We start from the raw sequence: 481480 nt of genomic DNA on the forward strand, positions 1-481480 counted from the left end.
GCCAGACACAGTCAAAAAAAGAAATAAAATGAAAGGAAAAAATCGCAATGTAGGGGAGACCACACCCCGCCGAAAAGAAAATCGTCGAATCGCAGGGGCAGCGGAAAAGTCACACGCGCCAGCATGAAATGCACAGAGCGGCAGTCGCATGCGCCGTCCCGCTCGCACGGCGGTAATGGCGGCAGCCGGAGGGCTGCGATTGGTTGCTGCCGGCGCTGCTGCTGCGCTGCCGCCTGCGCCGGTATAAAAGGACAATCATCGCCAGTAGCCGAGTCAATTAAGGCCAAAGACTCGAGCGGTGAGCGTGCAGCTCTACTCCCAAATATCTGACATCCTAACCAATATACAAGTAGCACCAGCAACCAACCAGTTATGTGTTTGCCTAATGCAATTAACTACTGATTTAAAAATTCAGCGGCGATAATTGAGTTCAAAATCAGCCGAATACACTAAATGGATTGAAAGTGTCGCAGTGGTGCAAGTGTTTAGCTAGTGTGGTGTGCTTAGTGTTATTTCTGTGCGATCCAAGGATTAGAGACGTGGACGATGGAGCACGACAGCTTCGATGATCCCATTTTCGGGGAGTTCGGCGGCGGCCCGCTAAATCCACTGGGCGCCAAGCCCTTGATGCCCACCTCAACGGCCATGCATCCCGTGATGCTGGGCAGTGTCCACGAGTTGTGTAGCCAACAGCAGGAGCAGCAGCAACGACTGCCCGACTGCAACACCATTCTGCCGAATGGCGGAGGAGGTGTAGGAGCAGGCTCCGCCGCAGGAGGATCGCCCAACTATGTGACCAAGTTGGACTTCGTTAACAAGATCGGCTGCTACTCGCCCAGCCAGAAGTACGAGTACATCAGTGGACCGCAGAAGCTGGTGGAGCAGCAGCACCATCAACACCATCAGCACTACACGGCCACGCCCCCGCCCAGCCACAATGGCATCCTGCTGCACAAGCAGTCCTCCCAGCAGCAGCAGCAACAGCAGCAGCTGGTGGGCATCCTGGACTATCACCCACTCAACGGCAAGCTGGACTACTCCTCGTCGCCCAAGGATCAGTATGAGCCGCAGCAGCAGCAGCTGCAGCATCTCTACGGCGGCAGTCCGCATCATCTGGACCATTTGGATCATGGCAGTGACGGCATGCTGCAGGACTCCTCACCCGTGATGATCAACGGAGGATCCGCAGGGGGCAAACTCAAGAAACCCGATGAGATGTGCTCGCAATTGGAGGCGGGTGGAGCAGGAGTTACTCCCCCGGGCAGTTCCTCCACGGTGGTCAATGGCACCACCAATGGCACCGGCAACACCAACTCCTCCTCCGCTGTCGTCGGCATTCAGGGGTCGGCAGGCACAGCGGGAGGCGTGGCAGCTTCTGCTTCCAAAAAGGACGGAAGCGGCAGCAAGAAGAAGGGCGATCCCAATGGCATCAAAAAGAAGAAAACGAGGTAAGCGGTCGGAGCTGCCCCACTCCTAATTAATTTAACGACGGGAAATCAATGAAATTATGAGGCACAAGATGATAGCACTTGCTATTTATGGCCGTGACCACGGGGCGTATGAGCAATTTCGCGTAAGAACATCCTTGAAACTCGGGGGGAATCCCATGCAATCTGGGGGGCTAATTATTAGATAATGAGTTTCCATAGCGGAGGTGGCCAACGGTGACAGATCTGCAGAACGTGGTTGCCTTAGTGGAGTTTAGTAATATCTTAAACTATATATTCAACTCGTAACCCTTTTATAATATTACAAATAGATTGTTTAATAAAAACAAGAGAGAACGCTATAGTCGAGTTCCGCGACTATCTGATACCCGTTACTCAGCTAGTGTAAGTGCGAAGGACAGTTTTTAGCGGTTTGTGGGCGTTAGAGTGGGCGTGGCCAAAAGTTTTTTGGCAAATAGATAGAAATTTACAAGACTAATACAAAAATGAAAAAATATCAAAACATTTTTCAAAAGTGTGGGCGTGGCAGCTTTGAGCGGTTTGTGGGCGTTAGAGTGGGCGTGGCAAAAAGTTTTTTTGCAAATCGATAGAAATTTGCAAGGCCAATACAAAAATGAAAAAATATTAAAACATTTTTCAAAAGTGTGGGCGTGGCAGTTTTGGGCGGTTTGTGGGCGTTAGAGTGGGCGTGGCAACATGATTCGACAAACTTGCGCTGCGTCTATGTCCCTGGAGTCTGCATTCCTAATCTCAACTTTCTAGCTTTTGTAGTTCCTGAGATCTCGACGTTCATACGGACGGACAGACGGACATGGCCAAATCGACTCGGCTATTGATCCTGATCAAGAATATATATACTTTATATGGTCGGAAACGCTTCTTTCTGCCTGTTACATACTTTTCAACGAATCTAGTATATCCTTTTACTCTACGAGTAACGGGTATAAACATCCGTGTACTTTTTCAATAGCCGAGTCGATTTGGCCATGTCCGTCTGTTTGTCCGTATGAACGTCGAGATCTCAGGAACTACAAAAGCTAGAAAGATTGAGATTAAGCATACAGACTCCAGGGACATAGTCGCAGCGCCAGTTTATCGAATCATTCTGCCACGCCCACTCTAACGCCCACAAACCGCCCAAAGCTGCCACGCCCACTTTTTTTTTTTTTTTTTTTTTTTTTTTTTTTTTTTGCCCCACTCTAACGCCCACAAACCGCCCAAACTGCCACGCCCACACTTTTGAAAAATGTTTTAATATTTTTTTCATTTTTGGATTTGTCTTTTTTTTTTTTTTTTTTTTTTTTTTTGTCTTGTAAATTTCTATCGATTTGCCAACAAACTTTTTGCCACGCCCACTCTAACGCCCACAAACGGCCAAAAACTGTCAGTGTTGAAGACCTCCTTCGCACTTTCACTGGCTGTGTAACGGGTATCAGATAGTCGGGGAACTCGACTATAGCGTTCTCTCTTGTTTAATGTATAAAATGTGTATAATGTATTTTTTGAATAGAACTGTTTGTACGAAAGTTTCAAATCCCTATAATACGACCAACTGTACCAACTATATAAAACCCACCCAGACTTTCAACTAATACATTTACATATACATACATACATACCGGTATATTCCATTTTTTCTTTAGAACCACATTTACTGCCTATCAGCTGGAAGAATTGGAGCGAGCCTTCGAACGCGCTCCGTATCCTGATGTTTTCGCCCGCGAGGAGCTTGCCATCAAGCTGAATCTAAGCGAATCCCGGGTGCAGGTGTGGTTTCAAAACCGACGGGCCAAGTGGCGCAAGCACGAGCCGCCGCGCAAGACTGGCTACATCAAGACGAGTACTCCGCCGACGGCGACGCTCAATCCCGGAACCCTAGCCCCGCCGTTCACCAGCTATCCGCAGACCACGACGGTCACGCCGCCGGGCAGCATGGACAGCTGGACCAGCTACCAGACGCCCTACGAGCTGACGCCCCAGTTCAGCCTACTCTCGCCGGCGGCCAGTCCGTATGGCACCTATTCCGGCCAGTACGGTGCCTATGTGCACGAAAGCCAGCTCTTCCCGATGCGGCACTACGAGTACGGCAGTCCCACGCGCATGGAAATGGGCGCCACATCCGGTTCGGTGGCCGGAAACGGAGAAGAGGCGGTGCCAAATGGGGGAAGCTATCAGCCGGCGGAACTACAGACCGCCCAGCAGCAGCAGCAGTTGGCCGACGGCACACTGGTCACCGTCCATGCCCACCAACAGCAGCAGCAGGCGCAGCAGCAACTCAATGGCAAGTACCTGAGTGCCGAGGAGGCCAAGTACGTGCACCTGCAGTGCCATCAGAGTGGAGCCGGCTTAGAGCTAAGTCCCGGCGCTAGCTGTCACCTGGTTGAGGCGCAGGGCCAGCACTATGTGACCACGGCGACGGGGGGAGCTGCATCCGCAGGCGGCACCAGCAGTGATGACAACGACAGCGGCGGCATTCAGACAGTGATCAAAAGCGAGGAGGTCGCCCAGCAGCAACAGGCACAGAGCTACGTCCTGCCGCCTTTTTTGCACTGAGAGAAATGCTCACACAACGGCGACAGCAACAGCAACAACACCAGCGACGCTGGGCCACGCCCACCAGCATGCCGAGCGCCCGTTTCCGGCGGCCATTTTGAAGTGATGGGGGCGTGGAGTGTGCAGCATTTCCAATTGTGCTCCTCCGACTGAAAGTGGGGCTCCAGAAAAGCCGATTCTCAAAGACAAGTAGAATTCATCATCAGTTTACTCAAAACTAGTTTTGTTTCAAAGATAATCCTATAACAAGTACGGAAAGTCCAAATGTATTAGACCAGAACCTTGATATTTTATTTACTAAGAAAATAATATTATTGTTAGTCAATATTTCCACTCCGTTGGAGTTTTTCTGGCCAGTCCCACGCAGTTTCTGGCCACTATTTTCACATTGCCATAGGTTCCTTTTAGGTTAAATTATGCAAGTTGCAACAACGGAATCCACAAGTCTTGCCAAATCATGCGGTTTTCTTCAGTCTAAGTCTAGGTTAGTCCAGGATTAGGGGTTCTGCCACGAGAGCCCCGCCCCCAGAATGCATTCCAAATGTGCCTTACCAAACGGGAGACAAGTGACCTCCCACTGGGAAGCTTAGTCGCCCAACAAATTTAGTTCTAGTTATCCTACTCGTAGGCTAAGCCCCATTTGCTGTTGTGTAGTTAGACAATAAAATGCCTTTTATCTTGTATAATGGCTTACAAATTTATTACTTACTAATTTTGTAAAACGGCTTGCAAATTTTGTTACACCTACATTCAATTTAGTTAAATTTATAACTGTAACCAATACACTAGGACACTTTGCAAATGTATATAATAGACGTATAAATAAATCGTATTTTGTACCAATAATTGATCAACTTCCAGGTCAAAAAAGGAATAACATAAAATGTTTGAAAACAAAAGGGATGGTTTTAACACATCTTCTTGAAGACAAGAAGTAATATACAATATTTAGAAAATAATATAGCAGATTCAGAACATAATTAATCGCTGTGGAGCGACATCAGATTCTTTTAAAGAAATCAAAATCAATACCAATCAGAACTAAGCAAGAAATCACAAATAGAATAGAATAATTTCCCTATCAGGTACAGTACGAAATCAAAAATACTTTATGGACATAAAAGCAAAGCGAATAGTGGCTATTTTCACGTGGACACAGTGCCCTGTTCCAAAACCACTTGCCAATCGATGCCTTTGAAGAAGGCGTGAGCCTGCAATTGATCGTAGTCCAAACGTAGCTCCGGAGAAAGCTGCAGCAGCTGTTCCAGCAGATCCTTGGCAAGATCTGAAATTTCCAAGGACTCGCTAGGGTACTGAACACAACCATAGAGTTCCAGTTGCCCTGGGTGAGTAACTTTGTAAGGCTAAAAGCAAAGCAGATTGGCATTAGCGAAACATTTTAGATCGGAGACTTTAAACTCACCACTCCCAGCAGGAGCTGATAGAGCACCACGCCGTAGCTCCACCAGTCCGAGCGGAAAGTAAGCGGTCTTTCTGGGGCCACAAAGTGGTTAGCCAATGCCTCCAAGCTCAGCGCCTTGTGCACATAGTTGTCGTCCGAGCTCAGACCCTCGTTCTGGTAGAAATACGTCAGCAACAGCTGACCCTTGGCGCCCAGTAAAATGTTGCCCATGTGCAGATCCCGCAGGATAACGCCCTTGCCGTGCAGACTGTGTATGGCGATGGCCAGTTCGCAAGCCCACTGACGCAGGCACTGCTCCGGAATGGGTTTACTTCGGATGCGATTTTCATCCGCCTTAATTTTTTTATTTGGCGTAACGACTCCCGCTTGCAGGTTACTCAGTGTGTTTGTTACGGACTTTAAAAGCTGCTGGGAGCTGCGAACCAAATCACTGACGTCACTGTCTGATGTAAGAGGTTTCTCCTTCCCTTCCTCCTCATGCTCTCGGTCCGATGGAAAAAGTTCTTCATAATTTTCGCTTTTAATACCCGTGGGCGTGTAGCTCTGCAGATATTCGTATAACCTACCGCCCTCGGCATGCCGCAAAAGCAGGAAAATCTTCTGCTCTGACTGAAAGAAGAGCAGCAGCTGGACCATGTAAGGCACCTGTTGGGGCAAAAATATGCTCTGGGTCAGCGAGTGACTGGCCGGCTTCTCGATGCCCTTCATAATGGCAACCGGCTGCTGCGATTTCGTCACACACTGCACCTGCATCACACGATCTTGGAGTATCTGCAGCACCTTGTAGCGGGCCAACTGATTCCAGGGGCACTCCAAATGGGTCACACTTCCGCCGTCTATCGTATCCAGAGAGAGCTGGAACTGCAGCTTCTTTGTCGGACAATCGTTAGCCAAGAAATTGGCGTGTATCTCCTCAGCCCGAGTCAAGTATTTGGCGATCTTCGCCTTGGCTATAAATCTGCGCTCCTCGCTGCTATCTTGCTTGGCCCCATTGAGCAGCAGGTCCACACCATGCTTGTACCGCTCGTGGGCTTCCGCGTACTCAAGGTTTACCTCCGCTTGAACGGCATGACTGAACTCTAGAGCCGCCTCATAAATGTAGTCGCTGTCGTCGCTTTCTATGGAAGCCATGGGCGTAAGAAGGCGTACGTATTCCCTTTTTGACGGGATTATATCTGTCTTGGGTTCCTGTTTAGTTTCTAATTCAGTTTCAGTTTCTTTGGCTTGGGATTCATTGCTTGTTTGCTCCTTATCACAACGCGGATCTAGAGGCGTGATGCCCCCAGCATCGTGTGGGTCATAGGGCAAGTCTAGTTTATCGCATATGTCGGCTATGGCTCCAGCGCACGTTCCTGTTTCCGAGCCACCGGGTCTTCCACCACCTCCGCAGCCATTGTCTTCCGTCTGCAGCCGTAAAGATCGTTCCACATATAGCTTTTTAAGAGGCGATCCATTTGGTGAGGGCGTCTCCTGGAAGAACTGCGTGAATGTTGAGCACTTGTACAGCGCCGGATGCTGGGAGGCAAAGTCTAATAACTGCAGGATGTACTCCTTTCGTCGCTGGATGACTGCCGCATCGAATCGCTTGAAATATGAGCTATCTGTGGGCACTGGCAACTTGCCGGGTAGTTGGAGACTCTTGTGCCGCCGGCTAAGCTCGCGATGCAACCGCTTGACATCGTGAAACCGTTTCCACACCACCAGGCAGGTCAGAGCCTGAGGTACCGACCTCGGGAAGACCTAAAAGTGGCTGAGGTTTACTATTTGGCACAGTTTATATCCCCCAAAAACCGTCTTACAATCGAGGTGATTTTGTATATTGTGTAGCCGCCCTTGTGCTCCTGGGTGTCCGTCACGGTGAAGCTGTGGATCCAGCCCCCCAGGTTGAGACTCATTCTAGTAGCTGCTTGAAGACCTAGCGGTTTAGTTTTTAAACATATTTCCCATATCAAATGTCGTTTTTCCCCAACTTTTTTAGCAACATAAAAGCTAGTGTGACCAAAGCATCTTAGGCGGACCATTACCTTCGAAGTAAATTGACAGCATTGACTAACTTATCTCCATAACTTAGAACGAAAAAAATAATCAAAAAATAAATTAACCCCTTTTTTCTTAAACACTTATGTTTCAATAAAAAGAACTGTCATATTTTTTTAATTTAAATATATACTGTAATCGGACACTATATTATCATCGATATGGACACCAGCATTAAGGCATGAAGGAAATGGATTGTGTCCAGACTAAACTAAATTAAAAGTGACAGAACTGGGAGACCCTGCTAAGAGCATTGCTTTGAGTGACTTAGCATACTGCTTTTCGAAATGTGTCATAAAGCTATCAAACTTAAAAACGGTCAAATATAAGCTAGGCCGTTAACCGATTTTTACAGGGATCATCCAGACAGAAATAGAATCAATATAGAGACTTTTCCGATTTTACCACCATCGCTGGCGCATGCGCACCGCACGCGTCATGCGTTTTTTAGGTGCTCATCGGGCCATCGCCCATCAATTTTAGTGTTTCACCCGCCGCCCGACACGGTCACACCGCTCGAGAAGTAGAGAAAAAAGAAGGCGACGAATCAAAGGCAGCAAGCAGCAAGCAAAATCGACGCCGCACGTACCGGGAGCATTTAAATAATTTTTTCTGTGGATTAATTTAACCGAAAAGGCTTCAACACAATGACTGAGCGCGAGAATAATGTGTACAAGGCAAAGCTGGCCGAACAGGCCGAGCGCTACGACGGTGAGTAGTGTCTAGAAATTGAGAAAAAAAAAATGGTAGAAAACGGTAGAAAAATGCGAGTAGAGTAGGGAAAATTTTCTCGACTGAGGAGCGCCAACGCTTTGGGGAGGGGTCGCCTCAGATTTTTTTCTTCCCGATCCATTGCGTCGTCGCGTGGTCGTTGAAGTCTGCAGCGCCACTTTTCGTCCGATTTTGCCAATTAAAAAGTTTTCAGCCAGAGAAAATAATGGAAATTTTAAATTTTCATCTGTGTAGCTGCAGTCGAAGCGACGCAGTGTTGCGATGAGTAGTATTTCTTGCGAAAAGACTGAGAAGGACGGGAGGTGGAGGAAGCAGAAAGAAGTGGAAGAAGAAGCAGCGCGTCGGAAGAACGAAAAGAGATGAACATAGTGTAAAACCTGATTTTTACCGGCAAAAATTCGCGTGGTTTTGCACAAAAAGAGAAAGAAACGGAATTGCGTATTATAATTTACAGTAAATAGTTTGCTTTTCTACTTATATTCATTCTTTTTGGAACTATGTAGTATTAGCTTAGAGGGGGAAATTGTGTGTATTTGGCGTTGCGAGCGAGGGCTGCGCCGCAGTGAGCATTTCATTTTCTTCCTTGGTTGCTAAGGGCTGTTTGTAGCTGTTTCCAGTTCGCTTTTTTTCTTCGTAGTTGTTAAGGCGTAACTTTCTAGAAACGACACTTTTTTGGGGTTTCTAGTTTGTTAAATACATTTATTCCACACCCAAAATCAATGATTGTTGGGCAGGGGAATAGGGCAGTCCTCTCTTTCAGACCCCCTTTTTTCCACGAAATGTGCTTTTCATGCGCAGCAGCAGCGGCGTCGTCACCATGCCGTTGCTGCGAAAAATCGATGAATGAATCGATTGTGTCGCCGGCTGTCTCCCTCTCTCACTTTCGGCCTATTGCTTAATTCGTTATTTATGCAAATTAGTTGCGGCTAGTTGCAAGCAGTTATGCGGCCACTTGGCAACCCTGTCTGATAATGCGAAAAAAGGAAATATACATTTTTCTCTGCTTCTTCTGTTACTCTCGCATTACTCATGCTTTTTGCGCATGTATGCGTATGTGTGTGTGCATGGAAGTGTGCGTGAACCGATGAGTGTCTGCCGAGCGGTTTTTATTGTTGCTTTTTCAGTAGCCTTAGCTTATATTTAATAAAAAATACTCAAATTAATTAAAAAGGCAGCTCAAAATGCAAAGATAGCCGTCGTGGGAGGAGGACGGAAAATTCGGCATTTGCAAAAAGCGCGCGCTTAACCAATTGCCGTAAACGCTGCGTGCGCTAAAACGGGATAGCTAGTGTGCCTTAGTTTCGGCGACGCCGCACAGTGGCTCTAAAATGTTAACAAACATTTGGCGATTCCTACGTCCCCTGATTCTTTTTGTTGCTGTATTTGGGCAGCGAATATAGCAACAATAATTGCAACAGTACTCTGCAACTAATTGCCTGCCAAACTGACAACATTAACGGGTGGTGGCGCGGCAAAGAAGTCAATCAACTATTAGCACACATAAACATGCATACATACACCACTGGGGATATTTGTGTCTGTATCACATGTTTGTCTTCTTATTTTCTCCCATTGGTGTGTGTTGGTGTGCAGCACTTGGCGTTGGCCTTGTCGCACTTGGACATTTTGCGGTGGAGCTCACGCTGGAGCACCAATACCAGGGCGCACAATGAGAGGAAGAGCGGCGGAGAGCGGAGCGGCGAAGCCGCCAGCCGGCAATGTCTGCGCCCCCAATCTGAACTTGCCTCGCCCTCCGCCCCATGATCTCCTCTCCACTCCCCTTTTCTGCACACATTAACGTCAGTCTTTAAGTGTGCTTTCTCAGGTGCTGCCCCCTGCGCCCCCACCCCCTCTCCGTGCTCCTTCCATCTTGCGCTCTCCGCGTTCTATCTACATATTTTTCGAGGTCGCGCGCTGCTTTTTTCGTTGATTTTCGTTCTCGTCAATGTCGTCAATATGCGCAAAAGGCAGACACAAAATGAGTGGAAAATGTAGCATACATAATGTTGATTGATGGTCGGTGGGTGGGGTGGTGTTAGGTGTGTTTTGTTTGTTGCTTGAATTGCACCATTTTAGGCGCTGTTGTTGCTGCTTCCTTTGTCTAATTACACATTCTCTGCTCGTTGTAACGGTATGTGCGCATGTTTTCAGCTGCTGCGCCCTTATGCCACTCACACACACACGAGCAAAAGACACACCCACAGGCGACTGATAAGGGAGGGGGTGGAAAATCCTGCCCATTCCTTTTGCTCCCTATTTCGCTCCAATCTTACATTCCAGCTCGCGTGACTTTTTTATATTTTCGGATGTTTCGTCAGTGGGTGGTGGTGGGTTACTTTTACAGGGTTGTCGCCAGTTTATCAAATTCCTATATTTTTTTTTTCGAAAAACATCGCATTTTAAATGGCCACGCTCTTTTTTCTTGAATAGTAATAATTTTTCATGAGCAACATTGTGAATGCTTTGCTAAACAGATTAAATTCTCAAGAAGCTACTCAGAATCACTTTTGTACTTATACATTGAAAAGATACATTGCATTGAACAAATGTCTGTCGTTTTTCGTTTTTTCGTATTAACAAATTGGCTACTATTTCTTGAACTTTGCAGTTTCTGCTCAAAGTTTAGATGTTTCGAGAAGTTTCCATTTCTTTTCTCCATTTCGTTGGTCTGCAAATGATTTATCATGCCCGCGGGACTTGGTTCTTTATTTTTGGGACGCGTTTATTGATTTTCGCCTTTCTATATGTACATTATTTAGTGACTGTGCTGACGCGCATGTCTCATAATTGGTAGTGTATTACTTACTACTAAGCAACATGTGCGGTATACTTTTAAAGCTGGGAGGATCCCAGCCACCATCCCCAAACGCCACCCACCGCCCACCTGCTCCTCCCCTTATCCGATTATTTTTTATGCGTAAGTAAGCCTCGCTTGCACCCGTCGTAAAATGCGTGTGCACATCTCCAACACATCGGTAACAAACAACCCGCCAATGCAAGCAACAATGTTTGAAGTTCGATCGTAGCCACAAAAGTTCGTGAATCATGCAACTTTATTGGCAATTTTTCACAAATACGTGCTACAACAAAAATCGCACTAATAAGCAGACAGTCGGCAAATGGTCCGATGTCTCTGTGGGTGTTTGTGTGCGAAATACGTCAGCAGCTGACGGGCAGTTGGTGCGAGCGAGAGGGCAGACTGTGCAAGTCAGCAAACGCGCTAAACTTACAATATTTCCGTAGTATAGCTTTGTATTGTTATCAACAAGATATGTCCGAGATAGTTGGCTGCAACTGCTTTTCCAGGGACAGCAATGCAATGATAATTAAGATGATTTGGCTCGGTAGTATTATACATTTCCCACGGCTAGGTATCAAAACTTATCTTCCTTAAATGAAATATTAATCATAAGGCCGCGACAAGCGTTAAAATGAAACGCCGAAAATATATTTAGATTTCACTAAACTGTCTCGAAAAGGAAATGAAAAACCAAAATGATATCAGCTCTTAACCTGCTCACTTTACTGTGATATACGAGCTCCTTGTTTGCTTCCGTGCCGAGTTCCGAACATGTGATTCATGACGCAGTTTTAGATGGTGATGCAGACGCAGATAGAGATGCCCGATAAGGCCGATAGGATTGGGTGCAACAATGTGGCGGAAGCCCTTATCACCGGCTGATTGGATGGCCCTGTATTGGCATGACAGAACCAGTTGAATCGGGCGTAGCGCAACTCCAAGTTATGCATAAATATATGTGCATCAATATATCATCGCGGATTGGGCGTGTCGCCGATAAGAAATAGAAAATAGGTAGTCTAAGCAGCCGCGGGGACAAGGACAAGGGTGGGAAAAGTCCAGATAACAAGCCTTCAATACCTTGGACACAATTCAAATTATCTACTGAAATATATATCATGAATATTCGAATAAATCTTCATGAATTTCCTATTCAAATGTTTGTTTTTCGTTCTTAATCTTAGCATAAAAAAAGTTTATAAATAAAAATAAGTTTATAAACGAATGCACATTAAAATTATGTGACGAATCCTTAAAACATTTGTATTCTACGAAGTTGTTGATAAAATAGCGTCTGATAGCATTCTGTAGATTACATCATAAACATTAATTCATAAGGGACACTTTGTTTTTAAATGACTCATTGCACCTTATTATTGTAAGCATAAGCGGGTTTAAAATTTACTTTTGTATACTAAAGACCACACCTCTTTAATTTTTGTGTCCATTTCAGAAATGGTGGAGGCCATGAAGAAGGTCGCCTCCATGGACGTAGAGCTGACCGTCGAGGAGCGAAATCTGCTGTCGGTGGCGTACAAGAATGTGATCGGAGCACGCCGAGCTTCGTGGCGCATCATTACCTCGATCGAACAGAAGGAGGAGAACAAGGGGGCTGAGGAGAAACTGGAGATGATCAAAACCTACCGCGGACAGGTGGAGAAGGAGCTGCGCGACATCTGCTCGGATATACTGAACGTGCTCGAGAAGCATCTCATTCCATGCGCCACATCCGGCGAAAGCAAAGTATTCTACTATAAGATGAAGGGCGACTACCATCGCTACCTGGCCGAGTTTGCCACCGGCTCAGACCGCAAGGATGCGGCGGAGAACTCGCTGATTGCCTACAAGGCGGCCAGCGATATTGCTATGAACGATCTACCCCCAACACACCCCATCCGCTTGGGCTTGGCATTGAACTTCTCGGTGAGTTATTGACTAGGAAGTCCTTAAATACACGATGTCTTATGAATTCTGTATTTTTGAAATCATTGCAGGTGTTCTACTATGAGATTCTCAACTCGCCGGACCGCGCTTGCCGCTTGGCGAAAGCCGCTTTCGATGATGCCATTGCCGAGTTGGATACGCTGAGTGAAGAGAGCTACAAAGACTCGACACTCATCATGCAGCTGCTGCGCGACAACCTCACATTATGGACGTCCGATATGCAGGCAGAAGGTAAGTTTTAATCACACCCACTTGTTCGGCTCCGTTATTAAGTTCTAAATATTATACTAAGAAGTAGACCCCAACGCAGGTGATGGCGAGCCCAAAGAGCAAATCCAGGATGTTGAGGATCAGGACGTGTCGTAATTTAAGTAAACCCCCGCCCTTCCATTTAAAACACATTATATACCTTCTAAAGTAAATATAATACCATATAATATATATGCATACAACAACAAGAAACAACAGCAACATCAAGAACAACAACATGGAACCAACACGGCAGGAACAACATCCCAGCGCCGCCGACGAACGACAACCATAGCAGCCGATTTCAAAAGTAACAACAGCAACAGCAGCAACATAAAAACAGCAAGCAAACCAGCAGCAACAATTTGTCATCAACAATAAACAGCATGGAAAACAACAGCACAAAAACAGAAAAAACAAACCAAACTAAATGTTTGAAAATTGGGCGGCCTGGTGGGCGTGGCGCGGCTGTTGCTGCGGCACAGAATCGCAACGAAAAGAATTCGCGGTACTATTAAGTTGTGGTCGCTTCGCGATTTGGCTCCTCCACGTTAGAAAACTGCAACATCAACTCTACTACATTTGAATTTTTTGCATTCGAAAAACCAAGCATTATATTATATTTAAATAAATATTATATTTAATTATGAGAAGCAAAAACAAAAGAAATAATCTTCATTTAAACCACAATACAACACAAGCAGGAAAAGAACGAAAATCGAGAAACAATCACTCACACGAGTAGATCACAAAGCAAATTTCATCGAGTTGGCATGCATTAATTTTTAAAACAATCTTTAAATACGACAGCAACACGTAAAATACAACTTTAATTTTAAGCCAATAATAAACGTGAGAACGAGGAAATAAAAACGAAAAACGATTTAATAAGCGCAAACGTAAAAGTAAAACATAAAGTCGAAAATGTAAGGAAAAAATACAGCAATTAATTTAAATTTAATACATGAATAAAACGTAACTGGAGAAAACGAAACGAAATGAGCAAACAGGATGAAAGACGCAAAAGCTTAAAACTATATTAAATGAGAAAAAGGAATGTTAGTTAAGCGAAATTCAAAACGATTTCTTAAGCTTAAATTTGTATGTATGTAAGTGTACTGTTCAAAAACACCGACACACTCGCACAGACGCAAACGAAACACACACAGACACCCATATTACGCATACGAGCTGTTTGTTTTCCCTTAACGCTTCCTTGTTCTCTCACACTCGCATTAACACTTACACCCTTGCATGGTCAAATAAAAAAAAACCAAATAATCGAACGGGGATTTGGTTGATTTCTGTTTTTCGCCTGTCGTTTTGAGTTTTCCATCGCAATCGCAACCAATTTTCTTCATCATCTCTTACCTTGCGCAACAAAGAAAACATATTAATAATATAGAAAAGTATTTGTAGTTGCTAAATACAAGAAACAAAAAGAATACAAAACAAAAACAACGGTACATATATATATATATATATATATTGTATACATATATACTTGTATATTTTCTATGCCTACCACTTATGTAATTTGTAGAGATTTCGAACTTTTCCACACTCCGCCCCCCAGCTAACAACCCCTCCAAAGATTCCGATTCCGCTCCCCATGTCCAAAACCCCTAGACAGAAACCTGGACGGAGACCTACATCACAACTGCAACCGACGAGTATCATTTGATTTAGCCTGAAGTCCAGTAAACCAAGAGATCCCCCACAAGAACAACATCATCGGCAGCATTCTCTGTAGCGTGTCTGCGTGATTAGCGAAGGAAAATAGAATGACATGAGCTGATGAGCTGAGCAGCTACAGGAGAATTTTCGCACGAGCTTATTTGCAGCTCTTTCCCTTGGTTTTTTGGTTTTGGGTTTTGTTTTTTAATAAATGAGGCGCGCAAAAAGTAAAGGAGAGAAGGCAGACTAATATTTTGCAGTCGCCAAATAGAAAAGGCCCGTGTAGGAAGTTAATTAAGCATAAATCAGACGCGGCAGCATCAACAGCTACATTCTTGAACGGAACAACAACAGCAATACATGAAACCAGCAGCAAAAACTGACATTCGTATTCATTTCAAATAAAAATCATAAAAAAACAACAATTGGCCATCTCAATGTTTTGTTAATTGAATTTGAGGCTCGTGTTTCTATGGTCTTGTTCAAATGGTCACTGGCAATCATCGAAAGATTGAATATATAGAAAAGTTTTCCTTATCGACACAATGGCTTTAATTGATAGTTTACTATTTTGCGGGGAGTCGCCTATTAATAACAATGAAATCTGTTGTTTTGACAACGATTCCTTTTAGTTTTTAAACGTTATTTGACGCTTTTCTCGATATATCGCATTCAGAAGTTTAAAGAAATGTTATTATAAGATAACCTACCAATTATTGAAGTCTACAATATAGATTTGCAAACAAATTCGTATTTTATCAGCATTATCATTTGTTAATCAAGAACAGCAATAAATCGAGATCAAAACCACTTCCGTAATTAATTATACGCTCGCCTTATCTGAAATGATATGATTCGTACCTCACATGTATTGGTATATACAAAGAATATTTACAGCTTAGAAAGCGCACTGCTGGTGCTCAAAAGAAATATGTGCCAAACTAAATCGCTAGTCTGTGGTCATTGCAAAATATAGGCAGGCAGGCAAAGAAGAAAGTGACGTTTCTGGGTCAAATCAGAAGCGTCCACTTAAGCTCAATGTCGCTGGGCCAGAAGCAACAAGAATAGTGGGTCTAGTGGCCATTGTTTTCAGCTTGTTGATGTGCACAATGGAAAGGCCGATGCATACAGATACAAATTCTCAGATATCTATATTTGAAATCTGGACAACAGCTGGAAGAGGAAAAGGTAAAGAAACAGCAAGACCTGAATGCGGATTAGTTGCAAAACGTTGCTCGAGTCTCGGAGATGGCACTGCAGCTGCAAATTGAGAAGCTCAAAGGTTTGGACAACTACAAGGCCTGGTCGATGACGGTGCGGGCGTATCTGGAGTCGGAGGAACTCTGGACGGTGGTGGAGAATGGTCCCGAGAACAACGAGGAGGTGAGTAATGGTGGCACCGTCTAAGCTTACAGCAAACCCATGCCCCATACTCCTTGCAGTCCCTGCTGAAGGACAAGCGAGCCAAGTTTTTGATTCTCTGCCTGATCGAGACAAAGCTGTGCCAATTCATGGTCAGCATCCGCACGGCCCGGGATCTGTGGAATTACCTGCGCACCCAGCACTCGCTGCGTTAAAGTAAAAATCAATATAGATCAGATTCAGTCCATTGTATTACAAATATGTATATGAATTACATTTCGAAAGCATAGCGCTTTTTTCCTAGGCCTCCGGGAGTTCGATAACTACAGGCTGGTCCTCTGGGTCTTCGTCCAGCAGGCCCTCAAATTCCCATCCCAACTTTTTCTCTAGCCGCTTCGTTAGCCGTTCAGCGCTGACACTTAAACCGCCAGCATGCAGATTGACCAGCAGTTCGCGTACATCTTTGTAGACGGTGTTATGCGGACCAGGCACCATCAGCTCCTCGGGCAAATGGGGCAGTTGGTGGGCCAAAACCTCGCTGTACTTCATGTACGTTAACTTATGCTTTGTGACCGCCGTTTGCGAGTGAGCAAGCAAGCCCAGAAGCTTGCGCCAGTGGGCCAGCGACTCCACAGAATAGCCCACGAGGAAAAATGCGTAGGCCAGCTGAAGTTCCTCAATGAGTCCGTCATCGGTTTCGAAGCCTTCGAGCAGTTTGTGAACAGCATTTATGCAATCCAAGGCGTGGCGAGAAACTTCAGCGGGCTGGGCATCGTGAGGAACACGCAGGGGTACGGTACTGAAGCGCGGAGCTGTCCCTTCCACGGGTTTTAGGTCCGGCAGAAGTTCGCTCTCATCTAAGAGAAGCCGAGCTGCAGCATTCCGGCGGCTGATACTGCCAGTAGCGGCTCCTCCGCGCGGCCGATCTGCGTCCGGACAGGATTGCAGTGTGATGTTCGTGCGGATGGTTCCTTCTGAGGGACGACAGCGATTCACGCATGATTCCGTCACGCTGCCGGTGAGTTCCTTCCACTGAACCACATAACGATAGTCGTACGGCGCCAGCACACGCTCCAGTTGGGCCAGGTTTTTGCGGATTCGGTCTCGCTCCACTTCCGGTTCGGCAATCCTCCGAGGGCGCAGTTCCTCCAGTTCGTGGTCCCACTCTCTTACGACAATCTCATTCGGATGAAAGAAGTGCACGAATCCGACACGAGGAGCTGCATCGCCGTAAGGACCTCGGGAGGAGCACCATACATAGTGGACTCCGGGTGGGATCATCTTGACACCTCGGAAATCCGAACCAATGGTGTATGCACACAGATCAATGCCAAATTCCGTGCCCTCGGGTACACCGGCGATGACCAGGACTCCGCCTTCAGCCAGCAGGCGCAGGGATAGCTGGGGATCCATTTTCATGCTGGAGTTGTCTTTGTTCATAGTGAAATATTGTCCGCTTGCAATTATTGCGAAAAAGAAAACAATTGCAAGTGCGGGCGTTTCAGATTGTTGCCAGATTTGTCCTCGATTTCGATAAGTTATCTGTCTTTTCATGAGAGCAGTCCGGCAACACTAGACTAGCAATTCTATTAAGCGGTAAGTTAAATATTAATTTTTATAGCTAAGTAATAATATTATTTAAAAGATTTCATTCTATTTAAGCTTTGTTAATTTTATTACTTGGTGCCATCTGCCCTTAAACTTAAAATTCTCACTTTTCTTGACTTTAATGTGTATATGGACCATGACTTTATACCTAAGCTATATTTATACGTAGTAATTAGTATTGTAAGCTGCGTTTAGTGCCGATATCGTCTAGAATTTGGCGCAACTCCTCGTCCTCAAAACGACCCTCTAGTGAAGGAATCAGTGCCTTGGCCTCCTCGGGCGCCTCCGGACACAAATTTCCAAGGGCGGCCAGCTCGAATTTGTGAAGCTTTTTCTGCATCAGCAAGCTAAATGTAAAATAATTTAATATTAGTATTCGAACGAACTTTGTTTGGATTTTGTACACTACCTTCGCACAGACATTATGGTTTCCTTGTTTTTAAACTTCCGAAAACTATCCGTGTAGGCGTACGTCTTCATGAAGACTTCGGAGAACTCTTGCTCCTCGTCGGCGGATTCGTTCTGTCGCTTGCGGTGATCGAGAAGCATGTGCACCTCCGATATCAGCAGCGTCTCGGCATTCTCGAACTCTGAAACGAAGACCAAGCAAACAGTGTTTGTTCAAAATTTGGTACTGGACGACTTTCAGAAAATTTACAAGTGAAACATTGGAGAAAATGTTGGCGCTAGCCATAAGAAGGTGGTCTGCTGATATGGCCGTGTTCCAGCAAAAAATCGTAGATCTGGCGCGTTTTGTTCACATCTATTTTAATGAGACGTCGCGCATCGGCCAATCGCAGATATCCGAGCTTTGCTTGTTCCGTAACCAGTTGGTTTTTGTAGTCCAAGTACGATTGCGGAACCAAACGAGCCACACTGCACAACTTTCGCTCGCCATCATCCAGTTTGGTGTAACCAGGAAGATCTGAAAATAAAGAAAAACCACATTATGTTGGTTTCATGCAAAGAATTGGTGTTTACTACCTCCAATCTCAATAGGACTGGCCTTGCGCCGCGTGTTAATAGCATATAACTTCGAGTTAATCGACAGGGGCCCGGGATCATCGCTCCTATTACTCTCGTAATGCTGCACCAATTGCTGCCAGTCGAAAGCATCTGTTTGCTTCTGCCTGCTGTAATCTCGCTGAGCCTGCTGACGTTCTTTGCACAGACGGGCATATAGTTTGGCTCCAGAATGAGTGCGAACGCCGTGCTCTCGCAGATCGTATAGTTTGTGCAGCCGGCTATGCAGCTCCCGACAATAACGCAGGGACTCCAGCAGCATATCGAACTTAATGGGGTCGGGACATAACTGCATGAAGCCCAAGAAACGCATGCAACTTGCGTCACTGCTAAAGGCGTGCACGTACTTGGAAATCCAGCTGACAGTGCGATTGGGCATTATGAGACCATGCTGCTTCATAATCTTGTAACGACGCTGCCGCTCTCTGTAATTAATAATGGGTTATTAGTTTCGTTTCACTGTTTTAGTAAGCGGTTATAGGATCACACCTGAGGCGATTGTTGTATGCCCGAACCAGTCCCAGCTGCAATTCTTCTGTCACTTCACTCTCAAAATCGCTCTCAGGCGTCTCGTGGTCGTCATCCCTGTCCCTATGATCCACCATAATAGAAATGAGACTCTCTGCGGAGGTGTCGTACGGAGTGTCGAAGTCGCCTCTTGCACAGCGATAGCCTGCGCTTAGTTTAAACTGCATTGAGGCGATATCGTCATGACGTGGTGGATCCAAGCTGCGCATTTTAAAGACATACGGCATTCGCTCGGGAACATAGCTATGCCTTGCGTGCTGCAGATTGAGCAGTCGCTCAAATATCCCGCCAAAGTAGCAATCGTGGTAGTGGCGTCGCGCTTCAGCGGGTTCGTGGCGCTGGTCCAGGGCCTGGGATACCGCCTCCCAGTTGCCATAGCCGTGGGTGCGCAGTGTCTTTAGCAGGATTCGCTCGTCCCGGGCCGTCCAATGCGGCTCTTCTGCGAAAACCTGTATGTTGTCGCGGACTATAATGTAGGCGTGGTTATTGCGGTGGGAAAAGGCCTCCTTTCCTCGCGAGAAACATTGCAGGCACAGCAGGGTGTCCAGGCACTCGGAGCACTTTATGTACGGCTCTGCGAGACTGCAACGACACGTTGCACATCGATTTGCATCTTTTGAAGCCGATGGCACAGTGCATTTTTTATCATGCGTCACTTCCTTCAGCTCCTCCAAAAACCTGTGCAGCGTGTGGGGATTATACAAAACCAAGGAACTTCTGGTGTTTTCATCCAGCTGTGCATGGGTGAACCGCTTGACCTGTGGCTTGAGCAGTGGCTCAGCTGCAAAGAGGCAATTCAGTGTGGTAAAAATGTGGAGGAGTGCCGCTTTTGGGGCACTCGAAGCCAAAGGTTTCAGCCAGTTTCACTTGTAAGTTGGGATTCGGTTAGTGTGGGACGTTTGTTACCTTTGGGAAACTGCAGGTCGGCGGCGTCCTCATCCACCATATCCACGGGGTTCATAAAAGACATAATGAACAGTTCTAATTATACTTTTTATTAACAAATTCTAATTTTTACAATAAAATGCCGCTGTTTTTAGTGATGAGAAAGGCAAAGCGATAACTTGCCAAGAAGCTATCGATAGGTTGGTCACGTCGTGGTTATTTACGATGGCCACACTAGCAAGCATGCACAGTTTATCATTTCGGGTGTTTTGATTTTGTTCAGAATTCTTGGGCTTCTTCCAGGAGAGTTATGTCCCTGGAGCCAGAAGTCGCTTCCTCGAGATCTCCCAAGTATTGTTACTTCTTCAAGACCCTGCTGGTGGAGGAACTGGAACTGGAAACCTCCTATCACAATCTGCATTACGGGCAGTGCGCATTAATTGGACGGCTAGCGTTCAAGTCGAATCAGTACCGGCTGGAAAACGTGCGCGTTAAGTGTCTGCCAAAGTAAGTATTTCTAGATCATATACCCATTCGAATGTTACCATAGATGTTGAACCTTTTAGGAAGTACTCCTTGGACGAGGGCACCCTATCCGTGCTTATTCTGGGTCTTACCCATGACAAAATCGTCAAACAGCGCGTGAGTGCCGGCCGCTATTGCATTGTGCGCGGTGAAGTGGTGCTTCATAATGTGCAGCATCCCAAAGGTCCCAAGCTGACCGCCGGCGGAGTCTACGACAAGATCAACAGCCTGTCCAACAATCCGTTGGCCCAAACACAGTATCTTACCGCCCTACGTGCCACCTACAGACCGGCCATCGATTTTTGGTACATCCAGGTGATCGACAGAGCCGAGGACTTGCTGACTCGCCGTCTGGAGATGAGAAGTTTGATCGAGAAATGAACACACACTACCTGACCACCTCGCGAACCAATCCGCAGTTCTACATATTCAGTCAGCTCTTTTGTAACGATCTGGACTGGGACCATTGCGATTGGGAGGGCATTCAAAACGTTGCCTGGGAAGAATTCTGGCACCGTGAGGGCCATGAGATACTAGAGCAAAAGTGGCACAAGCGGTTTCCCGAATACAGAGATCTTATCGATGTTGTCTCGTCAGAGGAGCAAGGGCTCTGGCAGGAACTGTGGGAGAAGCACGCCAGTGATTCCAGTGCCAAGTTCTGGTATATATTTATCTGTGCCTTTGAGAACTACCAACACGATTTGGCTAAATCATTTGGCCTTCACGAAGATAAAAATCCAGAAGATGTTGAGGAGGACTTACAGAACTTAAGCCTTCAAAAAAATCCAACGATATCGAAACAGCAAAGGACCTCCAAAAAAGAAGACGAATTATACTTGACTGCCAACGACAATCCCGGAGATTGTGACGAAGAACAACAGTTGCGCCTTTTTGGATTGCCAACAGCATTTGCGTCGAAGGCAAATACAATTACCCGAAAGGAAAGAAAGACACAGTACGAACCCTCTAGCAGCGATAGCGAGGACAGTGAGGAGCTGTTAATCATGGAAAACGGCGAAAACGAGGCTCGGCATGGCGTTCAGAGCGGTTTTATCAAAAAGAGCAATCGACGGCAAAGGCAAATTAAAAAATTTAAGGCTAGAATGCCTGAGTTTATGCAAGAGGATAACAACAAAATGGTCAAGTACTGGATCAAGCGTTTCTCCCTGTTCTCCCGTTTCGATCAGGGCATTCGGCTGGACCGCGAGAGCTGGTTCTCGGTGACTCCCGAGAAGATTGCTAAACAAACGGCCCGTCGACTGGCCTGCGACGTAATCATAGATGCATTTTGTGGGTGCGGCGGCAATGCCATTCAGTTCGCAAACACCTGTGGACGTGTAATTGCTGTGGACATCGATGCTGAGAAGCTGGCCATGGCCAAGCATAATGCCGGCATTTACGGTGTGGCCCACAAGATCGAGTTTATCAACGCCGATTTTCTGCAGTTTGCTGCTACTACAAAGCTTCGCCCAAATGTTGTTTTCCTGAGCCCTCCCTGGGGTGGTCCCGACTACCAGAAGCAGGCCACCTTCGATATTGAGACAAGTCTGTTGCCCGTGGGCGCCAGCAATCTGATGCTGCTCTCTCGCCGCCTGGCGTCTGACGTGGCCTTCTTTCTGCCACGCAACGCCAAAATGAAGCAGGTGGTCGCCTTGAGTGGAGCTGGGCAGCAGTGCGAGGTAGAGCACAACTATCTGGACACCCGAATGGTTGCTCTCACTGCTTATTACGGCAAGGGAATAATAAAGACCTCATTGGGCGAAGATGAGTAGCTTTCGTATTGTTAATTAAAAGTAGTTTACCCTCGTATGATTAAGGCAGTTTTAATATAAATAAAAATATTCCTTACAAAATCCTTTAGTTTAAGGGCATTTTTGGCTTGTTATTAGATATGCAAGAAGATAAATGCATGAAAAGCATTTTGCCTAATACATATGTAATACAATTTATGTTTTAGGTATATTTAATTAAACCCTAAGGATATAAGCGCACAGAACGCACAAATTCCTGTAATTATGGATCAAAGGAAAATGTTGTCGATGGTCGAAAACTTTTTTGTTCGTTGTTTATCGCCTTAAGTTTTTCCCTCTTTTTGGCACAGAGATAGGAGAAAAGATGACTAATGAATAAAGCCGCCTCACATGTAACACACGAGTAAAATCTTTTTACCCATCCCTTCAGTAGTGCTGGCTGTGCAGTACTTGTTGCCAAGTGACCGGCAATGCCAAAGAGTCCAAGCTCTTTAGCCAATTTAGATGGCTTAACAGAGCTCAACTGACCAATGGTCAATGGTCATAACCATAACGTTCCGCAATCCCTCCTTGCAACTGGCTCTGACTTTTAATTAAAACGGAAAGCAAGCAAAGCGTGCGTCACTTTTTAAGAACTTTGTGGTGCAAGTTGTGACTTGGTCCAAAAGCCATGGCCAGGGAGCCATCCTGAACCTGGCAACGACGGTCGGGGACAATTAACATGCTCGGGCCGCGGCGGAAGCAGCATCTCCTTCGGCATTCCACAGCAGACGACGAGCCATCAGAAGCAACAACCCTTTTCATGGCTTACAGCTTACTTAGCTCTTTCGGATGGGGTGCGTTCGGTTGGGGAGGTTGGGGGCGGTGCATGTGCGGAATTTATAGCTGCCAACTGGCAACAAAGATATTTACCCCTTCCTCGCCCCAAGTGCGGCAAGTGCCTGCTCCTCTCCACTGCCATTAGTTTGATTAACTTATTAGTGTGCGTCGGAGCAGCTTGGGCGAAATTTGGAGCATTCTTTCTAGCGCTGATTTGTGGGCTGCCTTCTGGTGGGTAGTCTGTTGGAGAGCAGCAATATTCTGCCAAGAGTGGGAGAAATTCTTCAGATTTTATAGTTTCTATTTGTATAAATTATTAAATATATAAACGCAGCTTTGGGGAAAAGGGCACCTTTCTAGGAGGTAGAAAAAATAAAATCAGATTCATTTCTTTTTCCTACCTAATAAAATATGTGTACTTTATGATAAACTAATAAACTTGTATTCCCTTCAATCGAAAACTAAAGGGTTCACTAAATGAAGCCTATAATGTCGATGCAATCTGGATTAGGAACACTAGCCCAGTCGACCAGAATTTCAAGTTTTCGGGATCTATAACAGCTTGAAAGTTAAGATTGAGCACACGTAGCTTGAATAAATTTGCCATACGTACTGAAATGCACCCTTTTTGATGCAAATTGCAAAGTAAGTTCGTTGTCGGTGATTAAAACTGACTTTTACTGTGCGGATTGATATTAAAATACCGTGGAATTGGTCGTCACACGTCAGCTTCGGCATTATCAGCTACTTAAATCTAAGCCCCTCTCCGGATCCGGTTTACCCACTTTGGGTTTCAGTCCGTACCACTGTTATCCTTTATTAGATACACGTAATTGCCGCTTTAACGCGGGGTTGACAATGCCAACAATTCCAATATCCTGCCTGGGCGGCCTATAAAAGTCTGGCATCCACTGAAAATATATAGAAATATATTTTATTGGAAGGCAAGCACGTGTTCACAGCTCATCTCATTGAGCGACAAGTGGCTGCGTCCGCCGTTTGGGCAAAAAACAAATTAAGTCACCCTTTTATTACGCTGTTTAATTTCCAGCGTAATGTTGTCATCCTTCTTGACAAATGGTCACCCAAAACAACGAGGTCCTTCCCCCGGATTCCACCCCCGACCGGCCGACTGCCTGTTTGATCTTTAATTTGCGCCACTTGATGATGGCCTTAGCCGGGGAATCCCGACTCGCATCCGGGAGTCACTAAGCGGCGGGGTGGTTTATTTGTGCCACAAGTTGCGACAATGCCGCAATGCGATTACGGCGTGCAGTCCATGGGAACTGTGGAAAATGCGATTGTTTGGCTCAGGATGCAGGTGCAGATGCTTCATGGGCGCATATAATTAAGCGGGTTGGGGTTGTACACACTCAGTAATTGCCAACTGATTTATGGCCTATTCGCAGACCTGCTTTTGCAAATATTGATTCAAAGCTGAAGTTCTGAACTTCCGCTTTGAGGTCGGATTTTTAAGATCTTGCACTCTAAGTAGGAGGACGACCACGGTTCAGTTTCTTTCCACAAAAAGGTTCACATTAATATTACTTACTATTAGTCCTAAAGCAATATTTAATGAGTGCGTAATTATAAAAGGAAATAGTATATTTTTAGATCTTTATATTAAGATAACTTTTAGGTAATGTGTGTACATACATACATATGTAGAAATCCTAACAAAAACATAAAAAGTTCTAATTGATATCGAAACTGCATGGTTTTTAAATATATATACCATTTTTAGTTTCAATATTCTTAGATTTGTTAATCTCTACTTTGTAATTGCCAAAAATCAAATCCCATATTTTTTAACGTAATTTATAAAATGTACAGTTTTTTGTAATAAATACACCTTCTATCAACGGAAACATTGTTGTTTTATATATTTGTGCGGGGTTTTACTTTCCTACTTTTCGTTGAGACTTTAGCAAAATGGCCGAAAGCCATTTATTGATTACCCGTTATTCATTTGGTGGCAGCCATTAAAATTAATAAAACGCTGCAAGAGCGGCGACAACAACAAAGGCCATCGCAACAACCACAATACCAGAAGCAATTTATATACACCAGCATCATAAAGATAAAGAAGAAGTGCGGGGCGGTAAAAAATGGGAGGGGCAGGCCGAACAGTTATCCGCCCACTTGCCATTGATGGGCAATAAAAAAAGTCAAGTAGAACGCAGAACAAGAACAATAATATTTAATAAATGCGCACAGGGCCGAGCAATATGTACTTACATATACATACATACATATGTGGTATTCTGCTCCTTGTTGTTGGTGGTTGAATGCGAAAAAAACATAAATAAATAAGCGAGCTTACGCACACAAGTACATGTAAGACTTCAACGTGTGCACTATGGGAAATTTGACCCCTTTTTCTGGCCAAAACCCATTTTCTGAAAGTCGGAATATTACAATAATATTTAGTGCACGCATCCATAATTGACCAATCTTTAGTGCTGCATACTAGAAATTTTAATAGATGGCGCCACAACAAAGAAATCAGCTGTTTAAAACAGCTGTTGCGCGTACACAAACAACAATCTGCAACATTAAGTTTTTCTTTCGTTACAAAAGCTCTAATATCTTTGGAACCAAAGCTTTAATTTTCATTCTATAAAAAGTATTTTAATCAGTGGGCCTTCTATTAGGCGTTTGCAACATTCAATAGAAAAAAAACTAGTGTTGTCCCAGTAATTTAGTAAAAATCTTAGTTGCCTTACAAAAGTATTTTTTTTATAATGCCTAACTTTTAATAGAGATTTAAAGTGATTGCAGCAGATTGCATCAATAAAATATACCTCATGTTGTAGCTTATTTAATTCTTGTTCAGATTATTGTAATTTTAAAAACCACTTTTACCGATTTTGGGAGAATTTATAGATTTTAGACTTAACCCTACTTTTCCAAATTCAGAGTAATCTCATGCTAAACGGGAGTTAAACAAGGCGGTTGCTGAATTGTTTCGTTATTTTTATTAGTACTATTGTTGTTAACTTCTGTAAAATAATTAAGTATATAAACTCTATCACGAAATCAGTTGATTTTGCTGAGATTAGAAAAAGCATACAAAATGAAAGAAAGCCTTTACGAAAATTAATAAAATAAAAATAAGGGACTGTGCCACGCCCCCAGTTTTTGGGGTACGTTTAGATATGGTCTAGTGCAAATTATTGCAAAAAAAGAAATTAAATATCTTTATTCGTTCTGGAGTTATAAATTACAAAAAATAGAAAGGGCGGTGCCACGCCCCCATTGGGAGTTATTAATTTAGGCCAGAAAAAGTGGTCAAATTTCCCATAGTGGTGTGGTTCGACTGCCACACTTGAAGAAACAAGCCTAGTCGAAATGCACTAGAAATGATGACTAGAAAAAAAGGTCACTTTAATTTATTACGAATTTTCAAAAATAAGACGAATGCTAATAATAATAAAATAAACTAAGCATAACTTTAAATCCAAATCTATTGCTTACGATTTTCAATCGCTACGATTTTTTAAAGTGTTCTTACCATCCTACTCTTCCTCTCTCTTTTTGCCACCCGTTCGAATAGGTAGGCAGGCTCTGTGTGGGTGCATGCGAGTGTTGGCGAGTGTGTGTGTGTGCCATGCATTTTTGGTTGAATGATAATTAATTAGCTTAATTAAATACCAATGCAGTCACACATACTATCTCACACACAAACACACACACTAGCTTGGTCAACCGCAGCGCCTAGAATTAGGCAACGTTTGAGTTCGGCAAAGTCAAACCGAAGAAAGGCGAAGAGAGGGGCATTCGCATAATGATGGTAATTTGTTGGTTTCGCCAAAAGAGCAAACGGCATCCTTGGAATTTCAATTAATTTCCATAATTTCCAACGCTTTATGAGCGAGGCAGCAAACCCCCAAATACCCCAGCGGAAAGGAAAAAGAGACGGCGATTGAGATGAGCGAGCGCGACTTTTTCCCCACGAAGGGGATGATTTTTCCTACGCTGAAGTTTGTCCTTTGTGTTAAGTCGGTTTTCCCGGCCATTCAGTTACTGCCAAGTAGGTGGGTCCGCAAACAGATCAGAATCAGGCCAAAAGGTCTGAACTACTGCGGGATTGGCTAAGCAACAGAAAACCTATTTGAATTTTAAGCTTAAACAACGTTCTTTTACCTATAAACATGCATGTAAGTCTGATATCCGGATTCACAAATCAAAAGATGCGGTAAACATCAGATTTAACTCGGTTATTATCTTTGTAATTTATCATTTCATTCAGAGGCAAACTTTCTTAAATTATACATTTCATTAAACAACAGCTTTTGAGACTCTTTAAAAACATTTTGGAGCTGAACAAGAAAATAAGCATTCACCATATTGTAAAGATTACATATTAAACAAAGCACCTCTTAACGAGTTAAAACTGTTAAAAATCTTGTTACGGTAACTCATACCACATACAATCCGATATCAACTTTTATGAAGAAAAATCGAATTTTCATTATGCTCATAAACTACACTATAAAAACAAGAAAGAACGCTATAGTCGAGTTCTCCGACTATCTGATACCCGTTACTCAGATAGTGGAAGTGCGAAGGAGCGTCTTCAATGCTGACAGTTTTTGCCGGTTTGCGGGCGTTGGAGTGGGCGTGGCAAATTTTTTTTTTGCAAATTAATAGAAATTTACAAGACAAATACAAAAATTAAAAAATATCAAAACATTTTTCAAAAGTGTGGGCGTGGCAATTTTGGCAACATGAATCGACAAACTTGCGCTGCTCCTATGTCTCTGGAGTCTGTATGCTTAATCTTCAGCTTTTTTAGTTCCTGAGATCTCAGCGTTCATACGGACGGACAGGCAGACGGACATGGTCAGATCCTGATCATGAATATATATACTACTTCATATGGTCGGAAACGCTTCCTTCTGCCATACTTTTCAACAAATCTAGTATACCCTTTTACTTTACGAGTAACGGGTATAAATATTTCATTTAGCTAACTTCAATCGAAGATACCGGTGTATGTTTGGCTTATGCGTGCCAGATGAGAAATCCAAAGGTTAATTAGGATTCTGATTCTGGGATGGATTTCGATGAACAACTCGACGTTTAATTTACATTCCTATATCTGACATATATTGCTTAAGTTATAGTGATAGTCTGAGCTTAAATATTGACGAGTCTCTGTTCCTTCTGCATCTGTTTTAATCTGTACTAAATAATTTTAGTAATACATAATGTAATCTAATGCGCATAAGCTTTGTTTTACCATCCAATATACAAAAAATTTAATCTCCTATTTGCCAGAAATCTGCTTTACCATGGCATCCGTGCAAAGATTTTAATTAAATCTAACAACCCGTCTTCCCCTTAACGCAACAATATGCAATTAAAAACGCAGTTATTAGTGCTGCTGCGAACATAACCAAATAAATTTCCAATTACAACATTGAAAGCCACCGTAAAATCTGTTTAGGTTTTACATTATTTTTGCGCAACTTGCTGTTGGAATGGAATCAAAAAATGAAAATTAATTTTTGGCGGACCGAAAAGCGCACGAAATGGGGCCGAAAATATTTTTGTTTCGAGTGGCTGGCCATCAGCGCAGAGTGCAGTATTTTGGCCAAAAACCCAACCAGGACCAAAACTCATTTTGAATATGGCCAAAAGCGGGTTGCATACATACTCAAGTGGCAAAATGGCAAAGTGGCAGCAAATGCGGCGGAAGAGCAACCGGAATAGCCGGATTTAATTAAAATCGCAAAATGGCCGCCTTTTCACCTGATTTGCTCGCCGTTTGTTGTCTGATTTTGAGGGCAATCGAAAAATTTCTAATTTGCCGCTCATTATAAGTTTTGATTTTGTAATTAGTTTTTGAATGGGCTTTGATTTAGCGCGTCGAGAGGTCTCTAAAAATTCAATAGCCATAAAGTTGAACGCAGCATAGCATGAAGTATCTACCAATTCGAGGCCCTAAGATTAACATTTTTTTTATTCCCACCCATAAAAGGAATGCGGCGTAAATACATCAAAAAGAAATGGATGTGGAGAATGCGGAAAAATACCAAAAAATACGAACAAATAAAATTGAGGAAAATCAACATTATAAACAACATTATTAAAAACATGCCGCAAATGTTTTGCTCCTCTCGCATTTTTGAGTCCATTTTGTTGTGAGAGCCAGTGGCCAAGAAAAAGGGGGCAGCCCGAACCAAAAGGGCGCCTGCCGATGGGCGAGGAGCAAAGGGGCTGGCTGCTCAACCTCATGATGATGTTCTGCCCGGCAAATGAATGCTGCCATTCGAGGGCGAGGGTGAAGCCGAGTCAAGGCAGAGGGCTAATAAAATTAAGCCCTGCCTAGAGATACAGCCAAGCAGGATGCGAAGGATGTGGGCAGCAGAGGATTAGGTTGGTGAAGCAGCTAGGCACTTTGTTCCTGCTACATTGTGTGTGTATATGGGACTGTGTGGAGCTGATGGGGCGCCTGTGCCACAACGTCGTGGGGCTCCATAAGAATAAAAATATTTCATCAAATGAGAAAGGATAACAGGAAGCACGCACAAAGTGTGGAAAGTGTTCTTTACCGCTCAGTAATAAAAACTTACTTAAATTCGAATTTTTTTTAATTAATTATTTTGATAAATAATTAATTTGATTCCTTAATTATACCCGTTACTCGTAGAGTAAAAGGGTATACTAGATTCGTTGAAAAGTATGTAACAGGCAGAAGGAAGCGTTTCCGACCATATAAAGTATATATATTCTTGATCAGGATCAGTAGCCGAGTCGATCTGGCCATGTCCGTCTGTCCGTCCGTCTGTCCGTCTGTCCGTCCGTATGAACGTCGAGATCTCAGGAACTACAAAAGCTAGAAAGTTGAGATTAAGTATACAGACTCCAGGGACATAGACACAGCGCAAGTTTGTCGATTCATGTTGCCACGCCCACTCTAACTCCCACAAACCGCCCAAACCTGCCACGCCCACACTTTTGAAAAATGTTTTGAAATTTTTTCATTTTTGTATTGGCCTTGTAAATTTCTATCGATTTGTCAAAAAACTTTTTGCCACGCCCACTCTAACGCCCACAAACCGCCCAAAGCTGCCACGCCCACACTTTTGAAAAATGTTTTGCAATTTTTTCATTTTTGTATTGGCCTTGTAAATTTCTATCGATTTGCCAAAAAACTTTTTGCCACGCCCACTCTAACGCCCACAAACCGCCCAAAGCTGCTACTCCCACACTTTTGAAAAATGTTTTGATATGTTTTCATTTTTGTATTAGTCTTGTAAAATTCTATCGATTTGCCAAAAAACTTTCTGCCACGCCCACTACAACGCCTACAAACCGCCAAAAACTGTGTTTAAGGCTCTGCTTCTCCCTTCCACTAGCTGAGTAACGGGCATCAGATAGTCGGGGAACTCGACTATAGCGTTCTCTCTTGTTTTATATATTTATATTTTTAGTATTAATTATATCACTTACACACAGTGTTGACCATGCATCTAGCAGGCCCTGTTCACCTAGCAGGCCCCGCGTTGCAGCCCTGTGCGAGGACTAACGGTAATTTCATTTGCCCCTTTGCCGAGCCTTTCTCTCTTTTTCCTTTATTCCTATGGCCGTTTTCCTATTTCCTGGCACTTTCACCGTAATAATTCATAATGAAAAAAGTTTTCCTGCCGCTTGTTTGTGTTTTATTTATTAGATTACAATATAATGTTCGTGTGCAGGAGGGGTTTTTATTAAATAAAAATATATAAATGTTATGGTTATGGTTACGGTTATGGCAACGCTCCTTGGCCCGCTCTTTTGGACCCCTCCTCTACCAAAAAGGGACATCATCATCATTACGCCTCTCATTTCATTTTATCTCAACAAAAACAACAACGTCGACGACGACGACGAAGTTTATCAAAAGGCCAAAAGCGCAACAACGATGGCGTCGGCGGCAGAGGACCCCTCACACACACCCACACCTCTCTTCAACTCTCTTTCCTGCCATTTAAGAGCATGCGCAGTGCACACCAGTGCATCGGCATGTGTGTGTGTCTGTTTTGTTGCTTGCACCTCGAAAAAATATTAAAATTGTGGTAAATAAATGGAAAATAAAATATGTGGGTATATAAAAAGTATTTGTGTATGTATGTAAACACATGCGTTTTCTGTTAGTTAAAACAGATTTTCAGTTTTCTCTCCCTCTCTTTCCCTGTCCCTGGCCTCACTCTCTTTTGCTCTGCTGCGGCCGCCATTGCTAAATGCCGACGCCTGCGTCGACGTCAGCGTCGGCGCCAAGTGGCTGGCCAATTCTTGTGGGTACATTAGCACTAATGATGATTGAAACGACAAACGTGACGCCGAAGCACCAGAAAGGATCCTCTCCATCCTCCTCTCGTTGCCAAGCTCCACTTTCACCACGCCACCTCTCCGTTTGCCTTTTTTGGCTGCACATTCCTGGCACTGATTTTAGAATTTGTCGAAAGTTGAGCATCGAGGTAACAAAGCAATTTGTAACAATTTGGTTTATTCTTTATTAAATGCTGTGAGCTTGTTCAATTTGCATAAAAGTAAATCGTTTTAAATGGCATGATGATTTCAACTGTGTAGATGGGTATTTAATTGACGATTAAATAAACCATTTTAAAAATAATTATACCCGTTACTCGTAGAGTAAAAGGGTATACTAGATTCGTTGAAAAGTATGTAACAGGCAGAAGGAAGCGTTTCCGACCATATAAAGTATATATATTCTTGATCAGGATCAGTAGCCGAGTCGATCTGGCCATGTCCGTCTGTCCGTCCGTCTGTCCGTCTGTCCGTCCGTCCGTCTGTCCGTCTGTCTGTCCGTATGAACGTCGAGATCTCAGGAACTACAAAAGCTAGAAAGTTGAGATTAAGTATACAGACTCCAGGGACATAGACGCAGCGCAAGTTTGTCGAATCATGATGCCACGCCCACTCTAACGCCCACTCTAACGCCCACAAACCGCCCAAAACTGCGACGCCCACACTTTTGAAAAATGTTTTAATATTTTTTCATTTTTGTATTGGTCTTGTAAATTTCTATCGATTTGCAAAAAAACTTTTTGCCACGCCCACTCTAACGCCCACAAACCGCCCAAAACTGTCACGCCCACACTTTTGAAAAATGTTTTAATATTTCTTCATTTTTGTATTGGTCTTGAAAATTTCTATCGATTTGCAAAAAAACTTTTTGCCACGCCCACTCTAACGCCCACAAACCGCCCAAAGCTACCACGCCCACACTTTTGAAAAATGTTTTGATATTTTTTCATTTTTGTATTAGTCTTGTAAATTTCTATCTATTTGCCAAAAAACTTTTCTAACGCCCACAAACCGCCAAAAACTGTCCTTCGCACTTACACTAGCTGAGTAACGGGTATCAGATAGTCGGGGAACTCGACTATAGCGTTCTCTCTTGTTTTTTTTAATAAAAAACGGTTTACCTACCTACTAACATTTAACATTTTTAACGTGTCTTTAATGAAATTTAGTTAATTTTGTTTAATTTTTTCGTGTGTAAGTTCGTCAATTCCTTTGTTCTCTTTGGCATTTTGCTTTTCTGCCAGCTTCACGTTCTCTTGCATTGATTTACTTTGATGGGCCGCTAATTGGGGCCTCCTTCATCTTTCCGTTTCCGTTTCCGCCAGTTCCGCTGGCTCGTAATGATCGTTGGCATTCCGGGTAGTTTATCAAACGGTAAATTGAAGACCCGTTTGGCAGGCGAAGGGGTGGAGCAAAGAAGCGGCTAATTGGGGTTGAGTTATTGCCAACTTAGTTTGGGGATTTTGGCCAAGAACAAGTTCCTAAAATTATTCCTACTTAAATTAAGGATATTTATAAACCTAATAAAATTTACCATTTTAGTATTAGAACTAATACGCGGTTAAGCTTCTTTAAAACAAAAATATTTCATATCCGAATAATATTATTTCTAATCAATCAATGTTGACCTATACTCTTCATATATAGATTACTGAAAAAAGTGAAAACAACCTTTAGAAGCCTGTGACGATTGCATATTCGCAAAAAAGAAGTTATGACATCAACTTTTGTGACGAATAATTATACACCATACAAAAATTACTCATTTCTTGTTATAAAATTTATACTTTTCTTCCATTTTTCTATGCAGTCGTACGAATGAGTAAGTGTTCAAAAGCTAATTTAAAAATGTAATTTACGTTTACTTGCAAAAATTCAAACAAACCGAAAATAATTTAGTTTTGAACTTTCTCCATAACCTTGATTTGAGAATGTCGGTTATTAACAAATTATTTAAGGTGCCAGGCGGTGGGAATTATTAACACGAATCTTGTAATATTTGTTGTGGGTGATGTTAGTACAGTATAGTATCATTTCCATTGGTGTATCACTCGTTAAGATCTGTCAAGAGCAGCAGATTTTTTTTCTTCGTGTATGTATAGTAGTGGCCTTTGCACACTGCCTAGAGCGCTTTTTCACTACATGGGTTGCCATAGTGGTTCTTATCGAAATTGAACTTTAACTTTGATTATAGTCATTTATCGAAAAAATAAAAGTAATTTGTCAATGACGATAAACTAATTAAATTATGATACTAAAAAGGTAAAAAGGTCCAAATGTAGATATTTTTGCCTATTAGATATCTGCGATGTAATTTCGTAGCTTATTGCTTCATTAATTATGTCTATCCCCACATAGCCCTGCCCCAGTGGCTTTTCCACCAATTCGGGAAATATTATTAATCCAGCGTCGCCATATTGTCTCGTAATTTTTTCCGGCTGCTTAGGTACCGCCCATTTGCCATGAGCGAGGGAGACGGTGCCAGTGAGCCAATTATCCATTTATATCATAATTTCAATAACTTTTCATACACTCGCCCTCGAAACGGGACGTTTCGTACCAATGGGTGTGGGCAGGGTTGCTCTGATAGGTGGGTGGTTGGGGTGGGCGGTGGTGGATTGCTCCCTTTGGTGGGTGATTCCTTTTAATGTAACTGCCTGGTGGTTGCTTCTCAATAATGACAATGACTATGATGATGATAAGGATGAGGCTTTGGTCGACGATGTTTTTATGCCTCTGCTACATCTCATCTCCTTTTTCCCTTCGTTGCCCTCTTTTGGTGGACACTCTAAGCTGAGTGCAGGGTTGTCAAATGTTCCAACACAAATTCATAAGAGATAAAAACACATGTAAAGAAAGAGGTTGTACCGTTTACCTGCATTCGAGAGATTGGTTTTCAAAAACATCTTTTTATAATTTTTTTTTTTTAATGTTAGCCTCTTAGAGGTGTAACTATCCTGGGATTTGGTTGTCAACTGTTTGCAATGTGTTATATAATTAAACAAACATTAGAAATTCTTTAAGCAAGATTTCTAGATGTGCATTTTATTTAAGGAAGTATTCAAGAAAGTTATTACGCATATATGTATGTATGTATAAGATCGAAAATAAATTGAATCTAAAATTATGCGAACACATTTAATTAAAAAAAACAGTAATGTTGTGAAAAACCAAGTTTCTTATTTAATTATTCAAAACATATTATAATCTAAATTTAAATCTTTCTTGGCCAAAATAAACAAATCAAATTTAATAATGAAAACTACTTTGTGCAAAACAAAAAAGTACTTAATTATAAGTCAATGAATACTTTTAGTGAAAGTTTCGACAACCCTGGTTGAGAGCAAAAAACGCAAAAGGAAAAGCGGCTAGAAAAATCACAACGGCAACTCACGCACACCCATAAAAGGAATCACTCATCCGTACACAGACACATACTCAAGCGCACAGCAACCAACACAAAGCAGCGCTGCCAGCTTCGCTGCCGGCGTTCGCTGCCAATATTGTAAAAATTTTACGGTCACGAACTTTCAGTCCAGTTCAGTTTGCAACACGTTCGCGTTCGCATGTGTTTGCGGCAGTTTATTTCCGCTCGATTTGCGATTCGATATCCGTTACTGCCGTTGGGCGCAAAACTGTAGGCAACACTTTCTGCAGTGCCGTCGGAAAAGCTGATTTTTCGGATAGAAAACTGTGTTGGTGAAAACAATAATGAATGTCCCGAGAACTGATAAACTCACGCTTGGATTAACTTTTGATTTTATTACATCTGCAACTTAAATCGATCTAATTAGAATTCCATTGGCCTAAAAGGTTTGTTAATGATTTAAACGATTTTTTGCCTAAATCGACTACCGTCGGCTTTTTAATGCAAGAATAATAAAAAAGTTTTCTGTTGTTTTTTTTAATAACATTATCCTATTTAAAAAAAGATCTGCAATTCATCAGCGTTCTAAATATTTGAATGAGAATGGTTGAAGCTGATGGCAACGACTTATAATTTAAATATTTATTATTTACTCAGAGCCAACAAAAAAAAAGATGAATTAATCTAAACTTTCAGGTTTTCAAAGAGAAAAATGGATTTAATTTGTGCAATTTCTTAATGCGTTATAGCTGATTATAGATTTAATTTTTATTTAGTTAGCATCTTAAATGTACGTTTATGCGGCCTCAAAAGTTCTTATAAGTTGTATACCGTTATTAATGAGTTGCTCCTTGATTATAACTTTGCACATTAAACAAAGCCTGTCAATCTGAATATGTGATTATAAAGATACGAAATAGGACAACCCACTAGCTTCTCTTCCAGGATCAGTGCTTCACAACTAAAGTAGCAAGAAATTCCCAGCCGGAATGTGTGCGAAATCCACTTGTTACACCCGATTGGCATTCCCCTAATGAAGCTCATTTGGCCAGCACACGACATTAGCCTCGCATGTTTAGTCAAATCAGCTTAAATGCAGCTTGAGACATTCGCATATTTGGCCTAAAGCACAAACAATGGGCGACAACACTGCTGACGACTGAGGACTGAGGCATGGTGGTTCACGCACCTGGAAGAGCAGCTACATCTGCCACAATGAAGCAGCAACTGTGACAAAGTCTCAATTAGGCTATCACATTGCCACAAAACGATTCAGGTGTGGCTCACCTGGACAATGGCAATGCGTGCGAGCGAGAGTAGCTGCCATTAAGCAAATGACACACTTATAGAAATTATTTTAGATTAGCTAGTATCTAAAAAATCTAGTCTTTGTTATAAAAAGCGGAATTTATTTACAAAAGTTATATGGCCTAATTAACAATTGTTATCGTAAGGAAAGTCATAGTTTCCTGTACTAAAGAAAAAAAGAAAACCTTTTCGTTATAATGTTTTATGTTTTATTTGCCTGTTATACCTAAAGTTTCTTTGATTTTATTTTATATTGATCTAATTGTCATTTACTGTTTAAAGTTTTAATTATTTTTTTAATAACTCTTTTAAACTTTACGAAGCGAATTTTCAAAACATAGAATTAAACATTACCTGATGTATTTGTGATTGATAACTTTTTATTAAGTAATTATACAGAAAACAGTTTAAAAATTGTCAATGTGTAGGGAAAGTCATCAAGGGTCCGTCCTAACCAGTTGCTGTTCCATTGTCCCATCCCCCACCGCTGAGCTGAGCTGACCAAGCACTTCATGGTAGAGCAACTCCTTCAGGCAGGGATCACATTTCACCTAATTGTGGATTTAATCGGGGAGTCGTTGACACCTAGCAGCCACAGAAACTCCACAGCAGAAACTCCACAACAATTAAACAGAGGCATTTCTCCCATTTGCAGAGTGACCTGGAATCCCGAGGGACAGCGGGAGAAGGCGGACGACAACTCGGAGACAGTGGCAAATACCTAAGCATGCTGCAGAATCCTTCCAAATATCACGCAAATCCCTTGTCGCACTTCCTGGCATTGCATAACACACAAGCCAGTGGCAGCGGCGGGGCATCGGCGGTCGCTGGACTTGGAGCTTTGGGTGGGGGCATCCATGCACATGGTCAACCGCATCATGCGGCGCTGGCAGCGGCTGCTGCAGCGGCGGTTGCCGTCTCGGCGGGTCAAAGTTCCTACCAAATGGAGCACCAGCAGCAGCAACATCATCAGCTGCAGCAGCAACATCATCATCAGCAGCAGCTGCACACCCACCACCAGGATGGCCACCACCCACACCCACACCCACCGACACCCACCACCGGCAATAGCAACAACAATAGCAACAGCAACAGCAGCCACAACAGCAACAGCAACCACCGGGAACAGTTGGCGGCGGCAGCCACTGCGACGTCGCACGCGCAGCTCATCGAGGCGGCAGCGGCGCATTCCTCCCTCGACGTGGGCAAGTCCTTCACCATCGCCGCCATTTTGGGCCTGCAGAGCCAACGCAAGGACTACAACAATGCCATCAATCTCTCCCTGCACGACAACAACAACATCGGCGACGACAACAACAACGGCAGCAGCAACAGTGGCAACAACAACAGCCACAGTGTAAACAACTTCAATTGTGATAGTGGTGCAGGCAGTGGACGATACCTGCACGGCGGACACCAGCATCCACATCCTCACCAGGCAGGATTTGCGGCCGTTGCCGCCGCCGTCGGAGCAGCTCCCTCCGCCCTGCAGAGCCTGCAGCAGCTCCACCAGCAACACCACGCCCAGCAACAGGCCTCCCTAAGCTTTCAGCGGGAGAAACTCAAGTCGGGTAAGGAGGTGTTCCAGTCCCTAAGTAAGCCATACTTATATCCCAAGTGGGTATAAATAGCTTTACTTACTTAATTCCGTATAAAATTCTTCGAAGTGAACATATAAAGAGATTGCTTTCTATAATCTTAGTATTTCTTATTCTTAGTACGTATCGTATACGTAAACTATGATGATTAAATATATATATCCCATAAATACGACTATATCAAGTGGATAGCTTTCAGTGTGAATTACAAATTGCGGTATACTGTTTTATTGAGCTCCCTCCCTCTGACCATCTTTTTCGTATTCCCCAGAATCGCACAAGAAGAGCGCGCTGAAGAACAAGCGCGTGCGGACAATCTTCACGCCGGAGCAGTTGGAGTGTCTGGAGGCGGAGTTCGAGCGCCAGCAGTACATGGTCGGCCCGGAGAGGCTCTACTTGGCCCACACACTAAAGCTGACGGAGGCTCAGGTGAAGGTGTGGTTCCAGAACAGGCGGATCAAGTGGCGCAAGCACCACCTGGAACTGACACAACAGCGGCTGGCTCTGATAAGGCAAACTCAACTGCCAGGTACGTCTATCCTGGGCAATCAAGGGTCCGTGGCGGCAAACGCGGCCCACTCTGCGTCCACGGATCGCACAAACGGATGCAGTGCAGCCTCGCCCAACCTGCAAGAGGAGGAAAACGAGGACAGCAAGCACTCGCTGTCGCTTTCAGGAGCATTGCCGCCGCTGAGTCGAGCGCAGTCCGAGTCGGATCTGTCCATCTGCAACGATTCCCTGGACGGCGACAGCCTCATGGACGGCAGCGAGGAGGCTTAAATACCGTGCCAGTGCAAAGTCAGTTTCCTGTAAATATAGTCAAATAAATATGTACAATATCGGTTTTCTTTACTTCTGCTTGTCTTTAATGGTTGTTAATTAGCCGCACATCGATTGTTACCATTAATTTAAGCAAGCCATGGTATAAAAGCTAATCTGATTGCAGCAATCCGGTAAACCGACTACTTACGAGTACTGGAAAAGCAATAGAAACAGAATAATACAGTCAGTTACACTCAATTCGCACTTTATACTTCGATCAGTTATCACATTGGAGTATTTTATTTATTGCTGCGCAGCCGCCCTGGCGATGCGATCGTGGCAGGATAGGTGCACGATCTGTCCGTTTGGATAGCGCACAAAGGCGGACTGGGTTTGAAAGCGCTTCTTGCACTCGGAGCACACACTAGACTCGTTTAACTCGAAGCTAATATCTCGCTGCGCCTCCAAAGCATTTTCCAGGCGCGTGGCCTCCGCCTCCAAGAGGCCGCACATCATCTGCATCTCGTGCTTATCGGCCATCTTTTTACGTATTGATTTCTCCAAATACTTCTCCAGCTGGGGCATGGGCAGGTCATCGGGAAGGTGCTGCAAAATCGAAAATAGTTGAGAAATATGAATAATAGGCCCTGCTGTGCCTTCTTCACCTCGAAGATCTCAAATGGGTCGATTTTGGTGGCGTGGGTGTTGAGGATTTCCAGGGCGACCCTTAGATTCACTTGAGAGAAATCGGGATGCAAGGGCACGCCGTCATAGGGCGGTTGAGTTGGTGGTGTTAGTATGCATTTTATGAGTGTGTGAAATAGGTGCTTGTCCTCTTTGTAATGGGCTTCCGCATAGGTGGTTGCCTTGACAACATCTCCGAGAACATGGATGTAGATGGACAAGACGTTGTCGTGCTTTTTGAGCCTCCCCAGGATTAAGGCACGCTCCTCCAACAGCATGTTGGTGGGGAATTCCTCTAGCACGCGATCCGGCGAATAGTCGTTGGACTCCTCCAACATCTTGTACAGCTTGGCTCGCATTGGAATGAGTTCGGGAACTTCCTCTCTAAAAATCAGGAGAGTTTAACTTACAATTCTGGACCAGGATACTGACAGACTCTCACCCTTTCTCCTGCTGAGCAAGAAGCCGTTGCACCTTTTCGCGATACTGTTTGAGGAGCACGTTGTGGAGTAGGGTATTGCTGTCCTTCCATTCAGTGATTATGTGCTCTAAATAGGGAATGACAAGTGCTTTGTGCTTGCTAATCAAAAAGTCAAGAACTTTAGCGCGCGGAAGGGACTCCACCTCAATAAGTTCGTCGGTGAAAATGGTCAGGCCGTCTTCGGTATTTTCGTTTAAGACCCAGTCAGCGAACTCAAAGATCAGCGGCAGATGATCAACACCCAACTCCTGAAGATAGCGTATTGTACGCTTGCGCCCCTGCAGTACAGATCCTTCGATGCTCGCCTGCTCTCGAAGCAGTTTAAGGGCATCCTTGTGCTTGCCCTTCATCTGGTAGAGTATGATAAGCTCGGAGATTTTATTGTGCTTCTTCAACGTCTTTTCCGACTCCTCTAAGTGACACTGATTCAGGCGTAGCAGCGGTGCCACTAGCGAGTCGTTTGTCTGCAGATAGCACTTCAGTAGAGTGGTGTCTATGATCTCCAGCAGGGACTTTGAACTACTTTTGGTGTCGCGCAGCTTGACCACTTCCCGCTGCCGGGCCCATGCCAGATACTCGATCAGTGCCAAATAGGCGTTTTCCAGGTCGCCATCCTCTAGCGCAGGAGTACTGGACGTAGGCACGGTGATGTCCTCGGTGCCGGGCTTTGGCTCAGGCACCAAGTTTGGAAACAGTCTTATCACATCGTAGGGATCTATAGCCGCATTTTCAAACTCCTTCATGGCCGCTGAAAACTCCTTATTGGTGAAAAGCTCTTTTGCATAGAGCATGTGTATTTGGCGAATTGTTTGGGCTCGGTCCGTGGCGGGTTCATCAGAGATTTGCTTAAAATAGTGCTTGTTGTAGTGGGCATGTTAAGATATTTTGTCCGGACTCACCGTCAGCTCAATGGCCAGTTGGAATTTCTTTTGCTGTAGCAATTGCTGTCGCTGGATAGGGATTTCCACCATTCGGATGCACCAAAGCTCGGAGGTGGCGGCTGCAAAAATGGTTCCCTTGTCTGCGTGGACGAGGAATTTTGTCTTCTGAAGTTCGGGAATGGTCTGGACAAGGGTGTCCTTGCCTACAAGGCAGCGCACCTCAATGGCGTTGTTGACACGACCCACGGCGAATGGCTCATCCCAGACTGTAATCAATAGAATTCGATTTTTAAAGTGGTTTAAAATGGATTGATGGGTATCGTACCCAAATCTAAAAGCGGACTTGACCAGAGTAGAGGAGTTAGGGAACTATTGCTTTCCATGGCACCCGGTCTTACATCTGTGGAGTTAGTGCTGCCATCAGACTCTTTGTACTGACTGGGATCTACCACTACGAGGTAGCTGTCCTTGGAGATGCCCAACATGTTGTTGCGGATAAGGCAGATGCAGGGATCCCTGCTGATACTGGAGGAGGTAAGGAATAGGTCGTGTTTCTTTGGTGCTTTTCCTGATATCTAGAATTGAATATGCAGGGCTTAAAAAAACAAGGTACAGGCACTCAAATCATTTCTTACATCGTAGACCACATATTCGTCTTTAAAGCCTACGCAGACAGCATGGCCCACCCAGCAGAGGGTCCTGGGCACATCGCTGAGGTCGATGCTCAGTTCCAGGGAATTCAGCTTGTCCTCCTTCCAAAAGAAGAACACAAGACGCCGCCGGATGGCGCAGCACACACGAATAACGGTGGCCACACGTCCAGTGGTGGACTTGGGTGTGTCCACGTCCATGGTGAACAAGGTGCATCCCTTCGTGTCGGTCGCACTGTGCATAAAGGCGAAGTTGCTCTCAATCCGCCGAATGTCGCACACCTGCACCTGGTAGTCGGTGAGCACGAAGAGCAGGTTCTCCGAGGCAATCACCTCCATCTGGGTGATCGGTTTCCGGCTGAAGTTCTTGTTGAACATCCGCATGTCAACGCCCGTCTCCTCGTCCACAGAGTACATGATCAGCTGTCCGCTGCGGGTGCCCAAGATGACATGGTTGCCTGAAACAAAACACCTGGTGAGTAATAGCAGTGCACCGGAGATTCCACTCACCATATGCTGCTATTGACTCTATCTGAACGCCCTGTTTCAGGATCGAGTGAACACTATAGGCCTGGTGCATCCTGGCCAAGTCAGAGGATTTTGGTTTCCTCCGCCTATTTTCCTAAAAAGCTTATAAACAAAACACCTGGGAATACCACTAACAATAAAATCGATATGTTGAGAGGTAAATCGATGTCCTACTAAACGCTTCCGCCTATTATTATAGCGAAGTCACTAAAATAAGTATAGTAAAAATACAATTTTAATACGTTTTAATTTAAAATTTATTTGGTTATGGTGAACAATTAAGCAAAATTTAAATATGCAATATTTTAAACGAATGTTGCCAGACTGTGCATTGTAGTCGATATCACCAGTTCGATATACTGGTTCGTGGCGGAACCGCCCACCTCTAGTCCTTTTCACTTTAGCGAGGCGAAATTGTCACATTTACATTTGACAAAATTGTAAGTTTTAAAACAACTCTGTCGATTGATTTCGGGTTGAATGTGTTCATTGCATTATTACCCAACCAGTGAAGTCGTTGAGTAACAGTTTTACTTCGTTCCCGCACCAGCGTCGCCAACACGCCCGCAGACAGCAACAATATCAGAAGTAGCTGCACAGTAACAACAGCAAACAGCCAATATGCCCAAGAATAAAGGAAAAGGAGGCAAGAATCGTCGTCGTGGTAAGAACGAGAACGAGTTCGAGAAGCGTGAGCTGATCTTCAAGGAGGACCAGCAGGAGTACGCGCAGGTGACCAAGATGCTGGGCAACGGTCGTCTGGAGGCAATGTGCTTTGATGGCGTTAAACGCCTGTGTCACATTCGGGGGAAACTTCGCAAGAAGGTGAGTGCTGCTCTTTGTTTGGCTCTCTCTTAGGCGGCTCTCTTAAGCCACTTTGGCATTGATTGCCAGCGAATGCTACGTATTTACGTTTTTGTTTCTGCTTAAATGCAGTCTGTTTGTGCGATTTTCGGTGTTTTTCGCCAGCCTTGGCATAGGCTTGTAACCTTTCTATAACTCTCTTTGTCTGCAACTCTCTTCACTGGTCCATTATCGAGTGGGTGTCATCGTCCTTGTGCGAATGCATTAACAAAATAGAAGCGGGCAGTGTGGGCTGATTAATAATACACAAGTGCCTATGCACTGGTGTAGATGAAAGCAGAGCAATAGCACTGCAAATACGGTATTGGCTACTTAAATAAAAGTGAACATACTTTTATTGATGCAATATATACCGTTTTCTACAATCGTAGTACGATCTATAAAGTCTGTTTCCACTTCATCGATTCTGAATATAAGGTAGTATGTATTTTTCAATTGGTCCTCGAAAAACAACTAATGATATTAAAATATCCCACTTGCGAAGCACATAAATAGAGAAGTTAGTTTGTGCTCTATTTAAGAAATATTGCTTTCAAGATGTTTTCAAGATAATCCGCATAAGGATTTGTATTCTACCATCACCAAAGAACTTCCAGTTACATGTTGGCACTTCCTCCCTTATAGTGATATTTGCGTTGCCAAACTGCAGGTCAGCAAACAACATAAGGCTGCTTCTTATCATCTACCTGAGTTCGCCTTGGTCGTGGTCGTGGCCGTCCATAAAGCGATTAGATCAGTTCTTCCGAAAGGAATGAGCACATGTCAAATTTCGGATGGTGCTTCACCCCGCAGGAGACGGGCGTCATAAACAAGATTCCAAATCGACTGCGTCAAAACGGCGCGTAATTAGTGACGTCTCCACTGCTGTAGTAGTTGTCACGTAAATATACTATACCAGAAGTGGAGTCCAATCGGAGCGGGCAAATCAGACTTGAAGTTATAAACGTAACTACGCAACCAAAAAATTTCTAGACTCTTGAAAATCGTGTCCCACGTTAATTGCTAAATATTGGCACTGTAAATGCAAATATACCGATTAAAATCAAAGTTCACCTTGCAAAAGGAGAACGCAGCTGGGGATCTTTTTTCATTTGGAATTCCAATGAATTCCGGCGCTAGATCTTGAACTCTTTATCTTTATAATCGCCATAAATTAAAACAGAACCTATCTAACCTTATTAGACATGGATTAACAACGTCAATCACCTGCACCACTGCAACTCTAAAATTGCAATTTGTAAACAGGATTCACATGCAATTTCAAATGGAGCAGGTGAAAGATTTACAGCACGTGCTGCACCATAAAATTAACCTCATGCAACACCCTGACTTGACAATTATTCGTTGACCGCATTTGGCCAAGGGTTGGGGCACTTATCTAATCTACTATTGAGAGTCGTGTCCGAGGTGCCAAAAAACAGAAAACCAATTATAATTTGCAAACAAGTGCGACGTAGTTTTATGTTCTTTAGTTCGCGCCTTGATCTCCGTAAATGGATTTATAATCTCACCTAATCTTAAAATGATATGTTATGTAATGGCCGCAGAGTAGGGGATTCGAATGGCGCATGTGGCTGAATTGCCAAAAACTAACTCCAAATTTTTCAAGTTGTTCAGGAATTTATTGGCGCTTGCACTTTTCTGATTAGATTTTTAACCAAAACTTATACGTGTAGTATAATCTACAGTGGCGAGCAAAAGTGAGTGCATGTTCATAACTTTCGACTTTCATCGTCTATTAAAACAAAACTAAAGCAGGTAATCCAATAATTTTTTTTATTTTTGTTTACCTATCCTATTCGTAACAAATAGGACAAAAAAAAACGTAACAATATGTATTCAGCGAAGACTTAGAAAATAAAAACTAAAAAAAGTCGCAAAAACTCACTTTTGCACGTTATAAGAAAATAAAGAAAAAATTAATTTTTAATATTTTGTCCATAGCCCCTTATTATGAATTACTTGATTTACTCGAGATGGCATACTCTCTACCAAGTTTTCAATGACTTCCTTGGGAATTCGGTTCCATTCATCTTGTACACGCTCCCAAAGATTGGTCATGTTTGTTGGGGCTGAGTCGTACTGTCCGAGCCTTCGTTTCACGATTGACCAAAGATTTTCAATCGGATTGAGGTCAGGACTTTGTGCTGGCCACTCCATCAACTTGAAATTTTGTTCACCAATCCATTCCACAGCCAATCGGCAGTGATTGCAGCTCAAAAACGCCGAAATGTGACATCCAGAGCGCAACAAAAAAATCGCAAAAAATTATTATCGGACTCAGATGCCCGACTAATGGTATCCCAGATGAGGAAAAATAGGCTGCTGACACCTAAAGAAGCATCTTTGGCCATTAACAAAAACGTTAGCGAGTGGACTGCCAGAAGAACGCTGCGCAACATTGGATATGCAGCGGCTGTTAAAAAAAACAAACCTGCATTATCCGAAAAAAATGTTAAGGCGCGTCTAAAATTTGCGAGACAGCACAAAGATTGGACCACAGATGATTGGAAACGTGTTGTCTGGTCTGATGAGTCCAAGTTCAACCGTTTCCAGTCAGATGGTAAACAATACTGCTGGCGTAGACCCGGAGAACGGATTCAAAGACACCATGTGAAGCAAACGGTTAAACATGGCGGCGGAAATATAATGGTCTGGGGATGCTTCACGTGGTGGCAAGTCGGCCCCCTGCATTTAATAGATGGCATTATGCGAAAGGAGGACTATCTGCATATTTTGCAAACCCATCTTCCCAATTTTATGGAGAAATGTGCGTATTCGGAAGAAGATGTTATTTTTCAACAAGACGGCGATCCGAAGCACACAGCGAAAATTGTCAAGGAATGGATTGGTGAACAAAATTTCAAGTTGATGGAGTGGCCAGCACAAAGTCCTGACCTCAATCCGATTGAAAATCTTTGGTCAATCGTGAAACGAAGGCTCGGACAGTACGACTCAGCCCCAACAAACATGACCAATCTTTGGGAGCGTGTACAAGATGAATGGAACCGAATTCCCAAGGAAGTCATTGAAAACTTGGTAGAGAGTATGCCATCTCGAGTAAATCAAGTAATTCATAATAAGGGGCTATGGACAAAATATTAAAAATTAATTTTTTCTTTATTTTCTTATAACGTGCAAAAGTGAGTTTTTGCGACTTTTTTTAGTTTTTATTTTCTAAGTCTTCGCTGAATACATATTGTTACGTTTTTTTTTGTCCTATTTGTTACGAATAGGATAGGTAAACAAAAATAAAAAAAATTATTGGATTACCTGCTTTAGTTTTGTTTTTATAGACAATGAAAGTCGAAAGTTATGAACATGCACTCACTTTTGCTCGCCACTGTATATACAGCTGCGAAAAAAAATAGCAGCACTTGCCCAGTAAAACTTTGAATAAGTCTCCTACCTACAATTTAGGGCTTAAAAGGAAATGAAATACCTTTCTAGAAAGGTTAAACAATTCACTTCTTAGGAAATAAAAAATAACTACAATTGTTTTATTATTCTTATCTTAAATGAGGATCTTTGTTAAAAACGACAAAATTAGGCGAAAAATAAAATAGCAGCACTTCATGAAAATAGCTTAAATTTTCAATTTTAAACTTGATAGTTAAAAATGCACTAACAAGAGAGAACGCTATAGTCGAGTTCTCCGACTCAGCTAGGGAAAGTGCGAAGGAGGTCTTCAACACTGACAGTTTTTGGCCGTTTGTGGGCGTTAGAGTGGGCGTGGCAAAAAGTTTGTTGGCAAATCGATAGAAATTTACAAGACTAATCCAAAAATGAAAAAATATCAAAACATTTTTCAAAAGTGTGGGCGTGGCAGCTTTGGGCGGTTTGTGGGCGTTAGAGTGGGCGTGGCAAAAAGTTTTTTGGCAAATCGATAGAAATTTACAACACCAATACAAAAATGAAAAAATATCAAAACATTTTTCAAAAGTGTGGGCGTGGCAGCATGATTCGACAAACTTGCGCTGCGTCTATGTCCCTGGAGTCTGTATGCTTAATCTCAACTTTCTAGCTTTTGTAGGCAGACGGACATGGCCAGATCGACTCGGCTATTGATCCCGATCAAGAATATATATACTTCATATGGTCGGAAACGCTTCCTTCTGCCTGTTACATACTTTTCAACGAATCTAGTATACCCTTTTACTCTACGAGTAACGGGTATAATAACAAATGTTTGCGTGCTAAAACTACACCTTTCCCACTAATTTAATATTTGGTTGGGTATCCCTTATTACCAGTAACAGGATCGCAACGTTTTGGCATGGAATCAACCAGGTCCTGGCCCCGTTTTAGGGATATTTTGCTCCAGGACTCCTTAATTATACCCAAAGTTATTCGTTGTTAGTTGGCTTAAAAGCTACAACTGCTTTTTTCATGTCTGACCAAAAATTTTTGATGGGATTACGGCCTAGTGTCTGCGCAGGCCAATCCAAAACAGGAACAGATTTATTTTGGAACGAATCCTTGGCTTTCCTGCTGGTGTACTTGAGGTCATAGTCTTGTTAATAATATTCGGAAAAGGGTAGCGAACTTAATGGGTATGTGTCTCCCATTTAAAAAAAAGGACTTTCCTTGGATTACAGCCTTATAAACCATGTTCCCTTAGACGCACCGTTGCGGATATGTTGAGATCCTTTTTCAGTTCGGTAGAAGCTTTAAATGGATCCTTCTTGCTCTCGGGCACTAGCCTTTTGAAGAGATGGGTGCCCAATGATAGTTTTCTCCCACGTTATTCGGGATTCTCGTTGTAGGTAATTGCATTTCCTATCATTTTGTTTTAGCATTGAAGGATTAGACCAATATTTTTTTATTTTTTTCATGTCTGACCAAAAATTTTTGATGGGATTACGGCCTAGTGTCTGCGCAGGCCAATCCAAAACAGGAACAGATTTATTTTGGAACGAATCCTTGGCTTTCCTGCTGGTGTACTTGAGGTCATAGTCTTGTTAATAATATTCGGAAAAGGGTAGCGAACTTAATGGGTATGTGTCTCCCATTTAAAAAAAAGGACTTTCCTTGGATTACAGCCTTATAAACCATGTTCCCTTAGACGCACCGTTGCGGATATGTTGAGATCCTTTTTCAGTTCGGTAGAAGCTTTAAATGGATCCTTCTTGCTCTCGGGCACTAGCCTTTTGAAGAGATGGGTGCCCAATGATAGTTTTCTCCCACGTTATTCGGGATTCTCGTTGTAGGTAATTGCATTTCTTATCATTTTGTTTTAGCATTGAAGGATTAGACCAATATTTTTGTGTGATTTTCCTTCAGAAATTGGTTTTTTGACCATGTCACGTTTATCTGAAGTGCAATGTTTTCCTCGTCCCATTTTGATAATTTTTTTTGAGGTATGCTTAAAAAATAATGTTGGAAATAGTAATACAAATGTCAAGTTTTATAACCATGTGCTTTTCACCAAAACAAACCGCCGACAAGTATTGAATATTTGAATAAATCGACAGTGCTGCTTTTTTTGTTTTCGCCTCATTTTAGACCTTGCTGCCCAAAAAAAATTATAAAAAATTAAGGTATGGACAATTCAAAATTTTTGTTTTTCATTTTTTGATGGAAAAAATATCTACCATTATGCGAAAAATCTATATTTCGTACCTTCGGTACCGCAACATTAATATATTTGATCGAGAATAAAATACGTAGTGGTGCTGCTATTATTTTTTTCGCAACTGTACATATGGTGTACAAAGCGGAATTTAGGCCTTAGTAATTTTGTAAATAAAGCTGACACACTTTAATTTCAAAAACCCAGGTGATTGTTTTTAATTCTTCTCACAAATAACGAAATAATTAATTTTCTTTACTTCTTATCTATATTATTGAAAATGCCCAATAATTGATTTGCCAGTACCACAACATTTGAATACCATATGGCTTCCTGGGTGCTTCACAATTTCTGGGCCATCTGTCAAATTGAATAATTATTGATAATTCCTGGAAATGGCAAATGCGGAATTACAGCTGACCGCTCCCCAATTACTAAGTTCCTGGGGGCTCAAAGTGCAGCAGTTGGACTCAAGGTTCAACAAGCTCGATCTCAGATGTCTAGACCCGAAACAGGGCCATAATTTCGCACAAACTGTCCCAGAAGTCTGTCAATCATCCAGAAGTCAGCTGATGGCCGCACTTTAGCGCTCTTTACGAGCTCCCAGCTAATCTAGTCGCACTCATCCCAATCTGACAGTCGTAACATTCTCCCGATGCCCCTTAATTTGGCCAGACGCTGCTCGGGAGCATGACTAATGCGTGGAAAGGCGCCAGGTGAGTTGTGGGTTCGTCCCCCAACAACTCCGCCTGCTCCCCGCCCAGCAACAGAAGCGAGTATATCGCGAAATCTTATCAGGCCGACTGCCCCTCAGCTTATTTCACAATCACTTTCGACTGGGCCAAAATTGGAGGAGCTCTCGTTTGTACGCACTTTTCAAATTCAATCTGCGCAATTGGATTTAATTCCAAACTCAAGGAATGCGAGGTGTGCGATCTATTTTTGTTCATGTTTGTTGAGCTACTTTGGTCAGGAAAACAATATAGTTCCCTTACGCAATATAAGTAACTGGAGAGTAAAATAGGTCACTTCATTCTATTTTCGCTCATCCTACTGGGTTAGATTAGCTAAAAATAAAAAGTCAGTTGAGATCTTTGTTCTATTTAAGTATTAACAAATTTATTCATGTTTTTGGAGCCTTAGCCTATGTCTTAAATTACTAGAATGGGGGCAGTATATAACTCTATATTTGTTTATCTTATTTGTCTAGTGAGATTGTCTAGAGAATCTACATTATTCTTTGGGTTTTTCGATCTTTTGTGTTTTTTTTTTGTTGTGTATATTTCGTTTTTCGATATCTTCACATTCGAGCGCTAATTCATGGGAGGATCTGCCCAAGTTGCACAGTATCTTTCCGATGATCATCTTACAAGATCTGGGTGGCCGTGCTGATGACCTGGTTGATCCACTCCGTAAAGGCGGAGACGCGGACAAAGACCGAGGGCGCGTTCTTCTGGCCGCAAGGCATCTTGCCCCAGGACACGATGCCGATGACGATGTTGGCCTGCTCGAAGTGCTCCTCGCAGCACTGCTGGATCAGAGGTCCGCCGGAGTCGGCGGTGCAGATGCTAACGCCTCCTGTCAGCGGTCCAGTGCACAGGTTGGTCTCGTGCAGCTGGAGTCCGGAGCGGGCGAGGATCTGTTCGCAGAGCTCCATGTCCAGGATAGGCATGTTGGCCTCCTGCAGGCGGTGTGGATAGTTGGGCACCGCAGTCATCGAGACATTGCCCCAGCCGTACAGAGTTCCGTAGCCCTCGGGGTGGGCATCCTGCTCTGGCAACGTTGCTGGCTGGACATAGGTATCAAACGCTAGGGGCTCCTTGGTGTAGATGAGCGCGATGTCGTAGGGATTCACTCCGCCGAGATAGAGCTCGTGGCGCACGTAGTAGTCGATGTGTCGCATTTGGATGTTGCTCGCCTCGCCCTTCTGATCGTGTATGTCATGGCTGCCCGCCACAATGACCGAGTTCTCCACCGCCTGCGGTGAGCTGAGGCAGTGGGCGGCCGTGAGGATCCAGTGCTCGTTGATGATGGTGCCGGCACAGTAGTGGACCAGGCCCTGATCGGGTGTCATCATCTGGATGCTGACCACGTACGGCGCCGAGTGGGGAGTCGCCTCCTGCTTGGCCAGGAACTTTTTCGTCCAGTGCGTTTGTCGCGGTGCTTCCAGAGTACTTATCCGGTTCTCCAGCAGTCCGTAGGCCGCCAAATTCATGGCCATAGTGTGGGCTGCTCCCGTGGTGCCGCCACCGCCGCACTTGCGCACGGTGGGCAGCTGCATGGAGCCGGAGGATGCAGAGCTGAGCACCACCATAATGCTGGCTATGGTGGACAGCAGCACCGAGTAGATGCATCGGTAGGATAAGAGCATGATGTCCTCGCTCTGGTTGCACGCGCCGCACGAATTTGTCGAGTAGTAGTAAGTAATTTTGACGGTTCTTGGGTCTTGGATGTGGAGGCGCGACTCGCTTGGGGATTCGATGTCGCGACTGCTTTAGCTTTTCGCCCTTGTTCTGGCGTATCGATAGCACTTCACTTGTATTCCGTTTCGCTTTGGCATGGAATTCACTTTATTCGGCCCGCGTTTGCCGTGTTCTATTGTTCAGGTGTCTCTTGCTTGCTGCCGATTTCGGATTTGCCCGTCGCAGGCGAGTGCGGGCTGCATTTATAGGGAGAGCCTCTCTGGAGAGAGTCTCCCTTCCCAAATTGTAATTGGTGGCTCCTTATCGCCAAGAAAGCGCGAGCGGGCTGCCCCCCATATATGGTTCCCTATCAGTGACGAGTTGAGATAGCAGAGTGCGAGTGCCAATGGGATGTCTAAGGTGCTTTGGATCGGGCTTGTCTTGCCCAGGAATGCCCTACCTTGAGGAGATGGCTCTCTAATCGGTCCTAATCTACACTTTGTTATGTAAAGCAAGTTTGTACTTGGCTGCTGGAAAAGCAGAGCGTGAGAAGTGAGCTCTTCAGCCTTTATATATATACTATATATATTTGCAATATATATAGTTAAGAAATTAATCAAGAATATAGTAATAACTAAGTAATATAAGTTAGCTTGTGTTCCAGTGTAGTTATGTTTATGACACATTGAATTACCCCGAAAATGGTTATACCCATAAAAGCATTATCGCTGATTTTATTGATGAGAGTTTTTAAAATGGTAAGCTCATAATGTATCGCAACGAATTAGGGACAGTGCTTAGATAATATTGGGCTTAAAGAACTCTGTTAATACTTATCCTATTGCAGGAATCGATCTTTGGAGTAGCCATATTCATATTTCGAACTGAGCAAACCAGTGAAAACTGCCTGCGCAATCTGGTGTTCAATGATGTCTATGTCTATATATAGAGTATCGAGACCTGCTGCCTCGAATGCCAATCCACTGACGGATCACACATACTCGCTAACTTACTCATTGGCACACTGCCGTGTAATCAGTCGAGGAATCGGGTGCTTCCCAGCCAGCTGTTTTCTTGGATAGGGAATGGGCCCATCCAGGGCGGTTCTCTTATCTGCTGGAAATCGTAATAGGGCAATTTCGATTCAATTTAGTCACGATTCTTCGCTTGGTTTTCCAATGGTCCAATAGATAGCAGAATGGAACCGTGGCGCGCTGCTCCATTCGGTTTTAATGGATGATAAATACTCCAAAGTTCGCAGAGGGCCCAAAAAGGTTGTTTATTTCCTGCACGCATACGTAATGTGGGAATTATGCGACAGTGGTTTCGAATTCGTTTAATTAATTATAAAGCCACCCCCGGTATCGTCGCTTATCGAACGTTACGTGGTCAACGGGTTCCATATATGTGTCATCTATGCATGGCACTGGAATTTATATTGCACCCACTTGGACGTAATGCCAGTGACAGGAAGTGGTTTTGGGAAGTGAATTTATGAATGGGCTTTAAATCACTCGACAAGTGCAACTTGCCCTAGGTCGTTGACTCTGCCGGTTGAGTAAGTTACTATTTGGGGGGGTTTTCTCATTGCCACCGCAGGGTTCCCTGCATTTCCACATCCTACTTCGCCAATCTGGCCTTGACGTCACTGGGTGATATCTCTATATCTGTTGTCAGGCCTCCTGCGCACTCGCATCCGATTAGGTAAATACTTGCTCAAGAGGCTTGCCATTTTTATAGCAAGCAGGCACCTTCTTATCGCTCCAGTACCAAAACCGGGTTTGCTCGTGATTGGATTTTAGATATCTCAATGTGTCTTATCTCGTCAGTAGCGAATTCTTCCGTTTTTCAGTGGAAATAGCCAGTGCCTGTTATGCACTCCATTCAGTTGGCCATTCTATCTCCTCTATGTGACTTCTAACTCGTTTGGATGGTCAGCTAGTCGCAATAATCTTAGTAATCAATGTTTGATGGTTTACTTCAAGTACTGATTGGGATCCACGAGGAGTTAATTACTCCCCAGCTCACGTGAGCTCGTCTGCCCTCTGCTTGCGAAATTCTGCCCAAATATGCCAATGGCCACTTTCAAAATGGAACCTTCTTACCAAATATAGAACTTTCTTGTTTGCCCAGTTAGCATGGCGCTTCGTTGCGCCCATTTGTGAAATTCCCGAAATGGAGTCGCTCTGCGCCATAGATCAGTTATCTTTTATCTATTACACGGAATACAAGCTGCAAAATTGAGTTTGCCTTTCCCAAAGAATTACTCACCACATAAAGAAACAAAGATTCGTGGCCTTTCCCTAAAAGTGTAGATAAAATTGTTTATTTACGGATTCCCTTGGCACTTTTAGGTGTGGATTAACCAGGGCGACATCATATTGGTGGGATTGCGTGACTACCAGGACTCAAAGGCTGATGTGATCCTCAAGTACACACCGGACGAGGCCAGGAACCTGAAGACGTACGGCGAGTTCCCCGAGTCGGTGCGCATCAACGAGACAGTCACATTCGTGGAGGATGGCTTCGACGAGGACATCGAGTTCGGCGATGAGATCAGCTCGGAGGACGATGCCGACTCCGTAGACAACATCTGATTAACAAGAAACAAAGTGGCGCCGGGTGGGACGACGACGGTGGGAGCGCCTGGAACGTCTGGCACGTCCTTCTCGGGAACACCAGCAGAAGCAGAGTCAGTTCGAGAATAGTAGGGAATTTAACCAATTGTAAAAAGCAGAATGCCGGTAGCTCAGAGAGTCCTTTTCGAAGTCAAGCCACCATTCAATCAAATCCATGAATCCAACATCCACAAAGCGGCTCAGCGGCAGTTAAGTTGCGAAAACAAACCAATAGTATCAGTTCATTTTTACCCATTTCAATGTTCAATATCCTTTAAAATTGCTTTATCCCGGAAATACAAGTGAGTTCCAAAATTGAAACGGTTTTATTTACGACCGCCTTAAGCAACAAATTATAAAATACAAATAGTAGAACTGTTACACTGTGCAAGAAATGGAACTTTGCGAAACATAAACTAATAATATTTGAATTAAAAACGAAAAAACAAACGGATATTAGTTATTATTTATCTACCAACAAATCTATCAAACCAAATGAAAAACGTAAAAAAAAAAAGAACAAAAAATATATTAATGAAATCTACAACTCATACACATTAAATAGGAGTCTAGCGAACACTAATATTTAAGCGAAAGGGGAATATAATAATAATAATAACGATCAAAAGGCAGAGATGTGAATTTAGCTAGCGAGTAAGCAAAGTCAAATCCATGAGTTTTTGCCAGATATATCTGAGCTTCATCCCCCAAGTGTTCCTTCTTAGCATTTCGTCTCATGTTTTGTTTTTATTTTTTATTATACACCTGCCTTATATTTTGATGGTTTTTCATTTAGCAATATCCAAATCAAATCATATTCCAAACGCCCCTTTTGTTTTTGCTGTCCATGCATTCAGTTTTCCCTGTTTCGTTGTAGTTTAATTCGAACCGAACAATGGATGTGTAAAAAGTAAAGCGAAGGTAAAACTATTGATTTTTGTAATGAGTTGAACTCCAATAAATGGCGTTGATTAACCCGAATGCAAAACAGCAGACGTTCCAAGGTTTTTCACTTCTCAATAGTAAAATTCATGCTACAATTTATTATTAAATGCAGAAACTCGTACATATGTGTAAGCGGAAACCCGCATCGAACTTGGCATCGTTTACAGCTCCTCGTGGCGCGAAGGGAACTTCTTGAGTATGGCATGGTAGAGATTGTAGAACGCGTACACCGAAACCGTGATGATCACCAGCAAAGCTCCTCCGAACGCGATGCTCAGGAAGTTTCCATCGATGATGCCCGCCGAGCGGTGGCGTTTGGTGGAGAAGATCTCCTCCGTGGTGGCGGGGTTGTTTTGCTGCTGGGACGTCCGCTCGGCCATGAGACGCTTCATGGTGCTTAGACGCTCCCGCAGAACTTCCACGGACTCCGTGTCCAGGTCAGAGGTTCCTGGTAAAGTTTCAGTTATTTATTTCAGACTAAAGTAAAGGGAACAAATATTGTCTATACCTGTAGACTGGGATGCGGAAGCACTGGGATAGTTAGACATGATTAGCTCTCTGTTCTTTATTAACTATTTGTGCAAAATCTGCAGCTTCAGCTGGGTTGGGTTTGTTAGATTTCCGACTTTTAAACGCGCAGGCGCCTAACGGAAATCGCGCGGCGCTGCCACACAATCGCGCTGCCAACTGTTTTGATTTCGAAGAACTAATCGATAGCAACGTCTGGCAATCGATTGGGATCCATCTCCAAACACGTGAAACGCGATTTTTGATTTACCTTATGTGTTTTGAATGCTGCGATGGGTTTAACTAAACAATATTTGGCCTACCGGGCTATAGACAGCTTTAATATCATTACCTCCGGCCGTGCCAATGTGAACTTTGCCGTTGTGGACAAGACGGAGGGTCGATATGTGGCCGCTCCAGCTGCTGAAAATGTGATCGTGTGGGATTTGCGGTAGGTTGGCTTACAAAGCTTTTTCCTTACTTTTTACATTTTCATTTTATTTACCCCAGAATGGGCGATCGCAAGCTGACGCTGCGGCGCGAAAAGTTTGAGGTCACCTGCCTGAGGGTCTCCCCAGATCACCTGCACATTGCCGTTGGCTACACGGATGGCATGGTGCAGATCTTCGATCTCTGCTCGGACAGGTACTACGATCCCATCTGTACGCTGGCACTCCACAAGAACGCTGTGAGCATCCTGCGGTACGATTTGCAGGGCATGCGGCTGGTGAGCGGAGGCCTGGACACCGAACTGGTGGTCGTTGATGTGGTGGAGCAGGCGGGAAGGGCTCGGTTGAGTGGTCACAATGCCGCCATCACAGACGCTCATTTCCTGCAGCGTTTAGTGGACGAGAGCGTAGTGGTAAGCTGCTCAAAGGACACGCAAATTAAGTTCTGGAACCTGGAGACGCAGTTTTGCTTCAAGACCATCGTGGATAACCGCACCGAAGTCTGGGCACTGGCCTTTATTGGTAATCTAATGGTTGCCGGCGCTGGCGAAAGCGGCATGAACGTTTACCGCCTGAGAAAGCACGACGGTGCCATCACTGAAACTCTTGAATCTGCCGTTGATGGCCTATCTATTGATGACGAGGACACCATCAGCCCCATTAGCGTGAGCAACTGCGGCACCATCCAGCGGGCTGGAAAGGGTCGCACCGTAAACCTGGTGACCGATCCTAGTGAACGTGTGATCAGCTGCCACGGCACTAATGACCTAATCGAGAATTTCTACATCTGCACGCCGGAAGAGGTGAAGAAACGTCTGACTAAGCGCTTAAAAAAGGAGAAAAAGACCGCTGAGGACGAGGGAGCAGACGAAGCAAAGCTGTCCGCGGAACAGTCGCTAAGCGATGAAATCAAGCGATTGGAAAGCATCCGTGCCAAGCAGAAGATCAAGTCCATTGATGTGGTCTTGGGCCAGAACCAAGAGCTGCGTGTCCTTGTTAGTTTGGCCAACAACAGCCTGTCCCTGTACTCGCTGGAGGCGTCTATCAAGACGCGTAAAGCAACCGATCCCAGTGCGAAACTTCTAAGGTCACTTACTCGACTGGGCCACCAATCTGAAGTGCGATCCGTGTGCTTTAGCAACGATTCCCTGGCCATTGGTTCCGGAGCTGGAGAATCCTTTAAGTTCTGGGATCGAGATGCCATGCAGTGCCTGCGAACTGTGCCAACGGACTACATCCTCTGCTCGAAGTTTGTTCCTGGCGATCACTACGTCCTTCTGGGCATGAAGAGCGGCCAATTGCTTATTGTGGACGTGGCAGCGGCTGATATAGTGGAGGAGATTCCGGCTCACGAAGGCGAACTTTGGTCCATTGCAATACTGCCCGATCAAAAAGGATGCGTCACTGGCAGTGGCGATTCCACGGTTAAGATCTGGACATTCGAGCTAATCGATGCCGGCGAAGGCGCTGCCCAAACCAAGGTGCTGTCCCTGCTGCACAAGAACACACTGAAACTGGAGGAGACCGTGCTGTGTTTGGCTGTTAGTCCGGACATGAAGTACCTGGCTGTGGGATTGCTGGACGCCACCGTAAAGGTTTTCTTCCTCGACACCTTCAAGTTCTACTTATCCCTGTACGGTCACAAGTTACCAGTGATCTGTATGGACATCTCTTACGACTCCAACCTCATTGTAACAGGATCCGCCGATCGTAACGTGAAAGTTTGGGGTTTAAGCTTTGGAGACTGTCATCGTTCCATTTTTGCACACGACGATTCAGTAATGAGTGTACAGTTCATACCCAGAACGCACATGTTTTTTACGTGCGGAAAGGATGGAAAGGTGAAACAGTGGGATGGCGATAACTTCGAGAAGATTCTTACCTTGCCTGGACATATAGGCGAAGCCTATTGTTTGTCCGTATCTCCAAATGGACGTTATTTGGTCACCTGCGGATCAGATAGAACTCTTAGAATGTACGAGCGCACAGAGGAGACCATTGTATTGAAGGATGTGCAGGAGGAGGAGCGAGAGCAAATGGAGAATGAGCAACTGGCCACGGGCGAGGACAACACTGTTCCCTTGCTTCCGGGTCTTAAAATGCCGTCACGCAAAACAGTGGGTTCCGAACAGTCTGCTGAATCGATTCTCGAATGCCTGGAAATATCTAAACAGTTCGAGCTCGAGGCGGAGGAGAAGCCCGAGTTACATCCCTTGATGCAGGCACTGCAGGTAAAGAATCCTAAAGACTTCCTGGTTAGCACCCTGATGAGAATACGTGCTTCCGATCTCGAGGAGGCACTTCTCCTACTCCCCTTCGCCACTGTGTGTGAAGTCCTCGAGCGCCTACCCACTCTGCTGACCCAGCGACCCGATCAACTGGAGCTGCTTTGTCGCGTCACCATCTTCCTGTTCAAGGTGCACATGAAGCCCATCTCGGCGGCTAAGAACCTGAAGCCTCTGCTTGTCAAGCTGCTCTCGATGCTCAAGCGGGATGTTGGCCAGCTGCGGGATGTCTTGGGATGGAACCTACACGCTTTGGCCCTGCTACAAACAGAAGTAGAGCAGCGCGATGGTGTCCAGCTCTTCAGGGAGGCCACACAGGCTCGCAAGAAGCGGGATAAGAAGCGGAGGGAAGCCAGTAAGCGGAGGCTGCAGATTCAAATGATTTGAGACGCAATACCCTAGACTTAGTTGTATAAATCCAATTATACGTGTTAGTTAATATATGATTTACTGGATTGCTATATTTCTGTGAACATACTTTAATTTGACAATGAGGAATACACCATAATTCGTAAGCCAATTATTGAATTACCTGCAATTTTCTGTATATACATGATAAAAGGGATTGTGGAGCGAAGGAACGGATAGCGGCGCTTGGTTACTCAGGGCAGTTCGCAAGCGAACTTGTTGACAAGCATTTAAAACAAAAACAAAGTTATCTCCTTAGAAGACCTGGACTGAGAGATTTAGCTTGAACACAAACGTAGAACTCGGGATGAGCTTGGTAGCAGTATTCTTGAGAGCAATCATAAAGTATTTCCAGCCTAACAAATTCCGGCTTTGGGGAAGGTGCCATCGGCACCACCAGTTCCACAAGGACCTGTTCGGGATTCGGATTATATTTTAGAAATAGGTGGTAAATCTGGTTGGAACCTACCACCACAGCGCTGGAAAGCTCCCGGCGGCCCGTAGCTAAGTTTCTGGATAGTGCACTTCTCAATAGGTCCGGTTGGGCGGCAGTAGGATGTGTATCTGGCCCACGGGAGGGGTTCCTTGGGTGGCACACAGTTCGGCAAGTAGCTGAGTTTGTATGTGGTGCACTTCTCCATGGGTCCCTCGTTCCGGCAGAATCCCTGTCGTGGTCGGACGGACTCGGCGCGTGGGAAGCAGGCGACGTCCACCGGCATGTAGGACAACTTGTTCACCGTGCAACGCTCCATGGCTCCAGTGGGCCGGCAGAAGGCCGTTCGCGGCATGATGGGAGCCCTCCTCACGTGCGGCTTGGCCACAAAGTCATGTTTCTGGGTGGTCATCGCATACATGGGTCCGTCGAATCGCAGGCCATTCTCCATCGGGCGAATCGGAGGAGTACGCTCCGTGCAATTCGGCTGATAGGACAGCTAGTAGGAGAGAAGATAAGCGTATTTAAAAATCTTGGGAAGTCTGATGTGGGTTGGAATACTTGCCTTTTGAATGGTGCACCTTTCTAGCGGTCCTGAGGGCCGGCAGAAAGTGTCCCTGGGCAGGACTGGCGCCGGCTTGGTCCTGGAGGCGTCTACTGGCATGTAGCTAAGCTTGTACACCGTGCTTCCGGATCCGGCGTCGTTGCCACAGAAGCGCAAGGTGGTGAGCGGCGTCACCGGAGCAGTTCGTGCCTCATTGCAGTTGGGCATATAGCTAAGGTTGTAGGTGGTGCAGACATTGGAGTAGCGCGGCGGCACACAGCGTATCTTGTCTGCCCAGGGCGTGGGCTCCTTGGCTGGCAAGCAAACCGGCATGTACGACAGCTTCTGGATGGTGCAGCGCTCCATGGGGCCTGCCGGCTTGCAGTAGTGCGATCCCTGGACCATGGCCTTCGGAGGCGGATTCTGGCAGACATCGATGGGCATGTAGCTCAGTTTCTGGATGGTACAGCGCTCCATCGGCGCATTCGACGTGCAGATAGCCACTCGCGGCTTAATGGGATCCCGCTTCACGATCCCCTTGGGCACGTAATCGTGTTTCTGCGAGGTCATCGCATAGATGGGTCCCTCGAAGCGCAGGCCGCTCTCCATGGGAACGATGGGTGGCGTTCGCTTCACCGGACATGGTGGCATATAGGATAGCTTCTGAATGGTGCACTTTTCCAGCGGCGCCGTGGAGGCTCGGATCTGGGAGCACGGCATTACGGGCCGGGCCCTAATGTTGTCGCCGCAGTTGGCATAGAACGACCGCCGGTAAATGGTGTCAGTGTCCAGCGGCGCTGTGGAGCGCATAAAGTGCGACTTGGGCAGGATGGGCATTGTGCGCGGCGGCTGCTGGTAGCAGCATCCTGCATAGTCGCCGCAATCGCAAGGCGGACATGTCGAGCCCGGCGGACAGGGCGAGAAATCTGTGGGCGTCTGGCAAGGATCGCAGGGATTGGGGCAGTACGTGTTGCAATCACCGGACATGGCTGATTATGGGACACTGACCTCAAAAAATCCAGAAACAGAAAATCAAAAAAACCGACACGGATGTGAAGCCGGCGAATACTGGAAAATTGTCAATGGAAATAATTTTGTTTGCTCGGAGCTGAGAGAAACGGTTGAGTAGACTTGACACTTCCGAAACGACTAAAGAATAATTTTGCAAAGACACTAGACGACGAAAAGTTTCCCGATGTGTTCTACGTAGGCAGAGATGGTCGAATGAAATCGGGTGTGAAAATAGAACACCACACTGAAATGTAACACATAGGCAACCAAGAAAATGAGTATCAGCTGGATTTTTGTGATCGTCTTCATTTATTTCAGTTTACATTCTTTATTGCTAGGATATCCTGATACTTTATTAGCGATAAGTCCTACAAATTGTGAAAGGAGCACTCTGTAAGGGACAAATAAATAACCCTTCATCCTCACATTCTCACATTCGGAGATGAACTGCCCTAAGCACTTTAAAGAATTATTAATACATACATAAACAAACGGCTTGCATCATAAATTGGAATCTGTAAATGTGCCTAACTAAGTGTCTAACTAAACTCAATTTAAATTATTAAACATTAATAGAAATCACGTACGTTTTAACTTATTTACAATATTTTTCCCTGCTCTATTGGGTTTGGGTCTATGGGGCTGGGCGAATACTTTGAGGATCAGCAAATCATTTATAATACATAAATATAGAATTACTCAGTTAACAAAACAGTTCCATACGCGGATTGAACATAAAATCAATAAATCGATCCCGTGTATAAGCGGGGAGGGGATGGGCATGTTTCCAATGCACCCATAATAACATTTTGCGATTCTCTTACAAACTAGTTGTCTTAGACTATATGCTCGATTCATAATATTTTTCGAAAAGAATATAGTAAAAATACAATTATATATGTGTGTATATATGATTCAGTTCGCTCGACGTTCACTTGCTTATCGACAATGTTTCGGGTATACAATTATAGATCGTTTTAGATCGGGGACTCCTTATCGTTACAACGTATGCAGATTAGCGGGCACCTGGTCCAGGAAGTTGGCCGGAAACTGTCCCTGACGACCCGCTACCTCGCCGTACAGCCAGTCCTCGTTAATCCTATAAAGCACTGTGACCAATTCGTTCTCCTATGGGAAGAAAAATTGAATATAAATTCTGTAACGAGGCGCTGCTTAAAGGATAATTACCTGCAAGGCGAGATCTCCTTCGACTTCTCCGGGAAAGTGATACAAGCAGAGCGCCGTCGGCAGTTGCTGTTGTGACGGACTGGGTGACGGTGCTGCAGCACTTACAGCTGGAGCGGCAGCACCGCCACCAGTGGCCCCTAATGGCACCTTGATGTCCACGTAGTTGATTGGAAAAATGCCCTCACATCCGGAACGTGTGCGTCCGCGCAACCACTCCGGCGTGGGATGGTCCAACAGATAAATTTTCTCGTTCTCCTACAAATATCAGCATTATTATACTAATTAAATCGTACGAGGGTGTCAAGAACTTACTCTAAAACTAAGATCGCCCGGCTCAATGCCGTCAAAATCATAGAGTGTAATGGCATAAGGAACTACTTCCTCCTCCATGTAGCCCTGGCATCCGTTGCTAAGCGCTAAAGCGTCCACTTTCCCGTTTATCACATCCAGCAGTGAGATTCCGCTAGATGGCGGCGGTGGTGGAGGTCCTTTGGGCATTGGGGGCGAAGGTGGCGTTTCCGATCCTCCGTAACCTGGTATGCTATAACCTGGCGGTAAGTGACCTCCAATAAATGGTGGTGGTTTCGGAGCCTTTGGCTTTTGCGATATCTTGGGCTTGATAATGGTGGGCATGGTAAGCGATTGAATGGGCGGCAACAGACTCTTGCCATTGCACAGCGGATTGTCCGAGGTGCGTGACTGCAACGGGTACGTCTGACGCACTGGGGCGGAGCCAAAGCTATCGACTCCTCCGTGTCCAACGCTATCCACCGCCTCCCACGGATCCAGCGGACTCTGTGTGGAGGGCCGCGATCGATGGTAATCGTCCTCGAATCCACTCTCCGGCTGCGAAACACTGCCGTTGTTGGGCGAACTGAAGTTGCTATCCGAGCTGAAGCTGTCCACGCTGACGCAGTCGCTGTTGGACTTCTGGGTAAAGGTGGGCGACGAGGGCGGCGAATCGAAGCTGATGAGCTGTGCATCGGCCGTCTGCTGCGAGGCATAATGGGAGCTAGGGCAACTGATCGAGGTGGTAGTTGTGGTAGTGGTGGCCGTGTTCCACGCTGCATTCCAATCCACATTGCTAAAGGCCGCCGATGATGCACTGCTGCTGTTGTTGCTGTAGCTTGGTGTAGCGACATTGCCGCTGCTCAGGCCGTAGACGCGATTTTCCGCTGCGGCCTTGGAAGCAGCGGCGGATGCCGTGGACGTGGACTTCTTGCGATGGAAAATGTTCGACATGAGTCTGCCAGTACCGCCAGTGACCGCCGATGCCATCGAGGAGGTGGACTTGGCCACGTTCTGCCCATTGACCAGCACCTTGGGCGGCGGTGGTCGCGGCGGTGGCATCTTCTTGAAGCGATCATTTCCGTTGCTCCCACCAAATGGATCGTCGTCCCAGTTGGTGGCCGGCGTGTAGCGTGCCTGCGGAAACTTCCGCGTGATGCTCGATCCTGCCATTGGCTCGTCGAAAAGGCTGCCGTTGTTATTGTTGCTGACGGCGGTCCGCTTGTGCGGCGAAACCTGCGACTGCAGCGGACCCTTGGGCGGCGGCGGCAGCTTGATGGTCAGCTTCTGGAGTCCTCCTCCAGCCGCCTGCTGTTGCTGCAGGTGCTGCTGCTGGAGCTGGAGACGCAGCTGTTCCAGGCTGGCATTCGCCCCAGCCGCGGCGGTCTGGCCACGTGATCCGGGCGGAGCGGGCGCCGGTCTTGATGGAATGGTCATTCTACCTGCAATCGAAGAGGCGACCAAAGGGAATTCAATTAACTTTGTGAACAGAACAGCTACACGGAGTTCGCCCTAATGGCGTTCTCAAATTAAACATGCAAAATCAGACGGTGTTGTTATCGCAAATATTTGAGCCTGATAAGCGACACTCACGACAAGTGAACTTTCATGGAGAGCTGCTTCGAAATGGTTGACTCGCACCCCACCAATGTGATCAGACTTCTCGTGGGGCTTTTCTTCTACTCAAAATTTCAAAAACGAAACCAATACGAAATATTAACGAGTTTGCTGGGTTTCTGGGACGAGAACAATCTGATATTTTTAAATGTCATTACTAAGAGTTGAAAATGATTGCTTGACTAGTAATTTTTTCATCAAGGAATTTCTTTCTACACTTTTTCTTAGTAAAACAAGATCATAAAAATTTACTTTTACTTTATTCGAAGGTCACGCCACCCTGTCTTTACAATAAACATTAAGAAATGCTTATTGATTTACTATGCCAGATAAGATTTTAGCTTAAGTACTTGACTCAAGTGGATTTGCTGTGAAGACTTCTGATAAAATACGCTCGGACACAGAACGCTCCAGTTACTGATAGTGAAAACGGATTTTCTGATTATTATAAGGGAATACTATGTGTGACTCACTGTAGTAATAAACCAGACAGGTTCATTGATTAGATCGAATTATTCGGCATACACGCACCATGATTTTCAGCAATCAACAGATTGCGAAGTCGTTTATTATCATAAGTGGAAACCATCAATCGACAGATCCGAAATGCTCTTTAGTGCTTTCTGTTTACGATGCAATTGGCGAAAGCGAAGGAATAAATATAGAACTTGTTGATTTCGCAGGGGTTTCTCGAACATTTACGTCATCATCATCCAAATCCACAAATGCTCATCTGCTAATTACTGCGGTTTTTTCCCTTTAGTTTTTTCTATCAGTCTATTTAAGCTTTTCGCGTTGGTAAAGCCACGATAATAAATAGTGAACAAAAGTGATATCAATGGCAGCGCAATGAAACGTTTTCGAGTTTGCGCCGGATCCAGAAAATATGTAGCTGCATTGTGGACTGCTGCAGTTGCCCCACTTGCAGGGTTCCCGGTGCCCGGCACATGGTGGAACCGAACCGAACCAAGCCGATTCAGAAGCGCAGCTGAATTGGACTGCATGTGCCACAAGTGGGATATTCCGCAGAAAAGCCAAACACAAGCAAAATGGGCGGTGGCAGTGATAAGAGCAAATCCAATGTCGCCTCTCGCGAGAACAACGAAATGGTTTGCGTAAACAAAACAATTTCTATAAACAATTTTAAGCCGCAAAAAATGTAAGGCAACTAAAGGGGCGGCGTATGATTTGATAAAATAAATTCCCATATACTTATGCGTATTTTTCTGCGATTCGAAAGATGGGAGGATGGTTGAAATTAGTGCGTCACACAGAGAATTCCCAGAAGACCCATTCGCGGAAATAAAATGACTAAAAGGTGGGAGGAGATGGTCCCGCGGCAAACAATTTCTGCCTCTTTGAGGGGGGGTGTGTATTTAGTGGTAAATATGTTTAAGCACATGGCCGGAATTACATATGTTTATTGGTTCTGCGAACGCAAACAGTTCGCAAATATTTGTAAGCTCTTTGGTTGTGTGAAAGGTCGTTCCCGCCAGAGCTGTAGTTTAAAGGAACATGCCTAATGTACTTCTGAAGCCAAAAAGATCTAAGAAACTCAAGAGCTTTTGGGGGAGAAGTTCCATAAACGACTAGTTTTCGATTGATGACGCAACAGATTGGATTTTAAATTTCTTATTCGAATTCATTCAAAGTCAATGATCGACCAACGAAACTGAACAATATGCCATTTAACGGAAAGTCTGAATGTGTGCACAATAGAACTGGGATTTCATGTTTAGAAACTTTGGAAACTTTCAAACTCTTTCAGCCGCAGCCGTAAACATCCAATCATAACAAATAGTCGCTGCATGCGAAATTCATGCAAATTTCCATTTCTTCTATGGAGGAGACCTTCCCTGTAAATAAAGTAAACACGAAACCTAGGGGAATGAATAAATAAATAAATAAATCTGTGAAATGTCTGACTGTTCATTTCGCCCATCATTGAATAACTTGCTGCACAAAAAACCGACTGGCGGACTAAACTGTGACGCTAATGGCAGATACGTTTTCAACGGTTAAACGTAGAACAAACCTGGCATTTACAATTTAATTAAAATCACCTTCAGAAGGTGATGATGGGAGAAAGAAAAGTGGGCAGCGGCCCACCACCCACAACCCACGCCCACCCACCTAGTTTGTTGTCGTTCCTTTGAATGCGAATTTAATCATTTTGCTTACTATTTGCTTTGTATAGACATGTGTAGAAATTCAAGAGTAAGAGCAGGGTATTTACAATGGCAAACACGCTTTCCTTTTCCCATTTTCCGCGTGGCGTCAGTAAAATTGATCAAATAATCACCCTCATCGCTGGCGGGGGTAAATCTTAATGAGGTGCTCTACATTACACCTATTATTAGCGCACTTAAACAAATTAAACCCGAGTTGCAGCTAATTAGGATCTCGCACATTAAAAGGCACATAAAGTAAAGCTCTGGCATCAAATAGGCAGCAGGTCAGAAACTAGTTTATATTCCGATGATTAAAAAAACACTTTGGCTGAAATCTCTATCTGAAATTGTATGGACTGGTCGACTAGCCTTGTATGGCTTTTATAGAATCAACTTATTCTTGATTTCTAATAAGTTCAAGCTCTTTCCTTGATCTATCGAAAACTTGAATTCAGTTGGGGCCTTCGGAAGTGTGTAATAAAGCTACTCTTTTTCTGCGGTTCAAGCTCAAGAGCAGTCGATGTTAACCGGTTTACACAGCGACTGACTCCCTTTACAGCTTGCAATGAGAATGAAGTCTGTGAAAATGCTGGCTAATTGCTTGTTTTCATTCGGCTTTGAGTATTTCCAGACACGGCTTTTCATGTAACTGATTTCCAGTGAAATTGTTTATGGGATAGAATGGATGATTCAGTCGCCGGTTGACAGAATGTGTGGGCACATACGCTTTGTGATGCGAGACACTTGGGTTAGGGGAAACTTTTACTTTGGCATAGTGGACCATCCTCAGGCTTGACCGCACGTTCGAGCAAAGTCGCACGAACAATGGAAGTCGGAGGAAAGCAGAACAAAAGAAAGTGACAAACACATCGATCTCAGTCTTCATACACATGTGTGATGAGAGGTATACATACATACATACATACATATGTACACGAGTATGTGGGGTGGAGCTGATTCGTTCAAAATCGAGTGAGAGCGATATTGATAGGCGACTGCTATAAATTGGAATGGATTGCGTTTGAAAGAGCAATTTCCATGCTCCGCTTTTAATGAATTGTGCGCTACCGAGCATTTCTCTTTCCACAATCCCAATTTCCTTGGCATCGATTGTTGACATTTGCAATTGCTTATACTTTGACATTTTCGACCACCGCACCTACGAAAACAGGCGTGACGACCTTGAATGCTTTTATTTTCAATGGCCAAATAAACACTAGACCAAAATCACGTCACAAAGGGCCACAAGTGCTCCATTAGTCGTCTTCGACTTGCGCCACTTGAGCGCTCCATGAAAAGCATTATCCTCTGAATGATGTGGATCCCTCTATGGAGTACACGGTAAAAACGATATAACACCAACCATATACAGCTGCGAAAAAAAAAACAGCAGCACTTGCCCAGCACTTTGAATAAGTCTCCTACCTTCAATTTAGGGCTTAAAAGGAGCTGAAATACCTTTTTAGAAAGGTTAAACAATTCACTTCTTAGGAAATAAAAAATAACTACAATTGTTTTATTATTCTTATCTTAAATGAGGCTCTTTGTTAAAAACGACAAAATTAGGCGAAAAATAAAATATCACTTCAAAAAATTGAAAATGCTTAAATTTTCAATTTTAAACTTGATAGTAAAAAATTCACTAATAACAAATGTTTGCGTGCTAAAACTACACCTTTCCCACTAATTTAATATTTGGTTGGGTATCCCTTATTACCAGTAACAGGATCGCAACGTTTTGGCATGGAATCAACCAGGTCCTGGCCCCGTTTTAGGGATATTTTGCTCCAGGACACCTTAATTATACCCAAAGTTATTCGTTGTTAGTTGACTTTGAAGCTACAACTGCTTTTCTCATATCTGACCAAGAATTTTTGATGGGATTACGGCCTGGGGACTGTGCAGGCCAATCCAAAACAGGAACAGATTTATTTTGGAACGAATCCTTGGCTTTCCTGCTGGTGAACTTGAGGTCATAGTCTTGTTAATAGTATTCGGAAAGGGTAGCATCATCCTCACCAAAATATCCACAAACACATGTTGATCCATGATGGTTTTTATCCATGGTATATTATGGTATTGCTCCAACTACATGATACGAGAAACAAGCCCATACCATTAGGTTCCTTCGTGTTTAATTGCTTCTACTGTGTCGTTTGGCTTATATTCGGTGTTCCTAGGGCGCCTTACATTCGATCAAGATCCATTGCCACCAAAAAAACCACCTTGCTCTCATCTGACAATAAAAAGTTCGTCCATCTTTCGCATGGCCAATTTAAATGTTCCTTGACGAACTTAAGGCGCTTGGGTATGTGTCTCCCATTAAAAAAAAATGGACTTTCCTTGGACTACAGCCTTTTAAACCATGTTTCCATAGACATGTGTGAACTGTTTGCGCTGTTGCGGATATGTTGAGATCCTTTTTCAGTTCGCTAGCAGCTTTAAATGGAATCTTCTTGCTCTCGGGCACTAGCCTTTTGAAGAGATGGGTGCCCAATTATTGTTTTTTCACACTTTTTTCGGGATTCTCGTTGTAGGTGATTACATTTCCTACATTTTGTTTTAGCATTGAAGGATTAGGCCAATATTTCTGTGTGATTTTCCTTCAGAAATTGGTTTTTTGACCATGTCACGTTTATCTGAAGTGTAATGTTCTCCTCGTCCCATTTTAAAAATTTTTTTTGAGGTATGCTTAAAAAATAATGTTGGAAATAGTAATACAAATGTCAAGTTTTATAACCATGTGCTTTTCACCAAAACAAACCGCCGACAAGTATTGAATATTTGAAAAAATCGACAGTGCTGCTATTTTTGTTTTCGCCTCATTTTAGACCTTGCTGCCCAAAAAAAATTATAAAAAATAAAGGGATGGACAATTCAAATTTTTTTTTTCATTTTTTGATGGGAAAAATTTCTAGCATTATGCGAAAAAACTGTATTTCGTACCTTCGGTACCGCAACCTTAATTTATTTGATCGAGAATAAAATACGTAGTGATGCTGCTATTATTTTTTTCGCAACTGTATGTGTGTAAATTGTAATAGAAGAAAGTTGTTTAGCTCGTCACGTTTCAAACTCACATCCACATCGTTGTCATAGACATAATCGTTTTTGTAGAAATTCATTATTTTTTAATCATTTCATGTCCCTGTCCTCTGGTATTCCCTTCCAAAAACCATAACATCCCATGAGCAATGGAGCAGTGTTGATTTGGGCGGCAATTTGCTGTCGCTTGACTCAGTTTACACGATAAAGGAGTACGCAGTTTAAAGCAAATATACAACTATGCACTTATAAATATGGCAGCGTAAACAGTGAAATAAATATTAAATAACACTAATTTGTTGAGGTGTAGCGTAAAAATAGCAAATGGGAGCAGCGGAAACAAAAGCTCCCCCATCAGATGAACAAAACAAAACGAAGGCAATGGCACTGCTCTAAGTAACGCCGAAGTCAATTGAATTTAATGCCAGACATGACAAGTTAAATGAACTTAACTAAAAACACGCCCCAACTTTCGGGTTCTTTCGCTGGGTTTCTTGTTTCAAGCGCTTTTAAACCTGCCCAATATAATATACCCTATGCAGAGCAGAGCAGTATCAGAATCGGAGAAAACGTGACCGCAATGCGTTGATGCAATTAAAGCAAATTACACAGAGAACAAAGCCGAAATCATTCAATTTACATCAAGTGCGATAAAGAAGCGCTTCGTAAATGGATGACAAATGATGGGAAACAGAGCCATGCTTTGTGTGTCTTTGAGGTTAAGGTTTATTGAGCTGTGGGGATCTGTTAAGAGCCAGTCTCGTTCGCTGAAAGAGCTCTTTATCATCGGGGGATTAAAGAATAATTTGATTTTCTGTTTAACTCTCCTAATGAGCGTTTGTGGATACAGCTTGAATCTGGTGCGACAACAATCTATTCGCAGATACACGCGCACACACATGGCTAGTAAATATTTAATCGGCAAATTTGGCGCTATAAGCACCAGTCATAGCAAAAAAGATCAGAACTTTGTATAAGGGAGACCAGAAAGAACAAGCCCAAATGCAAAAACGGGTTTTACTTACTTAACCCAAGATTTTTCGTAGTCTTCACAAGTCTGCTTGTTTTTTGCCTTTTGCTGAGCAAAAGCGGAATGAATAAGTATAAAATAGGTGAAACAAAACTTGGCGAATCCGCAGCACTATTCCACATTGTCAGCACGTTTTCCTGTTCATCATATACTCGTACTTCGTACTTTTTGTTCTCCCTGCCGTTCCATTCCATTCCAGCTCGTGGAGTTCGTTCTAAAAGCGTATTTGCATACACACAACTATTGATAGACCCACTACACAGCATACAATGTCGTTTTGTGCTTAGCCCACAAATTCTAGACAAACAATGCGAGCTGAAAATTGCACGTTTGCATGTAAAATATACGAGGAGCAGCAGATGAAATCCATCGCTGAAATGTGGGGACTCCTCCTCCGTCTTCTGCTCCGCTTGCAATCCACTCGTGCGTTTCATAGCGGGACACTTGCCGAATGTGGGTCAAAGTTGAACAAAATCAGAGCTGAAAGCTTACTCCAGTACTTCCGAGCACGCCCACATTTTTGTGCACTCAAAGGAGTATCGAGTCGAGTACTGAGTGCAAAACACTTGCCGCCTATTTTAGTGCTTTAAAAACAATGCACTTAAAAAACAAAGGCCTATAAAGAGGATATTTGTGCCATTTGCATGTAGCATCTGAATTAGTCGTTTAAAATGATACCTTGAGTGTATAATAAAATTGATCACTCGATACTTGCTCAGCCAACAGTTCCTATGATAGGTTTATGATATCATCTAAAATTATCATCACGAAACTTTATAGCAAACTTATTGCCGCGCTGTGTCCGATTTAAGTAAACCTATTAAACCGCTTTATTCCTTGGCATGTCCTAAGATTGCACTTCCCTAAAAGATTGTGTAATATATGTATATATATTATGTGTGATATACATTTCCTGTTTTTCATTTTAAGATTGCTCTGCGAAGGGTTTTATCACCGGGCAGTGGCGTAGGCGAAAGGGGTGGTGCAGTGCCATATGGTATATGGTACATATATGGTTTTCATGTGAGGATCGGCCGAAAGGCAGTCAGCTGGAAAGCGAGGTAAGCGCCACTGCACCACCTGCTGCGTCCGAAAGTGACAAAACGAAATCGAAATTCCCTCGGTTTTCTATTTTTTTTAATGGTAAGAGGGAAGCTTCGTGCAAAGCTGCACAGAAAGAAAAACGTCCACTGAACGAACGACTGGAAATATTGTTCTCAGCATTCCGAGAACGTGCATTATTTAATAATATAAGTGTATTTAGTGACCAGGGGTGGCATTTGCAGCGGAAATAATGTGGGCAACCAGGGGCAGATGTTCTGTAATAATTCTAGCTATTCACTTAGTGCAATGACAGTGTTTTTCGTGTGGTGTCGATTATGCAGCCAGAAAATGGGTTTCCTATCCATAAATGTCACTGTACTCCCCGCTTATCGCTAAGGCTTGAGTAAACAGTCGGAACAAACGTAGCATGTCGGTTTATGCAATAGTTTGTGAATTGTACAATAGTTGTGCAGTAGCAAAGTTTCTTCTTGCCTTATACTAGCAGTCACCCGGGCAAACATTTAATTAATTAACAAATGCGACCTTGACTGGAATTTCAATTAAGTAAGTAAGCATAGTTGTCAGGGTGATGTGGTTAACTATCAATTGCGGGTAACTAACCTTTTGGCGATTTCCGATTCGTTCCGATCCGATTCGCTTCGATTCGAAAAAACCGATCCGCAAAGCTGGCTTAGTGGTTTTTTTGTCTTTGCCTTTTTGGCGATGTGCGTTCAAAAAGGTGGACCAAAAAGTTAAAAGTTAAATAGAATGACTAATGCTGCACGCACACACTCGTACTGTGTTTGTTGTCACACACACACACACATTAACTTTGCACTCTTCCTCCCTTTTGCTCGCTCGCATTCAAGGTGGTTAACGAGAGGTGAGCCAACAAAAACAACAACAGTAGCGGGCGCACTAACACACACGCGCTAAATAGCTGAACAGCAGCTGCAATAGTAGTAGCACGTATCCGCAGAAACAAAAACGAAGAAAACAGGAGACGGAGAAGGAAGTGCGCCTGCAGCTGCGACAATTATCACCCGATTATTTCCCAGCGTGTATTGCGAAATGTGCGCCTTCGTTTTGCTAAATACTTTTGCTTAATTATATGCACGCACACACACACCAAGGCACTTTTCCATAACGAATTTATTCAATGACGCTCTGTACGAATCGCTTACAGTTGTGCTATTTAATAGCGATATTTGTCGGCCTTGATATGCCTCGATGTTTTCCAACTGTGTCGTAGAAGAGTTATGGAATAATTTAATTATTATCCGTTTTTATTGCGCCGCGAACGCGTCCGTTATGTTGATTCTGCCAGAGTGACCGTGGAACGCAGCCAAATTAATGCTATGAATAAATTTCTCATTTTCAAGTTTTTTTCAACACAGCTTTCTATCGATAATTTTCAATATTTATGGTATGCATCCACTAAAGTCTTGTTGTGGTATAATTTGTTAATATAATTGATACGGTTTCTTTTGAAAATACTGTTTTTTTTTAATCAATTGCTTGACAAAATATTGATACTATAACCTTTGGGAGAAGAAACAGAGATGTTCTAAAAGCTATGAGAGAAGAATATATTTTGGTCCATTGAAAACGCTAGTGTGAAGAAACCGAAATGTGACCGTTTTTTTGATTAAATTCCGACACAGTCTGACCACATCCAGACGCCGAGAAAATACTGCCAAAATAAAACCAAAGTAGGCTTTGCACATCCCTTCGAAAAAAAGACTCCCGACATATTTTATTTCGATTGCTCAAACGCCGCCGACGAGCAGAAAAACGCGCGCACATCTACAAGGACAACAATAGGAACTACAGTATAGTACATTTACTTTTTGACCAGTTGTAAGTTTGACCAAATCAAAGCTGCGAAAATGGATGACTCACGCGAAGAAAGCCAGTTCATTGTGGACGACGTGAGCAAGACGATTAAGGAGGCCATCGAGACGACCATCGGTGGGAACGCCTACCAGCACGACAAGGTGAACAACTGGACCGGCCAGGTGGTGGAGAACTGTCTGACGGTCCTCACCAAGGAGCAGAAGCCCTATAAGTACATTGTGACCGCCATGATCATGCAGAAGAACGGCGCAGGACTGCACACCGCCAGCTCCTGCTACTGGAACAACGACACCGACGGATCCTGCACGGTGCGCTGGGAGAACAAGACCATGTATTGCATTGTTTCGGTCTTCGGACTGGCCGTCTAGAGTGGAGGAATTGCAGGACTGGTGGCAGGACTGGAAGGGTTCGCGAGGAGGACGACCCGGGTCTGGACGTCGATAATAGCAACTAACTTATAAGGGGGAGGGATTAACAAGATTGCCGTCGTACACACACACACTCACACTAAACTACACAATAGGCACACACTTTGATTGGCCATCCTGCAGCAAGGACAAAATTAGTTATGAAGCACTTGAAAACAATGTTGCTTTAATTACCAAGCAACTATTCGTTGCCAGTGTGCGCGCCTGATGTTATTCTCGATTTTCAATCTAAAAACGTAAATAAAAAATGTATAAACATGTAACGTTTACTATGGTATAAGTTAAGAATTCCAAATGGTTTCAATGGGATTCTCTTTACTTTGGGTGGCTAGAAAAGGCTCGTTTCCATGGCAGTTATAAGCCATTAGTACAAAATCGATAAAAATTCCCGGCGATTTGTTAAAATAATTATTTAATGGTCTTTGTCTTATTCAGCTACAAGTGATTACATTGATTAGTTTTACCATTTCTAAAACTTATCTTTCTTTAGAATAATAACATTCTATGAACCTTTTTTCTTTCTGGCCTTGCCCAAAATAACAAAACCAGAAGTAACTGGCTAAAATAAGTGTCGGCCCGCCTGCGATTGTTAAATCGATGGCGGTCGCGGTGTCCTTGAATATACTCCTACTTTTTGCGCTGAAAGCGACGGCCCGACTTTAGAGGCGGAACCTTGCTGGGCAAGCGTAGGCTAAGAATGTCCGAGTTCGATTTTGGTAGAGCGTTTACAATATGGGCGTACTGCTTGATCCGAGCCTTGCTGGTGGCCAAAGCACGGGACAGGACATTAATGTCCACTTCAAACTTCTCACTAATGAGCAGGGACATAACAATAAAGTGTGTTAGGGCCTTCTCACTGCTAAAGTTGGTGCGAGTTCCCTTCTTTGCCACATTGGGATCCGCAAAACGATGACGTATATCATTTTCGATCTTCTCCGTAATACCTGAGAGTTCAACCTTCTGCATTTGACGCGAACGAAGGGAAATTAGCGACTGTAAGGCGTCCATGTAGATGATAAGCTTAATGTTCAAGAAGTCCTGTTTAGATGAAATGGTTTTTTCCTGAATTGTGCCCAAGCATGTCTTTAGGTATTCCGATTTAATGCTGCAGCGAAAGGAATATTAACATGTTTGTTATTTCTGTTACTTATTACTTACGGTAGAGTCTGAACAGGCGTGGAGAATACCACCTTGGCCTCCTCTTCCAGTCGCTCGAGCAGAGAGCTTGGGATCAAATTTTCCACAGCGTAGACCTCGTCTACTTTGGTGGCCTCTTTGTTGAACTTGGGCACAATGCTGGCCAGGTACTTCTCATTGTTGATGCTTACGTCCGCCAGAGTGCTGTCCTCTTCCCCTTCATTCAGCATGGTTGAATTGACCGTTTCGTCCAGATCCTGACGCATTACCTCCACGTTGACCATCATCTGTTCGCGGTTGTCCACAAAGCGGGATGCCTTGCGCCCTCCAAACTCCTTGAGCAGCTTCTTGTTGGCGTGCTCCCGGCTCATGGTGGGAGCCGTTTTCTTCTGGCGCTCCAGTGTCTTGTAAATGTGATTGGACATCAATGCCTGTTGCACTGGCACAATTTTAACTTTGTTGGTGGCTTTGTTCCTAATGCAAATGTAGGTGTCGACTTCCTCGCTATCCTGAATCTCACCCGTGTACACCTGCTCACCCGCCCATACTACAGCCCGCTTTTTGTGATCCACGGTGCTCTCTACCATGCTAAAATCTGCGTTGCCCAAAAGAGATCCATTCTGGAATTTCACTATGGATGGAGAGTGAGATTTTAGGTACTTTCCAGGTTAATGACTAACTATAAAACCTACGAATGGTGGGCAGGTTCCCGTCCCTTTTGTGGTTGCATACGGTCTCTATTTGTATTTTATCTTCCATTGTTAGGACGATATCTTTGAATATTTCTGGCTATTAGAAACAATTCAAATGTTGCACGTGTGGAAAATAAAACAGATGGCATATGAAGGACAAAAGCTAAGTGCTGTGAGAGCCAATGCAAGACAAAATCGAATAGTCGATAAGAATCGATATATCAAAATTTTAAAAATATCTTACGATAGCGTAAAATATAAAATTTAAAACATTTACTTACTTTTGAATATCTTTAACTAATGTATTAAGAAACCGTGGGAAAGCAATTTAATAAATAATTTTTATAAGGAGGAGGTTAGTGTTTATAAATACTACAGTATTTTCCTACTTAAGGAAAAATACTTTTTATTTTTAAAAAATAAAAAAATCTTTGCTCATACTTAAACAAAGGTTATACTTTATGGACGTCTTGCAGCTTCTGGAGCAAAGGTAAATCCAGAAAATGAAACATGTTTGCTTTTCACAATTTTAACCACTTGCTGAAATATTAGAAATTCCATTATACATATATAGATTTCTATTAAGGTACTAATCGTGAAACATACCATGACCAGTTTGATGAGGAAAACGGCGAATGTCAAGAAGTTGATGCTCATGATTGCCGCCTCAGGCGGAAAGTCTATTTCCGAGTCATCCAAAATACCACGTCGTCGTCTCCTCTTTCGCTCTGGTGGCTGCCACAGAACCGCAAACTGTTGCTCTAAAAATCAGAATAATTACAATGAGGCAGCACTTAAGATCTCAAAGCTTATTAAAATTGACCTATTAGCTTTAAAAGATTGTCTCGCAGGTTTTGCAACAGCTTTATTTTCTTTCCGAAAGTCAGAGTCGACTTCTTGATCCAAGTCTTCTGCATGTTCTTTAGGAACTTGAAAAATCCTTGAACGCTAGGCACACCTAGTTCTTCATCTTCGGATGGTGGCTCTGTGGTCTCCTCTTCCTCCTCGGAATCCTGACTTGCGTTTTCGGTTGAGCTGGAGGAATGTTTCCTGGACGTGGTCTCCACATTAGGGGTCACCACTACTACATTTTGGGCTGTTGGTGCCTTGGTGGGACCGAGCAGCAGTGGATTACTGCTCATACCGAATCTCTCGCGCTGATACTCCAACCAGGCGGCACTGGGCGTACTGAAGTCATCACCCTGCTGGCTAGTCCCGGTAAGAACTGCCATTATGAAGCACTGGGCCACAAAATAATGCATCTTTTCTGTCGCAATGCTGAGGAAGAACTGTTGAATGGCGCAGAAATTCTGGCAAAACGGGGTCCACCGTTGCAGGCCAGTGATCTTTTGATGCACATCGAGTTGAAGACACTTTTACTACCGGTGACAAAACAGCCATGGGTAGAAAAATATTTGCAAAATGTTTTATAAGTAATCATTTTTACTTTATACTAAAAGAGTGTTTTCTAAAGAAACAAATTTGTATAGTCAATAAAGGGTTGAAAATAAACCAAAGTTGTTATTATTAAATACAACTCTTGTTTACTTGTTTGCCTTATGTCAAAATTAAAGAATTTTAACTAAATTAAAACGTAATATAATTTAATTAGTAAGCCCTTTAAATCATTATTTCCATATTCACCCGTATTCTTTTGCCCGCGACTGTAAGTAAATGCGCCAAGTGTGTTCCTAATTGTCGAGCGTTGTTTATTAAGCTATATTTCTCTGCCATTCGTTTGGTTTGGTGTCTTCTTGTAACTTATGACCATTGGTAACAAACTGGATCTGAGCTTCACAGTTAGGTGTGGGTTTTATTTTCACGTATGTATATTAGGTATTTGTGTATTATTCATAAGAGTTGCCTTTAGGTGGTTAACAAATTAAAGCTATCGACTAATTTTGATTCTAGAGAAAAGTTTAGCACACAGAGTCGTAAGTGGTAAGTGGTAAGAAGAGTGTTCATTCGTTTAGCGGATATCAATCGAGAAGCGAGTTAGAGAGATAGGATAAACTTATGGACTACGCAATAAGGTTGTCCTGCTATTTGATGTGCCGGCAGAGGTGGAACCGCATCCACTTCAGCGCCCTGTCGCTCATGGCCTCCGACTTGGGCGAGTTCCCGCAATCCGACAGCCGATGGCATCCGGCGCAGTCTTTCGGAGATCGGCGATAGCTCTCGGTGGTGGTGGCGCTGCATCTGATTATCTCGGTGGTGCCCTCGAGAATCGCCTCGGACTCACAGCCAGGTCACATGTCGCCCACGCAGTCCCAGCGCAGGTCGTCCGCCTCGTGGGTTAGGTACCGTCCGGCACCCACCTGGGTCTCCAGGTTCCGGAGGTCGCGGTACGTCTGCTTGTCCTGCAGCCAGTAGTGCAGCAGACTCTTGTCCACCGTGTACCGCTTGCGCTGCTTCACCTGCAGCAGGTTGTTGATCAGGTCGATGGCTGGGGAGATTCAGAGAAAATTCATTGATTAACCTAGGCAATCTTGTAGCCAAAGCTCTAAACGCACCATTGGAGGAGATCTCCTTCCAGGGATTTGGTGGATACATGAAGGCCGCATTCTGGATCTGGTCGTTGATGTCCTCCTCCTCGTTAAAGGGGAATGTGCCGCTTAAGCTCACGTAGATGATGACGCCCACGCTCCACATGTCCAGAGATCGGTTGTAGCCCTTGTTACGCAGCACTTCCGGTGCCAGGTAGGCCGGAGTGCCAACCACCGAGCGCCGGAAAGACTTCTCGCCGATGATCCGGGCGTAGCCAAAGTCGCAGAGCTTCACCTGCGGGAACTCGGCGTCCGAGGAGAGCAGCACGTTCTCCGGCTTCAGATCGCAGTGGACGATGTTTTGCGAGTGCAGGTACTTCAGGGCAATCAGAATCTGGGTGATCAGGAACTTGGTAACCCGCTCACTCAGACGGCCCCTCGCATGCGACAGGATCATCTCCAGCATGTCGCCCTTGAGTTTCTCCATCACCACGAAGATACGCTCCGGAGTCTCAAACATCCGCTCCAGATTGACGACGCCGCAGTGCGAGATGTTCTGCAGGATGGCCACCTCGTTCTTCAGCTGCGCCTCCTGTTTGGTGGGAAAGCGCAGCTTGTCGATCACCTTGATGGCCACCTCTCGCTGCGTCTTTTTGTGTACGCCGCCGTAGACCACGCCAAACTGCCCGGAACCGAGGACTTCATCCGGAAAGATCTGGTACAGCTGGCCCATGTCCTGCACCTGCTCCTCCGACTCGCAGCATTCTGGAAAGGAAACAAAGCGTTCTGATGCACCGTTTACAACCATACTCGCAATACTTACGCGTATTGGTGACGTGCATGAAGGCCTGCCGGATGCTGGTCTCCCAGCTCTTGGCAATGTCGCTTCCAATTCCGCTGTCCGGCGGAGGAAGTCTGACGGCCTCCTCCTCCTTGGCGCCCACCTGCGGATCCTGTCCGACGAAGTAGCTGAGATTGGGAAGGCGCAGCTCGAAGCAGTAGTTGCACTCCGGCCGGGGATCTCCAAGGTGGCTTTCGATAGACAGGAGCTCCGCCAGCGGCAGCTCCTTGTGGTACTTGCTCCCCTGTTCTGAGACGAACAGTGTGATGGTCTTGGAGTCCAGTCTCCAGTAGTATCGTTTCACTGCCTTGTCCAGCGAGGTGTAGTGCACCAGCCAGCCCTCCTTTAGGGCCTGCCCCCCGCGTTTCTTGGTGTGCTTCACGGACTGGACGATCCTCATCAGCGGGATATTGGCACTGGGCGAGGAGGAGTTGGAGGATTGAGACTGCTCCGACTGGCCATCGCTACTGGACTTGCTGGTCTCACCACCTCCGACGCTGGAATCATCGCCCAGTCCTCCATTGACCAGCTCGGGCGGTGAATTGTGGGCGTTTGTCAAGGCTTTAGGTGCTTCTCTGGGTCTTCCGGCCACTAGATTCACACCGCTCGACACGGCCGACTTGTACTTGCCATACTCGGATCCGTCGTCGCCGTCACTGTCGTCAAACTCCTCGCGGAAGAAGTTGTCCCGCTCCTTGGCTCCGGCCTGGATCTGCAGGTGGCTTAGTTGGGCTTCACCCGTGCAATCGTGGGGCACCTTGTCCATGCACTTCTTGTGCGTGTTGTACTGGCAGTCCCGGCACTGGAGGCCCTGCTTGAAGAGTCCTTTCAGTAGCTTCTTGCACAGCTGGCACACTGTGGGAATACCGTATGTGTGCACCATGAATGTGTGAGGAATACGGAGCACCATCAGTCCGTTCCGGCTGCCCGACGAATGGGTCCTTTGATGGCGACCGGGAATATTCTGGGAATTATGGAAGGCAGGTTACTTAATTAGCAAATGAAGAGGCTCTGGAGATGGATGCGCATGGGGTATTCCCTGTGGGCAGGTCTCCTTTAATAGCGTTAATTGGGCAAAACTAATTTTCATAATTTAGCTAGCTTCTCTTGAAACCTCATTCCAAGATTTTTTTTGGAAGGATTGCGGGGAACTCGTAGGATGGCTTCAGTGTTTTGGGAAATTATACTCGCTTACAGAAAAGGACTTAGAAGGAAGAAATATTTTAAATCAAACTTTTGTTGATGTATAGATAAAGAGTGCACGAAAGCAATCGCAAATCTAAAACGAACTTTTAGGAGGATTATATGAATATGAGGAATAAGTGACTTTTTAACTGTATCCTTAATTTTCCTGACATCAGATGGTTAAAGTGGTATCCCCAGTCACAATAGAATGAAGTTTTCAAACCCCCCTACGAGTGCTCTAAATAGTTAATAAAGCGTTTAATGTCCGCAGTATAAAAAGTTTATTAGAAAAAGCGTGAAAATAATACAAATTAAAAGTGTGAGCCACTTTAAGTACAATTTGAAAAGCTCGCAGTCAGGACAAGCGGAAACTATCAACTACCACCACCCTTAAAGGACGTACACACACACAATCACACACGCACATACGCAGTATCTCACACTCACACAAACAGACACACACTGTATATGCTTATGATAGCGAAAATGAAAGGTCCTGTCTGGCCGTCAATTCTTAATAATATCATTCATAAGGTCCGACATGCGCTTTACCAGTGAGCTGCTCGAGTCGTTCCGTCCGGTCGAGTCCTCCGTGGAGACGAGCGACTGCTGGGAGCTGCCGGACGGACTGCGGGGCGCCTGGAGCGTGAAGGAGCGCCGCGAGGTGGCGTCATTGGAGCGGTTGCAGTTGTTCGGGATTTTCACCACGCAGCGCTTGTGATAGTTCTGGCCGCATCCTGTGGGCGGAATGCAAGGATACGTTTGGCGATTAGTGAAATTGCTTTGCCCCCTCTGATGTCACACTCTGATTCACATACCGTCGCACTTGAGGCCCTGCCGCACCAGGCCAAACAGCATCTCGCCGCAGAAATCACAGAAGGTCGGTCCCTTGTAGGAATGCACATTCAGGCTGTGCGGCTTGAGGGTCGGCATCTCGGAGGTCGGATACAGGATGGCTTCAGTGTGGGGAGAAGAAAAAACTTTAAAGTGGGGTCTGCTTATATGAGTGGCATAAGCAATATGAGTTAGTTTACCAAAATGGATATGATTTCTAAAAGGCATCAACGAATTACTATTGAAACTTATAGCTTGTTCTCTTTGGTCGGAAATTTAGTTAAACTGTAGAATCATAACCAATATTAAAATATAACTACTTATTATAATTAGTTATTATGTTCATCCAAGGAATATATTACTTTGTAAAAAGGTATTGACACTTGATAAACTTAGATTAAAAATAACCTTTGAAATGAATATTTATGACATTTTTGACCATTTCCAGTCACAGTTTCAACACATTCATCTCGACCATGCCCTTTGCCAGTTAATGAATTGGATGAGTGCTGTCGTCGACGAACTTTGGCCCCCCGAGGGAGTGGGTTGAATCCCAAGCCCGGCTTGCGGACTGGCTACTTACGACTGGCGGTCAGCACGATTTCCACGAGGGTCTCGTCCACCACCTCCGCTGCCGAGTTGATGATGTGCAGCACATTCGGGGTGCTGTAGTCGTGGACGAAGAGCAGAATGCGTTCCGAGAGGTACGTGAGTCCGCTGTCCGGGATCTGAAATGGCCAGCAGAACGTGGGTGTGAGCACTGTGAATGCGGTGGTGATAGTGATTGTGGCAAAGACAATGACAATGCCATGGGCATTGGCCATTGGCGTTGGCGATGTTCGGCTTCATTTAACGCTTATTTTTGCATTGGCCGAACCATTATCATATCATATTCGTATCTTAATTGATTGCCCGATAAGATCCAGCTGCCATATGCACGAAACTGAACATTGTGGGCTTGTTTGCTTTATATCTACACAGTTGCAAATACCCTTACAAATTAGAGAAAATAATGACCCATAGGTTGCTAATATTTATTGAGCCGAACCGAACAATAAATACTCCATACGAGTATATGAGCAGCCCAGAAGGAAGCTAAGTTGTGGGATGACACTGGTGGTTGGAATATTCATCGAAAACCACGAACCATTGTGTGACTTGATGAAATACCAGCTTTTCTGCAGTTAATTGATAAAATCTACTGCCAGTCATGGCGAAGACATGTACACATATGCAAGGGGCCATTTAAGGGTCCATGGTTCTTAGATCCTTCGCAAACCAAATTAACCATTCACCACTCCCGTTCTCCTGGGCAAAGTTGTACGCATTTGGAGGTGGATTTCCGGCTGGTGGGGAACCGGATGGGGACGGTGGGAGACGTGTCTGGAGCAGCTGTCGTTTGCAATGGATGGTTATGGAACTTAGGAACGCCACCAGTTGCTGCCTGGTTAATTGAATTGGCCATGGGTAGCTGCGTCACGAGGGGCAACGGGCCATGCGGAATCGAGTACATGCCTATGTAACTTGGACTTACTTAATGAAATAAAGCAATTATTGTGCACACATACATGCATTAATCCGACCTTTCCACTTGGCTGCTAGAAACACAGTGTCCTATGACTTAATTCTGGTGTTGGATACAAAACTAATTTCTGTGGCAAAATGCTTGATCTTCGCATTGCCTTAAGTCCCTGTGGGGAATAACTATTTAGTTATTTACTTCCTAGTAAGCAAGTTTTTAATTGATTATTTTTTTATTAAAAAAAATTATAGGAAAACCCACTGAAGCGTTTGGTCCAACTGCATAGAATGGTGACCATCCAGCCATCCGACTTCTGTTCAAATATTCTACAATTGACATGTTTACTGGAAGCAGCTTGCATAATTAACTAAATGGCTTCAGATGTTGACCTCCTTTGGTATTTCGGTAGCTAGTACCGCAATTCGACTAATTCTTTGGTACCAAAGAATACTTTGTGACTACAGCAGCTTGAACCATTTCCAAATACGTATTTATTATATTATATTTTACAGTTAAAGCAAATATTATTGATGCCCCTAAATCACACGCTGCGCTAAGTGAAATTGGTTAGTGTTGTGCCCCTGGCCTCACCTTTGTGTTGATGAAATCGCAGGCCAGGTCCTTGAGCGTCTTGAGGGTCAGAGAATTGGCGGGCACACAGACCGCATCGCGGACGCTGCCGAATTGGAAAAGGAATGTGACTTCGGGACCCTCCATGATAACGGGAACGCTGCCGCCGCTGGCTGCGCTGCTGCCGTTGGAGGTACTGTGGTTGCGTTGGGCCAGGATTGCAGTGGTGCGGGGTATCCCCTCGCTCACGGAGCTCCTGTCTTGTCCTCGGATCCAAATAAAATTCCTCTTTTCCGCTTCGCTTGCAGTGATTTCTCGGGGCTTCTTGCCACTTGCTATTGCGAATGCCAAGGACAAACGTAAGTTTAATGCTGCTACTGCTGCTGCTCCTGCCACCGTTATCCTTATGCTCTGGCTGCCTTCTGTTTCGGCTGCGGTTCGGAGTCGTTTGCGGTTCAAGGATTGCAGTCGGTTACGGCTCTATGTGTCCAGATGAGGTATATGCACCAGATTTGTCACCACACCACCTCCTCTGGATCACGGAGACAAACTGCAAGGATAGTGGAGAAGGATTACACAGAAAGCCATTTCGAGTTTCACGATAAATGCTCTTTACTTAGCAACAGAAAATATTTGAGCTCGGATCACAATGCTTACTCCAAAGGGAACCTTTGTGAATATTTCGCACAGGTTCGTCACATACATATATCGTATAAAATTTGACTATTCATTTGCACTAAGTCACAAAAGTAAAGTTCCTAACGCACAAGTTATAGAGTATTTATTCCTAATAACAAATATATACTCGATTTCTAATTCACAGGATAATTAACTGTGTGCGGACTATTAAGTTAGGTCATGGCAAACGTGTAGCACTGAGACAATGAGGCCATAAATAATACGGCAGTCGAATGCCCGATTCAGTGGCCATTACGTATGCCGCGATTGGCCATATGTATTCTGTCATTATATTTATATACAAAAAACTGGTTGCTAATTGCGATGGGAAAAACTAGAAAGATAAGATCGCCCTGGGAAACTTGCGCGGGGCGATTTGAATTCCTACCAATTATTTTGAAGTGCCCTTCCTGTTTGTGACCCATTTATGGAGTGTGTGTGAGGCATTAAAAAATAATTAAAAAATCATGACGGAAAATATGTGTGCCGGCCGTGAAAGGAATACCATTGGAAGTGAAGAAAGAAAGGGAGAGAGAAATTATAAGAAGTGAAGAAGAAATTGTGGAAGAAGAACAACAAAACGAGAGCCCAGAAAGCGACTCTGCGCTCTCGGCTGTCAGGCAACTTTCTAAAATTGTATCTCGGCGCTTTTTCTCCGCTTTTCTGGATTTTCGTTGATTCGTTGTTTTTTTTAGGTAGGTGTATCAGTCAAAAGTCGCAGATGGGAGCCGAGTGCGTTTTGAATTTCACTTGAAGTGCTTTTCCTGGCATCTGATGGCGGAGCACGGAGGCTGCTTCGCTGCTCCACAATTTTCAAGTGCTTTTGTCCCAGAAAAGATACCATCGGCGAGAAATAGCCGAAATTGGAGCACCAGCACACGCAAAAGACGAAGCGCAGAGGCCTAAAGTCAAGGCTGAAACACGTACACACTCCGATATTAAGATACGTTATGGTATCCAAGAGATACATTCGCCATTTACATAACAACACCAGCAACAAGCTGCCCCACCGAACATCACTTAATAATTTATCTGGCAAATACACACTACTCGTGCCTGGGAGAACCTTTTCAGCGCCTTGCATCCGATGGATGCCGCTTGGCCATGATGACTAAGCCCAACTCTTGCTCCTACTCTTGCTCTTGCCTCGATTTCAGCTCCTGCTGTCTATTTTATTCTATGCGCTGCAATTCGATGTCTCTGCCATCGTCGCCGCGGCACGTTCTGAGTTTGTTAAGCCAAAAGAGCAACTGACTTGGCCAACTGACTTCCAAAGCCGCCGACGATGCCAGAGACCCAGTCCCAGTTCCAGTCGCAGTCGTGGTAGTCTTGGTAGTCGCAGTCTCAGACCCAGACACAAAACCCCATAAAGATCCCCAACCCAAGCCCATACCTATACCCAAGCCCAGGCCCAAACTCAAGCTGAGACCCAGTAGCCAGCGCAAAAACAACTCAAAACCCGTTTGGCGGCACTGCGGAAAATAAATTAAATAAATGAATAAATAAATAACTGAATACTTGAAATTATAACATTAATTCCGGTTTAAAGCAGTAGATAATGCATTACAAACACATTTTTACCCTTTAGCACCTTAGTTTTGATATTAGTATGTTTTATTTTAATAATATAATTAACATTTTCAAGAAACCCTATTGTGTTCCAACAAAAGTTTTTAAGTCTATCAAATATATACATAAACCAAGAAATAAAGTTTAGATATTTTAATGGGTAGTTAACTTGTTTATTACTTTCTTATTCAAATCTTTTTTAATTCTTTAACATCAAATATAAATTTTGAAAATTTATTTTAAGTTCATTTAAGTTAAGTTGCCTTTTTGGGCAACTGTATGTTATGTTCTGAATAGAAATATTTACCTCACTTCAATATTTTGTAATGAAATTTGTCAGTGTAGACAAATGTGTAGAGCAAGACAAGGCCAGAGCGCCGAAGAGCGAGATGGCAACAGAGTGAGAGAGAGTGAGCGGCCGAGACGTGTGTGAGTGTGAGCCATGAACCACAGCACTCGACCCGGCATAGTCCTACTTCCCCGCCCCTGCGCCCCATTTGTTTCCCAGTTTGTTTGTTTCCTTTGTTTGTTTGTTGTTACGGGCGCACTCTCCTATTTCCCCCGCTCCACCTTCCGCCCCCATCGGGCTTTCTCCCTCGCGTTCTACTCTGCACCTTCCGTACTCTTTCCCCGCATCGAGAGCGCCCACTTAGCGCCTTTCTTCACTCGTTGTCATTGTCAAGGCTGTGCGAGAAAACTACCTGAGGGGGTGGGCTAACATAGGTGGGGTGGTGTTGGGTCGGTGGTCTGAGGTTTGATAAGCGATTTTCCCATTACCGTTGGACGGCCCCAGGGCCAAGGTTATTTCCTTGCATTGTGACGGTTACTGAAGTAGTGGCAAGCGTGCAGTTGTTGTTAGCGATGAAAGAAATTATTAATTTGCCTTAAAGTGGCAAGGAAATAACAAAGCAAAATATTATTAACTTTCACTAAAATCTAGTATATTTTTAGAAAATAGATATTAGTAATTTAAATATTTTCTGATAACATTAAGTATATTAAGTATGATTAATTAATTTCCAACTGGCTTGTGAGTTTTCTCAATTGGTATCTTAATGATTAGACCAACAAAACGAGAAAACAGAAATATATAATTACGAATCAGTTGGAAATGCTTCTGAAACAATTAAGTCAATTTCGTGTTTCGTTACTCAAATAATATGTAAGTAGTTCGAAAATATATTTAGATTTTAAAGTGATCAATAAATAACAGCAGCTCGTTGCTGAAATAACAAAACAAATTTGAGTTCATTAATTGTGTTACGAACGTGTATTTGTTAATTTAAAATGTTTCTCATCGACTGTTTTGCTTAGAAAAATGAATTGCAACATTAACATTATGATATTCAAACTTCTCCAGTGTGGAATTCATAATGGTCGCTAAATAAAAAGTTGGTTGAAAGCTGAGTTTTCATGTGATTTTTATTGCCATCCCCCTCGGTTATCGGTAGGCTGTGCGTCCTCACATGTTTAATTGTTGGAATATTCATAGAATTGGAATTCTTAGGTTCATGTGAAACAAACACAGAGCGAAGCGAAATGCAAATAGTCACAGCCGACGCAAAAGTCGCGGGCTCTTTTCATAGTCTGATAAGAAAAGAAGAACGAGACGGGGCTACGGGGTGCGATAAAGAGGGGGCATCGAGTGGCATCACCATTATCATCAATAGATAATTAGCAAGGTGATAATAATTCCAAGCCGGGAGCGAAAGCGAGAACGAGATGCGCTGATGATGCCACGCCAAGTTCAAATTCCACTGTGGGATGAGTCCAAGAAAATCCCATGCAGTGCGCGAAAAAATGATCACTTCAGAGAGAGGATAAGATGGGCTCTATATTACAGAGGGGTACTACAGAAATAAACCACAGATATGAAGATTTCTGCATTGTTTTAAGAGCGAAATGCATGAAGTTTTGAAACGTATTTCAGATATAGATAACACTTAAACACAAAACCTAAATTAGAACATGTAGGAGAGGAATAAAGCTCGTGTGAAATCTCTAGAGAACCAAGTAGCTGCGATAATGGTTCTAGTTTATTGAGCCTGACGCACCAGCCATATAAATACCAAGGCCAGGAACAACTCGAATGTGTTTCTGTTTGTTTTTCTAGCTCAAGTGGATGGTGGACTCTGAAATGGGAAAGGGAGTGGGAGTGAGCTTCCCCCGCCCAAAGGAGCAAATAAATATTAACGGGCGCGGGCGCAGACAAACATTTGCATTGGAGCGTGGCAGGACAATGGTACAGGTGGTCCTCAGTAAGATTTATTAACTAAGTGTTCCTATTCTCAGTTACAAAACCATACTTGTATAACACATCTTTACTGATAAATTTATCAATATACATTTAATTAGAAAGTATTTTTTTTTATTTTTTACACTTGGTTTCATATTATGTTATTGAAGAAATACGAAGTTAAATAAATTACGTATTAAAATAGGAATTCAATCCTTTCTAAGGGTTGAGAACCATTGAACAGGACCCCGTAGAAATGAATGAAGTCTCATATACATATACTTATTTTCCCATTCGAATAGCTTGCATATCAATATCATAATTATATGTCTCGTAAGGACTGGAATTCAACACAAACTACCACTCACGACCACCAACAACGACGCGTAGCAAATTAGCAACAAAAGCACTCCACTTGGGCACAGGATGATATAATTACGGGAGCTGGGAAGCTCGGAAAACTCGGGAAACTGCCAAGGAGCCGACTGTGACACTTAAATTTTAATGTTTCTCGGAAAAGTATCATTCGACTTAATTTGTTTTCAGCTGGCATCCCTCGACGACTTTGGCCGACTTTCCGTCGATTATTTTTTACACTCATTTAAGATGCAACACTTGGCGAATGTACATGCATATATAAGCACATAGCGCATATATATAAAGACTTGTTGAAAATGTCTTGCAATTAATTTGAATAATTAATATGCACACGGACAGAAGCTAGAATACCAACACACCTTCGCTCGTGCCCCATTTCCCTGGGCGCTTTTCCTTAGAATTTTCAATATTTGTTTGCCGTTTCTGCGCGCTTGTGTGTGTGTCGTAGTATTTTCCCTTCTTCTTGCCGTTCCCTGTTTTCCTATTTATGTGGCAGCATCGTGGACATGTCCACGTTGCGCTGTTTCTGTCGCTGAGGCCAACGAGAAAATTTCGCACGTTTGCACTTCGCCTCGACCGCCGCGCAACTGAATCGAAATTTCCACAAGCAGCCATCGGCGGCAATCGCAAAAAATCAGCAGCAGCGGCTGAAAAGGCAAATCCAAATGAAATTGCCGAGCTCAACTCAACTCTCGATTTGGACTCGGGTTTATGCTCTCTTTCACCGCACAAATCCCCCATAGAAATTCTCGAGCGGGAGAGCATTTTGGGGGCAGAGTGCTCCCAATTCCTAGGATGCTGATTTCAAACACCGAATCACTTGCCACATTTCTGGCGTTCTTGACGCGCTTCCGCAATTTGATTCTATTTTATTTCGGCCTCTCGATTGTTTATTTACTCTTCTCAATTTCGGCTGGGCGTTTGTTTACAATCGGCGCTGAAAGAGGTGAAAGCCATGCTCGCCAAGCTTTCCCACTTTCTCACAGGTGTCTTGAAAGCTTGAATGTTGAAACTGACCACTTTTGCGCAAACAGATGATAGGTTACGCATAAGAGTTGCCAGGGTTGACAGGTATTGGCCAATAGATCTAAAAGTAATACGTTTTAATTTATAATTTCAGGTTCAAATTTATATATTTTTGTTTTAGGGTTTATTTACACATCTACTTTTACACATTACGTAATATTTACAGATATGTAAAAGTTTTATATAAATAATAATAGTTAGCAGTAAAGGAAAGTGTTTACACTAACATCATTTAGGTATTACCAAATATATTTGTTACATTTATTCTATTTATTTAAAATAAAGCCAACCAAACATTGTGTACGTATACGTAATGTTTTGATTCTTTTAAATGCACAAAAAAATCTAAATAAATAAAGAGCAGTCGAAATGTAAGAGATAAGCGCGCCATTTGAAGAGAGTCAAGTGAGCGGGCTTTTTATGGGCGACTGTTGCTTGCGCCGCTCCCGAAAAGCTTTAGTCTGCACTGGAAAAATTCCTCCACAGTGATTCAGCGACTTTCAGTGAATGCACACGCCACACTGGAGGTCAGTAGCTTGAGGAACTCAGGGGATCCCCATTTTAGTCAGCCAAACTGAAGCGCGTAAAATGCACATTACGGTAACACGTTGCGGCGGAAAGGTAACCGGAAACGTAAAGCTTTTCGCCAGCATCGTAATCGCTTTTCCACGCTAAGAGCTTTTCATTTCGGAAAAACATCAGAGTCAGAAAAATGGGGAAAAATGGGCGGAAAAGAACTGGGCCAGTCACACGAAGCAACTTCGAAAAGGGAAGCATAAAATTGCTCTGGCAACACATGGCGCTTACCCCGTCCCGGAAAAATGGGGCGGATGTGTGTGGGAGGTGGGCGGTGGTTGGTAGTAGGTCTTGGGTGATGGGAGGCCATTTTTCCAAAGGAGGGTGAATGGCTTTTGTTGCTGGCGCTGTGCCGCCTGCCAACTGACAACACAAGCGTCGCACGTAATATAATAAAGAGATTTTCCATAGCATACAAAGCGAGGCTGCGTCGAGACAGTTGCATGTGTCCTGCTACATGGAGAACTATTGTGGTGTAATATTTACACTGATATTTAAAATACTTCACTTTCATGTAATTATTATGGGGGAATAAAAATATTACTATGATGCTACAAAGACTGTACAAAATACCTTTCACTTCACATCACATCAGACTAAAAAGGTTTTAAACACAATAGAAACATTCTTAAAGCATTAAGTCAGGTTTAGTAGTAAAAACTGTGTCTTTTTGTTGTCTGTGTAGATGGGGTACGGGTCCTCGGAATGTAGAATTCTGCCGGCTGTCTGCCCCTGGCATGTCCTCGTCTAAGCCTCGCATTGTGGATTGTACACACATTATAATGGAAATCGGTTTTAGCTGAACTAAAAATAATTGGCCTTGCATCTCCGGTTCGTTTTCCGTCCATACAGCCGTACACACTCATACATATGTATTTGGGCGAGTATCTGTGTAAGTTCAAGTCCTCGTTGTTGTTGCTGGTAAGCAACAGTTTGTTGGCACGCGTTTCCATTTGGCCCAGGGATCGGGGGTTAGGGGTTTGAAGGAGACCAAATTTAGACGGAGCGAAAAACATTTCGCAATTAGCTCATTCTCCATGCTCCATTCAAGCTTGTGTCCATGGATTTCCCAGCATTTGGTCTTCTAAATTTACGATTACAATTCGGCACTGGTATTTCGGGTTTTATTTGGGGCATCGATGTGGGAATGGAAATAATCTTTGAACGTTAGTTGTTTCGGATTATTTCAGTTCGACTGGGAAATGTATAAATGAATAAGTAAAGATATAATTGGAATTATATCAATTTTATAATAATTTTGTAAATTTTATAGGAACATTTTTCCTTAAAAAAGAAGTCTTTCCATTCTCCCTATTCTAAAATTCCCCTTAAATCCCCCATCCATTTCTATTATTTACCCGAATTGCTTGCGACTGTCCATTTGGGATTTTTGCAGGGATTCCCGTTCAAACGAGAGCATTTTAAATTGGGAATAAATCAAAGGGTTGTGCTGCTCGAAAAGTACAAACTCTGCAATTTCAGGCTGCTCGCACATTAAAGTTGCATTTATTTCCGGGGAATAAGGGGGCCATACAAAGTCAGGGGTCCACATAAAAAAGGGGCGCAGGGAGGCTGCCTAATGCGGCAATTGTTAAACCGAATGCAAATAGACGTTGCAGTTGGCATTCTCCAAGGTACTCTGGCCGCGTGCCAGGCATAAATCACTCCAATGACTACCGTTGCTCCGTCTCTCCATCCCCCTGCCACTTCTTTTCATCCGCTGCCTGGTTCGTTTCCGTTTCCGGTTCCGCTTCCTCCGGGGCTTCCAGCCTCAGCTCAGACTCCATCTCCAGCTGCAAATCCAAGCCGTACTCCTCCCTGTCGACGGTTAGTTTGGTAACGCTTTCGAGGGTTTTTATGGTTTGCATATACAGCTTCTTGGCCAACTCCTTGTCTTGGCCCGTCACCGAACTTTCCGCAATTTCGCAATCACTGCAACGGACAAAAAAGGGGCTGTTTTGAGGGGGCTGTGCTGCAGAAAGAGGCCAACAAAGTGCTGCTAATGCGGCCAACAGAAACCGGAGTGCAGTTGAGTGGAGTGGCCATGGCAACTACTCACTTAAAGTACTCGCCGGTGACTTCCTTCAGCTGGGGATCGGTGACCAAGCGGATGGCGCACTGGGCGCCCTCGTAGGCGTTCTTCATGAACAGCCACATCCACGGGTAGGTGACCGCCTTCACGCAGAGGGACGACATCAGCGGCGAGCTGCAAAGTTAACCAATTATGGTAATTATTTAAATGGGGAACAAGGAGCCAAGAAATGTTGACGCTGAAAAGGGTCCATTGAGTTGGTTGCCTTTAAATTGCTTTTTGAATTCTTTTTTATTTAAATAATATAATCATATAATGACTTTTCATATATGCACATCAATTGCAAGCAGTCTCTTTACAAACTATAAATTAGTTGAGCTAAGCTAAGATAAGTGAACTTTATCCTGGCAGTTGAAGGATGAAAGGGAAAACTACATTTCAATTTATTTATATTGTTTTCACCACAACGTTTTCCGAGTGCTTGTTTAGCCAATAAAATAAGTTTTGATTAAGAAACATAAAAGTGGCTTAAAACTCCCAAGGTATGCACAAACTTTGAAATGAAGTTCTTCCTTAGCTTGTTTATTATTCAACCCATATTTTGCATTCAATTAAATCGTTAGATCGCAGTTTAGTTTTTATAAAGTTTTGACTAAATCATTTCTTTTGAGTGCATTGTTTTAATGGCATTTTTAATATGGCGATAAAGGGCGCCCGTACCGCCAGATGTCCTCCATTCAATTCAGCCCCTCATCCGTAGATCTTCAGCTCTTGGCCATCTCCGCAGCTGGGACTGAGCCAATTCCAGCGTCTGAGCCCAACGAGTTGTGCGAAATGGCCCCCGACCAGCTCCCTGCACTTCTTTTGACCCCTCTTTTTAGTTTTTACACTGAGAGAAATGTTCAATGGGCGCGGAAAGTACTTTTGTTGCTTTTAAACACGTATCTTATCATATCATTTAACTCCTTTAGAACTCAATTTATACATCATTTAAATTTTTTTCATATTTTGAATCTACCTAATTGTTTTTCTCTGAGTGCTTGTGATGCTGCCTTTCAGGAAGGATTACGAACTTGCGCACAATTTGCTTAGCTGTCGTTGTTAATGCTTTTCGCCCTCGTTTGGCGCTTTCCTTTTGTTTTTCCAGGCGGGCAACGAACGATGAACGGTGAGCAAGTTCACCGACACTTGAACACGATAAAACGATAAATAAATAATTAATGCGTTTAACTTTTCCATTTACGCTTTTTCCGTGACTTGAGCATTAACTGCTTTTCGTTTTCATTTACATCATAGTACGCACAGATAGAAGCCACACATAAAAGCGATGCCACGTGTGCTCAGCGATGGGTACTGTCTATATAGTTGGTTTTTTCTAGGTATAACATCAGATACCATTTGTGTCCACTAAGTTTATTCCAAGAGAGGTTCATGTTGAGTTAAGCAATGATTTGAAGGTAAATGATTTTTATAAATATACCCTATAATGAAATGAAGTACATCTAGTAACTATTCATGTTTAATGGCTTTTCTGCACCTCGTCTAGGTATATAAATGATTGCCTTTCGCATCACTATGTATGAATTGGGCTGACCTGGCCCTGGATCCTTCCCACACTGCCACAAAAGTTAAATCCCCTTGTACTGGGTCGAGGCTGGTGTTGATTCCATTCATCGTTTTACGCCAGCGTTTTCATAGATACGAGTATCTGTCCTTGCTCCCTCCGCCATTAACCCCCCTTCTCGCTCGCCAACTGGTTGCATATTTAAAGTGCATAGAAAGCTGCAGGGGCTGCAGATGGTTTGTTGGGAAAAAATGGGAAAAGAGTGCAAAGCAAAATAAATGTGTGTGGCTGGGTCGTGGCTTAGACTAGGGGGTTACTCTCTGGATGCATTGATTAATGGCTGTTTACACAGAATAGTCAGGAAATATTGGGGGCTTAGAAGGGAGTATATAAAATTTCCGGTTGAAATTGGGAAAATTGGGAAAATAATTTGCTTGGGAGCCACGTTGACATATAATTATATGTAAAATATTACATTTCTAGCTTGGCTTAGATGAGCACTTTACAAAACTTTAATTTAAAAGCGTTAGACATATATACATGTTACCTAAGTTTTGGTTTGCTCGTCTCAATTAGCCAAGCTGTATTCATGTCTGGAATACACCGACATGCCTGATATGCTCACACCGTTTTGGCCGTCGCAGTTCGTGGGATTGAAAAATTTCAGCCTGACTCGCTAAGCTGCAGCGGTGCAAAGTTCATTTTAACCCCGACCTGCACCACCTGCTATTACCGACCGGGAAAATCTTTTAGCTGTACGTGTGAGTGCGCCAGCCAAAGGAAAAGCGCAGCAAAATGGCTTGAAAGAGAGAAAAGGGCATGGCTTTTCCGAGTATTTTACTTCAATGCCACAATAAATGGGCCACGAGCCGAAATTGAATCCACTCTAGGGCGAAACTAACAGCGTATACGCCATGTTAATTGTTTTTATTGGACGGCGATTTAAGCAGACTAAGGCTAAGCAGGCTAAGTCGCTTCCTGGCGATTATGCTGCAGCAGATAGGTTGCTTTAAAATATTTCTCAGTTATATAGGATACCATTTCATTAGGTTAATTTCAGAAGAGAAAGGCATAAAGACAGAAAATATCTTTAAATGTATAATTTGTCAAGTGGATAAAGGCCGCAAAAAATGAGCAGATACGCAACCATAAACTGACCTTCCTGCCAAGATGATGCAGTATACTAGAATTCCGATGATAAGCGTTCGGCCACAATCTCGAAAGCCCAGCAGGTATCGCTTCTTTCATCAATGGCAGCTGCAAAAAATGAAGAAAGATTCCTCAAGGGTGTCAGGATGTGGGCGTGGCCAGGATGGCCCGGGTGGCTAGGATTGCAAGGGTGGGAATTGCAGTACACGGGTGAGCCTGACAGCTGCTTCAGCACTTTTGCAGTTGCCAACGAAAGTCAGAGTTATCTCCGATATGAAAAGTGTATGCTACACACATATACATACATAGTATGCCAGCAAGGAAGCGTGGGAGCTGACGTGGGGGTGGGCAGTTGTGTATGGGTACAACAAAAGTTCAATTTCGCGCTACAAAGTCTGTAAAAAGAAAATCTACTTGCAAAGGCAAAACATGTAACAGAATGCAACAGCAAAAAAAACACAACAGGAAGATATCCGCTGGACAGGAAGCCAATGCATGTAAGCTTTGTGCACCGGAAGAAATAGATTCGAACTGAACACTGCAATGGAAATGTTTATGATGCCAACGCAAATATTTTAATATTATGCGGAAATCTTTGAATGAAGTGTACACATAGTAGAAAAGTGTTAGAAAAAAGAAAAACAAATCTGGTAAGTAAAAACTGATAGTACGCTAGAGTTGAGTTTGTCGGCTATCATATACCTGTTACTCTAGCACTACAAATCGACGGTTGATTACACAACAATATTCTATTTAGGAATTTACATCTTAAGGGTTGAGGCACCAGACAGATTTCAGTCTTTTACATTTTGGTTAGGAATGACAAGATAAAGATTTAAAAATTGAAATAGGATAAAGTTATGTATTAAATACGGTTCTAAGATTTAGAATTACAACTACTATTATTTTTATCATCTCTAAAGTCTAAAACCATAAAAAAAAGGCAAGTGCTACCCACATGCCCATGAAGCAATCCAGTTCCAGTTCCAGTACCCATACATCCCAACATCGGAGTCCGTGGAGAAACCCGGCTCACATTCACCTACATGTACAGCCACTTGATGTCGCTTCCGCTGTTCATTTGCTGTTTTATTGCCGCTGCCCGCAGCAGTTGGCCAAGTTTTGGGGTAAGTGGGGGTCTTCCTTGGCCACTAGAGGTGAGCATGTGTTAGTCTCGTTTAATTTGTTTCGACTTGGCCTTGTTTGATTTGCCCTCACAGTACAACCAAATTGAGGCATTTGTGTTGAAAGTGAAAGTGCACGCTATCACTATAATCTGTTGTAAATGGTTTCTAAATGGTCTCGTTACTAGACATTTAATTTACAAATATTTCTATAATTGTCCGATGATGAGAATTGATTTGTATGCGTACATCAAGTCCCAATGTTATACATGATTATTTTTAGAAGCATACCCATCTCTAAGGTGTAATTTGTGTCTCGTTGGCTTGGTTTTTCCGTTGTTTCGGGCGTTGCTCCTGGGTCACGTGCCACGGCAATAGGAGCAGGACCTATTCCCACACCCTTTCCCATTTCCAGTGCCATCTCCATCTGCATGACCATGTCCTTGTCCACAGCGATATTCCACCTTCGCCTGCCAAGGTGCTGCGTTTTATGTCCAAATGATTTGTACGCTCGCCAAGGCATTTGATTTCCTTGCCTCGCTTTTTCCCCATTTCAGGGCTCTTTTTGCTGGCATTGCATTGTTATCGCATTTTGCAAATTGTAATGACGCATGTTAACAATGTTTCTGCTTCGCCAGGAAAATGGAATATGAGCAAGTTAGGGAATGGGAATAGAAATGGAAATGGAAACGGAGCAGGGTAGTTAAACTTGTACATATGCAGACAGTACAATTTGTGTCTATGATGGATTATGCTTTCCTGGCTTCTGACAGCCCAACTCCAGCTCCTTTCGGGGGAATGAGCATGAGAACTGTATCTAAGCCTTAGCCTCTTTTACATCATTTATTGCCATTGAATTGTGTAATTTGTTGTACGTGCTGGTCGTGTTAACAATGTGCAATTGTGTGCGTGTGTGTCTCTGTGTGTGCTACACACACTTGAGCACCTGTTCCATTGTGCTCCGGTCTGAGTGGGTCCTGGCCATCTATTGTCCTCGGCTTGGGCTATGGGCTTGGGGTTGGTCTTGGGGCTCCACTGGGGGACATGTGCTTCCCCCAAAATCACCATTTACATGTGTACGTCGCATGTGCGAACAGGCTTTATGAACAGGCTCATATAATTCACAAATTCAATGGCCATCGAGCGATGTTTAATCTGTTGGCCTTATCCGAAACGTCTAAATCATCTTTCATTTCGTTTGGGTAATGTGACTTAAGATTTTAGAGAGCCTCATAAAAGTATATTTAATGGATCATTAAACCTAATTTCCTTAGCACTTTAAAGTCGGTTTAAGGAGCCACAAACAGAACTTGAAAGTGAGATTTAAATTACATTTCAAGTTGAATAAAAATAAAATATGTTTTGGTTTTCAAATCGTTTTTTCATATTCATTTACATGTACAATTTCATATTACATGTTCAATTTGCAAACTTTTCCTTTCCAAGTGGACTTCAAATGTTGAACTCAGTTGAAACCAAATTGAAAGAATCCTTTTCTTCCCTTACAAAACTTTTTAAGCTATTAATATAGGTTGTAATCAAAATCGTTAGAATAGGTTGACGCGCACGAATAAATAAATCTGTGAACTCTTCATCCTTAAAAACTTATCCACCCTGGACCATCTGAATAGATGATTTCCTAAGAAATCGGGGTCACAATATGACCTTTTTACCAGCACATTGTTGGCAAATTCTAATTTATAACTGCCAGAAAAAAGAAAAGCAGCGAAACAACAAGGGCAACTTTTGTGCCAGCTTAAGAAGCATCAATAAATTTCGCATTAATTCTGGTCCATCATTAGGAGACTGAACCCCGGATCCCGTATCCCGGCCATGTTCATGTTCATGACCGTCAGTTAGTTCACAGTGTGCCACCAACTTAATGCTGGCCATCAGAGATGCCTCATTCTAGAGGGGTAGTACTCAAGGTAGCGAATACCGAAAAATTTTTAGGCAATTTGAAATGAAGAGCTAAGTAGATGTTTTCTTTTAAAAAGATTGCAAACAATAATTTTGAAAATAAAACTAAGCTTTATAAATTCGCAAAGCAGAGTTCTAAAGTCACGGGACTTTTTCTTCTGGGACAATCCCAAGAGGAAAACATATTTCCTGGAAAAAGACAAGCTGCCAACACAAGTGGCAGTATCAGCAGCGTCAACAGAGGCAGAGGCATCTGTCACCGGGCTGTGTGACTGTGGGTCTGGGTCATAACTCAAAAGGACGACGTGGCGGGGTCAGCAGGCGAAAGTTGGCCCAAACGGAGCCTGGCCAGAAGTGAGAGCCGAGCTTGACCCGCCGCCATTTCAATTGCGGCCGACCCGCAATTCTCTGACTTGGCCGCTTTTAATTACCGCATTTCACTTCTGGCCAGCACAGCAGCCCGCTGGAGGAGCTGCTCCTGCCATTATCACATACATATCTTTTTGGCAACTGCCACTCGATGGCAGCTCATCTGCATTTGATGATGAAAAGTGGGCGGGGCAGGATGAAAGTTCATTGCAGCTGTTGTCGTTTGTGTATGGCCGGAATGTTGTTGCTCCTCGCACAGTTACAAAAATATATCTAAGAATAGCTGACCTTGTCATGATGATGGTGATTGCAGTGATCACATAAGCTAAGAAATGTATATAATTTGATTATAAACCTCAACGCAAGTTTAAGTTATTTAATTAGAAAGTAGTTATCATATATGATAATGTGATATTAAGCACATCTAGTAAGTTGTTTATAACTTAAATGAGTGTAAGCGGGCACCTAACTCGTTTCCTAGTGATAGCCCGCATGGCCTACTGAGCAAAGTAGATTCGGTGAGCTTAATTTAGTTAGGAAATCAATGGAACGACTGTTTCTCTCAGTGTCCTGCTGATGTGGCATTTGATGTCTGTTGTTGCTGGCATTTTGTCCTTCAGCAATTCGCAACTGTTTGTCGTGTTTGCACGTCCTTTTCTGTGTACTGTGCAAATGTGCTGCTCTGGTTTTGCTTTTTTGTGCGCCAAGTCGCCTCTAATTTGCATGCCTTAAAATCGGATTTAGAAGCAATGTGGGGAGCCATCGCCATCACATTGGCAAATTGTTAAGCCTGATTATGGTTTGGCCAAGTGTTGGCAACTAATTGTGTATCGTGTAGCACGAAAATCGATGGCAACCAGAAATGGCCAAAAGTGGAAGTTAGGCCGTGATTTGAATTTAAAATCCCAGTTCATTACTAAACTTTTTAGAAGTTCTAATATCCATTATCAAAGCAATTACCTTTTAATTTAATCTATTCCGTAATTCTAGTTTCTCGTTACTGCATGCTAACATGTTTTCCCAAATTTGATGCTACCCTTTTCCCCCTGCAATTCGATTCCCCAAGTCTCTGGTTGCTTTTAGGTCGGATTTCGGTATTTGACCAACTCATTTCGTATTTCCAAATGATTTTGGCCTTCGGTTGAAATGTTACCTTGATGCAGTTGCCAAAAAAGGTGGTTTCCATTTCCAGTCCCACCCGAATGACTTGCAAACTTTTCGATTGCATCAAAACGAGTCGCCACCTCGTCCCACAGATGCAGATACAAAGTCACAGGAAACCGGAAAGAGAGAGAGAGATGGAAGGTGATAGATAGGGGAGAGAGAGACAAACTATAGCTGCTTAATGAAAGTGCAAAAGTTGTCTTCGGCGCGGCCACGAAATGAGCTTAAAATTTAGTTAGAGTTTCAGCAGCATTCTGCGCTCTGCACTTTGCCCCAGTTTCGTTTGAATTTCAATTTGGGTTGCGGGTTTCCCAGCTTGGTTTGGTTTGGCTTCTGGGGCTTCCAGATCCAGATCTTGGGCACTTACTTGCGAAAATGGCGAGTTCCACGGACGAGTCCTGGTGTGCAGCAGTTGACCGTGACCGAGGTACCTGTGGGGAAAATAGTGGACCTTGGTTACTTGTTTCTCGGAATCAAGATTGCGCAGTGATTGCATCAATAAATCAGAGTGTAAGCTATGCAAATATTTGGAGCTGCACTGCGAGAAAAACAGCTTTGTTTGTGGCCTACCTATAGCGGGTTAAAAGCGGAAAATGTACGTTAAGTTATAAGTTGGGCTTACTTATACTATTTTACCTTGATAATTTAAAACAATAAAAGAAAATGTTATGACAAATCGTTATAATAATTGTTTCAAACTCTTTTCTGGGATTTAGAAATGAAGAATGAACGATGTGAAATTATATTTTATTTATGTTATTTAAATATACTTGAATCTATCTGATGGAAGTAATAAACTATAATAATTCAAACGAACATTAATTTAAAATAATTTAGGCCAAAGTTCAAGTGCAGTAAAATAGAAACTCATTAATTAAATTTTCCCCGCTCAATGGCCACTACTGAGCAATTGTGATAGCCCAAAATGGCAGCTCCTCCGAGTGCACTTCCGTAGTTCTCTCGGGGAAAAGGTCCCGAACATTGGGCACTCACCTTTCAGTTCCCTGGCCATCCAACGGGTGGCGAGGAGCACGCAGAGCTTGGAGTGGGCGAAGGCTTCGCGGGCGTGGAACTTCACCGACCAGGTGCCGACATTCAGCGGATCGTCGAAATCGATTTTGGCGCCCTGGTGGGCGTGGGCGGAAACGAAGAGGATGCGGCCCTGCTCCGAGCGTTGCAGGTGTGGCAGGAGCAGGTTGGTCAGCAGGAAGGGGGCCAGGTAGTTCACCTGACTGTGTCGTTCGAAGCCATCCTCCGTGGGTACCTGGGTGTTGGCGAAGACCACTCCGGCATTGTGGACCAGCACATCGATCCGCTCGAATTCCGCCATCAGCTGGCCGGCAAAGTGATGGACACTCCGCAGCGAACAGAGGTCCACGTAGCGGGCCTCCACAAAGTACCTGTCCGCCGGATTTTCATCCTCGTCCGGGGAGTTTAGTGGGGTGCGGCAGCCCAGCTCACGTTTGATTATGCCCGCCGCCCGCTCCCCAGCCTCCAGATTGCGGCAGGCGAGGATTATCCGGCCACCTCGGCCGGCCAGAGCTTGGGCTATTTCGAAGCCAATGCCGCTGTTGCCGCCGGTGACCACCACGATTTGCTCCTTGATTTGATTATCGTTCGGACAGCGCTGGCCGCTCATTAAGGTCCTGGCATGGGGGTAAAGGATACAGTTAGATGAAGGGTGGCGGATGGCAAAAGGGGCGGAATGGGGATCAGTGGGTGTGGCTTGTGGTTCATGGGTAGCTTAATGATGTCCTGCGTCCGTGTCGCGTGTGTGCACTTAGCTAAATATAACCACCAAAAAGGTTTTATTTTATAACACCTCTAGTACAGATTGTATGAAGTCAAGCTTAAAAAAAGTGAAACTTGTTAAATTATTGATCTTATTAATTATTTTACCCAAATTAACCATAGGCTTTATTTAAGCCTATAAAATTTTCCAAGTGTCTGGTAGTGGCAGTCTATTTATGAAGAGTTTGAACAGGAATATAGTCGTAATTTTGGCTTATTGACAGGCGTTAATGGAATCAGCATGGCTATTTGCATAAGTCCGCCTCAGGGCTTTTGCCGATTTGATTAACTCTGGCCGCTCATTTTCAAGTGCATTAATTTCGGTGCGTATGTGTAAACAATAATTGTCAATTTATTTAATTTCCAGCCTAGGGAAACCAACGAATTTGCGCAGCATAAAGCCTACTAACCTACATGCAGAGTGGGTATTAAACTCTACACAGGTATAAAAATCACTAATTAGTATTTATTCGTCCTGAACTCAATTAATTCGCATGGCTGAGTTTTAATTCATTTCTCATTCGTTTGATTGCTTTATTTGTTCGTAAGTCCTGTTGTCTACAAATGTTATTTGATATAATGCATATTTGAAACAAAATGACAACTACTCCATTGCCATTTTAAAAGAACCAACTATTTTCTCTTGTAATGTGTCGCTTATTTTGGAACTTGAAAATGTTCACTTAAGAAGATAGTTCTTTGATAATAATTGGCTTAATTTAAAAGTGCACATCCCCCGCAATCGAAGGCACTTTAAGTTCATCTTTTTGCAGTCCTCCATAATCTTCACCGTATTCCATTTGCTCCACTTCATTTGGCGGAGACTTATTTTGGCACTTACAGCTAAGTTTGCCGTGCCATCCTGCATTTTGGAATTCATTTGGCATTTCATTTACTTTGGGCCAAACTTTCGCAAATCCACTTTGTACATTTTTTGAGGTGGTGCAGAGGGAGGTGAGACAAGGGGAGTGCCTAGTGCCATATTGCAGTCACTTCCATTTCCGCTTCCGCTTTCCCAGCTTTAACTAACACCTGCAACTGCGAAGCGACAGATAGTGACGGGACACAAAAACCGCGATGCTCGCGGAGCAGGAACAACAAAAACCAGTAGCTAAATTAGTGCTTGAACTAAAAGATACCCTGTACAAAGCAATAGAATGAATTTGTAGGTTCTCTAATAAAAGAGTTTCAAGTAAAACTGTGTTAGATATGAATTAATCGATGTATGAACATGAAATTATTGAGAAAACTGGACTGGACTAGTTTACCACTAACATTACTAAATATATAACATTTTTAAAAAATATCCGAATTACCTATTTTATGCATGGATTTCAGTAGGCAACGAGTGGTTCGCCTTGAATAAATCCCACCCTCTTAACCCTCAAGTACCGGAGGGTGTAAAAAACAAAAATGAAAATAATCTTCAGATATTACATATTATCCGGGTTATCTCTGGACCACTGCTCAGCCACTTCCTGTCGAGTTCTCCACCATCTCTGTACGAAATCCACTTAAAAACTTTTTTGCGAATATCGACAGAGGGGGAGTTTTTACTGGGCTGCTGCGACATTTATTTACGTGTGTCCGAGGCGAAAGTTTTTATATTTTTTATTTTTTTTATAAAAATGGGGACTTTTGGGGCTGGGTAGGGTGGTGAATGTGGCCGGGTTAATACAAAAATATATCACAGTTTCCGTTGACTCATCGCACTCACCGCACCGTAATCACAATGCCCACCGTGAGGGCCGCTATCGTGGGCCACCACGTGGCGAAGGGATCCGCCTCCTCGAACATGGTTAGCAGTCGCTCCATCCTTGAGTGGATGCTTTGGATGCTTCTGGGTGATCTGCGTGCTGCTGGGTGCTCGGTGTATGCTGCCTCACTTTCTTCCCCTGAAATTGATGAATGAATCTGTGACTGTGACTGGGTCTACACGGCACAATTGTTGAACGCTAACTGAGCGACATCCGTAGTAATAAATGTGAATTCCCTTCGCGTGGTTACCCGCAAATGTATATACAGACGTGTGACTACAGTGGTCAATCCCTAATTAGGACTGGAGATCGAGCATGGATTTAAGGTAGCTAATGTTAAAGTTGGAAGATTAAGCTTTGATTGTCCCCTAGAATCTTACTAAGAAAAGTACTTACCCTAATCGAGATATACATATAACTCATAAAATTTTCAAGAATAAGATAATTACTTATGATTTCGAGACAATTCTAAGTGTTTACCCTATCGATAGATGCCTGTGGACTCGCTCACATCTGAGCGCAGATTTGCAGAGCCGGCGAAGAAGATGTCGTTGACAATTGAATTTAAATGACCACTCCACCCCGCTCCACATCGCCGCCTATTTTTCGACCCCTCAAACGTCACCGGCATATTTTCAATTTACTTAAATGCTTGTTGCGCGGCATACGAAATGAGCTAGAAAGAGAGGGGCAACTTGCCCCTAGCTCCCCACTTTCGCGCCCCTCGTTTGATTTTTCCGAGTTTTCCACCTGTCGTGACTGTGAAGGTTAGGTGCGAATTTGCACAAGCCGCAATACAAGAACGTGAGAGGGTCGGAAAATGCTGCTCGCTATTTACACACGTTTTCCATTTTTATACCCGTTACTCGTAGAGTAAAAGGGTATACTACATTCGTTGAAAAGTATGTAACAGGCAGAAGGAAGCGTTTCCGACCATATAAAGTATATATATTCTTGATCAGGATCAATAGCCGAGTCGATCTGGCCATGTCCGTCTGTCCGTCCGTCTGTCCGTCCGTCTGTCCGTCTGTCCGTCCGTATGAACGTCGAGATCTCAGGAACTACTAAAGCTAGAAAGTTGAGATTAAGCATACAAACTCCAGGGACATAGAAGCAGCGCAAGTTTATCGATTCATGTTGCCAGGCCCACTCTAACGCCCACAAACCGCCCAAAACTGCCACGCCCACACTTTTGAAAAATGTTTTGAAATTTTTTCATTTTTGTATTAGTCTTGTAATTTTCTATCTATTTACCAAAAAACTTTTTGCCACGCCCACTCTAACACTTTTGAAAAATGTTTTGATATTTTTTCATTTTTATATTGGTCTTGTGAATTTCTATCGATGTGCCAAGAAACGTTCTGCCACGCCCACTATAACGCCTACAAACCGCCAAACACTGTGGTTAAGACTCTCCTTTTCCCTTCCACTAGCTGAGTAACGGGTATCAGATAGTCGGGGACTCGACTATAGCGTTCTCTCTTGTTTAATTTGTGTTTTACTCCGCTTTTCATCCAATTTTTTCATTCCTTTTTAGCGGCTTACGCATTCAGTTAGCATATCTTTTTGTAATGTATTGTTTTTTTGTCATTTACTTTGCACGCTAACTTTTTTTTTTTTTTTTTTTTTTTTTTTCTTGTTGCAAACTGCACGCCCCTTACCCACACCGCCAACTGTGTTAAATTTTTTTATGTATCTATCACGCAGACTTACGATGTGACTTCATATTATCATTAATCATTAGCTTTTTTGTGTGGCAACGCAGACTAATGTTTTTACCTCGAAAATTTGTTTTACTTTATTCGGAAGTGTACTAAATATGCAAGACTGAGTAACCACAAATTTTAATAATTCTTGAACAGCTGTTGTCTGGAATAAAATCAGGAGAAAAGTGGTTTGGGATATAGTGGAACATATTTAAATGTTTAAAGTAATAAATACCTGTGCAGTAATATTTAAGATAAATTATTAAAATGGTTATTATTAAATGGTTATTTGATGGTTATGTAAGCAAATCAAAATGTAAATAAATCTTTTCAGTTGGCTAAGCTCACTGCATTTAGATTTGTCAATTATGGTTTTGATGGTTTTTAAACTTACTAACTCGAAATGTATTTACTTAAGATAAAACAAGAGAGAACGCTATAGTCGAGTTCCCCGACTATCTGATACCCGTTACTCAGCTAGTGGAAGGGAGAAGGAGAGTCTTAAACACAGTTTTTGGCGGTTTGTAGGCGTTAGAGTGGGCGTGGCAAAAAGTTTTTTGGCAAATCGATAGAAATTTACAAGACCAATACAAAAATGAAAAAATATCAAAACATTTTTCAAAAGTGTGGGCGTGGCAGTTTTGGGCGGTTTGTGGGCGTTAGAGTTGGCGTGGCAACATGAATCGACAAACTTGCGCTGCGTCTATGTCTCTGGAGTCTGTATGCTTAATCTCAACTTTCTAGCTTTTGTAGTTCCTAAGATCACAGCGTTTATACGGACGGACAGACAGACGGACAGACGGACAGACGGACATGGTCATATCGACTCGGCTATTGGTCCTGATCAAGAATATATATACTTTATATGGTCGGAAACCCTTCCTTCTGCCTGTTACATACTTTTCAACGAATCTAGTATACCCTTTTACTCTACGAGTAACGGGTATAAAAATACAAACCCATAGAACTGAACACCCTAATTTACCTTAGAACTCAGCGGAGAGCCATCATCACTTGTTTCCCGAAAATGCTGGAAAATGCCATTCATTCGCTTACGGTCCATTTCACTGCAACTTCCCAACCTCTGAAACTTTAATTCAATTACGCCGCATCCATAAAACATGCCAGTGACAAAATATATATTTTTCGAGTAATTTAGTCAAATGTAGTTTTCACAGCCCCTATGGGAGCCGTGTACTATGGAAAGTGCACTCCATGCACTTTACGCCTCCAGTTCGCAGTGTGTTGTTTCCATTTCCGGTTGAACAATTGATTGAACAGCATCCCGATATATGGGGGTTCCCCGCATACCCCGCACTCCCTGCATACCCCACTGGTGCCCATTTGTGAAATAAATGAAATTGCACACTCAAATGGATCTTTGTACGTGTATTAATACTTTTGTTATATTTTCGCATTCGTTTATTGAACGTTCGTCAATTTACATACTCTGTGTCTAATGTAGCCTATGTTTTGCCGAACTGCATATGGATTTCAACTTTAGTATGCGTTGCATTTCGTGTTTCTTGTGTTTCAATTCGATTCGATTGTGGTTCATTGTTACATCATGTTACGTGTAGTTTAAGTCGATTTTCTAGTTGGTTTTCGCTCGAAAGAGTTGTTTCATTAGTTGTAATGGTTAGTGGTAAGTTGTTTTAGATATTATGATTCTTGCATTGATGTGCGTGTTCTTATATACGTGTGTGTGGTATTTTTTGTGTGTTAGTGTGGTTGCGTGATAGATAGATAGATAGATAGATAGATAATGTATCTGCTTATTTTGTTTGACTTGCGTGGAACTTTTTCTCATTTCATCTGCAAAATATAAAAGTTTTCATAAGCCAAAGTGCATAAGTTTAATGTTTCTCTTTGTCTTTGTGTGAATCGGTATACGAATGGACAGTGTGCTTTACAACTGCAAGTCGAATTAAATTACTCAAGTATACAAAACTTGGGAAAATCAATCCAAATTATATATTTATTTCATTCAAAAAATTTAGCCGAAAAGAAGTATATCTTTAAATGATATTACAAAATGTGTGTTCTTAGGTCAACAAGAAAAACAAATTAAAGATAAATCAATTTTACCTGATATTAACTATTTTTGAAAGATATTGTAGTTTTAAAACACACTGCATGTGTTGTTATCCTAATCTAATCGTTCAGTTATTTTAAGATAGCTCAAGCATCTTGTTGATGTGATTAATAACTTTATATACTCATGAAGTCGAATTCAGCTTGATAACAAAGAATCGATCAACAGAAATGTATTAACAATTTAAACATTTTATTGTTCGCTAAGAATTATCAATCATAGTTTTTTTTTCTTTCATTAATCATTTGCTTTGTTGTTTGTCCATTTAAAATTAGTATCACTAATAAGCTTTTGTTTTAATGTGTATATTCTCTATGCAGCAAGAGGTGATAAATAGTCCTCACCTTTTTAACACCTCACCAATGTCTATATTTTCGATCTACTTTAGTTCAGTTTGTGTGTGTTTTTCATTCAATTGTGTAGTTTGTGTGTTGACTTGTTACTAAAGTTAAAGTTTTACTTTTGCTTGGTCGTCAATTGTAAATATATATTATTATATTCATAGGCATAGAATTTGCAGTATCTATGATAGGTATATTTAATCGTTTATACGCGCCACTAATCCCAAGTATCTGTGCAATGCAGCAACTCCCAGTTCCTATACAGTTTGAAAAATGTCCACGAATTCTTGAGGATGTGAGCGATATCTACTCAGTGCCCCCCACCTAGCCTTACCTATTTAAGTATGTATATGTATAAATGATTTACAAGCTAGAAATTGTAAATTTATGCTACGTAAAGTTGAAAAGGACAATAAAAATAATCTCTGGAATATTTACAGCGGTTTCCTAATGTGGGCGGGGCGGGGAAGTGGTTCTTATGCTATTCTGCTATTTGGGTATTTGGGTATTCGGGTGGATATGTGGAAACTACCGGGGAGCTATCATTATTGCCATCATGGCCTCGACATATGCATACTAAACTGGAAAAATGTTTTGCGATATTTGCGTGTATGAATAAATTCCGATTTCGCCACACTTCGTTCGCTTGGAATTTCGTGTGTTTTATTCCCGTTGATGTTCAACTCTATTTGATGTTGTAAGCTTTTTGTTCAAGCCTGTCCGCAGAAATTGTTATTAACAATTTATCGATACAACAATTTGTGATATTTTTAGAGTTGTTGCGTGCCTTTCAATTTATTTATTTATGCGTTTTTAGTATTCAGTGTTCAGCGTTCAGAGTTCGAGGTTCGGGGTTGGGCCATCAATTTGAAACTAACTCGTGTATAGTTAATCCAATCGGGAAATGTGCGGATTTGGTTATATATTATGTACAAATTGTTCTAATGTCCAGACTCGCTGATTTGAGCCGCAGACTTCTCTGTGTGGTTGCTTTGGATTTCCAATTCGGGGCTGCTGGTCGTGATGCATTCACAAGGCCGATATGAGGGTCATAAAATCTGCAAATAGCGAAGCGAACAAATATGAAAATTAGATTAGCGGTCGTGATGGCTGCGGCTAAGCAAATACACATATAATTCCTTCCATATTCCCATCGATAACGGCCGATTGATTCGGCTATATTTATATAAGCTATAAGCCATAAGTGAGCTTATGTGTTCAATGAATACCGTAGTGAATGGAAATATTCAATTTGTGGTCGCAACTCAGGCCACTTATTCATTTACTGCACTGGCAAATTTTAATATTGGGATAGCAATATGCAATAAGTAGTGCTTATTATACGTGAATCTGTAACAATAACGTAGTTTCTTGTGCATATTAAGAGCGGATAATGAGCCAACACAATGTTTACGGAATCAGGAGCTAACATCACTTAATGGCCGTAATAAATTAGGTTCATGACTCTCAAATTAATGAACTTTTGCTGGCAATTAGTTCATATAAATTTATTACTTAATGCATGAGGGTAATTTCGGGTAATGCCAACAGGCCAACCATGAGCATATCGCACTGCCGTTGGGATCCGAAGCCCATTATTTGGTAACTGGCATTGTCAGGGCCGTTTCCTGTGGGTCTCAACACTTTCGGCCATGGCTCAGACTCATTTCGTGTAATGGACCATTCGGTTATTCGTTATTAACCCAAATGGGCATTCAACAAACCTAAAAACGCGCTGGAAAATATGGCAACACTTTGCTTTCGGCCAATATATGTGGCAGTGGCAACCAGAATCCAATCGATTTTAGGAGTCACAAACCGAAAGGTTTTCCTCAGGGGAGTATCCGGTGAATGTTATGTCACTTTATGGCAAGTTCAGTGTGTTACAACCTAAGACTGGAAATAATATTGGGTTATATGTTGAGATTGTTGAGATAACATTGATGAAATACTCTTGACTTTTCCCAAGTAAAGAAAGTTCAGAAAACATGTTTTTCTTTTTCGTATCGATAGTGACCTTGTAAAATCCGTTCCACGCACACATTTTAATATGAAGGATGTAAAGGGCCATGAATTTTCAGAACCTGACAATTTTTTAATCAACACCCAGATGGCCAAAAGCAACAAATGGCGCGAAACGAAAACCCGGCTACAAAATGTCGTGGCACAAATAAAAACAAATGCAAAATATTCCCTGGCAATTTTGGCACGTGCACGGCCCACACTGTTGTTGCCGTGCTTATTGTAGCTGTTGTAGTTGTTGTTGTTGGCGATTGTGTGAACCTTGATTAACGCAACAGGGGGAGAGGGGGTGGGAAGGGACCCGACTGGCAACATTGGCGGTGGGGATATTGTTGCTGTTTGCCAAATCTCTCGGCGCTGTCTCTCTAAATTTTAACTATGAATGTCCTGGGCCAGCGACAACAACAGAAATTATACACTGAATGGAAAATACTTTTAGGGCTAGGAAATTCCCAAATCAACCAAAAAACAAATAAAACAAAATAAGAATATTGGTTTGATTTTATATATGCATGTCAAGTTTAGTAACAGTTTTATCAATGAATTTACGGGAATAAGTTCAAATTAAATATTACCAAATTATGTAAAGTTTATTATATAAACTCAGGAATTTATAGGTACATATGTATATGTTACCTATGATTAATGGATTTTTTAGAACTTTATTTATTTTTGATCCCTATCCAGCACACTGTAGTTCATTTGCAATTCAAAGTTCCTGGGATCTTCATTACCTGTTCGAACAACACGATAGTTTTTCCAGGTGCATTTGCCTATTTGTGTGTGCGAGTTGTTTGTGTGTGAGTTGGCAGTAAAATTTGTTTACCAAAACCTTCTTAGCTTGGCTTAGTAGCCCCCGCACTGCCATTGTTTGTGTATTTGCATTTCGGCTACTCTTGCTGTCTTGTGCCCCCAAAAGCAGCCCCAAAACCACCCATTACACCCCCATTAAGCCCCTTGGAAGCCCCTACCCCTTTACCTACGCCCCTGGGTGTGAAATTTTATGCATATATGTACATATCTATGAATGCGAGTGCGAGCGAGTGTGCTTGTATGTGTTGGTGAGAGAGTTCGTGCCTCGCCTTTGGCCTTTTTGCAGCTTTTGCTTTTTAGCCACTTTTGTTTGCCTTGCTGTTTTTGCCTTTGTTTGTCGCTCCTTGTTCCTTGTTCCCTGGCTTTGGGCTTTCGGCTTTGGACAGCCCCGAGTCCTTTGACCAGGCTGTAAGCGAAAAAAAGGGAAAGGTATAGGATTGGATGCGATGGGATAAGATAGGCGGACCTGGGAGTATGGAAAACCGCATCGCACTAAAACATCTCAGACAAGTGAAATTTAAATTGGTTTCCCGCCACTTTTCTATTGTCGCGGGAAATGCAAAGTGCATTTGGCCAAAGAAGAATTTTTTAGGAGAGTAATATATTAATGAGAGAGTCGATAGTCGCAATAGCAACTGCTACTTTATTGCGTCTATTGCGAACTTTCAGGAAATTCATAATTATACGTTTTTTGCAAAATACTTAAAAGTAATTAATCCACATGCTTGGCAATATCCAGAAAAGTAACTTTGAATCACGGTCATGGTAATCTTCTGTCGAGGTCAGCTACTTCTTTCTGGTTTATGATATTGCCGGATTTTTATATTTCACGGCAGCCAAATAGAGGGATTTTTGGTTACGCGGAGACTGCAATATATACGAAACCTGGCGCAGCTGCTCGCCGGGCGTAGGTTGTCGGAATCTCAGACTCGGCCTTTTTTGGACACTGAAACCGCAGCGCGGAACGTGTTATGCAAATCTGGCTTGGCTGTGAACGGCTGTCCGAGGTTTTGCCGGCCTTTATTTGGCCTGCAATGGGATCTGCTGTTGACCATCTGCAGTGCCAACGGTGGCATCAAAAACAATTTAGCTGCTCCGCTCCGCTCGGCACTTTTTGCCACCGAAGCACTCTTTTTTCGCCTTTATTTGATTCACTCAAAGTTTTAATTTAAATTGCAAACAGTCCATTGTTTCGCGCTTATTGTTCTTTTCATGTTTGCCGTCGTCCCAGTTTTTAGCCATCTTTTTCCGCAATTAGCATTGCAATGAGGGTTGGCATGGGTTTGGCCTAGGTTGTCGCATTAAAAATGATATCCTAAGTAGATTGCTCAAATTGCTTACAATTATATTTAATAGGTCGTTCAAGTGGCCCCCATAAGCGTAGAACGAGCAGCTCATTTAAAATCCAAGTTGGAAACCGAGGGATGCGTTCTTGAGGCACCCATTCCTTTGCGATTCGATGCTCAAAGGCAAAAGCAATTTATCAAAAATCGGTCAAGAGCACTCGGAAAACGGAAATAAGAAACGCGCAACCGTACAAGACACTGACGTGAACGGTGTGGTTTCCAATGGGAAATAATAGCAAAAGCACTTATGTTTTTAGTTTTAGTCCTGATTTCAATGCATTTACGTTCATAGGAGTAATATATTTTATATATTATAAAGATCAACAATTTCCCAGAACACTCGAAATTATTATATATATTTCTAGCCATCCTTACAAAGATGGACTTTCGATTTTTCCAACTATAAAGGGGAAAAATTCGACATCTGAAACCTCTCGATAAAAAAGGAGGGAGAAGTAGTAGGTCAGGCATACAGTATAATAAATGAAGCACATGTCCAATCACTTGTGCCATTTTGTTCGCCAATCAAAGTTTTCAGAGCGCTTGAAAAAGGAACTAAAACAAAAAGACTAAAAAGTTGGTGAACTTTCTGCAGGGCAACTTATCGACAGTCTCCGGGCCACAAAACAATCAAAGCGAGCCCCGTTACGAGAAAGGGGTGAGCGGAAAGGCGAGGGAGAGGGCGTGGCACACATCCTAGGGTAAACAATAAACTTCAATTATGAATATTTCAGCAACTGGGATGGCAAAGTGCAGGCGAAAGAGTTGAAACATACCTAAGGTGCGACAGCAGCAGGAAAAGGACTAACTTTGGAGGTAAAACTCACCGTGGGAAACTTGGCGAGAAGGTGAGGAAAGTTCAGGGGCATTGACTTTGATCTTGGTCCTCCGGCTTTGTTTGCCATTCCATTCGAAGGCAAATAATAGAGAACCAAATAAGCAGCGGCTCGCCGAGTCTGAAAGCAATTAAATGGGATTTTCGCCTGGCTTAATGGCCAAAAGACGACGACGGAGCCCATCTAATTAATAATTAAATTAAATTTCCGTCCCAACCATAAAAGTATTAATTGCTGTCCACAAATCTGGCTTAGCCAAATCCCTCAAGTGGCCAATAACCCAACGATCCCGAGCTGCAAAGGACCGTCAGCTGCCATTCCGTCCAAAGTGTTGCCTTGTTGCTTCCGGTGGCGGGAGCAGCTCGAAAACCAATTGCTCCTTCGAATCCTCCTCCCAGGAACTGGCTTCCGAGATTGGATTGGGCTATAATAAAAAATGAGCCATGCCCCAATGCCACCACTCGGCAAGCCAATGTAATGTGAAGCTCGGGGACGGGCGACGTTTCCGCTTCCCGTTGGACAACTTCCGGTGGCAGCAGTTTGGCGCCACGTCACATTGACAGCCTCCACACGGTCTTATCAATATTGAAGCAACGTATGCGTGTGTGTGTGTGTGTTTGCCCCACAAATGGCCGCATAAAATGCTTCAGCACCAAAGTGTCTCTAACTATACTGAAAAAAGCATGTAAACAAAGTTTAGGGGTTTGCTTTAATAATACAAGTTTTTTTGGGTAACTAAGTACTGCCATATCTAGCTATGTCTTTCGACCTTCGAATTAAGTGAATATTTTCGCTGATAAGCCTTTCACAAGAGTTCCGTATGTTTTGGTTTGTGTATGTATGTTTGGCCATAGATTAAGACATAATAAGCATATAATAAGTATACCTATAATATCTATATATATATTTTAGTAAATATCGAATGTGCCCTGCATTTACATTGCATTAAATCGAACGCAAGGTATCATATTTATATTATATTTTAATTGTCTCTTATTTAGCCAATACTTTCAAGAGTTACATACAAATTTGCAAAAGTTATTCTGTTTATAAGGAAGGTCATGTTTATTTGTATTCTCTGTTTTTTCGCTCTGCATGAAGCGTGTGATAAAATTGCGCTGATGCTGGAGGGAAAAGCCGAGGGACAGAGGCCCGAAATTGTATTGCAATAAAATGATTTATTTGCCCATATTTCCATTCGCATACCAGCGAATACCAGTCCAACTAAAAGTGGCAGTTGAGCCACTGACATGTTGAAATATGCCATTGTCTTGTGGCACGCGCGCATCGGACAGGCGGAGGATTCTTTGTGAGGTCGCTCTTGAGAAAATGTAATAATTCCGATGCTGAAAAGGACGGCCTAGACTGCCATGTGGAGTGTGTTGATAAGACCGCACGCCGTAGAACCAGATTTTCCATCTACAGAGGCCCGTGTCGCTCAGCTCGGACTTGTTATGTCATCCGCCTCCGTTTTATTGCAGCCGCAACTTTTATTAAATCGCCATGAGGAACCACCGAAGGAGCAGGAAAAAGGAGCATGGAAAAAATTCATTATTTGACTGCCCCTGAAAAAAAAGAGTGAAACCTTATCTGCAAATGTCGTTTGCCTTCCTGTCTTCATTCCCTTAACGATTGGGACGCCGGATTTGGGGAAAAAGAGTGAAGAAAGGGATTCACTTTGCCTCGACTTTATTGGCCTTAAAATAGCCTGCCATGAATGCCATTTTCCCGGTTTATCAACGGCAATTGGGCCAAGCCCAGCCCAATCAAACCATTGACGTAGATAAATTTAATTTACCTTCTATTTGGCTTGCGAATTTATTTATATGCTGATTTTGAAAACGAATTTGCTTAATGGAACAATAACAACGAATTTCGTGCAGCTTCTAAAGGCCGAAATTGAGTTAACTCGGCATAAAAGCCAGCCAACTGCCAAGGGAGACAAACTTGCTTTGACAGGTATACGCAACATACGTATCACGTATCCGCCATGTCAGCTGTAGGAGTATATGCTCAATTTTCGCAGTCGCATGTTAAGCACGCCTCATCAGTGCTATCGCTATTTTGCAATGACATTCCAATAGCTTTCTTCGATTGCTTGATGCAACGACTGAATTTGCATAATATTAACTATTTTGTGGTCCAATTTATTCGTATTATAAATGTGAATATTCCATGCATATTGAATTAAAATACCTAAACAATTTAATTAAAACTTGTCTGAATAACAAGTAAAAAATATTCAAATGCTGCGCTGTGTGAAAGACAATTGAAAGGCAATCGTTTAGTCAATGTTTGACCAGAATTAGGGAAGAGAAGAGCATTACATTTTTCATAATTAATGAATGGGCCGAATAAGTCGAGAAATGCCAGAGCTCAATACTCCACAAAGGGAAAAATAGTTTAATGGCATTTTAATTACAAAATGAAACGAAAAGACCACGAAGGCCTTCGATATTTAACTGTCAGCTGGGGATATGCCCCATTTTGTTGCCTTTGTGATTATTATTATTCTTGTTGTTGGCACGGTGTAGTTACAAATGGTCGGGCTATAAATTGCCACAGCCATAGTGTCCATCATGTTGAAATGCTTGAATTTTTCATTGCTGGCATTTCAATTTCATGGCCAACCATTAAAATTGACAGAACACCCACACCCAACCCCCGTCCACTTACATAAACGCCCCCACAATGTGCTGGGTGAAAGAACGAAGGGGAGAAGAGAGAGTGATAAAAAGAGGCCAACAGCAAATAGTCAAAATGTCCTCTAAAAATTTTCTTACAAAAGTATTCGAAACTTTAAAAAACCCAGTTTTACCATTTAGTCGTTTTAAATTTTTCTCTTTCTTTTCCCATTTTTGTATGTTCATTTCTCCGCGGAAATCGGCAGCTCGTTCTGTGCAGAAATTTCCCTTCGCTTTTTCCTTGAAAGCATGTTGCATAATTTACGGGCTGAGAGCTGCGAGGAATGAAAAGGGCGGATCAGCTGATTTGCTTTTTGCTTGGCTTTTGGATTTTGAGTTCAGTGCAGCATTGCTTTGTTTGCGATTAGACTGCTGGCTCCGAAAAGCGTGCTACACACACAATAAAATGTTTCTTTGCATTTGAGATTTGTGGCTGCAACAGCTGCTGCCATGGTTGCTGGCCTTTCCAGAGTTTGGCAAAACCATTACTTACAGTCAAACTGGGCGTGGAAGCGACTAATGTTAGCGGGAATTGCGAATTCATGATTCGCCGGGGAGGAGTTGAGGCAAATTAAATTTTTAAACTGGCTAGGGAATTGTAAGCAAGGGGAAAAGGCAGCTCATCACTCACTGGCTTACTTTAAAATGGGCAATCAACAAATATTATTAATCTTTGACATTATTTCAAAATTACCAAAAGGTTCCAGAGCTGGTGCATTCAAGCAAGCTTTTAAGTCTAATAGTCACGTTTAAGGAAACCCATCAAAACATAGAATTCAATTAGCAAATCGAAGCATTTTATCAATAAATACAAATATGATTCAGTTACTAAGAAAAGCCTCTTACGTCTTTGCTAACCAATATAAATAAATATATAATATACAATAATAAATATATAATCCTCGCAGTGCGGCTGCTGACAATAACTGAGTGTACATCTGTTTCGCTGATTGATTTACCACTCGCTTGAAACAATTTGATCTGCATGCGCTTGACAGTCGCTTGATTTACGCCAGTGAAAACATGGCTAATCGGCCTCCAGCCATCGAATGTGTCAACTCAACACTGACCCACAAAAGCCAATGGCTTGGAGATTAACCCCCGACTGCCCCAAGCGCCCCACCGTCCCAGTCCGCTGGGGAATTCTTCGCCGGCACCAGGCCACATTGAATTTATGCTCGCTAAACTTTATAATTAATTACATTCGCATAATAAACGAACTTAAATATGAAAATGAAGTGCAAATACAGGCAGCACAATAGGATGACAAGGGGGCAGATTGAATTGAGCAAGGGGCTTCGGGCAAATCATGGGGATGGAACTTTGCTGTTCCGTTTGTGCATAAAACGCGGAATAAGCAACGCGGTGCCACAATTTAATACCGCTTACATGAAATTCATTTGCACAAAATCAATTTCAATTTACATTGATTGTGGCGGGCAAAAAGGTGTCAAAATGTGCCGGAAAAACTAAGGAAAATCTGGAAGGGGGTAAATAAGCGGTTGTTTCTGACATTATGTCATTGTGGTTTCGAATTTTTTGCGATGGTAAAGTTAACGTGATAAATACGAAATGATGAAACATCAAATTTGCATTATCTAAATACTGATGTGTTGGGGAAAAGATTAGTTGGCGTGGGTTTCAGCTTTCCTAATTCGTTTTTCATGTACAACATTTATATGCATTTCAGATTATTCTGCATAATATTTAAAAAAAATTACTAAATACTTACATAAGGAAACAGTCACATTGAAAGCCTGTTCTTTTACCGATTGATTAAAAATATATTTGGTAAGAGAGCTATGTTCTTTAAAAATTATCTGAAAAAGTTAGTGTGACTTTAACATTTATATTAAAACAAATTGTTTAAGCCCCCTATCGATTTCGAATTGATTTCCGTCAGAATCTATTTAAATGTGGTCTGCTGTACGCTTAGCAAAAGTTATTCGGGGCATAGAAAGCACACAATTGCGGGTCTGTTTGGTGTGCGGAGTACCATATATGGTTAACACCAACTAGTAATAGAAATCCTCCGCTTGGAGCCTTGACAGGATAATGTGAACATGAGAAGCGCTTCCAAGGAGCGCGCGCACACACACACACTTGATTGCCTGGCTTAGTTGTGTGGCTGGTTTGGCATTGGCATTCCCTCTCACTCCTACACCATCCCCCCCCCTTTTTACCGGATAATATCGCCATCAATCAGAACCCGAAACAGATCCGATATGCATGTCCTATTCGCATTTGCAAACGATGCTTCTGGGCAGGACAATCGGTCGGCACAAATCAAAGGGATTTGCTCTCGGGAATCGGAACATTTTAGTGTATCCATATTTTATGCACATTTGATCAAGCCCAGTTTACAGGGGAATTGTACCCGAGACAAATATCCAAACCTAATGTGATTAATCTTGATAACAATGAAAGGTACTTGCTTCGCTAAGAAGAAGGAGTGCTCTTATACAACAATATTTGAGAAATTCAAATATAAAACCAAGATCCGTTAACCAGCAACGAAAGAATTCAACAGCTCCTTAGTTCAGAAACTCCTAGAAGTGACACATTTATTAGAAAAATGTGTGTGAAGCACTCTAAGCGAGAAAAGCAAATACTGAGCAATGCACTTCAGCTTTGTGTCAAGTATGAAGCCACTATTCACCTTACTTGTTATGCCTATCAGTTCACAATTATCCAAATCAGTCAAGTGCTGGGCAAACTCAAATTTTCATACAGATAGAGAGAAAGCGCAAATAGTTAAATAAATGCAAATGGCGAGCATTCATGTGGAGTCTCAAAATGGACAGAAACTACTCAGATATCATGTGTGTGCACTTAAAAATTGCATTGCCTGCTTTCAGGCTGGGAAACTGGGTGAAGCGGAAATACAAAGGCGTAGGGAAAAACCGAGCGAGAAGTTGGTGGAAATGGCAAATGGGAAACGAAGCGAAATCGCCTCGGGGCCAAGCCTATGCAAATGTGATCCGAAAGCGAGAGCTCATGGTAATTGAATCACGCTGCGAGTTGTAAGCGAGTTGTAATGCATTCCCACACTTTCCCCGCCCCACAAATTTCCCGAAAGCGCCCCCAGGCAAGCCATTAGAAAAGTGCACGAGTGGGTGGCTGGGCGGCGTTATGGGGCCGTGGTGGGAGATCGTTTGACAAACGGCATTTCAATGCTTTTAACGCACACGCAAACTAACAAACAAACAAATAACAAATATCATTACAGCGACTTACACATGCAACGGCTGGCTGACAACGACAGAAGTACATGTGATAAAATGACAGATGTTGTCGGGACAGTAGTACCAAAATGGTTAGGCAAAATCCCCTAAAATAAGTGCTATTTAAATACGAAAAACAAAAAAGTCAGCATATGATTCAATTTATGTTGAGTTGTCAAAATTATAAGCTATGTTACCAAAAAGCACATTCTACTCAAAGTATTGTGAATGATAAATAGAAGTTATTGTGAATAGATGAAGAAGTCAACTTGTCCAATACTCGGTGCTATTTTTATTCATGCCACTGTGCAAATGAACACGGCAAAGGATATGAAAGCCGGCGACGACAACGAGCATACATAAAAGATGAAGAAAAATTGCATATAAATGCGGAAAACACTTGCGGGGGCGGTGAAGAGCGGAAGGGTGCCGTGGCAAGGAGATGAGAGAGCTGCTTGCCATTTTCAAGTGGTTGTTGTTGGACGGCCGGCGAAGACAGGCGCTCAACCGTCGATTGAACTTCCCAGGGCGTATGCGTAATTTTCTCATACATGAACAATATACATACGTACAGGCTTACTCTATAACTATGACCAGCCCATGCAATTCAAGAACTTCTTTGTAGAACACTTGTGGGATGAATATTTCTGAATATCTGGCTTTTTCCGATAAATACTTTATTATTACATATTTTTAGGAATGAAAGTATTCCAGTGCTTGAAGAATACTGCAAAACGAAGTCAGCGAGGATTGACTGTGTGACTATACCTGAGTATTATATGCAAATTCGCATACATCCGAACAAAAATAAACATTCTCGGCTTCTACAGTACATCTCCATTCAATATACAGACCGTGATGTGAAAAGCATTTTCGCGTTGAGAGCTACAAAAGATGTGAAATAGCATAAAAAAGGGGAGAACGAAGTGAATAATAGGGTGCCAGTTGAACGTACCATCGTCGCCATCGAAACACGTATTAAACTAAAGGACATTTAACCCTTTTAAACTCAATACTGTACTGAGAATTAAAAGTAATACATAATAATATGCTTTGGAAAGTAAGTTACACTCATTATAAGCATGGAAACATGCCCAGATATCACAGAAGAAGCCCAACAATTTCTAAATAATCGAAAAACCACCGACTTCCCTAAAGATCCAACCACACAAAGCTTTGCAACCATAATAAAATTTATTAAGAAAAACTAATCAGTAAAATTAAGTCCCAGCATTTAAACCCTTAAGCTATATTAAACATTGTATATATGTGCATACGAATGCCTCGTAGCTAGTACTATTTACGTTTAGTTTAATCTTAATTTTGTAAAATATATTATCATCTCTAATAAATAAATAAAATACGTTTTACCCTACGAGTGACGAGAATAAATATGTTTGAACACCCCAAGAATTGTTTTTTTTTTGTTTTTATTTGTACAAACAAAAGTCCTTGTGATTTAAACATAAAAACCAAATGCTAGACAGTGAAATAGGTCATTATCCAGTCACTCGTGGATGTAGTAGTTTTCGACACTACAAAGTAAAAGAAATTTTGATAGCTGCTTCGATCTAGCCCTTCCAATGTCCGTTTGAATAAACGTCAAAATGTATGGGCATGCGAATTCTACTGAAACCAACGCCGTCAAATAGATTTCAAAACATTGCCACGCCCAAAGTAACGCTCACGAAACACCCAAAACTGCCTCGACCACACCTTTGAAAAGCGGATTTTATCATTTCTTTGTTGCCAAAACATTTTAGCTCTCTGCTGCTTAGCACTTCAGTTTTATTGGGAGTGTGGTACTTAAAATTATTGACCATAAAGGCTTTATTAAACCTTATTGTTCGCTGCTCAGTCCAACAATCTCGACTGACATTTAAATATTATAGTTTATCTGACAGCTAGTACTTCTCTTTATTTTCATTAAGCTTATTTCCGATTATATGTGGCTCCATTTTCCAAGCTTGAGCATTTCCCATTTCCCAGTTTTCTCTTGACACATTCATTTTCTTTAAGACCAACAAAGGTTTACGTCTGTGACATTTTGCTACGTTCCCCATTTAAATTAAATGTTCATGCCGTTTCTATGTTTCTGTTGGCTCAGACCTAAGCTGCTACAATATTCAGACTGGTAATGCATAAAGCAACAAGGGTAGTACCTACAATAAAAAGAATTGAGGAGCACCAGCAGATGCTACATCAACAAGGTTTTAAAATCACTCTTAACATGTTTTATACGTTGTTAGTATATTGGAATAGGCTGAAAGATAGTATTTCTGATGTACTGCTTTCGTAATCGAACAGCCAAGTTAGATGACTAGGATCCGACCATAAATGCTCACCACTATTGCTGGTTCATCGTTTGTACTGAAATGCGCAGCTAAATGAACTTTGAGCTGCTATGCAAGCGATGGACAGAAGGGGAATGAATGGCGTGTGAGAGTGTGGCATGTGGGGAGGATGTCAGGACATTTGGCATTTGGGGGTAATCTTGGCATGCACAATGAGCTCTCGATGACGTCGCGTGTGTGTTGGCTCACGGGCTATCTGGCAGCCGCAGTGGCTGGAAACATTTTGGCCTTGCATGCAGGACAAACAACTCTGGACCTCGAAGGAGAGAGGGGTTGTTATAGGCAGAGGCGTGGTTTAAAGGGGGCTTGTGTTTGGGGGTAGAGGTGCTAGTAAGCCGGTGGAACAGGTGAGCGAGTCCAAAAACAGCCGAGGGCCCTGTTTCGCGGCCCGTTTGCACTGCAATTAAGAGCCTGACCAAGAACAAATGCATGCAATTTTGCACTTGATTCACATTTGCCTCAAACGGCAAACCTAATTAAGTTGAAAGCCAAAATCAACGAGTCAGTATGCTCACATTGAGGAAGCCTTTAGTGTTTTCGAAAATATTTAGTCATATATTTGCGGCAATTTAAGATATTTAGTATTCGGTAGGTCATCAGCACCATTTAAAAATAAATAAAAAATAGAGATTTTGGATTTTTGCATTTTACTTTACAAATATTGAACAAGTTTAAATCGTGTAGATTTTGTGATAATTTTGTTATGTTCTGAGACAATCAAAACTATTTTTTATGAGCACAGGGTAGTGATTCGTCAATGAAAACGGAATGAATAAAACTGCAGGGACACTAGCGCACCCACACTCACTCAAAATCACACATACACGTGCGCACATACACACACTCACTGTGTGGAATGGGTGTAATTAAATATGAAAACATATGTTTCCCCTTTGTTTTTCACATGCCGAACAAAGTCTGAAAAATCAATAAGGACTTCGAGGTCCACGGAATTCGCAATTTATTTACCATATTTATCATAAAGGGGCACAAACTGAATGTACGGGTATAGCGATATACGGATATATGGGGCAAGAACTGGGCGGGGGCGTGGCAGCTGCAGTCGGTAATTTGTATTTAAGTAAGTTAAGTAAATCAGTTGACGACCCGGCGAACTCAAATCGTCACAAATTTATAAGCTGCCAGTTGAGCCCGCTACAAATTTAATGACAACCAAGGGTTGGGGCTGAAAGTCGAGGCGTTTTGGGGGCTTCGAGGGCATTGAAGGCTTGGTGGCCTAGTGGCATTGTCAATTATGGGAATTATGAGCAGTGAGTGAGTCAGCGGAACGGCTGTTGAAGCTCATCCCCCGCCAACTTTGCGCTTCTTCCTCAACTTACCTCCCCTGGCAATTGCGTCAGCAGTTAATTTTTATGTATTTTTAAAACGCTGCCATGCCCCACAATTTCCACTTATTATGTGGGCCCTACATTATTAACGGCCATAAGCGACGAGACAGATAAATATCGCGACAACGACGAGCACTCGATACGAATTTATGCACTTCACTCGAGTGGGGATCCTTAAAAAGAGAAAGTAAATTACTTCGAGGACACCAGAAGACTGAAGTAGTGAAGGGCCTACAGATTGACAAAGACAGCTGATTTTTCGTGTTTGTCGTTATCAACGTTTAATTGAACCATAGACTATATTACAAAACAAGAGAGAACGCTATAGTCGAGTTCCCCGACTATCTGATACCCGTTACTCAGTTGGTGCAAGTGCAAGGAGAAATTTCCATACTGACAGTTTTTAGCGGTTTGTGGGCGTTAGAGTGGGCGTGGCAAACAGTTTTTTGGCAAATCGATAGAAATTTACAAGACTAAATTAAACAGACAGACAGACAGACGGACGGGCGGACAAACTTTATATGGTCGGAAACGCTTCCTTCTGCCTGTTACATACTTTTCAACGAATCTAGTATACCCTTTTACTCTACGAGTAACGGGTATAAAAATACCTTAAAACGTTACCTATTTTCGGACTTTTTGCAACTGCCTTGCCTTATAAGTGACTACTTATATATTTTTTAAGATAGTTTGGCAAAAAAGCATTAAATCTTATTAATACTAATAAATAAAAGGGCCAATGTGACTAGTTATGACCAGTGTTCAATATGATTAAGCATATTATGCAGCATCCCTTTCATTCGCAAAAGTACAGGGTACTCAACGAAGAAAAAATAACTGAAGCCAAGCTCATTCTCGGAGCATTTGAGAGTCCACTGGGCCAACGGGGTGTATGGGCGACGGGTGATGTGTGAAGGGTAACGGCGGATGGGCAACGGGTGACGGGGGCTCACAAAGCAGGGGATGATGAGCTTGTTGTCGATATGCCAAGATAAAGCCAGCAACTTGTTGTTTTTGCTTCTGTTTCTTGTGGCTGCCGTTGTGATTGTTGATGCTGCTGCAAAGTGTAAGCTGAAAGTTCAGGCACAGACAATTGCGAGGGTGGTGCACTGAGGGGGAAGTAGGGTATGCAAAGGGGACTATATGAAGAGGGTATGCGCTTCCTTGCCGCTGTGTGTATTATGTTCTTGGCCCGTTATTGTTTCTCCATACCATACCACTTCTTGCCTTTCCCCCGGATCCGGCAGCTGCCTCATCTACACAATTGTTGCATTAAATAAATGTTTTTTGTACCCATGTCCGCCTTACAAGCTTAAATGTGAATACGGAGAGAAAAAATGACTGTGAACAACTGAGATACTCTTTCATTTAAATTAAATGAATATAATGTCTAATAAAATCACTATTGAATGGTGAAACATTTTTTTTAATATGAAGTTTTTTGATAAATGTTAAACATATTTTTCGAAATCAGAATCTAAATTTTCAACGTTTTACAGAAATACATAGTAATAGTTGACTGTGCCTATTTAACAAATTCTAATTGTTCTAATTGTTTTCCGTGCACCAAGGAATTCATTCCGGCGGAAAAACCGGGAGAGAGCCTCCCTCCCAGGCACAGACGTTGATAGATTTCCATGCATGGCCGACACTCCTGGGCGAAGAAAACGGAAATGGCGGAGACGCGGGCAAGGCTGTGGAAATTTAGAAAGCTCACTTAAACACACTCATACGCACACACACACACACTATGTTTGCGGTGTGTGCAATGCGTTTTAATGAGTTTTTTGTTCTGCCGTAATTATTTTTGCAGTCTGTTGTACTTGCAAGCGCAAATATCCTCGAAGAAACGGCAATCAGGACCAGATTCACTTTAATGAAAAAATTCTAAATGCAGGAAATGAAGACACTTTCGTTTTGTTACGTAAAATGCATAAGGCAGATATATATACTCATACATAAGGCAATGCATATCATAGCACTCCTTTGAAAATATTTTTGTGATTTCATGCGTGGGTTATAAACCCGTTCCTTGAATTCCTACAAAAATATCAGCCATTTTTCTGATTCAGTTAGGTATGTATTAAATGTTTTAATGAATAGCAAACGCAATTTCTATAGCAATCAGCAAATCAATTCAAACATAAAGCAATGAAAATAATAATAACACTTTTATAAAAACATTTTATGATTTCATGCGTGTGTTGTAAATCCGTTCTTTGAATTCCTATAAAAATATCTGCCTTTTTTCGGATTGAGTTAGGTATGTATGAAATGTTTTAATGAATTGTGGATTCCTTGGTAATTTCTATAGCAATCAGCAAATGAAAAATGAAATGCAAATGCAAGTGCCTTGGAACAGAGACAGAAGCTTCAGCATTATTCACACACAAACATAAGTTCACCAGTGGAATTATGATGTTGCCATTTCATATTCACATATTTACATTTGTGCAACTGGAACGCCACAAATGCAAGTCCGCCCGCCTCCTGTCAGTCGTTCTTGTACCATTATTATCGCTGCTGCAATGAATTGGCAGACTGTCCAGCCAACCTGACATCCCAGTCGTTGTTTACATTAATTTGATTTAAAATGCAATGCCAGCGCATCAGGATTGCTAAGCTGCCAGCAGTAAACAATTCACGAGTTCTGAAATTCTGGGCCATGACGCCAGTCTCATTTATTAATATGCTATGGAAGGCCCTTCCAGAAACCGATGAATAAAATTTCATTTACAGATTGTTACAAAACAGCTCTAAATGTATCTCCATTTAACAAATGTCCCACATTGATTTAGCTTTTAGATGCTACTAGTTTTAGATGCTACTTGATGTTATTAGTGTATACTTTATTTAATAGTTAGCCAAAATAACGAGAAGTAATTAGAACATTTTATACCATAAGATTTTACAACTTCTTATTGCATAAAACTGATTCATTGATTTAGGCTGTTCATGATCTATTTTATTTGCATGACCCATATTACTAGATAGAAAGGATGAGTGGAAGGAAAAGTTTTTTTAACAACTCATTTATTTTGAAACTATTCTCTGCATGAAATTTTAAAGTATTCAAAAGGTTCATTACCTTAGTTAAGTGTTAGAATTTTAAAAGGAAATTCCAAATCGATCGCATATTCAGTGCTAAACTTTTGAAATAATACCTTAATAAAATGTTGTTTGTTATGCATATTATATTTCGGTTGTGTAAATATTTTGTCTGCCATGGTAAACAATGAAGCACAATGAATCCATGTGATTGTTGTGGGGCGTTTAATTCGCTTATTGTGGAAGAATTACGGTCCAAAGTATTGACTCGGCGAAAATTACTTTCCCTTTTTTGCAGTTATCACATAGTTCATGGAATAAAACCCATAGTAATTATATGCTTGTACTATTTAATTCCTGCATTTACACGCAATTTCGCATTTTCCGTTTCATAGATACAATTTGCCTGCTCGGCTATTTTTCCGATTGTACCTACAAAATTCGTTGGGTAAGCTATTTTGATGCTGTGTTGTTGCTGCTGCTGCAGTGGCGTTAAATTTTGTTTTCAATTTTCAACACTTTTAATAGCCAATTAATTAAACGGGCAAACAACAACAAACGACTATCTACCCAAATATTTACACACACTTGCATAAATATCCGCGGGTACACATATATAACTCTGTACGGCTTCTGTGTGTTATGTATTTACCTATATATTTTTTGGAGAATAAAGAATTTCCCCGTCGGCCTTTGCACATGTACCAAACATTTTTATAATTGCTGCCCGAGCTTTTATTATTCAACCAAGTGGCGGTTCCCAGACCACCTGATTCGCACCTGAAACATCCCACTATATACGTACTCGTATAGTGGGTATAGTTTGGGGCAAGGAATGGAACTTTTCGCTATCGCCACATGCATAAATCATCGAGCAACTGGACTGCCAGTTGGCCAAGACAGCAGAGCAGCCTTTTTATTTATGCTGACCAACTATTGCTAAATTATGAGTTTTTAAACAAAGCCAACCGGCTGACAAATCGTAAGTTATGAATGCGAACGGCGAGAGCCAATTAAGATAATTACTATTTATGAGGTTAACATGGAGGGAAAATGTCGAGCTCAGGAGATTAGTGGTAAACTTCAGTTTATCCCTCGTCCAGCTCGAGTCTCAGCTTGTCAAAGTTTGGTATTTATATCTACGCATAAATTATTTATGCGTGAAGAAGGCCCCAAACTGTGTGGCCCAAACTTGGCATTTCTGGCCGAAAGTTTCCAACCAGCCCCCCCAAGCAGACACTTTCCTTTTCCTCCCCCGAAGTCCCAACATTTCAGGTGTTGGGTATTCAAAGTTTTCAGCATATGTCAAACGTCTGGCAATTTCGTCCTTGTTTAATTACAAACCTAATGTATTAAACACGGAGCAAGTGTGGCTAAGCTTATTACATGAATTACTTAGGATCACAGACAATGAATTGTTAAAGGAATTTTCGCTAGTGCCAAATATATATTGAGTTAAAATTATAAATATCAACGTTCGCATGTTTTTCATTCACAAGGCAGTTGCAAACATCTTGTAAATATAACAACTTAACTTTAATGCGTTTTCCTTTTTAATGTAGTAAACTGAATTCTTGGTAACGAAAAATAATGGATTAGTTAGATAAATCAACTGTATTACTATCTCCGGGAATAGTTGTCACGGTAAAAAAGTAGTTACCCAAGCATGAAAATAGACAAAAGAACTAAGAAAAAATTGTTATAAAGACAAATAGCAGGCATTTAAAAAAGGGCTGCCTGCGAATTGGCCACGTGAAAGCCTGTGGTTAATAGGTCTATGTATATATATATATACATATATTCAATAAAAAGCATAGGAAGGCAAACGGGGCGTATAAACTACTTTAAAAGCATATCAAGAGGTCATCAACTTGACAATGGGCCAACTCACATCCCTTTTTTGATCCTTTCCCCAGGTGGGCGTAACCTTTTGACGGCTTTGGGCGTTACCAGGGGCAACAATTTAATCTCACAGATATAGGCTAGCCCCAAATGGAATATCAGGAAATTGACTCTGGGCTCTCTGATACGTTAGCATATGTGCTCAAAAAAGGTATTCACAAATGCGCGAAAGCCCAAAAACAAACAGTCGCTTGATTGAAGTTGCATTTGGGTCGAAGGGGAGGCAAAAGTCGTGTGGGGAAATCGCCGTCAGGTGTGACAGGTGACAATTTAATAAGAACTCGATTCGAGTTCATATTGATTTCTGGCAGCAGCTGCGACATCAATCAATCAAAGAATTCAAATGTAAATTTATACACATACTAATTTTCTGCTTTTGAAATATTTGAAATCCACTTTTGCAGATTTGGCAAGATTTATATTTTATTAAAATAATTTAGGATATTCTACTTTCCCAATTAAGAATGAAATCATCGATAAACCATCCCTTAAGTAACCATCAATAATCAGAATTCATAATTTACTATTCCCCAATTTTAAAGGTTTAAGTTACGTTTAAACAAGAGAGAATGCTATAGTCGAGTTCGCCGACTTTCTGATAGATTCTATAGTTCCTGAGATCTCGACGTTCATACGGATGGACGGACGGACAGACGTTCAGACGAAGAGGACCAGATCGGCTCTGCTATTGATCCTGATCAAGAATATATATACTTTATATGGTCGGAAACGCTTCCTTCTGCCTGATACATACTCTTCTAATATTCCCTATTTACTCTACGTGTAACGGGTATAAACAGCAATAAAAAGGTTCACAACCATATAGGTTATATCACAATGTTGTGTTTTTTTGGGTAAAGGTAAATAGATAACTCTCTCAGGGCTTTATTAATGTAAATGAAATTTGAATATAAAGAAGTACTCACACAGTGCGAACGGCTCCAGTTCCTGTTCCGTTTCCGGTGGCCTTGCCATTTGCGCTTCCAGTTCTATATCCGACTCCTGATGACCGTCGGGAAGGGGCTGCCACTATGTGCTGGCCGAATCGCCCAGCGGCGAGGCTATGTTGCTGTTGCTATTGCTGTCCGAGGCGGAGAGGGGGCGGCAGATGCCCAGTCGCGTGAGTCCAGGCGGCATGGCCTTCAGAATGGACACCGCCTCGTCCAGTTCGAGGCCCTGGAGCAGGCGATCGCCGACGCTCATAAGGCGATCGCCCGGATAAATCTCGTTGGTTGCCTCCGCAGCACCACCGCGTATCAGGCCGCGAATAACGATAACACTGCCGTCGGAGTCCATCGGATCCTGATAGTCCAGTATGGAGAAGCCGAAGCCCTGTTCCGTTTTCTCTATATCCACGGCGGTCACTTCGCAGCTCCACAGAGCCAAGCCGGAAACGTTTTCTAGTGACTTGGAGCGAGCTCCTCCACCTGCAGTGCCCCCCGATCCTCCAGCCGCTGCTCCCGCATCCGTTAAAGTCGCCGTGCTGGACGTGTAAAGCGAGCTCTCCGACTGGGCCTTGCTCAGCAGATTCTGGAGACTCTGGTGGCCACCGGGCAAGAGGCTACGAGTCTCAAAGGCCTCCGGATTTTGCGAGGTATTTATGACCGACGGAACGTGAGTGCCGCGGGCGCAGACCAACTTAACCCTTGCGGGCAGTTCCTTGAGGATCTTAACCACCTCGATGTGTCGCAATCCCTGGAGCTTGTGCTCGTTCACCTGGAGGAGCTCATCTCCTGGCCGCAAGATGCCCTGGCGACCCACCGGCCCGTCGGCCAGTATTGAGCGTATATAGTGATGCGGACGCTTCTCAATGCCGCACTCCACGTCCACAGTGCCTTCAAGACTGATCCCTAGACCTGAAAGTTTATTTATTTCGGCAACTAAAATTTCACTGTCGGGAAACTCACTTTTCCAGGCCACGCGCAGCGAGGCGGCCGTCGGGCTGGCCGCTTTCACAGGTGCCTCGTTCGTGGGCGTTGGCATCTGGCCGGGACCGAGTTCAGGATCGGGATCGAGATCGGGATCTGGATCGAGATCCGGTTCCATATCCCCTAGGGGCTTGACCCTTTCCGCCTCCGGCTTTGACCCTTTGCGGGCCTGTGCCGTTTCCGTTTCCGGCTCCGGACACTGCTCATCGGTGTCATTGCCACTGTCGTCGGCCAGGATGAGGCTGCGCCCATTAGTTAGCGGAGCAGTCGGACTGCTCCTGGGCGCCTGATCTTTGGTGACGCCTCCACTGTGATCACTGCGGTCCAGCACGTGCGACATGTTTGACTCCACGGTGTCCCGGGAGGGGAGCTCAATGAACTCATCCTCGGCTCCCGAAGTGCCGACATACTCCGCCTCCACGGCCTCGTCGCCTTCGGTGGCTATGGAATCGGCATCCAGTGACTTGGGTGGCAGCCAACTCAACGTGGCTATCGACGGGGACCCAGGCATGGAGATCTGTGACTCCTGGTCCTGGTCCTTATCTTGATTCCTATCCAGGCCGGAGGGAGCCGATGTTCCTTTGATTTCGGTGAGGGCCACTTGCAAGTGCTCGTATTTTCTGCCTCGGAGGAATCGTTCTAGAGTCAGATGAACCACTATGTCTGTATTCCTGAGGAGTTCCACCGCATGATGGTTGGTAACCCCGGATAGGGATCTGCCATCCACGGCCACAATGCGATCGTTAATCTGGATCTGACCACTTGTTTCCGCGGCACTCCCCTCAATTATGCTCTTTACGAAAATCCCGGATAGATCCTCCTCCTCGCAGACATATCCAGCCACCGTGATTCCCAGGCCGTAGACATTCTTATGCAGCTCCACCACGTACGTTTCCGTTTCCGGGGAGTCTATGTAGGAGTCAGGGGAACCGGAACCCGAGCCCCAGCCGGATCCGCCATCTTCGTTGGCCAACAGCCTGCGTTTGCTGTTGGCTATCACAGTCTCTATGTGCTGGTTCTGATCCTGAACGCATCGCCATTGGGTCTCCAGGGGCAGCATCTGCAGGGCGGGACGTGGCGGTGGCGATAGTATCGAGAAGGGCACTATATCCAGATCCAGACGCGGGCAGGGGCGTTGGCCAGCATTCGAGTCCGTGAGCAACGAGTGGCCCCCACCACCCGGAATCGGAGGCAGTGGGAAGTCAGCCAAGTCGCCGGCCAGCTCGGACAGTTGTTGAAGCTGTAGCACCGCACTTGGCTGCGGCTCTATTGCAGACAGTTCCGAGCCCTCGGCGGGACCGCCGCGCACCAGACCCACCAAGCTGGCCACATCCAAGACGCCGCCGCCACCGTCCCCGCCGTTGTTGGAGCCCGCTGCTGCTGCCGCTGCTGCTGCGGCGGCGGCAGCAGTTGCAAAACTCGGATTCTGGAAGAGATGACGCGACAGTTCTTCCGGGTCGGAGAGGAGCTTAGTTGGTATAATCGGCGCCTGACAGGCCAGCGTTTGGTAATCGATGGCCGTCGGCTCCACCGGCCGCGCCACTATCAAACGCACCTGAGCTCCGGTCTGACGAAGAACTGTTGCCACCTGCTCCGAGCTGAAGCCCCGCAGATTGACCTCGCCGATCTGCAGCAGATGATCGCCCAGCTGCAGTCGGCCGTCCCGCTCGGCCACGCCCCCGGGCGTAAGGGCCTTGATCACCACACCGGTACTGCGACCGCCCACGAGGATGAAGCCCAAGCCGTTGCCATCGTTGATCAGATCGATGACCTCCACCTGCGACCACTCGGTGCTGAGAACCATATTTTCCCCCAGCTAAATCCGCTCCCGACGGTCGCTCTTTTCTCTTTGTAGTTTTATTAAATGTTGCTGACGATAGTTGTTGTTCCTGTAGTGTGTTTTCCGTTCGCTTTGCCCTTGCTAACATGTCGCATTTATGATTGTGTCCAAAATATAGCGGTGGTGCTGTTGGCAATTGTTCGTTGTTGCTGTTCCGGTGCTGCTCCTTCTCGCCGTCAAATGGAGCGAGCGTGATGAATATTATGGTTGCCGCAGCAGCTGATTTTGTTTATTGCTGTTCTTGCTGTTATTGCTATCGCATCGAGAGTCATTCAACCGACAATTATGGCCCGGGAACTGTGCTCCTGGCACCGCCAGCTCCAGCCGCATCATCCACGACCGCAACAGCACAGCGCACCTGTAATTATGCAGCACACGCACGCACTTTGCATCAAACAGGGTGGAGTACGCGGCGTATACGCAATACGTAGGATGAGTGGCGTATACGTAACGCATTGCGGAGTGTGTGTGTTTGGGGTACGCAGCGTATACGCAATGCGAGCGGGGACAAAAGGAAGTGACAGAGGCGTAACACGGGCGTGAAGCGAGAATTTAAATTGCTGCCCTGCCAGGCATAGTATTCGACGTTCCTTGCCATGCTCTCGTTTGAGGTATATAAATGAGTTCTTAAGCTAACCACATTCTAATCAATTTACACCCGGATAAGGCTGCTGATGAAAACAACATACAAATATTTGAAATGAAGGAGCGGTTTTTGTATAGCAGGAAAGGGATATATTTCAAATTCAAAATATTTGCGGTATTGATTTAAAAGATGTGTGTAATCAAAAATGTTGTATAAGTATAAAACTTAAACTCAAATTTATTGTGACATTCAAATAGAATTAAATAATTAATTCAACTTCATAGCAAGTTTCTGTGTAATTTAATAAATATTAAAGATTTGTGGAATATTAACTGATATAAAAGTTGGGAATTGGTTGGAACAACAATACCCACGTTTCTCCTTCTTAATTTGCAAATCCAATAAGTGACCCTTCTGCTAGAATTATATTTTTTGTTTGGTTTTGTGCCCACATAAATGTTTGAACAGGTCGGCTAGGGTATGCACAACTCGATGTGCTTTTAAAATTCTCATTGGTGTGTTGGGTGGCTGTTGTTTTTTTAATTTTTTTTTGCCTCCTTTTGCCTTTTTAATGCCACCTTTTTTGCACGATTTTGTAATTTACATGCACACACACGCACATGGAAACGAGAAGTTTTTACCTTTGCAGCTCACGTGCCACGCATGTTTGGCACCAGTCCCGCTTCAACCCACTCCGTCCCGCACCCCAACCGTTCGCCTCTTGGCCAGGCCAAAAGGCAGTTCTAATTGGAAAATGCCATGATATGGGGCTTAAGAAGGAAAGGACGGAGCGAGGGAAGAGGGGCCAAATTGCGACTACTTGGTGCTGCATACTTTGCGGCGCCGTCTCGGCAGCCGAGAAACATTCTGCAATCGAGCGATAAGTTTCGAGCTGCCGCAGCAACTGCCACCAATCTCTGACAGCCATATGGCTAATAATTGGAGGGAAGAAGCCTTGGTAAGATGGAGCGACCAGGGGGTGATTCCACTTTTCCGCTTGCTCTCTGGTCAGAAACAGCCAATACAAGTAATCGTGTGGTGGAACTGAAAATGTTGATTCTGTGTAACCACTCACAAACAAAGTTTTTGGGGCAATTAGTTTACTCATGTCGGTATTGTCCGTGTTCAATGATATTTTATCAAATAAATTTAATTTTTGTATTTCCGAGCATTTTTTCGTTTATACTCAAATTTATATTTCTTTTTTCTTGGCTTTTTGTTTTTATGGCATGGCAATAAAAGCAGTTTTGAAGTAAACGAAATAAATCACTTAAACAGATTAAAAACTTGTATGTGTTCAAAAAAAATAAATTACCTATAAAAACGACGAGGTTTTTACTATAATAAATAAAATTTTACTTTGTATTGCATGATAGATTACCAATTAGATCGTTATTCCTATATCATTTTCATTTCGGCTGTTTTAAGTTTAAGTTCTGCAATCGATGTATTTGTACTAATAATTTATGGAATTTCCTACAATTTCTTCATTAAGCCAAAATATATTTCTTCCATAAAATACGAGTATACTACGCCGTATTGTTTGATCCCCACCAATTCACAGCACTCAGTTTGCACTCAGTTTTCAGGCCAACCTTTGCCTGAAATCATTAATCAAAAATACTTCCCAAGCGGACTTTGTTCGGGGCCAGTCCTCCACTCCACTCTGAAGCACTAATGTCCTGCGTCACAGCAGCAGGACGCAGGAGCGTAACCGAAACCAAATCCTGTTCAGTGGGTTGCCGGTTTAATTGTTGTTTCCGAGTGCGCTCGATGGGCGGTTTTCGGGTATCGGGTCAATGCTGGCTGCTGGCCGTATCTGGCAGTGACTGCCGCTGTCAATTAAACGCTGATTGACTTTGCATTCGCAGGACACGGATTGGCGCACGATGCGTATGATTAACACCGCTTGTTCTGAGTCCAGTGCTTCGTCCTCCGCCTCCTCCTGCTCACCCCGCACAAGCACCCACCGCCACCGCAACTTTTCACTCTGTGCCTTCGGTTTGGTCATTTGCTTTGGTGGGACCACCTCCCTTGGATTTACACGGAGAAAAGTTTGGCTTCTCGAATCGAGCTATTCTATTGATGAAATGACCTGGCGAATGAGTTGCAGTTCAAATGTTTTTTACCTATTCTAAAGTGAGACAACTTTTGAATTAATTGCTTAGCTGCTCTAATGATTTCCTTTTTTATTAAACTTGTAAACATTCACCCATTTGTTAAGGAATGATCCACATGTTCGTATCTCAGAAAGAAACATTCTCTTAGAATCTTGTCAAAACCCAAGATAATGCATTTTTAGACAATTATGAGTAAGACACTGGAGATAAACACTAAAACTGCTTTTCCCAATTTGGTCCCATGGTTTTCTCCGTGTCCTTGTGAGTGTGCTTTATTTAACTTGGTTGCGGTGGACGGGGCTCTCTGGTCTGTGGCACGGAGGAGCAAGTGAGCTAGGACGGAGCTGGAGCTGGAGCTGCAGGAGGACGAGGAACAGGAGCAGCAGCAGTTGACGTCCCAAGCCCATTACCCAGAAAAGTAGGCCAAGCGCGTTTGAAGTTGCCACTGCGTTTGTGTGTGTGTGAGCTACCAAGCTGCTATTTTCGTACTCCCCAAGTAGCGCCAGCGGTTCGTACTCCTTTCTCGCTCACGACAAGTCGCCCCATCTCTTTTTGGGCTTTTCCTGTGCCTGTGCCAGTTTTCGGTTTCGTTTCAGCACGCCTTTGGCCACTGTTGCTTCTAACGCACTTCAAACTGCCGCGGCGCTGACCTACTGAGCATTATTAGCCGGCTCACGGCTCGAGTTTTGGCCCAAAGTCCCGACGTCAGTCAGCCGTCGAAAATCGATAAGCAAAAAAATAGAACAACGACGAGAAAGGTTAACTCCAAGTCGAAGGCGAAGTTCTGCATACCCTGGAATCTCAGCTATTGAGCTGCAAAGTCTTTAGGTATGAAATGTATGAATATCTCCTGCCTTTGCTGATCCAATTAAAATGTACTTTCAGAAAACATACATTTCGAAAACAGTTGATTTGTTGGAAGAGTACTTCATAGAAATGTCAAATCCACTCAAACCATTTGTAATGTACACGTTTCATTTGGCTAATAGTTAAAGTAAACTGAAATCTGTGTAAAAAGCTATTTAAATGGTAAACTATATCGTGTTTTGCTTTCACTGAACATTCGAGCCGCAACCGCAAAATGATTCAGCGGGCAAAAGAAAAGTTTATTGTACGTAGGATGTATCAAATAAAATTTAATAAATTCATTTCCATAAAAAAAATTATGAGCGTGCAATTTGATTGAGTAAAAACATCAGCCTGCTGAACCTGTTAACAGAAAACTAAATAAACAAAATATGTATCTTAAATTGAATGAAAAATCCGCCGGGGAATCTAACTTTTTTTAACTGACTTGGCAACTCATCTGGTTATTGTAGCTATTAAGTTGATTTCTAAAACTTCTTAAGTTACATGCGTTAGATGAGACGGATTTTATATGAACACTACAACTGTTGTAAACTCTGTGTGATTACAGGGTATTTGGCGTCTCAACGGATGTGTTTTTTCCCCATGGCCAAGCCGAGCCATGCCAAGACTTTCAGATGCCGGAGCTGGAGCTAGAGCTCTTGGTCTAGCCGCATTGACTGCGGCTGTTAGCCGGGTTGGTGTTCCAAGTCGGAGGTTTCAGGTTGTAGGTTGTAGGTTGCAGGTTGTGGGTTGGCGGCTGCGGCTGTTTGCCGTGTGGTGTCGTGTGGCTGCGCCTTTTGACCCACCTAACCGTCCCCGCAGCCCCCGCGACCATCACAAGCTCTTAGCCGAATTGCTGCAGCCCGAAAAGAGAGAAGGAGATAGGGCGAGGAAAAGAGAGGGAGAGAGAGCGAGGAAACGGAAATAACTTTTAAACTTGCGGCACGCAATTTGCAATTACTTAGGCGACTTTTTCAAAGGAACATTAACGCATGCTAAGGACAAAGGCTAGAGCGACTGCCAAAAAGTGAAACTTTCCCAAAACATTTTCTATTGATTAAACAACTTAAACGACGCGGGGAATCAGCCTTGCCAAGATTGCCTGGATTGCGTATACGCCGTATGTTGCATTTATTAAAGCTGGCCAAGATTGCGTATACGCCGTATGTTGCATTTATTAAAGCTGGCCAAGATTGCGTATACGCCGCATATTTTACTTTTAAGCTTAATTTCACAAGCACATATTGCGTGCACGCCGCGCGTTCCACTCGATTTTCGTGAGCGTTTTCAAAGCCGTTGACGAATGCAGGGCTTGTCACCGGTTATTAAGTTGGCCTAGTGGTTGCCTTTTCTTAGCCAGGCTAATTACCCGCACTCGCTGGCCAGTCGATGGGCCAGCAAACGATTTCCGCTACGATTCCGTGGCACTTCATTCACGCACTCGACAAACACAGGCACATGGCACGCTACACACTTGCTGGTTTGCTCTGCCAATTTTCCCCTTGCGGGCCACAATTTTCACACACATCTATCACGGTTTACGCGCGCATTTTCCGGCTCAGCTACACGCCCGCACGCCACGAAGCTTCTTGGCCAAATGATTTGCCCGCTGGCCAACAGCAGACGCTTCGCTCAAAGCGAGGAAATCCAGGGGGAATTGCCCCCACGAGGTGCCCACTCTCTGCGCCCATGCGCACTGCATGGACACATGTCTGTGGAGAGGATTTGGAGCACCGATTTGGGAGCACTGCCATCGCCGCTCGCAATATTTACAATCTGAAACTGGCAGGCGGCGGATTTCGACGCCGCTTCGCCTTTCATTCAACTGTCAGATTTCGGGAGAGGCACTGAGAGAAAATACCCCAAAAACGGAGCCGTAGAGCGAGAGAAAGAAAGTGCTGGAGCGCAAGTTCCTGCCCACAGAGGCGGCGCCACGTGGAGCTTTGGGGGAATTTTTTCATTTTTACGATATTTTAAAATTAATAAGTGTTATGTTAGAGGTTATCTTAAATTCACCAAGATCTTTGTTATTACTATCAATGAAATATGCATGAATCAATATTAAAGTTTTTTTCACATATGTACATAGTTACACTTTATGGTATATAACAATTTTATTTACAGAAAATATAAAATTAATCATTAATGTATACAATGTATACAACTGTTTTAGGTGTATTTCTAAACTTTTTAGCCACTTTGCTTATGAATCATTGGGCATAAAATAAAAGGTTTCGGAAAAAAAGTGTGATTGATTTGATATATATCCGAGAAAACAGCCTTAAGTTGGTTCGTAAAGAATAGGTAAGCATTTGACATTTTCTGCTAAAAGCGTGCGCCTTACGAATATTTGAACTCTTGTTAATATATGATATCCACAAGCAAATAGAGGGGAATAACTCTTGTGTTGTTTGAAAATCTTCACCTATATAAATTTATAGTGGTTTATCCCCTTAGAGTAATTTATTCAGTGTTATTCATAATTAACCCAACAAAAGCCGGCAAGTGCTGCTGAGGCAACCAACAACAAACCGCCTGCGCCTGCTCTGTTGTCCAGGACAACCGCTGGCTAGAATAAATAAATTCCCAGGTGTCAAGTGGTGGGTGCTTGGCCGCGGGGGTGGTGGGCATGCGGACTCCGCTCACCTGAGCTCCAGTCGACGGTTGGCAGCGCCACCGCAAGGCAACCAAGGAGTCTAAGTTGAACCGAGAAGCGTGGAATGCGCCCACTTTTTCCTACTTCGGGTAGACCGGAGACGGAGGAGCACCTGCCCCAACGTGGGGGCCCAGGTGTCAATCATTAGAGCGCGTCGAAATGGCTGGAAATCGAACTTAGTGAACAAATAGCAACAACTCAGGCTGGAATCAAAATTCAAAGTTTGAGCACCCTAGGAGTTTCGGCAGTTCTCAGTACAAACTACAGAAAAACACACGTGTGACAACGATTATCCCCAAAAAACAAAATACACCCCAAACGACGAACGGAACTTAATTTGAAAACCGACGAAGGATAATCTCACAGGATGTCGGAGGCTGGGGAACACTCTGATGAAGAGTCCTATGCAGAGGAGTCCTTCGAGGAGGACTCGCAGTCGGAGGTGGAGGAGCAGGAAGAGGAGGAAGTGGAGGAAGAAGAAGCTGCGAATATTGAGCTAGAGCAGTCAAATCCAAGTGAAGCTCTCCTGGAGGAGAGCGACACCCAAAGCGAAAGCGATGCAGAAGCTGAATTCCTTCGCGGCAACGTAAGTCCTCCACTCCAGGAGCTGACTATTTCCAAGTTCAGCCTTAATCCGCAACCTGCATCGCGCCCACAGCCACACGCTCGTCGCCAGTTGGCCCCCCGGATGGTGTCCTACCTGAGTTCCTCCTCCGAGGACGAAAGCCAAGTGGTCATCACCAAGACGGTAGCCGAGGTAAATCAACTAAGTCTGCGAATGGACACGCCTATGGAGGATGAGACGCCCTCGGTGCGCACTCTGATGCCGGGCAGTGCCCATTCCCGGGTTAAGGATGAGGATAAGGATGATGACGAGGATGCTGAAGTCGAGGAAGTCGAAGAGGAGGAGGAAGACGACGCCCAAAGCGATGGATCCATGGGTCGTCAATCCTCCGAGGACAACGACGAGGACGAGGGCACGGATGTTGAAGTGGAGCAACTGGAGGAGGATGAACCCATTGTAACAGCTGTGTGCAAAAAGCCAGTCCAGGAAAAGGTTCCGCTCCACCAGGAGGACATTGTTTCCTTGGTGGATGCCAGTGACAACAGCAGTGAGCACAGTGTGGCCACCATGTGTGTAGCAGGAGACGAAACGGATATCACCTTGGCGGAGTCTCCTAAATTACGAAAGCACGTAAGTTGATGGATTAGTTAATATCGAACTAAAAATAATTGCACATCCACCCACAGCAACCAGTTCCTGCAATGATGCCGGAATCGCTAAAAGAGGAGGAAGAACTGGAGGAGGATCAAATGGAGGAACCCATGGAAAACCTTAATGTACTTTTCAATAGTTGTGATTCGTTGCCAACAGCACAGCCCGATCTAGCCAGGGTTCGGTACCTGGAGCAGCAAATGACCCAGATGTCGGAGATGATCATGAAGTCGTTCCAGATCAATGGAGGAGCGCCAAATAGCCAAGCCTTCGAGCAGCTTGCCATGGCCACGGAGATGATGCAGCAACGTAGTAGCAGACGCGAAGACACTGAATCCGAGATGGCATCGATGACGGAATCGATTATGACCAGTGCCAGAAGCTTGGGTGGAGGAGTTCCCCCTATGAGAATGCGGATGCAGCGTTCCCAGGAGGCGCTCCTAACGACGCGACCTTCCAAGCTACTCAGACCCAAATGCAGATGTCCCTCGGAATCGGACTTAATCGAACACGAGCAGGAACTGGAGATTGGTCAGGAGTTGCCCCATGGACTGACACCGGACGTTGGCTTGGGCATGGGAATTGGTATGGGCGAAGGCTACCTTGTGGACGAATGTGGCCAGGGCGACGGACTCATGAGACATCCACAACAGCGCAAGCCGCCGGAGTTCCACAGGCGAGCGGTTAGCGGAACTCCAAGCAGCTTGAACAGCGACAGTTGCGAGTATCAAATCAATGTGTCGCGTTCCCGCTGCTCTAATGATAAGATGAAGTGAGTAGCTAACAACATTTGGAAAACTATAAAAACTATCCCCTTGTTAATGTAGCTATAAAAACCTTGGGCGCAAGAGCTACAGTTTTACGAATCCCCAAGTGCGCGAGATCGAGCGCCAGAATCAGATTCTTCTCCGCAAGATGATAACTGTGAAGCCCACGGCGACAATCAAGGCGAGCACAAGCAGCATTAAGATCAGTGGCCCGGAGAAGGTGAGTACCTCATATTAAATTCCTGTCCAATATTAAACCTCATCCAACCGTCATATGAATTTCCTCCAGCGACAGCCACCTCCGGCGCCGCGTCTCTCCAGCGCTGCTGTCAACCGGAAGAAGTATCAGCGCCAGATCGATCTGGACAACGATCTGCTGAAGCGGAAATTGGAGGCCATCGGCACCCGGCGACCGCAATTCAAGTGACGCCTCCACGGGCAGCTCCAACTGTGTTCATTAAGTGTTTAAAAGTGTTTACTGCGAATTTACAAAATTAAAATTTATTGCAAGTTGAAAAATGTAGTATAATCCTAAACTAATTTTTAAGGGAATTTGAAACCCAACTAGGATCGGTAAATAATTCAAGGAAATGTATAGTACTAGTAAATTGTTGTTCCGATCCAAGTCATTGCATCAAAATGTGTTTATAATTTGTACATTTAGGTAAAAACATTTATATAAGTGTTAGACCTAATCAATAATCAAATTGGTAAGCAATACTAAATTTAAAAACAAATTAAGCTAGGAAAAACTCCCAAAAATAAATGAAAAAAAGCGGGAAGTTTGAAAAGGAAGTAAGCATTAGATGGCCTCTCTGAAACTTATAAGAAAAGCTTACAGAGTCACCTCGTTGATCTTGGTCAGAAATGTCTCTCCCAATGTTTTCATGGCTTTAAAGGCAGCCTCCCCGTTATTTTCCTTGAACTCTGCTTCATTTTTAATCTTGGCCTTTTCGCGCCGTTCCAATTCACGATAGATAACCTGACCAATCTGAAATAAAACTACGATTTACACAAATTTGTTTGGAAAAAGAAATATCAACTTACATAGACATCTATGGCAGCGTACATCAGTTGATTCTCGTCCAGCGGAATGACATGCCACTTGCTCATGCGCACCTTCTTGCTTTTGTCCATGGCCTTCTTGGCTATAAAGTTGGTTAACCGCTCCAAGCTCCAGCGCCCGCCGGTCTCGCAAACCTCATTGCACCAAAGACCCAAGTCCACGCATTTCTCTATCAGAGGTTCAGCGGAAACCTCGGGGAAGTCACGTGCCAGCTTTCGGAAATCGCTGGAAAATAATTGATTCGATTTTTCTAAATGGTTTTTTCCCTTGTACGAGTATTACTAACTTCTTTATGTTCACGCCATGCAGTCGCACTTTGGGATGATTGATAAGGGCCACCAGGACCGCGGGCAGTTTCTTGAGATTAGTCAGCTGGTATATGTAGCAGCACTTTTCATCCACGCATATCTGGATGACGGCAGACTTGCCAGGTCCGGTTTGGAAAGAAAAGGGCCACTCCATGTCAAAGGCCATAGGCACTACCTCATCTTTCTGTTTTTCTACCCATTGCCTGCGATAAGAATTGTAATGCACATTATTAAATAGCAAATGGGATGTGTGGTATTCTAGAAACAAGATAGGTCTTGTGACTTACAAAACATCATCAGCAGATGCAGCAATATCCTGGTTCTCCGTGTAGTATTTAATAGCACCCTTGTACTTAATAAAGGGCAGCTTTTCGGGCTTCTCCTTTTCCGGCGATGGAGACCCATCCTCTGCCATTGAACGAGTGCTTCTGGTCAGCCTGGAACTCCGGCGCTTGGGCGGGTTTTCTTCCTCCGTCGCTTTCTTCTCAGCTTTCTATATAGGCATTAACATGTTAGTCTCAATTTGTAATAAATAATTCATCATTATTTTCTTACCGCGTCTGGGTTATCCAGATTCTTTCGCTTAACAGCCGGCCTACCGGGTCTTCCTTTCGTTTGCTTTGGAGTATTATCTTCTCCAGCATTTTCCTTGTCTTTCAACTGCAGGATATAATCAGTTATAATAACATAAGTAGTTTTTATTGCTCCACCCCTCGGACAAAGATTGTTAGTTAAAAAAAATTAAAGGCTAGTTTGAGCAGCCCTTATATTAGCCCTATATTATATATATATATATATATATATATATATATATTATACTATTTATACACTAGTAGACAAAAAGGAAAAACTTGCTAGAAATATAAATGAATAATAAACAAACGCAAACCTCTTTTGGAGTATCCTTTTTTGTTACTTTGCCTGTCATTTTGGGAGTGCCTTTTTTGACGACCGCCTTCTCCTACAAATACTTTTAAATTAGTTTACTTCCCTATTTTAAGCTGTCAATATAAACTACCTCTTCAGGAACTGCATTTGCTTTTGATTTAATGGGCATTTTTATAAGATATTTTTCCATAACCCGCGTTGCTTGTCCGTTGTCTTTGATGCTTTGTTTACTATTATTTCCCGCCAAAAACATAGAGGGGTATGCACTAGAAATACCTCAGTATGTAGAAATACCGTGACAATCTATATACTGCATTAGACTTTTTCCGCTAATTCATTTTATTGGAAGATGCATACCTACTTCTTAGCCAGTCGTATATTTTAACAAAGCAAGATTTAGAAAACAACAGGTAAACTAAATTTTTACTACATTTTTGCTTACTGGCCTGGTATTTTTGTTTCCGAAACTATAGATACCAAATTGATTTTCCCGCTCAGTTGTAAAGCCATTATCTTGCTCTGGCCACACTTCACTTGAAAGCCGCATTATTTTGTTTACATCGCGAAACCTCTGCAAATTCTAACAAAAGTATGTCCTTTGCAAACGTTTCCACGCACTACATATCCGAGAAGGTGGCCAGAGTGCGTTGGCTGCCGGAGCAACTGCAGCAGAGCGAACGGTTTGTCACTGGAAGCTGGGACATGGACCAGAACTTCGTGCGCCTCTGGCGGCTCCAATCGAACCAATATGCCACCGCCACGGATTCGGATGTGGACCAGATGCCGCGCTGCATGGACAAGGTGAGAATGGAGGACGATGTGACCGCCATGGAATTCGTGGACAAGGACACGCTGGCTGTAAGCTGTGCCGATGGTTAGTATTAGAATAAAGGAATCATACGATCAGCTTTAATAACTATCTCTTTTTTTAATACCAAGGACATCTCAGCGTGTTTAACGTCCAACGAGCTGTGGAGGAGGATCAGATGCAACGCACGTCCCGATCCGGAAGGCTGCACTGCTTCCAACGTAGCCAGGAGCCGGCTCCTTGCACCGGCCTCTCTGTTTACGGCACGGATATCGCCACCGCCGGCGAGGATGGGTGCGTAAGCATCGTCTCCGTGGGAAATGTACGCCAGGTGAAGCGACACATTGATGCGGACAGCATGGCACTGTTTTCCATTTGCTATATCAGCCAGCAGGAATTGGTGACCGCCAATAGAATGGGCGTTATCAGAATGCTAGACGCCCGAGTGGCCACTGAAGCGCAGCCGAAGACCACTTTTATGGTTGCGTCCCAGGATGACAAGTCGTCTAATTTTGTCTCGTCCCTTGCAACGCATCCCATGCAGCAACATATCCTACTTTGCGGCAGCGAAGAGGGTTCCATCACCGTCTGGGATATGCGAAACCTCAACTATCCCGCCTCCTATCTTAGCGCCCACAAAAGTCCTATCAATGAGATTGGCTTTCACCGAAAGGATCCCAGCAAACTGTTCACCGCCGCAGAGGGTGGTGAGGTGTGGATGTGGTCAGAGAACAAAGTTCTGGGATGCGACTCTAACAAGGACGGACACAGTCCCTGGTTGTCGGGCGATCGTGTTCGCTCCCTGGTCGATGTGGAGGGAGTGTTGAGTAACATTCGCAAGTCCATTAACTCCTTCGATGTCCATGGAAGTCGTCTGGTCTGCGGAGGCGACACGGAAGCCGTTTACCTTGTTGATAATATTATGTGAATTGCAAGCTGTGTAATTTCCTTTCTTAAATTATAGGATTTTTCAATTGTTATTGTACTAATTTGTTTTTGTGTGTAAATTAAAGGAAGGCAAATAGTAAACGGATTTCGAAAGGTCATATACCAATTAGTTATTGTATTTAAATTTCATATATTATTTATTATTTTCCTTGATATACTCAAAAATTGGCTTAAATCAAAGCACCTGTCTTACATCTACATCCAATTTAAGCTTAGGATAACTACATATATTCGTGTACAGGTGTTTATGTGTTTCATGCCTTGGCAATTCCGATTTAAATATTCTCGTTTTGGGTGCTGCTGTGTTGGTTGGTCTTATGAATCGTACTCATATCCGACTTAAATCCTATTTCGTTGGCTAATTTGGAATAGATTTATGCGTGTTTTCAACTACCTTATTTTCTGGATGAACTAACTTGGAATCAATGCATATAGGGCTAGGCGATTATAATAAATATAGTATGTATAAGTATGTACAGTGCAGCTCTTAGGCCTACGTTTGTTCGATTCTCCGCGATCTATCAGATTTGTATTGTTTGAGCATTTTTAACTGCATTGGGGTGCGGATCAGGGTTTTAATTTATCAGGAACCGAAATTATTTGTATGGCATACATTATTGGATTATCAACGATAGAGCTACTATCTCCGGATAATTTACTGAGTGTTCCTCCGTTTTGATTCCTCATCTGTATGGGATCCCTCAGCTTTCAGGCCCTAGTAGAATCGTTCGAACTTGGGCGCCTTGTTGAGTGCGCAGAAATAATACCCTGAATAGTTTTGTGTGGCTCCGGGTGGAGTGTAATCGCCGATGCTGTAGTTCCCGTAGTCGTAGTTACCCATGTGGGCGTGGTGATGATGGTGGTGCTGGTGGTGCATGTGGTGGGTGTGCGGGGGGTGGTAATGCTGGAAACCTCCTGCACTTCTTGGCTTTTGTCATGTGAGGAGGCTATTGCCACCCCCGCTTCCGCTGCCGGAGGACTCTCCTCCAACTCCGGTTCCCCCATTGCTGCCGTTGCTGTTGTTGTTGCCGTGGACGCGCATGTGCCGATTCAAGTTTCCCGACTGCGAGAATCTGTTGACAGAAAAATAGCAATTAACTTGATGTCATTCTAGGACTGCCCATTGGTGGCTTAATCCATTGTGAAAAAAGACGGACTGATATACAAACTCAGTCGATAAAGGTTTGAATCTTTAGCATAGCTTCTTAGTAGAAAATTAGTATTTTATGTAACTTATTTCTTTTGAGTTTATCAAATACTTTATGTTAAATGTTGAAATAAAGTTGAAAACCTTTGAAATTAACACACACATTCTTTTTTGGTTTCCATTTGTATCAGTTTATAAGAGAATCAGTAAAACAAATGAAATTTAAAGCACAGCAAAACAATGTCGTTCATTTAGGAATGTGGGAGGTGTAAGTCCCCATCCCGGACTCACCTGAGCAGGCAGAGCTTGCACTGGTAGGGCTTCTCGCCACTATGGATTCGCAGGTGCTTGGTGAGGGTGCTGCTGTCGGAAAAGGACTTCTTGCAGGAGGAGCAGCGGTACGGGCGCTCGCCGGAGTGGGTGCGCATGTGCGTGGTGACGCTGGAGCTCTGCGAGAATCTCCGGTCGCAGATGGGGCAGCGGAACGGCTTCTGGCCGGTATGTGTGCGTACGTGGGCCGTCAGATTAGCGGCCTGCGAGAAGCTCTTGTTGCAGTCGGGGCATCGATAGGGTCTTTCGCCGGAATGGGTCCGCAGATGGGTCTTGAGCGTGCTGGGCCGAGCATATGTTTTCCCGCACAGCCGGCACAAATTGGGTTTCATCTCGCCGCCACTGCTGCCCTCATCCCCGTCCAGATCCTCGTTGCTATCCTCCTCGTCCTCGAAGGCGGAAAGACTCAAGCCCAGGGCGGCTGCTTGATAGCTGCTGGGACTTTTGTGGGGCGGTGTGTATCCCTGATTGTTTACCCCCGTGGGGTAGTAGCCAGCCAAAGAGGAGTTGGCCGGCGGCGACGGCGACTCCTTTTCGCCCACTGTTAGCGGCGGCAGGGAACCCAGACCCGTGGGAGCAGGTGCTCGGAAATCCGCAGTAAAGGAGTACGTAGCCGAGGCGGGATAGTGACCGGGACTCAGGAGCGGTGGGTATAGCACATTTACCGCGGCCGCTGCTGCTGCCGCCGAGGAGGAATTACTGGGTGGCGTCCAGTTCATCTGGGAGCACTGCATCGGCACTCCGCCGGCATCCCCGGCACCGTAGCCATGGTGCATGGTCATGTTCATGCTGACGTTCACGCTCATGCTGGGATACATGGCTGCCGCCGGAGGAGGAGGTGGTGGAGCCGTTCCAGCACTGGTTTCATAGTAGCAATTGGCAGAGTTGGCCACGCCAGAACTCCCATTACTGCCGATATTGTTGCTTTGGAGGAGCGAGTTGCCTACGTGCGATGCCTGCACCTGGGATTGCTGGTGCTGCTGGTGTTGCTGGTGCTGCGAGTGCATCTGGGCGTGGTTGTGGGAGTTCGGCGAGATGAGCATCTGGTGGGGATGCACTGTGTAGGAGAGCGAGGCGGCCTGGTGCGGATTGCCGGCGGCAAAGTTGTAGGATGCGCCGCAGGGCGAGAAGGGGAACAGGCTGGGCAGCGGATCGATGTCCAGCGGCGGCAGACCGGGAAACGTGGAAGCCATCTCGTCGGTGCTCCAGTAGCCGTGATTTCCTGAGGACCCTCCTCCGGCACCGTTGTTGCTGCTCCCGTTGCCGCTGCTCGCCGGCGGTGTAGTGCTGATCTGGATGTGGCCGCCACCGATGCCCACGCCCACTCCAATCGTCGGATCGAAACAGCCGCCGCAGTCGAAGTCGCTGCTGGTGAGCGAGGAGATGGGCAGGGCGGTGTTGCCCTGGCAGGATAAGCAGCCGACGCAGGAAGCGGCGCACTCTTGCTGCACGAGCGGAAACGGAAATGGAGATTGAAACCGGTTATGAAATAAATGCAGCTAACTTTAATAAATATTTAAAATATTTTTACGCAATTATACAATTATGTAAATTTAAATTGTATTATTTTGAAATTACTTTTACTGAATATTACAAAAAAAAAACACTTTTCTAATGGGAATTTAATTTAGTAAACTTCCTGATAGATAAAACGCTATCGGATAAAAATTTAATATAATATTTTCAGAACGACAATAAGAGAGGTTTATTGAAACAAATTTGTGCATACAAATGATACACAATAAAAATAATAAACTTCTTAGTTAGTACAAAACTTTCTGCTTTTTTTCAGTTACCGATATAGCAAATTTAAATAGCCACAATTTATGTATTGAGTTTAATCTCCTGGTCAGGTATATCACAGATTTCAGCTAACTCCTTGCCACGAAACAAGCACAACCGAACGCTCAGAGATTTCCGGAGTTATTGATGCGAAATCAAAAAGGATTCCAGGACTCACCTGCGGGCTGTCCAGCGCCAAGCCGAACAGGGGATTGTTGGGCACATAGCCCGTCTCTGGTTCCACAGGACCGCCGTTTGAGACATCGCACGATATGTACATAGCTCCACCCTCTTGATCTTCCAGGGAATCTGCGCAGCCAAAAAAAAACCGTGAAAATCACTGGAAGTACTCCAGAGATGCTCGACTACAGCGCGTATCTCATGGATAAATTTTCGACCCATGACAACCACTGTGCACAGGCTCCGCCCCTCAAGACACACACACAAATATACAAATCGAGAGCGCTACAAATGCCACCGCCATTTGCTTTGCTCTCTCGACTCGCGATTTTCCATCTGTGTGTCGCCATATGCGCTGTATCTGCATATCTGTGCAAAGGTGCTTCTGATTCACTCACCCAGAATTGTGTTCAGGAGTTTGGAACCCTTATATAACAATCCCATGACATGACTCCAGTTCTGGAACGTTTGGGTTCAACAGTCGCGCATTTGTTTCTGCTTTTTCTACGCTTCATCTTGATGCGTTAATTTCCAGCTGCAAGGCAAGGACGGCACAATATTGGTAAACTCTTTTCTAATTCGCTTACTTAAGAAATTTTAATTAAAAAGTAACCAATCCTCGAAAATTTCAAAATCCGCTCTTTTTAAATTTAATGTCTTAACGTCGAAAATCAATTAAGAAAATTACATTCAAATATATTTTGTCAATTTGAGCTCTTAACTGTAGGTTTTTCTTATCTGAATATAAAAGAAGAAATATGGATTCCAATTTGGCTATACAGATGAATCAGAATTGTTAGACATTAGCATTTTGATTGAACTGCTGTAAGATTTAAGAGATGCGTCTTAACACAAGTTTCCTTTTTGCTAGGACTAAAAGATTTATATTTAAATTATAATAAGATCCATTATGAAAAAAGCTAACTCTCTTGAAGTAACAAATCGGGAAAATAACTAACCAATTTAAGCATATATACAATTAAAGCTAATTCTTTTTTTATGAGATAAAATTTAAGTTTTTCTATCCTAGCCGAAACATCGTAAGAACATTTTTATTTGCTAGTTAGAAATTAAGAATATCTTTGCAGTTATCAGGTTTGATTTGAAATATTTAAGTTTTATTTTGTTTGTTTTTTTTAGAATAATCCTTGTTGATATCCTTGTTATTTTAAAAACATTTAATATCCAGCAATAGACATTTAAAATATATATTTTTCAGATTTCTTGTTGCTAGTTCCGTTTTTTAATCACATTTGCACTCTTATCCATTTTCACCTTCTGAATAGATCCACAAATGGCATGATACCAAGATCACGGATAGAATTTCAACGTTTTCTTGCAAAATTTTTAAATTTCTTTGTAACTTTTTTTCGAAGATTTAGTATTTACTGATTTCAACGCGACAATAATATCACACGATGGTTGTTCTCAAGTTAGAAATTTATATGGTGCCGTTGTGCAAGTTTTGAGTTTTCGAGTTGAGTGCGGGGCAAGAAGCGACTTTTGGCGAGGAGCATAAGACGGCGACTAATTGTCAGTTTCAGTTCGAGGCACCTCGGCCCAAAATCGACTGATATATCGGATTGGCAGAGCGGCAGCAAAGCGACAACTACAGAGGAAAAGGCAGGGCGCAAAAAAACATACTTACTTAATTATAAACAAGCGACAAAGGGCGCAAAAGACAACGGCAACAATCTCGCTCGCACTCACACTTTCAGTCGGATATAATGACACAAGTACGCAGCACTACACACTCGAGACCCTTGCTCAAAGCACCCCTCCCTTACTGAACCGATACCAAACCATACCATACCATACCCATACCAAGCCACACCGCACTATATCCCATGCCCACTCCAGAGATCCATCCATCCACCACCACAACAACGCTGCCGTCATCGCTGTCGGCCAGCCAATGCGCTCCGTCTGCCGGCTTTTGCGGCTACTACCCCTCGGCTGCTTCCACGTCAACATCCACATACTCATCCATAGCCAAATCCACCCTCCTCCGCCGCCGATCCCGCCCAGTCCGAGATTCAGGCCCATTCATACGTGGCCAGCTACATCGGCAGCAGTTTTCAGTAGTTTTTATTTGTCACCCAATATCTTTACAGCTCGACACCAGATACCAATGAGACGGGGAGAAAAAAGGAACACTTAAAAAAATACATTAACAAGCTGAATGCTATCTAAAATGTAACACTATGACAGTCCCAATATTTGCTTCATTTTAAAGATCAGTATTCGTATTTCATTGCTACATGATGTACCTTACCGCTAAAGACTGGAAATATTCACAACCGCAGACTGCCGTCAAATTCTTTGCAGGATAACAAATCAACTCACCCAACGTTTATCCTGCAATATAGCTATGAGATCAATTTTAGTTGCTGTAATGCTATCAAACATAGCCAAAAACTAGAAACGCTTGCGACTATTTGGATTAGCTAAAAGGTACTGTAACATCATTGCAACATAAATTAAAAGTACTATTAGGACAATATAATTAAAGTATGCCCCATTTTCATTGATGCATTAATAAATAAGATCAAAGTAATGCAAGAAGTATAAAGTACACCCCATTTTAAGCTAGCAATTTTCTCCCAGTGCAAAGGCATTCCGGGGCGGACGAGGAAGGGGCAGTTGGAACGGACTTGCCAACCATTGATCGTCTTCGTCGGCATTCTCCTTCCTTCACTTCATTGTTTCGTGGTTTAGTGAGGCAGTCCATCGGGCCAAGTCGGCCGGCAACCCCCTGACTGCTTCTGTAGCTTGTATCTGGGTATCTGGCCGTGTGTATCTGCTTCTGTTGCGACTATCTTGTATCTCTATCTCCGGTGCTGATTCTCAGTTGTAGCCCGGCCAATGACGACTGTCTATCGATCGATGCTCTTGTCGCCGGGCCGACAATCATGAATAGTTTGAATGTTATTTGATAGTTCGATTTGTGGTTGCAGCAGAAAAAGCAGGGAATAAATCACAGGCCAAATGGAAAAGCAAAGGGAAATTATGAAATACATTTGTTAAGTCCAACCCGGCTATATTTAGCTAAGATATTACATTCAGTGTGGATTAGAGTCCCCAATTTGGATCGATCCCCTGCCGATCGAGAAGGTTCACACGCCCAAATCGAATTCGCCAATCGGCTAAATCAGTTAAGTGCAAAGGCTTGATCGGCAGTATTCGCATAGGTATCGAGCTATATCCCCCATATCGCCTTACCTTATCGATGGGAATTTCAGGTCAAGCCCAGCCAGCGTCGTGTGTGTTAAAATCAGATCCATAGTCTGATCAGATCCGAACCCGTTTTCATTTTTTACTTCGGTTGGGTATCGGTTTCATGTCAACAACTTGGCTAAGGACATGAGCCTGTCTCTGCTGCCGATTGTCAGAATGGATTAGAATCCGGGCCTTGAGCTGGTAGCTGGTAGCCAGGCAATCCCCGGGTATCAATAACAATTAGGCGGATTCCTCTCAGGTCGTGCGTTCAGGTGTCAGCTGATCAAACTGCTTCCCTTCTCCCGATTGACCGCAGCCGAATTCGAGATTTGCTACAAATTAAGATGCAGGGTAAATATATTTACCCTTCCTCTCTGAAGGACCTGTTATCACACCAGTCCATCAACCACCCTATCATCGCACGTGGAATTGTTTGCTAGAGGGCTCATTGGTAGCTTATGTTTGTTTTGCGTATTTCAATGACAAACAATGGCAGGACATGATGCTGCCCATTCCTCCCTGCGCTTCCCACGTTGCCACCAGCAACCAGCAAATTTCACTCATTTTCATTGTGCACTTCGTGTTCGAGTACATTTCATTTCATTTCATTCCATTCCATTTCTTTTGCCTTCGCCGCTCTGTATTCCGCTGTGAATTGGCGAGGTTTCTAAAATCAATGAAATACTTTTCGGGCTGCACCGATGGGGCTTCTCCTGGTTTGGGCTGCGCCTTGCTTTTATTCTGCCACTCAAGTCATTCAACATGTTAATGCCAATCGGTCATATTAGATGCCTTGCCGGCTAAAATGAGATGGCCGACTTGGGTCAACTGAATGGGGGCTGCCTAGTCAATCAGAGATGTCTAACAAATAATTGCCATTAGGCTTTCTTAACTTTGATTCTTTTTGGAATATAAACAAGAAAGAACGCTATAGTCAAGTTCGCCGACTATCTAATACCCGTTACTCCGCTAGTGGAAGTGCGAAGAAGAGTCTTCAACACTGACAGTTTTTGGCAGTTTGTGGGCGTTAGAGTGGGCGTGGCAAAAAGTTTTTTGGCAAATCGGTAGAAATTTACAAGACTAATCCAAAATGAAAAAAAATTAAAACATTTTTCAAAAGTGTGGGCGTGGCAGCTTTGGGCGGTTTGTGGGCGTTAGAGTGGGCGTGGCAAAAAGTTTTTTGCAAATCGATAGAAATTTACAAGACCAATACAAAAATGAAAATATATCAAAACATTTTTCAAAAGTGTCAGTTTTGAGCGGTTTGTTGGCGTTAGAGTGGGCGTGGCAACATGAATCAACGTGTGTCTATGTCTCTGGAGTCTGTGTGCTTAGTCTCAACTTTCTAGCTTTTGTAGTTCCTGAGATCTCAGCGTTCATACGGACGGACAGACAGACGGACGGACATGGCCAGATCGACTCGGCTATTGATCATGATTAAGAATATATATATTTTATATGGTCGGAAACGCTTCCTTCTGCCTGTTACATACTTTACAACGAAAAAGTAAAAACTTTATAAACAATTACTGGGGTTAGGCTGTAAGAAAAACCTCAGTCCGTTCCTTATTTAATTTGAACTTAAGAACCTTTAACTATTCTAAAACCAATCAGTTTATGAATAAATTACCTCTCTTTATAAAGAACAATAAGGAAATTATCTAAAGCAGAGCGTTAATGGGAATAACTGGATTTAAGTGGCAAACTTATGTTTCTATATATATCAATAATCACCTAATAGTCGGAACTAAACCAAATTCTTCGATAGGCACTTCTAGGTACATTTGCTAGGAAATATCACACTCTTTCTTTTTTTAATAATTTTTTGTTACTAGGTTTACTATGAGGCTTCTTTATCTTGTAAATAAGCCCCTCAATTGATATGACCACAACTGCAGTGGACTCTATGGTTTCTATGATGTGCCATGACTTAGTGGGAACTGTAGTGTCCTGGAACTGGAACTGGAGTACTTGGGACATCTGCGAGTGCAATCGGGCCGATAACAGACGCCCCCGCTCCTAAGGAGAGTATCGATGACCACGTGACAGGCGCAGCCGTTGCTAGTTAACATTTGCTGGACAGGATGGGGAAGTACGAACCGCTGTCCTGACAGCTGGACGAGTCGGGATCGGGATCGGAATCGGGACTGTCGCATAACCCACTTCTTATTAAAAACCTAAGCCAGCTTATTAAATGCCCGCGACTTAATAAAAACGCTGGGGGAGAAGTAGATATAAGTACGGTCGAAGGACTCCCCCAAGGAAAGGAGACAACTACTTGAATTACAGCTCAACTTGGCCACAACAATGTCTTTTCGTTCTTCTGGATGTGAGTACACTTGAGTGAAGCGCGCCAAATTCAATTTGTAAGGCGATACTTTCTGGAAAACAAAAACAAAAGGGGGTTTCAGTACCAGAAGGGTTGATTGCCAGTACATCTTATTAATAAAGTTGCTATTCTAGAGGACAGATACAAACCAATGCATCAATGCAGCAATAAAAACGCACTCTTTGTTTGTTTTTTATGAGGGCATCACTTCCGCAAACAAATGCTGTGAGAAGTTCCGATTGATGATCTATAGGTTTCTCACAGTAGCGAATTAAGGGGCGTCTGGTCCTTCAATTATCTGCGGTGCCGCACGCTCCGCTATCTTTAATGCCATTTTGGCGAGCCGCAAATGATTATCCTGTAATCCCTTGGATAAATATTAAATTTCAATTACGCCATTTAACATATTATTAGCCACCGATCGGCACTATCATTATCAACATCATTGGGCAAGTCACGTGCCGTCGAGGAGCTGATAGCCATCTTCGCAAAAGCGAACAACCGCAACCCTCCATTTCTGCAAATACAGGAGTGGTGACAGCCCACAAAGGATGCGACTGCAATTTTATCAGATTATTCATATCGGCGGAGTCCCCCGGGAGTCCTCCTGCCATCCACCCCTCGGTCCTTCTCAACAGGTGAGTGAGTACGGCGAAACTTTGTGTGAGAATTTTTCGGCCTTTCCCGATTCTGCTCCCCTCTTCATTTGTATTGAGTTACCTTGCTTCACCCGATTGGCGCTGTGATTTGTCGTTCCCGACAATTCTCATGAAATTAATTTAAAACGATGAGTCCAGGATGGATATCAGCTGAATTAAAACAATTAATCAAGATTCAGTTCATTTCTATCCCAAATGTTCAGTTCTAACAGCCATTTGTGGGTGCTGTTATAGGTTACAGAGCCTGTTAGTTTTTAGGGTGAAGTGTAGTGATTAATTAACATGAGCAAAGTACTTCTATTAAGAAAGAGGTTTTAAAAAAAAACAAGAGAGAACGCTATAGTCGAGTTCCCCGACTATCTAATACCCTTTACTCAGCTTGCGAAGGAGTGTCTTCCAAATTGACGGTTGTTGGTGGTTTATGAGCGTTAGAGTGGGCGTGGCAAAAAGGTTTTTGGCAAATCAATAGAATTAGAAATAGACTAATACAAAAATGAAAAAATATCAAAATATTTTTTAAAAGTGTGGGCGTGGCAGTTTTAGGCGGTTTGTGGGCGTTAGAGTGGCAACATGAATCGACAAACTTGCGCTGCGTCTATGTCCCTGGAGTCTGTATGCTTTATTAGCTTTTGTAGTTCCTGAGATCTCAGCGTTCATACGGACGGACAGACAGACGGACAGACAGACGGACAGACAGACGGACAGACAGACGGACAGACAGACGGACAGACAGACGGACAGACAGACGGACATGTCCAAATCTACTCGGCTATTGATCCTTTATATGATCGGAAAAGCTTCCTTCTGCCTGTTACATACTTTTTAACGAATCTATTATACCCTTTTACTCTACGAGTAACTGGTATAACCAACTCTTTGTTAGTCAGCTATTTTATTTGTTAATTTCCGGCAACAGAAGTATTATAGTGAAAAAGCGCAACATTTAATTATGTATATAAATCATTTTTATTGAGAAAACTTAGGCTACAGTAAACTCCCCCTTAAAAACAAGAAAATTAAATCAGTTAATTGTGCACTGGCTCTCAACCATCTAGATCTTGGGATCCTGGGGCGTGAGCTTGGCGATCTTCACGGACTCCTCCCAGATCTTGAGACCCTTCTCCTCGTCGAGGGCAGCGGCATTGAGAGAAGCCTCTTTGCAGTCCATGTAGTATTTTCCAGACACATTGGCCACCTCATCGGATGTGGCCAAGTAGATAGTGGTCTGGGCTCCGGCTTTAGTGGTCTTGAAGAATCCCTTGGTGATGGCCATCATGGGCAAGTTGAGGGGGAAGGGGACATTGCGCCAAATGCCCGAATCGATCATGCCGGGATGCAGGAAGTTCACCGTCACCTTGGTGCCCTCCAGCCTCTTGGCCAGCTCCCGGGCGAAGTAGATGTTTGCAAACTTGGACACGTAGTACAAGTAGGCAGCCGGGAAGGTGCCGATGGGGTTGAGCTTGGCTAGGTTAACCGAAGACAGGCGGTACAGCTCCGAGGCAACGATGACAATGCGAGCCGGCGCGCTCTTCTTCAGCACATCGATGAGCAGGTGCGTCAGCAGGAAGGGTCCGTAGTGGTTGGTGGCCATAGTCAGCTCCACGCCATCCTCACTCGTCTGTCCGCGGAAGGCCAGAGCCATGCCGGCATTGTGGATCAGCACATCGATCTTGGGCTCGGTCTTCACAATGTCAGCGGCGAACTCGCGGACGGACTTCTGGGAGCCCAGATCCAGTTTCTTGACTAGGATCTTGTTGTTCTGCGTCTCCTTGACAATTTCATCTGTGGAAAATTTACAATTAATTACAAAATTCGATTTAACTTATTTTAATTAATCGTGCTTAATACAACCCCATCATATTTTTAGATACTTTCAATAAAATATTTTAAACACTTAAATATTTTATTAAAATTATTTTTTTAATAGTTACAAGTCGTGAGATGTTTTTGCTTGAGTCTGTTTTCTACTGTGATGATGGCAGTTTGGCACTGGATAAAACCTGTTCTCTCAATTTGCATCCTGCCAAGTGCTTGTCATGACCTTGTAGGTAATTTAGCCCACTTACCCTTTACTGCATTGGCGGTCTCCAGGTTCCTGCAGGCCATGATGATGCGGGCTCCACGTCCTGCCAGATCCTTGGCCGTCTCCTTGCCAATTCCGCTGTTGGCACCTGTGATAATAACTGTCTTGCCCTCCATCTTTGTCTGTAATCAATGTCGGAGGTTAATCATTTAATACGGGGCCGCCATCGAAAATAGGTCGAGGGCGGTTCGGAAACATGTTTACAATAGTAATTAGTAGGCGCTTGGTCACAGTCCCAGTAATCGCAGTTCGTCTGGAACGGAAGCTACGAGTATCTTAGTTTTCAGACCCATTAACGGGTCGCTTAGTTGCCATTCGAGAGCTGAGAGCTTTCTGTGAATCAGAGGTAAGCGATCTCCCAGATTGTAACCGAGATACTGAAGCTTAGATGTTTTGTGGGATCCGGACAACGATCGGTCAGGTGGTAACCGTACCTCAGAGATGTGACGTAGCTCGCCTCTCAGAAGGTATCTAATTAAATCTGTAATTAAGTCGACGCGTCACAACTGCCCATTGTAATAACAAGATTGAGGAACGTTAAGTTTTCCTAGCGGTGATTTCATATATAGTTAAAAGATTTCCATAGTCGGAATGTTCGACATGGTACAGAATCGCTTTAATTTGATGGGGTTTTTCCAGATATACCTTATTACAGAGGGGGAAGCTGGACGCTTTTCAATTATGGATCGGTAATGTTTATCTGAATAGTTCGCATTCATATGAATATTTCTAAAAGTTCTGGCCTATTATGAGGCTAATTGGAATTAAATATTGTTTTAGTAAACTATTCGATTTTTTAGAGGTAGACATATACCATCATTGGTATGTATGTGGCGAGCCCATCTACCAGATCTGAAAAGAATGCGCAGCGGAAGTGGGAGCAACAGCCATATAAAGTGCGAAATATTCGAGTCGTGTCGCGATAGTGAACATTGGGGAACATTGGGCTTAATGTTTGGGTATCATGGTTACTAAGCTTGGGTGTCTAGCGATTGGGGGAGGTGCGTTCGTTACCTCGGTGAAACATCGTCCCGCCGTGATGCGCAGATAGAACCGAATGCTCATCAGGGTGGCCACTATGGCGGCCACTGAAGTCATGAGGAAGATGTCGCGCACATAGTGCTCGGTCGACAGCCAACCGAAGATGAAACCCATCCTACAAATATTCCGATGTGTGTATACTACATATTGTATCATTACATACGTGTATATCAGTGTCAACATGCAAATCAGATTATATAATGTCCGAGGCTGCGAAAGCCAGACGATTGTCTTGGGGCATAACGAAACGAGTTTGGTTTTGGATTTTGGGTTTTTGGTTTTGGGTTTTTGGTTTTGGGTTTTGGAGTTTCGTGGTTTGGGGATATCGGTTAGTCGGCGAAGGTTTTCACAACACCAATCGTTTATCAGTGGCTGTCAATAAATCGATTTCAGAAAGTGTTGAGAAAACGTACACTTTCACTTCCACACATGTGCGTAATTATGGCTTATTATGATGAAACGCCAAAAAATGACACTCAACCAAGTTCATTGACAGCCCAAAAGAAAGAAGGTTAAGCAAGAAAGAAAGTCTGAAGTTTCATGGCGCTTAGAGTTTCTGGTTTTTTCTCCTTTTTTCTGTTTTTTCATTTCTGTTTTTTTCTTCGCTGTCCACGTCACAAAGATTTCCAAGAGCTTTCCTCAAGACTCGAAGACTGGCTCTGGTTACGCTTGCATGCACCATTTAAGAACCCCCCAACCCCGCCCTGCAATGCAGTCTCGAAAAGAAGATCTATATGAAAAAGTCTAGACCCGACACGTTTTCGGATTTTATTTCCCAACTCTTACAAGTCAAAGACCACATAATAGTGCAAACTCACCTGTTTTGGCTTTTGGCTGTTGGCTGGTCTATAATTTATTCCAACTTCTGCTGGCCTGCACTTTGTACTATATCTGCGCTGCGAATTGGAATCGGAATCGCTGGATCCAAAAGCAAGTGCCACAACCTTCGCCTTGAACGACTGCTCGGAGACTGAAGTCGGAATTCCGATTATAAAGCCGAGGCTGCGGAGAATGCGCGATCGTCTCCACCGGTTGGGTATTGCCGTGGTCTCGCGGTGATTTTTGTTATGGCACTTTTAGCCATGGTAACAGGTTAGCCGCTTTCTGGGCTCCTCTTTGTGACCGTCTTCATGCTCGGTTTACTCGCGACGAAAGAGCGAGCACAGAGGGAGAAAATCTAGTAACCAACAGTAAGAGAAAAGGTCTGGGGTGTGGGTTCCAAGAAAGTGTGTCTAGTAAAGCCACCTGTCGGGGGCTTCCCAAAGCTTCCCGCTAGTTATGCGGCTGTGGAAAATAATGGCCAGCAATTAACTTTTACAATAACCAAGTCTTTATTACTATATGAAGTACTACAGGTAGTCATAAAAAGTTGGATTAACTATTAACTACTGCTCTTTAAATAATCACATGCAAAGAATGCTATAACAGCTACGGTTATGGGATAGTTAGATCAATTAAGAATATAATTAAGGACATAATTAGATAATAACAATACTTAATAGAGATACTATTGATATATATCTAAAATATATGTTTATTTATATTGCCTAGAGTTCCAATGGAATTAGCATTGTACTAAGAACTTTTATGTATTTAGTATGGGATAGAGAGCTCTAATAAATAACTACTGCAAAATTTGTACTTCCATTTTATTATATAGATGACATTTGCACAAGTACATTACAGAAAGCTCAAAAATCTATCACAAGCTTAATCCAAGCCCATCTAGTTCGTTGCCTAAGTCCTGTGTATTGTTTATTTGAAAAAGACAATTCCTTTAGAATTATCGCTCAAATATAATTCCTTTAAACAGAGTAATGATGGAACATAAATACATATTTACATTAGGTTTTAATGGGGACAGTTTAAACAAGTTCATATCGTAAGACAAACGATCCTACTTCTCGATGCTGTTTTGTCGGCGGGGTCTTGGGGTTTCCGCATCCGTTTCTAAGTGCTTGGTTAAGGTGTTGTACCACTCGTTCATGTGGTTGGATATGATGTTGATGAAGCGAGATACCTTCGACTTCACAGTGCTAACGAGATTTTCGGAAAGGGTAGTCAGACTGCGACTCTTACTAGAAGCCTGCGAGCTCTTGCTGCTGATCCTCATAATCTTGGATTCCTTTTCCTCCTTGGGTTGGCTGGCATCCTTTTCTGCATCGTGATCCACCTTGTACTCGTAGAAGGTGTACCTTCCTAGGGGCATCATCTCATCGCGATCTGCCTTGTCTATGGCATTGGAGGGCAGTTCATCCAGAAAATTTGAGTTAGATATGGCGCGACGCCTTCTCATAGTTGGTAAGTCCCACCAGGAGGTGATACCTTCATCGGCTGTCTTCTGAGGCAGTTTTGAATGATGAGTTGCCTTCTGCCCGCCAAAGAAGTCCTGTGAGAGGGACTTCCTACCGATGTTTCCAGACTCCAGCGAACTTTCCCGCATGCCCTCATCTCCTAGAGAAAACTCGTGTTCGTGCTCGTTAATGTGGCTGAGGAAATGCTTTCCGAGCTCTTTTTGGGCCTGCAAAAAATCGTTGGCCACGTGACCTAGCTTGGAGTGACGTCTTCTGGCACTTGGCACCGGTTGCACATCTTCTTCGGGGTCTTCGGCAGACTGGGTTTTTTGGGACAGACCACCCTTGGCCATGGTAGCCTTGCTGGAGAAGGGTTCTGGAAATAGTAGTGAATTCAATGTGGCTCCCAGATTTAATCGCATATTTTGCTTGGGAGCCGGTAGAGCCTCAAAGAATTCCGTGGGGAGAAGACGCATCTTGGGACGTCCTTCTGTTTGCTCCGGTTCCTGCTCGTGTTCATCCTCCTTGTCCTCTCTTTGAATGATCTTCAGCTGGCTCTTCGACTTGGTCCTGTGCTTCTTGGGTACCTCCCGTCCGACTTCCTCTTCGTTTTCCACCTCCCCATCCACACTCTCGATGCGCTTCAGGTGGACATCGCCCTTTGGAAGCCGTGTATAAGTGGGAGTTTCCTCAGATTTTTCTCCAATGCGCTTGAAGAACTTCTCCTCATCGAACTCATCAAAGTCGAAAAGGGGCTTGTTCTTCTTTTCCGGTTTCCGGATCTCAGTAATCTTCTTGGTCAATGCTGTCCTCTTGCCCTGGCGATTGTAGAAGAGGGGCCCGGAATAGCTGGATGTGTCGCGTCTCTCCCGCTTTTTGCCCATGTCACGGGTTTGCTCGAGTACGTGATACAGCCAGGCCAAAGCTTTATGAGGTTTAATCGACTGATCTTTGGCCTTGTCCGCTACATCGCCCACATCCCTTTTCAGCAGACTGTCATCTTTGAAGTGGTCTAGTAGTCGATCTAGAAGGGTCTGTGGCGTTTCCTCCTTATCGATGACAAATCTCCTATTGCGATTAATGGAACTCTGCACCGATCCTCGGGTAACCGCAGTTTCCTCGATCAACCGCTGGAGTAACCGATCCGCGGAGCTATAGCGGGATGATCGGCGCATCTCCTTTGAGGACTCCCCACTCGAATCGCCTGCTTCGATCTCCGAGAACTGGCAATGTTCCAGATTGACATCGGGCAATACCCAGAAACTCACAGCCATGCTAGGAGTGATCAGTTGCAGTGGCTTTGTTGGATCGATGGGTTTGATCAAGGGCCGCAAAGTGGTGTTCAAGTGCAAACGGACGTTATTCAGCTGGACCCTTTGATCAAGCCCAGTCAGCACATACTGCCAAATCTCGCTACTGCTCAAACTACTGGTACTCTTCACCGTAATCGTTGTGGGCTGTTCCTCAGTATTGACCACCATGAAAGCCAATCCTCCGGACACGGCATTTGCACAATGGGTATACAGCTTGTTGCTCGGAGCAAAGGAATTCAGAGGTCGGGCTGGGAACACCCTTGATCCCATGACCTTCTTGAACAGAGCAGTTACATACAGACTGAAGTTGGGTCGCTCGAAGTCCACCAGGTTCATCCGCTTAAAGATCACATCGAATCCACCGGCGGCTGCATCTCCCATAGTTTGTGCCCATCGCAAGGCATCCGTGGTCTCGTCGCCCACCAATCTCTGCGAGGATCGCTCCTCCGGCAAGGTCAGCCACAAGGGAACACGCTGTTGCTGGAGGGTTCGCAGGGCAGGATCGCTGTCGTACAAGTAGCTCCCCAAACTGGATTTGGGCAGCATGTTTGCGGGTCTACAGTTAAAACAAAATAATATTTAATAATTGGTTATAATATATTGATAGATCTTGGTTGACCTTAAGTTCTTTTAAGTTGTAAAGTAGAACATCCACACAGTTAAATCACTCTACTTACTGCGTCCATCCAAAGGCCGTATTCAGATCCTTGGACATATCAACGTATCTCTTGGTTTCATCAGCACTGCTTCCAGCTGAGATGTCCGCTCCCATCAGTCGCCAGTCGTCCACATAGGGCTTGAAAGTGTCCGTCATCAGTTTGAGCGTTCGAAGTTCCTGGACGTAGTCCTTGGCCCTGGAGGTGCCAAAGTCTGTACCCAGCTGCCAGATACAGTCCGTGATGCCAACCATATAGGAAGTGTTTAGGATCTTCAGAGTATGCATGGAGTCCCACTCATCGGGGGCATAAGGAACCGGAATGATCATGGTCCAGTTTACGGCCCTTTAAAGAATAAAGCCCAATGATCAGAAAAGGGAGCGATGCATTTACCTCCAACTTACCGCGACCACCGATTAAAACCCTTCCAAATTATCTTGGTGGGATTTCGCAGCTTAGTTGGCGCATTACTGGCGAAGTAAAAATCTCCCACGAACTTGATGTGCGCATTTCCCAGCAGATTGGCCAAATTGGTCACCGCCCTGCGATTCTTACCATCCAGGGCATCGTACAGATCCTCCGGACGAACGGCGAAGCTGACAAACTTTTCGTTAACATCGTTGTAAGGACGATTCACATGGAGCTGAACCAGGGTATCCGCAAAACACACTACCGCCAGGCCCAAAAGAACCAAACACAAATGCCACATGCTTTAATCCAGTATAACGAATAGAAAGACCAAGACCGGAGACCTGCCCGTTGCTCGATGGCTCCACAACTGACCGGAGTTCCACAGTGACTACCTCTAAATAAACTCCCCACTCAAGCACTTCCACCTCAATTTGCTGCTCTTCGCAAGAATTTTCCGCTGAGCGGTGCCCTCAATATGATGACCTTCTTGCGATGCACCACCATCGTAACCCAAACTCACATACAAGTGGGCCGTGGCATGGAATGCCGTGTTTATCAATGAACCATGAGATGACCCATAAAGGTTGGGGTAAGTCTGCAGAGGGCATATTCTTCGGTATCTCCGCTTACGGTCACGGTTTTTTAGAAGTTAGAACGTAAGTTGTGCCGTTTACATCAAGAAAACTCTTACTCACTTTTTTCAATTAGCAAGGTTTCTCACACAAAGTTTAGTGTTACAAACCATTTTTTAAAGCAAACCACGTAAATACTTTGGGAGGTCGAATCTTTCGTATAATTCTATAAACTCATGGAGTAAAAGGGTATACTGGAGAGTATACTGTAGAAGGAAAATATAAATATTCCTGGTAAGAATCACTAGACTCTAACGGCAATCTAGCAATTGTAGATTAGGTACAAAATCTAAATAAAGTTATAGAAACCGTCTACTCAAAATATTAAAGTGGTAATTTCTGATGTTAAGTATTAGCTTAAAATTTCTGTCCACTTTTTCAAATGATTTTGAGTTTTGGTGTTTTTGAATCGTACACAGATATTTATAAATGTTGTACATTTAAATAGCGCGCTCATCAATAGATCCATCACCAATCACCAATCAGATTGTAGAAAGTTAAGTAGTTGCTATCGTCATCGATATATTTGTTTTTTCCAACACTAGTTGGTCCGCCATTTTGTATGTCAGATCAAAAATTCCGTCAGAGCTTGAATATAATTGCAAATATTGGCATTAATAAGAAACTTCGAAGCAATTGTAATGCAATAGCATATAAGTAATGGCTAGTAACCCCGATGAAAATAATAAAGACCCCAAAAGTGAGGTGCCACCTGGGAAAGATGACCAAATGACAGCATACGTGGAAAAATATGTGACCCGAATGGCAAGTTAAAACAGGAAGAATTTTATTTTAACTTTTAAATGAATTTTGATTTTATTGTAGTGCTACGGTAATGATCTCCGTACCACCCTGACCGTTGAAAAGAACAAGAAAGTCGATGTGTTGATCGCTAAGAAGTACACCGCTTTGAACTACTTGACCCATGTCGACAATCCCCAAAATCTTGTTGCCAACCTCCAGTTTTTGCACTCTAGGAACGCAAATATGCTGAAAGGTCTCTATCAGGTGGTCAACGCCAAAAGGAACGCATTCCAGGCCTACGATGTCTACTGCAAGAAGGTTCTCAGGGTCAAGGCTGACATGCAGAAGCAGAGGAAATGCTTCGATGAGTTCACCGGGATGGTATGTAATCTTTGCCAGGAAGAAACCTTTTCCAGAAACCCTAGCTACCTTACTTGCAATAGGAAATTTAGAGTCTGCTCCCTAAAGGTGTGCGAGAGTCTATCCAAAATGATTTCGATTTCAGAACTATCACGATCTAAAGAAGATCATTCTAAACTCTACGATAGAGGTGCAAGAAATCCGCGAGAAGACGGATTTAAAATCCGTAGAGCTGAAGAAGAAGCGAGAACTCATTAAGGCTAGCCAGAAGTCAATGAATAATGACATCCGTGTATTAAGTCAGATCGAACGAGACGCCATGTGAGTAACTACTATTAGTAGTAAAAGTTCAACAATATGAAGTTTTTGATATTCATTTAACTTCTTTTGCATTTTATTTGTTTAGTTTTTAGTTTATTAGTATAAATGTTTTGTATTTGTCTCCAGGGAAATTATCGAAGATTTAAAATCAAAAATTTCTGCTATGCAAGTCCAGCAAAAGGCAAATAACATTTGAACAATCACCAAAAATACATTGAATTGATTGGGGCTCTCAATCAAAAATACCTCATCTTCTAATAAATAATTGTGGAAATCCTTAAATATCTTTTACGTTGCACAAAGTATTTGATGAATAAAGTACTTCAAAAAATTTTGTAATGCTTCTTTAATGAAACCTTCATTAACTAGGAACTATGGCTCTCCTGATGATTCTAATCATCTTCGACGACGATCAAAATATCCTTAAAGCAGAAGGGCGTGAACGGATATCCGTTTCCAACATAGAACTTGCTCATAAACTCCACCCAATGCAAACGCAAAGTATGCAGGAAGGCGGAGAGACCCTCCATCATCACCATGATAGCGATGGTGAAGAACTCCCAAACGGCGAAGATGAAAAACAGCCCAATGGCGCCCGCGTAGCCGTTCATCTGAAGTCCCATCGCCAGCACCATGGTCCACAGCACCTCCGAGAGCTCTGAAATAAGATCCCAATTAAGTAGCAAATCAAGTACGGTCATGGCAGATTCTTACGGGCATGGGCCAAAGACAAAGCCCAGAGACGAAGATATGAGGCCGTGTGGGAGATGGTACTGAGGATATACTCGATTGTGTGGATGGCCTGGTGAATCCAGATCTCACTCATCGGCTCGTCATCCTCCTCGCTGTGTCCTCCGGACTCGTGGGACTCGGCTACCTCAGTGATGATGATCTCCTTGCCAGTGGTCACCTCAATCTTCTCTACGATCTCGTCCACCTCCACCACTGGTCCAGCAGGCTGGAAGGTGGATTTATTATTAGGCAATTGGCTAATTATTCCAGTCCCAATAATTTACCCTGTTGCGGCGTTGGTATTTAATGTATAGAGGTTTTCCAAGCAGAATCCAGGGAATGCAAAGAAGCGCCACCACTAGGAAGATCATCTCAAGGGTTTTTTGAATTGGGAACATGTTGACATCACAGCCCGGCAAGGCCGTCTCCGTCTTGAAGAGTACCATGTCGATGAACATAATCAGGACAGAGGGCGCACATCCAGGGGTGTCGGCCTCCACATCTGTGGTTGGACTGTACTTGACCCACTTGTAGAACATCATAAAGCACATGTAGCCGAACATGAGGAGCAGGAAGAGAACCTGGGGCACGAACTGCAGGATGATGTAGGCGTATTTCTTGAAGAATACAAAATTCTCCACCGACATGCACACACCAAAGACCATATGCAGCACTCCAAAGATGATCGACAGCTTCATCTTGTAGGTGTTTAGGAAGATGATCTTGTTAGAGGCCGACTGCCAAATGGGATCGATGCCCATTGGGTAAACACCGCGTGTGGCTACCGAGGGATTCAGCTGTAGCGTCGGATTGGTCAGCACGGTGGTTCGGTTGTACACATTGACCCAGCGTGTGCCAAAAACATTAATCGATTTGGAAAATATGTCGTTATAGTGGAATCCAGTGTACATAGCGAATAGACCCATCAGCATGATAATATATCGTCCGGCGAAGAATATAGTCCAGATCTCGCCACCTCGCTTCTTGGACAAGCGCTTTTCGTCAATCACCATCCACAAGCCCAGAAGGAAGAGGATTGTTCCGTGACCCATATCTCCGAACATCACCGCAAACAAGAAGGGGAATGTGATGCAGGTGTACAGTCCCGGGTTCACCTCCCGGTATCCAGCGATTCCATAGGCATCAATCAAATTTTGGAAACCTCGTGTAAACTTATTGGTTCGGAAGTGGGTTGGTGGCTCCTTCTTGGTGTCCAATACGTTGATAAAGGAAGGCACAGTGCTGCCCACACTGGCTGATCCCGCAGCCAGAGCGACCTCGACCAGCTCCAGCTCCCTCTTGGGCACCCAACCTTCGCCAATCAAGCACTTGCTGCCCAGATCCACGTTGAAAAGGTTCAACGTGTGGTAGATGCCCTTCATCTTCTTGACCATGGCACTCCAGGTGGGAAGCTGTTTCAATGCAGCCTGCAGAACGCAGGTCCTGTGGTCACTCGTCTGGTTAATGATAACCTGGAGGTCCTCCAATCGGGTCCTCACATTCTTAACCATCTCTTGGCGCTCAGAGTGTGAGCTGGGACAGGGATACATGTGGGCATGGAAACCAGTGCACACCTTGCGAATCCTGCCCTGCAACTGGTCACCTTGGAAGAAGACAACGAAGACGCTCTTGTGCAGCACATTGCCCGTCTTGGGATCCGTTAGGGCCACATCAACGTCGCATCGGCGAACAAAGACATTGCCCCGTGAAATTCGCCACAGCATTCGCTCGAAGGCGTACTCTCTCTCCCTGCTGATCACACCAGCCACAAATCCTAGGTGGCCATTGGACCTCTCGGGATCGCGGTGGGTGCCCATTTTATTCAGATCGAAGTTGTGCGACTCCTGGTCCGAAAAGAACTGATCGGTGCGCTCCAGTACCTGGATCATCTCGCTTAGCTCCAGGTAGCTGGTCTGCAGGTTCACATTGTTGGCAGCCAGCTCCAAGATCTCGGTCTCCGTTTTCTCTAGGTGCAACTCCAAATCAATAATCTCGCGTGGCTGCGGAGCCGGAGGGAAGTCGTCCATTAGGTCGAGCACCTTGTGACCCTCCTTGTTCAACTCGGCGGTTACGTAGCGGATGCGGCGCTCCAGTTCATCACATCGTCTTACCTCGCTAATAAATTTTCTCTGCTGGGCGTTTATTTTCGCGTTCAACTATTTGCAAGATGATAATAAAAGATTTCAGGATCATACAGGGGTCATATTTTAATATGGACACACATAACTATGGTATCACATTTATTTTAACCATCAAGCATCACTTACATCACGGAACTGAACACATCCCACTTCGCCCAAGGCTGCAATGGTATCGTAGGCTGCCTCCGGCTGCAGATACATTTGCACCAAGGACATCACCTCGCTGCGGAAGATGCTGTTGCTCTCCTGATTGGACCACCACTTGGCCATGATAACTGATCCTGTTCTCCTTGCTCGGCCTAAAAGAATTCCGGAGTGCGCTCCTCACTTTTGGAGCGCAGCTGACGAACTGGTCGGTCTGGTCACTTGACTTGGACGAGGAAGGTTCTGTGGCAATTGCTGACCCCACGAGCAACTTTACCGGCTTATCAGTGCAGACAAGTTGCCATCGCTTGATAAATATTTGGGGAACTTGGTGCCCAATCGAGCCATCCATCAATGTGATGGAATGCCCGTTACCCCTATTGCGATTCCCCTGAGCATGACTGTCTCTTATCAGTAGATACTTTGCCTTGGTCGTAATGCTCGGCCATTTGGACTTAAAAACCAATTGTCAGTCACTTACGAATTAATTTCCTGCTCCGCACATTCTCATACCTTTGTATGCACATCTGAACTTATGTAAATAATACCACCATCAATATTAACAACAAGAGAGAACGCTATAGTCGAGTTCCCCGAATATCTGATACCCGTTACTCAGCTAGTGGAAGTGCGAAGGAGAGTCTTTAACACTGACAGTTTTTGGCCGTGTGTGGGCGTTAGAGTGGTCGTGGCAAAAGGTTTTTTGGCAAATCGATAGAAATTTACAAGACCAATAAAAAAATGAAATAATATCAAAACATTTTTTTTAAAGTGTGGGAGTGGCAGTTTTGTGCGGTTTGTGGGCGTTAGAGTGGGCGTGGAAACATTAATCGACAAACTTGCGCTGCGTCTATGTCTCTGAAGTCAGTATGCTTAATTTCCACTTTCTAGCTTTTGTAGTTCCTGAGATCTGGACGTTCGGACGGACATGACCAAATCTACTCGGCTATTGATCCTGTTCAGAATATATATACTTTATATGGTCGAAAACGCTTCCTCCTGCCTGTTACATACTTTTCAACGAATCTAGTATACCCTTTTACTCTACGAGTGTAACGGGTATAATATTAATAATAAAGTCTATCTGTTTCTGAGCGTAAACATTTGGGGACATCCCAAAAGAATGCTACAAAAAATGAATGTTAATAATGCAGAATTTTGATTGTGGAATGTCTGCCAGATAAGATGTGGCGTTTGAGTTTTCAATAAATTTAAACAAGTTTTCGTTCTCTTCTTTGCTGTATGTTTATTACAATTAGTATTTATTTATAACAATGAATATCAAATTATTGCTTTCGAAACGGTTTTTGAGAATACTATGCACAACTCAAAAGAGGAATACTTTGACTACAGAAGAAATAGACAACGGAGGATACAAAAATGTGGGAAGAGCACCACAATACTGACAATATCCAAAAAATTAAACAAAATAAGAACATTTAACAAACAATCAAAATAGTTCGGGCGGGGGTATAATTGTATACATGTTTCCCCAGTTTGAGCACATTTAGATGGCTTACTCGTCCTCCTCGCCATCGAGGATGGCCTTGAAGCTGAACGGCTGGAAGGCGTAGCCCATTCCCTCGTAGAACTTGCTCATGAACTCCACCCAGTGCAGACGCAGGGTGTGCAGGAAGGCGGACAGACCCTCCATGAGGACCAGGATAGCCAGGGTGAACAAGCACCAGGCCCCGAAGATGATGAACAGACCAATGGCACCGCCCACGCCGGACATCTTAAGGCCCAGGGACAACACCATTTGCCACAGCACCTCGGAGAGCTCTGCAATTCGTGAGTTATTAGTAAGTTAATCACAATCCTAAGTCAATATATATTTACGGGCGTGAGCCAGGGACAGAGCCCAGAGACGCAGATATGACGCCGTGTGCGAGATGGTACTGAGCACGTATTCGATGGTGTGGATGGCTTGATGGATGTAGATTTCGCTCATGGGCTCATCGTCATGCCCATGGGCACCTCCAGCATTCTCCTCGTTTCCAGAGAAGCCAGTGGGCAGAGGAGTCTCGCCTTCTGCCAGTTCCATGTTGCCGGTCAGCTGACCATTGTGGTTGGCCTGCGAGAGAAAATTTGTAATTATTACCGGATCTATTCCAAACAATTAAATGAGAAACCTACATGAGCCTTGTTTTTGCGGGTGAACTTAATGTACAGGGGCTTGCCCAGAAGCATCCAGGGAATGCAGCACAAGGCGATGAGCACAAAGGTCTTCTGCAACTGCGGCTGTGACTCAAACATGAACTCATTGCATCCCTTTGGCGGCTCAGTGTTCTTGAACAGCATCATGTTGATGAACATGATCAGCACGGAGGGAGCGCATCCAGGAGTTTCTGGCTGGAAGCTAGTCCTAGCGTTATAGCTGAACCACTTGAAGAACCTGCAGACAGAATTATTCGTGAGTTTGGGAAAATAGTAACTAAATTTCGGGTAAACTCACATCATGAACACCATGTAGCCGAAGAGCAAAAGCAGGAACAGGATCTGGGGCACGAACTCCAGGAAGATGGAGGCGTAACGCTTGAAGTGGGTGAAGTTAACGACCGACATACACACGCCGAAGACCATGTGCAGCACTCCGAAGATGATCGACAGCTTCATTTTGAAACTGTTGAGGAAGATGATCTTGTTATCAGCCAGCTGCCACACGGGATCCATTCCGAAGGGATAGACGCCCACGGCGGAGCTGTTGGGCGGCAACTGCAGGTTCGGGTTGGTTAGCACAGTCGATGTGTTGTAGTTATTGAACCAACGTGATCCAAACAGGTTCATTGACTTGGAGAACACGTCGTTGTAGACCAACCCAGTGTACATGGCGAACAGACCCATCAGCAGAATGATGTAGCGACCGCCAAAGAAGATGTTCCAGATCTCACCACCGTTGCGGATGCGTGCCAGCTTGCGCTCACACAGAACCATCCAAGCTCCAAACAATACCAGAATAAGACCGTGGCCCAAATCGCCGAACATCACGGCGAACAGGAAAGGGAAAGTGATGCAAGTGTACAGGGCGGGATTGCACTCTCTGTACGAAGCCACTCCGTAGGCATCAATCAGATTCTGGAAGCCCCGGGTGAACTTGTTTGTCCTGTTGAAGGTCGGTGGCTGCTCGTTGGTGTCGATCACGTTCAGAAACGAGGGTATGGTGCTGCCCACAGCAGCAGATCCATCGGACAGGGCCTTCTGGACAACGGGCAAATCCTTGGTGGGCACCCAGCACTCGCCAATCAGGCACTTCTTGGTCACGTCCATGTTGAACAGATTCAACGTGTGGTAGATCGCCTTCATCTTCTTGACCATGATCGACCACGAGGGCAGATTCTTGGACACGGTGGCCAGGACGCGGCTGCGGTGATCCTCCGTCTGGCTGAGGACCAGCTTCAGATCCTCCAGACGGGTGCGCACGTTGCGAACCATTTCCTCGCGCTCGTTGTGCGAGCTAGGACAGGGATACAAGGAGGCGTGGAAGCCAGTGCACACCTTCTTGATACGGTTCTTCAGCTGCTCGCCCTGGAAAAAGGCCACGAAGACGGTCTTGTAGATGGGATGACCGGTGGCCGGATCGTTCAGCGGCTCGTCCAGATCGGAGCGCTTGAGGAAGACATTGCCCCTGGAGATGCGCCACAGCATACGCTCAAAGGCGAACACTCGCTCCCGGTTAATTACACCGGCAACGAATCCAAGCCGGCCGCGGTGTTGTGCAGCAGCATCGTTGTCTCCCGCAGCTCGGTTGGAGGAGTCCAGATTGAGGACCTCCTGGTCGGAGAAGAAGCCCTGCGTGTTCTCCAGTACCTTGCGCAGTTCGGTGAGCTCCAGATAGTTGGACTTCATGTTCACCTCGTTCTGGGCCAGCTCGATCATCTCCGACTCGGTCTTCTCCAGGTGCGCCTCCAGATCGATGATCTCGCGTGGATTGGGGGCACGCGGAATGTCATCCTGGATGTCGGGCAGGACGATGCCGTCCTTCTTGATCTCCGTCTCGATGTAGCGGATCTTGCGCTCCAGCTCATCGCAGCGACGCACCTCAGTGACGAACTTCCGCTGGAAGGCGTTCACGTTCACATTCAACTGGTGGTCAGAAAAGATATATAATTTGATTAGTCGGCGTATCTCGCAAAGACAATCGGTACTTACGTCGCGGAACTGCACGCAGCCGGTTTCGCCCAGCTCAGATACGGAGGTGTACGCGGCCTCCGGCTGAATGAACATCTGGCAGAGTGCCATCTCCTCACTACGGAACATGTCCCCCATCTTGGCGACTGCTTACGTTCCCTGTGGCGAAAAAAAGATTGGGGGAGGAGGTTAGTCTCGGCATTCCGCAGACGTGCAATTAAAATAGGGAAAAGACAGCGTTTTGTTTTCGCCCTCAGAGAGTGTTTTGTCTGGGCAACAATATCGTATACGATAAGCACTGAGAAAAATAGTGTCAAAAAGTGGGCTGCATATAATTTGGACTTCTACTATAAACTACAGATTTATTATCATTGTGATGTATAAGAAAGTTTAAAAATCATTTGTTATTTATAAATAACCAATAATAACAATAACCAAATAACCAAGCCTAATAAGACTGCCACATTGTTTTCAATTGAATTTTTATATATCCGCATATTAGAATATTTATACTCTTTTCCCAGTGCTACTTTGCCCCTATTCAACCCGATATATTTATGTACATTTGTATGTACGAATTTCGCAGGCTTGATTTGCAAATCATTTTATTTATTTGTCTTTCATTTGTTTTTCTCTGGTGCGGAAAGGCAATCACTCTATTTTCAGCTCCATATGGCGCTCGGACCTGGCCGAAACTAAACATGTGTTTTGGCTTTCAGTCAATATATCAGGATCCAAATATGTACCGGTTGCTCAATTACAACACCTTGTCACGTTCTACGCCCCTGAGATTAACTGCTAAATCACGTAACTTCAAACGGATCGCCAAGTGCAAATGAATTCGAAACTCGCGTTGATTCTTCAAGGTCTTTTCCAAACACATTGAACATCGCATAAAATGCTATACAGGAAAAGTACCGAAAAGAATGAGAATCAATTGGTGCTTGCTCAGCGACTTAAGTGATTGTTTGTATACAATGGGAGTTTATTGCTTTAAAGCACAGCGGAAGTAATTCAATGATTATTCCACTTTCAAAACGATAAACGAGTGGAACCCAGAAAGATGTCATCATATTATGGTGGAATAAGACCAGTTCCAATATCTAGAAATAACCAATCTATGATATAAACAGTCATTAAGCTGTTTCATACATATATGTATGTACATATGTCTAAACGGACCAATTGGGTTAGTACCAGTTTTCTTGACTCATTTCTTACTGGGAGGGGAATGTGGATGTGGTGCCATGTCCCCAAAATGTCATTCTCTGAAGTTGGTAATCTAGAAGGGTGAGCACTTGCAAGGCCATTTTCGCCGCAATCTTAACTTATTTGCTTAAGTTATCTGCAGACCCGCTGCAAAAGTGTATACGGCCCAAGAAAACAGTTTTTATCGCCATGTCGACCGTAAATGCAACATTTCTACACTCTTTCTCAACTCGAAAACTCGGGAAACATATGCGGGTCTCTACAGATGAACCAATATAAATTATGGTTATGGTAAATTAACTGATAATTGTAACATTATCAAGAGCCGCCCATGTGCAAATGGAGTTGACTTCTCCCAAAATCGGTGGGTTCAGATAATGCCACTAATTACTGTCTTTGATTTAATTGGGTGGGTGGATTCATGAGTAGCCCAGTGGCATATAGTGGCGGCGGGGAGTGGTGGGCAGGTCCTGGGAAAAAGCATTGGTCCGTAGTCGCCACCAGTCACCATTCCGGTGTCTGCACTAGAGAGCATTCCGCCATTTCGCTGTGTACACACAGACGACACCAAGGCTTGTTGTGACATCATCGGGCCAAACAGTCAACGACACGGCGACGTCAGCCTCGCACATTATCGAACTTTAGTGGCTCCCCCGAATCCCCGAGATCCCTGGATCCCGTCCAAGTGGAAAGTCCCATTAAGCGACAGCAGGGAATTAGCTTTTGCTTTTTCCGGGACACATAAAATAAATGATGTGTTATACATATGTACATATGTGGACACATTTACGTATGCGGAGGTACTAGGCATTAAGAACAAACATTAGGCATTTGTTCCCGAGCAAGCTAAGAAGATTTGATCAAAATATATAAGCTATAAAAAAAGTGTCTCCATTGTTGTCTAGAGCAATTTAAGAGAATTCGGATTTAAAGCGGTTTAGTGTAAAGATTTTACCAGCGCTGGTTGAATCACTTTGTAAGTTTTCTTGTTCTAAAGAGATATGAAAAGTGAGCACTGGTTTTTGCACAATTATTCATAGCATTGAAGAGCGATAAAGCGCAGTGTGACATAGAATAATAAAACACTTGGGTGACCGCCAAGACAATTGGACAGAAGCCAGTACATAAAGGGACGTCATTGATATCCATCGAAAACCTAACCCAGAGGTCTTAAAGGTTCATCAATCATGGGACCAACTGAAGTCTGATGGGAACATGGGCTTGAAACCCGAATTCGCCAGGTTTCAGTCATCTTAGCTAGGGAGTGGGATTGCACATGACTGTTTAATCCGATCCCCGTCCACTCTATGCTCCCTATCGCCTGTTGCTTCCCCTCGAACGTCGCCATATCTTTCGAGCTGTTTCAGCGTTTTGCTTTCATTTTATCAGCTCAGCATTTATGTAGGTTGACACTTTGTTGTTCTGCTCTGTCGTTTTATAACCAAGAATCGTTGGCTGTCGCCAGTGTGCTAAAAATAGCGAGTCATGAAATTCGCAGCCTAATTGCTCCTATTATTAATTAGGAATATAGCAAGTTCTCAGCTCGTTAAGGCTCATTTTAGAATGTTTGTCGGGCAATTGTTGCCCCATCTTTATGGCATTATTAAATTACTATTGGCGTGTGCCGAAACAAAAGTGGGGAAGTCCTTATAGAGCGGGTCTCTCTAATTTAATGCGGCTGGCTACTTGTTAAGTTTATTATGTAGTTTGGCGGCGTTACCTATTAACGAGGTTAAGTGGCGCAATTTTAAACCACATTTGAAGGATTTCCCATGGCTTAGTGGTGTGTATTTTAAACACGCTAGTGCAAGGCATTTCTAGTACTGGGTTTAATAATAAATAATGGAATAAACTTTTCGACCAATTAGGTTTTGACCGTTGATCAAAACGTTACGAGGTACATATGTCTGTATGTATTGGATTCCTTCTAATGCGTAGAAAATACCAGATGGAAAAGGTTCCTATTTATACATAACTCATAATGCGGAAATTGGCATGGCTCAGATATCAAAGTATGTATTAAGATATGAAACCTATTTACTCGTAAAAGTTTATATTTCTCTGAACTCCCATATAAATATAACAATCGCAATATTATATTAAAGTCATACTGAAGAGCAATATATGAGGACTGAGTAAACCTTATATTTACAATTATACGAATAAATTAGTATGAATTCACTTGAAACCCGTACCTCCGCCGACGAGAATTACCTCCAAAACTCGATTGGCTTCAAAAACCGGTAATTCAATTGTAACTCGCCTGCTCAAATGCTGTTTAATGATTCAACGAGCGCACTTTCGTTTATAATAAATTCGACCACAAGTCCAGTTTCAAATTGCGATAGCCCAATATCGCAATATCACAGTTCACACGCACAGCTCGAAGACGAAAAAAACACTGAGCCAGCTGAGAGGCAACTGCTAACTGTAAGCCAGTTCGACTTCAAAACAACAACTAAATGCCGCGCGCTCTCTTCTTCTCTTTCCCTTTCCCCTTTCTTCTCTCCTCCTCTTCGCTTTGCTGGTCACTTTCGTGAGTGGACTCTAGCCTTGTGTGCTCGTGTGTGGGTGTGCCTACTTCGATGTAAAGGTAACCTTTTTTTGTTGCCAAGTGTGCAGAAGTTTTTAAATCAATTACATAGTTTATTTTTTCGGAAATAAGTTGTAGTTTATTAGGTGAGAAGAAATGTTAAGACTAAATACTTTATCTATTCCAATAAGAACAATAACAGTCAGCTGCTTTTCTTTATCACTACCAATACACAAACATATAACACTTTATTATTAATAAGGAAGCGAATTAAGAGGCTGCACTGTACTTCAGATGCAATGTGGTTGTTTTAGTTGTTGTCGCTGCTCCTTGGCTGTCACACGCGAGTTGTGGGTGAGCCTTAATCACATTTATTCGTGGGTGAGGGAGAGGGAGGTGCGGAGTGGGCGTGGGGAGCGGCCGAGAGAGCAAACGAGCGGTTGACATTGACAACCCCCCTTTTGCTGTTGGGAGCGCGCTTACGCCCATGTGTGAGTAGGCTAATATCGCTACACTTCGAAGTTTCGTTGAATTTGCGCTCTGTTTTGTTTGCTTCTGTCTTTATCGCTCTGCGCTTTGGCTCTCCCGTTCGCTATTTGTTGTTAATTCGAATACGAATATAACTTCTAGTTTTTATGGTGCCTCTGCGCTCGGTTTTATGACAACGGCGTTTCTTCCACTGCGGGTAATTAAGAACTCGCTGGCACGAAAACCCGAACAAATTCAATGTGAATCCACCATGGGGGCGATCGAGAAACAAAAACAGTCCGCACTCATCTTTTATTAAACCCAATTGTCAATTCAATTCATTTTCTTTAACTGCTTCTGTGCGAGGAAAGAACCTAAAAATCGTACATTTTCATTGCGTCACAAATATGATTATACCTATATGACACGGCACTTATTATCAAACTATTAAAGGAACTCAAAATATTATAGTGCTGTTAAACAAAAGCAAGTTAATAAACGCATTAGTATACGCCCTCTTTAAATAGCTATTTTAAGCAATATCCTGAGGTAATAATAATATCTATAAACTACTAAGTCTATGCCTATAATAATATCTGTAAACTTAGTGTCATAGGAGCATAATAAAGTTTGCCATTAAATTCAGCATTATTCCTCTTGAAGTGCAGTGTTTGTCGACCACTCCCGATAAGATACATAAGAACTTATAGAGTTACGTAACTGGAGATCAGCGACTCGAGTGGCCAGGCTTTGGCTTTATATAGGTTATTAGCCGGACGATCGACCAACAACACTTGTTGGAAGTCCGCAAATATATACTATACTTGAGATGTGAAATTGCTAGATTTCTAGAATCGATCAGATTTTCCATTCATAAACTGGGTCTGCGACTGTGGCTAATCAGCAAAATACTGATTGATCGATGGGAAGTGCCATGGACAATTTATAGAGCGTTCCATAAATCATAATCGACTGGTATTTATTGTACGCTATTTGCAGCTACTCGAGCTCAGCTTTTAGGGTTTCCGTTCCAGCTGAAGATCTTTTTGGGCAAGGCTTCTGGAAGCCGAGACCCCTAAGATCACATGATGGCCCCCATATAATGATTGCATAAAACTCGAAAACTCGCGACTTGCAAAGAGAGCGCGACTCACAGATACTCTAGAGAGTATCATATTCACATGACAGGGGTGCGACTAACACATACACTGCGAAAGTGGTAGGTGCGTACGCGTACCCGTACCGTAGAGTATCTCACAGATACACGGGGCTTACGAAAGAGATAGCGCTACGCGTATCTGCCGCTCTGACTCTAGCTGCGACTTCTGGCAGGTGTTTGCACAATGGGTCCCATGACAGGTGTGCCCCGCAGCCCCCACTAAGCCCACTTTTCCGACTAGTGGCTGTCAGCAGCCAGCATCACGAGCCAAAGTGCACACAAATTGGGCTTTATTGCGGATACTCCCTGCGGCCAAAGCACGTGCTTTCGATCGCTTAGGATCGCTAGTTTCCAGGGGATATCGCATATACTAGGAGATAGCCCTTGGCACCGCTTTTACGCCTTGACCCCCGTGGATTTTTCCAGTTTCTTGATTACCTTCGAGTTTTGAGTTTTTCGCTTACCTTCTCAGCTCCGAAAACGCTTTTTATGTCAAAGACACACCAGATTCGATTCTCCGCGAGTGCAAACGATAAATTTAGAACTTGTTTGTTTCCGAGCGAGAGTATCTTTATTCGAATCTGAACCTGAATCGAGCGGATCACACGTCTGCTCACCGCCAGCGATCGACTGCGTTTAAATTTGGCACTCGCCGCGACTTCGGAACGAAAATCTCACGATCGCCTCCAATACCAATATCTCGCACTCTCTATTACTCAGCACTCACACCCTGTGAATTTATGCGACTCTCTCGGCGCGGGCATGCCAACTATGTATGATCGGGGGTCGTTATCACAAATCAGAAATCAGAAATCGACAAATACCCGTACTAAAGTCAAAATCCTCGAGTTCTACATATGTACAAATGTCCGCATTGCGTAGGCACCGCGACCGCTACCGCCTCCATTATCAATTTAAATTAATAACGCTTCAACCGAGTAATTCCCTGTTCTAGATAAGTCGAGTTGATATTGATAGTTATTTGTTTTGGTTTTGTCAACCACTATAAATCGACCCACCTTAAGGCCCTAGCAACTGAAAAGGGGTGAGTATTCGATCGATCTTTGCCTACAATGGGCTTCTATTTCTGGCCAACCTGCTTCCTCCTGTCCACCAAAAATATGTCAATTAGCTAGCGGATCCGCTTTTCAGAAACCCCATTTGTCATATCCATCACCTCACTCAGATACCATTATTTTAGATATTTTTAAAGTAACTTGCTGTACTTCAAGATAGTGAGACAACAACCCTAAAAAAACAAACGAACTACAATTCCTAGAATTAGAAAACATAATATTAAACAAATATGGTAATTTGCATTTCCAATTCCAACTGCTATCAGTGCTGTAAAGTGCAAAAAGTACCAACAGGTGGCTTTACGCAAAAGGCGTTAGTACATTGCTATACGGCACTTGGGTGTTTTTACTGCATGGCTCACCACGGCCGCACTCTGCCTTTGTTTTTTTTTTGATATTGGAATATCGCATTTAAATTGTTGGAAATTCTTAACAAAATTATGTCGTATGCCGGCTATAGCCAGCTGCCCAGTGGCAGCGACCAGGAGCGCAGACAGGCGCAGCTCGCGGCCAGCACCTACGACGTACTGCAGCGCACCACAGACAGTATCCAGCGATCCAACCAGATTGCCATCGAAACGGAGAGCATGGGGGCGGAAGTAATTACCCAGAAACTATCTATTAACAGGGCTTGCTAATACTGGCTTATCCTTCAACAGGTGCTGGGAGAACTGGGCGAGCAAAGGGAATCCCTGCTGCGCACCACCCGCCGCCTGGAGGACGCCGACCAGGATCTGTCGAAGTCGAGGATCATCATCCGGAAGTTGAGCAGGGAGGTGCTCTACAACAAGATCATCCTGATCCTGGTCATCATCCTAGAGGTGGGCATACTCGTCGGGTTGCTGGTGCTGAAGTTTGCTCACTTGTGAGCCCATGCCATTATATTCCAAATAACAGTCACAAAACAGGCGAAGGACTATGTCTATGTATTATTCGTTATAAATGCTTTGCCATAGATAATAAGTATATAAATGTATATAAAGGCAACGAAGATATATATACTCTAAGAACAAAACAAGCTCCATTGAAATCAAATTGCAATTTAAACACACTTTATACCCAGCGATGAATAGGGTGCTTGATTATGTTTATTCATGTTGACTAAAGCGTTAAAGGCTTAGACGTCTATAATATGTATAATGGTAGTAAAACACAGATAAAATCGAAGCTGGACATCGGAAGCTCTGCACTCCGATCCCTTTTGCCCAATCCCAACGCATATAGCCAATAACAATGATAAAATGTAGTTCGTGCAGCACGCTACGCCACGACTATTTGGCAAAAAGCAACGATAATTACACTCAGTGGGCGACACCTAGATAGTAGAACATCCGGAACAGTGTCTGCATAATACTTGATCTATGATAAACGGTTACATATAAGTATAAGCATCGCTTTGGAGATGCTTTGTTCGAGAGATGTTTCGGATTTCGCGGGCTGCACCTCCTCATTTCTTTGGCGCAGCTCTCCGCTTCAGCCGCCTTCAATTGTCCTTCGGTAGAACGATGGACCAGCCGAATACGCGACGATCGAAGCCACAGGAGAAGAGGTCGCAGTCGAGCAGCGGTTCCTCCGCCCACGCTACAGACGATACCATCCGTCGGTGGCCCTGCCGACTGGTTCGCGGCAATCGGGCGATTCTCTGCCCGTTCAAATCAAACAGACGGATCTGCCGATTGTCATGCGGTATGGCGATAATTCCTCCAGTGGAGACCGCCAACCGATTGACCGAGGAATCTGTTCGGATGGTGGCCAAGGCGGATCGCATGTTGCGCAGCTCCCAGACCTTAATTGTGCGATCATCTGACCCGGACACCACCTTGTCGTCCCGTGCGAACACACTGGACGTAACCGTTTCCGTATGCCCTTGGAAGACGGAGACCACTGGAATTGACTCTCTGAAGTCCCACAGACGGAACGTTGTGTCCCTGGAAGCGGTGACCACCAGGCGTTGGGTGGGATGTGCCGACACGTGAGTGAGTTCGTGGTCGTGCCCAGTGAGCGGCTGCAGTGGTTGGCCTGACTCCACGTCCCATAGGATAGCAGTCCGATCCCAGCTGCCAGTTATGATTTGATCCATCGAAGAGAGCCAATCGGCGGCTACAACCACTGAAAGATGACCTCCGGGGCCTGTGAACTCGCAGAGCGGAGTGCGCAAGGTGTCCACACGATCGCGATCCTCCACCTGTTCATCACTATCGTCCAGTTCCTCCTCTGAAGAATGGCCCTTCCTGACAATTATACACCCATTATTAACGGAATTTTAAACGTATTCCCAAGTTACTCACTTCGGCACTTCCCAGTTGACGGCAGCCTGCCAGATGTGGGCAGTCCCATCACCACTGCCGGTGAGCACGAGATCTCGCTGCTGATGGAACTTGATAGAGTTTACGGAGCCGGCGTGCCCTTGGTACTGCAACAGACACCTGGCACTCTCCACGCCCCAGATGCAGGCCGTGTGATCAGCGGAGGCAGTGCCAATAATGGGCTGTCCCGCCTTGGCGGCAACCTGCCAGATGCCATCCTTGTGGCCGCCGAATTCTCGTACCACTGTGCTGACCACCGTGGGCGCCTTAAAGCTCGAAACGATGCGGCTGGTCTGGGCCTTGATCTTGTTGCTGGCCTTAGCTTTGCTGCCGCCGGTAGCGCTGCTTAGTTTTGCCTTCAAGCTCTTGTGTGTGCTGGATGCGGCAGCCAGGAAGCTGCCTGCCCCTTCATCTACCTGTGTGGCAGGCGTGGCCAAAGCTGTTGATGAGGCTTGAGTGCTCAGTGATCCTCCTGCTGCGGATCTGGCCTCGGGTGGAATCAATGACTCCTTGGCGGTGGTGGCTATATCAAGCTTCTCCTGAACTATAACAGAGAATAAGTTTTAATCAAGTGCGTACAATAAAAATATACATATACATATGTATGTTAACAATAAATGGTAAAGCCCCACAGAAATATGTTCTTATTATGCACGAGGAACGGCTCCTTAAGGAGTTGTGAAGTATATATGGTACTCACGGGCCTGGTTCTCCAGATATAATTGCTCAAACTCCCGCTCAATCTGGGCGAAGAGGATGTGCAGACGTGCCCGGAATGGTGCATCCTCCGGAACGCCGGCCACGTCCTCCGTCAAACTGGTGAGACGCACAGCCCGTGTCTTGCTAGCCTTCATGCTCACTTTTCGCCTTTTTGTTGTGTATCTCGCAAGTGATTTTCTGAGCCGAGCTGGTCGGCGATTTCCGTTTCCAGCTGGGCAGGGCGCCCAAGGGAATCCAATTAGCGGTCAGAGGTTGCAGACTCACACTCTATTGATCCATCTTCCACTGCTGGCGACGCATTTGCTGCTTTGGCTGGCTGGCGGACTGCTGTTGCACTTGGTTTTCGCAATGATAATATACCTATTAAGGGTGTAGGTGTGCGCGAGTAGCCGGAACAGCTGGTGATGGAGATGTGTTTATCAAGTGGAATCGATGTGCAGTTATCGCAGTATCGGCCAGTGGCACACTGAGAGAAAATTAAACAAAACAAAAATTAAATAGCATTTTATTAATTATTTTACCCTTTAGTTATAAATTATAAAAGGTTCAAAAAAATGTTAATGTGTTGATTTGAAGTGACAGTTATAATTACATATTTTTGGAATTTACTAATTTATTGTTATATTAAATATTAATTTATGTTTAAGAATTTTTGTTTAAGTAATTTTATTTTCTCATGTTTGAGAGAGGCTCTGGAGTCAGTGCTGAGCAACGATTACTTTATTTCGAATCTGACACGTGAAGGTAAATAAGTTTAAATATAGATTTAAATTTATGGATCGGCGCTTATTAACAATAATGTATACGGGTTGATTATCCGGTTATAACCCTTTAAAACCAAAGTAATATCCCTTATCAACACTGTGTATTTGAACAGCTGTTTGGCCTGTTAATTCTATGTACTATTTTTGAAACGACAATTGGGGTTTCGAGACCAACAACTTGGACACCCTTTTAGTTTGATCCCCATCGAACAGCTGACAGACCTTCGGACCCGTTAGATTTCCCCGATCGCCCTGCATATGATATCATATCTCCCATTACAGCGCTGCAGTTCAATCAAACCGGTTTGTCGCCTTTCGACTTTTCGGTGGTCTCAGTTCACGTTCATTTCCCAACCAGTCCAATTGCTTTTATTTTCCTCGGCAGCCAACGAAATCGTTTAAATCCACCCACCTCCATCCTTTCATTCAGTTCGGCTTGGGAATAGCAGCATGAAAAACGTTTTGGATGTTTTGTCGTTGCAGCAGCACGTGGAGTCGAACAAGGCGCAGACCATGAAGCCCATCGACTATCGGTAAGTTGGATGATTCAACCTAAAGATACCACCCATGTATATCTGTGCCACCTATGCCGCAGCAAACTGAACAAACCCGGAGTGGTGCCGATGTACATCTTTGAGTGCGCGGCCAAGTTGAAAATGAAACCACTGACGGCAGCCTGTGCAGCCATAGTGTTCCATCGTTTCTCCCGGGAGGTCAAGCCCAGTGACTACGATGAGTTCGTGAGTATACCATGCCTCAAAATCGAACCCATCTCATAAGATCAACCCTCTGGAATCCTCAGCTCATTGCCGCGTCCTCGCTGTACTTGGCTGGCAAAATCAAGGAGGACGAAAGTGTTAAGATACGCGATGTCATCAACGTGGCATATTGCACCCTGAACCGGGGCAATTCTCCGTTGGACCTGAACGATGAGTACTGGTCGATGAGGGACGCCATTGTCCAGGCCGAGCTGCTCATAACGCGCACCCTGGGCTTCGATCTGAACATAGATCTGGCCCACAAGTACTTACTGCACTACATGAAGACCCTGCAAGACTGGGTGGGCACCGAGGTGTGGAACTCGGCGCCCATCGCCAAGGCAGCCGCCTCCTATCTGCAAGACTTTCACCACAGCGCCAATATCCTGAAGTACAAGCCCACCCATGTGGCCATAGGATGCCTCTCGCTGGCCCTCCAGACCTACGGCATTCAGGTGCCGCTCACCGACGAGTCCGACGAATCCGCCATGTGGTACAAGCCCTTGGTCAAGGACTTCACCAGAGAGAACCAGTGGGAAATCATCGAGAATGTGATCGAAGTTTACAAGCATGAGGCCTTCCTGAAGGCCGCCTAATCCCTCTGAGACTGTCAAAACCATTCCTTCTTCCATCTGAACTTATTTATTTCCCATCGCACCTCATGAACCAATCTCAGATTTTACTAGACGTATGCTCAAATCTCTATTGCATTTACATCCCCTTGCCAAAAACTAATAAATCTACCGGGAATGAAATGCTTCTGTGCTCGGAGGGCGACAGTACTTTTACCTATCCCCGGAGACGATAGATATATTCCTAAAGTTTAATTGTTTATACAATGATTCAATAAACGATTGTTCTGTAAAAATTATATTTTCAGTGGGTCTATATGATTATAAAGTATTTTAAGATTTTTGGTTTTGGCGCATTTATCACAGCATTTAAAAAAAATAAAAATTACTGTACCTATAAAATGCAAATTGACAACCACTACATTATAAAGAATACAATTATATTATCATATCGAAACTTTAAACACTACAGAAATATTAAATAAGAAAGTTGTTATTATCTTTAACAAAATATTGAAATCAATCGCTCTGGTAATTATTACTTTTCCCAGGGATGGATGACAGCCCTATGCCCAAACTTAACAGTGTTGGCTAACGCTGGCATGTACAAAAACAATGCTAGTTCGTAAACAAAACATATTTTTTATACATTATTTTGCCAAAGCGAAAAAGCAAGGACAATATGCGTAAGACGTGGGTGAAGAGGGAGAATATATACTTCAAGCCCTTCTACAAGCAGAAGTCAAAGATGTTCCTGCTGCTTATCTTCCTGGTGGGGATTTCCTTTATCGCGTATCAGGTAAGAGTCTGGCAAGGAGTTGACTGCGCAAAGAGTTTAATGTGTAACCAATAACCATAGGCCTTCTCGCTGAACCAGCTGCCCGGAGTGCCCGCTCCTTGGAATCTGCAGCAGATCAAACGAAAGCACCAGCAGATGATGCAGTCTCTGGGCAGCAAGCAGCGCGACGTGGACGACTTCGATGGCGGAGGAGGGGATGCAGTTACTCCGGCAGGCGGAGAAACATTAGCTGTGGCTGGCCACGAGGATCCAATCAAGATTGTCAGGTAAATAGATGGATGGATTCTTGCTGGATTCCTGGAATTTGTAATCCTGTTCCTTTACCTTTAGGGGCACAAGACTCTTCGACTACGACGCCTACAAGCCCAACTTCGAGGGCAAGTTCCGGTGTCTGGATGGCTCCAAGGAGATTCCGTTCGATCACCTGAACGACAACTATTGCGACTGTGAGGATGACGGCAGCGATGAGCCCAGCACGAATGCCTGCACCAAGGGGCGGTTCTACTGCCGCTACCAGAAGCGTCACATCACGGGCCGGGGCCTGGATGTCTACGTGGCCAGCAGCCGAATCAATGACCACGTGTGCGACTGCTGCGACGGCAGCGACGAGTGGAGCACGGCGACCAAGTGCCCCAATGACTGTGCGTAGTTGCAGCCCGACGAGACTCCCATTCCTCTTCCAACTCCTCCACCTGTGCACCCAGGACACCAATCTCAAGGATGAAGCTGTCTGGCGCATCACAAGCGATATTTTTTGTACGAGTACAATAGAATTGTAATTTATTTTAAAATAAGTAGATTGAATAAAAAAAACAAATTCCAAGAAGTACAATGGGGCCAGTTCTAGTTTTCACATTCAAAGAATCCGATGGTCGCATCCTTCGCTGTCCACGCATCTCAAAATGATTTTATGTGTTCAAATTGTTTAAAAGTATAATTAATTTGGCGCCAGAGCAGCTGTAAGATAAAATCTTTGGAGATATGTGAAAACAAGAAAATTCCCCATTGCTCAAATTGGTCATTTTATCCATATATGCTTATTCATTTTATTACCAGACTCACAAAAATCAGTAGAATTTACATTGGGAATTCTTTTTTGTTTTTTGCCTGACTTTCTCTGCACCTTTTTGCTTTCAAATTCGCAGAATTTTCATTTATAATGTTTAATTTACATCTATGACCTTCTGTAATTTTAGATAATAGGGTTCTTGCCTAAAAATGTTTTGTGCATTTTAATCTGTAAAATGTACACCGCAAACTCTAAAGCAATTTTGAACTGCAAATTCTACAAGGTACGAAATTTTGTGTGTAATTATTCCCTTATATGCACAGTAAGTTTTACTGGATCCTCTCGGTTTGCTGGCTTTCTTGTCTTGGTTGGATAAGCGGAAGCGGTAATGATCTCCATATCGATATATTTAGTTTAAGGAACGCGCGCCATTACAATTATTTCTCGGATCTGAATTGGCGAAATTCGCTTTATTCGCATTGAGTACTTCTTTGACTTGCCCAGCACAATCAGAAAAAACTACGTCTATGCCTGGCGAGAAGATTGCTTTCGCCGCCGACTCTCGTCTCACAAATTTGATACTTTGCCCCCAGTTTGCGATGGAAACCGGGGATTAACCTAAGTAAAGTACATTTTTTTTTTGTGGTTTTCTTTTCAGTTGCAACTTAAAGTAAGCTTACGTACGCTAAGTAATACTTAATCAGAGGGCTTGTGGGTATGTGATTTAGGTTGTTTAGATTTATGCGTCTGTGCGAATGATGTATAAATTCATTGGGGTACTTAAAACGAAAATTGCTTGAGACACGCTACGATTACAGTGGTTGCTCTACGAAGTTTATATTATGTGCGCAAATCACAAATCTTTTTCAATTACAAATAAATAGCATAGAGTGTTTTTATAAAATAAGAGAGGTCTTTAAAATCAGCATATATATAAATACACATATATATATATATATTCGGATTATGTATATTATTGCACTGATGAGATTTTGCTTTCAGTTTAGGGTGAATTACGAAAATGAGATGAGCAGAGATACAAAATACAAAAAAAAAATGGGAATAAATAAATACATATACAAAAAAAGAAGGGACGAAACACTGGACATATAATATAGGACGTGGAAAGTGTGACTCAACTTAAGCTAAGTGCTGATTTTGCTGGTGGTTCTAAGAAACGTTCTCTCGTACAAGTATACATAGATATAGTTAGGCTACAGATCTAACGGCAAAGCGTATAATACAATTTCTGCAGTTTGCGTTTCGAGCGACACTGATGATGATGGTGGTGCGAGTAGTGATGTGAGTGGTGGTGGTGGTGATGCCTGTAAGATGTTGCCGGATGGTGATGGTGGCGCGCCTGTGGCGGCTGCTGCGGTTGCTGTTGTTGCATATGGCTGTGGTGATGATTATTTACAAGGCTCGCGGACGAGGCGCTTAGGGCCACCGCCGACGAGATCAGGGCCGCAGCCAGGCGCGAAGAGGAGGCCAGGGCAAGCTCCGGAGCGGCAGCCAGCAGCTGTTGGTGGTGATGGCGCAGCTGCGCCACCTGCTGACGCTTGAGGGCGGCGGTTCCCTTGCGCATCGCATGCAAGCGACGCCTGTGGTGATGCGGATGCAGTTGCAGCTGTCACTTTGCCTCCTCGCCGGCTTCCAACAGATTGTTGCTACCATTGTTGGTGGCGGCCACCGCCGCCGAAGACTGCTCACTGTTTCCGGCTCCCTGCTGCTGCTGGATTTGCTGTTGCTGCTGGTTGAGCGCATGCACGTGCTGGCAAAAGGCCTGAAGCACCTCGAAGTGGGTCATCAGATTCGCCGGCTGGTTGTCGTAGTGTAAGTGCCGGGTGATCGGCGCATTCAGCCTCCGTAGCATCTCCGTGAATAGCTTTTCCTCCTTTCTAATCCAGGGGCGACGATCATCCTGCACCTGATAGGGCGTCAGGTGCACATGGATGTTCATGCCTGCTTAAAGAGTCCCACCCGTTAGTTGACTTAACTTGACATTTGCTCTCTCCACTTACCCATTCGCGTTAGTGTTTCCAGCAAACTTCGGGATGTGATCCATGTGTTCTTTTGGCCCCCGTGGCCGCCATCCAGCCAGTACATGTCTGAAATTCGGGAGAGAAGGCGGCACATGCTGCTGTCGTCGGGCGTAAGAGTTTTCAGATAGTGAAACTCGTAGATGAACTAAAAATAAAAATGAAAAAGGAGATAAGTAAGGTCAGAGGAATTATGGCCACAACCCTCAGACTCCGATTCAGCGTTTAGATGTATACTCTTCCCGCTTTGTCGACACTTCTGAAAAGGATGGGAGCTGGCGCATTGGCGGGTGGGTCAACTAGTTAACGAACCAAACGCGACTCACTTGATTGAGCACGACGCAGCCCTTGCTAAAGCCAATCAGCACCAGCTTGGATTTGTCCAGATTGAGGTTCTCCCGCCACCAAAGCGGATTGCTGTCGCTGGTTGCCGTGCATGTGGAGGTGCCCATGGCCGAGGCTGTTGTTGCAGTGGCAGCAGGAGCCTGCCTCGTACCACAATCGTTGTTGTAGTGCTCCACATTGTTGGTGGGATTTATCGCCGTAGTAGGAGAAGTCATTTTTATGGCCGCCGGCGTTTGCTGCTGCTGTTGCAGCTGCTGGTTGTTCACTTGCTCTTGGTGGTTGTTCACACTATCTTCGTTGCCGCCACCGCCGATGTTGCCATTATTCCCGGACACATTGTTCACTGCCTCTGGAACTTCATTGCCCACTATGGGAAATATTACTGCCCCATCCGCGTCGACTGTGATATTCTCCTGCACCTGCAGTATGTCAATGTCCATCTCCTGGCTGCTGTCGTTGGCCGGTGCCGATTGTGAGTTGGACTCCGAGGTGACCGTGGCATTGGATAGTGTTAGAGCTGCGGCCGCGGCAGCAGCAGCCACTGCCGCAGCAGCTGCCGCTGCCTGGGCGGCCTGATCCAGGATTTCGTTCTCTGGTATGGAGATCAGGCGCTGCGATAGATTCTGAAGCAGTCTGTGGGGATGAACCATAGTTTTCATAAGAGCTCTCTTAAATAGTACATTGTGCACCTACTTTTCTAAGTGCTGGAGGGCATGATTCATGGGCGTGTGATCTGGAACTCCTGCGTTGTTGCCCCTCACAAAGTTGTCAAAGCAACTAAAGGTCTTAAACTCCATGCTGCACGGGTAAATGCGGATTTTTTAAAGAAATTTAATATTAATATATGCAAAAAAAAAACTCACCGCACGGGCCGGATGACGATTATGTGTGACCGGGGAAAGGCCTCGCGCAGGAGGATAGCCGAGTTTTCGAGGTTGTATTTCATGTAGCCCCGGCTGTCGCGGTTCGTCTCCATGCTCTCCGGGAAGTCCTGGACGTCCCCACCAAAGTAGATTATGGCCGTGGAGTCCTCCGGCACGTGCACCGAGTGCTGGCGCACAATTGGCGGGCAGTAGACGATGTCATTGGCCCGGTTCTGGAATCCGGCCACGGAAAAGATGCGGAATGGGCCGGCCGAAGTGCTTGGCGTGCACAGACGCTCCCCGCTGCCGCCGCCAAGCATGCCCTCGAAGTTACGGATCCGCTCTTGCAGTTGCAGGAATTGATCAATGGTGAGCTGCAGGGTCGAATGGGTTCATAAGGGATTACTTGCTGGGCAGGGCAAATAAGGGATTAACCACCAATCGCAGCATCATTTTCACAGCTCACACACAAAAGCTAGTTTTGAAAACATTCCCAAACTGTCAAATCTATAAGTACCCCAATATCTTTCTAGATTTTTGAATAGAATAACTGATGGCATCCAATATCTATGATGTACTTCATTACTGGTTTTTAAACCTAAAGGTAAATACAATCTTATAATAAACTTGCTTTTTCTTTTGTTCCTTTGAGATAGAACAATTTGGGATTAGTGATATATAAATCTAATTAAGGACGCCGGTTTTGAAAACTTTGTAAATTACTCGCAGCTTCTAACTATCTATTTGTATCCTAGTAGTAGTCATCCTCGTACGCATCCCTAGGATTCCCGCAGCAGCCGACGAAACGCAGCCGAGTATCCTCCATGCAAAGTTTTGCATCCTCGCGCATCTCGCGCGCCTTTAGGCGCACCTCTTCGCGCATCAGGTTGCGACACATGGCCACCAAACCCATGCCCAACAGCATGTAGACAAAGTTAATGGCCAATTTGGAGTGCTGATCGGCGGCCACGGACTGCAGCTGGGCCAACTCGGCAGGATCGGCTGAAATGTCTTCCTGCAACTTTTGCGTTGCTGCATTCACATCCGCAGTGGTGGTCAGCGAGGCACCCGGCACAAAGTCGCCAAATCCAATCTTGCACAGCGAGGTCATGCAAAAGTAGAAGCTGTTCAGTAAGCTCCACCTCTCCCAGTTGGCAAACATCACGGTGCCGGTGAGGACGTAAAAGAATATGACCCACAGACATGCGGTTGACGGTACAATAACCTTTTTGCGTGTCAGGCTGACACCGCCCTCAAGGGCGTCTATCCGATCCAGGCGCGGGTGCTCCTGGGTGCAGTCGTGCAGGGAACGGTAGAGAAACTTAAACGATCTAGCCAGCACTCTGCCCATGTTGAGGAAGTACAGAATGTACAGAGGTATGCCAAAAGTGGCATAGATCACGGTTAATCCTTTGCCCCACGGAGTTCGGGGCACCATGTTGCCGTAGCCAATCATGGTTATAACCGAGAGACAGAACATCAGGGCAGCCGGAAAGCTCCAGATCTGCTCTGGACTTCTTCCCACATAGCCGTGTTTGACGACTCCGGCTATTTGCGCCTGGTACTCCCTCAGTACCTTGTTAGTGGCCTCTGTCCAGAGCCTTCGATCGATAATGTTGTGCTCCTCCGTGATGCTCCACAGCTTCTGGGAGCAGTTCTGGCGCAGCTCCATCACAAGGCCAGCCGTCTTGTCCTCAAACTGCCGCTCGATGTGCATGAAGGCAAATGCCCCACAAATGGCATAGATTACGATCAGGGCGCCCACGCCCACCTGGGTGCACATAAAGGTGACGAAGTTCCGGCAGCAGCGTTTTACCCGTTTGCGCGGCTGGTTGCTCGGCGTAGAGGAAACACTCGATGCCCCTCCCATGCCCCCAGTTCCACCGGGAGATGGTTTCCTCTGAAATTTGCTGGCCATTTCAATAGCTTGTGGATTGCATAACCGATTCGACGGACTCCGGATATCTCCCTTCTGGTCGAAAGGCCTTAAAGACCGACGGTGTGCAATTAATTGGACAGTTATCGATTCCCAATCTGATTTAGAGCACAGCGAGTGTGGAAATCAGCAAGTTGTCTAAAAATAGACCCACGCCTTTGCACGGCATATTTTCCACAAGATCAAACGAAAGATTTTCCCGACTGCACACAACCGATCAATGCGGGCGCCAAAATTCAACTGGTGGAAATCTGTTCCGAGGGAAAATCTCCCAAGAGCCAGAGAGCGAAAGAGCGGAAAGGCAGTGGAAAGGCGAATCTATGGAAAACAAATATTGCGGCTCAGCTATTTATGCCAGCAAAGTGCTTGCGGTTCTAAATAAGGCCATTTACGTCAAAATTATGGACGGGGCAATCAAGACATCACTGTGGTGCAGGTGCAATATAGAGCATTTCTGTAGCGAAAAATAGTTATGAATTGGTGGACTATGACTAAGCATCTTATAACTTATTAAGCATCTTCTCACCGATTTCGAAAAATACATTGAAATACCCATTAATATGTCATAACGACTAATGGGAAGATCATCAGAGATAATGATCATCATAAATGTGCAATGGAGAGTGTAAATTTGGTCCTAAATAAAGATTTAACTGATGTTATCTCAGCAACACTAATTCTATAAAAGTTCCTGCACAGAAGAAAACTCCATGGAACAGCAGTAATATTTCGACGTTGGGATACACATATGTACATATTTTTCCGACAATTTCGCGCAATTAGCGAACCCTAAAGATGCACCTCCTTACAATAATTTCGCAATTTTCCGAGAGGGATAGACGGCTAGCTGTTGGTCGTAAAAGTTAAGGCACTTTGATTAACGACGGTGTGTGTGGTGGAACAGACGGCAAGAGCTTTTGGGAATCTCGGAATCGGAATCTAATTTAGTATCAGATTCGGGCACTATTTTTACGGCGGGACGATAAATCAAAACGGGGAAGAGCATCCGCCATCGAGTAACAACAATAAAAACGGGGCCTGCCAAACAAACTATTCGTAAATATAAACAAAGAATTAAAAAACGAAAGCAGAGAACGCACTCAAACACACACGCATGCATAGGCGGCTGTGCTGATAGAGAAGAAGAGGAAGAGGGATCAAATACGCAAAAACGGAGGGTGAAAATGCGTAGCGAAGAGATAGATTTTTTCAATACCAGCGCACTCGCATTCACACACACGCACGCTAACTCGCTGCTGCTGCACACTCACACTCACACAGTTAAAATTTCACAAAAAGTTTATGCAAAATTTTCCGGTGGATTGCACTCTGCAATTACCGTTGCAATTCACCTGCACTTCTCCGCTACTTACGCTGTTTATTCTCGTTAATCGTTGCGCGTGAAAATTTTGGCGTTCTGACTGCTCTTCCCGCGTATTTCCCGTATTCCCTCTTCGTCTGTTTTTCTTTTATCTTACGTCTGTGTTTTCGCAACTAGAGCAGCCAGAACTATCGATGGCACTATCGGTGCTTTGTGTCCGTCGATAGTTTTGGTTCTATTGGGGAGCGCAAAAACCAGCCGTTTTTTATTTTTTATTTCCCATTGTTTTATCCTCATCTGCACAGTATTTTTAAAAAGTTTTAAATTTGAATTTGTTCTTAAGCACCTGGTATATATATAGTTGCTACCTATCGATATTTCACTTGCGGTCACTCTAACTGCCGAAAATAACGATTGTTAGAGTGCCCAGCGATCGTATTTTGTATAATCATTGAGCGGCATATCAGGTATTGGCGGGCTCATCTTCAACATTCAAAAAGTTAGAAACATCAAAACTACGGAAAATGTTTTGGACATTAAGTTGATTTATTCCAACAATAAAATAAAATTCGTTTGACAACTCTTATGTAAATATTTTGTATTTAGGTTATAAAATGTGTTATTACAACAACTAAGAGGCTTGACCTAACATATTTGTGTACTTTTTCACTAAAAAAGATTTAGTTGCTACTTTTTTTTTGGTATAAATATAGTTTTAAGTTCAAAATGAATATTTTTTTTTTAAATTTAAACAAATTTTTTAATTTTAAATTTTACAACAATAATGTCATTCGTTTAAGAAGAACTTCTTGCTCCGTTTTGTTTCTGAATTGAATATATTTTATATTAGAGCATGAAACAAATTACGGCAGAAAATAAAACAACGATAAATGTGTTACTTAAGCGTTTGGTACTCGTATTATGTTTCACCTATAATAATATAACATAAATGAAATAAATGTTTTTTCCGTAATATTTCCATAAATCTTACTGTTGTTAGCCTGGCTTTGAAATCTTACATCAAAATACAGCAAATTGCAATAATTTTAATAAAAATAAATCATTTTTATATTTTAATTTAATTCCACTAATTGTATAAATATTTAAACTTCCATTGAAACATAAATTATTAAAAATCAATGTAAACTGCTAAACTGACATTGACAATTTTAATTTTGAAACAAAGAAGTCGTAGGAATTTGTACATCAACTTTACTTGTTATCAAAACAATAGATGAAATCCGATTTATACATTTACTTTAACATAAATTTAAAAGAATTGTTTAGAATTAATGAAATTAAACAAATATTTGTTGTGAAAGACAATGCTTACTTTGAGTTTACTAAACCTTAAGCCATAACTTGATTTTTAAAGGATCTGTACTTCTTATACCCGTTACTCGTAGAGTAAAAGGGTATACTAGATTCGTTGAAAAGTAACAGGCAGAAGGAAGCGTTTCCGACCATATAAAGTATATATATTCTTGATCAGGATCAATAGTCGAGTCGATCTGGCCATGTCCGTCTGTCTGTCCGTCTGTCTGTCTGTCCGTCCGTATGAACGCTGAGATCTCAGCAACTACAAAAGCTAGAAAGTTTAGATTAAGTATACAGACTCCAGAGACATAGACGCAGCGCAAGTTTGTCGATTCAGGTTGCCACGCCCACTCTAACGCCCACAAACCGCCCAAAACTGCCACGCCCACATTTTTGAAAAATGTTTTAATATTTTTTCATTTTTGCATTGGTCTTGTAAATTTCTATCGATTTGCAAAAAAAACTTTTTGCCACGCCCACTCTAACGCCCGCAAACCGCCAAAAACTGTCAGTGTTGAAGACTCTCCTTCGGACTTCCACTATCTGAGTAACAGGTATCAGATAGTCGGGGAACTCGACTATAGCGTTCTCTCTTGTTTCAATTAAAGTTGCTCATTGATTCAATACATCGATGCATAAAAATTCATTAAGAAAGCAAACTAGCTTTTGTGCAGCGAAGTAAATGTACTTTTACCTATGGCAGCAGACAATAGCTATTGAAATACCTTTATAGTTTAGCTTACCAAGTTCGACCAATTACTTACCTCGTCACCAAAATAGCAATCCACAGAGGTTTTGGTGTCTGAAAAATTAAATTTCCATCCGCAACTCCGACCCACACCACAAAATCCAAGGGCTCCAATCCCAACCCCAAACCAAAACAAAAACCTAACTATTTGAATTGTGCTTCCAAGTAGGGACGTGGTCATAAAGGGCAGAACATGAAACGAGTGTAGTTGATATATGTAATAATAATAATCATAAATTTTATTTGGTTTTATTCGCTGCTTCGCTTGACATTTAAATGCTGCTAGTGAATTATATTTTGATTTTAATTTGAATAAATTTGAAATATATATATTTGTTGCTTGATATATATATATAGATCTAATGGATTGATTTATTTAAACTGGTAGACGACGAAAACTGTTAATAATATTTTTCATTGCCGCAGTGTGCCGCGATTTGGCCACTGCACTGCAACATTTGTATTTGTATATTGATTAATTGAGTTTGTAACTGTAGAGGAAAAATAAATTACAACTCACTGTTGTTTTGTATTTGCGCGTGACGATTGTAGATCATTTGGAATCTGTGATATATATATTCCAGACCCGATTCCACAGAGCAACCCTTTATCAACCAATCTTTGGTAGCTCTTCTTCCAATCGGCCGATTACAAGTGGATGTATAAAAATATTTCGGTTACAATTTATGCTTATTTATGGAAAAAGGTTAGAAAAATCCAGCTAGACTCCTTTTAGCTCCTTTTAGCTTCTCTAGTAGTTTGCTTATCGTTTCTGACTGCTTGGTTTCGTTTGTTTTTTGTTTATAATTTCATATTTATTACATTTTTGGTACATAAATCTGTGTGTAGTAGTGGTTTGCCTTAACATCTGTGCTATTTTTGCTTTCTTGTTTTCAATTTTGCGGTAGTTTATTGGCTTTAAGTTTCTCAACTCAATCAACTTATACCTTATAACTAAATAAAATAAAATTATGATCTCTGTGTGTACATATTTTCGAATGGATATATACACACTCACATACACGTAATTTAAAATTAGGAAATCAAAAAAGATTTTAAAGTTAAGTAAAATAGAGTTTAAAGAATAACTAGAAAGTAATTTTATACATTTTGTGCTTTGGACCGAAAGATAACAATTTTGAATAGTTCTATAACAAAAATCCTCTAAATAAATATGCAAAAGGCAGCAACCTTAGCCAAATGTTGCTACTCCCTTAAGACATATCATCGTATTTAGTTACTTTTTTTTGTAAAGTTTTGTGCCAAAAATATCACATTTAATTTTATGTTTTATGTGTTATGTTATGGGGTTCTGTTTCTAAATTTATTTTGCGTCGAAACATAATTTTGTCTATCACAAAATGTTTAAAATTAATTACTTTTGCCGTCTCTGCGGGGGCGTTTTGGTTATGGTAATCAAAGGGCCAAATAATCGATTAGAAAAATAGAATTAATCCGTTCAATTTCTTGCCAATTGAGCAGACTAATAAGCAATTTAAAAATATAATTTATATAAATTTTTTCAATCATTTCATTTTTTTGTAGATTTTTGTGATATGGTTTTTTCTTGTATAGCCTTCATATCAACTAACATTCTTTTCTTGTGGACTCATATACGTTTAGTACACTTTAACTAAGTAAACGTTTGACCATAAATATAAACAAGCTTAACAAAAAAGTGAGGTGGTTCAAGTGGTTCGAGCTAATCCTAAAATCTTCCACTTAACGCGTAGGACAAAATCAAAAGTGTGATAGAGAACACAAAAAACAGAGGGAAACATTGGTAAACATATATGTGGTACTTTATGTACTATATAAGTGCTAATGGTCTACGTAGACTAAAATTAAGCAATCAACAATAAAACTGAAATGCATTTGAGGTATATGAAAATTTCTTTGTAGTTGGTTGAGTAGCCCTCATCCGTTGCCTACTCTGCAGAACATATCGGTTAACACTACGATCTAAACATTAAACAGTAAAGTTAACTAAAACCTAATGTGACCTTCGTATGAGTAGTATTTGTGGGTGACTGTTGCTGTGGTGGCTGATCCTCATGCTCATCCTTATCTTCATCCGCATCCTCCTCCTCCTGCTGGTGACCCGGCGTGATGGGGTCGTGACCCCGATCTGCTGACCGAGTCAGCGAATCATGAATCAGCTCAAAACGATTCTCCTTGACTTTCTGTCTCTATTATTAGTGTAGTTATTACATTATAGTTTTAGGAAACAACATTTAGAAACCTTCGAAACGGTTTGTTGTGGCTGTGGAAAACTTTTCCGCCTTCGCTGCCCCTCTATACAGGGTATATCCTTCTCCTTGACTCGCAACTGAAACCTTTTCCTAATCTGCCTTAGTTATACACATTTATAAATTGATGGGACGATTGTGTCAAAGTTTACCAATAAGTTTAGTTAAGATTATCAATATACTTGTGTTTTACGCGTTTTGCCATAGCATCTTCGGTTCTACTAGTTTGGGTTATGGTTATTGCTTGGATAGCTAGTGGGTAATGTACAGACGACGACTAAATGCAAGAAAAATCCACCTAAAACTGCAGCGATTTACAATAAACTATCGCTGTAGCTGTATCTATTGCTGTAGTTGCTATAGTTGCTGATGTAGTAAGCTGGTTGCTGTTGCTGCTGATGCGGGTGATGCTGCGGCTGATGCTGCTGATGCTGCTGTTGATGCTGCTGTTGATGCTGCTGCTGCTGCTTCTGCTTATGATGCGGCTGTTGCTGCTGCTGGTAAAGCTGGCGGTGATGGGCTGCACTTGGGCCCCGGCCACGCCCTTAAATGGACGAGTTCAGCTTGAGCAGGCGGTCCGGATGCTTGACCCGCAGATGGGAGCGCAGCGTATCGATCCTGCTGTAGGTGGCCGGGCAGTAGGGACACATGGACCGCTGGGCGGTGTGGGAGTGAAAGTGGTGCCAGCGGTTGGTCACCTCCTTGCCGCAGGAGCGGCACCGCCACATGGTGCCCGGATCGCGGGACGGCGTGAACATGTTGTGGTACGACATGGTGTGATGTGAGTTATGGCCTGCTGCTCCAGTTGCTCCGCCGGCTCCTCCGCCGGCTCCCACTCCTCCCGCTCCGCCCGCTACCGATCCTGCTCCTCCGGCACTGTTCTGCGCATTGCCCGATCCCTGATTGCCATAACCAAGCGCCGAGGGACCGTTGTGCCCGTTGCCGGCGGCGATGTAGTGCAGAGGATGGTACTCGCGTTTCAGGGCCGCCGACAGGTGCATCCCGAAAGGGGGCGGCGGGGGCGAGGCCGACGACGAGGTCGACAGGGGGGTCGACAGGTGGTGGCGGGCGCTGGTGCCTGCGGTTCGAGAACGAGAAATAGAAGAACAGAACACACAACAGCCCGTCGAGCGGGACGAAAATCAGCCCAGAGAAATAGATTTCTTTGATTTTTTCAATTTTTTGTTTGGATTGCTTTTTGTTTTTTGTCGTATAATAGTCAGATTGAGAGAGAGAGAGAGAGAGAGAGATAGTGGGTGGTGGGTAGGTGGTGTACTAGTGAGTGTGTGAGAGAGACAGACGGAGAAAGAGGGCGAGACAGAGATAGGCAGAGTTTCGCTTTGTGAGCTAAAAACAAATATACTTATGCGGCATAATAAAAATATATCAAAACTAAACTAGGAAACTAAGGAGGAAGTACACAAAAATTAGGTAGTCCTTAAAAACAAACAAACGTCACTAACTACAATCAAGCAACTTATATCAATCAACGGAAAATATACATAAATGAGTGACTAACACAAGGGATTTCGATCGATTCTGCGTCTCCTCACATATTTCAGCGTGCAAATGAAATATTCAATACTCGTTTAATAATAAAGTTCGTAGATTAAATTTAGAGGTATATGTGGAGAATATAAATGCGGGCTCGTTTGCTAAAACTAAGCGTTTGTAAAATATTTTTATGTGAACAGTGCACGCGATAAGTAGGCAACGTTTTTAAATAGCTTGCACTTGAGTTGTCATTTCGAAAACGTGGCTTACTTTTCCAATGCACTGTTCAGTTACAAATTAACTTATAAAATGCCTCCGTTTGTTCCTGCCATGTCATTTCTTTCGGCTATCGATATGTATCATTATTATACCGTTGTATACAAATAAAATTAGTCACAATCGACGCATATGTGTAGATGTTTGTAAAAATAATTATTTTATAGCACAAATGTGGGCAACAATTCTTTATGATCAAATGAAGGTTTCGGGTGCTTGGCACATTTTCCCCGTACAGTCGTATTTCTTCAATACCAATTATTTTTTGGGTGTAACTCATTTGTGCAAAGAATCGTCTTAGCTTACACTTAGCGAATTCGGGCTGAAACTGATACAATATATATATTTATATTTATTCAAATAAAGGTAGGGTACTCGTAAATGTGGAAAATTGGTTAACAAATTCAACCAATAATATTAAAAAAAAAAAAACAGGAAATTGGGCCGAGGTTGAAAATTCTCTATGCGAATGTGTGTGTGTGTGTGCGCGCATGAGTGCAGGTGAGTGTGTTGGTTGGTTTTGTATAGGTATTGGTATTGATACTGGTATATAGTAGAGTAGGTGGCATATAGGTCCTTAGACATTAGTTCGATTTTTTATGGGCACCCCTAACATCGTTGGAAGCACAATTCAAAGCTCACAGCAAACCGGGATTCAAAGATTCGGTTTCGGAGTCAGAGGATCAAAAATAATAAAGTGATCACCATTTGGTTTTGTTTCCATAAAATTCAATTTATTTGATTTAGTTTTGATTTTTGTATTGTTTCATTTGTGTGTGTGTGTGTAGTGTGTGTGTGGGTGTGTAATTGTGTGAGATTGGTACATCTGCCTGTTCTTCATTTATAGTTTTATGATTTTATACGGTTTATGTTTGTCTTGTTTAGTAATTCAATTTGTTTCCATTGAAAGGCGGCCATAATAGATAGAATGTTTATTAAAAATTGTTTTAAAAAATATTGTAATATATATTTATACGTGTATATATAAATTTTAACAAATGCTGCAAACATTTCGTGGGCTTGCTTCAATTTGCTTAACTTTAATTAAACTGATTTCATTTTTTTCTGCGTTTTTCTATTTTTGTTTTTTGCTTTCAACATTTTGCTGTTGCTGCTGCCGCTACTGTTGTTGTTTTTTATAAATAAAACTAAAAATAGTTTGTATTGCATTTATTATTAATACAAAAATTAGATTAAACTAAGTTTACATTGAAACTAGCACGTCATTAAAATTAGGGGTTCAAACCACTCCTGATCGACTGCAAGAATGCTGTTAAAAGTTGGTTAAACGAAGTCAAAGTCAAGGAAAAATCGAAATCAAAATCGAAATCAATCAATTAATGAACTCAAAATGGTTCGAAAAGGCAACAAAATAAATATGAGAGTGTTTTTCAAATGGGGCTGTGTGTGATTTGTGTGTGGGTGGTGTGCTCGGTAAATTGATTAGCTTTATGACATTTATTGTAAATAGACACAGAAATCGTAGCGAAAAGTTACCATTAACTAACTGCTCTGCTGCTATATCAGACGTATATATATTTATTCATAGTGATATGCTAACACTTATTTTCTTTGCTGGTGGTGTCTCTCCCCATTTTGCGACATTGAAAAGGACTTTGAATATCCCTCGGGTTAATTGGGGGGGGCTTAGCACCGCTTTGTATTTACATATCCTTTGTGTGTTTAGTTCTTGTGTTTTTTACTTGCGTAATTCAAGTGGTTGGCATTTGCGTGGTCAACATCATTCATCATTCACCATTCATCGATATTCATCCATCATCATCTTCCTGCACCTTAAACGAAAACTAGTCATATTGCACATACGATACGATTCAAGGAGGACTGGCTTCCTCCTTTCACTCCCTCTCGTTCTACTCGGTATACTTTAAAGTATATTTGGATTTAGCACCATTTTGCATACCACACTAATGATAGAATTCTCTCGATTGTTTTTTAAAAAACTTCAATGCTCTACTCTCCTGCTTAATTAACATAATTTCAATTTGTAATGTGTGGGTGTGTTTCTTGTGTGTATGGGTGTGTGTATATGTTTAGTTTTACTATAGTTATCACATCATATATAGATAAATTTCTTAAATTTTTGTTAACAAAACAGCGTTAAAAATAAACATTAAACAAACATTAAGTCGGGGGCAGTATTTGATGTAGCATTATTAATAATGTAAATTTAATTCCTAAACATTTCATGTTAAGAAGTAGAACAAATAAATATTATGAATATGTGTGTATATAACATATAACTATATATTTTATAGAATTATGCACTAATTCCTTAGGCAATTAGACCTTTCTGTGTGTATGTGTGTGTCTGCATATGCATATGCATGTGCATATGCTCGTGTTTGTGTGTTCGTGTGTGCGCACCAATATCTGGGATTTGGCAATCAATGTACAACAACAAATTACAAAAACTTATTTAAATATACATTAACTAGCAGAATTCGGGGGAGAATTTTCAATCATATTTACACCGCAAGAAGAGTCTGCCAAATCAATATTAGCCCACGCAAGTGTGCATATAAGTAGGTATTTTATATCATATAGACTGGATAACAAACTCCGCCACATGCATTGACAATTTGATCTGGCGATGTTATCGCTAACTATAATACATCAGATCAGATCGGATCAGATCGGATCATATAAGATGATCGGTTTGGATTGGATCAATCGGCAATCGCTCACTTCGAGACTCATTCGCACACTCCCGTAATGGTTATAAATAAATTAACATTAGTTTAGAATCCGTAATCAGTGAATTAGTGTAGTTTAGTTTAGTTTAGTTAAGATTAGATTAGTTTAAAACTGCTTCGCCAAGATAAGGGCTACCGTAATGCATGTCTTCAGGGTTAACTAACATCGATCAAACGCACCGATTTGTACATCATAGATACATCTAAACTCGTTTGCAGAAAAAATCCCACTAAATGGGGTTCTGGTTTTTTGAGGGTCGATTAAGTCGAGCAACGTTATTATTCTATTTTACAATTGTTGTTATTAGGCGTAAAACACGACATCCATTAGATCGTAATCGTAATTAATGATACATTTATATAAAACAGTAAAATGGTTAGGTTAGCAGCATAGAAATCTCTCGTTAAAATGTCTTCAATGTTCGGTGTTTGCTCCTAACTTGCTTTTCCTATAGAGTATCAGAGTGATTTCCGGGTGGGTGGGTTAGTGTGGTTTTCTGCATGTAGTTTCTGTTTGGATTGTGCGGTCTGGGTTGTGGCTGTGGGTGTGGGAGTGGGTGGGCAGATACTAGTGTTAAATGCAACAACGAACAGGTGCAAGTAGAGAGGGTGCAGCCAAGGAAGTTGGCACTACCACCAAGAGATTTTGGCACAAATGTCTGACAGGTCCAACGATTTTAGTTCGTAAAATTTTTAATTCCATATATAGTATGAGTAGCTTCGAAATACAATTAATTTAAGCTTATGTTTAGTTTTAAGCTTTTTTGTTTGTTGGTTTTGTTTCTTGTAAATATTTGAGTGCTGCTAGTTAAAACCTTTTGCTTTCCACCCTCTGCTTTCAGCTGGCTTGGAAACCCTTTTGCTTGTGCCATGAACAAGACTTTTGCAATTAAAACTCCACTGCGAATAATTCTCCTACTATACTCTACACTGCATACTGTATACTACTCTATACTGTATACTGTATATAAGTGCGTGTGGGTGACTGCAACATCCGTATCTAGTTGAAACCTGGACAATGTGTCGCTTCCTGCACCGATCAGCATTGGATTCCTCCTCGCAGCCGAAAGTGCATCCTCTCCTTTCCAATCTACACGCCTACATAATTGACAAACAAATTTGGCTTACCCTTATATCGATTCAACATTTAAGATCTTATTCGCTTTTCTCGTCTAAATTACATTTGCTTTGAGTATCAATTGGTTGCTGTTGCTGCGGTTACTGCTGCTGCTGCTGCTGATGTTGCTAGTCCTGCTGCCTTTTGCTGTAGTTCCTAGTGCTGTGGTTAGCATAGCTATTGTTATTAATATTATTACTAGTAGTAGTAGTTGTAGTAGCTTCCATTTGATTGGCATTCGTGGGCTCGCCGCTGCGGTTGCTGTTACTATTGCTGTTGTTGTTGTTGCTGCTGTTGCTGTTGCTAATGTTATTGGTGTTGCTATTGCACAAAGTTTCTTGGGGATCGTAGGGCGCCAGCTGCTTCAGCTGCTCCATGTATCGCTCAAAGCTCAGCCTCATCTGCTGCTCCTCCTCCAGCTCATTGTCGCTTTCATCGATGATGATCGTCTGTGCAGGCGGAAGTTGCTGCTGGCGTCGATTTTGCTGCTGCTGCTGCTGTTGCCGCATGTTGCAGTTGCTGATGGGTAGCTGCTGCTGCTGTGGCTGCTGCTGCTGCTGCTGATGTTGCTGGTAGTAATAGTCGCGGGCATAGAAGTTGAAGGGCTGAGCCTTGCGATGGGGCTGCTGCTTGAGGTTGGGTTCGTCGGGACGCCAGGCGCCGTAGTTCCAGCCCAAGTACTGACTGTATCATTCACTTGTGGCATTGTGTTGCTGCTGCTGGTGGTGTTGCGGCTGCAGTTGCAGCATGTGCTGCTGCGCGAGGGCATGGAGTTGCTGCTGCGACTGCTGCTGCTGTTGCTGCTGTTGCGACTGCTGGTGTTGCTGCTGCTGCTGGTGCTGGTGTTGCTGCTGCTGTTGCTGCTGCTGTTGCGCTGCGTTAAAGGCCGCCGCGGCTGCCGCTGCCATCGCCGCTTGGGAGGCCACCGCCAACTGGCTGGCCGTGGGCGTGGCAGCCGCCCCCACCGCCGAGGAGGACATTAGGTTGTCGAACTTGCGCGTATCTGGATTGTACATGGGATGCTTGAACTTGCAGTGGGTGCGCAAGTTGTCGCTGCGCGTGTAGGTGGCCCGGCACAGCGGACACTCGAAGCGGCCTGGAAAGTGGACGTGGTAGTGGTTGCGAATGTGGGTGACGACCTTGCCGCACAGCTTGCAACGGTGCAGGTTGCAGCCGCCCGAGAGGCGCTCAAAAGTTAGCCGCATGTGCCAGGCCTTGGAGCCTGCGCCATTAATTATTTAATTTATTTCAATTATTCGATCGATTGCATTTTCATTCGATTTGTTTGTTATTTTGTATTTATTATGGGTTATTGCATTTTTGGATTCGATTTGGTTTTCGTTTTCGGTTTTTTTTATTAATTCGTTCGTTCAAACGCGCAAAGAAAAAAAGAAGAGAAAAACAATTTTGTTGTTGGTGATTCACAGAAACAGAAAAATCATTTTTATAATAATTCTTAAACTGTATAATTAGATGGTTTTCAGAGTCTGCGTGTGAGTGTGTGTTTATGGTTTTTTGGTGTGTTTATGCGTGTATGTTTGGTTTTCTGGTAGTAAATTCGTAATATCTGCTTTCTTTCTGCCATGGAAAGAATGATTACAACTGAAAAACGAATGATTGTTAAATCAATTTTGTTCATTTCCCTGAGACATGGTGTTATGTGGGGCAGACACTCTGCTTGGTTCGGGATTATCCGGGATTATATGTATTAAATTTTTCGCAATCAAATTTGGTTACACCCAAAAAATCGGCAAATATATAGTTAAAAATTTGTTCTTTTTTCCATGGGGTTTCGAGAATTTGGAAACAGCACTTTTGAACGGGAGGGGAAAATCATTATTGCTTTGTAAAAAGGATGATTGAATTCAAACGATTTATGGTCCAAGGCCATGGGTTCACTTAAAATATTCTACGGGAGTTATTTACAATAATCAGTGCAGCGACTGAATTGGATATTGAGGAACCCAAACCATATTTTAAATTTATGTATGTATGTATATATATGAAAATGATTCGTGTTGAGACACTTAAAAGGGATCTAGTAGTGTAATGTTCTATATAGTTTTCAATAGATGATTGTCGGATCCGATTCAGTTTCGTTTTCAGTTTAGCTTCTATGTTAATTTCTTGTCAAGAGAGCCCAAGAACCGTATTAGTGTCTAGTTTTGTCACTGTTTTCGAGGGGTTTTTGCGGAGGGCGTGGTGTTTCTTGTTTGGCAAATGTACATAAGTTGGAGGCAGGCAGAGAGTGAGCGAGAGGGTCGAGGGTCAGTGGAGGGCCATCAAAACGCAGATGAGGTTAAAAAATGAGACAAAACAAGTATTTTAAATGACTGATATAGGATGAAGACTAACGAAATAACTGTAGCGCAGCAACGTGGATATGAAAAGATAAATCGCATACTGTATATCGAACATCGAATGTAATTTATCGTTTATCGAACACATTTCATTCAACACCCCTCCTGCCTGGCGAAAACAAAAACAAATTTAGATCCTCGTCCAAAACGAGACAGACTGCATACAATATATATATAGAGCGAGAACAAGACAGAGTGAGACAGACCGAGTTTAAGAGAGAGAGAGAGAGAAATAGAGCTATAGAGTAGGATAGATATATCGAGTGAGTGAGTGAGTGTAGGCAAGTGTTTTGTTTAAGAGTTTAAATAACTAAAACAAATTTTCAATCGTTTGGCCAATTCCTGTTTTTTTTTTGTTTGAATTCTTTAGTTGTTCAAATTTGTAGCTTTTCGTTTTAGATAAAATCATAATACATAAATCAGATATATAAATTTAACTTAGTAAACATAAGTCTAAATTATAGGGGAGAGGTATTTGTGCTTAAAGTAGATCTTAAAAATTTCAACTTACCGTTAAGAGAGTGCGCTTGATGTTTTAAAATATTTTTTTAATTTGGACTCGTTTTAACTCGGATTGAAAAAAAATTATGGATTATGTTTATAATTATATTTTAATTGTGTTTAGTTGTTTTTAGTACCTAGGGTTTTGTATTTGCTTTTTATTGAATGAAAAGAACTGGAATTTGATTTGAAAGAGATTTATTAAGTAAAGTTAAAGATGTTAAATATTGATTTATCCGTTTCACAATATATGTACTTGTATGTATATCTGTATTTAAGTGTTAATTAATTGGATTCATTGCTTGATTGGTGACTATATCTAATGTTTAAGTACATCTTTCGATAAAATCTGATCTGAATTTGTTCTTTAGCAAAGCACTGATTTTCAGCGCTTCATAATAAACTATTTATAGTTTTAGCAACTTCAATCAACTTCGGTGGGTGTTTTGCCAAAGATATAGATCAGAAGAGCGTCCAACTTCAGTAAGCCGATATTTTTCTCTGGGGCTCTGGCCAATCAGTTTGAAATTGGACGCTATCTGAAGGTCATTTATTTTATTCTATTAGATCAGAAGTGAGAAAAATCGTGTGTTACTACGGAGCGTAACAGAGATAGAAAAATATTTAATTCCAATATTCTTGACTGTGGTTTGAATATCGCTTTATTTTTCTCACTCGTTGCTTGCTGTTGCAATTTATTTTATTCAACTATCTTCCTGCGACCTTAGGGTCTATGGACTAGAAGAGAGATTAGCTAATATGGCACAAAATGACACGAACAAAAATTAGTCAACATTCACTACAGCACATGTTAAGTTAGTAAAATAATAATAACTGACGCGGATATCGATTGGAATTCTACATATAATACTTGTCAAAGTTCCTCCACTGAGTACTGGTCGCGGTATTTCTATATCGATATAATAATCCATTTGGTTTGCTAGTGTCCTACAAAAAAGCATCTAGAGGTTAAGACGATTTAACAATAAGTAGTTCAAAGTCTTGAAATCAACTACGTGTAGCAAAGGTTCTGTTTTTTTCTTTTTGTTTTTTGTTTCTGATATATATAGATATAGATATACACCCAACTGATGGCTATTGGCTCCTCACACTGGATTACGTATACGTTTGCTTGATTTTTGGTTACTTAAAACACGCTAGTTGTGAAAACCATATGATCTGTTACTGATTTTTGATTTGATTTGTTTTGCTGCCTGCCTAGAGAAGTGATCACATATGTACATAGTGGCTAAAGAATCGATCCTTGATGTCCGCGTGCTTGATCTTACAGTGCGCCTTCATATTGTCCCTGCGGGTGAACTTCTGCCCGCAAACGGGACACTCATGACTCTGGGGTCGATGGATATTGGCGTGGTGCCAGCGGTTGGACACGATCTTGTTGCAACTAACGCATCTGTACAGAGTGGGCAGTGTGCCCGACAGCTGGACGAACAAAGTAGAGTAGTCAATGTTGTGATCCCGCCGATTTGCCGCCGCAGCAGCTGCCGCAGCCACCGCCGCCGCCGACGAGGTGGACCCAGTGGAACTGGAGCTCGGTTGCGGCGAGACCGCAGACGTGGCTACTGAAGCTGGTGCGGATATGGCTGATCCCGACGCAGATCCTGCTATTGACACCGAGACTGATCCCGCACCCGCAACAGAGGCAGGTGGATAGTGGGGTGAGCCCTGCGAGTGGCTGGGATGTGGTGCTGGTGGCGGATGCTGGTGGTGTTGGTGGTTGGCGTGACCGTGGCTGTGGTAACTGCTCAAGTCCAACTGCTGCACCGCTCCATTGCTGGCCAGGTAGGTCTGGTTGCTGACCACGGGTGGTGAGTAAGCCGCCTCGGCGGGGCAATCTATTAGGGATCGGTGGTGCGGATGATGTGGCGGATAGTGGGACATCAGGTGCTGCTGGCGACTGCATCGTATGGCGCGCATGTTGAGCTCCTTGCACTTGTACTCGCAATTGTAGCCACCGTCCACATAGACATCCGATCCCGATCCGGAGGCCGCCTCTTCATCCGGATGCGGAGGAGCATAAACCACCGCCCTTCTGTACTTGGGTGGCGTGGCATGGTAGGTCGCCTCCTTCATCTCCTCCGGTTCCTGCTCATCGCCCGCATCCATCTCACGACCGCGATCCACAACGACCTCCTCGATAACGCCTGGATCGTCGTCGTGCTCCCGATGGATTCGATCCAGTTCCCGATCCGGATGACGTAGGTGGTCGTGCTTAATGTTAAAACACTTGACGCGACCTGCAAACATTTGCTTGGTTCATATTAGGCGTCATCACTGTGGGGGTGGGAACTCAGGGGGTGGATATAGAGATGAGAAGACGAAGAGGGGACTTGATCGCGCTTCTCTTGCATTCCATGCGCACAGTGGGCTAAACAGGCCAATGGTTGTCGGGTGTGTACGGTGGGTGTGAATGGTGTCTAGTTCAACTAAGTAGCCACAAGAGGAGGAAGGCAAAAAAAACTGGTGAAACTGGTGTTTTAAAAGTATAGTGTGGAGCCTATGAGTAAATCCCGATTAGGGTGAACCAAAACTGCTTTAGGAAGTTGCAAAAAAATTAAAACCCTACAAAATCTTTCTTCTCAATTTTCAAATGTTACATTTTAAATAAGATAATTGAAAAAAATGTATATCAGAAAATGCTAGTTCCGTATATGGTATGAGTAACGATCAAATCTTGACCGGACTAACCAATGTTTTTGCAAATTTTTTTTTTATTTTATCAACTAACTGTAATGCTGTTACTTTATATGGCGGCGTTTTTTTTTTTCTCAAATATTCAGAAAAATTGATCAAAGGGCAGCTACGGAACTGGGTTTTAATGTGTTGATTGGTTTTGGGACATTTCCACTTCGTTTCGATTCGGAACAAACTTGATGTTTGAATGCGTGTGGTGGCCAAAAAGAAATATGTATGTATGTATATAACGAAAGGCAAAAACAAGTCAAGTGATCGGCAAGGACAATAGGGCTGGGATTATGGACTGAGGCAACTGCGAAGCCTGGAAATCATAATATACAGATCGATCGTGGGTGAGGGGTTGAAGGTGTAATCAAGTCAAATCAAGAGTCTTAATTATACAGTTGGCGGAGTCTGTGGAAAACAAAACAAATCAAATCAAGGCTGGACTTAAAGCTAAGGCGGCATCGTTTTGGATCGGCAGGACTTTATAGCTCTAAGAAAACAATTCAGCTAAATTAAGTATACTTTGCATCAAAGCAAATCAATCAATCAATCAACAGTGTGAAGAGTGTGAAACGGATTGGGAAAAATCATAAGTAAATTAAAATCAATGTTAACAACTCTGGTTTCGTGTCATTTTGTGGCATCGACAATTTTTTTTGGTTGGGCTTATCTTATTGTCTGGTATTTTCGGTTCTATATAATACAGATCTCATACACAATATTTCGGTTTTTCTTGTTTGGTTTTCTGGGATAGCTTTCGTTTTAGTACTTCAATGTTGCAACAGATTTTTAGCTATAGTTTGCTTGGTATTAAGTATAATATATTCTTTTATTTTAGTTTTATTATGGTAACACTTTGTCATATTTTCAAATTCCAGTTCTTTTTCTTTATTGGTTTTGGTTGGTTTTTGAAGGTTGTGAGGGGTTTTTGGACGCTGGGTGCGGGAATTTTCATTTTCTTTTAGCTGTAAGGTAATTTCAGATTCAGTTTCAATTTCAATTTCGATTTAATTTCACTAAACATTTTTGTATTCAGTTTGATGGAGCCAATGTGCGAATTTTGTCGCTCTCCTTTACACTTTACCGTTATTTTGGCGGCAGCTCTCGTTTAAACGTTTAAAGAATATGTGCAACACACACAGACACAAGCATACACACACACAGACAGTTAAGTACAGAGAGAGAGCGACAGAGAGAGAGAGTGAGATAGAGATAGAAAGAGAGTAGGCAAAAGAAAGATAGTTCGAATACACTTAGTTAGCTTGGCAGAAAAACCAATTGAAAAACACAGTCAGTTACAGTTATCTCGATACAAAACAGTGGGACAAAATATGGTTCAACGGATTCTTCACATCAAATCATAAATGCAGCAATGTTAGTAGAAATATCCAAAATAGGAAAAGTACAGTCTGTATCTGTATGTGGGCGAGTGTGTTTGCGTGTGTGTGTGTGGGCGGCATAGTGTTGGTGTGGATTAAACGAAAAATAGAACACATCGACTTTGGAAGCTGGTGGTTTTTAAGTTTTTCGTATTCACACTGAAAGTAAGTTATATTGTTTAGGTTTTCTTGCTTTCTGGTTTCGTTTCCATTTCTTAGACAATAAGTTGCAACATTAAAGACGAAAAGAGATTTGGAAAAGTTTTAAAAGGTTTACGTTTTTGAAATTGCATTTATTTTTTCAGCACAGTTTTGAAAATGTAGAATGGAACGAAGAAGGAATAAGTTATGAAAACAAAATGGCATAAGATCAAACAAAAAGCGCTTGGAAAATAACTACAAGTGTATCTTATGAAATTATTTTGAATTTGAAATTTGTCACGTGATTATTTTTTTATTAATTATAAGTGTTTGGATTTTGTTGTTGTGTACGCCAATTGAGCTACTATTTGTTTGGGTTTTTGGATGAAAACGGAGGCATTTTGCGCTAAAAACTAATTGGGAGTTTTCGATCTGACTTAGCACTAGTTATGGCAGCATGAAGAAGGTGAAATCAATCGATAAGTATAAATAATACATTTAAAATTAAAATAAATCGTTACTTAAATGATAATCGTATGTGTGTATGTGAGGGTGTGGGGAGTATCAAAGGTAAGTGGGCGTGTGTTTTTGTGTCTATGTCTATGTAAAGGTGTCATAAAACATGCAACATGCGGCAAACATACGACAATGGACTAGAGCCGCAATCGAAATCACGATCTAGTCCCAGCTCAAATGGGAAACTCGTCCTAAAAGCTAGATTTAAGTATATTTATCAATATAGAATACCATAAGATACGACAAACAACGAAATAATAAAGGTATGCATGTAGAGATATTCTGGTAGGAGAGGTGTTGATCTGTTGCTCTAGCTAGCACTTTGAGTCTTACTTCTCTTAGAATCTATCATTCGGAGAATATCCATAAATATATAGGGCAACTACAGGTACTGCACTTACAAAAGCAAACAAACTAGGGGTATTACTTGTCTCGGTGTTGGGAAAGATGTGGAAGAGAATGGGGGTATAATTTAATGCATGCAGGATTTTCCAGGAAGTACACATATAAGTTGGAGCTGGATGGGAATATTCCATTCACTTTAAATGTTACAATATGTACTTAATCACCCATTCATCTCCAATTCATAAGCATATTTTCTGAATAATTGAGGGAAATCTCCAGGGGTTTATTTTACTTATAATATATATTAGAATAGTTTTCCTTTTGAGTTAGATTTTTACGGGTCCGTAGCAGAAAAGGAACAGAATTAAGCTACATTTCCTACAATCTTCTTTACAGTTTATCAATATATATTTGGAAGGGGTTTCTCGCTTTTCTTGAACACATGGTGGAAACAAAGTTTGTAGTAAGGTAAAAAAAAAAATTGTATATCAACCAAAAAGCTAATACATACAGCTAATAGATACATAAGGTAAGATATTTGTTCGGGTTTCGAGTGCGTTAGGTATTCAAAAGCTCAGAGAGAAGAAGATTCTTTTGTGTGTGGTTTACTAGTAGTAGTTGTAGTTGTGGTGCTAGCTCGGTTCTGGCTAAGGCTAAGGCTAAATGGCAATGCTCAGCGTTCATCTACTCACCGTCGATATTGTCCGTCTGGTCCAGCTGCAGCTGCTTGGCGTCGTTGTGCTCGTCCCGCGCATCTGCTGCTTGCAAAGCATGCTGCGTGAGCAGCGTTGACATATCCTCCGCGTGCAGCTTTAGAGCGGCGCTCTTTGGTAGCAGCAAGAAATTGGGAGAGAGGGTAAAGGGGATATAGTAAAGCCAGTAAAGTTGTTATATAATACATCTCATTTTCACTAGGGTATTATCCATAACTTCGTGAAAGTGAAATCGAGCTCGAAAAGCGTGCCAATACTAACTATTCGACCAAAAAAGCGTATTCTGATAGATTTTTCTTCTATTATTTTTATTTTACTTTTATAATCCTTAGTAAAAACTAGGAAACTGTAAAGCCTTTCTTTTTGTTTGCTCACCAATTGCAAAATGCTGCAGTCTTTTTAAAATAATTATATTGTTTTATTAATGCTCAATGCTTCTTAATTTTTTGTTCAATTTTTGCCACTGCAAATGATGTTGATGATGTTTGCTTTTGTTCACGGCAGCTGCCCAATTCTTAGGTTTCTAAATATATTTTACTTTTCGGACATTTAATTGATAAGGAAAACTTAATGCTAGTGCCTATGGCTAATCCTGAGCGGTGTGTTGGGTCCTGTTTCAAGGCCCTGTCTCTATGCACGGTTCTTGCCCACATTTATGGTGATAATGTCGGGAGAACGTCGCTTGCTGCTGCCTCCAGCACTTCCACTGGGCATCGGATGTAGCTGCTGCTCTTGGAGCTCGCGCTCGTAGCACATGCGATGCGATTTGCACTTGTTGTGATGGTTGACGATCTCCAGGCGGAAGTTGGAGTTGCCCTCTACGAAGGAGGTGCGTATGTCGGCCAGCTCCCCGCTCCATTTGCGACAATGGCGGCAGAACATGGTGTTGGCCCTCTCGTCGTACTGCAACCACTCAAACTGATAGAGCCAGTTGGCCCTAAATCGACCACTTTTCCGGGAGCTTCCCCCTGCAGATCCTGATGGTATCGCTGGACTGTGAGATTTTCCCACCGAATGGTGTGGCTGCTGGTGCTGCTGATGCTGCTGTTGCTGTTGCTGTTGCTGCTCCTGATGTTGCTGCTGTGCCAGCAATCGCTGCATGGCGGAATCCAAACCCTCGTTCTGGTAATGCAGCTGGAAGCTCTTCAACTGAGCCTCCACTGCCTGGTGCAGGAGCATTTGGTGCATGGACTTGTTGCCACTGCTGCCTAAAAACGCTTCTGACTTTTTCACCTACACACAGGATTGAGAAAATGTTGTTGGCGAAACATGGATCTGATAGAAGGAAGGATTTTCTGGTCTTTACTTTACTTTAGTTTTACTTTACTTTTGCTTGAGACGCAGCATTGTTGAGATTTTTTCTTTTTCTTTGGCCGATATTCCGCTTCGAATTTGGAAAATTCAATTAAACGCAATCATTCACCAATCCTTCGTTCTGCTCCCATTTTGCTAGATTCGATTTGATTTACTTAAATTTTAAAAGAATACAATTTTTGAGCCACGCTGTCTCATGTTTTTGGGAAGCATTTTGCAATTGGCTAGCTTAGAGGTATATAGCTGATTTAAACAAAAAGAATGTTCTGTACAGTAGCTGGAACCATCGTACCGGTTCAAAAAGAAAAAACCTTAACAAACTAAACGATGCAGCAACAAAATCATTATCGAAATTCCATCAAAAATTGAGATGTACTCTATTCAATCGACTACTCTGATCTGACTGACCAAACTTACCGGCAAGTAATCGGGCGGCAGGGCCACGTGGTGTTCCCGATGCTGCTGCTGCTGCTGCTGCTGGGCATCCATCAGCTCCTGCTTGATGCTCAGCGACTGGCTCAGACCGCTCAGGGCGCTGGCCGCGCCCACATTGCCCCCACCGCCGCCCAGATGGACGCTGGTGGTCATCGAGAGCGGCGAGTCGTGGCGACCGCCGGCGTCCTCCGATTCCGATGTGCTGCCGCCTGTTTTGGGCACGGGACTCGACTTGAAGTTGGCCTAAAAACAAGACGTTTATTTGGAAATTAGATACCGCTACACAAGTAGAACCCAACAAGAAATCAATTACATCCTAAATATTTATCCAAGACTACATACAAGTATAGGTTTATAGGAGATTTGAAAGTTCTGGGAGAGAGTCTTATCGAAGGGGAGAGCGGCACGTGCCTGGCCCGCAAGAGTCACGCCCGCTGATAACACCCGAAAGCCGAAATAGCTGCCAAAAACAGCAGCGTCGCCCTATTTGATCGGCCTCAGTTGATACCGCAGTCATGTGAGCGAGTGGAGCGCGTTCCCCTCGTATCGCACATGCCAAACATAAATGTTGATATTGTTTGTTTGTTTGGTTGCCGGCCTGCTTCCCCACCAACCACCACCCACAGACCGATAGTGAAAAGTTTGGCAAGTTTATGGCAAAGCGGCACGAAGGTCGACGCATTGGGTGGTACGCCAAATAAATATATGTGTAAGATATGGCATCAACTCTCTAACCGGGTTTTGTCTGATTTAAGTTGTTGATATGTGTTAAGACCTCGAATGACACTTGGGCAAATCTGCACTCTTTATAGGGGCTCTCACTTTATGGGCTTCTAAAGTTTAGTTTATCAGCTATTTCAGTTTGTAAATACATAAGAATAAAAAAGGGGATTTCTTGCTAAACAGTTTTAACTGGAACTCAAATTAGATTCAATAAACTACCACACATATGTTATTATACCCGTTACTCGTATAGTAAAAGGGTATACTGGATTCGTTGAAAAGTATGTAACAGGCAGAAGGAAGCGTTTTCGACAATATAAAGTATATATATTCTTGATCAGGATCAATAGCCGAGTCGATATGACCATGTCCGTCTGTCCGTCCGTCGGTTTGTGGGCGTTATAGTGGGCGTGGCAAAAAGTTTTTTTGCAAATCGATAGAAATTTACAAGACCAATACAAAAATGGAAAAATATCAAAACATTTTTATAAAGTGTGGGCGTGGCAGGTTTGGGCGGTTTGTGGGCGTTAAAGTGGGCGTGGCAGCATGATTCGACAAACTTGCGCTGCGTCTATGTCCCTGGAGTCTGTATGCTTAATCTCAACTTTCTAGCTTTTGTAGTTCCTGAGATCTCGACGTTCATACGGACAGACAGACGGACGGACAGACGGACATGGCCAAATCGACTCGGCTATTGATCCTGATCAAGAATATATATACTTTATATGGTCGGAAACGCTTCCTTCTGCCTGTTACATACTTTTCAACGAATCTAGTATACCCTTTTACTCTACAAGTAACGGGTATAAAAATATCAAAACATATTTTAAGTGTGGGCGTGGCAGCTTTGGGAGGTTTGTGGGCGTTAGAGTGGGCGTGAAAAAAAGTTTTTTGGCAAATCGATAGAAATTTACAAGACCAATGGCAACATGAATCGACAAACTTGCGCTGCTTCTATGTCTCTGGAGTCTGTATGCTTAATCTCAACTTTCTAGCTTTAGTAGTTCCTGAGACCTGAGATCGACCCGGCTATTGATCCTTTATATGGTCGGAAACGCTTCCTTCTGCCTGTTACATACTTTTCAACGAATCTAGTATACCCTCTTACTCTACGAGTAACGGGAATAATACATAAGCTTATTATCTCACATACATTGTAAAGCTGCGTTTAAAACTGCATGAAGTATTTATAACTTAATTATAATGTAACTAATAAGCATTTGTCGCCTGTTTGAATGTGAGATTATTTCTAATTAATTTTAATTGTCAGGCAATTAAAGTACAAACCACAAAAAAACAACATTTAAATGCGGAATTGCTGGCTGACTGACGGAGCTGGCAAATTGTTTAGGTATTTTTGTGGGGAAAACAAAAACCAGAAACAGAGGTAATTTAATTGCGAGGGCAAAGAGCTGGCCAATAAAACAATTAAATAAACACGGAAGGCTAGCTTCGGGGACCTTAGCTGCTTTTTTATGCAGAAGACTGCGTGTAGGCAGGCCATTATATCCGTATTCTGATTGGGAGAATGAAACAATGAAAATGTTTTAAAATTACTTTTTAAATTCTAAGGAATTATTTATCTTACATAAAAATAGCAATCAGTATGCAGTTTTGTATAAAGATTCCAAGTCGATTGCTTCTCCAAACCAATTAAAACCATTCTGGGCATGATGGTTTATGGGATAGGATTCTAGTGCACTACTTGTTCAGTGGACCGTGCTCACCTGAGAGTCCTGCGGGTAGTGCCTGTCCTGGTGGCTCGAGGACAGCGAGTTATCACAGTTGGATGATGAGTTCTTACGTCTGCGCTTACTACTACTCAGCTGCTCCACCGGCGTGGTGGATAGCTCCCTGTCCCTGTCTCGCTCACGCTCACGCTCTCTTTCCCGCTCCCGCTCACGTTCTCCGCTGTTGTTGCGCTCCCTATTGCTGCTGTTGTTGTTATTGCTGCTGCTATTGTTGTTATTATTGTTGTTGTTGTTGCCGGTACTACTGCTGTTGCTATTGTTGTTATCCTTGTTGCTGTAATCCAGCTGCAACAGATCATCGCGACTATCCGTCCGCTCGAGCGTACCGCGCTCGCTTCCCCGATCGCTGCATCCGTCGGCGCTGGCACTTCGATTGGCAGCCGCTGCCACAGCAGCCGCTACAGCCGCGGCCGCCGCCGCTGCACTGGCGCTGCCCACGCTCGGAGATCGTTCGCCGCCGGTGGGCGTGGTCAGGCCCAGGGCGACGGCAGCCGCATTGACATTGCCGCCGGCGGCCGCTACCGCCGCTGCTGCCGCCGCCGCCGCTGCCGCCGCCGAGCTGCGTTCGCTCATGCTGCTGCTGCTGCGCTGCGTCAGCTCGTCGCGCAGATCCCGTTCGCAGCGGGAGCGCAGGGAGTCGCGGGAGTCGCGCATCGCATCGGCCACGCCCCCAGCGCCGCCCAGGCCGCCGGTGTAATTACTCGGCCCACGTCCGGTCGGCGAACTGGCCGCCGAGTCGCGCAGCTTGTCGCAATCGGAGCGGTAGTTCAGATTGTTGTTATCTGTGAGACCACGCACCTGCAAGAGTCCCAAGTAATATACATGTTATTATAAGTTCATGTTGAATTGTTGATAGAGGGGGAAAGCGGACAAAAATTCGGGCATTCTCCCATTTAAAAACAAGACTATTAAATGTTAACTGACATACTTTCTTGAAAGTAATACTAAGATCGTCTATGACAAAACAACAATTCTTCTATTAAATTTAACTAATAAATCGCAAGTTTCTGGTTCTGTAGACGATCGCTTTACCGAATGCCCTCCGAATATCCCTTATTACTTAAAGTAAACCCCAATTTACACATACCTGCAGGCTCTCGGCCGTCTTGAGAAACATGGGCAGCGAACTCTGACCCACGTTGACCTCGCCCTTGTACATGAAGTCGAGCAGAGATCGCATCTCTGAGTATCTGACATCTTTCAAGTAGATGATGGGATGTGGATGCTGGTTCTGTAGGAAAATCGTCTCGAAGTACGGACTGCAGGCTGACAGGATGGTCTGGTGAGCCTGTGATAGAATACGAATTATGTCAGCTATGTACATATATACTTCCAAATGTATCTCAGAGACGCACCTTGACTGTTTCTCCCTCGCAGGCGAGCGTGACGTCGCATAGCGCCTCCCGCTGCAGCAGTGAGGTGAGCACGCCGGTCAGATTTGTGGGATGATTGTTCCAGCGCAAGCAGAATTGCTGGTCCATCGCTCCTTGGTCAGTGTTGTACCTGTAATGTGGAAGGCAAATGCATAAGTACGTGACGAGACAAGAGCACATTCAAATTAATTGGCACTTCCCATAAATTCATTTCATTTTTGAATTCTGCATAAGTTCATGCAGTATAAACCTACTTTGTTTTTTAATTATAGTACAAATAAGTGTTGGGTAGCGCAGCCTAAATGGGAAAATCCCGTTTGATACTAAAAATAATACCCAAGCGTAGACAAACTTCTCCGTGCACTCTATTTTTAAACCGGAAACGGAAGTGTCAAGCTTTCGACCCCGTTATCTCTATCGCCGCCATGGCACACATTTTTGGTCGTGTGTATCGGTGTACAAGAAATACCAATGATTATTTGTCATGGAACACAATTGCTCATTACAATTACCAAATGCTCGGGGCTGTTCTCAATTATTTATTGCGTTTCCGGCGCCCGATAACAAACCGCACCATGCGTGTTGTTGTTGTGGTGCTGCCAAACTCCGCAAACTCCACAGTTGCATCTGTATTAGAGTGTTAATTGCCATTTTGCCATGTTGCCGCCATGTTTGGCTGCTGGCTAACTGTTAATTACTCGGCCAAATAGACGAGCAATCTATGCAAATTTGGTTGACAAACCACCGATGGAAGGGACTGGTGGCATAATGGATGGCATTCGGGGCTTATCTATCGCACAATTTATGGAGCCTACCTTCCCCCCTCTCCCTGCCCCTACCACCAACCACCTCCTTACATAGCTAAGAGCCTAAGAATAGAGTTTATATTCATATGCTTATATTTCTTTATTACATTCGCCTGGAATCCACCGCCTAATCTCAATGGCCTTTGCCCAGAGTCCAGTGCGTTTACAGCGGGTAAAGTGAAGGAGCGAAATGGGGCTCCGATAAGAGGTACTTTTACTTTTCTTTTAATATACCACTGCGATTTTCAATAAACATCATAAAGTAGTGTGCTAAATAACTTTCAGTTTCTGTAACACTTCAAAAAATTTCTATCATATTCAAAAGCAATGTGTAGCGCATAAGATTTATGATTGGTTGACCCATAAGTACCCTGTAAAAAAGAGGGAAACTAAGAGAGATCGCGAGAGCTTTAAGCTTTTGCCGGCGACGCGAGCGCCTAACAAAATAAATAAACAAAACGTCAAAGAACTTTTTCGCAAACTGAACTGCTGACCGTGAGAAAGAGGTGTTCAATGAGGAGCGAAAGGGAGGGCCCGATGCGCCACGAAAGAGAGGCTGATAGTGGGAAAAACAGAGAAAGAAAGACAGAGAGAGCGAGCGCCAGTGGGTGCGCGCGTGCGAGAGATTAGATCGGTTCGGTATGCGCACTAATGTATGTATGTATATGTGTTTGCTCTGGTAATAACAACAATTACAGCGTGTGTGCGTGTATTACCCGCTGTCGTAAGCGTTTTTTATTGGCGATGTTCTATCTCCCTTGCTCTCTTTCTTTATTTGTGTAATTTGATTTCAAAATAAACTAAAATCGCTTCAATCGTCAACTTTCGTTTTCGTTCGCCCACAACTTTTTTGCATTCTTTTGCTATCTTTCTCGCTCTCTGTAAAAGGTTCTAAATGTTGGGTTTTATATCTGCATTATTCAATATGTGCTCTGTATTTTTATTCGAAAATTTCGCAACGCAAAGTTGTGCTTTCCATTTTTGAATTTTAAATTTAGCTGAGTTCAATTTCAGTTTCGCAAGTCTTAGTGATATGATTCAATCACGTGTTTTATAACAACTTGATTTGTATATATTTGTAGGATTGTTTTGCAACTCTTAGGGGTTAAACACAAGAAATTGTATAAATAAAGTTTTTATCATAAAGTATTTTTTTAATAGTTTATTTTATGGTCATTTGCTATGAAATAATTTATGAAAGAACTATACAATGGTAATAAATAAAGACAGCCAAAATAATTGCAAAACCCAGAAGGTTATCATTTCCGATTGTCACTCAAATGAGTAAAAACTGATTAATAGAAATAAAAATAAATAAAGACCAGCGAAGCCTTTGTAAGCATTAAATATTTATCGAATTGTTTAGATTGTGGTGAAATGAAGGTATATTTTCGAAATAAGCACTATCATTTGGTAATAAAGTAAAATAAATAAAACTTCTCATCTTTTGAAATCCGGTTTGACGGCAGTCAGAAATATATTGTTCGTTGCCCATAAATCATTTGCAATCATAAAATCTCTCTTAATTGTGTCATTCTAGCTTCACTTTTTTCTTAATAACTTTACTGGCCATTTATTTACAAGTTGGGAAAGTTAAAAAAAATAGAACGCAACGTAGTCGGCGCCGGCGCCAAAGTAAAAAAAATAAAAGCAAAGCAATTTTGACGTATTGTGCACTTTATACACTTTTTTTCATTCAATTTCGTTTTCGTTGACGGGCGGCAGCGCAGTCGGCGTCGGCGCCGGCGTCGGCGTCGGCGTAGCATGCGATTGCAGTTTTTATTTACACTTGCGCTTTTAATGCAAATTTGCTATGAATGCAAACACAAAGTTGTTGCCACTTCCCCGATTGTTCTGTTTAATTAATGACAACTTTTACTTTCAAACAACAGTAGCGTCCGCTGCGCTTACGTAAATTGTTTAAAAATATTTAAGCGCTTATCTGCGTACTTCTGGCGGCTTTCTGGGGGCGGGGCACTCGGGGCAGTTGGGCGCAGATGGAGGCGGGTGCGATCCGCAAATTGCGCAATATGTTAACTGCCGCTTAACTGCCCATCAGCTGAAACGTGCGGCTGTAACGCCCAGCGAATCAATATCAAGATGCAGATATAAACCTGAAGATACGCAGATAAGCAGCAGCAGAAGAGGCGTTTAATGGAAAGAAAAAACATTTTGTCACGCGTCAACAGCGTACTTAGATAATCAACGCTAACTGCCAGTCACACAGTACGCAAATAAGGGCGATTATGCAAATCGAAGTTCGAGTACCCTTATTATTCCATATTATTCATTTCAAGGGATCGTTGATTGCAGATAATAAACATGTACAATTTGTGCAAATATATGCTAATCACTTCCGAAAATATTCTGAATTTATATAAGGCAAGCATTGTCAAATTTTAAAACTTTATTTGTGTGGTTATGACTGTGCCAAGCAAAAAGCAAATGTAAACCAAAAGCGTAAATCGTCTAAAAAATCTGATCTTCACACTATAGTTAAAGCACCCTTAGCGAGGGTATACAAAAGACCCAAGGAGCAAGTAATATATACTTCTGAGGCGCACGGGGCGTATCAGTAATGGCCTTCAACTTTCAGTTAGAAGCGCCTTATCGTGCGAGACGGCGACGTCGACAGCGCTGCCGACTGCGCAGCGCTTAGCGCTCAGCTGTAAGCGAAATAGTTTTTTCAGCTTTTTCTGTTCAATTTACACGTTCTAAATAGTTTGCGCCAAGCTGAGCGAGTGTGTGTGCGAGTGGGTATCCATGAGATACGCGAACGAGCACTCACACAGATACTCGGAACCGCGATAATAATTATAAATACAAAGTAGTTTGTTGATATTTGTTGCTGCCTGCCGCTGACGTTTGACGCTTGTTGATCTTCTCGTCTATTTTCCTCTTTTTTGTTGCTGCTAGTTTTCAATTTTTGCTTTGCTGTTTATCTTTGCTTTAGAACTTTACATGTTGGCGTAGGTTGGTTGTTGTTGTTGTTGCTGTTATGCGCGTTGTAAATTTACCGTTGCGAGTTCAACGAACGCGAAAAAAACCTGGCTAGAAATAATGAGCGCCCACATGGTCATTACATGGTTTCTATTACCGTATCTGCCAGCAAAAGATAGCCAAAAATTTCAGACACTCATGGTTTTTTTGGGCGCCAAAGGCAAATATTTATAACAAGTTGGACTTTTGTTTTTTCATTAAAGAGAAAATCATAATTATTTATAATGGTTAGGGAGGAAAGTAATCTGGGCTAGGAATATTTTTATTGTTTTATTATTTTTTCAAACATTAAATTTTAAAAAATCATAATTTCTTGGAAAAAAAAAAGTTAGTTTGCCATTGCCGTTGAAAGTTTTCTAATAAATATATATACAATATATTTTTTATAAATATCAAAGTAAGTTATTGTTTCCGGTGCTCTCGATACGTTCATACAACGCTTTCATATATCTGCCCTTCGATATAGCAGAGCGGTCATAAATCAATGGAAATACTTAAAATGGAGATGCGTTTGTTCAGATAGACAAAATGAATATTTTAAATTTGCTAATGCACACAGTTACATGTATACGAATACAGATACAGATACAGTTACACAGATACAGATAGACACTTGCAGAAGGCAAACGAGATCAAGATTAGCGCGTTCGCGGCTCACCTTGACTCAATGGTCAAATGTGCAAAATGCCGCAAAGTAAACTTCAAGCAGCAGCAACAACAGTGGCTTTAATGAATCAGCCCGGTCGAAAGCGTTTGCCAAAGGTTTGGCCAGCTTGTAAATGCTGAAGGTCGCCGGTTACAGATACAGATACAGCCACGCCAGATCATGATTGATTTAGCGCGGCCCCAAAGCTGAGGCCAAAAACTCCATTTAGCCTTTGGCTCGAGGCTTGGCTTGGATCGAAAAAAATATCAAAATATATATAAAATAAAATAAAGTAAAGCCAGCAAAATGTTGAGCAAGGTCAACTGTAGGAGGTTACTGGTACTGGATGGATACGGGGCACTGGGAAAAAGAGCTAGTGGCTATTAGCCGGCCTAACTGGGTCACAGAGCCGACCAACTTCGGTTGGCGAAGTTGTAGGAGCGAGGGATATTAAGGTGATGTGTACACGAAATTGATTTATGCACGTGTTAGCCGAACTAACTTTGGGCTATGGGTATTGGAATCTGGTTATTTGGGGCCATTGGAATTTCCTAGAATGGGTAGTAAATACAAGAGATATTTGGGTTTAATTTTATTTGTCATGTATCGCTCAGTTTATATAAAAACCAAATGTTGTACTTATTTATTACAGTGCATATCATCAAACGAAAATCCCCTAGCGCAGACTTAAGCAAGAAATTTAGTAAAATTCAATTAACACATTTTTCCCCATCCTAAGCATTTTGTTTACCACTTTATTGTTGTGAGCATTGGTTAAACGCGTCCCACTCGTATTTTAAATAGCATAGATAAATAAAAATGTGCAATTTTCCAAGGCGTGTGTTTACATTGCGACCAGCGGTCCAGCAGCAGATATAATAATTTAACTTGTCGCTCATTGCGGGATATTTTTATAGAAATGCATTATTAAGCAGCGGCACAAGAGTCCATTCAGTGGCTTGGCGAGCGGAGGGCGGCAGTGCGGAGGGGTCCCCCAAAAGATGCATTTTACATTTGTCAGATACAAATGTGTTAATTGCCTTGCAGTGCGTGCAGAGCAGTTCAGTCCGCGGCCAGGAATAGAACGCCCACACGCAAAACTGTTTATGCCGTTTACCCGTCCATGGGGAAAAAGGCGGGAGGGCGGGTGGTAAAGAGCGGGCTAGTGAAAAGGGGCGGGGCTGGGGCTGGGGCTGGGGCATCAGGGATGCAGACATTAGTGCGAAACTGTGTCGAGCAGCGTGTGGGCGGCCAAGAAGTGCGAAATTGTGTACAAGACGACAAATGAAATTAGCCGACTGCTCGCGCCTATCTACTATACACTGTATTACTGGAGAGTGGCGTGACGGATTGGGTCGTGTCGGGGAAAGGCTGGGGCGCAACAGAGGCCCCCATAACATAGGATGAGTATGATCTGAGGTGAATTGAAATTGCCACTCGTTAGCAGGTCATGATGATGTCATGCGCACTCTCTACAACGATCTTACTACGTGGAAAGACTATCTATATCCTAATACGTCGATTTAACTATCTTGAAATGTTTTTAATATCGAGTATTGGAAGCTATTCATGTATATAATCTGCTGACTGCTGTTTTAACTTTAATGAGCTCCGTATTTTAACTAAAATACTAATTTATGGGCAAAGCATATTTCGGTTTCTGAGTATCTATTGTGTAATATATTTTTTTCTGTGCATTGGGTAGCTTCGCGATTCTCCAACAACGCTTGTAACAACTACTGCTGAGCACTGTTAGTGCTGGTGGCCAATGGCCATAATCTGGAATCTAGCCAAGGGGCAGCAGCAGCCACTCGACCGGACTTCGCTTTTCAGCTTTCAAGTACTCCAATGTCCCCCACTCGAGGAGCTGTCTTCGATTTTTAAAATCCGCCGTGGGCCGAACCAAAGATTCGATTTTGAATGACTTTTACAAGAATCTTCAGCTGTCGTCGCGATGCTATTGTCTTGTTGTAGGGGGTTTCGTTTTGAGCCTCGGCAAAATTACACTGGTAAATTCGTTATCTTTGGTTCCCATTCTGTCAAAGTTGTGTTTGTTTATAATTTATTTTTAATTTTAACAAACCAACTATGTTATAAAGATTACATGTTGGGAATTACCCAGCAAAGGGCCGCTGTGTGGCTAATAAATAGCAATAAAAACTCGCCAACGCTTTATTGGATGCTAAACGTTGAGCTTTCGCCGATCGTGCTGCCTAAATTAAACGGGGCGTATGCCTAATATATTTCGCATACGTCACGTGGTGCAGCAGCGCAACTCAATTAGCACACGACACGAGACACATACGGACAGAACTGCATGCAAAGAGCGTTTATCGGAATAATCAGAACGAAATTAATATCGATTAAATAATGCAGAAGAAAAACTACTTTTGGCAAGCATAAGTGGCCGGGGAACAAGAACAATTACGTCAAGTGTCTGTGGTCAGACACTTTCTGGGCAATTAAATGTGCCAATTTCATGTGCCTTGATATGGCTGCTGCTACTTTTGCCCATGCAAACTATATATGTCTGCTACAGTAAAGATGATGCACAATTCTGGCATCTTTCAGCTGGCGGCGTGGGCAGCCGAAATGCTCGAGCAGCGCGACAGCTTCTGTGGTCGTATCGTATCTGTTTGTCCCTGCCTCGGATATTTGCAATTACAATGACACTCTGATGGAAAAAGAAGGAGGGAGAGGGGGGATGTGTGGTGGGGTACAGAGGACGCGGCGGACTTTTTCGCTGACTGACCCAAATTCGACGAACACACTTAGAAATTGTCTATGAGAGAGCAGCGACAACAACTTGGATAGCACTAAGTACACGCAAACAACATGACAAAACAAACAGACGCGCGAAGGCGTATATATACAAATATCTGTGTATATATCTATACCTATGGCTGTACCTATGTGTGTGTGGCACCACTTAAACCCTGCCAAAAGCAACCTCAGGAACATAAGCACATGAGCACACGAACAAGAACCGACAATAAACACCAAGCCACCAGCAAAATAAACGAAACTTTGCCGGCTGACAAATCGCGCGCTTCTGCGTGGGCAGACCTTATAGACCTTATAGACCGCGCCAGTCCCCTACTACCCCGATCGTCCTCTGGCAACGTCGATCGCCGACATGTGGCCCTAATTCATGCAAAAAATTAAATTAAATCCACGAACAGCAACCAACTATTGGGCAACATGTGCCACTGACTTGGCACTGCGAAATTCCCAGGTGGAGGTATGCGAAAAGGAAATTTGGTAGCCGCCCTTGCTACAAGAGAAAAAATCAAATCAAAGGAATTTAGAATTCTATTTCTATTTAGGAGGTAGACAATCCCTTAATTCTCTATATTCCTTTTTAAAATAAAACAAAGTAAAGTTGAACTTATTTTACCTAGAATGAGAGGTGTATCTTCATAATTCTTTAAAGCAAGGTATTTTGAAAATCTAAATATAAAAATTGATAAAAGTTCTTTTAATTTATATATTGTATTATTTATGATTGTAGCCAGCTAATAGGGTTTCTTAGAATTATTATTATTCGTTTAATCGAAGGTAATGCTGCTTATCCCAAAACGCATTGTCTAGTCATTATTAACTCAGTAAGTTTCAATGAGTCAACAATCATTTCCCATTGGACAGTTCTAATATTAGTATTGACCAACAAAACACACCCCAAAAATAAGAGTTATAAATAGATGAAGAGATCCACAAAACGCGCAAATTATAAATATGCAATCCATTCAAGCTAAACAAAATAATTTATGTTTTTGTTTGCAAATACTTGGGCGGTAGGTATTCGAATTTGGCATGTCTTCCTATTCCTGAGGTGGGCCACTACATACATACAGCTACTACAAAGCTCTTATCCTCCTCACAAATGTATTTATAAGTTCGGTGCAGAATATACCGAAAATAAACTAAGGGAGCCAAAAAAAAGAAGGCAGCATTTTCACAGGGAGCGCGGTGATCTTCCCCCCACGGAAGAAGAGAGCACATGGGGAAAGGGAAAAGGTGGAAGGGGGTTGTTAAATTGGCCCTGGGTTTAGGCTGATATGTGTGCCACACAGACCAACCCATTAGGGTGGACCAACCCCTCGCCAGTCGCATACGTCTTATACAATAGCGTCACTCGTATTTACACAGTTGTTCGAACAAATTCGCACTGAAAAAATGTTTTCTCCGCTCCGCTCATATAAATACAAATCAGAAAAAAAGTGTTCAATAAATAAGTTGCATAAATACATAAATAAATAAATAAATAACACATTGCGCAAAAGGTAACAATGCATCGCTTCTGTGCGGTGGAGCGTTCTGTTCATCTTTTGTTATTCTAAGGCCATTCATTTGTTCTCAAATGTATGCGATTTTAGAAATATTTTTATCACAGCGAAAAGAGAGTGATCTAATCATAGTTCAGTTCATAAAGGCTTTGAGCACAGGGTTTTCCAGTATCATACTACTACTATATATTTTAGTTTACTTAAATAATTTATTTAGAAGCCGTAGTGTTGCAGTGACATCGATAGTACGCGGAACCGAATAGGAAGGGTAAGTGGCATTCTGAATACCAACCGAATTCCGCTTTATGGTATCAAAATAACATGGAATCACTAGGTTTCAGAATTTCATTACTTTCATTTTCCAAGAACTTAGCAAATTAAAATTTAATGCCGAAAAATATATAAATAGTGATCAGTTAGGACCGATAACCTTTCTTTCTGGGATTTTCGCTAGCATTTCTTGTTCCATTTTTTCCCCCATAATATTGCTGGCTGGGTGGGCTGCGAAGGGGGCGTGGTCCGCGGTCCGTACTCGTTGCCTTTAATCTAAATTGGCACATAGTAATGAGTGTGTGTGTCCGTGCGTGCCAGTGTGCGCATGTGTTGGTGAATGTGATTGCGAGTGTGATTGTGATTGTGGGCATGATTGTGAGCATGAGCGATCGCCCATGTCTTCCATATAGAATATAGAATATAGAATATATATATATACATATGTACATATATATGTATATAGCCACATATCTCTCTCAATCTCTCTGCCTGCTTTTCGTGCACACCCTTAATTGTGTAAAATAAATTGGCGCTGCCAGCGAAGCTGTCGCTGCGCGTTTGACGTCAGCTCAAAGCTTTTTCTTTATTATTCTTTTTTTCGATTTTTTCATTTTTTTTCAATTTTTTTGGTAGCAATTTTGTTGTTGCTATAATCGCGCACAGATTGTAAAAATTTAAATTTATAGATAATTTTCGCATGTTTTAGGTTTTTCTTCCGCTACTTGTGTGTGGGAGTGGTGGCGTGTGTGTGAACATTTTCGTGTATATTTTTAGAGATAACTTTTACGCATGACTTGATATGCTAAATTGAAAGGGAGAGGGGTTGCGCAGGGGGCTGAGCTGGGGGTGGTGGGTGGAAGGGTAGAACGGTAAATACCTTCGGTTTACATCGCACTCACGTAGCGAGATAATAGATAGTCGGGCAGATAAATCGGACGGATTGCTGTTATGCCATAGGGCTTTTCGCATACATAATGAATTCCACTCAATCGGATTGTGATGTAAGTGATCCGGGGTTTTTTTTCCATTTGTTAAGGTACAAACATACACATATAGATAAGAACCGACAAAATCGAACTCTCGTTTCGCAGTGTGTAGGACAGTTGAAGGTCCCCCAAATATAGACCACCTCATAGGGGGTGCTTTGTATTACCCATTTTAAAGAGTAATGGAAGTGACTGAACTGAAAATCCTTGAAATATCATAAGCAAATAATTGAATATTGTTGCCCCGTTTGTTTATGTAATTATTTATTCCATTCCATTACTTGTTAAAGTGCCATAACAAATCTGGAATAAATTATTTCGAAAAATCCCATAAAGATATTGTAAAGCTTCTCCCAAACTAATTTTTTGAAGATATCCTAGGTATCACACTTTTTTCTGCGACTTACCCTGACATTGGAAAAACTTTATGGGATTACATAACACGCGTCGGATGAGCTGATGATGCCCAGCTAATCGGGTTTTATAGATCTGGTCTCGAGGCACTGTCGCTTTCAAATCGTCAGCAAAGGTTTTATCTGAGACCCCCTTTACAAGTAGAGCCCCATAAAAGTGACCCAAATAGTTGGAGCCGAGGGTTAGTGGGCAAAGGAATGCCAGTTGGAAATTCGCAGGAAAAATAAACCTTATCTACACTTGTTCATACTATATGCAGTATGCGATTATGGTGCCACTGTATGGGTATTACTTAATGCGCAACACTTGGGAACTTTCGCTTTCGATTCTCTGCTCATGCCGAGAGCTCTCCATTCCCATTCCCATTCACTTTCGCCGCCGTTGAGACAGGTCGTATACTTGATGTGGGTCTGGTGGAACTGCTGGATCTGATGGGTCTTGTGCTGTACTAACCTTTCCAAGAGTGACTCCAGCAGCCAAAAGTTAGTGTAATCCAATTTGATGGGCTTAGATTTGGCAATTGTCTGGGCGCAAGAGGTACAGTTGGGTTCGGTTGCTGCTTTACTGGTATACTGATTTACTTCTATGTTTCTGTTGATACTCGCTGCCCAATATGTCAGACACAAAACTTTAAAATTCTATCAAGGCACCACATTTTTCTTCATTGATCAGTAATGATCTGGGTAAGGGGTATTTTATTCTAGGTTTATTTTTCAAGGCACTGATTGAAGCACTTTAGATTTTAAATTATAGATTTAACTCTTTTTTTTTATCAAAAATTTGTAATATATTCTTGCAGGTTTTCCGACTGCAAATGCACTTTTTGTCGATTTTTTAGGGCGTGTGGGCGGAGCTCTGTGTGCGTGTGTGTTTCTTGGGTGTGTTAGTGTGTGTTAGAATCCGCGCAAACGCAACCCGTCCGTATCCGCCGCGTATCTGCCGCGCAACATCACAACAAAATTGTAACTAATGCGAGGTTCGCGAAAAAATAGGTTAAGAGTGCCGCGCGAAACGTGCGTCGGCGTCGACGTCGGCAGCGTATTCAGCCGGCGCGGCGGCAGAGAGATTTGTGAATTTTTTTTCTTACTTTTGAGCGCACGCGAAGCTCGCTGATCTGGCGCGGCAAAAACTGAAGAAGCGAACAAACGCAGAATAAGCAACGCAGCTCTGTCCAACTAGAAAAAAGGCAACGTCGACCGAGGCAGAGGCAGTGGCTGAGGCAGCGGCAGCAGCAGAGGCGCGACGACGACGCGAACCAAATTGCCAAAAACCTTGATACCGATCGCCACTCACACACATGCGCAGGCACACTGAGCGATTTTGCAGCGAAGAGCACTATTTCTCTCTCGCGATTTTTAAAACGCTCACAAAAGAGAACAGACAGCATAAAAAGCGCAAAGTTTTTGCAAAAAGTTTGTTGAATAAATGAACATCAGATCGGGAAAATAATGTGTGCTATCTTAAAAAAGGGTTCTGTTTTTATGTTTATTAAGTCGCGAAGAACAAAACAAAAGTAATATACAACCTAACTATTAATTAATATTGAATAAAATTACCTAAATAAAATATACAACTTTAAAAATCATTGATTCCAAACCCTTTTTAAATTTTATTAATACTTTACACAGGAACTAAAAAATTATTTTTTTTTTAATATTTTATCTAAAAAAAGTTTCAAAAAGTTTATTTTATTTATGTAGTAAAAAAACTGTTACAAATTTAAAAAATTAAGCTGAAAATAGCGGAGTATGAATAGCCAAGAAAATGGCGACTGCGCCACAGCAGCGCGATCCCCCGCCCCCGCTCAACAATTATCGCTCTCTTGCGCCTTCGGCGCTCTCTGTAAAATGCGCTCGCCGAATTAGATTCTATAAGACAACAAAAAATTATCATGGTATGCACATAGCGTCATCGCCGTTACTGCCACTGCCCCCCGCCCCCTTGCCCTACTCGCATGTATATTTTCGTACACGTGGTTGTGTGCGTTTCATAGGGGCGCAGCCCAAAAACAAAACAACAATAAAAAAGCTTGCAATTTTTTGGCTGTTGTACCTTCGCGTGTATGCGTGTTCGTTGGATTGTCGTTAGTCGTGTTTTTTTTTTGCACATCGTATGCGTGTGTGTGTTTTGGTTGCTCGTATTTTTTCGGCAAATGTTGCTGTTTGAAGGTCAACTTTACGACCCATAAGCGCCAAAAATGTGTGTTTTTGATACTCTTGAAGAGGGCATTCCTGTTAAGATTATGGGTTATAAAGTTTATGATGTTTGCTTGGATAGCTAAATATATACATATATATATATATCAGAAATTATATCCCTAAAGGAAGGATCAAAATAAGAGATTTGAAAGATTAAAAACTCGTTCCTTTAGTTCTGAAAATGTAAGCTACTGGTTTTTCTTTAATTAACCGTTCTCATAAGATTCTATAAGTAGGACAATGTAATCATTTGTTCATAACTTTCTTTTATTTTTCTTTTCTTAATCAGAGGATCATCAAATTTTGAGGGGTATTTCGACCGTCGGTTTGGCCCTAACCGTCAGTTTTACTTGGCGTTAGTTGCGTCGCAGTCGACGCTGTCTGTTGGCTTGTTGTTGCTGCCTTATTTTTGGCACACTCGAGAGTCTGCGTGAGTGTGTGCGTGTGTGGGGCCGTCCGTGTGGGTAACTTTACATGCGCGTGTAGGGCTCACTTTGCTGCTTTTTTAACGGGCGACGCCGACGCAGACGCTGACTGCGCCGCCTTGATCAGGCACTCACACAGATACTAAGCGGAACACACACGCACACAGACGCACACTTGTTTGCCAGCCCAATTTGTTGTAGCTGTTGGTGAATTTAATACGTAATACACACATGTGCGAAACATGTGTACGCAGGCATGTGTGCGAATTTGATTGTAGCTTTTTTATAAATTTAGAATTTTTGCATTTTTTCATTGGGCATATTTGATATACAACAGCGAGAACACTTGCCCTACCACTTTTCCGATCTATATGCAAATGTGCATACACATGTATAAATATGTATCTGAGCCCATTTAATGTGAAAGTCACTCGACTATAGGCCTTTATGAATGAACCTCAATCCGTCGAGCAATTGCGTGTGTTTTGCCGTGATATGGGTTTTGATAATCCACTTGCGTGCGATCGCACTCTAATCTCAAGGGCCCTCCTGTCGTTTTTTATCTTGATTCTGACCGGAATTTATCAGCCTTTGGCCTGTTGGGGGTATGCTGAGTTCTTTTCGCCTAAACATTGTGTAATTTTTGGTTAGTTTGCTTGATTGCACCACTAATTTGTTTACGAAGCCCTTTGTCAAGGTGAAATTGGCGTGCAAACGAACCAAATGATCTCTCACAGAACATACGAACAACCTTATGTGCAAAGTCAAGTAGATAAATGTATTAGCTTTGCTAGGCTCCCTTGTTCAAGCTGCTGTGGAATTCCAAGATATTCAGATGTCAATGGAAAGCATTGTATATTTAATATTTAAGAAGATTACTGCATTACATGTTATCTGTTATCTTCAGGATTAGAGTACAATTACTTTCGAAGGTCAAGGACAAGTTTGCGAAATCCAGAGTTCCAGAGACAATCCAGAGACAATTAACTAACTAACTAACTATTATGTTTTGGTTTCTTTCCAATCACAAAATCGGTAATGAAACTAGTGATTCCCAATTAAAGAATGTCATAATGTTTTAATTTGCCACCAATACCCTGAACTTTAAACCCTCGTTGCGGAATCTTTGAGTGCGCTTATCAGGCTTTCTGACCCTTTTCCAGATCGATCGCGTTTGATTAGGCTCTATAAATACGCATTATTATCGATTTGCACACACCATCGCAAAAGTCACGCAGTCACTTCAATTACAAGTCACGGCATTTGGCGTCATCGTGACTACTTCACTTTCTAGCACGATCCGAGGAATATTTACGTATGTATATAAGCGTGTGTGAGGATCGGAGAGCCGAGCGATATTATTACCGTAATAGCAGCGACAATTGAGTGCGAAAAGCAGTCCAATGATTAAAGAATTACAACCGCATGCCGCTTAGAAAAGAAACCAACTGAGCGATACCGGCAGAGCTTCGGCAGAGCGCCGGCTGTAACTGCGACGCCGACGGCGCTGGCCGCATAATCGAGAAGAGAAGAAAAGAGCGGCGAATTATTAAATAAATACACATACACACTGGCAAATAAAAGTTATGCGAAACGCAAAGGAGGAGATAATAAAAAACGGTATTTGCGTCGCAGGCAATGCGGGAAAGAGAGGGAGTGAGAGCAGGAAAGAGAAGGGACCCGACCTTATAAGATCTATCTTTATCTAAGGCAATATAACAGATAAAACAACAATCTATACATATGTAAGTAATATGAGGGCATATGATGTAAAACTGTATGCCTTTTAAAGATCGGGCCACGATATTTGTTGCGAAGGATAAGATTGGAAATCTTTAAGAAGTAAATCTAAGAGAAAGCTAGTCTGAACATGATGAACGTGATAATATTTAAAGGACACTTAACATTATTTAAAGGAGTCTGTCTAATAATGACAAATAGATTATTGACAAATTTTAAATTAAATTAACATTAAATATTAATTTTTTTTTTTTTTTAACACATAAACATAGATATAGTACATTCATGTTTTTCGACCCTTTAATTTATGGCATTCATGTTAAGTTTTTTAATACAAAAAACTATCTAGGAACTGCAGGGGTCGCAGCGAACTGAAACCGCCTCAATCCGAAACCTTCCGATTTGGGACGTGACTGCCATGAATTAGCGCCAATAAATATGAGTCCCACGAACGGCGCAAATCCCCTTAAAAGGCAGTTAGCCAGATCAGCCGGCGATCCGATTGAGTGACTTGAGTTAGGATCGGATTGGCTGAGTCTGGTGTGTAAGTATCGAACCAGTAGCCAGGCACTTCCAGTTCAAATTGCTCAAATTGCAGTCCGCATTTGCGGTTGATGCCTTTTTGAGGGTGGCGCAGCCGCCTTGACACACTCGCCCGAAATGCAACCTGTGGCGCATGCGCCGTGCCAAAAAGTGCAACAGCTACAACAAAAAAGTAACAAAGCAAGCATTTTGCCAGGCTTTTTGTCAAGTGAACCTTCTGGCGCCCATAAACGGCAATTCTCTTGCAACCAGACAGTTTACAACATCAGAAACAATAGCAAAAACAACAAAAACAGCTAAAAGTAACAACAGCCATAGTTAAGACAACGCCAAACGGCAAAAAACCATATTTTGAGCGTGAGAAACGGTTATGGCCCGGCCATATAGCAGATACATATAGTCAAGCCGCTGATGGCCGATCCAAACTTTGCTTTCGGCCTAAAAATAGGCGCGTGGGTGGCGCTGTAATGGAATATCGGAATATCAGCCCGTCGATGGGTGGCAAAACACAATTATAGCCATAAAAATGCGCCCAACACTCACGTACTTGGATAGAGTCAGAGATATGGCCAGATGCGAAAAAAGAAAAAAATGCACTCGATTCGCACGAAGAGCTAAGAACCACAAACTGCGGCATGATGGATAAGAAAAAATGTACTGGGTATTTAATCGCGAGTATGTACCCGTAAAAAGAAGTAATTAATAAATAAGCACACTGGAGAAATAAATGTAGTGATCAATTTGCTTGATTGGATCACTTTTGCTACTAAAAATATTGCAACTTCATAGTAGAATGAAATGAATAAATATAATTAATTTTACATTTAAATAGTCAATTAGTTTTGGTATTAAAAATATGGCCAATTCATAGTTAAAGCTAGCTTAATTAATAGAATTAGTTTTACATTTTTTCTAGATCAAATAGTTGCATACAGTTACAGGTATTTCCGGCTATTAATTAAGTTTTGCAGTGCGCAGTGTGTGGCTACCATATTTACAAGGCTGAATGGGTTCTGGCCAACTAGACCGCTGAATATTTCGCATGTTTATACAACAAATTTGAACACATCAGCAGCGGAGGTATTCCAAAAACAACTGATACATTGTAAGCGAAGCAGAATCAAATCGAATCAAATCAAATGAAATCAAATTAGCGCCTCGCTAATAAGCCAAACAAAATGGTCTCGCTCAATGGAATTTCTAATTAACTGACAACATATTTATTTATTGTCAAATATTCATTCCGACCATTTCACTTGGCCATGTAACGACACACCACCACATGCACACAATCAAAGCCTAAACACAATAAATGTTTAATTTCTGGTCGGAGTTCGAATATCACCATTCGAAAAGGTAAATAAACTTCTGGCTGCCAGCGTATTACATTCATCAATGGAAACTGAAAACTTGGTAGGGTCAATGTAAGGTAAACATTCACGAAATTGCATTGACCAATTGTTTTCCGAAAAGTGAGCATCGCGAAGTAAGGTAAAATTTGTGTAAGCCAGCGCATTTAAAGTGGTAAAACATTTTAAAAACTATCAAACGTGTTAAAACGTTAAAATCGGATAAAACTACAAATTTGTGAATTTCCCACAGCTTAAAGATCACGAGAATTTTGATTCGTAAATTGTCTTGGGAATTCAGGTGACCAAAATGGTAGAACAATTAAATAAATGCGGCACATTCCTATTTCTATTTGAAAAAATTAGAAAAAAATTGTATATTTACATACCCGTTGAAATGGGCAAACGAGCTTATATTGAAAACTATTTTGATATGGGCCAACATTATTTTTTTATTCGAATAAAATCAACATCAAAATTTTTGGTGGGCGGCTCAGGGAGGGAAAACAAATATCAAAAAATGACCGCCCGATTTCCCTCGACGATGCATCGTGATGGAGCTTTGAAAAATGTTTTTACAACATTTGTACGCACACGAGTACAAGTACTTATGTGGATGATGTGTTTGTGTGTGTGTGTGTGTGCGTTTATGTACTGCATGTTTTTGCTGGCACTTTGCGTTGCATATTTTAAGGCGAATTGGGGCTGGGAATGACGCAGGGAATTCCCCTCGAGGCAAATGCAATAAACAAAGGACAAAAACCCACGGCGACACACGGACATCGAACAAATACATCTGCTTGTTTAATTTAATTTTTAATGCCCACAAAATATGCATAAAATATTAAGCGTGCGGTTTTTGTTAAAGTTCTCTCATTTTTTGCTCGGCCCGCGTCGCATCTTTTCTTTTGGCGTTGGGAAATTTGCATTTTCCGTACCGCTTTGCGGACTCCACTGGATCGGCATTGGCTCTCCGGCCGGAAACCGAGCACAAATACAAACACAAGTGGACCAGACCGGACCAGTCCAGACCGTATCCAATAACCCGTGTGGCAATGCGAAAATGTGGAAGTATGCAATGTGCAATGTGCACATTAAAATCAATTAAATGACAAATTGAATTTCGACAAAAAATGGCGGGCCATAAAAATTACATGTCCTTCTGCCGGGAATTGCAATCAACGCGTCATCAGGCAGCGCGAATGTCAATTTAATAACTGCAAAAACAATGACTATAAAGACCCAGGCTCCACTGTACAGTATGACCTCGTCCACTGTCCACCGTCCAGCATCCACAGCACTGCCCTGGCAAATTAACACAACAATGTTGGCTCATTAACAGACCAATCCCGATTATCGGCACCCACTCGAGTTTCCCGGCCCACTTTCCCTTTACATCTCCGGAAAAGTTGGGAAAATAATTAAAAAACAATTGTGAAATGGACGCACAGCAGACAAAATTCTCCGGCAGATCAAAGCACAGCGCCAAGGAAGAAAAAACACTTCCAGAAAAAGGACCTTCTTAATGGAAGGGAATGCCTTCCTGCAAGGCAGATGCAGTAGAAATACTAAAAGAGCCTCAGCATTTTGGCAACGAATGCTTAAGTGAATTATAATGTTCTATAATCTATTAAATTTCAATTATTCAAGGTAACTATTACTTGTGATAAATGCGATATCTAATAGGTATATTACCTACTACTAAACAACTACTACTAATATATGTAAATGCTTTTATATTAGGTGCATCCAGATGAGATATTACCCTTATGAAGATGTAATATTTTTCCTCAATATAACGAACTCTGCAGAATCAGAACGACGCAAATTATGGCGTAATTAAAAGTCGGTTGGAGGCCGGACATCTCACTGTTTCCGCCTTCCTCACCTCATCATCACTCCATCACCACCCCATCAATTCAATCCCCACTTGCTCACCGCAGGAGGCAATCGATGATTGCTGTAAATCCCTGTAAGCAACAAAGGCCGAAATAAAAGGATGCGGCCATGGCAAACAGTTGCCGATTCAGTTCCGGAATATCCGCATCCTGGCTCCGGACAACTCAAGTGACGCAGGCGGTCCGGTTGGCCATTAAAAATGCTCCACAATTGCCGAGAAATAAACGACGGCTGCGCTGCAGCGAGCGAAAATTGACTTTAATTCCATTGCATTTAATTGTCAGCACAAGAGATTTTCCATTGCGCCCGCCATGGAAATCGTTTATTATTTATGGTTTTTCATACCCCCGGAAAACACCTACCCTACACACACCACACACATACATACGTACGTACATACAGACACACAGTCATTCATCTCTGCTGAGCATTATCGAAAATTTGTCAAAGTTATGGCCAGTAATTGACTTTAATGGCTTTTCAATTTGCCCATACCCACAAATTGAATATTTAAAAAATGAACAAATGCGCATTAAGCACTAAAATATTGTAATAAATAAATAACGAAATTGAAATGCAATAAATAAGTGTAATAAAATATGCGGAATGCAAAAAAACATCGATGTAATTTTATTCAGGTGAAAGCCGCCGTGTTTCTGTGGAAAAACCATTCATATGTATGGTTTATTTTTTAGCTGGATGTGTAGTATACACTTAACAGATTTCTCAATTCGTTCGCATTAGCTGCTGGAGCTTCTAAATTACCAGTAACATCATATTTTTGTGCCCTCATAAATAATTCGCTAATGTAAGCAAACTGGCTGCCATAAGTAAGGCAGCTAAAAAATATGTTTTACAGTCCGTACTGCGAATGATATTATCCAAAAAAGTGTAATTACCGAGCATTAATAATTGCAATCTCGATAGCAGTGCTCGAATGTAACCATGCTGTGTAACTCTTATTTATTGTTACCCAGTTAAAGCCATAAATCCTGTGCTACCTTGGCGGAAAGGGAAGTGGCAAATGAAGCTCTAGCTTTGTGAAGGATGTGGAAAGTCGGAAATTTTCGGAAATTTACATTACGACGCAGCCAGCTGCTTCGGCTGATGCAGAAGTTCGCAGAAGAGGCTCCAAGGGGGCTAAAGGCCACTCTGCGTCAAAGCGACGCCGCTCTGAACTTCCGCTCTTGCAGCCAAGGTTGCATTTTGGCCAACTGGCGGGCTAAAGCCAGACATTTCGCCAGAAAGCCAGCTTTGTTGTCGGCTAAAAGTTTCGGGGATTGGTGGCGGGCTGTCTTAGTATTTGGCAGTGTGCGATTTGTAAGTGTAAGTGGAAAAGTATGCAGATAGGGCGTTACGAAAGTGTAATACGAAACGGAGTCGGGAAATTGCTTGAAAAGAATTATTTTTAAAAAGCGACCAATGAATCAGTGAGTAAGGTACGCAACTTCTTATGATAAGTAGCAAAGTATGATATGATAGTAAAGTATAGGTGTATCTTATTATCTACTAATCACCTATTTACACGACCGAGCTGCACTGTGTTTGAATCCCTCTGGTATGCTATGGGTATATATCCAAAACAGTTACATTATCAGGCCGAGATGGGCGCGTCTAAGCCGCGATCCATTCGCCCCGAAACGCACTGAACTGTGAAATTAAACTACGCAAAAATGTTCAGCTTTTTGCGAACCTTTATTTGCTTTTTTGTTTCATTTTTAGATGAGAAAACAAAAGGCTGATGATTTCAGACCCAGATGTTACGAGGTGAGAGGTGGGTGGCTTATGTAACCTAACTGGTTTTAGGGCCCTAAGGTTGGGCCACTCAGGTATGGCCAATAAATGCGATTATTATTTGCGTATTTGCTCAATCGGGCGAATTGGCTTTAATCTGATTCATCGACCAGGCCCGCATCTGATCATTCGAAAGCGATTTGAAAATGGAAAGCGAGTCTACGAAATGCGAAAACCTCAAAGGCAGAGGCACAGAGGCAACTACAATAATAATAAATTAAATCGCCTGCTCTCATTTTCCATTAAGCGGGCACAGTGGGGCAAAACTGTCGAGATGGTGCAAACATAAATGTGATAATTACTAAACAAAGCATTCTATTTATTTATTAAGGAAAGGCATTTAGTTTCTGTATAATTCGTAGCTTTATTAACTTTGGCACGAGTTCTTACCCGCTTTTAACCCACTGTACAGGCCATAATCACTATCTAGTGACGGTGTTGCCTTGACCCCGAGAACGCCAAGCAAAAAGCGAACCAAGAGGGGAAAAGAAACCGAATGAGTGCGAAAACGGGAATGACGGATTGATATACTGACTGCCGAACTGACTCACTGACTGACTAACTGACTGAGTGAGTTAATGGTGGGTGGCTGATGGCAGTGGCTGCAAATGAGGGAAACGTGAGTCGCTCTCCGGCCCGCGATGATGATGGTAATGCGGCAACAATAACAATGGGGCCAACAACAATGCCGACGACCTTCAGGAGCATGAGGGGGAGGGGTGCGGGGGCAGGTGGTGGGGGCAGGTGGTGGGGGCGTTCCGAAGAAGGAGGTGCTGATGGGCAGGAGACGGTGAGGCGGTAAATCTGTCTGCCTTGACAGACAGCTTCGATGCAAAGGGGCACGGCCAACAGCAGCGCCAATTGCATTGTTATGTCTGTCTGCCTCCATCTCTGTCCCGCCTCCTCTGACCTCTCTTTCCCCCGCCCGCACTCAACTCTTTCACTCTTTTGGCCCAGGATGCGCTGGCCCTGAAAAGCGGCGCCTAAGCAGCTTTGTTCGGTGCCTTTGGTTCTTCTGACACGTTTTCCTCAGCCGAAAACCTAAATCAGGGACTTGTTGCACCCAATTAAGCTGCTTTCAGAGGTACACAGGGAAAAATAAAAATAATATATAAAAAAAGCTAAAAATATATATTTTGTTTAGAATATATCAATATGTTTATATTAATAAAAAAAAAGGGTGATAGCTAGAGTTAGCTAGACATTGTTCTTGTTTAAAGGTTGCCTAAAGGCAAGACATGCTACTTCCACTTTGAACTACTCAACTAACTTGTTTAACGCTTTCCTTCTTTATTCCTTTTTTATCAGTAATATATTTAATTTAATGCTTTTATACAAATTTAAAGTATCCACAACTTTTTGTGTGTGTAAGTGAAATGTATACAAAAAATGGGTTACTTAAGGAGCGGGGCAGACAGAGCTCTTGCTGGTTCACTCGACTTTTGACTTTTGTTTACTCTCATCACTTCACACCGCACTTTGCTGCTGCTTGTTGCACTTTATGAATGATGCGTAGCACGTGCCAGCAGCAACGCAGCAGCAACAGCAACAGCAGCAACATCTACAGCAATTTAAGTTTCAGACTGTAGCTACAATTTGCAGCTTAATTATTTTGATTTGGTATCTTGGCTGCTGCGGTGGGTTTTTGTTGTGTGGCTAATTTCGGCTCCGATTGCCACTCTTACACGGCTCATTGGCAGGCACGTGTCGACAATGAGTTAATACCGCCCTAACTGACCTTAAAATATTGGCAAATCGCTACGGCCACTGTGGCCAAAATGGCTTAATTGTTGTGTGCTTGTTTGGACTAAAAATGTTACAATTGGTTTATTTGCCCAGCTGAGTATTTGGGTGAAAAATAATCGTTCATGGTTGTGGAAACAATTTGATGTTTATGAACGAGTAAGATTTGCACAGCAATTCGAGCTAGAAAAGTGTCTTTTAAATTTGTTTACATTTATATAAATGCTTAATAACTATATAGGAGGTATGAAATTAAAAACAAAATCTTATTTTTATACCATATTTAAATAAATGTTTTCTTGTTATTTTATACAAAAGACTTGAAAGTATAGAAAATAGTTTAAACCTTCAGGTTGCTTAACATATTAATGAAGTTTACACTAGCTATATATTTTTGTATGCCAAGATAGAACGTTCTGATCTGATACCTTCAAAACCCAAAAATACACATGTGCACATAATTTGCTGTAGCAGAACTGAAGTATTCATCTATCATCTTGGTGTAACTGTCTGCTCAATTGCAGTCCATCTTTCATTTGTAACTAGGTCCTGTCAGTAAAAAGCGTTTAATTTACAATCAATGGAGCTTCCTTTTTGCCAACTGAAGCGTCTCGGGTTTTTCATTCCTTTGTTAGCCCTAAGTGAACACGGACAACAAGAGTGGCAAAAAGCAACTGCTGGCTCATTACTTAAGCTGGATATTAATGCCCAGTCATATGGCCATTAGCCCATTAGCGGACACCCCATCTGAACGCAAGCGCAACGCCCGGGCAATTACACATAAATTAACTGCAGCTTACTGCTAACTGCTAACTGGCGAGTGCAGATGGAAGATACATCCGCATCCATATGTATATAAACTGAACCACCGTTAAGTGGCTGCTCACGGACGGATTGGGGATAGGGGATTGGGATGCATATGGTATCTGCAAGATGCGCGCACTGATTATACTTCAATCGAGATGGAAGTGTGCGTCAGCAGACGGCTCAAATATAATAATCATAATAATGAGCAGAAGGCAAAGAAAAATTTATAAACCAACAGCCAGGGCAGCCAAGTGCAGCCGAGTTAAGTCATGAAAAATCCACAGCCATGAAGTAAGCACAGCCCTTCCCGCTTTTCCACCTTTCCTGCTGACTCGTGGTTCACAGTCGCTTAAGATACGCTTACTAAATCGGGATACCGCCGACTTGGATTCTAATTTAGCATACAGCAATAAGAAGGAACCAATGGGATTTGGAAAACTACTTTAATGAATATGAGTAACCTTGTATTCATAATTGGCTTTTAACTGGTCGTTTATCTCATTAAAAAATTGGAATATATCAGGTGGAATTTTAGAAGCTTTATACATATATTACATTACTCACTTCAAGTCTTTCTTACATGAATGTATACCTAGCTGCATGAAAATATGTATATGTTTTTAAAAACGAAGCTTAGTTCCTGCAAACTCATTAAAACACTTTTGAGTACAGGCACCAGGCCACGTGTGAAAATGCGGTAAGGGTATTGAAAGTGTGAGTCATGAACCCTTTTCGCTTTATTGATGGATTAGCCAGGCGGGTTTTTCTGCCTTTTGCTGGCTGGCAAATAAACACATACATATACTAGTGAGTTGGCTTGTGCCCCTTACACCCCACTTTCACCCCCCTTTAACGACTTTCCCCATTCTCTGTTGACGTTGCATGTGCAGTTCTATATTTTTTCGCTCGGCTCCTTGCATTTCTTCCTTGTGTTTAGAGATTTTTTTGCTTCACCCTGCAATGTATTTCTATATGTGTGTTTTTTATGCTTTTCTATGTATTTTTTTCGGTCACCCAGGAAAGTTCCTGGTGTTATTCTTCCATTTGTTTTTGGCTTTTTGCAAAAGCGGGCAAGTTGCAACTGCAACTGCCACTGCAACCGCTTTTGACCCGCGAAGCGTGTCGTGGCGCCAGCGATTATGTTTGTTTATAAGCTTGCTGTGGTTGCTGTTGTTTCCGATGTTGTTGCCTTTGTTTTTGGATCGCTGCCTTGCTGTTTTTTCCATTTTTTTTATATTTTTTATATTTTTGCTAGTTGCCACCGCTGCTGTTGTTGTTATTATTATTGTTTTTGTTGCTTCTGGCACGCTGCAACGGTTTTGATGGCGCGCATTACTTCAGCACCGTTAAAACTATTTACAAGCCGCGTTAATTCTTAAAGCGTGGCCTTAATTTGATTAGTTCGGATCTGCTTGGCTAAGCTCGCCTAGCTCCAGACGCTGTCCACTTGGCTGGCTTAAAGGGTTCCAATGCGCCACCGAGTTTGTTTAATTAATTATTTACATGCGGCAGGTTCCACTCGAGGTATCAACACGTTGGAGCGAGCGAGTAATGGAAGTAAAGCGCTTTCAAACTTTAATAAATTCTATTCCTAAAGAAGGAGTAGATTAAGATATTCAAACTTCTGGTCTGGAGTTCCTATTCAAGGCCGAAAGCCATCATCTCTTTGTAAAATGCGAAAAAATTATAAAAAGTGCTGTTAGATTGGCTTGATAATGGCTCGGATCGTGAAGCTGCCACCGCTGCCGTTGCATTCAAATTTATTCCCAGAAGCCGCGTCGAAAACCATTGAAATAAATCAGCGATTATCGCTCACGCAAATCTCGGCTATCGGCTATCGTCGATGGCCAAAAGACGCGCTGCTCACACCTAGAATGAAAAATATGGAGAATAGGGTAAGGCCATCGCCATTCGGAGTGCGCACATATGGCCAAAATGGCCGCTGCATATTTGGCCACGTTGCACATTTGGCCAACTGGCTGGCTCGCTGTAGCTGTCTTGGCCCAAAGTTAAAAGTCAAATGTGAGCTTGAATTACCAGTAACGGCGGCTGGAGAGAAAATGAGAATTCTCTGGGATTTATGAGAGGCATGCAAAAACATAAACCGGCCCAAAAAGGGGGATGTGGGGTTTTTTTTTTGTTAAGACTAGCCTAGGGCGACGTCTAACCAAATACGAGTAAGACTGGCAAGTCAAGTGGCGTGCAATGGATTTTTTTCTTGGCTTTTTGGCCAGCTCAGCAAATGCAGTTTTGGCCAAATATGGTGATCGCATGCTGCGAGCCCAAAAGTGGCTAAAGCCAAACGACATAGATACGAGAACTTTGGCTTAGACGGCGACTCTTCCCCTCTGCTCCTCTCCTCTCCTCCCCCAGTGCTCAATGCCCATTCCCCATTTTTGGACACCGGCTCGGGCACAGACTTAAACCTGGCTAAATGCAGCCACCACCACCGCCGCCGCCACTTTGGACAATTTTTGCACTTGCGCAAAAGGTCTTAAGACAGGTTACGCGCCTGCGGCGATTTAACCGTTTTCTGGCGACCAACGGCAGCCGCAGGAAAATTGGATAGAAAGGTTACGGTTTGGCCAAGTCGAAGAGAGAATGCCCTTGGCGGAGAATCTAACGCTTGTAAATCGAAATGCTTGCGTCGTCGTTGTTTTCAAATTTCCGGAAAATGGTAAAGTAATTTATTGCGAAATTGTTAAATCGAAATTTGTTGGCATAAATAGTCTGCGTCGACGGAATATGAAGTCCCCTCTCAGTAAATGAAGTTAAAAGAACAACCATCGACTTCATTGAAATTAATGTTTCCACATTAAAGGCTTTAATAAAAACCCATTAACAATGGGTTAAAACATTATAAAGTCCAGCGAAATTCTTCATGCTATTGAGGATTCGATATGAGTAAGGGCTGGGGGGAAAACTGCGGTGGTCACGCCAACTCCAGACCAGAAAAACTCGAAGGGAAGGAAAGCAGGGGGAGGCGGACAAATGTGCAAAGGGTCAGGCGGCATCGGCCTGCATTTGGCATCCATTAGAAAGCAATCCGTCAGTGCGGTTTGGGCTAACAAGATAGCTGCTGTGGTCAGTGGTCCGCATTGTTTTTTTTTTGTTTTTGCTGCCACTGCTGCTTGTGGCACACCCACGCAATTTTCTTGGCTACGAGACGGCGAAGCTGTGGCCGAAGTTAAGGTAAAACCGGTCGCAAAAGTTCTCCTTGACTTCATTACGAATCACGAACCAGGGCCCAACCTCCGACCACCAAGAACAATGCCAAAAAGGAGTCCGAGTCGCGATCTGACCCAAAAGTAACGCCAACGCAAAAGGTTTAGTGCACAAAAAAAAACATTTCGAGGTAAACAATAAATGATATATAGATATACATAGTACTCTTAGCTACCTAAAAACAGTTCTTTGAAACATTTAAACATAATTCTGGTAAATATAACTATAGGACTGCACGCCTAAAATGCATTATTCAAAAGTGTGGTTTTACTTTTACTGCCACAATAGTAATGGTTTTTCTCAGTGCATTTGTTTTTTTAGCAGGTAGCTTTTTGGCGACACAATTATGATGAGTAATGGTAGTGGCCAAGGAGCAAGTTGGGAACCGATAGCAATCGCCGAGGGATCCAAATTTGTATTTGTATCTGACAGATGCAAGCGGCCCACGCCAGAAAAAACATAATCTGGGTGCTTTTTTGGCCGCTGACATCATGCGGATTTGCATAGATTCGGTTCTGTTTGTTTGTTTCTTTCTTTGGTCACTCCATCTCCATGTTAGAGCCATGTCTTGTTTGGGTTTTTGTTTATTTGTTTAATTAATTTGTAGCCGCTGCCTGTCGCTTTATTACTGCCCACGTTGCAGTTGCTATTGCAATTGTGTCGTATTTACAAAATGAAGTCATAAAGGAATGGCGGCCATAAACCGAAATGCGGACACAGTGCGTATTAAAAGTTGCGAATACGCCCCGTTGTCCCACCAGCAAGAAGCGCAAATCGGGAAGAAGACAAGACGGAGGAGGTGGGGGGGGGGGGGGGGGGTGGGAGACGGAGAGAAGAGGAGAAGACAGTGGCGTGTGCCACCTCCGCGCTTTTGGCTTAAACGAAAATTTATCTGCGCGCATTAAACTTTATTGCATTCAAAATTACAGCAATTATTTGACCAACAATTATGCCAGACGCTCTTGTTCTTCAGCATCGGGTTTTTTATTTTTTTGTTTTTCTCCTGGGCGTGGCCAAGTGGGGCAAGCACTTTATTATGCGTTTTTTACGACACTTTGGGTTAAGCGCTCTTCAGTTTCCGCTACCCGTTTTATTTTGTGCCTTTTGTGTTTTTTTTTTTGGTTTTGTTTTCTTTGCCCTTCAGCTGTTGCGCTTTTTCCCCAGTGGCCAATTCCTTTTTTCCACTCAAGCTGCATTCTTCTTGTTTTTTTCCGTTTTGTGGTCAGTGTACTGGGGGCGTGAAAGTGGAATTTCAACCGAAAAAACAAACAAGGGGAGCAACAAAATGGGGAATCCTTGACCGCGGGAATTCCGCGTTGGAAGAGTTATCCCGCTGGAGGTTTGCTTAAATGCTTGCACCCTTGCGAATAAATTGAATTTGCATGATAATTCAGGAGGAATTATTCAAGGTAACTCGGTTTTTTGGTTAATTGAGAGCCAAATCGTATTTAACTTAACAAAAGTTTATGTACAAGTGATTTGAGGTTAGTCCGAAAACTACTAATTAAAATAATTATTATTATTATTTAATCATGAATTACTATTTTATGAACAATTTAGTTTGTAGGCTCCATATTTGACGGCACATTTGTAAGAACCGCAACGTTCAATGTAATAATTACTTAATAATAATTAATTAATAATTACAACTTGCATTATTTTTTAGATTATTTTACCTGATTATTTGTTGGCTTTTAAAGTCGATGAGCGAATAATAATGATATTGTAGCAAGTAACAGAGACATTAGTCATCAGCTGAACTTACCTAGAAAGGTAGAAAAAACAGAATTAGCATGAAAATGTTGAGGCAGTGTCAGAATGTGTGTCTTTTAAACAAAAGCTGATGCACTTAATGAAAAAGAAAATAACAAAATGTTCGAATAATATCCTATAGATGCTTTCCATTTAAGTACGTATATGGGATAAATATTTTCGGTTACATTTGTTTTATTTAAGCAAGACATGAGTTTATTGAGCAGGGCTTGTAAGTTATATTGGTTTGCCAGTTTGGCCTGGGACATGTCTTAAGTCTAAGCTACGTACAAACATGTTCATTAGATAGATGTATATGTATATCTTAGGACTATCTAACAAACCAGGTGCGACCACGCCCAAATTGCCGCAAGCATCGTGTAAACGGAGTGCAAATTACAATCATTTCTCTTTACCTCTACTGGGTGTTTTTTGTATTTTGTTTATTGTCTTTTGTTCGATGGCTTCCAGTATTGGCGATCTAAGCCTGCCACTCTCGGCCAGCAACATGCAACTCAATTTCGATCAAATCAAATCATCAAAGCCAACGGAAAAGTCAGGCAAAAACGATCAGGAAACCGTGCAACTTCGCCCCTTTTCCCCCATTTTCCTCGCCGTTTTCCCCATTTTCCCATTTCCAGCGCCTGCAGGTTGGCCAGGACACATTGAGTACCCGTCAATCTTCATTAAAAATGTCCGAGCTAATTTAGCAAGTGCTCCACTTTTATTTGAACTTAATTTGTTTGGATAGCTACGCATTTGCACGAGCAAGACATTGTTAGTGCCACTGTCTGTGATTTAAAGAATTCCAAGAAATGTCTCTTAATTTTCTAAAGTTGTAAACAATAATGTTACAAAGATTCATAAATTTATATTCGCAAGCATTAAGAAGCTCTCTTCTGATTGTTTGATTGCTTGCTATATACATTTCGTGAAATGTAATTGACAACACAGAAATGTTAGAAAATAATACCAAGCGCCAACCCTGAATCGTTGAGCTTGAAACCCAGCTTAAATGCATTTACATCCAGGGAATTTGCATAATTGACGAAAAAGGCAAAACAAAAGTGCCCCGCACAAATTGTCGTGCGAAATTCCACAAGTTGGCTGCGATACCAAAAGGCAGCCCGAATCCCTTGGAAGAGGTGGCCAAAGTCAACTCCTGAAGTGTTGGCTTAGTAACCAAGTGTCGAGTGGTGTATCTGCATCTGAACGGAGCTCGACTCTCCAGCGGCTATTTGCCCATCGTTCCATCCAACTAGTTGGCAGCTAGTTTCAATATTGACTTTCAAAATGTTGTTGCGGCAGACGAGATTTGCAGCCAACTTGGAGTTGCACAAAGCCAACAAGGGGCACTAAGCCGCAGATACTCCAGTCCGCCAGTATTTGCCCGATTAATTAATTGCTTAAATGACGATCCTCTCGTTTTGTCCCCCCGGCCATTGTTATTCGCATCAATCAGAGGGGGATCAGCTATCTCAGAAAAAACTTGTCAAACTGGCAAATTATTAAAAGGAAATTGTTGACATTCCTGGGTAAATATGCAACTGCCAGTTGCAACGGTAACTGCAACTGCAACTGCACCGCCAAGTAGCCTGCTTGATTGCCCCTATAAGGAAGCCAAAGCTATCTCTATTACAACAACCAGACAAACAAGACAGGCAGCCTTTGCCTTCTGCTTTCTTGTACTTTTAGCCCCCATTTCCGAGGGGGGATCTTGCCACAGCATTAGGAATAAGTTAAGAAATTCGAACTAGGGCTGGTGAACAATGGGGTTCAACTACTCAGAGACGTTTTTCCACACAGAAATGTACTAACAATTATATGGTCAGTTCTAAAATAAATTTCTACTTAATTGAAATATTTAATATTGATTTATTTTATAACCTTACCTTTTAGATAAACTAATCTTTCCAAGAGTTGTGCTAAAATATATTTCCTTTACCTTCCAATTTAGTGTCCCTGATGCCAACTACCAAAGTTATCATCATTTGATTTCTTCTGCTGGCCGCCGTTTGTTGTTTTCCCTGCTTTACAACTCGATCGTGTTTGTCTGTTGTGGGCCAAATAAATTTTTATAAATAATAAGCTTGGGCCAACGGACGTGGATGTTGCTGCAGTTGCAGTTGCAGTTGCTGTTGCTGTTGCACTTGCAAGCACAGTTAGACGACGACAGACTCGACTGGTTTTCCACAACAAGTGCGGGCCAGCTTCCTTCTTTCAGCCTTCTCCTTGGAAATGAGGAGGAGAAAAATAGTGGAAAACCTGCAATACCTTTGGTTGGCTACAAATTCTTGGCCAAAAGGGTATTTCGTGCAGCAGCAGCGGCAACAACTTTTTTCCGCTCGAGAGCCAGTTCGTGCAGCTCGTTGCAGTTGCTAGATAAAAATGCAGTTAATAAAACTGTAAAAACTGGACGCATGCGCAGCACCCAACACACACCACCACAAGCACACGCACAGAGGAATCAAAACTTTATATAGAGGGGATCCACATAAGTGTACATACATACACATGTACTGGTATATATACCGGACTTGGGCCTGGGCTTTTGGATCTGGGCAAGTGCAGCCAGCAACGCCATTTAATTGCCTGTTTGCATTTCACATGAGCCGTGAGCCTCGAGAGCAAAAAGTGGCATAAGAGGAGGCCGAGGAGGATGTGTTGGCCGCGGGCCAGGAATATTATCCCAAATCTCTGGGTCCGTGTATTTATGGTATTTTTCCTGCCGTATGTTTGCCGGGCGGTCGCTTTGAACCATCTTTGGTTTTGATAGATCGCATGTGAAAGGTGGCTTGACTTTGCCTTGGCTTTGACTTGACTCAGGGGTAATCTATGGCGAAAGGCGAGAGAAGTGCACAAGATTCTGGATAAAGAATTAGTTGTTTTTGTGCTTTTTTGGTAACTTGTGCGCAGTCGAGTGGGTTAATCAAATAAACTCTACGACTTTCTGCCTGCTTGAGCATAGTGGAAATAGTTTGCTTCCTTCGATTGTTGCTGACCTTTATAGAATTTATCTCATCTTTAATTTATCTAATTATCCTTTAGATCAGTCATCCAAATTTCCAAGCTAACTCATGCAATATCCGCTAACATTTAGTTCTCAGCTAATAAAAATAACCCACGAGTGCAGCTGGTGCTTGGTTTTCCTGTTCACATAACTAAACCGTGCAAATTAGTTGCCAAACAAATTATTTCATATTTTTTCGGTCGAAGCTTTGGTTTTAGTCCGGCTTGCAGGCCAAGCGAAACCAAACCGGCATAGAGCCAACATATAAACTGACCTTCGTTCATTAACGACAGCAGAAGGCATGGCAAGACATAAACCTCAAAAGGCTCCACATTTGGCCAGCAGCAGAGAAACCAGTTAACTGCAGCCGGTAACTAACAAATAGTAAAATTAGCCCGAACATTTTGCATTTGATTATAAGATTTTAATTTGCCAGCCACATAGATCCACAAAAACAAAGATTACAAAAAGCTTGTTGAATTAATTTCGCATTAGAACACGCGCTTGCAATGCGGCCAAAACGCAGTTCGCCTTAGCCAAATGTCGACGACTATCAGCCAACTTAGGTATATGGCTTACACATACATACATGTACATACATATGTACATGTGTGTCTATTCTTACTTTTTATGTTATTTTTATCATTTTCGAGGGTAACCCAATCCAAGCTACCTAAGCCGGAGTTTAGCGGGCGGATGTTTCGCTGACGTTGCAGGTAACATTCTGCCGCGTTCAAACTTGTTCTGAAACACTCCACATAGATGGGTGAGATCAGTTCGGATGTTACTGGATTATAGTTGACAAGCTTGTGAAGCTCCAAATAATTTGAATTGTAAATAATCCGTTTAATGACTTCATTTAAATTGGATACCAAAATTAAACATTAAATTAGAGTAAAAGCAATGAGTGGAGCCCACAAATTTTGGGGCTTTATGGCCAGAAGAGCACTGCATTACACTTTATTATCTTGCTGTTACAGCACTGTAAGTTCGCTTGACCCAATGGGCAAATACTCGTGTGCATATATTTATAGAGTGCATTTATGTACATACATAAACATGTGCGAAGAATCGCACAGACCTTCGCCAATTTGGCGCCGGGCGTTTGCCATTGTAAAGCGAGAGGCCCCAAAAATCTGCCCAGCTGCGTCAACACAAAAAAACACAAAAAATTACCTCAAAAATAAAACAAAAGCAAGTGCCATATAGCATAAAGCATATATAAAGTGAAAACCGTTCTGCGTTTTGTTTAAACAAATCAGCAGAAATTTTTTTGTCATGTTGCGGCCAATTTTGCTGGCGCTTGTAAGTGTATTTTGATGAGTGGGGTAAACAAATAAAAGTATGAAAAAATGAAGTCATTTTAAATATTTATAGTAAAGGCAAATAATAGGATGCAGTTGCACAAAAAATGTGCACTCTTTTTGCAAATCAGTTATCTGTGCACTATTGTGCTGATCAATTTGTTCAGCTCTTTTAGTATTTTTATAAATTTAATTAACGTCGATTGCGAAGGGCAGCTGAAAAATTTGGAATAAATTATTGAACTGTGAAATTTACACACGGCATGTATTTTATACGCTTTGCTGCCTACTTTGCATTATAAAATGTTGTAAAATCAGGTTGCCTTTTCAAGTTCATTCAAAAGCAAGACCAAACAACATAAACAAGAAAATGCTAATATGTCTATGGCTCAAGTGTAAGTCTGCATTTCTGTTGCTCGCAAAATTTTCGAAGGTTGTACCCACTTGAAAACACCGAATAACAAATTATTCATGATAGGGACCTGAGGAGATTTATTGAGTGAGTCAAGTGAAGAAAGATTTTGTGGAACGCACCAAACAGGTGGTACAGTAAATACTTAAATCGCTTAAGTCGGATTCATATTTAAATTACAAGGAGTACCGAAAGCCCAGTAGGAACCAATACGAAGAAAGTCTTGTCGAAATAACTGTGGGAATGAGTAATAGCCTCTAATCAGCCGCAATCACTTAGCTAGCTCCCACACTCGTATTGACCGTAGTTAGAACCAATAGAAGTGTGTGCTTAACCCAGCAACGGAATATCAACATCATTCGCTGAAAGAGCCCACCAGCAACCATAAAACACCAGCCTACAACACCAGCGCCGTCGTCACAATTCGCAGTCCGTCGCCGGCGGCTTTTTAGCATAAAATGTGTGTCAGCAAGGTAAAGGGCGTTCGTCACTCCCCCACCTCGATCTCCACCTCCACCGATCCGCAGTCCGCAGTCCGCAGTTCGCAATCCGCGATCCCCAATCCCCCGATCACCGATCCACGTAACCAGCCCCCCCTGTTAACCCCACATCGATGGTCCCACGCTGACTTGGCGCTGTAAAAAATTTGAATACCTAAATAGGCTGGCTGGCTGACCTATTTTGCTGCGTTTTGTTGTTGCGAATTTGGGTTTTTATTTTGTTTTCGTTTGAAGTTTTGCTAGTGGCTTACAACGCGGCTGTAGGTTGAGTGACTTTCGGTACGAAGCTGACCTTGAACAGTGCTTAGCTTCATGTTGTCTTAGGCCCTGCTACTAAGAAACTTGGTCAACTGATTCCCCACGAATATCTATATTTCATTAATAAATTTAATATAAACGATAAATATAAACTTATTATTACTATGCCATATAAGCATAACATTTTATTTGCTAATAAATAAAGAACATTAGAGGCATAAAACTACAAGGATAGGTTCGATAAGATTTTGAATAAGAACGATGTAAGTCTCATAAAAACAAACACATTTTCTATTGCAAGGCAGTTCGAATATGTTAGTAGTAGTAAATCAATAAACTATCTTCATATGGAGCTCTTCATCTCTCTCTTCGTACGTAAAAGAGCACCAAATAAATCCCAAACGAAATTGCCTCTGGCAAGCAAGAATAATTCCCCCGACGAAATAGATTCTCCTTTTTCGTTCGAGGTTAAGAATGGGTAAGAAAACTGGTAGATGCAACAAAAACATTTGCACAGGAACAGCGACAACTCATCCCACTGCTAGTTGGTAGATGCACAGGAAAAATAAACGTTTTACTTGTCACCTGGAAATTTCTAGTCAATTTTTACACCATTTTAAGATTAAATCTCTCAGAAGGTTTTATTTTATTCAAGAAAAACCCACAGATATTAGAAATATAAGTATAACCACTTTTATGTGAAAGGTTTTTTATATTATTTATACATTTATTTCGTTCTGTGCACCAAACACTTGTCACTTTTTGCAGCAGCTATGACACATGCCACTTGCCACTTGGTGCAACTGCTCTGCGACCCTTAAAAGTTTCCACAACTGGATGCAGATGAAGCCGCGAGTGATGGTGATGATGATGATGATAATGATGACGACTGCCGGGAGTTGTGGCTTTGTTTTGTCTTGGATGTGATTTGATTTGCCCACGACTTCAAGACTTAGCCACATATCCATGTTTCGCTTGTAAGTTGCCGCTCCGCTGAAATTTCTCCGCGGCTTGTAAGTGACTTAGCGAAGCGCACAATTTTTATTGGCTTGACTGCCTCATAACTGGGACCAACTTAGATCCTCCGCCCATCTCATCCTCATATTCATTCCACTCTGGTGTTTGGAGGGTCTGAGGCATGAGTCAATTATTTCATATGCCACAATGTCCAGACAAGTGTGCAACACACCACGTCTGATTCTGATTCGAAATTGAAATCTGCTTTCCCTTAAGCACAAAAGGCTTTAAGTTGACAGCGTCAAAGATTGCGAAAAGTAATCGAAGCATTTGTGATTAGATGTGAATCGTTATAAATTTAAGTGGAATTTATACGAAACACTTTCCTGTTTACTTACCACTCATTTGCATTTTCCATAATATATTTCAAGCTAATAAAATAATACATATAGTTTCCATTTCACTTCTTCTGTGCATGGGAGCAGGCCATTAATAAGATTTTATGATTCACATGCGCAAAAGATTTGTATGTGAATCACAGCCAAAAAAACACAACAGCCCCAGAGCCAAACCATTAACAACAAATTAAATAAATGTGAGCACACTAAGAGGCCAGAATAAACAAGCGGCTGCATCTCGCCCCTGTAATAATAATGTCCGAAAGCATCAGCAAATAATGTTCTTGGACGACGGCACTTCCGGTGCAATTAAGACGCAGTGTTTCTAGTTAGCACTCGAGTCGTCGACTCGACTGGAAGTCATCTAGCAAAATGACAAGAAATATGAACGGGCTGCTAAAAATACCAGATGCTTCCCTTTGGCACACATAATTTGGTGGAAAGCATAGAGAAACATAGAGAAACATAGAGAAACACTTCTGCAGATATCTCCCCGTGCCACTTCACACTTAATAAGACATAATTTGTACAATTTTATGAGTTGCAGCCTGGCGCGTGGGCAGCCAAGAAAAAGTTGCAGAAAAAGCCTAATTAAATGGTCAGCAATATGCGAAAACTGTTTGCATTTACAGAACGAACTGAGACAATTGCATTGGGCCAAAACGCCTTCGCTTTGTGCACTCGTTCTGTCAGCCGCAGGCGACAGGTTGGCCCCGCCACTTAGTTTGGGACAAGTTAATTTTTGGCTCCTTTTGACTTTTGTCTGCTGATGAATTTAATTTCTAATTGTGCCCGACATGAGCACTTTTGCACAGCTCGAATGATAAATTACAGGCTGGCGCTCGTCCTCCTTAACTGCGTTTGTGCGTAGGACTTGTTTGCAAAACTCTGCATTCCTAAGTAAGCCAGCAGTTCCAAAAAGAATTTCAGACACTGCAATACATTGCATCTCAGCTCCTTAATTCTATGCAACTTTAGGTAAGTCTTAAGCAAAATACTCTAGCGTATAAGCGCGGAAGTTCGATCGCTCTCCTTCAGCCACCGTGGCGTATGCGCAATGTGCAACTGACGTGTGGTGGCCGACGGATCAGAACCGCTCAAGAGCCATCGTCGCTTGACAATGCAATTAAAGTGGCCAATACTAGACGTTAGCACGCATCTGGGATGGGCCTTCAATTGACATTTCGGTTAATTTGAGTGAATTAGCATGGGGCTGATGGGTTTGAGTGAGTGCAACCTGCACTCGCTTTCAAATCGCAAATGAGGCGGAAGATCTGCCGGCTGTCACAGCTGGCTGTCAGTTTGGAAAACGTATCTGACCACTTGACAAATCACCCTAAGAGTGACAGCCAGACCAAACACTTACAACACTTCCTCTCGTAGGCCAAAAAGGCCAGAAAGCAAATAGTGTGCCGCAAAAGTTGGCCCAGAATAATATTCGCACTCTTCTTCAGCTGTCAGCCGAATTTGGGTCAAATTAATAACGCGTAGTGTGGTCGAGTAATGCCAAACGGCTGAAACACATTCGCCGCCGCCAGAAGCACTTTTCAAAATAATAAAGAAAGCCAAAAAATAGAAAAAAAAACCAAAACCAAAACCAAATTAAACGCTGCTGAGAGCCAAAATGTCGACATATTTACAAAAGAACCCAAAAACAAGCTGCCGTGACACTTTCGATTTCAATTTCGTTGTATTTGAGTGTCTTTTTTTTGCACTTGTATTTTGCTGGCTGTCTCGGCCGTATTGTCAGTTAAAAGTTTTTATTTTTCTTGTTTTTTTCCGATGTGTAGCTGTGTCGAAGGTAGCGACGACAGGTGCAAAAGTTGGCGACAAATTTTAATGAGCTGCAAAAGGCAGCGGGAAAACATCAAAATATCTCCGACTTGCAGCAGAACACCCTAAAACCACAGAATACAGAAAATAATTAAGTCAAAGTGAAATAATTTAGCGGATTTTAATTAACTGCAATTAATGTGTCGTGGGAGACGAAACTTCTGAAATGGCGCTATAATTCCTAGACCTCAAAATAAGGTAAATGTTCCCGTGTTGTTTTGGCATTTTATGAATTATTTAAAAAAAAATCCTTAAATATTTTATATTCCAAAATCATATTATCTAGTGGCCACAAATAGATTTTTCATCTTCCTAATATTTAAATAAAACTAAGCATATGTAACATAAATTATGGAAAATACATTCATATTTCTCATCATCTTATACAAATCGTTTATAGTTCAAATAGCAAGGCAGCAAATAAAATGAATTGCTAAATTTGATATCTAATTAAATGTCCCATGACTCGCGTCAGTTTATGTAGATTTTAAAAAACTATTTGCAGCCCAAAGGAAAACCAGAATTAAAATTTTAGTGCAAAACGATTGATTTTAAAATTCGCGGGCATTGTTGTGGTTGTCAGGTAATTTACGAACTTAATTTATTTTTTTTTTATTTCTACCTTCTTTTTATTGTTTTTATTATTATCGCCTGCTGCTTTGTGAATATTGCTTCCTCTTTGCAACGTAATATAACAAAAGAGATACAGTCGAATGTGTGTGTATTAGTGTGTGTGAATTTTGAATAAAACGTAATAAAAACAACAGTATCGCGCAGATACAACAATAAACAAAAAAAAAAACATACGAACGCCAAACCAAAAGAAAAAATTTCAAGGTCAGCGCCGAAACGTGCATGCAAAAATTAAGCGCTGAAAAAACGAGCGTACAAATAAAGTAAATAATAAAACACAGCAGCACCCAAATTCCCAGCGAAAGAGCCGAAGGAGAAATCAAAACCATTTCGCAGCTTTTTAGCTTCTGCCTTTTGGTAGGTCTTTCTTATTTTGCCCTAATATTTCGCTGCACTTTCGCATCTTAAAAGAAAGAAAGAAAGTTATCTAATTAGCTATCTAATTTATGTTTAGTAGAAGCCTGTGTTTCAGTCCTTAGTCTTCTTAAATTTGTGATATATTTTGTGACTTTTATTATATGTATTTAATATTTGTGGGAAAAAACTAATGGACTTGTTTTCTTGAATCTGAGAACTCTGAGCCTTGAAACAAGACGTAAATCGTTACTGCTTTCCAGGACAGAGCAGTAAATAAAATTCAAAATTTTTACAAGTATGAATGGGTAATTGGGATGGCTTAACATCTATTGGTTTTCATATGGATTGGTATTTTCAGATGTACTGGCATTTCCATGACAAAAACCGATTGAAGAGCCAACCCTTCCCGTTTTTGTTTTCGCTTCCATCACAGACTCCAAGCTGAGTCACAGCTCATGGGGATTGTGTGGAGCCAAAGGGAGGCTTGTGGATGAGAAGGAGGGGCAAACCCAATCGGCAATCGACACTTGCCCTTGAACGCCAGCCAGTAGAAGAGCCTGAAGCTCAAATGAGCCATGTTGGCAGAGCTGCCAAAATGCAGTCAACGGCGACGCCGCCAGACGTCGGCGCTCATCCAATGTCGTCAGCAGCAGCAACGCTAGCACCATCAGCAACATTAGGAGTAGCAGCAACACGGCGGCAATTTCGAAAATTAAGTGATTTAAAACATCACACTTATGTATGTATGCCAAATTACATGCTTAACTCATATACCTGAAGAACCGAAAGTTGTTGAATACCAAATAGTAATGAAAAAGCATAAATTTCTGTATTATACCACACTTAACAATCCTTTTATCTTTTACACAGCACTACCAGGAATAAAAATGTATCGCAGCAACTAAATAGGAGCAGCAACATTATTGTAAGGTAGCAGCAACATGGTTCCTTCAGGAGGAAGAGCTCTGATGTTACATATTGGCAAGCAGCTTTAGCAACAATGTCCAAGCAACTACGACTGCAACATGAGGAAAGAAAGAAAGACAGCACTACACTAGCAACATCCGAACACAGCAACAACTCTGCAGCAGCAACAGCAGCGGCTGCCCTCGAATTTTGGGGCTTGGCTGCCGTCTCTTTCGCTCCCCGCCCGCTCCTACGCCCCTTGTCCCGCACTCTTGCCAAATGAACAACTGTCGCTGTAGTCGCTGATTGTTGTTCTTGTGGCTCAGCATAAATTCGCAAAGTATGCGAAATTTATTAGGGTCTGTTTCGCATGTGCCGATGTTGTTTTTGCTGTCGTGGCTCGTCTAATTTAAAGTTCACAGGCAAACACACACACGCACACACACATACACTTGGCAGACCCATTTGCACACACACTCGCCCACCGAGAACAACTCTCTTGTGTAAGTGAGTGTGGCACACACATCGATAAAAAACCAGAAATAGCGAATAAAGGCAACACAGCAACAGCAACAAAAATGTTTATATTAATTTTTGTATGTTGTTAAATTGGTTATGCATTGCCGGAGTTGTTGTTGCAGCCTGGCAGCTCGTTTCGCGCTCGTTGTTGTAGTTTTCATTTACTTTATTTCTGCTCTTTTCTATTGATATTGTTATTGATATTTGCTAAACTGTTGGCATAAAGGCAACTAACACACGCGCAGCAGCTTGTGCTATCTTTTGTGCCTGTGTGTGCGTCACTTTTCGGGACTTTTACGCGTGTGTGGGTGAGCAGCGATTAAAGTTAATAAATTCGCGAATTGATCGCGCGTGTTTGGCTCTCTGCGTTGTAAGTACCGGTGTATCTACATTATACATTGGTATCTACCAATTGATGTGTTTTGCAATCAAATAACGGCGAATTTCTGCATTGATAAGCAGCTATTTCCTATAAATAAAATGTTATTTACCATCAACAATCGTTTTCTGACTGATTTGGTGCTTGCTATTAGTTTACTTGAGTCTAATAAAAGAATATAATTATAGACACCAACACAATATAGAGATCATAATTCATTCGGAAAGCCCTCTCTTGCTGACTAAGAATTTTGGTTTCTCAGGCTGCAGCAAGCTTATTAGCCACAAATGAGAGCCCATTCGGAATTAACTGCCCATAAAAAGCAGCGAGCTCTGTGCAAATTGCAGAAGTAGATAGATGTCCATTAAATGGACTTTTATCGAGCGCCTTTCCTGTCACCTTGCCATTACTGGCGCGATACTTATACATATGTACATAAAGAGCTCTGGCCATTACATAATCGCCACTTTGGATGCATGACTACGACGCTTTGTGCCACAAGAAATGGCAAGAACAGACCGTCAAGAGCACACCAGCAACCAGAATGAGTAGTTGGCCACTAGGAAAGGCCACTACCATGGCGAGCGAAGCGAAGCTAGTTCAAAAACATGTTTTAACCTTTTTCGTGGCGTGCAAAAGCCCAGGCCGGCTTACAAGCTTCAAAATTAACAGAAAAAGGTAAGAAATAAATAAAACATAATAAGCACACACAGCCACTACAAAAATTAAGAAGGGTAGGCGAAGCACGCGAAAAATTTGGCAAAAATGGTCAAAGACAAGACGCAGACCCAAAAACCGAATCGCCAATTTCTGCGCATGCGCCGATGCCTGCGTCGGCGGCACAGTCGGCAGCGCAGCCGGCGTCGACGGCGACTTCGCTGTCGCTGTCAAACCTTTGAGCGGGGACTTAGACGTGACTTACAAACTAAATGCGCTCGCTCAAGGTTAAAGCCGTTTATTTGTAAGCCAACGGCAAAAAACGAAACTGAAAACTGAAAAGCGCCGAAAGAATCTCGCGAAAAAGTTGAAGTTGATATTTGCCAAAGTTGTTTCTTTTTAAAGCGAGCCAGCATGTGCGTTTGTGTGTGTTTTCGCTGCCCAACCGCGTGTTTCAGAACTAAAAAACCGTTTGAAGGTTTTTTTGACACTACTAAATATAATATGATATGATATTATATAAAAACATGTTTACGCCCAACTATCTGAAGCCTTGTTAGCTTCTCTATCTGCATATGCATTGTTAGTGCTCCTAACCTACCTTATATTTATGAAACGGCACGTAGGGTAATGAAGCCCCTATTGTACTGTTATTCGAAGGACCGATCGTGTTGGCCATGCCAACGAATAACGCCATAAGGTTCTCTATTGATCGGAGTGTGAGTAAATATCCGTTAATAATACGCATCTGGGGTCTATTGTTAAATTGATTGCCCGAGTGGCTTTTGTGCACGATAAAATGGGAGTCAATTAATTAGCGGCCAGGCTTGCAGCCATATCAATGCGAGCTAAGAGAAAAATCGTGTTGCGAAATAAACAAATGATTCAACTTTAACCTGACCCTGCATGTCTGTCACAAATCGGCGGCAGCAGCTGCTGTATTATATACTTTTTATTCCGATGACATCATTCCAGAGTCGCAGCGATAGTGTCTCCTAGGCCCGGGCCATTTGTTTTAATCGCAGCCGAAACAAAAGTGGTTAAAGTGCAATGAATCGGTGCGGTGTGCGCACAGTTGACCAAAAATGTGCATTTCGAGTGTAATCCAATGCAATTCGATACCCACCCACAATGCACCCACCCACGCTCGCCATAAGCCAAAGCTGTCAAAATATCAGCTGCAACTAAATTAGTGAGCCTGACAAATGCCAAACAAGTTGTTGTAGGTGCCACAATTCAAATTATTCAATTAGCATGCATTGCGTATTTTCATCTATTTTCAAAGACGACGTCACCACCACCGATTTTTGCTTTTGCAGCTTATACACTTGAATCACCGAAGTCTAGCTCCACAAAAACCGCCTGAAACAGTTTTTAATCAATGAACTAAAACGTTACAAGCCAGAAGATAATACATTATTTAAAATTCAATAAAAAAAATTACAGAGCTAAAAATTAAATTTTTTTTAGGCTTCAGTTTCCTAAATCAATTAAAGACAGCCTGTGAAATATTCTGGAGTGCTTACTTCTTTTATTCTGAGTGTGCATTTGGTAGAGCTGCCGTGCTTTTTCTGCTGCTCCTATTAGCCTACACGATCGAGTCGCGTTTGTCCTTCAGAAGCCGTCGACCAAATTGGCATCGATTTGGCAGCGGCTTTAGCGGCAGTTACTTTGACCATATGGGCTCAAGCAGACGACTTACCAAACATTAATGGCTTTGCGAAAAACAAAAATCAATGTATAAAATACGAAGCAGAACGCGACGAAAAATCAATTTTAAAATGGCAAATGGCAGGGCGCGCCACGACAGATACTTTTGGCAATTAACAATAGTTGAGTTAGATACTAAAACGCAAACACTGGCAAACATCGGTCGCCATGGTAGAGAGCGTGGGATAATTAATACACCGAATTCCACCAAACCCGAACATTTGCAATAAAACAAGATCGAATTGGATGAGTAAGCGACTAGATTGCAGATGCCCTTGGCAGTGGCTGTGTTCCATATAGTTTTCTAATTTATAGCCTGGCATCTACTTTAAAAATGTTTAATAGGTAATAAACACATTCTAGGCAGCTTTTTACTTTTTAAAGATTTCCTAGAAGTCTAAACTAAATTCAAATATAATGTGTAAAATTATGTGGATAGCATTTTAAATTTTAATTTTATTTTTGATTATTTATTATTTTGTTTATATAATCAAAGCCGCATCTGGCCAATCACCAGATCGGTCGAAAAACTTACAACGATTACTGAAACTAATACGAGAAATTAAGCTCTCGTAGAAGCCCTAAGTTCCTGAGAGGAATAGAATTAAAAAAAAAAATTAAACACCGCCGACTAGGCATAATTTATTCATTTAGTTCTCCATGGAGATATTTGAAAACCCCCGATTTTGTATCTCTTAATTACTTTTAACTTTTATCCGCCAAATAAGTTATTAGATTCGACCAGAACCATTCGCACCAAATCGCAACTTCTCGTTTAAAGTTATTTTCTATAAAATATTTGCAGATAATAATGAGCGAACAAACCTTGTCATTTCCGCAATTGATGGTAGATGGAGCACTATAACATTTGCACTGCGTTTGTGGTCGGGGCAAAGTATCTCGTATCGTTCAGTATTTCGATTATTCGATTATCTGGAGTATGCAGCTGTATCTCTCAAGTTCAACTGGCACATTGATGCGTCGAGGCATTTGCTGATGATATTTCTGCGATTGTATCTCACACACTTTGTAGCAAACACTCGCGCACGTTCTCAGTTTGGAATTCCTTTGTGCAAATTATTACGCAATGCCTGATGAGCCAAGCAGCAAACAGCAAGCACCAAACACCGAACCCATAGACGGAAAAAGAGATTCGAAAAGAGAGCAGTTGAAAGACTGGTTGATGCCAAAACAGTAACCCTCCTCTGGAGCCCTCGCAGCGAACCACATCACTTCGAACCTACTGCCGACTGTCCCAGCTTAGATTCCGATCCAGACCCCAGGCGGATGCGATCCGACCTGATCCGATTCCTTACGATCTGATCCCTTGGCGCGTCGTCCGAGTAAACAAAATAAACGCATTGGGTTCTATGAAGGCGAAAAGTGAGCAAAATGTAAAGGGCAGGCGATATACCCTTACTGTTGGAAAAGTTCCTTGTAAGTTAGTTAAGGTAATCCTTTAACCAAACTACTCTACTCGCTTCTATCTTTTGCTGTCTTCCCACTATTATAGTCCTCTAATGAACAGCAATGACCAAGTTTAATGTTGATCGAATCAATCAATGTTATTCAAGCCTATTGCAATGTATCTGTGAAACTCATCTTAAACAAAATTCTATTAGAAAACATTCTCTTTTCTAGGAAGAGCATTCAAATCGTCGGGATCTTGCCTACTTGGGCTCTTATGATTTTTTCGAGGGATTTATTTTGCGTTGCCAAAATTCGGCACGCTGACGGGACGGAAAGGGATAGAGCGCTCTTGCTGTCTTAATATATGTCGTTTTCTTTTTTTTCAAACTTTTTTTTGTATTTTTGCCGCGCGACATTTCGAGCAACGATCAAGGGCAAGTTGGACATGTCGCTGCCGCTGCCTCTGCCGCAACAGACGTCGCTGCCTCACCCTTGAAGAGCTTACAGCGGTCTTGCGGATGTATCTGTGCCCTGTATCTGTATCTGAACGGCTTTTGTATCTGCAGAGGGGTATCTGTATCTGTGTATCTGTATCTGTGTCTTCGAATAGGGTGTGTGTGGTTCTTTTGGAGGGTTTTCGCTTTCAAACGAGCAATTTGCGAATTTCGTCGGCTGCTTATAAAATTGTGTATTTATTCCTCGTTCGCCGACGTTTGCCTGCTAACCTAGTAGCCAGTCGTTTGCTCTTTTTTGTAAGTCTCGCTTTGTCTCGATTCTTTTCGGTTTCTTTCCGTATCATCCCCAGTGTGTCCCCTGTTCCTCTGAGGATCGCTTTTAATTCTATGGAATTGTCTGAAAATTAAGCACAGGAGGCGAGCGTGCGCAGAAAAAAGTGAGGAGCCGAAAAGAACCTTTATGAAATGCTGCTCACATGTTAGGCACACATTCAAATCTTGATCATGATTATGATAATGATAATGATGATGATGATAGTCATCACCAGCTGATTCCCTCCCGCTCACACCCTATGCTGCCTATCTGTCTCCCTTTTGTTTATTCACCTTTTCGGTTTTGTCATTATAATTCGGTTTGTGAATTTCAGGTTTTGCTTTTACAGAAATCATTGTCAATTTGCATGTGTGTAGACCATGATAGTGCCATATTGCATTACATTTAATGGAACTTCTGGGACTCGTAATGGACCAGATAATGGGTTTCTATTTAAATGATTGCAGCGAATTCCTGAACAACTAAAGCTCTTTCTCGGAAGCCGCGAATTCTGCACTTGACTTTGGGTTGGAGTACCTTCATAAAAAAAACTCTTGTAGAACATTATATGCCCATATTAGTGGATATAATAATTCAATTTATGTATTTACTTTCTCAGTTTATTAACTATTTACTTTAAGTTAGGGGCAGAGTAAAAAAATATTTAAAAAATAATATAATTTCTGTCTCTAAGTTTTTGTCATTATCCTTCTACTCTTAACATTTCTATGAATATTTTGAATTCTTTTTTAGTCGAAACTACTTGGAGATGTAGATTCTCGCACAGGACTCCAAGTTCGGCGAATCCTTTAACTGTTATCACTCTTTTTCCGCCAGGATTGCCTCATACTTTTGATTATCTTTTTGCTTTAGGCAGCAAGGCGCCACATGTTGCACTGTCGCATGTGTTGCGATTGTTCACAGTTCACGGTTTTTGTTGCTGATCGCATATTCACAACACTCGCTCATGATTGTTCACACTCAGATAGATCGTCTTTCGTTTTTATAATCTTGCGTTTTTTTCAATTTTTGTTTTCAGATATTTGGTTTTATATTTTTGTTGTTGCTTGACGAGCAATAGAAACGCGTGCCACAACGTTGCGGTTGCAGTTGTTTTTAGCGAGTGTTCGTTGCAAATGCTGCAAATAATGCTAAAAGTCTAAAAAGAACACGTCCAGCAACAACTTAGACGACGCGACGTCGCAGTCGCCGCTGGCAGAGGCAGCAGCAGCCAGAGCCGCTTCCACAAAAACAGCAAAAGCAATAGCAGCAACAGCAACATCGCCAGTTGCAGCGGTGAATTTCGCATGTGGCAAATGCTGGAGTTGCAGTTGCCCTCTCTCTGTCTATCTCCCTCTCTCTGAACCGGCCCTCTCGCTCGCTCCGCTTCTCGAGCTCTCTCTCGCACACTTGGCATTAGAATAGGCTTAGTCTTAGATGGGCAACGAACGGCGATCGTTCTCGGCTTCGTAGCTTCGTAGCCTCCCGAACGCCTTCCGCCCGGCCCCCTTCTACGCCCCTGCCCCTCCCCCTTTTCACGAATTGCGGGATTCTGCAGCTGAGCAGTGAAAAGCTGTCCCAGTGTGTGTCTGTTGGTATCTGTGTGTGCGTTAGAGATGCTCTGTTCTTGCGGCACATGTGCTCCCTACACTGGTTGAAAGCGTCCATCTTTCCTTAGATTTCATCTTAAATACATATATGATACAAGATATTATATGAAATATGGCATGGATACCAACATAGTTCCCAAGTATACAATCTGCTCGCCTAGAATTTTTATCTGCTCATCAAACAATTTACCCTTTATTATATTTATTCGTAACTATTTCTTATTTAGTTTTATAAATCCCTTTGGTAGCTGTTACCGGTTTTTTTAGTGCACCTAAGTGGCTCTCAAAGTGCTGTCGCTGCTACTGACTACACACAGATATCACACACAAGCGCACTCATCCTCCACACATATTTCGCACTTGATAAGAGGAAGAGGGAACCATCAGATGCGTAAATTTTTGCAAAAAATGCCCACACAAAAGATTGCAAAGAATCAGGACAGCCAGAAACAGGGGCAGATGCCTACGAGATCATGAAGTTGCGTCTCAGCATAAGCTTACAATCATAATATTAAATCACATAATTCTATCTATTGATCTATGCCATGCAGCATATGTTAAATATGCATATATACTCGTACGTAATAAATGAATTAACAATTCCCTGTCAAAGAAAGTTTGGCGATCCGTCACTGTCTTCCAGCCATAAGAATGCTCTCGCCCTCTCTTGCGCCCTTTCTTTTCTTGGCCGCCACATGGAGGATAAAGTATCTCTCGCTCGTGTAAAGCAATTTGAACGCCCAGTTGTATCTCACAGATACCCCTCGCACACAGAGACACGGCTCGCGATGCGGTAACCACGATCGCACGCACTCAAATCACCGAATTCGGAACCGAGCACAGACCTAGAAAAAACCCGAAGCATCGGCGAGCGTTGGAAATGCGCTAATCATTTGCGAGCTTTCTTCGCGAGCGGGAGAAAAGCCAGAAGGCTTCTCTTACTCGCCGGCTGAAGAGAAAGCAGAAGAGAAAGCAGATAGTTCATTTAACTTAGGGCTCGCATTTAACCTTTGACACGTGCCAGATAACGCCCAACCACCCACTGAGAAGTTGCAGCAAATCAAACGAACTTTAATGCGAGGAAATCAAAGTGAAAGGAGCTGGAGAAATTGTAGAAGTGGTAGAAAGAGTGATTGGGAGGTGAAGAAGTGGTAGGGAAAGGGGCGGACAACAGCCAACAGCAGTAATTGGCAAGGTCGTTTCGTCGTTTGTCGTAATCACTGCGTTTGCTTTTGGTCTTCCGTTTTCGTATTTTTCGACCAACAAAAGGCGAAAACAACAACAGAAAAGACAAACGTTGGCTGTTTGCCTTTTTCTATTTAATTTTTTTATTTGTTCAACCGCAATTCGGTTTAGCAGAAAAATTAAAATCCTTTCTGATTCACTGTTAAGAAAGCAGATTCAATTTAAATCTAGCGTTTTCAATTTTTATACCCGTTACTCGTAGAGTAAAAGGGTATACTAGATTCGTTGAAAAGTATGTAACAGGCAGAAGGAAGCGTTTCCGACCATGTAAAGTATATATATTCTTGATTAGGATCAATAGCCGAGTCGATTTGGCCATGTCCGTCCGTCTGTCTGTCCGTATGAACGTCGAGATCTCAGGAACTACAAAAGCTAGAGAGATTAAGCATACTCCAGGGACATAGACGCAGCGCAAGTTTGTCGAATCATGCTGTCACGCCCACTCTAACGCCCACAAACCGCCCAAAACTGCCACGCCCACACTTTTGAAAAATGTTTTGATATTTTTTTATTTCTGTATTGGTCTTGTAAATTTCTATCGACTTGCAAGAAAAATTTTTGCCACGCCCACTCTAACGCCCACAAACCGCCAAAAACTGTCAGTGTTGAAGACTCTCCTTCGCACTTCCACTAGCTTAGTAACGGGTATCAGATAGTCGGGGAACTCGACTATAGCGTTCTCTCTTGTTCTATTTAAATTAAGTTCGAACTAATGTGAAAAATTAGTCTAATCTTTGCTATGAAGCAATATTATCAAGTCACGATTAGTTATAGAGGTTCATCAACCTTAAAGAAATATGCCAATTCAGCTGGCTTACTTAAGCTAAGTTAAATAAAGTTTTAAAGATGCATCTCACCTATATACTAATGTTTTCAACTGATTTTAATTAATTCTACTAATTTTTACAGTTCTGGAACATAGTTATGGTGGTTTGATTTTAGATATCAGGGCGTTCATTGGTTAACAATAAATCAAATAAATTGTAATTGATTCTCCGACCATAGCCGGTGGTCAGGGATCACACGGCGTATATGCAATATGGATTTTGCTTGGCCAGAGATTTTGATTCAATGGCTCGCGCGGAAATTTCATTTGGCTTCCAATGGGCTGAGAATTTCCACACATGTGTTTCGTTTTAGTTAACAGCAACCGCGTATTAGACATTAACCATTTTTGCTTTGCAAATAAACCCAAATAGATGCCCTAAATTTGGCCCAAATGTTGTATAAAGATCGGCACACAAATAACCAGCAAAAGTAGGGCGCCAGCTGCCCACCTTACATCCAAAACCACCGCCCCCAAAACGATGGAGAACAATATGGTTCATATGGTTCTAATCGTGGCGCGATTCTGTTGATTATAATGCAAATATTACACGCTGCGGTGATCTGTTTAATAAAGCACTATATGCGTATATAGATATTTTGCGGCACATAGATGAATATGTCTTAGAAAAGTTCTTTGTTTACCCGCCGCCCGTTTTTGCCTGTTTAGCATTTGGCCAAATATGCGTAATTTACTTAGCCCAATTTCTGCCATTTACAAATAAATTTCTTGTTAACTCACTTTATAATTGCGCCAGGTTATTGAACCCCACCCAATACAAAAGTGTACCATTTAGTGGCTTCCACTTGCTATCAAAATCGCAAACTCGGATGAGGGCTGCCATCTCAACGCTCTCAATTATGTCACCCTCAAGTATTTCGGGTAGCTCATAAATTACGTTGAATGAATTTAATTGCCACGACGCATAAATCTAAAGCGCTTCAGTTGAGTGTTCGCCGAAAAAAGCGAAGTGCCTGGGCTTGGCGCCGGGCCATTTATTAAAAGTATTAGGCGAAAAATTAAAAAAGGCAGGAGGAACATCAAAAGTCACGTGGAACGCTTTTTTTCAGTCATAAGAGTTACAAATATTTAAATATATGTACTAAATTACTGTCTTTTCTATCTTTATGGGTATCGTTGTGCCCTTTTACATATATGTATATAAAAGTTAAAAAAAGGCTGATTGTAATGGTCAAGATCTATACCTAAACCTATACCTTAAAACTTTGAAAAGAGCAAATGTAGATGGCCCCAATTAGGAACTTTAAAATTATAATATTAATAATTAATATTTGCCTATGCCCGCAGTAAGGGTATCGAAGACCCGATGACGACGCAGTGCAAGGAGAATAAAAAATAGAGAACTCGCAAAAATTCGCGCATTTGCCCTTGAAATAAATTTTAGTTTGCGAAAAAAAGTAGAACAAAATTGTGCGATTTTTGGTTGCTTTGTTTCTTCCTCAGTTTGAATGCTCTGCTTTTTGCGGGCGATTTCTTTGTGTGGCTTATGCTGTTTGCATTTTGTCTAAACTTTAGATACTGTCAAGCAGCTTAAGCGCAGGAAGACGAGCGGCGACGAAATCAAATGAAACAGAAATAAATGTTTTAGTTTGCATTTGGAATGGTTTGCATGTAATTTAAAAACTGGTCTAGCGGGGCCCCGTCCCAAACCAAAAACCTTCGCTCGATTCGCTAAGTTTGCCAAAATTATGCGCGACTGCCCTCGAGCCCCGAGATTCTCCCCCTCGTCGCGCCCTCAAGTCGTCGTAATTTATTGTAGACGGCGAGGGCAACAACAATTTGGCTAATACGGAAGTCTATATATCTCGCTGCGTTTTTGCCTTTATCTTCCACAGTCTTGGCTTTGTTTGCCTTTGTTTGAAATGTAATAAATTTCGGCCAAGTCGCTGCGAAGTCACTGCAAGCCGGCATCGATCGATCTGTGTCCCTGGTTTTATTTTTAATTATTAACTTGGTTAATGAATCTCGCACTCGAGAGCTGAGCTCAGCTCGGACTTGGATTCGGAATCGGATTTGTATTTGGATTTGGAACGCGCGCGCTGCATGAGAACAGCCTTCAAATCCGCTGACCTTTGCTATTTCGATTTTTGCATATTTCTAGCAAATGCTATTGGACCCGCAGAAAACACCGAAAACATGTTTGCATATGACGCTCGAGCGGATTTTTAATTGCCGCAGCCACGAAACTAGCTTAGTTCATTGATTCGCTCCCTGGGTGGATTGTGGATTGCGGACTCCAGATTCTAGATTCCAGGGACCAGCTTCCAACTCCCAACTTCCAGAATTCCTATTCCCAGCAAGTGCCGGGCGGTGCATTCACCTCTTGCGTAATGAACACCAACAGCGCCACCAACGGAGCTAAGGACTGGACCTGGTCCAAGGCCTGCGGTTTCAGTTAGCCAGTTTGGAGGCTGGGTACTTGGATAGTGGGATAGTTGGATGCTTGGATACAGGGTACTGGATACTGGGTACTGGGCACTGGGATCTACGCTCTGGAGTTGGCGCGCAGCTGCGTTGCAGAAATTAGAATTAGAATTCGCCTGGCTCTTAGCGCGGCCAAGCAGGAGATGGCCCAGGCTGGAGCCGCTGATAAAGCCATGCACAAAAAGCCAACGCCAAAGTCGCAGTTTTAGATAAGCACTGCGAGAAAAGGACCAAGGCTCGTTAGTCGGCTTAACACGTACTATAGAAGATACTCAATAAAAAAATAATGCGTATGGCTTCAAATGTCGAAATGTCAAAATAGTCTTTCACATAAGCAATTAAACAATTAAACAAATGATATAAAATCTAAAAATATATTTATCTATTTGTACAACTCTAAACATATTTAGTACTGGCAGTCATGAGTTAAAACCAGCTGATTAAATGCTTTTTATTATGCTATTCTAAATGATTAAGAATTCCGAATTGGTTAAATTAGGCGTTTTAACATTTCGTATTACTAAATTAATATACGTTAATATTACTAAATAAATATTAAATAAGCAGAATTATTTTCCTTGTGCATCCCCGGGCGGGTAATTCCTTTGCGCTACAAAAATAATTGCAAATAAAATGCAAGCAGCCCGCCGTTGCACCTGAGCCGGTGAGGTTGATACGGGATGCGGGGGGCGGGAGGTGGGAGCTGGAGTTGGAGTTGGTTGGGCCAAGAAGACATCTCTTGGCCAGCACCTGTGCGCCAAGGCGTTTAATTCCATACGAAAACAAACAGCCCAGGGAGAAGTGTTGCCCGTGTGCAGCAGTAAATGTTGCATGTTGCTGTTGCTGTAGCTGTTGCAGTTGCAATCCCTGTCCTCGGCCTGAGCAATGCGGCTGTTAAAGTAACAGCATCGAAGAGCCGTTATCAATATCTGGTTTGTCCACTCAGCGGGCGCTGCAGATGCAGCCCAGCATCAGCCACTCGCACATATAGCCATATGTATATATGAGCATTTATATGTATATATGTATATGTTGAGCGGGAAATCGGCAAGACGGGGTGGGGGGAAAAGCAGGGCGGCAGATTGGGCCAATGTACCTGAGTGGCAGCCACTTTCAGGCGGAGGAATGCGTTCAGCAGCAACATGGGGCAAGAAGCGGTCCTAGGGTAACTGCAAATGTGGCCATTTATATAGCACAATAAACATTTGGCGTTGCCCGCGCTCGCATAAGTGCACTCGGCGAAAATTGGCAAATAAAATATACAGATTGCGGGATGTTTCATCAAATGCTAGTGTTTTATGGGGAGAAAGTTGAAGTCCATTAAAAATGGCCCGGAGCCTTTGATAATACGTATGTGTGTTCGAAGCTTAACAACTCATAGTCTGAAAGTCGTTTTATATATTTACTTTTGAAATATGGCAAAGAGTAGTAGTTAAGCGTACCCTTTAGTTTGATTTTGATTTTCCGTCTATTAAAGCAAAGTTACAAGCTACAAGTATTTATTTCCAGTGCTTGTAGTTTCCTGCAGTTTTTGTTCCTGTTCTGGAGTGTTATCCCGTGCCGAGGCTTAGTTAGCCAACTATTCGGACGCCCATCGTTTGGCCTGGGCTAAGCAACGGTTTGCCTCGATTTTTCTATTAAAATTACCATCAAGATTTACATTTCAGTAGGCAACAGGTTTGGGCCCCTTTTAGGCAAATGTGGGCAGCATCATCAGCAGGAGCAGACTCTTCTGGGAGGGGGATAGTCGGAGGACCATGGGTACCATGGCTAAATGCCTTGGCGGCCTCATCTGCCCACTCGCCACTCGGAGCGGAGTGGAGCGCTCAGAAACGCTCAAGTCAAGTGGAAAATTGCAAGCATTTGCGGTTGCTCCCATTTTGTTCGCGTTTAATGTCCATATTTAGCTGCGGGAATCAAGCCGGCGAATGAATGAACCGCCAGATCAATCTGGAAACAATGGCTATAGCAAATATAGCTTATCGTGGGCCGAGATTGGTATTGGTTTGTAGAGCGCTGAAAGCTACCACGAGAAGATGGCAGTACTTTTGCAATAGCCCGGATTCACCGTACGAACGGCAGACTAAGAACCCATTTAGTTGTGTGATTTAAATCAATTTAAAATGGCTATATATCTTTATATTTAAACCGTAAGCTGTACTTAACAATATAGTCAATTAATTGGTTTTCAATAGTTATTCGTCAGTTATGGCTTTAATGCTTCTTGACCAAAGTACATTAACATCGAAATAACTATGCACGGAATTACCTAATTAAACCAACTCGATTAGGTTTTTTAATTTCTAGAAAACAAACTTTGTTTTATAGCTCAAGGTTGGACTCAACCTTAATTTTCCTCCATAACACTTCGATGGCAATAAATAACTAAACGCTTAAATTTTTAAATAAACAATTTTCAAAAGCCTTCGCCATCATTGCCCAATAAACCATTTATTTGGTTAACAGTTAGGCGAGGAGGCAAAGATTCATAATCGCCAAGCACAGAAGTTCCTTGGCCGTCTAAAAGCCAACTGGCTGTGCGCCATGTGCAAACGTCAATCGACGGCTGGTCAGGCAATAAATTTTAATTTCATTTAACATTTTACAAGCCTTCAGAAGGCATAAACGGAAATTTAAAGCAGGTATACGGGATAAGGTATACGGCCGAAGAAAATCAAATTGCGGCCCAACTAGGAAGCGAATGGGCCACCATCCTTATGACTCGCCGTCCCCTCGATTCTCCTGCATTTCTACGCAATGGCCAATGGCCCAGTCAGTGAGGGGGAGGAGTGGGGGCTGAATCCATCTAACAGCACAACGATGTATAAAACAATTTAAATATTGCCGCTGTACTTGCAACAACAACGCATTAAAAGCGAGAACTTGTTCTGCACCCAGAAAAAAATTGGTTCACTTCTCTTAAATATGCAAAATATAAATCTTTCGCTGGTTAGAATTTAAATTTTAAGAAAACCTAACAAAGTCTTGAAATGTGTACATATAAATATATAATCCAGTATCTCTTTTGCATAAATTAAAGTCGTTAACGATGGATAATAGTAAAATGCGGATTCACTTATCCACTTAAATTACTTTCTGTGCAGATAAGTTCGCGGATGCATCCGCAATCTGAAACGGCCAGCCGACGCTAATCTTCATCATCCCATTCGCCTCGTGATCATCGCGTTCGTCAATTGTGTCAGCTATATGCAACCAAAATGCAATCGGGATCGAGCCAGAGGGTTGGGGGAAGGTACAAGTACACACAAAGGAATTTGTAGTACAGAAGCTTAGATGTAGAAGGTTTCAAGTAGATATAAAGAAAAACCTTTTTAATATTTATGACAATTACATACTGTTTAAAAAGACCTAAAATGCCATCTACCAAAAACTAACTGCACTGTTTAGAATTGCCTCTGTGAGTTAGGATCACTCTCTGCCTTTTATTTATAGATGGGCTTAAATGTCCAATTCCCATTTTTTTTTCATCTGCAGAATCAGGGACAGCAGAATCTGGACCCCCGAGACCTGCGAAGAAGCGGAAGATCAACACGCATGGGCCTGGGCATTAGCCTATGTGTGTCTGGCTGTCCACTCTGCTGGCCAGCGCCATGTTCATTTAAATCTACAACTTTTGGAGGGACAACTTGACTGCGACTGGAAATGGGAACAGGAATGAGATTGGGAATGGGAAGGGGGCTGGGAATGGGACTACAACAACAGCAGCGACTGTCATGTGAGAAAATTGCGCACTTGAGCAGCTCAGCCTGAGCTTTTCCCCAGCTGGATGCGAAAACCTTCGGGGCTGGTCCGGTTCACTGCGATTGCCTCTTATATAAAATGAAAATTCCTCTAACAACAAATGTTTGCCCATCCACGGGCAAAGGCAAAAGGCACAGCCACATCCTACTCCCTGCACTGCAAAATCAGCATGCATACGTTAAATGAATATAGTTTAAAAAATATATTTACTTCCTAACTATAATAAAATTTGTATATTTTACATACTTATTATAGACAAAACATTAATGAAAATAATATTTGTTTAGAAATTCATTCATAGAAAAACGATTATTTAACAATATTAAGTATACGCCAAGTAAATCGTAGTGTACTTTACTTGAAGACCTCTTCGTCAACTCTTTTAAGCCATTTCCCCGAGTGCTGCGGCATGCGGCGGCTACCTGGGGCAAGTGAAGCCAATGCGCTTATCTCGAATTCATTATTGAAATACTCGTTCCCCTGTTTTCGTCCCAGGAAAAGGCCCTAGAAAAAGAAATCGGTTGGGGCTGGAAGGCCAGCTAACGGTAAACGGCAAGGGATCAGGCAACATCTTAATGAAAATTGAATTCTATGTTTATTACGCAGTGTAAACACTTTAGCTGAGAGCCCGGCCCTGCAAATAACCTTTTGAGTGCGATCCCCACGCTGAAGTCCATCGGCCCGAATCTGGCCAGAAACCAGAATTGGGACCCTAGGTCTCGATTTGGCCAACATCTCTCTCTCAACAGGGAGAGGGGAGGGGAAGACAGATAGAGAGAGCAAAGAGGACTTGCAACAACGGCAACATGCTCGGCTGATAAATGAAATAATACTAATGGAATCTCAGGGGTCGAAAGTGTAAACCACGATTTGGTAATGCACTAGGAACATAAAACCTCAGATGTTTAATAAGAGTTTCGAATCTGGTTTGTTAATTAATGCAGAGCTGGTGGTGACTTAATGGTTTATAATATTTTAATATAATATTAACAGTGCAATATATTGTATTCAAAGGAAATATGTATCAATTAAATTAAAACTTCTATTAATTTTCAAACAGTATTCATAGCCCCTATGCCTTATTTGTATACATTCTATTAAACTAATTTTTTTAGAAAATGTTCCTGAATTTTCAACTCTGTCGTAGTATTCCCCATAACTTTCCTCACCATATGAGGTTGGAACTCGCAGCATCAGGTTGCGGCGATCGCAGCCCTGCGCTCCATGCAGTGGGATTGGCTCTTGTGGGATCCCACCACTTCGACCTCAACCTGCCTGTCATGACAAAGTGAATGCATCCTCGGAAATTCGATTAGCCTGGCATACCATCCGAAGTCAAGGGACAGCGACATACTGAATCGGCGGGCCCCAATCCCCAATCCGCGATCCACTGACAACCAACCACCAGGCAGGAACCAGCAAACAGCAACCACCAACAGCTAGGCCAACTCACAGCAAGTGGCCGAGTGGCTAAACACCACCCTGCCACCAACCCATCCAGATCTCCCCCCCACTTATCACTCACACACACACACACACGTGCAGCGTGCACCAACATATGGGCACACAATTACATGGGCCACATGCAACTAGGAAGCAAAATGATCTGGCCTGCCAGCACCAACAAAAGCAACGCCAGCAACTATCGGCCACAAAGCAGCAACAAGAACCGCTCAGAGACCTTGGTATGGGGCCAGTACAGTGGGGCCTTACTACCATGGTTGCCAAGTAGTTACTCTATTTTCCCAGTGTTATTACACTATAATGATCTGGTCTACATTCTGAATTTTATATATATATTAAACAAAAACAATTGATTTTTCTATAATGAAAACAATGTCTGCATTTCTCTATCAAAAAATATCAAATATTTCTAAAATATTAAATAAATTATAAATAAGTTATATAAGCCACAGGCATCTTAATCCAGTGTAGGACGTATCGACTGCAACTGCAACGGCAACCTGCCACACGCGGCCTACGTAAGTGGCAAGATCGCACACAGCCGCAGCAACGTTGCAGTTGCAGTTGCAGCGCTTCAAAGGATGCCAGGCGAAAGGTGGGCAGGTTGGTTGGTCGGTTGCCAGGTAGGTTGGAAGGTTGGTCCATGTGGGATGCCTTCATGCTGCGGCTGTGACTTCGAGTGGACTTGGGCTTCGGCTGCATCGGCTGCTGCTGCCATGCCCCCAAGTTGTTGCATTGATTTAGCAAACATGCATTTTTATAGCCTTACAACGCGTCCAGCTAACAGCAACAGTAACAACGGCAACAAGTTTCTCTATTATTTATTCCAAGCTGACGGCCCCAGAACACTGCCAATAATACTTTTGAAATAAATAGGAAAAGGGGTTGCCAATTGGGAAGCCTAGAAGATTTGATTTTTGGCACATGCATTGAATATTTACATTTAATGTTAAATCATGCAAAAAGTAAGATAAATATATATATATATCTTTTTTGCAGTGTGTGCACTGGCTGGAGGGCATTTCGATGTCCGTCTCTGTCTTCAGCTCCTCCCTTTCTATTTGCCACCTCTCTCGCCATCTCTTTCCGCGCAGATTATTTTGATAGCACGAGGCGCACAGCTGCAGGAAAGTCGCCATCTCCACGCCGAAAAAGTGAGGAAAACCGCACATCGCTTGCCGTGCAACGGATTAAAGTGTTATTAATGTTTATTACGGCTGAATGAGTTTTAATGTCCGCCGAGGCTATCATTAAAATGTTGTTAGAATTTGAATACCACGTGAGAACAAACGAAGTCCCGATCTGCAAGTCTCCTGCTTTTGCATCTGCGCTTCGCTTTTGGCCTGGTCAAAACCAGGGGCCACGTTGCAAGTGGCAGAGCAGGAGGAGCGTGTACTTTATTTTGATTGAAGCTGCCATGGAATTTCTTTTGTGTATTCGTGGAGATTTTTTAATGATCGGTGACAGGATTATTAAAGTCATTAAGCCGAAGAAGAAGCACAGAAAGAAAATAGGACCATTCCTGTGAATCTTTAGGGATACATATTGAATTTATTTATTTTCAAGATACTATACACAAAAGGAAAGTGGCTAAACAAGGATTACATGCGTTTTCCAATTTTCTTGCTGAATCAGTCTATGGCAAGCATTTGTTTCTCCCAGTGCACTGCTGTTGGTGGGGCTCGGGACCTAATAATGTTAACTGTAACTGGCGATAGCAGTCGTAAAAGCCGCCACTTGCAACGACCAAGCCCCATATGCTGATGCCAAAGTTGCGGTTTGTGCCGCCGATCATAAAGGCCTCGGTTCTCAGGAGCCGACTGAAAGTTTCGCTTGGGTTCTGTGTGCGGGTTGTACTTTTAATTAGGGTCATCAGCGGTAAACTATGCGAGAGCCCCAAATTACAGGCAAGTGGCCAAAATGCACCGTGCCAAATGATGGCTACATAAAACTGAATGCTCTAATTGCTTGTAATACACATTGTTGTATCCCCGCGACTCCAAAAGGAAAACATAGTTTCGACTTGTCACGAGATTGTAACTTTTTTCGGCTTCACAGCAAGCATCAGTTTCTTTCAAATTACGAACACTGTTTTAGCCAGGATATTTCATCGAAATTGATTTCTTTTTATGGTATCTAATAGGTTGAATTTAAAGTCGTAAGAGAAATTTCCCAGCTGCCGCTACTTATGAGAGTGGGCTTCAGGATAAGATATCCGGTGATTAGATTTAATGTAAAACATGAGTGTAGAGGAAATTACAACTTTTCTTTATAGCTGCTAATATGATAAAACTGAAAGATAATCGCAAAGAGATAAATTCTGAAGTCGCAGTAAGGATTTCTGACTTATATTGTAATCAACTGCTGGCAACAAAGTAATCTGTATTTTCGTGTATCTATTAACAATACTCAAAGTAATGGTTCAACGTTTTGTTATGATTCGGATTAAGCTTAAAGAGTTTAGCAAAGGAATTCCGCAACCCAATCAAAGACTTTGAAACCTAACCCACACTAATGGCTGCTCTGCAAATGCAATAATGCCAAGTCCATGGTATGTCCTTGATGTTGTACTTGTTGTCTTACAATGGCGCTCCTGTTCACGCTTTTGACTGCACCTACTCTCCTTTTTCTCCTGTGCCCCAATGTTTTATGGTGTCCTTATTTCCCTCCTTTGGCGGCTTGAGCAGCAATTTCTCCGCCAACTTGAGCAAGTCGGCGGCTGGCTTTTCATGTCAGGCGGCATTAATGTCGGCACGTTTATCAAATTGCAGCTTACATCGGTGCGGAGTATCTGAAGTCGCTCAGTGACTAAAAACTGAATTATAGCCGGTCGGTCGACAAGCGAAACCGTGAGGACGTCAAATGACAGCCAACCACGTACTCGTCAAATTATTGACACTCGGCTGGAAATATGAAAAATGGCAATGGCAAATGGTAAATGGAAAATGCACCCGCAGTTTCGCAACTAAAGTTGCCACAGCATCCTGCTGAAATTTGAAGGTCCCGCCGCATTATGTAATGAAAAGTTGCCGCTTCACGCAACTGCCACGCCCACCCAAGCCCACCAATACATGCACGGAAAGAGTGACGCATGCACTTTCTTGGTCAAGGTCATGGCGGAATCAGCGATGAGGAAGAACTTGGAAAACCCAACAACTAAAGTCGCAAACACAAGCCAAACGAGACGCCCAAGTGGGCGGCCAGCCATGGTGGAAAACGCTTTTCGAATGCGAAATAATAGCAAAAGAGGATCTCGAATGGGGGTGGAGTGATTTAGAGGGGTGCATCACTGTAAGAAATCGGGGAAAGCTAAAGGAAATCCCAGAAAATGTTGAGAAAAAGACATATATCGAGCATAGAAAGTGTGAAGTGCACTAGAAATAATACTTCAATATAAAATAGAAAAGAATATTAAAAAATTATTTAAATTACACATTTTTTGAGCACTTAGTTATCAGGCTCGCTTGAAACAAGTGCAATGTTCATATTAAGAACCTACTCTTCAGATTTCAGCTAGTTATACCCGTTACTCGTAGAGTAAAAGGGTATACTAGATTCGTTGAAAAGTATGTAACAGGCAGAAGGAAGCGTTTCCGACCATATAAAGTATATATATTCTTGATCAGGATCAATAGCCAAGTCGATCTGGCCATGTCCGTCTGTCCGTCTGTCTGTCCGTATGAACGTCGAGATCTCAGGAACTACAAAAGCTAGAAAAATGAGATTAAGCATACAGACTCCCAAGATATGGAAGCAGCGCAAGTTTGTCGATTCATGTTGCCACGCCCACTCTAACGCCCACAAACCGCCCAAAACTGCCACGGCCACACTTTTGAAAAATGTTTTAATATTTTTTCATTTTTGTATTGGTCCTCTAAATTTCTATCGATTTGCCAAAAAACTTTTTGCCACGCCCACTCTAACGCCCACAAACCGCCCAAAACTGCCACGGCCACACTTTTGAAAAATGTTTTGATATTTTTTCATTTTTGTATTAGTCTTGTAAATTTCTATCGATTTGCAAAAAAATTTTTTTCCACGCCCACCCTAACGCCCACAAATTGCCAAAAACTCTCAGTGTTTAAAACTCTCATTCGCACTTCCACCAGCTGAGTAACGGGTATCAGATAGTCGGGGAACTCGACTATAGCGTTCTCTCTTGTTCAATTTTTAAAATACTGGTTTATCGAAAGTGAACTAATCATCTTCCAGTGCAGTAATAATCGATTGAGATTTTAGTAGCGGCGAACAATTGAATTCAGCTCGAACCCAGTCGGCACAAGTTTCCAGACAAAGGCGGCTCCAAACTCCTCCGTTTTCCGCGAAGTTTCTGGGGATGAATGGTGGAAAGGGGCGTGGCAGATGCTATATAGATGCAGTTCGATGCCGGTCGCAATTAGCAGGCAAAGCAACTGGAGACTGCAATTTTAATTGCTTACTGCTGCGCCATCTGGGGGACAAAAAGAGAGCATTGCATTTGTGCATTTTCCTTCTCCACTATTTTTTCCCATTTTTCGACCGTTAGATGCGAGATGGCCGAGTGTGTATGGGATTGGGATCGCTGTCTCATTTTGCAATAATCAGCGACAGCGAAATGGAGCACAAGCGTGGCTAATTGTAAATTGTTGCAGTTTAAGTTGTTACCAGTGGCTGGTAGTGTTCCAACTGGTCGCAAGTCGTAAAGGAAAACACCGAGCATCCACCGCTCATAAGTTGGAGCAACTGCATCATATCATCTCATATCGACCTGGAAGCATTGAGAAGCCATCGGCCGGCAGAAACGGGGCGTAATCGTTAAGAGGCATCGTTAAAAGGTTTCACATGGCGTCGTAAAAATTTGTTCATTAATAAACATTATGCAACAGGCGACAGGAAAATGATGAGACGACCAGCAAAACTTTGATTCGAATGGTCATTTTGAATTGTGCACTGCAAAGAATTGGGTTGCTTTCTTTATAACTTAAAACTGCCGAATCAAAATCACTATATGTTTTAAAAACTCTCTCCTTAGACTAAAAGAAAACCTACTATGGACTTACTTAAGAACTAAACTGGTGTGTGTACTTAAACTTAATCTTCCAGTGCCGATTTAGTTTGTACGGAAACTATGTCCTTATTGCTTTCTAGTGACAAAGTAGCCCGTCCAGCCGATTCTGTGAGTGCAACTTGACCCCCCTGCGGTGTGTTAGTTTTTTTAAAAGGTGGTTAGTGGAGGGATCCCAGTTATAACGAGATTCAGCCCGGCCACTTAACTGTTCCTGCTGCTTTGACGATGCGTTTATTAATGCCACAAGTGCCACAAGGGAGATCGTGATCGGCAGTTTAGAGGTGCGGGCCTTTTAATGCCCCTTTATCTGTGATATCAACGCACTCGTTGATATCTGTTTTACGAGCGTGTAATTAGCTGACCACGAAAACCTTTACCAGCAACAATGTGTGGAAATAGGCACCTTTTGTGAGCTAACCAGGAAGTCAAGTATGTCTTTAAAGAGTTTAGAACTTAAAAATAAAAAAAGATGTTCAGTAAATTGCTGACAGACTGTTGAACTATCGGCCAGCGATGCCAAATGTGAGGCCCATTTTATAAGGAAAAAGTTATGCAATCGGCTGCCCAAGATTGCAAACCGATACATTTCCCATTGCATTGAGTAGATGCCACAGCACATTTCTCATGCGCGGCCATTTATGGCATATGGATTGCCAATTGTCGATTGCCAAGATCCAAGATGCAAGCTGTAAGATGCAAGCTGTAAGCTGCGAGATGCATGCTCCAAGCTCCAAGATCGATGAACAATTTAACGGGCAGGCCAAGTTGGTTCGGACCTGCCTTCAGTTCTAACTGTCCCTCTGACAAAATGCCGCAACCTGCAAGTGTAACTGACACACGGACAGTTGGTCAGGGCAAGAGAAGTAAAAATAAGATGAAATAAAATGAAAATACTGGAGGATGGATGGGGATTGGCGGATGGTGGCAGTAGATACAGCAGATCTAGCCAACGAGACTAAGTATACAATGTGCAGGCAGGGAAAAAAATAAATCAAATTTTCTCATCAATCTCATCGAACATGAAAATGCACTTTCAAAACGCATTAAATAAACCATAACGGCACGCATGCGCCGCTGCAAGGGAGCAAAAGAAACAGAAACAGCGACTTCGAGGCCGTGTGGCAGGGGCAGCGTAAGAGGCCGCGCAAATCTTTCACTTTGAGCCAAATGCAGCACAGCACAGCTAACTGCGGCTAACTGGAAAACTAGCGGCCGAGAAATAACGTAAACGATGAACGCGCATGGGCAAGTGCAGCCCCACAACCTCGAGGAATACGCGGCATACGAGGGGCGTCGCGGGCGGAGGCGGGTTGGCCAGGCCAGGAGATGAAAAGGCAGCCAGCCAGCTGGTCAATGGAGATGCCCCCATTGGCCGCCAAAAAAAAGAGCCAAGTCAACCCTTAAGTGGGAATATAAGCCTAGATACCTGAGGACTCTTCCCAAAGTTTTGAGAAATATTATAATAAATATTATAAAAGCAGACAACCCTTTTCATTTTTTAAGTTGTTAATAAAATTTTCAAGCTTTCTTTATTCTGACCATTTCTTTTTGCAATTCTAAAACCCACCATTTCTTATTTAATCATCGGTTTCCTTTGCTTGTGAGTGAGTTATAAGACTTTATTAAAAAATGTCCAAATTGGCAGCGCTTTCAGCCAACAACTCGCAGTACTCGCTGTGGCCCGTCCATATTTGGCATTGGCTTTGCCCAAACTCTGTGCCTCTCAGACACGCTCCGACTGCGCTGACAAATTGCTGTGGTTGTTGCCGTTGCCTGGTGTCGCCAGCAACATGCAACATGCAACTTGCAGCAGCAGGAGGCAGCAGGCAGAGGCAGCAGGCAGGCGGCAGCATCCGATATGCCGGCAAGTCCTCGAGGCAGCGTGGCACACAAATTTGGTAGCACGGCGCACGGCGGCACTCAATAGTGTCCAATAATTCATAACGCAGCCGTCGCCGTTGCCAAAATTGGCAAGACGCTTGATAAGCCGACGCTTGTTGTTGTTGTTGTTGTTGCTGCTGCTGTTGTTGCTTCTGCGCAGCCGCGCGTAATAAATCTGAGCAATTTGTTGCGCACTAATCGGCAGAGGCAAAGCTGCAGCGGTTGCGGCTTTCGTTAGCCATTTCAATTGAAAGTATCTATCAGCTTATGGGTTGCAGGTGTCTTGGTCAAAAAATCGACGCAGCGGGAACTTCAATTAGTGGGCCGAATAAATCAGTTTAGTAATTGCAAAGCCGAAATGCGAGAAGATGTTACTAAACAAGCAAAAGTCGTATACAAGCTGCTAAAAGCTGTGACAATTTTTTAATAAATTTAAAACATCTTTTATTTGGTTTTAAACATGTCGTAGAACTACTCAAAGCTCATATAAATAAACCTGGTAAATAATTGTACGTATTGTCATAATGCTAATAAAAAGAACCATTAACTAATATGAAGAATCTCCTACACATTTATTATACAATTAATTATTTGGGGCACAAGTGCAAAGTACAATTTTCTCCGGTTCTTTAGGGTACTTTATACTACTACTTTTATACCAACTTTTTTCCACTTCACCGGTCATTTCAATTCAATAACTCGAAGCGCTAAAGATTAGCCAGAATCGCTTGGATGGACTGACTAATAAAAGCCATAATTTGGTTGGGCAAATGAAATTAGCATGCATTACACAACGGCAATGGCCAATAACGGCACAAACCTGCCATTGATCCTTGGGGCGTCCCATTGGGCCATTGAGCTGCAAGTTGGCTCTTTTCGTGAGCGGATGCAGTTGCAGTTGCCAATTGCCAGTTGCAAGTTGCTAGTTGCCGGTTTCCAGTTGGCCAAAGCCGCCGTTCAGCCATTCCCTGCGCATGTCTGACTGACTGAATGACTGACTGGCTGGCTGATTGACTTGGCCTGGGTATGGGGGACAGCAGCCAAGACTGGTACTGGGACTGGGACCGGGACTGGGACTGGGTCTGATACTGGGTTTGGGATTGGGACTGGGCCCGAGCATCAATGAAACCTGGCGGATGCGGCCCACCGCTGCCGCAGATGCTCTACGCCGCTTTGCTAACGGGATCGACGTGCTGCATGGAGAAAAAAAACCTTAGGGTTCAACTCTAACTTTAGTCTATCAACGATATTCAAATTATAATTAAAAATATGTATGTTTCACGGTGCGAATGTTTAATACTTTAATTCAAAAATTTGATTTTAAACTAAATAGAAGAGTGGATATTGGTGATAGCTATCATTATATTTTCCACCATGTAGCATCCACTTCCATTTGCCACTCGGGATCTTTCTAATGGTGTACGCAACTCCCTGTGCATCTGCATTGCATTTGCCGCTTCAATGGCCAAGTGAGTGACCAGCGAATGGACCAACACCGCGGATTTTCCTCGATTTTCTCATCCTGTTTTTCTCAAGGCCCGAATATTTTAAGCTGGGCGCCATGGAGTATGCATTTTTTATGTAAATTGATTTTCTTTGCCGCCCGTCATTAGTTATGACGGATGATGTTTGAAATTATTTAAATATATTCAATTAATACCAGCGGACACAACATAAACAAAAAAATAAGTTAATGAAAATCAGCTTTAACTTGATTTCGTAAATTGCTTGGGATGTGATACTCATAGCTGAATTAAGTACATAATATCAAAGATGCAATTGTCATTAAGAGAATTACGGAGAGAATAGTAACCAAATTCTTCACAAGTAACGCATACGCTCTGTATGTCAGAGTCAGAGTCAAAGTCTTTGGAATGTGTTCATCCTCGCCTGCCTGGGAATAAGTTAATAAAATAATTGAAGTACAAGACAATAACATGCTTATTCCGACATATATGTGAGTTGGCAGTAACGAGAACAAGGCCAACACGGCGATGAGGAGATGGCAAGTCGGGGAACCAGGCGAAACAAGGAAAGCGTGAAGCAGACAATCAATAAATTTCTGGCTAAGAACGCCAGGCAACAGTGGCAACAGGTACAGGTAAAGGCGATTTCCAATTATCGGATTGCCCTAGACTGCCGCCGCCTGTGCTGGGTTCAACTTAAATAATTTCTCCTGAAAATTGAATACCAAATAAAGCGCCGTAAAGCACAGTAAGAGAAGTCAGCCAGGAAAGACCAAAACAGTAACCTACCCGGGCTAGAATATGATTTACATGCTGGACAAACTTGGGAGCCAAGTGCATTCGATGGATGCAGTATTTGAATCACTGAGGAAAACTAGCCATATTTACTGAATTATAATTGCGAATAGAGATGTCATCTATAACTCAGTGAATATTGTTTGAATATGTGCTACTTAAAAATATTGAAGTATATTTAAAGAATTTAAGCAGTTGTTGCCAAGTATTTATTCTTACATATAACATAATCTACATAATCTAAAAATGATCTGTACGATTTTGTGGGTCACCATAGTTTTAGCCCTAAGAAAAGTGTATACAAATTTCCATACATAAATAAAGCAAAAAGTAGGCGTCATTTTCTGGTGGCCCGTTTAGTCAATTTTTTAGATCCCAAACTAATTGAATTGATGAGTGATATTTTTCATTGTGTGGCAAAATCAGCTTGTTGGTTTGGTTCCTTTGGTCGTGGCACGTTTGCCACCTGTTCTGTTGTTGTATCTGTTGCAGTCACTGCTTATTTCTATTTTTTGTATTTTTGTATTTCTCTGCCGCCGTGTTGGCTTCTTTCTCCCGTTATTGTTGCTTGTTTAGCCTTGCCTTGCCTTTATATCGTTAGCTAATTTTATTATTACAATAACAGTTGTTGCTGCTCCTGCTGGCATAAATGGCATTGCTGCTTTTGCTGCTGCTGCATGCTGCATGCTGCAAGTTGCTGCTGCAAGTTGATGTCGGCTATCTCTCGCACATCTTATGACCGGCCTTGCTACCACTCGTATCAATTCTATTAAGCCTGGCACTAGTTCTCCGCCACCCCGCCACACCGCTCACTCTCCGCTCCTCTGCATGTGACTAATCATGCAGAGCCAATCATGCCACAAGTTTATTTATTTTCACGTTGCAACTGCCGGGCTTTGGGGTAAAAAGCAGCAATAACAAAGGCGACAGCAACAGCAGCGAACAGTAAACAAAAACTGGGTAATCCACTTAAAAATTCCTCGATTTTCGCTTCCTTTCCAGCCGCACATATAGATTTCTCATTTTCCATTTTTTTTGTGTGCCTGTTATCGCCTGACTATCAAGGCTGCTGCTTGTTCTCGTTATTGTTCCCTGTTATGTTGGCTTGTTCGCTTTTGGCTTTCTTCGGATCGCTGGCTGTTCGAATTTTTATAGAGTGAGTTATCTCCTGGGCTGTCTTGTCCGCTGTCCGTCCGTCGCAATGATGTGGACATCCCCCACACGTGGAAAAATGCACTTCAATTGCATAACTATTCTATTTGTTTATCGGTTTAGAATTGAAGACAAACCTAGGAAACTAAACTATAAACTAATTTTAAGTAAGCCGTTCAGTATATATTTTTTAGATTCGATTAGAGCTTTGAAATAATAGATATAACAATTTTAATGTTGTATAGAGCTACTTAAAGCAGGATTGGATACCACCTAAAGAACTTGTGAAATAAATATCCACTGAATATTTTCGTGAAGATTCTTGATCTAGAGAGATACTTTATTTTGAAAGTTATCCATTTTTTTCTCAATTTTTTGGTAGGTGGTATATTGGTGAAAGTAGTGTAACTTTGGTGCATGCTTCAAGTGCACATCCATTGGCAAATGCCAGACTCAGCTGCACTTGTTGTTCTCGTTCAGTCGGCGAGTGTATCTGCGAGTGTGCATCTGCACATCCGAACATCTGGGCATCTAAGCATCTGAGTATCTGTGTGTGACGTTTACCGCTATCGCAGCTGTCACTCGACTGGCCGTCCGTTATGTGTCCTTGAAAGAAATCTAACTGGCTAACTGTTTCAGCCTCCACCTGCCTACTAGCCCCTAACGACCATTGGTCATTGGCCATTGCGGAAATTATAATCCACTCAGGTGAACTGCGCTGCCTTACAGCTTCTTTCCGCCGCCGCCGAAATCAGAACAATGGAAGATATGGGCTCGAGTGGCAGGAGTTCAGGATCCCGTCATCCATCATCCCTCTTTGGTGACGTGACCCGGGAGAGTGTCATGTAACAGAGATTTGCGGATGTTACATTTATATTGCTCACATCCAGACAGCTCCGAAGTGGCTTTGTGTGAGCTCTGATTGGATTGGGGGCGGATAAACAAATCTGCGAGGGATTGCAGCTATCCAGGTGTCACACTCAAGTGCCAAACTGGATTCAAGGTAAGCGAAATAAAATTTGATTTGTGTGAAAGGAGTTCGAAGTTGTGACACCTGCGAAAATAGTCGTCACTTAGATGATTTATGTTGAGATATTCCAGCACAAGGGTCCGATAAGGTTTACATGGGACTTGGATTTTCTGAAATTGGTATACTTAAGTATTTAAGTAGTGACCACAAGGATGGTCACTACTAACTTAGAAATTGTATAATTCGGCAGCGTTTGTATAAAGACCATCCTCAATAGCTGCACCTTGAGTAAACTCCTTCTATGGGCCTATCTTATAACTACCATCTAGAGTGGAATCGGCCCACACACTTCCCAAATAAATCTTGGTCACACATCAGCGAAGCCTGTCAACTTGTTGCATATAAGATTAGAAATCCTATCTGGGAAGGCATCCTCCTCATCGAGATGGGTATTTTTCGTTTTATGGGGGAAAATCGAAATCGAAGAGATGTCGAAGTCAATGTCGCTGTCGATGGCACTTGCTCTTTGAAAATATTGCAAGTAGAGAAGGCAGAACACAGAACAGACCAAGCGTAATTGATAAAGACCGACAAATCCGTTGATGGCTATGTTAATACATAGGCGAATGACCGATCTTTGGGATCTGATCACTGGGAAAGGGGTGGTGATCTGGGAGCGGGAGGAGACGGATCAATGTCGCTTCAAAACAATCTTATTGATGGCAGGAAGACAAAGACCAACGATTGCCTGCTAATTCCAGCTTCAGGACCGATTTAGCGACGCGTGCAGAACCAGTTGTACTTAGTTGCATGCACTGGGCGAAAAGTAGTTCCCGAAACATATTGATAAGGATAAACATTCCATTAATAACCATTATGAAATGTGGTTTCGTTTTGTTATTTGTATTTACATCATTTCTTCTTAGAAATATATGTATTTTAAAATATGAAAATATAAAACAAATGGCTTCTTACGCCTTTTTCTAGGAATTACGTTCGAACGTTTTAAATGGAAATTTTGAACATGGTTTTGATTACACTTAAGATCGTATAGGTGCAGTTATAATTTATTATTTATAATTTAATCATTTATTTTCCCCAGGTGTTGCTGCTGCTCTTGTTGCTGCGCTCATCGAAAAGCCTTCGATTTTCGTAATGATTAGCGCCATTACAGGAACTGCTGCTGCGTCGTTGTGATTGCGGTTAGCAGCTGATGGCTGTTAGACGAGCAACTACCACACAAAAGGTAGCTAACAATGCAACTGCAACTGCAACTGTGGCATCGACATCAGCAGCAGCAGCATTAGCAGCAGCATCAGCCGCATCAACATCAGCAAACTGGCTGCAATTAGAGGATGGGCGTGGGGCGCGGCTGGTGCGCATAAATTGCGTTAGGATAATGATCGCGCTTTGGCACAGTAAATCGCATTTCGAAATGTACAGTTCGAATGTTCTCTCGATTTTCCGATCCTATATTTTCCACACCAACACTGAACTGGTTCGGCAACAAATTTGACGCTCGCTGGTACAAATGAGCGGACTCATAGAAAGGGGGCAAAAGAAAGCAGCAAACAGCAAGCAGAAGACAGAAAGCTGAAGGAAAACCAGTAGATGGTGTGGATGTGGAAGGCCAAGAAGCAGCGGCCAGCGTTTTGGCCACGCATGCTGGGGCGCCATTTAAATTGAGATTTATTGCCGGCCACTTTGGCTGCAGGTGCACCATCAGCTTGCCACAGCAACTTGCAGCAAAGATAAAACTGTAAAATCGCTGGCCACGCTCGGCTTTTGTCCTCGCTAAAATATAACCGTCAACAAATCGCTGAGCAATGAAGATGAAGTTATTAGGCGACTTATCTCGCCAGCGTGTTGCCAGCATTTTCTTTCAAATAAGTATGCTCCGCTCACCTCCCGCAGCTCAAATCCGTGGCAAGATTTAGAGTAACGACAAAGCTTAACAAGAATTTTAATTCAATTTTCTTGATGGCAGGAAATTGGTCTCAGCTGTGCGCAGGCCACATCGCTCTGCATCAAACGGAATATAATTTGGAAACATAAATTTAAATCGACTTCACAGTTTTTGCATTTTCAAAGTATTTTACAAGAGCCAAGTAATGGCAACTTTGTTGACACTTTCAAACTGCATAAATTAAAACCTTGCGTTGCTCATTTCATTGTGTATACACGGGGAAACATCTGTTCATCTTATTCTTTAAAAATTTGACACAAGCTTATTTCGGGATCTATTAGAATTACATCTGCTATTCGCCACGAAGAATCTTATTTTCCTAATATTTTTGAGGGAATTTGCCTTTAAAATTTCAAGGGTTAAGCATATTAAATTTTCGAAAGATTACAAAAATGTATGCATCATAAAGCAGCACGATAATATATTTCAGTAAATAAAATATATCTGCTTCAAATGAATACTTTTGTTTTGGTAATCCCTGTGACCAGTGTGCCTCACATATATTTAATTGCAATTGACACTGATTTGCATTTGCACGCCAATGCGGCGGGGCGTTAAGTAGCCGAAGGCATCTAATGAGTTTGCCATGTGGCAAAACATAATTTCTGCATGTCAGTCACTCAGTCGGTGAAATGGCAAGGAGGCGTAGAGTAGATTGGAAAGGCGGGGCCAGTGGGGCAGGTGATACAGGTGGGGCAGGTGGGGCAATCCAGGCAGGAGGCACTGTCAATGTTGCGGCTAATCCTGCTCATCTTCTACATCTACAGTTGCCGGCACGAATGCGATTTTGAAAAATCGCAAAAAAACCGGTTGTCACTATTTGATGGAAAAGTCTCTGATGTGGTTGTTGCATTGCTCTGTTGCTGTTGTTGTTTCTGTTGGGGGAGGAAGAGGGGGACACCTGCTGATTTTATCCTGGCCGTTTCGGCCATTTGGGGGCTGCAGCTTCTGCTGCATCTGCCACTGCTGCCTCTCCATTTGATTGTCTGCCGTTGATTGCCGCTGATGTCTTGCAGCTGTGTCGCCTGTATCGTCATCGTCTGCTGCAAATTAAGTTGCTGCCTACTAGCATTTACATGCCGGCCAGCTGGCAGCTTTTGATGTTTTAATGATAAGATTTGCGCGATTGATTTTTCCTGGGTGTCGAATCTGCTGTTAAGCTCGCCCGTTACACTCAGCTAAAAAAGGTGTTTTGAACTGAAATCCCTCAGGACTTAATAATCTTAAATATTTCAATACTTCACTAAATATACTCGTACGCAATATTAAAACGTATATAAAATAGTTCCAATACAGGCCGATCAAATAGCTAATATTTTATGCTCTGAAAACTAATTTTCTTGAAATGTACCGATTTAGGCAGGTTTAAAAAAACATTTTTTATAATTTAAAAATTTTTTCTCTAATGAAATCAACATTCCTGTGGCAGTGTAATGCGTTCAGCGTCCGAAAAGTGGCGCAAAAACGTGCCGCAGAGATTTGGCTGCCTTGGTGCCACGCCCTATCAGCCGCCCCCACCCGGCATCAAGGTCAATGGGTTAATTCGGCATCAGTTGGTGACTTGGAGTTCGACTCCGCTCCGCTCCACGCCAAGCCACTGCACTCCAGTGCATTTCTCCACACTTTCGACGCCCGGACCCGAGTTTATTCCAATAATTGCCACTGCCCGCAATCCGCAAGTGCAACTGTAAGTGCCACCGTTTTCAGCCGGCGGCCAAAGAGTCGACGGCCGGATTGACAGCGGAGTTGCAGCAGGAGCTGGAGCTGAAACTGCCACTCAGCTGCAGACGGCGCATGTTGGCCATCAAATGTCCGGGCTAAACATTTAGATTAGACCAGAGACGATTCTTCCGTCAGGAATGCCATTTTTTATGGAACAACAGCGGTAGCCAGCAGAAGTTGCAACTGCAGAACAATCGACGCGACGATGGGGTCTAATCTAGTTAAATTGTTGCATGCAACAATCGCAGTAGAAGCCCACTCGCCGCGTTTGCAGATACAGATACAGGTACAGATACAAACTGCAGATACAGCTACACGATAGCAGCAGATAGTCGGATAATTTCGTTGGGCTAATTGCGAAAAGTGCTCCCGTGGCGGAGGGAAAAGTAGCAGGACAAGTGAAAGACAGCGGCGCACGTGCGGCGGGGGATCAGAAGGAGTCCCGCCACAAGCACCACGCCACCGTGCCCGCCCCGCCCTAATGCTCGATTAGTCAGTCCTCCCTCAAAGCCATTACAAGTCAAGCACTTTAAGAAAATGCATTCAAGTCTTTTCTGGCAAATTTAACAGATAATCAATACTAATCCTGTCCGTCTTTTGTAAGACACGTTATATTTAAAAGAGATTTTTTTACATAATAACTGTTTTAAGATGTGATTAATTTATAATGGATTCTAGTAAAAAATAAAATATTTGTTTCTCTCGTTTAAAAGAGTTGAATAAATCTATAAACATGCAGTTAATATTGTAAGAAACGAGTTATTGAGAAAATTAAAATAAAATTTAAATTTGAAAAGAATGAATCATCAATAATTGAATGACATGGTTGACTGTCTTACATCAATATCTTTTATATATTTTTTATTAATTAGAAACTCAATTGAACATAATTGCATGAAGCCTTCGAAGTCAGCTTACTACCAAATTAGTTTCTTAGTCTCATACAATGAAGTAACATTAGGGCAGCACTAAACACATACTTAAATAAACTGTAAGTTTTCATATATTTTTCGCAGTGCGCCGAGTGCCATTTATGTAAGTGACACCTACGAGGAGGCCGCCTGCAGGAAGTCAAGCGGAGCTGGGACGGCAATTGTGTTCTATGGGCCCACAAATAATAGCTTCATTGGTCAGCCCGGCAGCAGGGAGCAGGGAGAAGGCAGTTGGCCAATTTCAATGCCAGTGGCCAAAATGGGAAACCTGAAAACTGAGAACTGGGAACTGAGCACTGAAAAAACCCCAGCCCAAAACCGAAACAGAAACATGCAGAGGCACAGGCACAGTGGCCGGGCCGTGTCATGGAATGGAATCTGGTCTGAAATTTGCATTGTCTCTGGTCTCTGGCTTTGGCCTAAACTTGGCCAAAAATGGTCGTTGGCATGGCCTGACATTATTATGCTGTTGATGCGACTCCCTAATGGCTCCTGGCCCGAGCATTTAAATGTCCATCAATTTATCAATTAAGTTAGCAACTAAACAATTAATTGTCAGCCAGGGCATGGGAATTTATATCCCCTGTAGAGAAATCGAAATATGTCCAGTCCTACTCACGTATGAATGGGTAATTGGTTCTCAGAAGTCTTGTTGGTGGTAGCAAAAGGAATAAATGTAATTTGTATCGATTAATGTTATTAACTGCTTATTGATTTAAATTATTGAGTTTTATTTGTTTTTTATATTTTGGTTACAATAAAAATTGTGTAACTTGTGCACTAACTCACTTGCGAACTGAGTTTTCTCTTTCTTCCCCGCTTTTCCCCTGCATGTATGGGAAACTAAACCCGAGCGATTTTATGGCCGCGACGATTCGACATTTACTAACCGTTTGCATTGGCAGTCCATCCGCAAATTTCGAATCGACTGTATGTGACAATAAGTGCAGTGCAAAGAGCTGGTGCATAGTAAAAAATGCACTGGGCGCCTGAGCGGAATTTATGGGCCGCACACATGGCGCCAAAGGTAAATGTGGGCGACCAGGTAACTGTGACAGCAGCAGAAAAAAACGAAAAAGCGGCAGCAGCCGGCTGAAGGTTACATTTTCTTTGGCCCCTTTTGGCCACGCCACACAAACTGCCAAAGAAGTGCCCCAAACGGCGGGCGAAATGTTCAAAATTACTAAAGCCGCTTATGGAGAATGCAGGCATATTTGTTGCAGCTTCGCTGCACGTTGGCGATGCGTTCGTGAGTCGCCAATTTGTAGCACGCACTGTGGGAGAAAATTTCGGATTTCCAAATAGATATTTTTTAGCTTGGAGTAAGCATAAATACAGTTTTTCAAGTACTACAAGATACGATCTGATCCTGTATCTACATCTATTCTAATTGGCTCATAAGCAAAGAGGCAGTTGAAAAAGTCTGTTTGAAGTCCGTGTTCTATGGACATATTCATAATACATTCAATTAACTTTTAGAAGAGCACTTCGCAGTTACAAGCTTCTCGGGTCTAACGACACCCACTTTAAGTTCTGTTATGAAAGTTATAAATTAAGTGCCTGCTCCGCAGAATGCGAAGAAGTAAAATGCTGGCAGAAGAGTTTTTATGGGAATCCAATTCAGTCATTCGCAAATTTGAAACTGCTTATAAAAGCATTGCCCTTAAATTGCACATTTTCCTTGAAGATTATTCAAGTTTAGTTTCAAAACTCAATTCAAAGTTATTTCTCTCAAGGGTTAATTTTCTTCTAAAGTTTTTTATAGAACTATTTTAAAATAATAGTATATTTTGGGCTTTGATGCAATTTTGAGCGTTCTTCATTACAGTGATTCATGGCTCAGGGCGACAAAAATAAATTTAGTTTTCCACCATTTCTCACGACCCCTTCGTCAGCTGATTGTTCGTTATCTATATTTGTTGTCTTTATGGCACAGTAGTTCAAGCTAAATGTCATAAGTTAATTAGATTAAATTCTCCAGCGTTAGAAATATTGTTACATGTTCTTTGCCAGCTTTTCTTTCGCCCGCTTTCTCCGTTCTGGCTATTCTTACTATTCATTCCGCTCATAATACTTTTCACTTGATTCCGCTGTTCGGTTGTCAATGCCAGGTGGGCGGTGGGGCCGCCTGTGGGCGTGGCTGACTGGCTGGCTGGCTGGCTGGCTGAAGGGGCATACTTTGAGGCTAGCTGAGACGCCGCACAAAAGTAGGCAGCAGATTTTCTTAGTCTGAGCGATGGCCAAACAAAAGGTACTTCTGCTATATGCACGGACTATAACTGCTTGCGTATTGCTGCTGTTTTTTCTCAAGTGTAGCAGCCTGCATTAATTAAAAAAAGATTCAGGAAAAAAATCAACTAAGCCATGCACTCGAAAATTCAATAAGTTGCATTAGGCTGCGTGGAATACTTCTCGTCCGCAAGTTTTTCAGCCACGACCCCAAAGGAAAAAGTTTTACTTTTGCCCCCCAAGAAACAAACAAATGAACAAGGGATGAGGTGGCTGAAGAAAGCAGGGGGCAAAGGGTGGAAAATGGCGGCAGAAGGGGCTAAAACACATCTCGAACGCCCACGCATAAATAACGACGCCCTCTCGACTTTTGCCTGCGAAACGGGTGCTGCCCACTCACGCATCGCGAAATCATCCCCAAGCCCAAACCACCCATCCAAGTACAGAGAAAACAATCGAGAAGACCGTTCTTTGATTTGATATATAAAATATAAATATAAAAGTATATATTTAAACTCGATTTGGAGTTTCCCAAACAATTATTAGGATGCAAAATAATATTTTAAAATCATAAAAATATATTTATGGAAATATAAGTAGTTCAGCTATAATAAAATAGATATTCAACAAGTTTATTCGTAAAGGAAATAAATAATAGCGAATGAGTTTGGTAAAGACCCTTCCATTTTCTATTTTTTTTTTACAGTGCACCCATACACCACCCCCAAATTCCCAACCCCACGCACTTACGCACTTGTTGTTAACAAGGCGCTTAAGTGATACGCATGTGTGTGCGTGCGTGGGCATTAGTGTGCGCCATTTTGTAGCTCAACATCGGTCTGGGCCTTAAACTCGATCTGAGGGTTGCACTCCTGAATGTTATGCCATATTTTTAATGAAATATGCAACACTCAGACGCTGCGTCTCGTTCACTTGAAAAAACATTTAACGAAAACAAAATATTCTAGAAAAACGGATTAAAGTCATGAATATTTTAACTAAACTTTATCTTAACTTTGACTTTTAGATATGGTAACAATAACTCCTGAGTTTAGTATGTAAGGTGTGTTACAATATAATTTCTATAACAGTATGGCAAATCAGCAAACATTTTCCAGCTCAAGGGATATTGTAATTGTGTTTACTTCACGAACGCTTCACTTTTGACATTCTCCGGAAAATTTGTATTTAATTTCCTTCAGTGAGCAGTGACAACTCCCACTGGGGAAGATAAAAAACTCTCTGTTGGCTTTGGTCGGGGCATCTATTTCCGTGTAATCATTCTTAACTTCCAGGGCGCTGCACGTGACTGTGTAAGCTGGGAAGTCAAGTGCTTGTGATTTGCAATTGTCGAGTCACCAGGCACCAGCCACCAGGCACACGCACATTTGTCTGGAAATTTTATAACCCCGACGCATATTACATTCTGCAGCGCTAAGTGACCCAAATTGTTGTCAAGCAATGCAATTTGTGTATGCATATTTGCCTCCGTTGCACTAGTGCTTTGACGCCCACGGTGCGTATGCGTAATCACTCGAAAAGCATGCAAGTACATATGCGTTTGCTCGAGAGCCAAATCTTTCACTAGCCATAGGGGCGTATTATTAATAATGCAATTAAAATTCCAATTGCACGCACACACCAAGTGGCCGCCTTCCGTTTAATTAAACTAATTCAATTGGCAAATAAACACCTGATTAATATTAAGCATACGCCGCCTGTACACAATGTGCACTCCGCACTAATTGCAAAGTCTTAAGGTGCAGACGGGGAGTTATTTGCACATACTGCACATACTACTGGCCAAAAATCCGATTCCACAGACATTCGGTGCAAATAAAATGTAATCAGCAGTAAATCAAGTGCGGCATCAAATGCAGGTGAAAAGTTGATTTCCCACAATACAACAGTTGATGAGTCAAGGGAGGAAATGTTGAGAAAAGAGAGTCGCACCCATTGGTAAATTATATATATATGCGCTCTGCAGAATATTTGAAATTATGATTTGTGCCTTTGGCCACAGTCGGTAGCACTCAAAACACCCTTTCCTCGTCTTCGTTTGCCGCCATCATTGTGACCACATTTGGGTGACAACTTCACAAAGCATAGACACAGAAACAGACACACGTGAAAATCCCAACTTGCCAGTTGCAAAAGTTAATTATAAAGAGCATTTTGTTTAGTCTGTCCCAGGGTCTTAGCATCACCTTTTTCCCAAATTTGTTTGTCTCTGCTTAAGCTTAGCTTTGAAGGCGTAGCTTTAATAAAATATTAAATGACGAGCCGAATAGCCGAGGTCGAAATGAATTCATCGACAATTTCTTAGCAGCTGGACACAGATTTCTTGGCAATTAGTCAGATTCTTGGCAAGTCAAAGATGCAGCTTAAAGAGAAATGCATTTTTAAAAATTCAAATTCATTTTAGAAGATTTCTTTTTCATTCCTGCTTTATGCAAAACGAAATAAAAGAGAAAGTGATACAAAAAATTTGATAGGTTAATTGGAATGCATTTCCAAGTACCGCAATCAAAAGTTGTTTCTGACAAACTTTATTATCGAGAAAAATGTATTTTCCTATTTGCACTCGTTTTGGTATATCAGTATCGAACAATAATATTTGTTTATACACCTAGTCTCTGTCTGCAAACCTTTGAAAAGTGTAGAAACTTTCCTTTTAAATTCATTGCCGGCCTTAGCTGAAACTTGAAGTTGACTTTGTTGGTCCTGTCATGACCCAAGACCCTAATGAGTCAGCGGTGGCAGTTTATGAAGTGCCAACATCTGATTCTTATCGGCGGCACGCTGCGTTTACACCACCGAACAGACAAACTTTCCCCAAGGGATGTGGCACAACACTGAGAAAATTCCTTACTTTTATATGAATCAATACACATAAGCATTGTTAAAACTTTTGGCAGTGATCAAAACATTTCAGAGGCACAGCAAATATATTATAATAATATTGAATACCATTTTTCATCCCGAACTGAGAGCCTTTACATGATAAGAGTTTGAAAAAAGCAACATTTGCAGGCCAATGATTACTATTGCTTACAAAAACATTTTAGAGTGTAGGCACTGTGGTGAAACAAAAACCTGCGCTGTGTTTTTTCCTGGCATAAAAAGAACCAAAAAACACTTGTGCACACAAAAAGTTGAGCAGTTGAACTAGCAGAACACAGCAAGTGGAAGAAAGTCAGCTGGAAAATGTGTTAACAGGCTAAAGCCATGGGTGAACCTGCCCTGGATTTATACAGTTTAGGTCACATTTAGCCCTGTTAACTGATTTTCTGAATTGTGATTTATTGAATTGGCCTGAGCCCCAGGTGTTGGGTGTGTCGTTTTTTCCCAGCACTTCCGCAATTACTCCCCGACACTACAAATTGTTTGCAGCAGGTCAATAACAATTTTGCCTCTATTGCCGGAGTTTCCTGCCGGATAAGGACACATAATTCGAACGGAAGTATCTGGGGTGCACAATTTTTAATTACAGGTATGGCCAGCTGCCATATCCATGGGCGATTTCTTTCTGGATAAATGGCGAGAGAAGGGAGCCAGGATGAGATACGCACTTTTCTCAACAGGATGCTGGCTACCTTGTTTGCAACCCCCAAACAACGTGACTTAAGCTGAGGGACGCAACTCCGGAGGAAACTCTGGTCTTTTGTACTGTCTCCTGTGCCAGTTTCGCAGGCTGCTGCATTCATTAGACCTGGCCAAGTGGCGCTCACAGCCTCGGAATTAAATTGCATTTACAGGCGCTCCACTCCTCTACTCTCCTCTTCTGCTTGGGTCCTCGACTCCTTGGACTCTTTGCGCTAATGGTGTAACATGACTTGAGGCCATCGCGCCATTATTATTATGGTTATTATGGTTATTATGATTACTCTCGGCCTTCAGCATTTCATGCTGCAACCTTCTTAAATGCCACCAAATTGTCGCTTAGCCTGGCTCTTGGCTGGTCGAAAGCAAGCAACCCGCTGGCTTAGTAAATGAAATGGACTGTATTTAATTTAGGGAAAATTAAGCCATGCCAGAACGCAAGTATAAAGTGACCCCGAGTAAGAATTATTAATATGGCAAAGCACCTGCACTCACGGGCTATAATTAAATGCGCTTCTTAACTAATTAGTTGATTAAGAAGGAGAACGATTAGGTCTGTTTATCACAAAGAGGATAGTTCTTTTATATTTTGCACAAATATTGCCGTGTGAGTGATCATAGAAGCCCCAAGCACGTACGTAAAATTCGCTAAGTATAGTTTCACATTATTTTTTGTGTAGGCAATTATCCGCCAAAATGATTTGTGGAGCCAGCCTTTTATTAACATGGCAAATTAGCATGTTTCGGTCATCAGGACACCTGAGAAAGCCCAGTGATTTTGGCAGTTACATGTGTTACTTAATCACACGGCGACTGTAGCTCTCTGAACAGGAAGTGCATGCCCAGTGTTGGCAACATGCCATGCCACACGTCACAGTTACGGGCCAGAAGAAATGAAACTTGGCCGTACGTTGAGCCGAACTTTTTCAATAAATGAACATGTTAACATGCCCTAAGGCCGAAATAAAGACATTTTTCACCTCACTTACAAAGACTCCGTTTAAACGAGTTTTGCTCTACAAATAGTTGCGCTTCCTTAATGCATTAATGAGGAAAATAATATCTACAACCCCTTAATTAAGTTCCTAAATACACAAATAAATCATTTTTTTTAGTAACAAGAAGGAATATGTATTACCAAAAATTTTATTAAAGCAGGGGTATTTTTAATATATTTAAATTTAAAATAAACATGAAAAGCAAACAGTTATCCCTCTAAAAATGTGTTTTCACCGTTGAAAATGACTTATTTCAAATGCATTTCCCGCCAGGTGTGACCACAATAATTGCTAGAACTTTAACGAACGTCTGGCATGTCAACTTGCCATTGCACCTGTGCATATTTAAGACGCTTGTTGAGACATTTCCGCTATAATTGATTATCGCCCAGCGGGGCATAAGGTATAAAGTAACGCGATGGTCGCGAGGAAATCCCAAAATTAAAGTTTCCATGGAACTGAAAGAATAATTACTCGGCAGTTTTTGCACCCCCGATTAAGTTGCATGTGCAACTTGGCATGAATGTTAATTTAGCGAATTTGGTTGCATGTTCCTTTGGCAGAAGTTAGTATTGCTAGTTTTAGCTTCCATTGGAATTTATGGTTTGTTATTTTTCATTTGGCATGCGCAAAATGCAGCTAAGTTAAGTCGTTCAAGGGGCCTACTGCCTGTTTGCTACGGATTCTTCATCACTTGCTTATCACATGCATCATCGGCGATCATCGCATCGGTTCCAACTTTCGAAAGTCCGGAAATGGGCTCTATGCCGCCCGTCATCCGAATGAAGTTGAATTCTAGGTGGGATTCACTACTTGGACTACTAAGTTTGGCTAGTCAGTGGCTAGAGCTTAAGGCTTAAGGCTACAATTAAAATGGCTCTTCACTTACCGCGCCAGTTGGTGGGGATATTTTGTGGGTATGTTGATTGAAGTTTTGGTTCTTTCTTTTCTTACTTTCGGTTAGAGTTATGAGAGAGAAACGGTGGCTAACTAACTAATGAATAGAGGCCTATGAAAGGACTAAGTTTAGGTTGCTGGGCTTTTGAGGGCCCAGTTCGGGTTGAGTGTTGATTGAAGAGCAGCTCCTCCGGGCACGGAAATGTTGATTGATGATATTCTCTTTTGATCAGGGGGTTGCTCCATCGTCACACGTCCTCGAACTCTCACAGTTTGCTTGATATTTCGCTCACTTGAAAAGTGTTTGCCTTACAATTGCTTACGATTACGAACTACCTAGGGCTACACTAGATGGGCTGGCCAATTGAGCTTCAATAGGGGTTTCCTTTACAATTTGTACTCTTGGTAATTAATTTCTGCATTTTACAAGGGTGCATATCTCGCCATGGTGCTCGGTCTATGCCTAGGACTTAGAGCTGCTAGTAGTGGTTAGGCATAAACTATTTAACTATCTGGTATACGAGTACAATATGTGTTTAGCTGCGTTAACTTGTAATTATTGTTTATGGAATTGCTTTGAAAGAGTGTTGTTTAAGCTAGGGAAAATTCTTTGTTTTCAATTTACGTATACTTCGATATTATCAAGATTGATATATAGCTACTGCTGTAGGCTAATTGTGTTTAATTATCCTAAGTAAGTAATGGGTATCTTGTGGACCCTTGCGTAAGCTGTCTTTATCTACCAAATATATGCAATTGCTTCCAACTCCGTTCTGGCTTTGGCTATAAAATACCATATGTTTATCTCAGTAATATTAAGGGGTAACGGATTTGACTGAGTAATACGCGTATTTTTAAAAAGAGTTTCTACTTAGTTATTGTTATTGTTATTGGATTGCTTGAGTTACGTATACTTTCGTAAACTTAAGTCTAGAACGGTACAAGTGCTGTCTGAAATGCTCTGCCTTAAGTCTAGGATATTTTTAGGATATTAGCAGTGGTTGCTATGGAATATTCATTATTCATTAGTTGGTGTTTTTTCTTGCAGTTAGTTTGCTTAAACATACTATGCGAAGGAAACATAACATGTATTCTAGTTGTTTACATTTTAATACTCGTGGCAAACACTTTTGTTTAGTGATACTAAGTGATCTCTAAAATATCTTTCTCTCTCTATTTCTCTACTTAAGATTTGCATTTGATGGGATCAAAGTCCATTGGCAAGGATTAAGAAATGAAATCTAATATCTTACGAATGATTGGCTAATTTACTTTAATCTACATTTACTCTTGGGCGTAATTAGTTAAGGGCATTTTAAACTCTTTCGCACTAACGTAAAAACTTTAAAATTGATGTTGATTCTTTTTTGTTTGGGTAATTTTTTATTTTGTTGATTGCAGACATAGCAGAGAAGTGTGTTGATGTGTGTTGCTGATGATATGCCAATGTGAATTGGCCATGTTTTTATTTCTCTGTGCATTTCTTTGCTCGTCTTCGATCTGGTGTTAAATTGCCCACTTTCTTCACTTTCTTTACTTTCTCCACTTTCTTTTTTCCTCCCCCATTTCTTTTTTACTCTTTTGGGGGGGAGGCTTACCTAGGGGATGAGGGCGGAAGCGGAAGCGGTGGCGGCGGCAATGGCGGCGGCGGTGCCCGCACATCCGTTTCGATGTTCCGCTTGTGCGGCGTCTGCAAGTCCAAGGCCGCGTAGTGCGAGTGGGCGTGGCCGTGCCCGTGGGCGTGGGCGTGGCTGTGCATGTGCCCATGGCCGTGGGGGTGGCCCACGCCGAGCGGCGACTCGCGCGGTCGCAGAGTTGTGGGCGGTCCGCGGAAAAGGGCGTACGGATTGCCGAAATAATCCTGTGACGTCGCCATCATTTTGGCTCTGGCTGAAAGCACATAATAAGTGGTAAGGGAAAACAATTAGCTCGCAATTGACAAATTATGACAGCGCAGCGCTGCACAGCTGCTGAAATTAAAAGCAAACATTGGCGATTGCTGGCATGTCAATAAAGCATTTTTATGGCCACCGATTGCCTCTGACTAAACGATGGCATGTGGACGAATGCACTCAAAAAAGTGTGATACTCTTCCACACTTGATTTATCATTTATTTGCAAAAATTTTGAATGAATTTTAAAGTTATCTATACGCCATACTTAGTTATCTCTGCACTATTATTTAATTCAAGTAATCTTTTTAGTACGCATATTTCAAAGACGAAACGTGGGAATATTTATCTGTATTCATTATATATTTTTCTTAGTGAATTTATAAACCCTTTCTCGCGAAAAAAACACTTCACCGCCTTTGTGGCTGTCCATTCATGTTTTTTAATTTAATAGTCGTGTCATGTAAATGCGCCCTGCACGCGACTGCATTTAATTCCGGTTGTGAAATGAAATTATTTTAACATGTTCGTCGTGATTGATACTCGTACCCTCCCCCCTCGGTGGCTGGGGGAATGCCAGCCAGGACCTGACCCTTGACCCCCAGCCCCTCCCATCCAAAGCGATCCAGATGCAATACACATGTCGGACACACCATAATTGACAGCAGTGGACATGCCAGCAGCGGACTACACATGTAATTAAGTGCCGGCTTGTCGCTTAAAGTGCCGGCCAATTGCCACGAACGCGTAACGAGGCGACAATGGCCATCGGCCTTTGGCGTGAGAAATATCGGATTTCAGATAGCCAGGAACTCTTGGTCAGCCTCATGGGATGAGTCGCAGACAAGAGCCTCCTAATTGAGCGATAAAAATTATTAATTTATACAATGCCGTTTATTTTCAGCGCACAATTGTTAAATGTCTTTTAAGTGAATAATCTTATTAATATTTGACAAGCTTCTGGAGCTTATGGGGAGAAAATATAACGAATGTAAACAATGTAACGACTAAAGAAGAGTGTATTTTCAAGAAGTTGGGATAAGTCAATAAAAATTGTCCAATTGACCAATACAAAGATTAAAAATTTTAAGATAATCCTATGAAATAGTTAATAAATTACGTAAGCTTAAAGCGATAAAATAGGTAAGGCCACTTATTAATCTTAGCCAACTTAACACATTACCTTTTCAAAGCCTTTCTGATAAATCCCACCCATATACGATGATGCACTCAAAAGGCTTTTATGTGAACATCCCAACTTATTAAAGGTAATTTGAAAGGCAATTATCTAATTACAAATCACAGCCAGAACGGTTTTGGCATTGCCAATTACATTGTGCCATTGCTTCCACATCAAACGTGAATTCCTAATATTCAAGCAATCTCAACCAACATTCCTTACTGGCCCATGTAAACATAAACGGCTCATTATTTCCCGACCATCAAATCGGCCAACACTTGAAGTCACTTGCAATTAAATGCTTACACTGCGGTCCGAATAAGAGCCCCGCCCACAAAACCACGTACGCCCACTCAAACCACGCCGACTTTACACACTCGACGTGTTTACGCAATTTCCAACCAATTGGCATCAAGTGGCAAACAATTTAGCCGCAATTATAACGCCCGAAAAGGGAGAATCAGTAAGTGCTCAGCGATGTGATGACCAAGCGGAGTAGCGGATTTTTTGTTTTAATGAACTTTTTCTTCACCTTTTTAGCCATTTTCCACGGATTTTTCCTTCCCCATTTTTTGTTGTTGCATTTTTGCATAATTTAACGCGACACCGACAGCTCAAGTGCTGACTGGTTTCCCACCTGGCTGGTTGGCTGGCTGACTGGGAAGACGTCGAAATATACATAAAATAAAAAATAAAGAGAAACCCAGTCGATGATGGTTGCTTTTAACTTTTGCATAATTACGTGTAAGAAAGGAGCATTTTTCGAAAGTTACGGAAGGCAGCTGAAAACTTTACATCAGCATACGGATATCGGAAATCTACGTGAAAGCTTGCGGCACGCACGATGCGATTTTTTTTAACTTACTTGGCCCAACTTTTTATGCCTCGCACCGCGACACTAATGGCACCCCCGGAGTGTTGTTGCATCAGAGGGCGGGGAACCGTGGCAATGCACCTTCCCAAGTGTCCAGATGATGTTGATATTCTAGCAATTTTAATAAGTAACCGAGTCAGATTCATTTGTGGAGTATAACCCCTTTTGCAGGTAGATAGTTACAGCTCCAGATGTAATAACACTCATATTTTGTGTCTTTATACAGAGCTACACTTCTTGATAGCATGTAAATATGCACAGCCTACGCAAACCTCATTTAACGACTGCCTTCACTATTATTTTGACGGCCACTGTACGTACGCACCCTAACTCTCGAAAGTGGAGGAAATGTGGAGCAATAGCGTCAAGTGCACGCAGTCTAGTGCACTGCATCGAGGATGAGGACTCCTGGGTGGCAGTCAGGAGATGAGGAGCTCCATGTACTGTTGTGTTATATGTGGCAATATAGGCCAGACGTCCTGGGCCGACCAAAACACCTACGCGCAATGGTGTCACCTACTGAACTGAGCACTGAATTCCGAGCGCTAAGCGTCGAAAATCAAACGCCTGAAGCCAGTGATGAAACCTTGCTGAAATCACTCTGCTACTCTCCTTACACAAACGAAAGTTCGCAATTCAACCTTCTAGATATGGGAGTAAATACATGTACATCATTTTAAAACTGACAATACAACATACTTAAAAAATTATTGAATATCAACTTAAATAAACCAAATTTCATTTAAAGAGTTAATAGTGTATAAATTTTTAAAAAATTTTTAGAAGGCAGTATGAGTGCTTTGACCATTATTAACTGACTGTTCAGTGGGCTTGCAAGGTTATTTGCTATTACAAAAGCTTTGGATAGTGGAAATCATACAAAACTAATTTATTTTTAGTGATTAAAAGCCAAATTGGCAGAGCTGCTGGCTAAGATGTCCGTCGGAGTGTTTGGCGTATCAGGCAAAGTAATCTCTGCTCTGGAACTCTTTTACAGCGCTGCGCTCAGGGGCTGTTAATGAGTCAAGATATAATGCATTTGTGAGTGTGTGGCTTGTGAGAGTCTGAATAAGTGTTTCTGTGTAAGTGTAAGTGTGTGTGTGCGGTGCCCTAAGTGCGTTGGCGTCAAGTTGAAAGCCGCTAGACGGCAACAATGATGGCGGACTACAAATGCCGACGGTTTTGTTGCCGACTTTTGTGCGCCGCTGAGATTGAGAGTTCTGAGCTAGGGAATGTACTCCGACATCCATTTGCATGTGTGCACATCCATTTTAATGACTAGTGATGAGTTTGGCGAAGAAGAAAGTAGTGAAAGCGAGGGCAAAAATCGCCGAATTTCACGGTCATCGATTTGGCATAAAAAGCGTTACGTAACTGCTTGAGATAGAAGTCTTTCTCTGTTCTTCCTATTTATAAATTAACTTCTTCCTCAACTTTTAGATTAGTTAAAACAATTATAACAGTGCTTACAACAAAAACTGTGCTAAATGGTTATCGCCTTATCTAAAATGTACTACTAGAGGGCATCAAGCATGGCTATCAAACTAATTGATTCATATTCGAATCGGCGTGCTCACGCACTCATCGCAAATTCGCTGTTGAGACGCACTCGCTTGCAGCCTTTGTTGTGGCATCGATGGAAGCATTTACCCCAGCATATGCCGCATAATGCACGATGAATCCGCGGGGAGCGGAAGGCGGAAATATAATAACTCCGTAAGTTGGGGTGGGAAAAGGAAAAGGGCCTGAAGTCCCATATTGAAAGACTCCCTTTAGCACTCATTATGCATTTTGTGTGAGTTGCAATTAATTGAACCACTTGGTACGCTGCCTGCAATTTGTTCAGCATGCGTCTGGAAAAGAAGTTTGCTATCGCTTAAGTATGCATTTTTTTTGTGTTTCATTATAATTCCTATGTTGCCTGTTTTATTTTATTTTTGAGTTGGTTACAAAAACTTCTTTGTTGCTTGCTATCAGCGAGTGCTTTGCAACTTTGGCTGACTTTTGCCGAGGGGCATCTTCCCATTCTTGCAGTAACTTTTTCCGAGGCCCCCACTCAGAGGACGTTTGCTGACCCAAAGGAAGAGCCGGCAGCCTGAAAGATAATCCTTTTTCCGGCTTTATTGCTTTATAGCGCTGGTGACGCTTTAAGACGCAAATAAATTGAATTTGCGGCCAAGACAAATCTTCTTAGTCCAGACTGAGGCACTGAAGAAAATAAATTCCAAAGGATATGCGGCGCTAAATGTATCTCTTTCATTTCGAAGTCTTTTCTATCGTCACAGCACAATGGCTAGGAGCTCTCTCCAATATTTTCAGAACCATTAGGTTTTCCATGTACAAACATATAGCGGTTCTGTAAGCTGAAAGCAGTTTTTATGGCAGTCAGTGCTACTTTTCTTATTTATTTAAATATTAAGTGACATTTTTGCACTGTAGCATGACTTCGCTGCAGCACCGCCAGCTGTGCACTTGTTTAGTAATATGCTTCATTTGTTAGCTGATTTGTGCAGTACCTCCTTCTCCATTAGCTCCTTTTGCCATCAAATTACTGTTTCTTTGTGTTTCTCTGGACGGGAGTTGCTTGCCAAATGGCTTTGAATGTTTGCCTTCTCGACTATTTGATTAGCCGTGCTGGAAATGTGATTTTGTTTTTGTTATTACATAATGCTCAAAGAGAGAGTGCGCTTTTGGGAGTGGGGGTGCTGGTGTTTTCCGATTCCAGGAAAATCTCCCCATCGAAAGCCCCACTTATGACGATTTTTGGACTGCAGTCATGTGCGTGGCAGCCGATGGTGCTGTTACGGTTTGTTTGCATGCAATTCCGTAAAGTCCTGTGCGTGCATTCAGGTTATTCCCCGAGCTCAGGCGTTTGACATGAAAAATTCATTTTATTGGGATTATTTTTATAACGTGTCCGACCTCAGGGTCCAGGCCGCAATTAAATCGGGCGTCATTAAAGCTTTCCGCGACGTGTGTGCTCAAAATGCAAATTCAATTAATTTTACATTTATGCTTAGTTCTGGGCGTGGCCATTCACCAGATTTGCAGTCAATTTTCGCACTTTTTAATTCAATTTCTCAATTTCGTGGATAAAAATATTAAGTGTCGTCCTTTGTGCTTTGTGGCCTGGTCGCTGTTAATGGCCAATTATGTGCTGGGCTTTCAGGTTGGTGTGCATACGAGTATGTATCTGCAGCTACTCCTGCTCCTATATATATGTCCATTCTGGCACACGTCGATGGTGGGATCTACATCGCGGTGGTGAACAAAGTGGCGCACGTGCTCGCCTCTCAAACTTTGCGATTTCATCAGCAAACTGTGGCTATTTCACCACCAAACCACCCACCCACCACCTGCTGGTTACTGTATTAGTTTATAAATTCAATTGTTTTTGTAATGCAATATTGGACGCGGACAAACTGTTGCTTTGTTTAAATGGCACTGGCTGAATGGCTTTAAAATCCAAAATGAACACAAACGGTGTGGCTTAGATTAAGGTCTAGATATACAAGGATATATAATCCAACAAACAACGAGAAATTAAATGAAATGGAAACCAATAACATTTAAAAATTATGTTTATATAAATATATAAACAACATCCTATAGCTAGGTCTCATTTACAGTGAACAGATAAAAATAATAATGTTCACATATGTTTATATTTATAAAATATGTATCTTTCTGCTGGAGCACATGCTGACATGCCAAAGAAAGTACAAGTCTTTTATGCGGCATCATGGAGTTGGAGTGGGAAATACAAATATCTTAGAATGGCTTTTCATTTAGACAGCTGAAGCGCTCCCTAATTAAATGTTTCAAAAGCGCTCATCTCTAATAAAACCTAAGTAAAGCCATTAATAAAGCGGTTCTGGGGAATCGGAATCGGAATTGGCCCAATATTGTTGGCCACTGGCCACGACTGACAGCCGCTCACAAATGTGGCAATCAAGTGGCGGCAGCCAGCGTGAATGCAAAAAGTCAAGCCGTTACTTGACTTTCAAATTAAGCGAGGGAGCTAAAAACTTTTATCGATAGACGCATGCCAAACTTTGGCCATTGCCAATTTGTAAAGACTCCCAGCACTTACAGCTGTCACAGCCCCCACCAGAGTTTTTTGGCTTTTGCAGCTCGTGCTGCATAAATAAACTACTACGCAGCCGGAAAAGTTTTGGCCATCTCCGGTTGGGAGGTATCTAAATATAATCTGCACTCGACCGGACAACATATTCAATTCGTTTCGCCTCTTAAAACGATTTACAGATATTGCGTGTGTAATTTATTTCCAAGTGCCAAACTGTTTACAAGCTCACTGAGCCAGAGAGCAGCGCATTTAACATGCTGATGTTCAGCAGCTTTTCCGTGAATCACTTCGACTTTCCCCCGTCGATTTCGATTTCCCCCTCGATTCGCAGTTGTTGGCTCGAAGGAAACACCATTACATGTTGCCACAACTGTTGCCATCGAAAGCCATGGAAATGGCTGCCAAAGCCTTTAAACTCTTACATAGTCTTTAATCCTGATTTAAGTGACCCCAAATACTTGTCATCGGAACATGTGTGTTGGCCATCAGCTGTCATTGATATTGGGCTATTTCCGTTGCCAAGAAATGGCGTTATTCTCACATTTGGCCAAGTATTGGTATTTAATTGTGTGGGTCTTGTGCTTGTGTTTAATTCATAATTACAAAAAATTTATATATTTAATTATTTGTAAATATTGTATAATGTTGTGTATTCATAATTACAAAAAATTTATATATTTGGAAGAAAAATAATAGGGTTTGTAGTTTATTTTAACATTCTCCCTCTTCTCTAAATTTATGATTACATATTAATATATCTCATAAATTTATGTTTATAATTATTAATCAAAACAGTTTTAAAATTTTTGCGGCAAGAAACAAATAAAGAAAGTTCCTAAAATAGAAAAAACGGTTTCCTTTTAATAATATTTGAATTTATTTTTTATAGAATCCTAACTATTATTTATTATTAAAATACCTTGCTAAATATTTTACTCAAAATTTGATAACCATAAAAACTTGTTGCGGTTCCCTTTTAAATAATTCATGTTCAAATTCAATTCAATTCACTTCAAACAGCTATTTGAAGTACACGTTCCCGCCTTTAATTGAGCACTTAACCAAGTGAACAATTTCCATTTTTACAAAATTATTTGTAAGTTTCCCAGAGATTGGACGGACCTGCTGTTGAAATAGTCCTGTGGCAAAGGGACCAGAGTCGACGGCAGTTACGCAGTACTTATGCATTGTAAAATATGCATTAATAGCAGCTGCTTGCGAACATTTGCATTTATATGGAATACCTTTTGTTTTGCCGGAATTTGAGAAATGCAGGCACGTGGCTAATAAACCGCAAAGGAAGTGCTGCCATAAATAAGAATGCCTGCATGTCGGATCAGCCATTTGCCTAGGTCCTTGTACTTCCATATGTGGAGATGTGTGTATGTGTGTGTGTGAGTGCTGGAAGGATGTGTGTTTATTGTGTGTATTTTGGATTGTGCGTGTCAGCTGGCGAATTAACACGTCAAGCGGCTTCTGCATTGACAGGTTCCAATAGTTGCCACATGGCATGCAGCGAAATGGGAAGTGCCTGCTGTTTTGGACAGCGTGCGAGTGGACGTCCTTAAAGGGTCCTATTAGCAGGTCTAATAGGCAGACATGGGTGCATAGGGACGGATATGGGATAAATACAGTGAGAGAAGGTCTACGGCACATGATGCCTAGGGAAATCCTTTTAAAGCTGAATCTACACTTTTGAAAACGTACAATGGGTAACGCTGCGTATGCGTGATGTTTGAAAATCTCGAAAATCGCTATTTGTTCCTTTTCTTACATTTAACTTATTAGCGATTTCAGAAAATAATATGCATTACAAATTTATTATCACTGCTTCATTTTTCCATTATATTTCAAATGCTTCAAAGAAGAAGCGACAATATATTTTATTTATAAATATTTAAAATAGAGTCAGGTAGGGAAACTGCCGCCCTTTTGAAGCATATCGATTTACTGACTAATTTGTAATGCAAATGTTGGGCTGCACTTAACAAGGCGCAACTTAACTTGTATCTGGAAGTAAAATGGAAAGAAAAAAAACGTTCAAGGAACATATTGACAAGGAAATTAAATTTTTAATTACCATGTGTGCAAATACTTGGCGAACTTTACGTTCCGCTGTACAGACATTAAAAATTATTAACAGAATTAATGTGAAAAGTTGTGGAGAAGACAAAGGCGAAAGGCAAAGAGAGTGGCCAAAGCCACAAGAAGTTGGCCCCGACATCAAAGCAAACAGCAGTCGGAATCCAAGGCATCAAACAGACAAAGAGTCGAGTTAAAGTTTCCGGCTGTTGCTTTTGGCGCCTTTTTTGCACACTTTTGGCCAAAAAGAATGGTGCACCAGTGTTAATACATTATTCATGTGACCAGCAGAGTTTTCAACGCGTTGTCCTGCCATTTTCTTTACGAGCTTCCGGCAATTAAGAGGCGTCAGTGGGTAAACTTTAAATCGATCCGATCAGGGATTCATTGAAACTTTAATAATTTATACTCTTTCAAACTTAAAGTAAAATTTTTGAAAACCTTTAAAGTTACTATGGATCTATGCATCATTTATTGATTACAGTACGTTTTGCAGTAATTCCAATAACATTTAGTCGTATCATCTACAATCTCATAATTAAATCTAAGCTAGTTTATAAACACTTCATCTGAGAACGTTAAGTCATTTATCAAGATACAAACAGGCACTCATTCACTCCATTTTTCACTCCAGCAAAAAACCGGAAACATGAATAAATTCCGTGTTAATAAACATTCATGCCCGCAGCCAAATCAGATTTGCATTTTTCAAATATTTTACAAAACTAACCAAAATGGCAGCTAAATTGCACTCGCCCACGCATTCGCATTCCAAACAAAACTGCTGTGGCGGGGGGCAGGCAGAAGGGGCGTGGCTGAAAAAGAAGGGTGGAGAGAGAAAGTGACATTGCTAACTCGTGGATGTCGACAACGCGGGCGGAACGAACGCCGCTGGCCAAGCTCAAAATGAAAGGCACGCGCCTCGGCAGCAGAGAAAAAAGGACATCGAAAAGGATATAAAGTTTTGGAAATAGTTCGTTTGAGTACCCTGTAAAAATGTAATAAGAGAATTTTCCCTAAATACATGCACATAAATTGAAACTAAACCAAACATTTTATTGTTAGTACAGAAGTTAGTATCGTATTATATTTCGTTGTAATATTTATTAAGTTGACTAACTCTTAACATAAATATCTACATCAGTTCTTAGTCAAATATGATTTGAGATTTTGAATTGCATTTATATTTTACTTTAAATAGTATTTATTATTATTTAAAAAAAATATGCTTATGAACATATCGGTCAAGTTCGATGCTTATAAAATTTTCAAATGGACCCATAGAATAGGGTATAAAATATATAGGAGAACGAGCCCGAGTTTCCAAGTCTGGCTGACTGACAGGCCCTGTGCGAATAGAAAATCGAGGCAGTGGGCGGGTGGCTGGGTGGGGGTGTCATGGACGGTGGGAAGGCGGTAAAGGGGGCGTGTAAATTTTCGAACTAAGCCACAGCGAGCAGAGCGACTGACACTCGCACAAGACCAACTCAAACCAACTCAACGCAACTCAGCTCGCTGCCCGCGCCGTATATCTTCATTAAAATGCAATGCATCCTTGGGAGAGCAATGGGTCCCGCCGTCCCACTACCACCCCTTCCCCTCTTCCACTCGACTCGCTGGCCGTGGTCCCCAGCTCGTCCTGGAAGCCCCTAGCCCCTTGACCCGAGTCCCTGGTCCGCGATTCTCGGTTCCCAATCCCCGAACCTTCAATCGTGTAAGCGTCCGCGCGTGTAATGACAATGGTGGCGCGTGGCTTTGACTTTGACATGGCCGTCGGCCAGGACTTTAGCAGGAGAGCGCAGGACACCATCGCCTCCCAGCCCAACACCATATTTTTCAAATGCAATGCCCCGTGACTAAAGCTGCGGCTCGACCTCTCGCATCAACACGTACGTAAAAGTCAAATCAACTGGAGCTGTAAAATTGGAAGTCTGCCGTGAAAAATCGGCGTATGCGTATGGGTTGGAGCATGGACTTGGGCATGGCGAGTTGCCGAGCTGGAAGTTGTGACTGCGGATGAGCAGCATTAACGAAAATATAAACAAACATCTAGACTGGCAGCTAAAAGCAGCCAGCACCTTATAAACTTTAAATGGAAAACAAGAAGAGGCTGGCAGGTCGACACTGGAAAAGCAGGTAGTAAACATATGATTTTGGTAATACATTTTTATTACAAATATATATGTTCTTTCTTACATATCACTTGCACTTTATTAACTTATATAAGCTATATTAAACCAATCAATCAAAAAACGTTTAATATAAATGTTAAACGAATATTATTGCATATATAATACATATTTAAGATAAAATATTATATTTACATTTCCTTTCAATTATTTTATTTAAATTTCCTTCGTTCCTTTTAAATTAAAATAAAATATAAAAGAAAAGTGCATTTTGAAAAGCAAAAGTTCGCAAGATCCTTGACTGGATTTTCCGCTCGGTGCTGGGAAAACCGCGATTCAGGGAGCTGTGAAAGGGCGTGACATGTGGTAAGTGCAACAGGAGCAGCAGCTCCAGAAGAACAGAAATGGAAGCAAAGGCAAAAGGACGAGAGCAGTTCGGTTTCAGGCAGCCATCATAAAATGATGCGCCCACAAAATGCACATTCACATCCTGGCTAGGTGTAAATCACGTAGCACTCTGACGCCTTTTACAGTGCCAGTTGTTTTACCCACAATAAAATTGAAAAGCAGCCAAAACAGTACCAGCAACCAGCAACAACGACAACAACAGCATTAACAACGACAACAACAATAACAGCGACAACGACAGTAGAACGCAAAAGTTTTAAAAGTAAAATGACAAGAGCACGTGCGACCTGTTCGGCGGTAGTCGAAATTGAAGGTGTTCGTTTACGTCGTCTACCTTGAGTACACCGCGAGGAAAAGGCGAAACTGATCTTAACCATGATTGCCAATAAAACTTAGCTGGATTGTTGTATCAGTAAATGTAAAAAAAACATTAACTAGAAATTATTATTACGCAATACCTGAGTGGCAGGACGCCAAAACTCCCAGAAAGGCATATAGAATTTCTGAGTCTCCGACAAGTTTCGCTACCCTTTTTTCACCGTGTATGCCTCCCTTTAATGCCCGCCCGCTCAGATCCCTTTCCGACTCTAGCTGAGTTATGGTTAGACATCGATCTCCTGGGAAGCCCAGTGCCAGAGCTGACTTAGCCGGGCTAAAGCTTCGTTCCGAAAAAGTTTTTGCATTTCTCGTGCGGCTCATTACAACTCCGTCAGAGCAGTAAAAAACACTCATATCAGAGCAGAGACTGCAGTTCCTCGTCCTTCCCTAAACCGGAAGTCCCCTTTCGCCACGCAAAAGCAGCACACATACCATTACATCACTCCTTATCCCCAACTTCGGTCCACGCGCCGAGTATTTTGTTTATTAAAATTAAATGTCATGGAGCTGGAGAGCCAAAGAACAGTGGTTTTCGAGGGGTGAGTGCTGAGTGGAAGCTATTAATTTATTTAATTATTTTTAACCTGTAATAGTAGTAGTAAAAGTAGAAGTAAGCCCTTGGTCTATAACAGTCTTTACCGAAGATTTAAGGAGCTAAGCTTACCTTTCTATAACTATATTTGGTTGCTGGACTTTATGTGCACATACTCAACATTCACATTAATGTTTTACATGTTTGATTTACCTATTTAAATACTACACTGGACTGGAATGGAAACGGCAATTTGTTATGTCTTAGTTGTTTACCCGAATGTCCTTGATGTTTCCCTAATCCCAGTGACAGTGTGGGTCCAGTGACCAGCGTCCTGAAATGGAGCATCACCAGCTAAGACCACCAGGTGGTCCCAGGACCTTGGACTCCTGCTGCCCAGCCTTTTGCTATATTATTAGTACTGCTGTTCCTGCTGCCTGTTGTTGTTTGTCGCCAGTTGCTATTAATGCCGCACAACAACAGCAGCAACACCAGTAGCCCCTTCTGCAACCTGATGCACACTTTTTACGAGCTGCACACGCACACGTGCCGGAAAGTTCCCAAGTCCTGAGGTCCTGGGGACAAGGACACTGTGTCCAGTGGCCAGTGTCCAGTGGCCAGTGCCCAGTGTCCGGCAGATACGTGCCTTTTTGCTTTGCCATTAGCCTGGGAGCACTGCGCCACCGTGGTGCACCGTGGCCACATTAAGTGATATTTGTTTTACATGAAAATCAACTCCTGTCTGCTGTCCCGAACAGAGCACTCGCATTCCTCCTGACTGCTGTTAAATTTAAATTTCAATTGCAGAATTGGGAAATTGGGGAATTGCGGAATTGATTTGCTAATTGCATTGCCGTCGCGTGGTTAGTTGAGCTCATCATGGTTACTTAGGGGCAATTTTAATCAATCATCAATCGGTGAGTGCGTTTTGAGGCGTTGAGCCTGCGTTAAATCCAGCAAATCCATAACTAAACATCCCATCCATCCGATATGCAGCCTTAATGAGCACCAGAAACATTAACCGCATCAACAGCTTGTTATATGCACAAATGTGTCAAGCATTACAGCAGCAGCATCTGCTGTCAGTGGCACCTCGTAGATATATATCTCGGGGATATGTATCTTTTGGGTCCATACAAAAATACATCCCCTTCAGCCACAGCAAAATATAACTTCGCCTAACCCACATTGCAGTGAAAGTTTTCGACTGCGCCAAATTCATGCCACTAAATGCTAATGCACTAATTAGTTCACGCTCTCAACTTGGCTGTCTGACTGCTCAGACTTTGCATTTGCCATTTAGCAGACACATTGAGACAGCACCGGCATTCGGGCTGCAAATGATTAAAAATTCGCAGACATCCAGAATGCAAACAAAAAATGGGAAAAAACAGTGCAAAGAAAGCAATAAAAGTGAAAATGAATTGACGAAACAACAGCATTTTAATGGGCAAACTCGGCAATACAGTCTGCTCTTTTGGAAGGTCCCACGATTTGGAAACTGCGCTGGCCTAAACGCCAAGTTTCAATGGCCATCCCACTTAAAGCTACTCTGGGCAAATACGGCATTTTAACCCGATTAAAACATTTCCTTTCCTCTTATTTTAATAAAAGACTTTACAATTTATAGCAATAATTCTCGGTGACATTAGCTGTTGGCCCACTGTGCTGGTCAGTAAATAAATAAACGCCAACTTGATTCCGTCCTAACCAAATGTTATTCAGCCGAAAGTTGTATTTGCCGTTTGAAAAGCCTGAAGGAGGGTGAATCAAAAAAGGAACATGTCTAAATGTAAATAAGTAATTTGGTCAAAATTAATTTAAGTTTTTAAGGTCATGTCGCCTGAAACTATTTACCACTCCTTAAACATCTAAACATTATACTTGTATTTCCTTCATACGTATTTATCCTTCTTTAAATGTTTTGGTTTATTTTATAGAGAATATCCTTGTCCTTTCTAAATATACCCAACCATATATTGGCATTCAAATTTGGTTTTAATTTTCTTTTATTACCAATTTCTGGTCGAACAGAGAACAAGCCCAAAAATTGTCAAATACCAAATCAATTTTGGTTTCACAATTAACAAAAATTTTCCCAATATAAAAATTTAATTGAAGCTAGCGCAAAAAACTGTTAACACCACGCAGCGCATTTAGATATACATTTAGATATGCATGTATATGCATGTTCGGCTTAGAAAAAGCAATTGAGTGTTTGTTGACCGCCAATAAATTGGGCCATAAACTTTTTAGAGCCCAATCGACTGGTGTAAAATATTCTTAGTTATTTTTTAAACGCTCGCCTTATGAGACTTGAAGTTCATTTGGCTGGCGTTGTTTTTCGTACATTTTCTGAGCGTAAAGCACTGCCCATAAAAGCCAAAGGCATTTAAAGCGGTGGAGATGCAGGTGTGGCAGTGGTGGCAGTTGGGGCAGCTGAGTGGTGGCAACCTGGCTAGCCGCAGCAAGTTGTAAAGATGTCCAAAGGCCACAGCACAAAAGTTTATTATAGTTTGGCCGGAAGATGGCGAGGGTTAAGGTATTGAAAGTCCCTTCGCTCCTCACACTCCATTGCGGTCACTCTGGACGCATTTTCTTGCACTTCACTTTACAGGCGCTACTTTAAATCCTACGCAGGTCATGAGTTAAAAGGAGGTAAATTCAAATAGAAAGGTGTTTAAAGAGGTGGTTAAAAGTAGGCTTTAGATGAAGCCGATAACTTCCTTTCAAAGGTTTTGCTGTTCACCAATCAATAAATGAGGAACAAATAAAAACGCAGGTTGATGCAAGTTGTACAAAAAGTGAATAGGAATCAAGTTAATTAGTAAAAATAAATGTGTTCTCAATTAAAAATGCACATTCAACTTAATTGCAGTTTTTTAAGTTTAATAAAATTATTTTATATTATAAAACAAAGGCTTCTGGCTGACAATTAAGGTCATTTCAGTTTTACGCATTTCTAGACATTTATAAAATACCTATTGTACCTTTTCTTCACACTACAAAGTAGTGCTTTGTAGTGTGAAGAAAAGGTTAAAAAGGTTAAAAAGTTTTGGTTTTATTTTTCTGATTTATGGGACATTTTTAACTTATACTAAATCTAGGGCATTCCTTTTCTATATTTCTTTTAGAATAATTAGCCTTAGCTTAAGATGTAGTATTTGAATTCATTCCAAATTGTTTATATTCAGTGCTTTCCAGCAACAATATTACCCTTTATAAAAATTCCTTACTGTAATTAATTTTATAATTTACTTTTCAAAATACCCATAACATATATTACTGCATGTATAGTGCTAAATATTAATTTTTATTATTTAATTAGCTGTTGAAAACATTGCACTTTACATTTCCGCAGTGTTGTTCAGCCAATGTTCCACCTTCGTCAGGTGCCATAATTAATTTCCACGCCAGTTTGTTTTCCTGCCGTTGTTATCGCAGTAATTGTCACCGTTGTTGATACTGTTGCAACAACAAGGTTGCCTGTACATTTGTTGACATCTGCGGATTTGGCTGCCTGATTTATTGAAAAGGGCCAACCGGCACAGTGGTCTGGGCCAGTTCTATATGCAAGTTGGGTTACGCGTCACACTCACATACATTCACACTCAGAGCCACACGCGCCCACAACTTGCTCTCTATAAAAATGAATTTTCAGTCAATGCTGGGGCACTCAGACGACTTTGAGTAGTGCTTCAGTCCACACAACGGGGGTGGTGCAGCAGCCGAGAACCACCGCCCTGCGCCCCATGCCCACCGCCCACCGAGATAAGCCAGTAAATGGGAGTGGGGTTGGGGTGAGGAAGTGTCCTACATTTTCTCATTAAATTGCCATGGTAAATATCTAGGTAGTTGCCATAAACTTACTAACAAGGCGCCAACGTAAGGTGCAAGTGTCGAATATTTTTGGCCACCACTTTATTGCTGTTTTCTCCAGGAAACTTTTAATTGGCCCGAGCGAATGGCCATTGTCTTTTTGACAAACTCAAGTATAAGGCTTTAAATGGTCAAAACGGAGAATAGTTTCGGGCGCCATTGTATCAGCCATGTGTTCGTTAGGCGGCATCAGGAGTGCACATGGCCATTGAAATTTTGGCCGTGTCAATAAGTGCAAACAGTGGAAAACAGCGAAGGCTACATTGTAATGGTGAAACTTTCGCCAGCCCGCAAGCGGACATTAAAAATGCATACCTAAAGGGCGAATTTACGGGTTACAATCACGTCCTCCCTTTTATGACCCTAGAGTCCTTTTTTAGCCCCATTTTGCGGGATGTTACTCAAATTAAAGCCTGTTGTTTAACAGCCGCGTTTACAGCCCCTGTAATGCAGTCTTACAGTGCGCACAGCTGTGCGAAAACTTTCGTAATGAAATTGCTTTCCATTTGCGGGCTGCGTATAAAGCAAAGAGCTTACTTTAAGGGAAAACTAAGTTTTCCCAGGGGAAGGGGTTTAAAGTGTAGTTACGATGGTGGTAGTTGAAGGAGGGTAAGGTGCCTTGCGTAAAAGCCCTTTAAAGAATTTTTGTAATGGGTGCATTTTTGAATATAAGGGTTAGTTACCTTCTTTATCAAAGCTACAAATTGTCTAAATACGCAAAGCAAAGAAACTTTTGCTTAAACAATCATACAAAATTGTTCCAGAGATCTCTGAGATCATACGGACAGACAGGCGGACATGTCTACTAATCCTGATCCTTATATACACATACCGCATTTTGCAACGAATCTATTATACCCTTTTATTTTTTTGAATTTAAGCTTTGCCCAAAAGTTTATTAACATAAAAACTTGAAAACACCCTAATTTCAAGATTAATTTAAGCCACTTGATTCGCCAACTGTAAACGTTTTTCTTACGCAATAATAGCGAGCCTCCCAATGGGGCAGGAACCAATATCCCGCCCACTGCCATCCATTTTGCAGCCAGTACCCCACCCTCCTCTCAGAGCCACTCGTTGGACTGGCCGACGACACCGATGCATGCTGGCCACGCGCTCATTTCAGTTTAAATTGAATTGAAGCCAAATGCATGCCATGATTTTAAATTGTTTGGTTTGGTTTGGTTTACATTGCATTACGCAGAAAAACCTCTCCCGCAATTCCGCCCACCGGGTGGATTTAGTGGGTGGCGGTGTGGGTGGGACGGGGATTCGGATAAAACTTGGCGCATTGGTGCACAAAACTACACAAATTGCTGACATATTCAAATCAATGAGAATGAAAATAGGATGTGTGCTTGTGGGTGGGTGGTTTCGGTTGCATCTTCACCCATAGAAAGTACTTGCAAAAACAAATATCGAATTAAATAAATTGCAAAACTGCACCGATGATGAGCGGAGTACTGGTGCATTTTTTGGAGTTCGCCGGATTTACATTTTCGCCATTTACGAATGCCAAGCGATAGTCGCGATACTTGTAGCGATAGTTACGACCACCCAGCCATTTGTTTACTACATTTCCACAGGATCCTTTTCGAAGGAGGCAATCAACGAGCCAAAGGAAATAAAAAACGTTTACGTTGGTGGCTTGTTAAGTGGCATATTTATGTAAGACGGAGCCCGCTCTTGATTCTGTGCCAAAAAAAGGAATCCGAATTCCGGACCGGAATTGAAATGATCCCGGGACCAATTACTTGCGAGGGGGTGTCGCCCGTTTTGCGGTTTTTTCGTCTCCAAAAACGCCCAACTTTTATTTTTGTTTTCGCCTGCTTTCAAGTAAAAACTATTCAATTTATAGACGGCTGTGGATAAGCAACGAAAACAAAAACAGAAACTTAAATATTCACAAAACAGCCATTCGTTCCAACTTGAGAAGCCTTGAAAGTAACTTAAAGAAATGTTGGGTCCTGCAAATAATTTAGAGAAATTCTAAAGGATTTATAGCAAATGTTTTTTGTGAACATTCAAATATTTTCAATAGGTTTTTTGTTTGACTGTATAACCTAGGCCAGCCCTAATGAACGGCTACATCAAATAAATCTAAATTTTGCTTGTAAAACTATACGTAAGCCAGCTGAAAATTCGCCATATTCCGCCTCGTAAACCACCGAAAAGTCAAATGAAGACAAGTTCAAGCCGGAATGCAAGTGGAAATGACCCAGACCCAGGACACCAGACAGATGGCCTGGCCGAGGGGTAACAAGAATCCCATGGGCAGATGGATACAACAATCGTAAGCTAGGATGCAGGGGCATTAGCACGAAGGGCGAAGGACGAAGGACGAGCATACAAACAATCTGTTGGTTTGACGAACTAACTGACTCTCCGACTGCCAGTTACTCCGGCAGCGGCGTCGACATCGTTGGCACATCACATACGCCCGTCGATGAAAAATGGCTGCCCTTGGCGCCTCAGCGACGCCCAACTGTCGGACAGACGACCCAGCCAGCCAGACACCCGAGGAACAACAATGGAAACAGAAGAAAAATAAGGAAAAGCTGAAGGAATGCGGCCCAGAACGACGACTAAGAGCTACCTCTTATTGGGTGCTTTACTCAAATGTACTCAAACGATAACGATTTTTTTTTTATAAAATAAAAATAGATAGCCCTATTAAGATAACTTTAAAGGTCGCAACAGATCCAATGAAAGTTTTGCTATAGAGACGTTTTATTTAATGATACGATAATTAGGAGAACTTGATTGTAAGCTACTTCTCAACAGTTGTTAAAAAAAACTGTGGTCAAATGCAGAACGGTCCATTCAACCCCAGAGTATTAAATATATGGGTACGAAAAAATCTCGCTGGTCTGATGCTATTTTTGTCTCCGTCTGACGGCTCAGTCCACACTAGACAGCAAAGTTAAAATTGGAAGTAAGGCTTTTATCACGTGCTTATGAACACCCCCAGATCACTCCCTTCCCTTCAGGGTGCCTTTTTCTGTTCCATCGGCTACCGAAGTCGTAAGTAGGTTGTCCCTAGGTTGTAAGTAGGTCCAGCTCTCCAGAACTTTGCTTTTGGCATAGAAAATAGCTGAAAATCGAATTCCTTTTGTCCGACTGTTTACTGTGCCTGCGATTGTGTGATATGTGGGCGGGGAAAGGCAGTTGGTAGAAAGAGGGAAAGGCAGGGCCCGAAAACCAAATACCAACAAAACTTACTGCACTAACTTGGCCACAGTGTTGAGATTCAGCTCGAGGATAAATCAGGTTACTCTTAAGTCTTCTTAGCTGAATGTATTCGTTTTTTACTCCAAGGTGCATTGAATTGTTCGCAGGGAAACGGAAAATTTAGCAGAACCTCAGGCTGTAGACGTAATTTTTTGTGATACAGAGCATTATCTCTACTGTTGAACTGGATCAAGGATGCAAGAGCGAGTAAATAATGAGCTAGATGTATTTTAAATTATGTCCAGTGTTCGTTTGCTTTAATATTAGAGCTTAGCAGCACAATCGAAACCCTTAATAAAAGCCTTAAACGGCACAAGGATCCTGTTGAATTTTCGCATTAAAAATTATACTCCTCACTGCTTTGTGTCAAGTTGGCCAACACTGCTTTCCTTTTGGCCATAATCGAGTTGATCATCATAATGCGCTTTGTGACGTTGTGTCAGCTTCAAGTGGCCGGGTCCGCAGTACCATTGCCTCGGTGTGCAGCACTCTGTGCGGCCCAAAAGCTGTGCATATTTTACACAATCCCACTCGTCCTTATTTCGCCTCCTTTTTCCCCGTACAACACATACAACTTTCGGTGGAGATTTATCGCTATCGTGCAACTTGGCCAAAGAGTTCCGGAACAGCGGAATGAGTTTTGGGGGTAGAATTTCGACAATGCCTTTGGCCTAGACTTGGTCTTGGACTTGGAACTGGACCCGGACCTGGACCTGGACCCGAGTCGGATCGGATCTGGGCATACTTTCCTCCTTTACGACAATACATTCGTGGCTAATTTTTCATGCACAGTGGTCTCTTCAAAACGGGAATTTAATAACAGTCATTCACTCCCCTCTTCAATGCCCGCTTATAAACATTCTTATATATATAGTATCTTAAATTATATTCCATACAAAATACATTCCCTAAAATATTATTTAGATTTAAAAGAAAGGCAAAACATCTTTTCTGGCTTATAAATGTAAAAGAGCAAAACTCTCCATACAAAACTTCTTAGGGTAACAGTTTTTAATCCAAAGAAATTTACTTTATAAAAATATTATTTCTAAAGCCTACAGAATCAATATTCATCCAATTGCCCGAAAACCAAAAGTATCCTGAAATATTAAATCTGCTTCTGCCTCTGGTCATAAATCGGACAATTTGGCAATGTATATAATCGATGATGGCGATGCGAATCGCATTCATATTGGCCAAATGAATTGAAAGTTATTTTGATTGCCAACCGATTGGATTGGCCGTGCATGAATAAATTTTGGCATCGCTCTCGCCCAGCATAATTGTATGCATGTGATGTAAGATTTTAGCATTTTAATGAGATGTTTACGCCACAGCCAATCAATTGGCCAATCTATCGAGTTCTCGTCTAATTTTCATGTAAATAAGCCATGCCCGCGATCTCCGCCTCAATGCGGAGTTCAATTGCAGGTGGCCAGTTGGACCAGAAAGGGCGGCCAACGACAGGACGGAAGATCCTTGGTGCTATTACTCTTGTGCCATAATGTGCACTTAGAAGAATGATTCCCAACTCTTCTAAATAACCTCACTATTCCACATTGATATTATGAGTATTATTTTCATCGCGAACATTTATCCAAATTTTTTTTAATATATTAACACAATGGTGTTAGTATTGGTTTTAAAGTGATTTTCCTTGAAACGTGCTGTTACATTTGTATACTTACGTCCAGTTTTGAAAGTATCACTGCCTAGTTTCAAAATTAAATTGATGCTATCTCTGACTAGTTTCAATATTAGACATATATTTGACCGCATTCAACTTTAAGTGCACCTACTTTGCCTATCAAAACTGACAACAATCCGTTGTTAGACCAGTAAACACAGAGGTGGGTCGCAGGAGGAGCTCAAACTTGCATACCTGATCCACAGTGGCTGCACAAAGTTCGGCCACACAAACGGCAGACGCACGGTTCAGTCATGGCCCGCCTTTCAGGTAATCCCCGCCTCGTCCCTCCGAAAAAGACGAAAAATGAGGCAAAATCCAACGTAACATGGCTAAAAGGCATACCAGGCAGTAGCCAGATCCCCACTGCCCGCGCTGTGCTCCTCATTTTCCACTACTTCGCAAACCGTTTCACAAAACGTTATATGCAAATCGCATTTGGCATACATATTTAGCAGTTGTTGCCAAACGGCCAAAGGAGCCTACACTGGGCCAAATAACGAGTGGGTTTCACTTACATTCACTCAAGTAGTATGCAAATCTCCAATCTGCTTTGTAAAAACTGTGTCATTCATGTGTAAAATCACATTCAGATGTATGACCAACAAGTCTAAACAATCAATACATGGAGAAGTAAAGGTGTTAAGTCTACTGTTAGTAAATTAGAATACTATATTCTCGGATATAAAAAGATTTATTCTAAAGGTATAAAATGAAATTTTGCTGACACCAGAAGACTGGCTGTAAGCGGCCAATTTTGATCACATTTCAGTGGTATTAACTTTATTGTGCTAAAGTACAACTTCTTTACCCATACCATTATTTCTCTCAGTGCACTGAGATGCCGGAGTACGTCCTCCCGGCATTAGCATATGCCAGCGACAGTTGGCTCCTGGCAAGGTTACACAAGCAAACGCACACGATAAATAGGATATGAAAGTGGCAGGGGGAATGGGGGAATTCAAGCCCCCTTTATTCAGCCCGCCGCCCATGTAAGAAGTTCAGGGAGAGTGTCTCCCCCCTTCTTTTTGGTGACATTAAAAGTAAAAGGAAAACATTTTTGAGTCGCTTGCTATTTATAAATGTGCCGGACATCGATGTGCCCATGGATATGGATGATCTGAGATTTCTCTGGCCAGGATAATTCGTTTAAATTGGCCTGATAAAAAATGCAGTGGCTTTTAGGCGCAGCCAAATTCTTCGATGAGGGGCAGTTTGGAGAATCAGAGCCAGGAAATTATTGAAATCGCTTTGCCTTGAGTCTGAGCCGGGAAAACTTTGAGTTTTGCTAATTGAAAAGCACAAAACGGGCGGCGGAAGATGCCGTTTGGTCAAAAGGAAATTAATTGCAAATGACAAACACTTGACCGTAGGATATCCTTTCAATTTTAAGTTTTTTTCTCCGCTTTCATCGGCCACTCTTTTAACGGAAATATCCTTGTGCCATTTACCAGGCCATCGATGGCATTTAATTTCCGTGCTGGCGCCAAAACTTTAAGCCGGCCCAGGGCATTTTCCCAAAGTTAGCGGGAAAACTTGCTAAATTCTGAGCAAGGTGAGCCCAGCCGAATTTTCCGCCATCCTCCTCCGCGTCGCCAAAGTTTTACAACTAACGGAATGGCTAGCACCAACAAATCATTGGTGTACCCACTATATAAATAATCCAAGCAAACAAAGCTGGTCGGCGATACATGAAAGGCTAGCGAAAGAGGGAGATGGCATAAAGTGGGAAAGGGACCGCGAGTGTACAGAAAATGAGGCAAAGGTTCTGTGCAGGGGATACAGTAAGTACCGGAAAAGTACGGGAACTCTAGAACTAGGCAATAAAAAGGGAAGCCTAAGGCTTTTCCATTTAAACTCTAAAATATTACTACTGGATCAGATTTTAGAATATGTCTCTCTTTACCATCAATAACTTTATATTTATCCCTACTTTAGTTTTTATTCGCAAAAATCTCTCCTTTTCTAATTGATATCAGCAATTAGTATCTGCTACAAAATGTTCTATGAAGTTACCACTGCATCGATGTGGCACTTCGCGGGCAATCAAGCAGCCACCTAGTCACAGCGGTTGTTGTAATTTTAACAGCAGCGCCGTCTGTCGCGACAGTTTGCAGATATACCTTTCTCCCAACCAGGATGTGGCACCCACTCAACCTTTTCCCGCCCAACCACCACCGCCCCCCCTTTTTTTTAGCCCTCCTGTCGCCGTCGTCTGGCATTGCGGTTAATGAAAGCTGCGATTTTACTTGGCGAAATTGGGTCGCTGCTCTTGTTTCTGTTTCCGCACCCTTCCCTTTCGCCGTCTGTGATGCTGTCTCTGTCTCCGTAGCTCTCCCCGTCCCTTTCACTGTCTGCTGCCGTCGCTGTTTTTCCTGATGCGGGAAAACTGCTCGTTTTGCATTTACTTACTGGCTTCTGCTGCCATTTACTGGAGCCCTTTTTTTGTCCCTATTCTTCCAGCTTGTTTTCTTTCTTCTCGGTTGTCGCTCTACTTTTTTTTTTTTTGGCTGGCAGCCGACACCAAAAGCGTTTATAGGGGAAAAGTCGCGGAGCAAGAGGGAAAATCTGTCTGCCGAGAATTTCCATACAATTTACTCTATACTACCAGTGAACTATTTGGTCGTTGAATAAATATGCGAACTGATCATAAAGCGATACGAAGTGCTAAACAGTTAAATTAATGGCTCAGTTTTTGCTGGAAAAACTGGGGCTCTCTATATGGTAGTTGCAACAATAATAGGATGTCAAGACTATTTGGTAATGAGGGAAATGGGCTGCTTGATAAAAAATAGCTAAGCTATTACAGAAAAGTTATTTAATTCAGCTTCATAATTTTTCAATGCCTTCTATATCAAAACAATCAACGCTTTCATTAAGAGATTATAATAATATAATAACAATTTAATACAAATAATTTAATTTGATTATTTGACAACGAAAAAAAATAGAAAATCCTAAAAATGGTAATCTAAAAATAACTTACAAGTATATGAACATTTTAAACGTGAATTATTTCAATTGAAAACTCGTTGCCTTTATTTTCTAAGAATATCACTTAACTATAATAAAAGTATCCAAAATAAAGCAATTCAGGAATCGTTGGTCATTGCACTTGGTCAACCATAACAAAGATAATCTTTCAATTGCGGAAACACTAAGTAGGTAGCATTGCAGGCCTGCAAAACACAATTCGTAGGCAAAAGAAACAAATTCCTTTTTTCTGTCACATTGAAGTTCGTAAACTAAGGACAGAGGATTATTTATTCTTTACCGGCGCCGCTGCGTCTCCGTTTTACAATGTCTCGAGGGAGTTTTTCGTCCTTTTTGGTGTTTCTCATTGTTTCTCCGACTCTAAAGTCACTGCTGGTGGTAAATCCTTAATCAGTGTCGACTTAGCGTCCAGTTTAGCGGTTGCCTTTAGCAATTTCCATAGATAATTTAAGAAGTCGCCGGGCAGGGCCAAAAATAAACAGAAAGCCACCCACATTTTTACACGGCAAATTACACACGTCTAAAGGCAAAACATGGGGATATGGAGAAGGTTTTCTCATCTCATATGTGTGTGTATAATTGCGCTCAAAAATATAGCACACATAGATTTGGTCATCTTTTTAAAAGCTTATTGTATATTTATCATCTGCTCAAGTCTATTTTCTGTCTTTATTTGATTTTAGTTTCAAAAAGGTTATACATTATTTTTTGAGGTATTTAAAAATAAGTTAGAATTATCTTTAAAGATTATATCGCATACTTAAAACATTTAAAGTCTTTGCCAGGGCTAGTACATTCATTCTACTGAACCCAGGCATAGTCCTTCAAGTCTGGCCGTTGCTGTATTGTGTGTTTATAGTAGAATATTTTCACGCCTCAATAGCGCACATTTGTCTTGTGTAGACGGGCCAGCGTTTTCAACGTTATCATTTTAAGCAGGCGCACAGGGTGCTCATGTCCTGTGTCCCAGAACAAGGACGAGAACAGAACGGGCCAAGAGCAGTGGACTAAAAGGGGATACCGTGCCGTAAAAAGCGGTAAGAATGGAGGGCAGTCTGCTGGCTGAACATAAAATGCACTTGGCCGTGTCTCTGGCGTCTGCTAGGATTCGATTGGAGTGGACTGGACTCCACTGGACTGCAGTTTAAAGCCGGACCAACTCGTGGCCAAGTGCTTAAAATTGTGTAAAATTGGATAAGGCCGGGCCAATGGTTTTACACCCCAAAAACCCAAAGGTGTAAATGGAGCAGAAACGCAGACAGAACGAATTGGAAGGAAAGTGTCCTTCCTACAGTCAAAATAGCGTTAAAGGTGTCTAAAAACTTACACATTCGACTTATTTTTTTTTCTAGGCCTAAATTCCACAGGGAGTTTTTTTAAATTATAAGCTCATTATAAGCAGATTATTTTTCAAGAGTTTCTTTTGGGTAAGAGTTCTTGTAAGTTACGTAACTGAGGAAGAAATCGTCTAACCTACTGAACCTTCACTGTAGTTGAACGGTATTTACAGGCACTCCATGTGTCCATCTAATCGAGCCGACGGAGATACAACGCATCTAATAGTCTTTGACCAGGAGCAACGGATGCGGATGCGTTTCACCCAAGTGCTGGATGTGGATATTTTAAATAATTTATCAAATGCCATGTCGTGCTGTGGCATTGTTGATGCTCTTTCGGCTTCTTTGGCTTGTAATGAAATTAAATATTGATGCAGGCGCTTGCTGGCCAAGAAAAATACTAAATATCGGAGGAGCAAAACCACAGGCCTAATAAAACTGCTCATGGGCATTAGGTAATCAAAATGTTAGCCAAGTCGAGGCATTTTACGCAATTTTACATATTCAACTCTCTGTCCTTCTATATGTATGTGCATATAACCCTCCCTTCAGCCCTCCCTTGACCCGCTCTGTCTTGAGTTCTGTCCGAGTCATTTTATTACTTTGAGCATTTTTGAGCATTTGGGCAAATACTTTTCATGCATTTTTAAATTGAAGCAATTATGAAGCAACTGGCTTAGTAAAGACATTTTTGTCTCCTTTAATTGGCAGCCGAGCTGCAGTATTGAGCTGCATTTTGGCAGTGTTATGTAAGAGCCGACTGGATTGTAAAATCTTCATCTCCGAAAAGTTGTGCAGAGAAATTCATTTAACAATTTGTGGTTTGACACACTAATTGTTTGTCGAAAAAACGGCAGAAAGCAAGAAAGAAATATAACTTGAAAAGTGTATACAGTTGAGGTGTCCAAGCAAACCGATAAATTGGTTGGCAATTATAAGCCAAACATTTGCATATCTCCCATGGTCTTATTCCCAATTCAAATGGAATTAGAGAGACTTCTAGTATTATTATTGGCCTAAGGTTAAATGTGCGATTTGAGTGCGAGTTTAAAGTGTGTGCATTCTTATTGCAAAAAAGAAAAGTCATTTCCCACATAGAAATCTCAAATAATATTTTCAGGTGTAGCTATATCCCATATATAATAATCTTGATCAACTTTGGCAGTGTTAAATGATTGCAATGCAATATTTCACTTTGCGTTTGACTGTCCCTGCAAAATTAAGACCAGCTTACAAGGTCAAAGGGCTTGTAGGGATAGCAAGGTCCAGACAATTGAAACAAAAGCGCTTTGTGCACTCATTTCACTGAACTTTTTCCTGTAAGTGCTAGGCACAGACTTACTGCCACAAAGGAATTAGAAACCTCCCGGAGTTACTGGAAAACTCAAACAAAACAGCACTGAGAGCCCCAAAAAGTGCGCTTTAAGTTTTAAATTACTTTGTGGCATTAGCGTTTAACTATCCGTGACTTTTGAGCATTTCTTCTGTCGTGTAACATTTTACACCGAGCTCAAGTGCGAAAGTTAGGCTAATCCCAGATTAGCCAATAAACAACGCGAAGCTGCAAATATTCCGCAAGGGGTAAGTGGGTACACTAAATACAAAAGCAACTTGGTCTTATGGTCATAAATTGCTGCGATTCAATAAATGTTTGAAACTTTGACCTTGTTTCCCGTCCAAGTTTTTAGCACAAATATTAAGTAAAGTGTACCTAATGGGAACATTAATATTACGAACAATAAAATGAATTATCTATATCCGTATTTGCTAATTTTCTCACACTTTCTGTAAATATTTTATTGCATAAGGCCCATTTACAGTCACCACTTTTTATGTTTCGTTAATTTGTAATAAATTACCGCAGTTGATTTAGATGTATTCGGCGAAGCTTTTATCTAATGTGCACTCAACAAATAGTCCATAATACTATTTTATGAAAATTTCCAATTTAGCCAAGCCACATATGCATATGAACACATGTAAACACACCCAAAAACACAAAAACACACGTAATCGCGTGAAAATTTCACAGACTCATAGAATAAAATCTGTTAATGACAATAAAGTGTAAAAACATTAAACGCTGTAATTGTCGAGTGCATGCAAATGAAATTTGTAAACCCCAACCACACCGCATATGTCCTTTTCCCCTCTCCCCAGCTTCTGCAATCCCATCTTATGCAATTTATCAACATTGTATAATTTGCACAATGTGTCGCCTGTAGACCAACCGAGTTATGTTTGTTAATTTCCATGTTGTAAATAAATAATTAAATTACTTTGCAGGGAAATGCCTCATAATGGGCTCGACACCGGAAAGAGACCCAATAAAATACACAACACAGATATTAAGTTGTTTTTAATGTGCTCGAAATGCTCTCATCCTGTGCAGCTCTGTGGGTTTTGGTTTGGGTTTGGGTTCGAGTTATGATTCTGGGATCTCTACGATTCTGTCACTGGGGCCGGGCCATCATCATTCTGGCAACAAAATCGAATTACTTCCGTATGTTGTGGCATTGTGAGCACTAGCATTCATAAATATCCCCAATTCATGCCGCACAACAACACGAGCATCCAATGCAGCTCCATCTTGACACTTCACTTGTCCTTGTCAGCCATTACCGACCGCCCTTTGGCCCCAAGCCCCAACCTCCCTTACACCAGCCCATATTTGCCTCATATTTTCCCGGACTTCCTGGGCTTTCCCGGCCTCCCCGGCTTTTCCCACCTCCCAACTTGTTGGACTTTGGTAACGGTTCTGGCTCTGGCTGTGGCTGTTCATCAGGCTGCAGTCGCAGCAGTTCGGCTTACACACAATTTACAAAATAACCTCAATCCACCCACTCAATCCTCCGTCCGATCCCCGCTGGAAAACTGCCTTCCCGCCTCGCAGGGGCCCTTCAGTCAGTCACTCAGTCAGTAGTCAGGGAGAGTGTGTACATTGTCTTGTGTAAATATGCAAATTTTTCTTATTTTCATACCCTGAAAGGGAGTCTCTCAACTTTAGTACGAACTTTACAAAGCACTCAGGGAAATGCGTCTGAACTACTGCTGTTTTATGAAGTCTCCTGAAAGTTTTGGAAGTGTTATGCAGAGTAAGCTACACTGTATATGGGGTGAACTAAAATAACGACACAAAATATATTTAAAAAGTTTCTGCATCATCAATTACTTCTACAGATGGAATATTTTCAGATGTATTTATTTTTCTACTAATCCAAAGCTATATATAATTTTGCAAATCTTCATTCCATTCCATTTATTATAAAATTAATAGAAGGTCTAGATGGGATGAACGCTAATTTTCTCTTTCCCAATAAGCTATGGTTGTGATATTGAAGGAATATTCTTGCATTGAATTAAATGAAGATTACATTTTGACCCTTAAAAATAAGGGTTAAATGATTTTCCTTTAATATCATTTTAAGAAGTATCAGAAGGGTAACACTCTTAAATATTTTGCCTCCTAGCTCCTAAAAAAAGCTGCAACTCTTCTTCTAGGCATATTTCGTGCAAGGGTATCAGCACATCGACTTCCTGCGGTGTATCCTGTCAATCCTGTTTTTATTGTCAACGTTGTTGTTATTGTCTGAGTGGTGATAGGGATCGGGGCGCGGGGGTGGGGCGGTGGCAGTTCGTGTAAACAAACCAAGGCGTCGGATTAAAAAGTTTTGCATTACAAAGAGTTTTCGGTGGACGGGTGTAATGGAAAGAGGCGGGAGGACGGAAGCTTGGAAAAATGTTTTGATTATTTAACTGCAAGTTACGATAAAACTAATTGCAATTACAAGCGGACTCTTTCCCTTTATGGCCCCTAATGAAATTGGCAATGCCAAGGCTGACGATTCAGCACAACTCAAATCAAACTCGGACGCAAACTTCGCACTGCAATTTTATTGGCTCGGTTCAATTTGAATGCTATGCTTTCTTTGTTGGCCTCTGCATAAATTTTCCTCGGGCAATATTGATTTCCATTACAAATCCAATATTAAACTGTGCCCCTGAGAGCGATTACTCGATTTCTACCGTTTTGCTTACTTACTTAAACCTTAGTAACTCACCGAAATTGAGGACATGGCCAGGACACAGCCAGGATACACTCGGCCCACAGATTTGGAGTTATTACAAAGGATCATTAAGAGAGTAGATATATTTTCCCTGCGGACTTGTCATTTAATCTCTGGAAATATTTACTACACTTTCCTAGCTCATAATTTGTGAAAACATTTTTGGGGGCTTTTAAAAACGAAATCTTTTAAATTTATGTTGGCCGGGGGAGATGGAAAAATATTCAAATATATTATTGAATATAAATTGGTAACACGGATTAGGCAGGCTGTAATTGAGTTTGGACTAGTGAACTCCTGAACAAAGTGAATCAAATAAAGATGAAGGCATCTGATATTTTCTAATAAAATATATGGAACTATGGAACTATATGGAACCTTAATTTTGTTGTAATTTAATCCCTCGGTTTTTATTTTCTATGACTAAACTATTTACAAGGTATCCATGCAACACCTTTTGGCAGTCAGGACTTTCATTTTATGATTATAATTTCTATAAATTCTCTTGTGATTATTGTAATTATTAAATGCAAAATAATAAACGGTCTAGTTCTTTGTTTGATCTTAATTATATTAATCAAAATTACGATCACATATTTGTTAAGTTTTGTCACATCTGTTAAGTTTTGATTTTGTGAATAATTTTAAAATATTTTAACAGAATGATTGATTGAATGATTTTACTTGCAGTACGTTAACAAATAAATTTTTGGAAATTTACTAAAATCTTTAAAGGCACTTAATTAAGTGGAATTAAAATCTGTAGAGCCGTAACCTTCTAATACCTATGTATCTTACATTTTTATATGTAAAACCTATTTTATAAACACATACTAAATTAATGATTGCTCATAGTAAACAAGCACGTAACGTATTTTTTCAAACCACTTTATAAAATTTCCAAAGACTTTATTTAAATAAATATTTCTACAGAGAAAAAGAGCATTAATAATGTTTTTAATAACGATTTCGTACCTGTGTTCTTAACGTATTCCACAAAACCACTTAATACAATTTCACCAACACAAAATGTGTTCTAAAAAGAGCATATTACCTGCACCTTATTTAACTCTTTAGCAAAACCTGGCTCTTGGTGGCCGGGAACACAGACTCACCTGCTTTAATTTGACCTTATGCGGCTGCAACTTGTTGACTTTAATGAAAATGCACTCAGAGGCTGACTGGCACACACAAAACGCTGGCACAACAAGTTAATATGTATTAGCTAGTCGCTAGTATGTCTCTAGTATCTTGGCTTAAAACGGCACTCGGTGAGACACCAACAGAAAAAAAAAGGACAAACAAAATCGGGCGGCACTCGCACACAAACGTACGCACACAGTTGCAAAACAAGTCAAGCGCGAAAGGACCGACTAAAACATGGCTAACATGTCTGGCTAATTGGCGTTTCTAGCGCCGATTTTTACAGCGCTCTAGCATTTATGTAAGCTGAATGTAAAACGCTTTACAGGACTTCAAAGTCTGGATTGGATTGTATCGGAATGGATTGGAATGTTGTGGCAGGTCGTTCGATTTGTCGGCTGCTGATGTCCTTCGAAGGGATTGTGTGAGCTGTGCGTCCTTGCTGAAGGAGCCGCCGCGTCCAACTGACTGCTGCTGGATGTGCAAGCTGCGATTGTTGCAACGACTCTGCTGTCGCAGCACCAGCTAAACGCAGCAGCAGCCGCAGCACGGCGGCAGCAGCAGCAACACATAAACGCAGTACATGGTGGGTTCGGTGGAATACATATACATGCTCGTCGCTGCCGAAGTTCCTTGCCGTCGAAGGGTTGTGTAGTTGCACTTGTAGTTGCTCGTGTTGCAACACACACAGCACCAGCACCAGCACCAGCACCAGAAGCAGCAGCAGCAACAGCAACAGCAACAGCAGCAACACGACATCAACTTCGGGCCACATTGTGCAATTGGCTTAGTTCCCAGTCAACAACTGGCCGCCTTTACAGTGCCCGTTTACAGCGGAGAGAAACTCTCTCTATACCTGTCCTGCTCTCTTTCTCCTGCTTTCTCTCCGAGGCTATTCCCGAACATCTGTTCGCGCTTGCCGGCTCTTATCAGTGAAAAGGTAACAGCTTCTGTTCCATTCTGTTAGCGTGCAAGTGCACTTTTCTTCCATGGCTTTCCGCTGTGGCTTTTCTTTGTGTTCCTCTTCCTTGTCTTACATTCATTTCCGTTCCTTTTGGTGGGGTTTGATTTATTATGTAAAAGTACAAGGACACCGCCACATACAGTGGAGACCTTTAAATGGGGCCCATTGAAAGCATTTAACAAATCAAATATAGACAGTATGTATGTATGTAACTATGCAACTTTTCGGAAACAATTAATAGTGAGTTTTGAAACACTTTCAAGCAATTTGTAATAAAATTATCATAGACTTCGAATAAAACATTTTTATTATAAAAAAAAAAGAAGCCATTACCCAACGATCTTGACTACTGGGAGATCACTGTACACAGGGAGCTGCGTGTGCGTGCCAAGTGTTGGACAAACAAGCTGAGCACTAAAGCCAGAATACATTTGAGACACTTGCAATCGACTTAATTCACGGCAAGAAGGGGCATGATGCGGCATCATTTCCACGGGGGATTGACAAGCAATATGAAAACGGATTACCACAAAATGCAAATTACGAAATGATCAATTAATATAAGCAGCTAGCCAGCTACCTAATCGCCCGATTAAACCACCTTAACATCGCCAAAGAGTCAGACATTAATTACACGAAGTAAATACCCCGCATCAACTTACTGAGCAATGATAAAATCTATTATTAGAGGTGCCGAGTGGAAAGTTACCCAGCAACCAACGTTTGCTGTTGCCAACCGGCGTTGTTAGCAGAGCTCTGCTAAAGGACCTCTGTTGATGTTAACTGGGCCGGCACGTGTTTCTCTCTCGCACGCACACAGTGAAGCGGATTTTTTGATTCTGTTTTGATTAATAGCTTCGTTGCAAGCTTATCAGGCGCCCACACACACAAGCGCACAGCCAGGAAGTGCAACAATGTCACGTGGCCGGCATTTGCCGAAGTCTCTCGCAAGGACTTTCGCTCGCTTGCTCGCTCTCATACCGAGTTGCCCCCATTTTCTCTCTCTGTAAGGCCTGCGCTGTTTACAGCAGTTAACTTTTTTCCAACGCCCTGCAATCAAACATGTTGCAACTACCCGTCTCTCTTGCGCATTTCCCCAGCCCATCGCAAAGCAACAACAAATAAACAAACTAAACAACAACAAATATAGCACGAGCAGCAAAAAATCGAGTATTACATAAGTCGGTGCTCCACCTACGCGAATTGGATATAGTGCTGGCCCTATGTGACTGTCCTATATGGAAGATCGGGTATTTTGGTCGGTTTCTCGCTTTCGGCGAATGAAAACTGCGAAATTTCATTGTTCGTTTTAATTGCAAAAGAGCCTGGCTTAACTGCCACCCAATGTGGCATGCATTTGGGGGCCACACGATAGTCGGAGAATCACCGATTTAAAATTAGCCAGCAATGAAGCGTAATCAAAATATTATTTATTCATTTTTGTTTGCCATTCATCCGGTTTTGACCTCATTTTTCATCTTTCATCTTTCTTTTTCAAAGAATAGCAAATTCGTTTTTTAATCCTTTCAATAGATGCTATGTTGTGCTATGTATTTTTTTGTCAACTAATATTAAATAATAAAATATTGTGAAACAAAAATTTGATATTTTGTCATTCTGTATTATTATGGTTTGTTTTATATTAAAAATATTATTCAACATTCAATCCTTCAATTTTAAAAATAAATTGATGGGATGAAATGAATTTTTGTTTATTTAGCCATTAATTTTGTAAGCTATTTTAAAAAAAAATTGATAAGATGAAATTAACACCTAAGTGAACCGAAATAGGTGACCACGTTTCATTTACTGATCTGGCAAAGCTTCGTCGTATTTCAATATTAAGCTGAGCACGATTATAATATTTTAAAATTGTTACATATACGAAATTAAAAAAAAAAGAAAAAAATAAAATTTGTTTATTTAAAAACAAAATTAGGGCCTTTACTTAACAAAGTAATTTTGATATTTAAAATATGTTTATATATGAACTTTGCAACGGAAATAATTTGGGAGTTATTGAGACAAAAACAGTTTTTCTTTTACCCTAATAAACGCACAACTAAAAATCAAAGGAGATGAAAAAATCGAATATAGTATCAATAGTAAAGTCGAAGCTGTAGGCTTTTAAAATTATATTAATAAACATATATTATATATTTGAACACAAGTATCCGAATTGGAGGTAGACTTATACCTTCCTTTTTTAATATTCATTTTTTAATATTGTAAGTTTATTTTCAAAATAATCAACCGCGAATTTAATAACGCATTAAAACTAATCAGGTTTTGATTCTGAACCTTACACAATAAAGTTCATTCAAATCAAATCTCTTTATAACAAACTTAAATCAAATGACACTCAACTAGTTATACCAGTATTATTTCGGTTTTAGGAAGTCTAGTATTAGCAGTTAATTAGTTTATGGGCATTTTTCAATTTAATTATATTCCCCAATTTACTTTCCACAATATAAAGATAAATACGAAACATTCGACTAGAAATTAAAGCCTTCCCACGGTGAGCCAAACTGGGTTGCTGCAGCCGTGCGCTAACTCCTCCCCTTGCAACATGTTGCAGCGTAATCGCTTCCCCTGCTGAATGCTCGATGATGTTTGCTGTGTTGCACTGGTGGGTTTCCGGGGCTTCACAGCGGTTTCGGTCGGATCCGGGCTGGTGGTGTGGGCTCCCTACAGATTTTGCATTTACTCCGCTGCCTTTTTGGCCATTGCCAGGACTCTTGTTGCAGTACACAGTACATGTCACCTACATACACGCACACACACATACACACACGCACACACAAACTCACACACACGGCGCAGCCACACACAGATGGTACACATGCGTGGCTCGTTTACATAGGAGCCAACCGGCCAACCAACGACGTTCGTCCATGTCGCCTACACATTGGCGGGTGGCCTTGAGGGGGCGCCACCAGTGGGCTGGTGGGTGGTGGGCGGTGGGTGGCGGAGGGTTCGACACTCTCATTCGTCGGCGGAGCTCAAGGACCCCCATACCGCCTACCTCTCTTTCGGGCCATACAATGTTGCTCGTTTGGGTCTCGTGATCTCGGGCTTTCGTAACCGAAATGCCAAACATACAGCGGGGGCTGGCGCAGGGGCGTGGCATTCAGCATTCGAGGCTTCGCGACGAATGCGTAAAGTTTACAAAAAATATCCTTGCAACAAACTGCATTTAAATCTACTGCTCTTTGGTTTCATCTGCGTTTTTATCCTTATTTCATGTTGTATTTATTTGCCTCTGCTGTTTCCTCTTGTCATGTTTTTATTCCATAGCTCCAAGCCATTTGGCGCTCTGTTTGCTTGGCATAAATTTTAATCTTAATTAAATGCGATTTTTATTTTAAATGGCAGCCAAGTCGATGCTTGAAGACCAACGGTTTCAGTTAATCAAAATGCCCTACTCTAGTAAAATCGAATGAAGTGCACATTTTAGGTTTATCAATTTTCACTCATACCAGGGAATCATTTGTGGAACTATAATTGCATTGCTTAACAGCTTTTTTTTCTGTTGTTCAATTATACAGCATAAGTAAAAATAAGACCTTAAAATATATTTTAAATATTTTTTTAACGCCTATGGTTAACGTCTAAATAAAAATAAATGGTACAGAAAATAAAATTAATCACTGTTATATACAAAGTTAGTAAGCTTTTCCAATTACATAAGAAAATATTTATAGCAAATCCTGACAATTTGGCTAATATAAAAAGAGCTGCGAGAATAACAATGTCAATGCGAGTCCTTTACGACAAAAACGTCAAATGGTTTAAATATCTTTTATGGGAAATGTTGTTTGTGCTTAATATGCCCCATGATTAGCTTTGAAGCAACCAATTCTGTGGATACTAAAATTTTATTGATTACTGCTCTGTTTGACAATTATATATAATCTAACAATTTTGACAATTATATATATAAGCCCCTTTTTACAATCGTCTTTTCAGTGAATTCGTAGTATATTTGAAAAATAAAAGAGATCTGTGAAGAAAAATCCCTCTCCGAGAAATCCGCAATCTAAGTAGAGCTGCTAATCTGCTGAGCTAAACAGGCAGCAGGCAAAAACAAAGCGGAAACTAAGACTAAGCTCGAGGAGAACAACATACAACAATTCCCATAAAGAGACACAATCCATTTGGCATTTCCATCATGGAGCAACTCACTCACAGCACCATGGGGCAGCCACATGCGGCATCCACATCCACATCCACGTCAGCCTCGACATCTTTATCCAGGGGCGACGACTCATTTGGCTGTCGTCGCCTGTAATGCGAGCGCAAAGAATTTCAGTTTCAGGATCCCGTCGCCGAGTTCCTCACTCGATGATTTCTGGAAATTCGTTTGTTTTTCATGCCAAGTTCGAGCAGTTTCCTCTGACGGAGTGATGAAATCCTCTGGCGGGATGTGCAGCCCATTTGTAAGCAAAAACATTTCAGCTAAATTAGTTTATGCATTCTGGGAATTGGAAAATTTCCTAATGAGAACGTGGCTACATATAATGGAAAGTTTCCTTAAAGAGCGCCAGGAAGGACTAAAATGCTTCTAAGTTCCATTTGATTAAGACTGGATTTTTCTCTAAATGAGATGAGGTGGCTCATAGGCTTCCCTTTATATATGCTTTCCATTTTATCAACAAGAAAAAAGAAGAAAATATGTACTTATAAACTTCCGGCTGATAGACTTAATACCTTAACTGGTATTGCAAGCTTAATCAAATAAAGTCAAACTAATTGTTTCTAATCTAATAAATGGCGATTAAAGGATACAAATTAGACTCAAAGCGCGGATTAGAAAATCATAATTTTGTTATTGCTGTGCAATGGATACTTATCATTTTCCTGTAAGTAAACATGATGAAAAAATTCAAATTTGTATAAGAAACAAAATAATACTTTCCACTATCTAACCAGTATCAAAAAAATATTAATTGCTTAAGAAACTAAATTCAACTGAAATGAATAACACTTCCTGTGCACATATTTTTCTAGCCCAGCCTTTGTCTGCTTAGAGTGGCATCCTGAAAATATCGCCAGGACAATCCACTTCCGAACAGGAGCAAACTTACAAGCCACTCAAAAGCGAATTTTGGAAAAGGAAGTGCAACACTTGCAAAAACTTTTATCTTCGGCAGCGGCTGCCTAATTTTAATTATGCCCGCTTATAAATTCAATTGCATTTAACAATTGCCAGGAAAACTCGCTGGCTAAGAACAGAAAGTTCTGCGTTACTTCAAAAAGAGCTAGACATCGCGGGCAGGCGGAATAGTTTACAGGATTAGTTGCTGGCGAAATGGAAAATTAATCCATGCCGCTTTCCACGAAAGACAAAGAAAAGCTACTGCTGGACTGTTAAACATGATTATACCCGTTACTCGTAGAGTAAAAGGGTATACTAGATTCGTTGAAAAGTATGTAACAGGCAAAAGGAAGCGTTTCCGACCACATAAAGTATATATATTCTTGATCAGGGTCAATAGCCGAGTCGATATGACCATGTCCGTCTATCCGTCCGTATGAACGCTGAGATCTCAGGAACTACAAAAGCTAGAAAGTTGAGACTAAGCATACTCCAGAGACATAGACGCAGCGCAAGTTTGTCGATTCATGGTGCCACGCCCACTCTAACGCCCACAAACCGTCCAAAACTGCCACGCCCACACTTTTGAAAAATGTTTTGATATTTATTCATTTTTGTATTAGTCTTGTAAATTTCTATCGATTTGCCAACTTTTTGCCACGCCCACTCTAACGCCTACAAAACGCCAAAAACTGTCAGTGTTTAAGACTCTCCTTCTTCCTTCCACTAGCTGAGTAACGGGTATCAGATAGTCGGGGAACTCGACTATAGCGTTCTCTCTTGTTTTTAAGTAGAATGGAGTTTTAATGGCCAACAGGCCGCAGCTACTTCACTTAATGATGCGACAATTGTCCCAAAATTATATTATTTGAGTGCCAAGTCCTCGACTCGAGGATTCAGACAAAGGCAGGAGTCCACCGTCATAATATTTATCTTGAAAAATCCTTTCACTCCCAAGGCCAATAGATTTATATTCCAATTCAAACGGCGTTGGGGGAGAGCAAGATGTTTTGGAAATTAAAATTCAAATTCATGTCTACTAGCCTCCAGGGTGGGCCTAAAAATGCAATATCTTTCAAGAAGCGCAATTTACACTGCAAGAAATTGTGGTGAGTGAAATAATTATTTTAAAATTCCTACTACATATGATTGCGTCTTGCCAATTTGTAAAAATGATTCAAGAGTCAATAATAATCATCGAAATAAGTATATGTATGTATATTAAATTATAAAAAACAGAGTATTCAAGAACACTGAAACTAAACCTAAGGAAAAACGGAGGTTGTAGGTGAAATGGAAAATCGTGCCTGAAATCATAAAACATTAATCGGATTGTATCTGCATTAACTCTCGATTGGTTCATACGTATGCAACTTCATTTGACTGAGACGTGCCCGAGTTTCACGCTTTTCTAGGATTTTCCCTTGGGTCAATTGAGATTTGCACCTTGACAATACCAAAGAAAAACTAATTTCACGAAAATGGTTTCAAGTGTGAAATAATTTCCGCAGGAAAAGGAGACTGGCCACAAGGCGATCCGAATTTCAACAATAGTCAGGCATTCGGAGGCCCTCGGGCACATGGAATCCTTTTTTTCAGCCAATCTTCGACTGTCACACTCGTGTTCCCTCTTGCCAATTAGATGTTTATAAAAATGTGTGTGCACTGAGGTGACTGGAAACTTTTTCCATTGCCGCTACCAACTGGCCAAAGAGAATTTGGGAAACCCGCTTTCCCAACCTTGCACTCTATTCGTTTTTTCTAAGCCACTTAAGTTCGTGATAGCACAAAGGCTATTGCAAATGAACAGCTTAAAGGTGAGGGCTCTTTTCTAACTTCAACTAAATTTAAGAACAATTTACACTGCAGTTTTGTTGGGTTTGGAAAAGTACTAATATTAGCTTGATAAAACAGGACTTAATTCTGTGGCACCTCTGCAGATTCTTTAAAGATCCCGGAATTTAAATGGAATGCCAATACAAACTTAAGCAGCTGAAAGACAAAGAAATTAGTTTTCAATTTTAGAGTTTTTTTGAATTTAAATGCATAGCAAAAGTGCGAACACTTAGTTTCTCATTAAACTGGCAGCAGCCGCAACAAGGATGACGCCGTCAATTGTAAAATATGAAAATATGCAATTATAATTTACAGTCTTCCTCGCTGCCACTTTTTTTGGGTCTTTTCGCGGCAAGCTTGCCACATAAATTGCGGAAATTTCGCCGGCTGAAGCAACTTTGTGAAACGATATCCTCCACCTCCACTAAAAAGGCGATGGAAAAAGTTTGCCTGCTAATCCTGGAGCTGCAAGTACACTGCACGAAACTACAAGTCGGCAAACACTTAACAATTAACTTGCCTCGCACCTGAACATCCGAACACACATATACACACACACGTCTTTCACCTGCCAGGATGCGTAATTTATGTTAAGCGCTGCATTTTTATGTTCAAACAAGCGAAGAAGCTGCTTATCATACAAGGCGAAGCCTCAGCTGCATTTTCATCCCCATCCTCATTCCCATTTTCATTTCACTCGCCGCATCTTTTGGAGTCACGGCAAAAAGTTAATTGAAACACACGCAAGAATGAAGAATGGTGGAAAATTATTTGGAAGACGTTCATGCGTTTCATTTCTTATGTCACTCAAAACATGTATCCAAAAACGAATCATAAGGTAATCAAATCATATTCATAATCAAATATCTGTAAAAAAGCTACGATGTAATAGTTTTAAATAATACAATCTTTTGAGATTTTTTATATTCAAACATATAAGCTAAGTTAATTAAACAGAATAAACATATAAGGAGAAATATTCAAAATTTAAATTCATTCATTAGAATCAAAATATATCTAAAATATTATTACCAAATTAAAATGGACCTGTTTTTAGAATAGTATGTAATTAGTAATAGTAATTAGTATTATTTACTATATTTAATATCACTGAAGTACGCGTAAATTCATAGAATCAGGTATGGCATAACCTTCTCTACGAGTTGAAGAAGCCCTGGCGAACCGAATGCCTTGGCTGCTCCGCACTTGACTCACCTTTCTCCCGGATTTCGGATGAGACTTAATTCTCGAAGCTGGATATCAAAAGCAACAAGGCAACGAGATGAAAGGACCTTTCGAACATTTCTGTTAAAGCGAATAAAGTGCAATTAAATTATGCATTCGACAAAAAGTACCCCGCAATAATGTAAAAAATGCATACAATCACCGCAATGAACACAATCGCTGGATCACATTTATTTAATTAAGAAGAATATTACGCGAGAACAGGGAGAGCTGAGATTTTTCGGGTGGTGGACGAACGGGGGGCCAATTATGGCTATAAAGTGTCTTCATTAAATTATAAATTCACGAGCTTAACATAATTTGCATGCCAATGCATTTTATAAAGTACTTTGTGGCCATGAAAAACATGAAACCGATGAACACGAAAAAAGGAGTTGGGGCCCAAATAAAAAAAAATGGCAAAAAAAAAACAGGCGTTGCAATAATGAAACAAAAAAAAAACACAAAAAACTGGGACCTCGTAATTGGAAATGGCCAGCGGCCTGTTGACACTTGCGGCATGTAAATTAACAGTTATTATTGCTATTTAAAAACTACAATGCAAACAAAATAAATGCGAAACAGCTTTAAAGTGGCAAATTGATAAATCGCCCGCCAGTTGCCAATCCAGCCACTAAGCCCAGAATGAAATGCGGATTTTTATGCCAGCCCATAAATTATTCGCCCCGATAAGCAAAAACAAATGCGCAACAGATTTGGCCAAACAAAATCTATTTATTGTTATATAAGCCGGCCCCTTTCGACATGGACGAAAGTCCGGAACTTTGGCCACGTTTTACTCGCGCAATTTTATTAACGGTCTAAATTTTTGATTTGGGTGCCCCGTAAGTTTATTTTTCAGCTGCCACAATAGAACGGGAAAAATTCATATGTGTGGCTGCAAAGCGAAATGAAATTATTAATTTGCATGTGTGATTATTTTCATATAAACAAATGTGGCGACGAACGGCGGAAGTCGGGGAAAGGCAGCCAGAGTCCATTTTTTAATGTCCTGCGGCGCTGAAAAGTATGCTACATCTGTGACTATGACCTAGGCTTTGCACGTGTGTGTGCGTGCTCTTTTTCTGTGTGTGGTTGTGCAAATTAAATTTGCATATACGGCGCATGTTTTCTTTACTGTGGGCAATGCAATAAACAAGCGCACACCATCAAACGCATACTGCGATATTTTGTGCACAAGCTGACTTGAAAATGGGATACCTCGCAAGAGAGTCAGTAAATGGGCTTGCAAACGAGATACTTTACTTTTAGATACTTCTGTAAATATAATGATTAAAGCTCTTTCCCATTTTTTCATTCGATACTACTGAACTCAGTAGCTTGTTATCTTTACCCAGCTCATAATGCTCCATATTATTGTGCTCATGAGCTTAGAATACAAAAATGTTAAATTATACAGCACCACAATAAATTTGCATTTCCGAGACAGTTGAATTGTCCCACTTCCTTAATTTTTAGCAATCACGAGAACCTTGATAAGAATGGCCTTGCGGGCCAGTTTTTCTTGTTAATTCAATAAGTATTTATTCGTCATTGGCAAACATTATTATTGCTGTGTAAATTATCCAGCGATTAATGCAATTGCTCAAGGCACTCGGCATACACATTTCCTTGGCCGCAGGATCGCAGCTGCAGCCGACGAGCTAAGCAAACAAACTTGAACAAATAAATTTGGTACGTGCCAGCTATGACTTATCGCCGTAGCCAACAAACATGGCCAGCATACAAATGGATCGCCGAATGGCCGAAAATACAAGGCTAGCAAAATAACAATTGCAGGAGCAAAGGATTCGGACTCGGAACAGAAGCAACAAGCATTTGTCATGTGACAATGGTCGTGGGTAGCAAAAATCCACGAACTCCGGAAGACCATTTCATTCTCATGGAGCAACCACAAAGATAGCGAATCCAGTGGTCCGGTGGTTTCGTTGCTCGGATGCCATATTTTATTTATGGGCACAGTTCCGTTGCACAAACTTGCCGCCTCGACACTTGGCCACACTTCTGTCCAAGTAATAGACCCATAACGGGGATACGTGTTTGCCAAATTTGCTTGTTTGCAGCTCAAATTTAATTTATAAACTAAATAAACAGGGAGCCTCCGTGTGCGCCTGTTCCTCTAATCAATTTCAACTGATTTACTGTGTTCACTAGACAGGTATTCCTTATCGAACCACAGTTATATAAACATACTTTTGCTTATCTGGTTTACGTATTACTAATTTTAGATTAATATAAGAAAAAAAAATGGTGTCTAATAAGACCAATGTTCAAAACGAATAAAGAATAAAATAAACATTGTGATCCGTTGAAAATAAATTTCAAAAATATTTTAGTTGTTGCAAATCATATTTTTATTATATTTAGGATGTTACCTCCTCAGATTCTTTATTATATAATATATAGAACATGTAAAAATTATGTAGTAATCAATAACCGGCACAATAAAATGATATTCTTATGATAATGTTAATGCACCGTTAAAAATAATGTCTTTTTACAATAAACTTACAGATTTCGTATGTGGAATGCACATACATCTAAAACCTTAATAAATGTTCACACTCTGATCCAAATTGAAGGCTCATCAGTGGAAATTTCGGAGCCGTTAAGCTGCCGACAGTTCCAGCAGTTTTCCCTCCTTTCCGAATAAAATCCAATGCTATTGCCCACATTTCATTCTTTTTGCATTGCTATGCTGGGCACGTAGACCAAACTGGCCAAATGCTATGCAAACTTTTGGACAAATTAACAAATTTCCCCAAACTCACGGAAATAGAGTCCTATTTGCCTATGTCGCACTTTGTTTATGCTATGGCCTTGGGTGTTATAGGGAATAGAGCAAAGCGGGAAGGATGGTCAGGATGGAGAGGATGGGTTAGAAGGTGTTGATGGGGCTGGTGGGGCTGAGGCAATGGTCAGACCGCAGATGCTGCAAACAATTGTGTTTTTCTTTAGTAAATAAGTGGACAAGTAGAACGGGATTTGACACTTTTTGGCTACACACACACTTTGCGGCATGCAAATTTAATTCCCAAACGCCCAAGGGCGATTGTCGCAGCTTGAAATACGAGAATTTGATTAAATTATGAATTTTTATTTGCTTGGGATTTGTTGCATATGAGATGATGACAGAAACATTTTTAGTAAATTCACCACAGCATTTATTTATGACAGATTTTTCCAAGGAAAAACTCTAACCAAATGCAAAATGCAATTGGCAAAATAGCAACGTAAATCCATATTCTTATCCAGGTGCCAGCAAAAAGGCAAAACAAAAATAATTACATTTTAAATTGGGGAAAATAGTGAAGTGTGCTCCATGTCCTTACACAAACGTGGCCAAATCCTGCCGTGACTCGGTTTCGGCTTTTCCGGCCTCTGCAGATTGACAGCCAGCCATGACGATTCATTTGTATGTTGATGACAAAATTTGCAATGCAATCTAAGGCATCGGCCTTCTGGGAGGCCACCAATAAAAGTAGCTTACGTGCCTTGGATTAAAGTAAAAGAACCAATTCTCAGCCTGATGACTTCGACGTGGCTGCGACTCGAACGGCAAACCAGAGCTGCAAAGGTAATAAATGTGGCAGAGACCAAATTGTCTCACAAGGACTTAAAATAAATTTAAATAGCCTTCACCTGTGTTCCTTTTCTGTCTAATATAAAAACAGTTTTTAATACATAATTAAGTGGAATGCATAGTTTGGTTTATAAAGTGCATACATAATAGTAGGTATGAAGCCGAGAATCATTTTTAAGTAAGCTTAATTCTAGTCCATTGAATAGTTCCTAGTTCTAAAGTTTAAGAACAATAACATTAAATATATTCAGATGGAGCAAACTACGAGCAGCATCCTAAGTGGAAACCATGGACAAACCGTAGTGCTTTACAACTTAATCAAGTAATGAGGTTAGTCCAACCTCTCATTTGTGACTCATTGTTGACAATCCTGGTAAACATAAAAAAACATAAAAAAAAAAGATGGAAATCTCATTTGTGGTACGTGCATATTTAATTCCATGCCCAGCTGTGAACACAGTCACTAGTGCATGGGTATTACTTGCTTTAGTGGCCGCCCAAGAGTACGCAATAAAATGCTATGCAACTGCATCAAGAGCTCGGCAGACAGACGCAATTTCGATGCTTGTGTACTTGAAATAGATTTTTAATAGTCCGACTGACACACAAACAAACAGAGAGGAGGGCACCAGCTCCTTTTCAATGGCACTGGAGTCCTGCTTCATGCCAGCCTTTTGTTTGGCAGTCGAAAGCATTTATGCGATTTTGTCGTTGGAGCAAAACACGAAGATACACTCGCACAACACACATTTGCCACAGCAAATATAAGTTTATGAAAAATGTCATTTGTTTGGTCCACAGATATGAACTATTTATGGACACAGAGAAATGAACAGCAAATTTGCTGTTGTCGAAACGAATTAATGTTTAACTGGAAACAATTTTCCTTTGATTGTTGTCTTCCTTCTTCTCGTTGGATGGATGGATGCAGTGCGTTTCATAGAAGTGCATGCTGTATGAAATAATCTGCAATGGAAATACAGGAAATGAGCGTAATTTATGAGATTAGTTAATTTAAATGATTAATTTATATACTCATATTTACTGAGTTTAGCATCCGTAGAGTACATAGTAACCAAAGTCTCTCTAGTTTTATTTTATTATTCTATGTTCATTCTATTTTTTAGGTTTCAAGTTCATTCCCAACTTGGGCAATCAAACTCATTTGCTGTGAAACGCACTGTCGTCGAGATTGATGCACTTCGAAATGACCAAGTAATTTGCTGGCCCAATATTTTGTGGTCCTTTTCGGCCATTAAACAGCCGAACAACGAGCTGGCGGTAATAAAGTGCCAAATAAATGCAATAAAGCTGTTGGTACAAGTCGTTGTCGAACTCGCAATTGGAAGGGGGAATGGGGATGAACTACTACTTGTATTATTTGGGGAGTCCGGGTGATGCCATAACTGTTTTCTCTTCCGGCTTTTATTACAAAACACACTCAAAACGGACAAATAAAAAATGCAAATAAATAAGCGCAGCAAACTGTCGAACAATTGAAAAGTTCCCCACAATAGAGCTGGGACTTAAGTGCTTACTGAAGGAGCTGCAACGGAATAGTCCTTAAAGCAGTCCAAGGATGTGGGTGGCTGGGTGCCTGGGTGGCTACGGCTGCTCTTGGCACAACTGGATTACAGGCAAATTGCAAAACGTCTTTGCATGTCTTGAGCAAACCCCCACACACACACACGAATGTGAACAGCCAAGCCAACTAATTTTATTGCTCAACACATTCGTGCCTTGTTTATTGCCCAGCTCCCATCTCTTTCGAGCCTTCCCTTCCCCCTCTTTCTTCGAGAGCAATCCCGGATCCGAGTGCAAAAATTTTAACAAGAAGATTGCTTAAGTGCTCCGTCTTGAATTTCCCAACCAAGGCATTCACTGATGGCCAGCTCCTTTAAGGCAGCCTGTTTACTTCACTTTCGGTGGTCAACGCCACTGATTTCGCCTTTTTTTATTTAATTTAAATTGATTTAAATCAATCCACACAGACGCTGAAAATAACAGAACTTGAGACAGTAAATATATTTTACTTGGAATAAACGACATCGAATTCCACCAAATGAAGCTTTTTAATGAGTTTACTCATATACATATAGTTCATCTTTTTAGGGCTTTAGTGCTTAAGCTTAAAAGTTAGGACCCTTAATGAATTTCCAAGCTCTAAAATTTTATACATGCCTTTAATGGCAGGATTGCTATTTTTAAACCACTAGAATGGTGCAATTTTTTTCAGTGCGTAGTTACTGCCTTGCCAATCTGTTGGCTGCAATGTAATTTCTAATCGAGTAGGCAACTCAAATGAAATCAGCGCAGCAGGCGAGTTGTAGCTGACTGACTTTTCAGAGCCTGTAAAATTGGGAACATTTGACGGCAGCTAGGTTGTGAGGTGTATTTAGCATCATGCCCAGTATTTTTCGGAGTTTCTTGTCCGATCGCTATAATGGCAAGCAGGAGCGATTCTACGAGCGCTATGAAGGTAAGGCATTCGCGAGTTTCAACAACCAAGTAATACGAAAATTCCGAACTTGCAGCTTTTTTTCAAGCCATTCCCAACATGCCACCGATGCCAAGGCCAAAAACCAACCACCATATCAGGGCAGCCACAAAACCGGAACCCAATAGCAACGTAAAGTACACCTATTGTTATGGTCGAAGTGAACCCAGCAGCGATTGGCGGCAGGGCGACGACATACCCATTGTGGTCAGGAGGGAAATGGAGGAGCGACTGGGCATCCAACTGATGAGTGTCCTTTCAATTGCGGAGAGCTCTCTGGTCAGTCATACCATCTGGGAACTGAAAATGCCAGGCGAAAGTTTCGGTTCGATGCATAGTACCAAAAACGACATCAAGGTTGGCATCATTACGGTTTTGGCTGAGTCCACGCTAACCCGCTCGAAATTCATGCGGAAAAGACCCATTTTGGCCAATGTGAATGTGCCACCAAATATTACGGAACTACCACTTGCCCAGCCAAATAAAGTGGCGGAAAGGAGGCGATTTAAGCGGGTTGACGGGCAGTTCGAGTGCAGGGATTGCATTAAAAAGTTCGATCATTCCTGGATGCTCACTGCCCACATAAGGACCCACACCGGGGAAAGGCCCTTCGTGTGTCCTGATGCAAATTGCCGAAAAGCCTTTGCGGATCGGTGAGTAGTGATCTTTTAAGGAAACTTTAAAATATTCCTAGCTTACTCAGTCCACTTGCATACCAGGTTGAATTATTTTCTAATTTATAAGATAATAATTATGGCTTACTGAATTTAGCTCCAACCTGCGCTCCCATCAGCGAACAATGGGCCACCACGAGTGGCAGCATCAATGTGGACAGTGTGGCAAGTACTTCAGTCAGCTTTGCTACTTGAATCGACACTCGATGGACGCTTGTCGCAAATATCTGATGTCCGTGATGCACAAGAGGTTCTAGCTTTGTAATATTAAATGTAATAATGGGGTATATTACACATGTTTAACATTCTTTTTTCTCTTAAATTGCAATGATGCAGTATAAGACATTTATTCAATATTCTTTTCATTCAAAGAATAAATCCTTCATTTCAATCAGACCACCAGCATTGTTGAAAGTTAACACTGCGTCGGTAAGGATTTTTATTCAATAAAAGATAGCGTTTAAAAAAAACTTTGGTTAGTGCAGTTTCCTAGAATGGTATCATATCACACTCCCACGTTTTTCGCTGGTGGGACACTACTTACCATTTCAAAGCAAGGTACCCCAGCCTTAAGGCGGCATTTGGTCAGAACGTATTGGCCAAGTTTCAAGTATCGGCGGCCAGACCAAACACACACACACTCAAAGGCACAAGCACCCACACACACTCCCAAACACACAATGCAATTGCGTTCAATGCAACTAAATTGGCTCATTAGCAAACAAAGTGTGGCAAGGTGAGGTGTGGGGAGGTGGTTTCCAGGACGAGAAGCGTTTCTTTGGCCAGCCAAAACAGTTTTCCGAGGTGTGTCTCCTCCGCCTTGTCGACTGGCCCCAAAACTCAAAAGTTCCAAGTGCGAAAGTGGTTCGTTCGGCGACTAAATCAAACAATGCCAATAGAGGTGCACTGAGAATAAAGTGTACGTTCCACAGCTATGCTTATTGTGTAATTACATGAATGGTATGACCATTTATTGCATTTTAAGTGACTTCAATACACTTAATACTTAATCTTCGCTTCAGATGAATTTGATCAATATTTCGTATTTTGTTAGACTTTTATTTACTCACAAAAAGTGTCAAATTAATGTGCCAATGCCTTAATATCCGAATCCGTACTATTACCCTAAGGTCTGTGCACATGCACACTCTTCTGGGCAATTAATGGTCGGGGTGGCGGGGACGGATTGGAGGGGTCGTTATCTCTTTAAGGATACGACTTCGATTGCGGTTAACCCAGGCCGCAGTGTAAACCCCACATTTGGCGGCAGCAGCTGCACGGCCAAGTGCCACGGTCGCAATGCAAACAGTTCGATGCAATTCGAGGGAAGGACGACGGCTAATGCCTTAATTTATGGTCGCCAGATAAACAGGAGATGATTTAAGGACCCCCTCCACATATTTCTCAATGTAAAACATATGTCCACTAAAACGCAATTACTTAAGCGAAGCGAACAATGAAAAAGGAGCGCCAAATGTATCGGTTTATTTAAATATTTGATGAGCCCGCGTCACCTAATAAAATTGTAAAACATGAGCATTTTATTGGGCAAAAGTCCACCAAATTTTCTTGCTCCTCGTATTTTTTTGTCGTCGTTCCTAGTTGGGTAAGTTGGCAAACATGATAGGGGTGGGCGGGAAGGCCAGCTAAGTGAATTTTTACGCCACCATGAACGCAAGTCGCGTGCTGCTGCACAAGAAAGCGAGCAGTGAAAATAATTTAATCGACCTTTAAAATACCTCTTAATGGTATGTCTAATATTGCATTTGTAAATATTAGTATGTAGTGACTTTTTGGGAAATGCTCATCAATTGCATTAAACTTTCTTATGTTCGAATTTTTTTTAATATTTTGTTTATCTAAATAATTTGGAACACTTCACCCTTTGTTATAGAAAAAGTATTATTTTTTTCACTCAGAGGGTATCAGGATAAGCAGAAGCCAGAGAACACAAGACATCCTCCGCCGTACGAACGTATTTTTAAACTAATTTTCCAACTGGGAGCATTTCGATGGCATTTAACGTGCCAGCCATCAAGGAGATGGCAGGACACTGCTGCAGGATCCGAAGGAGCAGCCGAAGCCGGTCAGTTGAGCCGTAAATTATTTTAGCGTTTCAATTTGGCTAGAAGGGAGACGGCTGTGGCAGAAGCAGTCATTGGCTGAATGGGTCCCATAATAAAGAATATATATGCACGGACATCTATCTATTGCTTAAAAGTTACCCAAAATGATGAGCGAATAAAGTTGACTAATTCAATTGGATTTGCATTTGGCTATCGCGTTTTGGAGAAACTAGCGCTAAATAAGTTGCTGAAAACTCTTTAGCTTAAATGGTAAGAAAACTCAACAAATTGGCAAGATAATAAAAATTAACAATCTAAATTAGGGAGATACTGCAATTTATCTGCAATACAAATAAATTGATTAATTATTTAAGAATATATAGAATACTTAAAAAATATTGTATTGCAGACAATCAAAAAATAATCATTTTTAAATAGTATTGACAATGTAAGACATTAAATAGCAGAGTAAGCAAAATAGACGTACTTTTAAAATCAACAAACAGCAAGAAAAATGGCCGACTGTGCAAATAATTCAAGATTTCTTGTTTTGTTTTATACACAGCAAAAAATATGTATTTGACTAGTTTGTTAAAAAAAATGTTGTTTTATTTATATATTAATAAGTTTGTAAAATCGAATAATTTACTAAGCACATCATGCCCAATAGATTTGCTGTTTAATAATTTTGACTTCTGACGGAAATACCTTGGCAATTCGTTGTTTTAAGTTGTTCACTTTACACTTTTGCAACTTCATTCGGTTAATTAATTTTTTCCTTATTACCTAAGACGACTTCGTTGCCGGGATGTGAATGAAAATGTCATTTATTAGCGCATCTCGTCCTGCCACTGAGGACCATCAAAACCGCCGTGCAGCGCTAAATTTTACAGGTCGTGAAAGGAAACGTCAGCGAAGATGCATAGCCAAGTTTTTGGCTAAATTTATGACCCGTCGTAAGCAACCAACAACTCCCAAACACACCCACACACACCCACACACACCCACAGACATCACGTTTTCACCTTAAGTTGTACTTAAAGGCACTTCGTTTATGCCGTGAACTCATCAAACATTTTATTACTGGGCCATAGGATGCATAAGAGGCAACTGTTTTTACGGGTGCGATCCGAGTGGAGACAAATAAAAGCACTGGTATTCAGATACAGAATGAATCATTCATAATCGATTGTAAACAAGGCGACATCATTCCAGTGACTACTGTTTTCAGCGTTCGTTCTTTGTTACTACATGTTTCGTTTACATTCCTTTATTTTAATTCATGGAAAGAATATTAAGTTTAATATTACTGATAAAATATAATATTAATATTATTCTTTCTATTAGTTACTGGATTTTATTTACAAATCTAAGCAAATACAGCAGGCAACAGCAAACATACCAACGGTAGCTAGAAGATTTTGATTTGGACAAGATTTTGACCACAAGTTTAATTGAATCGCTGCCCTTTTACTGTTTCTTGTTATGTTTCTCGCAGTGTGGTGATTCACATGAACTTAACTCGAGCCCAAGCACTTTGTCAATAGACTTGCAGTTGCTCCGCAGAGATATCCCCAAGCAAAGAAGGCGTGGCCTCGCGCCCTCGAGATCTTTGACACTCGCGGACATTCAGATACCAGTAGTAGAAGTAGATGAACACCATCAATAGGAAGACCGGTCCGCAGATAAAGTAGGAGAAGTGAATTTGGCTGTCGGTCATCGTGGAGCACTGCCTAAAACATGAATTAGATTAAATTCAGATCGTTACATTCATGAAACAAATGAAACACTCCCGTATGGTGAAATACTTATTCGGATTAATCACCTATCTGGACAGTAGTTCTAATAGATGTCCACGCTGTTCCGGCTATGCGTCAGTTTCGTGCTGGCCACTTCGTTGTATCCGGGAATGATCGAAAGCCGACTGAGTGGCAGTGGCAAGAGGGCTTTGTGGTCCTCGATGCGAGCTGTTCGGCGATCGCGAATGCACTGATGGCAGTGATAACAATAGCAAACCAACGTAAGGGCCATAAGGACAACGGAGGGAATCAGCCAGAGCGGATTGATTTGCGAGATATATACAATTGTGAGTACTTTAAAATCGTCCATGTTGCAAGCGACGCACGATTAACGGAGGGGCAAATATAACTAAATAGCAGGGAACCCTAAAAAGTTTGTCACATGCGCTCAATTGGAGATTTATTTTCTCCGAATGCACTCAAAGAAATCACATTAAGCAATTGCTCTCTAACATATTAATTTAAATTAACTAATTAATTTAAATTTTAAATATTTACTAAGAATATATTTTCCATGCCAGTTGTTTTGCAAATACATACTAATATATTAATCACGAAGATTCAAAAGACCGAAATTATTGAAATTAAAAATTAAAATGTTTTCTCTGAAGAATTTGCTCTCCCTTAAAAATGCAGATAAAACGCTATTAATACTCGCATCGACTTTAGTTCTTATCCGAGTTTCTTGCTGTTACGACTGAGTTTGAATTGTACAATTCATTAAAAAATACAGAAACAACGAAAATTATGTACTTACGGGCTATCAAGAATCCTATAATTTTTATTTATTGCTTTATTTATTAGCCCTTTAATTTCTTTTTGTACTTTGTGCACCATACTATATGTACATACTTGTGATCCACATGCTGGAGTTGGTGGATAAGCGAGAGCTTGAATGAATCATACAAGGGCGCCAAGGTCCCAACTCATTGTTGTTTTCTTCGTCTCAGTCCGCTGATGTGGATCCCCCGGGAACACAGAACCTGGGGACCAGCTTCGACTATAGCAAATGGAACTGCTAGACAAGCATATAGAACTCCAGGGAAACGCGGCGTCCAGACGCAACTCAATTCAAACTTTGAAATTGTGCGTTGCTGTTGACTGCGATGCGACTGCTGCTGACATTTGATGCTTTATGATGGAGTAAGGACCAAAAACAAGCAGCGCAAAAATAGATGTATGCCAAATCGCAGCAACACCTCGTGTGCCGCATTCCACACTCCTCAGGCTGATGAGCAAAGTTTGCTTTTAATTTAAAATTTCGCCGCAGAGAAGTAGACGCAGTTTTCTGTTTTTTTCCCGACTAAAGATGCTGAGAAAAACCACAACAGATATTGTGGGTTTTAGGGTTTTCCTGTACCAGATAAACAAATTTTATTATGATACTGAATAAAGTGATTTTATTGTGCAGCTTCGACTTTTCATATAAAGGGAGTCTCTACATATTTTATTTTAAAGGTGCCACAAAAACATCAGCCAACTAGGAATTCTTTCCAAACACAACAGAAAAAAAACAAGGAAACAAGTTGCAGTTCATGCATTGAAAATCCTTTTGTATTGCTTCAAATTCTTCCGGGGAAATAAAATTGTTTTTTGCCAACTATGTTTGAGGTTCAAAAATAATCGAGGCAGTCGGGAGTAAGTTTGAAAGCGTAATAACAACTCACTGGCCCCGCCAACCAAAAAAACACTCACAACGCACACTGAATGGATATTTCTCATTCAATTTCGCAGGTGTTTGACTCCATGTCGAAGGTGGTTACGAATCGAAGGAATGGGAAAGCCTTTGTCGATTTGAGGCGAACGTGGTTTGGTTTGTTTCGTTGCGTTTCGTTTGGTTTCGATTCGATTCGGTTGGCATTTAAGCGGATTTTCAAACGCATCCAAAATGTGCAAGTGGACCAGATACTTCGATAGGACAGCCACAAGGGCTTAGGTGAAGATGGCGATGGCAATACAGTCGTACTGAGTGAATTCTAAATTGAATTGGACATCAAGACGGCTGAATTCAATACTGTGGAACCCAACAGATAACTCATAATTTAATAAAAAGTAACACATCATTTGTGTAATATTAAAGCCTAGTAATTTCAGGCCCGCATTCTGCGTTACAAGTGGTATTTCCTTGCTTTTTGTTGGCCATTGCCACCATCCCAGGCCCCACACATTGCGCCACAAATCCCCTTTTATCGTATGAGAACGTGTTGCATACTTTGTGGCTGCAGCTGCTGTTGTTTGCCTTTTGCTTTCAGCATTTTATGATACGCGCGATAATGATGGTTGCCCACAGACACATTACACCCAACCACGCAGGTTGCCGCCCAGTCACCCACCTATTTACACCTTTCACGTGTAATTAGATGCGCAAGTTAAGTTCGGGCGTGTGAAATTAATTAAAAACTTTCGCTGCTCCGAAAGTTGCGACTGAAAAGAAAGTAACTATAAACTTGAACCCCCACATGCAGAAGTTTGGGAATCCCCAACAAATTGCCGCAAGACAATGTCGGGCCACAAAGTCAAGTGCGAAAGTGGCAAGTACATAAGTTCCCTGTTGCAAGATGCCGATTGTAACTTACAGCATAAATCAGAGATAGTTCAGCCCAACTGCCCCCCATTTGTCCATTTCTCCGTCTGCCGATTGTCTATCATCGAAGGCCATCAGCAGACAAGCGTCGAGTTCGGTTGCAACATCCCACTTACCAGTATTGTTCCCGGTCCAGTTGCTTCTACACTTTCAAAGGGAGTTACGATATTGGCCGGCGTCCAAGTTATTGTTATGATAAGAAATCGGAATTGAAATACCAATTCCAAATGGCTTCAGCTATTCTACACCAAATTCTTTCATCTTGAACTATTTTAAATGTTTTTTAGTTTAGATCGAATACCATAACTGTCTATTAATCCTTTAAAGTCAAAGAACTGTTTAATTTCTATTGTTCCTTGTATTTTTTGGCGAAAGGGTATTTCCTATTTCCGAAGTTATTTTGCTATCTGACCGAAGTCGTTTTTTTACCAGGATCCCTTTGGTACTTTCCAGTTTTGCTGCTTATTGTTGGCGCTGTTTGTTTTCCTCGCAATGCCTCAAAATGCTGCATATTTATGGCATGCCGCAAACGTTTATCTAAACTACATAAAGCAATAAAAGTTAAAAGTCAAATAACTGTAGTATGGTTCCTTGAAGTTGGCCTTGTTGCTCCTTCGGTTGCTACTGTTTTTGTTATTGTTTCAGGGTGTTGTGGCTGCACTGCTGAACACAGATGCCATCGAGTGAGTCTGCAGGAGCAACAACCCATTCCAAAGAATACTCGTATCCTTGTGGCCGGATCCGCCCTTTGGAATGCTCGAACGGAAGCTGCCGACAACCGACGGTGATGAGACTCGTTATGGTTTCGGTTTCGTTGGCAGCCCCTTCAGGAAGTGTGGGATCTACATTATCTCGGGATGAGAGTTTGAAAGACAGAGAGCTAGAATATACCCTTTGTTAGGGAACAATCTGGGAATTTAAATACTGATCTTACTGCAATTGGCGTAAATGATGTAATAGAAAGGTGTATAATTATTTATAGTATACTATAGAACCCTTACAATAAACAAAAGCTTAGAAAGCTAAATGCTGCCTTTCTACCACATAGTATGATTATGTGAACTCTATACCTGCAGTGAATTCCGATAGTCGAGCTGGCACTGGTGTTAATAACCCAAGGTTTTATGTATCTGTTTACACTTACAAGCTGTCTGATAACTCGACTGGGAAATGGAAAATGTTGGAGGGAAAAGCGAGTGCCAGGATGGAGGTCGAACAATTCTCGAACGTCATGCACGTGCACTGCTCTTGTCCTTTTGGTCGGATACCCATGTAGCTGCTCCTATTCCAGCCATATCCTTTTAATCCTTTTGCCAATGCATTGCATTGCCTTGCATCGAGTTTGATTTCACACGCGAGCACAAAAACAATAATATTATGCCACAAACACTCGATGCCAACGAACATGGCCCATGTAATCACACTTGAGCTCCTCGCCCAGCCACACAAACACACACGCACACACACCTAACGTGAAAACGCGGTTCCACCCACCAATACACACACACACACACGCAGACGCTGGAAAACTCGCTCTCACCCACACGACTGCAGCGAGATTGCGAAACTTCATTATATGCCCGTTGGCAGACAGGAGCAAGTGCAGAAACGCGTGCACTGCGCGAAAATCTATCCCTATCAGTTCATAATTAAGAACCACTTCTCTGTAAAATGCTAAGCTTAGAAGAAGTGTATAACTTATAACATAGGGCTCAGCATATATATTATATAATTTTATAGCACATGACTAGATCTTATTGCATAGAGCTAGAGTGTCAGAAGTGTCAACAAACTTCCATAGTAACTCCCGATTTCCCCCAGTGCTTGCCTAGGACTAACTGGCGCAACCCACCTCCGATCACCTGAATCGGCCAGTTCTTTTCCATTTCTGTTTCTGTGCCGAGTTCTGCTGCCGTTTCTGTTTGGCTTTGTTCTCGACGCCCTGCATTGTTGTTGCTGTCTTTCGCCTTTGGCCCGAATGGCATTGAGCTTGAAAATGTGTTTATTTGCCGGCACACACACGCACACACTCGCCACACAGCAGCAAGTGCCTGACATAAAATCGCTGAATCCATCCACGACGACGCAAACAAGCTGCCATATGTCGGCAGAGGTTTGGGAGCAATCTTGCCACCTCACAGGTACTACTTGCACTTGCAACCACCCACCCACCGATTGGCGTCGTCATTTGGAATCGGCATCATCATTCCGTCTCGGGGCAATTGTTGTGCATGTTTTTGTTATCTGCCGGCTGGATGGCTGTAAGGAATGCTAATGCCTCTGCCTCTGCCTCTGCCTCTGCCACAACCAATTCCAATGCCAATGAGACTGCCATAAGTGCACCTCAGGTGTTGGCCAACTTGAAGTCCTTTTCGGGTTTGCTCCGCTCAGCTTACACCCAAAGAAAAATTATTTCTCAATTAGGCGGAGTGAGTCGTTAGGAGGAAGCCCTCCCTAGTAAATTTACTTAACTTTCTGGCAATAATAAATAGTGTCTGCAATGATTCCTCAATCTAACATTGAAAAACTATCTTACTCTAGGGTGCTATTGAAAAATCGGACGAAATGCATACAAGTATATATTGTAACTAGAGCAAAGTCATGGCTGTTATTCAGGTCTTAAAGCCTTTTTAATTTGATTTAATTTAAATTGGCTAAATGTTTGTTTGTCAGCCCACGCATTTTATTTGCGTGTACAACGATGACATTTGTCGGGTTATTTCTTAACTTGCCCGGCTTGAAATTAAATTCCTTGGGCGGATCGGCTGCGGGGGTCAAGGCGGTGGTGCGAGGACGTGTGCGGCTGCCAAATGAGGCGACTTCAAGTGGCACATGGTAGCCCGTAGAATTTAAAAGCTCTCTGCAGTGCAAGTCACGCTTTCATTTGCGGCATTGGACAATATATCAAAGCACTCAAACTGATTGCATTTAGTAGGATCCATAGCCGATGCAATGGGATCCCGAATCTCAATCAGTGTTGCCCAATGGGCTGCTAACCAAGTTAGTGTACACCAATCTTGAAGTTGATATAGCATGTCATATATATATTGATATTTAAATATTTTTGTATATTTAATACCACGAATATTTAATATATTTTGCTTTTACATATTGTGCAGCGTTGAAATCGTTTGTATCGTGTAATTAATTTGTACTATTTGTACTAAATTAATGTCAAATAAACTAACTTTACAAATAGAAGGGACACGTTTATAATAATATTTGAAAGGTCCATTTCAGAGGCTTGGTTCTGTACTTGTTAACTTCAGTGGCGCAACACCAGTGCATCATTGGTTGCATTATGAGAGCCACGCGTTGCAGCGGCACGTTTCTCATAACGAAACCCCGCTCCACTGGCCCCTTGGTTGCCTTGTTTGCTGGTCAAATCCATCACTCGGCTGCCCCACACCCCTCGGTTTAATTTGTCGCACAACAATGATCCCTCCGCCTTAATTGGTGTATCCCGGTCGGCCGGATGGCACTTGGTGGGGAGCCAGAAGTGTGTGCCAAACACATGCCACATGCCACTTGCCACTCGGCACTGAAGGACTCGTCTTGTGGCAATTGTGCGGATGAGCCGCTACTACATTCCAGGCCATTAGCTGGGGTCCATCCTATAGGGTCCTTCTCCCTAGAAGAAAGAAGGGACTTTCCCTGATGTCTGGCAAATGAAGGCCATTAATGCCAAACTATTTGAATCAAAGCCTATACAATTAAAAATTACAGAGTAATACAACAGTATGTAATGTCTCCATCTATTTCATATTTAATTAGGTCTTAAATATATAATGCATGTAATTTCACAAAATTTGCCCACTTGCTGCTGCTTTAATTCGAGTTTTTATAGGGGACCCCACTTCCACTTTCCATCCCAATTACTCATCCCCTCATTATTGTAATGCCCTGTTATGATGGATTATGGCGCACACGGATTTGCCATAACTTTGGGGATGAAATGCACTGCACCCAGCAGCTGACAATTAATTATATGCATCACTGTGTTGAATTATCCCTCGTCGGCCCACTAAACCCGTGCGAAATTGCCCCCCAGCTAACCCATACCCCATGAAATACTTTCCACATTTGTTGCGTGCGCACGTAACTCAAATGCCAAACACCTGCAGTTAACACGTTCGCAGTGCTTACAGAGCAGGCAAACAGATCCGTTACCCTGAATCCTCCAATTCCCCCGTGTCCGCCGTACTCCAGTATCCACTTCCGCATCCACGGACGGCCACGGAGGCCGTCGTTCGTGCCCCTGCTGAACGGACAAAGCAGCGTTAAAACTGCACTTAAGTCAAACTTGCCAGACAAGTGGCGTGTGGAAAGTAGAAGTGGTTGGGGGTGAGGTCCTCCGATTTTAGGGGAACCCAAGACTACTGGGGCTGTGGTTAAACGGGATAGGGAAGGCACACCAAAGAAGGGCCACTGAGAAAAAAATCTTGAGTCAAGTGCGCCTTGTAAAGAAACTGTGATCTTTTTAATGTGCTACAATATTTTCCAATTATGATGTTTATAATTAGTCATATCACGAAAAAGAAAAATGTATTCCTTCTTTATAAAAATAAATAAATTTAAAAATCTACTCCATTAGCAAAGATTTTCATATAATATTTGTATTTTATTTTATTAAATTTACTATTTCTTTTATATGTAAACATCTGTTAGGATTTTACTAATATGTATTAAGATCAACTTGTATATTTAACTTGTAGGTTTTTGTTTAGCTTGTACCCTATTAATTATCAATTTATTGTTAATAATATAAGTAATTTTCTGGTGGTGTAACCACAGGCAACTAAAACGGCTGACGTGGCCGTTTTACGAGCGCCCTTCGGTTGTAAAATTTCATTACGAACTAAACGGTTTTCATGGCTCAAACCAGTGGTCATTGGACCAAAACCCACACTTCCTGCGCTTCGCCGACGGAATTATCCCTGCAGTCTCGGCCGGACTTTCTTTCTTATGCTAATTCGTGGCGCTCGGACACTTAGTTGATTGGTTTTTGTCAGAGACGTTGTCGCAGACCGTTGACTGATTGGATTTTGGTCATTTGGTCATTTGCGGAAGACCCAAAACGCCCAGTCCCCAGATAGACAGTGACTATGATTGCCCGAAAGTTGTTTAATTTCGCAAGGCTCCCAACTTTAAGACTGCCAGCTCCCACGCCGTAATCCTTTACCTATTATGTAATAATCTGGAGCACATAGGTCTCGGTTCGGAGGCTGCTCGGCTTGTCAAGGGCGTGCACCGGCCCCTGTGACCTTGACCTAGACCCACTCCCGGCTTACATAAGTGGGAGGCGGTGGGTGGAGGTGTAACATTGCTCTAACATTCTGCTGGGGTCTTACAGCACTCAAGCTTCCCTTTTTAAAACGCTTTTCCCTTTGAGCGGAAAGGGTGATGCAGCAAAGCTTGCTAGTTAGGTATTTATTTCTTATCTTGTAAATATGTCCATTAATCATAAGTGAAGACCAGAATAAAATACTTGTTTAGGATATCGCCCAATTCGATCAACTTTTTTAGTGGATTTTTCAAAGCAATATTTAAATAATTTCAAACAAGATATTTCTTTGAATATCTAAAATGGTGATTTCTAAATGATTCCTGTTATTAAAATTAAATAAAAAAAGGAAAGTCTTAAAATTACTACCTTTTAATGGTCATGTTTTTTACTTTTCTTTAATTTTATAACATACAAATACATACATATGTAAACATGTTGATCATCCCCTTTAATGAACATATTTAGATATCAATTAAATAATTAAAATAATACCCTTACTAATGGATTCCTATAATTCAATTTTCATATGTATCCTAGTTGATCAGTATTATTTTTGCCTCTTGTCTTGTGTCTCCCACTTAGTACGAATTTGAATTTCGCGCTCAGCCTAACAGCATATGCGCTTAACAGGGCCCTGGATGTCAAGCTTTTTGGATACAGATGGTAAACAAACGGGGAACAGCGAAAGGGAACGCTGAAACGAAAGAGAACGGACCGTGCGGCAGCTGAATTTTTGTTGTATATTTATTTCGTGCCGTCGAATCGCTTCGCTTAGCTGATTTTTTGACTTTTTCGTGTAATTTTCACTCGAAAGGTGAACGAAATCAGCCGACAAATATCCCCCGAAGATATTGGCGATAGTCCGGATGGCGAATATACTCCAGTGAATCGGTGAATTGCCAGCGAAGCAGCCAAAAGCAAGAACAACATCGAAAAAACGTTTCGTCACGCTGAGAGAGCAGTGGAATTTTTTCGCAACAAATACAACTAAAAGTTGCATAGAGAAGTGGAGGAGGCGCCGAAAGTCAGAAAATCAATTTGTGAATAATACGAAATCGGTGCAAAATACGTTCCCGTGTGAAGTTACTTTTTCAGCGATTGGTTTTTCATCGATTTTGCAAAGGGAAAACAGGTTGGTTGTCCCTCTCTTTCCACCCCACCCCCGAAAATCACATTTCTTTGATTTTTCTGATTTTGCAACTGGTTCTAGAAAACAAATGCTGCTCATTCTGTGCTGTTTTGGGTGATTTTTTGAGTTTGAGCTGCTTTGTAGCCTTCTGCTTTCTAGCATTTCATTCGTTGCGAAAATTTGTATGAAAATACCGGCTTGTTGTCATCTGTGCCAAAGAGAGCGTGAGAGAGTGAGAAGAGAACGCGAGTGCGAGCGAGGGTGACTCAGTAACTGTGCTTGTGTGAGGTTATGCGTGTCAGTTACAGTAGCGGTCAAATAAGTAGGGTGCGTCATATATATATTAATATGTCAAACTAATTTCAACGTTAGTAAAGAAGTAATACTTTTAAAAATATATATTTGGTAGTTTAAAAGCATTTTCAAAGAGTATTTATTTATTACGATTCTGTTAAGTAATGTTATTCAATCAACATTTAAATTTCGTGTAGTAAAAGATCTTTTAAAATTCATTTCAGAGGTGTCTAAACATTTTATTAAATTGTCGTTATCTAAAAATGAACCCTTATACTTACCAATCAATTACATTATGCATTCGTTTTTCAATTACACGAGGTACAAGAAATTTCCAGAACAAATATTAAGTACAATTGCGCTCACCGCTGCTGTGCCCTCAACTGGAATTGGAACACACGCGTAGCATATTGGAAACACTCGCGTCCGGCAATATTACGACACTGCCCGACTTGATTGAATTGCTTGCATTTCTCTTAATTGATACGAACTTCAAATGGACGGGTCCTCAATTAGTGGCGATTTTTTTTTTCTACTTTCCCATTTCACTCGGGCATTTTCGCAGTTGTGGGTGCAGCAGGCTGTTCTTTCAAATTCCCGCGCAATTTGCATTTTCAATTGCATTCGGCGAAAGGGACGGACAGGCAGAGAAAGATTATGCAATATGCATTCATTTAGCGTGTTATCATCTTTTATTGCCGCCGGCTGTTATTGCAACTAGTTTTTGTCGGTACACATCACTAAGGTTAATTTTCACACACTAATTCCTGAAGGTTAACCATAATTTCAGTTAAGAGGGTAGATTCAATTTGTGATCCACGCGGAAGTTCCTTTGTGATTGTCATACCATTATCTTCAAAAAATATCTTTTCAGTCGGATATTTCGAATAGTGGCTTTAAACTGATACGATGCCACTAGTAAGATCCGATACAGGATCTTAGAATCTTGATGTTTCTAATGGTAAAGTTTGATTGATTAAATTGAACAAATGATTTTTGAATATAAAAAAATTTATACAATCAATAGAATCACTCTTATGTAAAAAATGAAAATGATTTGCTAAAAATTTAGTATATGCCTAGTTTACACAAATCCTACTCTTTTGCGTCAATACGCTAATTGTCGGCCAATGATTACACAATTAACGAAAGCAAACTGCCAAAAACAACGATTACTTGAAACTATTACTCTGCAACGCAAATCGAGAATTAAAAACAAATAGCCCAACAATAAACACCTTTACCGAAAGCAACTATCTTCCTTTTTAAAATATGACAAATTTCTAGGTTTACTTGGTAAGCTCTTCAAAAAGTTAATGCTTTTGTTTTAGAAAACCCATCTTAACTACTAGAATTTTTTTAAACAATTTGGAGATAGTAAGGCAGGTGTCAAAATCATCAAATGTGCGACTTAAAAGAATTTCAAGCTTGGTATGGTCCAATACATCTCTCTAATGGCCGAAGAATTTCACATGCCAGCTGCGTGGCAGAGTCGCGTGGCTGTGGCAAATAAAAAGGCAATTTAAAACCAATAACCTAAACATTGGAATTGGGATTTGGAAACCGCTGCTAATTTGATTGATCAACGGGCTTTTAAGGCGCATGAACACATGAACACAGTGCCATAATCGTGCCATTTACACCTGTTGTCCGCCCAAGTGGCAAATGCCATGCCGATTGCCAATTTGCGTTTCTAATTAGTTGCATCCCGTGTCGGCAATTTATGCTCGATGTGCCCATCGTCGATGATTGCTTAGATTAGTCCATTGTGGTCTATTGGCCATGTGACATCGTGAGAACCACGTGCAATTGTCGCCAATTCTAATTGCTTGCCTTGCACTCGCTCGACTCACACTTCCACCCATTCAACGTTCCATGTCCACTCGAAATTTTTTTTTGCAATTTACAAGTAATTTTAATTTTATTTAATTTTACTCGTAATCTATGCCAATCCGATTTGCACGACGCTTACAGGTGCTGCAAATAAATCCCTGGCAATATTTCAGTTTTAACAATGAAGTTATACTCTTTTTCCCAATAGAAACCATACTTTGGAAATTCTTTTGATTGGTTCTTATTGTTTCTATGGCATTTGAGGCAAGTTCTATTGGGGCTCAGACTCCGACAGTTTGTACTATATTTAGTGGCACTCGAGGTACGATTAGTTGATGGGGCCCAATATAAATAAGTGTGAGCAAGCCATCAGGCGATAAGATTAATCACAGTTGAAAGGGTATACAAGCAACTTAATGTGTTAGAAAAATGTATTTGAAATGATGCCTTGTTTGGGTTTCGCTTAAATAGCCATTATGGCCCCTGTTATAGCCATAAATCACTCAATTATTAGATGATTTTTTGCATTTACCACGCACTTTCATTTCATATTTTGTATATTTGCTATGAGGACGTTTGAAATCCCAGCATATGTCATACACTTAAGCGCATTTTGTTTGTCTTGCATGTCATTTTGTTGTCCACACAGATTTCGAACTTAATGCGCTCACAATTTTCTATTTTGCTCTTGTTTATGCGGCTAGAAAATGTTTTTAATGGGTTTTACAGCACGTGCCGCCTGTTTTTGGTCCCTGGTATTTGTTATTATTATTGTATGTGGGAAATACGCAGCATAACCATTGTTTATAATTTATGGCAAGTTATTAAAGTGCGCAGCTGTTTTGTCTATTTAAAAGCCATATCACTGTTCGTAAAGAAAATAGCACTGTGCCTTGATTATTGTTTTGGAAAATATATAGTTGTTGGCGATTAAAGCTTGCGTATTTTGATGTGTGTCTCTAAAATTACTGGTTACCTAAAAGATACATAGTCTGAGGTTACTAAACCCATTTATCTGACTTAAAAACTTTAACTGAAGCCAGAGAGTGGAAATTGATTGTTAGCTTTATCCCAAGGTATCTCGGTCTGTTTACTGGGATTCATTTAGTTTTGTTTTTACTTTATTTTCTTTATTTTGGGTAAATAAGAGGACGAACCATCTGTATTGACTAAGGCAATATTTATTTAGAAGTATCGAAGCCCAGACGTCACCAAAATGTGGCAAAGACGTCAATAAATCCGATTTTAGCACATATCGCCATGGCTTACTTCCAAGACCATAATAGGGAAATTCCCAGAAAAAAATACATTTTGAGACATTTTGCGCATTTAATTACTATACTCTCTGGCGACATTGGCTCACATTTTAATTTCCTTGGCAGCAGTTGGGTAGAAACTAGCCAACCTATTGGTCGGTCCCATTTTAATATTTCTAAACGCCATTCGCTTAATTGGTGGCAACAGGTGCCACACCTGCGCCCTTCCACCACGTAAAGAACCCCCACGACTGGCACAAAAATCGGTGGCATGGCGATGCAATGCTGCACTGGTGGCCATCGGCTGCTCATAATTTATTTGCATGCGGGATAAGTTTATATTTATTGGCATGAAGATAAGTTTTGTGGCTACACATTCGAGACTCGTTTATTTTTAGCTGCTTCCATGCCCGCCAACAAAAGTAGGGGAAAAGACTTAATAAATTATTCGCACATTTACAAATCAAAATTTATGTGCTCTAATTATTTTTTATTTATTATTTATTTGGCGCCCCCTCTTGAAAATTATTGGCCGTTCGCTTGGCTGATCTCTTACATGATGAACGTTGATATAGATTTTCACATAAATTGCTAGCGATTAATAAATTATTTTAAAATAAGAATACTTTATCTTGTATTATTTATTTGAATTTTTTGTGCAATAGTTTTTCATTAACCCCCATTGAAACCATTTGTTCAAACTTTATCTAAATTAACCTTTTCTAATATGTTCTCTTTATTTTTTTCAGGTTTTAAGAGGAAAACTGGTAAGTTAACATTGGGATCATAAATTTAATATTTATAAATAGAGCAAAAAAATTCGACGTAAATGGCAAGCATTAACTGGCTTCTTAGTTCAAAGTGCAGATTAACTTTTTGTGACTCAAGTTAGTTAGTTTTGCCCATTTTTTTAAACATGTTTTTAGTTTTTTTTTTAAATTTTTATACCCGTTACTCGTAGAGTAAAAGGGTATACTAGATTCGTTGAAAAGTATGTAACAGGCAGAAGGAAGCGTTTCCGACCATATAAAGTATATATATTCTTGATCAGGATCAGTAGCCGAGTCGATCTGGCCATGTCCGTCTGTCCGTCTGTCCGTATGAACGTCGAGATCTCAGGAACTACAAAAGCTAGAAAGTTGAGATTAAGTATACAGACTCCAGGGACATAGACGCAGCGCAAGTTTGTCGATTCAGGTTGCCACGCCCACTCTAACGCCCACAAAACGCCCAAAACTGCCACGCCCACATTTTTGAAAAATGTTTTAATATTTTTTCATTTTTATACCCGTTACTCGTAGAGTAAAAGGGTATACTAGATTCGTTGAAAAGTATGTAACAGGCAGAAGGAAGCGTTTCCGACCATATAAAGTATATATATTCTTGATCAGGATCAGTAGCCGAGTCGATCTGGCCATGTCCGTCTGTCCGTATGAACGTCGAGATCTCAGGAACTACAAAAGCTAGAAAGTTGAGATTAAGTATACAGACTCCAGAGATATAGACGCAGCGCAAGTTTGTCGATTCATGTTGCCACGCCCACTCTAACGCCCACAAACCGCCCAAAACTGCCACGCCCACAATTTTGAAAAATGTTTTGAAATTTTTTCATTTTTGTATTAGTCTTGTAATTTTCTATCGATTTACCAAAAAACTTTCTGCCACGCCCACTCTAACGCCCACAAACCTCCAAAAACTGTCCTTCGCACTTACACTAGCTGAGTAACGAGTATCAGATAGTCGGGGAACTCGACTATAGCGTTCTCTCTTGTTGTTGTATTGGTCTTGTAAATTTCTATCGATTTGCCAAAAAACTTTTGGCCACGCCCACTCTAACGCCCACAAACCGCCAAAAACTGTCCTTCGCACTTACACTAGCTGAGTAACGGGTATCAGATAGTCGGGGAACTCGACTATAGCGTTCTCTCTTGTTTTTTTGTTGTATGCATTGAGGTTTTCCGTAGCGTGATTCACGAATGTTTTAGTTTCACAATAACTAGTCATCGCAATTGGGGTTTCATAATAAAGTCACTAAGAAAGCACGCTTCTATAGAAGTACAGAAGTATGCTCGTTCGGCAGACGAAACGCATTAGCGCGAAATGCAATCGGCGAAACTGAAATCTAAATGGTGATCTGCAATCGAATTTAAATTGAGATAGGTAGAAGGCACAGTGGGGTTTTTCGGGCTTTTGGGGAGGTGGGAAATCAACCCGGTGGGTCACGTTCTGCTCGGCGCTAATCGCTCAATTTAACTCACTGCTAGCACGCGGAAATGTGTGGGAGGGCATTTGAAAGCGTTTCAGTTGCAAAAAGACACGGTGGCAGAGACGGAGTCATACACTGGGGAAAATTCCCATTGCATTACATAACTTGCTAGAGGTGTATTACTCAAAAATTCGATAGTATTTAACAAGAAGAGCTCTTGAAAATGACTAGATAACTTCGTCGCTCGTTGTAGAGCGATCACTGCCGATTTTCATTTTTGTGTATTCACAGTAGTCCTGGAGTACCTCGTTACACTACGTGGACTGCGGATGCTAAGGGTGATTTGCTCATTGGAGCAGAAAATGTAGTAATCCAAGGAGCAGGAACGCTTTTCACATGGAATAATCACACAAAACAATTCGAAACAGCACTCACAGTGCACTGAAAGCGGGAACAGTGAGGCAATCCTAATTAAATTTCGCTAGTCGGGGCACGGCGCCCTCAGTCTTAATTTGTTTGCATGCTCGGTCGAGCGGAAAAACAACAACAAATTGGCATAGTGATCTTGTACGATCGGCGGAAACATGATGATCATCAGCATCGCCACGATCATGCTAAACTGACTGACATGCGGACTGGTTCCTCCTCCCAACGAGCGTTCAATTACTATTTTGACTTTGAACTTGCGTCGCTCTGTAATTTACCATTTCTGCACTGAAGCAGAGGTTCCCCCATTCCGCATTATAAAGTATATAGTATAGTATAGTATAGTATACGAACTGTGCGATCCGTGCACCGTTTCCTACCCACTCATGTGACGTTCAGAGATTTAAATTTAGCCACCAGAGAAAGAACGAAACTATCACTGGGCTCCACGCTTAATATGGAACGACATTTCAATTGCGATTGCTATTTTTAGGCATTGTCATCGCGCCGACTCGGCTTTACGATTTATGTCTTTCATTTTTATGCATATTCAGGGGCACCATTAAGCCCCTCGATTTTGTGTCTTGTGGCAAGGTTACTACATATGAGATTCTCGTGCTTATCTAGGTACATATGGGCATTAAAACGTAAAGTTATTTCTTTATGCCCTCCATGTGAGACTTCCACTTATTGATTTTGGAAGAAGAAGGCTTAAATTGATGGTGCTCGTATTTACAAAATTTGTATTTATTCACGAAAAGAATTGAGTTCTCAAAAGATCGCTACATGTATCCAGACATTTTAGACATGCTTAATTTGCTGTCTTTTTTTATTAAACAAAGCCTCGCTGTCTCTGTCAATAAAACAAAAGAGCAATTAACACGGCTCATTTAGTTATACCCGTTACTCGTAGAGTAAAAGGGTATACTAGATTCGTTGAAAAGTATGTAACAGGCAGAAGGAAGCGTTTCCGACCATATAAAGTATATATATTCTTGATCAGGATCAATAGCCGAGTCGATTTGGCCATGTCCGTCTGTCCGTCCGTCTGTCCGTCTGTCCGTCTGTCCGTCTGTCCGTATGAACGTCGAGATCTCAGGAACTACAAAAGCTAGAAAGTTGAGATTAAGTATACAGACTCCAGGGACATAGACGCAGCGCAAGTTTGTCGATTCAGGTTGCCACGCCCACTCTAACGCCCACAAACCGCCCAAAACTGCCACGCCCACATTCTTAAAAAATGTTTTAATATTTTTTCATTTTTGTATTGGTCTTGTAAATTTCTATCGATTTGCAAAAAAACTTTTTGCCACGCCCACTCTAACGCCCACAAACCGCCCAAAGCTGCCACGCCCACACTTTTGAAAAATGTTTCGATATTTTTTCATATTTGTATTAGTCTTGTAAATTTCTATCTATTTGCTAAAAAACTTTTGGCCACGCCCACTCTAACGCCCACAAACCGCCCAAAGCTGCCACGCCCACACTTTTGAAAAATGTTTTGATATTTTTTCATTTTTGTATTAGTCTTGTAAATTTCTATCTATTTGCCAAAAAACTTTTGGCCACGCCCACTCTAACGCCCACAAACCGCCAAAAACTGTCCTTCGCACTTACACTAGCTGAGTAACGGGTATCAGATAGTCGGGGAACTCGACTATAGCGTTCTCTCTTGTTTTAGTTTTGAATAATAATGTGCCATAATTCATATGTCTTCCCAAAACATTAACTTCCTGCTTTTGAGCAGCTCTTTGAACTCATTGAACTGAAATACCCTCGAACACGGCAAAACGATTTGCGTTCAAGAATATTAATTTATTTACTGCTGTTTTTAAATTTGCGAAAAAAAACTTTGCAAGTGCAAAAGTCCCAAACGTCCTTGCCTTGAGAAATCGACCGAGTGAGGAGAAATCACATGGTGACCAGTAAATTGAACTGAGCATGTGAGCATTGATTTCGCTTATGGGGGATGGCACATGGCAAATATTTAGAATTTTTTAAGAAATATACGCGCATTTGTTTATACAAATGTATAAAGTATCTCGAACCCCGCGTCAATTGGTGCGCGGCACATATTTAAATATACTTTTAAAATATATCTTTTGTAGGTGCTCGTACATACGTCGATGGTATAATGGAATTAATTCTTACCTGACTTTTAAAGCAAATATGCTCTTTAAAGATACCTAAATAAGTTAGAAAACAAGTAAATGGACCGTAGTATTCATACCTACTGATCAATGCCTTTTACTAATCGGTATCACATAGCCCGAATACTTTGCTATTAATTTTCCTAGTGCTGTAGCTGCTTGTATATACACATCCAAATATACATTTATGTATCCACTGTAGTTTTTACTATACTAAATAGGTTCGCTTTGGTTCATTCACTATAGCCGAGCCCCAGCTCGTGGTCATTCATGAGTTTTCCTCATTTAGATGTCACCGATGTCATCTGAGAAAATTTCTCAATGTTTATGACCAACGCCTAGTACTGTGAGTAGTATATATGGAATATTTGGGTTTGGGAATGGGGTTCAACCATTGGCCCGCCCACACACGTGTCGAATAACATTGGCCGCTAATTAGATCGCAGGTTTTTGGCCATTTTTTGCGCTCTTTGAGTGTCGAAACTTTTTGAGGGCGTTCGATCATTTGACTCGAATCGCCGGTGCGCATAAAAAGTAAGCCAGCGTACAATTATAGATATATTTACGATTTGCACTGCCTGACAGATTTCACACATTTCGATTCTCAAGCTTTGTTGGCTTAGATACAACAAATTCACTTGTTCAAAATAAGATGAACTCAAAAAGTAGGAAAAAGAACCACACTTTGCCTATAAACAAGAATTTAAAAATACACATCCTATAAGGCGCATGCGAATTGCTAAAATAATAATACCATGTCTCTCTGACGAAGAAGATTTACTTGGGTACAGTGCTGCTAATAGCTGGGTAAACATGGCTAAAAGACGTCTATAAGAAAAAAGAAGTTTTACTTTACTTTACCACATCTACAGATACATCCTAGTACTTACTTGTAAAAACAAAGACTACGTTTATAGAATTTACGATAGATCTTAGCTCAAAACATCAAAAGAAAATTCACAAAAGAGCTTCCCATGAAAAATGCGTTCAATGTATCCAATGTATCAATGTAGCAATGTATCAATTGTTGATTTATTGATTTTATGAAACTATGTAGCTTTAAGATACGCATCAAACGAAACTTGAGGAACCCGCTAGAACGGAAATAGGAACCACCGCCTATGCAAATTCCCGAAAATCCCCTGCCAAAGGTATTTTAATTTTAGTTGAAATTCAGGGCAATCACTCAGAAATATTACTTATCGCTGGGCTTTCGCAATAAAGCCCGGCAAATCCGAGTTTACGTCAGCCGACATAGATACACCTAGTGTTACAGATACAGATAGAAATATACAGATGGGGATACAAAGGCGGATACTAACTACCACTAACTACTACTAACTAACGCCAACGCGTTGATGGAGGCGGCGAAATTTCGCACATTTCGTACGTTTATTCGTCGATCGGCGACGACGGCGTTTTCCTATAGTATCGTTGTTATTGCTTCTCTGCCGGCTGCCTGTCGTCGTGTTCCGCCATTTGTAGAGCTCATTTAATTTTATTGTTGTTTATTGCTAAACGAAACGAAAAAAACTGTTCATTTTAAATGTTTGATTACAACGATTTGTGAAGTTCAGTCGAATTTGTGATTTTCGCGCTGGAGGAGCGGCCCACTCAGCGATCGCGAGCAATGCGATTTGGAACTGCAATCGGATCGAATCCCAATCGCAGTTCCGTTGATAACTCAACTCAGTCATTTTCGAGTGTCGTGTGTGATCGAATCTACATCTGCGGCTGAACATCTTGCCTTAAAAACATTACAACCAGAACTAGAAAACATTCCAGGACTACTAAAAGTGACAACCAGACAAAATGCAGTTGCTGAATTTAGCGTGCCTCAAACAAAGTGGGTTGAAAATTTCGAAAACCAAACTACATAAATCACCATTACGACACTCAAATTTTCAGTAAAATCACAAGCACAATCCACACATTGGGCTAACCAACTAATGTGAATTTCATGTTATCGCCGAAAGTTATTTCCCACATGCCTCGCATTTGTCATTTTCTAATCCAAAAATAATGCATGTGCACGGCCTTATGCAAATAGCTAAATAAATGATACCTATTTGATAGATAGGAGCGTGAATTTTAAATGCGAATTTGTGCGCCTCCATTGGCAACCCAACTTAAATTGCCAAAACTGAATTCAGACAGGGGGATCCCCGTTCTCTGCTCGTGATTTATATCCAGTCGGGTTCAGGATAATTAAATTAAAAAATAATTGTCACAAAAAGCTCATAAAAATGTCTCGAGATTTATAATTTACTTAGGATTTGCTTAACTTCCAAAGCAAAAGTACTTACTAAGTAAGGAGAGTTGAGGTCTAACAAAATACAATGTATTTTTTAATTTTTCATTTTCTACTATATTCTGTGAATTAAACTATATGCTGTAAACGTTTAAAATATGTTTTCGCCATGCTGATTGATCGACCAACAGCGAAAGCCAGAACAAGAAAGATCTCAACGAGTTTGCCATATGAATTCATCAATGCCAGTGCAAATACTATGTTCCCGAATAGGAACAGCAACCAAATGCGAAAACCAGAAATCAATTACTCTTCCTCATGACGTGCCGAAAAGTCGCTGGCATCGGCCAAACTAAAAATCTAATCTAAACAAACAGTCACTTGGGCACTTGGCATACGTACCGTTTAGTACTCATAGCGCACTCATCCACTCATCGGATACATAGTAAAGATACAGAACCGAGTCATTTGCGCAGAGTGTTTCATTCTTGGGCGCGAGTGCAGGGCGAACTGTGTCAACAATTAATGCGAAGCGATATTGCATCTGCAAAGTTCAAGCAACTCGTAGTGTGTCGATATTGAAATTATGTCGTTGAATTCTTTCCACCGAGCGGTTTTATAAATACACTTACGTGTATTTTTGAAATTTATCTGATTCCTCTATATTAAGGCTGTCGCATATTTGCAAAACGCAGAGTGCAATATACGGAAAATGTGTTAAGGGAATGGGATATTTATGTGTGTTCATCACCTGACTTAATGAGGATCCATTAGCTATATTGTGGGGTGATTAGGTAACTGAATCATTCGGATAATTGGCCAGCTTTAGTATACCTTAATTTGTAATTAGCTGTGTGGAAAGTTTTGTTAATTGATTTGAATGAAACAAACTAAAGCTAATTAGGACCATGGTCTTATTTTCATGAACTACTAATCATCAGACCCACAAAAGTTACTCAAGTTATAATAATACTGAATTGTTACAAATAAAAATCGCAATGTTACATTTTCAACTATTAAGTAAGAGAGTTACCAAATACCTTACCAATCCTCAGTATCAACCAATCAAAGTACTACCATACAGCTTGAAGTATGCTAACTTAACAAAACTTGAAATATTGTATAAGATAACTATAAACCATAGAGTGTAGCCCTGGTTCTTTCTCTTGAGCTGCTTTCCATTTTCCGATTCATTTGGGTTTTTACGCACTGCGGTGATGACGATCACTTTTTGCGTTCGCCAGCCCCAAAACGCCCCCTTTCCGCCCACCGAGACACTTTGCCATGGCCGAACTGCATTGGAAATTATATGCAAATAGCAAACGAGACAGAGACGTTCTAAAAATAAATAGACCACGCAAAAATCAGTATCAGTATTGTGTGTGTGCGAATATCTTATTTTTATAAGTCTTCAGTCTTCAGTCGTCGTCTTCGTTCTTCTTCGCTCGACCATGGCGCATTTTCATGCAGAGCAGAAAAGAATTTAGCGCTATGGCCAATGCAAACTGACGATCCCATAATCAAGCAATAGATACAAAGATACTTTTGTATCTATGTAGATGTCCGACTGGGTTTTATGGATGGGCTGTTGTGGATGCAATTTACGAATTTTCCATGATGACTGTGCGGGCTTCCCCCCACAAATGAACCCCCTTCCAGTATGTTAACCCAGTTATCTTACCCAGCTCGATAACGGAATGGAAAAAGAGTAAAAGCGAGAGAGTGAGATACTGGATTCCACTTTTGTATCTGGGTGCGGTATGGAAAGCACATATGTCTGCTGTATCTATGCTCCACTTTTGGGGACTTTGGGTCTTTATTGTTGCTAATTGTTCTCGTTTGTTGTTGTTATTGCCGCTGGAAACTTTTTAACTTATCGTGCGCGTCAGAGCTGATAAAATCCGAGTACACAAGGGAAAATTGGTGGGGGATAACAAAAGGAAAACCCTACAAATTGTGCAATTGGCAGTGGGTCGGCATCGCCTATTCAACATGCAAATTATGTGGAATGTAGAAAAAGTAGTTTATAGATTTTTGAGCTATTATACTATTCGTTTTTAATAATAAATAAGTTGAGGTATTCAATTGTTCATCTTTGGTCCTTTTAAGTTCGTGTTTTTAAATAACAGTTTTCTTTGTTTATAAACGTCGTATTGCTAATATGGTAAAAGCTGATTTTATTTATGGCACCCACTGTGCGGCTCTTAACCCGCTCTCACTGGCGCTCTCTACCTCTCTCCTTCCTCATTCTCTTCTTCGTGAAACAGCAGACCGGCGCCCCACCAACACCTCCGCCCCACCGCCCTTCTTTACCGCTGTTGATATTTACTCAATAAATATATTTTTGTATACTTCAAGTTGCAGCTTTCCACACTCATTTAATACCCTTCAGTAGTGCGGTTTAAGGAAATTCCAAAGAACTAACCCCACAATCGTAGAGATCTTGATTAAAAAAGCTAGATAAACCTTTTAAATCCGCAGACTACTGGAAAACCTAGCTCTTACACTAAATTATTTGGTGGTAGGGTATCCTATGCTCGCATAACTTGACCTTCTTTGCTTTTCTCTCTTATTCTTGTTGTTTTTGCCACAAGCCGTTGGCGCACTTGTTACGACGTCGACTGCGCTGCCTTTGGCTTTGGCTTTGCCATTGCCATTGCGTTTGTTGTTCTGTTTTTGTGCGCTCATTTGTTGCGCGGCATTTGAAGCGATCGCTACGCCGAAGACAAATCGGGACGGAACGAAACGATACGAATCGGAATACAAGGAAGCTGGAAAAAGCAAAAACCAACACTCGCGCTGGCGTGCAGCAGAATAAAAAAGAAGTAGCAGCAACAAGAATCGTGTAATTATTTCTTCAGCATTTAGCGTAAATTGTTTTGATTTACTTGCCGAGAAATCAATAAAGCTCTAATGAAAATTTATTGAACTTCCAAGTGTGTGCGTGTGTGTGAAGTCGTGTGACAATGCTTATCAGATGCACATGATCGTGTGACTCTCCCGCGCTCTCTTCTCTCTCCCTTTCTCCTGCCGCTCTTGCTATTGATCAATTATGAAATTTGTCTGCATAAATAAAAGCATTTACGCAAACTTTCCAGTTAAAATCATATTTGTCATTGAGTTTATTTGCCTTAAATCTGATTTCAACCGGTTTTTACTTAGATTTTTATGATTTTCTGCTTTTGTTTTGAGGATTTAAATTGTCTTCGTATGTCAAGTTAGTGGCTTTACCTATCCTTTTTTTCCGACTGCAAAAGTTATCATAGATTTTTATAATAAATTGAAGCATATGCAAGTGTATTAGTTAAAATTAGCCGATCTTAGCTTTCCTTTCAACCATTCTAACGTGGTTTCTGCTCAAATTAGCCTTCTTAATTTTATTTTTGGTTGCCAAGTGTTCTAGAGGCCATTTCCTGTCTCCCCTCGCTTCGCATTTTGTTTGTTGTGTAAACATTTAGATATTTTTTTGTTTTCCCTCCCTTATTCTTTATTTGACTTGGCCTAAGTGTTAAATTGCGAAATTCGCCAAGTACATTTAGTATTGGTCCAAAAAGTTAGTTAGTTTAATTAAGTGGCACATGACACGTCCGATAGCTGGAAACGCGTTTTCTTTATCGCTGCTGTCACAGTTATCGAATTGCGGTTGTTCTTTTTACCGTTTTCAACCGCAAGCTTATCGTGTTTTCGATGTAATCAAAATGAAGAAGGAAATTAAAGGAAAGCTGAATTTGTAAACATTTATCTGAAAACATAATTACAATTTCCACACACATTATCTTTGTTGTACCTCTGTTATTTTTGTTGTCATTTTTTGTTGCTATAAATAGCTCAATGCGGTCATTGGTCCCGCTCGCACACTTTTCTCCCTCTCTCTCTTGTTCATTCCATGCGATTGAACTTTTTTTATGCTGCTTGGAAGAGAGCCTGAGCGTCGAAGAGTAAGGCAATTTAAGAGAGCGCAGATCGCACATATGTACACAGTCGAGGGCGGAAAAAGTTAACCGATAGTGTTCCACACAATATATTCATGCAGTAAAATCTTATTAGCAAAACGTGGAAAAATTTAGCATAATGTGACGGGGAGAAGAAAGCTGGTATGAATGAACACAATTCCCAGTTAGGCATGTGTCGAACATTAAACGAGCGTTATTTTTAAAACATGTCGTGGTAATTCCCCAACAATAAGCAAAATGTTCTTTAAACTTTTGTGTTTATTCAATGCACATGTAACCTAATTCGAAATATTTAAGTAACTACTTAAAAAAATCTTGAACAAAAACTATCCCATCCTTAGACTCGGTGACAATTATATGAATAATTATTTTTAAGAAATTGTTCATTTTTATAAATTTTATTCTAAATTGAAGTGATTACTAACTCATCATACACTGAAATCCAAGGCTTTTACGAAGCCCCTTTAATACCTTTCCACACCCTGCTTTCGGCATCTGGATTTCACCCTTGCATTCTGATTTTCACAACTAGATTTTCCTTAAGCTTCCCGAATCAACGTTGAGCAGCTCGTTGATCATCTTCCACGTAGATCAGTTGATTTTTGTTTAAAGATAAAGCAAGGCAAGGTCCCTAACTTCACCCCATTCTGATTTTTTCTCCACTTTCAGAGGTGGCACACATCGCCAACAACAACAACCAGAACCAAAGCAAAGAATCCCAAGAAAGAGATCCGAAGGATACAGGAATCTTTGGGTGCTTTGCCAAGAAGGAAGAGCAGCATCAAAATCCGAAAAAGAAACAGTCAGAAGAACCCAGGGAGAGTTCCCATTCGGGCAGCTATAAAGTCCAGCAAAAGGAGCAAGAACAGAGGGAATCGGAGAACGAGCATCCAGCCATTTACCGCCAGCAGGACGAGGAGTTTCATCCGATAAAAAAGGAGAAGCCCCAGAAAACCCCACCCATATCCAAGCAACCCCGTCCGCGGAATACCCCAAGATCGCAAAGTCAGCCGGCTTTAAACAACCGACGACGTCCGGGAACCCCACCACCACACACAGTCGCAGCTGGAAACGGAACCGCAAGCAGGAGCATGACCTCCATACCTGCCAATCTGTCTAGCAATAATGTGGCTGGAGCAGCAACCTTACCAGGAGCTGCGGCACCGCCAGAGAAACAGCCGTGGCCAAACTCCAAGGACGATTACGAGCTGAGGGACGTCATTGGTGTGGGAGCCACAGCCGTTGTCCATGGTGCTTACTGTATTCCGAGGAACGAGAAGTGTGCCATCAAGCGCATTAACCTCGAGAAGTGGAACACATCGATGGACGAACTGCTCAAGGAGATTCAAGCCATGTCCTCTTGTTTTCATGAGAACGTAGTCACCTATCACACCTCATTTGTAGTGAGGGAAGAGCTCTGGTTGGTGCTGAGACTTTTGGAAGGCGGTTCGCTGCTGGACATCATCAAGCACAAGATGCGAACGTCTAATTGCAAACAGGGTGTCTTCGACGAAGCCACCATTGCCACGGTGTTGAAGGAAGTGCTGAAGGGATTGGAGTATTTCCACTCGAACGGGCAAATTCATCGAGATATCAAGGCAGGCAACATTTTGATTGGTGACGATGGCACCATCCAAATCGCTGACTTCGGAGTGAGTGCATGGCTGGCTACTGGCAGGGATTTGTCCAGGCAGAAAGTGCGCCACACCTTTGTGGGAACACCCTGTTGGATGGCTCCCGAGGTGATGGAGCAAGATCATGGTTACGACTTCAAGGCGGACATTTGGTCCTTTGGAATAACGGCGATCGAAATGGCCACGGGCACTGCACCCTACCATAAATACCCGCCCATGAAGGTGCTAATGCTGACCCTGCAGAATGACCCGCCCACCTTGGACACGGGTGCGGACGAAAAGGATCAGTACAAGGCTTATGGCAAGACATTCCGCAAGATGATCGTCGAGTGCCTCCAAAAGGAGCCATCGAAGCGTCCCACGGCTAGTGAGCTTTTGAAGCACGCCTTCTTCAAGAAGGCCAAGGATCGCAAGTATCTCACCCAGACACTGCTGCAATCCGGGCCCAGTATGGAGACCAGGGTTCACAAGGCGGCGAAACGGCAGCCAGGAGCTTCGGGTCGCTTGCATCGCACGGTGACAGGCGAATGGGTTTGGTCCAGCGAAGAGGAGGACAATGGTGGCTCAGCCGCCGGTTCTGGATCAGGAGGCAGAAAACACCCCTCCTCGGACTCGGATTCCGAAGATAGACCCATAAACCGATTGGAAAGAGCCGACTCCTCCGACAGCGACCGGGATGAGCCTTCTCCCGAAATAACACATAGTGTTTCCTCAGCCACAGTGACACCTGGAGCTGCAGTTGGCGCTGCTGCTACCCGAGAGCTAACAGCTGGCATGGCTCAGTTACCACTTCCCAGCGAAGCCGCCGGCGAAGCGCCACCAGTCAATCTTGTCCTGCGCATGCGCAACTTGCGACGTGAGCTCCACGACATTCGCTTCGAGTTTGTAGTGGGAAAGGATACAGCCGAGGGCATCGCTACAGAACTGGTAGATGCCGGTCTCGTTGACGCGCTGGATACCCAACCGATGGCTACGCATCTGGATCAACTGATAGCTGCCAGTGCAACGATGAAAACGATTACTTTCCAATTGAGCTCCGGCGTGCAGCCGGGCGAAGTGCCCGACGAACGATCGCTGGTGGGATATGCGCAGATCTCCATCACGGACTAGTGATCTGCCACGGAGCATGCATCACAGCCAACCCAACCCATCACAAGAGCATCCGAAACACCAACACATAGCACCATCCCTAGGAAACCAAGCCAGTCTGATGATACGTAAGGCCAGGAGGGTTCGGGATCTGGATTTCCCGACTGGAGCCGTTTCTGTTTGCTGCTTTTAGCACTGGACTAGAACTAACCGTATATGCTAGTGATAGATCTTAACGCGAGCCGATCATAGTAAACGATAGAGAAACTATCTATACACACGTATATATGTTAAATAGGGTGGGTCGATTTTGGTTGAAAAAGATAGAGCGTGTAAAATTAGGTTTCCATGATTTCAACCTCTTGGTATAAAGTTGTTATCAAGTGTTTGATATACTTACTATTTAGCTTAAATATTTTTCAATTGGTACAACCTAAAAAGCTATAGGATCTGAGTTATACTACAAGTTGAATCACTTGAAATTGTTCTTTAGATTTTATTTATCCAACTAGAAATCGGCCCGCCTTACGTACTATATAAATCCTATGCGCATTGTAATTAATCCATGTGCCCCGACCCGTTTTTCTCGCCCCGCTAAAGTAATTGAAGAATCGTGTACTTATTCGTTTCGTTTGTCTTTAAGTAGCTCTGTACATACACCACTCGTATATATATATATATATATATATATATATATATATATATATATATACATATATACATACATATATATACATATATATACATATATATATATATGTATATATATAGTTCTTGGTTTTAATTAGCCCACTGAAATCAGTAGATTCTGATGTAGTCCTGCCTTTATTTATCATTTACCAACTGCTCCCCCGCCAGGCGTCTTTAATTTATTCTCTAGCAATTTAAACTACTAATTTTTAAATCCTAGCGCCTAAGACTTGTTTTTGTTTTACTCTTATTATTTTGTATTTTATTTTACCATAAATTACCACTACTCTGTATACCTACTTTATGAGTTTTCCGATAAGATCGCAAAGGAAGGATGTAAACTTAAGTGAGGCCAGAGGAAGATCCTGAAGAGAGAACAGGAGAGTAGAAATTATGATTCAAGCTCTGTAACTACCTTGAAGTAAATCGTAAATCAATTACTTTAAAAATGAATAATATTAAACCTCGTATAGTTCAAGAAAAATTCCAAAAAAAGAAACGAAAAATGAATTAATTTTGTGTTTTTATTGGCCAATTTGCGTTGCACTGGCATTGCTATTTGTTTGATTTCGGGATTCCAGTTGGAAAGAATTTTTTATTTTTAATTTTATTTAAATTGCAGTATTTAATGGAATTTAGTTTAAATTTAAAAAGTGAACAAGTTTAGAGGCAACTATTTATTTATTCGCCTATATTGGATTTTCAAGAATTTTTCAAGTAACCCTTCAGCAAATATTCATCTTTATGAAGCTCAACCGATAACAAAACAAAATAATGTATTCTTACGATACGCATTCTTTGGAGGAAATGTTTAGCTCCTACTAATAAGTACAGTAAACCATTGATTGGGTGGACTTCGCCTAAGCTCACGCAACAAAGAAGCCAGTGTATGCCTGTAATTTTAGACTTTTTAAGAGCATTGCTGGGCTACCAGCCACTAAGCAAAGAGTTTTAGTCCTAGAAAAACACAATACTTGCTAGCGTTTTAAATGCAAAGACCGCTTAGATACTTAGCAATAAAGTTGCTGCAACAAATGAAATTGAATAGAGTTTTATCCCAGATAGACTGTTATCAATTGTATACGAGAAACTCGAATAAAAATCACATTTGGGGTGTACTTCTAATATATATGTATATATACCGAATATTTGTAACCTGCCACAAAATAATCGAGTGGAAATTCGAGAATATACATAAATGTCCATAGGTCTAGGATCTGGGGTTTTTTCCATCAAGCTTTCAACTACGACGTTCTGCTACAACAATTTCAGCCATGTCGGACTACTTCGAGGAACTGGGCCATGAACCCACTGGACCACAGGGTGCAAACGATTTGGCCAGAAACCTCAAACGCCTCCAGGTTTTGGCCATCATGAATGGCATCGATATGGAGATCGAGGTGCCCGAGGCCTCCAGGCGAGCCATTCTGGAGCTTCCAGTCCACGAAATCCTGAAATCGGAAGAGGACGGAGACTTGGAGTGCTCCGTTTGCAAGGAGCCTGCCGAAGAGGGCCAGAAGTACAGGATCCTTCCCTGCAAGCACGAGTTCCATGAGGAGTGCATCTTGCTCTGGCTAAAGAAGGTACATAAATCTTAGCTCTACATTTAAGAATGTCCTCATTGCTCATCTCCCACTTTACAACTTACAGACGAACTCCTGTCCCTTGTGTCGTTATGAACTGGAAACTGATGATCCTGTTTACGAGGAGTTGCGCCGGTTTCGGCAGGATGAAGCTAACCGACGGGAGCGGGAGAACACTATCATGGATTCCATGTTTGGTTGATTTGGGGTTTCGATTGGAGCTTTTGTTGTATGAATATTTGGACAGTGGTATTTGGTAAAATTTGTAGTATGTTGAATTAAAGGGTGCTTACGGGAGAAAATAATTTTATTGGGAAGGGTAGTGTATGTTCATTATGCAAAGTAAGTATACTTACCTAGTTCATTCTGATTCAACAATATATTCGTACATTATTTTTAAAAAGGCCCTTTTTGAACTATTCACTTAAGCGTCCAATCAAATACTGGTCCCACTTTTATTGAAGCCGTTTTAGTGAGCTGTACCCAATATCTAATGGGACCACTGTACCCATTATTTTTTAATAATGCAGACTTCGATATTTCCTGAAGCGAGCTTATCGATACTGGCATCGACGACTTGCCATCACCATCTGTCTCTTCCTTTTTGCCGGCGTGCTTGGGAAAATGTTTTGCGTTTGACAACTTGGAATAATCTGGAGTTGAATAAAATTGTAGTCATAAAAGTATAGTGTTCGTGCCAAGACTCGATCAAAATGATTGCCGACGACAGCGGAATAAAACACTTCGATCGCAAGTTTGTGGCGTCCAACCTGCAGAATCTTCTGCGCTGCCCAAAATGTACAAAATGTTTTACTTACTCTTTCAACAAGAACCAAGGAGAAGGTACGTGCTTTATTTTATGGGATAGGAACTTCGCCATTTAAAGGGATTTTCTTAATTATTAACTTATTAGATCGTGGGTCTGAATTTGATGCGCTATTGCAAATGACCGCTCTCTTAATGAACAGTGTTGCCAGCATGAAAGTTGGGAAAAGTTCAGTCAAGAAAAATAGAAAATAGACACAGGGGCTTTAAAAACCAAAAATAAAATTTATTTAAGCTTTTAAAGCTTTAATAAAAATGTTACTTGTTATTTTTAAAGTGTATACTCTTTCATTGAGTTTATTAAAATATTTCGAGGAAAAACCATGCCAGAGCCAGAGCCAAGCTCGGCATCACTGTTCCGTTCTAGAGGTTCTCACATTACTGCAGAAGTTTTTCACTTCTCTTTGACTTGTTCTTCTAAACAGTCGTACAATAAGTTCTCAAGTTGACAAATATATATGTACATATGTATGTATGTCTATGTTTACAAATGTTTTTGTTTAGGCAAGGAAAACCCTCGCAGTTCCAATCTTTGCGTATTTATCAATGAATCACCACATAATAACCGCACAGTTTGTATGAAATCTAGCGATGTCCATTATAAGGAAACATTACACGAAAAATTACAAAAACGGAACAAAATAGTCACCAGTTTGGGCAGATAAACAACTGTTAATACACACTTTGGTTAGCAAATAATTTTTAAATTTTAAATATAATCGGAAAATCTTCATGAAGTTTCTTCCAAAACATTCATTAGCTTGCTTAAGATGCCTGTGCATCTGTGCGGGATTTCGTGATGTTATTGTATGAAGTACAGTCTGCAAAAAAGAAAACGAAACCCAAATACAAATTACATATTTGTTCAAAATATAACTTATGCAGTGCGGCACAAATTTGTTAAAGGCATATAGCCTAACTATATAGTTAGCTCTGAAATTAACAATTATATTTTTTTAATGATCTTATCTTTTGGGAGTACGATTTGTGAAAATAGCGATACCTCAAACAATTTAAGAAACGCCAATTTTAATGTGCTCTTACCCTACAGAAAGCTATCGTCCCTTTCTACTGCCATGCGGTCATAGTCTCTGTGAGAGCTGCTTGTGGAGCGATCGTCGGGATCCAAGGTGCGCCGTGTGCCAGAGTCCAGCTCCTCCCACGATCATGGCCAAGAGTCCGGCCAGCAAGTCGGCCGCCAATGTGCGCGACTACTACGAACTGAACTACCACGTGCTGGGTGAGACCAGCAGCCTCAGTTACTTCCGCCGATTCGCCACGGACTCAGCAAACCAATCGCTGAGCTTCAGCTCGATCAGCGAGGAGATTGTCCAGTCCGCCAAATGCAGCGAGTGCGGGAATGCCCTTGCCAGCGGAGAGTGCAGGCGGTGCAATGCGTTCTACTGCCGCCGATGCTTCGATGCTGTCCACAATCACAGTCGCGTGCTGAAGTCGCACTTTTTCCACAAGTCTACGGATCAGGACACAATTTCCAGCAAGGGACTGCAAGTGGGCGATCGGTACTTCGAACTGCCGGGTCAGAACTTATGCTTTCAGCACCGAATGCTGAAAGAGAAGTACTGTGTGCAGTGCCACCGATCCCACTGCCGAGGGTGCTCCACCTTATATCATCGCGGACACCGCATTCGGCCGCTGGTCGAGATTGTTAGTAAAATTGAACTATTGCCATTCCTCTTTTATCTGTATATACTTGCTTATTTAAGTGTTCTTCACCCGATTTCAAAGATTTAAGTACGTTAGTTTTAAAATCTGACTTAAGGGCTAGCATTCTTACAGAGAAACCTTGCTAAATTAGAAATCAGGATTTACATATGAATCAGCAGCGCTGAATCATGTTTATACCAACTTGATCTTTAAATCCATAACTTTAATTTGGCTTATGTAATTCAATACCTAATAAGTTAACCTATATCTGCCAAATCAAATTCATGAAACCCTAATCTTATTTCATTTCTCCCGCAGAATCAACGCTTTGCTTCCGAGATTCCAACTTCTTTAAACTCACTCAACTCGGCTCTTCTGAATGTCGCGAATGGCAAGGAGGTAAGTGTCATGAGCATTTTTGCTTACTAGTCAAATTTTATTTCACTATAGCTATAGGTATGTATACAGTTGCATTTACAGCTAGCTACTTACAGTACTTGCTCGCTAAGAATAATTTAGGGATTATACAACCAACTCGCAAACGAATTTCTCATTACAAATATGGCAAGCTATTCATCCTCTCCACGTAACGCTCATTTGCTACTGCTCTTGATGGGCATCAGTTGTCCGGTGTTTCCATCGGTTTTGATCTCGATTACCTCCAGCTTTTCCACGCTCACCCTTGTGGATTCCCGAGTTTTCTTCTCCACTTCCTTAGTTTCCCTTAGACTTTGCAGATGATCCTCCTCTTCGCTGCTGCCTGGAGCTGTTGGCTCCACTTCGAAGTCAATCTCTGGCAGCGGTTGCGGAGTGGAGGAGACAACGATTGGTTTAAGGACAAAGGACTGCGTGTCCTGCGTGCTCGTGGGTGCCATTATAGTTGTGGGAGCTGTTTGCTCAAACGTATCGTAGGTGCCACGCTCCGATATATCATCTATCTCATCATCGATCAGCAAGTTTTTCTCAGAGCTTTGCTCATAAACCTGCGCATTTATTCCGCTGCCATGTTTGGGTTCTGGCTTGTGATTTTTGGGCAGCGCAGGTAGAGTAGATGGTGCTTCTTCGGGTTTTTGCGCCTGTTGGGTCGCCTTGCGTTGTTTCTCCTTGCGCATCTTTTCCTCCATTTCCTGAAATTTCATGGCCAGATACCTTAAATGAAGGGCCCATTGGTTAATGAATACTTTGGAATCCTAATAGTGTCTTACTTATCCACAATAGGGCCATTGTAGTCCTCGGGGAACTTTGGATTGAAAGGCAGAATGTACTTGTAAAGCCGCTCGTTCAGCACATATAGTTGCGCGGTCGTTGAACATTTGACATTAAACCACCAGTCGCAAGTTAAAGCAATCTGTATTTATATATTTACACGCTTAATTTGAAACATATGTGTATAAAAAGTTATCAGTTATCCAGTTTACCTGACTAAAAATGGTTCCGTTGGGACAAAGGAACGATGCCTTTCCTCCGTTAAGATCACAGTAATGCCAGACTTGGCAATTGGTTTCCGGATCGCCAAAAAACCCCTTATAGCGTTGCTTGGTGCACTCAAAACTGGTTTGAGGGATCTCCGCATAGTTCGGATAATCGATGCCAGGTCTTCCAGTGCTTGGTCCAGGGTGTTTATCTATAAGAATGTTAATTAAATAAGAAACTTTTTGAAATAAAGGCTACCCACTGGGTCCCTTGGGTCTGGCAACCGCCTTATCTGATTGGGAATGGTGTTCCTCTTCGCTGCCCGTACTGTAATCATAGTCCTGTGAACTGGACGTGTGCTCCTCATGATGCTGCGGAGGATTAGCCACAATGGTTTGGGTTTGTTTTAGATTTTGCAGTATGCGGATCAATGTTTTGATGGAGTTGTCGATGTTTTCGGGTGTTAAGGTTTGCGGAAGATGATTGCTCGCTTGAAGCTTGTGAAGAATTTCGGCCAGCGATGAGGTGCGAATATCTGGTAGCTGATCCTGATCCTCTGGTACGTATGCAGGCGTTAATGGAGGGCGCTCATGGGCGTATTTGTAAACGGGCTTAAGTTTAATAGGCGTTACCGTAGATGGTTCTCTAAGCGGTAATTCTGGGTTGTGAGCACTGGGAGGCTTCCCGGAAACGTAAACATATTTTGGCGTAATCTCTACCGTGTGGCTTGAAGTGGGCGACACCGCGGGCGATGGTGTTGTCACGTAAATGGGACGCCTGGTGGCCTTGTAAGTATGCACTGGCTGCAAGCGCAGTGTGGGCTGTTGGTTATAGAGAATCGGTGGACGCGGTGTGGAAATCTCAGGATGCATTTGTGGAGCAGGCTGATGCTCGATGTGTGGAGCTGTCGTGGTCACCAGGATGTAGGCATGCTGTGGCGGCTGATGAGCCGATGGACGCTCATGCTGGGAGTGCTGCTGCTCTTCCTCCAGCGATTGTCTTGGCCCATCTATTAGGTAGTCAATAAACTGCGGTGGTGCTGGGGAACTAAAAGTAATGTTCATATCTAAAATAAGCTCTTTGGGAAGATAAATAACAGCACCATAGTAAGTGTTTTGATGTCTTGAATATTAACTTGTTACTAAGAGATGCTAAGTTTTTGGGGATTGTACTTCTATAAGCATTGTGTCCTAATTAAAGAGTACTCTTATTAATTAAGGCGTATTATGTAATTCCCTATCAAATTAGTTACTTTTTTTCTAATTATTCAAGAATAGAACGTTTCCAAATTTGAAGCAAACTTCATGCTTGAATAGGAGAGACCAAAGCTTCGTGCTTATTTTCAAAGTTCCTTGCACCTCCTCCCAAGCGAAAGACTTACCCAAGCGGCTCATCCTTGACGTAATCGTGGCGCGGCGACTGTGCCTGCGACTCCGCTTGTAATTGTGACTGGGAGTGCGACTGCTCTTGGACGTGGGCCATGAGTGCGCGCAGCGGGATGTGCAGCACCTGTTGGCCAGCAGTCGCATCCGGTCTTACGTAGAGGGCATCGTACTTGTTGGGGTGATGGGTCTTGGTCTGTGAATGATGGGGGTGCAGATGGGAGTGTTGTGGTGGTGGCTGGTGGCTACCAGCCAATGTATTGCTTTGTGCCGGCACCATCGGATGTGAAAATTCGTAATGTTGTTTCTGTTGCTGCTGCTGCTGCAGATGCTGATGTTTTTGGTGTTTCATGCGCTGCTGTAAGTAAAGCACATATTTCTCCTGCGGCGTCATGTGCGGATGCTGCTGGTGAGGATGATGAGCAACACTAGTCGGGGGCGGGGCCATGTTGAAGTAGCTTTCGTATTTACTAGAGTGCCCGAAATGCGGGGATTTCTGATGTATTATCAATGCGTTTTTGGAGGATGTGGTGGCGGTAACTGCGCTCGAATCGGGAACCGACACAGAAGCGTAGCCGATGCTGTGGGAGGTTAATCATGCAAAGCGGTTATGGTTTTGGTTTCAAGGAACTACTTTATTTCATTTTGAAAACGCAACATTTTTGTGTACTATTTACGATCCATACTTGGAGATAATATCCGGAGAATGCTGCAAATTGTATTCTTTTAATTCTTTGCCCTACTGTTGAAATCCTCGTACTACGGTGCAGAATAATTATTTCTTGACACTTGACACTTTAAAGTGTAACTTATTCAATTATTAAACTCGAAAAACAAAAGTGAGCATCGAAATGTGTTCAACCGAAGTGTGGTGTTGTAAAAATCTTCGCTGATTGGCATGTTTTTCCATTTCCCATCCCTCTTCTGATAACCATTGTATGACAGATTTTTGACCTGAGCCCGCTGGCTACTTATGACATGAATTTGCAATTTGACAATTACTACATGAGCATGTGAGGAGGTACATGAGACACTGGCCAGGTCAAGTCTCCCCAGCCCACCTTTGCCCACTGGCTGTGCCTCCTGCTGTACATCGAACGGCAATCGAAGTCGCAATGGTTGTCGTCATGGATCTAACGTCACCACTGCAGTTGCAAAGATGGTGACAATGTGGAAGACTGGACTCAGAGTTGGGGAAGAGCGGACGTGGCCTGAGTCGGAGCCGGACATTGGAGTGGACTGGGCTGGTGCATTGAATGCAATTGATTTTTCTGCCCAAGGGCATTGCGTTGCAACAGTATCCGTCTCAGACGGAATCCCAATTGCATGCGTTTTAAACGGAGCATATTAAAGTCCCTGTTGCATATTCGAATTTTAAATTGGTGTATATAAGCAGACTACACTGTTCACAATTAAATATTGACATATTTGGATGACGACACAATAACAACAACCTTTTGTAACCTAGCTAATTAAGTTGGAGTGTCTTTCAAGTAATTTGTAGTACGATTTACCATTTATTTTTAGGACCAATTAAAAGTCTGTTGTGTAAAGTTGTTAAAAATGTATAGATGACGTGAAACTGTTTTGGAGACAGAAATAGTGGCAACATGTGTAATTTGTATTCTACATGCGATATTGCAACTGCCTCACGATATACAAGTGGGCGTGGCTGTGAGAACTGCCTACCAAGCAGATGGCTTGTGTATTCCATGAGATCAGAGCTCGATGTGGCTTACTTTTGGGCTTTCGCGCTAGCTTCTTTTTTCTGTTTGGGTATGAGAGTCACATGGGACAAGAAACCTTACCTTGGATTGTTTGGCACTTGTTGGTGCTGTTGCGGCTGTTGCGGCTCCTCCACCGCCTCCTCCTGGGCTCCATGGTCCTCCTGCTCCACCACCTTCCCGCCCCTCTCCTTCTCGACAGATGATGATGGCTGCTCGGCGGAGGCAGCAGCTCCGGCTGCATAATCCGTAACGATTTGTGCTTGATGGGAATTTTTATAGACAATTTCTGGCTGCTTCAGGTTGCTTTGGATGTTATTGTAATTGATGGCATCGGCGGAGGAGCTCGGTTTGCTGTTCACTGGCGTATAAATAATGGGTATAAACTGTCCCGGCAATGTGTTCTGCGCTGTAAATGGTGTTAAATTGATTTTTGATTGTTTGCCCCGCTGTCGCTGCGACTGGGGGGCCCCTAAGCTTGGTGATAGGATCTCGAATTGCTGTGGTTGCTGTTGTTGCTGGTGGTGCAGCAGGAGGTGGTGCTGATGCTGTTGCTGCTGTGGTTGCTGCACTTGCTCCTTGGGTGACGGCGGTAGCGGCGGAAAATGCTGCACCGTCTTGTGCTGCGTGCGTGTAAATTATGAATTAATTGATTATTTCTGCTTATTTATGGCCCATGAAGTCAATTGTAATAAATAAGATTGGATAGGTATCCAAGTGCCCTTTCAATACCCTTGATGTTTTATTGAAATATTCCCAATACTGCAAGTATTCTCAAAGATATCTTATGATATATACAGCGGCTATATGAAGCAGCTTATTTGTTCTTAAACCCATTAAGCCCAAAGACAGCGCCATCAATGTTAAATATTTTATCCAAAGGGTTTCGTTAGGGAACCCCGTATCCAGGATTATGGCCAGAAAGCACCTTAAAACGAGGAGCGTTGAAAACTAAGGAAAACCCTATGGGCTCCAAAATTAGCAGCAGAGATCCGGGAAGAAATGGGCAAGAAGAAAGTCCATGCGAAGGCGATACAGTGCGCCTTGTATTACATTATCATAATATTAATAGTCGAGTATTACGAAAGACGCTCCAAAGGAGTACATAGTCCTCCCGATTTCGTTATGAAACGAAGGTATTTTTGATAGATATGTTTGTTGGCGACCAAATACAGAGCTTTAATATAAGCCCTTGAAACCTTTGGTTATAGTTGGGCCTGTATGGCACCTTCTGGTGCTTTTTCTGGACAAGCTTTTATCGACGGAAAAGTGGATGCCGAATTGTTCCTTCAGATTAAGGAAAATCTTATTCAAATAGCGATTCAAAACACTTAGCAGCAATTGGCTCGTCTGGTTTCCCTCTATGATCAAAGAATATGTTGAATAGAATATGGTTGAATATGACAATAGTCCTAGTTTTAAAACAGCTTTTGAATTTTCCTGTTATTATTCTTAGTTTAGCAATTTAGCAATACCAACTTTATCTTTGATTTGCCAACTGCACGAAATAAACTGCGAGCCACTATATATCTATTCTATCTCCTTGGTATGCTTTACCCTTACCAGAACTTTTTTATTAAAAAACTTGCCTTATGCGTCGGGTTTAATGGCTTGTACGCGATATATGAGGCACCCGAATTGTTGATCGCCTGCTGCTCCTTGACATGACCAGGTGAAGGGTGTGGGGGCGCATGCTGATGCTGGTGGCTTCCAATCGCCAGGGAGTGGTAGACCTCGCCTGCTCCCGACTGATAGTGCGGCACTGGGGGCGGGTGAGGTGGTCCATGGTGGTGGGAATGGTGCTTCTGCTGCGGCATGTAGGCTACCGGCACTGGGATCCTTCCAGGACTTGGCAGCGGTGCCTGCAGCTGTGCTCCGCCAGCCGACGACGAGTGCTTCGTGGCATACTGCTGATTAATGGGCAACTCGGGCGCTGGTAGATAGAAGGCCATGTAGGGTATCAGTCGTCGACTTCGCTCTGAGGCACTCAGCTCCGAGTCGCCGATGCCACTGCTGTTGTGGCTGCCTCGGGGACTCCTATTGATTGGAGCTGGTTGGGACGCAGTGCCAGTGGCTTGGCTCGGGGAAACAAGAATGACAACTGTAATATAGAAATATTTAAGCTTTAGTTGCTTTTGAAACACTGAATTTATAGTAGCAGACTTTTATAAAAACATTACTCAGTCCAGTTAGTCGAGTTTCTCCACATAGTATAAAGAAAAAGCTTACGCTCTATTATTATTGTTTCGCTTGCCAGCATAGTATTAATTTGTAATTTAATTATCGTAGTAAACCTTGTCTGTTCGTTCAAAAAATTTTCTGGAATGGTAGAAGGCTGTGCGCGTCCTTTTTTATATTTATTTCACACTTCATAACGTTTGTAGGTTTTGTCAAAATTTCTGGATTCGAATTTCGTAAGTAAAATACACAAAGTGGCAATAAATTATAGTTTGTGAAATCAACCATCTTAAGGGTAAATATGTTCACCATATAGAAAAGAAGCATTTGCTTGATGCCATTACCAAATCACCTAGTTGGAAACTCTCGGACCATTACACTAAACGCACGCCGAGGAAACAAGAGCCATGTCCAAATACACTTCCAGCGCTGGGAACCGACAGTTGGGTACTCGACACTCGGATGTGGATGCACTGGCTCAGAGGGGCTACAATGTGGGTCACAAGATCGGCGAGGGGTCATATGCCACTGTTATAACCGCCGGTTATGCCGATGATAATGGACATGGAGTACATTTGGCTTGTAAAATCATTGACAAAGCCAAGGCGCCCACCGATTTCGTGAATAAGTTCTTTCCGCGCGAACTGGAGATCCTCACCAAGATCGATCATTCCAACATCATACAGATCCATAGCATACTGCAGCGGGGTCCCAAGATCTTCATCTTTATGCGTTACGCGGAGAATGGTGATTTGCTGTCGCACATCAAAAAATCCGGTCCCATTGATGAGAAGCAGTCAAAGATCTGGTTCCTGCAGATGTCCAAGGCACTGAAGTATCTGCACAACCTGGACATTGCCCATCGGGATCTCAAGTGCGAGAACATTCTTCTCTCCAAGCGGCTCAACATCAAACTGGCGGATTTCGGATTTGCTCGCTATTGTCGCGACGATAATGGCCGGGAGATGAAATCTGAGACGTACTGCGGATCGGCTGCCTATGCTGCACCGGAAGTAGTTTGTGGACGACCATATGATCCAAAACTAGCAGACGCCTGGTCCTTGGGAGTCATTCTGTTCATCATGATGAATGCCAAGATGCCGTTCGACGACAGCAACTTGACCAAATTGCTGGAGGATCAGCGCAACCGCAAGTTTGCCTTTCGCCGGAAGCTGCAGGAATTGATTTCGGCCCAGGCCAAGGCTACTGTTTCAGTGCTCCTGGAGCCGGAGGCACATGCTCGCTGGAATCTGCGCGAGATTCTTAACTGCGCCTGGCTGCGATCCGTCGAGGAATCCCAATCGTCCACTCCCTAGAACTTACTGCAATTTTGCGAAACTTCAGAAACCACTTATCATTGATTATCATTGAATGAGCGCTGAAGTTGATTTCACAGATATGTGTAAATTGGAATGGTATCTCAGAAATTCAATGGTATTTTTCAGATAGAGATATCTTTCTACTGTCTGAATCCCATCACGCACTTTTTATTTTGTATGGTATTAATAAAAAAGCAATTAGTCAAGTATTTATTTCTGCTCGTTTAAAAATTATTAATATATTGATTACAAGTACACAGGAAAATACCGAATAAAGCTTTTATAATATTTAACTAAATTAAAAAAAGGCAGTCGATGTTGAGCAATAGATGCAAACCTTACAGTTAAGCGACGTGGATGAAGCAGAAACACAGACCCAACGAAGCCTAACCACAGAAACCAAAAGGAGCTGTCATAACCGTAAAAGAAATACTATTATAAAATAGCATTAGGTAAATTGTCGAACAAATTTTTCTTGCATCTTTTCCCACTGCATATGGCGTACAGTAATTTATTTATCGTTTACATTGTTGGCCACACTCTTCGCTTCTGTTGGCCGTGTTTAGTGAGCCGTTTCAGCCGGCAGAGCCACAAAAAGCCTGGATGGAATGTGCCATCCCAGCCCCAGACGACAGCGAAGTTATATTTCTTATAACTGTTAAGCTCGATCGAACCGAATTTCGTTTAATATTAATAATGCCAAAGAAGAGGTCCCAGACCCATTGAAATGTGTTATAATTTGGGGGAATTAATTTTGGGCTAGTCTTGCTTAGGCCGTGCCATGTCACCAATCACTGCGAAACATAAGTAATTGTCTGATTTGCCAGTTTCGCCATTCCTGGCCAGTTTGCATTGGATTGGATTGGTTTGGCTTGGCCTAGGCCGGCCTCGCATTTTCGTGTCCTGTGCGGCATGTGTTGCAAGTTGCCATGCCGACCTGCAATCTGCAGACCTGGGAGTCGGGCCCCACGACATGGACAGTCGGCAGTCTCCTCACAATATCACAATAAGTGTCCGAAAGTTCGAGCCAAATCAGAGCTGTGGGGCAGATAATTTGCATTGGAGAGCGGGCCGGGCTTAAATGGCAACTTAGATGCAAGAAAGGTCTTGTTGCTGCATATGTGACACCAGAAATGGGTGGTTGAGTGAACCCAGTGTGCAGTGCTTTTGCCCACAACAGTGGTTGCAGCTATTTAGGCAACTGTCCAATTCATTTAGAAAGTGTAGTTAACTTTTTAGTGAATATGTTCAACTCCTCCATAAAGAACCGAATATAAATTAGTTTAAAGCGTGCGCTTATTAACAAAATAATTATTTTGAATTGGAGTACATTCTTTAAAGAGTATTTTATACCTATTACTTTTGTACATTAATGTGCATGTTTCAAATGTATATTGCAAATTCATCTTAGTTCATACTGTGACTATCCCATTCCAACTATGGTGTTACCGAAAATGCTTGTCTTTATTTGATCTTTCAGTATGTCATATCCTGCCAGCTTTCCATTGTGTTGTTTTCTTTATTGCATAAAAGAGTTTTTGTTTTACGACTCTTTTTCATGTGTTGGCTGGCCAGGCAGGCAGTCTCTTCTCCGCACACCTGTGCGTATGCGTAATGCAATTTTGCATTAATTAATATAAGTTGTCTGTGTGCTCGCATCCAGCCTGCGGGGCACTAAAATGTTTTGCGTTGGCTCATCTGCCACCTGGCTGCAGCCAATTTCCAGCCGAGAGTCGCTCCCAAGTGGCTCGTATGGAATTAATTTTGGGGCAACGTGTCAGATTTATGCTGTTGTCTTTGTCCCCTTCGGAACTGCTGGGGCTTATTCGATCTGCCTTCCAACTTCCGGCTGTCGTATAAATCCTTTGAAAAATGAGTGGCATTCGCCTTATGCATATTGCTAATAATTTGCTAGGATTCGGCTTGGGGATTTGTGATTTTCTATAAAATCGCAAATGGAATTGCCAATCAACACATTGTGGAGATGTGTTTGTTCAAAATTGAGATTTATTAATGTTTTCCTTTAAACTTTTTTATACAAACTGAACTCATAATAAAAAGTTGACATTCTAAATAAATATTTAATTTTTTTACTTTTTAAATGTATCGTGATTGCGCGAAGTGAAATAATTAATGAGTTGTTACCGACTTAAAGTTATGTACATCACCCCATGCAAAAAGTTTCCCAGGCTGGCTAATATAATTGTTGATTTCTTCAAAGAGAAGGCAAAAAGCACGCAATACGAACAAAAACTGAGGTAGAATGAGAGAAGGTGGAACTGCCTATCCTAAATAAACTTGTCATGGTTAACGGCACACCCTCAAAGCTTTTTCAATTACAATATAAATATGGGAGTGTGGCAGAATGTTGAAATGCAATTAGGCAGCCGCGAAAACAAATAAACGCGGACAGCGAAAGTTTGAGAATGATTCCTGATATGAGATGGAGCGGGGAATGGTCGGGATATTCTCGAACTGACTCCGCAGGGGATTCGACTAGTTATCGTTGTCATTTGGATGGCACTCTCCGCCGAATTTCGCACATTTGAACCCGTGGGTTTTAGCTGTTTTGCCCAGTTGTCAGTTGGTTTATGGCGAAAACACATTAAGCGAACCGCATAAAAACATTTTAGCCGCAGTCACAGTCGCTGTTTTGGCCCCGAGCCCACACCCCCACCATCATCACCCACTGAAATTCTAGTTCAATTCAAGAGAATCGCTCCAAAAATGTTTGTGGTCAGAATCAGAGAGATGCGGAGTGTACAGATACAGATACAGATACAGATACAGATACAGATACAGATACAGATACAGATACGGATACAGATACTGATCAGGCCATATTTGCCAAGCACTTTTGCATGTATTTTGCATAAAATTTGCAAATGATTTGTTGAGCGCTTCTTATTTTGTGCAATTTTGATGAGATTTCTGGCGGGGATGGGGAGAGCTAATGGGCATGGTGGCGCGGTGGCGCACAGGTGGACCAGACGTGGAGTACTCACCTGTTTTGGGTTAATTCACTCGCCCCGGAGCCAAACATTTCACGCTTTTTTGACATTTCTGGCGCATAATTTGATTAGATTTCGATACGACGAGCGAATTGTTTTGGTCACTCGGCGTTAGGGGAGGTGGTGGCACCGTTTTGGAGTGTTGTTCCTGCTGTTGGTGGATTGTTTTCTAATTTGATTTGATTTGATTTCGGCCAGTGTTCTGTGGCCGCCTCCGGTATGCATCGCTCAAATGCAATTAAATGCAAATTTGTTGCGTAAATATTTACTTGAGCGTGAATGAATTTTAATTTTGTCAATGGCTCGACCATTTCCATTTACCGCTCGTTCGGCCGCCCATTTCTAATTTTCGCTGTTGTTTTGAAATGCTGCTGGCCATCGTATCATCATCATCAACAAAGTGAGCCGGAGGCCAGCGGATTGTGCACGACGCTTACTGATTTGGCTGGACCGGCGGATCCCGCGATCCGATTATTGTGCCACTCAGCCCGCGAATCCAAATTATAATGGCCAAAACGATAGCACTCGCGCCCCCGGCCATTTATGGTCCAAATTGTAAAGTCGTCCATGTAAGCCATAAACTAAAACTATAAACTCCACATCTGTAAAGCAGCCATTACACGAGCCACGGGTCCAAGAAGTCAAGCTCAAATTGCTGGCTGTCCGATTTAAGCAAAAACAAAACAAAACACAGAGGCGCAAGGCCTCAGATTTGCATTCACTTAAATTTTTGGCCAGAAGACAAATTATAGAGGCCGTAAAATGCAATAAACCAATCGCACAATTTCGGGTGGTCCAAATATTAGCCAACTAAAGTGCGAACTAAATAGGTACTTCTGTTTTTATGTGGATTGGCTTTTATGCGATCTTTCATTGGAAATTGTAATACAAATTTGTTAAGTATCTGACGAATTTGTGGAAATTCAGTTGCATGCTGAGTCGTAAACATAGATTTAGTAATTGTAGATGCAGTTTGTCATTATTATTATTCCCAGTTTAGATCCGCTCGAAAAATGTACGCCTGGCAAAATGTTAACTTTATTTTGGCCCCACCAATCGTGAGTAATTCGCCAACGTGACAGTTCACACCGCAATTTAAATCTTGGCAACTGCCCACGATGGTTAATGTCTAGGTGTTATTTAACTCCATTGTTTCCTTTACTTGCCCGACCTTTAAGCTGCATTTCGTTAAATGGCTTGTCTAACTCATATATCAAAGACAACGCACCGATCGAATTTGATTTTATGGCCAGAACAAACATCCGCTTGGGGCGATACTGCAACTTGATCAGCGGAATTGGTTTCACAATTCGGTATAAAATAATACGAAAATGTACACTTTTTCGTTTATTTTATATTAAAACTTCGGTATAGAATAATACGAAAATGTACACTTTTTCGTTTAGTTTATATCGTTATTTTCCACGTTTTCCACTCGTCGGCGACAACAATTGCGACAGAAACAGAAAAGTGAATGGGTTTTCCTTCCATTCCTCCAATCGGCTATCGCGGGTACGTTTGCAAATGTCGCAATCTGGCACTGGCACCCATTATAAGAATTTGCGGACAGCTTGAAAAAACAACAAATTAACCACCCATTAAATAAACATGGAAAAACACACCCGCTCGCGTCTCAGTTTGTCCGTCAAATCAAACTGCGTTCATCAAAGTCAAATTCGTCGACACCAAGTTGTCAACCGAGAGGTTTGCAGTACTGCATTGCCAATTACCTAGCAAAAAGTAACATTTTAGCATTCATTGGAAACTAAATTAAATGCTTACTATTCAAAAGCTCTAACCAATTATTTGATATTCCTGTGGATACGACGATTAGACGGTTTCATCTGAGATAAAACCTTAAGAATGTCAGAATATTATATCATACCACAGTCCTGAAGCTCTTTTAATATGGATTTAATCCATAGTTGCTCCTATAAATAAAATAACGTAGTTTTTAATTCAGAATTTGATCTCTTTTTACAAAAATGAAATAAGGAAATGCTCTTCACATTCCCTTTCACTTAAGCAGCAGACAACCAGCGATCCATAAAAATGTTTGGTGGAGTAATTGTTATCATTGGCCGGCCGTTAATTGTATGGAAATGGAAAATGATTGTTACACTTTCTGCCTGCATTTAGTTAACAACATCTGCACACTCATTCCGCCTCCTCCATCGGTCAGTTGCATCTAACTTAAATTTACATTTCACGGCTAGGTTGGCAACAAAAAGTCAGCAAAGTGCTTCCTCATTCACAAATGTGTTTCCTCAAATTGGAATGGGAAATGAATTGGGGTTTTCCGTTTACTGGCATTACTTTTATTACCTTGCCATTTGTCTATTGGTCCAAACCTAATTGTATTGATTATGCTAATCGCCAGGTCTTAAAGCCCTTTTAAGTCCAACAACAAATCAACCAACATAAATTAGAACATTATAGATAGAGATTTTCATTGTGGTTTTACGACTTTGCAAAATGCGTTAAACAATTTAATGATATCCGGTTTGAAGTAATGTTTTACGATTATACCTGTTTTTATTGCTATTCCAAAATACAAATAAGCAAGTCGATTGACTATCTGATACCACCAACTCAGCTGGTGAGAGGCGAGGAAAAAATTTTAAAATGGCTGTCAAATACAATATATGAATTGGCAACCAAAGTTTAAATTAAAAAAATTGTTTCGAAATTGTGACAGCTTTTTACGGCATGTGGGCGTAAGAATGGATGTCCGAAATGGTTTTGAAAAATCGTCAGAAAGGCAAGTATTAAAATAAAATAATTAACTTACTTAACTACTTCTATATATATAATATATATATTTTTATATTTATCGAAACTTCAATGCCCAAGACTGCCCAAAATGGAAGCAATTGTCTCTCACAATTTGTCTCTCACACACTTCATGGACAATCCTAGCGTCCGGATTATGGTGACCCAAACGCTTGACCCTCTGGGTCTGGTTAGAAAAATAAACGCCAAACTCCCACTGGGGTTCACGGGGCGTATGGAGCACGATTCGAGTGGCGTTTGAGCTGACCCGGCGACAATTGCTTTAGATTCCAAGTAATTTATGATGGCTTTCTCGAAAACAATCGCTATAGTTAAGAGGTTCTATGGCTATAGTTGTGTAATGAACTTCTGTAAAACAATGCAGATATACATATATTAGCAATGTTTGCCATTGAAAAATGATTACGCAAATTAAAAGTAATTTATTTGTGCATGCAATGAAGTAAAAGCTACAGCAAATGGCTCGAAGCCGATTGTTATCACTCGAAGCTTAGCCAAGCCAGGCAAAACAAATTTTAATATAATTCACTCACAGCCAACAAAAGTGGCTAACAAAACTCATTAAAGGCTCGAATGGAAAAACAGTAACATTGCATAAATTCAACAACAGACTGCACAACTTCAATTTGGTGTATTATGGCCACGGTTCCAATCGATTTGCGGCGCTACAGAAATCGAGCGCTTTGATCGATTCGATCTGTGGCAAGAAATCGATCGGCAAGGTCGCACAGCTGTCGATGGCTTCTAAATGTGGATTGCCATTCGTAGATCTCTTTAGATCCGCCATCGATTGCCCAGAATAATATGTATATCTGCTCTAGATGATTATGAAAAAGATAACTTTAAGAAGTTGAAGACTTGATGCTCTTGAATGCAATTTGAAGTCTGTTATGGTAATGGTTTTTAAAAAACCTATATTAAAACACCAAAGATTTCCCAGAATTATTAAATAGAAAAGCTTAATTACAAGAAATGTAATTCTTGATGAGAAATAAGATAAATATCCAACTTTTTAAAGACTTTTATAGTGGCTAAAGTATCTGATCCTCTTAAGTCTGTCTTCTGTAAATCAGAATCTTAGTTTTAAGAACAATTTTCCAATCTTGTTTATTCATATACCGATCATACTTTTTTTTTACCGGTGATACATATCTGCTTAGGCACTATTCTATTACAAATAAAATACCCTCACCAAGTAAATAAAAACTGTGGCTTAAAACCGAGGGTTAGATGATTTGTGGCTGCTTGTTCATAGAACACGGTCAAATACAATCATAAAAGGCGGAAATCGGGTGCTGAGGTTGCTGAAATCAAAAGGCATAGAGAACATGACGAGGCCGCCGCCACGGCGATTACTAAAAGGCAATTAATCCGATCCACAGACAGAATTAATCGTTAACTACTAGAATTAGTTGTCTTTGTAGTTCTTTGTTTTGTGTTGATTGAAACCAGTACAAATCTGGTAACAAAAAACGACGTTAAAAACTAAATCTTGTTAATTAAAGCGTCGTTAGTCACGTTTTGGACTATCTTGTGGAGGCCTGCTGGGTTGGGCTGAACAATAAAAATCTATAACTAATATTGTTCCAGTTGGAAGGCATTGAATGTCATAATCAACAGCACGAGTTTTTAAGAGCGTGTTCAAAAAAAGGTAAACACTGATGGTTGGTTGCCTATTACCAACAGGAAAGGAAATGGATTTTTAGCAAGATAAGCATGGATATCAAATTACACGATGGTTTTTCTTGGAATTCATTAGAATCAATAAAAATGGATTATAATTGTATATGGGGGAATTAAAATAAATTAAATATTTTGGAAATGTAAGAAAGTTATAAGAATTCAAAAAATGGATTTAAAAAGCAACCAATTCGTTGTCTGGTTAAGTCTTTGTCATTGACTAGTTTATAAGATATTTTAAAAATATTCTGGTAGCCGCCATTTAAGCTCTATTCAGAAATAAATACCTAGCAAAACCACTCAAAATATACTTTATAAAATTCACATAATTAAAACGCATTAATCAGAGCCATCTAGAGACTTTATACAAACGATGAATCTGTGAATCTGCCGAATACCTAGTCATGGTTAAAACAGGAAGCTATAAATGCCACTTCGGGGGTTTCCTCAATAAACAATTTAAAAACTGTTATCGTGCTTGAGTAAGAGAACCGCAAGTGCTCTGTGACCTCTGACCCAAAACGGTCAAGGCGATTTCAATGACCATCACGAAATGACCAAGCCACAACATTTGAAACCCTGTGCTCTTTTGCCCGAGTTTGCCCTGTGAAAGTTTCCCACAGACAATGGAGAACTCCATTAGTTTGAGCTGACTCACAGGCAGACCATAAATAGTGGTCCCAAAAAATTTGACATTTTTTTTTGCTGACTTGGTGTAGCTCTTTAATTAATTACTCTAGCATTCAGGTGCGGTTTATACAGCATTTTAAACCTACCCATTTTTGGTAGGATTTTGCGTTGTTTGTGATCTTTTGGACGTTTTCCTTTTTTTTATTGGTAGTAAACTATGGCTCATGCTAAGCGATTGTTGTCTCAACTAGCCAAATTAATTGAGTTAATTTGGAGGTCTAGCTGGGCTAGCATTCTTTTTTAAGGTGTTAACAATCGTGTTTGCATGTTGGTTTATTGCCAAACAATTTAATTTATTTTAGAACTTGAATAGTCACCCAAACAAACAAAAGCGAGAGAAAAAACTGCTTGGCTAATCCAGTAATCCGTAAATAATAATTAGCTTATTCGAGCAGCGACCTTCAACTTTATCAATTAGTTGATAAATATGCTTTGCCCACTGGCCAGTTTTAATTGTGGTTAATTATTGTAAATGTTGGTAACTCTACAGCATGATAATCACTCCATTCCAAACCCATTTTATTAATTACATGGTAGCGTTTCATCGAAAGAAACAGAAAGATATTTATTTAACCTGAGGTCAGTGAAAGAGGTCAGCCAAGTTTTGATTCAGCCTCAATTGGGTTAATGAAGATCCCGCCGAGAGCTAAACAGAAAATTCAGTAAAAGCGGATATAAATTAACACCCGCTAACTGGAAGTTAGCCTTGGCTATCGCGGTTGACAAATTGGATACTCTGCAAATTAGTGACTATGAGAGCAGCTATGTGGAACAGCTAATCAATGAGTATCAATATCAAATTCACAGTCCACAATCACGAAAACTATTATGATAAACTTGATTTGTATCTGTATCACATTTGTTTAACTTTAGCATGAACTTTATTTTCTGACAGTTTGACATAGATGGCGAAATATTGGACAATTTTGAAATAAATTAGTTTATTCGGAGCCACAATTTTGCTCTATATTCCTGTACAGCAGTTGTGTATCGTGTCCGATTCGTCGTATGCAATGCAACGGAAAATGTAATTGAAAGTTGCCTCAACTCCTTGATTTGATTTTCCTGCTCAGTTTGAGTCTTTGAATTTCTGGCTATGGTTATTTCGATTAAAGTTTGAATGAATTTTAGTATCATGTAGAACCGAATAATAATTTCACCATACCTAATTCGTCAGATACGATTTAACTAAATTTTTATATCTATTGGTTTTTCAATTTACGTCTTCATCTTATGATTTCATTAATATCTACATACTAATTTATCGATACATTCCTATAGAAAATCAGTCTTTTCCTTATAATCAGTGAATCGGTTTTAATATATTTTAATCAAATCATTATTTTATTAAAACAACCAATCTTGCATTTCTAATCTTTTTCATCTGTTGGGATTCTTGGCTACCATTTTTAAAGTCCCAATAATAGTTTCCAGATGCTCAAATTAGTTTGTGTAAGGAATGAAAATAAACTAAATTATAAACACTTATCCACCGAGAAAAACAATCGTTGATTTGGTGAGAGAAAAAAATGTCACATTTGATTGAGTCTGCTTAAATTTTCCGCGACTACGGTCATTACATTAATGGGATACCAACTTTCCTTCAGTTAACCAATCAACCTGTTCCATCCCCAAGTCGCATCCCGATTGATGTGCTTATTGTAAATAATTTATTTGCAATAAGGCAACAATTTCAGTTATTCAGCAATTTTGAGCATTCAGACGCAACATGTGCACTCGGCTATCGAGACGGGTTGAGTTGGTTTTTAGCCATGTTTGTCGACCCTCCGATTTAGCTTGACTTTAATCCAAGAAATTTCATCTATGCAGGCGGTGTGTGCTTTTTAAGTCATGCCAGTTTGGTTTTAACACGCGCCACTTGGCCCACAAATATTCGATAAAGCAGCTGCTGAAACTTTCACTGCGGTTTCCCAACTAGTTCATATATCACTGGCTTGGTAATTAGACCACTAATTAAAGCCCAAATGCCAACACTTCTTGTCCCAAAAGCTGGGTGGTACACCATTCACTAAACCGAACCGAAACTGTACCAACAATACCCAATTATGTCATGCTGTCAACTGTCATCAGGTGTATGACAAATGTTTTTAAGTAGCTCAAGCCGGGGGGGTTTATTTATTTCAATTGTGTTATATCATTCATTTTTATTTTTAAATTAAAGTTTTATTTGAAATTTGAAAGTTTTATTTCGTATGGTGGTATTTAACAGACCAGCACTGAAACTTTATTGGTCTAAAGACAAATATTAAATTTTTCCTAGCATCCCAGATATCTAAAGCAGATAAAACTTCGAAGTTTTCAATAAGCTAATCTTTTAGCGGGTATGAGATAGTTCGTCTACCCGACGTCTGCTCTGTTTCTCGTTTAAGTTACGCACGGGCCCGTCATTATTGCACTAAGTATATCAGCAATTTCTAAGTTCAGTCTAGGCTCAGTTACAGTTGCAGTTAAAGTTTCAGTTACAACCTCCGCAATAACAATGGAATGTCTCTTACCAAATGCGGCGCTTTGTTGGCTTACACATCATCTATACCACCCCACCCCACCAGTACCCCACTTCACTTGCTCGTTTTAATAATAATGGAAAACATCGCCTCATGTGTTGACATTTTTCATTTAAAACTTTATTTGGCAAAGGCTTCGTGTAGTTTCCAAAAAAATATGGCAAGCGGTCTGGGAGGTAAATAATAATAACAAAATGCGTGTAATAACCGAAAAATATTCACACAGTTTACACCTAAGCCATGGTTTTTCCTACCATTCCATGCTGCTTCATTCAAGGCATCTGCCATGCAATTTTTGGCTTCTTATTATTTTGTGGCTTTTGCTTTTAGCCCAGTTTTTACGGTCGTGTTAGGTTATTTAAGACTTGGCTTGAATCACAGCAGGTATGACTATTCAATGTTTTGGTTATGAATAAATGTGCCTCAGAGCTGTGATTCAAATTGAAAAAGCCGTTTAAATAAATTTCGGAGAGAATTAAAAATAATTATATCGCTACAACAGATTTATAAAAATTGATAGTCACATTTCTGTAGCCGTAAAAATAACCAAATTTGGATGTTTCGCAATAAATACTTTCCAAATATTTTCGAATGATTAAACTTCTTTCTTGTCTGTATATTTATTTTATTTGAATTTATGAGTAAATATAAACCTAAGCAGTAGTATATGCTATCAAATTATTTCAAAATTTTCAACATATTCTCAAAATCATTGTGCGTCATTTTGGTTTCTCTTGACTTTTTAGTCCGCCTAAGCGTCAATTTCCTTCGAAGTTTGTGTTTTTCTTATGTCATTTTCATTAGCTGATTTACTTGGAATATAATTGTAATGCGTGACCTTCTTTGTTTGTTAATTAGAGAGCGAAACAAATGAGTTTTGAGTATGCTCTATTTGACTTTCAAATTCTGTCATTAGTCGAGATGAGACAAACAAAACTTAATGACCCAAAGATATCAAAGCTAAATTATAAACCGATTCTCGGCACCGGTTTTTATTTCATTGACTAACCCCCACACTTTGCCTTTTGCCGAAAACGGCACCGTCCAAATATTAGAGCTAGTTAGAGTTAGATGTTAGATCTATAAATCAATTAAGTTATTATCGCAGGCGTTGAACAAGGCGTTGAGCTTGTTTCATCTGTGGGAAATTTGCATTCGTCAGCATACAGAGTATTTCTTCCGCCTGTGGAAAGGCACTTGACTTGCAGTTCGCTCCTTGGACAAGTTGATAACTATTCGGCATAGTATTGTGTAAATTTGCCAATGGCCATAAAACAATCAAATCCATTGAGTGAAAAGTGGATGAGAGTCTTCGGAGTGGGAAACTCTACAAGAAATGCAAATCCGAATAAATAAGCAAAACAAGAAAGGAGGTGAGGCATTTGGGGACTAGAATTCCAAACACCCTTGCAGCTAATAAAGCTTTTAGATATTGAATCTCAAGGATTTATGTAATATTAATTTGGGATCTTTTTGAGGTATGATTTTAGTTGTCACCTCCATTACACCATAAACATCGTTGAACATACATGATTGGTATTTAAAAGGTAGCTATGGCACTTGTTGTGCTGTAGAGTTTTAAAGAGTTATTACTTCTTTAACCAACCTAGTGTATTCAAATGATTTCTTTCGAATAGTCCCTCTCATAGGGTATAATGAAAAGCAACCAAGTTAATTCAAATGAAAGCAAATCTGTGGGCTGGAACTGCAACCTGGACAGATTCGATGGGGACTCCGAGGAAAATGTTGCAACCAGCTCTCTCGGACGTCGCGTAATTGCGAAACGGCCCCGAGGACATTGGCGCTGCCGAGTTTCTTTGTTGACTGCTGCTAAATGAGTTTTTTTGCATATTGCAAATGCAAAATTTTTCTTAATTAAATCCGATCACTCGTGGCCAATCAGGAAGAGAGTGGTGGCCACGCCGCTGGAAAAGCCAGACAACATTGAACTTGAATTGCTGGCCAAAGTGGCTGCGTAAAAGTTGTGCAACTTGTTGTTGGCCAGGTAAATCATTAAAGACATGATTGCAACACATCTGAGCGCCAGCTTTGCTTTTATTTTCGTTTTATTTTTATGTAGTTGGTTTGTAGATCCTGTTTTTGGTCAAGGCGCTGCGAAAAATTGGGTTAAATCGCATTTTGGGACTGAATAGTACAAGTTTTTACTAATCTGCTTTACTATTTGTAGACCTTAGTTGAACGTAGTAAGAAAGACATTAAATGTTAAGGTTTCTAAGGTGCGTCTTAGATTCATTTAAATTTTTAGCTGGTTGTTAAAAATAAAATGTATTTTATTAACTGTTATAGACTTAACCAACTGGCTGTTCCACGCATTCACCGACGGCCAAAAAGGAATAAGCTGAATAAGAATAAAACTCAGTCAGTCAACAATCTTCTCATAGTTTAAAAACCTTTAACTCACGCCTCTCATTTGTGCAAATATAGTTTCGCATCTCGCACTCGTTACTAAAAGTTAAGTACTCCTCCTGGAAGATCTGCGCACAGACTGGGTCGTAGATATCCGGGCAATCCTTGGTGCAGCTTGGCTTGCAAATCTCCCGGGTGGTTTCAATAAGCTCCGATCTTCCGCTGTTTTTACGGGCGCATTGCTCCACCTTCAGCAGACAATTGTTGTGAAAGACATAACACCGTTCGTCTGCGATGGCCCAAGCCAACTCTTTCACATCGGAGCATTTGTACTGCACATTGCACCGGAAGAGGTCGTCCTGGACTTGCCCGTGGGTGTATCCCAGCCAACAGAGCATGAAGGCCAAAGCCAAGGTCAAAGACAGCTTGCTGCTTCCGCGCATCTCGTTCGCTTGTCAAAGTTCACTGAGGTTCTCTAAAGCACACTCGTGAATATTTATACGAATCTGACCAGCAACAGCCACTTTAACCCGCATCGAGTTATCTGTCTTAGTTGACCCCTTAAATAGCATTAGCAATAGCACTGCGTTTTGATAAACGGCTTTGGAATAATTTCATATTCTTTAAAATGTAAAAGAAGTAGCTTTCTAGTTAATTACGTCTAATTTATATTTATATATTTGTTGTAAATGTTATCCTTTTCTTAAATATTTGTGCAACAATTATGCGAAATAAAAACAGAAAATGTACTTATAATTTCTCCAAATATATCAGTTAGTTGGGAATTCCTTTAAATAAAATAACCTTTTATACCAGCAAAGATATATTGAATATTTAAAGACCACTATAGGGTTAAGGGAATATTTGTAGTTAATTAAGTTAACAAAATGAACTGCGGTTTAAAACCAGCTTATTGTGTAGCGCAGCGTAGATCTGATATTTTTTACAGCCGGCAATTGAGATGTAAGATAATCAATAGCTTTTTGATTTGTTAAATATTCTTGAAAATATTCACAATTATTATATGAGGTCTGAACCTTAGTTTATTTTATTATTCAATGATGAATCAACGTCACAAAGCAGAAGGCAAATTCATATGAAATGGTAATTATAGATTGCAGCACTTTTTTCAAAGTTATATAAACAATGAAGAAATTAAAAAATAATTACGACTTACATACATATATGTTCGGCTTATTTTTTGGTTTCACTTCTAGCGTTACGTAAAATACTCTATAGTTTTTATAACTAATGCATACTTCTGTTAGTTGAATACCGTTTAACTAGATACCCAAATTTGTGGAATTGAGGCTACAAACAAAATCAATAAATAAAAAAATTCGATTTGCATTCATTAGTAATACACAAATTATTCAGATTTGTCAAGTTTATAATGATTGTATGATGATATATTGTATAGGAAAAGTATTTATTTGAAGTATTAAGCTCAGACGTGGCTCATATGTCAGATTCCTTCAATTAACACGGGTTGAACATTTAAGTAGCATCACTTGGCGGTCGAAAGTGGCTCAAACAGATCAGGCTCCGCCGGCTTTCTATCCATTTGAACATCTTATTATGTCAATTATCCAATTGCTAATAAAGTCCACGTACGCTGCTGACCCGCAGTTTTGGATCAGTTGAGATCGGTGAAACGTAAACTGTAAACTGAGAAGCGAAACGAGAAATTCGCGTTGAAATGATTTCAGAGTCATTGGCACAGACAATGTCCGCTAACGTGTGGTTGAATTTGGTTTCCCATTTTTGTTTTTTTTTTGGCAAACATTTTACTTTTCCTTTCACGCCCCAAACTCAAACTCCCGCTCTTTGGCTGATTTTTTTCTCTTTATTGGAAGTGAAAAATCTTGTTTTCCCGAGCATATATATGTATATATGTATATCCGCAGCTGGGGTTGCCCAAAGCAAATTTATGGACCTTCAAATTGTGGGTCTGAAACTATTAAGCAGCGCAAAAAGTTGACACAACTTGCGAATTATGTAAAACGTAAACTGTTGGCGGCAATTAGTGAACTTGGGCAGAGTTTTGTTTTTTGGGGTGTGATGTGATGACTGTAATTGGTTTTTGGCCATTAGGTAAGCCAAGTTGCTGTGCTTTTTAGGAAGTTATTAGCATAATTGCTCCGGGAAATGTGTGTTTTCTTTTCAGGGATGGTTCATTTCTTTCCCATCCTCCGCCGTGTCTTGCAGTTTGGAATATTTCGGACGAACTCTGTCCGCTCCAGGTATTTTTTACATAGATGCAGCACTTGGAATTCCGAAACATCTGCCCAATCTCCCACGAAGTCAGTGCCAGACAAATGCACACATTCCTTTCTGCTGTTCCCCCGATGGGAAATTGCATTTTCACTGCAAATGCCGCGCACTTGATGTGGAGCACGTTTACCTCAACTGTGGCCCACGGCTCCAACTATGAATCCGTTTTCCCTCCGCCCGCACTCCCTTCTCCGGCTTGCCAATCCCCCCACGGCTGGCGTCCAGTTTAGATATCCACTTGGCGCTGTAATGCACCGTCAGCGAACGCCGTCCATGTTGATGGCGATAATAATTTGTATGCCATTCCATCAATACCAGGCTTTCCATAGATTACTCTGTCGTTTCCACAGTGGCGCCGTCATAGTTGTGGCGCTATTAATTGATTTAAATCAATAATAAAACATTGCGCGTAAATTGAGCATACACAACCACATTATTTTTATCAGTTGTACGTTTATGACAGTACTATTACGAAATGGTGTTAATAGTTTCAGCTGAATTTTCTTTCACTAAATTTGATTCTGTTTTGATTGTTGATGGAAATGCCGCCCGTATGTAGTATTGATTGTAATTAAATCCCGTCCAATCAACCTCATTTTCAGCGTATGCAATGTCGTAAAATGGAATATAAGCTAAGCCCCGGGGACCACTGTGCGGATTATCCGCGGAGCCTGACGGACGTGGACGAATCCGCGGTGGAACCATCGCTTTGCGTACTTTCGTACTTTCGCTACGATACACAAATATACTTAAAACGCAACTTTGCGCACGTATTTGGGATTTCGGACGGCGTCGCATCCGATGCCGAGGCATTTAAACTTCATTCTCATATTGTCAACGGCAATTGATGGTCAAAGCCCCGGGTCGCAATGGTTGGCATTTCACAGGGCCATGCAATTCGGCACATTGCACTTTGAGGGGGAGCTGTTGGTGGATTCAGGGATTGCATAAGCTCTAATATTTGGCAGGCTGACATAAAGCAACATTTTTTTTAGTGCGACACAAGCGACCTTGCTCCCGTTCAGTCACCCAATCCGCAAAAAAAAATTAGAAAAAGCGAAATGGAACCAACAAACTGGTTTTGATCGATTCTAACTAACTTTTCTGAGTGGTAAGACAGGGTAATTTAAAGATCTGCACTTACCAAATGCCAATGGCAGAAGCCAGTCGCTCAATCTTCCCATGGGGATCCACATTTTATTCCTCTGATTGTCTCACACTTTCGATTATTAATTTACTGACCCGTATTCCAGTTTGTCTTATAGCTCAGTGAAGCATATTTGATAAACAACTGAAAGTATTTCACAGACGACGGCAAACATTTAAATTAATTGACTTGTCAGCGATAAAAAGGGAATAGCTTAAAAAGTGTTTTGAATATAACGTTCTAAAAAAAGGGCGTCGCCTTCTTATCTCATGAATGCATAAATTAGTTTGGTCCAAAACGGTGACAAAGAGAAGAATGCGTTTTGTTTTGGAAACATTTTTAGTTACTTTTATTGTATGACAACTTTAAAAGGTTGGTGAAACCGGACCAAGAAATTGTTAAGAAAGTTTTTCTTTTATTTTAAAGTGAAATCCTAAAGATTCAGCTAAACCCCAATAAACATATTTTATAGTTCAGAGAGCAATATTTTCAACTGCCTATACAGTTCTCAGATTCGTTTTGTTTTCAATAAATGCTGTAGGTTCTTTTCTTTCACTCGCTTTACTTAAACAAAAATTGGGACACAGATCTAGATACATTTAATAGAGTCATTTGTTTGTCCGCGGTCACAATAAAGCTTGTTCTACTTCACTTTTCATAGGTTCACCATTTATTATTTGTCATTTACACTTTATGCAAATTTTTCTTTAGAATTATAATTCAGTTTTATTTTTTTGCCAACTTTCACATGTCGAAATATAATTTTAAACAGCCAACGGGTTTATTAATAATAACTAATATTGACAGTTCATAACTTATGCGATTTGTCTCTGAGTTTTTTGCCTGGTAAACGGCGGAACAAAAATGTTTTTATAATTTCTAAGCCACCAAACGAACCGACAAACTGCTATGAAAAGGCGATGCAAAACGGCGAAGCGCGCGAATTTTTTCTACACGCGCATGCGCGGCGTTCAAATTGAAACTAAACGTGGTTTGGCAGCTGCGCGTTTGTTTATTTGATCGGTGGCGGCGCACTGCTTGCACTGCTTGGTTTTCCGACTGGTTTCTCTTTTGGCCATAGCAAAACGCTCTTTTCGAAACAACTCTGCTCTTTTCCTTCCCAGAGGTTTTTGTGACCACAAGTCGCGTGCTTGTGACTCACGATGAATGAGGGATTTTCGAGGGGGTTTTCGACTGATTATATTCGTATTGCCGCAGGTCAGGTCTCAACTCTGCTTTGTTTATACTATTTTTCAGACTTGCCTTTAACTACGGTTTTCGCGGTCTTGCGACTTGTAATGAAGCCATTAACAGACAATTACCGGGGTGACCATCTTATTATGTTTGAATTGATTCCGGCCTCGGGGCTTGGGCTGGTTCTATTTGGTTTTCCGTATATCTCATCCCTTTCACCGGACCGGACCGGTGGTCCGTCCTTTCACCTCTGCACTTTCCATCGCTCGCGAATTAACCACAAAATATGATCAGCTCATCCCACATAATTATAAACAAAAATTCAATTCAATTTCGGCAACCACGCTATCCAATAGTGTGCAGACTACACTAACTCAAAACTATACGCTTAGTTTTAGCTTCCCACATTTATTTAATATTATTATTATTATTATATTATTCATGTACAATTTCAAATTATTTTGCAATACGTTGTAAACTAATTACAATTTAATTAGATAAATAATACGAACTAACTTTTGCACCCTTTTCAAAAAGACAGCGTATCTATAAAGCCCATATTTCATTCTAAAACTATTGCTATGCTGTATTTTTATAAATTGGCGAACCACTGCTGTAAAATTTAATTAGGGTAAAGTTATAAATTACCTGAGAAATTATATGGCGTTACACGCATTGCTTGGCCCATTGACTTAATTCATCCGCATCCATTTATTCAAGGATTAGTCCCCTTTCCATTTTATCCAGAAGTTATTATACCCGTTACTCGTAGAGTAAAAGGGAATACTAGATTCGTTGAAAAGTATGTAACAGGCAGAAGGAAGCGTTTCCGACCATATAAAGTATGTATGTTCTTGATCAGGATCAGTAGCCAAGTCAATCTGGCCATGTCCGTCTGTCCGTCCGTATGAACGTCGAGATCTCAGGAACTACTAAAGCTAGAAAGTTGAGATTAAGCATAAAACTCCAGGGACATAGAAGCAGCGCAAGTTTGTCGATTCATGTTGACACGCCCACTCTAACGCCCACAAACCGCCCAAAACTGCCACGCCTACACTTTTGAAAAATGTTTTGAAATTTGTTCACTTTTGTATTAGTCTTGTAATTTTTTACCGATTTACCAAAAAACTTTTTGCCACCCCCACTCTAACGCCCTCAAACCGCCCAAAGCTGATACGCCCACACTTTTGAAAAATGTTTTGATATTTTTTCATTTTTATATTGGTCTTGTGAATTTCTATCGATTTGCCAAGAAACGTTCTGCCACGACCACTATAACGCCTACAAACCGCCAAAAACTGTGTTTAAGACTCTCCTTCTCCCTTCCACTAGCTGAGTAACGGGTATCAGATATTCGGGAAACTCGACTATAGCGTTCTCTCTTGTTTCAAGTTTAATTGTTGAATAAATTGCAAAAAAAGAAAATGGAGAAATTATAATTCGTCTGCTCACCCATAAATATTTAATGAGCCCCACGAGCCAATCAAATGAAAGTGCAATCATTAAAGCGAATGATAAGTGTTTAAGGTCGAATTATATGGATGATGATGTGGGCGGATGTGTAAGTCTTGTGATTTATTGTTTGTTAAAGGTCTTGTAACTTAAATCGTATGTTTTTAATCGTATGTTGTTTTCATCAAAAGGGGATCCTAGAGTCCTCAATTATCGTAATGATTTAGGAAGTATAATTTATTTTTTGCCCATCAGGTTTGATTAACGAATTATTATTTATAAACTATAAATATAAGTATAAACTACTTTAAAGTACTTCCCTAAATATGTTCATTCGTGGTTATTGTCTGCGCAATTGGCTGAATGCAGTCCCCCTGGGCAGTCATGAAGGCAAACTCCGCCAATTTTGTGGGTGTGTCCAGAAAGTGGACACTGCACGTGCCAAAAAATGGTTTAGAAAGTGCCCAAAGGCACTTCGTGGCAAAAAAAAAAATTATGTTATGGACATAGGCACATGGATGTCAGTGTGTGGGGGCTTTTAGTTTGAAATGGTCGATAAAAAAGCGATTACTAAATTCAATTTAGTCACAAAGCAACGAAAACACCTTTGTGGGATTTCCAATTATAAAGCCCGGGCGAAAGAAATATACTAGTCAATGCAGCACAGCTCTTTTTTTCCCAGACCGCAAAAAGGCAAAAGTGCCAAAGGCGTGAAAATAATCCATAAAAAGAAAAGCGGTGGGAAAATAGAAGGAAAAACTACGACCAACAGAAGGAAACACACAAAAGGGGCTACTTTTTTTCAGTTAGCACAGCAGAAAGCGCGCTTAAATGATTTTGAATTGTGGACAAACATTGGCGACATGGAAACACGAAGGCGGCGGAGACGTGGACACGGACACGGGTTGACGTTGTCAACATTGTAGCTGCGGCTTCTGGCTAAAATGTTTGCGGCTGGTCAGGAAGGAGCCGGATGCGGAGTTGGAGGAGGACCAGTTGGCGTGGCTCGGTGCTAGGATGCTTAATGCTGGATACTGCGATGTTGGTTAAAAATAGTGCCCGGCAAAAAGCCGCGGCCACAAGTTGCAAAAATCACGCGCCATGAATCGTACAAAGAGCAATTGAATGGAACCATCTTTGGGAGTGAGTGGAAAAGTAGTTGGGATCGCTCCTCGTCTGACTTTCGTTTGCGCTGACTGGATGATTATGGTTCTTTTGGGTCAGGGTTTTGTTTTGGTCTACTTGATGTGCTCCCGTTTAAAGGATGACATGTCCTAGTGGCATCTTTATAGTGTTGAAAAGCACTTAAACAGAGATTAGAAATATGAATATATTGGTAAGGTACATTTATTAAATAACATTTTTAGCATCCCATTTATTTTCGCATAGTTTTCTTCAATTTAGGTTCTTAAATTGCATATAAACCAAAGACAAATGCATTTTTTAAATCAATACCGTATGTGCAGTTGAACGTTCTTAGAAACAATCGATAAAACAAATACAATTCGCTTAAAGAAAATATTGTAATGGCCAGTTCTACCTCGAGGGTATTTAATATTCGTCCTCTCTGACCGTTGACCCATCTCCAGTGGCCACTTCCAGTTTATTTTCTGTTTCGATTGCAGCAATTTTGCCGCCTGTTGGTGCCAGCAAACTAACAAGTCGCCGGGATTGCCGTCAGAAATGTACATATTTTTTATTCCGGGGCAAAATCAATTGGCATTTCAAATTGCACGCCTTTGAGTTTTGTTCGCGCACTGTGTTTGCCATTCGTTTGGAGGGTTTGGGAGTTGTTATAATTGAAAAGTGGCCCGGTCGTCGAAAAGTGGATAGATGAAGGGTCCAATCCATGCCACACGCCATTACCCTCGAAGAAATCGAGGCAAACTGTGTTGGCTATTTAAGTTTCGGTCTACGCCAGTTTAGGCAAATATAGACATAGTCATCAGAGCCATAGCGCCTTCATAGCCATACAATTAATGCAGATGACGATGCTGATGCCGATGCCCAGACGAGACGAGACGAAACCAGATTGAATCCATAGAGGCGTCCATTGGCACAGGTGTGCAGGTGCAACTGGAAGTGCCGGGTGAACATGTCCATAGCTGTGTACTCCGGCATCGGCAGACACCGAATACTTCCTTCATTAGGCTCACCCGGAGCCCATTTCCCACTCCCCCTACCCTAGCGCAATCCTGGTTTCGGAGCAGCCAACCAACCGACCAACGTGTCCCAGTCTGGCCTCCATTGTGCGCTTGATGTCGTGTGCGTGTCGTTTCAAATCGGTCTATGCACTGAACAAAAAAACTGGGGATACATAAGTATTTATTTCTCATATGTGTACTTATTTGGAATGCTAGTTTATGTTCATTTGAACAGCAAAAACTTTAAATGTCTCACAAAGTTAAAAAACATTCTTGAGCTCAATGCATAAATGATACACTTCTTATAGTGCTCTGGAGGGCTACTCTCACATTGTTTGCTGCATAAATAATTTTAGAGTAAATTAATTTATTCGTTGACATGTGTCCTGCGTTTATTTGAAATTGCATTGTCATTATGCAAATGCAAATGCACTTACCTTTTACCCTGTTTTGTGTTCGATTTAACTGCCTGTTGTTTTCTGCTCTTCGGCTGAGTGACTGCGAGCAGAGTTTTTCTGTTGAGTGCCATGATTTATTTGTTGATCCAACCGAGTTATTTACACTTAATTTGACAATGCGTGTAATGGTTTGTTAGCCACCCAAATTCCCGGACTGCAGCTAAGAGCGTTTGTGATTTACCATCTGAAAATGCATCACCTTAGTTTCTGGGCTGCATGATTTGCTGCTGCTGGCTAACATCTTAAAGCTATTTGTATTTGTCCTTACTGGTTGTGGGCCAAGAAAGCATCATTCAGGTGGTCATATATTCCAGAGCAAATACAATAAATAAATGAACTGCAGGTGTTCTTGGACGCCTTCGTAATCTTCAGGTTTCAAGAAAGGGTTTACCATTAGGCTGGGACATAATGGGACTTAACGATATCGAGTTTGGGAAGAACGTGTAATCTTAATCTTATAGAGTCTTAAAAGATTTATCTGTACTACGCATTGGTTGTGTATTTCACATTTTATACCCTTTACTCGTAGGCAGAAGGAAGCGTTTCCGACCATATAAAGTGTATATATTCTTGATCAGGATCAGAAGCCCAGTCGATCTGGTCATGCCCGTCTGTCCGTCCGTATGAACGTCGAGATCTCAGGAACTTTTTGCCACGCCCACTCTAACGCCCACAAAACGCCCAAAGCTGCCACGCCCACACTTTTGAAAAATGTTTTGATATTTTTTCATTTTTGTTTAGTCTTGTAAATTTCCATCGATTTGAAAAAAAAAACATTTTGCCACGCCCACTCTAACGCCCACAAACCGCCAAAAACTGTCAGTGTTGAAGACTCTTCTTCGCACTACCACTAGCTGAGTAACGGGTATCAGATAGTCGGGGAACTCGACTATAGCGTTCTCTCTTGTTATTAATAGATTTGGCTTCAAAACACTTCACGAAAGTGTTTGTTCAAAGATAACTAGTTTACTTAACAATATGGTTATGCACACGTCTGTGGGTGTTGGTCAGTTGATTGTTGTGCCTGGTTGTTGCCCACAACTGACCAAATAACCGACTTTTCACGCCTTCTGGTATTACATCTATGGCCAGAGCCGTGGTTACTCTACTCCGCAATCCTTCCTTGCCCACAAAACCATCCACAACATTCCGATGCCCCCGCAACTGCATTGTGGTTGCCTCATTACGAAGGGGAAATGCTCACGCTTTTCCCTGCCGCAGCAGCAACATGTTGCATTTTATGAATGAAGAAAATGTAATTTTACACTTGAATTGCGTGACTTGGAGCGGTGGGTTCTCATATTTCATAGCCCAAGATGCCGCAATCCATCACGTAAATTGAAAAAGAGCATTGATAGGCAAATTAGGCGCTGTCTGCTTTCTGGCCCTCTTGCACAATTGTAACTAACGTACGGAAAACTAGTGGGAAATTACCATGTCGGTGATTTTCATGATTTCAAGATCAAAAATTTATGGGATCTACATATTTAATGCTTATTCTCCTTCATATATTGAGCGTGAACGCCTTACTTTTGTATTTTAGTGTACAATAATAAGTGTATGTCTTTTGTTAGATTTCAAATATAAGCGAACATTTCGAATATTTCATCACATTATACGGAACATTTGGTACAGTGCAATCGTTGCCACATTGTTGGCAGACGAACGATGCTGAGAATTTTCGACCCACCCATCGCCCGTGCCTCTTTAGCGGATATCCCCATTCCAAAAGAGTGATCCTTTCACCAGGGGGCAACGAACATTCACTTTCAATAGCCAATGACATTCACTTGGCCGACAACTGGCAATTGATCAGCAGCCCGGAGCCCGCTGAGCTCTGTATTATGGTACCCATTAAATGCGATTCCATTGCACTCTTGAGGTTGCCTCCGAAAGTCATTAACAGCTACGGAGCCGCACCACACCTGTTTTGCAATCAGTCTCTAACCGAATCATTAGTCGATCTGGTTAAGACTTCTTTTAACAGCAGTTTGCTGCTCGTGATTTGTTCAACTGTATATGGAATTGATCTCTGTTCGTGCGCTGGTTTGCTAAGAAGTACACGAAATATATTACACATACGCCACCGATTCCGGTCGCCAATGCTGTGGCAAGAAGTCCGATTTATTTCACAGCCGTTTGTCATATTTTTCCTTTCGATTTTTTTGAAATGGCGAAGGTATGCCAAACTGTTAAACGCCAATTAAATAATATACATTTTTAAGGAATTTTATAAATTAGAGAAAACATTTTTATTTAATTCTTGAAGACACACCTTAAAAACGATTAGCTAAAAGTCTACTCAGTCACTTTGTCTTAATAAAGAAAAAATAACCAAATAAGGTTAAAGGAATTTAAGCTGTAGCGAGTTCCTTTTGACTATTTCTTTAAGAAGATAATTAATAAACGTATTTTTTATCATTAAACCAACCGAACATACAATAAACTGCGAAAACCACCTCCAGAATCATTTTGGGGCTTTGACTGGTGTGCAACCTGCATCGAGCCAATACTTTACCACCGAATTCGGTTAGCCAAGTTGACGCTATGTGCTGGTTTTGTGGCTCAAACTGGCCCGCACTTGTTGCCATCTCGTCTTGTTTCAGGCAGCTGCAGATCCGATCCGATCATCTCGTCCCGGTGCGAAGGCCATCGCCAGTCTCCGCACTTTTGTCAGATGGCGGACGCGGATCAAAAAACTTGCATACTTGCTGGGTGATTTTAATTCCGATCCGACCGACCGACCGGCTAGTGAAAGTAGTTTTTCTTTATATTTTTTCGGCGGTGCATTTAGCTGTCTCTGGATTTGGTAATAATTCGCTGCGACGGCTATTACAAAATATAATGGCTTTATTCTTTAAGCCAAATCATATTTAAAGCAGGCAGATGGCTTTGTGCACACTTTCCACCACAAAAATAAACTGGAAATGATCCGAGAGAAATAGTTTGCTTAGGGGTTACATCATGGGCACAAATTTATGTCTTTCACACTTTCAGTCGCGTGGAGTTCCAGTTTTCATTCGGGCTCAGAGCGACACTCATTGTTCAATTTTCCAATTGTCGGCGATAAAACATACAAAGACTTATCGGCCAAGTCAATCGCTAATGCCCCAAACAAGTAGTTGCATGTGCTTGGCTCAAAGTTGGGGGTAATACGAGTATTAGCCGAAAAGTCATCCGCTAGCCTGCCTTTCATTATATGTATGTGGTGCTGCATCTGAGGCAACGAATGTTTTTACTCAAAGATAATACAAAGTAATTATACAAATGTTAAATTTAGGATTACACTTACAAATAATAATTGGTCAACATTTAATAACCCGCATTTATTTCATAATTATATTATATGTTCTTTTTTTAAACAATTTAATTGGTATTGCCCATTTGTAGAATGGTTACAACAAACATCTCCATCTTTTTCAAACATCTCTATTACTACCATTAATATTATTTTTAGTTTTACCAAATTTAATTGGATATCACTATTCAAATTCAAATTGAGTTATAACATAATGATTGACAAAAACGCTCCTCCACGAATTTTAAGTACATGTACTTTTTAATAAAACTGCTTAGCAATTAATTGTATAGAATGTAGTTAAAGCATTTGTGTTTATGTTACCAAGATTTGAAATGTGCCTATATGTAAAAGAAGAAGTATGTACCTTTAATAAAAAATAAGGTCTGGGTACAGGTACACATTATACGATACTTACCATCTCTAATCGCCAGTAAGGCGCAATTGCTACTTCATTTTATTTGCCATCCAATCAACGCGTTGCCATCTGTGCAACGTTGTTTATTTGTTGGCCCGGCCGACAGAAAATGCCTTGCAATATCTGCATTTTCGCATCGCTTATTTCGCGGTGGCTTTCGCTTTGTTTGTTTAATTAACTTTAGACCGTGGCCATAAAAATTTGGCCACAAGCTGGTTGCTGGGCTAGTTAAAAATATTGGAGCCGGGCTCAACCGGGATTTGAACCCGGGACCTCTCGCACCCAAAGCGAGAATCATACCCCTAGACCATTGAGCCGCATGCCGAGCATCTGGGCACTGCACGGTTTTGGCCGCTGCTCTTCGCCTCTTCGTGCTTTCGAGTTGGTTCGTTGCTTTTGATGACGTTGATGCTGCTGCGGATGACGTCTTTTCGCCAACTTGTTTCGGCCTCAGCTTTTGTGTGGCGTGTTTTTGGCTGGTTGCATTAGCGCCTTGAACGGGAAAAAGTATGCTACTCTTTACACCTTGGTTTTGATTTTCCCTCTACGCCTGTAAATGGGCTGCAGACAATTGCAGACTTTATCGATGAATATGGCACATGCTCCAAAGCTGATAAAAGCCAGCTTGCTTATACTAGTGTACATAGCTTGTGTACGTAGCTTGTTTAAAATTTTATTCTGCGTTGCAAGTATACATATGTAATACCTGTTATATGCTATACCTGCCCATCTGTATCAATGATTTCAGTAAGGGTAATTCACGTAGTATTGATGCGATCACTATATGAGTAGGAAGAGTGATACACCAATCGAAAAGGGGCGCCCAAATAAATATGTTTGCCTACAAGATCTTGAAAAAGGAGAATCAATTGTCATATATGTATGTATGTACATATATAGCTACTAGCTACGGTGGGCGGACGGATGCGTGTTTTATTAGGTATTACATCTGTAATCTAACCAGCTTTATTATACCCGTTACTCGTAGAGTAAAAGGGTATACTAGATTCGTTGAAAAGTATGTAACAGGCAGAAGGAAGCGTTTCCGACCATATAAAGTATATATATTCTTGATCAGGATCAATAGCCGAGTCGATCTGGCCATGTCCGTCTGTCCGTCCGTCTGTCCGTCCGTCTGTCCGTCCGTATGAACGTCGAGATCTCAGGAACTACTAAATTAGTTTAAGCATACAAACTCCAGCGACATAGAAGCAGCGCAAGTTTGTCGATTCATGTTGCCACGCCCACTCTAACGCCCACAAACCGCCCAAAACTGCCACGCCCACACTTTTGAAAAATGTTTTGAAATTTTTTCACTTTTGTATTTGCCTTGTAATTTTCTATTGATTTACCAAAAAACTTTTTGCCACGCCCACTCTAACGCCCTCAAAACGCCCAAAGCTGATACGCCCACACTTTTGAAAAATGTTTTGATATTTTTTCATTTTTGTATTGGTCTTATAAATTTCTATCGATTTGCCAAAAAACGTTTTGCCACGCCCACTTTAACGCCCACAAACCGACCGAAGCTGCCACGCCCACACTTTTGAAAAATGTTTAGATATTTTTTCATTTTTGTATTAGTCTTGTAAATTTCTATTGATTTGCCAAAACACTTTTTGCCACGCCCACTCTAACGCCCTCAAACCGCCCAAAGCTGATACGCCCACACTTTTGAAAAATGTTTTGATATTTTTTCATTTTTATATTGGTCTTGTGAATTTCTATCGATTTGCCAAGAAACGTTCTGCCACGCCCACTATAACGCCTACAAACCGCCAAAAACTGTGTTTAAGACTCTCCTTTTCCCTTCCACTAGCTGAGTAACGGGTATCAGATAGTCGGGGAACTCGACTATAGCGTTCTCTCTTGTTTATTTAATGAAATACATTTTTGTAACTATTTTTATTTGTCCAGACCGGCGTTTGAATGCATTCGAGTTAATCTTTGGTGTTCACTCATTTTGTTTAAAATTCATCCCTCTTATTCATACTCATACTCATTACTCATATTTCCCATTTAAATGAGCATTATCTAATTGAACGCCAGTTTTTTGCTGTCTAATCTGCATGTTGATATGCAAACAAATACAAAAAGTGGTTTGGTTTCTTAAAAATAATTTTATTTTAAATCTGATAATGAAACTATAAAATATACACAAAACTTAAATGAGAATTTATCCATTTATAGACTGAAAGAAATGCATTTTACTTATGGATTGTATGGAAAAATTAATCGAAAGTATTCAACAAACTTCTTCAACGCCAAATAATTTGTATCATACCTTTTATTTTTTATTATAGCTTAAAGTGATACCTCTAACATGAATGTTAGAGAGAATGTAGAGCTGGTAAAAGGTATTTAAAAAATAAATATTTTTAAAATAGAACACACAAATGCATTGTATTAAAGGTTTCTTACAAGTCTCTAAAACTATTGGAAATATATCAAAGTCTTTAAAGCAAGAAAGAAGTCTGTACAAATCATACGACTTAAGACTATAGCGCTATAGTAATGTGTTAACTAATAGGCATCTGCAAACTTAAGCTACATTTATTAATGGGAGGACCACTCGGGGCTCAGGTAAAGATGTCCTGGACGAGTTGCTTGGTGATGATGCGATGTGGCCGAGTGGGATTCACCTTGGGGCGCTGATAGAGCCGGGCATTAATGGCGTACAGCCGGGGTGAGAGATCGCAGCGGACATTGAACCACCAGTCGCAGACAAAGACCGCCTGTGAGAACTGGGTGCCATTTGGGCAGAGGAACGTGGCCTGTCGTCCATCGATGTCGCAGTAGTGCCAACCTGTAGGGGCATATTATAGAGTTTCTCCAAACGCAAACGTAGTTTACGGATAGCTCACCCTGGCACCTTGTCTCCATGTCAGCAAAGAACCCAGGATACTCCTGCTCGTCGCAATAAAAATTGGTGTACGGCACCGCCGACAGAATGGGATAGTCTACGCCAGGACGACCTGCAAATGATTTTGTTATTGCAATTAGTGAGCCGCCGAGCCACCGAAACCAAAACAAACTGCATGTCACGCAGTCGGCGGTGTCCAATCAATTTCACTTCATCCAACCTTACTTGAAAGAAAGCTGCAGAAAAAAACCTCTCCTACCTCCCAGAAGTGTCAACTGCAGGCGCTGCCCCGGGGTCACCAAAAAACTGAAGCCCCCATCAACCAAAAACAAAAATAAAACCGACATAAACAAATCCTCGACCGGATTCAGTCGCCTCTCTGGCGCTAATAAATGAATTTACGAGTAGATGCACTTCTGTGCCAAATATCCATTCCGCTCGTCCGAAAATAATTTAAAATCGTGCACTTTTTTCTGACCTGTCGATGATGGCCCCGAAATGCATTTCGCTGCCCCATCTTCAGACCGACTACTCGAAAAATAGATCAAGAAGAATATTTCTCTGCGCCAAAGGACCCTTGCCATTGTTTTCGATGCTGTGTCATGTTTAATTGATTGACTTTCGGGGCATGCATATTGGGATGAACCATTTTAATAGTAAAGTATTAGGTTCCTACGAGATAATTTCGTTACCGGGAATGGATTTTCCCAGCTCTAGGTACTCGCGAACCGAGGGGCTAAGGAAGTTGTCCGGTATCTCTGGGAGATCCTTCTCCTGGCTGCCGTTCTCATCATTCTCCAGATCCTGCTGCGGTTCCGGCTCAAAATTAACTGGTTCCGGAGCTCGTGGGCGCTTGGCTCGTTTGGAACGAACCGTTTCATGGCAGTCTGCAAGAAAATCACCCAATTTATTAGTCGAAATAAACAAATTGGCAAAGTTCAAGGTTTAGTCGAGGGGAAAAAACATTAAAGTCTATGTACTACAATTAGCGGCGATGCCAATCTTTGGCCTCAATGTCAAGATAAAAACTTGATTTGCTTGATGGTACATAAACCACTCCCTAATCCAGTTAATGAGTCAGTAGCCGTCGAGTTAACTTTAACTTTAACCTCAGATGTATCTGACCCGCTTTTAAGCTTTAATATTCGTTTTTGGTGCTGCGAGCAATTGCGCAACAATTGTTCTCTTACACGAAAAGAAAATACTAAATTGGACTATAATTTGCTATAATATTAATAACAAGCAGTCCAGTGTATGGTCTATTATGTACCCTTTACTCAGCTAAGGAAGGTGCATGAGCAAAGGACAGTTTCCAAAAGTGCGATTGAGCTCAATCTCATAGCTTTTACAGAAGTATTCATAATATTCTCATAAATATGCGACTAACACTTTTTTCACAAGAAAGGTAGACAGCTTACTTCACTTGCAGATATTATATATTTAAAAAAAAAAACCAATGTGTATTCAATATGAGCACTTTAGAATCTAAAACAACAAAACTATTATTTCATATTGGGAAAACAACTTTCTATGGGCTATTTACCTATTTACATTTTTCTAAAATAATTTTCCTTGTGTATGAAGCTGTATATTTTGCAGTTGATTGTGTAGATTAATGTTATGGCTGCTTCAGATGACAAGATTCGTGCGGTTGTTGCCGTTTTTGTGGCTGACCTTGCCGCTTCTTTTGCAGTGGGAAAAGATCTGCCCCCAAATCAAGAACTTGCGGTAATTGCTCAATAAAAATGTATTGTTTTATTCTGTTACTTTTCTGAATTAAGCATAATTGGCTTTGAGCTCGTAAGTCTTGATGCATGTGAGGTTGCAATTCTGATCTGCTTCCTTCACACGGCCCCATACTAAATTAGCTTTGGTCTTGAAAATCTCGGTAGGCAATTTGGAATATAAGAAGTGCTGTAGCAAACAGAAATCGGATATTGCTCTTTCCAATGTACTTTTAGTTAATAGTCCGATTTGAATAGCTTTCGGCACTTTGGTGAATATTAATAAGCTGACCCAATTATTATTTAAACACATCGCAATAGGCGCGTGGGCGCCAGACAGACTTCAGATTTATAGGTATTTTAGCGGGGGTGATAATTTCTATGCATAGGCGTCTGCATTATTAGTTAAAGATTTCTAAGTGGTACAGACCGGACGGACATGGCAAATCTCCTGGGCTACCGATTCGGATGAAGAAAGTGTTCGTTTTACCTCTTATATACTTTGCAACGTATCTAGTATACATCTTATAGTCCAAAGGTAACGTTTATAACTAAATCCGTTTACGCGGTGTATTCTTCACACAAACAATCTTAATTTTCTTACCTTACATATTACTTGAGTATATTTTAAAAATGTTTATGCTTAGGAAGTAGAGATAAAATAGCAAGCGTAAGTTTGAGTAAACTTCTACAACTTGTTCAACTTTTTGTTGCCCTCTGATGTTGTTACTGCAACTGGAAGCAGTCGGAAAACTAGTTCTTTATTTTATATTCTACATTTCGTGCGAAATTTATTCACATGGCAGTTGTCGCTGTTTTTTATTAATACTGATTTCGCCTTATGTAATTGACCTTAACCTTGTTCCGCAGTTGTCTGTTTTTATTTATTTTTTTTGGTTATGGAAGTAAGTCGAATGTTTGATTCAGCCCAGGCGATAAACTTTGCCTGGCCAACGATCTGGAACTGCATCGAACATGTGCCTTTCATCTAGTAAACGGATCGAGTGTGGGTTTATTCGTTAAACTTTCGACAAGCGAAGGCAAACCAAGTGCAGCTGTATCAATCGATGAGTAATCAATCAAACGATCTAACTACTTTTGTGCCTGACTCTTCCGAAGAGCTTGTAAACGTGAATTTCCATTTGGGACTCTGTTTCGGCCTCTTTTATAAACAGTTGCATCATACACCAATTTTCATTGTAATTTTGTTGTCGCAACAAAAAAGCTAGATTAAAACTTCCTCGAGTTTCAAATTGGCTCCTGAAATAAATATACACCACAAACCGTTGACCATTTACATACCCAGATTTGCTAAAAGGCAGGCATTAGTTGGCCACGGGTTTTGCTAATTATTTAAACCAAACAAATTATCTGCAACACGCAGAGGACACTCCCCAAAGAGCACAAAACTATTAGGCGAAATCCAGCCAGCTCCCACACAAAAACCAATCGAATGCAGAAAGCTAAAAATTAAGCTAGCTAGCTAGGCAACAACGAGGTACCGCCAACAAATTGCAAAATGATATTTCGCAAAAATAGCAAGCAAATTTATTACAACTGAAATAATTACTGTGAAAAGGAAAAACAATCACATCGTAATTAGACGAGCGTTGAGGTGAGTCTTACCGAGGGGAGGCCAGCTGCGAATTCAGCGACAAATTGTAAAAACTGCCCGGTTATTCACACATTCATGTGTCCGCGTTCGAGTATAAATCTCGATATCTATATATGTAGCCAAGTCCATTAGCCACGCATTTGTTGGCGGCCTTATGTCAAAAAATTTTGTGCGTGAGACAAACAACAAGAATTTGCATTGCGATCGAATATGGCATACCCTTACCTAATCTTCATAATTTTATGAAATATCGAATGGGTACTTTACGTTTATTGCTAGTTACATATTCATTCAAATACATATATATTTATTTTGGTTATATAACTGTGAAAATGGATAATATTTTCATAGAGTGGTTTTAATAATAATAAACCGAAATCCGTAAAAGCCATTTGAAACTGCAAAGAGTAATGGCTAGTATAATTTTTAGGACCAACGGTTTCGAAGGAAACTGAGAGGAGAGATCAACAAAAATCGTTTTTCGAAAACCAATTTCACGGAAAATTGTATTGCCCTGCGTCAGAGTAAAAAATAGCCATAAAAAGATTTAATTTTTCTGTGTTTTTTGGGGACCAACGGCGGATGGGAGTGCGTCGTCATGGGGCACACCCCTTTGCCACGTCAGGCGTTGTGGCTAGTTGGTTGTCTGCTGGTTAGATAACCCAAAATGAGCCGAACGGACTCTCGGAGTGGTGCCACTCTCCTCCGGTGGAGCAGGCTGCTCACCCGGCCGCTGCCCAAATCCCGCATCCTTCATGTGCTCCATCCAATCTGATGATTTGGTGCGCTTTGGCTGGTTTGGATTTTGTTCGGTTCGGTTCGGCTTGGTTTGGTTGGGCTGGTGGCTTGTCATCGCTTTGTTTTTGGCCTGTGATTGGGTTTTGGTTTTTGTATGCAGTCGCATAATTAAAGTAATTGCCTTTCGATGTGTGTGCGCGAAATTAAGTCAGCAGCTGCTGCGGTGCAGGGGAAATTAAATAGCATACAGAAACGAATTTCACAATTGTAATTGTTGTTCGGTTGGGCCTGACGTTGAGTTGGAATCCTTTCCACCTTTTCCACCGCTCAAACGCCCGATCCTCCAATCCAATCCAATCCACAGGCTGATAAAAATCCGTCGCATAAATCAAATTGCCACAAAACTTTTATCGGCGTAGGCACATCTATTGTGGGCCTGTTGGCTTCGTAGGTTTTGTCTTTTCTGTGGATGATTAGAGCCAGCCAGGTAATACGACTTTATTTGGTCTTGTACTGCTGAAGCTCGTTTCGACTGCACATAAATTAAACTGTTTTGCGGCTTTCGGTTTTATCGACTATCCGCCTCTAAACGGTATTATTATTTATGTTTTTGCCCATTGTCAGGAGTGGAAGGTTAGACTGGAGTTAAGGAACTAAATTGCTTAAGTGCCGGAAATGGCAGCGCCATCTAATCTAGACAAAAAGAAAAATGTATGCGCTTTATCCTTTTTACAAACACTATAAGGTATTCTGTAAAATAGTTTTGTATTGCTTAAATGTTCCCATCTCATTATAGTAACTCTCTGAAAATATCTACCTAATATTTGGCTATTTACATGAATAGTATTAACTTCACTTCAGGAAATATTATTAAAAAAGACCGAACATCTTCAATAAGTTATTCACTTAATACACCTTAGTGTCAGCCATAAATACTCATAAGACTCATTAACAATGACCATTCTTCTTGATCGTAATCCGTTAAAGGGTTAAAAAAGTCAATCCAGGAAGTGGCCCAGCAACAATTGAGTGAAAATAAATCATTGACCAGAAAAAAGGAGGAGGAAGAGGAAAAGACGATGCCATGGCATATCCTTCCATGTCACAGGAAACAGCCAGGGACAGGGGCGGTAAAAAAAACTGGAAAAACAACAACATTAACGAGGATAATGAAGTTGGCATGATGAACATCATCGGCCCAGTGGAACAAGGATGCTCTGCTGTCCTTGCCGTGTTGCAAGCGCGTAAAGCGGCGCAAAATAAATTAAGCTCATTATATAATTGAATCCTTGATAGGCTGATTATCCACACGGCTTGCCATGTGCGCCTGCCGCCTGGTCCACCCGTCTGCTGCCCACTCGCTTATTAAAAGGATAATGCCCAGTCAAGCGCAAAGGATGCGGAATGGCCAAACGCAAAAATTATGTAAATTAATTTCCTGTTGCATGTGCCGATCCGATGCGCCGGCTATATGGTAAAGGTGTGTACATGTATGTGCGCGTTGGCCAGCGACATTTCCATAAATCTGCCAGGTGGTGCCACAGTCAAATTAAGCATGGTTGGCCTTAAAAATTATGCATAAATACTCCAGTTTCTCCAGATATTGACTTTAATGTGCTTTAAATTTGGAGGGTTCAATAATAAATAAAGCATAGACACGAAATGATTACCTCAAATCTGGTTGTATCAGTTGGTCTCAGTAAATATCCAAATACCATTATACCGTTTATTTATACATATCCACAATTATCCCTTCGTTTGTTTAGATTACTGTCTCCACAATCGCAGCTCCCAAGCCGAAAGTCACCGTAATATTGTCGCGAGCTCCACCTTAAAAATTGGGGACAGAAATCCGAACTCGAACTAAAATTGCTTTTTCAAGCCGCGGAATCGCCAGTATATTTAAACGGCAACCTCATGCAGTCACGATTCGCTACACACGAGAGTGGTGGGGGGATATATAAATCTGGATATACATAAAAGTGTGCAGTTGCAGGCCTCCTTAATCTATTGACTAAATGCATTGCATAAAGCGTCGGTCGGTCGCTCGGTCGGTCGGTCTGTCAGCCAAACCTCTAAGCCAAGACCTAAAACAATGCCACTACAAAACAAGTTCAGTTTGCCGGCAGTTTTCGTGCAGCAGCGCTTTCAATGGCCGCAAATAGCTCAAAGGCGCTTTGTCTAGCCAGTATAAAGTCCACCCTTCTACCTCCCCAGATCCCAACCGATTTACGATACGATACTATACTATACCATTCCATACCCACTCCATTTTCCCTGTAAAACCCACTCCCTGTTGCTGCTGCATGGTTAAATTATGAACGCAGTCGAAAATCTATTTGTTGGCTATGACCAAAAACTTCAAATACCCAAACCTCATCTAGATTCGTTTTAGGCCAAAGAACTTTTAGCTGAATTCGAATGGCCAAATAAAATTTAATACGGAATAAAGTTAGAATCGATCTTGTTGCCTCCCGAACTTTATCGCTGGGCCGTAAGACACCCACCAATATTCCAGTTAACTACTACGTCTACTGCCTGGCTAAGTGCTTATTGTAGCACTGAAGAAAAAGCTTAGTACTTGGGGGACTTTTAATGTAAACCTTAATTGGTTGACCGATAGTGTAGTTCTCTACACTAGGGAACCTATGTTGATATGTATTTCCCATTAATAAAAATATTTGATATCAACTGGTTAGAAAAGGTACCTATTTTACTTCTGTGCCCTAACCATGCCGATAGTCGCTTTAGGCTTATATTCCATGGGAGGTGGTAGATCTGAGCGCAAATATACAAAAACTCCTAGGTGCGCTTAATTTGCAAACTTCTTACATAAGATTTCGGCTCGTTGGGCTGCTGTTTGGCGGCTTATTACAACTATAAATTTGCATTCGGATGTGGGTGTTGATGGGAATTTCGCTCGAGGAAGAGTTTTATTTTCTGCTGGTTATACAAGCAGTCATATTTGGAATCACTAAGTTGCAGTTTACAATTGGATCGTATAACTTGCAAGCAATCAATGGAGTATTTCTTGTTACTAAATTATGGATTTACGACTTTGACACAGCAAAAATAGATGTATCTGCATTTTGATCCATGTAATGCTGAGACCATCCATTAATAATTGTTCGTTTCATTGAATCAACCCACTCCAAATACGAGCTGATCTCATAGTTGTCTGCTACAAAATAAGTTTAATAAGCTTTTATATATATGTAATTATGAAATTTTCCACGTTAATTGCATTGGAAATCCGCGACTGATTTCCACAGCTTTCCCAACCTGCCAGCCGCTCCGATTTCCCACATCCTGGGCAATAAGGTCAGGCAGGAGGTCGCTTTTCGTGCCCGTCTGGGCCGTTTTTCATGGCGCATATCTCATAAATATAAATGACTGAATTTTTCCGCAATTTGTCGTACACAAAACAAATTTCATTTTAATTGAAAATTATGCCAGCGCATTAACATGAGCAGCGATTTAATGGATTCTGTTCTGGGATCTCGCAGAGGATGTTGTAGTTTGAATTTATGGATGGTCCTGGATGAAATTAAATGGATGATGCCGTCCGATTTTGTGTGAAGTGTTCGGTATACTGTTTCGACAAGAAGAGGTTTAGATAGAAAGCAAATGATTAAGGTATAGACAATGATGATCTCTAAACCGAACCACTTTTTGGAAGGAGTTTCTTTGAGTAATTTGTACCCGAACCACTTTTTGGAAGGAGTTTCTTTGAGTAATTTGTACCCAATAATAAAAAGGGATATACATATGTGACAAATTGAGAGCTGCATGGGGAAAAAATCAATCGGATTTGAGCTTGGCATTCCAGTATTTTTTCGACCAAACTTATCGCTTTGTTGACCGTTGACTTGGCCAACAGATTTGCATTTGTCAGCTGGGCGGTCCGCCGTTGTTTGTTGGCCAGGCCAAATGTGTTGGCTGACAGCCGCATAAATTGTTTTCTCATGTGTGCCAAATGTTTGACTTACGCGCAAAAATGTTTGCGCAGGTAAATCTTTTGTGTGGACACCGGATTGGGTCAAATTTTTGTCTTGTTTTCCGCAAGAACATTTGTATTTTGTTGCTAGCCATGCATATAAATCAATTAATTTATACACAAAAATGCGAAATGCTTGCGGATCATTGCGTGCGGAGTTATTTCCTCCACCTGGCAATTCGCAACTATTTGGCAGCTTTTAGCCCACACTGCAAATTATTGGTCAGTTATGCACACGTATCAAGATGGGGTAGATAATAAAAACGCGCTGTGAATTTGATACCAAATTGAAAAAGTGTGTCTTATCAACAACTAGATTTAATTGTTGGTCCAAGAACTGGGGCACTACTCTTCTATGCTGTTAAATTATGTTCTATTATAGTTATACACACATAAATGGTATTTGTAACATCCTTAATTTCCATTTCCAACTTATCTTAAGATGCTTGTTGGACTTCCTGCTACTTATTCCGCTCATATTCATCATTAAAAAAACATATGTACAGACATTTTGAAATAATTTTGAGTTTTGTCATCAGTATAACTACCTATCTGCCAGTCTCTCGCAATAATTGAAAATCATTTGCATTCGAATGGCTAAAACATCTGACAATCTGGGCAAAGCGGATGTGCCGAACAGCAGCTGAAAGGTTATTTGCCAGTTAGTTGCATGCATTACGTATACGCCACGTTGGCTGCAACTCGCGATTTGTGTGTGATTTGTGTGGCCGACAGACGAATGCGACGCTTTGCGCGGTTAATGTGAGTGGGAAGCCATTCGTCGTCGGGATGATGGGCTCCAACTAGAGGGCCCCGAGGCGCATTTTTGCCTCTCTTCATGTAGGAGAAGCCTTCGCCATTACTGGCAACTTTCAAATTTAGATTGGAAACATGGAGTGGGCTTAGAAGGAATCACTAGGTACACAGCTTCCCGAAGCTGCATATTAATGTAGAAACTAAAAAATATTTATTTGGATATACTCGTTAGGTGCCGTTACGTAGGTACTGTAATAAAATTAACATATTGTTTATTTAATTATTGTACGCAATTCTTAGCCATTGTCAATGGTTTGACATTTGCTCTACGTTAGGTATGCTTAGGAGTGTGGGCTAGCACTTTTAACATGAAAGGTTTATTAGATCCAAGTAATAATCGAACACAATGCCAGAGTGACTGGTAATTAGAGGCCAGCACAAATTGCACCTCATTGAAATGGCAAAAAGGTAAGTATCGGAAGGCAGACGTTATAAGACGGCTAAAGGCGGTGGATTTGCTCGCATAGCCTTCGTTTCGGTCGCTTAATTTCGCCTTTTTATTGTCTGAGTATATTTTGTTGTCTTTTTGCATTAGCCACACAAAATGTCGTGCAGCATCTGGCTGTGGTTTTATATTTTTTCGGGGTGCGGACTTGAGCAACCTTCAAAACCATGTAAATGTCAGATGCCATCTATAGTAGAACTTTCCTGTCTGGGCGAATGGCGATTGCCGTGAGGCGTCTGGCCAGAATTTGGAAAGTATTCCCAGGCGGCATCATCTTGAAGTGCATTTGCAGCTGCCGCAACTTACCGCGCTCATAAATAACCTGAACTTTGGCGGTGTGTCTCCGGCCAATAAAACACTCGAATACTTCGCATGGTGTCGTGTCGGACTGCGCATTGTGCAACTTGTGGCTCTTCCCAGCGCCAGCAAGAAGTTACGCATGCGCCAAGTGGCCAAATCTATGGCCACCCGATGGAAATCCAGCCGAACGACAGACACACCAAAAAAGTAAAAATAAAACAAAATGCAACTGCGTTGAGAACGCAGTTTTTGGCTTGCGGTTTTGTCAGCCCGCGCTTGACACATCAGGGCAGGCGGTTTGGTTGCCTCAGCGCAGCTGGCTGCATCCCGCCTCCGCCTGAACTGAGGCGCTGAAGTACAGTGGAGCCTCGGTGTGGCATTATATACATCCCATTTTCATTAGTTTAGAGAAAATAGGGTCGAAAAAGCCACCGCAGCTTACAAAATTATCTTATTCACACAATATTAACAAGAAATATTAGGAATGGTTTTATATTCTTAACAAATTATTTAAAAAAGTCTAGGAGTATTTTACTTAAATATTTTGCAAAGCATTGAACCATATTTCATTGATAATATTTATCTATTTTTTTTTTTTGTAAACATAAACAGATTTTTATCAGGGACGCATCCCTGTAAGGAGTACATGTACATATGAACCTCGAAGTGACGGCGAAGTCGTGTAATCTGCTAGAATTTATTGCGCTTAACTGGCATTTTTGTGCATGTAATTCGATTAACTAAATCCAAGTCAAAACAACTTGTGCCAAGCCAGCCTACTTGCTGTGACCATAAAATGTGTTTTTCTTTGTGGATGTAACTTTTTACAATACTCTACCCCTGTCTGCGTTTATGGCGTATCATAATGTAGATGGATTGTTTGTATATCTTGAAGCAATCAAGTACTTTATCCAAAACCACAGATAAATGCGTCATTCGGTCATGCAGGATTCATATGATTGATCACAAATTGAGTTTTCAATTTCGCTAACCTTTCGTAAAAACTGCATATTTGATTAAAGCGGATGTCGCCGGGTAAACGTTGGCAAATGTGATTATGTTTTTCAAAGTCAATCTAAAGCATTCCAAATATGGGTTTGTGGTAAAGGTGAATTTAAAAATGCAACTTTCTGAACAAAAGTAAGATCTTTATATTTTTTTTATGTCGATATGCCCATGTGTATTATAAGACTCGGCAAAGCCAGTAAGTCTGCTAGGTAACCTCTCTACTTAGCATGCGAGCCATATAAATATTTAGGGAATTTTTGATTTATGGCTCGTGGGATTGTCTTCACAGCTTACCAGTAAATAATAAATATCCACAAATGATGATGAACACAAAAGTTATTCTCGGCAACATGTTGCTGCTGTGTCTGCAGCTGGTAAATGTTATTTTTACTCCTTTTGTTTTGTCGGCGGCAAGCGATTCCTTTTTCTTTTTTCGACTCCCACTGCTTCAGTTTGATTTATGTGTTGACCTTTTGCAATGTTTGTTTGTTTGTTTGCTCGGTAAGCACTTGCACTTACTTTCATGCACTTGAAACCGATCGACAAGGCTACAAAAACCGCGTGCGGTTGAGCGTTTTAACGACTTACTACTTTTCGCCTTAAGAAGCAATTACAATTAATTCGTTTTTATTGGCAATTGCCCCTGTCGTTGCCGCAGCCGTTGCACACGTATTTCGGTTGTTTACTTTTCCCAGTTGGTAATAGGAAAATGCTAGTAAATGGAGCAACATCAAAGCCGGAGATTGCCGCCAATTTGCATGGCCTATAAAGCAGTTGAGTCGCATGCGAGGAGGCGATTGCCCAATAGGCCGCCAAAATAGCGGGCGGGTAAAAGCTTCACAGTTGAAGTTGCACAGTTGACGTTGCTTGCTGTTGCAGTTGCAATCGCTTCAGATGTTTTTCTCTTTTTTTTTGTGACTTTTCCTGGGACAATGGAGCACACGAATATGGCAACACAACACAAATGGGATAATACTAATAATACGACTTCTTGATTCACTTTTATTATTACGGTCTGTAGTAATTCTTGGGCTTTTCTGATCGCCAGACAAGTACAACAACCATTCAACCAGACGCTTCAACCTCAACTGACTGCAATTGTTGTTGAATACGAACACGAATACTTGACGGTCTACTCAGAAACCACAAGACTCGCTCCACTCTGTAGAAACACTCCATCTCAGATTTGAGTGGGCTTTTTGAGCCAGGCCTGAACTAGTTTGTCGTGCCTTCAAGAAATATATGTGTTCAACTTGAGCGCGCATTCGGCTAGCTTACTTTTAATTGTACTAACTAACTAGCTCGATCTACTCTGCTCTTACAGATCTTACGCAATGCCCAATTGCCGATGAATCACGAAAAAGTTCGCAGTCAAAAAACCTCGAACCCTATTTTGGGCAGCCTTCAAGCGGGAAAACTAGTCTCGAAAGAACAAAAAGCCAGCCACCTAGGCCACAACATCTAATAAATAGTGTAATTAAGTTTTTCATTTCATATTTTGGATTTTTTATTCGACTGGATAGAGCGGAAAAGCCTTTGCCTTTTTTGTTGTTTGCCACAATTGAAGTGGAAGTTTAACTGCTGAAATACAAAAGGTGAATTCTGAAGGAGGAATTAAAAAGAACAAAAAATTTTTATACCGTCAAAAATTATCACAGAAAATGCAGTAACAAAATTTTATTTGCACAAATCTTTTCTTTAAAAAATCCCATTTTAGGAATTATCAAACATATAAGTAAAAACAAGTTTTAGGAATTTCTTCTACCATATTTGTATTATTTTATTTTATTTATTATAATAGATAGAGCAGTTTACAAAACTAAACTAACTTAAGTAATATAGCACTGGCTGCAGGGCCTATGGCTATGTTGGTTTACAATTTTTATTTATTAATTTATTTTTTTAAATCTAATTAATGGCTAGTTGGTTAAATGATTACTGTGTTTGTTGTTGTACATTTGTTTTTTTTTTTTTTTTTTAATTTGGTCGTATAATTCTGTTTTTTTTAGGAAACGTATGATTTTTTGTATGTTTTCTGGGTTGGGCTTGCTAAGAAGGTCTAGGGGGTTAGTGTTGCTAAATATGGCTTGCTTGGTTTGTATAAGGGATGGACATGAGTTCATTATGTGGCTTATTGAAAGATCTCCTTGGCAAAAAGGGCAAACTGTTATAGGATTTGGATTTAGGTTATGTTTGTGTGTCCTAGTCGAAGTCGTATTATTTTTATTTGGTCTGGTCCAATTTTGGCGAGTTTGTTTAAGGTAATCGCAGGTGTGTGTGTTATTTATGTTAAGTGAAAAAAAAATATTTGTATTATATTTTTTACAATAGTTACCAATTTTGTAATCTCAAACAATGATTTCAAAATATAGGATTTCCGAAAATATATGAAAATGTATCAACACCTTATTTTTCTGAGTGTTTTAGCCAAGAGCATCTTGCCTGCAAACCGTTCTGCAGCTGACTTTGTTTTGCAAGTCCTTGGCTGCCACAGAATGTGACTTGGTCGAAGAGGCTTCTTCTGGCACACCAAGGGTCTTCTGGGCCCGCATTTTAATGAAGTTAATGGAGACACAAAGGAGGACTTTGGGCGGGGTAACTAAATTACTCCGCCATGTGCCATGTGCCGTCCAGCATTCGCAATTAGCCTTATCCAGGGAATTCCAATCGAAGTGCCCGTCTGATGCTGCTGGTTGCTGGATGTTAACCACATCAGTCAGTCAGCTCGGACAGTTTGGTCCGATCTGGGGTAAGGTAGTAGGCAGCACATCAAGGCCTCCTACATAAATCATAATTACATTAGCCTAGCCCCTGGTCCAGTCGGATCGAGGCGTGCAGAAATCGTTGTGCGTTCGCTTCCCCAATGGTTAATAGCAAAAATAAACACGAGAAAAGCGTACTCAAATTATGTATTATATAAAACGAGAAACAATTATTAATGGCAAAAGCCAAAGAGTCGCGACCGATCGCGAGTTACGCAGCCGATCTGAGCCAAGTTGAAAATCGAAAAGCTGGCTCACGAGGCGGCGCAAAATGCTACCAAATTGCGTGTCCGTCCGTCCGATTGTCTCTAATTGATAAACTGGCCAAAATGAACTCGACTGTCTGTATGTGATCGACTGACGTCGCTTAACTTACCGCAAATGCTGATAATTAAACAAAAAATATATGTTCAATCCTATTAAAAACTGCGTTTAATAATCGCATTTGTGCAAACTTATCTGTTGTATATAGTAACTTTAATTGCACACTAATAGTTTTAATGTTTCTGCCAAGTGTTAACACGAAATCAATGTAGAACTACCGAAATTGTTTATCAAACAAAACGCCGACAAGGTTATGTAATCTCCAGAGGCATAGTAAATTAATCTGAGCTGATCAAGTTATGACAGCATTTATCGCAGAGTTCACAACAATTTTTGAGTGATTGACATTCTACCAGTGGATTTACGATCGGGCACTAATAAACATCAGTGCTAATACACATGCGAACTTAATGTTTTTTATTGTATTTATAATAATAAATGTTAGCTATTTTTTGATAAATTTATGTGCTAGTGAAACCATTTGACGTAGTCTATAGGTTTTAGAAATGTATATTTGATATAGCTCTATATCATTTGCGACCAAATTAAATATTTATGTTTTTGATCCCTATCAATAGCCGAGTCTATATAGCCATCGTTGCACTATATCACATAGCGTAGAAATAATTAAATAATAAGTGGTAAAATGTATCTAAAGGGCTTTAAGACAGTTTTTTGACACTATATGTAATTAAAATCTGCCAAAGGAATTTGTAATAACGGAAAAGATTATTGATTAGTCTTAAAATTCAATCATTCCAATCATTCCAGTACAATAAGTAATTTTCTGATTAATTGAATTGTATTCGATTGAAACTTAGTTATTATTTAAGGTATATGTGGTAGTTATTCTCGAAATTATTTCCACAGCATAGAACTTTACATTGCCCGTAAAGATTTTTGTAAACACTAAAGCCTCGTGATGCTGGCAGTAAGCTCTTTGTTTTTTCTCTCAACATCAGCCTATTAAAAAGTATTTTTGTGGCCAAGTAAAATTAATTGTCGAGGACTGGTTGGGAATATGAATTGGGTAACTGGGGACTTTTGATAGACAAGGTAAACAATAAACATGTCTATGCCTGTAATATTGGGATCTCAGACTCGATGCCGAACCCTTGACAAGGTCAGCTGAATTGATTTCAAATTGCCTCGAGCGGCGGGAATGGCAAAACGATCCGAGTTTCGTTTTAATGATGTGCCAGATTTGGGCTCCTACATGGTTTCATTTACACACACGACAACTCTTGCGATTGGATCGCTCGATGGATGCCCGTTAATGGCAGAACAGCCCGCTGGCGCGAACTTGCCTGTCATCTGCTACAAATCAGCTGTCATAAGCCCCATCCAATCGGATCCGATCCGAGTTGGGGCAGCATTATTTCGGCGATTGTTACAATCACTTTCAAAGCCCCAACTAAGAGCAACATAATCTTTGATAATGATCATTGCCACTTGACAAGTGGTGAGGAAGATGATTGCGATTAAGACCATCGAAAGGTGCAATGTTGCCCGTTTCGTTTAGAAAGGAAATAACGAGAAGTAATGGCTTAAGGGATTGAGACTATTCAAAAATGTAATAACTAGTGTGTGTATTTTTTAACAGCTTCATCCTCAGCCCTACATTTTTGTAGTATAACTTAAAAAGTATTTTAAATGCCTTCTTAGTATTTGTTCCCGCTTTAAAGTTCTTGAGCATACTAGTAAAATGTGAGAGCAATTTCCATTAGCTACATATATATATTATATTTATGAGCGTTATGTGAAACAAGCCGAACTGGCTGCTCTGAGAAGTGGTCACCGACGGTCTTCAATTGGGAACTGTAAATTTAAAATACGAGACGTTCGCCGTTCACCTGGAGAGGTGGATAGGTGAGGTCGGGTTAGGTGGCAACTGCTAGCAACGCAGAGTCATTAGAATGTGCAACGTATTAATCTGCATGGCTATCTTCATCCAGCTAACCACGGATATTTTCCGCCACTTCTTGCATTCGCAGGTGGTTCGAGCGGCTAAACAAAAACTGAGTGACTATGCCGCCGAAACGCTAGCCAGCATTTCCAAGCGATTTTCCCACCTGCATGGCCTTCTCCAGGTGGCCGAGCTGCAGGTCATCGAGACGCTGCGCGAGTCCAGTTTGCCACCGCAAATGAAACTCAACGAAGCCATGGGCCAGCTGAATGGCTACGAATCTGTCATCAAGGTGGGTGTCTGAATACAGACTAATTTAGTTCCAGTCCTTAATAAAATCAACCATATCTTAACTTAGCGTTTAAAAAAGACCTTGGAAAGTGGGTCCGACAACAACGTAGGCGTTCCCAGCGATGTCTTGCTAAACTGGCTGCTCAAACTCATTTGCGAAAATATCGAGAAGATTCCAACAAGTGTGCAAGTCAGCAAGATCGAGGAAAATCCTTACCGGTAAAAAAAAACTATACCTATTTGTTCTCTCTATTATAACATTACAATATTTTGTCTATATTTTTAGCGTGACCTGTAGTAGATTCATGGACATGTCTAACATATTCAAGTGCGAGTTTGTGGACCCTAATATACAAGTTTGTTTCAAGACTGACTTCGAGAGTAGTCGTTGTTATTCATCGTCGCCCAAAGAAGAAAACACATTTTTTACGTCCTCCAGCAGTAGCAAGGAAAATCTTCAACCACTTTCACCCAATCTTGTATTGACCCAAAAGTCAAAGCTAAAGACCAACCAAATGTCACAAAGCCAAAAGAAACCGGCTAAAAATGCTATGGAGACCGCCCAATCCAGTGATGAGTTTCCAGCGAAGGATCTAGATTTTCTCCACAACTTCTCGGCAATGGACATCACCAATCCCAATAAAACGGCTGAAGACTGCAGCGATTGGTTCAAGACCGATGCACTGGTTAGGGTGCGCTCCGTGCAATCCCCGGAGGATTTCTATGTTCAAGGCATTCATGCTGCCCAGCGATTGCGAGAGGAGCTGGATACATTTGCGCAGACACTTTCGGATGGCTTCTCTGTTCCGACGGATATCGTGGTGGGTCAGCACTACATTATCCACCACAAGGTTCAGGACCGATTCTATCGCGCCATGGTCAGCCAAAAGCTAACCACTCGAGATTGGTTGAAAGTTTTTCTGCCGGATATGGGCATTTATTTTAATGCTCACAGAAGCGAGTGAGTTTTCTTCATAAGTAAGCCAAATTTCTTCTGCAATGCAAGCCCTTCCAGCTTCCGTGTGGTGCCGGAACGTCTATCCCACCTGCCGTACTCCGTCGTGCACTGCAGCCTGAGGGAGTTGATGCCTAACCATGGTGGAACCGAGTGGGATACTAAAGCCAGCGCCTTCCTTAAGCAGATAGTGCAGAAGTACGTTATTTTAAGCCTCCTAAAAATCCGACAATTCCACATTATTTTGGTTTTAGCAACCCGGTGCACGTGATCGTCAAGAAAGCTTTGACCCATGAACTGCATGAGGTGGACCTGATTACCAGCAACTACAACACCAACATCTCCGTGCGCGATTCTTTTTTATACTCTGGCCTGGCGCGCTCACGCGACGACCGTGGGTCAGCTATTGGTTCTCAATGGCTGCAGCCTGCCTCTACTACGCTTCGTATACCCAGGATGTCGTTCCAATTCGGAGACGTCCACATGATCCAGATGCTGCACGTGGAGGACCCGCAGGAGTTTTATGTCATGCGCCACGACTACGAGGAAAAGCGCTGTGTGTTGCAAGTCAGCCTGCAGGGAGCCATGGATCGCATTAACATTAGCCAGTTGCAAAACATCTTTCTTGGACGGCTGCGTCTCGGTTGTGTGCTGCAGTCGGATGGACAGTGGAAACGTGCTAGCATTGAGCAGATTCTTCCCGACGGTGAGTTAAGACAGCAATATTAAGACAAGACTATTAAAGGTTGTCGTATCTCATACTAATAAAGTTATTGTTTCTCAGGATATGTTCTGGTGCGCCTTGTGGACGAAGGTCCCAGCCAGAAGGTTTTCTGGGATCAATTGTTTGTTCTGCCTCCGAATTTTTGGGATACAGGGCTAGCAATTAAGTGCTGCCTGGCGGATGTGGAGACCAATGCAGAGCATTCCTATATGTGGACTCCAGGAGCGACGACCTTCTTCAAGCAGCTAACCTCGAATCCAAAACTTTATATGGAAGTTATTCGTTCGACGGAGGATGTGGTCTATGTGGCATTAAATTTTGTTCGCTCCAACTCGGAAACCACTAGTGTTGGGGTACAACTAGTGGCTCAAGGACATTGTACCTCAAGCGGAGAGAGCAGTAGAATGATTAAGCCACCAGAGTCAACACGATCTGTACGGCTTGATTTGGAAACGCACAAGTTTCTAGCACAGCAGAGGGAACGGCCAGCGGAACTGTCACCTTACCAAAAGCAGGATAACACCGAGCGCAACAAACGAACTACCGTCAATATTCTTCACGTTCGAAAGCCAGATGAGTTTTACGTGACCTTGCCCCATTTCCAGCAAGCCATCAATACCTTGCAAAAGTTGGTGCAGGAAGCAGCTGCCGCGATGTACCAGAATATGGTGCCCAGAACCAATTGGCAGGTGGGCGATATGTGTTATGCACGGGTTCAAGCCAAATGCGATTCGCAGGTTTTATGGCATCGTGCAATAGTAACAAAAGTCATACTACCTGGTATAACTTGCCAAATAGTCCGCTTCCAAGTGCAGTTAAGGGACTTGGGTGATCTGGTCGATGATGTGCCCAGTTCTTCTCTAGCCAATATCGATGAGGCGGACATGCGCATTTCAAGCAGCGCAAAGCGCTGTCATTTACACGGAATTCGGGCTATTAGTGATGAATGGTCCAAAGACGCCATTGAATTCTTTATGGATCAGTTGCAGGCGTATGACGATATCCACGTGACGGGACTCGGACATACAGAAAACTCTTTGAGCGTTGTTCTATGGGGCTCTCTTTCCATAGTCAGTGGAGCGTTTTCGCCCGCTCGTATAAAGTACGTTAATATCAACAAGGTTCTTCTAATGGCGGGAATGGCACAGAAGGATGTCAATTTCGATAATGAAGACCAGCAATCGATGCCGGAAAATGTAAGCGTCAGCTCCGCAGGAACTGATCGCACAAAATCCATCGACTTCAAAGTCTGGGAATCCTTTATAGACAAGGTTGATAGAATTGTTAAGACAAAAAGCCTAAGCCCCATTGATTCGCCAGGGGGGAGAGTCGGCTTCGAGCACAACGAGGACATGCCTCCGCTAGCACTGCTTGAAGATTTAGGAAACACCAAAAATACAACTGGTGAGACAAAACCACCCGCCGGTTGGATTACACGACGTAAGTGCGATAAGGCCATTTTCACGGCCATCGCTACCAATGTGACCTACGAATGCTGCATCTACTTGACTTTGGCCAGCGATAAACCCTTCATCGAGCATGTGCGCAATCTGCTGGTACGGGAATACAAGACACTAATGGAAAAGCAACAGGAGCGATCCACCTCCTATAACTACAAAGTGGGACAACCGGTGGTGGTCACCTATCACATGGACAACCTGATCTACCGAGGAATAGTGCAGCGCCTAAAAAACAATGACGATGAATACACAGTCTACTACGTGGATTACGGCAACGTGGAGCTGGTCAAGGCTGATGAACTGCTTCCATATGCTCCGTTCCCGGACCTAAATGCAATGTGCTTTCTGGTGGAAATTCATGGAGTGCGGTCAAAACAAGGAAAGTATTCTATAAAGGAAATGGATACGATCCACCGGAATTTGGTCATGAAGATGAGCAGTGTCCGTATTGTGGATGCTCAAATAGTGGGTTCGAACAAGCTGCCCACATGCCAGATCAAGGTTGGCAATGTTGACATTGGCACCATGATGATAGAGTGCGGAATGTCCGTACCAATTGAAAAGCAGGCAATCAAAAACAAAACCATGTATTTACCTTCCCAAAAAGCTCTCCAGGAGTTTAAAGTATTTAACGAACTTGACAACCTGGCCTCCGGAGAGGGAGAACTATCAGACGAAGAAGCGCCGCTGACCCAGTGGAAGCACGAAAGCATTTCATCGGTTCAGCAACCACCCACGAAGAAAAAATTCCTGGTAGATCATAGGGAGGTAGAAGCCGCCTATTTCGGGGATCAGGATTTTGATTGCCAGCAAGCCGCACAGAAAATGTCCCTCAATAATAGTTTGTATCTCAACGACTTTGGTAAATACGCTGGTGAAACAGCCGCCGAAAAATCTGGACTTGATGAATCAGAAGATGAGTCACACTCGAATTCCTCTGAAAATATGGATATGGAAGTATTTGCAAACAACGATGGCAGCCAGTTGAAGCCGCTAAATTCTTTCGCTTCCGATCAGTTGAAGCGCCGCATTGCTTTGCGTCAAAAGGTGAATGCTAAAAATACAATTTTTAAAAAAATATAAAAAATTTTCAAAATTATGATTACATTTTTTAAGGAAATTAAGGAGACCATCAGTTTTTCACCTCTGGACACCTCGTCGGTGAGGTCTTTCTACGACGGCAGTGGAAGCTTCAAGACTCTGAGCCTTCCCAATGGAATAAAACAGTTCCAGTGCACCGTGGACAACGTTTTATCAGCCACGGAGTTGCAGATCGCTCCATGTCTTTCGGAGTTTACCAAGTACGAGATCAGCCTGATACAAGAGACGAGCACTTTGATCAAGGACGCGGAACCACTGAAGAAGCCTAAGGTAGGCAACTTATGTCTGGCCCGCTATTCGAGGGATAAACAGTGGTACAGGGCCATTATCAAGGAGATTCCTCCAATTGTATCTCCAACCAGTGAGCAAGCCACAGTATTCTACATTGATTTCCATGACACCGAAAACGTTTCGTTTAACCACCTAAAAGTTATGCCCAGTCAGTTATTTATGTTTCCATTGCGGTCTTTCCGCGTCAAATTGCACGGCGTTAAGAAAAACAACAATTTTGAGGACAAATCAGTGCGCCAGGCACTGCAGGCCTGCCTCTGCAGACACTCGCTGCTTTTCGCCCGGGTACACTATCCTCTCAATTATCACGAGAACAATGCTGACCGCTCTAATAGCGAGTCTCTCATCCGCGTGGAGCTATTCGAGAACAGGCACAAAAGGAAGCTCGTGTACCAATCTTTGTGTGAAAATTGGATGTTCCTCAAAAAAACCTAAAGGCTAATGTCACACAGAATGTGAACATTAAAAATTTCTTTTTATTAGTTAGACTATATCTACGCTACATAAATGAATATGTATGACAGTATTAATTGTTATTTTTAGTTTCTGTTATCATTAAAATGTGGAAATATTTTTTTTTTAATTTAATTTCAAGCCAGAAAACCGATGATTTTATATTAATTAAATTGAAGTCTGCTAATTTTTATTTGTTCTGAACTGGGACTTCTCTTATTTAGATAATATTTTTTAATCAATCCTTTTTGCTGGGTTCTATATCTTCAAGCTCTGATATAGTTTTCGAATTTGATCTGAATTTTACTTTTATAAGTAGTGTTAGTCGCCTCCCACCTGTCCCGCAATAGAATCAATAAATGGCGCTGATTGTTTTGTAATTATCCATAAATTGAATTTATTTCCTTCATAGAATGGGATTCTTTTCATTAGTTCTCATTGAAATCTTTATCGTAAGTTGTAAATATTTTAAAATTGTTTTGTTTTCATTTGTTTGTTTTCGTATTATTATGATGCATGTATTGTGAAATTTTATTTATACTTAATGGGTTCACTTAAAGCTACAAATTTTAACTAATGCTGCAATAAACCATTAAAACAATCCTTTAAAATAGCCTAGAGAAGTTGCAACTACTATAAATCAAAAATATGCTACGTACATCGAAATTTGTTATCCAATATGACAGTTGTGTTCGCTTACGTTCGATTGCTGGCAGAGTTTTCTCTTTAATTAGAAAAATACAAATTATATAACAAGTTGTTAGATGGGTGTTCGTTTTCTGTGTATGTGTTCTTCGCTTAGAATGTGCTTAAGTTCTGGAAAAACTCGAAAGTTTCAAGACCAATTTCGGCTAACTTAAATTAACTAGTATGCTCTTCTAGGCATGGATAAGTAAATGAATAAACTTAAGTCGAACTAAACTACAGAAATGAAAAGTATCGCGGCATATAGATTTTAATCGATGTATATTGCACTGAACTAGGTGTAACATTTTACTAAAGTGGGTTAAAATCTAAAACCTAAACGGGATTAAAGCGGTTGACGCGAATTGTAATTCGAATCCAGAGGAAGAGAATGGGGAACACTTTCACATTTAGCTTCTTAAACCACATCCAAAATTTAAGATTAGTAAAATGTAATTATTGTGATAATTGTTTCTTGTTTGATTATTCAACAAGAGTTGGCAATCGCATATGTTAACTAAATATATAGTTCGATAAGTAATACTAATTTGTTGTTTTGTTTTGTTGTTTTAACCACAGACACACACAGTACACACATAGAAGAGTCATAAACAGCTACCTAGGTAATGATTATATTAAACTTTAGTTCGATTACGAAGCCCATTGGAACCGAACACCCTTAGGCCTCCACCGTGAACGGATCGCGCGAATGGTGGATCTTCAGATGCTTGTTGTGATTGGTCTTGGTAGTGGAGCTTTTGCCGCAGATGGTGCACGTGAACGGACGCTCTCCGGTGTGCATTCGCCGGTGCTCTATCAGATAGTAATGTCGATGGAAAGACTTATCGCACTGGTCACAGGTAAACTTTTTGGTGCCGTGATGTTCGCGTCGATGTCGCATGTAGTTGTACTTGCGGATAAACTTGCAACCGCAGTACTCGCACGTGTACGGCTTGATCTGCTTGTGCGCGTTGATGTGGTTTTTGAAGTCCAGCTCTCGCACGAATGCCTTTGGGCAGTATTCGCACTTAAAGGGCTTCGCCGTCCGGTTGGCGTGTACCCACGAGTGGATCTTGAGATTCCATTTGGTGGAGAAGCTCTTGCTACAAATTGCGCAATCGTATTGGGGCTCCGTTGAATGCGTCGCCATATGCGCCTTGATGGACGTCTTTGCGAAGATCTGCTTACACATGGGGCATTCCATAGGTTCGGCGTAGTCAAACTTATCAGAGTGGGCCAGCCGTATGTGACGACGTAGCGAGTTGGCGTGCACAAACCGATCGCAGCAGTACGGACAGCACTTCGGCTTCAGGTCGTGCGTTTCCTTGTGCCACAGGAAGCGGGCCTTCGAGGGCAAGACTTCACCGCAGTGGCACACGTATTCCTTTTTGCGCACCATCATTTTCGTGTGGCGCTTGCGGTGTTGCGTCAGATTCGAGTAGCGCTTGAACTTTTTGCCTGTTGTGTGTAAAAAAGGAATTAGTTAGGGAAATATAAAAGCTTAAGTATGATGCGCAGATAAGTATTTCTACTACATCAAAATGATCAATTACATTAAAACTCATCGACCCATGATAAGGAATAATAATAGTATTTGAATTACCGCATATCTTGCACTTGAGAGGCGTTTGCCCCGTGTGCATCCGCATGTGTTCGACCAAGGCGCTGCGCACCACGAACTTCTTGTCGCAGACGTAGCATCCAAACTCCTTCCAGCCCAAGTGCCGCTTTAAGTGCAAGGAGAAGTTCTTCCAGCGGTAGAACTTCTTGCCGCAAGTGAAGCATTCAGCGGGATGCTCGGTGAGATGGGCGTCATAGAGCTTTACGGACGGGAAATCGGTACGACAGACATAACAAAGAAATATGGATTTTTCCATAGCCTTCTGCTCCAGCTCACTAAGGTTGTTGCGCTCCTGTCCGAGCTTGGATTCGTTGTAGGCGATGAGCATTCGATACAACGCTGCTAATTTAGCTGCTGGCGTCGTCATGGCTAATGGCGGCAGCGTCGGCTTTTCATCTAGCTGGTTGGGTGGCTTAATGTCATCATCCACATCACAGTCACCATCACCGCCGATGCCCATCAGCTCGGAGTCCTTGACATCAGCCAAAAGTTCGGAATGGTCGCGCATTTGTTCAACATCCTGCTTTTCCTGGCACTGCTCCTGTTTTATCTTCACTATGCCATCTTTGGAATCCTCAACCTCACCACCCTGCAGTATCATCTGCTGCTGTGGCGGTATCATCGAAGTATTGATTTGCGGCTGAGTGCAAATAAGACGCCGATTTTGCCGCACGTAGTTGTGCTCGCCAATCATGTGCGCATTGCGCTCTTTAAGCTTTTCGAAAATTGCCTCGCAGTGAGGACACTTGTAGAGCTTGCGACGATGCGGTTTTCGCTGGGCAAAAGCAGCCGCCTCCGCTGCCGCCTCAGCAGCAGCCCGTGATGTCGAAGCTATTGGTGGACCTGCCAGCATAGCCGTTGACGTACATGCAGAGGAGGTGGCCGCTGTCGGGAGGACATCTTCCAGATGACTCCTTCTCGAGCTAGATGAAGCCTCATCATCCACAGCATTAAAGTCAAAACTGTTGGAGTTTAAGAGATGGAATAACCTTTATACGATGTCTTCAAAGATTAAAATTCCCATGCTTACCGTTTTTGCTCCCTCTGCTGCGCGCTGAGATCCTGAGCCGGATAATAGTCTTGCCGCCAATTAGGATTGTAGTCGCCAGAAAACTGGTTTCTGAAATAGCGCTGCGAAATGTCCCCATAAACCTGTAAGGGATTCAAATTGTACTTCGTTTTGGATAAAACCGAAATGAAATTTAACTTACCGACTCACTCCAGGAGTTCTCGATGTCGCAGTTGCTTTCTTGTTCGGAGATTTCACCCTTAGCGGGCATCTTCTCATCGGTGCGAATATTCAGACCACCCACCAAACTGCTTTCCGTGCCAGCACCAGCAAACGACGACGACGTTGTGGACGCGGAAGCGGAGGGCAGGTTGCTACTGCTGCTCAGCTGCTCCCGCTTGCAGGCGTCCAGGTCAAGATATTTTGCATCCTCGTCCAAAGCAACGTTACAGCAATCGACGGCCGCTAGAGCAGCGTTAAAGTTAGTGGGCTGGTGGCTGACCACATCCTGGCTCTGATTGGAGGGAGTGGCTGTTCCTGATTCCGCACCACCCTGATTCTGTGGATCGTGCTCTGGCTCTTGCTGGTACCATGACTGCAGCGATTGGGTCTTGGCCACCCGGAATGTAGCATTCATCGAGTCGTGGTCCATTGAATTGCTGGACGACGAAGCCAAAGTGGCCGCATTGGTGGCATCGCTAACCCCGTGCTGCTGCTGATGATGATGCTGCTGCCTGGAAAAGGGATTGAAGTATGTGGCCGTCGTGGCCGTGGTAGAGGCCTGGTGGTACAGAAAGTTAAAGTCCGGCGGCTGTAACGTGTTTTGGACCTGGGCTGCTGAGGAGGTGTAGGAAGACGACGAGGATATCACAATCTCATCCACGTCCATGTTGTTGTCCGGCAGGATGTACTCCTCGCCCGGCTTGGCCGGTGCTTTGGAACAGCTGTTACTGCTGCTGGCGAAAACTGATCCCGCCGAGGGAAAACCTGCACTAGCATTTACCACGAAAGTGGTGCTGGTTGCGGCCAGTGGCGCCGGCTGCTTCGAGTTCGCAAACTCCAACAGCACCCGGGCATCGTCGTCGTTCACCGCCGAGTGATGATGCAACAGTTTGCGGCTGGTGGTCAGGTGCTTCTCCAGAATGCTGCTGCTACTACTCGGCGCTGGCGCCTCCACGGTTTCACTCTTTACCTGCACCAGATCTCTTGATATGGATGGGTTGTTGCTGGGGGAAGATGGTCTGTCAGTCTTTTTTGTTGTCGTCGCATTCGCTGGTGCTGTTTGTTTTGGTTTGATGACTAATTTCTTAGGCCCACGATGCTGAGCGGGAGTTGAGAAGCGCTGCGGTAACAATGTAGTGGTGGGCTCGACCTCGACTTTCATGGGCGGCGGCTGTGTGAGATCCTCGGGAGACACTTCTGTCGCCGTTGCTGAACTAGGTGCTGCAGCCGTGCTTGCCATTCGAATGACACTGGTAGTGCCGTGCTCAAGACTGGGCTTTTGCTCCAGATCGGCATTAGCAGGCAATGCTACGTTGTCGTAATCATCCAAGGGCTCTTCCTTCTCCACCTTGACGAGTGGTATGGGAGCCACAGCGGCAAACGGTCGACTTGCCCCAATACGACTGGAGGCCACAATGTTGCCCATCAAATCTAGGTACTCATTCATATTAAGCGGAACATCGCTCAGTACAGTAATTCGATTCTTTTTGGACTTTGTAGTGGCGGTGGAGTTAGAATTGGAGGCGGAGTTGGACGCGGAATTGGAATGATTGTCCGCCAGATTGGAGGTAGAAGCTCCAGCAGCACTCGTAGAAGGAGCCGTGCACAATGGAGGTGGTAGTGATGCCGCGGCATTTGGCTGCTCCTGCTTACGCTCTTTTTCCATCTCACTCTCACATCCGCTGCTAAGGCTCATGAACTCCTCCTCGTCCGACGTGCGTTTGGAGCCTCGCTTCGGCTTTGTCTTACGGGCCTTTTTCGTTGTCTTGCTCATATTACGGCTGTGACTGTTTTCCTCCCGCTCATCGTCCCCGTCTTCTTCCTCGGGTGGCGCTTCATGCTCGTCTTCCTCCTCTTCATCCTCGTCATCCTCATCATCATCGTGTATGTGCAGAACACTCGGCGGGGATTGATAAATGCGCTCGATCACGGAGAACTCGCCGTCCTCTTTTTCCACACATTCAACTATATGCTTCGGCGTCTCCTGGACAATGAAGTCACCATTGTCCCGCTCAAGGTAGTGTGCCACCGGTGATTCCGCATACCGCAATACCGAAGATGAGGTGGTGGAACAGGCTGGCGATGCACAGGCCACTGCCGCTGCAGCATTAAGCAGTGCTCCAAACGGAGAGTTTGTCTGACGATTTGAACGTAGACCAGATCCCGAGGTCGAGGGGTTGTTGGAGGAACTGCAGCTACTGCTGGCCCCTAAGCCGTAGGTCGGCAAGATCGGTGGCTGTTGGTGACTCTGTTGGCTCGGCTGCTGCGACTGAGGAAGCTGATGGTGTTGACCCTGATTTTGCACTAAATTGTGGATCTGCACCTGTTGCTGTGCCGGCGGCGGTGGTGGCGGATTCAGAAATACTTCCGTTTGCGGCTTACTCGGCTGCTTGACAGCTGCAGTTGCATGTGAAGTTGAGACCGCTGCTGTCGTCGGTGGTGCCAGGGCTAGGTTGTGTTGCATGGCCACGCTTTGGGACTGTGGCTGCTGTTTGTTTTGGTTGTGCTGAGATCGAATTTGACTAATGGCGGCTCCATAGGCGGGAGGTGGTTTCTGGTGCGATTGCTGCTGGGTCTGCGGTGGAGTAACCGTCTGCTGTTGCTGCGTAAATAGCTGTAAAGAGATTCGGGTGGTTTAAGAACGAGATTCAATTCTAAAATAATGTGGAAAAATCAATGTCCAATCATAAAAGGTACAGTGCCCATTATATATATATTTGTTTGTCTATACTTTTTGTAAGTACAATTGCTTTTTTTCTTGGCACAAGAAATTTAACGCAAACGTGGATCTTGTAATCTTGGATGCACCCTTTTTGACCAGATAAAAATGCTTTGCAGCTCACCTGCAACGGCGGAGGTGGGGGCAAAGCTGTGGCGTAGCTGAACTTCAGAGCAGGCTGATGCTGCTGCTGCTGTTGCTGCGGGGGCTGCTGATGTGAAAAGTGAGCCTGCTGTTGATGGCTAGCGAGGAAGTGCTGCTGAGGCAACTGCGGAATTACCAGCGCGGCTGTTGAGGCGGTGATACCACGCCCAAAGCCCGTCGTCTGTGACGGCTGCTGCTGGTTGAAGCGATAATCCGGAGTGACCTGCGGCTGGTACAAAGTGGACACGCTACTCGTGGTGGGATGTGCGGATGAGCTGGCTCGCACCTCAGTCGTGGACGGTGCGCATTTCAGTGCTTTTATCGGTGGATTGCTCGGTTTGCTGCTGCTGCTGTTGCTTGCGGAGTTGGAGGTGGGTGTGGAGCTGGTTGTGGAAGAGCTGGCTACGTTGGAGCAGGCCGCCACGAGGGAGGAGGATAGTGGTGGTGGTGCTGGTGGCGGCACAGGCGCTGTTGCAGCTGATATGGTATTGACCACGACTGGTTTAACATCGCCGCCAGAAGGTGGTGATAAGACGGCCGGTTTCTCATCAGCACTGGCTTCGCCTCCGCTGGATCCACCTCCAGTTCCTCCTGTCAACATGGCGGCAGCGAGAACACTACCCATACTGTTGCCAGCGTTTCCAACGATCGTCATCTGCACCAGTGCCTTGATCACCTGCTCCTTGGGATGGGTCTCCAAGTGATCGGAGAGATTCATTCCCGCATGCAGGTACAATGTGCACACGGGGCATTGGACACTGTTGTCGACCATGATGACAATTTAAGATTGTTCTATATGTGGCTCCTGCCTACTCCTGCTCACTGGCTGCCCCTTCGCTCTGGGAGCCTGGTTTCTAGCTTTTTAGTGCGACGGATGACTGGCTTGGCTGCCCTTCAGAGTCATAAAACCACGTATCTCCTTGGTTTGGCGTCCATCTTGCTCAATCCTCTGATTCGACACGGGTGAGCTGCAATGGAGAACATAAAAAATGTCAGAATGTTGGTGCCAGAAGTCTCTGTACCAGTCCCTGGGCTCATTCTGCGCTCCGATATCAGCGTCTTCGGTGAAACGCTACCCGATATGCGAAGAATGCACCGTCCGACAATCCAAGTGATCGAGTATCCGCGGTATGCGTGCAGCGTAATCTTAACAAACGCGGTTTTACGAAATTAATACAACTTTATGAAGGGGTGGATACTTTCACAATAAACCCTACTTCTACTTTTGGGGAGGCGATTTGGATTGAAAGCCAGGAGGAACCCTACGAACACCAGATATCTAACTTTTATCAGTCAATCACACTTTAAGAAAATCTTGCAGAATGAGAACTACAAATATGTTTTACTATCGGGTGAAGCCACAAAGAATCAGTACAAAACTTTCGATGCAAGTTTCTTTGTAGTGACTAATTTCTTTAAAAGCCACCAAGATAAAAGCATGAGAAAAAGAAAATCATTTGAAGAAAGGCTGCTGAAAATAAGACCACATTTCTCAGATGGTCATTATAATGATTTTGAATAACCAGTAATTATTTCTTTTTTTAGAAAGCTTCAAAATAAGTACATTGTATCATATTATTCATTGTTAATTAGTGAGGATCTCAAAAGTCATTGTAAGAAACAGAGGTTACAGGAATATCGACTAAAACAAAGCGGACTCAACCTCAACAGTCACCTAAAAGTCTATTCCCCATTTTCAAAATTAGTGGGGGTAATTTTTAAATCGATTCTATTGATTAGTAAGCCCACGTCTGATATTTAAGTCCATTGATATTAACATTATTATCTAATTATCAAGAATGGAGCTTAAGACCAACATGCGAATTCTGATTAGATGGTCCTGCTTGGAAGCGAGGAGAGGCTTTTAACTTCCAGGTGTGAGTGGTGGAAATGGCGGATTGGAATGCCGGCCGCAGATGAGTGATACAACTTTTGGAGCAGCTTTTTTCGCTCGGGGAGCCAGAGCAGCAGGAAGAAACGCAATCAGAATCGGAAAAAAGAGGCAACGACCCAGACCCAGCCTGCTGACGAGTTATTGCCCGTTCCTCTGGTTTGCCTTTTGCTGCTTGCCTTTTGCAATAACTTTTGCTTTTATTTATAGTCTTTCTGTAGACCAATACTTGCTGGCTTCTTTTTTGGGATTTGGCCATCTCTGCAAGGGTGGCTCTTTGTTTTGGGGGCAAAGGACAATGCGAGGGCTGCACATAAACAGCGGCAAACAAATGTCTACGTCTGTTGCTATTGATTTTTCCTTTGCCAAAGGTTACACACACCACGCACACACTACACCCACATGCACACACAGACAGTTGAAAAAAGAGGAGCACACGGTGCGTAAATGCATTATGATTTATTCCAATATCCCACTTTGCAGCAACAACAATTACAGCCAACCCTTTTTCCAGTGTGCACGCGCGCGTGTGTGTACGTTAATGTTGCTGATCTTGCCACTTATTGTACGCCTTTTTCTGATGCTTATTATTCACATAATTACAGACACACACAATTTAAAAATGCACATATTTCCGCTTTTGTTCGCCAGCCATTGCCATCGATTTCGTTTTCGTTTCCTCCATGGAATGGAATGACACTTCCACGAAGAGAGGACGCCAGCTAATTACCAGTATCGATCGAGGAGTGAGAGCGAGCGGCTGAGAGAGTATCCTTGGAAATGGAAAGAGCGTGGTGCACCTGCGGCCGCTTGAAGATGGAGAGGCGGTGGATATGGAGGAGGAACAGGAGGACCAGGAGCTCCTGACTCTTTTCTCTTCTTCTTTTTCTCGTTCAATGACACAGAAATCTTTCCTCTCGTCTTCCGCTTTGTGCGCTCCTTCTTCCAATATACAAGCGAGCTTTTTATATGTTCGAGTACAACTACGAGGCCATCGCTGCGTTTATCTCCCTCTGCTGTGTGTGTGTGCGTTTGTGTGTGTTGGAGTGCGTGTGGCTACACACAAAGTAAAATTTTCAAGCACGTTTTTCATGCACTGTAAGCCGTTTTTTGTCTACTGCCGCATCGAAATCGAATAAACGCCACTTTCATCTACACTTTGGTGTACAATTCGTGCAATTTGCTGCACTTTTCACTACCGAAAACCGTTTAAATCGTTTTCACCTTGCGACAAGAAAAATTACAACACCAGGCGCTGAAGTGCTGCAAAACGTATGCGGGCTGCGGGAAATTCCCAGCACTAGCAGTGGTGGTATTTAAATCTGAGCAGTTCTTTAAGCTATTTTCTCGCTAAATATTAAATTTTTCGGTGAAACCAAGAGACGGGAGTAGCAAAAACTAGATTAAAACTATTTATACTTTTTCAGGTGTTTAAGTTAGAAAATATAACGAAATAGTTTCTTAATCGTTTATTACATATTGTTAATATTATTATCTGTACCATAGCGATTTATTTCCCATTAACAATATGCATTTTTTTTGAGTCCCTGGTAAGGGAAATTTTTCAAAGAAGAAGAAGAAACATCAAGCCGGATTGCAGGGAATTCTTTGGATAAATTTGTCAACGTTCGCTAAGATTTTCTCGGATTTTTGCATTAAATAATAAAAAAAAACAGATATGGCAGATAAGGCGCAGGAACAAAGTATTATGGACAAGTCCATGCGGTCGGTTTTTGTGGGGAACATACCCTACGAGGCCACCGAGGAGAAGCTGAAGGAGATTTTCAGCGAAGTGGGCCCGGTTTTGTCACTGAAGTGAGATATTTTATATATAGCCATGCAATACCCCACTGTAAGGCACTTATTCCTAATCCTCCAGACTGGTCTTCGACCGGGAAAGCGGCAAACCCAAGGGCTTTGGCTTCTGCGAGTACAAGGACCAGGAGACGGCTTTAAGTGCCATGCGGAATCTGAATGGCTATGAGATCGGCGGCAGAACACTGCGGGTGGATAACGCCTGTACGGAGAAGTCGCGTATGGAGATGCAGCAGCTGCTTCAGGGACCACAAGTGGAAAATCCCTATGGCGAGCCCTGCGAGCCGGAGGATGCTCCCGAGCTCATCACCAAAACTGTGGCATCCCTGCCACCGGAGCAAATGTACGAGCTGATGAAGCAGATGAAGCTCTGCATCGTGAGCAATCCTTCGGAGGCACGCCAGATGCTTATGCTCAATCCTCAGTTGGCCTACGCTTTGCTCCAGGCAATGGTGGTTATGAGGATCGTAGATCCGCAGCAGGCGCTCGGCATGCTTTTCAAAGCCAATCAAATGCCTCCCGTTTTGGGTGGAAATCCGCACCAGGGTCCTGGGAACCACTCCATGATGGGACAACAGCAGGTTCCGCAGCAGCAGGTGCAGATTCCGCCGCAACAGCAGCAGGCTCCTCAGCCTCCAATGCCCGTCCCCGGACCTGGCTTCCCACCCAATGTCCATCCAAACGATATCGATTTGCGCATGGTGCCCGGTGGACCCATGCCGATGGATCACAGGATGATGGGCCGCGGTATGGACCAGGATTTGCGTGGTTCTCTTCCCAATCCAGTGCCTCCGCCACTGATGGATCCGCGAACTCGTGCCCAGATGCCCCCACAGCAGCAGGCGCCAACGGCCCCTTATCCCAGCGATCCGCGCCAGCGTCCCATGGATCCCAGGTTAAGGGCAGGACCTGGTCCTCAGCAGCAGGCACCGCCACAAGGTATTCCCCAAGCACCGCCACCAACACAGCAGCAACAGGCGGCCGCTCAGCAGTTACAGAGCAGACTAGGCGCCCATGGAGTCCTGCCCTCGGACGCCTCCGACCAGGAGAAGGCTGCCCTTATTATGCAGGTGCTGCAGCTGTCCGACGAGCAGATTGCCCAGCTGCCCTCCGAGCAACGGGCCAGTATCCTCATGCTCAAGGAGCAGATTGCGAAGAGCACTCAGCGCTAAATCTACTCCGACTAACACGGTTGGAAAATAACTTTTCAGTCATGCTTTCTATAGTACATTCAATATGAATCAATTAATAAAAAGAAAATTTTCACGCAAGAATTTTTAATAAGCGGAATGGTGCTGTGTTCAAAGAGCGGAGACTAGGGTCTGGTGCAACTTCTGTACGGTCGTGTTGAGCATTTGTCGAAGCACATCATCCTCAGCACAGTTTATGACCTGAAAAAATGACAGATTATCGATATTTACGCCTTTAGAAAGCAGCTTCTACGAACACTTACGAGGGTTTCCAGGTTTATTTCCGCACGTTTCCCGCTCACCGTTACTGGCAGCAGATCGCCCTTGAACATTTTTGGCACGCAGTTGTCGCCGAAGGTGTCCTGTAGTGTCTCAATTAGGCACTCCCGAAAGCGCGAGTCCTCTGACTTGGTTTGCTTTGTGGCGCCCTTCAGATTTGTTCCTCCCAACTCTGACTGCATGATGCAGGCGAGAACGGCATCGGCGTACACATCATTCACATGGGTCGCTTGCCACTCCATTACAATGATTTTCTGCTCCACAGTCAGCTCGATGCAGCCGAAAACCCGCAGCTTTCGCTCCGCCTCCAGCACCTCCACGCATCCGGCACCAATGCGATCTAGCAGGAGCTCTAGAGTGGCCAACGAGCTGCCCCAAGGAATCGACTGACGTTGTGTTACAACAGACATGCTCATGTCCGTGTATTCTGTGGGTATTTTTTGATTCAATGAATTGAAATTTTAACAAAGGAATTTATCAATATATTACTTACTCCCCAGATCAGAAGGGGCCAACAGATGGTACTTGAAGTCGCGTTTAACTAGAACGCCTGAGAGTTTGCTTCCCACCTCCGAGTTCTTGGCAGCGAGGCTTCCCATCACCTTGGCGGTTTTCTCGCCACGGAAATAAAGGTCCACGGCATGCGTGTTTCGCGGGTTGTAGAACTTAATATCTGTACTCGCATCTGCTTCGTATTCCCTCTGTAGAGCCAACTTCAGACGCGACATCTCGTTCTGCTCTCCGTGGACGAGCACCACATGCGTGGGCTTTAGTAGGCGGATGAATTCACTAGTCTGCTGGTAGTCCGTGTGAGCCGAAAATGATATGTAGTCGACGGACATGTTGAGCGGCAGCTTCTGACCCGACAGTGTGGTGATCTCCTCCGGTTCGGAGAGAACGGCTTTGGCCAAAGTGCCTTCCACGCAGTAACCGGCTATGATCACTCCGTTCTTGGGATCTGTACACCAGCTCTCGAAAAGCTCTCGCGACAATCCCGACTGCATCATACCGGGCGAAGCCATGATTACACAGGGCCCTATATCCTCGAAGTGATCGATGCCCTTTAGGTTGGAAATGTGGCGGAAAACAAAGGGATTGTTTACCGCTATCTGTCGTCGAATTCGATCATTCATGGCATTGATGTACGTCTGGTAGACAGCCATGCACTTCTTGGCCAGAGAGGAGGCATAGTAGATGGGAATCTCGTGCAGATCCGGATTTTGTGACCAGAATTCATCCAGAATAAGTAGCAGTTCTTGGGCACGGCCCAAAGCAAATACAGGGATCAAGCATCTGCCGCCTTGCTGAACTATTTTCTGCACAAGCGAGGTAAATCGGTTCTCTCGATCCTCTCTTTTCTCGTGGATGTGAGTGCCGTAGGTAGACTCTGTGATTAGAACATCCGGCTTCATGGGTGGCACCTCGGCGGCCATCAAATGTCGATCCTCCTGCCGCGAGAAGTCACCAGTGTACAAGATCTTGATACCAGCAATCTCTATCATGAACATGGCAGCTCCCAAAACATGACCAGCAATATAGGCACAAAAGCGCACGCCCATTACATCGCGCTCCTCGTGGAAATTGATCGTCTCGATCTTCTCCATAGAGGCCTCCAGATCAGCTTCTGTATACAGCATCTGCTCGGTGGATATGTTACTGATCTTAATGTAATCGGACAACATCCATCGGTAAATGGCTTTAGTGGCATGGGTCATGAAGCAGCGGCCTTTAAAGCTGGTCTTCATGAGGAACCAGGGCAAGGCGCCACAGTGATCCAAGTGGAAACTGACAATTATACCGATTCACCATTAAAAGTTTAATGTGCATTTAATCTCTACAGTACTCACTGTGAAATAAACAGCAGATCAATTTCATCCGCCTCTATTAGATCCACGTAGGGCAGGGCATCCATGCCGGACAATCCCGGATGGATTCCGCAGTCCAGCATGATCTTCTTGCCCTTGAATTCCAGCATAATGCAGGAGCGTCCAACTTCCTGGCCAGCACCACTGAAATATAAACGCTACCGCTGAGTTTCGTGAATATGGATTAAGTCAAGTTTCCTTACAGTGGCTTGATCTGCAGCAGGTCGCTTTCCTCATCTGGCATGCGTGCATCACCTGTTGCCTGTGTCATGATGTCTAATACAATGTAATCAATAACCAAACAAACTTTACAAATCGCCGGCAACAAAATGATGTGCTGGGCAGTGTGACCAAAGTTTATTGACTGCCGGTAAAGACCTGTTCACACAAGAGCTGGAAGATACATTTTCTCTTTACATTTGGCTTGCAGTAAGAAAGTTAAGGTTTTGGCGTAGAATTATTAAGAAAATGTATTTTTAAATACTTTCGAAGTAACCATTCATCTTTTACATATAGACATAAAAAAATCTGGCTATTCATTTTTCGTGATGCTTCATCACGTCCAGTTGGGCCTCGCATGACCTGGCCACACCGATTGCCACACGAAAGTCGAACAAAAAAAGGAAAACTATTTTGGACAAATGGGAGGATCCAGCTACGATGGTGAGCAGTGTTAGTTATCGGATACCTTCCATGTAACTTATCTCTCCCATCGACCTCACACACAGTGCTCAGGAAGCAGGCGCGAAGCCTGGAGAACGAGATCGACCTGAAGCTGGTGGCATTCAGCAAAATCGGAGCGGGCAGCGGAGGAGGTGGAAGCGGAGGATTAGGAGGCGTTGACACATCGCCGCTCCTGGGCGAGCACGTCTTCGATTCGCTATCGGAAGAGATCGAGCAAATGCTGGAAAAGGTGGGATAGGTGATCCAAGTCCATGACATGGTACAGGGATTATCATATGAAGCTGGTACTAAGCCCGAAAGCAAAATAATGCTAATGCTAATTAATTGCACCCGCACCCAAAGACTGGCTGGTTTAAAACTAAAGCTTTTTAAAAATGATTATTAGCAAAATTCAGCACATAATTAAAAAAAAACTGCCACGATTAGGATGCTGCTATAATAAACATTTCATTACTTTTCAATTTTCCACAAAAGCAGCCTCTAGGAACGCGTGAAACAAATGTATTATTTTATTCGGGTTTTGTTTTATATTCTTCGATTTTTGCTAGATTCTTTAAACGAAAACATATAATCCGCTTAATAAATTAAATACTTAAATAGATTACTTAAATGATAAAAATGTACCGCCAGCATAATTTTGAAACCCGAAAGTAAAATATGGATTTCTTGATTGCGTTCTGGGCATGTTCAATTTCCGAAGAAGTGAATATAATTATATCATCATTCTTAATTGCAGCTATCCTCGCTAAATGAGTCCATGTCCGATTTGCCCTCCTCGGGAGCAGCCGCCCTGCACACACTGCAGAGGCATCGAGAAATCCTACAGGGGTACCGGCAGGAGTTCAACAAGATCTGCGCCAATCATACAATGCGTATCGAGCGCGAGGAGCTGCTTCGTGGCTCTGGATTGGCCACCAGCTCCGGCAGTCCTTCCATCTCGGGCTTGAACCGGCGAGAAATGTACCTGAAGGAGAGTGGGCACCTCAACAGCGCCAGTCACCTGGTCAACGATCAGATTAACATTGCCATTGAGACGCGTGACCATCTGCACGCCCAGCGACAGGCATTCAAGCGGCTGCAGACCCGCTTTAACGATATCTCCAATCGATTCCCACTGATTTCCAGGTGAGATAGAATAAATTATTAATTCGATTTTTGTATAATGTATATTCACAGTCTCATTCAGCGCATCAATATCAAAAAGCGACGTGATTCACTGATCCTGGGAGCAGTTATTGGCTTCTGTGTGATCTTGTTGCTACTCTACGCCTTCAACTAGTGATTTGCAGCCCCGATTCGGCCAAAGATAGAGCTTGCATTCAACTCCATTACAGACAATTGCAATTTTAGTTTGTTTTTTCCGACGGTATATGTGTATGATTAACTTGTGATAGCAATAAAATTTACTATATAAGAGAATCCCAGCAGCCCTAGATCTTAATGTCAGGCAGCAATCAATAACTTTAGGCAGACAACAAACATAACAACTTATATACCTAAAAGCAACCCAAAACATTAATAGACAGACCTAAGTTGATAAAACGATTTCAATTGTACAGAGATGGCTGAAAATCCCCCCGAAGAAGCCTCTCCCATAAATCATGCTGAGGAGATTCCAGCCGCGGAGGATGCTCCCAAACTAGTAACGATCGCTGAGGCGGTTGAGGGGGCAGAAGTCCAAGGTGAGGCAGCTAACGCAGATCAAGGCGTTAAAGAATTAGTAGATGGAGAAGTCGCATCAGTGTTGCCTACCGAGGATGACCAAACCTCAAAGGAAGGTCAGGAATCTACAGCTAAACAAAAGGGTCTGGTTACCGCCGACGAACGGAAGCGCGAAAAGCTCCTGAGGATTAAGGAACGGCTCGCCCAACATAAGGAGGAAGAGGCTTCGCATGCTGCCATGGTTGAAGCTCCAGTAGAATCTGAGGAGATGCAGGACGACGAGGCCAGGGAGGAACTCCATTCCTTGGAATCGGGCGCCGAAGAGTCGGCAGATGATTTCGAAGATATACAGGCCATCCTCAATGAAAAACCCCCAACACCACATGAAAGCGTTATTGCCGAAGAGGATGTCGACTCTGAGGGCAGCTTTGATGAGCCATTGCCCAGGTTGGGAGTGTCCTTAAAGAGTGAGTTTATCCGCGGGTTTGAAAGCCTGCCCAGCATATCGGACATATCACTCGATCCGGAGCCGGAACCAGCCCCCGAACCGGAGTCTGTTCCTCAGAAATCCTTTACCAGGCCGGGCTCAGAAGATGGTAGAGTACAGCAGGATGGCACAGAAGATCCGGGTGAGGGGGAGGCTTCGGGCTCCGATCAGGATGCTAGCACTGCTCAAATTGCGGCGGGTGAGTCCGAAGAGGACGACGATTCTATTCTTATGGATGATCTGCCGGATGAGCAAGCGCAGACAGAAAAGCAAGTCGTTATTGGGGAGGAAGTGGATACCATGGCCATGTTTGCAGTGGCCGTCGATGCAGAAGTGGAGCCCCAGAAGGAGTTGGTTGTTCCTGTGGAAGAACCCTTCTGGTATCGCCTTACTGTCGATTTCCTGAACAATCTTATCAATACCGTGGTGGATAATGTGGAAAGCGCCGACAAGAACAAGGAGCACCTGTTGGACAAACGCAAGATGCTGCTGGAGCTACAGCGCCTGGTAGACGACTACAGCTTCGAGAAGTACCAAAACACCCTCCTAAACAATGTTGTGTGTGACTACTTCCGTCGCAACCGTAAGTTCAACAATTTTCAGCCACTGCCACCAGACGTTGCCGCTGGCGAGTTCATCCGCTACATGAATGCTCTCTACTCGGTGGACAATCTCATGGAGCGGGTAAAGATGATCAAGATGAAGTACGGACACAGCACGTCGCGTGCGATGCTGGAGCTCAATTCGTATTCCGTCCTCGCCTTCAACGAGGAGCAGCGCCTAGAGGGTTTCATGCGTAAGACCCTCATCCGCAAAGACATGGATCGTTTGAAGCGCGCCCTGGACAACGATCTCAGGCGCATGCAGGACCTTCGCAACCAGATCAGCGGGAAGCGCTACGAGCTTAACTTGAACCTTCACAACCTAGCATTTGTGGATGAGGTGAGCGTATGCTTTTAGGAAAATTTAATCTTGTATATAATAATGAGTACATTCTTCTCCCACAGAAAGTGATGAAATTTGAGAGAGTTACTGAGACGTTGACCATTTCGCAAATGCTCTGCGCCAACGAATCCATAATACAGTTGAGCAAGCAATTGGAAGGTAAGTTTGTAAACTCTAGAACATTAAATTTAACGTTTAATTCACGTATGTATGTATGTGTAACTTGTACAGAAAAGTGCAAGGATGTTGCGGTCATGCAGTCGAACTACAAGAAGTCGATGATCGAGGAAACATGCGTTCGGGAGAAGCGGGACATGATTGCCTACATGCTCTCCAAGGCAAGGGCTGAGTACACAGACCGTTTTGAGCGGCGGAACAGTCTGCGCAAGGATCTGACTAGGCTGCAGCTGGAGCACGCCCACCTCAAGGCCATGCGGGCCAAGCTGGAGGTCAAGGGCGGACTGCTCTTCAAGGCGGGTCTGATGTACGACTACGACAAGTGCATGGCCGATATAGAGACTCGCCGTGCCCATGTCCAGGCCATGAAGAAGACATGCAACGATTTAGGGAAACGCATTAACGCTGTGGAACACTCCAAGCACCAGTCCAGTATTTCGATACGATATCTTAGTTAATTAGGATGCATTTCTAATTTTCTAAGGATTTTCACAAATAAATTTGAGTGCATCTTGTATGACTATCACCCATGTGTGAAAATGTTGACCATTAAACGATCTTTTTAAAATTTTAAAAAAGGGGATTCAACTCAAATTTCTTCTGGGAATTAAGCAGCAGGAAATTTTCCGTTTCCACGATGTAGCGGAAAATTACGCTTTGATTTTAATTTAATAAAGATATTTCCGTAAAGGTACTTCCCCACCGATTTCCGTTGTCTGTGGACAATCGATAGAATCTTGTGATATTTTTGTGCTTGTTATCGATAGGTGCGATAGTCCGGCCCTGGCAACCAGCTGTTCGGCGATGTGATAATAATTTTGGTTTTTTTTACCCAACACGTTTGACCCAAAACAAAATCCGCATTTCTGAATAAAAATCTTTATAAAAAAGCAGAGATGTCCGTGCTGCCCAACGCCGTGAACAATGAATCGTCGGTGACGGCGCCCAGGATGTTCGGCGACCCGGATCTGGATCGAATGGCAATGCAGTATGTTGGAGACATGCACCACTACCGCGAGAACATCGTAATCCCCAAGAGCAACGGGCCGGTGAAGATCAAGACCAATGAGGAGAAGTTAATCGAATCTGCGGTGGAGAGCTGTGGATTCAAATGCGCCATGGCCTGTGTGATGGGTGGGTGACTATCTCTGTTTCGCAAACTAATTGTTCATAATCAAAACAGGCACTGGTAAAAAGATGCTTGATCTATCTACGATAATTGTCTTATAGCAATACCTATTTATACGTTTCTTCAACCTCATAATTATTATTGTGTTTAACAGCCATTATCGGTACAAATATTTTTAATTAAGATTATTATTATTCAAAAAACAAATTAAATCATAATATGTTATCAGTTTTATTTCGAGTAACTAAATTGTTAAAACAACTTTACGACTATTCAGGTTCCCGTTTTGTTAGTAACTAAAATATAAGATTTAAAATCAGTCTATATGCGCATTTTCAGGCTATGGCTTGGGTGCAGCCTTAGGTTTGTTTAGCGCCTCCGTTAATCCCAACATGGCCGATCCCTTCGCGAATGAGAAGAAACAGACGGCCAGGGAAGTTTTCCGCGAAATGCGCTCCACCACCCACTCCTACGCAAAGAACTTCGCGCTCATCGGATGTGTATTCTCCGCCGTGGAGTGCACCATCGAGAGTGTAAGTCACCCTGATCGAAATCGTTTTGCAACTATGTATTAATTATACCCCTTTCTGATTTTGCAGCATCGTGGCGTCACGGACTGGAAGAATGGCACCTACGCCGGAGGCATCACCGGTGGACTGATTGGCCTGCGGGCTGGCGTTAAGGCGGGCATCATCGGCGGACTGGGATTCGCCGCCTTCTCCACGGCCATTGACTACTACATGCATTCTAGATAGGCTTATATTCCTCAGTTACCTTGTTTCGTATAAATGTTTGTTTCTAACTAACGCCTACTGATATGCTTTTGTGATTTGTCGCTAAAGAAACTTTTTCGTCACGACCTGTAATGGCCCCCATTTCCGGTTAGCTCTCATTTGGAGCCCTGACATTTGAAAAAGTGCAGCTGCCACACATAAATATTGCCCTCCAATCAAAAAGGCACTGTGTGGCATAAACAATGTGCCGCAGTCTAGCTTTCAAATTCGGCCAGTGAGCTCCCGACCGGTTTTCTTTTCGGGGGAGCACTGTGTCCATTTTTGTGGGAACGCGAACGGGAATCTCGATCCAGCAGCAAATTTCCAGTTTCGGTTTTTGTTCAGTTCGACTCGAGCGGCGGGCAGGTAGAGATCGTTGGTTGGCTCCTCTGCGCTAACGTTTCTGTTTTCGGCGTCAGTCCTCGCGCGTGTTTCTTCTCCAGACGAGGATGAGCATAGTTCCCCAAGCAGCTGCAAAAGTGCAACAGCAGCAAGATCGCCAGTAACCACAGCAACGCAAACGGGTTTCATTCGCACTCGACGGGCATTTACTTTTATTGGGTGTGCGGTTGGGTCGCGTGCAGTTCACGGAATATGCAAAAGCCTTCATCATTAAATTAAACACAGACTAACGACTAGTAAGCACATGGAACTTTGCCACGGATGTGCGTCCTCCTCCCTTGCGGTTTGTTGAAAGAAAAGCTTTTGGAGGAGATGTGACAGAGATCAAATCTCTCAAGAGAACGTTTACAGTGGACATCGGATAAGGTTCATCATAATGAAACTTGTTTCTGATAGCGTTTTCTAGGAACATAAATTAGATGGCAAAACAAAACTAATGAAAACAATTTAACTTTTGATTAGTATTGACTTTAAATAAAAGAAGCTTTCAAAATTGAGTTTTAGGTATTTTAAAATCTCCAGAATCTACAATCTAAGCTGTGTCCACTGTACTTGCCTCCAATGCGATCGTGAGTCACAAGTGTCTGGGCAACATTGGTCTGGCTGTGCTCGGTTAGCTTCGTCAGTGTTTTGTTTATGCAACCAATTCCAGAGCCACAAACACTTCTTGTTTGCCTTTCTCATCGGCGGCAGCTGCGAACAGCTCAATTCTCCGTTCTTCGCTCTCGTTTCTTGATTCCCGATTCTTAATTCCCGATGCCAGCCGTCATCAAGTTCAATGGAACCAAGTGACACTTGCAATTGCGATCGCATCTAATTGGTCTTCGGCCAGTGAATCAAATTTTGAGTAATTTTGAGCAGCTGTGGGGGCTTAGCTGAGTCAACTGATGGTCTGTTTTTGGGCTTCAACGCCACTTGTTCCCCATTGAGAGACAAAGTCTTATCTTATCGCAGAACAATCTACCCGAAGCTAAACAATACAGTACGACTTCTATAACTCGAATTCCCATCTTAGTACTTAGTACTAAATAAATAAAGTAGTAGATTTTGTAAAAATTATTAGAGTTTATTAAAAAGTTCAGACAATCTAAGATAAGGCTAACTTTTAATCTGTTTTTAGGGAATCTTTGGAAAATATGATGATATTAAAAATAAAAATAGTATTTGTAATAGAAATTGCTCTTGGATTTAAGTTACAATTTAATATTTACAGCTTATTAATGAAATACATTTTAGATGCATTTGTAAATGTAACGTAAATCGCATAGCTCTTGCAAATGGATCAACTGAGATTCGCAGCAAATCTGTCCAGATCGCTTACCTTAACAGATCAGTTACTGAAATCTATTGTTATATATTTTGAATAGATACTGAAATTCGGCTTAGAAGTGCAAGACTGTAGGACTCTGGCCAGCTGGGTTGGCAACTAGAAATTAGCTGGCGAAGAAAGCCAGAAAGCAGGAAAGCAAAGCTGACGACCTTGCGAGAGGAAGATAGCCGTAGAAAGAAAGGGGAGGGAAGGAGAAGGGAGAGTCCAAAGCAGGGGAGAGATGACTCAATTAGAATTCACTTTTACTTTACTGACCGTTTAGATTACAATCTCAAAGCTGAGAGCGCGGGAGAGTGAGGGTGAGAGTGTAGCCCCGAGAGAGACTCTCTTCTCCTGCTCACCGATATCTAATCAAAACTAATAATGCCGCAGGCCACGGCGGCTTTACTTGATTCATTAATTCAGTTTTATTCTGCGAGGCAAACAGTCCACTCGCTGAGTGCTGCGTTAAAAAACAATAAGTGAATATAAGAAAAATCTAAAAACAAGGAGTGCACTTTCAAGAAACGGAAAAGACACAACTAACAGAGTTCGAAATCTAGTAAACCTGCATAGGAAACACCGAAACCGAATCATTAAACGATACTATAATGAGGCAAAAGCTTCTGCTGTTGGTGAGTAAATATTTCAGCCATCCAAAACAGTATCCCTATCTTATCGCACATACTTTGGGTTCAGATAGTGGGATCAGAGAGTGTTTTCCGTAAAGCTGTTCCCCCAAAGTGCCAAAGTGTGGGAGACCTTTTTATGAAGCACAGCGATGACCTCCTTCCGGACGGCCAGTTGGCCCAGAAAAATTAGGATGTCACAGGTTATCAAAAATCTGTGAGTCAATCAGATGAGTCGCGCCATTATGTTTTCCACTTGGAAGTACAACGTACTAGCTTTCAGTTTTCACTCACCGCTATCAGTTGAACATGTTTTCCCACAAATTTATCACAAGTCTTCAAGACACATGAAAGCCGCAATAGTACGGATACCAATCGCAATATGTTTCAAAGCGCTTATGAAAATGAACCGGAGTCGTGGGGATCGTTGGAGAAAGATGGCCGAGATGCTTTTATCCTTATGTGTAATCGATAAAGCCGAGGATGTAGTACTTGATATTATAATGTTAAAGGTCTTCGGAGAGTAGTTGCAGCCGACCAACTATAGGCACCTAGATACATACATAATCGCATCAATATTAATCAATGTTATCTTTCTAAAAAAAACCCTGATGTAAAATTTACTTGCTTAATTATATAAATATTATTTGCTGTGTAAAGGCTAAACCGATCGATGACGGAATAATTTCTTTGTTTTGTATAGTGACCCAGAAATGATTGATTTTTATAAAAATGCGCACACTTTTGTAGGTTGAGTAAGTAGACTTATACTTTAATACAGTCATACTTGTATTTCTAAATGTGCATTGCAATCAATTAAGTGTGGGCAATTAGCAATTAGATGGCACACTTGCTTCTTTAAAGAAAATAAAATTACTTGTGCTGTATACAAATTGCAAAGAGCTCTGGACTTGCAGTGCAATGATATTCGTTACTCGTCGCAGGTTTTGGAACTCTTAGAAGTAGCCATGCAATTATATTAATGGCGCCAACCTTACTGGTCTCTAAAGTACTTTCGTCTGTCTGAACACTTGTACTTCGGTGCAATCGTGACATATGAGAACCAGCTAAAAATCAGATATACAACACCGCTCCCATGGTCAGAACGATGGAAAATGTGTCGAAATTTTCAAGGGACACGTGCTTATTACTCAGATTGTTTTCCCGGAAAATTTTATATTCTCAGTCAAAGTCAACTCCCTAAAATATTGTTTTTGTGCACGCAAATTGTACAACGGATACATTTAAAGACCGAACTTTGCATTGTTTTTAAAAATTGAGGAATTCCCAAAAACAATCCAAACAAGTAAAAACTCTTTAGTCGAGTTCCCCGACTATCTGATACCCGTTAACCAGCTAGTGGAAGGGCGAAGGAGAAATTTAAACACTACCCTTTTTTTTCGGTTTGTGGGAAAACGTTTTTTGGCAAATCGAGAGAAATTTAAAAAAATAATGTACATATAATGTACATATATAATCTTGAGCATGATCAAGAATATACATGTATACTTTATATGGTCGGAAACGTTTTTTTCTGCCTGTTACATACTTTTCAACGAATCTAGTATACCCTTTTACTTATGGTCGGAAACGCTTTTTTCTGCCTGTTACATACTTTTTGCTTCTAAGATTTCTAAGAAAACTGAAAACATATAAAACTTGTTTTGATATATGTATGTAAATTGTAGGACGGTAATATTAAATAACTTATACAAATTAATACAATACATTAATTTAAGATCAATTTACCCTTAACACCCTTATTTCTTTTAGTTCCTTGCGGGAGCGGCTTTGCTCCTGGCCACTCGAGTTCGGGGCCAACATGAGGACATTCCGTACCAACCGGTGACCAATATCTGCCAGACGTGCCTGTGCCTAAGCAGTCAGGACGGAGATCATCGGGCGCACTTTAACCTGGACTGCTCGGTGAGGAATTTCGAGCACATCCTGGCCCGCTGGCCGAAGCAGTTTGGAAGCCAGGCGATTGCGTCCGGAGATGCATCAGAGATTGTGGTCTCTTACTCGGGCAATAGGATCAAGTTGCTCCAACAGCTGCCGGCCACAAATGCCAGCTTAACTCTCTCCTGCCGGCACTGTGGCCTGCAGGATCTGCAGGCTCCCCTCTTCATGGACGTGCCCAATGTAGATGCTCTTTACATCAGCTGGAATGAGCTATCCGATGATGCCTTAGTTCCGGAACTCTTCAGGGGTCCTTTTCGCAACACCCGCTACGAGCCGATTGGCTTGCGTGACCTGGACTTAAGTCACAACCGTATAGCTCGACTGGATCGCCGACTTTTCGAGCACACTCCTCACTTGACCAAGTTGAATTTGGCCTACAACAAACTGAGTGCCCTAGATGAGGCCACCACAGCCTCCATTGCATCGGTTGCTACACTGCAGCGACTGGACCTCTCCCACAATGGCTTGATGTCACTGCCAGCACAGCTTTTTTCAAAGCTTACAAGCCTCCGTATCCTGGATGTATCCGGAAATGAGTTTGCCACTGTGCCTGTCAGCTTGCAGCAGTTAGATAAGTCATTGGTTCAACTCAACTTGGCAGGAAATACCTTTCTTAGCTTGAAGGAGAATAGCCTTCAGGGCCTAGTTTCCCTGAAACGGCTAAACATAAGTAGCATGCCATCCCTAAGAAGCCTGGAGAAAGGAGCTCTGAACTTGCCTGCACTGGAACACCTAGATTGCTCTCGGAACTCCAAGCTGGAGCGCTTGGAGCTGGCCGATCTGCTAAGCAGTCGGAATTTGTCGCATGTAGACTTGTCCAGGAATGCACTGACCACCCTGGTTCTTAATGCCACCGGTTCTAGCAACAGCAGTAGTAATTCTTCAAGCGAACCCTGGCCACGCCTCCGTCGCTTGAGCATCTCCGGAAATCCCTGGTATTGCAGCTGCGAACTGTTCAAAGCCCTGGAGCTAACTGGACTGACCCACATCGACCGGGAATGGGATGGAACCGAGGCACGCTGTGAAACCCCTTACCTTCTGGCCGGATCGCCGCTCTCCAATTTGACAGCCGAACGGATTTGCACAATGGTGATCCCCAAGAAATATCGCGAGGTGGACGAGGAGCCACCGCGATTCCTGCGGCGCCGCTATATAATACTCACCGCCATTATAGCCAGCATTGTCCTGGTAATTGGTCTCGTGATCGGATTCGTCGTGGTCTGTGTGCGCCGGCGGCTCAAGGGCAGTGACTACGGAGTACAGCCCATCCGGTACACCAGTGTAAGGGGTAGCAATCTGTCGCAGTTCTCGCAGCTGCAACCCGCTTCGGTGGCCAGCAAGTTTAATAATGTCCATGCCGGATGCAGCAGTGGGGTGACTGCCAATGCCTAACACGGTGTTGAAATCCTAATTCGGTTCAAATTCCGAGCTAGCTGCACAAGTTTCGAGCCAAAGATGTCCACGACAGTGACGCGATCCCAACCGAAAGACTTCCTGTGCGTGCTATCCTGTACATATTTAGGTGCTCCCTGTATTAAATTCCACAAAGGAGCTGATCCCATTGCCAGTCCCTAACCCCTTGTATTTAGTGAAGCCATCGATGTTTGTTATGTACTTAAGATCCGCACATTAGCGTATAATAAAACATTTTTAATTCCAAATATAGTTTTATGTAGTGTATGTGGGCAAGGATGAGTTTAATCCATCTAGTTTGATCATTGAAAGTGTAATTTTTAAAAAACAAAAAAATTATGTACCTTTAAATTTTCAAAATAGTTAAAATTAATATAAATAATGCTTGGCCATGTCTCGAGTTTCTCTCAATTGCTTTCCCATATGTAATTTCTCGAGTGGGTCTACTAAATAAGTTTTATTTGTTGCTTGCTAATTTTTATTTAGTTTTAAAAATGGTAGCGAAACACAAAACGAGAAACAACTGAAAGGCAGAAAGTTGTGTCTATCTCTCCAATTGGCTAGATAAATGATAAAAGCTTAAACGGATAATACCCAGAACTAAGGAGATAACAGATAACAGGCAAGTGAACAACAAAACAAACAGCCTAACCCTCTAGCATTCACTTTCGAGCAGCTCCTCCTCAGCGGCGGCCACAGGTGGTGGTGGTAACTTAAACAGATTAATTGCTTGCTTCTGAACTAGAAATTGACGCATTTCAGCAAAGTTATCACGCTCCTTGTGCTGTTTGCTACGTCGCTTGAAGGGCTCTCCGTCAGCAGAGTCTGAATCTGAGTTGGTGGAGGAATCGTAGATAGGGAGGGGTGTTGCTTCCGCCAAGCGATTATCCTCCTGCTGCTCAACCTTTTCCATTTTGCCAAACAGCTCGTCCACATTTATGCCCTTAGAGGCCAGGACCTCCCGCTCCTTCTCCAGCATAACTTGTCTGATGGGATCGATGCGATCCTTCAGCTGTTTAAGGACAGGCTTAAACCTGCCCTTGGTAATACGCTTCTCGAAGTTAAGCAGTTCCTTTTCAGGCGAGGGAAAGGGAGCATTCTGCTCAGCTTCAAAGTGATGCTCCTCGTTTTCATCGTACATGTATGCATAGAAGTCATCTTTCTGCTGCGGTGCATCCACGTTTTGCGAGAACTCGACCCTAAGAATGCTCTCGGGGAATTCATCATCAAGATCCTGCCTGGGTTTCGGAAACTCTCCTTCCAAATCCAGCTGACTGTGCAGAAACTTGTTGTATACCAGCATCAACCGCTGGAAATCATCACAGCAAACGGCCAAGGCATTTTCGATGCCATGCATATTATTTGCCACGGCCACCAGCTCTTTGGAGTTGCTCTTGTTTGCAGCCTCTGTGACTGTAAGTTTTTGAAGGGTCACGTCCAGAGCTTGACACTCAGCGGCCACAGCCACCATACAGGCGCTTAGTTTTAGCGAAGAATGCTGCAACACAGCAATTGGTCCACTCCGCTGTTGCTCTGTTTTCGTTGCATTCAGCTCAGCCAGTTCCAGCTGCTTTCTATTCTGCAGGGCTAACGCTAGATTACTAAAGTGCTGCTCCTCCTCTTGCACCAACTGCCTCACCAGGCTGTCGATTTTCACCAGATCCTCGCTCAGCTGAGAAATCGAGGGACGAGTCGTGATGGTGAGTGCCAGCCGGAGCAGGTATTGTGACTGCACATAGGCGAAGATGTTGTGAAAATCCTAAAAAATTTGACATTTAATAAGTCACTTTAAAAGGTTTAATACTAATAATAATATTTTAGATGTACAGGTATACATTTTTGTTGTAGGTTTTACAGAAAGCATTGGCGCATTAACAAATTAGGAGAAAATAATTAATAATAATAGCAATTAACGACTACAAAGTGCTTATCATTTGTGTTATCTGTTGAGTGCGTCATTAAAGATTACCATATCCTCTGGGAATAGACAATATTGGCCTATTGTTGATACAGCATAATAATGAACAGCCAGCTTATTTATATAACCCTTCGTAAGATATTTTGTAAGCTTCCTCAAATCACATTTACCAAAATACACATAGACAATTGCTTACCTTTATGTGCTTGGGACTGTAGTCCGTGACATTGTTCTTGAAGTACTCGCACTCCCGCAGCTCTTCCATGGGCGCATAGTAAGCGCCGTACTTTGTCGACAGGGGATAGTCCGTCTCCAGTTTGCGGGTGGCATCGTACAGGATTTCGGTAACCTCCTTGGCGGCCGTTATGCAATCCCATGCGCGCTCGATTTGACGGGATCTGTAACGTAGTCTGATTAGGTATGTATACCTCACTAGACTGAGATCTCTTGGATTACTCTATAAGTTCAGCCTGTTTCATGATGATGATCTCCTGAAAGTACGTCATATTTCGACGGATGCAATTGCCGAACTCGTCAATGGTCTTGACCAGTTGCTCCAACTTCCGTTCCACGATTTTGTTCCGGCAAACGAAGACGCTCTTGACAGCGAACAATGCAGCAAAGGTGCCTGAAATGAGGATGGATGGTACCATGGTGTACCGGATGCCCCGTGGAGTTATCAGGTGCTCCAACAGAGTGGCTCCCAATATTAGGCAGGCGTTCCTCGTTGTCAGCAATTGTCGGCCGTGACCCACGTTGGAGGATGCCTGCAACTCCTGCATGCAGTGCTCCAGTGCCTCCACATGGTCCACCAGCAGGCGCTTCGAGTACAGGATCTTCTGCAGCAGGTGATCCTGGATTACCTGGTTAGTTATGCACAAGTTAGTTGGTTTATTTATAGCAATTGCTTTGCCCCACGCCACTCACCTGTTTTTGTTTAAGGTCATCCGCCAATTGGCGTCGCTCAAAACGTTGCTGTAACATGAAAGCATTACATGCATAATTTGCATTATTTATTAATAAAAATATCTATATTGTTGCCGATGCACGCACCTTGAGCTCCTGCATGTTTCACCTTTTGTTGTTTAGAAAAACTTTATATTTTATACAACACTGACTGTTTTTAAAATACCAAAAATAAAGCTAGCATGAGATGGTGAAGGATATTCGAGACGTATAGGTATTTTAGCTGCTTTATAGCTATATTTAGCTTGTCGAATGGTTTTGATTTTGATCGCTCAAAAGAATAATGATTAAGGTTTTAGTAAGTTGCAGGTATATCTATTTGAAATCATTTCTGAATGATTTGCACATTTAATCGACTTTTACACCTATCCACTTATTAAAAAAAAAATATAAAAAGATATTCAAGAATAATTTCCCGGGACAACTGTTGAAAGGGTACGGTATTATTAGGCGGCTAATATCTGGTCTCACTGCGTCGAACAGCTGCGAATTTTGCAAAAATTTGTTTACACCTTGAAAAATTAACAGATTTCGTCCGTTCTTATCATGAACGAGTTCAAAGTGCCCGCTCCCCTGCCCAAACCAAAAGTAATTATAACAGAGAAGCCGCGCTCTGAAGTTCCTGCAGAACCACCGCCTCCGCCTTTGAAAATCCCAAAAACACCCAAATCCTCGCCAGCGGCCGTCTGTCCATACAAGGTTCCCAAGTGGTCAGCTCCGCCAGCCGAAAATCAGAACTACAGCTTTGAGGTGCTCAAATCCGGTCAGATCATCGACACTGTGCATCAGCTGCAGCAACAGGCAATCTGGACTTTTGGCCGTTTGCCGGAGAACGATGTGCCCGCCGCCCATCCGACGATCTCACGCTTCCACGTGGTGCTACAGTACAAGCCTAAGGCTCCACCAAAGCTGGAGTCCGATAAGGAAGGCGATGAGATGGGTGAAGGGGACGAGGAGCCAAAGAACGATCAGCCAGAGGGCTGGTACATTTACGACATGGGTAGCACTCACGGAACTTTTTTAAACAAGCAACGCGTGCCGCCAAAGGTCTACATCCGCATGCGGGTTGGACACATGCTCAAGTTGGGCGGCAGCACACGCGTGTATATTCTGCAGGGTCCCGGTGAGGATGAGGAACCGGAATCAGAGCTGTCTGTAACCGAATTGCGTCAAAAGAGAGAAAAGGAGCTGGCTGATGCAGCCGTGGAACGAGAGTTGAGGCTTCTGGAAGCTGAGGAGCGAGAGCGCAATGAGGGCGTCAGCTGGGGTATGGGTGATGACGCCGACGAGGAGACAGATCTTAGTCACAATCCCTACGCCAGCACCAATAACGAGGAGCTTTTCTTTGACGACCCAAAGAAAACGTTACGCGGTTTTTTCGAGCGAGAGGGTCTAAACCTAGAGTACAGGTGCGACGAGCTGTCTACTGGCTCCTTTGTTTGCCGGGTGGAGCTTCCGCTCGACGATTCCAATGGCAGGCCAATCATTGTGGAGGTTAACCACAAGGGGCGCAAAAAGGACTGCGTGGTGCAATGCGCCCTGGAGGCTTGTCGAACGCTCGACAGGCATGGTGTGCTGCGTCAAGCGAACCAGGAGGCCCAAAAAAGGAAGCTGCTCAAGAATCGGGACTCTGATGACGAAGATGAGTTTTGGGATCGCACTGGAGATGTGGCTCGTAAGAAGCAGCGAAAAGAGAATGCCGGAGTCAGTGTCACCCTTACCTATGAGGATTTGGTAAGTCCCAAAAGCCTTCTTGATCATTGACTGACCAACTTTTTCACAGCTGAAACAAGAGATTGAGCTCAACTTAGAATCGGAAAAGGTAGAGCAGGAGATTTTAACTTACCAACAAAAGGAAAAGAAGCTGAAAGAGTTGTCGGCAAAACAGCAAACTGAGGGTGATGATCTGGACAACTTCATGGACACGCTCACCAAAGACGTCGAGAAACTGGACAAGACGGAGATCAAAAAATTAAGGGTTAGTATTTAACAATAATATAAAAAATCATTAATTCAAGACCTTGCCTTCCAATTAGTTGGAGCAGAAACGACTCAAGGATGAGCACCAAAAGGTGGAACGCTTACTGAAGATAGCCAAGCCCACTGCTCTGCCATTCACCACAAGCTTTGCTGCTGGTTCTAAGGAGTCGGTCGCCCAGAAGGGTGGTGCAGTGAAAAAACAACTCCCCATGATTGGCAAGAGAAATCAGTTTAGTAAATTCAAAGTGGTCAAAGCGCCACCAAGCACACAGACTGTGCCCCAATCTAATGCATTTGCCTCCGATGAGGAGGAAGTCGAAGAGGAAGAGGTCCAAGAAACAGTAAAGGATACGGAGGGGGACAATTTGGAGAAGGAAGTGACAAAACAGGAAAGTACGACAAAGCCATCGACTCCAGAAAACGATAACTTAAAGGATACCGAACTCCCTGCTCAACCGGAAGTTAGCAAACCAACAGTTAGCAAACCAACAACGGAAGTCTTAAAACCAGACAACGTGAGGTCATCAAAAGTTTCATCGGAAGTGCCCCCAGATCCCAACGACACTAATACAGCTGAAGGCACCAGCACCCCTGCAGAAGACTCCAGCACGCCAGCAGAAGACTTCAGTGCCCCAGCAGACGACACATCGGAACCGGAAGAAGCGCAGAAAAAGCGACGTCAACGGCAGCGACAACGCACCAAACAGCGCCAGGATGTGGACATGGACCAGAACGAGCTGGCCGAGCATGAGGACACCGAAAAATACGCCAAGTGGGTGCCACCGTCCAACCAGAGCGGCGATGGAATCACACACTTGAACGAGAAGTTTGGCTACTAGCCCATTGGTAGCCCTAAAACACCGGAAATGTTTAGTTTACAAGTACTGTAAAACTAGTCTACACCCGTAATTGATGTATTATCTAAGACCCTCTCATTGTAACTTTGTAAATGTTGAACCCCTGAACGTTTTCATATGTATTTGTTTTGTGGGTCTTCAGTGGTACTTCAAGCGGAGTAGAGAAGCTTTTCACCACCATTCCAGTGCTGGCAACTCCCCTTCGCGCTGACATTCACCCCTATTTTAAGTCGAGTGGCGGCTTCCACGAAACGATTCATCCGGCGATTCGATGAAAATTCCTGCGCACATACACAAAATGAACGCCCACTCGGCTCAGCCATTTTCCGTCGAAGAGGCCATCGGTTCGCCGATGGGACTCCAGTACTTGAACTTCCAATTCAGTTACAATTTCGTCGCTCTAACCGCCAACACGGTCCGACGGCTGAACGTGAAAACGTGTTTTTAGTTTACCAATAGCCCGTAGTCTACTGCTAATTTGTTTTTCAAAACCGAATGGCTTTAGTTTAATTGCTTAATTCATTTTTGAATATCGATCTGATTGGACTCAGTCCACCTTGAAGTTTGGATCGATTTAATAGGCCACTCGCTTGCAGTTCAAACAAACCGAAGGCTTCTAAACACCACCTGAACGTGTGGGTGGTGGGATTTTTATATAATCTGGAACATTTTCGACAACCTCTCGGGTGCGGAGCTAGTGGCATTGGTTTAATGCGTCCGTCACGCGTTTCCCCATCAGCCGGAGCACATGTGCGGGTTACATTTTAGGACGCGTAACAGTCCGTCTCAGAAGACGTCCCTCCGCTGGGGCGACTGCTGTCTAGCCTGATCTAGTGTTCCGACCGTGATTCGAGTTCCTAGCCGGAGACCTCATCCTCGATTTCAATCGACCTACTGCTACGGGACTTCCCGCATCCACCAAGAGCCCTTTGGAGCAGGAAATGTTGCATAAGCCGAGGAGCATTTGATTGGCGCGCTTCTCTGATTGACGTCGCTAAGCTCCAGAATCGAAAATCGGCGTCCGCTTGAACTTGGCGCACAAATCGCAAGACAGAGGTGAGTGGCTACCCGCAAATGCGATGGGTCATGCGCAGATTGTTGGGGGGATTACCCCTGTTAGTCCGATGCGCTCCGTGCTTTGCTCAATTTTGTGAATGAAGCAGCCACAAGGGGGCATTGTGGCACACGGATTGAGGCGTTCTCGCGGTGGCCGCTTGCCTAACGTGGCTATGACGTACTCGACTCCCCACACACAAGGTGCTCTGAATTGTTTATGTATTTCACATAAGCGGAGTCCCGACCATCCCGCTCCTAACTCGGTCCGTTACATAAGCAGGACACGTGCGTGCGCCTGCAATCAGAGTTAATTTCTTTCAGTATTGTTCAAATTACTTGGGAACTAATAGCTGTCGTAAATAAATTAAAAAAATATTAAATTATACATATTATTATTTTAATGTTAAGAATATTAAAATAAGTGTATATCTAAAAGAAAAGAATAGAACTAGAAGAAACTAGAACTTATTGAAAGAATATTTATTTCATATTCGTATGGCTTATCTCACATTTTAGTGGTCATTTTATTTTTGCTAAGATTGTCTCAGCATGGTCAATTTGACCTGTTTTTTGTAACCGATTTCAAACATAATATTTTTTATAAGTATCTATACAATTGTATTATTTTTGGCACACAGTACCGAGATAACTAAATCAAAGATAGTATCTAACCTCTGTAGGGATTATAATCATAGGGCCGTAGAGGTCAAACTCAATGCAATACTCCCTTATTGTGCGCTATTAACAAGGACGCATTTTGTCGTAGGTGGGCGTAACGATGGGTTGAGGTGGGGCCAGCTCCCATTATATCCTTGCAAACAAAGGTCAGGCGCACCTCAGGCCATGGCCAATGCATTGGCTTCATATTTAATATTTAATGCTTCGTGCTGCTGCTAATTAATTGAAAAACTAGTCTGCCATATTAACCATTATGCTCAAGGCTTTAGCTCTAACCCTTGTATTTCATTACAGCCAAGAGGTCAACCCCATTCCGAGAGTATCAGTTTACACCAGCGCGTGGAGAACCGTGAGTTTCGTAGCCAAGGACACGCCTGAACTGCAAGGATGATCAATATCGCCGGCGTGGTGAGCATCGTGCTCTTCTACCTCCTGATCCTGGTTGTGGGCATTTGGGCCGGTCGCAAGAAGCAGTCCGGCAACGATTCGGAGGAGGAGGTGATGCTGGCCGGACGCTCCATCGGGCTCTTCGTTGGCATCTTCACCATGACTGCCACCTGGGTGGGTGGCGGCTACATCAACGGCACGGCAGAGGCTATATACACATCGGGTCTGGTGTGGTGTCAGGCTCCATTTGGATACGCTCTGAGCTTGGTATTTGGTAAGCTTCACAGTCTATTCAAAATATTAAGAATAAGATTCCACTTTAAACCACAAATTTTAAGCATTATTTATCATTTCTTATCCTTCATCAAAACTCAGGTGGCATCTTCTTCGCCAATCCCATGCGCAAGCAGGGCTACATCACCATGCTGGACCCGCTGCAGGATTCCTTTGGTGAGCGGATGGGAGGACTGCTCTTCCTGCCCGCTCTCTGTGGAGAGGTCTTCTGGGCAGCCGGCATCCTGGCTGCACTTGGAGCCACTCTTTCGGTGATAATCGACATGGATCACCGTACCTCGGTGATACTGTCCTCCTGCATCGCCATCTTCTACACACTGTTTGGTGGACTGTACTCCGTGGCGTATACGGACGTGATCCAGTTGTTCTGCATCTTCATCGGTCTATGGATGTGCATTCCCTTCGCCTGGAGCAACGAGCACGTTGGCAGCCTGAGTGACCTGGAGGTGGACTGGATCGGGCATGTGGAGCCTAAAAAGCATTGGCTATACATAGACTACGGTTTGCTGCTCGTCTTTGGGGGCATTCCCTGGCAGGTCTACTTCCAGCGGGTGCTGTCCAGCAAAACGGCAGGAAGGGCCCAGCTCCTGTCCTATGTTGCAGCCGCCGGATGTATTTTGATGGCCATTCCACCGGTGCTCATCGGAGCGATTGCCAAGGCCACACGTGAGTCCTAGCTAGACACTAACAAGTAATACATTCCCAAATTGGAAACCGCATGTCCTCGTTGTTAGGCAAATTACCTTTGCATCTAGAAGTAATATCTGTTTTCTTTTCAATGACAGCTTGGAACGAAACAGATTACAAGGGACCCTATCCCCTGACCGTGGACGAGACGAGCATGATTCTGCCCATGGTGTTGCAGTACCTCACGCCCGACTTCGTGTCCTTCTTCGGACTGGGCGCCGTTTCTGCTGCCGTGATGTCCTCCGCTGATTCTTCGGTGCTCTCCGCCGCCTCTATGTTCGCCCGGAACGTTTACAAATTGATTTTCCGTCAGAAGGCGTCCGAGATGGAAATCATTTGGGTGATGCGAGTCGCCATCATTGTGGTGGGCATCCTGGCCACCATCATGGCCCTCACTATTCCCTCCATCTACGGCTTATGGTGCGTGAGAAGATGCATTATTAACCCCAAACTGGCAGCTTATTTCGCTAAGTGCCTGCTCTTCTCATCTTTCCGGACAGGTCCATGTGCTCGGATCTGGTCTACGTCATCCTGTTCCCGCAGCTGCTCATGGTGGTGCACTTCAAGAAGCACTGCAACACGTACGGCAGCTTGTCGGCTTACATTGTGGCCCTGGCCATCCGGCTGTCGGGGGGGGAGGCCATCCTAGGACTGGCTCCGTTGATCAAGTATCCTGGCTACGACGAGGAGACTAAAGAGCAGATGTTCCCCTTCCGCACCATGGCCATGCTGCTCAGCCTGGTCACCCTCATCTCGGTCTCCTGGTGGACTAAGTGAGTATAGGGCGATAGAAATTGTTGGATTTAATGTTTTATATTTAATAAATATTTTATTTATTTTATTTAAAGTTAAATCAATTAAAACTAACCCTTCTCTTAATCAATTTCAGAATGATGTTTGAGTCCGGCAAGTTGCCGCCCAGCTACGACTACTTCCGCTGCGTGGTCAACATTCCGGAGGATGTGCAGCGTGTGGGCGATCCCTCGGAGTCGGGTGAACAGCTATCCGTAATGGCCGGACCCCTGGCCAGATCCTACGGAGCGGCCACAATGGCGGGCAAGGATGAGCGCAATGGCCGCATCAATCCCGCGCTGGAATCGGACGACGATCTGCCAGTGGCGGAGGCACGACGCATCAACCAGGAGACGGCGCAGGCGCAGGTCAAGAAAATGCTGGACAACGCCACTGGAGTAAAGCCCTCGGGCGGAGGAGGGGGCCACCTCCAGACCCAAAGCGGGATGGCCATGCCCACTGCGGAGCAGGATAATACGGCCTTCTGAGCGGAGTAGAAAATCCCATGGCATCTTGGCAGCTGAATGCCCAAAATTAGGCTGCAGTTGATACCAGATAAATATCCGATTTTATGTTGCGCTTGTTAGGGGGACACAAATGGGGGATGTTGGGGTCATCAGATTGTGGAGAGGAGTACAGAAAGTATTAGGAAACGTACGTTAAACACACAAGTGCTCAGGTAAAATGTGCAGAAAGCTGATCGTAAGGTTTACATTTTCATTTAGCCAACTTAATGTGTATAGTTTCTACAAGCTAAAAGCGTTCTATCGGTATTTATTTTGATGTTAGAGTATCTATGTGTAAATGTTCATTATCCTGCCCGAGAATTGCATAGGAATTCCCGTATTAACCCAAAAAGTTAGCCCAAAAAGTTGAAGAGGCTATGGAAGTAAGTGCATGTATAACCACTGAGGAGAGCATTTGAGCAATATGAATTGGCATTCCTGGCGTTAGCATATCGATCATATACTATATAGATGCATATAATGTGAATCATGTGTCCTTCCAGAACGAACAAAGCTAAGCAAAACTAACCACAAACTAATGCAAACGAAACATATCAAAACAAGGCGGAAGTATATCAATATACATATCACCCGTGTAAGCTATATTGGAGAATCGGGGTATAAAAACATCCACTATATCCAAACAGTAGTCGAGTAAGTGAGCGAGTTATATAGGAATGAATTTTAGCTGCTCTCAAAGAGCAAAAACCACAAGGTACATGGCAGATGGTACACAGGAAAGCCGATCTGTATATATATATATGTATATATATATATATATATAACATGTTGCGTCGTAGTACCTAAATATATACCTATACAAAATCATATACACAAGCATATATATACATATCTAGAAGCCAGCCACTGAATTTAGAGAGTTATACCCAAGGAAGCACCCACGACACTGACCCAGAAACCTGCGAAAGAAACATTGGCAAGGGAGTTTCCGATCTATATAAACACACGCTGCCTGAACCCCGAACCTCAAATCCCAACCCTTGATCTCAACGTTACTCCAAAATGAAGCCCATTTGAATATAGTTTACCAAGAGATGTGCGTTAGTTCCTCCTTTCGAAAGCCTCTCGGCCATTTGATACTCTTTCGACGCGTTAGAAAGAACTAATTTAAATCTTAAATCTGGATTACTGAACTCAACTCAAGTAAAGGAAAATGCGTTCATATCTTGGTAAGGTTTGGAGCCCTATGGAAAATACCACAATTACATACAACTCATTAAATTGTAATAAATGTTGACTGCTTTTTGATTGAGCCTCGTATGTTTGTTGTATCGAGGTAGAGTTTTTTAACGTTTACATAAGTGAAACTAACTAAGAAGAGTTTGAGTCCATTTAGGATTATCTACCATATGATACAAGCATATCTGTTCGTTGTTATTGTTATAATCTCTTGCATCAGATCTGAGTGTGTCAATTTCAATAGAGTTTGAATCCGCTTAACTAAGGAGTTTCACTAAATTTCCCGAGATCCTACATAAGTATTTAAGTGTGTTTGTATTCCACGTTTCGCGTTTCTTTGTGCAGTTGACCAGGTTTGTAAATATGCAAATTATAATTACTCGAATCGTTTGTAAAGTTACTATCAACTAAACCAAAACCACCAAATAATTTATGCATTCAACTGCGATGACTTCGCTTGGTTAAAACAGTCGAAACGATTCTGTGTTGCAATTCGTTAAACATACCTACTTCTGTTATTGTTAACAAAACTTGGTCTATCACTCCAAGTCACCTTAACCGAAATATATGAAATGAAATAAAATAAAAATGCAAATACAAATGAAAAGGACGAAGGGTTACGATATACAGTACATGATGTATTAAAGTGAAATTAAACCGAATACATATCAATGTTTTAAGCATAGCAAAATGGCATAAATCGAAAAAAGTATTTAATAAATAAAAGGTATATATATCTACATTAAAAAGGTTTCTCTGTTGCCCCAAAAGCCGAAATCCGTCTACTTATTTATTCTATTTCTCAGTACTTATATATTTTGCCGACTAACTGTCTGGGTTGTGAAATAAATGCGAGTATTACGACCCAACAAAAGCCGCCAAGTGACGACCCGATGACAATGGAACCGTATTATCATGGCAGGTGGAAATTTCTCAGACCAACTTAAAGAGCAAAGAGCTCTTGTCGGTGTCGCATCTCATCGGTTCCATCCGAGTCCGAAGCCGCTAGACAATGCATTTTGAGATTCACAGTGACGAGAATGTGGCAACTATGCGACAGTTACTTATTTTATTTAGTCGAAAGTCAGTCAGTTAAATTGCCAAAGTCAGAGAACCATAGCCGCCATCTGCGATCTCAACTGGTTTCAATTAGCATGCTAATGATGCAGTTGCTGTTGAATCTGTTGGATCTGTTGCATCTGCTGTGGCAATTAAGTTGTAATCTCAATTAGATTGGAATCGCCCTCCTCCATCATAAGCTCATAACTTGTGTCGCTCGAGAATTCCCCCTAATTGTGGCCCCCAGTCAAGATGTCTTGTTGCAGGGGATGTGGTTGTGGCAGCTATCCGAATATCCGGTATATCCGCTATTTTCGCAAAAGTTTTCATTGTTAGCCGATTTGGGCCTTCAACTGACATTGGGTCGACTTCACCATCCCCACTTCCACGGCTGTCAATTAGTCGTACGTAAGAATTCCGCGAATGTCGCTGGCATCGTTGGCAACGCTGGAATTGCTGATGTCGCGGATGTGAAGGGAACCGATCGCCCAGAACTGATGGCTTCTACGAGCTTCTGTGATCTTCATCAAGTTGTTTATTTAAGAAACGTTTCGTGTTTTACATCTAATGGTACAGTGAATTAAGGCTAGATTTCCATGTAGGAGAGAAAGAGGAATGGGCGAATTGGTGGCTTGTCATTTGGGGAATAATTTACAATGGCGACGGCGATGATATGATGTGGTGGTTGAGTATTCGAAGGCACGTGGCGTATGCGCGATGCGGCGTCTGCTCACTTCTTCCGATAGGTGTAGCCACCGTCGGCACTGTAGCTCTGCTGAATGGTCTCCGGCACCTGGCTGGGTCCGTTGTACTCGTAGCCGGAGTCCTGGGATGGAGCACTTGGGTAGGGACCGGAGCTGGAGGACCCACCGGAGGGCGGAGCACTGTAGCTGGACGAGGGTGCGCTAGAGAAGTTTGGGCCAGAGCCGGTGGACGGAGCTCCATAGGAGGTGGACGGAGCCGAGGGATAGTCACCACTGCTGCTCGACGAGGTTCCGCTGAAGGACGATGATGAGGACGAGAATGAGCTGGCACCCACACCAGTGGAGGGAGCTCCATAGGAAGAGGAGGGTGCGCTGAACGAGGAAGACGCTCCTGAGGCTGGTGCTCCGTTAGATGAAGATGGGGGAGCGATCGGGGCCGAGTACGAGTTGGATGGAGCAGACGGGTAAGGTCCTCCGCTGTTGGAGCTCGGACTGGGTGCGGAATAGGACGAAGAGGGAGCGGATGGGTATGGTCCTCCACTGCTGGAGCTGGGTGCGGAGTACGAAGATGAAGGCGCCGAGGGGTAGGGTCCTCCACTGCTTGAGCTGGAACTGGGAGCAGAGTACGAAGATGATGGAGCAGCGGCATATGGTCCACCGGAGTTGGAGCTAGAGCTGGGAGCGGAGTACGAAGATGAGGGAGCCGAAGAGTAAGGACCTCCACTGTTGGCTGAAGGAATTGGTGCCGAGTACGAGGATGAAGGAGCTGCAGGGTAGGGTCCACCGCTGTTGGATCCTGGGCTAGGTGCCGAGTAAGACGAGGATGGAGCCGAAGGATAGGATCCACCACTGTTAGCAGAGGCACTGGGAGCGGAGTACGAGGGCGATGGAGCAGCGGGGTAAGGTCCGCCACTGTTGGATCCTGAGCTGGGTGCCGAGTAGGACGAAGTCGGAGCCGAGGCATAAGGTCCTCCACTGTTTGAGCTCGAACTGGGGGCAGAGTAGGATGATGAAGGAGCTGAGGGGTATGATCCACCGCTGTTAGCACTGGCACTGGGAGCCGAGTACGAGCTGGATGGAGCAGATTGGAATGATCCATGGCTGGAACCCTTGCTTGGGGCGCTGTACAAGGATGAGGGAGCGGCCAAGAAGCTTCCGCTGCTTGAGGCTGATCCGCGGCTAGGAGCCCCGTAGCTGGACGATGGTGGTGAGATGGGCTGGAACGAAGAGGTAGGAGCTCCGTAGGATGACGATGGGGATGCACCTGGTGCTTCGTAGGACGAAGAAGGTCCGGATGAGTAGCCACTGCTTCCCAGGCTCTGGGTCTTCGACGGTGCTCCATAGTTGGTCGATGGAGCCGAAGGCAAGGGCACAAAGCTGCTCACACTGGGTGCTCCGTAGCTGGAAGAGGGCTTCGCTGGACGCGAAGAGGGTGGCAGGTAGGAGCTGACGGGCGCCTGAGGCGGGGCTCCATAGCTGGATGAAGGTGGTGCGGGCGCTGACTTTGGAGGTCCGTAGGAGGAAGAGGGCGCCGAAGGAGCTCCATAGGAGGAAGATGGTGGGGCCGGTGCTCCATAAGACTTGGAAGGAGCAGCGGGGGTTCCATACGAAGAAGAGGGAGGAGCTGGGACTCCATAGGTTTTGGATGGCGGTGCTGGGGCTCCATAAGATGAGGATGGTGGTGCAGGTGCTCCGTATGAGGAAGATGGTGGTGCAGGTGCTCCGTAAGACTTGGAAGGAGCAGCCGGCGCTCCATACGAAGAAGAGGAAGGAGCAGGTGCTCCATAAGATTTGGACGGTGGGGGGGGAGCTCCATAAGACGATGACGGTGCGGCAGGTGCTCCATACGAAGATGATGGTGCGGCAGGTGCTCCATAAGACGAGGATGGTGGGGCGGGGGCGCCGTACGAGGATGAAGGGGTTGCGGGTCTCGGAGCTCCATAGCTGGAAGAAGGTGCGGACTTGGGAGGACCGTACTTGTTGGAGGGTGGAGCTGGGGCACCGTAACTCTGGGAAGGGGGCGCGGGCTTCGGGGGCCCATAGCTAGAAGAGGGCGGGGCACCATAGATCTGCGAAGGCGAAGCGGGTCTCGGAGCTCCGTAGCTGGTGGATGGACGACGATGATGGGGCTTCTTGGCCTGTGGCGGTGGTCCGTACGACTGGCTCGGCCGGCTTGGCGGTGGTCCATAGCTGGACGAGGGACGGGAGGCTGGTGGTCCATAGGAACTGGACGGACGTGGAGCAGGAGCCGGATAAGGGCCACCCAATGAAGCACTTTGCGATGGAGCCGCATAGCTGCTAGACGGAGCGGTGTTGAACAATGGCGCCGGTCCGGAGGCGGGTGGCAAGTAAGAGCTGGCGGGCGGAGCACCATACTTGGAGGAGGGACGCTGGGGCGAACTGGGTGGCAAGTAGGCGTTGTTCACCGGTGGCTCCGCATAAACATCGCGCACCAGCGAAACGGCCACGACGGCCACGGCGATGACACCGACAATCTGCTGCAAAAACGAGGAAATTAGTAAATTAGTAAATTTTCAACTTTAGGATCTCTACAAAAATACACTTGAACAAACACTAAGTGATTAATGTAAGCACAGTTCTAACTAAAACAATTTCCTCGACAAAAGGACGATAAACCGATTATTACTACTAAAACTAAATGTTTTTTAATAACAAAATTAAATTAATTAAACCGGATTGATTTTTAGTAGTATTTAAAAGTTGTTTTCTAATTTAATTAAATAAGAAAGAAATTGCAATATTGAAATGAGCTTAATAGATATATATATATATATTGTAGTACTTCCAATACCATATGGAAATAAGGCGAAACGAGTATATATCTTAATTGGTTCATTTTAGTTTTAGTGTACTTACCACACGCATGACTGCTGCTGCTTCTCCGGGGGATGAGCTCGATGTGATGAGCTTCGAATGCAAATTAACCGAACTGCAAAGCGGGGAGGGGTGGCATTAAAGAAAATCAGTTGAAAGTGGATTACTTGCAAAAAATAGTTATAGAAAGATTACGTTAATGTTGCATAAGTTTTTACGGGCACCAATGCGACCAAGACGACCAAGACGGCCGAGATGACCAAGATGACCGAGACTTAACCCACGGAGCGAACCTAATCGCTCGTCAATCTTGGCTCGGTCCGTCGGGTCGGCCAATGCCAAGAACTGGCCAGCAGACGGAGCGTGTCGTCCGGCATTGAAAGTGGAGCCCCTGGTGTGCTGCCACTTAAGTTGCCGTTTCTGGCAAATCGCGGATGCAAGCAAAAGCCACTGAAATCGCCAGCAAATCTCATCCGAAGCAGAGTGAAACTCACTTCACTTTTTTTGGCGCTTTTCTTGAGGGAAATTGAATATAAAAGGGATTATAGACTGAGTGTGGGCGTGATCGGCTGTGGCATAATGCTGGCTTTTATGACATTGCAAAATCAGCCACGACAGTTGGCAATTTCTTAGCGCCATTGCCATTACACCCCCACTGCAGGCGGCATGCGGCATGTGGCATGTTGCATGTGGAGTGACACATATTTGCCTCTCCAGCTACTGCTGCCAATTACTGTATCCGCGTTTTGGCCACATTCGGAGTCGTCTTGGCCTGTCCCGTTGCGACCAATTGTTGGTTTTTCAGCAATTTGCTTTATTGTTTGGCTCGCGACGCTTGTTTGGTTTTTGGTGATTGCGACAAACTTTAATTATTTTTCTAAGTCCGACTAAGTGACTAAATGACCTGCTGAATGTGAGGCAACTCATTATTGCCCATGCTTATTATGCAATTTACGAGGGTGACAAGTGCTAAGTTCTTTAGACTAATGTTGCTCCAACATATTTTGACAACGACTTGGTTTTTATGAACTTTAGTTTGGGAAATTTAGTAACGAATATTTAATCATCTGTCTGCACATAATACATTTTTTTTTCATTCAGCTAAAGATTAAAAACTATAACAAATTTCCTGATAAAATAATGTGCAAACTTTGTTATGTAATGAGTAAGAGCATTTTGAATATATTTTTCATTGTACCTGACTGTTTCAGAAATATAAGATAGTCCTGAGTTGACTATATTGAATATGATTAGTCAAAGTTTATAAGTTGTTTTCCCAAAGCACTGAAATTTGAAATGACTAGTGATAAATAAAATAGAACTTTAAACTTTTTTTACACTGTATCTGATAATAAACCGTCTTTGCTTCTTTGTACTGTGTAATAATCCTGTCTAAAGACTTTGCCACTTAGTAACAAAGATTTATGATGACGACGACTTGTGATGTATACTCGTAAGTGTACTTTTAAATAAGTTATCCTTTATGCAGCACTGACCGTTTTCGTGGGCACCAGCTGCTTCTTTGAGATTTTTGGGGGCACTTTGCAGACGATGCTCTGCCGATGGACGAATGCGAACTACACTGCTGGCTGATGCGCAGCATGCACTTTTATACAAAATCATAAACGGGCAAAGCCGCAAAAATAAAGACGCAAACGAAAAACACATACAGCAGAAAAAGCAACAACAATGCGGACAGACGAAAATCAAAAGCTCCAAGCCAAAATCACAATGAGAAGACGACGCTGGCAGCGGCATGTCTTCGCGTTTGGTACTTTATGTAACACTTGCACTCGCTCTCCGCCGGAGCCGCCAGTCCAAGCCAGCGCCACCACAGAAACCACCAGCAAGCAGCCAAAGCGGCAACCACGGCGAATGGGCGACGTCGCGTCCAAAGCTGCGCATCTGCCACAGAAAAAGTACAACAAAATAAGAAAGGCAGCGGCAACGGCAATGGCAGCGGCAGCGGCAGCGGAGGCAACAACAAGCTACTGCGATCGTAAAGCTTTCGGCATTTGCTTTTGTTTTTGCACTGATAAATCCACTGCGATCCGATGCCAAGTTCAGTGGCAACATCTGTCATCGGCTGCGTTTTTGGATCAATAAAATGCATTTTTATTGCCTTTAAGGCTTTAAAAACAAGGTTAATTTATTGAAATATGTAGGGTGGTTAAGAACACAAAGACACCCCGTATATGAGTGTTATATCACGTTTTTACCAATGCAGTCACATTCAACTTGTGTTCATTTTGTCAGGTATTTTAAGAAGGCAATTTCAATAGTGATTTGCTCTCCAATTATGCCAGAATAGTTGGAACAATTATGTAGGATAATTTCTTGTGAAAATACACACTACTTAGCACCTTTGCTCCCAAAACCCACTGGATCAATCAATTAATAATCAGATAATGTTGCAGTTGTGAACGTTCAAGAGCTGGGTCATTTATTTTCAGGCCACAGTTGGTGGCATCTCAGGCTTTTTCCAGATGTAGCTGGCCCATGGGATGCACTCCTTGAGCAGGTGCATGTAGGCCAGTCCCGAGGGGCAGTCCACCTCGGTGGCCGGAGTGCCGAGGGTCTCGCACAGCCAGTACTTGGCGGCATCGAAGTGGTGCGTAAAGGTCTTGCCAATCTCGGACTCGTCCTTGCAGGCGGAGCGACCAGCATCCGCACTCACGCCCGCCACGAAAATAATGGCCAGAACGGTGGCAAACAGGGCAACAACTGGTGGAAACAATAGGTTATAGATGCGAAACAACATTAAAATTCAACCTCACACCCACCAATCTTCATTTTCAGCTGTGAAAGTTTCTCGGTAGAAGGAACCAACTGAGACCCTCACGTTTCGAGAATGGAACTTTTATACTTTCGAGGGGGAGCTGTGCCAAAAAAAAGACGAAGTGAAAACAAGAATAATAAAAGTATTGACATTTTGACACACGCATCCGTCGATTATTATCAAGGGAGCAGAGCGAAGAAGTAGCTGAATACAGCATCTTTATCAAGATGGGTGGAAAATTCATGGGCTTCAGAGGTGGGGAGAGTAGATAGAGAGAGATAACAAATAAATTGAAGCATTATTTAATGCAGCATCAGGAAGAAGGTAGACAACCAAGTGCATTTTTAATGGATTCTACTTGTAGCTCCAAAAATACCATATTGAATTCCCACCCAGCCCTACACTATCATCATAGATATAAGTTAAACATAATAATTTAATATATGTATGGCCGGTCAATTTGTTCCACTTTCAATACAAAACCATTTATTAGGGACAAACTAATATGCATAAATATTTACATGCTTTCGCAAAGCAAATGTATTGATTGGATTGATGTCCGTAAATTTGATTCATTGGGGTGTAGAATCAACAGCAAATGTTCGGCATCCAATTAAACAGCCCACAAACTACAGCGCATTTATTCAGTCAACAGTCATCCAACATAATAACCATGACTATTTTTTGATAGCTTGTGAAGTGTGAAGCCAGCTGGCATGGCGAATCCACAATCGGATATTTTCGCGTAAACGCGTAAAACAAATGCTGAAATCTGAATCCGTTTAAATTTTGCAACATTAAAGACTATCGGCCCCTCCATTAATTAATTGCTGACTGTCTTTCCGATGGATTTTTTCTTTATGATGTTTATTTTTGTTTTGTCATTTTGCAAAAGTATTTTGCATTTATGTTAACTGTTTGTCTCTTTGTGGCTTTGTTTAGCTGTGGTTTCGGAGCTTCAAACGCCCCAAGCGACTCGGGCGCCAGGCCACTTGACCAATATAAATAGCAAAGAGGCAGCAGCAGCCGCATCAGCTGAAATAAAATATGGCAAAAAACCTCACGAAATGTGTCGACTAAAAACCGTTTAGCAGCAAGAGTGGGTCGAAGAAAAAACCCTGAAAATCGCTTACAAAATGCTTTAAAGTGTAATTACAGTTTCCGCATTGAGAGGTGGCACACCTGGGGGGTGGGGATGGCGGGAGAAGGAGGTGGGCAATCAGCGACGCAACTCCCCAGCGGGTGACTATTTCTTTTGTATATTTTTATGCTCAAGGGACAAGATGACGCTGCCGTATCGCATCGCATAGCATCGCATCGGATGTGTTAAGCTAACTGATTATTTCAGGTTGGCCAAGATGTGATGGCGGCAACGCAGTGCAGCGGCTAATTATCGATTAAGCAGACACGGTCGGTCCCTGGGCCAAATCCAATTAATGCGGCCAAGTGAAATGCGGCTTGTTATGATTGCCATTGCCCAAACTTTCGGGGCGACACTCGCAGCAGGGGAACTAAACAAGCTAGGGAGCTAAAAATAAATGTAAACTCAATTGGACTAAGTGATTTTGCTTGTGCAGCAAGTGTCGCTTCGATAAGGAGAATTCGGCACTAGTATAAATATGCCAATTGACGGACTTTGATTGCAACACTTTCATTATGTACAAGGGTGAGACACATCGCCATCGATCTTCTCAAGAATTTTCCATTTAATTTTCTCAAATTTTCCTTCTGCAGTCTCCCTCATTTGCTGCCTACTGTTGGGCTTGTTCCTGGCCCTCAGCTCCGCCTACAATGGCCAGGACATCTACGCCGAGCCCAACTGCGCCATCGTCGAGGATCACGCGCGCAAGTTCCGCGACATCTCAGACCCCACCCACTACTGGGTGTGCCCCGAGGGTCAGGAGAAGGCCGACTACATCCAGTGCCCGGACAACTACGCCTTCATGGAGCAGCAGCAGAACTGCGTTGTCTGGGAGGAGTGGAAGTGGGTCGAGCCCTACACCAAATAAACAGCCAACTTTCGTCCTGTTGCTGAACGTCTAAGCCGTTTATGTTTCTTTTCTTTGGTTGGATTCGATTGGATTTACGGCCGGGTGGTTGGATCAGGGGTGGTGCACATAAATTAATTATGTGTGCTAGCACAGTCAGACAACTCTATGTTTACTCAACTAAAATCCGCACTAAAAGTTTAAACCCGGTCGTTGTGTGTATTTATTTTATTAATTAAAGGTACAAGCGGTAAAAGGATTTTTGTACATGTTCTTCAACAATTACTGGTTATTTTCGGTTCCTCCTACAATTTTGTAGCCTGCGTTACTTTTGAAATATTGAAATCCAAGCAGAGAACTGATTTTACCATCGGAACCAGCCACAATAATTTCGGTCTCTCCTATATTTTTCAAATACTTTATCACCCAAAATTATAACGCTTACGACTGATTGCACTAGCTCGTACTCAACAAAAATCATACAAAACTTCCATGACAGCCTAGCAATCCAAAACCACAAGTCACCGCAACCTAAGTATATTGTATAACCTGGCAATTGCTGTAGCCATGGTTGTGGCTGCCCAGTTTTCACTGTAACGCTGCTGCCTTGGACCTGAACTTGAGCCTCCACCTGAGCCATCTGAACCCCAGGCCGAAGACCGATGAGGCAGAACTTTTAATTAACCTCGGCGGAGATACACACACATTTGGGGTCGGGATGGGTTCCCAGGGCACAGGGCCCTGGGCCATGCCCGGAATATAAGATTCGTCTGATAAACGATAATTAGGCAGTCCGTGTCTGTTGCGCTTGTAATGTTATCTAACACACCTTCGATTGGCAATCAAAGCTATTGCCGCTGTGCTGCTACCACAATCAATCAACTCGCATTGTGCCCGCTCCGAATCATTCAAAATGCGAAGAGGTGAAAAACTTGGAGCATGGAGTGCTAGTGCTCCAATTTGGGGCTTAACAAAACACAAGTGTGGGTACAAAAATTGGGGCTCACATATTTTTTTCAAGTAAAAGTCATAAATATCAAAGCGTGGCTAAGAGAAACACAAGCGCTCGCATTAAAAGTGAAAAGTACTTCAATAAATTTAGTTAGAAATCATTGCTGCAATGCAAACACGCAGTTTTTTGTACAAATATTCGTTATAGTACTATATTCGATGGATGCGGATGGCCTCAAGTGCGCGGTTCGTGGGCTCCTTGTGGATGCCCCACGGCAGTTGAAGTGCCCATCGATGATGGCATCACATAATGAATTCGGAGGTGCCCCGGCACTCACCTCAGCCAAAAGATCTCAGGCCCGCCATTGAAGAAAGTCTCTGTGGCCTTGACAAGGCAAGGGAGCTCCATTATCTGCGTGCAGATAAGACTCGCTTCCCAGTCCCACTCCCACTCCCACTCCAACTCAAACTCGCACTCCCGGTGGCCATGACAAAGGTAATGGGAATGGTGGTAATGGTAATGGCAATGCCATTGGTAATGGTAATGGCCCTGCCAACTAGACACTCATGTACTACTCCTATTAAGGCAGAAACAAAGCACTGGCATTATTAGTTGCCGCATTTGCCAATACAATATAGTAATGTGGGCTTGTGTTTATCAGATGTCGCCTCATTTCTGGGTTAAGATGAGCTGCAACCGCGGGCTTTGGCGCTCCAATCTCGAGTGCTTTGACGCACTTGGCCAGCAATTACATCGAAGAACGACATCTATAATTATTCGCATTACGTATTTACCAGTATCTTCGTGCATCTATGCAGAGATGTGCAAATAAGGCAAATACTCATCGAAACACTCCGGCATTGAACCAATTTTCAGGTCTTTGTATTCAGCTAATAATAAGTGCACATTAATGACGAAATCACTTAATGGAGGAACTCGATGATAACTTCGATACTATGAATGAATCAACAGAAGTAAGATTAAATTTAGTGCATTATATTTATGCAGTTGAAGATACGTTTGTACCAATTAAATATATATAAATTATACCAATCATATTTTCTTAAAAAAACTACGATTTCAACAAAAAATAATGCACTTGAATTAATATTTTATGTTTTTTTCTTCAAAGAAACCAATTTACCAATTTCATTACTTAATTTTTTCTGCTTTCACATATAGGACTGATAGAGAATTGAATAAATGAATATTTAATTACTTTTTAAAAGCTCATATGCTCAACAAAATGAAAAGTTTTAATAGACAGAGACTTAAGTGTTCTTCAGTTTTATGCAAACATTTTTGATTTGCATTCAGGACAAACTTTTTGACCTTGACTAATTCCGTATGCGAAACTTTTCAGTTTTCTCGTTATTTGGCCACCGCTGTCTTTAGTAATTATCTATCGCAATCCATCTCAATCCAGCTTCAAAACCTCAGACTGCTGCTTTGATTGATGGCTCCACTGAGTTGACTGATAAGAAAACATATGTACACATATATATCTTATCTAATACTCGCACTGTCAGGCCAGGTGAGTGACAAATTGACATGTCGCAAAAATGATGAATGTAGCAATGGCGGGCGGACAGAGGAAAATCCACCGACAGACACATAGATATATGTACGTGTGGAAATAGTGACTGCCCGAAGAAGTAGAATCCAAATGACCTCTCATCAAGCTGACAAATAAATTCAAAGCGACATGACTGCCAGAACCGCCCTCAGGCGATCTGAAAAATGTATTTGATTGCTGTGGGCTCGAATTTAGCATACGTCAAAGTTCGCAAGTGAAGCGGGATTTCGGCTCAAGTCCATTGCTGACGTCATTGAGCCGGAGCATACACATGCTACTGGGCATCCAGCCACGTACCTACATCAGGAACCATAATCCAGAGCAGTAAGCGAAACTGAAACCAAATCTGCGATTCTGGAGGTTGAGGAATATCATCACCATCTCACCTGTCAGTCCTTCTCACCTGCTTTTTCTTGGTCGGTTGGCAGCACAGGCAATCCCCTCCGTGATAAGCCCACATTAATTTTTCAGTCTGCCCCTCTTTTAGGCATCCACAATTTATATGCATTAAAACTTTATTGCTCTTTCAAACGTCGCCGTTCATCTGCAGACCTCATCTGAGTGATTGAGGTCTGTCATCTGTAGACTGTTAATTGAATTGAGGGGTTATACAACCAGACAAAGCCCCAAATGTTCAATATTTCAACAGTAAGCTGAAATGTGCTTTGTGCGCCTCAAAAATAATTAGAACATTGTTTGCCATTTCCATGTACAGTCCAGTGCACTCAGAAGTTTCCATTAAAAATTTAATTTCTAGCTGATTGTAAGCTAACAAAAAATGGGACAAGGTAAACATTTTAATTTTACATCCAAAAGTGGTTTGTCAGCTTGAAAAATAAATATTTTTGAATATCTGTTCCTACTTTTCACTGGTGTTAGTTACGGAAATACTTAAGTAGTTCTGTTAAGAAACTCGATGATAATTTGTTAGTTGTAAAACCTCTTGAAACTTGTCCGTAGGTTTTTTCTGATTCAAAGTAAAAACAAGAGAGAACGCTATAGTCGAGTTCCCCGACTATCTGATACCCGTTACTCAGCTAGTGGAAGTGAGAAGGAGAGTCTTAAACACAGTTTTTGGCGGTTTGTAGGCGTTATAGTGGGCGTGGCAGAAAGTTTTTTGGCAAATCGATAGAAATTTACATGACTAATACAAAAATGAAAAAATATCAAAACATTTTTCAAAAGTGTGGGAGTAGCAGCTTTGGGCGGTTTGTGGGCGTTAGAGTGGGCGTGGCAAAAAGTTTTTTGGCAAATCGATAGAAATTTACAAGACCAATACAAAAATGAAAAAATATCAAAACATTTTTCAAAAATGTGGGCGTGGCAGTTTTGGGCGGTTTGTGGGCGTTAGAGTGGGCGTGGCAACATGAATCGACAAACTTGCGCTGCTTCTATGTCCCTGGAGCTTGTATGCTTAATCTCAACTTTCTAGCTTTAGTAGTTCCTGAGATCTCGACGTTCATACGGACAGACGGACAGACAGACGGACGGACAGACGGACATGGCCAGATCGACTCGGCTATTGATCCTGATCAAGAATATATATACTTTATATGGTCGGAAACGCTTCCTTCTGCCTGTTACATACTTTTCAACAAATCTAGTATACCCTTTTACTCTACGAGTAACGGGTATAATTAACACCCGGTCACTGCAAAATATGAACATAAAAGCGTCTTTAGATGTTTGGTCAACCCCCGGGTTTTTGACAAGCCACCGTGACTTTTTTCAGTGTTGTCCATAATCCATCCATCCATTTTGGTAGTAGGTAATGTCAAATCATCGGAAAGTTGTAGCAAGTTTTTATAGTTTTTCAAATGTGACGATGACAGAGTGGTGGGGGCGTAAGCTGCACTCTTTTTGAGCGCCAAGCTTTCACCACAGTGACCGCCCCTGACTTCCAAGCTGAACAGCTGATGAACAGCTGGAAGCCACATGTGCATTGGTGGGGGCACTGGAAGCGGTCGCTGAACGGCAGAGCGTGTTCATTCTGCCAGGAACCGAAGGAATGTACGACAATAACGGCTCCGCCTACCGCTTCCAGGCGACGACTCCTAGCTCGTGTGCGTGTGTGTGCGTGGGAGAGGATTCGCATTTCGTATCTGTATTGGTAACAAGGCCACACCCACGCGGCCATGTTTGAATGAAATAACAGTAAAGGCAAAATGGCAAAGTCAGTCGGGAAATGGATGGGGGAGCAAATACATTTTGGCGGAATGGAATGGCAAGTGGAACATGGTTCTCAAAATGGGAACTGAAACACAGTAATACGAATTTAGGTTACAGGCCAGAGGAAAAGGGACAGATACATAGAGAGCGGGGGAGACAGAGGGGGCACAAATTAACTGCAAGTGCTGTTTTCGTTGTTGTTTCGCGCTTAGCAACTTAGCTAAGGTCATCGAAATGTCAAAAGTTGCATTCTCCGTTTTTCGAGGGGCAGGGAAACTAGCGACACGCACACCAAACATTTGTACCGTTGACATTGGTGTTGATGTTGACAGAAAAAATACACGCGACATTTGCAATTATTTTTGGCGGGCATGCTTCCCGAAAACCAGTATATATATGTACGATTCTATATATTTTTGGACATTTATCCATTTCCACTGAGTTTCAGCTTTATTTTTGGCCTCTGCCCCTCTCTTTCGCCACCATTGAAAAGTGGCTTTGATGTCGGCCATTGTTAGTCTTCCTCTTTTTTGGCTCACTTACACACTTCAACACTTTCGGCAGCCATTTTGATGGGCGCTGTTCCTTTGAAATTCCACCACTCGTGACATTCACACATACATACACACAAACACACACTAATGGTAAAAAGGAAATTCCTTAGCACTTTATTGTGGGTTCCGCTTTTCTTCCCTCTCGCTTTAGTCATCTGCCCTTTCTCTTACTCTGCTGTCCACCATCATCTCTCACTGCGCAAGGCGTCGTCTTAATTTTAATTT

General features: G+C 42.4%; 62 protein-coding genes, 5 long non-coding RNA genes and 1 other non-coding gene across 103 annotated transcripts; 32 read left to right on the forward strand and 36 right to left on the reverse strand.

Annotated features, from left to right (window-relative positions):
• Positions 1–271: 271 nt before the first annotated feature.
• On the forward strand, positions 272–4847 carry LOC6535528 (homeobox protein Hox-A3). The gene is made up of 2 exons (XM_002096121.3): positions 272–1448; positions 3092–4847. The coding sequence occupies exons 1-2, from the start codon at positions 547–549 to the stop codon at positions 3999–4001; spliced, it is 1812 nt and encodes a 603-aa protein (XP_002096157.1). The 5' UTR covers positions 272–546; the 3' UTR covers positions 4002–4847.
• LOC6535529 (ribosomal protein S6 kinase delta-1) lies at positions 4252–7436 on the reverse strand. The gene is made up of 3 exons (XM_002096122.4): positions 7224–7436; positions 5425–7164; positions 4252–5365 (listed from the first exon to the last, which is right to left on the reverse strand). Exons 1-3 carry the CDS (start codon positions 7317–7319, stop codon positions 5147–5149), a joined length of 2055 nt encoding a protein of 684 aa, XP_002096158.3. The 5' UTR covers positions 7320–7436; the 3' UTR covers positions 4252–5146.
• Positions 7437–7942: 506 nt separating this feature from the next.
• On the forward strand, positions 7943–14180 carry LOC6535530 (14-3-3 protein epsilon). 4 transcript variants are annotated; one of them, XM_015191717.3, is made up of 4 exons: positions 7943–8172; positions 12447–12916; positions 12988–13168; positions 13233–14180. In XM_015191717.3, exons 1-4 carry the CDS (start codon positions 8109–8111, stop codon positions 13301–13303), a joined length of 786 nt encoding a protein of 261 aa, XP_015047203.1. In that variant the 5' UTR covers positions 7943–8108; the 3' UTR covers positions 13304–14180. The 4 variants fall into 4 exon arrangements, with proteins under 4 accessions (XP_015047203.1, XP_015047204.1, XP_002096159.1 ...); XM_015191718.3 differs by having other exon boundaries at positions 13236–14180; XM_002096123.4 differs by having other exon boundaries at positions 13248–14180.
• Positions 14181–16110: 1930 nt separating this feature from the next.
• Positions 16111–16514, forward strand: LOC6535531. The gene is made up of 2 exons (XM_002096124.4): positions 16111–16246; positions 16306–16514. Exons 1-2 carry the CDS (start codon positions 16112–16114, stop codon positions 16438–16440), a joined length of 270 nt encoding a protein of 89 aa, XP_002096160.1. The 5' UTR covers position 16111; the 3' UTR covers positions 16441–16514.
• Positions 16459–17754, reverse strand: LOC6535532 (protein AAR2 homolog). The gene has a single exon (XM_002096125.4). It carries the CDS (start codon positions 17663–17665, stop codon positions 16526–16528), a length of 1140 nt encoding a protein of 379 aa, XP_002096161.1. The 5' UTR covers positions 17666–17754; the 3' UTR covers positions 16459–16525.
• A 127-nt stretch (positions 17755–17881) lies between these two features.
• Positions 17882–20457, reverse strand: LOC6535534 (DNA-directed RNA polymerase II subunit Rpb4). 2 transcript variants are annotated; one of them, XM_002096127.4, is made up of 5 exons: positions 20291–20457; positions 19346–20165; positions 18818–19281; positions 18492–18758; positions 18282–18423 (listed from the first exon to the last, which is right to left on the reverse strand). In XM_002096127.4, the coding sequence occupies exons 1-4, from the start codon at positions 20352–20354 to the stop codon at positions 18520–18522; spliced, it is 1587 nt and encodes a 528-aa protein (XP_002096163.3). In that variant the 5' UTR covers positions 20355–20457; the 3' UTR covers positions 18282–18423; positions 18492–18519. The 2 variants fall into 2 exon arrangements, with proteins under 2 accessions (XP_015047205.1, XP_002096163.3); XM_015191719.3 differs by lacking the exons at positions 18492–18758; positions 18818–19281; positions 19346–20165 and adding an exon at positions 17882–18180 and having other exon boundaries at positions 18243–18423; positions 20291–20448.
• Positions 20458–20493: 36 nt separating this feature from the next.
• On the forward strand, positions 20494–21360 carry LOC6535535. The gene is made up of 2 exons (XM_015191721.3): positions 20494–20776; positions 20836–21360. The coding sequence occupies exons 1-2, from the start codon at positions 20580–20582 to the stop codon at positions 21173–21175; spliced, it is 537 nt and encodes a 178-aa protein (XP_015047207.1). The 5' UTR covers positions 20494–20579; the 3' UTR covers positions 21176–21360.
• On the forward strand, positions 21172–22941 carry LOC26535822 (trimethylguanosine synthase). The gene has a single exon (XM_039376626.2). The coding sequence runs from the start codon at positions 21172–21174 to the stop codon at positions 22564–22566; it is 1395 nt and encodes a 464-aa protein (XP_039232560.1). The 3' UTR covers positions 22567–22941.
• Positions 22942–35210: 12269 nt separating this feature from the next.
• LOC6535536 (homeobox protein Nkx-6.1) lies at positions 35211–38790 on the forward strand. The gene is made up of 3 exons (XM_002096129.3): positions 35211–35496; positions 37014–37929; positions 38228–38790. Exons 2-3 carry the CDS (start codon positions 37086–37088, stop codon positions 38734–38736), a joined length of 1353 nt encoding a protein of 450 aa, XP_002096165.2. The 5' UTR covers positions 35211–35496; positions 37014–37085; the 3' UTR covers positions 38737–38790.
• On the reverse strand, positions 38034–42095 carry LOC6535537 (vam6/Vps39-like protein). 3 transcript variants are annotated; one of them, XM_043207147.1, is made up of 9 exons: positions 41925–42095; positions 41400–41872; positions 41090–41339; positions 40783–41030; positions 39845–40728; positions 39384–39786; positions 38991–39324; positions 38927–38931; positions 38034–38763 (listed from the first exon to the last, which is right to left on the reverse strand). In XM_043207147.1, the coding sequence occupies exons 1-7, from the start codon at positions 41992–41994 to the stop codon at positions 39022–39024; spliced, it is 2631 nt and encodes an 876-aa protein (XP_043063082.1). In that variant the 5' UTR covers positions 41995–42095; the 3' UTR covers positions 38034–38763; positions 38927–38931; positions 38991–39021. The 3 variants fall into 3 exon arrangements, with proteins under 3 accessions (XP_043063082.1, XP_043063081.1, XP_002096166.1); XM_043207146.1 differs by lacking the exon at positions 38034–38763 and having other exon boundaries at positions 38800–38931; XM_002096130.4 differs by lacking the exons at positions 38034–38763; positions 38927–38931 and having other exon boundaries at positions 38967–39324; positions 41925–42094.
• Positions 42096–42267: 172 nt separating this feature from the next.
• Positions 42268–54391, forward strand: LOC6535539 (eukaryotic translation initiation factor 1A, X-chromosomal). Its single transcript, XM_002096132.4, has 3 exons — positions 42268–42382; positions 42493–42767; positions 53135–54391. Exons 2-3 carry the CDS (start codon positions 42564–42566, stop codon positions 53375–53377), a joined length of 447 nt encoding a protein of 148 aa, XP_002096168.1. The 5' UTR covers positions 42268–42382; positions 42493–42563; the 3' UTR covers positions 53378–54391.
• LOC6535540 (lectizyme) lies at positions 49472–51355 on the reverse strand. The gene has a single exon (XM_002096133.4). The coding sequence runs from the start codon at positions 50747–50749 to the stop codon at positions 49745–49747; it is 1005 nt and encodes a 334-aa protein (XP_002096169.1). The 5' UTR covers positions 50750–51355; the 3' UTR covers positions 49472–49744.
• Positions 54392–54403: 12 nt separating the features above from the next.
• On the reverse strand, positions 54404–58261 carry LOC6539923. Its single transcript, XM_039376290.1, has 3 exons — positions 58230–58261; positions 54852–54948; positions 54404–54791 (listed from the first exon to the last, which is right to left on the reverse strand). Exons 2-3 carry the CDS (start codon positions 54889–54891, stop codon positions 54505–54507), a joined length of 327 nt encoding a protein of 108 aa, XP_039232224.1. The 5' UTR covers positions 54892–54948; positions 58230–58261; the 3' UTR covers positions 54404–54504.
• Positions 55071–58104, forward strand: LOC6535542 (WD repeat-containing protein 3). Its single transcript, XM_002096135.3, has 2 exons — positions 55071–55301; positions 55361–58104. The coding sequence occupies exons 1-2, from the start codon at positions 55144–55146 to the stop codon at positions 57969–57971; spliced, it is 2769 nt and encodes a 922-aa protein (XP_002096171.1). The 5' UTR covers positions 55071–55143; the 3' UTR covers positions 57972–58104.
• On the reverse strand, positions 58020–60189 carry LOC6535543 (stabilizer of axonemal microtubules 1). The gene is made up of 3 exons (XM_039376289.2): positions 58991–60189; positions 58462–58924; positions 58020–58404 (listed from the first exon to the last, which is right to left on the reverse strand). The coding sequence occupies exons 1-3, from the start codon at positions 59954–59956 to the stop codon at positions 58349–58351; spliced, it is 1485 nt and encodes a 494-aa protein (XP_039232223.1). The 5' UTR covers positions 59957–60189; the 3' UTR covers positions 58020–58348.
• An 81-nt stretch (positions 60190–60270) lies between these two features.
• LOC6535545 (formin-like protein 7) lies at positions 60271–71698 on the reverse strand. 3 transcript variants are annotated; one of them, XM_039376286.2, is made up of 4 exons: positions 70985–71698; positions 61481–62898; positions 61169–61423; positions 60271–61108 (listed from the first exon to the last, which is right to left on the reverse strand). In XM_039376286.2, exons 2-4 carry the CDS (start codon positions 62891–62893, stop codon positions 60980–60982), a joined length of 1797 nt encoding a protein of 598 aa, XP_039232220.1. In that variant the 5' UTR covers positions 62894–62898; positions 70985–71698; the 3' UTR covers positions 60271–60979. The 3 variants fall into 3 exon arrangements, with proteins under 3 accessions (XP_039232220.1, XP_039232222.1, XP_039232221.1); XM_039376288.2 differs by having other exon boundaries at positions 71548–71696; XM_039376287.2 differs by lacking the exon at positions 70985–71698 and adding an exon at positions 63050–63210.
• A 366-nt stretch (positions 71699–72064) lies between these two features.
• On the forward strand, positions 72065–72911 carry LOC6535547 (dynein light chain Tctex-type). The gene has a single exon (XM_002096140.4). It carries the CDS (start codon positions 72253–72255, stop codon positions 72586–72588), a length of 336 nt encoding a protein of 111 aa, XP_002096176.1. The 5' UTR covers positions 72065–72252; the 3' UTR covers positions 72589–72911.
• A 132-nt stretch (positions 72912–73043) lies between these two features.
• LOC6535548 lies at positions 73044–74637 on the reverse strand. Its single transcript, XM_002096141.3, has 3 exons — positions 74478–74637; positions 73807–74416; positions 73044–73753 (listed from the first exon to the last, which is right to left on the reverse strand). The coding sequence occupies exons 1-3, from the start codon at positions 74542–74544 to the stop codon at positions 73276–73278; spliced, it is 1155 nt and encodes a 384-aa protein (XP_002096177.1). The 5' UTR covers positions 74545–74637; the 3' UTR covers positions 73044–73275.
• Positions 74638–74872: 235 nt separating this feature from the next.
• Positions 74873–75766, reverse strand: LOC6535549. The gene is made up of 3 exons (XM_039375478.1): positions 75301–75766; positions 75084–75238; positions 74873–75017 (listed from the first exon to the last, which is right to left on the reverse strand). The coding sequence occupies exons 1-3, from the start codon at positions 75737–75739 to the stop codon at positions 74937–74939; spliced, it is 675 nt and encodes a 224-aa protein (XP_039231412.1). The 5' UTR covers positions 75740–75766; the 3' UTR covers positions 74873–74936.
• On the forward strand, positions 75613–76064 carry LOC120321753. Its single transcript, XR_005561471.1, has 2 exons — positions 75613–75695; positions 75765–76064. It is a non-coding gene; the product is annotated as an uncharacterized LOC120321753 (long non-coding RNA).
• A 97-nt stretch (positions 76065–76161) lies between these two features.
• Positions 76162–87372, reverse strand: LOC6535550 (serine/threonine-protein kinase D3). Its single transcript, XM_039375477.2, has 8 exons — positions 87136–87372; positions 81937–82465; positions 80407–80551; positions 79808–79945; positions 79542–79726; positions 77787–78768; positions 76991–77728; positions 76162–76923 (listed from the first exon to the last, which is right to left on the reverse strand). Exons 2-8 carry the CDS (start codon positions 82060–82062, stop codon positions 76727–76729), a joined length of 2511 nt encoding a protein of 836 aa, XP_039231411.1. The 5' UTR covers positions 82063–82465; positions 87136–87372; the 3' UTR covers positions 76162–76726.
• Positions 80844–81926, reverse strand: LOC120321752. 2 transcript variants are annotated; one of them, XR_005561470.1, is made up of 3 exons: positions 81607–81926; positions 81392–81514; positions 80844–81338 (listed from the first exon to the last, which is right to left on the reverse strand). It is a non-coding gene; the product is annotated as an uncharacterized LOC120321752 (long non-coding RNA). The 2 variants fall into 2 exon arrangements; XR_005561469.1 differs by having other exon boundaries at positions 81392–81546.
• Positions 87373–89854: 2482 nt separating the features above from the next.
• Positions 89855–101455, reverse strand: LOC120321811 (retinol dehydrogenase 13). The gene is made up of 5 exons (XM_039375750.1): positions 101209–101455; positions 98694–99346; positions 98068–98131; positions 90438–90584; positions 89855–90310 (listed from the first exon to the last, which is right to left on the reverse strand). The coding sequence occupies exons 1-5, from the start codon at positions 101304–101306 to the stop codon at positions 90052–90054; spliced, it is 1221 nt and encodes a 406-aa protein (XP_039231684.1). The 5' UTR covers positions 101307–101455; the 3' UTR covers positions 89855–90051.
• Positions 101456–104328: 2873 nt separating this feature from the next.
• Positions 104329–133899, reverse strand: LOC6535551 (patj homolog). Of its 6 annotated transcripts, none has more exons than XM_039375430.1 (4): positions 133509–133899; positions 126876–129094; positions 125895–126818; positions 104329–106448 (listed from the first exon to the last, which is right to left on the reverse strand). In XM_039375430.1, exons 2-3 carry the CDS (start codon positions 128698–128700, stop codon positions 125998–126000), a joined length of 2646 nt encoding a protein of 881 aa, XP_039231364.1. In that variant the 5' UTR covers positions 128701–129094; positions 133509–133899; the 3' UTR covers positions 104329–106448; positions 125895–125997. The 6 variants fall into 6 exon arrangements, with proteins under 6 accessions (XP_039231364.1, XP_039231363.1, XP_039231361.1 ...); XM_039375429.1 differs by having other exon boundaries at positions 125895–126824; XM_039375427.1 differs by having other exon boundaries at positions 125895–129094; positions 133661–133899.
• On the forward strand, positions 109887–111146 carry LOC120321745. Its single transcript, XR_005561458.1, has 2 exons — positions 109887–110229; positions 110306–111146. It is a non-coding gene; the product is annotated as an uncharacterized LOC120321745 (long non-coding RNA).
• A 1260-nt stretch (positions 133900–135159) lies between the features above and the next one.
• Positions 135160–137459, forward strand: LOC6535553 (protein hemingway). Its single transcript, XM_002096146.4, has 5 exons — positions 135160–135533; positions 135606–136142; positions 136199–136935; positions 136991–137150; positions 137220–137459. The coding sequence occupies exons 1-5, from the start codon at positions 135315–135317 to the stop codon at positions 137355–137357; spliced, it is 1791 nt and encodes a 596-aa protein (XP_002096182.2). The 5' UTR covers positions 135160–135314; the 3' UTR covers positions 137358–137459.
• LOC6535554 (Werner Syndrome-like exonuclease) lies at positions 137416–139434 on the reverse strand. Its single transcript, XM_002096147.4, has 7 exons — positions 139323–139434; positions 139194–139265; positions 138860–138964; positions 138592–138797; positions 138283–138507; positions 137978–138221; positions 137416–137921 (listed from the first exon to the last, which is right to left on the reverse strand). The coding sequence occupies exons 1-7, from the start codon at positions 139380–139382 to the stop codon at positions 137766–137768; spliced, it is 1068 nt and encodes a 355-aa protein (XP_002096183.3). The 5' UTR covers positions 139383–139434; the 3' UTR covers positions 137416–137765.
• Positions 139435–139697: 263 nt separating this feature from the next.
• On the forward strand, positions 139698–141046 carry LOC6535555 (nucleoporin Nup43). The gene is made up of 2 exons (XM_002096148.3): positions 139698–140066; positions 140132–141046. The coding sequence occupies exons 1-2, from the start codon at positions 139784–139786 to the stop codon at positions 140926–140928; spliced, it is 1080 nt and encodes a 359-aa protein (XP_002096184.1). The 5' UTR covers positions 139698–139783; the 3' UTR covers positions 140929–141046.
• Positions 141047–141509: 463 nt separating this feature from the next.
• Positions 141510–145932, reverse strand: LOC6535557 (protein glass). Of its 2 annotated transcripts, XM_002096150.4 has the most exons (5): positions 145663–145932; positions 144786–144922; positions 144386–144516; positions 142387–143870; positions 141510–142021 (listed from the first exon to the last, which is right to left on the reverse strand). In XM_002096150.4, the coding sequence occupies exons 2-5, from the start codon at positions 144829–144831 to the stop codon at positions 141883–141885; spliced, it is 1800 nt and encodes a 599-aa protein (XP_002096186.3). In that variant the 5' UTR covers positions 144832–144922; positions 145663–145932; the 3' UTR covers positions 141510–141882. The 2 variants fall into 2 exon arrangements, with proteins under 2 accessions (XP_002096186.3, XP_039231415.1); XM_039375481.2 differs by lacking the exons at positions 144386–144516; positions 144786–144922; positions 145663–145932 and adding an exon at positions 144222–144338.
• Positions 145933–151541: 5609 nt separating this feature from the next.
• LOC6535559 (retinol dehydrogenase 14) lies at positions 151542–154699 on the reverse strand. 2 transcript variants are annotated; one of them, XM_002096152.4, is made up of 4 exons: positions 154537–154607; positions 153692–153833; positions 152661–152799; positions 151542–152376 (listed from the first exon to the last, which is right to left on the reverse strand). In XM_002096152.4, exons 2-4 carry the CDS (start codon positions 153830–153832, stop codon positions 151646–151648), a joined length of 1011 nt encoding a protein of 336 aa, XP_002096188.1. In that variant the 5' UTR covers position 153833; positions 154537–154607; the 3' UTR covers positions 151542–151645. The 2 variants fall into 2 exon arrangements, with proteins under 2 accessions (XP_002096188.1, XP_015047214.1); XM_015191728.3 differs by lacking the exon at positions 153692–153833 and having other exon boundaries at positions 154537–154699.
• Positions 154700–155353: 654 nt separating this feature from the next.
• LOC6535560 lies at positions 155354–158775 on the reverse strand. Its single transcript, XM_002096153.4, has 3 exons — positions 158386–158775; positions 158003–158326; positions 155354–157881 (listed from the first exon to the last, which is right to left on the reverse strand). The coding sequence occupies exons 1-3, from the start codon at positions 158688–158690 to the stop codon at positions 155616–155618; spliced, it is 2895 nt and encodes a 964-aa protein (XP_002096189.2). The 5' UTR covers positions 158691–158775; the 3' UTR covers positions 155354–155615.
• Positions 158776–159565: 790 nt separating this feature from the next.
• LOC6535561 lies at positions 159566–160731 on the forward strand. The gene is made up of 4 exons (XM_002096154.4): positions 159566–159789; positions 159850–160149; positions 160274–160449; positions 160576–160731. The coding sequence occupies exons 1-4, from the start codon at positions 159685–159687 to the stop codon at positions 160643–160645; spliced, it is 651 nt and encodes a 216-aa protein (XP_002096190.2). The 5' UTR covers positions 159566–159684; the 3' UTR covers positions 160646–160731.
• Positions 160732–160780: 49 nt separating this feature from the next.
• On the reverse strand, positions 160781–163682 carry LOC6535562 (V-type proton ATPase 116 kDa subunit a1). Its single transcript, XM_002096155.4, has 4 exons — positions 163449–163682; positions 161466–163337; positions 161164–161407; positions 160781–161107 (listed from the first exon to the last, which is right to left on the reverse strand). The coding sequence occupies exons 1-4, from the start codon at positions 163590–163592 to the stop codon at positions 160842–160844; spliced, it is 2526 nt and encodes an 841-aa protein (XP_002096191.1). The 5' UTR covers positions 163593–163682; the 3' UTR covers positions 160781–160841.
• Positions 163683–164686: 1004 nt separating this feature from the next.
• LOC6535563 (V-type proton ATPase 116 kDa subunit a1) lies at positions 164687–173599 on the reverse strand. Its single transcript, XM_015191732.3, has 6 exons — positions 173428–173599; positions 167616–167753; positions 165922–167549; positions 165603–165861; positions 165306–165540; positions 164687–165248 (listed from the first exon to the last, which is right to left on the reverse strand). Exons 2-6 carry the CDS (start codon positions 167730–167732, stop codon positions 164983–164985), a joined length of 2505 nt encoding a protein of 834 aa, XP_015047218.1. The 5' UTR covers positions 167733–167753; positions 173428–173599; the 3' UTR covers positions 164687–164982.
• A 792-nt stretch (positions 173600–174391) lies between these two features.
• Positions 174392–175074, forward strand: LOC26535669 (vesicle transport through interaction with t-SNAREs homolog 1A). Its single transcript, XM_015191734.3, has 2 exons — positions 174392–174638; positions 174699–175074. The coding sequence occupies exons 1-2, from the start codon at positions 174480–174482 to the stop codon at positions 174906–174908; spliced, it is 369 nt and encodes a 122-aa protein (XP_015047220.1). The 5' UTR covers positions 174392–174479; the 3' UTR covers positions 174909–175074.
• A 35-nt stretch (positions 175075–175109) lies between these two features.
• Positions 175110–177471, reverse strand: LOC6535567 (WD repeat-containing protein 37). The gene is made up of 3 exons (XM_002096160.3): positions 177046–177471; positions 176328–176889; positions 175110–176270 (listed from the first exon to the last, which is right to left on the reverse strand). The coding sequence occupies exons 1-3, from the start codon at positions 177197–177199 to the stop codon at positions 175523–175525; spliced, it is 1464 nt and encodes a 487-aa protein (XP_002096196.1). The 5' UTR covers positions 177200–177471; the 3' UTR covers positions 175110–175522.
• Positions 177472–177998: 527 nt separating this feature from the next.
• Positions 177999–179458, forward strand: LOC6535566 (cyclin-Q). Its single transcript, XM_002096159.4, has 3 exons — positions 177999–178362; positions 178425–178569; positions 178632–179458. Exons 1-3 carry the CDS (start codon positions 178280–178282, stop codon positions 179181–179183), a joined length of 780 nt encoding a protein of 259 aa, XP_002096195.3. The 5' UTR covers positions 177999–178279; the 3' UTR covers positions 179184–179458.
• A 293-nt stretch (positions 179459–179751) lies between these two features.
• Positions 179752–180990, forward strand: LOC6535568 (glucosidase 2 subunit beta). The gene is made up of 3 exons (XM_002096161.4): positions 179752–179958; positions 180019–180224; positions 180289–180990. The coding sequence occupies exons 1-3, from the start codon at positions 179842–179844 to the stop codon at positions 180605–180607; spliced, it is 642 nt and encodes a 213-aa protein (XP_002096197.1). The 5' UTR covers positions 179752–179841; the 3' UTR covers positions 180608–180990.
• LOC120322009 (polyadenylate-binding protein 1-B-like) lies at positions 180968–182552 on the reverse strand. Its single transcript, XM_039376622.2, has one exon. The coding sequence runs from the start codon at positions 182550–182552 to the stop codon at positions 182190–182192; it is 363 nt and encodes a 120-aa protein (XP_039232556.1). The 3' UTR covers positions 180968–182189.
• A 45-nt stretch (positions 182553–182597) lies between these two features.
• LOC6535569 (UPF0565 protein C2orf69 homolog) lies at positions 182598–187677 on the reverse strand. 2 transcript variants are annotated; one of them, XM_039376621.1, is made up of 6 exons: positions 187524–187677; positions 184215–184588; positions 184045–184149; positions 183333–183984; positions 182989–183154; positions 182598–182929 (listed from the first exon to the last, which is right to left on the reverse strand). In XM_039376621.1, exons 2-6 carry the CDS (start codon positions 184532–184534, stop codon positions 182598–182600), a joined length of 1575 nt encoding a protein of 524 aa, XP_039232555.1. In that variant the 5' UTR covers positions 184535–184588; positions 187524–187677. The 2 variants fall into 2 exon arrangements, with proteins under 2 accessions (XP_039232555.1, XP_039232554.1); XM_039376620.2 differs by having other exon boundaries at positions 182598–182932.
• LOC6539924 (TWiK family of potassium channels protein 18) lies at positions 184595–187516 on the reverse strand. The gene has a single exon (XM_002086764.4). The coding sequence runs from the start codon at positions 186130–186132 to the stop codon at positions 184966–184968; it is 1167 nt and encodes a 388-aa protein (XP_002086800.1). The 5' UTR covers positions 186133–187516; the 3' UTR covers positions 184595–184965.
• A 2092-nt stretch (positions 187678–189769) lies between the features above and the next one.
• Positions 189770–322922, reverse strand: LOC6535575 (sex determination protein fruitless). Of its 7 annotated transcripts, none has more exons than XM_039376523.1 (8): positions 322420–322917; positions 292146–292437; positions 211623–211770; positions 211355–211555; positions 210244–211065; positions 207776–208036; positions 206024–206156; positions 189770–192863 (listed from the first exon to the last, which is right to left on the reverse strand). In XM_039376523.1, exons 2-8 carry the CDS (start codon positions 292424–292426, stop codon positions 192331–192333), a joined length of 2379 nt encoding a protein of 792 aa, XP_039232457.1. In that variant the 5' UTR covers positions 292427–292437; positions 322420–322917; the 3' UTR covers positions 189770–192330. The 7 variants fall into 7 exon arrangements, with proteins under 7 accessions (XP_039232457.1, XP_039232458.1, XP_039232453.1 ...); XM_039376524.2 differs by lacking the exon at positions 189770–192863 and adding an exon at positions 198076–198608 and having other exon boundaries at positions 322420–322919; XM_039376519.1 differs by lacking the exon at positions 189770–192863 and adding an exon at positions 200429–202505 and having other exon boundaries at positions 322420–322914.
• LOC26535377 lies at positions 245727–250667 on the forward strand. The gene is made up of 2 exons (XR_001453913.2): positions 245727–249994; positions 250059–250667. It is a non-coding gene; the product is annotated as an uncharacterized LOC26535377 (long non-coding RNA).
• Positions 276489–280031, forward strand: LOC120322001. The gene is made up of 2 exons (XR_005561741.1): positions 276489–279254; positions 279303–280031. It is a non-coding gene; the product is annotated as an uncharacterized LOC120322001 (long non-coding RNA).
• Positions 322923–337470: 14548 nt separating the features above from the next.
• Positions 337471–340612, forward strand: LOC6539926 (zinc finger protein 69 homolog B). Of its 3 annotated transcripts, none has more exons than XM_039375952.2 (3): positions 337471–337655; positions 337711–338326; positions 340267–340612. In XM_039375952.2, exons 1-3 carry the CDS (start codon positions 337580–337582, stop codon positions 340457–340459), a joined length of 885 nt encoding a protein of 294 aa, XP_039231886.1. In that variant the 5' UTR covers positions 337471–337579; the 3' UTR covers positions 340460–340612. The 3 variants fall into 3 exon arrangements, with proteins under 3 accessions (XP_039231886.1, XP_039231887.1, XP_002086802.1); XM_039375953.2 differs by lacking the exon at positions 340267–340612 and adding an exon at positions 338393–338527 and having other exon boundaries at positions 337474–337655; XM_002086766.4 differs by lacking the exon at positions 340267–340612 and adding an exon at positions 338445–338743 and having other exon boundaries at positions 337475–337655.
• A 962-nt stretch (positions 340613–341574) lies between these two features.
• On the reverse strand, positions 341575–342133 carry LOC26535560. Its single transcript, XM_015191739.3, has one exon. It carries the CDS (start codon positions 342131–342133, stop codon positions 341954–341956), a length of 180 nt encoding a protein of 59 aa, XP_015047225.1. The 3' UTR covers positions 341575–341953.
• Positions 342134–342255: 122 nt separating this feature from the next.
• LOC26536405 (hemotin) lies at positions 342256–342663 on the reverse strand. Its single transcript, XM_015191740.3, has one exon. It carries the CDS (start codon positions 342520–342522, stop codon positions 342256–342258), a length of 267 nt encoding a protein of 88 aa, XP_015047226.1. The 5' UTR covers positions 342523–342663.
• A 7835-nt stretch (positions 342664–350498) lies between these two features.
• On the forward strand, positions 350499–370874 carry LOC120321732 (E3 ubiquitin-protein ligase RNF181 homolog). 6 transcript variants are annotated; one of them, XM_039375367.2, is made up of 4 exons: positions 350780–351215; positions 355345–355362; positions 370267–370577; positions 370645–370874. In XM_039375367.2, the coding sequence occupies exons 3-4, from the start codon at positions 370269–370271 to the stop codon at positions 370777–370779; spliced, it is 444 nt and encodes a 147-aa protein (XP_039231301.1). In that variant the 5' UTR covers positions 350780–351215; positions 355345–355362; positions 370267–370268; the 3' UTR covers positions 370780–370874. The 6 variants fall into 6 exon arrangements, 4 of the variants coding, with proteins under 4 accessions (XP_039231301.1, XP_039231299.1, XP_039231298.1 ...); XR_005561443.2 differs by lacking the exons at positions 370267–370577; positions 370645–370874 and adding an exon at positions 366251–366412 and having other exon boundaries at positions 350499–351215; XM_039375366.2 differs by lacking the exons at positions 350780–351215; positions 355345–355362 and adding an exon at positions 360979–361223.
• A 141-nt stretch (positions 370875–371015) lies between these two features.
• Positions 371016–430698, forward strand: LOC6535584. The gene is made up of 10 exons (XM_039375361.2): positions 371016–371420; positions 372454–373067; positions 373386–373466; positions 425121–425324; positions 425391–425542; positions 425610–426284; positions 426339–426476; positions 426533–426984; positions 427063–429509; positions 429579–430698. Exons 1-10 carry the CDS (start codon positions 371291–371293, stop codon positions 430287–430289), a joined length of 5604 nt encoding a protein of 1867 aa, XP_039231295.1. The 5' UTR covers positions 371016–371290; the 3' UTR covers positions 430290–430698.
• LOC26536038 (mediator of RNA polymerase II transcription subunit 15) lies at positions 373483–398565 on the reverse strand. Of its 2 annotated transcripts, XM_039375362.2 has the most exons (9): positions 398468–398565; positions 397568–397714; positions 379176–379687; positions 377671–378209; positions 375862–376443; positions 374743–375527; positions 374486–374691; positions 374273–374415; positions 373483–374216 (listed from the first exon to the last, which is right to left on the reverse strand). In XM_039375362.2, the coding sequence occupies exons 2-9, from the start codon at positions 397617–397619 to the stop codon at positions 373661–373663; spliced, it is 3375 nt and encodes a 1124-aa protein (XP_039231296.1). In that variant the 5' UTR covers positions 397620–397714; positions 398468–398565; the 3' UTR covers positions 373483–373660. The 2 variants fall into 2 exon arrangements, with proteins under 2 accessions (XP_039231296.1, XP_039231297.1); XM_039375363.2 differs by lacking the exon at positions 375862–376443 and having other exon boundaries at positions 398468–398564.
• Positions 379892–381314, forward strand: LOC6535579 (testis-specific serine/threonine-protein kinase 1). 2 transcript variants are annotated; one of them, XM_015191741.3, is made up of 2 exons: positions 379892–380000; positions 380081–381314. In XM_015191741.3, exon 2 carries the CDS (start codon positions 380172–380174, stop codon positions 381078–381080), a length of 909 nt encoding a protein of 302 aa, XP_015047227.1. In that variant the 5' UTR covers positions 379892–380000; positions 380081–380171; the 3' UTR covers positions 381081–381314. The 2 variants fall into 2 exon arrangements, with proteins under 2 accessions (XP_015047227.1, XP_002096208.1); XM_002096172.4 differs by having other exon boundaries at positions 379909–380059; positions 380121–381314.
• On the reverse strand, positions 393808–394622 carry LOC6535581 (U-Kazal-Dg21.2). The gene is made up of 2 exons (XM_002096174.4): positions 394205–394622; positions 393808–394141 (listed from the first exon to the last, which is right to left on the reverse strand). Exons 1-2 carry the CDS (start codon positions 394590–394592, stop codon positions 394092–394094), a joined length of 438 nt encoding a protein of 145 aa, XP_002096210.1. The 5' UTR covers positions 394593–394622; the 3' UTR covers positions 393808–394091.
• Trnap-ugg lies at positions 406780–406851 on the reverse strand. The gene has a single exon. It is a non-coding gene; the product is annotated as a tRNA-Pro (tRNA).
• On the reverse strand, positions 408910–421144 carry LOC6535583. The gene is made up of 4 exons (XM_002096175.3): positions 420335–421144; positions 410090–410284; positions 409399–409509; positions 408910–409340 (listed from the first exon to the last, which is right to left on the reverse strand). The coding sequence occupies exons 1-4, from the start codon at positions 420390–420392 to the stop codon at positions 409114–409116; spliced, it is 591 nt and encodes a 196-aa protein (XP_002096211.2). The 5' UTR covers positions 420393–421144; the 3' UTR covers positions 408910–409113.
• A 909-nt stretch (positions 430699–431607) lies between the features above and the next one.
• Positions 431608–439894, reverse strand: LOC6535585. 2 transcript variants are annotated; one of them, XM_015191742.3, is made up of 6 exons: positions 439822–439894; positions 436687–437674; positions 433824–436457; positions 433643–433764; positions 432595–433574; positions 431608–432449 (listed from the first exon to the last, which is right to left on the reverse strand). In XM_015191742.3, the coding sequence occupies exons 2-6, from the start codon at positions 437476–437478 to the stop codon at positions 431671–431673; spliced, it is 5307 nt and encodes a 1768-aa protein (XP_015047228.2). In that variant the 5' UTR covers positions 437479–437674; positions 439822–439894; the 3' UTR covers positions 431608–431670. The 2 variants fall into 2 exon arrangements, with proteins under 2 accessions (XP_015047228.2, XP_002096213.2); XM_002096177.4 differs by having other exon boundaries at positions 439328–439870.
• A 273-nt stretch (positions 439895–440167) lies between these two features.
• LOC6535586 (cleavage stimulation factor subunit 2) lies at positions 440168–441702 on the forward strand. The gene is made up of 2 exons (XM_002096178.4): positions 440168–440412; positions 440477–441702. Exons 1-2 carry the CDS (start codon positions 440276–440278, stop codon positions 441582–441584), a joined length of 1245 nt encoding a protein of 414 aa, XP_002096214.1. The 5' UTR covers positions 440168–440275; the 3' UTR covers positions 441585–441702.
• LOC6535587 (cleavage and polyadenylation specificity factor 73) lies at positions 441673–444133 on the reverse strand. Its single transcript, XM_002096179.4, has 5 exons — positions 443950–444133; positions 443729–443890; positions 442375–443666; positions 441866–442308; positions 441673–441803 (listed from the first exon to the last, which is right to left on the reverse strand). The coding sequence occupies exons 1-5, from the start codon at positions 444015–444017 to the stop codon at positions 441714–441716; spliced, it is 2055 nt and encodes a 684-aa protein (XP_002096215.1). The 5' UTR covers positions 444018–444133; the 3' UTR covers positions 441673–441713.
• Positions 444134–444278: 145 nt separating this feature from the next.
• Positions 444279–445849, forward strand: LOC6535588 (Golgi SNAP receptor complex member 1). Of its 2 annotated transcripts, none has more exons than XM_002096180.3 (4): positions 444279–444409; positions 444475–444659; positions 445167–445555; positions 445607–445849. In XM_002096180.3, exons 1-4 carry the CDS (start codon positions 444388–444390, stop codon positions 445707–445709), a joined length of 699 nt encoding a protein of 232 aa, XP_002096216.1. In that variant the 5' UTR covers positions 444279–444387; the 3' UTR covers positions 445710–445849. The 2 variants fall into 2 exon arrangements, with proteins under 2 accessions (XP_002096216.1, XP_015047229.1); XM_015191743.2 differs by having other exon boundaries at positions 445617–445849.
• A 122-nt stretch (positions 445850–445971) lies between these two features.
• LOC6535589 lies at positions 445972–448279 on the forward strand. The gene is made up of 3 exons (XM_002096181.4): positions 445972–447521; positions 447587–447683; positions 447756–448279. Exons 1-3 carry the CDS (start codon positions 445992–445994, stop codon positions 448157–448159), a joined length of 2031 nt encoding a protein of 676 aa, XP_002096217.1. The 5' UTR covers positions 445972–445991; the 3' UTR covers positions 448160–448279.
• Positions 448280–448488: 209 nt separating this feature from the next.
• LOC6535590 (mitochondrial import inner membrane translocase subunit Tim22) lies at positions 448489–449636 on the forward strand. The gene is made up of 3 exons (XM_002096182.4): positions 448489–448835; positions 449170–449363; positions 449430–449636. The coding sequence occupies exons 1-3, from the start codon at positions 448598–448600 to the stop codon at positions 449583–449585; spliced, it is 588 nt and encodes a 195-aa protein (XP_002096218.1). The 5' UTR covers positions 448489–448597; the 3' UTR covers positions 449586–449636.
• A 44-nt stretch (positions 449637–449680) lies between these two features.
• Positions 449681–455566, forward strand: LOC6535593 (chondroadherin). 2 transcript variants are annotated; one of them, XM_039375369.2, is made up of 3 exons: positions 449681–450288; positions 451741–451949; positions 453717–455566. In XM_039375369.2, the coding sequence occupies exons 2-3, from the start codon at positions 451926–451928 to the stop codon at positions 455295–455297; spliced, it is 1605 nt and encodes a 534-aa protein (XP_039231303.1). In that variant the 5' UTR covers positions 449681–450288; positions 451741–451925; the 3' UTR covers positions 455298–455566. The 2 variants fall into 2 exon arrangements, with proteins under 2 accessions (XP_039231303.1, XP_015047230.1); XM_015191744.2 differs by lacking the exons at positions 449681–450288; positions 451741–451949 and adding an exon at positions 453595–453635.
• Positions 452101–452628, forward strand: LOC26535520. Its single transcript, XM_039375371.2, has one exon. The coding sequence runs from the start codon at positions 452174–452176 to the stop codon at positions 452468–452470; it is 297 nt and encodes a 98-aa protein (XP_039231305.1). The 5' UTR covers positions 452101–452173; the 3' UTR covers positions 452471–452628.
• On the reverse strand, positions 455509–458514 carry LOC6535594. Its single transcript, XM_002096186.4, has 5 exons — positions 458290–458514; positions 458164–458211; positions 457693–458099; positions 457433–457634; positions 455509–457077 (listed from the first exon to the last, which is right to left on the reverse strand). Exons 1-5 carry the CDS (start codon positions 458302–458304, stop codon positions 455974–455976), a joined length of 1776 nt encoding a protein of 591 aa, XP_002096222.1. The 5' UTR covers positions 458305–458514; the 3' UTR covers positions 455509–455973.
• Positions 458515–458659: 145 nt separating this feature from the next.
• On the forward strand, positions 458660–461147 carry LOC6535595 (kanadaptin). Its single transcript, XM_002096187.4, has 3 exons — positions 458660–459936; positions 459986–460180; positions 460239–461147. Exons 1-3 carry the CDS (start codon positions 458749–458751, stop codon positions 461019–461021), a joined length of 2166 nt encoding a protein of 721 aa, XP_002096223.1. The 5' UTR covers positions 458660–458748; the 3' UTR covers positions 461022–461147.
• Positions 461148–461414: 267 nt separating this feature from the next.
• On the forward strand, positions 461415–467409 carry LOC6535596 (high-affinity choline transporter 1). Its single transcript, XM_002096188.4, has 6 exons — positions 461415–462095; positions 463068–463434; positions 463536–464120; positions 464240–464561; positions 464642–464914; positions 465031–467409. The coding sequence occupies exons 2-6, from the start codon at positions 463161–463163 to the stop codon at positions 465419–465421; spliced, it is 1845 nt and encodes a 614-aa protein (XP_002096224.1). The 5' UTR covers positions 461415–462095; positions 463068–463160; the 3' UTR covers positions 465422–467409.
• An 801-nt stretch (positions 467410–468210) lies between these two features.
• Positions 468211–472860, reverse strand: LOC6535597 (pro-resilin). Its single transcript, XM_039376222.1, is given in 4 exon segments — positions 468211–470900; positions 471280–471326; positions 471329–471352; positions 472734–472860. Coding segments are annotated over 4 exon segments (2670 nt in total). The 3' UTR covers positions 468211–468428.
• Positions 472861–473648: 788 nt separating this feature from the next.
• LOC6535599 lies at positions 473649–474117 on the reverse strand. Its single transcript, XM_002096191.4, has 2 exons — positions 474021–474117; positions 473649–473961 (listed from the first exon to the last, which is right to left on the reverse strand). Exons 1-2 carry the CDS (start codon positions 474028–474030, stop codon positions 473687–473689), a joined length of 285 nt encoding a protein of 94 aa, XP_002096227.1. The 5' UTR covers positions 474031–474117; the 3' UTR covers positions 473649–473686.
• Positions 474118–475608: 1491 nt separating this feature from the next.
• Positions 475609–476059, forward strand: LOC6535600. The gene is made up of 2 exons (XM_002096192.4): positions 475609–475682; positions 475751–476059. Exons 1-2 carry the CDS (start codon positions 475673–475675, stop codon positions 476023–476025), a joined length of 285 nt encoding a protein of 94 aa, XP_002096228.2. The 5' UTR covers positions 475609–475672; the 3' UTR covers positions 476026–476059.
• The last annotated feature ends 5421 nt before the right edge of the window (positions 476060–481480 follow it).

This window comes from Drosophila yakuba, chromosome 3R (genome assembly GCF_016746365.2).
Source record: "Drosophila yakuba strain Tai18E2 chromosome 3R, Prin_Dyak_Tai18E2_2.1, whole genome shotgun sequence".
NCBI lineage: Eukaryota > Metazoa > Arthropoda > Insecta > Diptera > Drosophilidae > Drosophila > Drosophila yakuba.

Excerpts from the sequence above, each read along its gene's own strand:
- LOC6535596 (XM_002096188.4), top strand. The coding sequence starts at position 463,161 with ATGATCAATATCGCCGGCGTGGTGAGCATCGTGCTCTTCTACCTCCTG. Across the intron at positions 463,435-463,535 it reads CGCTCTGAGCTTGGTATTTG|GTGGCATCTTCTTCGCCAAT; the intron begins GTAAGCTTCACA and ends ATCAAAACTCAG. Across the intron at positions 464,915-465,030 it reads TCGGTCTCCTGGTGGACTAA|AATGATGTTTGAGTCCGGCA; the intron begins GTGAGTATAGGG and ends AATCAATTTCAG.
- LOC120322009 (XM_039376622.2), bottom strand. The coding sequence starts at position 182,552 with ATGCGCAAGGGAACCGCCGCCCTCAAGCGTCAGCAGGTGGCGCAGCTG.
- LOC26536038 (XM_039375362.2), bottom strand. The coding sequence starts at position 397,619 with ATGTGGATCCCCATGGGAAGATTGAGCGACTGGCTTCTGCCATTGGCA. Across the intron at positions 379,688-397,567 it reads GCTTCTGCCATTGGCATTTG|TTGTCATTCTTGTTTCCCCG; the intron begins GTAAGTGCAGAT and ends TCTATATTACAG. Across the intron at positions 374,416-374,485 it reads ACGGAACCATTTTTAGTCAG|ATTGCTTTAACTTGCGACTG; the intron begins GTAAACTGGATA and ends ATATAAATACAG.
- LOC6535547 (XM_002096140.4), top strand. The coding sequence starts at position 72,253 with ATGGATGACTCACGCGAAGAAAGCCAGTTCATTGTGGACGACGTGAGC.
- LOC6535593 (XM_039375369.2), top strand. The coding sequence starts at position 451,926 with ATGAGGCAAAAGCTTCTGCTGTTG. Across the intron at positions 451,950-453,716 it reads GGCAAAAGCTTCTGCTGTTG|TTCCTTGCGGGAGCGGCTTT; the intron begins GTGAGTAAATAT and ends TATTTCTTTTAG.
- LOC6535581 (XM_002096174.4), bottom strand. The coding sequence starts at position 394,592 with ATGCGCGGAAGCAGCAAGCTGTCTTTGACCTTGGCTTTGGCCTTCATG. Across the intron at positions 394,142-394,204 it reads TATTTGCACAAATGAGAGGC|CTTATTCCTTTTTGGCCGTC; the intron begins GTGAGTTAAAGG and ends ATTCTTATTCAG.
- LOC26535822 (XM_039376626.2), top strand. The coding sequence starts at position 21,172 with ATGAACACACACTACCTGACCACCTCGCGAACCAATCCGCAGTTCTAC.
- LOC6535551 (XM_039375427.1), bottom strand. The coding sequence starts at position 128,700 with ATGGTTCTCAGCACCGAGTGGTCGCAGGTGGAGGTCATCGATCTGATC.
- LOC6535543 (XM_039376289.2), bottom strand. The coding sequence starts at position 59,956 with ATGTCCGGTGATTGCAACACGTACTGCCCCAATCCCTGCGATCCTTGC. Across the intron at positions 58,925-58,990 it reads AAAGGTGCACCATTCAAAAG|CTGTCCTATCAGCCGAATTG; the intron begins GCAAGTATTCCA and ends CTCTCCTACTAG. Across the intron at positions 58,405-58,461 it reads AGCTTTCCAGCGCTGTGGTG|GTCCTTGTGGAACTGGTGGT; the intron begins GTAGGTTCCAAC and ends AATCCCGAACAG.
- LOC6539924 (XM_002086764.4), bottom strand. The coding sequence starts at position 186,132 with ATGGCCAGCAAATTTCAGAGGAAACCATCTCCCGGTGGAACTGGGGGC.
- LOC6539923 (XM_039376290.1), bottom strand. The coding sequence starts at position 54,891 with ATGTCTAACTATCCCAGTGCTTCCGCATCCCAGTCTACAG. Across the intron at positions 54,792-54,851 it reads TTCCGCATCCCAGTCTACAG|GAACCTCTGACCTGGACACG; the intron begins GTATAGACAATA and ends AAACTTTACCAG.
- LOC6535531 (XM_002096124.4), top strand. The coding sequence starts at position 16,112 with ATGGCACTGCAGCTGCAAATTGAGAAGCTCAAAGGTTTGGACAACTAC. Across the intron at positions 16,247-16,305 it reads GTCCCGAGAACAACGAGGAG|TCCCTGCTGAAGGACAAGCG; the intron begins GTGAGTAATGGT and ends TACTCCTTGCAG.
- LOC26535560 (XM_015191739.3), bottom strand. The coding sequence starts at position 342,133 with ATGACCGACAGCCAAATTCACTTCTCCTACTTTATCTGCGGACCGGTC.
- LOC6535537 (XM_043207147.1), bottom strand. The coding sequence starts at position 41,994 with ATGCACCAGGCCTATAGTGTTCACTCGATCCTGAAACAGGGCGTTCAG. Across the intron at positions 41,873-41,924 it reads AGAGTCAATAGCAGCATATG|GCAACCATGTCATCTTGGGC; the intron begins GTGAGTGGAATC and ends GTTTTGTTTCAG. Across the intron at positions 39,325-39,383 it reads ACCCATTTGAGATCTTCGAG|CACCTTCCCGATGACCTGCC; the intron begins GTGAAGAAGGCA and ends TCGATTTTGCAG.
- LOC6535587 (XM_002096179.4), bottom strand. The coding sequence starts at position 444,017 with ATGACACAGGCAACAGGTGATGCACGCATGCCAGATGAGGAAAGCGAC. Across the intron at positions 443,891-443,949 it reads CTGCTGCAGATCAAGCCACT|TGGTGCTGGCCAGGAAGTTG; the intron begins GTAAGGAAACTT and ends TTTATATTTCAG. Across the intron at positions 442,309-442,374 it reads GGCCCCTTCTGATCTGGGGA|AATACACGGACATGAGCATG; the intron begins GTAAGTAATATA and ends AAATACCCACAG.
- LOC6535567 (XM_002096160.3), bottom strand. The coding sequence starts at position 177,199 with ATGAAGGCTAGCAAGACACGGGCTGTGCGTCTCACCAGTTTGACGGAG. Across the intron at positions 176,890-177,045 it reads ATATCTGGAGAACCAGGCCC|TTCAGGAGAAGCTTGATATA; the intron begins GTGAGTACCATA and ends TCTCTGTTATAG. Across the intron at positions 176,271-176,327 it reads GTCAACTGGGAAGTGCCGAA|GAAGGGCCATTCTTCAGAGG; the intron begins GTGAGTAACTTG and ends TATAATTGTCAG.
- LOC6535569 (XM_039376620.2), bottom strand. The coding sequence starts at position 184,534 with ATGCTTGGCGGCGGCAGCGGGGAGCGTCTGTGCACGCCAAGCACTTCG. Across the intron at positions 184,150-184,214 it reads ATCGTCATCCGGCCCGTGCG|CATGGAGTTTAAGACCTTTA; the intron begins GTGAGTTTTTTT and ends TTACCCGTGCAG. Across the intron at positions 183,985-184,044 it reads GCCCTCCAGCACTTAGAAAA|ACTGCTTCAGAATCTATCGC; the intron begins GTAGGTGCACAA and ends TCATCCCCACAG.
- LOC6535554 (XM_002096147.4), bottom strand. The coding sequence starts at position 139,382 with ATGGAAAAATATCTTATAAAAATGCCCATTAAATCAAAAGCAAATGCA. Across the intron at positions 138,965-139,193 it reads AAAAGGATACTCCAAAAGAG|TTGAAAGACAAGGAAAATGC; the intron begins GTTTGCGTTTGT and ends TATATCCTGCAG. Across the intron at positions 138,798-138,859 it reads ATCTGGATAACCCAGACGCG|AAAGCTGAGAAGAAAGCGAC; the intron begins GTAAGAAAATAA and ends ATGCCTATATAG.
- LOC6535540 (XM_002096133.4), bottom strand. The coding sequence starts at position 50,749 with ATGCTCTTATCCTACCGATGCATCTACTCGGTGCTGCTGTCCACCATA.
- LOC26536405 (XM_015191740.3), bottom strand. The coding sequence starts at position 342,522 with ATGGACGATTTTAAAGTACTCACAATTGTATATATCTCGCAAATCAAT.
- LOC6535532 (XM_002096125.4), bottom strand. The coding sequence starts at position 17,665 with ATGAACAAAGACAACTCCAGCATGAAAATGGATCCCCAGCTATCCCTG.
- LOC6535559 (XM_002096152.4), bottom strand. The coding sequence starts at position 153,832 with ATGGGTTTCATCTTCGGTTGGCTGTCGACCGAGCACTATGTGCGCGAC. Across the intron at positions 152,800-153,691 it reads CGGGACGATGTTTCACCGAG|ACAAAGATGGAGGGCAAGAC; the intron begins GTAACGAACGCA and ends CATTGATTACAG. Across the intron at positions 152,377-152,660 it reads GACCGCCAATGCAGTAAAGG|ATGAAATTGTCAAGGAGACG; the intron begins GTAAGTGGGCTA and ends AATTTTCCACAG.
- LOC6535557 (XM_002096150.4), bottom strand. The coding sequence starts at position 144,831 with ATGGGATTGTTATATAAGGGTTCCAAACTCCTGAACACAATTCTGG. Across the intron at positions 144,517-144,785 it reads ACTCCTGAACACAATTCTGG|ATTCCCTGGAAGATCAAGAG; the intron begins GTGAGTGAATCA and ends TTGGCTGCGCAG. Across the intron at positions 142,022-142,386 it reads TGCAAGCTCTGCCTGCTCAG|ATTCTCGCAGTCGGGAAACT; the intron begins GTGAGTCCGGGA and ends TTCTGTCAACAG.
- LOC6535575 (XM_039376519.1), bottom strand. The coding sequence starts at position 292,426 with ATGATGGCGACGTCACAGGATTATTTCGGCAATCCGTACGCCCTTTTC. Across the intron at positions 211,556-211,622 it reads GCGAGGGAGAAACAGTCAAG|GCTCACCAGACCATCCTGTC; the intron begins GTGCGTCTCTGA and ends ATTCTATCACAG. Across the intron at positions 211,066-211,354 it reads AGACGGCCGAGAGCCTGCAG|GTGCGTGGTCTCACAGATAA; the intron begins GTATGTGTAAAT and ends GGACTCTTGCAG.
- LOC120321811 (XM_039375750.1), bottom strand. The coding sequence starts at position 101,306 with ATGGAGCGACTGCTAACCATGTTCGAGGAGGCGGATCCCTTCGCCACG. Across the intron at positions 98,132-98,693 it reads GATGGCCAGGGAACTGAAAG|GTACCTCGGTCACGGTCAAC; the intron begins GTGAGTGCCCAA and ends TTTTCCCCACAG. Across the intron at positions 90,311-90,437 it reads GTCACCGGCGAGTACTTTAA|TGATTGCGAAATTGCGGAAA; the intron begins GTGAGTAGTTGC and ends TGTCCGTTGCAG.
- LOC6535548 (XM_002096141.3), bottom strand. The coding sequence starts at position 74,544 with ATGGAAGATAAAATACAAATAGAGACCGTATGCAACCACAAAAGGGAC. Across the intron at positions 74,417-74,477 it reads CGGGAACCTGCCCACCATTC|TGAAATTCCAGAATGGATCT; the intron begins GTAGGTTTTATA and ends CTCCATCCATAG. Across the intron at positions 73,754-73,806 it reads ACGCCTGTTCAGACTCTACC|CATTAAATCGGAATACCTAA; the intron begins GTAAGTAATAAG and ends CTTTCGCTGCAG.
- LOC6535530 (XM_015191716.3), top strand. The coding sequence starts at position 8,109 with ATGACTGAGCGCGAGAATAATGTGTACAAGGCAAAGCTGGCCGAACAG. Across the intron at positions 8,173-12,446 it reads ACAGGCCGAGCGCTACGACG|AAATGGTGGAGGCCATGAAG; the intron begins GTGAGTAGTGTC and ends TGTCCATTTCAG. Across the intron at positions 13,169-13,229 it reads GTCCGATATGCAGGCAGAAG|AAGTAGACCCCAACGCAGGT; the intron begins GTAAGTTTTAAT and ends TATTATACTAAG.
- LOC6535586 (XM_002096178.4), top strand. The coding sequence starts at position 440,276 with ATGGCAGATAAGGCGCAGGAACAAAGTATTATGGACAAGTCCATGCGG. Across the intron at positions 440,413-440,476 it reads GGCCCGGTTTTGTCACTGAA|ACTGGTCTTCGACCGGGAAA; the intron begins GTGAGATATTTT and ends CTAATCCTCCAG.
- LOC6535539 (XM_002096132.4), top strand. The coding sequence starts at position 42,564 with ATGCCCAAGAATAAAGGAAAAGGAGGCAAGAATCGTCGTCGTGGTAAG. Across the intron at positions 42,768-53,134 it reads GGGGGAAACTTCGCAAGAAG|GTGTGGATTAACCAGGGCGA; the intron begins GTGAGTGCTGCT and ends TGGCACTTTTAG.
- LOC6535562 (XM_002096155.4), bottom strand. The coding sequence starts at position 163,592 with ATGGCCAAGTGGTGGTCCAATCAGGAGAGCAACAGCATCTTCCGCAGC. Across the intron at positions 161,408-161,465 it reads AATACCAACGCCGCAACAGG|CCTGCTGGACCAGTGGTGGA; the intron begins GTAAATTATTGG and ends TCCACCTTCCAG. Across the intron at positions 161,108-161,163 it reads TTTGTCTTTGGCCCATGCCC|AGCTCTCGGAGGTGCTGTGG; the intron begins GTAAGAATCTGC and ends ATCTTATTTCAG.
- LOC6535589 (XM_002096181.4), top strand. The coding sequence starts at position 445,992 with ATGGCTGAAAATCCCCCCGAAGAAGCCTCTCCCATAAATCATGCTGAG. Across the intron at positions 447,522-447,586 it reads ACCTAGCATTTGTGGATGAG|AAAGTGATGAAATTTGAGAG; the intron begins GTGAGCGTATGC and ends CTTCTCCCACAG. Across the intron at positions 447,684-447,755 it reads GTTGAGCAAGCAATTGGAAG|AAAAGTGCAAGGATGTTGCG; the intron begins GTAAGTTTGTAA and ends TAACTTGTACAG.
- LOC120321732 (XM_039375364.2), top strand. The coding sequence starts at position 361,190 with ATGCAGTTGCTGAATTTAGCGTGCCTCAAACAAA. Across the intron at positions 361,224-366,250 it reads TTTAGCGTGCCTCAAACAAA|AGGTGGCACACATCGCCAAC; the intron begins GTGGGTTGAAAA and ends CTCCACTTTCAG.
- LOC26535669 (XM_015191734.3), top strand. The coding sequence starts at position 174,480 with ATGTCGTATGCCGGCTATAGCCAGCTGCCCAGTGGCAGCGACCAGGAG. Across the intron at positions 174,639-174,698 it reads CGGAGAGCATGGGGGCGGAA|GTGCTGGGAGAACTGGGCGA; the intron begins GTAATTACCCAG and ends ATCCTTCAACAG.
- LOC26535520 (XM_039375371.2), top strand. The coding sequence starts at position 452,174 with ATGAGTCGCGCCATTATGTTTTCCACTTGGAAGTACAACGTACTAGCT.
- LOC6535560 (XM_002096153.4), bottom strand. The coding sequence starts at position 158,690 with ATGTGGCATTTGTGTTTGGTTCTTTTGGGCCTGGCGGTAGTGTGTTTT. Across the intron at positions 158,327-158,385 it reads GGTTTTAATCGGTGGTCGCG|GGCCGTAAACTGGACCATGA; the intron begins GTAAGTTGGAGG and ends TATTCTTTAAAG. Across the intron at positions 157,882-158,002 it reads ACGGCCTTTGGATGGACGCA|ACCCGCAAACATGCTGCCCA; the intron begins GTAAGTAGAGTG and ends TTTTAACTGTAG.
- LOC6535549 (XM_039375478.1), bottom strand. The coding sequence starts at position 75,739 with ATGCATTATTTTGTGGCCCAGTGCTTCATAATGGCAGTTCTTACCGGG. Across the intron at positions 75,239-75,300 it reads CAATCTTTTAAAGCTAATAG|AGCAACAGTTTGCGGTTCTG; the intron begins GTCAATTTTAAT and ends TCTGATTTTTAG. Across the intron at positions 75,018-75,083 it reads TCCTCATCAAACTGGTCATG|CAAGTGGTTAAAATTGTGAA; the intron begins GTATGTTTCACG and ends CTAATATTTCAG.
- LOC6535579 (XM_015191741.3), top strand. The coding sequence starts at position 380,172 with ATGTCCAAATACACTTCCAGCGCTGGGAACCGACAGTTGGGTACTCGA.
- LOC6535563 (XM_015191732.3), bottom strand. The coding sequence starts at position 167,732 with ATGGGGGACATGTTCCGTAGTGAGGAGATGGCACTCTGCCAGATGTTC. Across the intron at positions 165,541-165,602 it reads CCCGCAAAAACAAGGCTCAT|GCCAACCACAATGGTCAGCT; the intron begins GTAGGTTTCTCA and ends TTTCTCTCGCAG. Across the intron at positions 165,249-165,305 it reads TCTGTCCCTGGCTCACGCCC|AGCTCTCCGAGGTGCTGTGG; the intron begins GTAAATATATAT and ends CACGAATTGCAG.
- LOC6535553 (XM_002096146.4), top strand. The coding sequence starts at position 135,315 with ATGTCGGAGGCTGGGGAACACTCTGATGAAGAGTCCTATGCAGAGGAG. Across the intron at positions 135,534-135,605 it reads CTGAATTCCTTCGCGGCAAC|CCACACGCTCGTCGCCAGTT; the intron begins GTAAGTCCTCCA and ends TCGCGCCCACAG. Across the intron at positions 136,936-136,990 it reads TGCTCTAATGATAAGATGAA|CTATAAAAACCTTGGGCGCA; the intron begins GTGAGTAGCTAA and ends TTGTTAATGTAG.
- LOC6535588 (XM_002096180.3), top strand. The coding sequence starts at position 444,388 with ATGGGAGGATCCAGCTACGATG. Across the intron at positions 444,410-444,474 it reads GGGAGGATCCAGCTACGATG|TGCTCAGGAAGCAGGCGCGA; the intron begins GTGAGCAGTGTT and ends CCTCACACACAG. Across the intron at positions 444,660-445,166 it reads TCGAGCAAATGCTGGAAAAG|CTATCCTCGCTAAATGAGTC; the intron begins GTGGGATAGGTG and ends TCTTAATTGCAG.
- LOC6535585 (XM_015191742.3), bottom strand. The coding sequence starts at position 437,478 with ATGGTCGACAACAGTGTCCAATGCCCCGTGTGCACATTGTACCTGCAT. Across the intron at positions 433,575-433,642 it reads CAGCAGAGGGAGCAAAAACG|TTTTGACTTTAATGCTGTGG; the intron begins GTAAGCATGGGA and ends AAACTCCAACAG. Across the intron at positions 432,450-432,594 it reads TCTCAAGTGCAAGATATGCG|GCAAAAAGTTCAAGCGCTAC; the intron begins GTAATTCAAATA and ends TACACACAACAG.
- LOC6535566 (XM_002096159.4), top strand. The coding sequence starts at position 178,280 with ATGAAAAACGTTTTGGATGTTTTGTCGTTGCAGCAGCACGTGGAGTCG. Across the intron at positions 178,363-178,424 it reads ATGAAGCCCATCGACTATCG|CAAACTGAACAAACCCGGAG; the intron begins GTAAGTTGGATG and ends CCTATGCCGCAG. Across the intron at positions 178,570-178,631 it reads CCAGTGACTACGATGAGTTC|CTCATTGCCGCGTCCTCGCT; the intron begins GTGAGTATACCA and ends TGGAATCCTCAG.
- LOC6535550 (XM_039375477.2), bottom strand. The coding sequence starts at position 82,062 with ATGGAGGGTCCCGAAGTCACATTCCTTTTCCAATTCGGCAGCGTCCGC. Across the intron at positions 78,769-79,541 it reads ACGACTCGAGCAGCTCACTG|AATATTCCCGGTCGCCATCA; the intron begins GTAAAGCGCATG and ends CATAATTCCCAG. Across the intron at positions 77,729-77,786 it reads CATGCACGTCACCAATACGC|AATGCTGCGAGTCGGAGGAG; the intron begins GTAAGTATTGCG and ends TTTCCTTTCCAG.
- LOC6535568 (XM_002096161.4), top strand. The coding sequence starts at position 179,842 with ATGCGTAAGACGTGGGTGAAGAGGGAGAATATATACTTCAAGCCCTTC. Across the intron at positions 179,959-180,018 it reads TTTCCTTTATCGCGTATCAG|GCCTTCTCGCTGAACCAGCT; the intron begins GTAAGAGTCTGG and ends CAATAACCATAG. Across the intron at positions 180,225-180,288 it reads GATCCAATCAAGATTGTCAG|GGGCACAAGACTCTTCGACT; the intron begins GTAAATAGATGG and ends CTTTACCTTTAG.
- LOC6535561 (XM_002096154.4), top strand. The coding sequence starts at position 159,685 with ATGGCTAGTAACCCCGATGAAAATAATAAAGACCCCAAAAGTGAGGTG. Across the intron at positions 159,790-159,849 it reads AAAAATATGTGACCCGAATG|TGCTACGGTAATGATCTCCG; the intron begins GCAAGTTAAAAC and ends ATTTTATTGTAG. Across the intron at positions 160,450-160,575 it reads CAGATCGAACGAGACGCCAT|GGAAATTATCGAAGATTTAA; the intron begins GTGAGTAACTAC and ends ATTTGTCTCCAG.
- LOC6535595 (XM_002096187.4), top strand. The coding sequence starts at position 458,749 with ATGAACGAGTTCAAAGTGCCCGCTCCCCTGCCCAAACCAAAAGTAATT. Across the intron at positions 459,937-459,985 it reads CCCTTACCTATGAGGATTTG|CTGAAACAAGAGATTGAGCT; the intron begins GTAAGTCCCAAA and ends ACTTTTTCACAG. Across the intron at positions 460,181-460,238 it reads CGGAGATCAAAAAATTAAGG|TTGGAGCAGAAACGACTCAA; the intron begins GTTAGTATTTAA and ends CCTTCCAATTAG.
- LOC6535542 (XM_002096135.3), top strand. The coding sequence starts at position 55,144 with ATGGGTTTAACTAAACAATATTTGGCCTACCGGGCTATAGACAGCTTT. Across the intron at positions 55,302-55,360 it reads GTGATCGTGTGGGATTTGCG|AATGGGCGATCGCAAGCTGA; the intron begins GTAGGTTGGCTT and ends TATTTACCCCAG.
- LOC6535535 (XM_015191721.3), top strand. The coding sequence starts at position 20,580 with ATGTCCCTGGAGCCAGAAGTCGCTTCCTCGAGATCTCCCAAGTATTGT. Across the intron at positions 20,777-20,835 it reads CGCGTTAAGTGTCTGCCAAA|GAAGTACTCCTTGGACGAGG; the intron begins GTAAGTATTTCT and ends TGAACCTTTTAG.
- LOC6535529 (XM_002096122.4), bottom strand. The coding sequence starts at position 7,319 with ATGAGTCTCAACCTGGGGGGCTGGATCCACAGCTTCACCGTGACGGAC. Across the intron at positions 7,165-7,223 it reads TATACAAAATCACCTCGATT|GTCTTCCCGAGGTCGGTACC; the intron begins GTAAGACGGTTT and ends AGCCACTTTTAG. Across the intron at positions 5,366-5,424 it reads ATCAGCTCCTGCTGGGAGTG|CCTTACAAAGTTACTCACCC; the intron begins GTGAGTTTAAAG and ends CTTTGCTTTTAG.
- LOC6535528 (XM_002096121.3), top strand. The coding sequence starts at position 547 with ATGGAGCACGACAGCTTCGATGATCCCATTTTCGGGGAGTTCGGCGGC. Across the intron at positions 1,449-3,091 it reads ATCAAAAAGAAGAAAACGAG|AACCACATTTACTGCCTATC; the intron begins GTAAGCGGTCGG and ends TTTTTTCTTTAG.
- LOC6535584 (XM_039375361.2), top strand. The coding sequence starts at position 371,291 with ATGATTGCCGACGACAGCGGAATAAAACACTTCGATCGCAAGTTTGTG. Across the intron at positions 425,325-425,390 it reads GCTACGAATCTGTCATCAAG|CGTTTAAAAAAGACCTTGGA; the intron begins GTGGGTGTCTGA and ends ATCTTAACTTAG. Across the intron at positions 425,543-425,609 it reads ATCGAGGAAAATCCTTACCG|CGTGACCTGTAGTAGATTCA; the intron begins GTAAAAAAAAAC and ends CTATATTTTTAG.
- LOC6535590 (XM_002096182.4), top strand. The coding sequence starts at position 448,598 with ATGTCCGTGCTGCCCAACGCCGTGAACAATGAATCGTCGGTGACGGCG. Across the intron at positions 448,836-449,169 it reads CGCCATGGCCTGTGTGATGG|GCTATGGCTTGGGTGCAGCC; the intron begins GTGGGTGACTAT and ends GCGCATTTTCAG. Across the intron at positions 449,364-449,429 it reads TGGAGTGCACCATCGAGAGT|CATCGTGGCGTCACGGACTG; the intron begins GTAAGTCACCCT and ends CTGATTTTGCAG.
- LOC6535536 (XM_002096129.3), top strand. The coding sequence starts at position 37,086 with ATGCTGCAGAATCCTTCCAAATATCACGCAAATCCCTTGTCGCACTTC. Across the intron at positions 37,930-38,227 it reads GCGGGAGAAACTCAAGTCGG|AATCGCACAAGAAGAGCGCG; the intron begins GTAAGGAGGTGT and ends CGTATTCCCCAG.
- LOC6535583 (XM_002096175.3), bottom strand. The coding sequence starts at position 420,392 with ATGTTGCCGAGAATAACTTTTGTGTTCATCATCATTTGTGGATATTTA. Across the intron at positions 410,285-420,334 it reads TGGATATTTATTATTTACTG|ACTGCCATGAAACGGTTCGT; the intron begins GTAAGCTGTGAA and ends ATTTTCTTGCAG. Across the intron at positions 409,341-409,398 it reads CATGGAGACAAGGTGCCAGG|GTTGGCACTACTGCGACATC; the intron begins GTGAGCTATCCG and ends ATGCCCCTACAG.
- LOC6535534 (XM_002096127.4), bottom strand. The coding sequence starts at position 20,354 with ATGTCTTTTATGAACCCCGTGGATATGGTGGATGAGGACGCCGCCGAC. Across the intron at positions 20,166-20,290 it reads CGACCTGCAGTTTCCCAAAG|CTGAGCCACTGCTCAAGCCA; the intron begins GTAACAAACGTC and ends GCCTCTTTGCAG. Across the intron at positions 18,759-18,817 it reads CAGTCCTATTGAGATTGGAG|ATCTTCCTGGTTACACCAAA; the intron begins GTAGTAAACACC and ends CTTTATTTTCAG.
- LOC6535594 (XM_002096186.4), bottom strand. Across the intron at positions 457,635-457,692 it reads AAACAGGCTGAACTTATAGA|ATCCCGTCAAATCGAGCGCG; the intron begins GTAATCCAAGAG and ends ACTACGTTACAG. Across the intron at positions 457,078-457,432 it reads ACAGTCCCAAGCACATAAAG|GATTTTCACAACATCTTCGC; the intron begins GTAAGCAATTGT and ends CAAATTTTTTAG.
- LOC6535555 (XM_002096148.3), top strand. The coding sequence starts at position 139,784 with ATGTCCTTTGCAAACGTTTCCACGCACTACATATCCGAGAAGGTGGCC. Across the intron at positions 140,067-140,131 it reads GGCTGTAAGCTGTGCCGATG|GACATCTCAGCGTGTTTAAC; the intron begins GTTAGTATTAGA and ends TTTAATACCAAG.
- LOC6539926 (XM_039375952.2), top strand. The coding sequence starts at position 337,580 with ATGCCCAGTATTTTTCGGAGTTTCTTGTCCGATCGCTATAATGGCAAG. Across the intron at positions 337,656-337,710 it reads ATTCTACGAGCGCTATGAAG|CTTTTTTTCAAGCCATTCCC; the intron begins GTAAGGCATTCG and ends CCGAACTTGCAG. Across the intron at positions 338,327-340,266 it reads CGAAAAGCCTTTGCGGATCG|AGGGTATCAGGATAAGCAGA; the intron begins GTGAGTAGTGAT and ends TTTTTCACTCAG.
- LOC6535545 (XM_039376286.2), bottom strand. The coding sequence starts at position 62,893 with ATGACCATTCCATCAAGACCGGCGCCCGCTCCGCCCGGATCACGTGGC. Across the intron at positions 61,424-61,480 it reads CGGGCGATCTTAGTTTTAGA|GAGAACGAGAAAATTTATCT; the intron begins GTAAGTTCTTGA and ends TGATATTTGTAG. Across the intron at positions 61,109-61,168 it reads AAGGAGATCTCGCCTTGCAG|GAGAACGAATTGGTCACAGT; the intron begins GTAATTATCCTT and ends TTCTTCCCATAG.